Source organism: Mobula hypostoma, chromosome 11, assembly GCF_963921235.1.
Source record: "Mobula hypostoma chromosome 11, sMobHyp1.1, whole genome shotgun sequence".
Classification (NCBI taxonomy): Eukaryota; Metazoa; Chordata; class Chondrichthyes; order Myliobatiformes; family Myliobatidae; genus Mobula; species Mobula hypostoma.
The window spans coordinates 58127096-58703811 of record NC_086107.1 but is presented as its reverse complement, the minus strand read 5'-3'; the positions used below and the strand labels follow the sequence as shown (position 1 = coordinate 58703811).

The 576716-nt window shown below is 41.8% G+C and overlaps 2 protein-coding genes and 2 long non-coding RNA genes across 12 annotated transcripts; 1 reads left to right on the top strand and 3 right to left on the bottom strand.

Moving 5' to 3' along the window:
* Positions 1–237749: 237749 nt before the first annotated feature.
* Positions 237750–239711, bottom strand: LOC134354298 (achaete-scute homolog 1-like). Its single transcript, XM_063063228.1, has 2 exons — positions 238853–239711; positions 237750–238636 (listed from the first exon to the last, which is right to left on the bottom strand). The coding sequence occupies exon 1, from the start codon at positions 239483–239485 to the stop codon at positions 238871–238873; it is 615 nt and encodes a 204-aa protein (XP_062919298.1). The 5' UTR covers positions 239486–239711; the 3' UTR covers positions 237750–238636; positions 238853–238870.
* Positions 239712–270651: 30940 nt separating this feature from the next.
* On the bottom strand, positions 270652–347078 carry LOC134353778 (uncharacterized). The gene is made up of 3 exons (XR_010019678.1): positions 346940–347078; positions 346382–346446; positions 270652–271238 (listed from the first exon to the last, which is right to left on the bottom strand). It is a non-coding gene; the product is annotated as an uncharacterized LOC134353778 (long non-coding RNA).
* LOC134353779 (uncharacterized) lies at positions 346585–414580 on the top strand. The gene is made up of 3 exons (XR_010019679.1): positions 346585–346633; positions 350087–350238; positions 414444–414580. It is a non-coding gene; the product is annotated as an uncharacterized LOC134353779 (long non-coding RNA).
* Positions 368225–567932, bottom strand: LOC134353777 (protein phosphatase 1 regulatory subunit 12A-like). 9 transcript variants are annotated; one of them, XM_063062143.1, is made up of 27 exons: positions 567535–567932; positions 495615–495745; positions 491706–491824; positions 485730–485889; positions 484525–484669; positions 478146–478220; positions 473042–473136; positions 468738–468910; positions 466646–466737; positions 443447–443659; positions 440154–440239; positions 435941–436138; positions 423067–423201; positions 421421–421570; positions 418975–419073; positions 415719–415809; positions 415001–415168; positions 413730–413868; positions 410450–410577; positions 407940–407999; positions 406377–406393; positions 399312–399429; positions 395981–396085; positions 395074–395227; positions 376384–376434; positions 370552–370602; positions 368225–370058 (listed from the first exon to the last, which is right to left on the bottom strand). In XM_063062143.1, exons 1-26 carry the CDS (start codon positions 567799–567801, stop codon positions 370565–370567), a joined length of 3207 nt encoding a protein of 1068 aa, XP_062918213.1. In that variant the 5' UTR covers positions 567802–567932; the 3' UTR covers positions 368225–370058; positions 370552–370564. The 9 variants fall into 9 exon arrangements, 8 of the variants coding, with proteins under 8 accessions (XP_062918213.1, XP_062918215.1, XP_062918214.1 ...); XM_063062145.1 differs by having other exon boundaries at positions 468738–468886; XM_063062144.1 differs by having other exon boundaries at positions 473042–473133.
* Positions 567933–576716: the final 8784 nt, after the last annotated feature.

The following is a 576716-nucleotide window of genomic DNA, read 5'->3' as shown; positions in this document are numbered from 1 at the left end:
TCTGACAGGCTGCATCACTGTCTGGTATGGGGTGGGGGATGGGGGGTTACTGCACAGGACCGAAGAAAGATGCAGAGGGTTGTAAATTTAGTCAGCTCTATCTTGGGTACTAGCCTACAAAGTACCCAGGACTTCAGGGAACAGTATCTCAGAAAGGCAGCATCCATTATTAAGGACCCCCCAGCACCCAGGGCATGCCCTATCCTCACTGTTACCATCAGGTAGGAGGTACAGAAGCCTGAAGGCACACATTCAGTGATTCAGGAACAGCTTCTTCTCCTCTGCCATCCAATTCCTAAATGGACAATGAACCCTTGGACACTACCTCACTTTTTAAATATATATTATTTCTGTTTTTTGCATGATTTAAAATCCATTCAATATAAAAATACTGCATTTGACATTCTTATCTATTTATTATTATTATTTTATTTTGTTTTTTCTTCAGTTTTATGTATTGCATTGAGCTGCTGCTGCTAAGTTAGTAAATTTCACGTCACGTGCCGATGATAATAAACCTGATTCTGAATGCATAATCGTACATTTCCCTACACTGTATTTGATCTGCCACTTTTTTGACCATTCTTCCAATTTGTCTAAGTCCGGCTGCAATCCCATGGATTCCTCAGCACTACCTACCCCTCTACCTATCTTCGTATCATCCGTAAATTTTGCCACAAAGCCATCAATTCCACTATCTAAATCCCTCATTCCCACTCGCTGCCTCCTGCCTGTCAGCCATTCCTCTGTCAATGCCAGTATTTTTCCTCTAGCACCATTGGATTTTATCTTGTTAAGCAGCTTTATGTAAGGCACCTTGACAAATCCCTTCTGAAAATGTAAGTAAATGACATCCACTACCTTCGTCCACCCTGCTTGTTACTTCCTCGAAGAATTCTAGCAGATTTGTCAGGCAAGATTTCCCTTTACAGAAACCAGGCTGACATTGACTTATTTTATCATTTGTCTCCCAGTACCCCAAAACATTGCCCTTAATAATGGACTCCAACAATTTCCCAAACACTGAGTTTAGGCTAACTGGCCTATAATTTCCTCTCTTTTGTCTTCCTCCCTTCTCAAAGAATGGAGTGACATTTGCAATTTTTCTGTACTTCGGGACTATGCTGGAATCAAGTGATTCTTGAAATATCACGACCAATGCATGTGTTGTCTGTTCAGCTACCTCTTTCAGGACTCTGGGATGTAGTCCATCTGGTCCAGTGACTCACCTTTTCCTTTGTATTAACAATGGCACTCACTCCTGCTCTCTGACATTCATGGACCTCTGGTGTACAGCTAGTGTCTTCCACATTAAAGACAAAGCAAAGTTCTTATTACGTTCACCTGCCATTTCTTTGTCCCCCATTGCTACCTCACCAGGATCATTTTCCAATGGTCCAATATTAACTCTTACCTCCCTTTTATTCTTTAAATAACTGGAAAAAAATTAGTATCCTGCTTTATATTATTGGCGAGTTTGCCCTCATATTTCATCTTTTCCTTTCTTATAGCTTTTTTAGTTGCCTATTGTGGATTTTAAAAACTTCCCAATCATCCAACTTTCCTCTCATTTTTGCTACCTTAAATACCCCTTTTTGGCTTTTATGCAGTCCTTAACTTCCCTTGTCAGCCATGGTTCCCTGGTCCTGACATTTGAGAACTTTTTCTAAGGGACATATCTATCCTGCACCTATCAGCCACCTCGGTTCTGCCATCATCCCCGCCAGTATCACCCTCCAATCCACCTGGGCAAGGTACTCTTTCATACCTCTGTAATTCCCTTTATTCCATTGCGATACTGATACATGTGACTTATTCTTCTCCCCCTCAAACTGCAGTATGAATTCAATCATATTATGATCACTGCCCCCTAAGATTCCTTTACATTCAGCTGACTAATACGACACAAAATCCAATCTAAGATGGCCTTTACCCGAGTAGGCTGAAGCACAAGCTGCTCTAAAAAGCCATCTCACAGGCATTCAACAATTTTTCCTCTCTTGCGATCTATCATCAACCTAATTTTCCCAACCCCCTTGCATATTGAAGTCCCCCATTACAATCGTGACATTACCCTTATTACATGCCTTTTCAGGCAATCTTAATCCCACATCTTGGCTACTATTTGGAGGCCTATATATGATTGCCATAATGAGTTTTTTTTACTCTTGCAGTTTCTTAACTCCACCAACAAAGATTCAACATTTTCTGACCCAATGTCACCTCTTCTGAAGGTGTAATTCCATCCCTTACCAATAGAGGCACACCACTGCTTGTGCCTTCCTGTCTATCCTTTCTATACAAAGTATATCTTTTGATGTTAAAATCCCAACTTTCTTTCAGCCACGACTCAGTGCCTGGAGTAAATCTCCAGTTTCCCTTAAAATGAGGGAAATCAATGTATAGGTTTCCTGCCTATACCCCCATATAGGCCAATGTATACAGTTCTTGTCCCTAGATTATAGGAAGGATGTAATTCTGCTGGGGAAAGCGTAGAGGAGATTCATCAGAATGTTGTCTGTATTGGAAGGAGGCTGAGAGATAAATGGATAGAACTGCATAACATTATGAGAGTGTAGGTAAGCAAAATCACTTTTCCATGGTAGTACTATCAAGAAATAGGAGGGTGTAGTTTCAAGGTGAGAGATGGAAGATTTACAGAAGACTTTAGGGATAAGAATTTCTATGCAGTATCTGGAATGTGCTGTGTCCTGTGTTCAAGAGGCACTTAGACAGACATGTAAATAGTCAGGTATAGAAATAACTAGTTCTAATGCAGACAAATGGGGTTAATCTAGAATGGCTAAAAGGTTGATATGGATGTGGTGGGCTGCTGATACCATGTCATCACTGTACAATAATACTCACTGGACATGATTAGTGTGTATTCTGGAGATAGGCAACATAGCAAATATTAATTTCAACAGCAACCAGTCTTCAGATCTGAATATGGATTGTAGAATTAATTTGAAATGCAACTTGGAACATTGGTCTTCCTGGAGCTGCATTTTGGAGTGAATTGCAGACCAGAGAACATCCAATTGAACTGAGATGTCTGCATATGCATGATTGCAAAAAATACCTCATGACATGAATACGACTCAGAGAACATAGTAACTACAGACTAGTTGGAAGGTTCAGGCAGTTCAAAATTACATGTAACTAAAAAGAAGCATCATGAGGGTATTGTAATTATAAAAATTGTCCTTTGACCTTTGTTCTTTAATATATAAAAATGTGCTGTAATGTTGGGTCGGGGTCTCTCTCTCTCTCTCTCTCTCTCTCTCATGGCTCCAAAGGCTGTCCCAAATAAATATTTTTTGTATGTCCCAAATAAAGATTTTTATACCTACCAGCTGCATCTCTCTGGTGACTTTGTTAACAGTCATGACAGTGGGTGCCTAACAGCAGACCGTTGTTGAATTACGTACAAGCTTTGGTTATTTAGTTTCTGCTTTCATTTAGCTCTCCCATGTAAATGGCAACAAATACACCAACAAATAGATGCATTCCCAATTTGCAAAATGTGTAAAATTATGCAAGAAGTAACAGAATTACAACAGAAACGAATGATATTTATAGAGGCTAGTCAATGAGTGTAAGAGAAGCCAAGATTCTAGGCACAGTCCTTCAAATGAACATCAAGGGACACAATACACCATTTAATAGCACAAGATAGGAGAGAAACCAGTCTGATCAAAAACAGATTAATGGATCAAATAGTCTGTGTCCTATAAAACACATGCAGAAGATGAAAAGAATGACTATTTCATGTCCTAATTGGGGGCACACTTCAGGAGTACCTAGACTACAGGAGGGCAAGAAGAAAGGGGAACATTTGGGAGGAAAACATCTGCAGTTATTAAAAAGGAAAAGAACAGAAAACATGAGACTGTCTGCCCAGCACTGGAAGTACATAACTTTCCTACTTTCCAAGCCATATTTTGTAGCTCTAAACAAAGGCTAAATCTAATGCTCAGTTTTTAAGGTTATAAACATTTAAATGGTCCTTCTTTGAGCTAATGGAAAGAAAAGTTGTTCAAGTTTTTTTTCTGCAGAACAATCTCTGCATGATATCTGCTCTGGACATATGTCTTCTCCATCTTCTCTTCCTCTGCTTGGCCTCATGAAGCAGGCAGCAAAAGATAACCTGTCCAAGTCTCAGTAGGCACTTGGAATTGTAGCAGTGCTTCAAAACACCTCCAGTACATCCAATGAAATATAAGGTTAATGGATTGGTAGTGAAACTTTCCTTCTGTATCTAGTGAATGCATGGTGTAGTCTTCACCTTGAGGAATCTCCGTTGCACATTGTGATTTCATGAAAATAGCATTTGGTTAGAAGGACACGATTGCAACTGTTACAATAGGAATTAAGCACTTCCCTGAATACTCTTAACTTTTGATTAATCTTCAACTGGACAGATAAATGTAGGGCATAGACAATGGATGCCTGGAATCTGGGGATGGGTTTGGCAGCTGAGTTGTACTGTCAGAAGGGAGAAGAAGTGCACCAGCATGTATATAATTTCTTCAATAAATTGATAGCGAGGAACAGAAGGATTATGCAGATCAATACTTGGCTGAGAGGATGGTGCAGGAGGGAAGGCTTCAGGTTTTTAGATAATTGCGCTTTGTTCCAGGGAAGGTGGGATATGTTCCGACGGGACGGTTTACATCTGAACTAACATTCTTGCAGGAAAGTTTGCTAGTGCTGCTTGGGGGGGTTTAAACTAAATTTGCAGGGGGCAGGGATCCAGAATGTGAGAGAGGATAGCGAGATGAAGTATAAAGGACAGGTGGGGACTACACGGTTCCAGAATATTAAGTGTGAAGTAGAGAAAGGTGAGGTGGAATGAGTGATAAGGGGGATACATGTGCAGAGGGATGGTCTGACAGAGCATGGAGTTAAATGTGCAGAAAGAGTAAGTAAATTTAAGAAGGACAACAAAATTTAAGAAGGACAACAAAATTCAAGGGACGTATAGCCCGGTGAGAGTTCAGGGAGCTGGGTTATGCACAATAGGCAACGATTTAAACAGGGAGAGGAGAAAGGGGTTAAAAATTCTATATCTGAATGCACGAAGTGTCAGAAATGAGGTGGATGAGCTTGAAGCTCAGGTGTGAATGGGTAACTATGGTGTTGTTACATGGCTGCAGGGGCATCAGACCTGTGAATTGAATGTACAAGGGTATACGTGCTATCGAAGGGACAGAAAGGTGGGCAGAGGGGGTGGGGTGGTCCTGTTGGTGAGGAATGAGATTCAGTCCCTTGCAAGGGGGGACATAGAATCAGGAGAAGTAGAGTCAGTGTAGATAGAACTGAGGAACAGTAAGGGCAAAAAGACCCTAATAGGTGTTATCTACAGGCCCCCAAACAGTAGCATGGATATTGGGTGCAAGTTGAATAGGGAGTTAACAATGGCATGTGGCAAAGGAAATGTCGCAGTAGTTATGGGGGATTTCAACATGCAGGTGAACTGGGAAAATCAGGTTGGTACTGGACCCCAGGATAGGGAGTTTGTAGAGTGCCTACGGGATGCATTTTTGGAGCAGCTTGTACGAGAGCCGACCAGGGATAAGGCTATTCTGGATTTAGTGTTGTGCAATGAACAGGATTTGATAAGTGATCTTGAAGTAAAGGAGCCATTAGGAGGTAGTGACCATAATATGATAAGTTTTTATCTGCAAGTTGAGAGGGATAAGGGCAGATCAAAAGTGTCAGTATTGCAGTTGAACAAAGGAGACTATGGAGCCATGAGGGAGGAGCTGGCCATAGTTGACTGGTCGGATATCCTAGCAGAAAAGACAGTGGAACAGCAATGGCAGGTAGTCTTGGGAATAGTGCACAAGGTGCAAAATCAGTTCATCCCCCAGAGAAGGAAGGATTCAAAGGGGGGAAAGTGGCCACAGTGGTTGACAAAGGAAGTCAGAGATAGCATAACATTAAAAAAGAAGTATAACCGAGCTAAGGTGAGTGGGAAGTCGGATGATTGGGAAATTTTTAAGGAGCAACAGAACTTAACTAAAAAGGCAATACAGGGAGAAAAAATAAGGTATGAACACAAGCTAGCTAGGAATATAAAAGAGGATAGCAAAAGTTTCTTTAGGTATGTGAAGAGAAGGAAGATAGTTAAGAACAATGTTGGGCCCTTGAAGAATGAATTGGGAGAAATTGTTATGGGAAATAGAGAAATGGCAGACAAATTTAAGAAGTACTTTGGATCTGTCTTCTCTAGGGAAGACACAAGCAATCTCCCAGATGTATGGATGGGCCAAGGGCATAGGGTAACAGAGGAACTGAAACAGATTGTCATTAGGAAGGAAACGGTGATGAGTAGACTGATGGGACTGAAGGCTAACAAATCCCCAGGTCCAGATGGTCTGCATGCTAGGGTACTAAGGGAGGTGGCTCTGGAAATTACGGATGCATTGGTGATCATTTTCCAATGTTCCTTAGATTCAGGATCAGTTCCTGAGGATTGGCGAATGACTAATGTTATCCCACCTTTTAAGAAAAGAGGGAGGGAGAAAACAGAGAACTATCGTCCTGTTAGCCTAACATCAGTAGTGGGGAAGATGCTAGAGTCCATTATTAAAGATTAAATTGCGGCATATCTTGATAGCAGTGATAGGATTGGGCCAAACCAGCATGGATTTACCAAGGGCAAATCATGCTTGACTAATCTATTGCAGTTTTTCGAGGATGTGACCAGGAGGATAGATGCGGGAGATCCAGTGGATGTGGTGTACCTTGACTTTCAGAAGGCATTCGATAAGGTACCACATAGGAGATTGGTGGGTAAAGTCAGAGCTCATGGCATTGGGGGGAGGATATTGACATGGATAGAAAGCTGGTTGGCAGATAGAAAGCAAAGGGTAGCAGTGAATGGGTGTTTCTTGGAATGGCAGGTGGTGACTAGTGGGGTGCCACAGGGCTCGGTATTGGGACCACAACTGTTTACAATTTACGTCAATGATTTAGAGGAAGGCATTGTGAATAACATCAGCAAGTTTGCTGATGATACTAAGCTGGGTGGCAGTGTGACATGTGATGAGGATGTTAGGAGAATTCATCGTGACTTGGATAGGCTGGGTGAGTGGGCAGAAACTTGGCAGATGGCGTTTAATGTGAATAAGTGTGAGGTTATTCACTTTGGGAGCAAGAACAGGAAGGCAGATTATTATCTGAATGGTGTGGAGTTAGGTAAGGGAGAAATACAAAGAGATCTACGAGTACTTGTTCATCAGTCTCTGAAGGTGAATGAGCAAGTGCAGCAGGCAGTGAAGAAAGCTAATGGAATGTTGGCCTTTATTACAAAGGGAATTGAGTACAAAAGCAAGGAAATCCTTTTGCATTTGTACAGGGCCCTGGTGAGACCCCACCTGGAGTATTGTGTGCAGTTTTGGTCTCCAGGGTTAAGGAAGGACATCCTGGCTGTGGAGGAGGTGGAGCGTAGGTTCACTATGTTAATTCCTGGGATGTCCGGACTGTCTTACGCAGAGAGGTTAGAGAGACTGGGCTTGTACACGCTGGAATTAAGGAGATTGAGGGGGGATCTGATTGAGACATATAAGATCATTAAGGGATTGGACTAGATAGAGGCAGGAAATATGTTCCAGATGCTGGGAGAGTCCAGTACCAGAGGGCATGGTTTAAGAATAAAGGGTAGGTCATTTAGGACAGAGTTGAGGAGGAACTTCTTCTCCCAGAGAGTTGTGGAGGTGTGGAACGTGCTGCCTCAGAAGGCAGTGGAGGCCAATTCTCTGGATGCTTTCAAGAAGGAGCTAGATAGGTATCTTATGGATAGGGGAATCAAGGGTTATGGTGGCAAGGCAGGAACTGGTTATTGATAGTAGATGATCAGCCATGATCTCAGAATGGCAGTCCAGGCTCGAAGGACCGAATGGTCTACTTCTGCACCTATTGTCTATTGTCTATTATCTATTATCTATAAATTGTTATCTTTCTGGAAATGAACGGTACACACAAAACAGTGCACAAAATAGCTTAAAGTACCACTAGCACGCTTGTCACTCCAGCATCTGATCTCTCAACTTGCCATTCCTGTAAATGATACAATACCAGACTCTTTCTTTAGAGACTTGTAGTAAGTTCCCTGTTACCATGATGAGGCGTAAGTGCTGGAGCTAACAAGCATGGTTGCTGATATAACAGCAGGTGTATCTATTCTGATGCTTGGTGAAGCATTAAAAATTATGGTGGAAAGTACAAAGGAAGATTTCTGCTTGTTTCTAATGCAAACTTTAAAAGGACAAACTTAATTCTGGGAGAAGTGTATGACAACAAAAGTGCCCCTTATTTAAATGTTGTTTTCAGGTAGCCTTAAGAGTGTGTCGACTTGCCAGAGACCTGCACATTTTACTAAGAGCAAATACCCAAAGATATAATTTTCCAATCACTTATCATCATCTCTCCATAGATGGAAGCATTCCCTATCTTATTAATTCTGACCTACAGAAAACTCATAAGCTTATGCATGTATGGTAAGTGCTTCAGTTTTGATGTGGTTTAGTGACGGAAAATTACCAGCATTGATTTCAAACGGCACACCTATTTGATTATTTACGGATTTAAAGAAACTGAGCTGCAACTGATTTCAAGCAGACAACATGAATGTTTATGGGCAGCTGGGAACCAGAATCCTGTGTTTGTGTCAGTAATTATAACATTATTAGTTGGTGCAGTTGTTGTAGAGAAGCAGATGCTATATACAGTAACCTGTAGCAGCTAACATCATAATATCTTCTGGCTAAACCCTTCTACATTGTTTTTGAGGCAAAGGAGATTCTTATTATTATCTTGTTATGTTACCAATGGACTAAGAATGATTCTTTATTTTCAATAGGCAGGATTTATCCATAAGCAAAGAGCATCTTGTCCGATATCTTATAATGACCAAGATGTCTGCCCATGTTCAAACAGAACTTGAAATGAAATGGCACTGACTGTTCCAAGTTTGCCAACTCCATTGTCACCTGTGAAAGCCACATATTGAATTTCTTTCACAACTTTACAAGATGAGGTAAGTGGCTTCAGCATGAAAAAATAAGCGGTAAAGCCCGTACTAATTAACTGTATCAGATGCTGCATGACAAAAGGCCACTTCTTTCCCTCTTCCCCACTCCTCATTTTTGCTTCACCTCACCACACGCTGCACAAAAGGTGCTATTGGAGAACATGAAACTCAAAACCAACATTTTGTTAGGCTACTGCCTAGGCTTTCTTTCAACCTGCAAACAAATAGATCAAACGTACCATAGACCTTACAAAAGGCTTTGTCAAAACAGTTAAATATTTTAAAATTTAATTTTCTTCTTTATTAGACTTCTACAAACTCTGTCGACGACTACACTTCGCCATCACTGAAATTGGAGTTCAACAGATGTATTTTAATTCCCCCCCCCAATCCTCATCAAAATAGTACATCAACCTCTGCTTGTGACGCTCACAACACTTTGCACTTGTATTTTATATATGCCTCTCCTGTTGCACTTTACCATGCAGAAGTGAAAGGTAAAAAAGAACGGATACAAAAGTAATTTCCATTGACTCACATTACATTAATTAATGTAATTAAAGCAAAAGGAAATCTTCAAGTGCAAATTAAAATGTATCATTTTCATCAAACTATTGGACGGCAACAAGCATTTGTGAAACTTAGTGATTATCTTCTGCGTCTTTTCTTTCTGATTATACTGGACAACATTTTTTTCGTAACTGTTGCCACCTCCGATTTTTTATTTTGTTTATGGTAGACTGCTTGAAGCTGAACAAAATAAAATTTCAGACTATTTGCATCACATATGAATCTGGAAAAAACAAGAAATGAGCTTTTATTGAATATAATGTGTTTAAGAGGATAATGGTGCTGTTTCAGGCTTCTCGCTTAAGCATCTAACAATAATCAGCTAATTGCCCTGATACTGTTTCTCTGTAACTGCAATGTCCTGGTGAAACCTTTCACCTTGCTCTTCACTGACAGTGCCAAGATTTTCAGGGAAGAAGTCTAAATGGGAATGCAGAATATGAATTTTCAGTGACATATTGCACTTTATAGTTTTTTATGCTTGAAGCATGTTGTCAACCATCTGCACATAGTTTGGTGCTCTGTAATTGCCAAGAAAATTTTCAACATCCTTGAATGCCTTAAGTGCGATTTTCTTTGGTATCAATGGAAGTTCTTCGAATTGCTTATCATTGATGACCTGTTTGATTTGTGGACCAACAAAAATACCTTCCTTAATTTTGGCAACAGTTATTCTGAGTTGAATTATGAATTGAAATAACAAATATAGGCAATCTCAAAAAAAATGTTTTGCATGTTAGGGAAATTTCATGGTGATTTTCATGATCAAGATTCAAGATTCAAAGTACAACTATTATCAAAGAATGTATAAATTATATACCTTGTAGGGGTCTATTTGCTTAAAAGGAGCCATAAAGCAAGAAACCCTAAGCACCCAATTTAAAAAAAGAAACCACTACACTGAGAAAGAGATGAGAAAAAACAGACACATACAAGAGGAGTTGAGTCCTTAGATCCACCCCCTGGAGCAGCTGGAGTAGTAGGCCCAAGCCTTGATCTCAGTTCATCATATTAGCAGGGCAAAGCACAGCAAAACTCACAGACACGATAGCCACTGGAGCAGTTCACAAACCCTGCAGAGGAAACTGAACATCATTGGAGAGCAAGAAAAATCAGCCTGACCCTCACGTCCAGTCCCAACCCTTGGGCTTTCCAGTCAATCTGGTCCAAGCACTGGGCAGTGCGTCGCTCTAGGACCCAGATCCTGGCACAGTGACACACCTGTACCGGACAGCATGAAACAGTTCTCGATCTCACAAAGTCGGCTTGGCACCCGCATCCAAACTTGCATCAGGGTTAGGTGGATAGGTATCGAAACTCTTCCGCATCGACTACTCTCCAAATCACCTACTCCAACTCCAACAGCGATACCAACTCCATCTGCGACCCTGACTTGAATGCATTGAGCCTCGGCTTTGCTATGCATCTGCATGATATGATCCATCCTTTGAATCAGCTTCGCCTCTGCTTGCTTCTTCATTGTTTGCAGTGATAGTTTACCACAATTACTTCAGAAAATGTGTCATTAATAATGTTTTTGGTCGAATTTCTTGCCTTTTGAACTACCAGTGAGCTGTCACACACATTCGGTAGCGCCATCTTAAACCAGAAGTTTAAATCAGCAGCCCAAAGTGCATAAGATGCACCCACAAATATTTTTCGTTGTCCACTATTAGATATTCTTTGCTTTGACCTTTCACCAATCACATTTAACAAAGGGGGAAAGATCTGTGAGCTCCTGAAACATACATGTGAGACAGACATCCACAGCCAACTCCGCACATTCCACCGACAATGAAGCTGAATGTTCAGAGGTGATTGCAACCCACAACAGATATTCTCACGCATTTTAATGCTGCAGAACATTGCTTAATCTCTGTGTCAATTTTTTTTCATTCCCCACATCAAAAACATTCTTGCTCTATATGGGATTGAAAACAAATTCTCTCTAAAATGCCCTTTCTCCATTATTGAACTCTAAACGTAATCCTTACGATATATTTAAGACAAAATACTCAATGAACAGGAAAATAGTCAAAACTTCTCCATAACTTTAGTTGCATAAGGGTAGAAGTGAAAGAGTAAGATACACCCAGGGTATTGAGAGACAGTGAAACAGAAATACTTTGTAGATCTGGCAGCATCAGTGTGGGAGAAGAAAAATCAACATTTCTGGTCATTGAGCCAAAACTTTGCATCAACCCAATGTCAGTTTTATTTCTCTCTGCAGAAACACTGACTGGCCAGTTGAGTGCTTCTATCATTCCAGTATCTACAGTTCTTTGTTTTGTGATTATCTTGAGAGAAAAGTTAGTAAAGCATTCATAAATAGATCATAGAAATAGCTAATTTATTTGAAACTCTGTGAAACATGAGTTAGACAACAAATTGAACATTGCATCTCATGCAGGTCACCTCAATTACAAGAGGAATATGAAAATGTTAGATGGGTGCAGAAAAGAATAACTAAGATGTATCCATATACGAAGGTCTTCAGCATCAGGGTTACACTGGAATAAATGGGATTGTTCCCCTCGGAGCAAAAAAGATTGAGAGAAAATTTGATAGCACCTAGAAGACCAAAATTGGTTTAAAGAGAAAATATATAGAGATTCTGATTGATCAAGGAACGGGGGACACAGGTTTAAGATTTTATTCAAGGGTGGCAAGGGAAAGAGCTTCTGTATTCAGTAAATAGTTACAATCTGGAGTTCACTGCCATTCACAATGGGGAAGAAAGAACAGACAATGTTATCAAAGGGGAAGTGACCAGGCAGTTGAGGAAGAATACTTTGCAAGATTATAGGGACCAAACAGGGAATGAAGCCAGTGAAAACCTGTCAGGGAAGTAATGCCCCTTTTCTATGTCATGATTCTGTGATTCATTTTTAAGTCAAGACACAATACCACAAAATACTCAAGGGACAGTTACAATAAACCCTAACTATTACCTGCAGACATACAATCATGCATTTAGCAGCAACAGTAACTGGATAGAAAGAACAAACTCCAACTTCTAAACTATGAACCTCGCTCATCCAAATAAAAACCAGTTCACACAGTACAGATGGACTCAAGCCTAGAATCTTGTGTTTGCATGACATGTAATGTGCATGTTGGGGCACCTTTCATCAAGAAGACAGAAGACTGAGGAGTGATCTGATAGAGCCCTTTAAAATGATGAAGAATGTTTGAAGATCAAAATATCAGAAAGTGCAGATGCTCAAAATCTGAAATAACACTGGATAATACTGTGAGCATTCAGTAGATTGGATAGTATTTGTGGAAAGAAGAAGCGGATCTGACATTTCAGGCCAATGTACCCTTCATCAGAGCATATTGAAAGCTTACATACATATGAAGAAGTTGCATCCATTTGAGGAAGTGATCAACAATCAAGGCAATTAGTCACCAATAAATTCATAAAAGGTTGTCAATCTTTAGCCAAGAAAATGACTAGAAATGAGCCACCACAATGAGTAACTAAGACAGGTTGCACAGAATTTTGAAATCAGGTGCTATATAAATACATAAGAGAGACAGAAGTAGAAGGATATGCAGATGAGATACGATAAAGAGAGTCAGGAATACAAGATATCCAGCACAGACAAGCAGGAACAAACAGCCTGTCTCCATGAAAGTAATATCTCCACCACTCTATATAATATCCTCTGAGCCAGAATTCAGAATTAGTGGATTAATTCATCAGGGAGCTTTTCAGGTAATTTTTGCCATGTTAAATGACAAAAAGGAAACAGCGTCCAAAGCCTTAAAGCATATTGCAGAGGGTATCTAGTAACTGAAGCTGGGTGCTCACAGTAAGTCACAATACCACACTTTCTCCAGAAAGCCACCTGTGTGTTACTAAAACTTCAAAGGCTCGTGCACATGGCTGTGGGTATTTGTCAGATTAACAAACACACACACACACACACACACACACACACACACACACATACATACACAAAACCTCCTTGAACGCACCTCACACAAGTCACCCACAAAAAAAGCAACCAGCAAAGTGTTGGGCTGCGGTAATTGGGAGTGTTTCCTGAAAACAAAAGTGACCCTTGCCTGATCCAGGCTGAATAATGTGGGACGTTCCTTTTCACTTGGCAAGGCTACCCGGGATTGTGAATAATAATAAAAAAAATTGCAAGAAAAAAGGCACTGCTTTAATGAGGCAGGTGCAACCCCAGGTGTAATTTGCTGAACCTGCCACAAGAATGTGACAATTAAGCAGCACTTTCTTCCTTCTGAACAAAAAAACTTGAAGGGAGAAAACGAGGTGGCTCTTACATTTGGAGTTCATTATATAGCAAAAATCTGAGAAAGCCAGAAGGTTGTTTGAGTTTTGTTTCCTCCAGCAGTGAATCTTTAGACATTACATTGTTAAGAGAATGGATTTTTTTTCAATTCTACTTAAGGCGTCACTTGGTGTGGTAAATGCTCCAATACTGTAATAATAATTAATTGGTTTATAAATCTATCTTGAATTGAATTTTTAATTGCCCAGAAGATATTTATAGGTCTGTTATAAGTTTTGTTTTATAATGCTATTTGTAAAGTCTAATCAGTAACCCCTATCAGGTTGAATATTACATTAGTGATAACCCACCTCTGAGAGGAAGCATTGGATCCCTGCATATCAGTAAGTACATCTTTCCAACCAGAGAAAGAATTATTTATGCTTTGTCTCTACTTCCTTCTATCCAGCTGATCTTCTAACTAAGCCAATATGTTACATCACATGAGCTTTTATTTTCTGCAGTAATCCTTGATGAGGCACTATAGCAAGTACCTTCAGGAAATCTAATTGTAGCAATCCACTAGTGCCCCTCTATTCAGAGCACACATTACATTGTCAAACATGATTTCCAATTCACTATGCTGATTTTATCTCATCTACCATCTAATAATAGCTTCTAACATTTGTTTTATGGCACCAAAGGAGTTAACTTTGCAATGTTTCAATCAAATGGAACTTTCTGTGAATCTGGAGTTATCGGAAATTTAAAACCAATACATTACCTGTCTCACTGACCAGGAGCGTGGGTAGCAAATGATACCTGTTCCCTGGACATGCAAGTGCTAAGTTCATTGAAGAGAGGAGTGATCACTGAGGAAGAAGTGTATGGCAAAGGATACAAGCAACAACTTGTAAACGCAGAAGTTTCCATGACACAAGATGCTGGAAGTTTTGAGCAACACACACAAAATGCTAGAGGACCTCAGCAAGTCAGACTGTATCTATAGAGGGGCATAAACAGTCAACATTTCCGACCAAGACTGTTCATAGTAACTGCTCGACTTGCTGAGTTCTTCCAGAATTTTGTGTGTGTTGCTGAAATATAACTATCATGGATGATAAGGTAACTGAGAGAAGTTAGGAACAGTCAGACCTGGGACTGGAGCAGAGCTGTGAATGTGAAAGAACTGAAACTGCCCAGGGATTTTGTACAATGTACTGGATCAGATACTAGGCTTGAAGTCAAAAGGACACCATGGTTCTAAATTCATATTTTTATTGCACATCATCACATCCTTAGAATGCAACTCACAGACATCTAGATGGCTTTCGAATTGTGTTCAGTTTTATTCTGACAACCAATGTGTGCACACGATCACACAGGCAACAATGGAATGAATGAAAAATTATAGTAGCTGGTTCAAGTACATGTACTGACTAGGTATGAAGTATTCCTAGTTTAAATATTTTCTCTGGATCTTTTACATCTACCTGAAAAGGCACTTCAGTTTAACCATCCCATTGCTCTGACAAGGAACTATAAAAGGACAAAAAGGGGCAGAAGTTAAAAGAACTCCAGAATGAAGTGAAGAAAGTTTGTTGAAGAGAGAAGAGGGTGCTGAGTTAAAGGGATGAGGAAGAGGAAGGGGAGTACTAACACCTGCAGGGAGATCTGGTGAAGGAGATCTGTCTGTGTCAGCAAACATTCACGTGCCTTGCAGTGTATCTGTAAACTAAAAGAGATGGGTACAGAGCTTTTGTACAATAAAGCTGAATTTTAAAGCATGCAAGTGCTGGAGAGTCTGGTCAGCTGCCAGCCAAAGCTTTATTTATGTCCTGTATTTTTGTAAAACTGCAACAAGCTAATATATATGAATTATACACATCTTATATTATAACTGCAATAAGAGTTCAAGAAGTGATTGCAAAGCACCTTAGGCTACTCTGAAATTATAAAAAGTGCTCTACAAATGCAAGTCATTATGCATCTTCATGTAAATATTCATTTATCTGTGGAAGCCTATATCTCCTTTGGAAAAGAATGATGTACATACCTGCTATTTGAGGTACAAAAGCCAAAAAAGCTATCTGTTTTCACATGCAGGATTATTTTTGAATCACCTGCTGGCTAGAGCATTGACAGCCTTCTTTGGGGTAACCACAGCCAGATTTTGCCAGCTTTCCTAATTGTCATGTATGCATGAGTTTATTGATCACTGCCATAGTAGGAATCTGGGCAGGATAATCAGCTAAACATTGGCCACAGGTTCAAATGCAGGGCACACTGATAGGATTAAAGACTCCCACATGAAATGAATTTATGTGGTCTCAGTCCAGTTCTCATTTGGAATCAGAAGGCTGCTTCTAATTTGTCAACACACACAAGTTGCAGGAGGACCTCAGCAAGTCAAGCAACATCTAGGGAGACCCTTCATCAGGACAAGAATAAGAGGTGGAGGGAGGGTCAGGAATACAAGCTGGCAGGTGATGGGTGAGAGCGTGCGAGGAGAATGGTAGCTGGGGGGCGTGGAGGGGGTATGAAGTAAGAAGCTGAGTGGGGATAGGTGGATGAGATAAAGGGATGAAGAAGGATTCCAATTGGAGAGGACAGTGAATCATGGAAGAGAGGGAAAGAGAATGATAACCAAGGGGAATTGGTGGGCAGGTGAGAAGAAGAGAAGCGAATTTGATCGTAATCAAAATTGGAAATGAAAAAAGAGAGGGGAGGTAAGAAGTTATCTGAAATTGGAGGCTACCTAGTTGGAATATCAGGTGTTGCTATTCCAACCTAAGCTTGGCCTCATCATGACAATAGAGGAGGCCATGGACAGAGATGTCAGAATGGGAATGGGAAGTTGAATTGAAATGGGTAACCACCAAGAGATCCTGCCTTTTGCAGCGTACAATGTGAATGTTCTCAACAAAGCAGTGCCCCGATCTGCTTCGGATCTCATCAACATAGTGGAGGATGCACCAGGAGCATCAGATGCAATAGGTAACCCCAACAGGCTTGCTGGTGAAGTGATGTCTCACCTGGAAGGACTGCCTGGAGCCCTGAATGTTGGTGAGGGAGGAGGAGCACTTATCATATTTGCTGGTACAAGGGGAAGATTAATGAGGAGGAACAAATGGGCAAAGAAGTCATGTAGAGAGCAGTCCCTATGGAAAGCTGAGATGGAGTTGGGGGGAGGGGAAGATGTGTTTAATGGTAGGATTACATTGGAGATGGTAGGGGCTAGAGAATGATGTGCTGGACATGGAGACTTCAGGGGTGGTAGTTAAGGAAGGGCAAGATAGGGTAAGAGCAGATGTGTGGAAAATGTACAAGGTCCAAGTTAGTGCGGCATTGATGATGGTGGAAGGGAAACCACGCTCTTTGAAAAAGAAGACATCTCTGATGTTCTAGATTGAAAAGCTTCAACCTTTGAACACATGCGGCAGAGACAAAGAAACTGAGAGAAGGCAATGGCATTTTTACAAGTGAAGGGGTGGGAAGAGGTATAGTCAAGATATCTTTCAGAGTCAGTAGCTTTATAGAGGATGCAAGTGAATAGCCTGTCTCCAGAGATGGAGACGGAGAGAGTGAATAAGGGTAGAGAGGTGTCAGAGATGGATCAAGTAAATTTGAGGGCAGGGTGGAAATCAAAGAGAAAGCTGATGAAATTGACGACCTCAGCGTGGGTGCAAGCAGAGGCATCAATGCAGTGTAATTGGTAGTTTCACTTAGAGAGGGTGGCTGAGATGTAAAATGGAAAACCATTGCATTGATTCAGATGGGATATATTGCTACCAAAAATTATTTCATCATTTACCTGGGAATAATTAAGTTTTTCTAGTATTAATATCCTTCACTTACCTAGGTACAGCTATGAAAAATAATTTACTATTAACATAGAATCCGGTCATAGCATAGTTTATCAGACCTTGCATGAGATTCAAACTGAGGAAAAAGTTCTGTTGTCACTTCATTGTTTTGGACTGTGTTTTTGCATAGGGTCAATTATTTTCCTGTTAGTTTCCCATTATACTCACCTTCTTTCAGTTTTACCAGATCCCAGTCAGATTCAAGGAAGCATCAGTTTTACACTCTGACTGAGTGCTCTTCATGAGGCCTTGCAACCCCCCCACACACACAATTATGAAATAAGCAGCCTATTATATAAGCAGAGATAAGTCAGTCCATGTCCTCTTTAACTACAATGATTACACTTCAAAAAGTACACTTAATTAACTGCAGTGTGCTTTGTGATCTACTACGTTTATAAAAGATGCTTTATAAATGCAAGTCATCCTTTCATCCTAAATAGTATTCCACCATACAAAGAGCTTTACTTCCTACTTGGTTAGAAGTATAAAAGAATGTTCAGCGTAAAATTAAACAGATCATGATACCTTTCAACAAGAGGATAATCAAATCAAGTTTACTGACAAATATCCAATAAGAAGTCTGCCCTATGAGGCCAAAACAATGAACAAAAAAAAGTCTTTAAACTACGTCATGTACTCTCCCTCTTCACCAAATATGCTTACCAAAATATTGAACGCTCCCCAAGAATAGTTGATAAATAATACTTAAAATCAAAAGTATATACATATCATTAAATAGGTAGTGCAAATAGAGAACAAAAAATAGTGAGGTACTGTTCATGGGTTTGTTTATTGTCCATTCAGAAATCTCATGATGGAAGGGAACAAGCTGTTCTCTGGACATTGAATGTGTGTCTTGAGACTCCTGTATATCCTCCCTAATGGTAGCAATGAAAAGAGGGCATGTCTTGAGTGAAAGTGAGTACTGAATCTCAGTGAGTGAAAAGAGACAAAGCCACAAAGCTGTGGTGCCTTTTCCTTCTTGCCCCCTGAGCTCCCAATGGAGCAAAGGCCATTGGTGATCTTCAACCTCCATCATCCTCTGTTCTGAGCCAGTTTCTCGAGGGTGGACCAAGAGTGTCCCCATCATCTAATTTCAGCCTCGACATCTCTCCTCCATGTGTTCTTTGGATATTCAATCTTCCTCTTTCCTTGGAGATTCCATTTTAATGTCTGCCCATTACCTGTTTGTCTCCTGCATTACCTCTGACTATTTGGCATTAAAATCCCCCGTGACAATGGTCAGATCTGTCTCCTTCCCTCTATTGATGACTCCACTGAATGCGTTGTAAAACTCGTCTTTGTCTTCTTCATTAGTATTATGAAGACACGTAGTCCTCTTTTATTGTCATTTAGTAATGCATGCATTAAGAAATGATACATTATTCCCTCCGGTGTGATATCACAAAACACAGGACAGACCAAGACTGAAAAAACTGACAAAACCACATAATTATAACATATAGTTACAACAGTGTACAATACCATAACTTGATGAAGAAGTCCGTGAGCACAGTAAAGTTCAAAGTCTCTCAAATGTCCTACATCTCACGCAGACGGGAGAAGGAAGAAAAACTCTCCCTGCCATGCCGACCACAATCCGACTCTGAGTCTTCTGAAAACTTCGAGCTCTGATCAGCTCTCCGACACCGAGTACCGAGCACCATCTCTGTCTGAACAATTCGACCTCCTTCTCGGTCGCCAAAAGCAGGCAAGGCCGGGGATTTTGAGGCCTACCCTCCGAAAGATTCCAGACCTCATAGTAACGATAGCAGCGAATGGGCGTTTCAGAAATTTCTCCAGATGTTCCTCTGTCCATTCTCCATCAAATCAGAATTGTCCACGGCCCCTATTTAACAGATAGATATAATTTTTCACCGGAGGGCTGCACACACGCAGGCGCGCCGCCATCTTCTCCCGCCCGATTATTGTCGTTTGTTGGTGCCTAACGATAAATAGCTCGAGCTGTTATCTACATGTCTTGTTGGATTTAAAGCTAGCAGTGAAGATTGTGAGCACAAAATAATCTGCAGATGCTGGGGTCAAAGCAACACTCACAACACGCTGGAGGAACTCAGCAGGTCGGGCAGCATCCGTGGAAAAGATCGGTCAACGTTTCGGGCCGGAACCCTTGGGTCCCTGCTGAGGAACCTGCTGAGTTCCTCCAGCGTGTTGTGAGTGAGGATTGTGGAACTGATGGCTTCCCATGTGAGCATGTGATCTACGTGCTTCTGGTGGCATCATGACAGCTACACCCTCTGAGTGTGAGGCATCATTGCTCTGATAGCCTGAGTAGTACTCAACCCGTCTGTCAGTCAAGACTCGGCAGATGATGTCCACCTTGTCTCACTCAATCTAAGAATTGACAGTTTGTAGCTTTTCACCTCATTTGCTACGATGGTGGATTTTCCAGCCTGGTGCATGGTGCTCACATTACAGTTACTAAAGTAGATATGGACTTTGGTGACAAACGAGTTGTCAGCCATGCAGGATCCTGATGACTTTCCCTGCGCTGTGTGATGTTCTCACTTGCCGAGCAGCCTTTTGTCACAAAGCCGACGGTATATTTGATGCTCATCAATTTTTCTGTAATCCATTGTATCGACTGTACAGGGGATCAGCCTATACAGCTTCACCAGAGCCCCGTTGGCTCGCCTTACTGTTTCCCCCTCTCACACTGGGGATGTAGGGTTGTAGGGGTAAAGCTGTGGTGTGACATGAGGTTAATAGACAGTCTGGAGTGAATGCTGTTAGTTACCAACTGCTTTTGGGTAACTAACAGCATTAAGTTAACAGCTTTTGGGTAGATGATTCATTTACACATAAAAGACTTTGGCCACCAGACTTCTATTTGACGAAGTACTGTGGATTGAGTCCACAACAATGCGCTTCCTAAAAAGGTGTGAATACCAGATGCTTCTGGCGCCGTAGTTTGACCTGATGCTGTAGTTTCGAAGACAGTATTATCTAGACTTTATAAATATTAATTGTCTTCTATGTTAGCACATAAAAATGCAAAATAAATGTATTGCGGATTTAACTTGCATTCCTAAAGGCTGTGGATACCAACCCAGACATGTTGGCGTCGGAAGGAAAGGATGGTGTGATGTTTGTATGTAGCTTCAAGAGGAAGCATTGTCTATGCATTGTCTATAACTTTTTAAGTAGCGATTGCCTTTGTGTTTAGCATATAAATATCGAGCCCACATTGAACTAGCAGACCTTTCTACCGAAAGCGTCTCCGTCCATATGATGCCTGCTGTACCTTGTTGTGTCGAATAAAGAAACTGCTTTGCATCTACCAGTGACTCTTGTCTCTCCAGTGATTTCATCCACGCAACAACACCAACTTCCACCATCATGCACTTGATCTGATTTCTGAATGTCCATGATTCCTAAAAGTAGAACATACATTTCTGGGATTTATGCATTATCCTGGTGCACATGAATAATATTTTATTTATGTTTTATCTTGTCCGTTATCCACACTTTTAGGTACTGATGGATCAGAATCCTCCAGCTCCAACAGTTCCAATCTGCCACTGCTCCTGGAATTGATCAAAATAAAAATTCAAGGTTTACTTGCTTTTGGGTTATCCCTTCCCTTCCTGTGAGTACAGCATTGCAACAAATTGCCAAAGCCTCCTGATTCCAGAATCCTCACTTCTGGAACATTGTGGTTTTAAAAAATATTTTGTTGTGCAAAATCCAAACTCTGTTAAATATTCATTGCACCTCATTATCTCTGCTCATCTAGGTAAAGCTGGCAGTTTAAACCAGTATAAATAGTCTAAAATCTGCAAAGACAGTAAACAGTGTTAACAGTCCAACTCCCGTTGAGAACGTGTTGAAAGGAAAAGGGCCTGTGCCGACTTATGTCTTTGACAGCATCTGTAATGGGACTCAATCAGCTCCCTTCCCACAACACTAGTGTGGCTACTCTAAGAAGGAAGAACCTGAATGGATGAGGAGCATTGTGGAAAATCCTCAAAAGTTCTGGATTTTCGCTTTTCCAAATATAAAATACTTGCTAGAATGCTAACAAAGTTCAAAGTTCAATTTAAATTTATTATCAAAGCACAAATGTATAGTATGTCACCAAATACTACCCTGAGATTCATTTTCTTGCAGGCATTCGCAGTAATTGAAAGGAATGCAATTGAATCAATAAAAAAAACTGCACACAAAGACTGACAAACAACCAGAAGGCAAAAGAAGACACATTGTACAAATGCAACAAATAATAAATAAATAAATACATACATAAATAATACTGAGAACATGAGTATAGAGTTCTTGAAAATGAGTCCATAGGTTGTGGAACCAGTTCAGTGTTGAGGTGAGTGAAGTTTTTCACGCTGGTTCAGGAACGTGAAGGTTGAAGGGTAATAACTGTTCCAGTACATGGTGGTGTGGGACATAAGGCTCCTATATCTCCTTCCTGATAGCAGCAGTGAGAAGAGAATGTGGCCTGAATGGTGGGGGCCTTTGATGATGGATGGGGCTTTCTTGTGGCAGCACTCCTTGAAGATGTGCTTTGCCTGTGATGAACTGGGGTGTATCTACCACATTTTGTAGGCTTTTTTATTCTTGGTCATTGGAGTTTCTATACCAGTATGTGATGCAACCGATCAGGATACTTTCCTCTGTGCATCTATAGAGGTGTGTCAGGATTTTAGATGACGTGCCAAATCTATGCAAACTTTGAAGAAAGTAGAAATGTCTTCGAGAAAGTTTTACTGCTGAGAAAGTAGAGGCAAAAAGTGATTAGATTGCTGCATATTTTATGTCTGTATATGGTTTCTTCTTTGCTATTCCCTAGGGTTTAAGATCACTTACTTCCCTTCCAGTTCTATGGGTTCAGATGAAGCCAGTTTGGACTCCCAAAATATCTACCACAGGTGGGACTAGAGCTTCTAATGGACAGGGTGATGGAAACTCACTGTTTAAGCTTTAAGTTTTGAATGCAAAAGAAAACTTATGTCTTCTCAATGTATTACAGTTCAATAAATCTTTAATAAATTCCTTGCACCTTTGGAGACTATTCATTGGAAACTTGATCACAAATTACTTAAGATAAGGCAAGTCAAAAATCCTCTCCTGCTAACAGTAAATAAAAATAAATCCTTATCTCCGTGACACTGATTTGGCAGCAGTTGGCCCTGAAATAAAATGGCTTCAGATCTGAGGCTTGTTATAATTTTCAACTGGCAACTAACATGTTTACTTAAATATTTGTCATTTTTGCCAAACTCAAAACCAAGTCGACAGAAGATATACATATGATAAAACGGGAAACAAGACTCAAAGTATTCAGTTTACCAAGTACAGGTTGACCTTCACTAATCCAGCACCATTGGGACCTGAGGAGTGCCGGATTAGTGAAAATGCCGTACTACAGAAGGATCACATTAAGCATATCAGTGCCGGATTATCGAAAGAACCGGATTACAGGTAGTCGGATTAGTGAAGGTCGACCTGTATAGCAATACTGTAAGTACATTTAAGAAATTATCAGTAATAACGGTGTGGTCGTTTTCAAGCCTCCTGTCCACTCAGACCCAGCTGAAGCTGGCATGGTGAGTGGGCAAGAAACACATTTGCAAGTACCAGCAGCCACCAGGGTTGGCATTTGGAAGAGGATCAGACTCAAGTTTATTATTACTGACATATGTTGTGAAATTTGTTGTTTTGTGATAGCAATACCATGCAATTACCAAAAAAATTACCATAAGTTCCAATAAAAAATAAACGAACAGTGCAAACGAAGATTTGTGAGGGAATGTTTATGGCTTCATTGACTCTTCAGAGTTCTGATGAGAGAGGGGAAGAAGCTGTTCCTAAATCATTGAGTGTACATCTTTAGGGTTCTGTACCTCCTCCCTGACGGTGGTAATGAGAAGAGGGCATGCCCTGGGTGGTAAGGGCTCTCGATGATGAATACCGCCTTCTTGAAACAGTGCTTTTTGAAGACGTCCTTGATGGTGGGGAGACTTGTACCTGTGAAGGAGCTGGCAGAGTCTACAGCCCTTTGGTGTCTATTTCAGTCCTGTGCATTGCAATGTCTATACCCGGTGGTGATGCAACCAGTTAGAATGCTCTCTGCCATGCACCCGTAGAAATTGGAGACATGCAAAATCTCCTCTGGCTCCCAACAAAGTATAGTCCTTTCCCCATGCATTGCCTAAGATAAAAAAAAGAAGTCCATGAAAACTTAAAATATTCTCACTGTGGTTGGGTGTCTGAATTTGTCATTCTTCCATCTTCTGTAGTTTTGCAATGCGTTGTTTTCTTGTGTCACATCACTTCTCCATGAACTCAGAGAGAAACAACCTCGCCTGCACACAGTTTTGGCGTTCTTACTACAGCACTGGAGGTAGTCCAAAAGCGACTCCCCTGGTTAATTCTAGGGATCAGAGGATAAGAGGGTTGTCATCATGCCCACCTCCTTACCCACCATTTGTAGTATCTATTTCAATGCCTCTACTTCAAGAAGGCAAAATCTATTATTAAAAAAAATCACCATCTGGGTTATGCAAATTTCCAGCAGCTACCACCAGGTAGAAATACAGAAACCTTAAGTTCCACGCTACCAAGTTCAAAAGACAGCTTATTTCTTTCAACAATTTCTTTATTGAACCAACTGTTACAACCCTAATCACGACAGAATACAACACTATGACCACTTTCATCTCTTTCTAGTAAGATTGACTGTTACGTTCAAATCATGCATTTTCCTGTAAAAATTGTGTATAATTTATGCTTTTATTGTTGTTGTTATGTATCTGATAGTGTGTGCCTATGATCTGCCTTAATGACTATTGCCCAGCAGCACTCATATCTACAGTGATGAAATGCTTTGAGAGGTTGGTCATGAATAGACTAAACTCCTGTCTCAGCAATGAACTGGACCCACTGCAATTTGCCTGTTGCCACAATAGGTTAATGGCAGATGCAATCTCAATGGCTCTTCACACGGCCTTAGACCATCTGGACAACACAACACCTATGTCAGGATGCTATTCACTGACTATAGCTCAGCATTTAAAACCATTGTTCCCACAATCCTAATTGAGAAGTTACAGATCCTGGACCTCTGTACCTTCCTCTGCAACTGGATCCTCGACTTCCTAACCGGAAGAGCACAATCTGTGTGGATTGGTGATAATATCCCCTCCTCACTGACGATCCAAACTGGTGCACCTGAGGCGTCTGTGCTCAGTCTACTCTCTCTACACCCATGACTGTGTGGCTAGGCATAGCTCAAATACCACCTATAAATTTGCTGATAATACAACCATTGTTGGTGGAATTTCAGGTGGTGACGAGAGGGTGTACAGGAGTGAGACATGCCAACTAGTGGAATGGTGTCGCAGCAACAACCCTGCACTCAACATCAGTAAGCCAAAAGAGCTGATTGTGGACTTCAGGAAGGGTAAGATGAAGGAACACATATCAATCTTCAGAGAGGGATCAGAAGTGGAGAGAGTGAACAGTTTCAAGTTCCTGGGTGTCAAGATGTATGAGGACCTAACCTGGTCCCAACATATAAATGTAGTTATAAAGAATGCAAGATAGTGACTACATTTCATTAGGAGTTTGAAGAGATTTGACATGTCAAGGAATACACTCAAAAACTTCTATAGATGTACCGAGGAGAGCATTCTGACAGACTGCATCACTGTCTGGTATGGAGGGGCTGCTGCATAGGACCAAAAGAAGCTGCAGAAGGTTGTGAATCTAGTCAGCTCCATCTTGGGTACTATCCTACAAAGTACCCAGCACATCTTCAAGGAGCGGTGCTCAGAAAGGCAGCATTCATTATTAAGGACCTCCAGCACCCAGGGCATGCCCTTTACTCACTGTTACCATCAGGTAGGAGGTACAGAAGCCTGAAGGCACACACTGAATGATCCAGGAACAGCTTCTTCCCTTCTGCTATCCGATTCCTAAATGGACATTGAAGCTTTGTACACTACCTCACTTTTTAGCACATATTATTTCTGTTTTTTGAGATTTTTATCTATTCAATTTACACATACTATTATTTATTTATTTATTTATTTATTTATTTGTTTGTTTGTTTGTTTGTTTGTTTATTTTTTTATTATTATTATTTTCTTTTTCTTCTTCCATATAATGTATTGCATTGAATTGCTGCTACTAAGTTAACAAATTTCACGACATATGCCGGTGATAACAAACCTGATTCTGATTCTGAAATAGGTTTTTCATTGCACCTATGCATACATATACGTCCTTATGATAATCTAAAAAAATAAAAAATAAACTCAACTTTTTGATTTTGACTTTTCTCTATAGGCCGACTCAGTATTCTGCAGTGTTTAGATAAATGAGTAGTGATCGCGTTGAGAAATTTTAGATCCAGGCGGGGTATGACAGGGTAAAAGTGGCAGTGCATCATATAAGGGGACACGGTTACAAAATAAGAGATGAGCATTTAAATTTATTTTGCTTAAGGTTAGTGAATCTCTGGAATTCTCCACCACAGAAGATTGTGGAGGCTAAGTCGTTGGAAGTACTTCATAACGTGGTGGATAATTTTTTAAAAAGTGAAGGAGATGAGGACTATGGAACAGAAAAGGAACTGGGGTAAATGTTTAGTAGATCCAATGATCATATTGAACGGTAGGGCAGACTTGAGGGACCTGGTGGCCTGCTCCTGCTCCTGTTGTCTTGTATTCTGGAAAGTTTCATTCCTGCTACCTCCCAGAGGTGCCCTTGAAAAGGAAGTCTATGTGAGTCTTCAAATTAAGCAAGTGCTGGTGCACTCTGGCCTTAGTCTGAATATCACACAGGCTCCAGATGACAATAACCATCATTCAATAAAACTTGCTGGTGAACGCAGCAGGCCAGGCAGCATCTCTAGGAAGAGGAACAGTCGAAGTTTTGGGCCGAGACCCTTCGTCAGGACTAACTGAAGGAAGAGCTAGAAAGAGATTTGAAAGTGGGAGGGGGAGGGGGAGATACAAAATGATAGAAGACAAGAGGGGGAGGGATGGAGCCAAGAGCTGGACAGGTGATTGGCAAAAGGGATATGAGAGGATCATGGGACAGGAGGTCTAGGGAGAAAGAAAAGAGGGAGGGGGGGAAACCCAGATGATGGGAAAGGGGTATAGTCAGAGGGACAGAGGGACAAAAAGGAGAGAGAGAGAGAAAGAATGTGTGTATATAAATAAATAACGGATGGGGTACGAAGGGGGAGGTGGGGCATTAGCGGAAGTTTGAGAAGTCAATGTTCATGCCATCAGGTTGGAGGCTACCCAGACGGAATATAAGGTGTTGTTCCTCCAACTTGAGTGTGGCTTCATCTTTACAGTAGAGGAGGCCATGGATAGACATATCAGAATGGGAATGGGACATGGAATTAAAATGTGTGGCCACTGGGAGATCCTGCTCTCTCTGGCGGACAGAGCGTAGGTGTTCAGCGATAAAATGATCCATGATCCTCTCATATCCCTTTTGCCAATCAACTGTCTAGCTCTTGGCTTCATCCTTCCCCTCCTGTCTTCCCTTATCATTTTGGATCTCCCCTCCCCCTCTCACTTTCAAATCTCCTACTAGCTCTTCTTTCAGTTAGTTCTGACGAAGGGTCTTGGCCCGAAACGTCGACTGTACCTCTTCCTAGAGATGCTGCCTGGCCTGCTGCGTTCACCAGCAACTTTTATGTGTGTTGCTTGAAATTCCAACATCTGCAGATTTCCTCGTGTTTACCATCATTCAAGAGCGTCTCCATATTCAGGAAGGTGTTAACTTTTACACCAGTCAGACTCTAATCATTCCCAGTCCCTGATATCTCAGAAGTTGAAACAAAGACAAAAAGACTGACTTACGAAAAGCAGCAGGAGAGTATTTGATCTTAGAAGCAGTGCATTGTGACCTGATTTTGCACTGATACCAAGGAACTGGTTATAAATACTTCAAAACACTTTAGGAGCTTGGCTTTTCTTGTAAATGTGCAGAAAGTACCTTAAAGAATTTGAAGCCAATTGCTAGGTCAAAATCAGGAATGCAGTGCTACAGGTTTCTGCTGGGTTGGATCACCAGTGGAAGCTCGAGGAAAGCCACAGTTGAAGCAGGACCGACAGGGTGTGTCACTGGGTGCAGGTTCTTAGGAATTGGGTGTGTGTAGCAATATTATTGTTAACCACTTCATGGTTGGCAAAGGGAAATGATAGTGTATTATGCAGTTAATGAAAGAGATGGTAAGAGGTAATGCAAGGAGGTAAATGAGTTTTCTTTGGATGTGTGTTGGAGAAGAATAAGAAAGGTGTACATTTCCAGTGTGGAGACTGTGATCAAAAAGTTGTTCTTCCAGCATAAAGTTTGCACCTTGGATGCATCGAATCTGTCATATTGTTGTGTTCGTTCACCTATAACTACCGATGGGACCCTAAGCCAGGAGACAGAACAAAGCCTTAACTCAGAATAAACCTCTCATTCAGTAAAACCACACAACTACAAAAATCTTAATTTCAAACTCAAAACTCATCAACAAGAACATTTGAGACATTCATAGGGACAACAACCTATCAGTGAAAGCCAGCCTGGGATTGGTTGTAAGCTGACCAATAGCCATTGGTTGTTTCAGCTCGCCGTTACTCAGGATCAGAATCAGATTTAATATCACTGGCATATGTCATGAAATTTATTAACTTTACTCAGCTGCTCAACTGGAAAATTCAAATACTGGTAATTGACGACTAGGTGTATACAGCACATATACAGTAACTCTAACATTGTCATAATTGCTCATGAGATGCTGGGTTGCTAAATTCCTAAAGCACAGCATGCCTTCAACTGAGCTCATTGGTGATACGTTGTCAAACATTTAAACTTGGCCACACAGGAGCACTTCAAAGAATAATCTACACTTAAACTGCATCCTTCAAGAGGTTGGTTGCTCCAGAAGTTGGTGCTTTAAGTTTGAAGCACCATAAACCGTGGAGAAATTAGAGGATAGACTGGTGTCTTAAGCTTGAAGTCTCCACTCCACATTCGAAGGACTGTAAGTAGGTGTGGGATATTCATGGACTGGCCAGGATGTCTCTTTGACAGGCCAGTGTGGATATAAGTGTGTGGCTTCCCCAGGGTGAGTGAGTTTTCTGAGTTCCAGGGTTAAATTCCATGTAGGCAAAATAAATAAGGTCTGATGGCTCCTTGGATCCAGTGAGCCGGATTTCATGGCCTAATGTTTGGGGCCCCATCGTTGGCGAGTCTGGAGTTCAAGTCCTGCAGTTCGGTGATCGGCGCGTCCTGCCGTCAATACCGAGGATCAACTTGCTCGGAGCCCCGGGGCTCCACTGGTGAAGTCGAAGTTTCAGTGTCTGTGGGTCGAAGTCTGGATCCGCGTTCACTGGAGGCTGGAAGCCAAAGAAGGAGGACTATCTTGGGGTTAGAGGACTATGCATGTGGGTGGGTGTGAGGGAGGAACTAGGCTCTTTTTGCTGTTGTGTGGTTCTTGCTTGTTGTGCTATGTTTTGTTGTTTCCTGTATTGTTCTGCTGACCACCGTGGGACCAGAGTGTGTGGTAACATTTGAGGTAATCTCCCAGAACATCATCCGGTGCGTTGGTTGTTAACAATGGCTGTCGATTTCTGGGTGCTCATTTTATTCGTTGCTATTTTGATCATTTTTGCTTGGGGCGGTATACAGATAGTGAGCAACACAGCTTTAGATTGGACTGAACTGAATATACCTGGACTTCTTTGATTATATTCTGTGTTTTTCACTTTTTTTGCTGTGTGCATGATTTGTTTTTTTTGTGCATTGGGGAGGTTTGATGTCTTTCTTTGAACAGGTTCCATGCTTTTCTCTGTTTCGTGGCTGTCTGTGGGAAGGCAAATCTCAGGGATGGTAATAAGAGTACTTTGAATCTTTGAAGCAGCACTCTACGTTTTGATGTACATGTGATAAATAAACTTGATTCTTGAATCTTTCTGATATGGAAGAATCAAAGTTGGCAAATAGTAAATAGCATATTTTCACAGTGATGGACTAAGTGACGAGGTCCGTGGTTCATGTTTAGCTGAGACAATGAGGGAACCAGGAAATCTCACTTATTCTAGTTCAAATGTGTCTGTGAATTTTTACATTAAAACTTCTGGTATTATTATTGCACCAAGTAGCTTCTCTGCAAGTAAAGGACTCCCGCAGTCAGTGTCAGGTTTATCACTGACATATGCTAATCATTGTTTAGTGGAAACAGCACAGTGCAAGACATTTAAAAAAACTATATGTTACGATAGAAAAAACAAATTGATAGTGAGCCAGAGGTCATGAGTTCTTGGATTATTCAGAAATCTGATGGTGGAACAAAAAACTCTGTTCCTAAAATATTGAGTGTGCATCTTTAGGCTCCTGTACTTCCTTCCTGATGGTAGTAATGGGAAGAGATCATGTCCCAGGTGCTGAAGGTCCTTCATGACGGATGTCACCTTTTTGAGTCACTGTGTTTTGAAGATGTTCTTGATAGTGGGGAAGTTTGTGTGCCCATGGTGGAGATGGTTGAATCTGCAGCCACTACAGCCTCTTTTGATGCTGCGCATCGAAGCATTCAATCCAGCCTAGATCATTTGCCCAAAGGCTCAAGCTCTGACTCCAGCGAGAGGACAATCACCAAACTAAAGATGCCTTTGGGAGTGAGCTCCATTATGGGAGGTGTTATTTATCAATTGACAAATTACACGGAGGAAGTTCAGGAGGAGCATTGCTCTATCAAAAGTGCTGTACAGTGCACTGCTGTTCTTATTGGCCAAAAAACTTCCAGTGCTTCCAAGACTGTGCATAATGCAACAGGAGCTCACAGCAATTAGCTTGGCTGACATGAGTTTTTAAAGGGCTCTAGGGCAGTCTTAAAAGAAGATGGAGAGAATTCAGAAATGAGTCAAACACTTACCAAGTGGATATCTTAAAGTTAGGCTACAAAAACTTGGATTTGTTTATGCTTGTTAGGGAGTGCGCTGGATTTAGGTGAATAAAGCAGATATTGATTCAAACGTGTACCAATCTTCAGTTATTAATGTAAGTTGCAAATTACAAGTAGTAAGCTGAAGTTAAAACCGTATCTTTTTACTGTCTGTGGAGTACAGGTTGCTCAAAAACTAACAGATATGGTTTGGAAAATGGTGACCATGAGACATTTCACATGCATCTGCCAAACATTAAGACAATGGGGTTGTGTTAAATAGCTTGCATCAGACCAGGGAACTATGGGTTTAAGTATTTTCCACCACTGTAAACAAGTTCATGGAATCTGGCAGACCAGGCTGATGTTCTCAGACATGCTCACAGGTATAGACAATCAACAGATGAGATGCAAACGCAAGAAAATCTGCAGATGCTGGGAATTCAAGCAACGCATTCAAAATGCTGATGGAATGCAGCAGGCCTTGCAGCATCTCTAGGAAGAAGTGCAGTCGACGTTTCAGACCTTCGGGTCTCAGCCCGAAACGTCGACAGTACTTCTTCCTATAGAAGCCACCTGGCCTGCTGCGTTCCACCAGCATTTTGTGTGTGTTGCAATAGATAAGATGTTCGTGTACTCAGAGAGTCAGCTTGCAGAAATACTAACCTTGGGTGTCTGGCTCTGTTTTCAGAAGTTTTTAGGCATCATGCATCAATTAGTTTGTCCCAGGGGGGCTCCAACATTCAGAAGTGTCTCCCATTGTAGATATGCAATTCAAAGTAATCGATGTCAATCCACATATTGTAGTAAACAAGGCGATTTTAGCTATTGAAATTGTATTGTACTACCTACTGTTACATTTGATCTTAAGGGTATAAAAATAGGATGTACTTTTGAGTTTGAGAGCCTACCGAAATTCTACCAAATACAGATGTCTATATCACTAACTTGAGTGTCTCTCTGGTAACTTCGATCACAGTCACAGCAATGCTTAAAGGTCTTCCGACTCAAAATGTTCAAATCTAGCAGTCAATATGTAGCAGAACATATTAAATATAGTATGGCTGATATAAAAAAGAATAGTAGTTCAATAACTTCCCTACTCGTACAAGGGAAGACCTTTTGTGAACAACATTTCACAGTGCATGAGGCACATTTTACGTATTGATATTAAGGTTGTGGATGTAGTGAAGACTTACAAGTGCCTGGGGATGTACCTGGATGACAGACATGAGTGCAGCACCAACACAGAGACTGTAGTCAAGAAGGGCCAGAGTTGACTCTACTTCCCAAGGGGACTGAGATCCTTTGGAGTATGTAGGTTTCTCCATCACATGTTCTACCAGTCTGGTGTCACCAGTACAATCTTCCGTGCAGCGGTGTGCTGGGACAATGACACGAACACTGGTGATGCCAACAAGCTCAATAAACTGATTAGAAAGGCTGGCTCTGTTATTCGAGTCAAACTGGACACACTGGAGGCTGTGGTAGAAGAAAGAACCCTACTGAAAATCCTGGTAATTCTGGACAATGTTTCTGACCCTTTGCATGTCACCTTGGCTGAACAGAGGAGCACTTTTAGTAATAGACTAAGACAACTGCACTGCTCCAAAGAGCGCTATATGATGTCATTCTTGCCCTCAGCCATCAGGCTGTATAACAGGGATCCCCAACATTTTTTGCACTGCGGACTGGTTTAATATTGACAATATTTTTGCGGACCAGCCAACCCGGCGGTGGGGGGGGGGGTAGGGTTGCCAATGGACAAGAGTAGCAGTCAAATACATTGTGTTTACTTCAAGAATGACCACAATGACCATGAAGCCTTGTGCGGGCACCAGTGCACATGCGTGACTTGATCGTGGGTGTATGTCCCGATTTTTTTCTACAAATCATTTTTGGCGATTCTGTACTGGGGGCAGGGGGTGTTAATCACGACCGGAATATAGGTGATAGGTGGCTAATACACTCAATTTCGTTTCTAAAAGGGTTAATCTAACGAATTTAGTATTAAACAAACTGCGCATATTTTCCTCGCATGAATATAGTGATAAGTCAATTATCAGGGGAGGACAGGGGAGCTTGAAGTAAGAGTTGAATGAACTTGCAGTAGAAGTGGTAGAGGCAGGTTCGATATTATTATTTAAAAGAAAAATTGGTTAGGTATATGGACAGAAAAGGAATGGAGGGTTTTGGGCTGAGCGCAGGTCGGTGGGACTAGGTGAGAGTAGCGTTCGGCACGGACTAGAAGGGCAGAGATGGCCTGTTTCCGTGCTGTAATTGTTATATGGTTATAGAGTATGTCACTTATAAATCAATAGCATCATAACATTTTAAGTAATGTTTGGCTATTAAACATACAGCACATATTTTCCCCGTATGAACATATAAAATCATTGCAACACACCAATCACTGAATCAGTGGGAGCCCTGGGCTTGTTTCCCTGTAACAACACGGTCCTATCGAGGGGTGATGGGAGACAGCGATACTTGAAGGGAGTTCCTTATGTCCAGTCTATTCCTCAATTTAGTTTTCGTTGCATTCATTGCAGAGATATGATGGAAATGGAAGCAACGTTTTCAGTGCTTTCATGGCTACCTCAGGATATTTAGCCTTGACTTTGATCCAGAATGCCAGCAGGGATGTTCTGTCAAACATACTTTTCAGCCTGTCATCATTTGCAAGCCTGAGGAGCTGATCTCCTTCCCGCGCTGACATGGATGACGCGTGGGTAATGACCTCGTGTGCGTTCAAGCTCAACAGTGCGTGACAGGGAATGAGGAAAGGTGCAGCTGACTCATATTGCCAAATCATATCGTTTCCTCGGCCCGCTACCGGTCCGTGGCCCAGTGGTTGGGGACCGCTGCTCTATAATGAGTCAACCTCTCACTGGGGAAGTGATGACCCCCTCCTGTTAGACTGTTTGAGGTAACTGATTGTTTATTATTTCTTACTTCTCTTCTAATATTTGTTTATTTGTATATCTGTGCACTTGTAATGCTACTGTGACACTCTAATTTCCTTTGGGATCAATAAAGTGTCTATCTATCTATCTATCTGTGGCTGACCAAAACCTTCATGTCACTATGGCACTAGTGCTTCAGACAATTACTAACTCACTTCCCATTACACCGCTGGAGTTTAGGACAACAATAAAGATCCTCCAACTGTGGCCGTGCCCAGGGCTTCCTACCTTATGCCAGTAGCTTACTCTTGGTTTGGTCAACCATGCAAGTCCAGGATGGAGACTCAGGAATACCATCGAACTAAAAAGTAGAAGGATACGCAATTGTTGTTTCCATATCACTTTTGTTTTACCAGTCAAGGTTGTTAGCCCTGAGCTGATCCCCCAAACCTGACGGACCAGTGAACCACTTTTAGTCTGGCCTCTGCCATTTGACCTGTTTGGCATGGGTGACCCTACCAAGAGCCAAAGCCCAAGGCCCTGACCCCAGCTAACAGTTCTCCAGTTCATTGAGACAAGCAAGCCTTCAAACCCTATAACAAGGCTGTGGTCCTCTTGGAGGGTTTCTGATAACAGAAGTAGAGAAATGTCACCTCAGGTGATGGATGGCTGTGTGCTTTTATCACTGCAAAACAATGTGTGGAAGGAGACAAGGACAGGGTCCTCCATACAGCAAAAAGGTTATGTCAGCAGGAGACAGACGATACTGGAAGAGCACACACAGAACACTGGAGCAACTCAGCAGGTCAGGCACCATCTATGAAAGGAAATGAACAGATTATATTTCAGGATAAAACCCTTCATCAGCACTTGGCCCAATACATTGACTGGCCATCTCCCCCATAGATAGTGTTTGGCTTGCTGACTTCCTCCAGCACTCCATGTGTGTTGCTCCAGGTTTCTAGCATCTGCAGAATCTCTTGTGCAACAGGCAGTATTAAAGGGTTAACTTGCAGGTCTAGTTGGTGGAAAAAAGAGGGCAAGTGCAATGTTAACATTCATTTTGAGCAGACCAGAATATAAAATCATGGAGTAATGCTGCGGCTTTATAAGGCTCAGAATGCTCTCGAATATTGTGAACAGTTTTGGGCCCCTTATGTAAGAAAAGATGTACTGACATTAGAGAGGATCCAGAGGAGGTTCACAAGAATGATCCCAGGAATGAAAGGTTTACCTGTGAGGAGCGTTTGATGGCTCCGAACCTATACTCACTGGAATTTAGAAGAATGAAGGTGTTCCTCATTGAAACCTATCAAATATTGAAATGCAGAATGGACATGAAAAAGATGTCTTCTACAGTGGAGGAATCTGTGACCAAAGGGCACAGTCTCAGAATACAAGGATGTACCTTTAGAACAGAGATGAGGAGGAATTTCTTCAGCCAGAGGGTGATGAATTTGTGGAATTCATTGCTACTGACAGCTGTGGATGTCAAGAGACTGGGTATATTTAAAGCGGAGTTTGATAGGTTCAAAGGTTCAAAGTAAGGGTGTCAAGGGTTTCGGGGAGAATGAGGTTCAGGGGAATAATAAATTGGCCATGAAGGAATAGTAAAGCAGACTCGATAGGCCAAATGACATAATTTCTGCTCTTATGCCGTATGGTCTTATGGTTGAAAAAACATCATTCAATAGTTCAAAGTTCAAAGTAAATTTATTATCAAAGCACTCACCACATACAACACTGAGATTCATTTTCTTGTGGGCATTCTCATTAAATTCCATAACCATAATGGACTCAATGAAAGACAGCACCGATAGGGTGGACATCAGTGTGCAAAAGACAACGAACTGTGCAAATGCAAAGGAAAGAAAAAGAAGAAATAATAAATAAAAAATAAATAAGCACATAGATAAGCGATAAATATCAAGAATATGAGATAAAGTCATTGAAAAATGAATCCATAGGTTGTGGGAACAGTGAAGGGGCAAATGAAGTTGAGGGGTGTTATCTCTTCTGGGTCAGAGGCCTGATGGTTGAGGCCGATAGCGTGAGTCCTGAGGTTCCTGTACCTTCTTCCTGATGGCAGCAGCGAGAAGAGGCATGACCTGTGTGGTGAGGGTCCCTACGATGGACGCTGCTTTCCTACACCAGCTCTCTGTGAAGATGTGCTCAATGGTGGGGAGGGCTTTACCCCTGATAGACTAGGCCACATCCACTACTTTTTGTAGCATCTTCCACTCAAGGGCGTTGGTGTTTCCATACCAGGCTGTGAGTGATATAGTTAGTCTAATCAATGTACTTTCCACCACACGTCTTGATTTCCTGAACTATAATCTGTGTTGGTGGTTTAGAATCTGTCCATGTTGGGAAAGCATCTATTCTCTGGGTGAAGTGATCCATAATTGCCAGACAGCAGCTTTTCCCCTGCTTTTTGGTAGGGGCCCTGTGAAGTCCATCTGGTGTATTCCCAGAACGCCCTTGGCCGTGGCTGGTTTGCCAGCTGTAGCTTTATGCCCTTACCAGGGTTATGCTGGACACAAACGATACAACAACAGAATTTCTCAACATCCCCGCCCATCCCTGGCCGTCACCAGTCCTGCCAGAGGTTCGTGAACGTGTTATGATACATCACCTCATGACAGAACTTCAGTAGTATCTGCCGAACACAAGGCGGGGCCACCACGACTCCTTCCTCCCTATGTGTTCAGCTCCCATTGGTCCCTCGTTTGCTCCCTTTTTCATTCTCTTCTGTCTCCACCTCTTCATCTAATTTTACTAAACTGGCTTCTTCCCGCACACTTGCAATTTCAATTGCCTCTTGTTCCTCTGCTGCCTTCTTCTCGGTGATGTCTGTCACTCATTCCCTTTCTGTTCCTTACCCTCCCCTTTCTGGGTAGATTTTACTTGAATTACTGCCACCTCTCCTGGCAGTCTCGCTGCTTCCAGCAGTTGTTGTGTTAGGTGCCTGTGCTGAATAACTGCCCCTGCTGAAGTTACAAATCCCTGTCATGCCCATGCTATCAGATAATCATGTACCACCCTGAAGGCATACCAGCTGTCTGTATGTATATTTGCTCATGAGCCCTTACTGTAGCTCAATGCTTCTATCAGGGCCACCAGATCCACCACCGTAAGCAACCCCACCGGCAGTGCTCTCGGAGCTAATTCTTCAGCTGTTTTCCTTCATCACAGCCCACCCAGTCCATGGCTTACAGTCTGTGTACCTCTGAGACCCATCTATAAAAATTTCCTCTGCTTCCCCTTCCAGAGGTGTTTTCTTCACACCGATATCTTCTTCCTGCTCTATTTCCATTTGGCACTTGTGTGATTCCCATTCTGTTAGGATAGTGCTTGCAAGGTTCATTCCGGTGTGACTTCACAGCAGCTCCATCCACTATAACCACTTTACGATTTCTCTTGCACTCTCTGGTCTATCTCACTGGCCCACGAAACTATCGCAGAGTGGGTGGATCCAACCGTTATGCCTAAATCTAAAACTCCCTGGTAGGCTGAGCTCAAGCCTTTCTTCAGCATTTTCAGGAAGACTGGGTCGTCCTTCCCTGAGTTATCCAACCCTGAATACTTCTCATTCGCTCGATATTTACATTCTGCATAATCCCTGACAGGCTCATCAGCTCTTTGAACCATTGCCATTATTATTCCCCAGCTACTGTCTCTTCACCAATTTGGTGTCTCTCTTCCCGTTTAAAAGAGCAATATCTTTCTTTATTGCTGGTGTTCCTGATAGTTACCATGTACCATCCTGCATCTCCTGGGCCATACTGTTCCACATATTCCTCGAGCACTTTTCTTTTACCAACACATGTATATCTTTAGGGTTCATCTGGTGAATTTCAACCATTTCCTTGAGCTTGCACCAGAATTCCGTATTCTCACATGCAACTTTACAGCAAGTGAGGGCAACACTGACAAAATGTTCTGTTTCTCCCTGAGGGGAGCAGTGGCGTATCTAAGGTATGACAGGTATGGCACATGCTTTGATTATCATGGATGAGAAGCACTAGGATGGCCTTATTTCAGAGCATTGTGTAAGAAGACCATGAAACGTTTCTTCATGAAGAAGAAGGAAAGTGGAGCTAAAGGACGGAAGAGACGAAAGTTGGAAGTGGAGGAAGACAAGAAGTCGAGCAAGTTCTTCATGCCCTTCTTTGAAAAGCCTGGAACAAGCAGTTCGACACGTTCCATGCAGCCGCCTGCACCTGCTACAAGTTTGTTAGAATCCGAAGGTGGGTCAAGTACAAATGCATCACAAGCCAAGGAGGAAGTCAAGTCAGATAAATCCAAGTATGATGAGATTAAGAGTGAGGCTGCCACAGAGAACGTGGACATGACAGGAGGGGAAGATGATAGTGGTGGTGGTGGTGATGTTGAGTTTATTGACGAGATTTTAGCTGAAGAGATTGAACCTGATGACATTGAACCTGGTGAACTGGATGGTGTCAAAGAGCCTCGAACTGTCATACCAGAAGTGATTGAACAGCATGACATTGGACTTCTGAAGTTCGACAAGGATACTGGAAAAGCAATTCTACCTGATGCGTTGAGAACAGAAATAATAAATCTGGGTCTGAAGTATTTCCAGAACAGTGAGGGGCCTTTCCTACCAACAAATAACTGCTCAGTGAACAAAACTTGGTTCAAGAGGAAATTGGGAAATGGTGAGGAAGTGACTTGCTCATGGCTGGTCTATTCCCCTTCTAAAAGGTCTGCATTTTATATCTATTGTCTTCTCTATTCCCAGTCAGACCATCAATCCTCATTGGAGCAGGAAAGTGGATTCAACCAGTGGAAAGCACCTGAAAGGATTAGTGTTCATGAAAATGCCAAGAATCATTGGGAATGCTTCACACAGTGGAAAGAAATGGAAAGAAATTTAGCTGGAAACAGAGGAGTTATTGACGCGGTATTTAGGTCACAGATTGAGAAGAAAAAGCAGAAATGGCGTGATATCTTGACGAGAATCCTTCACTGCATAAAATTCCATGCGACTCAGAACCTGTCTTTACAAGGACACAGGGAGTCACTTCAGCTAGACCAGGGGCCCCCAACGTTTTTTGCACTGCGGACCAGCCGACCCGGGGGGTGGGGGGGGGGGTCGGTGTTCAAGAAGGGTTAAACTCACCTCAATATGTCTTTTACAGTTAGGGTTGCCAACTTTCTCACTCCCAAATAAGGGACAAAAGTAGCAGTCAAATCCCGGGACACTTAACCCCAAGAAAGACTACCATGACCATGAAACCTTGCGCGGGCACCTGTGTGCGCATGCGTGACGTGCGCATGTGATGTGCGCACGTGCGTACATGCCGATTTTTTTTCCCTCAGAAATTAGTTTTGCCTTCATCTTCCTGACTATACTGTACATGCAATATTTATACTTTATATAGGCTGTGTATTTATATCATTCCTGCTTTTACTATATGTTAGTGTTATTTATTTTCAGTTTTATATGTTATTTGGTATGATTTGTTAGGTTATTTTTTGGGTCTGGGAATGCTGAAAATTTTTGCCATGTAAATTAATAGTAATTGCTTCTTCGCTTCACGCCATTTCAGCACGAAAGGTCTCATAGGAACGCTGTACCTCAGTGGGGGAAATACTGGACAAGGGCAGTTCCGTATGGGACAAACCAATTTATCCCAATATACGCAATGTCCCGGCAAATACGGGACAGTTGACAACCCTATGTTCAAGTTCAACAGTGCATGACAGGGAATGAGGAAAGGTGCAGCTGACTCATATCGTTTCCTCGCGGCCCGGTAGCACATGCTTTGCTGGTTGGGGACCACTGAGCTAGGCGATGACTCCAATGTGGGAAATTTCCTTGGCTTACTGAAACTACTTGCAATCTTTGACCTTGTCATAAAAGAACACCTCACTCATTTGGAAAGTCATCTTGGACCCACGTCTTATCTTTCACCGGGTGTCCAGAACAAATTCATCCACATGATGGCATCCATTGTTCGCCAGTGAGCAGATCTCAGAAGTAGTGAGGTATGTGGAAGTTGATTTTGAGAGGAAAACAGACCATATTAGAGAGTCCTTCCTTGGTTTTATCCAGATAAGCCAGAAGGATGCTGAGATCTTGGTTGAAGACATCTTGAAACAGCTAGAGAAGGACAAAATGGAGCTACAAGATTGTCGGTCACAGTGCTATGACAACGTTGCTGTGATGGCTGGACACAGAAGTGGTGTTCATCAAACAATAAGTGACAAAAACAAGCTGGCATTGTTTGTGAATTGCGACAATCACTCACTCCACTTGGTGGGTGTACATGCAGCCAAGCAGGATACAATGATGGTCACATTTTTTGGAACCATCGAAGCTCTCTACGTGTTTTTCTCTCGTTCAACACAGCACTGGGAAAAACTCAAAAACACCGTGCCTGTGATTGTTAAGTCGGAGTCCGAAACCAGGTGGAGTGCAAGGACAGAAGAGGTGAAGCCCGTCAACAAGTACCTTGAGGAGATACTTCAAGTTCTCCAAGACATGATAGACAATGAAAATGAGACCAGTGAAACAAGAAGTGACACAAGGCAGCTCTACAACCACATGCTGAGTTACGATTTTCTGATTTTGCTTGGATTTTGGAACAAAATACTCATTCACATTGACCGTATTCAAAAGAGGCTACTGGATCTTAGCATGAACTTCCACGATGCTGCCCTAGATTTGAAAGCCCTCCGAGATCATTTTTATGATGAAAGAGAGGCAGTGAGTCACTCAAAGAAGGAGTTGGTCCCTGTCAAGCATGGAATATTGAAGTTGAAAGACGTCAGAGACGAAAGAAATGAATGGAGAACTCGAGAGACGCTGGGTTAACAGCTAAGGAGGAAATGGAAAGAGTCATGAAGGGAACACTCGACCGTCTTCACAGAGAAATGGATGAAAGGTTCGCTCATTTGCACGACACTGACGCCAAGTTTGGGTTCCTTCTCGATGTCGAGGGACGGTGTTATGGCGCTGACTGTAACGACCTAAAGAAGAAGTGCGAAATTTGGGCGAATTGTACAGCTCTGATGTTGATGGACAGCAGCTATATGAAGAAATTTTGGATTGCAGAATGTTGCTATCAAGGTGGGTCAACATGAAAATATCAAGACCTGAAGAGCTTCCTGAATTTATTGTTCAGTATGGAGATGAGAGCATCTTCCTCAATCTTCGCATTGCTATTCAGATAATGCTAACCATCGCAGTTTCCATCGCCAGCTGTGAGAGATCATTCAGCAAGTTAAAACTAATACTTTCGTATTTGAGAGCCTCCGTGGGTCAAGGCAGACTCTGTGATCTTGCTCTGCTGAGTGTAGAAAGAGAAGAAACTGAAAAAAGCTGACTTTGATCACATCATAGACAAATTTGCATCAGTGAAAGCAAGGAAGGTGTAGTTATAATTTTCATGTAGTGCCATAATTTGTTAATTAAAGGATTAACGAGCTTGACTTGTATTTTTGAGCCGATATTATGGTAAAGTTATCTAAAAGATGGGGGTCAGATGTTTGGACAGGGGCACAATTTCAGTGCTTGCCATAGGCGCTATTTTCCGTAGATATGCCCCTGCTTATGAATGGTTGTAATCAGAATCAAGGGCTGGATGTTGATCTGATGTGCCTGACCTCAATAGGTGCCATCCTGACAGATGTATCTGGGTAAAACTTCTCCCTGAAATATTCCCACACTAATTCGCACACTACACAAAAAATAAATGACAGGTACTGGTTAAACAGTACATACTTAAAACCACAGAGTATGTACTCTGCAATCTGCCACTTTTGAGCGCCTGAACTCATGATGCCTGCAGTATCCATTGCATCACACTCGCAAAACGCACATGCTAAAATGCAGCCCCGGAATGAATGTATGCGCCTGCACTGGTGTCACAAACCTTCTGTAACCACCCTTAGCAATTGGTGGCTCCATCTCACCAAATGAACACACAAAGTTTTGTCTCCTACATAAACACACATGCAAGCACACACACTACTTTTATATCTACCAGTTCAGCTCTCTGTGTTTGTGATGCCTCGTGTTCTCGTGTGCCAGTCACCTGAACAGATCCAAGTCTGAATGCTGATTTTAAAAATGCTCACCCTCTTAGACTACTAAGATCGCTGGCCACATGACGGGTAGCAGAAGGTATCCCACCACTGCCACCAAATGCTGTTGTGTGAATGCAGTCAGAGGGAACAAGTACTTAGATATAAGGCAGCCTCTATATTCGACCAAACAAGATACAGCAGGCATCTTATTGAGACCCTTTTGGTTGGAAAAGGTTCTACCTGTGTCCAAAACTACACATGTTTTATGTGCTAGAAGTCAAAGGAAATTCAGGCAATTCAAACAAATTCATATGTCAGTCAGGTTGGAGGAACAACACCTTATATTCCGTCTGGGTAGCCTCCAACCTGATGGCATGAACATTGACTTCTCTAACTTCTGCTAATGCCCCACCTCCCCCTCGTACCCCATCCGTTATTTATTTATATACACACATTCTTTTTCTCACTTTCCTTTTTCTCTCTCTGTCCCTCTGACTATACCCCTTGCCCATCCTCTGGTTTTTTTCCCTCCCCTCCCTTCTTTCCTTCTCCCTGGGCCTCCTGTCCTATGATCCTCTCATATCCCTTTTGCCAATCACCTGTCCAGCTCTTGGCTCCATCCCTCCCCCTCCTGTCTTCTCCTATCATTTTGGACCTCCCCTCCCCCTCCCACTTTCAAATCTCTTTCTAACTCTTCCTTCAGTTAGTCCTGACGAAGAGTCTCGGCCTGAAACGTCGACTGTACCTCTTCCTGGAGATGCTGCCTGGCATGCTGCGTTCACCAGCAACTTTGATGTGTGTTGCTTGAATTTCCAGCATCTGCAGAATTCCTCATGTTTGCATTTTTAAATCCATATTTACAATGTTTTCTTTGAGCTAAATACAGTATGTAACATTTTCAAATGTCTGCATCTTCCCACCATCACACCCAGAATAAGTGTTAGTTATTGTTGTATCCATGCAATGGGTGTTGATTGGATAACCGGTTAAGTGCATCACGGTCTGGTATGGGGTGGGGGGGGTGGTGGGCTATTGCACAGGACCAAAAGAAGCTGCAAAAGGTTGTGAATTTAGTCAGCTCCATCTTGGGTACTAGCCTACAAAGTACCCAGGACATCTTCAAGAAGCAGTGTCTCGAAAAGTCAGTGTCCATTATTTAGGACCTCCAGCACCCAGGGCACTGTTACCATCAGGTAGGAGGTACAGAAATCTAAAGGCACACACTCAGTGATTCACGAACAGTTTCTTTCCCTTTGCCATCCGATTCCTAAATAGACATTGAACCCATGAACACCACCTCACGTTTTTAATATATAGTATTAGTTTTTAATATATGGTATTTCTGTCTTAGCACAATTTTTAGTCTATTCAATATACATATACCGCAATTGATTTACTTATTTATATATCTTTTTTCTTCTATATTATGTATTGCATTGAACTGCTGCTGCTAAGTTAACAAATTTCACGACACATCTTGGTGATAATAAATCTGATTCTGATTCTGAAGTGTCTGTTTCCTGGTCTATCTGGTCTGTGTTTTAAATGTAATCTTCAACGCACATTCGAATCTGAAGGCTACTGGACGAAGTCAGTTATGTTAATTCCTACATGTGCTAAACGCAAAAATCACTCTAACACTCTCCACCACACAGCATTCAACACCATAATTCCCTTCAGGCTCAACAAGAAGCTCAGAGATCTCGGCCTTGACCCTGCCTTGTGTAGCTGGATCCTGACCTTCCTGTCAGATCGCTGGCAGGTGGTAATAGTGGGGTCCCTCACCTCTGCCCCTCTGACCCTCAACACAGGTGCCCTTCAGGGCTGTGTCCTAAGCCACTTCCTTTACTCCCTGTATACCCATGACTGTGTCACCACCCACAGCTCCAATCTGCTTATTAAATTTGCTGACGACACTACACTGATTGGCCCATCTCAAATAATAATGAGGCAGCCTACAGAGAAGAAGTCATCACCCTGACACAGTGGTGTCAAGAAAACAACCTCTTCCTCAATGTCACAAAAACAAAGGAGCTGGTTGTGGACTACAAGAGGAATGGAGACAGGCTAGACCCTATTGACATCAATGGATCTGGGGTTGAGAGGGTGAGTAGCTTTAAATTTCTTGGCAGGCACATCACCAAGGATCTCACGTGGTTTGTACATACTGGCTGTGTGGTAAAAAAGGCACAGACAGTTGAGGCAGTTCGGTATGGGCTCCCAAATCCTAAGAACTTTCTACAGGGGCTCAGTTGAGAGCATCCTGACTGGCTGCATCACTTCCCTCAATCGCAGTACTCTGCAGAGAGTGGTGCAGACAGCCCAGCACATCTATAGATGTGAACTTCCCACTATTCAGGACATTTACAAAGACAGGTGTGTAAAAAGGGCCCAAAGGATTATTGGAACCCAAGTCACTCCAACCACAACTGTTTCAGCTGCTTCCATCCGGGAAATGGTACCACAGCATAAAAGCCAGGACCAACAGGCTCCGGGACAGCTTCTTCCACCAGGCCATCGGACTGATTAATTCATCCTGATACAATTGTGTTTCTACGTTATATTGACTGACCTGCTGTACATACTATTTATTATAAATTACTATAAACTTCACATTGCACATGTAGACTGAGATGAAACGTAAAGATTTTTACTCCTCATGTATATGATGAATATAAGAAATAAAATCAATTCAATTCAATTCTATAGAAGTTTGTCAAAGTTTTAGGTGTCATGCCAAATCTTCACGAAGTCCTCAGGAAGTAGAGGAGTTACACACATCAAAGTTGCTGGTGAACGCAGCAGGCCAGGCAGCATCTCTAGGAAGAGGTACAGTCGACGTTTCGGGCCGAGACCCTTCGTCAGTAGAGGAGTTGCTGTGCTCTCTTCGTAAATGCACTTTCATGCTAGGCCCTAGACAGGTCCTCTGAAATGATAAAGTGTTGACCCTCTCCACCTCTGATCCTCCGATGAGGACTGGCTCATGGATCTCTGGTTTCCTCCTCCTGAAGTCAATAATCAGTTCCTTGGTCTTGCTGGCATTGGATGAGAGGTTATTGTTGTGGTATCACTCAGCCAGATTTTCAATCTCCCTCTGATATGCTGATTCATTTGTCAGCACTTTCTGATAAAATGGCAGCGCATACAAATGAATCAGGAGCCAACCAAAGGTACTTTTTTCTTCGTAAAATTTGCTTTTTTGTGATCACAAGCTAATTCTACTACAAGAACTTCGGGTACAGCAGAGCTACTCTACTAATGATAATGTAAATTGCTGTGGGCCTGTTACCCTTGTCTGGTGTAGGGACAGACACCACGGGAGCTGTGCAGCAGCCTGGGATGTAGCAAGGTCTAGGCCTCAAGCCTCAGGCTTGCCTGCTGCTGCAGAGTAGGTGAGAGACGTGCAAGTGCTACATCATGGTGTCTGCGCTTGGCTGGGTCCTGCCCTCCTGTGTTGGAGCGATGGAAAGACAGGCTGGATCACTATTTTGCTTGCTATTTTGAATGTTTTGCACTTTGGCCTCAGAGGAATGTTGTCTCGTTCAGCTGTATCTACGTATGGTTTGAATGATAATTAAACTTGACATGATTTGATTTTGATCTGACCTTTGATTCGGCCTACGACAGTGGCGTCGTCATCAATCTTAAGTATGGCATTGGGTCTGTGCTTAGCCACACCGTCATAAGTGATAAGCGAGTAGAGCAGGGGGCTAAGCACACAGCCCTGTAGAGCACCTGTGCTAATGGAGATTGTGGAGGAGATGTTCAGAATCAGAATCAGAATCAGGTTTAATATCACCGGCATACATCGTGAAATTTGTTGTTTTGTGGCAGCAGTACATTGCAATACATAACAATACAAAAATTGTAAATTTCAGTAAGTATATATATTTTAAAAGTTAAATTAAATAAGAAATACAGAAAGAAAAAGAATGCATTGTGGCAGTGTTCATGAGTTCAACGTCCATTCAGAAATCTGATGGCAGAGGGGAAGAAGCTATTTGTAAATTGTTGAGTGTGTGCCTTTAGGCTCCTGTACCTTTTCCCTGACGGTAGCAATGAGAAGACATGCCCTTGGTGATAGGGGTGGATGATGGATGCTGCTTTTTTACGGCATCACTCCTTGAAGACGTCCTGGATGCTGAAAAGCTAGCACCCATGATGGAATTTCCGTTGCCAATCAGAATCTGACTGGGATCGGTATGAGAGGAAATTGAGGATCCAATTGCACATGGAGGTATTGAAGCCAAGGTCTTAAAGCTTATTGATTAGCTTTGAGGGGATGATGGTATTGAACGCCGAGTTGTAGTCGATAAAGAGCATCCTGATATACAGTATGCATCTTTGCTATCCAGATTTTCCAGGGTTGGGTGAAGAGCCAATGAAATGGCATCCGCCATGGACCTGTTATGCCGGTAGGCAAATTGGAGTGGATCCAATGAGTGGTGCTATGGAGGTCAAGATTGCTTGGCTCGCAAGCAGGAATGGGAGTATTCTTGTGTTTGAACTAGTGACAAAGGCTAGCTATGCACCATAAACAGTGTTTTGAACATTATCTGTCGGAGTCTTACAGAAGTAACATTGGGCAGCTGCAGTACAAAGGGAGACGTAACACACCTCAGTGCAGCACTGGTAACTTCATGATGTTGTACAGAGTAAATCAAGACCAGATAGAGGCTTCAGCGAAGCAGAGTTACAATGGGCAGGTTATTCACGCAAATGATATTAAATAGATTCTACTTAATGGCTGTCATATATGCTATCATCAGGAGCAATATATGTTTATTATCTGATATAAATCAGAGTAAAGTAACTGACTTATCAGACTTTGCAAAGCAAGCAGGTAGAACTAGTTTGCATAAGGGAGTGTCTGCGGAAAGGCTAAGCACTAGGTATTCAATCTGGATAGTAGAACACCTGGAAAAGGGGTCAGGTAAAATCCAGGAGACTCAGTTCTAAGAATGGTTTTAATTCAATGTTTGTAAAGAATGAGAGATGCAAGAATACAAATCATTTTGAAGAGGTGGTGGTGATGGTGATGGGTATAGTAAAGTAAGTTTGGGAATCTCTACTGAGAACTTGGGAGATGTATAGGTAAGGAGATGTATAGGTAAGGCAGTGAGGTAAGGAGATGTATAGGTAAGGCAGTGAGGTAAAGAGATGTATAAGTAAGGCAGTGAGGTAAGGAGATGTATAGGTAAGGCAGTGAGGTAAGGAGATGTATAAGTAAGGCAGTGAGGTAAGGAGATGTATAGGTAAGGAGATGTATAGGTAAGGCAGTGAGGTAAGGAAATGAATAGGTAAGTAGATGTATAGGTAAGGCAGTGAGGTAAGGAGATGTATAGGTAAGGAGATGTATAGGTAAGGCAGTGAGGTAAGGAGATGTATAGGTAAGGCAGTGAGGTAAGGAGATGTATAGGTAAGGAGATGTATAGGTAAGGCAGTGAGGTAAGGAGATGTATAGGTAAGGCAGTGAGGTAAGGAGATGTATAAGTAAGGCAGTGAGGTAAGGAGATGTATAGGTAAGGCAGTGAGGTAAGGAGATGTATAGGTAAGGAGATGTATAGGTAAGGCAGTGAGGTAAGGAGATGTATAAGTAAGGCAGTGAGGTAAGGAGATGTATAGGTAAGGAGATGTATAGGTAAGGAGATGTATAGGTAAGGCAGTGAGGTAAGGAGATGTATAGGTAAGGAGATGTATAGGTAAGGCAGTGAGGTAAGGAGATGTATAAGTAAGGCAGTGAGGTAAGGAGATGTATAGGTAAGGCAGTGAGGTAAGGAAATGAATAGGTAAGTAGATGTATAGGTAAGGCAGTGAGGTAAGGAGATGTATAGGTAAGGAGATGTATAGGTAAGGCAGTGAGGTAAGGAGATGTATAGGTAAGGCAGTGAGGTAAGGAGATGTATAAGTAAGGCAGTGAGGTAAGGAGATGTATAGGTAAGGCAGTGAGGTAAGGAGATGTATAGGTAAGGCAGTGAGGTAAGGAGATGTATAGGTAAGGAGATGTATAGGTAAGGCAGTGAGGTAAGGAGATGTATAAGTAAGGCAGTGAGGTAAGGAGATGTATAGGTAAGGCAGTGAGGTAAGGAGATGTATAGGTAGGGCAGTGAGGTAAGGAGATGTATAGGTAAGGCAGTGAGGTAAGGAGATGTATAGGTAAGGCAGTGAGGTAAGGAGATGTATAGGTAAGGAGATGTATAGGTAAGGCAGTGAGGTAAGGAGATGTATAGGTAGGGCAGTGAGGTAAGGAGATGTATAGGTAGGGCAGTGAGGTAAGGAGATGTATAGGTAAGGCAGTGAGGTAAGGAGATGTACAAGTAAGGCAATGCCGATTCATCACAGGTACGAAGGTGTATTTACACCTTAGTAACTGCACAGTAAGGTCTGATTATAAATTGTAGCAACTATCTACATGGATTATAATGACATTAATGCAGAAAATCTTCCCCGGTATAATCAAAATCACAAAAAAGTAAAGAGAAAAGTTGAACAAAAAGAGCAACTGCAAAATTTATAAATTAGCTAAGCAATTATAGGATCTTGTTAAAATTTATCTGAAACCAAGGGAATATATTCTAAGTATGATCAACTCAATCAGTAATCAATTATATTAAGTTGATTTTATTAGAAAGCAAATTTAGTTTGCCATTAACATTTTTTTTATTTATCTTGAGATATTTTTGAACAAGTAGAATAAATAGATTTGAAAAATCTAAAGAAAGCAGTATCTCTGGGAGTTTTTTTAAACACACGCCTTTAAATCCATTATAAATTCTATCTTGAATCCCTAACAATGAGCTAGGCAACAAAAGTATCCCCAGCCCTGTGGACATGCATTGAAAGTGTGAATTTGTTGAAGAAATATAGTCCACCCTCACGGTCTCTAAGAAAGCAGTTAAACTGCAAGGGAGGCTACACTGTGTAAAACAAGCTTAACAACATTTCATGGTGAGTTTATGTCTGAATGAAACCAGCCTGCGTCTGCCTTTTTGCTGCATGCATTTCAAAGTTTCCACTGCCAGCTTGCACAGTGCCATAAGACTGCCTCGCTCCTGCAAAGTCTTGTATTGAATCTCAGCAAGATTTGCATAACTTGAATAGATACACTCATTGAACGGTGGACCGAAGAATGCTTTTTCTTTAATGCTGCTGTAGAGGAAGCAACAATTGTTTTATTCAAGATAGAATTAAGTGCTGACTGTTTTGGGAGGTGTGGGATGGGGGGTGGGGAGGGGGGCCTTTGCCTTTACAAAAAAAAACCTGCAGTCCAAGTATTAAAGGTTTGAAATTCTGGGCACTGTATCTGTGACTCTGATTGCCGCACAACAGCGTTATTCAGTCTCATACAGTAGCAGTGCTCAAGGTATGCAAATGCTGGTAAGAGCTTCTTCCAGGGACACCAGGACAATGTGTGTAAATATTAACTGTGTGAATGGCAATGACTGATATAAAAGCTTCCGTACTGTCATTAAGACAGCTGTATACATACACTGTAACCTTCTGTGTGTTTTAACTGGAATCCTATTTTCATGCAAATACAAAGCAATGATGTCAGTTTTATTTTTGGGTCTAATGGAGAGGAGATTATTTGGGACATTTCCCAAACAAATCTTTCAATGCATGTTTCACCACATGTGGGGAAGGAAAACTGTGGAGATTTATTTGTCGTGTAGCTGATTTACCGGGGCTGTACTGTTGATATGCATGTGCCAATGAAGAGAACAAGAATGGGATGCTGGCATGTACAGTAATTTTATTTTTCTATGGCACTTCCAAAGCATAGTTGTGCAGCACACAGCCAGGAACTGACCCACAACATAAGTTGGTGCCAAGATTCATCCGAGTCCAGCTTTGCCCAGCAGCCCAGCGAGCTCACTGAAAAACACTGTGCAGACCCTCAGCTCCATGTTATCTTCAGTCATAAACCCATACTCCTCTGGGGATCGTGGTTACTAGTAGAGGTTCAAGGGAGGTTACAAATGACAAGGCAGGTTGGGACTTGAAATAGTAAATGAGTTTTGGCAGATTTGAATGAAGAGTGAAAATCTTAGAATTATGATTTTGCTTCAGCAGAAACATTTGCACTTGTGACAGCCAGTCACACTCAGACTGCTATCCTTGTCAGGCTGAGCCACAGTACCCTAAGGCCTCAATGCCCGCTCACCCATCAAGCTGCACTTTCTGCCACAGCTCCGGACTCCTGACCTTCTGCAGGTGGAAGCCAATCTGCACCTAGCACTCCTTTTGTGGCATAGCGTGCAGGTGAACACAGGGCTCAGAGGCATCGCTCGTGCCTCTGGCAACAGGCGTAGAAGCATCCATCACACAAGGACTTATCCACACACTTTCACGGAGGTTCACTATCCACACGTTCGATCTATGTCCAAGACAGTGTCCACTGTATTCTACGCCCTCCTGTATCTCCAGTGCAGGCTCGTATCCACGCTCCAGCAAGGTGTAACGGCTGAAGTCAAAGCTGCTGCCATTCTCTTAATCACAGGGTCAGAATCGGATTCAGGTTCACTATCACTGACACATCTCATGAAATTTGTTACTCTGTGGCAGCAGTACAGTGCAAGACATAAAAAATATGTTTATAGTTTAATAAACTATCAGTGACAATAAAAACTAGAACAAGCAAAGAGTGCAAAAGAGAAAACATAAGGTAATGTTCCCTGTGCTGCCACAAGGAAACAGCATCCATCATCAACGAACATCACTATTCAGGCCATCGTCTCTTCTATTGCGCAGCAGGTACAGAAGCCTTGGCTCCCTCACTACCAAGTTCAGAAACAGTTGTTAGCCTATAACCATCTGGCTCCTGAAATAGCATGGATAACTTCACTCACCACACCTCTGAACTGATTCTACAACCTACAGACTCACTTTCAAGGAATCTTTACAACTCATGTTCACAGCCTTGTTTTTATTTGTGCAGTGAAGTTTATTGTGCACATTGGTTGTTTGTCAGTTTTTGTTATTTATAGTTTTCAGAGAGTCTATAGACTTTGTTATTTTCCTGTAAATGCCAGAAAGAAAATTAACCTCAGAGTAGTAGGTGATAACATATACATATATGGATAACAAATTTTATTTTGATGATCACCTCAGCTGCTAATCTCCAGCACGTCTCATAGTTTGTTCCTCTGCTTAATTAGCCACCAAGCTCTGTGCTCAAGGAGAGGAACATTCTGTGAGGCTGAGCACAGCTCCACTGCCATTTTAAAGTTTGCTGACGACACCACTGTTGTTGGCTAAGTCAAAGGGAGGGAGCTTGTAAATCTGGGAGTGGTGCCCCAAAAGCAGCCCCTCACTCAAAGTTAGCAAGACTGGGGATCTGATTATTGACTTCAGGAGGAGGAAACTGGAAGTCCATGACCCAGTTCTTAGAGGTGGAGAGTGACAGCAACTTTAAATTCCTCGGTGTTATCAACTCAGACGATCAGTCCTAAGTGCCAATACGAAGAAAGCATGGCAGTGCCTCTACGAGCCAGTAATCATCAGAGGATCTGACGTTGAAAGAGAATCAGCAACTTTAAAGTCCTGGGTGTCACTACCTCAGAGGACCTGTCCTGGACCCATCACATAAATATAATTGCAAAGAAAGCACGGCAGCATCTCTACTTTCTCTGGAGTCTGCAGAGATTCGGCATGTCATCAAAAACCTTGGCAAACTTCTGTAGATGTGTGGTGGAAAGGTGAAAAGTGTGCTGACTGGCTGTGTTACAGCCTGGTGTGGGAACACCAATGCCTTTGATCAGAAAATCCTACAAAAGGTAGTGGATTCGGCCCAGTACATCACGGGTAAAACCCTCCCAAAAATTGAGCACACCTACCTGAAACAGCAGCAACAGCATCCATCATCAAAAATCCTCACCACCCAGGTCATGCTCTTTTCTCGCTGCTGCCATCAGATAGACGGTACAAGAGCCTCAGGACTCACACCACCAGGTTCAAGAACAGTCACTAGCCCTCAACCATCAGGCTCTTAATGGTTGGGAATAACTACACTCACCGTATTTCTGGTGTTCCCACAACAATGGTCTCGCTTTAAGGATAACTACGCTCACTTAAGGACTCTTTTATCTTGTTAACTCATGCTTGTTATTTATTGCTACTTATTTATTATCTGCATTTTCACAGATTGTTTACAGTTAACAGTTCCTGATGTTTACAGTTTCTATTCTATAGACTTGCTAAGTATGCTCACAGAAAAAGAATCTCAGGGTTGTACGTGATGACATGTATGTACTCTGATAATAAATTTTACTTTGAACTTTGAAGCTTCCATCAGGAAGAAAGTACAGGAGCCTCAGGACCCACACCACCAATAATTGCCTCTCAAGCATCAGGCTCTTGGACCAGAGGGCTTCACTCAACTTCACTCACTGAACTGTCCCCACAACCTATGGACTCATTTTCAAGGACTCTCCAACTCATGTTCTCAATATTTATTGTTTATTTATTCATTTATTTGTTTGTTTATTATTATTTCTTTTTTCTTCCTTTTGCACCTCTTGGGTGCAATCTTTCATTGATTCTATTGTGTTTCTTGTATTTACTGTGAATGCCCATAAGAAAATGAATCACAGATGACATACAGTATATGTACTCCGATAATAAATTTACTTTGAACTTTGAACTTTGAACGTTGAACCAGGGAACTGCACCATTTCACAAGAAATCTGTCTATTCTTTTTAATGCCAATTATGCTTGGCAGCTGCACAAACCAGCACTTCAAAAACATCCAACAGTAGAACACTCCCAAAATAATTGAGGCAAAAGAATTTTTAAGCTGTCCACTCAAGGTTTTCAGTACTGTGTTTGTAACAATTGTAAACCAATTGTAAGTCTATTATAAATCAATTGTAGAAATTAATGGTTATGATGAATCGACAACTCATCCTCCCACTTCCTTTGGCTGAAAGAATAAAAAATGAATTTTCCTCTCCTTGAGCAATTGCTGTGAGATGGGATGGTTAACAGCAGCTAGATAAATCTCTGATTTTTTTCATCTGATCCTTACACTATTCCCCTGCAGTGTTGCATTTTCTTCCAGAAATGATTTTGCCCCATGCTGTAATTGTCACTGGTGTAAAGGCAAGACATACAAAGAGACACCCATAAGGGTAGAGTTTTGAAAAGTGCATCCGGCAGGACTGGATCAAAGTGTTGTGACACACCTTACTTGACAGCCTAATCGTGCCACATTCCAGAATTATCACTCTCCTACTCTCTGTCTCCAAATGCTTAGCAAACTCAACAATTGTTGAGCTTTACACAGCACCCACTGTCAAGACATAAAATAATTGTGTCTGGAAAGCACTTCCTCGCTTTGAAATGCTTCAAAGTATTTCAGACAATTCATGAAATATGTAGGAAAGAAGAACTAATGCTGGATGTTGGCTGACAACGTGTGGAATTCACTACCTTAGAACTGCAGGGCAAATTCATGATCACTAAGGAAAGCAAACACAACTACAAATCTCCATGGTCTTTTCTCTTCTGGCATGCCTTGTGCTCTTGTGTACAGACAAGATGATTGCTCACAGCCAGATCAATATGGTAGTTCAATAAAACTCCTGTATCCTGGCATCCTTGTGCCATTACTAGAGCCAAATCAACAGATTAGATTAGATTAGCTCCATCCCTCCCCCTCCTGTCTTCTCCTATCATTTTGGATCTCCCCCTCCCCCTCCCATTTTCAAATCTCTTGCTAGCTCTTCCTTCAGTTAGTCCTGACGAAGGGTTTCGGCCCGAAACGTCGACTGTAACTCTTCCTAGAGGTGCTGCCTGGCCTGCTGCGTTCACCAGCAACTTTGATGTGTGTTGCTTGAATTTCCAGCATCTGCAGAATTCCTCGTGTTTGTGAGATTAGATGTTCCTCCTGTTAGTAAACAAACACACTTTTATTTCATGTTTATTTTCCCCTGGTTAAACAATTGGACAAGAAAGTTTCCTGTGAAACGGATAAGTTTAAAGGGAGCAGAAAATATGCAGGTATCTGGAACACAGGTAATAATGCAACCGAACATTTGTGATCTAGTCAGATGAAGCCCACAGTCCAGACCCCATCATGGCTGCTCTCTTGGTACCTGGCTATGGCCCCATACTCCATAAACACTATTAACACAAAGTTTAAAGTTAACTTACTATCAATATATGTATATGTCACCACATACTGCACTGAGAATATTTTCTTGCCAGTATTCACAGTACATAAAAGACACACAATAGAATCAATGAAGAACTACACAACAAAGGCAGACAAACAACCATTGTGCATAGGAAGACAAATTGTGCAATTATAAAACAAAGCAAAAAATAATAATAAATTAATAAGTAATATTGAGGATATTGGTTGTAGAATCCTTAAAATGAGTCCATGTGTTGCAAAATAAAAATTCAGTGTTGTAGTGAATGAAGTTATCTAAGCTGATTTAGGAGCCTGGTCATTGAAGGGTAATAACCTTTCCTGATCCTGGTGGCATGGGAGCTAAGGCTTCTGTACCTCTTTCCCGATAGCAGCAGTGACAAGACAGCATGGCCTGAATGGTCAGGTCTTGATGTTGAATGCAGCTTTCTTGTGGCAGTGTTCTTTGCAGTGGCGGTGTCAATGGTGGGGAGGGCATTTTCTGTGATGGACTGGGCTGTCCACTACTTTTTGTGGACTTTTCTGTTCACGGACATTGGTGTTTCCATCCCAGGCAGCGATTCACCCAATCTGCATACTCAACACTGTGCACCTGTAGAATTTTGTCAAATTTCCAGTTGCTATGGAAACTCTAAGAAAGTACAGGCACTGCCGTGCCTTCTTGTAATGGCACTTGCATGCTGGTCCCAGAACAGATCCTCTGAAATGATAACACCATGAAAATTAAGGTTACTGAACCTCGCTACCTCAGATCTTCTGATGAGGACTGGCTCATGGACACCCACCCCTCACCCCCCCCCCCCACATACACATACCTGGTTTCCTCCTCCTGTAGCCAATAATCAGCTCTTTGATCTTTCTGATGTTGTTGTTGTGGTACCATTCAACCAGATTTTCAATCTCCCTCCTATATGCTGACTTGTCACCATCTTTGATTTCGCAAACAACAGTGGTGTTGTCAGCAAATTTAAGTATAGCATTGGAGCTGAACTTAGCCTCCCAGTTGTAAGTGTAAAGTGAGTAGAGCAGAGGGCTAAGCACACAGCCTTGTGGTGCAGCTGTGCTGGTGGTGATTGTTGAGGAGATGACATTGCCAAGCTGAACTAACTGGGGTCTGCAAGTGAGGAAGTCAAAGATCCATTTGCACCACGAATTGACAAGGTAAAGGTCTTGGAATGGAACTTATTGATCAGTTTTAAAGGGATGCTGGTGTTGAATGCGGAGATGTAGTCAATGAGGAGCGTCTTGATACATGCTTCTTCACTGTAATTTGATAAACCAGAATGGCAGACTGAGTGAACAGCCAATGAAATGACATCCGTTGTGATGGTAGGCAAACTGGAATGGATTCAAGTCAATCCTCAAGCAGGAGTTGATATGGTTTCATTCCAATCCCTCAAAGTACTTTACCACAGTGGATATAAGTGCTGCTGGACGATAGTCACTGGGGCAGATTAACTCTTGGGCACCAGTATGATTGAACCCTGCTTGAAGCAGGTGGGTTCCCTATACTGATAAAAAGAGAGGTTAACGATGTCAGTAAACACTCCAGCCTGTTGATTAGCAAAGGTCTTCAGTATTTGGCTAGGCACCCCATCTGGGTCAGATGCTTTCAGTGGGTTCATCCTCCTGAAGGATGCTGTCATATCAGCATTAGAAACTGAAGTCACAGTGTCGTCAGGGACTATGGTTGCTCATGAAGGTGCCTCCATGTTTTGGAAGTCAAAGCAAGAATAAAGTGCTTTGATTTCATCTGGATGAAGCCTTGCTGTCACGTATGTTCGACACGAGGAATTCTGCAGATGCTGGAAATTCAAGCAAAGCACCTCAAAGTTGCTGGCGAACATTAGCTTTCATCAGGACAAAGGGTCTTGGCCTGAAACGTCGACTGTACCTCTTCCTAGAGATGCTGCCTGGCCTGCTGCGTTCACCAGCAACTTTGATGTGTGTTGCTGTCACGTATGTCGCTTACTTGATTTTGTAGTGGGTGATAGCATTCAAGTCCTGCCACAGCTGTGGAACATCCTTTTGTGATTCAAGTTTGGTCCAGAATTACCACTTCGCATGTGAGATGGATTTCCAGAGATCAGACCTGAATGTCTTGTTGGTTGGCAGACCTGAATGCCACTGATATAACCCTCAGCAGATTGCGGATCTCTTGGTTCACCAAGGCCTTCTGTTTGGGGAAGATTCTGATTGATTTTGTGGGATCACACTCACCCACAAGTGTCTTCTAGTCCTTGACAACTGTAGGGTATTCATTGACATCCTCTGATGAGTCCTTGAACATGACCCAGTCCACCGACTTGAAGCAATTTTGTAGCCGCTTGTCTGCCCCCCCCCCAATGACCAGCTCTTTGCTGTTCTTACATCTGATGCCTTGCTCTTTAGCCCCTGTCTGTATGCAGGTAGGAAAGAGACAGCCAGATGATCAGATTTCCAAAAGTACAATCTAGGGTCAGAACAGTAGGCATTCTTGATGATAGTGCAGCAATGGTCGAGTGTGTTGGAACCCCTGGTACTGCAGGTGATGTGCTGATGTTAATTGAGCAGAGATTTCTACATTTGTATAAGCTAGCCTGATTGAATAATGTGAACGGCATCGGGGTAGGCTGATCGCAGCACTCAATACATCCAGTACTTGATTAACATCTGTTTTTGGTGGTACGTAATCTGCAGAGGACTCTCTCTGTAAGTAGAATGGTCGGCACTTAACCAATTTCCCCCGGGATCAATAAAGTATGACTATGACTATGACTATGACTTAAATACTCTAGGTCAGGAGACCATGAGTGTGACAAGACCACTACACCTGAGCACCACGAAGGATTTATCATAAAGCACAGTCCTTCACCTCTTGCCGTCCTGAATGTTCTGGAGTTTGACTCAGCTGATAGACTAGGAGTTGGTAGGGCTGGATCGCCATGTCCAGAGCATACGGTGTGAGCCATGTCTCAATTAAACAGAGAATTCAGCAAATCCCCATTTCCCTCTGATACAACAATTTTGTCCTTAGTTCCCTTTATCTTGTTCTCCAGTGACTGTACATTCACCAACAAAAAGGTGGGGAGAGGTATTTCATACCCTGATGCTTCCAAGGATCTCATCCCTGACCAATGAGTGAACCAGACAGCAGGATATCAGATCTCCAAACAATCAGTTTCCAAACTGCTGGAGTTTTATTGAATATGGCAGCCTGTGCTGTCAGTTTCTGTCCCAGATGGCATGAGAAAAGAAACCACAGTGAACTGTATTCTTGGAGACACTCAAACAACCTAAGTAACATTATAGTGCTTAGGCTGTCACTGGTGTTGTGTGGATGAAATCACTGGAGAGACAGTTACTGGTAGATACAAAGCAGCTTCTTTATTTGACACAACAAGGTACAGCAGGCATCATACAGAGGGAGACGCTTTCGGTAGAAAGGTCTGCTAGCCCAATGTGGGCTCAATATTTATATGCTAAGCACAAAAGGCAATCGCTACTTACAAAGTTATAGACAATACTTCCTTTTGAAGCTACATGCAAAACATCAAACCTTCTGACTTCATCCTTTCCTCCTGACGCCAACATGTCTGGGTTGGTACTCACAGCCTTTAGGAGTGCAAGTCAAATTCACAGTACATTTGTTTGGTATTTTACATGCTAACATAGAGGATAATTAATATTTATAAAGTATAGATAATACTGTCTTCAAAACTACAGCATCTGGTCAAACTACGGCGTCTGCAGCGTCTGGTATTCACAGCTTTTAGGAAATGCATTCTTGTGAACTCAATCCACAGTACTTTGTCAAACAGAAGACTGGTGGCCAGAGTCATTTAAGTGTAAATGAATCATCTACCCAAAAAACTCACTCTAACAACTGGCAACTATGTCAAATATATGGGTAAATGATGAAAGAATAGATAAAGGGTAGATATTCAAACTGGAAGAAAAGATATAACATTGATTTCAAAAAAAGTTCAGTGCTAAGGCTTACTTATAATTTGATTCGATGATTTTGCTCTTAGGAACAAACAAACAAATATTAAAATATGCACAAGATGGTGAACTAAAGGGTTACAGTTAACACCGAAATATAACAGCAAAGCATAATATAAAGAGATTTTAGAAAGATGACAGAATAAGCAATTGAATGTCAAATGAACAGGTAGCATCAGCGGAGGGTACAGCAAACACAAGCTCAATTCTGATCTTGTGTAGAGTTTGTGTGCTCTCTCTGTATCTGTATGATGCGCCAGTTTCCTCCCACTTCTCAAAGAGATGTCAGTAGGTTAATTGGCCATTCGAAATGGCACACAGTGTAGGTGGGTGAGAAGGAAATCAGAGTGGAGTTGATGGGGATGTGTGTGAGAGAAAAGGTTAAAGGAAAAAAAATAAATGGGAGGAGAGGATTGCTGGGAATATTCTGAGAGCTGGATGAGCTAAATAGCTTTCTCCAGTGTCCAAAGAAAAGGTAGAAAATGAGAAAATAGAAAAGATGAGAAATTTAGTGCAGATAAGTGCCTTGTGACACACCTTAGTAGGAAAATCAGACAGAAAATACAGTTAAAAGGTGAAACGATCTTGCAGTGAAAGTGAAGCAACATTGAAAGCAAAATCACAGGTTAACAATGCAATTAAAAGTTGAATAAATCATGGGATTTATCTCCAAGCTTTTGGAATTCGGAAGTTGGATTCAATGATCGGTTTGTGTTGGATCTGTTGCACTACACATAAGTACTCTGAGGCACAGAGAAAGTTCACAGAGTAAAAATGGCACAATAAGTGCAAAAGAAGACTTGTAAAAGTGATAGTAGAACTGAGAGACTAGCACTGCCAACAAAAATTGAACTGATTAGCACTCCCTTTCTTAAAAAAAGACTGAGAGGAGACCTGTGCGAAATTTTAACTAGTAAATTTATGTATAAATTGGATTTGGTAGATCAAGTCTATGGCAACAACATCTAGCTGTGTTGTTCCAGTTCTATGTGTGCTGTGAATCTCGATCTTTTAACACTGTAACTTCCAATGCACCCCTTCCTTTGCAGTTCAACTTATACTGATCCTCACATTGGGAGGGTTTTAGCCATTGTAATGATCTTGCAAGCAAGGAAGAGACTCAGTGTCCTGGTCATGATATCAGTCAAGGAGCAGTGCTGGTGTGGTGCCAAAGTAAGATTCAATAACACTCCACCATCAGTCAACCGCACTACCTGCCCTCTTCAAAGAGATCGATTACTTGCAAGTTAATAGCTGGTTTATTTATAGCCTGTTAGTCAGAATAAGGCTCCATGTTATGTTTATCCAGACCTCATAGTCATCCCTAAATTTTCGAGGAAATGCTGGTGCAGAAGAAAGGATAGTGTTTGGACATTGTTCCTCCAGCAGTGCAACATGAGGAGGGGTCAGCAGTAATCTGATAAACCAGAATGGCAGGGTAGACATGAAGGTCCAGGTGCCTACACCTTTTCTTGTTTTCTTGTGTCCCAAGATTGGCAACATTTTTGGAATGCAATGCAAATGCTGCTGATGGTTAACGGCACCACATTTTTTAGCCATATGATATGCTCAGAATCTATTTTTCATGAAGTCAGTGCCAGGCAACCTGAAGGGCATTGAGCTTGAACACTCAAATTTGCCTTCATAGAAGTGAAAGGTGGTCACAGCTGCGTACAGGACTATGATGGGTGCATCTGAAGCAAATACATTGCCAAGGATGATGTCAAGTAGATTTTTTGCCAAATTCTGTTGCCAGTTGTCAAGCCTTGACATTATTAAGCCAACCCTGGTGTTAAGCAATGCAATCATTCACACACAAAGTGGCTCTACTTCCATCTGCAAATTAATAGAGATGGGAACCTCCCTCTACTCCCCTCACTTCTTTACTTTGACTTCTCCCTTTCCTGAAGAAGGATCTTGGCCTGAAAGGTTGACTGTTTTTGAAAGATGTTGCCTGACCTGCTGAGTTCCTCCAGCACTTTGTGTGTGTTCCATTGGGATGGGTACTGTTTTACCAGTTGCAAGATACCTGCTTCCAACAGTTGGCTTCCTCACCCTGACCTAATGTTGAGATTTCATGGGTAATTAAGTTAATAGGGCTTTAAACTAAATAGTAGGGGTGTGCGGGGGTGGGGGGGTTCAATATTTTGGAAAAGTGAGGTTAAAGTAAAAGGGAAGGAGAGTGCAGGAGAGATTACAAAAGTATCCAGAATAGAGGAAAAAACAGAAAGCTTAGCAAGGGACAATAACATAACTTTCGGTAACATGGAGACAAAATTAAAAAGGGTGATGAATACAGGTTAGAAGGTGTTTATATTTGCATGCATACAATATATGCAATAAGGTAAGTGTAACCCAGATAGAGATTGTCAGTTATGATGTTGTGGGCATCACTGAGTTGTGGCTGAAAGAAGATCATAGTTGGGAGCTTAACATCCAAGGATACACATTGTGTTAGAGATAAGCAGGTGGGCAGAGGGAATGAGGTGGCTCTGTTGGTAAAAAAAAAATAAAATTAAATTCATAGAAGGAGGTGGCATAGAATCAGAAGATGCAAAACCCTTGTGGGTAGAGCTAAGAAACAGTAAAGGTAAAAGACCATGATGGGTTGATTGGAAGGTGACACTGGTAGAGATAATGGCAGAAAGCAATGGCTGAAGTTTGTGGGAGCAATTCAGAAGGCACAGGATAGATTCATCCCAAAGAAGAAGAAGAAGAATTCTAAAGGGAGGGCGAGGCAACTGTGGTTGACAAGAGAAGTCAAAGACAGCATAAAAATAAAAGAGAGGTCATATAATAATGCAAAAATTAGTGGTAAGTCAGAAGATTGGGAAGTTTTTAAAAACTAACAGAAGGCAAATAACAAAGCAACAACAAAAGAAAAGGTGAAATATGACTGTAAGCTAGCCAATAGTATAAAAGAGAATACAAAAAGTTTTTCAGATATATAAAGGGAAAATGAGGAGTGGATATTGGACTACTGGAAAATGTTGCTTTAGAGGTAGTAATGGGCAGACAAAGAAATGGCAAACAAACTCGATAAGCATTTTGTGTCAGTTTTGAGTGGAGAGTGTCAGGAGGTAGAACTAAGTATAGTCACTGAAAGATGAAGCTGAAGAGATAGTGGAGACATTGGAGTGATCCTCTATGAATCATTAGTTTCTGGTATGGTTCTGGAGGACTAGAAAATTGCAAATTTCATTCCATTCTTAGGAGGGAAGGGAAAGAAGTGTGATATATGAAGGTAAGCTAACCAGTAATATCAAAGAAGATACCATGAGCTTTTTTTTCAGATACTTAAAGAGTAAAAGAGAGATGAGAGTTGATATCGGATCACTGGAAAATGATGCCCGAGAAATAGTAATGGGGATCAAAGGGATGGTGGGAAAACTCACTCAGTACTTTGCTTCAGTCTTCACTGTGCAAGAAATTGGAATGTGTCAGGAGGCATAGGTGAGTCTAGTCACTATTACTCGGGAGAAGGTTCTTTGGAAGCTGAAAGGTCTGAAGGTCAATAATCACCTAGATTAGATAGACTACACCCCAGAGTTTTGAAAGAGGTAGCTGAAGAGATTGAGGAGGTATTAGTAGCGATCACTCAAGGATTACTAGGTTGTTGAATAATTCTGGAGGACTGGAAAACTGCAAATGTCACGCCATTCTTGTGGAAAGGAGGGAGACAAATGGTAGGAAACTATAGGCCAGTTAGCCTGACTTCAGTGCCAAGATGGTGGATGACATTTCAGGGTACTTGGAGGCATGTGATAAAACAGGCCAAAGTCAGAATGGTTTCCTTAAAAGAAAATCCTGGCTGACATTATATGTCAGTCATCTGAATGATGGAATTGATGGCTTTGTGGCCAAATTTGAAGAAAATACAAAGATAGGTGCAGGGACAAACTGTGTTGAGGATACAGGGAGTCTACAAAGGCACTTAGACAGATTAGGAGAATGGGGAAAGAAGTGGCAGATGGAATATAGTGTAGGGAAGTGTATGGCCATACACTTTGATAGAAGTTTTAAAGGCGAAGAGGAGCAAATTCAGGAATCAGACTTGGGAGACCTTATGCAGGATTCCCTAAAGGTTAACTTGCAGGTTGTGTTGGTAGTAAGGAAGGCAAATGCAATATTAATCTACATTTTGAGAGTAGAATATAAACACAAGGATGCAATGCTAAGACTTTTTAAAGCATAGGTCAGAGCACACTTGCAGTATTGTAAGCAGTTTTAGGTCACATACATATCAAAGGCAGGGCTGGCATTGGAGAAGGTCTATGGGAGGTTCATGAGAATGATCCTGGGAATGAAAGGGTTAATTTATAAGGAGCGTTTGCTGTCTCAGGGTGTGTATTTGCTGGAATTTAGAAGAATGGTGGTGGGGGGGAATCTCATTGAAACCCACCAAATATTGAAAGATCTAGATAGAGTGGATATTGAGAGGATGTTTCTAATATGGGGAAGACGAGGAGATCTTCAAAAGGAGATCCTCAAGAAGGCGGTATCCAACATTAAAGACCCTCATCCCACAGGACATGCTCTCTTTTCATCAAGAAAGGGGTACCGGAGCCTAAAGACATGCACTCAACATTTCAAGAATATCTTCTTCCTCTCCACCAATGGATTTCTGAATGGACAATGAGCACATGAACTCACTTTTTTTGCATTACTTATTAAATGTAATATTTTAGCTATGCTTCTCACTGTAATTTATGGTTTTTATCATTATGTATTGCAATGTACTACTGCCACAAAACAATAAATTTCATGACATATCCCAGTGATGTTAAACCTGATTCAGATTCTCTTTCTCTCCCTCCTAGCTGATGGTGTTAGTGAGGAGGGAGTGTGGCCTGGGTATTGGGTGTGCTTGATGATGGATGTTGTTTATATAATGTCAAAATCTGATGACTAGATCACTGGTTCCTTTACTGTAGTTGTTCTTTGAAGCAATTTGATGCAACTAAATGTGGCTTGTTAGACCGTCTTGAATGAGTGGTGTGGGTAGAAGAAACTGGAGTTCACCCTTTATTGAAGCTGTAATAGTGATACACTGGCAAAAAAACAACAAAAAGTCAGGAAAGCTGGAAACAGTTAAGTGGTTTTCACCATGAGTTAAAACTTCACCTGCTCTGTTAGAGTGTTTTATTTTGGGGTTAATACATATAGCAAATAACTTAAGCTACCAGTCTTCAGATGTGAACTTGAACTGTAGATTAAATCTAAAATGTAGCCCTGAACAATGGGTTCCGAAGAACCATGAAACACTAGAGTTAATTTGAAGACCGGCATCACTAATTTAAATTCGTTTGTATTTGGGAGTCTGGAGTATGGGTGTGATGGTGATGTGTAGTTAAAAGGAAGCATTGTAAGAATGGAATTGTTCTGATATTTTTAATCTTTAGCATATAAAATGTTGTGTAATGTTGGGACAAGCAGGCCCTTTTCTTCCAAGAGAGGTTTCAATCTGATGCCTGCTGTATCTCATTTTGTTGAATACAGAGACTGCTTCATATCTACCACTACTTCTGTCTAGTGACTTTATTCCTGCAACAACATGCACCTTCACCCAAGCTTTGCATCCAAAGAGATGTGTAGTTATGATGACAGTATCACCTACCTGGATCTTGATGTCCTTCAACAGGTAATATAACAGATTGTGTCAGAGACGCAAGAGACTGCAGATACAGGAATCTGGGACATTAAATTAACTCAGAATTGATTTAGAGTCTGGACTCAAAATGTCAGCCATGCATTTCCCTCCACAGATACTACCTGACCTGCTGAGTTCCTTCAGCAGTTTGATATTTTTCTCCAGGATCCAAAGCACTTGCTATTCTTAGTTAAAGAACATAAAAATTCCCATCTGTGAAACCACAATCCTTTTAATGCCAACATCTCTAACATGGAACCTTATCCAATGAGTTCTGAAAATCCACAATGGAACATTCATTGCATTTCCTCTGCCACAATGTTCTGTTGTGTCCAGAAAGAATACACAACTTAATTTTACTTGTAAAACTGCATGTTGAAACCAATAGATTCTGCTCTCTCTGAAGAGCATACATGACACTTTGGTTCATAAATTGTGGAGAAGGTAGACAAAATCAGTAAAACAAACAAAATTGTTCAGATGTCTAAATTAAAATTGTGCAAACCTTTGCATTAAGCTGACAGACTTGCTTTTATGTATCCTTTTTCTGTATTAACAGACAATAAATACAGTGTGGTCTTCCACTCAGAGATACCTCACTAAACTATGAAGTCAGAACACCAAACTGTTAAAACTTGTACTATAATAACCGTCCTTGCAATAATCATTCTTCTTTAGTTGGAACTCTTGATTTTATTATTTTCCATTTCATAGCAATTTCCTGTTAACTAACAGTAACGTAATACAGTATAGGATCTACCCCTTGGCTGTAGTAGGAACTTAATTGTGTCATCTTGAAGAAGGAAAAATGGGTGTAGCTGAAGATAAAATTGGCAGTCCTCCAAGAAGCAAACTTAAACTGACTCGTGTCTGGTGCAAGCTGAGAGGATACTGGAATCACACCTTAATTATGTTTGCTCTCCGGCGTATCCAGTGCATTACATTCCAACTGAACAACCTTAAATTATCTGCTTGCTGATTTGTCACAGGAACAGTCCTTCTCCATGACAAATCCATAAATACTAATGATTATACTTTATGTTCACCAGCTTACTTAAAATGTTCACAATTATTAGTCCTTTTAATCCATTGGCTAAATACTTGCCCATTGAGTTCATTCATGCCCTTCAAAGAAGCAAGAAATATTATTTTTCTTTGAATGAATCAGAATCAGGTTTAATATCACGGGCATATGTCATTAAATTTGTTGTTTTGCAACAGTAGTACATTGAAATACATCATAAAAATATAAATTTATATATATAAAGGCAAGGCAATTAAATAAGTAGTGCAAAAAAGAGAGCAAATACAAAGAAAAACATAATGAGGTAATGTTCATGGGTTCATTGTCCATTCAGAAATCTGATGGTGGAGGGGAAGAAGCTGTTCCTGAAGCATTGAGAGTTTGTGTTCAGGATCCTCCTTAACGAGAAAAGGGCATGTCAAAGTTCAAAGTAAAATTTATTATCAAATTACCTACATGTTACCACATACAATGCTGAGATTCATTTTCCTGCAGGCTTACTTAGCAAATCTATAGAACAGCAACTGTAAACAGGATCAATGAACAACAAATAGTGCAAATACAGATTATAATTAAAAAGCAATAAATGAGTATGAAATAACAAGATAAAGAGTCCTTAAAGTGAGACCATTGGCTATGAGAACATCAGAAGTCGAATGAGTGTGGGTAGTGTGAATCCTGAGGCTCTTGTACTTTCTACCTGAATCAGAAGCAGCTAGAAAAGAGCATGGCCTGGGTAGTGAGGATCTTTGATGATGGATGCTGCTTTTCCTGTAGATGTGCTCAGTGGTTGGGAGGGTTTTACCTGTAATGTACTGGGCTGAATCCACTACCATTTGTAGGATTTTCCATTCAAAGGCATCAGTGTTCCCATACCAGGCCATAAGTCAGCCAGTCAGCACACTTTCCAACACGCATCTATAATAGTTTGCCAAGATGATGGCATGCGGAATCTCCGTAAACTCCTGAGTAAGTAGAGGCATTGACGTGCTGAGTTTGCAATAATATTTATATGATGGGTCCAGAACAGGTTCTCTAAGGTAGTGACACCCAGGAATTTAAAGTTACTGACCCTGTCCACCTCTAATCCTCTGATGAGTATTGGCTCATGGACCTCTGGTTTCTCCCTCCTGAAGTCTACAATCAGCTCCTTGGGCTTATTGACATTGAGTGAGAGATTGTTGTTATCACACCACTCAGCCAAATTTTCAATCTCCCTTCTGTATGCTGATTCATCACCGCCTTTGATACAACCCACAACAGCGGTGTCATCAGCAAACTTGTATATGGTGTTGGAGCTGTACTTGGCCACACAGTCATAGGCGGGAAGTGAGTAAAGCAGGGGGCTAAGTACACATCCCTGTGGTGCTTCTGTGCTGATGGAGATTGCGGAGGAGATAATTTTGCCAATCCAAACTGACTGAGGTCTGCAGATGAGGAACTCCAAGATCCATTTGCACAAGGGGGTATTGAGACCCAGGTCTTGGAGTTTACTGATTAGTTTTGAGGGGATGATGGCATTAAATGCTGAGCTGTCCTAGGTGATGGGGGTCCTTAATGATGGATTCTGCCTTTTTGAGGCATCACCTTTTGAAGATGACCTCAGAGTTAGAGCTGGCTGAGTTTGCAACTTCTACAGCTTTTCTCAGTCTCAGGCCTCTCCATACCAGATAGTGATGCAATCTGTTAGAATGCACTCTATGGTACATCTATCAAACGTTGTGAGAGTCTTTGGTGACATACCAAGTCTCATCAAACGCCTAATGAAATATAACCGCTGTCCTGCCTTCTTTGTAATTGCATCAATATGTTGTGCCCAGGATAAGTCATCAGAGACGTTGACACCTCGCAAAGTGGGATGATAATTTTATCTTTTTAACATTTCTCAATGCTTTGTCTTGTCTTCTTTTTTTTTTGCTCATTTCAACACAGGAGGAAGACATTGGAAGCCCATCGAGCCTCATTAGCTTCTGAAAGAGCAATTCAATCAATCCAAACTCCTTGCTTCATATTTTCAATCCCACTGCAACCCATCAACTCTCTTCAACTTCTTGTGCTCTCACATATACCAAGGAGCAATTTACAGTTGTCATTTAACCTACCAGTGCATCTTTGAGACCTGGGCGGAAACCAGAGACCCAAGCAGAAATGCATGAGGTCTGGTAGGTAGGTTAATCAGTTATTGTAAATTGTTCCAAGATTAGGCTAGGATTAAATCGGGGGATTGCTAGGCAGAGGGACTCGAAGGACTGGAAGAGCCTATTGCGTGCTGTAAATAAATCAGTAAATAAATTCCTGGGAGTCGCTTTGTTTTTAGGTTAGACTTCTCTGCTCTACTGTGAATGCCTGCAAGACAATGAATCTCAAGGTAGTCTATGGTAACATTAACGTATTTTGGCAAGAAATTTACTTTGAACTTTGAACTTTAAACCTCACTCCTACACTCCCCATTGGTTTCAACAAGCTACCAATAGTTACAACATCCTTCTGTCATTCTATCCTCCATTCTTTTAACTTTTATTTTTACAATAATGCTGTTCTGCTCAACACACTTTCCCTCCTTGACCTCCAGCTAAAGGCAGTGGTCAGCGCCCATCCGTCCAACAATTTCAGACCTCCTACTATCAGGCAGGAGGTGCCATAGCTCTTCCCATTAATGTGAAGCTACTGAACTCCCAGCCACCGCCCAGGTCTCATCACATTATGAAGCATTATAATGTTTACTTTTTAACTTGTTTCATAAATGCACATTATTTGTTAATTTATTTATGATAACATTACTTTATGTGCTGTGTGTGAGATATACGCACTGTGTTGTACACCCTCACCTGGAGAAATGCTGTTTCATTTGTCGGTATACATGATTCAGTGATCTCCAGAGATAGCAAGGTTTTTAATCACAGTATTTTGATTTTGCTGACAAGCCATTGTTTTTTGTCCAGTTACACAGGCACATAAAGCATGTGGACTTAGTTACCAGGGAGCCATTTATGAAATAAGTAAAATTCACCAATATTGATAGAGGTTTAGAAACATAGAAACATAGAAAATAGGTGCAGGAGTAGGCCATTCGGCCCTTCGAGCCTGCACCGCCATTTATTATGATCATGGCTGATCATCCAACTCAGAACCCCACCCCAGCCTTCCCTCCATACCCCCTGACCCCCATAGCCACAAGGGCCATATCTAACTCCCTCTTAAATATAGCCAATGAACTGGCCTCAACTGTTTCCTGTGGCAGAGAATTCCACAGATTCACCACTCTCTGTGTGAAGAAGTTTTTCCTAATCTCGGTCCTAAAAGGCTTCCACTCTATCCTCAAACTGTGGCCCCTCGTTCTGGACTTCTCCAACATCGGGAACAATCTTCCTGCATCTAGCCTGTCCAATCCCTTTAGGATTTTATACGTTTCAATCAGATCACCCCTCAATCTTCTAAATTCCAACGAGTACAAGCCCAGTTCATCCAGTCTTTCTTCATATGAAAGTCCTGCCATCCCAGGAATCAATCTGGTGAACCTTCTTTGTACTCCCTCTATGGCAAGGATGTCTTTCCTCAGATTAGGGGACCAAAACTGCACACAATACTCCAGGTGTGGTCTCACCAAGACCTTGTACAACTGCAGTAGTACCTCCCTGCTCCTGTACTCGAATCCTCTCGCTATAAATGCCAGCATACCATTCGCCTTTTTCACCGCCTGCTGTACCTGCATGCCCACTTTCAATGACTGGTGTATAATGACACCCAGGTCTCATTGCACCTCCCCTTTTCCTAATCGGCCACCATTCAGATAATAATCTGTTTTCCTAATTTTGCCACCAAAGTGGATAACTTCACATTTATCCACATTAAATTGCATCTGCCATGAATTTGCCCACTCAGCCAACCTATCCAAGTCACCTTGCATCCTCTTAGCATCCTCCTCACAGCTAACACTGCCACCCAGCTTCGTGTCATCCGCAAACTTGGAGATGCTGCATTCAATTCCCTCATCCAAGTCATTAATATATATTGTAAACAACTGGGGTCCCAGCACTGAGACCTGCGGTACCCTACTAGTCACTGCCTGCCATTCTGAAAAGGTCCCGTTTATTCCCACTCTTTGCTTCCTGTCTGCTAACCAATTCTCCACCCACACCAATACCTTACCCCCAATACCGTGTGCTTTAAGTTTGCACACTAATCTCCTGTGTGGGACCTTGTCAAAAGCCTTTTGAAAATCCAAATATACCTCATCCACTGGTTCTCCCCTATCCACTGTACTAGTTACATCCTCAAAAAATTCTATGAGATTCGTCAGACATGATTTTCCTTTCACAAATCCATGCTGACTTTGTCCAATCATTTCACCGCTTTCCAAATGTGCTGTTATCACATCCTTGATAACTGACTCCAGCAGTTTCCCCACCACCGACGTTAGGCTAACCGGTCTATAATTCCCTGGTTTCTCTTTCCCTCCTTTTTTAAAAAGTGGGGTTACATTAGCCACCCTCCAATCCTCAGGAACTAGTCCAGAATCTAACGAGTTTTGAAAAATTATCACTAATGCATCCACTATTTCTTGGGCTACTTCCTTAAGCACTCTAGGATGCAGACCATCTGGCCCTGGAGATTTATCTGCCTTCAATCCCTTCAATTTACCTAACACCACTTCCCTACTAACATGTATTTCGCTCAGTTCCTCCATCTCACTGGACCCTCTGTCCCCTACTATTTCTGAAAGATTATTTATGTCCTCCTTAGTGAAGACAGAACCAAAGTAATTATTCAATTGGTCTGCCATGTCCTTGCTCCCCATAATCAATTCACCTGTTTCTGTCTGCAGGGGACCTACATTTGTCTTTACCAGTCTTTTCCTTTTTACATATCTATAAAAGCTTTTACAGTCCGTTTTTATGTTCCCTGCCAGTTTTCTCTCATAATCTTTTTTCCCCTTCCTAATTAAGCCCTTTGTCCTCCTCTGCTGAACTCTGAATTTCTCCCAGTCCTCAGGTGAGCCACTTTCTCTGGCTAATTTGTATGCTTCTTCTTTGGAATTGATACTATCCCTAATTTCTCTTGTCAGCCACGGGTGCACTACCTTCCTTGATTTATTCTTTTGCCAAACTGGGATGAACAATTGTTGTAGTTCATCCATGCAACCTTTAAATGCTTGCCATTGCATATCCACCGTCAATCCTTTAAGTGTCATTTGCCAGTCTATCTTAGCTAATTCATGTCTCATACCTTCAAAGTTACCCCTCTTTAAGTTCAGAACCTTTGTTTCTGAATTAACTATGTGACTCTCCATCTTAATGAAGAATTCCACCATATTATGGTCACTCTTACCCAAGGAGCCTCTCACGACAAGATCACTAATTAACCCTTCCTCATTGCTCAAAACCCAGTCCAGAATAGCCTGCTCTCTAGTTGGTTCCTCGACATGTTGGTTTAAAAAACCATCCCGCATACATTCCAAGAAATCCTCTTCCTCAGCACCTTTACCAATTTGGTTCACCCAATCTACATGTAGATTGAAGTCACCCATTATAACTGCTGTTCCTTTATTGCACACATTTCTAATTTCCTGTTTAATACCATCTCTGACCTCACTACTACTGTTAGGTGGCCGGTACACAACTCCCACCAGCGTCTTCTGCCCCTTAGTGTTACGCAGCTCTACCCATATCGATTCCACATCTTCCCGGCTTATGTCCTTCCTTTCTATTGCGCTAATCTCTTCTTTAACCAGCAACGCCACCCCACCTCCCCTTCCTTCATGTCTATCCCTCCTGAATATTGAATATCCCTGAACGTGAGAATCGTGAGAAAGTCTAATCCATTCCCCTAATCACCATTTTCTGTTTACTTCATCTCTTTTTAGAAAGTGTAATCCTGTTTGATTCCTCATTTAGATTTCTCAATCATTTGTTTTTGCCAAAAACTTAGAATGGTGTTCTTCTGCATTAACAAGGAATGTTAGTGGAGTAGATCAGCTCAGGAAAGTTGCCTGTAGTTTCAACTTTGGCATCCTCAGCAGATATCTTAAGAAAAATCTGTTTTGTTACAACCTATATGGCGCACCAAGTACATTATTTTTGCTCACTTAATAATTCACGATGGTTAATTAATTCACAACGACATAGATTTTAATTTACTAGATCAATGCAATTTTTACCAATCAGTTCAGAACCATATAACATGATGTTAACTTAATGAATACCACCTGGTAAAGCCCAATGCCATTTGAAACAGTGGCAATAACTGTTTACACAATAGTAACAAAATTGATTTGCTTACGAGTCATTTTCCACCACCACCACACCCCCCCCCCACCATGCTCGTGATTATGTTATCACCTTGGGTCCAATAGCTCTAGATCTCTTGCTGCTCTGTGGCTTGTATTTCATAGCTTTTCACCGATCCAACATTGGCTTTCACACTTACAGATGCCAAGCCCTGACCTCTGGAATTTCCTCCCTAAACTGCTCTGGATTTCTATCTCTACCCCACTGCCACCACCTCCTTCCTCATCCTACAACAATCCTTTGAAACATTGTTCTTTTTAAACACTTTTTCAAACTTACCTCTTCATTTAAATTTTGGTCACATCCATATAGAATCTCAGAATCTGCTGATCTCCTGGGATTTTCATGCACAACAGTCTCTACAGTTGGTGTGAAAAGTATAAAACTTCTAGTCAGTGGTTATTCCATGGGTAAAAATGCCTTGTTAATGAGAGAGGTCAGAGGAGAATGGCCAAACTGGTATAATCTGACAGGAAGGTGACAGTAACTCAAAGAACCAGGCGTTACAACAGTGGTATGCTGAGGAACATCTCTGAATGCACAACCTGTCAAAGCTCGAGGTGGATGGGCTACAGCAGCAGAAGACCATGAACATACACTCAGTGGCCACTTTATTAGGTACAGGAATTGCCTATCAGCTGTCCTATAAAACTGAGAACAAATACAGTATGTAGTATAAGGAAAGTCGCAAAAGAACCCATCCGAAGAGATAAGTCCAAACAAAGGTCTTGGATGAGAAAGGCAAAGAGATTGAGTGAAAGAATGCAAAATGTGAATGAGATGTGGCAAAGGAACACCGTTGACCAAAGTTCAAAAAATCGGAACTTGGCTGGAGGATTGCAGATGCAGTACAGAGAGAAGTCATGAAGGGAGATGAAAACATTGCAGGAAAAGCAAGTGTGCATGGTTCTGAATGTGATTTGTGAAATGAAACTTAAAGAAGCTGAACAGAAAGACATTTGAAAGGTTGTTTTTGCGAGGGAGCAGATTGATACTCGGGAATTAAGGTTTTCCTTAACGAATGCTGTTCAGCCTGTCAGGTTGATGCCAGCTATTTTTTTTGTGTTGTAGTCCAGAGCAGATCGTAATGCCATTATTGTTTTCCCCTGATACTTTTCTTTTCCACATTGGATGCAGGATTGAAGCTTTGCTCAGGATAAAGGAGCAATCCACTGTGGCCTTTCATCAAGTTCAGCTGAGTGAGCAACTAGAAAGGTGGCAAAAATGAATGCTTCAGCCAAAATGTTAATGGTGGAAGCTCAGTGGAATTCCCTTCAGCTTCAGGATGGCAATCTGCAACGGGAAAATTGATCTCAAACCAGTGATCCCTGTTGGGACCGTGATCTAGGTCACCAGAGAGGCACTGAATCTGGTGATATAAAGGTCTTTATTCATTATGACAAGCAGGCGTAAAGTCTCTGAAACACAAAGTGCATCTAATTTTTATATTCTTAAGATCAAAAATTATAGAAGGTGATTCAGTACAATTTCAGTCATCACAATGACATTGTTTACTTCAATTCTTGGGATTGATAATACTCCCTTTGAATTACATTACAGTACAGTGAGAGACTCCTCTGAATAATCAAACACCTTTGCTGGGACAAAGTAATTCACTCAAATGAACCAGTGTTCAGCTTCATTACTCCATGCAAATTGAAGCATTGAACCAGGTTACAGTGCAGAGGTCCAAGAGCAGAAAACAAACCAGTATTCAGTGGTGTCTGCCTTCATTTGACCTGTCTCCCTTTCTACTCGCTACTCCCATTAGGAAGTATTCTGGAGTTATGTGAGTATGGCATTATTAATTCATACAACAACCAGGCTTCAGTTCTCTATTGTAAATATAACTAAGTTCAGGAAGTTTGCAATTAGCTTTCAGTTTTTTTTATAAATTTCAAACACTAAATTGAAGTTAAAAGCCCAGGCTTTTAGTTCACAGACTAAGAGATTGCATATGCAAGAGCCAAACATTAAAACAATGGGTTTACGTTAATTGACCTGCATCAAACCAAGCAACAGGGCTAAATTATTTGCACCATTGTGACTTGAGTGCAAACTGGCAGTCCAGACAGATATTATCACTTAGCAAATAAAACATGGTAATGCACACAAATGACTGGAGGAACTCAGCAGGTCAGGCAGCATCTATGGAAATGAATAAACAGTCAATGTTTTGATTGATGCTGCCCGACTTGTTGAGTTCCTCTAGAATTTTGTGTGTGTTGCTTTGGATTTCCAGAATCTGCTGACTTTCTCGTGCTTATGTCAAACATGCTCACAGCTATGGGGAAGCAAAAGTTTTTGTGTACTTATGATATTTATATACTCAGAGATAGCCCTGACAGCATTAAGTTTGGGTATCCGGCTCTCTGTTGTCGAAAGCTTTTAGAATGTTCGTATTAATTAGTTGATCCCAAAGGCCTGGACCTTTAGAGGTGTCTTATCAATTACAATATGATTCCATGATGTATCTTAAAGGAACCATTTGTCAACCCAAAGTATTGAAGTAAACAACGTTATTGGAAATATTGAAATTTTATTGTTACTAAAGCTGCTGTTATCTTAGGTAGAAAAATGTGATACACCTTTGGGTTTGTGACCCTCTACAGGGAGTGTCTTCAGAATGATGCCTGTTTGTTGTGATGAATAAAGACTTCTATACCACCAGTTTCAGTGACTCTCCAGTGTCTTCAATCACAGTCACAAATTTTGAGGGCTCGTCCTGAATACATTAGTGACCCACAGTGTGGCGATTGACTTCAGCAGTCTGACTGAGTGAGTATTTCTTTTAAGAGCAGCAACCATACCTAGATGTGCTTACGTCAACAAACCTGGGGGGTCACAGAATATTGAAGGACACGGTGGAGAGCTCAACAGATAGAGGTAAAAGTGTGCTGTGTGTGTGTGTGTTTCTGTGTTTTGTGTGAGGGACCATCTTGCAGACAGTGCTAGGTAGCTTGCCAGTTGTGAAAGCTGTTACTGACTGTTCGGGAGGCCAGAGGGTATGTGTACACCTGTCCAATGTCAATGAATTAAGTGTTGTGTGGCTATTGAGAACACCTGGGTAGTGTGAGAGATACCGTTCAGGATGCTAGAGCAGCTCAGATGGGCGATAGTGCAGAAATATTTAACTTTCTAGATAAAAGGGATGCAACAGTATCATGGGCTCAAGTATGAAGAGGGAAGAGCTCGCAGAGTTTATACACCATAAACCTGAGAAGGATCAACAAGGAATGGACAAAGCTGGGTGGGTTAAAACCTGCAGCAGCTGCATCACTGCCTGGTTCGGGAATTGCACCGTCTCGGATCACAAGACCCTGCAGCGGATGGTGAGGTCAGCTGAGAAGATCAGCAGGGTCTCTCCTCCCACCATTACAGACATTTACACCACACGCTGCGTCTTTAAAGCCAACAGCATTGTGAAGGACCCCACGCACCCCTCATACAAACTCTTCTCCCTCCTGCCATCTGGCAAAAGGTACCGAAGCATTTGGGCTCTCACGACCAGACTGTGCAACAGTTTCTTCCCCTAAGCCATCAGACTCCTTAATACCCAGAGTCTAGACTGACATCTACATCGTTTATTGTTATATTGTAATTTGTCCTCTACTGTGCCTATTGTCTTGTTTATTATTTATTGTACTGCTCTGCACTGTTTTGTGCACTTTATGTAGTCCTGTGTAGGTCTGTAGTCTAGTGTAATTTTTGTGTTGTTTTATGTAGTCTAGTGTAGCCTTGTGTTTTCTCACTTAGTCTAGTGTAGATTTGTGTTGTGAAGATGCATGGATCTTGCTTTGTTTGCCACTGACTAGGGCACCTAGTGAGGGACTGCCGCACTACACAAAGGAGATAATATGTGACAGCTGTGGTCTCCCAGGAAACTGTTGGAGAGGGTGTCCTAACAGGGGAAGGAGACAAGACAATCACCCACCAACACAGGTAGAGATCACAACAGAGCCTAAGTCCCCAACACCAACAGTACCCTCTCAATCCAATCTGTCTGCCAACCAGATTACAGGACTAGTAATGACAGCCTCAGCGTCGGGCAAATAGCTGGCGGCAGCCCCTAAGATCAGCATTGGTGACCCACCGATGTACAAAAACAGCATTGTTAGGGGACCAGCAACACAATACGAGGTGAACACAGGGGCATCGGTATCGATGACTAACCTACCCTTGCCAATGACTGGAGAGGGTATTTATATTACAGATGTAGGGGAAAGAACAGTGAAGGCAGAAAGAAGCAAGATCAGTGGAGTGCAGCTTCTGGCGTATTTCTGGGTGTGTCCAACTAATGAGGGCATCATACTTGGTATAGAAATGCTGAGGGGTGCAGGGGCTGCTATACACTTCAGAAAGAGGGAAATAATATGGAAAGCTAGGGGCAGAGAACACATACAACCAATAGAGTACACAATTGAGCCAGTATAGCAACGGCAGCTTGCAGCTCTAGTCATCAGAGACTGGAGTCAAGGTGATGTCTATGGGTTACTTTGTCAGCCGTTCACAAAAATATGGACGAGATGTGAGCAAGATTGTGATCGAGTGAAGTTAATAGACGGGGACCCGCATAACCCCCATAAGCAGTATTCCATAAGAGCTGATGCACTGAGAGCTGTCCAGAGGACAGAGATAAAACTCCAGGGAATACTAAGCGGGACCTCGTCAAACACTAACTCATCCACATGGCCAGTAAAGAAACCAAATGCATCATATCGTTTAACAATACACTATACCACCCTCAATAAGACCACACCAGGATGGCATCCCATTGTGGCCAGGTCTGCCATAGTCGTGAATGATGTATCTCCAGAACATCAGATTTTTTTTCAGTCTTGGACATTACTAATGGATTCTGGGACTCCCATTAGCACCTGAGTCCCAAGACCAATTTGTCTTCACCCTGTGTGGGTAGCACTGTACATGGAACAGACTTCCACAGAGATTCCACAATAGGCCTACTATTTCATAAAGTCATGGTGCAGACTTTGGGAAAGTTGAATTTAACAACATACCATATGCTAATCTTACACTATGTACAGTAAATAATCTATTAATGGCCTCAGAGGATGAAGCAAGTTACTAGGGCGTGATATCCAGTGTTTTAGAAATACTGCGAGACGAGGAGTTTAAAATCAGCCCACACAAGGCTCAGATAGGGAAAGAAACCGTACAGGACCTTGGATACACAATTTCACAGGGGAGGAAAGACATACCAGATAACAGGTGTTCTGCAGTCTGCTCTATGCCCTGCCAGTCATGTAAGGGGGGTGAGGAAGGCAATGCGTCTATTCAATTACTGCTGTAAATTCATACCAGGTTTCTCAACATTAGTGGCTCTGATACAGGAGGGAAGCCCCCTCTGGAGGAAGTAAAATGGGGGCCATATGATGAAAGGGCTTTTACAGATAGCAAGAAAGCCCGGGTCTCTGCACCTGCACGAGAGTTACCTGATGCAGCTTGCCCCTTTCACCTTTACTGTAGAGAGGGTATTACACCGCTTTGCTGGAGCAGGCCCACGAGGACACAAGAAGACCTGTGGCATATTATTCAATAAAGTCGTCACCTGTTGAAACAGGACGTCCTCATTGTGTAGCAGCATTAGACTGTGCAGCGCGGGCAGTGCGAGCAAGCAAACTTGTTGTTATCAAAGTTCAAGGTATTTTCATTATCGTGGTATGTATACCATATACAACCTTGAGCTTCATCTCCTTCTGGACAGTCACAAAACAAAAAAAAACAATAGAAGCCATTTAAAGAAGACTGTCAGGCACCCAATGTGCAAAAAAATAAACAAATCATGCAGGCAATGACAATGAAGCCAAAATGAGTCTCTAGCCATGAAGCCAATTTATCACTGCAGCTGGTCCAGGAGCCTGTTAATTGCAGGTCAGAGCTTCAGTTCAGCACAGAAATCAGGAACCTCACATGCAGCGAGCTGAACACTTGGCCGTCCCTCGCCTCTGGCCCCGATACCCCGACCTTTTCAATCTGGCCTGGCACCTAAATCAGCCAAACATCAGGTCATTCCTCGCTCTCGGTCCCAGGCTCTGTCACTTTGATATGTTCTCGGGCCGGGACCCACCCCAGGCCCGAGATAATTGGACAACTCATACTGCACAATCCCATACCATGTGGGTAGGCTGAGAGCAGAAGGGCGGCTTGGGAAGTAGCTCTTATCCCCAAAGGCAAGTGACTACAGTAAGAAACACGGGAATAAAGCCACAAGCACCGTCCTAACAGAGGGGAAGGCACATAAACACCAAATGGAAATAGAGCAAGAGGAAGATGTTGCAAGGATGTTGCCTGGATTGGGGGGCATGCCTTATGAGAATAAGTTGAATGAACTTGGCCTTTTCTCCTTGGAGTGACGGAGGATGAGAGATGACCTGATAGAGGTGTACTGTATAAGATGGTGAGAGGCATTGATTGTGTGGATAGCCAGAGGCTTTTTCCCAGGGCTGAAATGGTTTCCATAAGAGGATACGGGTTTAAGATGCTGGGGAGTAGGTACAGAGGAGATGTCAGGGGTAAGTTTTTCACTCAGAGAGTGATGAGTGCGTGGAATGGGCTGCCGGCAACGGTGGTGGAGGCGGATATGATAGAGTCTTTTAAGAGACTTTTAGATAGGTACATGGAGCTTAGTAAAATAGGGGGCTATAGGTATGACTGATAACTTCTAAGGTAGGGACACGTTCGGCACAACTCTGTGGGCCGAAGGGCCTGTATTGTGCTGTAGGTTTTCTATGTTTCTATGTTTTTTAAGCTATCGGTGTGCGGGAAACACCTTTGGAAGGGGAAGCAGAGGAAATTTTATAGATGGGTCTCGGAGGTACATAGACAGAAGCCACAGACTGGGTGGGCCGTGGTGGAGGAATTAACTGCCAGGGGATTACTCAGCTCAGATGACAGAACTAGTGGCTCTGCTAGAAGCATTGAGTACACACTAAATATATACTATATTAGGGTGGTGCATGATTATCTGATGGCATGGGCACGATGAGGATTTGTAACATCAACAGGGGCAGATATTCAGCGCGGGCACCTAATACAACAACTGCTGGAAGCCGTGAGTCTGCCCACAGAGGTTCCAGCGATTAAAGCAAAGGCTCACCAGAAAGGCGAGAGAAGGAGCGGAAACAAAATGAGTGGTCAGGTATCAGGGACAAAAGGGCAGCAGAAGAACAAGAGCCAACCGAAATTACAAGTGTGCAGGAATAAATACTGGAGCCAGTTTAGTAAAATTATATGAAGAGGTGGAGGCAGAGGAGAAGGAGAAATGGAGGGAAGGGAGGGCAATTCTTTATAACCTTGAGCATTTTATATGTCTGTGACAAGTTCCTCTTTGCAAGCAATGCGCAGTAGCTAGTGTCATGCCAATAACACCAGTTTCTTCAATCTCACTGGAAATCAGCTCATGAGATATTATCATTCTGGGTCTTCAAGAGGAGTTTCCATCGTAAGTTAAATCACTGCATCAATGCCATAAAAATTGATGGGTGATATTTGTAAATCTTTGGTTTCCAAACTGTGCATGGTCTCCAAAGGGGAACTTGTGGCAGACATATATAAAATACTTAAGGTTACAAAGAATTCTTTATCATAAACATGCTTCTCAGTTCAATGAGAAGATGCAAAATCTCTGTTATCCTTGTTTGTATGAGCTAATCACACTGTGGAAGTCGCCTCTAGTCTACTAAATGGAAGAAAATATTTCTTGAGCTTTATGCAGTCTCTCTATAAATGAGCCAATGAGTTCCCATGTGCCCCTTCAGCAAGATTTATGATTATTGCTCTTGGCCTTCTCATTGAAGGAGTGGGGATGAAGGCTTCCAGAGGGTCTGCTGTGGATTTGGTTATTGCATCAGCTGCCTACCTACTTCAGCACATGACAGTGAGAGACCAAGGTTGTTGCTATCGTGGCTGCCGTTACACCACTGGCATTTAGGGCAGCAGTGTGTGTCCTCCATCTCTGATGCACAGGAGTCTTCATGGCTGTTCCTATAACAATTGTTTTTGACCAGTCAGGGCTGTCAGAGCTGAGCCCCTGAACCTGGAGGACCACCCTTAGTCTGGCCTCTACCCTCTGACATGTTTGGCATGGATGACCCTACCAAGAGCTAAGGCACAAGACCCTGACTCCAGACTACATAGCTATTTGGGTCATTGAGGCATGCAAACCTCTAAACCCTATGACAAGTTTGTGATCCTCTTGGAGGAGGGAGACCAAGGTGGTCCAGCCTATTATTCAGCACAGCCTATTTTATTCATTTGCTTGAATTTCAGTTCTTGGTTCGCACTGACTTCCAACAAAATGCTTTGATGCTAACTTGGGAACAAACTCATAAAATCATTCAACATAGAAGTAGTCCTGTTCATTCCACTTCATCCCGATGAATGTCTTTGACACACTCTTGTTGTTAGCATGTTGTACATGTCGTGTGGCAACCAGAACTGTACACAATATTCCAAATGAGGTCTAACCAATATCTGTAGAGTTGCAACATGATGCCCAGCTCTTACACTCAATGGCCTGGCTTATAAAGGTAGACATTTTAATTCACATTCCCATTCTGACATGTCATTGACAAGATGAGGCCTACCTCAGGGTGGAGGAGCAACACCTTATATTCCATCTGGGTAGCCTCCAACCAGATGGCATGAATATGGATTTCTCTTTCTGGTTAAAAATATTCTCCCCTCCTCTCTTCATCTATACCCCACTCTGACCTTTCATTTTTTCTTATCTGCTTGTCACTTCCTCCTGCATCCCCTCCTCTTTCCTTTTCTCTTCTGCTTCACTTTCCTCTCCTATCAGATTCCTTCTTTTCCAGCTCTTGATCTTTACCACCCAGCCGTCTTTGTCTGTCACCTTCCAGCTAGCCTCCTTCCTCTCCCCCACCTTTTTATTCGGCCGTTTTCCCCCTTCTTTTCCAGTCCTGAAGAAGCATCTTGGCCTGTGGAATGTGGGATGAAGCCAAAGCACCATGCAGTTATGGGAAAAATGTACAAACTGCTTATGGACAGTGGGTCGCTAGCATTATAAAAGCATTATGCTAACTGTAACACTACTGTGGCACATTTCTAATGGCTTTCAAGCTATGTCAGAGTGATAGAATAACCTCCAGTTCTAGTCTCACCCAATCTCTACGGAAAAAGCCTGCTGCATTCAGCCCATCTATACCGTTAATGATTTTGTATACATATTTGATCTGTTCCCATTTGTTTTTCACTGATTCACATGAACCTGACAGTTTCAATGTTAGAGGAGGTTGCTTCTTTCACAAACTCTCTGTCGGATCCACATTTTTGTAATGGTTTCAAAGAAAATGTGTTATCCAAATGATGGTTTCATGTGCTTTAAATAGAATTGACAAGTGTCAATATTTGATTAAATGTATCAAATTCAGTTAAAATCGTCTTCAAAGAATTATTTCATTTATGATACAGCAATACCTGAAAGTTGTTCCAGTCTTCAAATGTGGTGTTGAGAACCAACAAGATTCATGACATTAGCCTCACTTCCAGCAGCAATGTTCAGTGGAAGATGAAGCCCATTGAGTTTTGGGCACTTGGAGGGAAAGTTGAAGCTGAATGGACGAACAAAGGTTCCTCAACCATCAGGTTACAGCATGGTGAGTTGGTATTGGCCCATCAGGGAGAGGAGTCACTGTTGGCAAGCGCAATAAAGTATGTGGTCATGCTAGAGCCAGAAGTAAGGATCTGCAGGATGGAGTCTAGAGATCTGGAGTACTTCCAGCCCGGCGATAACATTGGTTTGCAGATACAGGTGTGAGTGAAAACCCTATCCACTTTCTCATTGACTAGGTCAGTACATTCCCTTTGGCCAATGAAACTCAGATCAAATTGGCTTAGACATTCATTTACCTGATCCCAAGTTTTTTAAAGGGGAACTCAGTTTTACCGGAGTTACACACACACACACACACACACACACATGATAAAGTCTACACGCTGATACACAGAAACCACAGGGAAAACAGGTCTGATAATCAACACACAACACATGATTGATTCATGTTCATGAGTTTTCAGTTTACAGTCACAGCGGGCCTCGAGCACCAGAATAGGCTCTCACCGGACAAGATCATCTCCTACATTATTTAGTGAGCCTATCTGGGCCTATGTTGGGAAGTCCAACAGGAAGATTCTTCCACAATGGCTCCTGCCTGAGCCAAATTGCTATTTTCAATTTATATCCTATGTGATTGCTTCCAAAAGCTCCAGCCTCTACAATTGGAATCTGCTCCCCACTGTCACCCCTCCAACATCCTTATAGCGCCTTGGAGCTCTCTGCACCCCTAACCTAATTATTTACCCATCCCTGGATCACAGGTCATATCTGCACCCCTCCACTTGATCTTCTCCATTATTGCCAAATCTCTGATTTCCTTCCTCAACATCTACATCTTCATGTTCCTCCTCAGCCACTTCCAGGCTTTGCAATTCACTTTCCAATCACCTCCTTCCAGTTACACCCACACCAAATCTTCTCTCCAACATCCACCATAGACTTCTCTCTAGCCCCTTCTTACAAAGAGGAATTCACAATTCACTTCAGTCTCCCAAGCCCCACTTGTCCTCTCCCAACCCCTTCCAACCCTTTTCTCTCCAGAAGATCTCCATCTCCAATCAGTTGTCTTCCCAATGGTCTTATCACTATAATTTCTCACTCCCTGATTCTCTCCTATCTCCAATATTCTACCTTTCCAGGATCTTCTCTCTGAGACCCTCACTGTAAACTTTTCCAATACTTTTCTACCTACCTCCCTGATCTCTGCTTCAGTTTGTCTCTCTCCCACCCTATGTTAGCAAATTGCAAAGACAAGGGGGTGAAAGAGTTGTATAGCTAGTAGAGTCACAACTTCGTAATGCCGGAGATCCAGGATTGATTCCAACCTTGGTTGCCATCTGTGTGGCATTCACTTGTTCTCTCTGTGACAGCATGCAAAAAGTATGCTGGTTGGTAGGGCAGATGGCCACTGTAAATTGTCCCTGGTTTGTAAGTGAGTGGCTGAATGTGAGGGAAGTTGATCTCTCTCTCTGGCTATCCATCCCATAGGATGATGATGGTTCTTTTCAGTCAGTTAGTGGGGTGGCATCCCACTCTTCAGAAAGGAACAGCTTGTGCATGAGTGGATTTTAGGTGAGTAAAATCCAGACCCACCCAGGTCCAGACCCACCCTCTCGACATCCCCTCCCGGATCTAGCGGCATGGTGGGGTCCAAGACGGCTGGGGGAAGTTCTGTTGCAGTGAATGGCCAGACCAAGCTTCGATGCAAGGGATGCCCTTTCCGCGCTTCACGGCACGTGCTTGCTAGATGGCCGTTGACCCTACGAGAGGGTTCATCCGCCCTTTAACAGGTCTTGCCTTTTTGTCCTGCAGGGTGTCTAGCCACCCTCCTCACCAGGCAAGCCTTGTGGGGGAGCCGGTTTAGTCACCGACCACCCGACCATGCGACAGGTAATACTGGGTTACATGGTACCAGTAGCACTCAGACGAGTGAAGTTGATAGAAATGTGAAGAAAAAGAGAACTGTCTATTGAGATTATGGCAAGCTTGGCGCTCCCTCCACCACCCATCTTATCTGAATTTTATAGGAGTACCACTGAGAGCATCCTGACCAGTTGCATCTTCATCTGGTATAGAAGCAGCAGAGCATCATACGGGAAGTCTCAACAAAGGTCTGTGAGAATGGCTGAGAGGATGAGATGGCATCTCCTGACCATGAATTGGGGACATTTATCAGGAGCACTGAGTACACAAGGCCCTTAGGGTTATCAAGGATCCCACTCTACCAACCTGCACACTTTTGGAATGTGGGAGGAAACTGCAGCACGTGGGTGAGAAACATGTTGTCACAGGGAGAACATGTGAATGCCACATAGATGGCTTTCTACCGTTAAGCAGGAGACTCCAATGCATTAAGAAAAAAGTGGTCAGGATGGGAAACAGTTTCTCCCCTCAGGCCGTTAGGATACTGAACTCCGTGCTGCATCACATTTGAAGTGTCACTGGTTAATTTGTTCTGTACCCTACAATATTTAACACAGGCATTTTACTTTGCTTATTTATGCATAATTCATTTGTAGATTTTATTTGTAGGTTAAGTTATTGTGTATTACGTGTACTACTGGTCCAGAGAAGTGTCTTGTTTAGCAGTATACAGGTACAGTGTTAAATGACATAAACTTGACTTGAATTGATGTAGGACTAGTGCAAATCAGTTGGCTCTGTCTCAAAATGCTAAAAGATCTGTTTCTGTGATGCATCTCTCTATGATGCTTAACAAGTCTACTGTGTGGCATGTGCTCCCATACACGCAAAAAGTCCAGGGTCATTGGGTCTAAAACATAAGCATCGAAGCCTTGGGGTCATGTGCTGGTAAATGGAATTAATATAGAATAGATGCCTGAAGCTCAGCTTGGTCATACTGGGCTGCAGCATCTCTGTTCTGTTCTAAATGGATATATAACGCAATAAGTATTTTGCATTTATAGCAAAGCATAGATGGTCCTCAAGTTCACCTTTCACATTTTGAATAGCTTTCTGGCGTAGTATTTTGCTGTTATCACACTGCTGTTTGAAGGGTTTCGTTGCGTGAAAATAAACTACTGCATTCCTATTGTACATGTGGCAAAATTTCAAAAGAACTTTGTTGTTACTTTGGCACGTCTGAAAATTCCAAAAGAGCTTTGCTTTACAAGTTTCGCTTTAGTTACTGTGCAGAGTAATGCAGGAATTGGACCTTCCCTACGGTTGTTGAAGTTGTAAGATTACAGCAAGCGTCATCCTGCCAGTCAACACTAAACAGATCCTGAGTATAGCTGACAGGGACAAGTGCAAGGCCAATTGCCACTTACCAACTCTCATGTTTCATTTGATCGGTTTTTCCAGCAGAGATCATGTGCTTTTTTTTTTGGGGAGAGGCAAGTTATGAGGATTTAGATTGCATTAGATTTGAATGCTTCTCTTTTTTCTGCTGTCCACTATAAGTAAGTCCCCTTTCTCACTCATCACCGTGACTCACATTAAATGATATCGGTAAAGCTCACAGCCACAGCCACCAATGTAAACAAATTACAGTATTGAAAATTGTTTTGCGCAATTAGCTTCCTTTGATGCTTTAATTTTATTGTAGTTTAATTTTGTTTTGATAGGCAGTTGAGAAGAGGTGAAAGGTCAGAGTGGGGAATAGAGAAAGAGGGAAGAGGGAGGGAAATTTTTACCAGAAGGAGAAATCGATGTTCATGCCATCAGGTTGGAGGCTACCCAGGCAGAACATAAGGTGTTGCTCCTCCACCCTGAGAATGGCCTCATCTTGGCACAAGAGTGGACCATGGACTGACATGTCAGAATGGGAATGGGAATCATGTTGATTCTTCTGTGTTCTTTCACCTGACATTTGGTCCTATTTTTGCTATCTCTTTGCTCCAGGTGCTGATTTGCTGGATTTTGGACATTTACAAAGGTTACACAAGCAGTAAAACAGCAACACCAGAATCCATTTACCTAGGACTTTCCATGTTGAATATCCCATATCGGAACATCATAGCAACATTAGCAAAGGAACTTTGACTCCAGATATGTTGATAGGTTTTAAGGAGGAGAGAGAGAGAGAAAGGAACTGGGAAGGAATCCCCGCCAAGGGTGCAGCCATGAGTAATAGAATGACAGGAGCTGGTGACACCCAAAACCAAAAGGATTGAATGAGGCAAATGCTGAGATCTTGAATGCTGTAGGAGTGGAGGTGATTACACCATTAAAGACCAATGAAGAGATAAGCAATATTTCACAATCAATGTGGGTCAAGCATAATGAGTGTGCTGAGAGTAGAAGTTCAGACAGTTGAGATTTGGATCTTTTCAAGTTTATAAAGGATAAACGATGGGAGATCCACCAGGACAGCATTGCAAAAATTGGAATAAAAGGTGTGGCTGGACTTCCATTCACATATTCATGTAACGGCCATTACATACTCTTTGACTGGAACATCTAGCATTTGGTCTCAATCTACATTTACTAAGGATGTATTGGGACATCATAATTGTTTAGGGATGGTATTAATGATGGAAGTCAAGTGAGTCCTCCCAGTTCTTTTCCCTCAGGAAATGCAAACTCCAGACCTTAGGCCAGTTAATCTGACCTCAGTGGTTGGGAAGATGTTGGAGTTGATTAGTAACGATGTGTTTCCAGGGTGCTTAGAGGCCCATGATAAAATAGGCTTTAGTCAGCATGGCTTCCTTAAAGGAAAATCTTGCTTTACAAACCCATTGGAATTCTTTGAAACAATAACAAGCAGGATAGACAAAGGAGAACCAGTGGATGTTATTCACTTGAATTTTTAGAAGACCTTTAGCAAGGTGCCACACATGAGGCTGCTAAATAAGATAAGAGCCCATACTATTACAGAAAAGATTCTAGCATGGATAGAAAATTGGCTGATTGGCAGGAGGAAAGTGTGGGAATAAAAGGAGCCTTTTTTGGTTGACTGCCAGTGACTAGTGGCATTCCACAGGGGTCAGTATTGAGTCTGATTCTTTTTACGTTATATGTCAATGACTTAGATGACAGAATTAATGGCTTTGTGGCCAAGTTTGCAGACAATACGAAGACAGGTGGAGGGACAGGTAGTGTTGAGGAAGTAGAAAGACTACAGAAAGCCAGACAGATTAGGAGAATAGATAAGGAAGTGGCAGCTGGAAAACAGTGTCATGAAGTGTATGGTCATGCAATATGGTAGAAGAAATAAAAATGTAGACAATTTTCTAAATATCTGAGGAGCGAAGAGACTAAAGATTAATTTTCAGGTTGAGTCAATGGTGAGGAAGGCAAATACTTTATACTTTATACTTTATTGTCGACGAACAATTGATACTAGAACATATAATCATCATAGCGATATTTGATTCTGCACTTCCCGCTCCCTGGATTACAAATCGATAGTGAAGATTAAAAATTTAAATTATAAATCATAAATAGAAAAAGAAAAATGGAAAGTAAAGTAGTGCAAAAAAACCAAGATGCAGGTCCAGATATTTGGAGGGTATGGCCCAGATCCGGGTCAGGATCCGTTCAGCAGGCTTATCACAGTTGGAAAGAAGCTGTTTCCAAATCTGGCCGTATGAGTCTTCAATCTCCTGAGCCTTTTCCCGGAGGGAAGAGGGGCGAAAAGTGTGTTGGCTGGGATATGTCCTTGATTATCCTGGCAGCACTGCTCCGACAGCGTGTGGTGTAAAGTGTGTCCAAGGACGGAAGATTGGTTTGTGTGATGTGTTGGGCTGTGTTCACGATCTTCTGCAGCTTCTTCCGGTCTTGGACAGGACAACTTCCATACCAGGTTGTGATGCACCCTAGAAGAATGCTTTCTACGGTGCATCTGTAAAAATTAGTGAGGGTTTTAGGGGAAAGGCCAAATTTCTTTAGTTTTCTCAGGAAGTAAAGGCGCTGGTGGGCCTTCTTGTCAGTGGACTCTGCTTGGTTGAACCAAGTCAGGTCATTTGTGATATCGACCCCAAGGAGCTTAAAGCTCTTGACCTGTTCCACTTGCGCACCACCGATGTAAATTGGGTCGTGCGGTCCGCTACTCCTTCTGAAGTCAACAACCAATTCCTTCATCTTGTGATGTCATCATTATTTTCAGAAGGACTAGAATATAAAAGCAATGATGTAATATTAATACTTTATAAAGCACTGCTAAGGTCTCATAGTTTAGGCCCCCTTATCTAAGAAAGGATGTGCAGATATTGGAGAAGGTTCAGAGAAGGTTTACGTGTATGATTCTGGATTGAAGGGTTTGTCACATGAGGAGCACTTGATAGCTCTGGGGCTGTTCTCACTGGAATTGAGAAGAATGAGGGTGAACACATTGAAACCTTTGAATGTTGAAAGGCCCCAATAGAGAGGATGTGGAGAGGATATTTCCTATGGTAGGGGAGTCTAAGATAAAAGGACACAGCCTCAGAATAGAGGGACATCCATTTAGAACAGAGATGAGGAGGAATTTCTTGAGCCAGAGAGCAGTGAATCTATGGAATTCATTGCCACAGGTAACCGTGGAGACCAAGTCATTGGGCATGTTTAAGGCAGAAGTTGATAGATTCTTGATTAGTCAGGGCATGAAGGGATACGCGGAGAAGGCAGGAGACTGGGACTGAGAGACGAAATGGATCAGCCATGATGAAATGGTGGAGCAGGCGGGATGGAACAAATGACCTATATCTGTTCCTATACCTTACTGGAAAGCCAACAGATCTGTTAACTTTTAAGCACCTGGCTGTGTGGAATCTCCGTTTTCCTCCCACTTTAGTTTATTACCAGTCCCATGGACCATTCCAGTAGTAAAGGCGTCCACAGATTTACCATTGCTTTTCCTTCTATTTGATAAAGTGTGTGTGTGTGTGTGTGTGTGTGTGTGTGTGTTTTTGCACTTGTCTGTTTCTGTGCACATGCTTGGGTTTGTGTGTGTGTGGGTATATAGGCTTATGTTTGTCTGCACTTGTGCTTTTGAGTATGTACTTGTTCTTGTATGCATGTACTGTTCCCTCAAAGCTGTGCAGGTTCATGGCCACCTAGTAACTGAAATGTTCCTGCGCACATAGCCTTTGTTGCCACACAGCTGGAATTTTCTTTTATATAATTTTAGTATAATTTTGACATTATATTAATGTAGTTTGAAATCTTTGTTCATAGCATTGCTAAATACTCTAAAATTAATTATTTGTTAATTAATATAATCCATAAATTTTCTAGATAATAAATGTACCCCAACCTTTACTTTACAACAGGGGTCCCCAACCTTTTTTGCACCGCGGACCAGTTTATTATTGACAATATTCTTGCGGACCGGCCGACCCGGGGGGGGGGCAGGGTTGCCAACGGACAAGAGTAGCAGTCAAATACGTTGTGTTTACCCCGAGAAAGACTACAATGACCATGAAGCCTTGCGCGGGCACCTGTGCGCATGCGTGTACGTACCGATTCGTTTCTACAAATCACTTTTGGTGAGTCTGTTTGAGTGGGGGTGTTAATCACGACTGGAATATAGGTGATAAGTGGCTAATACACTCAATTTCGTTTCTAAAAGGGTTTTTCTAATGAATTTAATATTAAACACACTGTGCATATTTTTCTCGCATGAATATAGTGATAAGACAATTATTAGGGGAGGACAGGGGAGCTTGAAGTAAGTGTTGAATGAACTTCCAGTAGAAGTGGTAGAGGCAGGTTCGATATTATCATTTAAAGAAAAATTGGATAGGTATATGGACAGGAAAGGAATAGAGGGTTATGGGCTGAGTGCAGGTCGGTGAGACTAGGTGAGAGTAGCGTTCAGCACGGGCTAGAAGGGCAGAGATGGCCTGTTTCCGTGCTGTAATTGTTATGTGGCTATATGGTTATCTAAGTCACTTATAAGTCAATAGCGTCATAACATTTTAAGTAATGTTTGGATATTAAACACACAGCACATAATTTCCCCGTATGAACATATAAAATCACTGCAACACACCAATATCACTGAATCAGTGGGAGCCCTGGGTTTGTTTCCCTGCAACAAGACGGTGCCATTGAAGGGTAATGGGAGACAGCGATACTTGAACGGGGTTCCTTATGTCCAGTCTATTCCGCAATTTAGTTTTCGTTGCATACATTGCAGAGATATGTTGGAAATGGAAGCAATGTTTTCAGTGCTTTCATGGCTAACTCAGGATATTTAGCCTTGACTTTGATCCAGAATGCTGGCAGAGATGTTACGTCAAACATACTTTTCAGCCCACCGTCATTTGCAAGCTCGAGGAGTTGATCTCCTTCCCACACTGACATGGATGACGCGTGGGTAATGACCTCGCATGCGTAATGAGCTCGCGTGTGTTCAAGCTCAACAGTGGGCATGACAAGGAATGAGGAAAGGTGCTGCTGACTCATATCGCCAAATGATATTGTTTCCTCGTGGCCCGGTAGCACATGCTTTGCGGCCCAGTACCGGTCCGCGGCCTGGTGGTTGGGGACCACTGCTTTACATTGTCAGTGTTTCAAGTTACAACACGGTTACAAATTGTAACAATAAACACAGAAAGGAAGTCACTAGCCCGCCGAATGCGGATACCATATAAGCTTAAAACATTAAAGATTTTCTTTGTTGTACTTCATTATATCCTTTAATTGATAAATAAAATCAAAAGTATGTGATTTTTCAGTTTTAATTCTAAATATTGTTAGTTTACACATTACAAAAAACAACATTTCAAGTGCTGCACAATTTTCAGGCTGTGTAAAATATTCCTGCTCAGATCAATGGTTGGTCGTCATAGCTGTAAAAAAAATTGGAGGGAACACTGTATGTGGGTGACATTTTGTGTGTTAATTAAATAAAAATACAACTTTAAATAACATTTAAAAAGAATACTGACAAATAAGACTTTACTTTGTAATAGTTCCTGTCAATGCCACAAAGCTTTCAATTCACCTGACAGCTAGCAGACCAATTCTGGCCGCACTCTTTGTGCTGGGAGGGACTTCAGTTGATCTCCCAGCGAAAGATGACACCCAGGTCCAAGCTAGAAGAAATCGAACAGCTTAGGACAGGTCATGGGTGCTATTTATCATGATCACGTTGCTGCTTATGGCAGCTTGCTGTGCCAAACTGGCGCCACTCTTTCTGCCATTTTAATAGTGACCACATTTCTAAAGTACTTCAGACATTGTAAAAAACTTTAGGTCAACTTGAGGTTGTGTTTAAGGGCTGCATGTCTTTCACTTCAGCAGTTGGCATTAACCAGCTCCTGTTCCAAAGTGGTCTTCTTTCGAAAACAGATTAATGGTTCTGCATCAACAGAACCTTCTTACAGCTGTGCTTTTTTTGTTAAATATTTGTGATGGACAGGTATAGCCTCCAGTGCCACCAAGAGTACCGGTAATAATTGCCATTCAACTTTTTATTACACCTCCATTTCAGAGCCCGCACTGTAATGCAAATGTACACTGATAGCAACATTATGAGGAGAGGCTTCAAGTGATCTAAAAGCAACTTAAACATGTGTTGTTGAGAGCAAAAGGATATTCGTACACTGAGTCTTTCGGGCTGTATGTCAGCGTCCACAGACTACATCAGTCACTATCAAGCTCTCATAGGTCTGGAGGTTCCGCCAGGCTAGGAATGATACTTTAGGTCCCTTAGGATGCTTATGTGCTCCGACTCTAAAACTCTGTTGGTACAAAGGCTCAAGATGTTATGCTCAGCACAACAGAGATTGCAATGAAAGCCTCACCTCTCTTTGATCCAGCATGGTGGAGCTAGCAGAGGAAGTCCAATAGTTCAGGTGCTGTGAGTGAAGGCCATGGGCCATAGGTTACAGGCATTTGTTGTTAAGGAGGGAGGTCTGGAAGCTGGAAAACATGCCAGGCTACAGGTAGGTGGTGATGGTGGGGAATCAGATCAGAATCTTGGCGGCACATTGGGATTGAGTGCAGGGGGTGAGGGAAATTTAAAGTGGATCCAGCTGTTGATGAATCCAAGCAGGCCTCACTTTCACATGACTACAGCAGATGAATTGCCTGTTACTAGGCACCATGGCATTTGCCCATGCACCAGAGGACCTGGTAACAAATTCATGGAAACTGCATTAAGCATCTGACCATTTTCTGTCATTAATTTACTGGCAATCTCTTGCATGACATATGTACCAGGATGCATGATAACATTATTGGAGCTTGCACTTTTTGAGGTCTGTCTAAATGTAAGAACGGAAGGGACTCACCTAATTTGCTGTTAGTGCCAATGTTGTAAATCAGCCTAACAATGAAAATGGAACGCATTGCCTTTCACTCATTGCCAAGCTCTCTCTACTGTAAAGATCGCCTTTGACTTCAACACACTAGGCTCCAGCCTATCAAGGATACCAATTACTTAGCCACAAACTAGAACGTAGATCAACACATTGATCCTGCTACATAAATGCTATCGAACTAAACAAATATGTAAGCAGTCAACTTCCTTTATTTTTCATGAGATAAGATTCTGACAAACTGTAAGAATTCTGACAATGTAAGCTTTGAGAAGCAGTGAGCTTTTTAGTCTGTTGCAAAGTGATGTGTGGAAGTTTGAACAAAGCTGAAATTGCTAAAATAACAATGCCATTTTCTGTGTAATTAACAAACTACCATAAAGTTGTGTATATGAGCAAGACAACCATAAAAATGACCTGTAAATCTATAAACCATGGCTACAATTTTATGCTCTTTTCAATATAAAAGGCATCAGACAAATTAACTCGATTTTATTTAAATACATTCTTTTTATATGGGTGGGAGACAGTAAGAATATTCTCTACTAATGTTTGACAGTAGGATTATTCTTGCCTTGTCTATTATTCTGCTCAGACAAGGGTGTTTCTGGATAGGAGCATATGCCAGAGGACAGGGAGGAAACAAATGGTATTGGTATGAGGAGGGAGAGGTCTGGGCAAAGATTCTGTGATTATAATAGTTGGAAGATCTGTGATGGCTCACCAGCATTTTACTTAAACAGCCTACAAAAGAATTTCTATAAATGTGGAGTTGAGAGAGTATTGACTGGCTGTATCACAGCCTGATATGGAAACACCGATGTCTTTGAACAGAAAATCCTAGAAAAGGTAGTGCATTACATTTCGGTTAAAGCCCTCCCTACCATTGATCACATCTACATGAAACTCTGCCACATGAAAGCAGTGTCCATCATTAAGGATCCCCACCACCCAGGCCATGTTGTTTTCTCACTGCTGCCATTGGGTAGAAGGTACAAGAACCTCAGGATTCTCACCACCTCAAGAACAGTTACTACCCCTCAACCATCAGGCTCTTGAACAGAAGGGGATAACTACACTCTCTTGCTCATCTACTGAGATGTTCCCACAATTAATGATCTCACATTAAGGAGTCTTATCTTGTTATCTCAAGTTCTCATTATTAATTGCTATTTATTTATATTTGCATTTTGACAGTTTGCTGTCTTCTGCACTATGTGGTAAATTTTTTATTGACCCTGTTATAGTTGCTATTCTTTAGATTTGCTGAGTATGCCCACAGGAAAATGAATCTCAGGGTTGTATATGGTGATATATTTGTACATTGATAATAAAATTTACTTTGAACTTTGAACTTTGACCTTTTGAACCTTAAGGCGATAAATTACAGCTGGATTCAATCCTGACACCTGGTGCTGAATGTGTGGAGTCCGTGTGTTCTCCCAAGATTATATAGATTCCTGTTGAGTGTTCAGATTCCTGCCACATCCCAAAGTGTGAAATTTGGTAGGTTAATTGGAGAGTGCAAGTGTAACTTCTGAGTCCCCTACTTTATGAGGAGGCTAAAGAGGCTGAAGGGACCTGGGCTATGCACACCAATACTCCCAAACTTCTACAGACGCACAGTAGAGAGCACTCTACTTGGTCCAGCACAAAACTGTAGGCCGAAGGGCCAGTTCCTGTGCTGTACCACTCTATGTTCTATCCTAACATGTTGCATCACTACATGGTACAGAAACTGCACTACTGCGGGCAGGAGGGCCTACAATGACTAGTTAAACCTGCCCATTACATCACTGACACTAGTCTACCTGCCATTAAGGACAAATATACAGGAAGGTGTCAGAGAAAGGCCAGAGATCTCATGAAGGATTCCACCCACCTTGTTCATGTGCTCTTTGTTCCACTCCCATCAGGGAGGAGGCTATGTAGCATCCACACAGGACTTCTAAACTTGAAAACAGTTAATTCCTCCAAGCAGTAAGACTGATTAACACCTCCACCCACTAACTCACCCACCTTTATCAGCATTTCCTGTCAGAATTTTACCTTATGTGCATTCATTCCAGTACCTGTTCTCATTTTATGTACGTACAGTTAATATATGCATATAAGCTATCTTATATATTTATATTTATTATATTTCTTATTATTGTGTTCTTTATCTTATTGTGTTTTGTTGTTGTGCTGCATTGAATTCACGGTAACAATTCTTTCATTCTCCTTTACACTTATGTACTGAAAGTGACATTAAACTACCTTGAATCTTGAATAAGTGAGTGGTAGAATGAGAATACAGGGAGAATGAAGAATGAAATTAGTGTAGGTTTAGTGTAAAATTGGGTGGTGAATGGTCAGGGTGGTCACAAGCAGATAAGGGTCAGAAAGGGAACTTTCTGCACATTGGTCTTCATAAATCAGAGTATTGAGTGCAGGAGTTGGGATGTTATGTTGAAGTTGTATAAGACATAAGTGAGGTCTGATTTGGAGTATTTTGTGCAGCTCTGGTCACCGACCGACAGGAAAGATATCAATGATGGTTCAATTGTGAAGCACATAGCAGACTGAGACAGTGCACAGACAGCGCTATCAGGCACCCTGCGGCAGTCTAGGGTACGCTAGCGGAAGTCTTTACTGTGATCGTGCTGTCCCATGCCTGCAGTTAACCTGGTCAGGAAATCAGATTAAGGAGCTGAGGATAGGTCTTTGAGTCATCCATCCATCCAACACTGCGAATTAAATATGGCTGGCTGTCCAAACGTAAAGGCACAATTGTGTTTCCTGAACCCATAGTGGTGATAGTTCACACTCTTGTATGCCAGAAAGGGAGACCTTCTGCAGTTCGTGCAGTGGTCTGGGTTCAGGGCTAGGTGCACCAGATGTGCAGTCTAACAACTGGACGTTCAGGAAGCCTGCACTTCTGGCAAGTGTGTATGCCTGTGACTCCTGCTCACGTGATCGATGAGATTTCCTCGGCGTGAATGGCGAGCACCTGTGGCATCTCCACTTGTCACGGTGTACGGCAGACTGTACATTGTAGCCTGTCACCTGCTATTGCCCAGAACAATCATGAAACTATATTAAAGGGTGAGAGTGCACACTCAGAAAGTGCGTGATGGTGCTCTGACTACAGAACATGACAGCTGGCTGTCAACACTGATTAAGAAACTTAGCCTAAAGCCAAAGTTCCTCAAAAAGCTAGAAATAGGAGTTCCTGCAACACCCATGGGTGGGGTACATTGTGCCTCTATCCCTTTTCTTCTAACTTCTCTGCCTTTGGACAACTTTTAGTGCCTGTATATGCAGTGTTGTAAAACAACTTTGAGATTCTGTTCACCCAGAACAAGAGGATGTTTTCCGAAAGCTGGCTGAAGGCCTGAGCTGGAAAGTGACTGGATGTCTAAATGACTCAGCAGCAGATATGCAAGAGACTAATCCTTTCAAATAGAACAGGAGCAGGGCATGTTTTTACTGTTAAGTCTAGATTTTCTGCACAAAATCTAAAGACAGTGCCAATTATATATTGATGAGTCTATTTCACAGTTAGAGGTGATCTTATAGATACATAGAGAATTATGAAATGGATAGATAAGATAGAGGCAGGAAAGTTGCTTCTACTGGTAAGTGAGACTAGAACTGAGGGAAATAGACTCAAGATTCAGGGGAATAGATTTAGGATGGAGATGAAGAGAAGTTGCTTTTCTCAGAGAGTAGTGAATCTGTGGAATTCTCAGCCCAGGGAAGCAGTAGAGGCTACCTCATTAAGTGTGTGTAAGACACAGTTAGATAACATTTTTCATAGCAGGGTTATGGGGAAAGGGCAGCTCGGTGGAGCTGAGTCCACAGCCAGGTCAGCCATGATCTTACTAAATCGCAGAGGTCTCTTTACAACCCCTATCCACTTGTGACTACCTTGACCACCCAGCACCGATTTTTATACTAAACCTACACAAATTCCATCAGCAGGTATGTTCAACATGCCAACTGACTTACTCCTGCCCCTATTTCTTATGTTCTTACGTTGAGTTAACAATTGGGTTCAGGGTTTAAGTGTGGCATCAGCCATGCACAAACTACGTTCTCTGTGTGCAAGCACCCAGTAGAATATTTTGAGCTAAACTGCACTACAATTGCATAGTTTGTGTTTGTACTTCATGTTCAGTTTTATAGTCAAAACCAATGGCTTTGTGCTTTTAAACATGCATTGTGCGATAGTATTTCAATACCAGCATGTCCAGCTAAACTTGAATTCCACAGTAATGATTACGTACTCAAGTACGACAGGGCTCTCAGAAACTTCAAAAGGGAAATAGCCTGCACCGATGGAGTCTGGAAGAGCAGGTGCTCTCACTTGATGGAAATAGTGTGATAAACCATATCCATCAGTGAAAGAGGATGGGGTGCAGGAATAGGAGGAAGCTGTGACACAAGAAAATTCAGATGCTGGAATCTGGAGTAAAAAAAACAAACTACTGGAGGAACTCAGTGGGGCAGAGACAAGCTGTGGAGGCAGAGGGGCAACTAACATTTGGACCTGAGACCCTGGATCGTAGGGTCCCGTCCCAAAACATCAATGATCCCTTTGCTTTCACAAACGTCGTTTGACCTGTTGAGCTCCTTCAGCCAATGTGCTAGCGAATGATGAGTTTACAGTTCTAATGGTTGAGCATTGTCATCTCAAACCCAATACATATACAATTTCTTTGAAATGTATTTCTGCCTGGATACCTCTTTATAAGACATATTGATTCTTTCATGTCATCATCAGAAACACATCTATAGACACCTATCATGACGCTTCATTGTGCTCCCAAGAAAAGGAGACTAGGATAAAAATGGTACCTTGTGGTGGTTCTTATTTCAAGCCACTCTCTCTTCGAGTACAGCTTTCTTGCTGGGAGCATAAATCTATTGAAGTGCCCCAGCAGGAATGTTTGAAGTTGAAATTCCCTATCATTAAACTTTGCTGGCTGGAAAGAGAATCACTACAGTTGCAAAGGCCTCAGCACCTGCCGCAGTATTTGTACAAATCTATTCACTAATATTTAATCACTTTTGATAAATTTGTTTGTGTCACTTATTGGAATTCCATATTAAAGTGCCACGCTAAACAAATGTGTTATTATCCTAGTGCCTAATAAATCTATTAATAGCTAAACCAAATAAAACATACAAGTCATTAAGTCTAACATGATAAACCTGGAAACAGAGGTCTACCCAAAAACGTACTTAAGATTCATAAATCAAATGGGAAAAGATATTTTATGTTTTAGAAAAAAAGTATAGGGATGAGTCCAACATTTTGAAGGGAAGAGTTACTTCATGTATAAGAGAAGACTGAGCAAAATGTTTATATTTCAAGATACACTTTCTGCCTTCTTGCTGTTCATCAGTGGGGAAAACAAGACCATTAGACCATAAGGCATAGGAGCAGAATTTGGCTAGTTGACCCATTGAGTATGCTAGCCATTTGGTCATAGTTAATTTCTTATCCTTCTCAGTCCCATTCTCCTGCCTTCTTCACGTAACCTTAAGCATCCTTACTAATCCAGAACCTATCAACTTCCATGTTAAGTAAACCCAGTGTCTTGGTCTCCACAACTGTCTGTGGCAATGAACTTCACAGGTTCAGCACTCTCTGCCTAAAGAAATTCCTCCCCACATCTGTTCTGAAATAATGTCATTCTATTCTCAGCCTGTACTCTCTGGTCCTAGACTTTCCCACTACCTATTGGAAACGTCCTCTCCACGATCATTCTGTTTAGGCCTTACAATATTCAGTACATTTCAATGAGATCCCCCTCATTTTTCTTAATTCCAGTCAGTACAGGCCCAGAGCCATTAAATGTTGTTCATACATTAACCCTTTAATTCTTGAGAGCATTCTTTTAAACCTCCTCTGGCCCCTTTCCAAAGCCAGCACATCCTTTCTTAGATATGGGACCTGAAACTGCTCACAAAATGTTTCACATTTGCAAGCTCCCTGGTCGATTCTCCTCAGCTCGCTCATGGTTACATCACAGTGTATAAGTCTTTCTATTCATCCCCAGGACTACTTCAGTCCCCCCAGCTCTGAAGAACACAACTTTAGCAACGTGACATGTTACAGAATTAATGTTATTGAAGCTGTGACACCTCCAAGTGTAATTATCCATCATGTTAAACAAAGAAAGTCATTAGACTCCGGCAGAAGTCCTGAGCCCGTGAGTCTGACGCAGACTTGAACTTGAAATACCACTTTCTGAACTATTTCACTGCCAGACTTCTCCTTTATGGTCATCTTTTAAAGTGGATCTAAACATTTCAGATAAAATGGTTCAGTAAAAAACCATTAAAAGAGAGATTAACTGAAGAGATAAAAGGGGAACTTCTGCACTCTATGCTTTAAGTAGAGATGAACGCCAGACATGGATGGGTTTGAAATCCCAACAAACCATTGAATTACATTGTGAAGTGGGCTGAAAAGCGATTTTCTGTATTAGACCAGAAATTAACCCAATAGGGTGCTGAAAATAGCGTTCCTTTCTTGCATAGATTCGAAATTAGGATCTATAATCTTATCATACGAATTCTTAACTAGCTCATGCTGAAATTTCTCTCCCATTATTTGATGGCGGTGTTAATGTGAATGTTTAAATTACAGAAATGAATTCAGTATATTCATTTCACAGCCTTTCCTGGAGTAATTTCCACCCTACAGTTTTAAATCAGACCCAGCTGTCTGCGCCCTGCATTTTGTTTCCAAACTCTTTGCGATTAATATCAACTCAATTTAAAGTAGTAAAGAAAGATCAAAAATAGAAAATACCCAATCCATAACAACTAATTATTTTTACAAAGACAGAATATTTATTCAGTCACAGTGCTCAGCACGACCTCTGTTTGAATTGGACTATTACTGTGATAACAGTTTCTGTACACGAGCCTATTTCAGCCACAGCAGCTTACAATAGCCATGTCATAAACTGTGCAAATACTCGACTGCCGTTATCAAGTCAAATATAAAGTGAACTAAGACTGAGAACTAAGCCACATTCTCTTTTTAATAAGCAAAAGGAAAGGAAGATAAAAAATTGCAGTTGAGTCATAGTGTGCCAGGTTTACCAGTACAAATCAAATCTAGGAGCTGTAATTCCGCTCCAGTGGTGACTAGATCAATCACAGCTGATGTGCTATTGTAATTTGCATCTTGCAAAACAAATGAAAGAAAAATACCTGTATCAGTGATGCAAGCTTTGCTTTAAATGGCACGTGTTAGTTATGTTGTGAGTTGGAAGCAACAACTGACACTCTTATGTTTGCATGTTCTTGTCTTTGAGCTAGAAGCTTGTGAGCTCAAGTTTTATTTCTGAGTCTTGGGTACCTACATACTTCAGACTTACTTTCCATAAGAGCTTTGAGAAATTTTGGTAATACTAATGACACTGTGCATTAGGCCACAGTAAGCCTATCTGTTCTCTTTGGTGAATGTACAAGCCCATTCCTTGCCACTTCAGAGAATGTGGTGTTTAGAAATTTGGAGATGCATGTTAAATCTGAGGTGGGTGGTGCACCTTGCCCTTGCAAAATTCCATTGTACATTCGGCCCCTAATGTTGTGTGGAACTAGAGAAGATTCTCATGTTTAACAAGTTCAAAAGCCTTGGACAACGGGAAAGGAGGGAATGCTGTATTTAAGTTTGCTGATAACACCATTGTCATTAGTTGAATCAAAGGTGGTACTGAATCAGCATATAGGAGAGAGATTGAAGATCTAGTTGATTGGTGCCATAACAACAACCTCTTACTTAATGCCAGCAAGACAAAGGAGCTGATTATGGACTACAGGAGGAGGAAAACAGAGGTCCATGAGCCAGTCATCCTCGGGGGATCAGAGATGGGAAGGATAGCAACCATAAGACCATAAGACCATAAGACAAAGGAACAGAAGTAGGCCATTCGGCCCATCAAGTCTGCTCCACCATTTTATCATGAGCTGTTCCATTCTCCTATTTAGTCCCACTCCCACGCCTTCTCACCATAACCTTTGATGCCCTGGCTACTCAGATACCTATCAATCTCTGCCTTAAATACACTCAATGACTTGGCCTCCACTGCTGCCCGTGGCAACAAATTCCATAGATTCACCACCCTCTGACTAAAAAAAACTTTAGATTCCTCAGTGTTATCATTTCAGAGGAACTGTACTGGGCCTAGCATATAAGTGCAATTAATCAAGCCAGCATCTCTACTTCTTTGGAAGTTGCGAAGATTCAGCATGACATCTAAAACTTCAACAAACTTCTGTAGATATGTGTTGGAGAGTATTCTGATGGGCCACATCATAGCCTGCTATGAAGATAACCATGCCTGTGAATGGAAAATCCTGTAAAAAGTAGTGGATATGATGCAGCCTACCATGGGTCAAGCCCTCTCCACCACTGAGCTCGACGGCACAGAGTATTGTTGCATGAAAGCAGCATCAATCATCAGAGACCCCCACCACCCACGTCATGTTCTCTGCTCGCCGCTGCCAGGAAGAAGGTAGAGGAGGCTCAGGACTCACACCACCAGATTCAGGAACAGTTATTACCCCTCAACCATCAGACTTTTGAACCAGAGGGGATAACTTCACTGTATCGATGTACAGTGAAAAATTTGTCTTGCATACAGTCCATACAGATTAATTCATTACACCAGTGTATTGAAGCAGTACAAAACAAAAAATTAATAAAATGCAAAATAAAGTATTACAGTTACAGAGAAAGTGCAGTGCGCGTAGACAATCAGGTGCAAGGTCATATCAAGGTAGATTGCGAGGTCAGGTGTCCCTACTAATGGGGAACAGAGAAAAAAATTGTGAGACACAAGGCTGGAAAAGTTAATCATCTGGAAAGTTTGAATTCATTGTTGAGTCTATGAAACTATAATATGCCTCATTCAGAGATAAGGTGTTTTTCCTGAAGTTTAGGTTAAGCTTTATTGGAAGAGTGTAGGAGGCCAAGGACAGACAGATCTGGATGGAAATGGGACACAGAATTGAAGTGGCAAATTTTATTGACCTCAGTATCTCTCAGCATTGGCAACTGATCTGTCCGTAAACATGTTCCACCTTCCATTCTCCACCAGCACAAGAATATCTGTTGTTTTAGAATATAAAATTATATATGTCTACACCACAAATTGCACCATCAAGTGGTAAATTGGGAGACCTGTATGAATTCTTCTGGTATTGGGACACATGTAAGCTTGTAAATGCTATAAAATTAGTTCCACATTTTCTTTCCAGGTGGTGTTGTCTTGTACAAAGCCAGACTTATATCATTGTATGAATCAGACCCCGTTACTGGTATTGAAGCTAACTTAAAAACACATTACTTTAACGAGCACACAGTGAGAAATGTTCCAGAAAAGCAAGCGTTAATTCAAGCTTGTTCTTACTGACTGAAGACAACTTGAAGTGGAGTGTGGTCACCAGAAGGTATTGGCCCCATTTTGTTATCTGTACAAGATGTAAAACCTCAGCCTGAAGACACAGAAAAACAATAAGAAGTATGTAACATTATTCAGACTGAAATATTTTGCTTAAAGACTCACTACAAGCCCTTTGGTTTCAACACCATGTCATTTTAGTATGTCATTACTCAATGAGACATTGATGTCTTTTTGAACTTGCCTAACAGGTTATAGTGAGATGCCTGGAGGAACTCTTAGCATTCACAGTCAGTGCTGTCCTGCATGTCCCAATCAGATAGTTGCTGATTAGGATGAGTTTCCAGACAGCAACCTTTGTACAACAAAGCTTGAGGAGAAGGTTAAAAATTTTTACTAGGGTGAAGTTTCTGAACCATTAACAAACAATAATTCAGGGGATCATTTTGGCAATTGTATGATATGATAATGGGCCAATGCCATAGGACAAAATAAGTTTACGTTTTTATAATATTTTCCTCTCACTGTGCTGTTTGCTAAATACACGTGTATTACTTTTAATAAAGTCAAAGTCAATCTATAGTCTGATGGCAATTGACAACATGTTGCTACATAAACACAAAGTCCTATTACACATTTTAAGTTGCCGTGTGATTGTTTCAACCACTCACTCATAAGAAATACCTACAAAACAAATATAATGCAAAATGTGCACATGAAGATATTTGTGACGAATAAGTAGCTGTGAAAGGATATTTTAAAGATGGAAAGAGATACAAAATGCACAAAACTTCAGTGTTATTGAGGTTACGATCTTGACAGATAAACCAAGTTAATTCAATTGTTCCACTTTATTCTGAGATGGAAGAAGGGCCAAGCAATGTATTTTATTATGCAGAGTTGCCTATATAATTCTGTCTTTCAAAAAATGTTGTCCTCCCTTGAATAGAAAATCCTACAGAAAGTTGTGTATATGGCCCAGGCCATCACAGGTAAAGCCCTTTCCACCATTGGATACATCTACACAGATTATTGTTGCAGAAAGAAGCATCCATCATCAACTAACCCACCACCCAGATCATGCCTTTTTCTCACTGCTGCTATCAGTAAGAAGGTACTGGACTCTCAGAAGTAACACTACTGGATTCAGAAACAGTTATTACCCGTCAGCCATCAGGCTCCTGAATCAGAGGAGATAACTTCACGCAACTTCACTTGCCCCATCATTGAAATGTTCCCACAACTTATGGAATCACTTTCAAGGCCCTCTCATCTCATGTTTTCAATATTTATTGTTTATTTATGTATGCATGTATACATTTCTCTATTTTTTTGTTCTTTTGTATTTGTTCATTGATCTACTATGGTTATTGGATTTATTGATTATGCCCACAAGAAAATGAACCTCAGGATTGTATATAATGACTTTATGTACTTAGCTAACTGTTAAGAAACTGCAAGGGCAAAAGGACACTGAAGGCAGTTATATACAGGCCTCCCGACAGTAGCTGGGATGTGGACCACAGATTACTACGGGAGATAGGAAAGGTACGTCAAAAGGGCAATGCTATGATAGTCATGGGAAATTTTAACGTTCAGGTTGATTGGTAAAATCAGGTTAGTAATGGATCTCAAGTCAGTTTGTTGAATGCCTACAAGATAGCTCTTTAGAGCAATTTGTCATTGCGCCTACTAGGGGATCAGCTATACTGAATTTAGTACTATGTTATGAACCAGACGCGATTAGGGAGCTTAAAGTAAAAGAACCCTTAGGAACCAGTGAGCACAATATGATTGAGTTCAACTTGAAACGATAGGGAGGAAGTAAAGTCTGGTGAAGCAGTATTTCAGTGGAGTAAAGGAATTTACAGTGGTATGACGGAGAAGTTGGCCAAAGTAAATTGGAAGGAGCTGCTGACAGGGATGACAGCAGAGCAGTGATGGCATGAGTTACTGGAGTCTGGGGATAACGGGGAAAGTGCAGAATAGATGTATTCCAAAAATGAAGAAATACTCAAATGGCAACATGGTACAGCCATGGCTGACAAGGGAAGTCAAAACTAATGTAAAAGCAAAAGAGCAGGCATACAACGAAGCAAAAATTAGCAGGAAGATAGGGAATTGGGAAGCTTTTAAAAACCTACAGCGAGTAACTAAAAGAATCAATAGGAGGGAAAAGGTGAAATAAGAAAGCAAACAATATTAATAGTAATGGATAGTAAAAGCTTCTTCAAGTATGTAAAAAATAAAAGAGAGATGAGAGTAGGACCGCTAGAAAACGAGGCTGGAGAAATAATAACGGGGGGCAAGGAGGTGGCAGATGAACCAAATGAGTATTTTACATCAGTCTTCACTGTGGAAGACACTGGCAGTGTGCCAGATATTGAAGGGTGTGAGGGAAGATAAGTGAGTGTAGTTAATTTTACAAGGGAGAAAGTGCAAAGTTCAAAGTAAATTTAATATTATAAGACCATATGACATTGGGACAGCGTGAGGCCATTTGGCCCATCGAGTCTGCTCCACCATTCCATCATAGCTGATCTGTTTTTCCCCTACTCAACCCCACTCCCCGGCCTTCTCCCCATAACCTTTGATGCCATGTCCAATCAAGAACTTATCAAGCTCTGCCTTAAATGTACCCAACAACCTGGTCTCCTCAGCCGCCTGTGGTAATAAATTTCCACAAATTCACCACCCTCTGGCTAAAGAAATTTTTCCGCATCTCTGTTTTAAATGGATACCCCCCTATCCTGAGTCTGTGCCCTCTTGTCCCAGACTTCCCCACTATGGGAAAGATCCTTTCCACATTTACTCTATCTAGGCCTTCCAACATTCGAAAGGTTTCAATGAGATGCCCCCTAATCCTTCTAAATTCCAGCGAATACAGACCCAGAGCCATCAAATGTTTTGCATATGGTAACCCTTTCATTCCCGGAAACTTCCTTGTGAATGTCCTCTGAAACCCTCTCCAATGCCAGCACATCTTTTCTTAGATGAGGAGCCCAAAACTGTTCACAGTACTTGAGGTGAGGCCTCACCAGTGCCTTATAAAGTCTCAGCATCACATTCCTGCTCTTGTATTTGAGACCTCTTGAAATGAATGCTAACATTGCATTTGCCTTCCTCACCACCGACTCTGCCTGCAAGTTAACCATTAGGGTGTTTTGCACAAGGACCCCCAAGTCCTTTTACATCTCAGATTTTTGGATTTTCTCCCCAAGTAGTTTGCACATTTATTTCGACTACCAAAGCGCATGACCATGGATTTGCTAGCATTGTATTTCGCTTGCCACTTTCTTGCCCATTCTCCTAATCTGTCTAAGTCCTTCTGCAGCCTACCTGTTTCCTCAACACTACCTGCTCCTTCACAAATCTTCATATAATCTGCAAACTTGGCAACACAGCCATCTATTCCATCATCTAAATCATTGATATACAGCATAAAAAGAAGGGGCTTCAACACCGACCCCTGAGGAATATCACTAGTTACTGGCAGTCAACCAGAAAAGGATCCTCTTATTCCCACTCACTGCCTCGTATCAATCAGCCAATGCTCTAACTATGCCAGTAACCATGGGCTCTTAACTTGGTAAGCAACCTCGTATATGGCACCTTGTCAAAGGCCTTCCGAAAATCCAAATATACAACACCCACTGTATCCCCTTTATCTATCCTAACTGTAATCTCCTCAAAGAATTCCAACAGGTTTGTTTGGCAAAATTTTCCCTTAAGGAAACCATGCAGACTTGGTCTGATCTTGTCCTGTATCACCAAGTACTCCATAACCTTATGCTTAACGGTTGACTTCAGCCACTCAGGTCAGGCTAACTGGTCTATAATTTCCTTTCTTCGGCCTTCCTACTTTCTTCTGGAGGAACATTTACAATTTTCCAGTTCTTTGGCACCATGTCAGAGTCCAATAACATTTGAAAGATCATTACTAATACCTCCACAATATCTACCGCTGCCTCTTTCAAAACACTAGTTACTGCCAGCGATTCAGATGGGGACAATCCAGCACAGGACAAGGAATCTCCAGCACTGGGCTGGGCAAAGAACTCCTGGGCGGGTGAGGGACTCCTGGGCTGGGTGCTCAGAACCTGAATCCCTGGCAGTTACATTGGCAGTTTATCTCAACAGTTACTTCAGCACTAATCTTCGTCTGGAATCTTCGTCTGTTACCTTCGCCTGCTATCTTGCCTGACACCTCACCAGCGTCTTTGCCTGTATTGCCGTCTAGTTCAACCGCCAGGGTGAGACTGGAGCCTTGCCACACCAAGATAAGGAACTACCTATCATTGAGTTTGGAACTGTCTCTTTGTGTCCCAGTGTTTAGTGTCCATGACAAAGAAGAGTCCGGGCCATAAGTCCTGTTCCCAATGTGGGGTCCTGGCTCTATGTTCCATGTACAAGTCCCAGCCCTATGTCCTGTCCCCAAGGAGGGGTCCCAGCTTTGTGTTCTGTGTTCCTGTGCTCAAGTCCAAGGTTTGATGTTCCTGTGTTCCAAGACCAAGTCCAGGCACCGTGTTCCTGCCCTGTCCAAATCTCAGCTTTGTGTCCTCATCTAGTTCCTGTGCCTCGCCCAGCCCGGTGCTGGAGACTCCTCGTCTTGTGCTGGGGTACCTCGTCCTGTGCTGGAGTACCTCGTCCTGTCCTGTAGCCACGTCTTGTCCTTGCCAAAATCCTGGTCCCGAGTCCTCGCCTAGACCCAGTTTCCAGTTCTGAGTCAAGACCCAGGTTCTGAGCCCCAACCAAGACCCAGGTTCCGGGTCCTTGTCCAGGCTCTGGTTCCGGGTCCTTGTCCAGGCTCTGGTTCCAGGTCCTTGGCCAGGCTCTGGTTCCAGGTCCTTGTTCAGGCTCTGGTTCCGGGTCCTTGGCCAGGCTCTGGTTCCGGAGTTCTGTGTCCCTAGTCCAGGCTCCTCATTACTAGTTCCCCGCCTGGGTCTCATGATTCTAGTCCAAGTCCTAGTCCAGGCCCTGAATCCTAGTCTCGTCTGGGGCCTGTGTCAATGTCCAGCGTTGTTTCTTCCTTACTCACCTTGCTGTCTCGATAAACCTAGTCCTGTTCCTAGTACTTCAGTGTCTGTGTCTTGCATTTGGGTCTGCCATCAATGCCCACTACTGACAGAACAGCCCAGTCATACATGGAATCAGCAACACAGACACTATCGTTTAACTCTCGCCATCCTGGGTTCCCTCCTGTTGAATACCCCCCCATACGCCCGGGTCGTCCTTAGTCCTGGAGAGCCTGTTTGGTCGCCAGGAGGGTCCCATAGAGGGGGAGACACTGTCAGGGTCTGGTCCGTGAAATCCGCATTCGGATTCATGGTCCGGTTCATTGATCCTTATTCCGGGTTTTCCTGTTTTCCCTTGTTCCATTGGGTGCCTTAATTGGGGCACCTGATTCTCGTTTTGATCTGGCACATAAATATCTCTGCAAACCAAGGATTCCCTGCTGGACTGTTCCCTTCCCCTCCCCATCCAAATCCCCAACAGTTACCTCAGCAGTTTAAGCAACACACATCGAAGTTGCTGGTGAACGCAGCAGGCCAGGCAGCATCTCTAGGAAGAGGTACAGTCGACGTTTCAGGCCGAGACCCTTTGTCAGGATTAACTGAAGGAAGAGCTAGTAAGAGATTTGAAAGTGGGAGGGAGAGGGGGAGATCCAAAATGATAGGAGAAGACAGGAGGGGGAGGGATAGAGCCAAGAGCTGGACAGGTGATTGGCAAAAGGGATATGAGAGGATCATGGGACAGGAGGCCCAGGGAGAAGGAAAAGAGGGAGGGGGGAAAAAGCCCAGAGGATGGGCAAGGGGTATAGTCAGAGAGACAGAGGGAGAAAAAGGAGAGAGAGAGAAAGAATGTGTGTATATAAATAAATAGTGGATGGGGCACGTGGGGGAGGTGGGGCATTAGCGGAAGTTAGAGAAGTCAATGTTCATGCCATCAGGTTAGAGGCTACCCAGACGGAATATAAGGTGTTGTTCCTCCAACCTGAGTGTGGCTTCATCTTTACAGTAGAGGAGGCCGTGGATAGACACATCAGAATGGGAATGGGATGCGGAATTAAAATGTGTGGCCACTGGGAGATTCTGCTTTCTCTGGCAGACACAGCGGGGTGTTCAGCAAAATGATTTCCCCGTCTGCGTCGGGTCTCACCAATATATAGGAGGCCACATGGGGAGCACCGGACGCAGTATATCACCCCAGCCGACTCACAGGTGAAGTGTCGCCTCACCTGGAAGGACTGTCTGGGGCCCTGAATGGTGCTACACATGCCCTTACACTTCCTCCCTTACCAACATTCAGGACCCCAGACAGTCCTTCCAAGTGAGGTGACACTTCACCTGCAGGCCCTGATGGAGTACCTGGTAAGGCTCTGTAAACTTGTGTCAACCAACTGGTGGGAGTACTCAAAGACACTTTCAACCTCTCACTGCTATGGTCAAAAGTTTCCACCAGCTTCAACAGGCAACTACTATACCATTGCCTAAGAAGAGTAGTGTGAGCTACCTTAATGGCTATCGTCCAGTAGCACTCACATCTACAGTGATGAAATGCTTTAAGAGGGTGATCACGGCTAGAATCAGCTCCTGCCTCAGCAAGGACCTGGACCCACTGCAGTCTGACGATCGCCACGTTAGGTCTATGGTGGATGTAATCTCAATGGCTCTTTACATGGCCCTAGATTATCTGGACAATACAAGCACCTATGTCAATATGTATGCTGTTCATTGACTATAGCTCAGCGCTGAACACCATCATTACACAGTCCTGATCAGTAAGCTACAGAACCTGGACTTCCATACCGCTCTCTGTAAATGGATCTCGACTTCCTAACCAGAAGACCACAATCTGTGCAGATTGGTGATAATATCTCTTCCTCTCTGGCAATCAACACTGGTGCACCTCAGGGGTGTGTGCTTAGCCCACTGCTCTACTCTCTATATACCCATGACTGTGTGGCTAGGCATAGCTCAAATACCATCTATAAATTTGCTGGTAGAATCTCAGATGGAGACGACAGGGCGTACAGGAGCGAGATATACCAGCTAGTGGAGTGGTGTCACAGCAACAACCTGGCACTCAATGTCAGTAATACAAAGAGCTGATTGTGAACTTCAGGAAGGCTAAGATGAGGGAAAACAAACCAATCCTCATGGAGGGATCAGAAGTGGAGAGATTGAGCAATTTCAAGTTCCTGGGTGTCAAGATCTTTGAGTATCTAACCTGGCCCCAGCATATCGATGCAACTATAAAGAAGGCAAGACTGCGGCTATATTTCATTAGGAGCTTGAAGAGACTTGGTTTGTCCACTAAAACATTCGAAAACTTCTGCAGATGTACCACGGAGAGCATTCTGCAAGGTTGCATCACTGTCTGGTATGGGGGTAGGGTGGGGGGGGGGGGTTGATTCTGTGGTACTGGTCAAGACCAAAAGAAGCTCCAGAAAGTTGTAAAATTAGTCAGCTCCATTTTGGGTACTAGCCTCCATCGTATCCAAGACATGTTCAAGGAGCGGTGTCTCAGAAAGGCGACATTCATTATTAAGGACCCCCATCACTTGCTTCATTCCCTCTTGTCATTGCTACCATCAGGAAGGAGGCACACACTCAGAGCGATTCAGGAACAGCTTCTTCCCCTCTGCCATTCGATTCCTAAATAGACATTGAACCCATGAACACCACCTCACTTTTTAATACATATTATTTCTGGTTTTGCACTATTTGTAATCTATTCAATTACATATATATACTTACTGTAATTGGTTTACTTACTTTTTTTCTTTCGATATTATTATGTGTTGCATTGAGCTGCTTGCTATGTTAATAAATTTCACAACACTTGCCGGTGATAATAAACCTAATTCTGATTTTGATCCTGAACATGCTGGGGGAACTCAGCAGGTCAGGTAGCATCTATGGAAATGAATAAACAGCCAACGTTTCGGGTCAAGATGCTTCTTCAGGACTGACAAGGAAGGGGGGAAGATGCCAGAATAAGATGGTTGGGGGGGGGGAGGGGAAGGAATTCAGCATAGAAGGTGATAGGTAACGCCAGGTGGGTGGGGTAGTGGGAATGATGTTAGAAGATTTAGATGCTGGGAGATGATAGGTGGAAAAGGCAAAGGACCAGAGTAGAAGGAATCTGATAGGAGTGGAGAGTGAACCATGGAAAAAGGAAAGGAGGAGGGGAACCAGGGGAATGTTATAGACAGGTGAGGAGAACAGGCAGGAGACCAAAGTGGAGAATGGAAGAACATAGAACATAGAAATCTACAGCACATTACAGGCCCTTTGGCCCACAATGTTGTGCCAACCATGTAACCTACTCTAGAAACTGCCTAGAATTTCCCTACCACATAGCCCTCTATTTTCTAAGTTCCATGTGCCTATCGAAGAGTCTCTTAAAAGACCCTGTTGTATCTGCCTCTACCACCTTTGCTGACAGTGCGTTCCATGCACCCACCACTCTCTGTGTGAAAAACTTACCTCTGACATCCCTCTTGCACCTACTTCCAAGCACCTTAAAACTATGACCCCTCGTGTTAGCCATTTCAGCCCTGGGGAAAAGCCCCTGACTATCCACATGATTAATGCCTCTCATCATCTTATACACCTCTATCAGGTCATCACTCCTCCTCCGTCGCTCCAAGGAGAAAAGGCCGAGTTCACTCAACCTATTCACCTATTCTCATAAGGCATGCTCCCCAATCCAGGCAACATCCTTGTAAATCTCCTCTGCGGAAGAAGGAAGTGGGGGTGGGGGGAAGAAACACACACACACACACACACACACACACACACACACACACACACACATATCTGCAGGCAAGCAAATGATCCATTCACCATTTTACTTTTGATTCATAGGACACTGAAGGGAGGATCAGAAACAAGAAATTTAAATATAATGCATTGGGTCAAATGTATATTGATGGGCATGAGTGGTTTCAACTGTGAAATGAGCAACTGATCTTTAGTGCTGGGTGTAGGTGGCATTGAGTACTGCATTGGTGGGAATTGAAAGCGTCAAGTAGGGAGGTAACAGAAACACAACTATGTGTGTCAGTGCACTTAGGGGTTAAGAAAGCAAAAGGCAAAATAATGTTGCTCATGTGTATAAATCGGAAGTCTTGGTGATGGTTAGGATAATGCTCAGATCAGATCCAATAGGGAATTTCAATTTCACTGAATACTGCGTGATTCACCAAACACGGGTGGTGGCTGGATACAATCTCCAAATTGTTTGGGTTGAGTTTCTGTTTTAATCATCACACCTTGAACTGTTTCTCTATTGCTTTGCTTAAAACCTAAAAGTCCGCATGTAGACATGATGAAAGTGTTGACGGTACTGAATTGTGACAAGTTATCGTCAGTGGAATTTTCCTGATCATTAATGACACCTCTGAAGCAGGTGCTCCTGCCACAACGACGTGCCTATTGTTTGCAAGACACTCCTTCTGAGTTATCTATGTTGAAATCTTAACATTATGTTAGCATTCTCCAGCACAGTTATTGGTGCCCCCAGGCCAGAGACAATCCCAAATGCTGCAGGCAAATAGTTTAAAAATGCATACAGACACTTACTGGCTTGAATTGTACAGAGAGGTTCTCAGGTGAATGCTAAAAGATTACTGTTTAAGCCAAAGTGATTTTTAACACCGAGTTTATAGTTATTCAGAGACTACTAATATTATTTATTCAAAGTTCAAAAAAACTTTGAAGCACCACAACTGGGTCGACTTCAAAGTATTTCCACAGCCCTCAATCCCTGCTTCTGTAAAAGGTGAGACATAGCTGCTCCCACTCTCCCTGGTTAATCCAGAGACAACTAGGATTAAACTACATTACAAATGCTCACCTTCTGCAACTGTGGCTCTATATGTAGCAGCAGGCTTTCACATCCTAAACTTGCCCTCAAGCTGCCTGAGAACACCAGCGGACAGAGGTGAAAGTTGTATTTGATAACTTTAAGCTATGTTGAGATGACTGATTTCACTTGTTGCGTGGAACATATCCCATAATGTATGTCAGGCAAATGTGAAAGAGCTATAGGGTCATACAGCCTGGAAACAGGCCACACTAGTGAGAGGACACCTATCTGTCCTAATCCCATGTTGAAGAATTAGCTCACATCCTTCTGTGCCTGGGTGATTCAAATGCTCATCTAGGCACTTGCTCAGGCAGTGTATTCTAGCTACTCAGTACTCCTTGGATGAAAAAGCTTTCCCTCAAATTCCCTCTAAATCTCTTATACCCCAAGTCTCTAGGTTTATTCATTTGTGATATGGGAAATTATTTCCAGCAGTCCACTCTACCTAAACCCTTCATAATTTTATATACTTCATTCATTTCCCCTCTTAAACCCTGCCCCCACCCCCCCGCCCAACTCCAGGGAAAACAGGCCTAGTTTGAATGCCTCTTGTATGAAGGCTTTTTCTCTCAATTTTACAGCAAAAGCAGTTTTGTCTTTACATCAGTGCAGGTAAAGGCAAAACTGCTTTGCAAAATGTAGAAGGTTCAAAGTTTAAAATCTACTGGAGATCTGGTCATTTGCCTTCTGACCTGCAACTTCCAGATCTTCAATCCTGTCAAAAGTCTCCTCACTCTCCCACCCTCTTTTCCAATATTATTAGAACTGAGAAACAGAAGGGTTGAAAGAGAAAAAAAGGATTTAACACAGATGCTCTGGTGATTTGTATTTCCTTCATCGTTTACAGGAGAGCACTAGATATGGATTGCCAGATCATCCAGGGTAATTCCAGGAAACTCCAGGACAGATATGGAGAACCAGCTATGCAGCCTGACCTTGGGCCTGGCCCTCAAACCTTTATTCTGGTCCAGTCCCTAACCCAGTTTCATTGCTAGAACTCAAGACTTGACAAAATCCTAGCGAATGTCAAACATATGATGCCATCATTGCTGAAGAAATTCAGAATTATTTTTGTCCATGGTTGGAGAACACTTGTCCAATGGCCTGTCCTGGACCCAGCAAGTAGATATAATCACATGGAAGGTGCACAAACATCAGTATTTATTTAGAATATTAACTCTTCCTGTTAAGATGCCGCCACTGAACGTGCGCAACAGCTTGTAGTCAAAAAGCTAAGAAATCCAACTAAAAACATCACTACATATACCTTTTCTGAGGTAAATTGTCTTAAATTATTGCTGCAAACAGTGAAGGGGCAAACTATGGGAAGGCAAGTTCAGTGGGGGTGAATTGATGCAGATGGAGTTCCGATATCTGTACAGCCAACCCGAGAGCAAAGTTGGATCACTCTGGGCGCCATAAAAGGAAATCGGGGCCCGGGCAGAAGAGATTTGATTTTGATGCTCGTACAACTGGCCCGAGTGTGAGGCTGGTTCATTTTGGTCACTGAGCTGATCTGAAGAGCATGAGAGCGGCTTCGGACTGGGCGGTGAAATCTGGGCCCAGAGCAAGTCATTTGAAAGCGTAGTCTAGGCCTGGGGCCTTTTGCAGCAGTGGTGCCTGGGTCCTAGTGCGAGCTCCAATGTACTGCTCAGACAATTTAAATGCCAGCCCAGATTGGAGGTGAGAGCCGATTTTTCTCGCTCATCCCTGACAAGGAGAGGAGAGCTCCTCTCTCCAGGGCTCCAGATCCTTTCACTGTTCCATCATTGGGTCAATTTAAATGCCGGCCCAGAGAGATTGAAAAGACAAGGTCCGGAGGAGAGATGATTTCACTCATTCTCCGTGATGGTCATCTCCATGGCACTGAGGCTGTGAAGACTGCCTTGGCTGCTGTTCTCCGTGCTCACTAGTATGATGAATTGATAAGCAAGGCTTTGGCCCCACGGGGTTTGGATCTGAGGACTCACTTTTGGTTCAGAATGCTGTTGCTCACTTCAATTATTTGCATGACTTACAATTTTTTCTCTTACTTTTCTCATCAAGTGTTGGTCTTTTATTTTTATTTGTATTCTTTTTTTCCCTTTAAATTGGGTCCTTTCAGGTTTCTTGCTTTGTGGCTACCTGTAAGCAAGCAAATCTCAAAGTTGTATAATTTATACATCCTTTCATAATAAATGTATTTGAATCATGAATTTGATTAAGCATGTCACTAAACACTCCAACAAACTTCTAAAGTTTGAAATTATCTGGACTGGTTGCATTATGGTCTGGCATAGCAATTCAAATATGCAGGAGTATAAAAAGCTGCAGAGAGTAATTGGCTCAGCCTGTTACACATCCCTCCTCACCATTGGTAGTATCTGCAGTATGCATTACCTCAAGAAGGTAACATCTATCATCAAAGACCTCCGCCAACTGGGCCATGCCATCTATTGCAGCTGCCATCTGGTCAAAGTCACACACCATAAGATTGAAAAGCAGCTGCTTCCCTTGACCCAACCTGCACGACGCTAATCACTGCCTCCAAACAGCAATGACCATATTGCTCTACAAAGGATTTTTTTTCTAATTGTGTTCTTTCTTGTATAATTTATGGGTTTTTTTTGTGAACGTTGTGTAACCGATGCTATGTGCCTGTGACACTGCTGCCAGTAAGTCTTTCATTGCATCTATGCACACATGGACTGGTGCATATGACCATCAGCTCAACTTTGACTGTTATGGGCAACGTTTCCCCAATTGGTCAAGCTGCCCTGTTACATCTTGAGTTTTGCTGAAATGTCATTGACCTTCTATATCACCAGCTTCAGTGCCTCGCCAATAACTTCGACCATGGTCACAACATTTGGGGGTTCGTCCAGGTGACTGTGATCTCATTCCCTTTGATTGATGTACAGAAGAATTTGGGGTGGTCCCTGTTGGAATGGCTGCAGGGACCTCACACCAGTGGCACACCCTCCTGAACTGTCTATTCGATCGTTTGCCCAACCACTGAGAAAGCTCAGCTCATTTATATCCACTCCCCATTCAGGCTGCAGTGGCTGCCTTTAGACACTGTGTGCAATTTCTTCCCTTTCTCAGTTTGCCTTGCCATCAAGGTTGTGGCATGTGATGTCTCTGCCATAAACCTATATTCCCCAATATCTTTCTATTCTGATGTACCTTTGCATTTGTGAGCCTCTACTGAGGGTATCTCCAGAATGATGCCTGCTTGTTGGCTGTGATTGAAGTTACCAGAGAGATACTGAAGCTGGTGATATATTAGTCTTTATTCATCACAATAAGCAGGCATCATTCTGGAGACACACTTCGTAGAAGCTCATAAACCCAAAAGTACATCACGTTTTTTATACCCTTAAGATCAAAGATAGCAGCATGTGATTTAATACAATTACAATAGTTACAATAACATTAATTTCCTTCACTGTTTTGGGTTGACAATGCTTCCTTTGAATTACATATCTACAGTGATGGATGCATCTGAATCTTCAAACATCTTTGTCACAAAGTAATTCACACAAATAGTCTAAAAGCTTCTGGAGACAAAAATTCCTGGCACCCAAAATTAATATTGTCAGGGCTGTCTCTGAGTACAGAAATATCATAAGTACTCAAATATCATAAGAACACTATTGATTGCCTATTTCTGTGAACATGTTTGAAATGCTAAGTGACAACATCCGTCTGGTCTACCAGCTTGAACTGAAGTCACAATGATGCAAATAACTTAGCCCATGTTGTCTGATTTGGTGCCGGCCAATTAACACAACTCCATTCACTTAGCATTTGACTCACGCATATGCGAACATCTCATGGTCACCATTTTGAAAACCATGTCTCAGGCTACGTCCACACTAGACCGGATAAATCCGTAACCAAAGCTTTTCCTCTTCATTTTGACCCTCCGTCCACACTGAAACTGCACTTTTCTCCCCCGAAAACAGAGTTTTTCTAAAACGCTCTCCAGAGTGTGTGAATCTGAAAATGCCGGTTGGGTGGTGTAGTGTGTATGGGGTAACCAGAGCTTTTTAAAAACGCTGTCATGACGTGCCAGAACAGATTGTTGCTGCAGCGCGGCATTTCGTTGTTTCTTGAACGCATGTAGCGTTCTTTATAGCGGTCGAGGATGTCATTGTATTTGGTTTGGCACGACTCCCAGTTCCACGTTCCCCACTGCTTTACTGACTTTGTAGTCGTTTGTAACTCGCAGAAAAAGTTCGACTTCATCATCTGTCCAAACAAAGATGTCCAGTCTGCTTTCTCCAGCAGAAGTTTTCTTTATATTCCTCGAAGGCATTGTTGAAAATTTTCTTTCGCTGTTGTAGGTACTCTAGTTTTTGACCAATGGAAATAGCACAACGCCACTGCTGAAACAGAAATAGTACACCGTTTCCTCTTCGCTTGTTTTCTGTAGGTGTGTCCTGCGCATGCCCAATAGGAGAAGATGCACCCAAATATCTGTTTTGATGTGGACGGAAGTATTTTCAAAAACGCCTGGTGTGGACGCCAATCGTTTTTACGTGAAACTGGCATTTTCAAAATTATCTGGTCTAGTGTGAACGGAGACTTAATCTGTGGGCCAGACTGCTTATCTGCAAAGGAGCACGTTTAACTTCAATTTACTGCTTGCCATTTACAATCCACATTAAGAACAGAATATTTATTCTTGTTTGAATTAATATCTGCCATATTCATACATCTCTAGAATTCTCCCCAGCGGCAGTACATCTGTAGAAATTTTCTGGAATCTTTGGTGACATATTGAATCTCCTGAAACTCCTAATGAAATATAGCCTTTGGCGTGCCTTCTTTATATCAATATGCTGAGCCCTGCTTCAGATATGTTGACAGCCAGGAACTTGAACCTGCTCACCCTTTCCACTTCTGATCCCTCAATAAGGACTGCCGTGTGTTCCCTTGACTTGCTCGTCTTGAAGATGACAGTCAATTCTTTGGTCTTACTTACGTTGAGAGCAAGGTTTTTACTTCAACACCACTCAGCCAGCTGACCTATCTCATTCCTGTATACCTCCTCATCGCCATCTGAGATCATGCCAACAACAGTTGATTCATCAGCTAATCTATAGATGCCATTTGAGCTTTGCGTAGCCACACAGACATGGGTATAGTGAGATCCAGCAGTGGGCTAAGCACGCATCCTTCAGGTGCACCAGTACTGATTGTCAGAAAAGAGATGTTACTTCTGATCCACACTGACTGTGGTCTCCCGATGAGGAAGTCAATGTCATAACCACAGATTCGACAGCACAGCAGATTTGGCAATTGCGCTTGTGAATATGAATGTGTCAGCTAATTATTATTTCATTGTGATAATATTTAACTCCATTTATTCCGTCATAGCATTTGTTGATATTGGACACAGCAATGTTTCGCTGCCTCCATTCTGCCTTGCCTGAGAAAATGGACTGTCAAGCCAACTAATTCTGAAGACTAGCTGTATTCGTTTTATTCTTAGTTTTTCTTTTTGCGGTGTATGCTTCATTTACCAGTTGAGAGTTTTAGTTAATGGCCCTGTTTGGCCTAGTGTTTATTGTTTCATATTCCCTTTAACACCGATGACATTAAAGTTAAAAAAAGTTAAAGTCTGTCCCAGTGCTTATGCTGGTTTCTGCGGCGTGAAGTGACTGAGAGTACAAGACTCCCACCAGACTATCGCAGCATTTTGCCGGTACCCATTTTCAGCTGGGTGGACCAGAGCAGTATGTGGTTAAGGACACAACACACTGCCCTGGCCGAGACTTGAACCCACGACCTTCAGATCATGAGCCCAACACCCTAACCACTTGGCCACGCGCCACGATCACATTAAAGTCTGTGAAATATCGATCCACTTCAGTGTCTTTCACTCTGCACGTGGGCTATGTCCACACTGGGTGACAGTCAAAGATCCAGTTGTAAAGTGAGGTACAGAGGCTGGGGTTTCGATGCTTTTTGATCAGTAATGAGGGGATAATTGTGTTGAATACTGAGCTGTGACCAATGAACAGCAGCCTGACGTAGATATTGTTGTCCAGGCAGTCCAAGGATGAGTGGAGAGCCGGTGAGATTCCTTCCACTGCAGACCGGTTGTGGTGGTAGACAAATTGCAGTGATCCTTGCTTAGGCAGGAATTGATTCCAGCCCCAGCCATGACTAAACTATTAAAGCAATCATCAGAGTACATTTGGGTGCAACTGGGTGATAGCCATTGAAGTAATTCGCCCCGTTCTTCCTACATTATTTTATCCTGCTCCTTTGCAGTTCAGGTCAGCTGATGCCATTTACACAAGTAGGTTACAGGTAGGTCAAATACAGTTACAGGTAGGTCAAATATGATGGCAGAATATAGTATTAATGGTAAGACTCTTGGCAGTGTGGAGAATCAGAGGGGTCTTGGGGTCCAAGTCCATAGGACGCTCAAAGCAGCTGTGCAGGTTGACCCTGTGGTTAAGAAGGCGTACGGTGTATTGGCCTTCATCAATCATGGAATTGAATTTAGGAGTCGAGAGGTAACGTTGCAGCTATATAGGACCCTGGTCAGACCACACTTGGAGTACTGTGCTCAGTTCTGGTCGCCTCACTACAGGAAGGATGTAGAAACCATAGAAAGGGTGCAGAGGAGATTTACAAGGATGTTGCCCGGATTGGGGAGCACGCTTTATGAGAATAGGTTGAGTGAACTTGGCCTTGTCTCCTTGGAGCAATGGAGGATGAGAGGTGACCTGATAGAGGTGTATAAAATGATGAGAGGCATTGATCATGTGGATAGTCAGAGGCTTTTTCCCAGGGCTGAAATGGTTGCCACAAGAGGACACAGGTTTAAGGTGCTGGGGAGTAGGTACAGAGGAGATGTCAGGGGTAAGTTTTTTACTCAGACAGTGATGAGTGCGTGGAACAGGCTGCCAGCAACGGTGGTGGAAGTAGATACGGTAGGGTCTTTTAAGAGACTTTTAGATAGGTACATGGAGCTTAGTAAAATAGGGGGCTATAGGTAAGCCTGGTAATTTCTAAGGTAAGGACATGTTTGGCACAACTCTGTGGGCCGAAGGGCCTGTATTGTGCTGTAGGGTTTCTACGTTTCTATGTTCCTACATTTTCCAGTTGCACACTGAGTCATCACATGCTTTTGAACAGAGCAGGGAAGGGCACTGGTGAAATCCACCTGACCCCTAAGTCCGCAGGAGTAACTCACAGTGGTTTATCATTCAAGTTCTTTGTTGGTTTTAATATTATTTAATTGATATAATTCAGTACAGCACAAACAGGGATCAAAACCAAGGCCCATGAGTTATGCATGTGATGGATTTTCACAGCAGGGTTTTTGAACAAACCAATTTCCAGCGAGTTGTTGGTTGTAAGATTGTTTGCTTAAACTTCAATATCATGCTCATTCTATCTCTTTTCCTTTCAGCTCCCATCTGACCAGCAGAAAAATGAATTACCACATATCCCTGCAAATCAGGTCTCTCTTGATCATCTAAGTTGGGTTTGGAGGTTTGGGTGCTTCTTGGTAATACTCTGTAAAGCCTAACTCTTTGATCAAACATGTCATCTATTATATCACATCCTCATGTGGTTCATTTTGTAATGTGAAGAAAGTCATCGCAGAGAGACTGAAGCTAGTGGATGCAGAAGTTGATTACTCAACAAAATGAGACCTGTCTGGGGAAAGACCCTGTTCAACCCAAAATTACATGCCATTTTATATGCTAAAGATCAGAGGATAATTCGATAGTTACAATGTATCTACAATGCTTCCTTTGAATTACATACATTTTCCACACCTCCTTCTTTGCACCCACACTCCAAACACCCTAAATGTATGTTAATCAGCATTGTTTTGTTTTCACTTAACTGGCGACAACAGTTTGAGGAAACTATTGTCCAGGGCAGCATTTTAAACTTAATCTACAATCCACATTTAGGTCTAAAGACTGGTTGCTAAATTTAATATTTTGCTATATATCACAACTCCAGAATAATGCCTTAATTGTTCAGTATCAAACTTCGTTGGATAATGCTCCTTTAAATTACCTTGGGGCATTATACAATGTTGAAGATGATTATATATACAAGTTGTTTTAAGTTTATCTTTCAATGACTTCACTATCTACAACTCAATATTTTGGTCCTATTTTTTGCATGTAAAACATATAAAGCAATCAACGTGGTGAAGGATAAAGAGGTCTCTTTAAGTAATATTTATTCAGGCATAAATACTTGTCTATGTGCAGCAATTATGGCATTAAAACAGACTGATGACATTTGATGACAACTTATATAAGTGATAACTTCCTATCTTGCCATGGCTCTTTCCTGCAGCTGCATGGCCAAGTAATGGTTTCAGATATATTTCAATCACTCTAGTTAATTCTTCTCCATCAGCTGGTTTATCTTTCACCAACTTTCTTCTTTCTGACAATCTTCCTTCTGTTAACTAACATTATCCATGGAATTATATGGTCGTTGATGATTACCTGAATTTCTCCATGCAAGTCCAATCTTTGTTTGAACACAGTGTAACTGATTCCTGACTTCTTGTCTATGAAAATTCTTCAATATGAGTGGTCAATAAGATCACAGTTGAGGGGGCCTTTGAACTGATGCTTGACAGCAGTCAATAGGTGCATAGAATCATCCCATCGATTGGCATAGAGACAGGACTTTTGGCCCAGCTTACCCATATTGGCTGCTGATCCTATTTATAATCATTCTATTTACGCACATTTCGTCCATCGCATTGGAATCATGAGAAGATATCATTCACCATGATATCTCTGGATCTTTGGAGAAAATCTTTTTGTTATGTTGTAACATGGATGAAATCACTGGAGAGACAGAGTCACTGGTAGATACAAAGCAGCTTCTTTATTCGACACAACAAGGTACAGCAGGTATCATACGGATGGAGACGCTTTCGGTAGAAAGGCCTACTAGCCCAATGTGGACTCGATATCTATATGCTAAACACAAAGGCAATCGCTACTTAAAAAGTTATAGACAATGCATAGACAATGCTTCCTTTTGAAGCTACATACAAACATCACACCTTCTGAATTCATCCTCTCCTTCCAACGCCAACATGTCTGGGTTGGTACTCACAGCCTTTAGGAATGCAAGTTAAATCCGCAATACATTTATTTAGCATTTTACGTGCTAACACAGAAGACAATTAATATTTATAAAGTATGGATAATACTGTCTTCGAAACTACAGCAACTGGTCAAACTACAGCGCCAGAAGCATCTGGTATTCACACCTTTTTAGGAAGCGCATTGTTGTGGACTCAGTCAAATAGAAGTCTGGTGGCCAAAGTCATTTAAGTGTAAATGAATCATCTACCCCAAAAAACTCACTCTAACAGTTATAGTATGCACCCTACCATGCCAGCCTCTAGGGTTTAGATGCTCCAATTCTCCAGAGTATGGATAGCTGGCACTGTCCTTTTAAAGATTTTGGGCTGCTCCGCTAATTGGTGGCCTTGTTTTGGCACCAAGATTTGGATATTTCAAGAGCACCTGAACTCAGGTTTGGTACTCTCTGTTGCGTGAACAAAATCACCAGAGAGGGAGTTACTGGCAGAGGCAAAGCAGCTTCTTTATTCGAAAAAACAAGGTACAGCAGGCATCATACGGCGATGCTTTTGGTAGAAAGGTCTGCAGGCCCTGTGATGGGGCTCGATACTTATTTGCTAAACACAAAGGATAATTCATATTTACAAGTATAGACAATGCTTTCTTTTGAAGCTACATACAAAACATCACACCTTCTGACTTCATCCTTTCCTCCTGACGCCAACATGTCTGGGTTGGTACTCACAGCCTTTAGGAATGCAAGTTAAATCCACAATACATTTATTTGGTATTTTACCTGCCAACATAGAGGACAATTCATATTTACAAAGTATAGATAATGCTGTCTTGAAAACTACCTGTAAACTTCAGACTTCCATCCGCAGCATCTGGGCTAGTATTCCGGTATTCATAGCTTTTAGGAACAGCATTGTTACAAATGAACTGGGTTTACAGCGTTTAGGAAATACATTGTTATGAACTCAATCCACAGTACTTTGTCGAACAGAAGACTGGTGGCCAAAGTCATTTAAGAGTAAATGAATCATCTACCCAAAAACTCACTCTAACATTCCCTCCTTTTGGCCCTCCTGAACAAAAATAAATTTGTACCAGGAAAGGCTAACCTAGGAGCAACTACTCAAATAGGGCAGCAAAAATGCCGTCTCAAAATTCCCCCACAATTTTGTGTGCCTCAATATCTATTCTAGCATTCCCTAATCGCTACCCTCCAAATGTTAAGCAGAGAGGCTGTTCCAAGTGTTTCGAAATGCGGCTCCTTTCGTGTGCCTGTCGGCTCTTTCCCTGCAGGCTGACTACAGCTTAATCACATTCCTTTGTCCTCAGCCCTTCATCTTCTGGTCGCTGAAACTCTCTTTCCAGGAGTACCCACAGGCCTTCTTATCGATGTACAGGAAGGGGTTGGGGTGGCCTCCAAGTAAATGTCTGCAAGGATTTCTACCCAGTGGCACCCCCTTTCGAACTGTCCGGTCGATCACTGGCCCAACTGCCGAGAAGGGTCCAGCTAGTCAGACTGGGGGTGACTGTTTTCAGATGCCATGTGCTGCCTGAAATGCCATTGAAGTGGTGGAACTTGCCATCTCTGCTTTAACTTAAAAATCCTTCCCCATCTGTTTTCCAATAATTTTCTATACTATGCTATAAAATTACTCATCTACCTTCAGCAACCAGCCTTCTTTACAGAGTACCATCATCATCACACTTTAGCAGGCTATTTGTGGTTTTCCAACATGTTCTCAGTGTCTTCTGCCACGCTCTCAGCGTTTTCTGCCTTTGCGTTTTCTCCGGGTATATTTTCATCAGCTGTGGTCAGGTCTGGCATGGCCGGCTGGTGTTCCTCTCTTAGGTTCTCTGTAATTACATGGTTACTGGGTGCACTTGGTCCCCCGCTCTGTCTGTGGGAACAACAAGAGGGTGAGTTGTATGCTTTAACCTGAGTCCGGTGTTTCCACTGGCTGTCCCGCCGAGTCTGTACACAGACACATGTATCATTGGTTAAGAGTACCATCTGTGGTCCTATCCACCTGGGGGCAAACCCCGGCCTTTCCAGCAGCACCCTCACCATAACTTGGTCGCTGGGCTGTGGAAGGACTATCCCCTTTCCCTCTGGCTCTCTCTGATCAGCGATTTGCTGCTGTTGTTTCGCTCAGTCCTTCAACACCTTAAGTTGGTTACAAAGGTCTTTCACATATTGGGTCATTCTATCCCTGTGAGCCCCAGGCTCCCCGTAACCCGTAATTACCCCATAAGGGAGTTGCATTGCTCGCCCCATCAATAATTCGTAGGGGCTGAGACACAACGTGCGGTTCAGGGTTACAAGCAATCTCATCAGGATTACTGGTAATACATCCACCCATGTCTTTCCTGTCTCAGCTATAGCTCTGGCTAACACATTCTTGATTGTTTGGTTCATCCTTTCTTCCATCCCTGAACTCTGGGGGTGGTAGGATATGTGGAACCGTTGTCGAATCCCTAGCAGTCGGCACATTTCCTTCATCACTTTCCCCGTGAAGTGTGCTCCCTGATCTGAATCCACCTGAACTGGGGTTCCCCACCTTGGGAGGATTTCCTGAAACTAGGATCCATGCAGTGGTGTGGGCGGTGCAGTCCCCTGTTGGGAAAACCTCCACCCACCGGGTGAAGTGATCCATAATTACTAGACAGTAACATTTCCCCCTGCTTTTTGGCAGGGGCCCTGTGAAGTCTATCTGGATGTTTTCCCAGGGTCCCCTCAGCCGAGGCTGATTTGCCAGCTGTAGCTTTCTGCCCTTACCAGGGTTATGCTGGGCACAAATGATACAACGGTGGCTGAATTTCTCAACATCCCCGCCCATCCCCGCCCATCCCTGGCCGCCACCAGTCCTGCCAGAGGGTTGTGATCATGCTCCACTTTCCCTGATGCATCACCCCATGATATAACTTTAGTAGTATCTGTCTAATACAGGGTGAGGCCTCCGCGACCCTTTCCTCCCCATGTGTCCAGCAGCCATCTGATCCCTCCTTTGATTCTTTCCTCCTCCATTTTTCCTTCTCTTCTGCCTCTACCTCTTCATATAATTTTACTAAGCTGGCTTCTGTCGTTTCCTCCTGCACACTTGCAATTTCAATTGCCTCTTGTTCCCCTGCTGCCTTCTTTGCGGCAACATCTGCCCTCCCATTTCCATTCCGTTTCATGCTCTCACCTTTCTGGTGTGCTTTTACCTTAATCACTGCCACCTCTTCTGGCAGGCTCCCTGCTTCCAGTAGCTGTTGTATTAGGTGCCCATGCTGAATATTAGTACCTGTTGAAGTTATGAATCCTCGTCATGCCCAGTGCATTAGGTAATCATGCACCACCCCGAAGGCATACCGGCTGTCGGTATATATATTTATCCATCTGCCCTCACTGTAGCGTAGAGCTTCTATCAGAGCTACCAGTTCTGCTACCTGAGCTGAGCAACCCCCTGGCAGTATTCCTGAAGCTAACTCTTCACCTGTTTCCTTTACCACAGCCCACCCAGTTTGTGGTTTCCCATGTATGTACCTCCTAGACCCATTTATAAGGATTTCATCTGCTGTTCCTTCCAGAGGTATTTCCTTCACACCGATATCTTCTTCTCTGACAGCTTTTAGGAACAGCATTGTTACAATTGAACTGGGTTCACAGCTTTTAGGAAATGCATTGTTGTGAACTCAATCCACAGTACTATGTCAAACAGAAGACTAGTGGCCAAAGTCATTTAAGTGTAAATGAATATCTACTCAAAAACTCACTCTAACGCTGTCTTGTCAGCTCAATTTTGGTTCAGTCTGCGAATGCGTTTAGGATATCTGTCTCATTTGGATTCTCATCTAGTTTCACCAGGTTCTCGTGCAGCATCTAGTCAAGAACTCCGTTCTCGTCTCAGTCTTGAAATTGTGTCCCGATTCTAGTCTCTGATGCTGCAGAACTTGGGTCCTTACCATCCTCTCGTAGGCCTCTCGTCACAGTTTTTCCAGATGATTGGAAGTGAAACTTCTGTTCAGCATGATGGTAACATTCCACTCCATTGTTTTTCTGAATACAAAATTATACTGATGCAAAAAGCTAATTTATTAAAAGGTATTAGTAACATTGCCTGTTATACTTTACAATATTTCACAGATCTGTTGAACTTTCAATTAATTCCTCATGTTAATAAAGCGATCCAATATTAGAAGTGTTAAAACACATGTTTATTACTGAGAAACTGAAGGATTCGAATTTTAAAAATGTAGAGGAGAAAATGAATTAATTAAAGTTATGGTATTGAGTGATCCCAGGTTTGATAAGTTTTTAGAGGGAGAAGTGGAAGAAAAGGATTCCAAATATATTGATGAATTGGAGTTGGAACTAAAGTGAGACTCTTAATTTTAACTGAGTAAGATTCTGGCAAGGTACATAGGAAAATATTTCCTTAAGGCAAATAAAAGGAAGAATGTTGGAGCAGCAAACCTAGAGCAGAGTTGATGAAATGAGCACAAATTGTATGAAGTGTTAAGAGATGCAAAGTGTGATTTCAAAGAATTATTTAATGAGGGCAATGAGTGCTCTGGTGTGGTAGAGAAATTGTGAGAAAGATGCAAAAAAGCCTACAGAACAATATATAAGCCCTTTTAGGTGATTAGTAAGGAACTGAGAGATGGAAAAGACTGCAGGGATGTGTGAAATTATTCACTAAATTAGGAAGAATGGAAAATTGCAATGTTTCATTTATAGGTGGAGAGACAAGATAAGGATGATATTGGGAATTTCAGTGACCTTCTGCATGAACTGCAGTAAATTAATAGGAGGATGCACCGTCCATTAGGAAGGCAAATGCTACATGGATCTCAGTTTCAAGAGAGTTAGATTGTAAGAGCAAGTTTTCTTTCAAATGTAAAGTCCCTCTTTGAAACCACATCTGGAGTGTTGCACTATAAATGAAAAAATATTGACTTGTATACTAGGAATATCATGCCATAGGAAGCTTTCTGAGAGGGCAGAGAAAGTATGGGTTTAACACCCTTTCTGGTAAGCAGTGCAACAGTACTGGAGAGAGCTCAGGGCACTCTGTCAAAGGTGTAGGAAAGCAAAACAATATGCTTGCTTTCTTTTGAGTTCCTAGAATGTTGACTCAAATATTTCGGTGTCCTACCCAAAAGAAGTAATTTCACCGGAATGCTACTGACAATATGTCAAGTAGTCTGACCTTGAAAATCAGTAAAAATAAGCTGGAACATTCACCAGTTATTTGATCTCATGGTAATAATTGTCCAAGGGAAAATTACAAGACAAATATAAAATGGTTAGATAGATAGATACTTTTTCGATCCAAAAGGAAATTACAGTGTCACAGCAGCATTACAACTACACAGATTTAAATATTGGAAGAGAAGTAGAAAGAATAAAATTTAAGTTACCACAAACAGTCTAATAGGAGGGAGTCATCACTTCCCTGACTATAGATTGACTCATTATAGAGCCTAATGGCCAAGGGTAAGAATGATCTCATATAGCGCTCTTTGGAGCAGCATAGTTGTCTTAGTCTATTTCTAAAAGTGCTCCTCTGTTCAGCCAAGGTGGCATGCATAGGGTGAGAAACATTGTCCAGAATTGGTAGGATTTTCCGTAGGGTCCTTTGTTCTACCACAGCCTTCAGTGTGTCTCGTTTGACTCCTATAACAGAGCCAGCCTTCCTAATCTGTTCATTGAGCCTGATGGCATCACCCCTGTTGATGCCATTGCTCCAGTCCACCATACCATTGCATAGAAGATTGTACTGGTGACAACAGACTGATAGAACATGTGAAGAATAAGTCCACATACTCCAAAGGACCTCAGTCTCCTCAGGAAGCAGAGGCACCTCTGGCTCTTGGACACAACCTCTGTGTTGGTGCTCAAGTCAAGACTGTCATTCAGGTGCACATGCAGGTACTTGTAGGTCCTCACCATCATCCTAAAGTCCACCACCATCTCTTTTATCTTACTAATTTTCTCATGGTAAATGTCTCTTGCCTAGGAACAGAATTGAAATTGAGTACCATTTGGAACTTTTGAGATGTTTGCCTCAAAGTGGAAACCAGGCTAATTTGCTCTGGTCTGAACAATGAATGTAAGTAAGCATGAAATTAATGCAGGCAGGTAGAAAGTTCTCTGTGCTAAACGTAAGAATTATCAACATGATATGTGCCCCAATGCTCATGCTATTGTCAATGAGCAAAACATGATCTTATGCAAGATGAATGGATAATTTGCCACATGAACAATTCACACTCGTAAAACACTTTACCAGAAATAGAATAGAAGCTTAATATGATTTCCTTCACTCTAAATTAGCAATGAACCACACATTAGTAAAAATATTATTCAAAAGTTTGGCAAAATCAAAATTTTAAGAAGAATAAGTAAATTAGATCTAAAGAACTTTGTTCACAAGATTATTAAATAAGATCCTTGTTCATGTTTTAAATATACATACTTCTATAGACGCACAGCAGGGAGTATCCTGGTTGCATCATGGACTAATATGGAATCACCATTGCCTAAGAATGGAAATCATACCTGTAACATGAGGGGTTAACTTAACAACTAGTCAAAAGCTGCTTCCGTCGTGCCGGTCGCTGATTGGCGCATTTGAAGGATGGATTAGCTCTGTTCCGTTGGCTGGCCTTTGCGCTACGGCACAAGCTTCTGGTTTTGGGCACTGTCTCTTTTCATTAGGTGCTCCCTGTCAGACTGGGTTGCAACCAGGGCTGCAGAAAAGAGGGCCCGTGCACACACTTAGATAGGTACCTGTTTGCTGAATATTTAGTGTCGTAGTTTTGTAACTTGGTAGGCGGGGCTTAGATAAGTACTTGTTTGACTCTTAGATGTTTGGCTGAGTGTTTCATTGGTTGTTTGTAAATAAATAATGAATGTGTTTACTCGCAATCAGTGTCCTCTATCCCACTTACCCAATCCACGAATCTGCTTTCTCATAACATTTGGCACAGTCGACAGGATTCAAAGTTCAAAGTTCAAAGTAAATTTATTGTTAAAGTACATATATATCACCGCATACAACCCTGAAATTCATTTTCTCCCATCGTCTATGCGATGTGGAGGGAATACTGCGAAGGGAAGTCAGGCAAGAGAACCATTAAGGGAAGGGTGTTATCTTCTAAGCCCTCCCTGGATAACAGCTCATTTGATCTTCTGCTGAATTCCTCATCTCGAGATCAGGGTTCCCTATCACCCTCACTGGAGGCCCTACAAAGAGGGAAGGGGCGTGGTGCACAATTGTCCAATAAGGACAGTTGAATAAGCATGCCCTCATAGCGCAAGGGGGTAGGGAGGGGAAGCATTGGTTTGCAGTAGTGGACCTGGCCAATGTCATTTTCTCCATTCTCCTGAGTTGTGAGTCACAGGACCTGTTCACCTTCACTTGGGAGGGTCAGCGGCACACCTTGTGCCACCTCCCCCAAGGTAATGTACACAGTCCCACATTGTGCCATGGGATGGTAGACTGAGATTTACAGGGGATACAGCTAGAACCTAACATCTCAATATCCCACTATATAGATGATGTGCTGTTACAGGGGCCCTCGCAAGATGCAGTAAGGCAGGTACTGGGAGTAGTGATCTATCAACCCTGATAAGATACAAGGCCCAGTCTGAATGTTCTATTCCTGGGCATACAGTGGCATTCTGGGCAGTGGGAGACACCCGACAAGGAGATCTTAAATGCTGCAATCCCCACTTCCAAGGAGGAGACCCGCACTTTGTAGGGCTCCTTGATATTGGCAGTAACCCCAGCTGACCATGGTATTATGCCACCTATACCGTCTCCTACAAAAAGACCGCTTTTCATGAGGGCTCTGAGCAGCAAGCAGCCTTCGACACTGCCGAGTAGGCAATGGAACAGGCTCTCTCACTAGCCCCTAGACAGAGTGGGGTACTATTCCAGCTGCAGGTTTCAACTACTACTAGAATGGCCGAGTGGATTTTGTTGCAGGTGTTCAAGGGTTGCCGTGTCCCCTTGGGGTTTTGGACAAAGACTTTCTCTGAGGTGGTGACCTGATATACCCTCTTTGAGAGGCAGTTGTTGGCCTGTATTGGGCCCTCCTGGTCACTGAACACCAGTCAACGTCTGAGCCAGTCGTCCTGTGACTGCATCTCCCTATTATCCAGTGAGTAAAGTCCAACAATGCAATTCATAAGAAGGGTCGTTCCCAACAGTCTTCAGTCATTAAGTGAAAACAGTATAATGCAGAGAAAGGTCCTAATAGAAACATAGAAAACAGGTGCAGGAGTAGGCCATTCGGCCCTTCGAGCCTGCACCGCCATTCAGTATGATCATGGCTGATCATCCAACTCAGAACCCTGTACCAGCCTTCCCTCCATATTTCCTGATCCCTTTAGCCACAAGGGCCATATCTAACTCCCTCTTAAATATAGCCAATGAACTGGCCTCAACTGTTTCCTGTGGCAAAGAATTCCACAGATTCACCACTCCCTGTGTGAAGAAGTTTTTCCTAATCTCGGTCCTAAAAGGCTTCCCCTTTATCCTCAAACTGTGACCCCTCGTTCTGGACTTCCCCAACATCGGGAACAATCCTCCTGCATCTAGCCTGTCCAATCCCTTTAGGATTTTATACGTTTCAATAAGATCCCCCCTCAATCTTCTAAATTCCAACGAATATAAGCCTAGTCGATCCAGTCTTTCATCATATGAAAGTCCGGCCATCCCAGGAATCAATCTTGTGAACCTTCTTTGTACTCCCTCTATGGCAAGGATGTCTTTCCTCAGATTAGGGGACCAAAACTGCACACAATACTCCAGGTGTGGTCTCACCAAAGCCTTGTACAACTGCAGTAGTACCTCCCTGCTCCTGTACACGAATCCTCTTGCTATGAATGCCAGCATATCATTCGCCTTTTTCACCGCCTGCTGTACCTGCATGCCCACTTTCAATGACTGGTGGATAGTGACACCCAGGTCTCGTTGCACCTCCCCTTTTCCTAATTGGCCACCATTCAAATAATAATCTGTTTTCCTGTTTTTGCCCACAAAGTGGATAACCTCACATTTATCCACATTAAATTGCATCTGTCATGAATTTGCCTACTCACCCAGCCTATCCAAGTCACCCTGCATCCTCTTAGCATCCTCCTCACAGCTAACACTGCCGCCCAGCTTCGTGTCATCCGCAAACTTGGAGATGCTGCATTTAATTCCCTCATCTAAGTCATTAATATATATTGTAAACAACTGAGGTCCCAGCACTGAGCCTTGCGGTATCCCACTAATCACTGCCTGCCATTCTGAAAAGGTCCCCTTTATTCCCACTCTTTGCTTCCTGTCTGCCAACTAATTCTCTATCCACATCAATCCCTTACCCCCAATACCGTGTGCTTTAAGTTTGCACGCTAATCTCCTGTGTGGAACCTTGTCAAAAGCCTTTTGAAAATCCAAATATACCACATCCACTGGTTCTCCCCTATCCAGTCTACTAGTTACGTCCTCAAAAAATTCTGAGATTCGTCAGACATGATTTTCCTTTCACAAACCCATGCTGACTTTGTCTGATGATTTCACCGCTTTCCAAATGTGCTGTTATCACATCTTTGATAACTGACTCTGGCATTTTCCCCAGCACCAATGTTAGACTAACTGCTCTATAATTTCCCGGTTTCTCTCTCCCTCCTTTTTTAAAAAGTGGGGTTGCATTAGCCACCCTCCAATCCTCAGGAACTAGTCCAGAATCTAAAGAGTTTTGAAAAATTATCACTAATGCATCCACTATTTCTTGGGGTACTTCCTTAAGCACTCTGGGATGCAGACCATCTGGCCCTGGGGTTTTATCTGCCTTTAATCCCTTCAATTTACCTAACATCACTTCCCTACTAACATGTATTTCCCTCAGTTCCTCCACCTCACTGGACCCTCTGTCCCCTACTATTTCCGGAAGATTATTTATGTCCTCCTTAGTGAAGACCGAACCAAAGTAGTTATTCAATTGGTCTGCCATGTCCTTGCTCCCCATAATCAATTCACCTGTTTCTGTCTGTAGGGGACCTACATTTGTCTTAATGGGGATGGGGTGAGCCATCTCCATGAACAGGTTATGTCCCTGCCCAATTATGACTAATGCACCCACGATGAAGTCCCTAGTATTGACCCCTCACCCAAACAGTGGGGTAAGCCAAGTGACATTCTGACCCCAGAGAAGAGAAAACAAGTCTGGTTCACCCATGGCTCCAGCCGCTGGAGTGGTGGAAGACCACTGCTCTCCATCCTGTGAAGAGCAAAGTCGTCACGCAGGAGAGAGAGGAGGGACCCAGCCAACTGGCTGAGTTGCTGGCCTTGACTCTACCCCTCCAAGGTGTGACCAGGCCTATTAGAGTCGATACTGACTCCTGGGCAGTGGCCAATAGCGTGGTGGTATGGATGATTCAGTGACACAAGCAAAACTGGGAGGTGCATGGATGACCTCTCTGGGTCACCCCTATTGGGAATGTTGCTGGAGGGATGCATGCCAGTGACAGATTATTGTCCACCATGTAGATGCCCACACCTCTTGGGATTCTGAGGAGTCCATACATAATGCTGCAGCAGATAGAGCAGTGCAGATCAGGATGGCCACAGTGTGACCCGAGGAGGAGGACTACAGCTGCCTGGAAATCTGCACGCACCAGAAGAGCAGGCATTTAGGCACACCAGACGTATAGGACAAGGAAATGAGCAGTGGCTCAAGGGCTGACACTAACTTATGACGAGGTCAAAACAGTGACTGTAAGCTGCCCAACCTGCCAACATGTTAAAGCCAGACGAGGCAGGTGAGTCCCTCAGGACACATCTGAAGGGGTGCGGGAGTTGGTCAGGTCTGGAGATAGATTATATTGGTCCTCTGCTGTGTCAAAATAAAGAGCAGTATGTGCTGACCATGGTCAACATGAGTTTCGGAATCCAGGTGGCAGTGCTGTTTGACTATGCTGACCAGGAAAACATAATAAAAGATTTGCAGCACTTTTTGATGTATGGGATCCCCAGGGAAAGTCAATCAGATAATGGCTCACCTTTTACGGGAGATAAAATCCAGAATTGTTCTGAGGAATCTGGCATTTCATGGCTGTTTCACACCCCGTGTTACTTGCAGGTGGTGGGGCTGATCGAACACCTGAATGGGCTGTTGAAGCAACAGGTTAAACTGTTGACCTTTACCATGCACCTTCCAGGGGTGGCTTGGTGTGCTGCAGCAAGCGATGGACCAGCTGAACTCCCGGCCGGTGACTCCAGCTGGGTCCCGGATGACATGGCATTTAGCAGTGTTGGACCCTCCGAAGCTAGAGGAGGTGGAGTTGAAGAGGAATTGGGGTAGGTTTGGGCGCAGCAACCACTGGGTCGACCTAAACAGGGGTGAGATTGTGGCTTTTGGACCGGGGAATAGGCAGTGGGTAGCGTTACTGGGGAAATAAGGAAGGACATGCCTAAATAGCCAATGATTAACTGGGAGAGAGCAAATTTGTGTATTCCTACATTGCAGAATGGCAGTGGTGGGCGCTTACAGCTGCGATTGTGGGGGTGGAGGGGGTCCCATAACATGTTCCTGTGGACGGCATATGAATATGCTGCCAGGATTGAACTGAATTCAGTTCAATTGAATTGACTTTATTACTTACATCCTTCACATTCATGAGTAAACTCTTTACGTTACGTCTCCGTCTAAATATGCCTTGTGCAATTTATAGTCATTTGTAATAAATGTGTATAAGATGATGAGAGGCATTGATCGTGTGGATAGTCAGAGGCTTTTTCTCAGGGCTGTAATGGCTAGCACGAGAGGGCACAGTTTTAAGGTGTTTGGAAGTAGGTACAGAGGAGATGTTAGGGGTAAGTTTTTTACACAGAGAGTGGTGAGTGCGTGGAATGGGCTGCTGGCAACGGTGGTGGAGGCGAGTACGATAGGGTCTTTCAAGAGACTCTTAGACAGGTATGTGGAGCTCAGAAAAATAGAGGGCTAAGGGTAACCCTAGGTAATTTCTCAGGTAAGGACATGTTCAGCACAGCTTTGTGGGCCGAAGGGCCTGTATTGTTCTGTAGGTTTTCTATGTTTCTATGTTTCTAAATAGTATGTACAACAGGACAGTCAATATAACATAGAAATACAATTGTCTCAGCATGAATTAATCAGTCTGATGGCCTGGTGGAAGAAGCTGCCCCAGAGCCTGTTGGTCCTGGCTTTTATGCTGTGGTTCCGTTTCCCGGATGGGAGCAGCTGGAACAATTGGGGTGACTTGAGTCCCCAGTGTTGCTTTGGTCCCCACCGAACTTACTGTTATTCTTCCACATAACAGTACCAAAAGTGATGGATGCAGTCCAGTCCATCACAGGAAAAGTCCTTCTCACGACTGAGCACGCCTACAAGGAACACTGTGAAGAAAGCTGCATCCATCACCAAGGACACACCACCCCCCCTCGCCCACCATCCAGACCATGCTGTCTTCTCTCTGCTACTGTCGGGAAGGAGGTACAGGAGCTTTAGATCCCAAGTCACCAGGTTCAGGAACAGATATTATTCTTCAATCATCAGGCTCCAGAACCAGTGTAGACAATTTCACCCGCACAACACTAAACTGATCATTGAACACAATCTATGGACTCACTTTCAAGGACTCTACAACTCATGGTCTCAGTATTATTTATTTATTTATTATTATTTTTACTATTATTAATACTTTTTTTTGTATTTGCAGCTTGTTGGTCTTTGAGTGTAGTTTTTCACTGAATCTATCATACTTCTTTGTTCTATTGTGAATGCCTGCAAGAAAATGAATTTCAAGTAGAATTTGATGACATATAAGCACTTCAATAATAAATCTACTTTGAACTTTAAATTAAATAGCACCGGAATGTTTAAATAATTCCATTATTCCAACAAAAGGAACTGCTTTGGTTTATTCTAAGTATCACTTCATCAAAATTAGTTGACCAAAAGTATGTATCTTTTCAAATTTATTTACTTGCTGAAAAACAGTGTGGAATGAGCCTTTCCGCCCCTTCGAGGCACACCACTCAGCAATCTCCTGATTTAATCCTGGCCTAATGATGGGACAATTTACAATGACCGTTTAACCTACTAACCAGTTCATCTTTGGAACTGGAGCACCCAGAGAAAACCCACACAGTCACGGGGAGAACGTACAAACTCTTTGCAGGCAGTGGCAGGAACTGAACCTTGGTCACCTGTACTATAAGGCGTTGTGCTAACCACTACACTACCATGCTGCCCTCGAATGGCTCTGGAGTATGAGTCATACAGTTCTGCTGCGAGTTCTCCTGAGCAGGCCAATTCTTTGGAGAGCACTGAGCAGAGAACCTTCAATCCAGTTGAACAAGATGCTGAAGTATTTAAAACTTCAGTCTAACTCAAGGGACTGGAGTTGAACCTTCACTCCAACTCAACAAAAGGCTGGAATATTTGGCTAGAAACATAGATGGACTTGTTTATGTTTTTAATACCAGAGTACTACTTTACCAATATTAAGCACATTCTCCCTAAAGGTCTAAGGATTCTTGTAGTGCTTCCGCGTGATAAATGCAGGTCCTCCGTAGCTGATCAGCCTTATGTACAGTCAATACATACAAATGAGCATTCGGGAGGCGGGGGGATGGATTTTCCCACTGCCATGAAAGAACTCATTGGTGGCTGCATTTCTAACTCAGGTTAAGGTCATTTCCAGGATCTGAACCCTGCTGTAACCTGGGGAGGAACTGTGAGTATTAAAGTTTCTCTTATGTGGGTGGTTCAATGGATGGCATTCTTCTATTACAACCAGGTCATTTGAATGATGAACCACTTTAGAGCTGATACGTTAGGGATCGATAAATGGTGTTTCAGGTTAAGGTTGAAAAAAGGCAGAATGAGCCATTACTATGTTCTCAATAAACTCATACAGTGTAAATAGTTGGTTACAAGTCTGACACGGCTGTGGTAAAACCATACAATGCAGTAATATTTGTGCACAAGCAGAGATCCAGCCAATTGATTCATGCTTGAGCTAATGCAGAGCTACTGACTATAGTGTTATGGAAAAGGTTGGGAAAACATTTTAACCTTCACTGCAGGGGAATGAAAAGTGATCTACTGAGAATAATGGAGCAACAAGTGGTATGAAAGATAGTGTGCCTTCATATGATCTTTTAGTGGTGGAGATGATAGAATCCAAAAGTGGAGTTTGAGTTCAGTGTTACAATGTCAGTTGTTTAGTAAAAATGGACAGCCTGAATCTCCATTGTCTTAGAATGAACCATTGAGAGCAGGGCAAAGCATCATGGGCTCAAATGGGCAAAAGGCAAATTTGAAACTGGTGTCAGTATGTTGTTCTAAACAAGAGCAACTGATGAATGGAATGTATTTTAAAGGGAAAATCAGATAGTACAGCAAATATGCTGCCAACATACTTTTGGGTTCCAGGATAATCCTTTTGATATTGATATGTTTATTTTGAGCAGTTCCAGTTCCTTGTATATTCTGTGGGCCCACATTACAATTGATCCTAATTAAATTAACTCCCTGTGAGGAACTGGCATAGAGAAGGTGAACCATGGTGCAGTAGATAACAGGATGAAAACTTTTCTTGTCTCCTCAGCACACGTTTCTTTCATAAGTTAGTAAAGCATACTTTAATGGAATTGACACTAAGTTTGACAAATTTCTTTAGTCTTTCAATCTTTTGCTACATATTTTTTAAAAATCAGAAAAATCATTGAAAGAATATTTCAAATGGTGTCTCTTGTTTAACAAACTGGCTTTCTATCTTGCGGGTACGTGTAGGGCTTGTAAGTGCTCTAATTTCCAAAAGTGGTCACGCTTTGTGTTAATTTGTTGTAAGGTAAGGAGAAAAAGCACATCTGTTAAATTTCTAAATACCTTTTGTTGAGCAGGTGGATGGGAAGTTGCAAGACATGCTTAATCTAATGGCCTGATTTATGTTCACTGAAGGTGGATTAATTTTATTCTGTTTATCCTGACAATAATACTTAATTATCACTATAATCAAAAAGTTGAATTTGAAAGCATTCTGAAGTACAAAACTGCAATATTATATGACGTAGTGCTATTGACTAGAGTATGCTTTGTAATGTAGTGTTCTTGAAGATTCATTGTTGACCTATCCTTACTTCCGATACTATACAGGTTTCCCCCACATCCGAAAGTAAAGCATTCCTTATGAAACGGTTGGTAAGCCGGAATGCTGTAAAGCGAATAAGCAATTACCATTTATTAATATGGGAAAAATTTTTGACCGTTCCCAGACCCAAAAAATAACCTACAAAATCATGCCAAGTAACACATAAAACCTATAATAACAGTAACATATAGTAACAGCAGGAATGATATGATAAATACACAGTCTATATAAAGTAGAAATACTTTTCTTCAGCAGTGAAAATCTCGCAGAAGCACTCTCGGCGGAGGCGGTCTCGGCAAAAACACGGCGCAAGCGCTCTCGGCAGAAGCACTCTTGATGGAAGCACTCTCTCCAGTAACCTTTAAGCTATGAAGCTGCCAAATCATACCAAATAACACGTAAAAATACACAGCCGGTATAAAGTAGAAATAATGTATGTACAGTGTAGTTTCACTTACCGGAATTGGGAAGACTTCAATAAATCGCAGTTTCGTCACAGTTAAACACTTAATTATACAAATAACCACCTGATGCAATCAGCAATCGCCTCTGATCTGAGCCGACATTTACGTGCTGGGCGGCACTTAATTAATTAGCTTGTTTATTTCGGCTTTTTTCTTAAAGATGTGCTGGGTGCGTTCCGACTACCGCTGCAACACTGCATTCTTCGCAGCAATGTATCGGTCCACGGCCCGGAGGTTGGGGACCACTGCTTAAACTATGAAGCTGCCCTCGCCTCAGAAACCGATCAAACCAGCCATGACTACCTTTAAATTCCACTTTCATCACCATCGTCCAGTGCTTTCTGTTTCAGCTTATTAAAAAGACTGACTGATTTCTCCTTATGGATAAGAAAACTTAATGGAACAACACCCTTTGTACACCCATCAATCCACTCAAGCAATAGACTTTCCATTTTATCCATTATTGGATGCTGACTAAGAGAGACCACTTTGCTACGAGCAGAACCAACAGTAACATCGGCAGCTTTCAAAATTCTTTCTTTCTGCGTAGAAATAGTGGGAATGGTGGACGCAGGTAAGTTCAACGCACAGATAATGTCCTTACTTTGTTCACTACGATCGATACACTTAGTTATGTCTAGTTTTACGCTAAGTGTAACACCCTTACGAGCTCTTTTAGGTTTTTCCGATACATTAGAGCTCATCTTGCTAACAGATGCACAAAATAAATCGAGATAAAGCACATGCCCGGCTAGAATGCAGTTCCAGGGGAGGAGCTTGGCTGTTCAGGTGCGCGCTGCCTTTCTTCACATGCTGCCTTTTCTCGTAACAATGAAAACACCTTCTGTTAGCGAAAACTGGTAACTAAAGTAGGTCATTCGTAACAGTGAGGTGTCGTAAAGCGAACATTCGGAAAACGGGGGCCACCTGTAGTATTAAAGCGGCTAGGAAATTGAGCAAATTTGCCTTCAACTTAATCATTTTATATCTTATTAAGGCTTTTCATGCACACATTTTAGAATGATATTATATGTCATTTATCCTTTAGATAATGTGATTTCAGGAGTGAACTATTGTGCAAGTATAACGGGGCGGCGGGGGGTGTAGTTTACAGGCCACATCCTTACTTGACTCACATGTCACATGAGGCCATCATCTTGATTTTAGGTGATAAGTCACGTACTTTGAACAAGTGTTTTTAAAGTTCATCAGACAGCCCAGAAATGTTAAAGATTTTAAGCATTTATACTAAATGTTTTCAAAGTGATAGAAAGGGGTTCACTTTTAGTATCACACTCTCTTTAGCATCAATAAAAATGAACTGATGAGGAAGTAGAATTAATGTTACATTGTACAAGTACCAACAATGTAACCTGTAGCGATGGGCAATGTCCAGGGGTAATCCAGTTTGATGATTGTACTCTTCTACCGACACGTTAAAGATGCAGCCTAAATCATGAGCGATAATTTCCTGTTATCACACTTCCTTCCTCTCTTTCACCTTTTCACCTGTCAAAGAGATACCCCACTGCCTTGTTCTCAGATATCAGTCCTGCAGTTTTCTGTCAAATAAAAAGCACTTCGAAGAACAATAATGTTGCCAACCTCATTCACCTGACAGCAAAATGCAACACATAGCTGCAGTTCTGATTACCCATGTTTCTTTTGTTGTTGATATTCATTCTGGTTTAAAGTGAGCCCTGGTATAATGGGAGCCTCAATGGACAATAAAAGAGCTCCATATACTTAACTGTCGCAATCATAGTTCAAAAAGGTCAATGGTGACATTTCTTGCTGTTGTTAAAGCTCTCAGCATTTTGTTTGAGTTTACATTCACATCAATATCAGTAAACGGTATGATATTTATTCCTTCAAATTTCCCATCAACTCCATTTCTGCATTCAAACAAACCTTAGTCTACGAATTTCCTCAGAACTGCTGTTGGTTCACACTTTTACCCGCCCGGCCAGTCTGTAGAAGACCTTCTCATATAAAAGAAGTCTAAGACAAGTATCTCCAAGAAGCGATTTGGTGGAGATCCAAGGGAATTTCCAATCTGATAAAAAAAAATCACCTATATGCTGTGCACAATGATGAAAACATTTGAATAAAAATTCTTCATTCTATATTTTAACATTTAGAATGGATAATAGAATAACACAAGGTAAGAAGTATGAATATTTTAACAAAAGAGATGCAATGTTTAATCATATATTGTGTACTGTTTGTTATTTTGAGGTACTGATTTGTAACAGGGGACACATCTCGCAGCATCCATCCAAATGAGATTTCATAAGTTTGGCTGGGCAGGGGGTTATCACCCCCTCCATTAAGCCGCTAGGAGAAGCAAGTGTCACAGAGGTATACAACTCTGTTGCTAACAGTGTAAGGAGGAACTTCTACTCATTTGGCGTGTAGTCCGTGATAGTTCTTATTGCCCTTTCACAGTATGCTTGTCCTTTGGACTGATGCAACATGTTACTTTTACACTAAGACTACAAAATAACTTAAAAATACAATTTCCCTTCCTTTAGTTTTAAGATGGAGAGATAAAAGGAGGTGCAAACTGGGTGAAATTCATGAATATTATAAATGGGAAGCAAGCAATTTTTTTTAGTAGAAGTCACGCACAAGATTCTAATTGATGTATTTTTACTGTGGCAATACAAATGGGATGTTGTAGTTTTGGTGTTTATTAACCAGTCGACTACCAAATAGCTGAGGCTGAGGAGGTTCTGGTTGGAATTTTTCTCAAAAGTCACCAACAAAAAGCAGACAGGATTCTAAACAGGCTATTGAACTGGAAGTATGCAATTAGAATGCAGTATTGCTACATCTGCACACTTTATATTCATTATTTCACTCACAAGTAAATCAGTGAGTGATTGTCCCAGATTTAATTATACAGAAACAGGAGTATGTCTTGGATGGTGCAAAGAACTTTCAGTGCTGTGGGGGTTAATGCTTTTTTCCGGGCAATTGATCCTATTGGTAAGTATCTGGTTCTGCATGGGTTTTTGGGAACCATTCAAGTTCAATTCTTTGAAGGACTTGTCTCCAACTTTCAAAGGGAGTTTAAATCTTTTGAAAATATACTGAATACTGCAAACATCATGCGGCTTTAACAAGAGACTTCTGCAATAACTCAACCATACCAACCCTTGATGAACGAAGTGAAATTTCGTTTCATGAACACAGAAGTATAATTTTACAACAAAGCATAATTGGTGGTTTAAAAGTATTATTTTCTCTTGTTTGCTCTGGATGATTTTCATTCTGCTTTGAAAGCAATGGATCTCACATTCCATTTACAGTAGCAATTAAAATTGCCCTGCAATATTAGTTTGACACTTTACTGAAGATATTAACTAGCTTATTTTTGTTAAGTCCATTCCGCTATGAAAATAGTACAAATATTTCAAGTGAACAATATTCCAGCTAATATTACACAAATCATTTTCAAATGGCAGGTTATGGAAAGCTTTCTAAGCCATAAAGCTTCACCTGGAAATGCTTTCTGCAATGGTTATAACATCAACCTGTGAAGAATTCAGCTATTGTTTGATAAACTCAGATGACAAAGTCATTCAAAAGGAACATTAAAGGGCACTGTGAGTTTCGATATGGGTATTTATGGTGTGTACTTATATGCTTGCATATATATTTGTTTCTAGATGTGCATGAGATTGTGTCCCGAAGTCTGCGTGCATATGTCGCTATGTTTACCTTTGTGTGGACTTGTATGTGGCTCTCTGTGCGTGCATGCATTTGTGCATACCTATGTCACTACTTTCAGTTCTTGTCTGATGTTTGTTTTATGAAGAACTGTCAAATATTCTCTACAATTAAGAGACTATACTGTATAAATAAAGTTCTATGAGAACATATCCTGATGCATGTACACTCGTCTTATGTGGCATTTTCCTGATTGCAAATGCCAAATTGTGAGCCAAACTGTAAGCCAATCATGCAAATTTGATCAGCTAGCTGCAGATCACTATAAGCATGTTATAATCTCAAACTTGGTTCTTTCATTTATGTTCTTTTTAAAATTTCTGTTTAGCATGGTATTTAATTGCATTTATCTGAATTTGGATTTTTTTTTAACAAAAAAGAACTTTTTGAACGGTTCCTTCTGTTAAATATAATATAAATTATACTGAGTAAGTATCCCAAAGTATTATTATCTTTCTTTTTAAAATTTTCAACTTTTCAAGTTCATTGAATTCCAATTCAATGCATATAAATACTTTACAGACTTTCATATACAGACTTTAGAGTGTGCCATTATCATCGGAAAAAGGCAAATGTATTTTACTGCCTAAAGTGATATTTAGAGCAATATTTTTGAGAGTTAAACCTTTACATTTCAGAAGTTTGCATTTTTCAAAGCTTTGTTACATTAGGTGAATGAAACTTCCCTACTGATTTCAAATCAGGCATGCTCACTAACAAAGAAAAGTTAGTCTTTAGACTTCAGCTTCTTTCTGAGTTGTACAGAATAAAAAAAAAGTAATCCCCACTGCTTCTAAGCTGAATGCAGCAAGCTCTACACTCCTGACTGACACTTCACTTCTTCCCTGAATAGACTTTAAACTTCGGACGACCTAACAGGGTACTAGATCAGTACTGCAGGGGGATAATAATTTGCATGATCTATTGTGCTGTAGAATTTTGGATGCATTGCAAGGCCAGTTCCATTTACTTCCACTCTGGCTGCCTGTTGCAGCATTTGAATAGTCCCAGCTCAAGGGGATACAAAGAGCTTTTGTGTGTCATATGAACCATATTCATCATGTAATGCCAGTAACACAAATCTGATTGGACATTTTGACCACTTTGATGCTGATCCAGAGTGCAAGTCGTCAGTGACTGCTAACTTGAATCTCTATTCGCCCCCGTTTTTTTTTAGCATTGAGATGTGGTTCCTCATAATACGAAAGAGCAAATTAATAACTAACGCTCCCAATGAACAAAAACACAGGAGCATGATTGACACTACTTTATGCCGAAACAAACAAAGGGGTGATTTGGATAGAATTCAGAATGAGTTGCTGGAGCATGGATTTAATTCAGATATTTTAGATTTCTTCTTTGCAGCTTAAACGCTGGCATTCTCAGTTTACAGCACGATGTATTGCTATCAAAACTGCTTATTGTATGTATCCGAATTACAGAACAGGTCATACAAGAGCCCCAAGTTTGTGTCTAGTGGCATTTTCATGGTTCCAAAAAAAAGCTAAAGTAAGACTTTAAAAACAAACCTCTTTGGTAAAACATTATATTAGCGATAACTTGATTTAAAAATTGAATCACATTTCTATTGAGATTGTTCTTTACCTGATATGTTAAAAAGTTGCAACTTATTAAAACATGAATGAAATTTACTACTTACAGATTCACACAGATGTTGACGGGGAAAAATATGTAGTATATCTATTTTCTTTATTAGCCCTTTAATCATACTTATAACCTGCAAAGGAACTGCTTCTTGTGAAGAGACTGACATTATCCTGCAATGCCTTGTAAAAATCAAACTGCCTTGTATTTGGTGGTAGCGTTATTCATTAGAGTGTATCTCTTTTTGTTGCATTTAGCACTACAGACCTATTCATTATTTAACACTTGAAGCTTAAAAGGCTGAATGGAGGTAGTGCACTTTTTGTTTCAATCCAACCCAGAAGCAATTTGTCATTGGCTTTAATGGAGACGTCTACTCTATGTGGGAAAAAAACAGCTGACATCTGATTATACAGAACTGAAGAGGGAGTAAATGGTAAATTTCAACATCATTTTTGTCTTGCCATTAATACAGTCTGGAAAAAGATACAAGGAATTTCTCCAAGGTTAATGCACAATCGTACTAATAGTTACAACATATGAGTGTATGGGACTACTTACGGTACAAACAGGTCAGGTAGATGCCTGTTTTTATAACCGCTTACCTCTTGCTTAATGGTATTGGTCCATGGCATAAAAAAGTTTGGGAACCCCTGCTTTATGTGAACAAAATTACAATTAGATTAATGCTTGGTGTATATGTCACAAGTTGTACAAAAAGCATTACCTTTCTCTTTGATTATACCAAATTAGATTGGATTTTTTGAAAGTTTAGACCATGTAAGAAAAGGAAATGAAGGAGTTAAGAAATTATACCTTTTCCAAATTCAGGGACACCTCAGAAGCTTGTGGATAATCTGCCCTCGTTGGGTTTCAATGCCTCTCTCTGTAACTGGATTCTGGATTTCTTGACAGAAATGCCATGGTCAGTCCCCGTTGGCAGAAACATCTCTAGTTCCATCATGCTAGCACAAGTGTTCTCTCGGGCTGTGTGCACAGTCCACTACTGTTCACACTGTTGACACCATGACTGCACTGCTAGATCCAGCTCAAACTGAATCACCGAGTTCGCTGGTGACACAACAATGGTTGGCCTCATGAACAACGACAACAAGAAGGTGTACAAACAAGAGCACAACAACTTGAATGAGTCTCTTTGTGGACAAGACCAAAGAGATGATTGTGGACTTCAGGAAAGTGCAGGCTGAGCACTCCTCACTGCTGCTCAGTGGAGAGAGTTAGGAGTGGACATAATCAGTCAAAGTCCTGTCCCGAGCCTTTGTGGTTCATCAGGCCGGTGTTTATGCCCGTTTCTGTGGTGTGAAGCGACTGAGAGTATGGGACTCCCCCCACCCCCACCCAGATAGGATGCCAGTGCATTGTGAGGTTGACCCCCAGCATCTTTGCCGGTACCTATTTTCAGCTGGGTAGACTGGAGCATTGTGTGGTTACGTGCCTTGCTCAAGGACACACACGCTGCCTTCGCTGAGACTCAAACTCACGACCTTCAGGTTGTGAGCTCAGCGCCCTAACCATTTGGCCATGCGCCACACGCCACACGAGTGGACATAATAGATGATCTTATCAGGTCCTTCAACATCACCTCTTTGGCATCTTCAGCAGCATCTCTACTTCCTAAGGAGATAAAGTGAGTGGAGATCTGCCCCCCACCCCACATTTTAACTAATTTTTACAGAATCACCATCATGTGTGTCCCAACCAGCTGCACCTCCATCTGGTACAGGAATTACAAGGTCTTTGGAAATCCCTACAAAGGATAGTGAGATCTACTGAGAGGATCATTGAAGTCTCTGTTCACCCATTAGAGATATTTATCAGGAGTGCTGCATACACCTTGTCAGTGACCATCCAGCAATCTCTTTGATCCCTACCATCATGCAGGAGGTATCATAGTATTAGAACAAGAACTGTTAAAATGAGAAACAGCTTCTACCCCCCAGGCCGCAAGACTACTGAACTCCCTGCCACCGCTCATGTCTCATCACATATAAGACCATAATACCATAAGATTTAGAAGCAGAAGTAGGCCATTGGGCCCATCGAGTCTGCTCCACCATTCAATCATGGATTGATCCAATTCTTCTAGTCATCCCCACTCCCCTGCCTTCTCCCCATACCCTTTGATGCCCTGGCTAATTAAGAACACATCTATCTCTGCCTTAAATACGCCCAATGAGTTGACCTCCATGTCCACTCATGGAAACAAATTCCACAGATTTATCATCCTCTGACTAAAGTAATTTCTCCGCACTCCGTTCTAAATGGATGTCTTTCAATCCTGACATCGTGCCCACTTGTCCTAGACTCCCCTACCATGGGAAGTAACTTTGCCATATCTAATCTGTTCAGGCTTTTTAACATTCAGAATGTTTTTATGAGATCCCCCCTCATTCTCCTGAACTCCAGGGAATACAGCCTAAGAGCTGCCAGATGTTTCATTCCTGGCCAATATGCAATGCCAATAATGTTACGCTGTTTACTTTTTAATGTCTATCGTATATGCACCTTATTATTTGTTATTTATTTGTAGTAATATTACTTTGTGTTATGTGTGTGAGTTTTATGTACTTTGTTGTGCACCTTGGTCCAGAGGAATGTTGTCCCATTTGGTATGGTTGAATGACAACAAACTTGAGCTTGAACTTAAGAGAATATCAGAACAGTGAGGTTTTGATTTCAAAACGACTGGGCATTCTTGTAGGAGTATGAGTTTCAGATAGCAATTGGAAGAAGTAAGACAGTTTTCCTTAGAAATCATAGCAATATTTTATTAACATCCTTCATATTACAGGCTGAATATCTCCACATATGTCCAAAATCTTACTATACATATACATTTTGGAATGGTTACTGAGGAGAGAGATCATCTGCCAGCCTCTTCCCTTGTACACATGTCGCATAGAGTTCAATCCCTATTTCAGACTCATAAGCATGTAACTGAGATCAATATTTCAGTGCAGTTAATGAGGGAACACAGCAAAAGCAACCCGAGAATAATCTTGAGAATTATTTTGTCATTTTCTGCCAGAAAATGTTATATTGATTGAACTACATGAATCTGATGATAATCCTCGCACTTTCTGTTCATTCATTCAGTAGTTTATTGAATTCTATCTATCATTATCTTTCCAGCTCTTCTCTTGGTCTGTTGAAAGGAGATTGGAAGTATATCCTATGAAAAAGTCATTTTCAGATCACATGAATATTCTGGAGAAATGGATGATTTGACTTACTTTATCCTACTTACTCATTTAAAACTGGCAGTTTTCAATATAAAGTTTGAAAACTTGTTGTTTCATTTTCTGCTAACACGTCTTCAAACTTTATATTGAAAACTACCAGTTTTAAATTAGCAAGTAGAATTCATTTCTAACCCTAATGCTGGACACTTTCTTCAGAAGTTCCCCAGTGTCATGTATAATTTATAATCTTCATGGGAGGACTCTGTTCCTTGGTAAACAATGTAAATGGGATAGTTAGAAGTTTGTGAATCTCACTGCTAGCAAATGAAGCATTTTCATTCCTGAACTGTTCAGTATTGCAGTATAAAATAAATCTCAGTTATGCAAGGTAGCAAATGCTGACAACATGATATGATTTCCCGACCCTACCTATATTAGCTGCTGTAGACGTTCAGAGTCGACAACATCATATCAAAGAGTTTGCATTGGAAACATAATGCTGTGACCAATGCATTTAAGTCCTTCTTCCCATGGATCTATGTCAATGAGTCCATACTTAGAGTTTTGTGCTCAGTTCTGATCGACTCATTATAGGAAGGTTGAGGAAGCTTTAGAGAAGGTGCAGTGAAAATTTACCAGGATGCTGCCTGGATTAGAGAACATGTCTTATGAGGAAAGGGTGACTAAGATAGGGCTTTTCTCTTTGGAGCGAAGGAAGATGACAAGTGACTTGATGGAATCATATGAGATTATAAGAGGCAAAGATAGAGTGGACAGCCAACATCTTTTTTTTCCTAGTGTGGCAGAGAGTAATATCAGAGGACAGCCTTTTAAGGTGAGTGGAGGTAAGCTTAGGGGAGATGTCAGAGGTAGGCGTTTTACATAGATGTAGCCCCCCCGGCCAGCCTCAGTGTCGCTCAGCTCGCTGATGTCTAGGGAAACAGCCTCGGCCCCGCCAAACTGGGCAATAGTTTGTGTGGATGCTGTGTGATGTACCCCACCCCGCCCAAATAACAGACAATACACCAGATATGATTAAATGAATTACAGTTTATAGATATTCCTGGAACTATATAATTAATAGAGATAAAATATAAAAGGAAAATAAAAGGCGCCACACTATCAAAGTTCAATCTCTTCGTGCGCAAACACGGGACCCTCCTTCTTCACCCTGCGACTCCTCCTGGGACCTCGACCTGCCGCCTGGGACCAACAACGGTGGTCGACCAGACACTCCACATGAGCCCGTCTCCGTCTCCTCTCCTTACCGAACACCCTGGACCTCGGACTCCTGCTCAGGGTCCAACCCCGTTAGCGGACTCACAGCACCTGGTCCATCCTCTGTCTCTCTCTCCCACCTTCTGCCCAAAAACCCGCGCATCACACTAACTTACAGACACACAGAAAGAATAACATCTATCTCAATTGGTTTGATCATCCTCTTATCAGTAACATGATCCAAACAAACTGCTAGCAGGAGGACTTTCTCAGCAGTTAACATAACAAAGAAGCCATTTCAATTATAACATAACAAAGAAGCCATTTTAATTAGACTACACAGTAACATAAAATAAGAAACCCCTTACACTCTCCCCCCACCAAATAAAGTCATGTCCTCATGACTTCTAAATAACTTGCCACCCAGTCCTACCGACACAAAAACCCATCCAGATACACACAGTGACATTGCTCCCCAAACAGTGGACCTTCTGCCCGTCCACGAGTGCTACATAGGCCAATCTATCTGGGAGCTTCCTAATCCTCCGAGAACTCCGCACCCCCTCACTAAATCCCAAAGGCTCGGACACTACTCGGGATACCACGGGTCTGCTTGCCAACTCCTCTCTCACTCATGCTGCCACCACTACAACTCAGAGCCACCTGTCCTGTGTCCGGGGCCCCGCTTCTTTTCCTTCCTGGTCCTGCCGTAACCCAGACTGCCCACAGCTAGCCCTCCCCACTACACCTGACTCAGTGGGAGAAGGGCCAAAGGTCTCTTCCTCAATCACTGGGAAGTTAGCGAAAGGCAGCATGTACCACATGTGCAGCACATCATCCTTCAAATCCGTATTCTTCCTCATTCCCTCGATTGGTAGCTGTTGGTTGAGTTTCTCCAAACTGAAACATTTAGCCAGGGCTACCCCTTCAGCCTCCTGCAGGCAAAACGTCAGCTTCTTCAGGGACTCCTTCAACTCTCGCCACAGCCTCAGCAGCTCTGACTCAGGGTTCCTGGCCATCTCAATCTGCGACGCAGTTACCCCACCAGCTTCTTCCACCCTGACCTGAAAAGCAGCAGTTAAAGGATGTTCAGCCTCTAGTTTTCTCTTCCTGAGGACGTCTTCCAGGTCAACTTTCAGTTTTTCCACTTCATTTAAACTGTCGATAGTCATCTTCAGGTTCCTTTCAAGCATCCGCCTCCCTTTTCCGAGACCTGTCCTCCATTGCTTCACCTCCTTGGTAGTGTAGCCAAATTCCCCTCCCTGGGCTCTCAGTTTTCTGTTGGCCTTAGTCAGAACACTTCCTTGATCTTCCCCAACTTATAAGTCTTCCAATCTTTTCTGGATCGATGTCTTGAGTTTCTGCTGATCCCTTCGAAGGTGGGTCATTGTTTCTTCTCGCTGGATTAATTCATCAGTACGTGATCACAGTGTCGGCTTGGAATTCTGTTGCTCCTTCTCCACTTTGACGAGCGTGAATTCCAAGTCTGCAATGGTCGTCCTGCAAGAGCGGCACTCAGTCTCTGGCCTGCATTTCTGAGCGTTCAGATCAGCGGTGCAAATCCCCTCTCTCCCCTGTGTCTCATTCCGATTGACGACCCGGGTTTCCATCCCCAGGTCCACCACCATCTGTTCCAACACCAGGAAGGTCAACTGACACATCGGGTCATTTTTCTCACATTGCACCAAACTCCTCTGGCCAAAAACTCCTCCACGTTTGACACCTCGCTTCTGTCTCCCGGGCTCAGCCACTCGCCTCACCTCATAGTCCCTCCAGGCGAATCCAAGCTCTAGGCGGTCATCCACATACGCCAAAACTCCACACACCTGCACTTCCCCTATGGTCTTCCTCATGCCCCGCGGGAAGGATGCAGGGGCTCCGGATATGCCCTTGGGCATCTTTTCGGATCGGAAGAATCCTAGGGATCTAATAACGACCATCTTCTGCTCTTCAGCCGCACTCCCCGGGATCTAGCAACATCCACTCCTCAGATCCAGCACATTAAACCACGTCACATAATCCACACACATGCTGCCTACATCTTCCACAGCGCCAGGGTCCAGTTGCCGCAACCTCTCTCTCACTGAAGTGTCTTCAGCGGTCAACTTCCCTCCCTCGTGGTAGTTCAGAGCATCTACTAAGAGGGTCTCACCCTCAGCTACTTCCCCCAGGCCATACCACAGCTGAGTCTCACTAAATTCAGTACCGGCTCAAGGCTGCTACACACATCCTCAGAAGCAACTTGACACACTGGGTGCCCAGACAATGCCCCCATGAACTCCAGGGTCATTAACCAATCATCGTCTTCTGGATAATTACTGGCACTGGTACCCCAAATCTCCGGTGCCCTTGCGGTTGTCAAGGGCAAATGCTTCAGACACTGGTTGTAAATGAACTGTACAACAACTTAACCTTCACCCCAGGGTCGAGGATGGCTTTAGCATCGCTTCCCTCTATGAGTAACGACACCCTGGGGCGTGGTACCCCTAAGCCTTCAGGAATAGGGTATTTTCCTTTCGGAAGTTCCTTGGTACATTGCTGGGAACATGCTCCCCCAGAGACTCCAAGCCGTTCCCCCACTGGGCCTCCACTAAGTTTCCCGACACCTCTCAGATCAGCTGAACAACTGACGGAGGGGCTGACCCCCTGAATTGATCCCCCTGGCACTGAAAGCAATTTAGCTGCCCTCCTAGCCAGAGAAGATACACTGAAAACTTTTCCCCCTCTTTCAAATAAGTAGCAGCTGTCACTACAGTGTAATTGAACCTGACAGCTCTAACACCGTCACCAGCCCGCCTACTTAAACTTTCAATCAATCCCTGTCGCTCTCCCTCAACCGAGCACTGTCACTCATCTAACAACTGAGAGATCCGCTCCTTCCATGTCTCGCACGCCTCCGCCCCTCTTGGGGTGGACACTATCCCAAATGCCAGGCAGAACCTGCCAGAGCTAGAACATTTATTCGCAGACACTACCTCCAAATCAGACCACTCTTTCCTCTCTCTCCCAACAGCATGGACAGCCCCGAGTCCCACCCCCAATTTGTCAACACTAGTCTGAACTCAAACAAAGACCTCACCCACCACGCATGCAGCAATAACCAGCAAATAACCCACAGAGAAACACATTGCTGATTTAAACAGGGCAACCACACAGCATACCACTAGATCCAATCCCAGATGAGCCCCCAGATGTAGGCCCCCGGCCAGCCTCAGTGTCGCTCAACTCGCTGTCGTCTAGGGAAACAGCCCTCGGCCCCGCCAAAGTGGGTAATAGTTTGTGCGGATGCTGTGTGATGTACCCCACCCCGCCCAAATAACAGACAATACACCAGATATGATTAAATGAATTACAGTTTATAGATATTCCTGGAACTATATAATTAATAGAGATAAAATATAAAAGGAAAATAAAAGGCACCACACTTATCAAAGTTCAGTCTCTTTGTGCACAAACAGTTGGAGCTCAGAACCCTCCTTCTTCACTCTGCGACCCCTCGGACCACCTCGACCTGCCACCTGGGACCAACAACGGTGGTCGACCAGACACTCCACGCGAGTCTGTCTCCGTCTCCTTGCCTCGCCGAACACCCTGGACCTCGGACTTCTGCTCGGGGTCCGACCCCATTAGCGGACTCACAGCACCTGGTCCATCCTCTGTCTCTCTCTCCTGCCTTCTGCCCAAAAACCCGCGCATCACACTAACTTACAGACACACAGAAAGAATAACATTTACCTCAATTGGTTTGTTCATCCTCTTATTAGTAACATGATCCAATCAAACTCCTAGCGGGAGGACTTTCTCAGCAGTTAACATAACAAAGAAGCCACTTTAGTTAGACTATGCAGTAACATAAAAGAAAAAACCCCTTGCATAGAGTATGACAGATATGCCGGTGGCAGTGATAGAGACTTTTCAATAGGCACATTGAGGAAAAAAAAAATGGAGGGTTGTGTGCTATGTAGGAGGAAAGGTTTAGATTGATCATGGAGATTTATATGTCGACACATTATAGGGCAAAGGTACTGTGCTGTACTGTTCTGTGTTCTATGTTTTGTGTCCCTAAAGTCTGTACAATGGCCATGCCTATCTTTTATTGATGTACATGTACCTACCCTGAAAGCTCTCACTGACCATTAAGTAGAAATGGTTTCTCAAGTATAAAAATGAAAGGATGGTTTGAGGTAATATATGAAATTTTCAGCTTTTTGGTAAAAGAGAACTTCACAACTCCTCCCTTGGAGGGTCAGACACCCTGAGCCAATAGGCTAATTTCTTGCCATAATTTACATAATACTATTTAATTATTTATGGTTTATTACTATTTAATTATTTATGGTGCAACTGTAACGAAAACCAATTTCCCTCGGAATCAATGAAGTATGACTATGACTATGACAATGACTATGATGATATGAGATGCAAATAAAAATGGCACGAAGATGGGCATGGGTGCTCCTGGTGATGGCACAGCATATCAGCAGAGATGTTTACTTACGTGCTTTTGGTGTGGCTCTCAAACCCACAACGTGCCCATTCAAAGGTAAGAGTGCTAATGTGCACCTGAGTGTTTCCTCCCGAAATGAACATATTAAAGCAAAATAGGACATAACTGATTGATAACAGCAACTGCCCAATTATAAAACATGACAAGACTTGTCGTCCCAGCCCTGCCCTCTCCTGTTAAACAATGCCGAAGCATTCAAACTGAGAGTTGTTCTGTGTAAAAATATCAAAACAACGTAAACCATAGGATTTTGATTTTATCAGGGGTTAAATGATGTAAATAATTGTTTGCAAAGGGTTATTTGTTTCCACAACATGCATTAGTTAAAGCAGTCATTGTTGATTTAATACCCTTGCCCTAGTGCTGAACCCGTATCTTTATCCAGTTTCTCTCCTCTCTCCTCCTCCTGTGCACTAAGCTCATTTTGTCCTCATGCCACAGCAGAAGTCAAATTGGCAATCATAATGCATGAATAACAATAAACAGAGCTTCCATTAATATAGTATTGTTAATACGGCAAAAACACATCAAGTTGGCAAGCTTTGTAAGGCAGAAGAACAAAAATGGTCAAACAGATACATTTTAAGAAGTATTTTAATGAAGGAGACATAGACAGATGAAAAAGTTTATGGCAGGGATGCCAGTGCCCGAGGCCAATGAAGAAACAATGATGGAGCAGTTACATTATTGGATGGTCTAGAGAACAGTTAGAAGACCGTAGCTTCCAGGATATTACAACCATAGAATATAGAACTGTATTCCAGGTTTCAATGTTCGAATAGGGAAAGGGAAGGAGGTAAAAGAAGTGGAGAAGCGGCATTGCTCATCAGGGATAGTATCACAGCTGCAACAAGGGAGGACATGCTGGAGGGAGTGTCTACTGAGTTAACGTGGGTGGAAGTCAGAAACAAGAAGGGAGTAATCACTCCATTGGGAGTGTTCTATAAACCTCCAAATAGCAACAGAGACACTGAGGAACAGATCAGGAGGCAGATTTTAGAAAGGTGCAAAAATAACAGGTCTTTTTCATGGGTGATTTCAACTTCCCTAATATTGATTGGTACTTCTTTACTGCAAAAGGTTTAGATAGATTGGCATTTGTTAGGTGACGCTTTTCAGACTTTCCAACAGAGCAGCAGTTTTCCAAGCCTTCATCAACGAGATTCTTTGAGACATGCTGCACAAATACATGTTTGTCTACCTCAACGACATTCTCATCTTCTCCAAGGGGCCCCCAAGATCACATCTGCCTCGTTCATTCAGTCCTTCAGTGTCTTCTCGAAAACCAGCTCTACTGCAAGTTAGAAAAATGCCTGTTTCATATCCCAGTCACTTACTTCCTGGGCTATGTCCATTCAGCCCTAGGAGTAACCACAGATCCAGTGAAAGTGCACCCCGTCGTAGAATGGCCTTGACTGTGCTTCCTGGACTTCTCTAACTTCTACTATCAGTTCATGAGAAACTATAGCCAGATCACTTCTCCTCTCAGCTCCCTCACTAGGTCAACTACCTCATAGATAATCTGGTCCACTGCCATGGACCATGCTTTTGAGGAACTCAAGGGAAATGTATGATAATGCATTTTGTCAAAAGGAACAAAAATGCAGACTATTTTGTAAATGGGGAGAAAATTCAAACATCAGAGGTGCAAAGGGACTTAGGAATCCTCGTGCAAGATTCCTAGAAGATTGTTCTCTTCTTATCTTTACTTTGGAATACTTCTTCCTCTTTGGGACAAATATATCCTGTGCCTTCTGCGTTGCTTCCAGAAATTCTAGCTATTGCTACTCTACCTTCATCTCTGCCAGTGTGCTTTTCCAATCAATTCTGGCCAATTCCTTTCTCATGCCTCTGTAATTCCCTCTACTGCACTGTAATACTGATACATTGGACTTTAGCTTCTCTTTCTCAAATTTCAGAGTGAATTCCATCATATTATGATCAATTGCCCCTCAAGATTCTTTTACCTTAAACTCTAATCAATTCTGTCTCATTGCAATACACCCAATCCAGAATAGCTGATCTCCTAATGGGCTCAACCATGAGCTGCTCTAAAAAGCCATCTCGTAGGCATTCTAGAAATTCCTCCTCCAGAAATCCAGCACCAACTTGACTTTCACAATTACCTGCATATTGAAATTCCTTGTGACTATTGTAACATTGTGCTTTTGGCATGCATTTTCTATCTCCCGTTGTCATTTGTAGGCATCATCTTTACTACTGTTTGGGGGTCTTTATATAACTCCCATCAGGGTCTTTTTACCCTTGCAGTTCTTTAGCTCTATTCACAATGATTCAACACCTTCCGAACCTATGTCACTACTTTCTAATGATTTAATTTCACTTTTTACCAACAGAGTAAAAACAGAGGGGCTACCCCTTCTGCCTTCCTGCCTATGCTGTTGATACAATGTGTATCCTTAGACATTAAGCTCCCAGCTATAATCTTTTTTCAGCCACGATTCAGTGATGCCTACAAAAACATATATGTCAAACTGTAACTGTGTTACACGTTCATATATCTTATTCCGTATACAAGGGGTGATTGATAAGTTCATGGCCTAGGGTAGGAGGAGTCAATTTTAGAAAACCTAGCACATTTATTTTTCAACATAGTCCCCTCCTACATTTACACACTTCATGGCTAAGGTAGAAGGAGATGAGTTATACAGCTCTCGTTACATGCACATGCAGGTCAACTCTTTGAGTGATTATGCAGAAAGTTTGGAGTTAATAACTCATCTCCTTCTACCTTAGGCCACGAACATATCAATTGCCCCTGCGGGAGAAGATGGCGGCGCAACGACAGGGTGTGCGGCCTCTTCGGTGATGAATATCTGTTATCTGTCAAGCAGGGGACTGTGCACAATTCCTGATTTGATGGAAACAGACATGAGTGCATAGCGGAACATCTGGAAAACTTCTGAAATGTCTGCTTTGCTACCGCTGCTACTGTAACCGGAATCTCTGGAGCTGTAGGCCCCGAAATCCTCGGCTTTGTGTGTTTCAGCAGCCGGGGAGAGGTCAAAGGCGCTCGGGAGGCTGTATCGGAGAGGCTGCTCGGAAGCTCGGAGTTTTCGGACGGATGGACTCAGGGTCGGCTGTGGTCGGCTGCTTCCAAGGTATCGGCAAGTTGACGGTGCCTGGAGGTTTATGGCAGGGAGTTTCTACCTTTTGCCGCTGCTATCGGGGACTCAGGAGTCGATCGACTTGGGGACTTGGAGACTTTTTTTTTACTGTGCCTATGGTCTGTTCTTCATCAAATTATGGTATTGCTTTGCACAGCTGTAACTATATGTTATAATTATGTGGTTTTGTCAGTGTTAGTCTTCAGTCTGTCTTGTGTTCTGTGATATCATGCCGGAGAAACATTGTATCATTTCTTAATGCATGTATGCATTTCTAAATGACAATAAAAGAGGACTGAGTGTTCTCATAATCTAACTTAATCTAATCTATGGACCACTTTCTGGAGGTCCAAGACGCTGGCTTCTACAAAGAAGGGATCCGTGTGCTCCACGACCGCTGGACTAAGTGTGTAAATGTAGCAGGGGACTATGTTGAAAAATAGATGTGCTAGGTTTTCTAAAATTGACTCCTTCTCCCTTAGGCCACAAACTTATCAATCACCCTCGTACTGCGCACATTCAAGTATCTTGTGTGCAAATATACAGTCGCAGGAGAATAAGACTGAGAACCTAAGGACAAGATCACTGTGTTGGAGGGAAATGAGGGATTTATGTGTTCTGTGTTTCATGGAGACATGGCTCACACCAGACATGCCATGTCTCCATGAAACACAGTCTCCATGTGTCCATCCTCTACACAGAATGGATTGGACTTCTTATTTGGAGAAGGCAAAAGTGTGTGCGTCTTTGAAGTGGTCGACGCAGTGGTATTGTTGCATTTTTTACCCTGTCCAGGGGCATCTAATGATTAAGCGCTGAGCTTTCTACTTACCAAGGGAGCCTTCTTCCTTGATCCTGACCTCAGTTTACATTCCACCAAGCATGATGTTAAGCAGGCATTTAAGGTACTGAGTGCTACGATCAGCAAACAAGAAATAGTCTACACTGACGCCTTTCAAATAATTGTTGGGAAATTCAGTCAGGCTTGTTTGAAAAAAATCTCTTCCCAGTTACCATCAACATATGACCTCCAGCACCCAACACACTCGACCACTGCAATACTACGATTAGAAAATAATGCCTTTCATTACATATCTAGACCGCATTTTAGGAAATCTGATCGTTTGGCTATCCTCCTCCTACATGCACACATGGAGAGGCTAAAGAACTAGGCTTTAGAAGTAAGGACAGTGAAGCAGTGGTCATAGGAAGAAGAGTGGCAGCTTTGGGATTGTTTCATACTGGTGTTCGAAGATTCATTAGAGAATACATCACGGTTATCACTGACTTCATAAAGACAGTCATAGACAAGTATATCGCCACAAAATTACTCAGAGCTTTCTCCAGCCAGAAGCCCTGAATGTACCATGAGATCTGCTGTCTGCTGAGGGCCAGATCAGTGGCGTTCAGGTCTGGCGACCGAGTGAAATATAAGAAGTCCAGGTGCAAACTCTGGAACGCCATCTCACATGTGAAGTGGCAATTTGGGACCAAATTTGAATCACTGTAGGTTGTGGCAGCTCCGGCACGGCTTGAAAGCTATCACCTCTTACAAAGCAAAACCAAGTGACATACTGTAGGTGACAACAAGGATTGGCCCCAAGGTGACCTTAATGCCTTTTATGCTCACTTTGACTATCAAAGCATGGAGACACTTTCAAAAATTCCGAAGACCCTGTGATTTCAGTCTCTGAGGCCGACCTGAGAGTATCCTTCATGAGGGTGAAACCATGGAAAGCATCCAGCCCAGAAGAGTACCTGGTCAAGAGCTGAAGACCTGTGTTGATGAGCTGGCTGAAATGTTCACCAATGTCTTTAACTTCTTGCTTCAGCAGTCTGAGGTACCCACCTACTTCAAGCAGGCTTCAATTACACCAGTGACTAGGAAGTACGTGGTAACCTGCCTGAAAGACTGTTATTCATTAGTACTTACGTCCACTGTGATGAAGTGCTTTAAGTGCTTGGTAATGAAAAAATCAACTCCTGCCTTTGGAGTAATTTGGATCCACTCCAAGTTGCCTCACATCACAACAGGTCAACAGCAGATGCCATTTCATTGGCTTTTCACTGGACTCAGAAACTTCTAGACAGTGAAAGTGCTTACATCAGAATGCTCTTCATTGATTACAGTTCGGCATTCAATACCATCATCCCCTCAAATCTGATCAATAAGCTTCAAGACCTAGGCCTCAATAACTCCTCCTGTAATTGGATCCTTGATTTCCTCACCTGGAGACTCAAGTCAGTTCAAATTAGTTACATCTCCAGAATCTCCATCAGTACTGGTGCACCACAAGACCATGTGGTTAGCCTCCTGTGCTACCTGCTTTATCCTTATGACTGTGAGGCTAAGCACAGCTCCAAAGATGTATTTAAGTTTGGTGAGGACGCCACAGCTGTTGGCTGAATCAAAGGTGGTGATGAATCAGCATTATGGAGGGAGAACGAAAATCCGGCTGAGTGGTGCCACAACAACCTCTCACTCAATGTCAGCAAGACAAAGGAGCTGATAATTGACTTCAGGAGGAGAAAACTGGAGATTTAGAAGCCATTCTTCATTAGGGGATCAGAGGTGGAGAGGGCCAGCAACTTAAAACTCCTTGGTGTTGTCATTCCAGAGGATTTGCTCTGGATCCAACACATTAGTGCCATTACAAAGAAAACACGGCAGCAGGTCTACTTTCTTAGAAGTTCACAAAGATTCAGAATGTCACCTAAAACTTTGAGTAACTTCTACAGAAGTTTGGTGGAGAGCATACTGACTTGTTGCAGTATGGTTGGTATTGAAACACCAATGCCCTTGAATAGAAATGGTGACAAAACATGGTGGATAAGGCCCAGTCCAACACGGGTAAAGCCCACTCCACTGTTGAGCACATTGACATAGAGCATTGTTGCAGGAAAGTAGCATCCATCATCAGGGACCCCCACCACACAGGCCATGCTCTCTTACCACTGCTGCCATCAAGAAGGTGGTACAGGAGCTACAGGATCCACACCACCAGGTTTAGGAACAGTTATTACCACTTCATCTCATATTCTCAATATTTATTACTTATTTATTATTATTATTTTTTCTTTCTTTTTGTATTTGCACAGTTCGTTGCCTTTTTCACATTGGTTCTTTGTCCCGTTAGGTGCAGCATTTCATTAGTTCTATTGTGTTTCTTGCATTTCTTGTGAATGCCCTCAAGCAAATGAATCTCAGGGTTTTATATGGTGACATACTGTACATACACTTTGATAATAAATTGGTCCCGACCCTCCAAGCAGACCATTGCCTTTGTCAGAGCTGGGGAGCAGTCAATACCTGCCAAAAGAACATCTGCAGGCATTCTGACCTCTGCAAGGGACTGGCAGCTGTTGGTGAACCTCCAAGGGCAGCTGAAGTTCCCCAAACATATCGCAGCCACCACCCTGCAACCAGACATTGTCCTAGTGTCTGAGTCTACTAAGCAAGTGGTGCTGCTGGAGCTGACAGTCCCATGGGAAGATAGCTTGGAAGAGGCCTTTGAAAGGAAGCTCTCCAAGTACGCAGAACTGGTCAGCAACTGTCAGCAGGCTGGATGGAGAGCGAGGTGTCTCCCAGTGGAGGTTGGTTGTAGGGGATTCGTAGCCCGTTCTTTAGTTAGAGCCTTCAGCATTTTGGGCACCGAGGGAGAGAGGAAGAGGAGAGCCATCCTCAGAACCACCGATGCGGCAGAGAGGGCCTCAAGATGGCTGTGGCTCAAAAGAGGGGAGCCATGGAGTCATAAATAGCTAGCCATCTGGACACAAGCTGGAGTCTTACCAGCCCTGGCTGGGTCACCTGGAGGAGGTTGTATGAGGTTGAAAGACCCGAAACACCCGATGATTCCAGGAACATCACTGAAGATGTGTCCAGAAGCATCAGTAGATGTATGCACACAACTGTGAAGATTGAACTTTGATGACTAGAGTGAGGGTAGGACTGATCAGGGACAGAAGATTAAATATGTACCTAGAGTAAGGGGAGATTAGTGTGGTCCTTAATGAATACTTTGCTTCAGTATATACCAGTGATTTAGACCTTGACATTTGTGAGGATAATGCAAAATGGGTTGAAATGCAGGACATGTCGACATTAACAAAAAGGATATGTTAGAACTTCTGAGAACATAAGGATAGATAAGCCCCCATGTGCAGATGGAATAGGTTAGAGTGATTTTTTTTGTTTAAGCACATCTAGCGGATGACTTCAGCCACCAATCTTCAAAACTGAATATACAGTAGATTGTAAATTTAATTTAAAATGCAGCTCTGAACAATAGGTTCCTAAAAGCCTTGAGTCACGGACCAGACAATGCTAATTAAAATTCATTTAGATGTCTGTGGTGTGGATGTGAATTGGGAGGTGTGACGTTTGTGCGAAGTTTGTGTGTAGTTTCAAAGACAGCATTGTCGATGCATTATAAATATGGAATTGTCCTTTGATGCTTAAAACAGAAACTATCAGGTGGCATGGTCCAGCAAGACATTTCCACTGAAAGCTTCTCCATATGATGTATGCTGTACCTTGCTTTACTGCTTCGTATCTACCAGTACCTATCTCTGGTGACTTCATTTTGAAACATTTGGTGTCTGAAATAGGAAACCTTCTTGCGGCCCATTGTGTGGCCAGTGATCATAGCAGTCTATGAGGGTGAATATTTTTTAAAATTAGCACTCACGTTTGGATCTGTATGGTCCATGGTACACTGGAACGCGAGGTATCACAAACATGGAAAGTTAAAAGTAGTGTGTGCACGGGCACGTGTGTTTATGTAAGAGACAAAACTTTGTGTGTTCATTTGGTGAGATGGAGCCGCCAGTTGTAAAGGGAGGTTATTGAAGGTTTGGGATGGCAGTGGGGAACTATATACTTGCTCCAGGAGCTGCATTTTAGCATGCGCGTTTTGCGAGTGTGATGCAAAGGATACAGTAAGCATCATGAGTTCAGGCGCTCAGAAGTAGCAGATTGCAGAGTACTTGCTCTGTGGTTTTAAGTATGTACTGTTTAACTAGTAGCTTGTCATTTATATTTTGCATAATGTGGGAATTAGTGTGAAGATATTTCGGGGAGAAGTTTTACCCACATATATCTGTCAGGATGGCACCTATTGAGGTCAGGCAACGTCAGGTCAAGAACCCTGATAACCCAAAGCAGCCCATGACTCTGATTACAACCACTCAGAAGCCCTTCACTCCCAGGGAGAAAGAGCTTTTTGTCAGAGCTGCCCTCACTTAAAGCCACATGCGAGAATTCGGAATTCTGGTACAAGCTTGAGGAAATCTTTGAAATTCACCAGATGCACCCTAAAGATATACATATACAAGCAAAATGCCCAAGGAATATGTGGGACAGTATGGCCCAGGGGTGCAAGATGGTACATGGGTAACTACTGGGAGCGCCAGCAATGAAGAGTTATCGCTCTTTTAAAGGGGAGGAGAGGCAGCGACTGGGGGGAAGTGAGAGTAACTGGGAAACGATAATGGCAATGATTCAAAGAGCTGATGAGACAGCTATGGATTATGCAGATGGTAAATCTGCATGGATGAACTACAACAATTGTTCATCCCAGTTTGGCAAAAGAATAAATCAAGGAAGGTAGTGCACCCGTGGCTGACAAGAGAAATTAGGGATAGTATCAATTCCAAAGAAGTAGCATACAAATTAGCCAGAGAAAGTGGCTCACCTGAGGACTGGGAGAAATTCAGAGTTCAGCAGAGGAGGACAAAGGGCTTAATTAGGAAGGGGAAAAAAGATTATGAGAGAAAACTGGCGGGGAACATAAAAACGGACTGTAAAAGCTTTTATAGATATGTAAAAAGGAAAAGACTGGTAAAGACAAATGTAGGTCCCCTGCAGACAGAAACAGGTGAATTGATTATGGGGAGCAAGGACATGGCAGACCAATTGAATAATTACTTTGGTTCTGTCTTCACTAAGGAGGACATAAATAATCTTCCAGAAATAGTAAGGGACAGAGGGTCCAGTGAGATGGAGGAACTGAGTGAAATACATGTTAGTAGGGAAGTGGTGTTAGGTAAATTGAAGGGATTGAAGGCAGATAAATCCCCAGGGCCAGATGGTCTGCATCCCAGAGTGCTTAAGGAAGTAGCCCAAGAAATAGTGGATGCATTAGTGATAATTTTTCAAAACTCGTTAGATTCTGGACTAGTTCCTGAGGATTGGAGGGTGGCTAATGTAACCCCACTTTTTAAAAAAGGAGGGAGAGAGAAACCGGGGAATTATAGACCAGTTAGCCTAACGTCGGTGGTGGGGAAACTGCTGGAGTCAGTTATCAAGGATGTGATAACAGCACATTTGGAAAGCGGTGAAATGATCGGACAAAGTCAGCATGGATTTGTGAAAGGAAAATCATGTCTGACGAATCTCATAGAATTTTTTGAGGATGTAACTAGTAGAGTGGATAGGGGAGAATCAGTGGATGTGGTATATTTGGATTTTCAAAAGGCTTTTGACAAGGTCCCACACAGGAGATTAGTATGCAAACTTAAAGCACACGTAAAGAGTCCATTGACTAACATGTCAGAATGGGATTGGGAAGTGGAATTTAAAAGTGGGAGATCCCACTTTTTCTGGCAGACGGAGCGTAGGTGCTCAGCGAAGCAGTCACCCAATCTATGTCGGGTCTCACCGATAAGCAAGAGGTCATACTGGGAACACTGGATACAATATGTGACCCCAGCAGACACATGGGTGCAGTGTCATCTCACTTAGAAGGACAGTCTGGGGCCCTCAATGATAGTGAGGGAGGAGGTGTAGGGTCAGGTGTAGCACTTGTTCTGCTTGCAATGATAAGTACCAGGAGGGAGATCAGTGGGGAGAGACAAATGGACAAGGAAGTCACATAGGGAGTGATCACTGCGGAAAGCAGGAGGTGTGGGGGTGGGAGAGAAAGATGTGCTTAGTGATGGGATCCCATTGGAGATGGCAGAAATTGTGGAGAGCTATTTGCTGGACGCAGCAGTTGGTGGGGTGGTAAGGTGATAGGTGAGGACAAGGGAAACCCTATTCCTGGTGGAGGACAGGAAGCAGTCCTGAAAAGAGAAGTGACTCACTCCGGAAGGTCGAACTTGAAGGCAGAATACAGGGTTAATGACTGGATTCTTGACAGTGTAGAGGAACAGAGGTATCTTGGGATCAATGTCTATAGATTGCTCAAAGTTGCAGTGCAAGTTGATGGGGTAGTTAAATAAGTGTTTGTTCCATTGGCCTTCATTAGTCAGGGGATTCTTGAATAGCAATGTAATATTTAACGGCTTCTGATGCACATTTCCTGGGAAATCAAAGTTAATAGATAGATACTTCATCGATCCCAAAGGAAATTACAGTGTCACAGTAGCATCACAACTGCGAAATTAGAAGAGAAGTAAGAAAGAATACAAAATAAGTTACCTCAGACAGTCTAACAGGAGGGGGTCATCACTTCCCCGGCTGTAGGTTGATTCATTACAGAACCTAATGGCTGAGGGTAAGAATAACTTCATATAGCACACTTTGGAGCAGTACAGTTGTCTTAATCTATTACTAAAAGTTCTCCTCTGTTCAGCCAAGGTGGCATGCAGAGCGAGAGAAACAATGTCCAGAATTGCCAGGATTTTCTTTAGGAACTTTTGTTCTACCACAGTCTCCAGTGTGTCCAGTTTGACTCCTGTAACAGAGCCAGCCTTTCTTGTCAGTTTATTGAGCCTATTGGCATCACCTGTTACCAATGCCCCAGCACACCACTGGATAGAAGATTGTGCTGGTGACAACAGACTGGTAGAATATGTGAAGGAGAGGCCTGCATACTCCAAAGAAACTGAGTTCTCTCAGGAAGTAGAGGTGACTCTGCAACCCCTGTCTCATCAACCTCATACTGTAATTGTCAGTTTTTGTGTCAAGAATTTCTCTGACAATATTACTTTACTGATACTGATTACTTCGAATTTCTCAGTCATTGAACTAATTTGATTTCTTAAATCTAAAATGAAAATACAATCAGTCAGATTATCATTTTATTCAATGTTAGAATTCCTCTGTTATTACTGCCGTGGTCATTTATTAAGGATGCAAACAAAAAGTTCTTATTGGCCCAGGATGCTGCCTCTCACCTAATTCAGTGCATTTCAGTTCAGTGGATGCGAAGTGTGATTGAAGGAGCCAATATTTCCTGAAGGCTGCTTTCCGCCAAAAAAAAAATTTTCATTAGACTAAGATTTGAAAATCTGTCTGCACAAAGCCTACTAAGAAAGCATGCCTGGATTCTGCAACAGCACAAATCTCAACTTATGCCAGGTAACTAGGAGTGTGGGATTCTGTTCCAGCAATTAAGAAGCTTAGATGTGCTTTCCAGACATTTTGAACCAAACTTTAGATTCAAGTAAAATCACATTAAAGAAGAAATCACAGAACATCAAAGATTAAGTAAATATATCCAGTAATTCAAATCATAGAGATATGTTTTTGATAGTCAAGTAATTATAATATTAATTATTTGTGGCACTTGAAAATAAAATTTTTGAATTGCTGAGGGTTTCTCAAAACGTTTGTTGCTCACAGTTGAGGCCCTCCGTTGGTTGAGGTCAACCATGGATCTTGCGTCCCAACTGTCTGCGTGATACGCAAGCCAGGGTAGTACGATAGCGAGTGCAAGCTGTTGCCCTTGCCCCATCTCCACACTGCTGATCAATTCAAAGGAACTGCGGAGACCAATACTATTTGGCACCAGTGGCAATGCAAGAGTTGCCATTCAGCGTTGAACTCAACATAGGAAAACCAGCTGCAGATTTTTCCATAAAGTTTTCTTCCAAAGCCTTCCCCATGAGTGGGTGTAGCTGCAAAGCAGCGAAGGTTTGAGGTCAGAGTTTTCCTTCTCCTACATAAGCTACCAACAATGGCTGACAAGACCCATCTGCCTGAAGCGACTGAGGAAACAGCAGTTGCTCCTTCTCCTGTTAGTAGAAACGATTCCACCAGACTTAATAGCTAAGCCACACATGAAGGCCAGGAGCTGGACTTGGTTATCAGGGGCTATTTGTGTGGTAAGCTATTGGAGCAGTTAATAGGAGCTTGTCCCCATTACCACCCCCGGCTATAATGACTTTAAGGAACTACACTTAATGCAATAGAAATTGTCTGAAATCGAGGTGCAAGCTGCTGACTATCATTTCAAAATTCATTGCACCGACCTAATAAATTTGATCTGGAAGATGCCTGGTCAGTAGTGAACACCTCAGCAATAATTAGGTGATCAATATAAACGTAATGTGGTCTTTTGTACAGCGTATCACAATGATTGTTGAGCTATAGAGTCAAAATATGGTTTTTATGACAAAACCATTGAGAGGATAGGCCGTGTATTCAACATCCATAAGATGAAGTTGAGCTACTAACCTACACTCACTATCCGCAGAGGCAGTCTTTGATGATGAAGTTCACCACTACCTTCGCTGTGCTGGCATAGCATTAGTCAGTTGTGGAATACGGTATTTGCAGATCAAGAGTTCAGTCCTGACCCAACACTCAAGTCTTCTGGGCAACAGTGTTATCTGAGACCTGGATACCTACAGCAGATATCTCAAGGACTGGAAGGATACCATCATTGCTATCTCTTCAAAATCCTACAAATTTGCTGGAAGGATAAGGAAACCAATATTAGTGTCCTGTTCTAAGTCTTCATGAGGCCCGAGCTCACTTGAGCACACACATCAGTCAAGAAATAGACACTCCATTCCGAGACTTGACAAAGAAGAAGATTATCAGGTAGATAGAGGAAAAAAATCATGGTTGAGTGTGTGTCTCCATGAATAAATGCCTCATTCCCACTGAGTCTTAGAACTATCTGACTCATCTCAAAGTGGCAAAGGAGCGGGATGCTAGTGACAACCTTGATTTCATGCATCAGAAGTACACGGCTGTACATAAATGGCAAAAGAAGCATATCTCCATCCTCTGCCTAACTCCTTACCATTAGACATCTCCTGCCTCGGTCGCTAGAAGGATATGTGAAGTACCTCTGCTCCTGTTTTCTTATCTTCTTACATTAATCTTGGTGACAGAACCTAATTTCCATATGGAGTTCAACTGTGCAATAAAGTGCATTACGTTTTGTGACTCCAAAACATAAAACTTATTAGGAGAAAAGCAAGGAGCTAGGAATGAAGTGTCTTAGTTCCTTTTACTTTAAGCAAGGTGTGCATGTATGACATGGCTTTATAATGATGTATCAATTTATATAACTTTGCATATAACCCACGGTGCATTATGGAAACAACAAAGAATGCTTAATCAAACAATATATTTACAATGTTACTCATATACTAAATACACAACACTCCTCATTACTTAGCTATAAACTCTAACTCAATATAGAATGCATTTCAACTTGTATACACCTCAAATATATAGTACATACAATATACTGTACTATAAAATACAAACTACTATATAGGTATCAATGCACAGTAAATTTTAAATTGTCCTATTCAGGCCTAAATATTTAATTGCTGCAGAGGCTTTCTTTTGTGGGATAATGCCTTTCCTGACTAAAAGGATCTCTTGCTTGGCATGTGGCTATGAAATAATCTCATGTTCTGGGACCTCCTCCGTGGTGGTTGTAGGAGTTGACTCTGGGACTGCAGGAAGTGGTTCTGACTGCTCTCAGCACCTTTCTTCTCTAACAATTGACTCTGCTCTCCTTAATTGATCAATGTGTCTTCTCAAGATGGTATCAGACGCAATCTTCATTGTGTAGAAAAGTGGTCCAGTTCTTAATCTTTCCAGGTACCTACTTTTGATCACCTCTGTAGTTCCTCACCAGGACTGCTTGAGAAACCATCAATTTGTCTCAGCTGTTTTTTCTGCAGATTGCTTCTGAGATTGGATTTGAGGAAATCCAAGCATCAACACAGGGGACAACTCAGGAACGGCATAGCTGGTGAGTTGTTGGTTGTGGAGTGTGCTGCATTGCGATTTGCAAGGAGGAAATAGGCGAGCTTCTGATTCAACGTCAGCGTAGTGTGTTCTACTGACATTGCTCGCAGAATGTTCTTTAGACTGTGGACAAACCTTTCCACCAAGCCATTTGAAGTTTGCCGGAACAGTACAGATGTAATATGTCTTATATCATTCATTTTCAGAAATGACTGAAACTGTTCCGCAATGAACTGTGGTTCATTGTTACTGACCAAGTGTTCTGAAACACCAGTGCTTGAGAAGAGGCTCTTCAACACATTAATGGTGAGTGAGCCTGTAGTGAAGGCTATTGGAAGCACTTCTGTCCACTTTGTAGCTGTAACCACTACCACCAAGAAATTAGTGCCCATGAATGGTCCGGCAAAACCTACATGAATTCCCTGCCATGTTAATGCAGGCCATTCCCTGGGATGGAGAGGAACTGCTCTAGGCATCTTCTGGACAAGATGGCATCCTGAACAGTGCATGCCAAGCTGATCTATTTGCTGATGTCTCCTAGACCACCAGACAAAACTTTGAGCCAATGTTTTCATTTTGACACATCTAAGTGACCGGCATGTAGCTCCTCCAACACTTTAGCTCTCAGCTTGGATGGTACAACTGCTCTCAATTCTCACATAAAGCAAGCCCCATCAAGCGCAAGTTCATCCCAGCACTTGCAATTCCTACTGCACACTCCAGCCATTTTCAGTTGCCATGGAGACTTAAGGCAGCGTGGGGTCTTTTCTGGTTTCCCTTTGGATCATCTCTATCATAATAGGGAGACTTTCGTTTTTCATTAGGGAAAATACTTCCAGAGTAGAGTACATTTCTGTAAATATTTCTGCTATTTCCTTTTCCAAGGGTAAACAGAACAATCCATTAACAGTTCCATGATTAGTCGTCCTCTTGAATTCAATCTTGTAATTCTGTCCTCCAAGAAACAGAGGCCATCTCAGCACTTGTGCTGTTGCTCTTAGTGGACCACCCTTCTGTCAATTGAAAATGGACACAAGTGGTTGATAATCAGTAATTAGGGCAAATTCTCTCCCAAACAAGTGCTGGTTGAAAAGTTTTACATTGCAAATCAGACTCAAGGCCTCCCTGTCAATCTGTATATATTCTTCTTCTGCAGTGGTAAGGGAATGCGATGCAGAAGTAATGGGACGATCACTTCATCACTCATGACATGTGACCTACACCATAAGACAAGGCATCGCAGACAAGATTCACTGGATGATGTAGTTCATAATGTCTGAATACAGTGTCTGACATCACCATTCCCTTAATCTTTTTGAAAGCTACCTCACCTTGCTTTGTCAATTGCCATTTCTTCCCAATCTGTAGTAATGAAGTCAAGGGGTAGAGCACAGTAGCCAGGTTTGGCAGGAACCTGTTATAGCAATTGACAAGTACTGAAAAGGACCACAAATGTGACATGCCCTTTGGCTTTAGGACATCTAGCACTGCTTGAATTTTCACAGCACACTTGTGTAATTCTTATGCATCAATGGTGTAACCACAGTAAGTGATGCTTGGTTTAAAGAATTCACACTTGTTGCATCATGCTCTGAGCCCATAATCTTCTAATCTTTGTAACGCTGTCTTGAAACTTTGTAGATGATCCTTGTCATCCTCACCGGTAACAATGATGTCATCCAGGTAACACTGAGAGCCTCAACAGCCTTGCAGCACCTGGTCCATAGCTTTCAGCCAGAGTGCAGGTGCAGATGCTACTCTGAAAATAAAACTGTTATAGTGATATAGTCCTTTGTGAGTGTTTATGGTGAGAAACAATTTGGACTCTTCTGTCTCCATCTGTAGGTAGGTCTCAGCTAAGTCCACTCTTCAGAAGTGTTTCCCTCCATAAAGTTTTTCAAAGATTCCCTGGGCAAAGGGTACAGACCTACTTTCATTACTGGGATGGTAATGACATTAAAATCACCACAGACTCTGACAGATCCCTTCTTCTTGGCTATTGGGACCAATAGTGATGCCTATGGGCTCTACTCAACTTTGGAAAGAATTTCTTCAGCCTCCATGCAATTTAGTTCACCGGTTAATTTATCACAGATGGTATAAGAAACCAGACAGGCTTTGAAAAACTTGGATGTGGCATTGTCATTTAACACTTCTTTACCCTTGATATGTTTGAGTTTTCCAATGCCATTTTTGAATACTGCTGTAGCTTCTTCCAGTACCTTTCTTGATTTGCTTTCAGTTGGCTCTACTGCAGGTGGATTTCCAAACAATTTTTAGTTGTCTCTGCTGTTTTTACCACACACAAACCCAGATGTAAATTGTTGCTGTAGTATCTCATTGTTATAAATGTCATTCCCACAGGAAATATCTTTTCTCCAATATAAGTTCTTAGATGGATATCCCTAGGCTTCAGTTTAGTACCTCTGAAATGCTGTTCAAATTCATCTTGTGGAATGACTGAAACAGCTGAACCAGAGTCTAATTCCATTTTAATTAATTTGTCATTCACCTCTGGTGTAAGCCATTTTGCTTGTCTCCTGTTAGTTTTCACACGTAAGTCTTAAGTCTATCCAGTCCTGCATCACTCTCATCATTATCAGATTTTTCATCAACAGCATGCAAATTAGTGCTCCTTTTGAACCTTCAACTTGACTTTTTAGTTTTCTCTTTTCACTGTGCTGTCCATTTATTTTTGGCTGCCGGACATGTTCTTTGTGATCATTTTGATAGCAGTATACATCCCACCTCAGGCCAATATCAATCAGGCTCTAGATGATCTGAGCAATGGGATCAAAATGCACAAAACAGTGTACCCTAACACCTCTCCATTGAGATTGTTAAGAGCACCAAATTTCTTGGTGTTCACCTGGTGGAGAATCTCACCCGGTCCCTCAACAACCAGCTCCATAGCCAAGAAAGCACAGCAGCGTCTCTACCTTCTGAGAAGGCTGAGAAAAGTCCATCTCTCACTCCCCATCCTCACCACATTCTACAGAGGTTGTATTGAGAGCATCCTGAGCAGCTGCATCACTGCCTGGTTCGGGAATTGCACCATCTCGGATCGCAAGACCCTGCAGCGGATAGTGAGGTCGGCTGAGAAGATCATCGGGGTCTCTCCTCCTGTCATTACAGACATTTACACCACATGCTGCACCCGTAAAGACAACAACATTGTGAAGGACCTCACACACCCCTCATACAAATGCTTCTCCCTCCTACCATCTGGCAAAAGGTACCGAAGCATTCGGGCTCTCATGACCAGACTGTGCAACAAGTTTCTGCCCCCAAGCCATCAGACTCCTTAATACCCAGAGTCTAGACTGACATCTACATCATTTATTCTTATATTGTAATTTGTCCTCTACTGTGCCTATTGTCTTGTTTATTATTTATTGTACTGCCCTGCACTGTTTTGTGCACTTTATGTAGTCCTGTGTAGGTCTGTAGTCCAGTATAGTTTTTGTGTTGTCTTACGTAGTCTAGTGTAGCCTCGTGTTGTCTTGCTTAGTCTAGTATAGTTTTGTGTTGTTTCATGTAGCACCAGGGTCCTGGATGAACATTGTTTCATTTTTACTGTGTACTGTACCAGCAACTTATGGTCGAAATGACAATAAAAAAGTGACTTGACTTGACTTCACCATCATTTTGGGGGATTTTAATCAGGCCAGTCTGAAAAAAATCACCAAACAATTACCATCAACAGATCACTTGTAATACCAAAGGAAGTAACACTCCGGACCATTGTTACACCACCATCAAGAATGCCTACTGTGTTATTCCACGCCCTCACATCAGGAAGTCTGATCACCTGGCTGTACTTCTACATCGTGAGTATAAGCAGAGACTAAAGACTGTAGCACCAGTAGTGAGGACCAAGAAGGTATGGACAAGGGAAGCACAGGAGCGCCTACAGGACTGCTTTGAATCAGTGGACTGGACTATAGTCAAGGATTCATCTTCGAATCTGGATGAGTATGCTGCAGTTGTTAATGACTTTGTTAAAACCTGTGTGGATGAGTGTATGCCTACAAAGACTTGTACATTCCCAAACCAAAAGCCATGGATGAACCAGAAAGTACTTCGTCTGCTGAAGGCTGGAACTGTGACATTCAAGGCTTACGACCCAGGTCTATACCAGAAAACCAGGCATGACTTGTGGAAGGCAATTTCAAGGGTGAAGAGACAATATTGAATTAGGTTGGAGGAGACATCGGATGTACGACAACTTTGGCAAGGTTTGCAAGACAGTACCTCCTAGCAAGCAAAACCCAATTGCATGAATGGCAACAATGTTTCACTAACAGATGAAGTCTATGCCTTCTATGCCGGCTTTGAAAGGGAGAACACAACTACAGCTGTGAAGATCCCCGCTGCATCAGTGACCCTGTGGTTTCTGTCTCGGAGACCGATGTTAGGCTGCCTTTAAAGAGAGTGAACCCTCGCAAGGCAGTAGGCCCTGATGGAGTACCTGGTAAGGGTCTGAAAACTGGTGCCAAACAACTGTTGGGAGTATTCAAGGATAATTTCAACCTCTCACTGCTATAGGCAACTTGCTTCAAAAAAACAACGATCATACCAGTGCCTTAGAAGAATAATGTGATCTGCCTGAATGAATATCGCCCAGTAGCACTCACATCTACAGTGATTAAATGCTTTGAGAGGTCGGTCATGACTAGATTGAATTTCTTTCTCAGTAAGGACCTGGATCCACTGCAATTTGCTATCGCCACAATAGGTCAACGGGAGACGCGATTTCCATAGCTCTTCATACGGCCTGAGACCTCCTGGACAATACAAACATCTATATCATGATCCTGTTCATTGACTATAGTTCAACATTTAATGCCATCGTTCCCACAATATTGATTGATAAGTTACGGATCCTGGGCCTCTGTACCTCCCTCTGCAATTGGATCCTCCACTTCCTGACCAGAAGACCACAATCTGTGTGGGTTGGTAATGATGTCTCCTCCTCACTGACAATCAACACTGCTGCACCTCGGGGGTATGTGCTCAGCCCACTGCTCTACTCTCTCTTTACCCATGACTGTATGGCTAGGCATAGCTCAAATACCATCTATAAATTTGCTGATGATACAACCATTGTTGGCAGAATGGAGACGAGAGGGCGTACAGGAGCAAGATATAGCAACTAGTGGCATGGTCAGTAAGATGAAAGAGCTGACTATGGACTTCAGGAAGGGTAAGATGAAGGAACACACATCAATCCTCATAGAGGGATCAGAAGTGGAGGGAGTGTATGGTTTCAAGTTCCTGGATGTCAAGATCCCTGAGGACCTAACCTGGTCCCAACATATCAATGCAGCTATAAAGAAGGCAAGATAGCAATTATATTTCATTAGGAGTTTGAAGAGGTTTCAATAGGTACATTTAATGTCAGAGAAATGTATACATTATACACCCTGAAATTCTTGTTCTTCACAAACATCCATACAAGCAGAGGAGTGCCCCAAAGAATGAATAACAGTTAAATGTTTGAACCCCAAAGCCCTCCCCCAGCCCCCACACACAAGCAGCAGCAAAGCAACAACCCCCACCAACAAAAGAGCATCAGCGCCCCCCCCCGAGCACCCAAGCATGCAGCAAAGCATCAATAAAGACACAGACTTGCAGTACCCCAAAGATAACTTGTTCACTCGATAATTCGACATACCACAGGCTCTCTCTCTCTCTAAAAAAGAAAAAAGAGGTGTCCTCATTTCACCACGAGAGGAGAGACATAACAACTCGCTGATTTTCGATGTTAGAAGTCTGTTTCATCGCTTTTTCCAAGCTCTGTGCCCAGAGAGCTTAGCTGTCTGGACACACAGCCCATGGCAGCTAACCCCGCTGCTCCCGATGTTCCGTGTTCTCCTGCAGTGTCTCAGTCAAGGGTACAGTTTTCATTGCATTCATTGCAGAGATATGTTGGAAATGGAAGCAACGTTTTCAGTGCTTTCGTGGCTATCTCAGGGTATTTAGCCTTGACTTTTATCCAGAATGCCGGCAGAGATGTTATGTCAAACATACTTTTCACACCGCCGTCATTTGCAAGCTTGAGGAGTTGATCTCCTTCCTGCGCTGACACGGATGACACGCTGGTAATGACCTCGCATGCGTTCAAGCTCAACAGTGGGCGTGACGGAATGAGGAAAGGTGCAGCTGATTCATATCGTCAAATCATATCGTTTCCTCGCAGCCCAGTAGCACATGCTTTGTGGCCTGGTACCAGTCCGCGGCCCGGTGGTTGGGGACCACTGCATTATGTAAACAACATTCATTCAGATGCCTTGCCGTTCGGCGCGGGCGATCGTGTCTCTCCATCCATCACAGTCCCTGACCCTCCGAATTGTAGTTGTTGCCTCCCCTGTTTCTAACCATGATGTTATTCCATCTATCATTTTCATTCTCTGTCTACCTCTGCTTCTTTTCCCTTCCAGCTTTCCAGTTGTAACTAAATGTTCTAATGTCTCTCTTCGCATGATGGGTCCAAAGAAATCTGATTTCTGTTTTCTGATTTTTTTAAGTAATATACGTTTTGTCTTCGTTCTCTGTAGAACTTCTTTGTTGGTTATCCTGTCTGTATACAACATGCATAGCATTCTCCTGAGGAACCACATCTCTGCTGCATTGATTCTCTTATACATTGCATTTGTGATGGTCCATGACTCGCAGCCATACATCAATATAGGAAGAATGTAGCAGCTGAGAGGTCTAAGGCGGATGTCAATTGCTATTTTCTTGTTCGTTAGGATGTTTCTCATTTCTGTAAATGCTGTTCTTGCCATTGCTATTCTTGCTTTTATGTCTGTTTTGCATTTGCCATCAGATGTTACCCATGATCCAAGGTATTTGAAAGTTGTGAACTTGTTTCAGGATTTCATTTCCAAATACGATCCTACAGTTTGGGATATCAGGTTTCTTTGATATTACCATTACTTCAGTTTTCTTTTTGTTTAAGGTTAGGCCAAGTCTTTCGCTCTCTTTGTGTTGATGGTAAATACTAGTTTCTGTAAACAACAAAGAATGCTTAATCAATAAATTTAAAATATTACTCAGATATTACTGAAATATCAAATACACAACACAGTGAATAGCTACTGTCCGTCTTTATGGTTATTTCCCCCTTCACTGGTGTTTTAATGCTGCTGCAGTGGTAAGCCAGATGTCCATAGGCAGAGCATCAGGATGCTCCTAATGCATGGACTCGAGGTTCTTACTACATTCCCAATCCTCCTTCTCCATTTTGAGCAATCATGGGCTAGACCCCTGCAGCAAACTTAAACGTGGATAAATCCCTGGGGTTTGATGAAAAGTAAGCCAGTCTACTACAGGAAGCAAGGATGGAGGTTGTTGGGGCAGTGACAGAGATTCTTAAACAAGTGTCTGGGGGACAGGTCTGTGGCTCTAAAGACAGTGATCGAGAAGCTACTGGAAAACAATCAGAGGGACTAATCAGTACTTGGATGAACAGTGACGAGTCAAAGGTAGTCAGCATGGCTTTGTTGGTGGGAGATTCTGCCTGTCTAATGTGAGCAAATTTTTGAAAAGATAATAATAGGCTTTAATAAGGTTTGTATAATTGATATCATCTGTACAGAACTCAGTAAAGCTTTTGAAAGCCTTATATGAGAGACTGGTCCAAATGATTAGAGCCCATGGGATTCAAGGCAGGTGAGCAAACTGAACCAAAATTAGCTTGAGAAAAGTAACCTGAACGTGATGCTAGAGAGTTGTCTTTGCTATTGGAAGCCGATGACTGGTGGTTTCCCACAGGTTTATTTCTGGGAACCTTACTGTTGAGATACCCATTGACAATTGGATATGAATGTCAGAGGTATGATTAGTAATCTTGCAGATGATGTGGAAACCGGGAATGTTGTTTTTATGATGAAGAAGACATATGAGAAACTTGCCTTCATTAGCTGAGGCACAGAATATAAGGCCTAGGAGGTTATGGTGCAGCTTTACGATGGTTTGTTTTCTCTACAGTTGGAATTCTCTGTCCATTTCTGGTTGCCAAATTATAGGAAGGATGTGATTTTACTGAGGAGGGTCAGAGGAGATTCATTTGTATGTTCCCTGGGATGGGCCGTTATCATAATGTGGAGAGAATGGATGGGCTGTGTTTTGTTCTCTTGAAGTGAAGGAGACTATGGAAACCTGATAAAATATACAACATTATAAGGGGCATTGATATACAGATTGTTTTAAACACAGATGTCTAAAAGTAAAGACCACAGGTTAGGGATAAAGCAGAAAAGATTTAGAGGGGTTCTAAGTAAGAAATCTTTCACCCAGAGGGTTGTTGAAATTCACTGCCAAAAAAGGTGGTGGATCAAAGATACTGCCATGGCATTCAAGAGATATTTAGATGCCCATTTGAATCACCAAGACATAGAAGGCTATGAAGCAAGTGATTTGTGCACAGTAGATGGATACTTGCTGTGGATACATGGTGGTCAGAAGGATTCATTTCTGTGCTGTAGAACTCAATAGCTCTCTGAATCTACAAAGAAGGGCACTCAATCAAACTTACTTTCAGTTCACTAAAACAGCCCTTGAGACAGTTGAAGTTCGTTTATTGCCACAGGCATTCATACACAAGGTATAACTGCTGAGAAAACTGGCTCTTCTCAGCAGCAGCACAGTACATTACAAACATAGGTTTAACATAAACTTGGCATAAATTTTATATAACTTACATGACAAAATAAACACAGCGGCATTTTGTGTAACTTGAAATAAACATAATGGTGTTTGTGCAAGTGAGAATGGGACAGCTTGATTAGAATTACCCTCCTATGCTTTGGCAATGCCTCCGTTGAAATATTTATCAGTTGCCAAAGTAGATCTGATGCATGGTTTGTGCTGTGTAGACCTTTTTCACTCATGTTACTAACTCAAGCCCAATAGTAACGGGCACTATCATTAATTAAATACAGCCCCCAATTTCTCAGGGAAATCTTATTGTCAATTAATATTGGGTCACCCAGTGATTTGCAGTTTGACTCACAGTAGTCTATAACAAACTGCTATGTATTTGTAAAGCCCCTCCAATGACTTCTGGAGTCATCCTCCAGATTTTTTATAGCCTGCAATATAGAAATCTTTTATGAGTGTGTGTGTGTGTGTGTGTGTGTGTGTGTGTCTGTATGTGTGTGTTTGTGTACAATGTGTGGGCTAAGTCTATGTTACAGAGCTTGGTCTCAAGTTATTTTGAATTTCCCAGCCATTTGACCAATACCTTTCTTAACAAGATCCCTGTTGGATCCGGGTGCAAAGGCCACTTATATTAAGACAACTCAAGCACATTCATCTTCCACTGCTCAGAAATGGAGAAGAATCAAGTCATCCTTGACCCTGAGGGACTGCCCAAATGATCTATTTAAAGAATAAAGGCAACTATCTTCAACTACTTTTCCCAATAATCACAGGGTAATTTTGCTAAAACATACAGTGTGATGGAGCCTTATATGTTAATTATTTAATAAAATTAATATTGGTCACTTGTAGCCATCTGGGCACAAGACTGACTGCTGGCAGAATTTCCCAATCATTTCTATTCTGATTATTTAATCATCCCACTGAGCAAGAGGTATTGTCCCTAATTTATTCAGTATTAGTTATACCATCATTAGGCTCTGACGTACGTTTCTATCTTATTCGTGCCAATGGAAACTTTCACCTAAATCGCCTATTTAATTTATTTGCCACAGCAAAAACAAATAACAAGTGTAAATATAGCATTCCTAACAAATCTGACAGAGAGTCTTCTGTCACGTCCCTGTCAGAGCCACTTACAGTACATCCGCTATACGTACTTCTTTTAACTCGTGAGTTTTCACAGCAGGATGTGAGATTTAAGAATTCTATAGTTGGTAAGATCTTCTGAGCATGTGTAGAGTGCTAAGTATCAAAAGGTTCTGATGTGTTGAGACTTGTGGATGTCGAGTATCTAATACATAAGCAAATTGTGCTCCCTGTATCTCTGTGCATGAACATACTGTGATCCAGTTGGAGGGGAAAGTCATGTGATACTTCTGCTTTGTGGCAATGTAACAATGTTTGTAATACTGAGTTCATGACGAGAGTTAAAAACTGAATATTGACAAGTCTGTTACGTGAAAATAAGCCACTATTTCTTTTCATGTATATATTCTTTGCCTTAATGGATTTGTGAGGACATTGCAGTTGACTTTGATCTTACTAAGATTACCTATAAATCACAAAGAAAGGTTATTATGAAATACCAGACGACTTCAGGTTCTCCTGTACAAATCTGCACCATCCATTTCTGGCTTAAACACCCCATGAATGGAGATTTCCCATTCAATGTGTAACAGAGAGGTCAAGCAGATTGAACCCAAATGAATTGCATCCATAGGAAATTCACTTTTGCTTCAGTGTAAGACTGGCAAAAAAAAATAGTCTCTAGAACTTCAAAAAGTAGAGTCCTCTGCTACTTGCATTAAGAAATCTCAGCATAATCTGAAGGCACATTAAAGAAATTTTTGAAGAATGAACTTTCATCTGCTTTCTCTGATGGAATTTTTACAGAGCCCAGAAATTAATTCATGTTAAAAATTGAGATTTGTAATAACTAACCACATTTGTTCAAAGGGTTAATGACTTTATACAGTAAGGCACTGAGCAATTGATGCGTTGTTTGCGCTAACATGGTGGATTTTGACTAGCACTTTTTGTAATGCTGTTTGCTTTGTAAATACATGCTGGTATTTATGTGTTTATGCACATTTCTAACTTTATTTTTATATCATTCTTTATTGTTTATAATTGTTGAGTGTTGTAGCTTTTTGTTGTAGATCATGCCAGCACATCACTGCAAATTCCTAATACATGCAAATGCATATGATGAATAAAGTCGACCCTTGAACCTTCATATATCTGGACCATCTGTTTAGGGCTGGGTGAGGGACAAATGCACACCAAGATCACAGCAAACCCAGGCGCTGTTCTTCCAATAGTGTTGGCATTTCTATAATCCATACTTCTCCAAATGAAAACTATGGATCAGAAAATAGCCTCATTGATCTTCCCACCCTAACAACCTCCCTCTCCTGACAGAAGAGTCTCCCAGCAAGGTTTATTGAATTTACTTACTGATGTTTTTCAAGAATTAAGCAACACGAATGAGGAAATACAGTTACAAGAACCAGTCTTAAATATGTATAAAAAAGGCGAAAGAGCAATAGACCCTACCTGGTGCAACAGCGAAATTAAATTGCACTTTATAATCTGGACCTTCACTGTCTCGTGAAAAAAAAATCCGATATACAATATTTGTGTTAAAGATTTCTGTATTTGTGCTTTTTCTTCCTTAATCCTTGCATGACATGCTGCCGAGGCAAGCTACAGCTTGCTGGTAATATGAAAAAAATACTTCCCATAGCTGACACTTGGCTGTATTTACAAAAAAATACAGAGACTAAACGACGCAGCCTGAAGGGATCAGCTCTGCCCACTTATTAAATAGGATAACCTGATACATAGCTGAACACAGGATTCAGTGCACTAGCACTTTAAGTGATGGAATGCGCTACGACTACACTCACCCTTAGCAGGAAAGGAAAATAATGGTCTCAGGATTGTTAAACTCCTTCAAGTCAAAACAAGTCTGTGCAGGGATTGTGAAATAACCTGCTCTTATCTGATATATTTAACCAGAACAAAACAGAGGCACTTGTCCTTTCCATCCCGTCGAGCCACACCATCTCCACTTGCACTTGCAATTTTTCCTACCACTGCAGAATTTTATAACTACTGTGTGTTAGAGTTCTGCATCTCTGCTGCAAGATTTCTCTTTCTAAATCACTTTAGATTTAGGTCATTGTGTGAATTGGTTACATAGCATTTCAAAGTTTGTAGTACATGTATTCAAAGCTTAGAGGATAATCATCTAGCCATCTGCTTTTTACGTATGTTCTCTTGTTTTCCACTTTTGAAGTCAGATAATTACTTGCCAGGTTCCCGAAGGCACCTGTTGTCTTCCACTACTTTGTCCAGTGGTCAATATTAATCTACAAACTTCGTAAAGAATGCTAAAAGTCTAATTTTAGAGAAGTACAGCACAGAAAAAGGACCATCAGCTCAGCTAGTCCTTGCTGAAAACCATTTAAACTGCCTATTCCCAACGACCTGCACTAGGACCATATCCCTCCATATCCCTACTATCCACGTACCTATCCAAACTTCCCTTAAATGTTGAAATCGAGCTCGCCTGGCCCACTTGTACTGACAGCTCATTCCACAGTCTCACGACCCTCTGAGTGAAGAAGTTTCCCCTCATGTTCCCTTTAACCATTTCACCTTTCACCCTTAAGCCATGACCCCGGCTATAGTTCCACCCAACTTCAGTGGAAAAAGCCTCCTTGCGTTTACTCTATTGATACCCCTCATAATTTTGTATACCTCGATCAAGTCTCCTCTCAATCTTCTACATTCTAAAGAATAGAGTCCTAACCTATTCAGTCTTTCCTTATACAGGTGTCCCCCGCTTTTCGTACGTTCGCTTTACGAAATCTCACTGTTATGAAAGACCTACATTAGCACCCTGTTTTCGCTAACAGAAGGTGTTTTCTCTGTTACGAAAAAAATCAGCGCACAAAAAATCAGCGCGCGATAAAAGGCAGCGCGCGCCCCGAGCAGCTGCTCTCCCCTGGATTCAGAACGGCATTGCTTAATCATGTTGCGTTGAGCAGCCGTTAGCAAGATGAGTTCTAAGGTATCAGAAAAGTCTAAAAGAGCTCGTAAGGGTGTTATACATAGCGTAAAACTAGACATAATTAAGCGTTTTGATCGTGGTGAACAAAATAAGGACAATGTGAGTTTGGCTTGTGGAAGCTGACGAAGATGATGTTGAAGAAGTTTCGGCATCCTATGACCAAGAACTGATAGATGAAGAGCTGATGCAATTGGAAGAGGAAAGGATAACAATCGAAACCGAATTCAGTGGCGAAATGAACGTGAAGCAACTGCGTGAGATTTTCGCTGCAATGATAAAGTACAACTTTAATTTTGAAAGGGTATGTAGGTTTAGGGGATATTTTCAGGATGACTTGAGTGCTTACAAAGAACTGTATGATAGAAAAATGCGCGAGGCTCAGCAGTCAAGCAAGCCTTCCACACCAGCCACAGCAGACGACGAACCTTGACCTTCGATATCGAGGCGGGCAGTCATAGAAGAAAATGAGCTGCCTGCTCTAAGGGAAACAGAAGACGATGAGATGACACCCCAGCGTCCCACCACCCCAATCCCCAGGCCACGGACAGATACCGATTCACTGAGAATGCAGCGGGAGCCGGGAGCACACAGCACATCTTTAAGAAAAAAGCCGAAATAAACATGCAAATAAACAATCGGCAATCACCTCTGATCTGGGCCGACAATTACGTGTCAGGTGGCACCTAATTAATTAGCACGTTTATTTCGGCTTTTTTCTTAAAGATGTGCTGGGTGTGGTGGACCCCTGCGTGGTCGCTACCCAGAGGGTGGGGGCCACTGCACCACTCCAACCTGCGACAACTCAGCCTAACACACCATTACCAGTGTGCTCCGCGCTTTCCCAATTCCGGTAAGTGATACTACACTGTACATGCATTATTTCTACTTTATAGCGGCTGAGTATTTTTACATGTTACTTGGTATGATTTGGCAGCTTCATACCTTAAAGGTTACTGGAGAGAGCGTTTCTGCCAACAGCGCTTACGTGAGATTTTCGCTATGGAGAACAGTGCCGGCGATGATTGTGGAAAGTATTTCTACTTTATATAGGCTGTGTATTTATCATATCATTCCTGCTTTTACTACATATTACTGTTATTTTAGGCTTTATGTGTTATTTGGCATGATTTGGTAGGTTATTTTCGGGTCTGCGAACGCTCACAAAATTTTCCTATATAGATAAATGGTAATTGCTTCTTCGCTTTATGACATTTCGGCTTACGAACCGTTTCATGGGAACGCTCGACCTTCGGATGGCGGGGGAAACTTGTAACTCAGGTCCTCCAGACGTAGCAACATCCTTGTAATTTTTCTCTGCATTCTTACAGCTTTGTTTACATCTTTTCTGTACATAGGTGACCAAAACTGCACACAACACTCCAAATTAGGCCTCATCAACACCGTATGCAACTTCCACATAACATCCCATCTCCTGTACTCAATACACTGATTTATGAAGGCCAATGTGCCAAAAGCTTTCTTAGTCACCGTCTACCTGTGACACCATTTTCAATGAAGTATGCACCTGTATTCGCAGATCCCTTTGTTCTACTATACTCCTTAGTGCCCTGCTGTTCACTGTGTAAGACCTACTCTGGTTGGTCCTACTGAAGTGCAAAACCTTGCAGTTGTCTGCATGAAATTCCATCTGCCATTTTTCAGGCCAATTTTCCATATGATGATGTAGATCCCTCTGCAAGCCATGATAGCCTTTCTCACTGTCCACAATGTCCCAATCTTGTTGTAATCCGCAAATCTGCTGATCTAGTTAACTGTATTATCATCCAGATTTTGATATAGATGACAAATAAGAAAGGTCCCAGCACCGATCCCTGCGACATATCACTAATCAGAGAGGCAAACCCTTACGACCACTCTCTGGTTTCTCCCACAAAGCCAATGTCTAATCCAATTGACTACCTCATCCTGAATGCCCAGCGACTAAACCTTCTTGACCAGCCTTCCATGCGGGACCTTGTTAAATGCTTTGCTAGATGGGTCATGTCTGCAATGATTTTTTCCTGTCTGCTTCGTTATCCTAGACATATACGTCTTGCAATGACGGTAGTCTGCAGCTAATTCCCTTTCTTGCTGTCCTGGCACTTCCCTGTAGTTTTTGTATACTGTGAGATCATGCTGCACCAAACCAGACGGCAATGGCTAATGTGAATTTTACCATCTTCCACAAGAAGTACATCCTCTGTCAAGCTTTTTGGTCAATGAAGGAGATATGGTCCTCCCACATAAAGTCCTGTGAAATGATGATGCCCATGAACCTGAATAATGAAACACTGCTAACTGTTGATGGTGAGTGAGTGGAAAGGATTCACATTTCTCCTGACGTCAAAATACGCCTCCACCGTTTTGAGGTCATTCAGCTCCAAGCTGTGATTGTACCAGGACACTAGTCTGTTGACCTCCTTGTGGTGCTTGGATTCATCGCCTCTGCTGATTAGTACTATGACCGTGTGATGTCTGCCAACTTTATCTGTGGAAAGAAAACCCTTGGGCCAGAAATGTGAATCCTATTTCTCTTTCCACAGTTGTTTTGTGACCTGCTAGATCTTTCAGGCATGGTCTGTTTCTGTTGCTGGTTTCCAATATTTTCACTTCTTCACCTTCACTTCATTGACTGTAAACAATTAGTTGAAGGTGTTTTAATTTTTTTTTGAGCCATTCAATGCACAATTCGTGACATAGCACAGCAAGTGACAAATCTTTGAAGTTCAAAGTTCAAAGTTTGTTTATTATCAAAGTATGTTTAAATTATACAACCTTGAGATTTATCTGCTTACAGGCAGCCACAAAACAAGAAACCCTAAAGAACCCATTAAAAAGAAGACCAACAAACACCCAAATGCATTAGTAAACATGTATGTATCCAAACCCCCTGGAAACTGGAGGCAATGCTCTATTTTTCCCTCTTTTTATAGATGTTCTTCTTCTTGTGATTAAATTATGAAGTTCTTAGTCACAGAATCCAAGAAGGATTCAGCATGAATTCTTGTTCTATGATCTCAGATAAGAAGTGATGGCATCAATTGCTCTCAAAAGCAGTGGAGGCTACATCAGTAAATATATTTAAGCAACACACATCAAAGTTGCTGGTGAACGCAGCAGGCCAGGCAGCATCTCTAGGAAGAGGTACAGTCGACGTTTCAGGCCGAGACCCTTCGTCAGGACGTCGACTGTACCTCTTCCTAGAGATGCTGCCTGGCCTGCTGCGTTCACCAGCAACTTTGATGTGTGTTGCTTGAATTTCCTGTTGTTTGCATTTTTAAATATATTTAAGACAAGGTTGGATATATTTTTTCATAGTAGGGGAATTAATGGTTATGGGGAAAAGGTAGGTGGGTGGAGGTGAGTCCATGGCCAGATCAGCCATGATCTTATTGAATGGCAGAGCAGGCTCAACGGGCCAGATGACCTACTCTTATTTCTTAAATTCTTATGTTCTCTCAACAGTACAAGAAGATGAGAAAATTCATTTGCTTTCCCAGTTGCTGATTGCAATCTGTTCATTCCTGCATCATGTATTTATTGATATTTGCAGAGGGCTGAACTAAGTGAGATAAAATATTTCCACATTTTAAGTGCCTGTCAAGTGAGTCAGGAAAGACCATGTGGACATATTAGTAGAATTGCAAAAATAATTGCATTTGGTGCAGACCCACAAGCTAAGATTTTGCTCTGTGAGCACAACCCAATATTTTCATTATTATTTGATAATTATTCAATGTTGGATTAATTTTGCCAGTGCCAGATATTATCTGGTATTAGTTCCATGCAAATGCAAAGGGGATGGACATAGTCCAAACAATGAAGAACCAGACTCCAACAGGTAAGAAAAATTTGCATGTATCCAGGGCATTTCAAGCCAATTTCACAACATTGCAAAGTACTTAAAAGCCAATAATGTACTTTTTGATACTTGGTTTAATTTTAAAACTCATGATAGGCAATTAGTACAGAGCATTTATCCAAAAACCATAACATGATAATGTTTGTGTAATTGTACTTGAAAAGAGAAGTAAATATTGACCAGGGCAGAGGGAGTAATAGCCTGCTCTTCTTCAAAATGACATGGGACCCTTGCATCATCTTGCAAGAATAAATCCAATCTTGTTTTAATATCTCACGAGTACCTCTGATGGTGCAATGCCCTCTCAAAATTCCTCTTATGTATAATCAGTATCAAAACACTACTGTTTGCAATAGTGGAAGAGTCTAGCGTTTAGAATGGAGATGAGGAGAAACTTCTTTAAACACAGGGTAGTGAATCTGTGGAATTCATTGCCACAGATGCCCGTGAAGTCCAGCTCTTCATTGTTTGCATAATGTGCATCTGCTTTGCGTTTGCATGAGACTGTTACTAGACAATATCTAGCAATGGCATAGTGACCTCAACATTGAACAATAATCCAAGTGGAAAATTTGGGTTGTGCTCACAGAACTAGCTCTAGTCTGCTGCTCCACACCAGATGTAATTGTTTTTGCAATTCTGCTACCATAACCACATGGCCTTTCCTTAAATACAGCGGATTCCACTTAATTGAGATGTATCAGGACCAGTACATTTTGGTCCAGTTAAGCAGCTGTCCCAATTAACTGAAGTTTCATGAAAATAGTTAAAAGATAAACTGCCATTTAGCTAAGTAACAAATTATGTACTTAAATGAAAAACAGAACAGATTAGAACACTAGCAATATTACTATAGTACTATAAAACTGTGTATTAATTTTCTAAAGGCAGAGGAATTCATCATGTTCTTTTGAATGACTGTAACTGAACAAAATCAGCACAGACACCTAATGCAGATGCATGAAGTGCTATTGTAATCCAACAATAAAGTTCTTGATTTCCATATCCATTGGCTGCTCCAAGGATGTTGTACTGGCAGACAGACACTCCAGCTGGATGCTTCCCAAACATTCTACATTAGGCTTGTCATTGTCAACAAGCAGAAGAATTTTGCTTGATTTCTACTATAGCTCTGTATCCCAACTCATCAGCCTTTTATTCAAACTTTCAAAAGTCATCCACATATTCTTATTAGCATTGTACTCAATTGGTAAACTATCCATTGTTAGACTCTTAAAGCATGAAGGTTTAATGCTTTTCCCAAAAACCAGCAATTTCTTTTGAACAGTTCCTGACAACACAACACAGTTATGCAATCCATTGCTTTCCTTGAAACTGATATTGTTGCCTGTGTGTGGCAAAGGGCACCACCCAGCATGGCACAATTAACGGCTGTTTCATCAGCATTGTAGACATCATCTGCATAAAATTTTTGAAGCAAGTCAAGGAGTTTTGTAGATTTCCATGTTTCTGCACAGAAACAGCACTGCCTTTCTTGCTGTGTGCTTTCCTGAGTTTAATGTGATGCCTGCAATTCCATCCAGACAACCAACTATCCATTGCTTTAAGACCATCATTACCTAGCTTCTTAGCTAGCTCCTCTGACTTGTTTTTTTAACAATTGCCGACTGATATGCACACTTAGTCCATTTACAATGAAAAATCATTGATTGAAGGCCACTTCAAAGTCTGGATCCTTACCTTCATGTTTTTGTTGTTAAGATGTTCCCTGTTCTCCCTCACGTCATTTCCATTCTTCCCACGGTTTATCTTGCTGATGTATTAAGCATGCAATTGTACATTTCAGCACTCCAATTATCTCTGCCGGCTGCTGATGAGTGGTGTTAGGCAGATGGCTTTTATTATGGTCCAGCAGAGTAGTTTTTTTTCAGCTAGTTTCAAATCTTTTCATGGCAAGTATTTCAAAAAATGTTTAAAGTCAAAGTGAAAAAGGCAAAATTATCAAACTTACCTGCTTTTTGAATCAGCATCCATCAGCCCAAATGGATAACATAACACAAACAAACGTAACTGTTCACTCTAAGCACAGTATAATGTCTAACAGCCACAGAAGTGCATGTGACTGACCATCCCCTGCCCCAATTAAGCAGCATGATGTCCTAAATAAATGAAGGGGATCTCAGGTCTTTGTTGTTTAAGGGTTGTCCCAAATATGTGCCTGTTCCAATTAACCAAATGACAGAGCAGATTCAAAGGGCTGAATGGCCTTATGTTGCTCCAATGTCTTCTGGTCTTGTATTACTTTATTGTTATAATTTAAAATTATATATTCAAATAGCTGATGATAGTAGTTATTTCCCATTGAAGTTGCACCAATTTTAGACTTGGACGTTGCACTTTCACAAATGAACCATTTTCCAAGTGTCAGACATTGATGCTATACCTAATCTTGCTCGGCCTGATATAAGCTGAAGTGCAAAGGAGCATACAGTAGCTGTGTTGGAACAATCTGAGTCAAACACACAACATGCTACAATATATTCTTTATTATTATTCTTTTAGGACATTTATTATTATTTCAGGACATTCCATTAATGTTGGAAGATCAGACTGGGCCCCTTTGAATTGACTCCTATTTAATCAAACATCTTCCAAAGGCCAGAGAGTATGTTAGAACAAGTGTTTTTTTGACTTCTATTTTGCTGCAGAATTCCATACTTAGTGATTACCTCCACAGCGAGACTTTGTGAGCACTCCATTGCAGGAGACACAATCATGCACACCTGTACAAACCCCATTCCAAAGTACAGGGACTTGTCTAAACAGCAAAGCATTTGCAGGCTCTGGTTCTCCAAGGCTGGAAAGCCCCAACGGAGAAGGGCAAATGATCTCCAGAGTGGAGCTCATTGTCTCCAAGGTCTGCCCAACTTTCTATGAGAGTATTGGGATGGATTCCTCCACACTGCTTCTCAAATTCTGCTTTCAGGTGGCCAGGACTATCAATACACAAACCATTTTGTTCATTGACATTTGCATCGAAAGCATTCCAGTGTGATTCACATCCAAGTTCTCCTGGATTATATAATGTGCAAATAATCGCTGCTCTATCCAGTCACTGAACTGGGATTCCCTAGTGCCAAGGTAAAGTCCACAAGTGCTTGTTTTACCAAGATACATTACCTCCAACCTATTTCGCTCATCCCAATGCTCTGGGTGTTGACCATAATGAAGCATTGTATTCATCATCTGTGTACACCCCCTAACCTCGCCCTCTCTTTGCTTTCTTCCCCTTACTCCTCCATGCACTTCATCGTCTCATGCTCTGGGTCCTCCTGAGGTAGTGATAAGGATATGGCGAGTCTCTACTCAAACCCTACAAAGATAAAAGAAAAGAGAATTGCAATAATAAGCTAGATCTAAAGCCTCTATCAGGTGATGCAGCACAGATGGCAATAGTAGTGTCTGCAGGTACTTGGTTCAAAGGGGGTGTGGTAATTACAATAAAACTTTCGTAATGAGCTTAATAAAAGCATAAAGTGCTGGAAGTATTTAGCAGATTTTGTCAAAACTGATCAAAGGTCACTGATCTGAAATGTGAAGTCTGCTTCTCTCTCCACAAGTGATGTCTGACCTGCTGAGCGTTTCCAGTATTTGAATTTATCTGGAAGGTTGGGAGGTGGTGGGTGACATGGTAGTGTGGTGGCTAGCACAACGCTTTACAGTACAGGTGACCGGGGTTCAATTCCCGCCGCTGCCTGTAAGGAAGTGTACGTTCTTCCCATGACTGCATGGGTTTTCTCCGTATGCTCCAGTTTCCTCCCACAATCCAAAGACATACTGGCTGGTAGGTTAATTGGTCGTAAATTATCCTGTGATTAGGCGAGGATTAAATCAGAGGATTGCAGGGCCAGATGCCAGAAGGGCCCATGTCAATAAATAAATAAAGTGTTCCTGTATAACAATACTGTCGTGGTGCATAGTTCACTTATATCATGATATTATGAACTTGTTGTAACATTGCTCTATTGTGCATGCATTCTCACTGCGGATGAGACACTCGGGCCACTTCCTGTGGATCCTTTGCACAATGGCCTCAGTAGAGATCTAGACAAACTTCACCTCCATCCTGGCTTGTATCTCACTAATGCAGATGCCTAATGCTCTATCATGGATCATGCAGTTTCTTCCTTCTCCCCTCCACAGTACCTATCATCCATATAGCCGCTACCTAACTGCCTCAGGGAAGGTGCCTTTAAGGGCTGGTGCTTGACTGCTTGACAGCAAGGTATCAGCAACTGCGCGGAACTGAGTGTGATCGTATCATGAATGATATGGATTGAATTTCAGCACTGCTTTCAGGGTATAAGCCAGCCTAACTCTGTTTTAAACTCGTCTTGATCAACTTCACAATTTTTAAGAGAGGAACGTAATTTGCTTCTGGAAATAAATGCAATATCAAAGTATATCAAAAAATAAGCAAAATACCATTTCTCAATGAGAGTATTCAAGTTTTATAGTCAGGTAAGTTTTTAGTTTTGAATGTACCTTATACTTTGCAATGAAAATTGCACATTAAGTGCAGGACAGATCTTGGAGTGAGAACCAATTATACCACAAAACACTCAAACGTTGCAATTGAAAGACCGAGGAATTGATTTTGATTCTAGCTGTGCCTAAAAATCTATCAATCAATATATTGAAAGACCTTAGTGGGGAGATGCTTACATCTGATGTTTGGGAGAAAGACCAGCAGAAACCTTTTTTAAGTCAGAGGGCTTCTCATGTGTCTTATAACATAGAAGGTGACGTTTCATCCCATCAAATGCATACTAGCTCTCAGAGCAATTCCACTAACCTTATTTTCCTACATTAGTTTTATAAACTATTCTCTCTCACATTCACGTTGATTCCAACTTGATGCACCAGCTAACCACCTTCACCTTAGGTGTAATATATGGTCGCTAATTAGCCAACAAATCCCGCCACTGTGGGGGGACTCCAGAGTGCCAAGTGGAGATCTGCGCGGTCTCCACGGTGATAGCACCAGTGCTCAGGGTTCTGAGGCAGCATTGCTACCTTCTGTACCACTGAGCCTCCCTACGTGGAACAGATGCACCCACAGTGTACAGCAATGTCCAGTGTCAAAGAGACCCCTTGACCAATAATGCACACTTCTGTACTAATCCCGTTTACAACTTGGTCTGCAATCTTCTGTGCCTTGATAATTGAAGTGCTTGGCCAAATGCTTATTATATGTTGCAAAAGTTCTCGCTTCTACCACCCTCTCAGTGCTTCAGATTCCAGCTACCTTCTCAGTGAAACTACTCTTCCTTGGGATCACTCTAAACCAATTTCCTCCTTACATCTCTCTGTGTTTTGATGTTCCGTCAAGAATTGCTCTCTCAAATTTATGCTGCCTCTTCCTGGTCTCCCTCCCAAAATGTAATACTTTGCATTCCTCAGCTCATCTGCCCCTTACCGGCCCAGTCCATCCCATCTGTTCACTGAGAGAGCAGTGGTGGGCAGTAGTTGGGAATGAGCAAGTGCAAGGTAGCTGCAGAACCAAAAGGTGTGATATGAAGGAGCAGGGAGAAGACAGGGAAGGTAATCTTGGTTCAAAAATGGACGGGGTGATGTGAAAGGATAAAACAACTAAAACAGGCACTGGAGGATTATGACAATTGAAATGAAGAGTGAAAAACGGGCAAGATTAAACTTTTAACCAGGGAAAGAAAAGCAAATGGTAATTTGAACTGAAGAATGACGTATTACTAAAATATAATTCAAAATGTATGTCGTGCACAACACAGGTAAACAGTAAACAACTTGATGTCTTAAATTATTTGAATTATATTGCATGCCTACAGTAGGTGTTAACTATTCAGTATACTCCCCATTGATATAATTAATGTGCATCAAGATCTGCTGTTTAATCTCACAAGGTTACAAGCAAACTTATTATGCACCAGTTTTCATATTTATGACAGGAAAAGAGATAATTCACCAGGGTATACCATGGTAAGTAGAAGATCAAAGACCGGTCTTATCTCTGCATTCAAGATAAGACAGTCTCTATCTTCAACTGCTATCAGACATTGGCCCACTCATGTATTTTATGACTTCTTCTTCTTGTTTGATCTTCTAATATCTTATTGATATCGAAGTATTTTAACTCCTAATATTGTTATCTTATCTATATTACTTGCTGCTAAAGAGTTCTCCAATATCTGTACAATGGGACAACTTATTGCTGTGTGAGCCAGGCTTATAGTGTCCTAAACCCAGGAATAAGTGTGCTCAATGGCACAGAGGACTTGTTTGAGAGACTCATTCCCCATTTATAAGTCATGATGGGAATGATGCTGAATGCAGAAGCTCTATGGAGTTTTACAGATAATATATAAGGAAGATGTGGAAATAGAGAATCAGAACTAAAGGCATTAGTGAACAGTACTGAAACTATAAGGTCTATTTAGGAAAGTTACACAATTGCTTATGTAATTGTAAGTGTTCAGAACCCCACATTGAAAATATAGGAAGATGTCAATGCACTAAGAAACTGGAAATCCCCTTGCTATCTGACAAGCCTCCACATACTGTAAATGTAGCAAAAGGAAATATAGTAGAGGATCCAGGTAGCGAAGAAAGCTATTCCATCTGCCATTAGATCCAATATTTTTCTGCATCATCCAGTTTCCTAGCTAGCAAGCAATTTGTGTACAATTTTCTAGCAGAACATAAATCTGTGAGGAACTTTAATTGTTGGATATTCTTGAAGCTTGTGTCTTCCAGTTCCTTATGTTACATTAAATATGTAAAATTCATACATAATCTGTTATGTTTTGTGACTCCAAACATAAAAACAAGGGAGTCCGGAATAACATATCTAACTTTGTGTTTACTATGAGCAAGATTTGCATGTATCAGGTGGTAACGTCATGGCGTATGTAATTCACTTACTTTTACATGTACCCATAATGAATTATTTAAATGAATAAGAATACTTAATCAAACAACATATTTACAATATTACTCAAATGCCACCGAAATATTAAATACACAACATAATCCCCAAGGCTTTTAAGTAAGAAATTTCAAGATTTTGACAATATCAATGCCCAGCGTGTGTTTGTGGTCACTTGGAAATTAAGAAGTGTTGGGTAACACACACAAAAAGCTGAAGGAACTCAGCAGGTCAGGCAGCATTTATGGGGAAGAATAAAGAGCCAGTATTTTGGGCATCTTCAGGACTCTTTACTCCATTCTATAGATGCTGCCTGACCTGTTGACTTCCTTCAGCTATTTGTGTGTGTTATTCTGCATTTCCAGCATATTCAGTATCGCTTTTAATTAAGGGGTGTTGGTGTTCCCTTGCGTTTGCTGCTCCTATACTTCCAAGTGATGTTGTTACTTGTCAAATTTTGTGCCTGTGATTTTTACATGAGATGAATTCATCCTAACACTGCCACCAAGAAATATCAGCTTCAGTCCTATGAAAGATTTACATCTTTCCTGACTTCCTTCTCCACTGAAGTAAACACAGAGTAGGCGATAAGCAGTAAAAATCTGATTTCCACTCTGTACTTCAGGTTTTCCAGCTAGTCAGCTGGGTTAAAATTCCTCTGACTGCAACATACTTTACACTTTTATTAATCTTGATACAGCAAGTGTCTGTCCCTTGACTTCCATCACTTTAATCGAAGGAATCCTTCTTCCGTAGATTATGGGTTTGTCCATGGCCCTGTCACACCTAAAGTTTGGCACCAATATATTCACACCTATTTTACCACAACCGCTTGTTCTGAACACGCCACTTGTGAGGTACAACTGTCAATTATAAAATCACTGATTAACAATGCATGTGCCTGAGAAGTGGTTAAAACCATTTTAGGGAAAATGGCTGTGAATATTACATGCTGGCAACAGAACTGTGCAGGGTGGATAACTCAAAACATCAATGCTAAACATGAGCCTGGCAGTCTGATTTAATCCATCATGTTGTTGACAACTAACCAGCCAAGTTGTCTTGGTAATATAAGCTGACACGATAAACTCCCCTCTCGGTCCAAAGCTTCACACTCGGTTCCAGGAATCTGGGTGAACAGTAACTTTCATATTGTCCTGGAAATGAAGAGACATTAGAGTGCTTGGAAATGCTCTGTAAACTGCCAGGCAAATCCCCATAAAGTTTTGAGGATCACTAAATAATGTCAAAGTTTTAAAGTTTTGTTTTGTATTCACACGTCTCCCTTGAAGGATTAATTTCTATTTGTAATGGGTAAATAGATAGTAGTAGAGTCATAAAGTTGCACAGCATAGAATCAAGCCCTTCAACCTACCACTATCTGTCGATCATCATCATAATCATATTTGCTCACAGTAATTCCCTATCCCTCTATGCCTTGCTTATTCCGGTACCTGTCAAGATGTCTCTTAAATGTTGTTTCTAATCTTGCCACCACCTCATTCCAAATACCAGCTGCTCCTTATGCCTCAGATCACCTTTAAACCTCCTTTCTCTTCACCCTAAACCCATGTTCCTCTAGTTTTAGGCACCACTACTACGGGAAATATCTCATTATATTATATATCTCAGTTCCATCACCTCTCAGTCTCCTTTGCTCTGTGGAAAAGAGTCTCAGGCTATCCAATCACTCCGGCATTTCAATCCTTATGAATCTTGTCTTCATCCTCTCTAGCTTAGTCTATGTAAATAGAGTCCCTGGTGGCTTGATATAAATGCTTCTGCACCTTAGACAGCTGAGCAACAGCATCTTGCATTTATATATTTGCGTTTAATGCAGCAAAATGTCTAAAGATGCGCTAAGATACACTTGTGAGGTACAATTGTCAGTTATAAAACTAAATGTGACTATTGGTCACGTGAAGATATTACAGAACTGACCAAAAACTCGATCAAAGGGTTTTATTTTAAGAAGGAAGTAGACTGAAGAGAGAGGGAGAAAGGTCTAGGGAAGGAATTTTAGAGTTTAGGACCTTGGCAGCTGTCAACATGGTCTCCAGTGAAATATACTCTATGATGAGAAAAGGGGGCAGAATTCAAGGAGTGAAGAGATCTTGGAGGGTTGCAGGGTTGGAAGAGGTCATAGAAATTTGATTGGGGAATATGAAGGGATTTGTCATCAGGCCAGTATTTAACAGATACTCAATATGCAGTAGGTCAGCAAGGACAAGTGTAATGGTTTGAAGGAGCTTAAGGTGAAGTAAACAATGAAGACTGGAAAGGGGTGTATTGGAATAAGCAAGGATTGGGGGAACAGCAGTGTGCATGAAAGCTCAACAGCAAGTGGGGTGAGACAGAGGCAAAACCAACTTCTGGTAGTGGAAAAAATGGTCTTGAAGACAGTGCTGATTTTAATGCTAAGACTAAAGCTCATCTCGGGGTGAAGTATAACACAAAGGTGATGACAAAACTGAAAATGCTAAAGCATTCATCAGATCTATGGAAAGAGTTAATATTTCAGGGCGCAGAACTATGACAGTGATTCAGTGTCACACAAGTGGAGACAGATGAAGGCTGGCGTTTGTAACAATGAGGAACAGTTTATGATGGGAATGAGAAGCAATTACAGTGCTTTCCAAAATCTTTGTTGGAGAAAAATTCTGCTCATCCAACCAATGCTGTTCGTCTTGGTTGAATAGGTAAATGTAGGTTGTTGTTTCTTTGATGTTCAAGGTGCAGAAACCCTTGTATTAAGCAAGTGTGAAATCTATTCCCTTAGACTGTGCTATAGAGAGTGCAGAGAATATTCACAAGGATATTGTCTGTATTGGAAGGGTGGAGTTAATAGCAGAGATTGGATAGCTGGAGTTTATTTGCCCCGAAACAAAAGTCTGAGAGGTGACATCATTGAGACAAATAAAATTAAGAGAGCATAAAATTATGAGATAGTTCCCATGATAGGTGTGTCTAAAACTAGAGAGTTGCTCCAGAAGACAGCCCGTAACTTGGTGCTAGTGGATATCTAAGTTGGGTGGTGATGTGATGATGTGGTCACTGGAACTGTAGGTATCATTTTTGGACAATGATCAAGGGGCAGTGTGTAGTGAGAAATGGGAACAGTACAAGAGAGCTCATGAGGAATGATTTCCTTCAACGTGCTTGGTCGTTTTTGATAGTTTATTGTCTAATAATTATATGTCTTGTTTTGTATATGTTCTTTTAAAATTTCTGCTGCAGGTAGTGCCACCACTAGATGGCATCTACTTATAAATCACTTTTAATTATATGTGCAGCTAGCTACATAAACAAATTAAAATATTAAAACCCTTGCATATGGGATTTACTTCCTGCAAGTGATATATTTACTTTTTATACAACTTCTGGCATTTTCCTACAATCATGCTATTTCTATCACACCTGTCCGTAACACCTGTCAGCAACACCTGTCTGTAACTTAATGCTTACCTATCCTCCCCAGCCACTGCTTTTCTCCCTGTTCCATATCCACAGCTGGTAGCACTTTGATGCTCAGTATCACCTGCCTCAGCCTTCGAAAATCAGCCGTCTTGTGGCATGAGTCACACCTCCAAGCCTTCTGCTGTCCAAATCCAACCTAGTTACTCCTCCCCACAACTTCACACGTAAACCCTATCCTCTCCTATACACACACCACACATATGCAAGCATACACACAAGTGCACACACCAATACTGTATATATGTAGATACACATATGAATACTTGACCCATGTTGGTCCACTACAAAAGCATAAAAGTTTCACTGAACCTGTGCAAAACACTGTTGAGGCTACAGCTGCAATATTCTGACCAGTTTTGGTCACCACACTCTAGGAAGGATGTAATGCTCCAGGGAAGGGTACAAAGACAATTTACTCGAATGGCTCTACAGAAACAAAGCTAGACTGGAGAAAGTGGCATTCCTCTTTGTCTTCTTTGTGTCAAGATTCCCAGTGGTCATTCGGATGCTGCACAACACTTTGATCACAAGGTCTCACTCTATACTACACTGAGCTCCTTACAACATGAAGAGAAATGGGAGAAAAATAGGAAGAGGAAATGCAAGAAGGAAGACAGGATAGGCACCTCCACTCTTGCTGGGCTATCCCTAAACATCTCAAATGAGTATGAAAATGGTGAGTATAACACCAGTTCCCCAATCACTATTCCTTCAAACTTATTCCTTCATCTTGTGTCCAGCTGGCTGCAATTCACAGATAAAAGCCAGCAGAAAACATACAGTATATTCCAAACAAAATCAAACCATTTATGTCAGGGATAAAGGCAATGAACTTAACTTCCCAATATTTGCTTGCAAGAAATATTGACTCATACAGTGCTGAATTCTAATTAACAATCTGATAATTCACTACCAGAAGGGCCATGCTGAGGTAGTATTGAATATTGTCATTGTACTTATGGAAACAAGTAACTGTTTTCAGATGATGTCATCAAAAGAAACTTGCATTGGAGAAACAGGAAGGGGCCTAATGACTCAAAGAATAATATATTGCATGACTATCTTGACTATGATTAGGTTGATAAGAAAGAATAGACCACACAGCATCCCACACAACAGGATGATAGTGGAGAACAACAAGGTTTATCTTCTTTTGTGATCATTTTGATCAACAAAACATGTACACACCTTCCCACACACCCGAAAGGCCCTGTGATTTCAGTCTCTGAGGCTGACATGAGAGCATCTTTCAGGAGAGTGAACCCATGAAAAGCATCTGGCCCAGATGTAGTGCCTGGCTGTGTCCCAAAGACCTATGCTTATCAACTAGCTGGAGAGTTCACTGATACCTTTAACCTCTCATTTCAGCAGTCTGAAGTACCCACCAGCTTCAAGCAGGCTTCAATTATACCAGTGACAAGAAGAACATAGTAACCTGCCTCAGTGACTATTGACGAGTACCACTTATATCCATTGTGATGAAGTGCTATGAAAGACAGATGATATGACATATCAGGTTGTGCCTGAAGAGCGACTTGGATCCACCCCAGTTCGCCTACCGTCACAACAAGTCAATAGCAGAGGCCATTTCATTGGCTCTTCTTTCAACTCTGAAATATTTGGACAGCAATGATGCATACATCAGGATAATTTTCATTGACCATGTTTGGCATTCAGTTCTTTCATCCCCACCAATCTAATCAATAAGCTCCAAGATCTACATCTCAGTAGCTCTTTGTGCAGCTGTATTCTCAATGTCCTCATTTTCAGAACCCAGACAATTCTAACTGGCAAAAATACCTCCTCCACAATCACCATCAGCACAGGTGAATCATAAGGCTGTGTGCATAGCTCCCTGCTCTATTTGCTTTATACTTATGACTGTGAAACTAAGTACAGCTCCAATGCCATATTTAATGACACAGATGTCATAGGTCAAATCAAAGGTGGTATGGAATTAGCAAATAAGAGGGAGACTGAAAATATGGCTTAGTGGTGCCACAACAACAACCTCTCTCTCAATCTCAGCAAGAATAAGGGGCTGATTAACTTCAAAAGGAGGAAACTGAAGGTCTGTGAGTCAGCGCTCACTGGACGATCAGAGTTGGAGAGGATCAGCACTTTTAAATTCCTTGGTGTTATCGTTTCAGAGATGTCTCCTGGGACCAGCTTGTAATTGTCATTACAAAGAAGGCACAGGAGTGCCTCTTCTTACTTAGGGGATTGCAAAGATTCAGCATGTCTTGGAAATCTTTGACAAAATTCTATCAATGTGCAGTGGAAAGTATACCAACTGGTTGTATCACAGCCTGGTATGGAAACACCAATGCCATTGAACAGAAGAACCCACAAGAAGTAAAGGATACAGCCCAGTCCATCGCAGATAGAGCTCTTCCCACTATTGAACACATCTATAAGGTGTGGTGTTGCAGGAAACTAGCATCCATCATCAAGGAATACCACCATTTAGGCCATGCTCGCTTCCCACTGGGAGGGGTATGGACGGCTATGGCCCCGGTACAGGTTGATGGGACGAGGCAGTTTAAATGGTTCAGTATGGGCTAAGTGGGCTGAAGGTCCTGTTTCTGTGCTATAACTTTTTATCACTCTATGACACTGTGCTCAAAAAATCTAATAGCCACAATAGAATCAATGAAAGACCACACCGACAGCGCTGTCAACCAGTGTGCAAAAGACAACAAACTGTACAAATACAAAAAAAAGAAATAATAAATAAATAACCAATAAATATTGAGACCATGAGTCCTTGAAACAGAGTCCATTGGCTGTGGAGACATTTCAGTGATGGGACAAGTGAAATTGTGTGAAGTTATCCACTTGGTTCAGGAGGCTGATGTTAGAGGGGTGATAACTGTTCCTGAACATGGTGGTGTGAGTCCTGAGGCTCCTGAACATTCTTCCTGATGGCAGCAGTGAGAAGAGTTTCTACTGCGTCTCTTTGTATTTACTGTGAATGCCCACAAGAAGATGAATCTCAGAATTGTACTTTGGCAATACATTTACTTTGAACTTCAAACTTTGAGAAGCACTGGTGGAAGGTGGTGTGCTCCAGACCATCAAGGGCAACAGAGATGTGACAGTCACAGGGGATGCCATTCATGAAGTTGACATAAGGCTGCCTGAGCACTTTAGCAGGTGTGAAAACTCCAGGGAAAAAAAACTCAGAGATGGAAATTGAAGGTCGAAAATGGGCAATAAGCAAATTAGTACCAGAAAGAGAAAGACAAGTAAACAATTCAGGTGATAACTCCATCAGTCATCAGTGATTTCTGCATTTTTATCTGCTCTGATTTTATTATAAATACGATCCTATTAAACCATGTAACGAGCATAGTGTTATTACAGGATAATATTTTCCCCATGGAACAATTAGATATGGCTCAGAAAGTTAATTTTCTCTCATTAGCAACAAACTATTGGCTTAATGCTTATCCCATGATTTTGTTGAAAATGAGTAATTACTCTTGTCAAAAAATGGTAGAACTTCAGTATCAGAGCTGCAGTTGCAAAATGCAGATCATAAAGATCAGGGCTGTACTCTGTTTGGCTACTTACGGTTAGCAACCTAGAGTATAAATTTTAAAAAAAGAACTCTTAATTGATCTTGGCAGAAGTGAAGGCTTTTACCTCAAAAGCCTGAGGGTGAAATCCTAGCCGTTTCTCTAAAACAGTAAATGGAATTAGCACCAAGCCCCATACATTCAGTTAGTACATGCATAAACCTTTAGATTTATATGGTTACATCTTGGGGACTGATAACCTTATAATGTGATAACTGTCTATGGCCCATCTTTAATTATCTCAAGTTACATAAAATAGTTTTAAAAATTATTATGTAGTCATGTATATTTTGACCCTTATGGATTGCTGTCAAGCTTCCATGTGTGTTACATGCTGAATACAGTGTGAGAAAGTGCTCTGGGTAGATGACTTACAAGCAAAATCAACAGTTCCTCAACTCTCCATCTCCCATGTGTGTTATTCATGGTCACCCGGCTCTCCAGTACCACATGCATAACAACGGGCGACGAAGTGGCAAATCCTCACGTGGCATTTATTGTTTTGTTCCCTCTGACAAGAGAAGTCCATGTGCAATGCTGGCGATGTGCCGTTGTGTTATGCGGGTGTGTGAAAAGAACATGGCCACAGGAAGCATGGTGAGTGAAGAATCTGAAGGGAGAGAATGAGAACAGAATGGTTAAATAAAACAAATAAGAGAGGGAGAGAGAGATGAGTAAGACTAGTAGCTTTCCTGGAAAGTGATTGTGTTTGAAAATGACAATAATATTGGAATATGGGGCTGCATGATGAAATGACAGTGCAATGGAGTTCATAAACTGAAAGATTTGAATATTTTGCACTGGTAAATCAAATTTCTGATGATTTTCGTGTGCTAATTTTTCTGACTGGGATGGGTGTAAAAACATTTAATTCGTTACGCAGTCTCGTGCAATCTGCTGAGCCTGGCAATAAGTCTTATGAGGCCATTGTTAAAGTCTTAAAGGAAAACTATTCACCACGTAAGAATATGACACCTATTGGCATCAATAGGTGTCTTCTCAATCAAAACTGAGCATTCAGCAAAGAATGCTGGTATAAGGATTTAGATTGCCGAAGCTGTGTCGAAAAGGGACGTATTAAATGCACCTGTAAAAAAAGACACTGTCAGTCAAAAACACTGTGATGAGGAAATATAACTTTTAGAAAAGCAAAAAGGAACATGAGCATAGTGGAGCATACTGAAGATGCACTGAGTGACTGTCACTCTCTTATGGAAGAGGCTTTGCATGTTTTATCTGTGTCAGGACATAAAGAAAGCTATTGGATAAACCTGTGGCTGGATGGAGCCACAGAGAGGATGCAGGTGGACATGGGGCACTGCAGCATCACTGGTGTCAGAGATGGTTTACGAGGAGACATTGCAGCATCACAGCCCAGAAGGGGTAAGGTTGACTTTAAAGGCTTACGCTGGTGAGGTTGTTCCAGTGAGGGGAGTAGTACATGTTACAGTGGGGGGTTAACAAACAGAAAAAGAAACTTCCACTCTTCACTGTTAAAGGTAGTTATCCAGCACTTCTGGGCTGCTCAAACTCAACTGACACGAAGTGCACTTGATTGGTGAGAGCGCTGGTCTACAAGAGCTATCAATGAAACATGCAGAAGTATTCAATGGAGAGCTGAGCAGTATGAAGAGAAAAACTGTTAAGCCTGATGCCACACTCAAATCCCTGAAGACAAGACTTGTTCCATACGCCCTCAAACCAAAGTTCCCACTAATATTTTTTACAGCTGATTGCTCTGAGCAGGAAATTTTTACATGGCCTGAAAATATCACATAGTACATCACACAAACCAATCTTCTGTCCTTAGACTCACTTTACACGGCACGCTGTCGGAGCAGTGCTGCCAGGATAATCAAGGACACGACCCACCCAGCCAACACACTTTTCGTCCCTCTTCCCTCCGGGAGAAGGCTCAGGAGCTTGAAGACTCATACGGCCAGATTTGGGAACAGCTTCTTTCCAACTGTGATAAGACTGCTGAACAGATCCTGACCTGGATCTGGTTCGTACCCTCCAAATATCCAGACCTGCCTCTCGGTTTTTTTGCACTATTTTACTTCCCATTTTTCTATTTTCTATTTATGATTTATAATTTAAATTTTTAATATTTACTATCGATTTGTAATCCAGGGAGCAGGAAGCGCAGAATCAAATATCGCTATGATGATTGTACGTTCTAGTATCAATTGTTTGGCGACAATAAAGTATAAAGTATAAAGTATAAACTGTGTGACACGTTAATATGATATTTCCAGCTGCACAGCAACAAAGGCTATGTATGGGGGAGCATTTCAGTTGCTGTGAGGCCACACATCCACACAACTTAGAGGAAACAATAGTTCAATAGTTCCATTTAATATCAGAGAAGGTATACCATATACAGTCTGAAATTCTTACTCTCTGCAAACATCCTTGAAACAGAAGAAAAACCCCCAAAGAATGAATGACAGGAAAAAAATGTAAGTTCCCCAAAGCTCCCTAACTCCCTCCCATGCACAAGCAGCAGCAAGCAGCATCAACCCTCGCCCAAATTATTCTAACATAAAGCATCAGCTTTCCCACCACCCATCATGCAAGCAACAGCAAAGCCCCCAAAGAGAAACCATGTTCTACAGTCCATCAAAAACTAACTATTCAATCCAAAATTTCAATATTCCCCAGGCTCTCCCTTTTACTAACAAGGGACAGAGAGATACTGCTCCTTCCACAGTGACAGGAGAGACAAAAGTCGCTATTTTGCTGTTACAGTCAGTCTGAAGCATCACTTTTTTTTATTTTGAGTTCCCTGACACAAGAATCAGCAAAGCGATTACCAAGTGCAGAGTCCTCTGACAGCCTGTCTCAATATCTTCGATGTTCCACCTCAGTATGTGACACCGGCAAGAATTCATGTCACCCAGCTTCAGGCCAAACCTGGACATACTGAAATGCAGCCAATCAGCAAGTTCCAAGAACAGGAACACTCCATCATGCAAAGCCACAGTTTTTAAGTGCCGCTGTAGATCAAAGATCCCATCAGTACCCCAGCCACCCTGAAAAGGAACATAGAGACATTAAAATCTAACTGTTTCGCTGATGAGCTGGGAGAAGTCACCCTCCTGTGCCATCTTTAACTCTGCCCACAAAAAAAGAAGTGCCTCAAACCAAAGATAGTGGCCAAATTACAAAGACTAGTGTATTGGAACAAGTGTGTGAAAGTAAATGGGTAACCCCAGTGGTTCTCATCTGAAAAAGGGATGGGTCTTTAAAACTTTATGAAGAGTTTAAGGTAATCATTAATCCGGTTCTTATGGCTGAACAATAAATGCCCTCTGTTGTGCCATATTCTAGAGTTAGGGTATATAGCAAATATTAGTTTCAACAGCAACCAGTCTCCAGATTTGAATGTGGATTGCTGATTGAATTTAAAATGCAGCTCTGAACAATGATCTTCCTGGAGCTACACCTGAGATATCTGCATATGCATGAATACACCTAGAGAGACGATGGAGATTAACATTCATTTTGGCTGTTTGAAGTATTGGAGGTGTTTGAAAATTATATGTAATTCAAAGCCTTATGGATACATTGTAACTATAGGGTTGTCCTGCTGTTACCTTTGATCTTTAGCATCTAAAATCAGAATCGGAATTAGAATCAGGTTTAATATCACCAGCATATGTCATGAAATTTGTTAACTTTGCAGCAGCAGAACAATGCAATGCACGATAAATAGAGAGAGTAAAAAAATAAATTACTTTAAGTATTTCTATGTAGATTAAATAGTTAAATTTTAAAATAGTAGTGCAAAAGCAGAAATCATTTTTAAAAGTGAATATTCTGTGCAGCAGCTCTCCCCACCCCTACGCCATACCAGACAGTGATGCGCTCCATGGTACATCTTTAGAAGTTTTCGAGTGTTTTAGGTGACAAACCAAATCTCCTCAAACACCTAATGAAGTATAGCCACCATCTTGCCTTCTCTATAGCTTTTTAAAAAGTCATTTTTTAATGTAATATTTGGTCAGGTGGGCTTCTTCTCCCAAGATGGTCGCAGGTATGATAGCTGCCTGCTTTGCTGAACAAAGTCTTCTCTGTCCAGTATCTCTCCGGTGACTTCGTTCCCAGTCACAACACCCTCCTCCACTCATTGATGAGCTTTTTCAGGATTGGCCAGAGGACAGACGGTTAGCAAGATAGACCTGTGTCAAGTGTACTTGCAGATACATGTGGAGCCAGAGTCACAGGAACATAGTGACCATAGTGACTCACAAAGGGAAGTTCAGGTACCGAGGGCCACTGTTTGGCATCACCTCGACTCCTGTATTTTTTCAGTGAGCAATGGACCAGATCCTGAGCAGGATGACAGGAGTGTGATACTATTTGGATGACTTACTCGTTACTGGGAAAAATGAGTGTGAGCACCTACAAAACATGGATGCTACACGACAAAGACTCAAAGAATATGGGTTAAGGCTCCAGAAGGAAAAACTTTCGATCTTCGATTGAAGGTTTGGGCCTTGAGATCGGCTTCACAGTGCAGCATTAAAGTTGAAGGCAATCGTGGAGATTCCAACACCACAGAATTCACTGTGAATCAGTTAAGATCTATCTTAGGGCTAATAATATACTACGCAATGTTTGTTCCTCACCCAGCTAGCTTGCTGAAGCCAGTTCATGAGTTTTTAAATATATCAACACACTGGCAGTGGAGAGATCGCTGTGAAAAGGCTTTTAAGAAGGGAAAAAGAGCTTTGTCACAACCTGAATGAAGCACTCACACACTTCAACCCGTCATGGCCCATACAGTTGACCTGCGACACATTACCCTATGGTGTAGGGACAGCTATCTCACACATCATGCCATCAGGTGAAGAGCATCAAGGACATTAAGCAAGGCAGAAAGCCACTATGTACAGACCAAGCAGGAAGCATTCACAATTGTCTTTGTAGATAAGAAATTCCCTCAATTCCTCTTTGGTCGACGATTTATACTACTGACAAATCATCACCCCCTGATATCAATTTTTGCTCCACATGCAGTCATTCCTTCCCTGGCTGCTAGACAAATGCAAAATTGGGCTCTGTTACTATCTGCACATCAGTACAATATAGAGTCCAGGAGGTCCCAGTACCATTTGAATGCTAGTGGACTATCCAAACTTCCCTTAGTTGTTACAGCTCCAGAAAGAGATCTTTTACTTCAAGGAAGTACCTACAGCTCCGATACCTGTGGCGCAAGTCCAGAAGCACATGCGTACTGATCTTGTTCTATCAAAAATGTTGGACATGGTAACTCATGAATGGAAAGGAGAGCCAACCATAGAATCAAAACCTTACCAGGCTTGATGGAAGGAGCTTACCATCAAAGAAGAATGTTTACTCTGGGGCTGCTGTTTTACCATTCCTCCACCATTAAGAAAGCAAATGCTTGACGAGCTACATGCAGGACACTGTGGCATGGAGCACATGAAAGGAATCGCACACAGCTTCTTCTGGTGGCCAGGAGTGGATGTAACCAATGAAGAGAAGACCAAAGCGTGCCCACGTTTTCAGCAAATCAGAAATGTTCCTTGGAAGTGGCCTGTAGAACCGTGGCAGAGGATTCTCATTGATTTTGCAAGGCTTGCAGAGGAACATGTGGTCTTGTTTGTACTGGATGCACACAGCAAACAGTCCAAGGTTGCCATCATGAAGGGCACGACATCTGACAAATATATTGAGAAGTTGTGTTTCACCTTTAGCCATTTTGGACTTCCACAACAGACAATGGTCCACAATTCAAGAGGCAAAGAGTGTGAATAAAGGGGACCATTTCTGGTCAGCTACCACTGACTAGTGGTGTGCTGCAAGGGTTTATGCTAGGACCACTTCTTTTCACATCGTATGTAAATAATTTGGATGAAGGAATTAATGGCTTTGTGGCTACGTTTGTGCGCAATACGAAGGGCAGGTGGTGTTGAGGAAGCAGGGTGAGTGCAGAAGGACTTAGATTGGGGGAAGGGCAATGAAGTGGCAGATGGAATATAATGTAGGGAAGCTCATGGTCATGCACTTCAGCAGAAGCAACAAAGGAGTGGAATATTTTGTAAATGGGGAGATAATTCAAAGACCAGAGGAGCAGAGGGACTTGAGAGTCCTCATGCAGATCCCCTCAAAGTTAACTTGCAGGTTTGGTTGGTGGTTTGGAAGGCAAATGTAATGTTAGCATTAATTGTGACAGGACTAGAATACAAAAGCAAGGATGGTCAGACTGCACTTGGAGTACTGTGAGCAGTTTTGGGCCCCTTACATAAGAAAGGATGTGCTGGCACTGGAGAGAGTCCGGAAGAGGTTCATAAGAATGATCCCAGAAATGAAAGGGTTAATACAAGAGAGGAGTTTGATGGTTCTGGGTCTGTACTCACTGTAGTTTAGAAGAATGAGGGGTGACCTCATTGAAACCTATCGAATATTGAATGGTCTGGATAGAGCAGATGTGGAGTGGATTTTACCTATAGTGGGGAAGTTTAGGATCAGAGGGCACTGCCTCAGAATTGAGGGACATTCATTTAGAATACAGATGAGGAAAAATTCCTTTAGTCAGAGGATGGTGAATCTGTGGAATTGTTTGCCATAGACAGCTGTGCAGACCTAATCATTCAGTATATTTAAGGCGGAGTTTGATAGGTTCTTGATTAATTAGGGTGTCAAAGGTTACAGGACAAAGGCAGGAGAATGGTGCTGAGAGGGATAATAGATCAGCAATGATAGAATGGCAGAGGAGATGTGATGGGCCAAATGGCCCAATTCTGCTCTTAGGTCTTGTGGCCTTATGGTCTAACTGCTATCTGAAGAGTTCGGGGCACTTATGGAAGCAAAAGGGCATTCTACACATCAAGTCAGCACCACATCATCCAACCATTAATGGCCCTGCTGAACAACTTGTACAAAACAATGAAACAAGCCCTCAAGACTTCAGTGGGAAGTCAATCCCTCAACCAGCATCTTAGCGCTATCTTACTGAAACACCACTGCACACCACACACCACCACTACAATGGCTCCAGCCACTGAACTGATGAAAAGGCAGCTTCACACTCGGCTTGACCTGCTTAGATCCCCAAACACAAAACAGATTGTACTAAATGAACAGAAAACCCAAGCAGAGAGACGTGCTAAAGCAGAGTACCGAAGCTTCACGGCATGAGAGAGAGAGAGAACTTGCCTGGAACTACATCTCTGGAATCAAGTGGATACCTGTAATGATGGTGGCACAAACTGGTCCAGTGTCATACACAGTGGAAGCTAGTAATCACATACCTGGAGAACGCATGGTGATCAGCTGCTGTCCACTTCTGAGGCTACTGAAAACCAACGCAAACTGACCAATCCAAATCCAGTTGTAGAAATGGGACAGGATTCTGAGACAATGACTATAGAACCTCCATTAAGATCAAATGACACAGCCAGTGCTCCCCCATTACCTGTGGTTTCTGAGGTGCCCCCTATTGAAAATACAGTACCCAGGTCATGATTTATACATTCACCACCAAGAGGTAAAATGACTATGATGTCTCTTTACAGGCAGCCACAAAACAAACAAATTCAATAGAAACCACTAAAAAAGAAGACTGTTAAACACCCAATGTGTAAAAAAATAACAAATATTGCAAACAATAAAAAGTAAGCAAATGATATTCAGAGCTAAATTTAACAAAAGTGAGATCACAGCCATGAAGACAGTCACAGCCAATCCAGGAGCCCTTTGGTTGCAGGCCACACCCTCAGTTCAGTGCAGAGATGACTAAACCTAGATGACTAAGCAGCAAGCTGAACACTGGCCCATCCCTGTCACTTTGACCTTTTCAATCTGCCCACTGCTTAAATCAGCCAAACCTTGGCTTGTTCCTCACACTCAGATCCAGGCTCTGACTCCTAGATACACTCTCAGGCCTGGGCCTCTCTGCCTCAATTTGGCTCGTACCCGGCCCTTCCAATCCAGTCTTGTGCTTAAATCAACAAAACATTAGCTCGCTCCTCGCTCTTGGGCATGGGTCTTCCTGCCTCAACTCCGCCTCGCCTCAGCTTGCCTTGCCTCGGATCCGTTGCTTGGAATCAACTCCAAGCCCAAACTAGCAATGACCATACATTGACTCATTCCTTGTTCTCAGAACCAGGTTCCACCATCCTACACCTTCAAGACTTCAGTTCTCACCACAAAAATGCCAGTTCATACAGTCGGCTCAAATGTTCAGCTCCAAAATGGATGATATAGGCTATTGATTGCACTGACCATTTTCCACAAAAAGTATGATTAATAAAGTAGTCAGTAGTTGTGTTTGCTGCCAGTAAGTCGTCGCTGTGTTCCACCAGCGCCATCTTAGACTGGTCTTACAAGACGAATAAGCAGCTGCATGCTGGTTCCTCACCTCTCGATCTATCATGTGTGTTATTCACAGCCACCTGGCTTCCCAGTACCACAAACATAACAAAAATCAATGCGTGAACTGAGATTAATAGAGGTACAGGTACACATTCCTTTATCCGAAATTCTGAAATCCAAAAAGCTCCGAAAACCGAAGTTTTTTCACCGACAGCTGACGTCACTCAGGTGTGACGTGGCAGTACTAGCAGAGGCCACCAGACGTCAGCTGTGGCTCAGTGCTTGTACTGGTTACACGTACATTTGCTGTTCGCTGATATTTTGCGTTCACTGTTGACTTTGTGTTTAATTTCACTGTGAAAATGTCAAAAAGTGCTGCAGATACCCTTATGGGTAACAATGAGAAAAAGAGAAGGAAGCATCTATCATTATCAATAACGCAGAAAGTGGAGTTATTGCAGAAGCTTGATCGTGGTGTGTCTGTGCGGCATCTTACTGAAGAAAGTAGTCTCGAAACTATCACTGTATATGACTTAAATAAACAGAAAGACAAGTTACTGAAGTTTTATAGTGACAGCAACGTTCTACATTTACTCCAATAAGTCATTTACCATGTGTTTGATTCGGTTCATTTGAAGCTGTATATTTTTATGTTTTATTGTATGTTTTTATTGGAAATAAAATTTTTTCTTGTCATTATTCCCTAAACAATACAGTATAACAACTATTTACATAGCACTTACATTGCATTAGGTACTATAAGTAATCTAGAGATGATTTAAAGTATACGGGAGGATATGCGTGGGTTTGGTGCACCACCGGGTCCTAAAGTCGACCGCACTGAACCAAGTTAAATAAGGGACTTGAGCATACGTAATAAGGGACTTGAGCATACATCTTTTTTGGTATCGGGGCGGGGGGGCTGAAATCTGAAAAATTCTGAATTCCGAAATGCAACTGGCCCCAAGGGATTGTGGACCTGTAATATTGTGCAAACAAAATAATAAAAATTATATCAGCATTTATTGAAAGCAATTAAACACATTGATGACTTTCCAGTCAAGTTAAATAAATCCGTACTCTTGTCTGTATGAGAAAGTCTCTAAGTTAGACATCACCACAGACCTCAATGAATGGAGAGGTGTTGCTGCTTTTTAATATAAATTCCTTAACATTTGTCAGCAAAAATTAGTTAGCAAAGCCACATAGACTTCTTCCCCTATTCCTCTATGAATACTCAAGATTTTTCTGATACATCATCAAGCTGAATTTGTGCATCCATTTCAGATACTGGTAGTTTAATTTTGTTTCTCCAAATGGTTACATTTTAACATACTTCAGTATCTCATTTCATCACAGTTCCTCAATATTGCATGATGAATCAATACCTCATGTTCAAAAGGGGCTTGAATCTATGGATCTCAGTTTTAAATGATAAGATGATGGAGCCAGAGAGCAAAATGTGAGCTCTTACTACACAGGACTCAGAGGGCAATCTTCAGTTTACACCTGTGTTTTAATATTGACTTGCACATATTTCTCCAGCAGCTCAGTGAGCTTGTTTAATGAGTTGTGGAACTATATAAGGTGGCAACAAGTTGAGTTTATATATCAAACTAGTCCTTACCCAAATCAGTAAGTAGGAACAGTAACTGGTGATAGCTACCTCGAATTAGTTGGAGACCTCCTGCTGTCTGTCAGATCACTGTCTGGTACCTCTGCCAGATGTGCACAGGAGATGTTTCTGGATGCTCTCGGATGAGGACGTCCTGGTCAAACACATTCTGTAGATTGTTGAACTCACAGCCAAGCCTGAGAATGAGTACCATACCAATCACCTGGAGAGGCACATATAGACACTGCAATAGGATTCAATGCCTTCGGGAATGGGGAGGAGTGAGAAATGAAATCACTGCCCATAAACAGTTCAGACAAAAGCAAACTAAAGTTGTAAAATAGGTATTGCAAGGCATCATATTACTTTGGATCAATTTTCTTCAGCTTGGCAGCCTTACAAGGTATGATATAAAAATAACCCCAGATTTTTACTTACTCATTGATATGGATAAATATCAGCAACTTTCTTTGGGCAATAAAGGTAAACTGCTTTATTGTACAGTAACACTGTCTGAAGATTGCTAAGCACCAACCTTGCTAGTGGATAACACTGTAATAATGATAAATGACAATAATGAGTTCTGCCTTAATGCATAATGACCTCTTTAATTTGACTAGTGCCTTTAATAATTTAAGCTGTTGTATGAATTCATCTTCTTCATTTTTCTATTTCATTCAGCATCAAATTGTGACGTATGCAAATTGCTTTTCCCAAAGGCAAAATATTACATTTCGCTATCTAGAATAATAATCATACATCACAGATTGAAAGAGATGTAAGTTTTTTGATTGCTTGACTGATAACTCTAGGCTGCAGACAGAGCACATGCATTTTGTATATTTGATAGATGCTTAGGGGAGAGATAGATGAGAAATTGGAAGAGTGAAGGAGTGAAAGAAAATTGTAAATATTGCACTTAGGTTTTCCTTCATTACAATGATAATTAGACCTCAAAAGTAACTCCACGGATTAGAAAGCCCTTCAATACACCATGAGGTTCTGGATGCCACAATATAAATCCGACTCTTCCTTCTTAATGATATAAATTATGTCCAGCAAGTAAATCCCTTTGGTTTTTCGGTGAATCAATTTTCACATTTTGTTTTCCAAATATTCCTGGAGACAGTGACCTGCATAGGAAAGAGTTTACAGGCTGGCAGCAGTCATTTACAGGAAAGAGTATCTGAGACTCCAAATCTTTCTGTGGCAAACATATTTTACTAATTTTGTAATGCCTCAATGAAAACCATTTACTATTTACGGGCAGTAGTGCTGGAATTGCTACAATGGGAAGTGAATACTATTTTTGTTACCCTGGTGTGGGAGTCTACAGGAGAGCAATCAGATCTCCAAGAACTCCAAAACAAGTTTGCAAGGAGGTGTCAGACTTGAAACTGACCAGGTTAAACCTGTATAAATGCTCCTGTGCAAAATATATAACCCAGGAAAGCGAGACAGAAGTTATTTTCCCCTTTCAATCAGTCAAAAGTATACTGAGGCCAAGGACTGGACAACTTTACATCTTAGTTTAAGTATGCAGCCCAGTTGCCAGCCAACACACTCTTTCCATAAAGGAATTAAATACGAGTAAAATTGTACTTAATAGGCTCATGTAATATATAATTATTAAAGCAAAACAGCAAATTCAAAGTTGAGAAAATAATTCTTATCATTGACGAGAGAGTTTTACTCCTTTGGGTGATAAGATAATATTATGTTAAAGAATGAACACCTGTGATAATAAGGGTTCAGGGAAAATAATTTCATTGATCCTGCTCTGATTGAAGGTGGAAATGTTGAAGGTTGATTCCTCTTTTGGAAATAGTCTCTGTGATAATATTAATGCATCTTCTAACAACATCTTTGTAATTAGTAGCTACGTCCGGTTCTGCCCTTGATGGTCAAAAGATGAAGATACCATCTTCAATGGCAACAGAATGATGTTTATCATGTGGCAACTGTAACATGACAAGTCAGTGTTATTTAACAGCAAATCTTGAGACAGCTTTAGGATGCAATGAGGTATCCTAGAATGATTGCAAGTACTGGAATAGGCCTTGTTATATTTCATTTTTACCCACTATTAGCAAAATAACTGTTTATTATGAACCATTTATTCTTGTAAGAGTAGCTGTGAGCAAACTATTTTCTGAACCATTGCTTGCATGTCTCATTCAATATTTCCAATTGCATTAATGCGAAATGATATTCCTCTCTTAATTTAGACAATTGAATTGATCTCAGAAAATTGGCTCCCTACTGATATTGCCAATGGTGACATCGCACACTTCAACAAATCATTCAAAGCAATAGAATTTGGGAACATTCAGATGCAAAAATTGTTTTCAATATGAAAAGCTACAAAGCAACAAATTCTATTCCTAAGGTGCTCTCAATGCAGCAAAACTGTTCAAAGATCCTTCACAGGAGCTTCATCAAATAAAAATTGGGACTGAGCCATCTAAGGATATATCAAAGCAGGCAGCCAAAATCTTGATCAAAGAGGTAGGTTGTAAAGATCTGTTAAAGGAGAAGAGATGCAGGAAAGTTAGGGGTGGATTTCCAAAACTCATGGTCTAGGTAGCTAAAAAGCAGATCTGCCAATTGTGGAGCAATTAAATATGTTAGAATTTGTGGAGCATTGACATGTGGAGATGGAAAAAATTACAGTGACGAAGAGTTAGCAAAGAGGAATATGAAAATTTTAGTGATCCTGCTTCTACTCAAGGTCCAAATATCAACAGGATGGTTACTCTTTGAAAATAATCTTTCCAATGATATTAATGTTTCAAGTTACATAGGTGATAACAAGGTTTTGCTCCCAGATGAGCTCAATGCCTTCTATGCTCACTTGGACCATCAAACCATGAAGGCATCTTCATGAACTCCCACAGCCCCCAATGACCCTGTAATATCAGTTTGTGTCCAATGTGAGCGTATCCTTCAGGAGGATGAACGTACAAAAATATCCAGCCCAGTACATGGCCAAGTACTGCAGACCTGTGCTGATCAGCTGGCTGGAGTGTTCACCGATATCTTTAACCTCTCTCTCGGCAGTTTGAGCTACCCTCAAGCAGGTTTCAATTATACCGTTGTCTAAGGAGAACATGGGTGCCCGCCTCGATGACTATCATCCAGCAGCTCTTACCTCCACTGTGACAAAGTGCTTTGAGAGGCTGGGAGTGAAAAATATCAACTCCAGCCTGAGAGATGACTTGGATGTGCTCCAATTTGCCTACCGTCACAAGAGGTCAACAGCAGATGCCATTTCATTGGCTCTTCACTCAACCCTGGGACACCTGGACAGTGAAAATGCATACATTAGAATGCTCTTCATTGACTACAGTTTGACATTCCCTCAAAACTAATCAATCAGCTTCAAGACCTTGGCCTCAATACCTCCCTGTGCAATTGGATCCCGAATCTCCTCACTTGCAGACCCCAGTCAGGTCAGATTGGCATCACTATCTCCTCCACAATCACTATCAGCACAGGTGTAGCACAAAGCTGTGTGCTGAGCCCCCTGTTCTACTCACTCTATAATTTTGACTGTGAGACAAGCACAGCTCCGATGCCATATTTAAGTTTGCAGATGACACCACTGTCACTGGCTGAATCAAAGGTGGTGATGAATCGGTATACAGGAGGGAGATTGCCACAACAGCAATCTCTTACTCAATGTCAGCAAGACCTAGGAGCTGATTATTGACTTCACAAGGAGGAAAGCAGAGGTCCATGAGCCAGTCTTCATCAGGGGATCAGAAATGGAAAGGGTCAGTAACTTTATATTCCTCAGCGTTATCATTTCAGAGGATCTTCCTGGGTCCAGTTCATGAGTGCCATTAAGAAGAAAGCAGAGCAGAACCTCTATTTCTTTGGAAGTTTACAAAGATTTGGCATGAATTCTAAAACTTTGACAAAGTTCTAAAGGTGTGAAGTGGAGAATATATTGACTGGTTACATTATGGTCAAATTGAAAACACCAATATCCTTGAACAGAGCAGCCTACAACAAATAGTGCATACAACCCAATCCCTTGTCACCTTTGAGCACATCTACACAGTTCGCTGTCGCAGGAAACCAGCATCTACCATTAAGGATACCCACCATCCAGGTCATGCTCTCTTCTTGCTGCTGCCAGCAGGAAGAAGCTACGAGAGCCTCAGGACCTGCACCACCAGGTTCAGGAAGAGTTATTACTCCACAACCATCAGGATCTTGAACCAAAGATGGTAACTTCACTCACCCCATCACTGAACTGTTCTCACAACCTATGGACTCAATTTCAAGGACTCTACAATTCATTTTCTCTATATTTATTGCTTTTTTTTGTAGTTTTGAATTTTCACAGTTTGTTGTCTTTTGGATGTTGGCTGTTGACTGTTGTCTGTCCTATTAGGGCGGTCTTTTATTGATCCTATTGTGATTCTCGTATTTACTGAGAATATCCACAAGAAAATAAATCTCAGGGTTGTATATGGTGACACATATGTACTTTGTTAATTAATTTTCTTTGAACTTTGGACTTCTTCCAACATCTTTGTGATCAGCAACTATGTCCTGTTATATCCTTAATCAAAAGTAGCTTCCTCTTCAAAAGTAATAAAATGATGTGGCAGTTGCAACATGACAGGTTAACATTATTAAATGGTTAAGATGCAATTATGTACCTTAGAGTGATATGTGGTACCGGAAAAGGCCTTGTTGTATTTCATTTCTAATTGTATTTTAAAATCAAGGTAACGGAATAGTCATTTCTACAGTTAGAAAGCATGGATGAGGATTTCAGTGATATTGGAGCCAAGACAGGGATGAAGTTGTATGATGTTACAGAGGAGGAAATAGCTAGCCTTAGGATCGCTAATCCCAGGAGGAAAATGAAACACCAACTTGACTAACAGACTGCTTCAGTTTGAGTTTGTTGTCAAAATGTGGGATAGAATTAGTGACATAACCACCGATAATGACTTCAGCCTTCTCAATATTCGTGGAGGATCAATTTTGCACATTCACTGTGCATAGGAGTAACAATTTAGAAACAACTAATTATTGAGAAAAGGGATAAATCGACTAGGCTTGGCAAAGAATTTATCATTACTACTAGTTAACTTTTCAGGAAGCAGCCACCCTTGGCAGAACCTCCTACCAGCGGGAAAAAAAACAATGCAACGTTTTGTGCTTTCTGGAGACCTGGTTGACGGAGGACATACCAGATCATGCCATCGAGCCCTCTGGATTCTCCCTGTTCCAGGTGGACAGGTGAAAAGTCTTCTCTGGGAAGAGTAAGGTAGGTGGGGTATGCTTCAAAGTCAATAATGCCTGGTACGACCCCCGGAACATGCATGCCCTCAATCCCTTTGTTCCCCAGAGCTGGAGTGCAGGCTGCTGCTGTGTAGACCTTATTGGACACCTAGGGAGTTCACGGCTGTTATTATCTCAGCTGTGTATATTCCACCGCAGGCTGATACTGACCAGGCTCTCAAGGAACTGTACGAGACCATCAGCACCCTGGAGACTCCACATCCAGAGGCTGCCTTCATCGTTGCCGGAGACTTTAATAGAGTGTTGCTGACTAAAGTCTCTCCAAAGTTTTGCCAACACACCCAGGTGAGCACACGGAGGGATAGCATACTCAACCACTGCTATTCTCCCTTCCAAAGCGCTCCTCCACCCTCCGTTTGGAAAACCAGATCACTCCTCCAGTTATTGGTGCCAAAGTACAGGCAGAAGCTGAAACAAGAGGCAGACATAGTTAAAACCATCCACTGTCCATAATATTTATTATAAATGACTATAATTGCACATTGCACATTTGAACGGAGATATAATGTAAAGATTTTTACTCATGTATATGAAGGATGTAAGTAATAAAGTCAATTCAATCCAATACAACCAAACCAAGCTTTGAAATATGGTGGTACCCTGCCATCCTGAACGGTAGCTAGCCTTGTGATGAAAGGGCCACCACCATGCATTTTATAGGGGTTCTAGGATTCAGTTGACGGACAATAAAGGAACATCTTACTTTTCAAAATCAGGTCTGTTTATGATAGATGGCTCTCCCTGTGTAGCAGTGGAAGAAATACCAGCTGATCTTCTTACAAGTCCCTTTCATTTCCTTACCCTCATATGAATGCTGTGATGGGAATCTCTGTAGGCAATTTCCATTTCTTGCCTGGTAAAAAGGATAGTGTAGTTAACACAAAATAATCTGCAGATGCTGTGATCAAAGCAACACTTTCAGTGCGCTGGATGAACTCAGCAGGTCGGGCAGCATCAGTTAGAAATGATGAGTCGACGCTTTGGTCCGGAACCCTTCGTCAGGACTGAAGAATGAAAGATGGGGAAGGATTTGAAGAATGCTTGTAACTTCAGTTGAGAGACCAGTAATTTGAAAGACAAAGGGGTGGGGGAGGGGAAGCATTGACGTCATAGCCCTGAAAACAATGGGTAGTAGAAGAAGGAGGCGGAACCATGAGGGAGCTGGGGGAGGGGTAGAGTGAAATAGGGATAGAAGAAGGGAGGGGGAAGGAACTACTGGAAGTTGGAGAATTCTATGTTCATACCAAGGGGCTGGAGACTACCTGTTGCTCCTCCAACCTGAGTTTAGCCTCATCATGGCAGTAGAGGAGGTGATGTATGGACATATCTGAATGGGAATGGGAGGCAGAGTTGAAGTGGGTGGCTACTGGGAGATCCTGTCTGTTGTGGCGGATGGAGTGGAGGTGCTCGACGAAGCAGTCCCCCAATCTGCGTCGGGTTTCACCGATGTACAGGAGGCCGCACTGGGAGCACCGGATGCAATAGATGACCCCAACAGACTCACAAGTGAAGTGTTGTCTCACCTGGAATGACTGTTTGGGGCCCTGAATGGTTGCAAGAAATGAGGTGTCGGGACAGGTGTAGCACTTACGCTTACAGGGATAAGTGCCAGATGAGAGATCAGTGGGGATGGACTTGCGGATAAGGGAGTCGTGGAGGGACCAATCCCTGCGGAAAGCAGAGAGGGGTTGAGAGGGAAAGATGTGCTTAGTGGTGGGGTCCTGTTGAAGGCAGCGGAAGCTGCGGAGGATAATGTACTGGATCCGGAGGCTGGTGGGGTGGTAGGTAAGGACATGGGGAACTCTGTCCCTTTTGTGGTTGTGGGAGGATGGGATGAGGGCCGAAGTGCAGGAAATGGAGGAGATGCGGGTGAGGGCATCATTGATAACGGTAGAAGGGAAACCATGATCCTTAAAGAAAGAGGACTTTTGAGGTGTCCTAGAACGGAAAGCCTCATCCTGGGAGCAGATGCGGCGAAGACGGAAGAACTGGAAATAGGGAACAGCATTTTTGCATGTGTTGGGGTGGGAAGAGGTATGGTTGAGGTAGTTATGAGAGTCAGTGGGCTTGTAGAAGATGTCAGTGGACAGTCTGTCTCCAGAGATGGAGACCGAGAGATCGAGAAAGGGGAGAGAAGTGTCCGAGATGGACCAAGTGAATTTGAGGGCTGGGTGGAAGTTTGAAGTAAAGTCGATGAAATTGATGAGCTCAGCATGGGTGCAGGAAGCAGCACCAATGTAGTCGTCAATGTACCGAAGGAAAAGTTGGGGAGCAGTACCAGAATAGGTTTGGAGCACAGACTGTTCCACATAACCAACAAACAGGCAGGCGTAGCTGGGTCCCATGTGAGTTCCCATAGCTACACCCTTAATCTGAAGAAAGTGGGAAGAGCCAAAAGAGAAGTTATTAAGTGTGAGAACCAGTTCCGCCAACCGGAGGAGGGTAGTGGTGGTGGGGAACTGGTGAGGATAGTATAGTTGTCAGGCCCTAGGTATTTATCCATCCTGTTTTGCCTCTGGGTAGCAAACACCTTCTCCACTGTGATCAGTACAGGGGTCACGAAGTTGATGCCACTTTGCCTCACTTTTATAGACTCCATATCCGTCTCCTGAGTAAATTCAGATTCAAAGAATGCATTTAAGACCTCCTCCATCTGTTTTGGCCTCACAAATGGATTATCATTCTGGTCTTTCAGAGGACCAATTTTCAGAATCAGAATCAGAATCAAGTTTATTATCATCGGCATGTGACGTGAAATTTGTTAACTTAACAGCAGCAGTTCAATGCAATACATAATATAGAAGAAGAAGAAGAAGAAGAAAATAAATAAATAAATACATACATACATAAAACAATTTACAGTATTACATATATTGATTAGATTAAAATCGTGCAAAAACAGAAATAATGTATACTGTATTAAAAACGTGAGGTAGTATTTACAGGTTCAATGTCCATTTAGGAAACAGATGGCCAAGGGGAAGAAGCTGTTCCTGAATCGCTGAGTGTGTGCCTTCAGGCCTCTGTACCTCCTACCTGATGGTAACAGTGAGAAAAGGGCATGCCCTGGGTGCTGGAGGTCCTTAATAATGGACACTGCCTTTCAGAGACACCACTCCTTGAAGATGTCCAGTGTAGGCTCGTACCCCAGATGGAGCCGACTAAATTCACAACCCTCTGCAGTTTCTTTTGGTCCTGTGCAGTAGCCCCCCGCCCCATACCAGACAGTGATGTAGCCCATCAAAGTACTTTCCACTGTATATCTATAGAAGTTTTTGACTATTTGTTGACATACCAAATTTCTTCAAACTCCTAATGAAGTATAGCTACTGTCTTGCCTTCTTTATAACTGCATCGATATGTTGGGACCAGGTTAGATGCTCGGAGATCTTGACACCCAGGAACTTGCAATTTTGTCCCTTGCAATCTTTTTGCTCTTTACGTACCTGTAGAATCCTTTAAGATTCTCCTTCACCTTGTCTGCTAGAGCAACTTCATACCTTCTTCTGTCTCTTTCTTAAGTGTTCCCTTGCACTTCTTATACTCCATAAGCACCTATTTTATTCCTACTTGCCTATATCTGCCACACACCTTTTTTCTCTTAACCGGGGCCTCGATATTTCTTGAAAAACAAGGTTTCCTGTACTCTCAAAATTTCTTATTGAAGTCCTCTCACTTTTGAACGACACCTTTGCCAGAAAACAGGCTGTCCCAATCCACACTTGCCAGATCATTTCTGATACAATCAAAATTGACCTTTCTCCAATTTAGAATTGAAAAATTTAGAATTTGTCCTATCGAGCAGTGATGCTGAAAGCCTTTTCCCCAACATAATGAACACCATGATTGAACATAGAACATAGGATAGTACAGCACAGGAACAAGACATTTGGCCACAATGTTGAGCCTAAACAACTAAAACACAAATCAGAAAACACCCAAACACCAATTAATTCCTGCTACCTACACAATATCCTCATCCCTTTATCTTCCTTACATCCATGTGCCTATCTAAACATCTCTTAAAAGCCTCAATGTATTTTCCTCTTCCACCATACCAGGCAGCACATTCCAGGCATCCACCACTCTCTGAGTAAAAACTTACACCTCACATCCCCCTTGAACCTACTCCCTCTCAACTTCAAGGCACGCCCTCTGGTATTAGACATTTCAACCGTGGGAAACAGATCATCCCTGTCTACTCTGTCTAAGCTTCTCATAACCTTATAAACTTCTATCAAATCTCCCATCAGCTTCCGCCACTCCAGAGAAAACAACCCAAGTTTATCCAGCTCTGATGGTAGCACATGCCCTCTAAACCGGGTAGTATCCTGGTTAACCTCCTCTGTACCCTCTGCAAAGCCTCAACATCCTTCCTATAGTGGGGTGACCACGAATGTATGCAACAATCCAGAGTTTTATAAAGTTGCAACATAACCTCTTGACTTTTGAACTCAGTGCCTCGACTAATAAAGGCAGGCATTCCATAAGCCTTCTTAATCACCTTATTAACCTGTGCAACCACTTTCAAGGAGCTATGAACTTGGATCCCAAGGTCTCTCTGCTCAGCAACACTATTAAGGACCTTGCCCTTAACAGAGTGCTGTCTCCTTGCAAAGAAGTGTGCTTCAAACAGAAGTGCAGATCTTAATGCAGAAGTCTCATTAGTATGATATATGAATGTCATTTATTTTTTCCAAGCCTGTATGCTTATTGAATCTTTATTATCATTTCACATTTCAATTGTTTATGTGTTTTCCAGTTTACTTTAATTATAATGCACCTATATATCTTGGATATTATTAATCTAATTGACAACTTATATTGTTATAAATTATGTGCAGATTCATCTTCATTGAATATCCCCAAAACTGAACCTTACTTTCTACCATTTAAAAAAGGTGTTTCGTTTGATAGATAGCTCAAAAATACATAGTTACAGCCAATAAATTCATATATTACAGTTATACTTTGAACTAGAGTCATTGCAGTACAGCTCAGAAGCAGGCTGTCCTGCACAAACTTCAATGTCAACCTTGTTGTCCATCTACACTGATCCTGCTTCCTAGCATAAGGTCCAGATCTTTCTATTCCTTGCCTATTCAAGGACCCTCTAAATGTCACTTACATATATGTAATGACTGTTTCTGATTCCACCACCTCTTCTGGTAGCAAGCTCCAGATATCAAGCGCTCTCTGTGTAAAACCTTTCTCCATAAATTGATTTTGAAACTCTTTCCTCTTACCTAAAACTTTTTTTTAATCTACTATAAGAAAAGGATTCTGGCCATCTATTTTATCCATTCCTCATAATTTTGTCTACATCTGTCAGGTTATCCTTTAACTACAGGGAAAACAAGCCCAGCCTATCAAATCTCTTTCCATAACTAAAGGAGTCCAATCCAAGCAACACCCTGATGAACCTCCTCTTCACTCTCTCCACTGCATTACATCCTTCCTAAAGTGCAGTGATCAGATTCTCTTCAGGGTTTTCTCTCTGATGGTGCTCGGTGCTCGGGGTCGGAGGCTCGAAGTTTTCGGACGGACTCAAGAGTCGGCTGTGGTCGGGTGCTTCCAGGGTGCTGCATCAGCAAGTTTGCAGTGCTAGAAGCTCATGGCAGGGAGAGTTTTTCTTCCTTCTACTGTCTGCGTGAGATGATGGGAATTCCGAGAGACTTTGAGACTCTTTTTTACTGTGCCCATGGTCTGTTCCTTATCAAATTACTGTATTGCTTTGCACTGTTGTAACTATATGTTATAATTATGTGGTTTTTGTCAGCTTTTCAGTCTTGGTTTGTCTTGTTTCTGTAATATCATTCTGGAGGAACATTGTATCATTTTTTAATGCATGCATTACTAAATGACAATAGAAGAGGACTGCATGTTCTCACAATCTAATCTAATCTATTCTAATCCAACATGGGAAAAGGGGCTTGTTTTCCTGTTGCTGTTTTGTTGCCTGTTGTGTTTTGTTTTGCTGTGTCCTGTGTTGTTCTTTTGAGCATTGTGGACATGCTATGTTGGTGCCAGAATGTGTGATGACATTGCAGGCTTCCCCCAGCAGATCCCTAGGTGTCGGACATAAACACAAACAACGCATTTTGCTGTATGCTTTGATGTACTTCTGATAAATAAATCTGAATCTGAAATCTGAAGTGTAACCCCCACCATTGACATAAGGCTCAGCAACCTGTAGCACCTGACGTTTCCCCACTGCCCTTCCTAAATGAAGAAACAATCAGTTGGCAGCTTGCCATGGCTGACAAAGACACAACTATTCCTCAGGCCTCCAATTATTCCTCCCTTCCTTCTCAATATATCTTGGAATAAACCTCATTTGGCCCTAAGGATTTATCAATCTTATTCATTCCATGAAATCTGAAACCTGAATTTCTTAATACTGATGTGCTTCAGACTATCAAAGTGACGTTTCCTGAACTTAGTACATTCCAAGTTCTTCTCTTTGGTGAATATAGCTGAAGTATTCATTTAGGACTGTGCCCACAGCATTTGGCTCCAGATATGTATTATCCTTTGGCTGCTCTTTCCCCAGCCACAGCTTGTTCTGGACATACTTACAGAATATCTTCGGATTCTGCTTACTCTTACTTGCCCCTTTTGGTTCACCTAATTTAATTTTAAGTTCTTTCCTACATCCTCTAGATTCCTAAAGGGATTCATTTGATTCTAGGTGTTTTGTACCTTCCTTCTTTGCCCTGGTCAGATCTTCAATATCTTTTATTTTGTAAGATTTCCTAATGTCACCATCTTTATCTTTCATCCTTACTTGAACATGCTGGCCCTGAGCTCTCACAAACTCTTTTAAAAGATTCCCACATTTCTGATGCTATTTTTCCACAAGTATCTGCTTCCAATTATTTTCATTAGGTCCTCCTATGCCACTGAAATCAGCCTTCCCCAATGGGACCAAGCTTAGCCCTTTCTATAACTGCCTTGAAATTATAGTCACTGTTCCTATAGTGTTCCTCCATCACCTGCCCAGCTTTATTTCATAAGATCAATGAAAGAAGAGGCCCTGTCTCTAACAGAATTATATACATGTCATCTCAAAAAGTTCTCTTGGATGTACAATGAATTCTGCCCAATCTTGGGCTTTTGCTGTAAAGCAATCCCAGTATAGAGATTGTTTAAAATCCCACAATATTACATATAATCCAATTGTTTTTATATCTTTCTGAAACCTGCTTGCATCTCAAATTCTCTAATTCCGTTTGGCTGCAGAAGGAATATAGTACAATCCCAGCAAATTGATTGTTCTTCTCTTATTCCTGAGATATATCATATTGCCTCTTTGTACGAGCCTTCCAGAATATCTTTCCAAAGTATTCTGTCATAGACTTACAGAGATTGGAAGCAGGTCATCAAGCCCACCATGTCTTCATTGATTGAGAGTACCCAGTTGTCCTAATTTCATCATGCAGCAATTAGTCCATAGACTTCTATGTCATTGAGTCATAGAGAAGTACAGCACAAAAACAGGACCTTCAGCCCATCTAGTCCATGCCGAAACAACTGAAGTTACCTACCCCCCATCAACCTGCCTTGCTTTCATCCAACTTCCTCAAGGAAATCTATATGTTTGGTTAGACGTGACTTACCACGCATGAAGCCATTGTTGACTATTCTTAATCAGTCCATGTCTATCCAAATATTTATATATTTGGTCCCTCAGAATACCTTCCAATAATTTTCCACAAGTGATGTCAGACAATCCAGCCTGTAATTTCCTGATTTGTGTTTACAGCCTCTTTTTTAAACAGTGGAAAAACATTGGCTATCCTCCAATCCTCTGGTATCCCTTCTGTCACTAAGAATGCTTTAAATATCTCTGCTAGGGCCCTAACAGTTTCTGCAATTGCCTCCTGTAGGGTCTGAGGGAGCACATTGTCAGGCCACGTGGATTTATCTACCCTGATTTGCCTCAGGATAGCAAACGCCTCCTCCTCTGTAATCTGTACAGGGTGCATGAAGTTCACGCCTCTTTGCCTCACTTCTATAGACTCCATAGCTGTCTCTTAAGTAAATACAGATGCAACAAATGCATTTAAAATCTCTTCCATCTGTTTTGGCTCCACACATGGATTACTACTCCGGTCTTCCAGAGGACCGATTTTGACCGTTGCAATCCTTTTGCTCTTAACACACCTGTAGACTCCCCTAAGTTCCTCCTTCACCTTGCTTGCTACAGCAACTTCTTCCCTTCTTTTAGCCTTCCTGATTTCTTTCTTTAAGTGTTCTCTTGCATTTCTTGTACTCCACAAGCACCTCATTTGTACCAACTTGCCTATACCAGCTATGGACCTTCTTTTTTCTCTTAGCCAGGGCCTCAATATCTCTTGAAAACCAAGGTTCCCTGTACTCTCAACATTTCATTTTTGAAGGCCTTTCACTTTCAAAGTACACCTTTGCCAGAAAACAGTTTGTCCCAATCCACACTTGCCAAGTCTTTTCTGATACCATCATATTTGGCCTTTCTCCAATTTAGAATCTATATGATATTCTCCACAATCAGTAGCACGACCACTACTTCCCTCCTGTGCACTGCCTATGTCATCTGTGAGAGTACTATAGGCTAGAGCTTCATGCAACCACTCTTGCCCTTCCCTCAGCCATGTTTCTGTAAATGCAATACCATAATTCCAAGAGGTGTTTTCATGCTTTAAGCATATAAGATCATAAGACACAGGAGGAGAATTAACCATTCAGTTGATCAAATCTTCTCTGCCATCCTATCATGGCTGGATTATCATCCCTCTCATACCCCTGTCCTGTCTTCTCCCTCTAACCTTCGACACCCTGATTAATCAAGAACCTATCAATCTCTGCTGTATATATCCCCAGTGACTAGGCCTCCAGAACTGTCTGTGGCAATGAGTTGCACCGATTCATCACCCTCTGGCTAAATAAATTCCCCCTCATCTCTGTTCTAAATGGTCATCTCTCTATTCTGAAACTGTGCCCTCTGGTCCTAGACTTCCCCACTGTAAGAAACATCCTCTCCATGTCCACTCTATCTAGGCCTTTCAGTACTCAATAGGTTTCAATGAGATTCCCCCTCATTCTTCTAAATGAAGGAGGAGGAGAAGATGGTGGTGTGATGCAGCCACTCCGGTGAATGATATCTGTAATCTGTCAAGTAGGGTGCCATGCACAATCCTAATTCGATGGAGACAGACGTAGAGAATGGAGTAACATCTGGAGAAACTTCTGAAATGCCTTTTTCGCTGCCGCTGTTACTGTGTGATCCAGAATCTCCAGAGGGGAAGGCCCCAAATCCTCAGCTTTGCCTGTTGCTCAGCAGCCGGGATGGGGTCGAAGCGCTCGGCAGAGATGGTGCTCAGTGCTCAGTGTCGAAGGGCTGATCGGAGGCTCGAAGTTTTTGGACGGACTCAGAGTCGGCTGTGATCGGGTGCTTCTAATGCATCGACAGTTGTCGGTGCCTGGTGGTTTATGGCAGAGGGAGTTTCTCCCTTCTGCCGCCTGCTATCGGGGACTATCGGGAGTGGATCGGAACTTTGAGACTTTTTTTTACCGTTCCCATGGTCTGCTCCTTATCAAATTATGGTATTGCTTTGCACTGCTGTAACTATATGTTATAATTATGTGGTCTTATCAGTGTTAGTCTTTTGTTTGTCTTGTTTTTTTTGTGATATCACTCTGGAGGAACATTGTATCATTTCTTAATGCATGCATGCATTTCTATATGAGAATAAACAAGGACTGAGTGTCCTCATAATCTAATTTCAGTGTGTATAGGAACAAAGCCATCAAATATTTCTCATACATTATCCCTTTCCTTTGCAAAATCATTCTCACACACCTCCTCTGAACCCTCTGCAATGCCAGCACATCTTTTCTTAGATAAGGGACCCAAATCTGCTAACAATTCTTCAAGAGTGGTCTGATCAATGCCTTATAAAGCCTTAGCATTACATCCTTGCCTTTATATTCCAGTCCTCACAAAATGAATGCTAACATTGCATTTGCCTTCCTTGCTACTGACTCAACCTCCAAGTTAACCTTTAGCAAATCCTTCATGAGGACTCCCATGTCTCCTTGCATCTCTGATTTCTGAATTACTCTTCATTTAGAAAAACTCTGCACCTTTTTTTTCCTTCCACCAAGTGTGTGACCATACACTTCCCTACACTCTATTCGATCTCCCATTTCATTTCCCATTTTCCTATTCTGTCTAAGTCCATCTGCAAACTCCCTGCTTCCTCAACACTACCTGCACCTCCATCTATTTTTATATCATCCACAAACTTGGTCATCTAAATCATTGATATATAATGTGAAAAGAAGCAGTTCCAACATAAACCCCTGCAGAACATCACTAGTCACCAGTAGCCAACCTGAAAAGGCCCCCTTTATTCTCACTCTTTCCTTACTGCCAATCAGTCAATCTTCTATACATACTAGTGTCCTTCCTGTAATCCTATCTTGCTTAGCAGTCTCGTTTGTGGCACCTTGTCGAAGGCCTTCTGAATATCTAAGTAAACAAAATCCACTGACTTTTGTTTGTCTATCCTGCCTGTTAATTCCTCAAAGAATTGCAACAGATTTGTCAGACAAGATTCCTTAAGTAAACCATGCAGACTCTGGCCTACTTTATCATGTTCCTCCAAGTACCCTGAAAACTTCATCCTTAATAATGGATTCCAAAATTTTCCCAACCACTGAAGTCAGACTATCATCTCCTGTCTTTTGCTTTCCTCTCTTCTTAAAGAGTGGAGTTGGAGTAACATTTGCAATTTTCTTGGGCCCTATGGTCCATGATTTCATGAAGAGTTGGACTCAACTTAGCAAGTGAACAACAACAACAAGGATTATACATCTTCTGATCCTGTCACCTCATTCTAAGGATTTGATTTCATTTTCTACCAACAGAGCCATCCCTCATCTCATCTATCTCTGATACTCCTCGCATTAATGTGAAGGCAGATGAGCCTGCCAGCCCTCCTATGGTCCCTAATCTGCCTCTCTCTACTCAATGAACCTTCTTGATTCCCTAGACTGAATCAGTCTACCCAGCTGCTGCCATTTTAAAGTGCCCCCACACAACCCCAGGTTAGTGCCCCTATTGACATCAATGGGACTGAAGTTGAAAGGGTGAGTGGCTTCAAGTTCCTTGGTCTACAAATCACTGAGGATCTCAACCAGACTGTACATACTGGCTGTGTGGTGAACAAAGCACAACAGCATCTCTTTCACCGCAGACGGCTGAAGAAGTTTGGCATGAGTACCTAAGTCCTCAGGACCTTCTACAAGGGCACCATCAAGCCCATCGTGACTGGCTGTGGCACCACCTGGTATGGGAGCTGTACTACCTTTAATCGCAGGTTATTGCAGAGAGTGATGCGGACAGCCCAGCACATCTGTGAATGTGAATTTTCCTCTATTCAGGACATTTACAGCAACAGTTGCGCAAAAAGGGCCTGGAGGATCATCAAGGACTCCAGCCATCCCAACCACAAACTGCTTCAGCTGCTTCCATCTGGCAAACGGTATCGCAGCGTTAAGGCCAGAACCAACAGGCTACAGGGCAGCTTCTTTCACCAGACCATCAGATTTATTAATACATGTTGTTCTGATTGCATATCTGACGGTACATACATGTATGCAAAACAATTAGTATACATTCCTAGTGTCTGGGTAATATCCTCCTACATTTCCCTTCCTTATTGCTTGTTCATAGCAATGGAGATGCAACAAAAAGATTTTTACTCCCTTACATTGTGAGATGGATGTAAGAAACAAAATTCTAATTCTAAACCTTCCAAAATAAAGCTCATGCAAGGATATTGTTTCCGCCAGTTTAGGTGCAGTCAGCCTTGTTCCACAGGTCCTTCCTGCCCTAGAAGCAATCCTAGTGATTCAAGTATTGAAAGCCCTCCCCTCCACACCAGTTCATTAGTCACGTGTTTTCTGTGGTATCCTCCTAATTCTATCCTCGCTAGCAGATCACACAAGGAATAATCCTGAGATTTCAACCTAATTAGTCCTATACTTTAAACCTACCTGGCTCCCTAAATTACTTTGCATCACTCATCGCTCTATCTACCTATGACATTAGTACTCCCCCAAATATTCAGCAATGCTTACAAAGGTTGGTAATTAACATGCTGTCCATTCAATTATCAATAAAGCTATCTGCAAAATGTCTTCATTCAGTTAACATGATAGTATTAAACTCCATTTGTTTTCAGAAATTAAAACTGAAAAATACCCCTTAATTCACTTCAGCAATAAAGGCATAGTGCAGTGTTTTTTGAAGGGCCTAACATTGACGTTATATTCTCTGCAGAAAATAATAAAGAAGCAATTTATTCAACTAATAGAAATAAATAATTAAATTCTAACTGTAGACAATTGGAAATCACCACATAGGCCTAGATTCATGCTTTTTGATGGGCTATCAACACTCCAAACTGCTTCTCTCTATCTCTTAAGAAATTCTGAAGGTCTACTGAAACCAAACTTCAACTTACTCAGAAAATTTTATTTCCAAACAGACAGCTGGTTTCAGACAAAATAAGCATATACTATAATTTTTTGATCATCTTCAGTCACTGTCAGTAACTCAGCCCTCGCTTCAGGTGTATATTCAAACACACAAATTTTGTCACTGTATTCTTGGGTACATTTTGCTGACAGCAAGATGTTTACATGGGTCTTCCTGAGTCTGTCAGCTTCCCCTACAAGATAATTCTTCAAATCTCCACAATCTCTCTGATATCTCCTTTCCTAGTCTTTGATCTGTCTGCTGTGTCAGCACATGTAGCTTATCATGCATCAGGGTCTGTGCATTGACCTGAAGCACAGACGTCTCTATGAAGATGCTTCATAATAAGAACTAAACTTCAACGTGTGACATTCTTCTTCATGGCCTCTTTCATTGGATGGACAGAAAACTGGCATATGTTAGGCCATGCCTAATGTTATTCTCAGCTTTTTTTGATCACAGCCACAAACCTTTCCTTGACTATGTATAGACTATTTTTATCCATCCTCAGATCCAAAAAAAACACTCTATTCTCCATAGTATTTAATTATATAATTGTTTATTGCATGGTGTCTAATCACCTTCTCCTAACATTCTGTTGGATAACTCAATGTTCCCCTGCATCAGATCCAGCATGTCACCATTGACCAGAAACACATCTGGACCTGCTACATGAATACGGCAGCTGCAAGTGTGGGTCAGAGTTTGGGTATTCAGAAGCACATTCTGACACCTAAAATGCCTTCTAGAAAGCAAAATTCAGGAGAATGATGGCATGGTCTTCAGTTACTTGGGCGAGTGCAGCTTCAACAACGCTCCAGAAAGTCAACAAAATCCAGCAGAAAAAAGTGTGTCTAATTTGTGCCCCATCCCCCACCCTAAACATTTATCATCTCCCCCTGTGGCGCCCAGTGGCTACAATGTATGCCGTCTGTAAAATAAAGTGCAGTTATTTACCTGGACTACTCTATCACCACCATCTCTGTCCATCCTATTAAGGACTACACTTTTAGCACTAAGATTCCCAATGTAGCCAGATTTTGCCAGAGTTGTCATCCTGCACCATTCTCTATATGGAGAGATTAACATAAAGGAAACTCTGCCATGGACAGTCCCAAGCCTGGCTATGAAAGGAGGAGAGTTGGGCATGGTCCAAGCAACCCCTTTCATAAAATCCTAGAGCTACAGAAGGTCGAAAGACCTCATCACTGGGAGAGGGAGGATTTTCACCTAGAAGACGTTTGAAATTTTGTGATGAAGGCCACTTGTCTGTGAAAGCCACAGGGCCAATCATCCCTTTGTCATCCAGGACCACCACCATTGGAACATGGAACATAAAGACATGTATGAAAGTGGAAAGACGGCCGAAATGAAGAACATCATTCTGAGTCTGCTCAGCATTAGTGAGGCACAGAGGCGGCTGATGGCTTAATAAAGGGCATGAGGAAGATTATGCTCTGCACACATGAGGAGTGGTATTCATGCTATCAATCATAGCACAGAAGGAATTGATAGGACGGAAAGCCCATGATCCTTGCATCACCGTGGCACCCTTTAGAACAAAGAAGAAAAAGATCAAAATGAATGGCATACAGTGTTACGTGCAACCAAGGAATCAAGGATGCTTTCTACAACTGACTCCAGAACATCCTAGAAATGTATCCTGAGAGAGATATTAATATTCTCACGGGAGACTAATGCAAAAATAGGATCCAATAACACTGGCTATGAAGACATGATGGAGCACACGAACTGTGTATGATGAGCAAGAATGGAGAGCGCTTTTCTGACAGCTGTGCATTGAATGGGAGGCAGCTCCTTCCCCCACCCAGGTCACAAGAACACCTGAGTGTCAGCTGACCACACAACAGAGAACCAAATAGACCACATCTGTTTATCCCAGAAGTTCAGAAGATCGCTTCAAGATTTCAGAATAAGAAGAGATGATGTCACATCTGACCATCACCTCTTGGTTGCAAAGCTGAAACTAAGACTGAAGAAGAATTGGGTGGAATCAGCATCAACGGGGCAGAGGTTCAACGTCAACTTTTTGAGAGACATGCAGACCCAAAAACGTTCCCATTGGTCCTCAGCAACGAGTTCAATCTGCATGAGGAAGAGGATCTATACAACGAATGCCAGAAAGTTAAGGAGACACTGGTCTTGACATGACCAGAGGTACTAGGTGCCTCAAAGAACCAGCAGAAAGAATAGATCTCAGCTGAAACACTACGCAAGATCGGGGTGAGGAGGCAGAGGAAAGCAGTCGTGAATAACAGCAAGACTAGAGCAGGAAAGGCAAGAGCACAGAAAGAGCACATAGAGGCTCACAGGGCAGTGACGAACAGAGTTAAAGCAGACAAGTGCAGTAATATAGACAGCCTGGCAGAAAAAGCACAACAAGCAGCAGCGGGGTGTGCCAAGATGAGGAAGCCATACAACACTACCAAGAAACTGTCCGACAAGTACAATAAGCTTGAGAGGCCAGTCAATGACAGGATGGAAAGGCCATAGTGAGAAGAGAGCAGCGGCTGAACAAGTGGCTGAAAACTTTGAAGAACTGCTGAACAGACCTGCTCCTATAAACCAACTTGACATCCCTCCAGTCAATACTGACTTGCTTATAAAATGTGACAACCCTACCAGAGAGCAGGTCAGGAAAGCAATAAAACTGCTAAAGAATGGTAAAACAGCTGGTCCAGATGATATTCTTTGAAAGCCTCAAGGAAAACTTGGACACAACAGTAAAGATACCGTACCCAGTCTTTCAGAAGATCTGGGAAGAAAAAGAACAAGTACCAACACATTGGAAAGAGGGCCACCTTGGCAAGAATCTAAAGAAGGGTGATTTTAGCAACTGCTACAACTGCAGAGGCATCACACTCTTGTCAGTCCCAGAAAATGTCTTCTACAATACTAGAGAGGATGAAGAATGCTGTAGTTGAACAAGCATCCTTCCACAAGAACAGAACGTGAACTGACCAAAGAGCCACAGTACACAACATAGTCGAGCAGTCACTTGAGTGGAATTTATGTCTGTACGTCACCTTCATTGATTATGAAAAAGCATTCCACAGTACAGACAGGGAGGCCCTGCTGCACTGCAGAGTACCAGGCAAGATGGTCAGACTGATCAAGAATTCATAGGAGGGAATGTCCTACAGAGTGGACAGCTCACCAGTAGCTTTCAGGTGAAGACAAGAGTCAGACATGAATATCCTAATGTCCCTTTCCTGTTACATGTTCATCAACTGGACGTTGAAGACATCCACAGCACAGAAAAGGAACAGGATTCCAGTAGACGCTATGGAATCAATTGGATGAAAAGGACTTCAATGATGATATAGCTCTCTTGTCCCATACCCAAAGCATATGCAGGAAAAAACAACAGACCTGGCAACTACATCACTGTAAGTGATCTGCAAAGGGAAAACGTAAGTCCTCACAATTAACTCAACCTGTGTTGACTCAATCATTCTCAAGAAAAGCCCACTTGAGGACGCAGAAGCCTTCACCTACATGGGTAATGTCATTGACAGACAGGGCAACACTGATGCAGATGTCAAGACATAGCTAGGGCAGCCTTCACCCAGCTCAGGAACATCTGGTGCTCCAAAGAGCAGTCATGCAAAGATCAACCTATTCAACTCCAACGTGGAGTCAGTTCTTCGGTATGAGGCAGGGGCTTGGAGGACAACAAAGGCTATAATTAGGAAAGTGCAGACCTTTATTAATAACTGCCTGGGAAAAAATCCTCCGGATCTGCTGGCCATCAGTCATCAGCAGCATCAATCTATGGTAGAGAACAGAACACCTTTCAGCAGAGAAAGAATTAGGGAAAAGAAAGTGGGGATGTATAGGATATATGCTGCGTAAGCCAAGTACCAAAATCACCAGGCAAGCACTAACGTGGAATCCCAGATGAAAGCAGAAGAGAGGCCAGTCGAAGAACACCTTGCAACGCGAACTTGAAGCTGATCACAAGAAGGTGGGCTACACCTGGGGACAACGTGAAAGATTGGCTCAGGACAGAGGACTCTGGCAAGCTGCTGTTGGAGGTCTATGACCCAGTAGGGGTGATCGGTGTAACTAACTAGGGCAAAGGGACTCTTCGGAGGCAGTGGTCATGATATGATAGAATTCACCCTACAGTTTGAGAGGGAGAAGCTAAAATCAGATATATCAGTATAACAGTGGAGTAAAGCGAACTGCAGAGGCATGAGAGAGAAACTGGCTGAAGTTGATTAGAAGAGGCCACTAGCAGGGATGATGGCAAAACAACAATGGCTGGAGTTTCTGGGAGCAATTCATAAGGTACAAGGTAGATACATCCCAAAGTAGAAGAAGGATTCTCAAGGTATTCTGAGGCAACTGAGACTTACAAGGAAAATCAAAAGTAGCATAAAAGTACTACTGAAGTAGCATAAAAGTACTGGAGAAGGGGGCTGTAGCTTTTGCTTTTGCCCCTGGAGCTAAGCCTCAGGCCACCTCTGATGCAGGCCGACCACCCTCATCAGAGTATTTCTCAGGCTCTGTCACGTAAATATGAAATTGTCCCTGGGGCCTCCGCCCCGGGGCTTGACCCAAGACCCGACAGCAATACAAGTTATGTGTGTCCCGACTGTGGTCGCGCCTTCAGGTCGCGTTCTGGGATGACCAACCATAGGCGTACCCACATGGCCACTGGAGAGGCTATTGGCCAGTTTACATGTGAAATTTGCTCAGCTTCGTTTCGCACCAAGGCCTGTTTGGGTACAATGTATCAAAAAATTAATGGGAAGCTAGAGGATTTAGAAGACTTTAAAAACCAACAGAAGGCATTTAAAATCTAATAAGGAGAGGAAAGATAAAATACGAAGGTAAGCTAGCCAATATATAAAAGGGAATATAAGTTTTCTTTAGATATATAAAGAGTAAAAAAGAGGTGAGGGTGGATATCAGACTGCTGGAAAATGACACTGGAGAGGTAGCAATGGGGCACACAAGTAATGGTGAATGAACTCAGTCAGTATTTTGCAATAGTCTTCACCAGCAATATATAGATATTTGAGAGTGCCAGTGGCAGAAGTAAGTGTATTCGCTATAACTAAGGAGGAGGTGCTTGGGAAACTGAAAGTTCAGAAGCTGCATATGTCACCTGGACCAGATCAACTACACCCTAGATTTCTGAAAGAGGTAGCTGGAGAGATTGCGGAGGCATTAGTAATAATCTTTCAAGAATCACTAGATTCTGAAATGGTTCTGGAGGACAGAAAAATTGCAAATGTCGCTCCTTTCTTTAAGAAGGAAGGGAAGCAAAAAACAGGAAATTAGCCTGACTGCAGTAGTTGGTAAGATGTTGGTCCTTTATTATTAAGCTAAGGTTTTGGGGTATTTGGAGGTACATGATAAAATAAGCCGACATCAACTTGGTTTCCTTAAGGTGACATTTTGTATGACAAATCTGAAATTTGTCAGGCAGGACAAACTGAGAAAATAACAGACAATACAGACTGTGGAGAGTCAGTGGGTTTTGTTTACTTGGATTTTCAGAAGGCCTTTCACAAGATAGTGCAAATAAGGCTACTAAAGAAGATAAGAGCCCATGGTGTAACAGGAAAGATGTAAGCATGGATATAAGATTGGCTAACCAGCAGAAGGTAAACAGTGGGAATAAAGGGGGGTCATTTATGATTGGTTGTTGGTGACTAGTTATGTTCTGCAGGGAATGAAATTGGGACCATTTCTTTTCACGTTGTACTCAATGGCCACTATGTATTACCTAATAGGATGGCCATTGAGCATATGTTAACACGAGGAATTCTGCAGATGCTGGAAATTCAAGCAACACACATCAGAGTTGCTGGTGAATGCAGCAGGCCAGGCAACATCTCTAGGAAGAGGTACAGTCGACGTTTATATATGTTTCTGGTTTTCTGCTGCTGTAGCTCTTCCCCTTCAAGGTTCGATATGTTGCGCATTCAGAGATGTTCTTCTGCACACCACTATTGTAACATATGCATATTTGAGTTACCATAACCTTCCTGTGGGCTTGAACCATCGTCTTCTGATCGCTCTCATTAACAAGGGATTTTCACCCACGGACTTGCCGCTCACTGGATTTTTTTTTTGTTTTTTGCAACATTCTCTGTAAACTCTACAGACTGTTATGCATGAAGTTCTCAAGAGATCAGCAGTTTTTGAAATATTCAAAACACCCCATCTGGCACCAATAATCATTTCATGGTCAGTCACTTCGATTACATTTCTTCTCTATTCTGGTCTGAACAAAAATTGAACCTCTTGACCATGTCTGCACACTTTTATGCATGGAGTTGCTGCCCCCTGATTGGTTGATTATATATTTTTATTTATGAGCAGGCATAAATAGAGTAGCCACTGAGTTTATATGTCAGTAATTTGGATGATGGAATTGATAGTTCTGTGGCCAAATTTGCAAACAATTCAAAGATAGGTGGAGGAGCAGATATTGTTGAGGAAGTAAGGAGTCTGTAGAAGGACAGACAGATTAACAGAATGAAAGAAGTGTTTGCTGGAAACAGGCTTTAAAAGACAAATCAGACTACACTTGAAGTATTATGAGCAGGTTTGGGCCCCTTTTCTAAGATAGGATATGGTGCATTGGAGAGGATCTGGAGGAGGTTCACAGGAATGATCCAGGGAACGAAAAGGTTAACATCTGAGGAGCATTTGATGGCTCTGTGGCCATACTTGCTGGAGCTTACAAGAATGAGGGGTGAGCTCACTGAAACCTATAAAATATTGAAAAGTCTAGAAAGAGTGGACTTTGAAAGGATGTTTACTATAGTGGGGGAGTCCAGGACCAGAGGATAAAGCTTTAGAATACAAGGATGCCCCTTTGATATAGAGATGATGAGGAATTTCTTCAGCCACATGGTAGTGAATCTGTGGACAACAGGAATTCTGCAGATGCTGGAAATTCAAGCAACACACATCAAAGTTGCTGGTGAACGCAGCAGGCCAAGCAGCATCTATAGGAAGAGGCGCAGTCGACGTTTCAGGCCGAGACCCTTAGTCCTGACGAAGGGTCTCGGCCTGAAACGTCGACTGCGCCTCTTCCTATAGATGCTGCTTGGCCTGCTGCGTTCACCAGCAACTTTGATGTGTGTTGAGTGAATCTGTGGAATTCATTGCCACAAATGACTGTAGAAGCCAAGTAACTGGCTATATTTAAAGCAGGGGTGGGTAGGTTCTTAATTATTAAGAGCATCAAAGATTATGGAGAGAAGTCAGAAGAATGGGGCTGAGAGCGATAATAAATCAGCCAAGAACAAATGGCCTACTTTTGCTCCTATGTCTTAAGGTCTTATGACAAGTCAATAATCAACTTGGAGTTTTATCCTGAAATCAAGGCCCATTATTTCAGACCTGCACATTGAAGTTACCATGACTAATTGCGAGCTTTCAAATTCATCTACCACCATGTTTGTACAGTGACTGAAAGGTTGAAAGTTTTTGTTAACTTTGATTCTTTTCAGAACATTTTTATGATGAATGGATGTATGTAAACCATTGCACTTCCAGTCACTAGTGAGGTGACATTGGTCTGTGTAAAATAACATGCACAAAACATGGAGAGCTCTGGAGGACACATCTGGTTTATTTAAGGTTCTTCTCAGAATGTCTCTACGTTCATGATGATACACACATGTTCAAACATGTCAGGAGGTGATACCTCACTAATTGTCATGGACAAAATAGTTAATCTAATCATTAAAATGAACATCAAACTAATCAACATGAAGGACCAAGATGCACTGCCATGAAGGGCAGGTGCCCCATAGTTCCACACTAATAATAGCCTTGTGCTGGATCTAGACTTTCAGACTTACACAAGGTTTATTGAGAATTATTCTTTCTTAAGTTAGGGGAAAGTTTGACATTTTATTTCAATTGATTAAAAAAGACAGTACATTAAGAAGTTATTTTTATGGTAAAGAAATGGGTAACATATATTATTATTAGTTCTAACTACCCTTTAGTACATTGGTGAACTTGCTTGGAATTGCGATTTATGACATTCCATGAGATAGGTGTCGATAATCTCCTTTCAATTTACAGAAAAGCACACTTGCCAAAACTCAATCTTATAATTAGCAAACATTTCTTTTTCAATTTTTTTAATTGATTTCTATATAGAAGAATACAGAGTTCAAGAGAATACATATTATAAAAGAAAAGAAAAAAATAATACCAGATACAGTATACTGAATCACATTAACAAACTCCTTACTCTATATTCATATGGATTAGAATAATTCGTATATTAGAATATAAACAGCTTCATTAAAAAAGAAGAATCTACATCCATTACCAAAGTCAAAGCTGTTTGGGAAAAAAAGAAAAAAAACAGATAATATAATATACTATTAACCAACTTCTGTACTTTAACAAAAAGTGAAAGATTATGAAAATAATTTAAAAACAGCCCCCACAAATTTTGAAAATCTTGGTTAGATTCAGAAATTGAACAACGAATCTTTTCTAAATTTAGGCATGCCATAACCACTGAACATGATTAGGTGGAACAGCATCCTTCCATTTAAACAAAAGCGCCCTCCTCGCCATATGACAGATAAAAGCCAGAATATGCAGATCAGATGTCTTCAAAATGATATCGTTCCTTCCAACAATACCAAATAGGGCAGTCAAAGGATTAGGCTTAAAATTTACTTTAATGAGTACAGAAAAAGTTTGGAATACTTCCTTCCAATATTTTTCAAGACTTGGGCACATCTAAAACGTATGAATAAGCAAACATTTAACTTCAGCTTTCCTCTTGGTAAAAGAAAAGCTTCAATTTGCTTCATGACCTTTGACCTGTAGAAACAGTTTTATTGTAATCTAATTACATTTATTGCTAATGATCTAAATCACTCTGGAAGAAGATGAAAATAAACATCAAAGGCTCCTGTTAAGTAGTAGTTGCAAAGAGACAAGGTCAGTGTCTGTAAAAGTAATGATAAGTAAAATCTTGTTTTGATTTCAAGTACACAAACCATATAGATTATAATAACCACCTGCTATATAAGTAACCTATTATGAAGTTAATCAATTCAGTTTCCTAATTTAAATAATACCTATTGCTTTTAAGTTAAATACATACAATTGGTTCTTTATTCTTTCATGTACAATTAACAGTGAGAGCATTTTGTATATTAGGTCACCAATATATACTTAGTTTGAACAAAAGTGAGGTTGTGGGGCTAGCAACAGGAATTCTGCAGATGCTGGAAATTCAAGCAACACACATCAAAGTTGCTGGTGAACGCAGCAGGCCAGGCAGCATCTCTAGGAAGAGGTACAGTTGACGTTTCAGGCCGAGACGTTTCCAGACTTGTCATCTTTTGATGTTCTTAATAGTTCCCCTTGTGCATTATTTTAGCTTTACGTTATTCATTACAGATATAGTCTTCTGTATTTACTGGAAGATTATTTGGTAAAACTATATTATGTAAACAAATTTCTTGCCCTCGTATGCATCAACAATCCTTAAATTATTTTTGGCCACTTCCAATTAATTTTTCATCATTATCCAATGGGCAAACACAATGAAGTCAGTGTTACCCAAATCAGAAATTTTAGTTGTTGTTTCATGCTTCTTGCTTTCAAACATTGCATTAAACTCAATTATACCACAGTCATTAAGAGAGTAATGTTCAGTCACTGTTAAAATCAAATCCTACATCAACCCTCCTTCTTACTTTGAAAAAGTAGTTAGTTCAGTCAGACACAACCCTTCTCATAGCAAAGCTATGCTGACTACTATATTACTGATCAATCTGTGCCTAGGTTTATATTGTCCCTCAAAATGGGCTTGAATAAGTTGCTCACTAGTGATTAAATTGAAGATGCAAACTGTTGACATCCAGTTTTATATTACTACCACCTCTAATTTTATTGTCACCAAATTGACAGGTTATTGAACTAGTACCCAGTGCATTTTACAAGTAAACTTCATTAGTTTCATCCTATACTATGTATAGCTCTGTCACTGGAAGAGATTACTAAGTAGGCAAAGAAAAAATTCAATCATGTTTTAATCAATGATAAGCATCATGCATACATTTCTTCAATTGTGCTGGAAAGCTGAAGTCAAGAAATGACTTCATTAATTATTTCATTCATTATTAATAGCTTGTTCCACTGTTAGACAAGCCCACCCTCTCAACAACAGACCCTGGAAAACATGTGCTGTGTTGCTGTTCTCAGGAACCACGTCTCTGTGAAAGCAGATGTCAATGAAGAATTTTACCAGTGCATTAACATAGTCTTTGGGTGTCTGAGGAAAAGAATAGTCAAAGATCAGAGGACAAACAAGACATAATGCTCACGAGTTACAGGATAGCAGAGGTCTCCACCCTTCTGTGTGCTTCCAAGACGTGGACTGTCACCTCAATGCTTGTCTTCTCAAAAATCATCCCAATCAAATGACAGGAAAGGCAATCACTGTCAGAGCTGTCTCTCCAGTTAGCATCCCCAGTATGAATGCTCTAGTTACTCTCAGATTTCTCCAACGGACGGGGAACATCATTCGGACGTGCTACTCCAGACTCCCAAAACAGCACTCTGCTCGCAGTACTGTGACTTGAGGGGATTACCAGCCCAAGAGTACTCAAAAAATGGAGGAAGAAATTCGGAGAGGCATGTGAAAGTCCAGCCAAGCAGCAAAACAAATAAAGCTGCCTCCAACAACACACACCACACCCCTCTTTGGGTACCTCCTAGCTTGGTCGGTGGCTCTTTCAGTACCCTCAACAGCCTCCTAAGAACCCACAGAGTTTCCGTGGATATAAATCCTCTTCCACCGGGGGCATTGTCTAACATGAACAATAGCTGTTAATTTCGGGCCCAGTGGGTTAATTAGCAAGTTATTTATTTTTGCACAAGTAACTTTTAAAAACAAACGCCCAATAAATAAGATGAGAATTATGCTTAAAAGATACCGACACAAGGTGTTGCAAGAAGCAGTTTTCGATAGACTGCTCAGTCTATCGTTCTCGGAAAAGGCGCGGTTTATTCTGGTCTGTAGTTGGATGCCGGGAGCGCTGAGTGATTAAAAAGTGAAATTTGCAGCATTTTGCTTTCGCTTCTCGAAAAGTATTCCAGTCAAAGTTCAAAGTAAAATTATTATCAAAGTACGTACTACTCTGAGATTCGTTTTCTTGCGGGCTTCACTGTAAATACAAAGAAAAACAATAGAAGCGATGAAAGCCCGTTACAACAAAGACAGGCAAGCAACCAATGTACAATAGACAACAATCGTACAAATACAAAAAATATGCAACAAATATCGAGAAAATGAGTTGCAGAATCTTTAAAAGTGAGTCAGTAGGTTGTGGAATAGGTTCAATGTGGGGGTGAGTTAAGTTATCACCTCTGGTTCAAGAGCCAGTAGCTGAGAGGTAATAACTGTTCTTGAATCTGGTGGTGTGGGACTTAAGGTTCCTGTACCTTCTTCCTGATGGCAGCAGCGAGAAGAGAGCATGGGCTGGGTGATGGAGGGCCCTGTTGAGGGATGCTGCTTTCCTGCAACCATGCACCGTGTAGATTTGTTCAGAGGTTGGGAGGGTGATGGACTGGGCTGTATCCACTACTTCTGTGGGCGTTTCCGTTCTGCGGTATTGGTGTTCCCATACCAGGCCGTGTTGTAGAAGTTTGTCAACGTTTTAGAGGACGTGCCGAATCTGCGCAAACTTCTAAGAACGCAGAGGAGCTTTCTTTGTCAAGGCACTAAAATACTGCACCCAGGGTAGACTTTCTGAAATGATAACACAGAAAAACTTAAATTTGCTGACCCCCCCGCCGCCGCCGCCGCCGCCGCCGCCGCCGCCGCCGCCATGTCTGATTCCCCCAGGTGGACTAACTCATGAACTTCCGATTTCCTCCAGTTGGAGTCAATGGTCTTCGGTTTCCTGACATGTTGTCATGGCACAATTTAGCCAGATTTTCAGTCACCCTCCTTGCCACTTACTTGCGAAAACCACTATTTTTTTCATATTTTGCCTTTCATGAATATAGGTGAGCTACTCTCTTCCGAATGATTGAGCATGAGTTCCAGCAAAAAAAAAGGGCTCATTGGAGATTCTCATTCTGCTGAGCCGAACAGCCAATTCAGCTGAAAGAACAAACAAAGATGTCAACTTTCTTCAAAACTCTGAAGTTAAAACTATACTTAAAACGGGTGAATGCAGACTGATGTTCGGATAAAGTTTACTAGCTGAAAACTGCAGTTCAGTGAATATGTTAAATTTAGTGCGCACATCAGATTGAAGTGCGATTTTTCATCATGCCGCCTCGCCTTTTCCAGCATTTCTCGATTACAAAAGTAATTAAACGTGGAAGGTAGACGAGAGAAGGGTCATATTCTTCGCCCCCATAAAATACTCCATGCTTAGAATCGTACTACTTTTACTGGAGCGGAATCTATCCATCGCATCTAATTTATATGAGATTCATAGAGAAATTGATTTTCACCAACATAAGACGCTCACGGTTCTCATCAATAATAGGTCTCCTCACAAAGCAATATTGTGTTCATGCCTAATACTCGAGAGGCAGAAATAAGCACCACGGCCTTTTTTGTTGTTGGATTAATTTTCCAAACAGCAACGTACAATGGCAAAATGCATAAGAATGATTTTTGATTATTTTTAAATCATTTTGACCATTGATCATGGTTAAGACTATTGCGGTGTATTAAATCTGAGAAAGAAGTCTGCATTTGTAGATCGATGACTGTGGAAGAGTGTAACTTTTAGAATATTGTTCTCGGCAGCCAGATTGTGAATTTGACTTCACTTTGCCTGTCTGTATAAAATTCACACTTTAGGTAGCATGCTGATGAAATATATTGATCTTACTTTACGACGCCTTAGCTTTACTGAAAGCAATTTAGTCAGGCGATTGTGTTCTAAATAGTCACTCCGCTGCATTACGGATTCCCTGCTGATGGTGATCTTTGGTCACAATATGTAATCTGAAGTGTTCCGCCACCTCTTGTCCCATGAATACTCGATGCTAACACGAGTGAACAAATGAGAGAGTTTGCACCTGGTTCCAAATCCCTGCTGTATCCCTTTCCCCCCCCCCCTTTTTGAAAATAAAACCAAGAAAACGCACTGCTGGGTCCAATGACAAACTCTTTGGCAATCACACAAAGCTAGTTGAACCTGCATTTTGAGATACGCAGAGCAGAACACGCAGGAATGCCTCGAATCCTGTTAACGTTGTCTGGACTTTGCGCATTCATATTAGCATCACTCTGTTAATTGTATCTTCGGGGTTTTATATATACATTTCACAATAGTTATCTGGTATTCTTAGCGAATGCATCAATCAGCGGATTAGAGTTGACGGCTCAAGGCGACACGATTGTTTAAAATATGCCAACTAACGTATTGGGAAGGGCCCTTTACCCATTGGCTACCTCAAGGCTACTGTTGAAAGACTGTCCGAGGACGAGTGAAATGTTGCTTTAAGTCGTATTGAGTCAGAATTCCATTTAGAACTGCTTTGGGTGCAGGTGCGTGGAAGCTGTAATCTCATTGGACCTGAGAAGATGACCCACAGCTGCGTTAAACTGGCACCTTTCAGAATTTACGCTCCCTGGGGTCAGTGTTGCTCAGGATGGTGTTGGTTGCCTGACCTGTTCTCTTTCTTTTTATTCTCTCTTTCTAATAGCCTGTTTGGGAACGCTGTAAATCCATTTTTATTCTCGCTTCCCCTCCACATGGCTCCCCCTTACAAAAAAAAACGTCTTTTGTGAACAATTGTAAGAAATTGGAAATGCTGTAATCAGTATTTGCACAATGAGTTTGTTAGGCTTTATTGTTTGGTAATGATTGATCGACATTCGGAGTGTATGTATGTGTATCTATTACAGAATGGCTGGAATACATTGGGTCTTTTCAACGGGACACGCGAGGAGCCCATCTGAGATTAAGGCCGGGGATTGGCCCGAGGAGATAGGAAAGATCATAGCATTTGACCCCAGGAAATTACACCGTGTAAACATCAAACCTAAGAAACGCTTCCACTTCCCAGCAAGACCGCCGGCTTACAATGCGCGAATATTATTGTGTGTGCATCGTAGCAAAATAGCCAACGAGCTCTATTCTTTGCAGCGCGCCGTGGGACGCCAATGGAGCGAAATCACAGGCCCGTTTGTCCTCGGCCGGCCCGATGAGTAATTGCCCTCATTAATCACCGTTTTAAACTCATTCTTCCGGGGAAGGGGGAGGGTGGGGGTGAGGGATGATGTTGGGGACGCAAGCCGCTGGCCAATCGGTTCTCGGGAATGTCGGTGATTGACAGCGGACGCGTGGCCGCCCTCCAGCTGCCCTATTGACTCCAGCCGGAGCTCCCAGGGAGCCAGCCTTTCTACTCAGCTCATTCTGCTCACATCGACAGGTGATATTGAAATCACAACTTTGCGTGTGTGTTCCTGCCCTAGCCCTAATGTTTATTTACAATAGTAATAATGACGATGCAACACAAAATGTTTTAAAGACGTTTAAATTCTTGCCACAGTCCCGGACAAGACCTGGCCCTCAAACCTTCCTCGATATCGGATGGAGCTTTCAGAACAAGTCTTGTTCAGAAATAAATGCAGGATCTATAACTTGTTGAACCTCTGAAAGGGAAGAGAAACAGTGCTTAAATTCTAGAAACCAGAAGCTTGCATTGTGATCTTACTTCGATCCTAAAGAGCCATTTTTCGCGTACGTTTGCCGCTCATCTAAGCCTTATTGAGTAACACATACAAGCATATTGATTCCGAGGATAGCAAAGTCACCAGCTTCTATCCTAGGACTGTTATTAATCGAAATAGTAACATGTATTAGTGGCAGTTACTGGTGAAATCAGAAAAGTTTTGGACAACTTGGTGAGTGAATTAAAAGAGTGGCAATTGTGTTTCATTTGTGTAAGCACTCAAACGGACCTGTGGGTAAATTGTCTATCGATAGGAGCTTTACTTGGGATATTACCGTATACTTTTCACATTCCTACACGGACAACGATTTCCAAGCAAACTAGTGTAAACTTCACTGGGCTATCTGTACAAGAGTTTCTCAATATGTTCGTTACTTTGTTTTGTTCCGGTACTTTCTCGTGAAGTGTTCTGAGAATTTTCTAGTGCTATCTATATGCTAACTACTTTCCTGTCGGCAATAGTGTAGTTTGCGAACAAAGTATCTTAAGTCTCCTGCGAACTATCGTATTCGATCCAGAATTTTCATTTACTATAAAACAATGATGGTGAGATACATGACGGGGTTTCGATCGTGCAAACCTGCAATGCACATTCCCTCTCACCATCCAGACATATGGGCTTATAAGTCACTATTTCCCCACAACTATTGTCATTGACGAAGTTGATTAACACCTGAAAATGATTCTACAAAATATGAGAGACCAAAACTATGATTAACTCTGAGGATAGTCTATATGTCTTGCAGTGGGCAGAGAAGTATTGTATTCCATTTTTACAAACCCCGGTGTAAAATATATAATCTTACCAGAGCTTTCAACATCAACGTTTATCTGAACGCGCAGTGTTAATTGGGCATTCAGAACACAATGTGCAAATGTGTGCAAATTAACAATTGCCTATACAGTATATCTCACAGTATGCCATCGACGGCAAGGAATGACCACCCGATACATATATGGACTAAGATAAAAGATGCCAGTTTTGTATTGCAGTGAACAATGCAGTTAAGCTAACACCAAATCAAACAAGCAAAGCTTAAGCAGTCCATTTGAACGCTTTAATTTGTCACCGCCTTCACTACAATACTCTATTTACATACGAATCAAAATACAATGGAAAGTAATGTGGAAACGCTATAGATAATGAAACCTGTCAAGCGTGTCAGGTATCCATTTCACCAATATGACCTATTCGAAAAGCAAATTTTCTGTCAATAGAATGAGTTTATTCATATAACTCAATCTGCATAGAACAGGTTCGATTTTGCCCCGAATGAATAGCTGAGAAGCAAATTTCGCATGTGTCACTATATGTATTGTCAAGGCCATTTCCAGCGATCTGCTTACCTCGGGGTTGCAAAAAAATGCACATTGCATGCACCACACTCAAGAAAACTGACCACCAAGGTCGTGCGTAATTTTTGAAGGATATTTGCGTATACTTTCACATTACCCTTTATGGATCGGACATTTTGCTCTTATCTCAGACTTCACCCACCATAGGAATCAGGCCGATATCCGAATTTAGACCCACGTTAGCATCCCGTGACTTTGTTTTCAGGACTAATACACGTTGATTGACACTACTCCCACCTATCTTACGAGTGAACCATGAAACAGAATGTCAACTGTATCTTTCCTAAGAAACACTGAGTACATCAAAAGAAATGCATCAAATAATGTATAAATAGAAAATCTTTATTATAGACTATTTCACATAAAATATACTTTTTAAAAAATTGTTTATGTACAAGTTTAGTAAAAAATAGTAACCACAGCAAGTGCACATACATGGTATCCCCCATGCATCAAAACAACCTTCAATCAGACCGGAAAGTTGAGGAATAATTCTGCAGAACTAGATTACAAAGGAAATTCAAGGCACACTATAAGTAAGCGTAATCAACAATATGAAACTATTCTTCTTAAAGGAGTAAAACATTGTTTCATTCTTGCATCTTTGACACTGTGCTAGTGGCAGTGGTACAGTAAGTCATGTTAAGGTCTGTCTGTTTTTATAAGTCTTTTTTTTAATTCTGCTTTCACGTATATACAAAAATAAGTCTTCATATAATCCTTATAGTAAGAATAGATACAAAATAGAAATGCTTACATCAATTCAATACAAAATTCCTTTCAAAGTAGCGAAGCATCAAGTTTCATTCTCCACTCTAAGACCCAGTATAAAGTTAGTTTTCTATTAATTGACCCCAAAAGGCGACACAGTATACAAGTATGTGACAGACGGAAGCCACAGAGAGATTCCCTTTAACACCACACCCTTTAACAGCTATATTAGCTACACAGAAAGGTTGGATACTCTTTTCAGACAAGCATCATAGGGACTGAGCCCTATCAGTAGTCTCTCTCTCCATCGCCCCCTCCAGTGGCGGGGAGATTGCGAGGAGTCACTATCATAATTGCACTTCAGTTAGAATTGTTCGAGGGCTTTCTCTTGGAAGCATTTTTTCAAGTGTGTTCCTGAGTAGTCGTGTGGTCCCCGGTGTCCCAGCGCTCAGGATGGGAGGGCTGGCAGAGAAACGAAGCGGCGGTGAACGGAGAGACGCGCTGTCCTGCTGCGTGCCTCCCCTGGGTAGCCCCGGCACTGGCTCTGGCTCTGCTCCCATTCAACATCTGCAATACAAGAGCACTTATCAGCGCGCTACAACAGAGAATACACCGCGACCGAGAGCACCAGCACCCAAATAGTTCATAAATCGCGCAAAAAGCAACATTCTGTAACCAAAAAAAAACATTACTCTCCCCCCTTCCCACCCTGCACGTGCAATACTGAAACTGCACACCGTACCCTTCTAGTTAAAGAAATGCAATTTGCTGAGCGGCGCTTACCTGCTAGCTGTTCGCTGTTCAGTATCTGTCAAACCAGCTGGTGAAGTCGAGAAGTTCCTGCTCCTCCGGGCTCAGGGCCTCATAGCTGCCTTCGTCCGAAGAGTAGGTGGACAGCGGCGACGGCGGAATCGAGTTGAGGTCGGCGGAGTAGGCAGGTGACAGCGTGGGCGACGGCAGCCCGCACTGGAAAGCGGCCGACACGGCGTCGTGCTCGTCGAGCAGCTGCTGCAGAGCGCGGATGTACTCGACGGCGGAACGCAGCGTCTCCACTTTGCTCATCTTCTTGTTGGACGCGCCATTGGGCACGTGCTGGCGCAGGGTCTGGAAGCCCGCGTTCACCAGCTTCACGCGGTTCCTCTCGCGCTCGTTGCGCCTGGCAACGGCCGCCGGCTGCTGCTGAGGCAGCGAGTAGCCCAGACCCGTGAAGCTCAGGCGCCTTTTGCAGCGCAGCAGCTCGGGCGAGCTCGATCTCGGCCGCTTCAGCGCCTTGCAGCCCTTGCCGCCACCGCCGCCGCTGCTGCTGCTGCTCTCGGGCGACGACGCAGGCGAGCCGTCACTGTACGGCGCCGGCCGGTTCTCCAACAGAAACTGACAGGAGGTCTGCATCAGTTGCGCGGCCGCTGCCCGCTCCATCTCTTTTGCACGGCGAGGTAAAGGGAACTCAGAGAGAGAGAGAGAGAAAGAGAGTGTGTGTGCGTGTGAGAGAGAGGGGGGTTGGTGAGGGAAGCAAAAAGTTGGCAGTGTGCGGCGCTCGTGGCGTTCGCGTGGGGCGCGCGCTTTACCGCAAGAAGCAGGTCCTGACCCGCACCTCTCCGGGAGACGATCTGCTGCAAACTTTGCAGGCACTCGCCTTTTTCAACACGCGCCTCTCCCCAGCCCCCTCCCTCTCCAGATGCACGCTCCAGATAAGGTCCGGCCCACTTTCCCTCCCTCCCCACCCCCTCCCCTGCCCATTCTGTCTCGCTCCTATTGACATTCCACGCGCGTCGCCCCCCTTCATTCGTGCGCCCGGCGCGTGCCACTCGCCTCTAAATAAACAAATGGAGCTTTTCAGCTGCGGCCGGCCGTCCCCGGAGCACGCGCTGTCCTCATTTGCATGCCAATGGAACCTCCGCCTGCACCCCATTGGTCGGCTTTCTCTTGCTCAAAATGCAATCCCTTGTCGCTTTGAGCCGCGGCTATATTGACACAGCGCCGCTTTTCTTTAAAGTTAGCCTTTTTTAAAGAGGAATCTTGCATATAGTCGAACTTCAGCAAGATGCCATTAAACGATTGTGCAAAGTACAGAAACTTGTCGCCTTTTTCAACTAAGCCTTCTTCAGTCCCTGAAATAACTCCACAATACTTAAAACATTTTCATTGTTAGTCTAATGCTATTTACTAGAGTGATAGTTATTTGAAAAGTCGCACTTTAAAGCACGTTTAACAATAACCACCTGTTAAAGGGATACTTGAGGAATCTCACCACTCTTTGGATCTTGTTTATAATTTATTTCATATATGCCCCCCTCGTATTTTTTGAAAGTACCAATAACAATCATATGCCTAATCAAAGTCTGTACTTCAAAAAAGGAAACAGGCATGTGTGCTTGTGGAGTGGCGGGGGAGTGGTTATCGCTGGCGGGGAGGGGCACTCGATTCCGGAACATATTAACAGTGCGATGAAAATGTAGATCCCGCGAAGAACTGCAGAGAAAGAAACGATCGTAATGGCAAATAGTTTTACACTTTGCCGCTTTCTGAAATAGCACAGAATAAAATGTTCAATGAAGTTACCAGTTTGTTGTGAAAAATCCATTTGTGTAAGGCACACTGATTCTGGTCCTATTTGTATGTGTCCGTGTTCTCGAAATCAAGTAGGAACGCCCCTTGTGTTGCTTTCATTGACCAACACAAATAGCAACCCCTGCGAGTGCAGACTAACCCATGCGAAAGAGAACAACCTATGTTAACTCTTCCGATTGTTTACTGGGACAGTGCATTGTGCAACAAAGAATGGCGCGAAGAACTTTAAAACCTGGTTGCCATGAAATTGATCTAAAAGCTGCAAGTTTGTTTCAAAGTTAGCAGGGTCTAAAACTTCTAACATATTTTCCCCCATTATGACAAACATAACATTGTTAAAGTCAATAAATATTACGAGATAGTTTTGGAGCGTGCTCGAGACAGCCATTCGCACAAAAAGCGATACTGACTGCGTGCAAAAGTGAAGGGGAAATCAATATGGATGCGTGCTGAGTATCCATTAAGTGAAATGGTTGCGAAGACAGCAGCATGCGAGGCGATCGATCATTTTCTGACGCAAAATAACATTCAATGCTACCCTAATTTCTGAAGCTTAACTACTTCTTCAGTTATACACCCTTGTGTCTGCGATACATGCCTCAGACCGTATAAAATAACATTATTTTGTTCCGAGTTTGTTGCTTCAATTGCAGTACAAAAAGCCTTTAAGGCTATACAAATTGCCCCACAGCCGAAAATATCATTTCGAGTCAGGCGCCGGGGACCCAGACACTTACACTTGTCGTGCGGTGTCTATAAGTGGCAGCCGGGAAGAATAGGCAGCCAACGCTATTCATGTGATAGACAGCGAGGCAGCCTAAACAGAATGCTCTACGGACCGATCCGGCGGAACCAAGTGACACCCGTTAAATAAAAGAGATTTTTCGCTTTGGTCTTTTCTCTCCCTTACACTACAAGTGATAACCACATTTTTCATTGATATTCAAACATATTTTCCCAAGCCACCCATTACATTTGAAAACGCGTGGCAAATGTATAAAATTGTAAACTCCATACACATTTACACGGGAACATGATTTGTTGACTGTTGGAGTTTCGGTTGGATTCATTTTATTGCTCAGGGGTGGTTCTCTCTGACCTGAAGTGGGAAATGTTATGGCTTGTTTATTGTTTTATGCTGGTGATGTGCCTAAAGCAACAAGTGACAAATTTATAGCCTTGCTATCACTATTTGCATGGCGAGGTTTGGAAGAAAAATGAGTAAATTGTAACAAAGTCCGGGAAGAAGATCAAAAGATTTAAGATATTCTCATTGGAGACCAGTTTTAACTTAAGCCGTCACAAACGCTTCTCAGGTACAAGACAAAGTACACTGATTATAATTCGTAAACTGCAAAAAAAAAATCTTTCCCAACAATCATTTTAAGGAACGATATTTAAAACAAAAAGAGTACATATAAAATAACACTCGCGAGGTGTCTCAAGCAGTGTGCTGCACAAAACTTGCCAGTTATAAAATAATATAAAACAGTCGCTCTGAAGAAGCATCCTTATCACAGATGCAGACAATGACACCTAGTGAAGCTAAGGTGAAACACATGTTTATTGAGCGTATTCCGTTCAGCATACACCGGATTCCTCCATTATCAATCATGTACATTCTCTATTGGCAAATATATTCTTTGCTTTTTTGTTGATTGCAATTGCTTCCCTTCGGCCATGTATTTTCCTGTATTCATTATGACGCCTCCTATATTTTTCCTCTATTAGTAGCAGCACGTTTTTTTTCTCTGTTACTGACGTGAGTTGCTGTTTTTTTAAGAAAATCTGATTCTTCTGTTACTGCTGAATCTTATACCTCGGGCATCCATGATATACATTAAACATAGAAATATAGAAAACAGTACAGGCCCTTCGGCCCACAAAGTTGTGCCGAACATGTCCCTACCTTAGAAATTACTAGGTTTACCTATAGCCCTCTATTTTTCTAAGCTCCATGTACCTATCCAAAAGTCTCTTAAAAGACTCTATCGTATCCGCCTCCACCACCGTTGCCGGCAGCCCATTCTACGTACTCACCACTCTCTGAGTAAAAAACTTCAGCCCTAGGAAAAAGCCTCTGACTATCCACATGATTAATGCCTCTCATCATTTTATACACCCCTATCAGGTCACCTCTCATCCTCCATCACTCCAAGGAGAAAAAGCCCAGTTCACTCAACCTATTCTCATAAGGCATGCTCCCCAATCCAGGCAACATCCTTGTAAATCTCTTCTGCACCCTTTTTATGTCTTCCACATCCTTCCTGTAGTGAGGAGACCAGAACTGAGCCCAGTACAGCACTCCAAGTAGGGTCTAACCAGGGTCCTATATAGCTGCAACATTACCTCTCGACTCCTACATTCAATCCCACGATTGATGAAGGCCAATACACCGTACACCGCCTTAACCACAGAGTCAACCTGCGCAGCTGCTTTGAGCGTCCTATGGACCCGGACCCCAAGATCCCTCTGATCCTCCACACTGACAAGAGTCTTACCATGAATACTATATTCTGCCATCACATTTGACCTCCCAAAATGAACCACTTCACACTTATCTGGGTTGAACTCCATCTGCCACTTCTCAGCCCAGTCTTGCATCCTATCAATGTCCCGCTGTAACCTCTGACAGCCCACCACACTATCCACAACACCTCCAACCTTTGTGTCATTAGCAAACTTACTAACCCATCCCTTCATTTCTTCATCCAGGTCATTTATAAAAATCACGAAGAGTAAGGGTCCTAGAACAGATCCCTGATGCACCCCACTGGTGACCGACCTCCATGCAGAATTGTACAATAATGAATACATTGTATAATTGAAAGTCTGACACTTTGGAAAGTGACTCCTATTTATCAATTCTGTTGATGATATTCTGCGACTGCTAATGGGACGTTCAGGTTACTATTGGGGTGATGTTGCTTTCTATATTACTGGTGGTTCCTCTATCATGGCTGTTTCCAAATCCCCTATTGGCTTCTCTATTAATTTTACAATGGAACTCATCTCTTTTAGTGATGCCATTCTAATTATCGATGAGTTCAACTATCAATGATACAAGTATTTGTGTTGAGTCTTCTGTCATTTATGACGATTCCCCCTTTTTTTAGAGCACGGAAGGGGAGTACTCAACTCTTTGAATCGGGCTCACAGAGCAATCCATTCCCTCACTGATTTTCCATGTAACCTGTTCTCACATCCCCATCAAGCCCCCACACAGGCCCATATTGTGCCATCCATATACATTTTCAGAGCAAACCGCAGTGGCAATTCGCCCACCAACCTATATGTCTTTTGGATCTGGGCTGTGTTTGGGAGTATTCTGAAGTTACTTTACTTTACTTTACTTTATACTTTATTGTCGCCAAACAATTGATACCAGAACATACAATCATCACAGCGATACTTGATTCTGCACTTCCCGCTCCCTGGATTACAAATATTAAATATTAAAAATAGTAAAAATTAGTAAACATTAAAAATTTAAATTATAAATCATGAATAAAAAATAGAAAAATGGAAAGTAAGGTAGTGCAAAAAAACTGAGAGGCAGGTCCGGATATTTGGAGGGTATGGCCCAGATCTGGGTTAGGATCCGTTCAGCAGTCTTATCACAGTTGGAAAGAAGCTGTTCCCAAATCTGGCCGTACGAGTCTTCAAGCTCCTGAACCTTCTCCCGGAGGGAAGGTGGACGAAAAGTCTGTTCGCTGGGTGAGTCGTGTCCTTGATTATCCTGGCAGCACTGCTCCGACAGCATGCGGTGTAAAGTGAGTCCAAGGACGGAAGATTGGTTTGTGTGATGTGCCACGCCGTGTTCACGATCTTCTGCAGCTTCTTTCGGTCTTGGACAGGACAACTTCCATACCAGGTTGTGATGCACCCTAGAAGAATGCTTTCTACGGTGCATCTATAAAAATTAGTGAGAGTTTTAGGGGACAGGCCAAATTTCTTTAGTTTTCTCAGGAAGTAAAGGCGCTGGTGGGCCTTCTTGGCAGTGAACTCTGCTCGGTTGGACCAAGTCAGGTCATTTGTGATATTGACCCCGAGGAACTTAAAGCTTTTGACCTGTTCCATTTGCGCACCATTGATGTAAATTGGGTTGTGCGGTCTGCTACTCCTTCTGAAGTCAACAACCAATTCCTTTGTCTTGCTGATGTTGAGGGATAGGTTATTGTCTTCGCACCATGCCACCAGGTTCTTAATTTCCTCTCTGTACTCAAACTCATCATTACTCGAGATACGGCCCACAATTGTTGTGTCATCAGCAAACTTATATATTGAGTTTGATGGAAACTTGGCTACACAATCATGGGTGTACAGTGAGTACAGCAGGGGGCTGAGTACACAGCCTATATGCATATATACAGTTATGTGTATATAGCAGATCTAATTCAAACTAGAACCAGTCTTCAATCCTTATGGCACAGTAAATGTAAATAAGTTGCAATTATTCTTCAGTTTGTATTGCAAATTTCAAGCAGTAAACTGAAGTTAAAAGCACACAGACTAAGATAAGGTTTGCAAAATGGTGACAATGAGATGTTTGTATATGCATGAGTCAAATGCTAAGACAATGGGGTTGTGTTAATTGGCCTGCATTAAACCAAGCAAAGTGGGCTAAGTGATTTGCACCATTTTGACTTCAGTTCAAGCAAGCAGACCAGATAGATGTTGTCACTAAGCATATCAAACATGGTCACAGGTATAGGCAATCAATAGTTTTTTGTGTACTTATGATGCCTGCGTACTCAGAGACAGCCCTGACAACATTAACTTTGGGTGTTTGGCTTTCTCTTTTCAGAAACTTTTACTCTATTTGTATGAATTACTTTGTAACAATGGTGTTTGAACATTCTGAAGCATCTCTCCCTGCAGAAAAATGTAAGGTAATGTAATTGGTGGAAACATACGTAATTCACAGCCACCAACATTGATTTGGAGTTCACTTTAAAAGGCTGGTCTGACATGATTATGTAATTACATAAAGTACTTTTACCCTGCTTTATGCTCAGTCTTCGGGAGCTCAATGAATGACTTGTTATGGTATTCTTAAATATAAAATGCCTCCACCATTTTTATTTGCAAAAACCTACACTGGTGATCTCAATGCTCTAGGACGATTCCAGAGTTATTGGACATGTCAGCCAAAGCAGTCGCTTTGAAACTGCTGGGGTTTTGGGAACAAAATGCCTTTGCTTGGTTTGTATAAGCCAAGGACCAATTGGCGCTGCGAGAAATCACTGCCAACAACACCAAGTATTTCTATATGATATTGTCACTCAGCAACTCCACAGCTGCAAGAATGGTGAGTCTACTAGAACACCCACCTGACCGTGATAAATACCGATCACTGAAAACTCACCTTTTACAGACTTTTCGACTATCGGAGTCTGAGCGCACCATACAGTTGCTCTCCATGCCCGGCCTCAGTGATGCTAAGCCACCAGAGCTAATGGACTTCATGCTGTCTGTCTTGGGAGAGCATCATTCTTGTTTTATTTTTAAAGAACTATACATCCAGCCAATGTCTGATCAAGTTCACATAGCCCTCACTAATGCCCCTGTGAAGGATATAGGGAGCTTCCTAAAATGGCTGATAGCCTGCTCTCAGGCAGGCAGCGGTGCATAATGCCTCCTCCTTTCCGTGCCTCAATAAGACCGGTCAGCAAGGGTCCCAACATAAGGATGCCTGACGATGCTGGGCCTGCGTTTTTAACCATGCTCGCTTTGGTATGAACGCTATGAAGTGTCGACTACCTCGCAGCTTTGATAATGCTAGTGCAGTGATGTCAGAGGTTTATGAATACTGTGGGTTCAGGCTGCAAGGGTTATCTACCGTTCATTATGGACACCCTTTCAGGGTGATGCTTCCTGTGTGACATGGGTGCTCAAGTGAGTGTGCTGCCAGCATTACCTACTGATGAGAAGGCAAAGAGTGACAAAACCTCGCTGGATATCATCAACTACACAGACTTTCCAATGACTTATAGACTTTGTATTGAAAGACAGATTTTCTTTTTGTTTACATGGATGACATACTTGTTGCTAAATCAATCAAATCCTAACATGTATCTCATCTCTGCACATTTTTCAAGCACTTAAGTCAACTGATATATAACCTGTCAAGGGAAAAAATAATGCAGTGGCTGATTGCCTCTCACAGCCAACCACTGACGCCATGCACATAGGGTTTATTTTGCTGGCATGCAGCCAACCAAGCTGCTGTCCCGGAGGTCCAGGCTTACCAAACAGCATCACAGGCCTCTGGTTACCTGAGATTAAGTTTGGGAAAGCTGGGGTTTCTCTCCTGTGCGATGTCTCAACTGGTGGTCCTCGCCTCATGGTGCTTACAAACTGGAGTTAGACTGCTTTTGACTCCATACACGGCCTGTTGCATCTGGGCTGGAAGGTCTCACAGACTCTGGTTGCACTACTGTTTGTGTGACACGACCCTGGAAAGGACATGTGTGATTGGAGTGCAGCCCGTGTGGGGTGCCAGCAGGCAGAAATTAACCATCGTGTTCAGACACTAATGGCAACTTTTGAGGTCTCTGAGTGACGGTTTGACTATGTTAATGTGGACCTTGTTGGTCCTCTTTCTCCCCTCCTGCAGTTTCGTGCACCTCCTTTTCATTGTGGATCATACCACCAGGTGGGCAGAGGTCATCCCTCTAGCATCAACAATGGCTGCAGACCGGCTCAGGCATTCATCAGCACTTGGGTTGCTCGGTTTAACACCCCATCTGATATTATTTCTGACTACAGTCCCCAATTCATATCAGACTTCTAGGCTGTGATGACCCAGAACCTTGGTGTTAGGCTACATCACACCACGGTGTATCACCCACAGTCCAATGGTCTATACAAGGACATGGCAGACCAATTGAATAACTACTTTGGTTCTGTCTTCACTAAGGAGGACATAAATAATCTTCCAGAAATAGTAGGGGACCGAGGATCTAGTGAGATGGAGGAACTGAGGGAAATACATGTTAGTAGGGAAGTGGTGTTAGGTAAATTGAAGGGATTAAAGGCAGATAAATCCCCAGGGCCAGATGGTCTGCATCCCAGAGTGCTTAAGGAAGTAGCCCAAGAAATAGGGGATGCATTAGTGATAATTTTTCAAAACTGTTTAGATTCTGGACTAGTTCCTGAGGATTGGAGGGTGGCTAATGTAACCCTGCTTTTTAAAAAAGGAGGGAGCGAGAAACTGGGGAATTATAGACCGGTTAGCCTAACATCGGTGGTGGGGAAAATGCTAGAGTCAGTTATCAAAGATGTGATAACAGCGCATTTGGAAAGCGGTGGAATCATCGGACAAAGTCAGCATGGATTTGTGAAAAGAAAATCATGTCTGATGAATCTCATAGAATTTTTTGAGGATGTAACTAATAGAGTGGATAAGGGAGAACTAGTGGATGTGGTATATTTGGATTTTCAAAAGGCTTTTGACAAGGTCCCACACAGGAGATTAGTGTGCAAAAAAAAAAACTTTACATTAATGATTGATACATTTGGTCATGTAAACGTCAAACAAAACACCAACAAACATAGCGGAATGGTGGGCAGTGACTAGTGGGGTACTGCAAGGCTCAGTGCTGGGACCCCAGTTGTTTACAATATATATTAATGACTTAGATGAGGGAATTAAATGCAGCATCTCCAAGCTTGTGGATGACACGAAGCTGGGCGGCAGTGTTAGTTGTGAGGAGGATGCTAAGAGAATGCAGGGTAACTTGGATAGATTAGCTGAGTGGGCAAATTCATGGCAGATGCAATTTAATGTGGATAAATATGAGGTTATCCACTTTGGTGGCAAAAACAGAAAAACAGATTATTATCTGAATGGTGGCCGATTAGGAAAAAGGGAGGTGCAATAAGACCTGGGTGTCATTATCCACCAGTCATTGAAAGTGTGCATGCAGGTACTACATGTGGAACACAGGACCCAAGCCAGGCAGCTCATCCAAGCTCACAATACCAGTTTTAGTGAATTCTGTGTAGAGTAAAGTAATTGGTTGAAATGTACAGAATTCTCAGCCACCAACATTGAGTTGTGGTTCACTTTAAGAGGCCGGTCTGATGTGATGTTGCAATTACATAAAGTACTTGTACTGCACTTTGTGTTTAGTGTTTGGAGTACAATAAATGAGTTGTTACAGTTTTTATTAAACATAAAACTCCTCTGTTGTTTTTATATGTGTAAACCTACAATGTAACTCAAATGAAGCATTGTCAACCCAAAATAATTGAAGGGAACAATGTCATTGTAACTATTGAAATTGTATTGAATCACCTGCTATTACCTTTGATCTTACAGGTATATATATGTGATGTATCTTTGGGTTTGTGAGCCTCTACTTAGTGTGTCTCCAGAATGATGCCTGCTTGTTGTGATGAATAATGACTCCTATATCATCAGTTTCAGTGTCTCTCTGGTGACTTCAATGACAGTCACAACATTTGAGGGCTCCTTCGCTACCCAGTGTGTGGCGAGTGACTTAAGCAGTACAAGGGGGTGAATATTTTTTAAGAGTAGCACCCATGCTTAGATCTATTCTTGTCAAAGGCCACAGGATCATCAAGTATGAAAGAACATGGTAGAGAGCTGAACTGGCAGATATAAAATCATGTGCTGTGTGTGCATGTGTGTTTGTGTAAGGGAACAGCGATCAGACAGTTTTGGGTAGTTAGTTGAGACAGGGTCACCGGTTAACAAAGGTGGTTACTGATGGTTCAGGACTTCAGAAGGGTGTATGTATACTCATTTGGGAGACTGTATACTTGTTTGTGAGTGAGCTTGTGACTTTAGGAATAAGTTTGAAACTTTGTGGCAACAGACTTCTATATGAAAGGGGATACAAAAGGCATCATGAGTTCAGTGGCACAGAAATGGAAGATTACTGAATACATACTCTGGGATTTTACGTATGAGCTTTTTAATTTTTATCTATCCCTTATATTTTGCCTAATATAGGAATTAGTTTGGAGATATTTGGGTGAAAAGTTATTCCTGGGTATATCTGTCATTGTCAATGCTAGAGAGATGACCTCTGGCCACCCGGTTGTACAGTCCACCATGGTAAGGGGTGCATGAAACTGTGGGATATTGGGAATAGTGACACACGTTCTGACCAACTGTTCATACACAGCACCCACAGTGTAGTCTGAGGCATTAGTACTAATGGCTATAGGTACGTTGGTGAGTCGGTGTGCCAGTAGGGTCACATTAGGAAGAGCTCATTTGGTATCATTGAATGCCCTGGTCATGTCTGCTGACCAGTCAAGCACTTGATTTGGGTATTGCCTTTAAACGCACTATACTGGGGAAGCATAAATCCAGCAGCTCTCAGAATGAAGCGTTGATAGAAATTCACCATACCTAAAAACTGTAGTTGTTCAGTAATTCAGGATGATGGGACATTCATAATAGAGGCTACTTTTGTTGGGAGAGGTTTCTCACCTTTGACGGAGGTGCAATGGCCGAGAAAGTCAATGGTTGACAACTCAGACTGGTATTTAACAGGAGTAATAATAAACCCATGTTGGCTTAAACACTTGAAAAGTGTGTGGAGATGAGATACGTGTTTGGATTTGGATGCACCGGTGACAAGTGTGTCATAGCATGTAAACAAAAAGAAAACCTAAGTCTATTAATATAGAGCCCATCAGCCATTGGAATGTCTATGCTGCATTATTCAGCCCAAACAGCATTTACAGAAACTCAAAGAAGCCAAACAGGGTTATCACAGCCATTTTGGGAATGTCTGCTGAGCACACGGGCACCTAATGGTAGCCTCTAACTAGACTGCATTTGGAAATAATTAACTTTCCGGTCATGAGATGTTTGCATATGCATTAGTCAAATGTTAAGACAATGGGGTTGTGTTAATTGGCCTGCATCAAACATGGCTAAATTATTTGCATCATTATGACTTGAGTTCAAGTTGGCAAACCAGACAGATGTTGTCACCTAACATATCAATCATGGTCACAGCTACAGACAAACATTGTTTTTGTGTACTTATGATGCTTGCATATTCAGAGACAGCCCTGACAACTTTAATTTTGGTTGTCTGGGATTTCTGCCCTCAGAAGCTTTTAGGCTATTTGTGTGAATTAGGTTAGATTAGATTATGAGGACATGCAGCCCTCTTTTATTGTCATTTAGTAATGCATGCATTAAGAAATGATACAATGTTTTTCCAGAATGATATCACAGAAACACATGACAAACCGACTTAAAAACTAACAAAAACCACGTAATTATAACATACAGTTACAACAGTGCAAAGCAATACCGTAACTTGATAAGAACAGACCATGGCACGGTAAAAGTCTCAAAGTCTCGAAAGTCCCATCATCTCACGCAAACGGTAAACCTCCAGCGCCGCCAACTTGCTGATGCAGCATACTGGAAGCATCGGACCACAGTCTGACTCCGAGTCCGTCCGAAAACTCCAAGCCTTCGACCAGCTTTATGACAAAGGTGTTTGAACATTCAGAGGTGTCTTTCACTGTAGATATGTAATCCAAATTAGGTATTGTCAACTGAAAATACTGAAGGAAACAATGTCATTGTAACTATTAAAATTGTTTTGAATCACCTGCTATTACCTTTGAACTTAAGGGTATAAAAACGTGATGTACTTTTGGATTTATGAGCCTCAAGCAAGTGTGTCTCCAAAATGGTGCCTGCTTGTTGTGATGAATAAAGACTAATATATCATCAGCTTCTATGTCTCTCCAGTAATTTTGACCACAGTCACAACAGGAAGAAGCTGGGGGTGTCCAGAGGAAACCCACCCAGTCACAGGAGTAATGGGCAGTTCCACACACACAACACCGGATTGAACTCAGGTCACTGATTGTGCTACCACAGATATGAGATGGTTGATGTACTCCTCCGTTAAAGGTGATGTTGATTGCCTAGCCTCTCTACCATGCAATGCCCTAGTTAGCTGGACATTGCTGCACTATCGTTCAATGTGGAAGAGTTCTTACAAGTAACACCTTTAACCACAAGTCCATCAGGCCGTGGTCAGTGTGGAATGCATTACAGAGACACCATAGATTCTCTGTGTATGTTCCCCGAGTAAATAGTCCAAATCCTATTGCAATGCCTTATTGCCATAGCTGATCAACAAGCACCAAGGCCTTGCTTATCTGGTGATGATAGGTGCCCTGTCAGTCAGAGCTTTCTGCTTCAGATGACATATCACCACAAATGTACATTACCCTCAGGATGGTTATGGTGGGGAAGAAACGGTCACCTCTTTACAGATGTGGATTTGCTAAGTGTGTGTGGCGACAGGTTCAAGGGTCTATGCCCTGGTTCACTCCCAGCAGCTGTGTAACAGAGGATTCTCTGATTTACAAGCTGTTCTCAGGGACACCTATCATGTTAGATATTAAATGCTGCTGGAAAATCATCAACTTGATGAAGGACGCCCTTTGGTCTGCCCAAAACTGTTTGTCTTCCAGCACTGTAAGATGCCCCTAAGGGAATGCTGCAGACTGGCTCAGTGCAGGCTGCAGGGATGCTGAGGGATGCACTGAGGCTTGGTGAAACTAATACTAAGTCTCTGTGAGGAAGAATTATTGTATAAGTTCCTTGCACTATTACACATGGAGGAGTAGAGTTGGATGGGAAAGCTCTTCAACCAATGAAAGGGGTTCTCACCTTAGAAAGCATGCGAGGTGCAAAGGTGCTATGTTTGTTGGTGTTTTGTTTGACGTTTACATGACCAAATGTATCAATCATTAATGTAAAGGTTTTTTTTTTGCCCTGTATCTTCATTTGTATATATTTTCTTAATATGAATGAACTCTGTTTTTGGGAAAAAAGGTACCAGCACTAATCGATGTCACTCTTGGTGACATCATACCCACTGTTATTGGTGATATTGTCGCCTCTCTTTTTGTTAGCTTCAACTACTATAAATAATGGTGCAGTTACAATGATCGTATTTTATTATTACTATTATTATGTGGATTCAATGTGCTATGTAGTCATAGTCATAGTCATAGTCATACTTTATTGATCCTGGGGGAAATTGGTTTTCGTTACAGTTGCACCATAAATAATAAATAGTAATAGAAATAGTAATAGTAATACTACTGTTAGTAAATAGTAATAGTCATGGAAATAATAAATAGTAATAGAATAGTAATAGAAACATAGTAATAAATAGTTAAATAGTAATATGTAAATTATGCCAGTAAATTATGAAATAAGTCCAGGACCAGCCTATCGGCTCAGGGTGTCTGACCCTACAAGGGAGGAGTTGTAGTTTGATGGCCACAGGCAGGAATGACTTCCTATGATGCTCTGTGCTGCATCTCGGAAGAATGGGTCTCTGGCTGAATGTACTCCTGTGCCCACCCAGTACATTATGTAGTGGATGGGAGACATTGACCAAGATGGCATGCAACTTAGACAGCACCCTCTTTTCAGACACCACCGTGAGAGAGTCCAGTTCCATTCCCACAACATCACTGGCCTTACGAATGAGTTTGTTGATTCTGTTGGTGTCTGCTACCCTCAGCCTACTGCCCCAGCACACAACAACAAACATGATAGCACTGGCCACCACAGACTTGTAGAACATCCTCAGCATCGTCCGGCAGATGTTAAAGGACCTCAGTCTCCTCAGGAAATAGAGACACTCTGACCCTTCTTGTAGACAGCCTCAGTGTTCTTAGACCAGTCCAGTTTATTGTCAATTCGTATCCCCAGGTATTTGTAATCCTCCGCCATGTCCACACTGACCCCCTGGATGGAAACGGGGGTCACCGGTACCTTAGCTCTCCTCAGGTCTACCACCAGCTCCTTAGTCTAAGGAGTCTAAATAATCTAAGAAAGAGATAGTTGAAGCATTACTACACATATTTAATAATTCCTTCACAAACAGAACTCAGGGGACTGATGAAGAAGAAATATATCAACCATGTTTAAGATGCCTGGCTGGTGGTGTAATGGCATCAGCACTGGTCTTCGGGGCAAATAGTCCCGAGTTCGAATCTGAACGGCTCCTTGCATGTTTTCTATCCACACTGGGTTGAGCATTGAGCCAGCAACTCAGCCTTGTAAAAAAACAGTCAAATGCTATGGAAATGGCCCGAGGTGTCACATTGCATGAAAAGGAATAACATCATGTTCAAAATGGGAACTAAGACATATCAGGGAAGTATTGATGAATTCACTTAACTTTGGAGGTGGGAAAAATAATGAAATTTCAAATAAAAGATTGAATGGAAGAACATTTAGAAACTAGAGGTATAGTAATGATAGTATGATTTCCTAAAAATTATTTCACTGACCTTACTGAATTTTTGAGGAAACACCAAGGGAGTAAACAGTGGACATGAAGTAAATGCCTAGGTTTTCAAGAGCTATAATAAAGTCTCCCAGAATCCTCCAATGAATGTAAGAGGATGTGGAATTAGGGAGGAAGTATCATAATTGATTACTAGTTGTGTTCAGGACAGAAACCAGAAAATGGGAATAAAAGGTAACTATTTACTTTGGAAGAACGTGGGAAGTGATGTTCCTCAGGGATTACTACTCGGACCAACAGTGCTCACATTATATATTAATGATTTTGGTTAATGATTTTGATTCTGGAACCAACAATATATATTCCAAGTTTCCAGTTGGGTCCATGTTGAATAGGATAAGGGGAGGGTTGGGAATGGCAGCTAGGGGTGGTAAGATAGTCAGTGTTGAGGAGAATGTAAATAAATCTTCTGAATGGATAATAGTAATGTGAAGTATAATATGGATTATTAAATTATTAAATTAGCTCATTTTGGTTACTACTTGGAAGCTGTAATTCAATTGTGATTGTGCAATGCAGTACATAGTTCAGAAAACAAGTAATCTGAAGTTTGTGCCATAGGTTAGCAAGCCCATGTTACATGAGAAAGCAAATCAAGTTCTAGGGCTTGATTTTCTAGAAAGGTAGAATTGGAAAGGAGAGGATATATGATGAATGTACTGTACTTGTAGATCAAAATAAGTATTGCATATAGTTCTGGTGTCCATTTCACATAAAGGATATGGAGGTAATGAAGAGCATGCAAAGGATAACAGTATGTAGGGTTCTCAGTAATGTTAACTGCTAAGGCTAATGAAATTACTTCTCTGTAATGCTAACTGCTGATGTAATGGTTTCTCTGTAGCTGCGATGTTTGGGTTATAACTACAGATAATGGGGAACTAACCAATGGGAGACATGTTATTCTATCTTGTATGTCTGGGAACCGAGTTTTTCGCGTTCTTTTCGGTCAAGGCGAGTGAGGATGAAGAACGAGTGCAGGGAGCGCTCGGTGATCACCAGACAGAGTTGACAGGAATTCAAGGGTCCGGAGATTGGCGGTGTTTCGGCGGAGGTCGTTTAAGGAGGAACACTGGAGGCGTGAGCTCCAACAAGTTTTGTGCACGAACTGTTAACTTTAATAAGAGTGGCGCCTTTGTCTTTTATATTTGGTTTTTCCACTTACCACACAACAAAGAGAGAGCTATAAAGTGTAATCCTTTAATTGCTTATTGTGTACTGTCTGATATTTGAGTTGTGAGTTTGAACTGGGGTGCATTACACAGCATTCACCCAAACTTGAATGCCCTATTTGGTGGGGCCGAAAGCTGATTCCCCTAGACGAATGTGCGGGCCAGCCTAGTGGGCTACAAGTATGATACCTGAAACATTGGGTATGTTATCAAGAAAGGATGTGGACTGTGTCCCTCTGGAAAGAAAGATGAGGGTGATTTATAGAAGTCTACATTTATAGAAGTACAGTTAGTGTATTTATATAGGACCTAGAAAGACCATACCTGGAATATTTTGTACAACTTTGATGATCTTACTTAAAAATGGATGTGCTTCCTATGGAGGTAGGTCCACCCAATTGGTTTGTGAGATGGCAGTTCTGTCATAAAAAGTGGGCTTGAGTTAACTAAGTCTACATTCTTTAGAGTTCAAAAAAATGGAACTGACTTCATTGAAATATACAAGATTCTCAACTGATTCAATATGGGCCAGGTATTTCCCCTGGTGGAGGAGCCCAGAACTAGGCATCACAGACTCAATTAGTGATAGTCCATTTTAGATTAAAATAAGGAGAAGTTCTTCACCCAGTGCTTGGTTATTCAATGGAATTCTATAGTCTGGAAGGCAGTTAGAAGCTGAATTGTTTAATTCAAAGATTGGCTCTATATGTTTATGGATATTTAAGGAATGAAGAGATACTGGGGTTTGGCAGTAAAATACTGTTGAAATAGAAAATCATCTTTGATCCTTTTGAATGGCAGGATGGACTCAAGGGGCTTCATGATTATGAATGACTTTAGTAATTTACCAAGAGAACGTTTTCACCTGTGAGCATGAGGTAACTAAAAGTAACTACAAGGTATCCACTGAGAAATCCAGATGGGAGTTCAGTAGAAACATTTTTATCCAGAGAATAGTAAGAATGAGAACCTTCTAACACAGAGAATTGAATATTATAGATGTTGGGGGGGGGGGTGGTCATGCTGATGTGTGAGAAGGGAATAATGGATTACATTAGAAAGATTAGCTGAATTAAGATGTGATGATGCTTGAGTGAAGCACAGATGCTGGCCAGAGTGGAGGAACCATATGGACATTTTCTGTGATATGTATCCTTTGCTTATCCAATGTCATCCTATGCTGTTGATGATTCCTGTATCATGATATAAGGTAGAAGTGTTTTTAATTCTGCGATTATGATAAAGCCGATTTCCTTTTAGATAATGGTGTTTATCAGTCAACTATATTTAGATTTCATCATTCTATTGCTGTTAGTGTTGATTCTTTTGCTACGAATAATGCTGGTTTAGCTATTGCAGTGATATTGATCCTAGTTACTGGCAATGTCGATTGATAAATTAGTGATTGTTTGAATTATTATTGGTGCTTCTCCTTCTACTGTTGTTGTAGATGTTTATAACTTTGCTATAAATGAAGTTGATTTTTATAATTTATGTTTATAGTATCTCTACAGTCGATGGTGTTAGTTGTGTGTATAGCTTAACGGTAACTTGATGTGTATTTTCTCAATGATGGCACATTTTACTGATAGTTTGGATTCTTCTCTTTGCCGTCGATTCCTCACAGACAGATGACATTGTTTTTGAGCAACACACATCAAAATTGCCAGTGAACTCAGCAGGCCAGGCAGCATCTCTAGGAAGAGGTGCAGTCGACGTTTCAGGCCGAGACCCTTCGTCAGGACTAACTGAAGGAAGAGTTAGTAAGAGATTTGAAAGTTGGAGGGGGAGGGGGAGATCCAAAATGATAGGAGAAGACAGGAGGGGGAGGGATGGAGCCAAGAGCTGGACAGATGATTGACAAAGGGGATATGAGAGGATCATGGGACAGGAGGTCCGGGGAGAAAGACAAGGGGAGGGAGAACCAGAGGATGAGCAAGGGGTATAGTCAGAGGGACAGAGGGAGAAAAAGGAGAGTGAGAGAAAGAATGTGTGTATATAAAAAAAAACGGATGGGGTATGAGGGGGAGGTGAGGCATTAGCGGAAGTTAGAGAAGTCGATATTCAGGCCGTCAGGTTGGAGGCTACCCAGACGGAATATAAAGTGTTGTTCCTCCAACCTGAGTGTGGCTTCATCTTTACAGTAGAGGAGGCCGTGGATAGACATGTCAGAATGGGAATGGGATGTGGAATTAAAATGTGTGGTCACTGGGAGATCCTGCTTTCTCTGGTGGACAGAGCGTAGGTGTTCAGCAAAGCGGTCTCCCAGTCTGCGTCGGGTCTCGCCAATATATAGAAAGCCACATCGGGAGCACCGGACGCAGTATATCACCCCAGCCGACTCACAGGTGAAGTGTCACCTCACCTGGAAGGACTGTTTGGGGCCCTGAATGGTGGTAAGGGAGGAAGTGTAAGGGCATGTGTAGCACTTGTTTCGCTTACAAGGATAAGTGCCAGGAGGGAGATCAGTGGGGAGGGATGGGGGGGACGAATGGACGAGGAAGTCACGTAGGGAGCGATCCCTGTGGAAAGCGGGGGGGGGGAGGGAAAGATGTGCTTAGTGGTGGGATCCCGTTGGAGGTGGCGGAAGTAGTCCTTCCAGGTGAGGCGACACTTCACCTGTGAGTCGGCTGGGGTGATATACTGTGTCCGGTGCTCCCCATGTGGCCTTCTATATATTGGTGAGACCCGACGCAGACTGGGAGACCGCTTTGCTGAACACCTATGCTCTGTCTGCCAGAGAAAGCAGGATCTCCCAGTGGCCACACATTTTAATTCCACATCCCATTCCCATTCTGACATGTCTATCCACGGCCTCCTCTACTGTAAAGATGAAGCCACACTCAGGTTGGAGGAGCAACACCTTATATTCCGTCTGGGTAGACTCCAACCTGATGGCATGAACATAGACTTCTCTAACCTCCGCTAATGCCCCACCTCCCCCTCGTACCCCATCCATTATTTATATTTTTTTATACACACATTCTTTCTCTCACTCTCCTTTTTCTCCCTCTGTCCCTCTGACTATACCCCTCGCTCATCCTCTGGTTCCCCCTCCCCTTGTCTTTCTCCCCGGACCTCCTGTCCCATGATCCTCTCATATCCCCTTTGCCAATCATCTGTCCAGCTCTTGGCTCCATCCCTCCCCCTCTTGTCTTCTCCTATCATTTTGGATCTCCCCCTCCCCCTCCAACTTTCAAATCGCTTACTCACTCTTCCTTCAGTTAGTCCTGATGAAGGGTCTTGGCCTGAAACGTCGACTGTACCTCTTCCTAGAGATGCTGCCTGGCCTGCTGCGTTCACCAGCAAGTTTGATGTGTGTTGCTTGAACTTCCAGCATCTGCAGAATTCCTGTTGTTTACATTGTTTTTGATAATGCTGAGTTCCCTGTCATTGGTAGTCGTGATTCCTTTATCGTTGGCGGCTTTAACTCTTATTATTATGGGTGGTGAATAGGTATTTAGCCTTTCACGCTGTCATTGTAGTATCAATTTCTCATCCATCTATGATTATTGGTAGATTTTTTCTCTGTTATTTGCTGGTCATGATTTATCTCTTAAAAGCATTTTCCAATGTGACTTTTTATGTCCTGTGGTTCTGACTCTTAGGATTGGTGACAATGATTCCTCTATTGATACCTATTATCATCCCTGATTATTAGAGACACTGTTTATTTTTGTTACTGCATGTAGTGTTTTCTACGTTGTCTTTGTTCATTCATTTATTGTCCTTATTGTTCTTGATTCCTTTTTTTCTCTCCTATCAATAATATTATTCATCTGTTTTTAGTGACGTCCTTTGACCATTATCGAGGATGTTGACTGTTGTTTGCTTTTTTTTCTTCACACTAATAATGCTGATTCCCCATGTTCAGTGCATGAGCTGGCTTCTCTCATGTTGGTGCTATTACTTCTGTGGATATGGATCCTTCTACTGGTGATAGTTTAGACCCCAATTTTGGAGAGGTGTTATTTTTGATTGTGGTTTCTTTGTTAATTCTACTATTTCTTGTGATATTGATTTCTCTATTATTAAAGGGGCTAATTTCTCCTTTATTTTCATGGTGATTTCCGCATTCTTTTGATGAGTATCCTCTGTTATTGGTGATAATGCATATTGTTTGTATGTCACAATTATTTGCACTCATCATTGCAAAAATAAAAAAATATGAGTTTTTATTGCTGTATTTTTTGTGGATTTTATTTTTCTGTTGTTTCTTGTGGAACTCCTCGATTATTTCTGGTTTACTTTACATATATATTCAGGAAGGCTAAATCCTGCAAGACTAGTGTCAATAATGATATCATTATTTTTGATTATGTTAATACTTTAATGTTTGTGATGACTATTCCTGTTATTGGCAATGTTGTCTTCTCCAGTGTTAGTCATAGACATTTCTCTATTATTTACTCCATTATTATTGATGAATTCTCACATCAATATTGCTCATGTTGTCAAACACCAGCAGGTCTTTTCTATTTTTGATTTATTTTTATTGTTTTTGATTTTTCTTTATTAATGCCATTATTACTCTAGAGATGAGTTTCCCCTCTTTTATGGTTTTGATTATCAATGATGTCATTTCTTCTGTACCTGTGAATCCCCATTGATCCTTTTGGATGATTTGCATTTGATTGTTTTGAATCAGCATTATTGGTTACTTTGTACCCTCTGTCATTGGCGATTCTGGTTCCTGTGCTATGACAATGTTCATTTGACCATTAATGGTGGGGTTAAAACCAGCATTGGGAAGAAGGAGCCAAAGCCATTAGACACCATATTGAATCCTCTTTTTGCTAGGTTTATTTTTTTCTACTGATGATCTTAATTTGTCGTTGATGGTGTTTATTTTTGTTGGGTTCTTTTTGCTGATTCCTTTGTTATTGTTGATGTTGATTCACCTACTGTACAATTGGTCATTTTATCTCTTTACGTTGATAATTTATTCTGCTCCATCAACTGTTCAACTATTATTGATGTTCTTGATTACAATATAGCTGATAGTAACTCATCAGATATGACTGAAATGGTGAACTCAGTAATGTGGACTCAATGAATAACATTCTTTTTATTATTGCTGATGAGTTAATTCAATTTGCTGATCATAACTTCTTCTTTTAACCCTTTTGTTGGTATTGTTTACTTTATTATTGATGCCTATTAATGGGAGTGATTCTTCTGTAAATGCGAAGAATGACTTCTCATTCTGATTCCTCTGCAGTTGTTGGTGACATTGATTTCTGTAGTCAATAACTTTTAATTGCCGCTTTACGTAGTTCCAATTATTTACTTTTAACTTTTCATTACTGGTGAATTTGATTCCTCTATTGTTAAATGCCTTGCTCCTTCTACTATTTGCTTTTGAATTTTGTATCGAAGTGTCAAATGACTTTGGATGTTTTTCAGACAGGTGTTTTGAAATGAGGGCGTATGAACTGAAGATGGAACACAGCTTTTTCTGCTTCAAGTTATTTTGGAGCAAAGGAGCATGCCACCCAGCCTACCATTCTTCATCTGCTCTTCACACACTTCATTTGTCTCTAACTCATGTATTGAATTACAGATGTTAAATTCTCCAGTTGGCAAGGCAATCGATATTAAGAAAATGTAAGGGACAACATATCTGTCAAAGTCCACCTCACTCACAAAGTTTTGACTAACTTTGCTATTGCTGCTGAACTCTTAACAACTCAGTTAGACAACCTGATACAAAAGTCAACAGATACCCTGCCATCGTAGGCAAACTTGTTTCATGAGTCTGGACCCTTCAACATTATGCAATGAGACATGTGTCCCCCGCCTCTTTTCTTATTACATTGGAAGTTGGATTGTGTATTCCAAGTAGGAGCAGAGATTTGATTACTTCTCCTTTCACTGTCTGACTGATATTTGGTCTCACCTGAAATTGGGACCTATCAGATTTTTGAAATATCTGTCCTAGTAAAGCAGGCTGTTCTGGTTTGGTAACATGGAGTCCATGTGTCAAGGTAATTTGCTGAAAGCTATGCTACATAGCTAACCGAAAAATGCAGCGACCATGTGCAAGGCTAAAACTCTAATACAGCGACAAGGTCAAATCATCAAGAAATTGGGAATTTTCACTGGCCAGAGAGAGAAGCCAGTCCATGAATGATCGGCCTTGAGAAGCTGGACAAGGTTGACAGAGTCATCACAGCAAGGTGTCAGTAAGCCTAGGTGAACCCAGAACCAATGAAATCTACCACCTCCTGTTACATAACCGTCAACAATGAATATCAATCGAGACAGGTTATATAAAAACAACCAAACATTTATTAAACACGGATAAACAATAAAAAACAAACGAAAACCTTAACCGGAAGTTAACCGCTATGCGGTTGTTCAACAAACCGTCACTCGCTACTGGTTCTTAAAGCGTTAAATGCGAAAACAGTTCTTAAAGCGGTAAAGTCAGATACAGTTCTTAAAATGGTAAATTCGAAAGTCCAACAGAATTATACATTCAATTGGGAGGGACTTCTCTGGAGAAGGATTTCTTCATAGACGCGACTTTCCTGCTGGTTCTGACCAAAGAATTCACGATGCAGGAAATAAATGGCTTAAAACCACTGAACTTAATTTCTGGAGAGCAAACCTTGCATGAACTTCCTTTCTCTTTTGGCAAGAGTTATCTTCGATGCATGTCGCTACTTCTTCAATGAAGACTTAATAAAGTTGATCCTTTATTAAACTGTCAAACATTCCCGACTTCTCTTTATCCTTCATATTCTGTACTTCGATAAATTCTTCACTCTCCAATACTGCCGGAAAAAGGTACATCAACAAGTCCAGCAGAATTTGCCAGTCTAGCGCTATTGTACCTTGCAAAAGAATGTAACACTCCGTTTTAAAAATGCAACTGTGTTATAAAATAAATACGCAACAGAAACAGAGAGAGACTGACGTTCTAGCTGGAAAACTAAAAACTAAATACTAGCTGCTTCATCTGAGGTCTTCCCTTTTATACTCATGGTGAACATGTCCTCACGTGACCTCGCATCAGCGGGAAAATTACATCAGGTGACCTCCAAAAGACCATTACATCATTCTCACAAGATCTCCTTGAGGTATGTAACACCTCCCTCCAAAAATTTTGGTCTCTTAAAGAATAAAATTTTAACAATTAACAATTTACACAAAAAAATACAAAGGTATAAAATTTACAACATACACAGTATATACAGTCTTATCTTTCAGCACTTTACAAGCTAATACACAGTAGGAGTGTTACAAATGTTAAAATACCACTCCATTAAAAAATTTTCATTGTACATTTAACATCTAGACAGACAATCAGCGATCACATTATCTTTACCCTTAATATGAGTGATCAAAATATTGTACTCCTGTAACACTGAACTCCAATTTAATAATCTTCTATTTTTGTTTTTCATCTTACTCAAAAACACTAACGGATTATGATCGGTATAAACTGTGAGTGATTTACATACACTTCAAAATGTTGTAAAGCCAAAACAAGAGATAATAATTCTTTTTCTATTGTTGAATAATTTCTTTGTTGAGCATTAAATTTCTTAGAAAAATAAGCTACTGGATAATCAACTTCATCACCATCATCTCTTTGAAGTAACACTGCTCCTGCAACTTCATCACTAGCATCCACAGCTAATGAAAATGGTTTTTCAAAGTCAGAAGATTTAAGTACTAGTTGACTACATATTATAGTTTTCAATTTATCAAGTGCCTCCTGACAAGACTCTGTCCAAACAAACTTTTCATTTTTCTTCAAGAGATTAGTTAATGGAAGAGCAATGTTCGCAAAATCCTTACAAAATTTTCTGTAATATCCTACCATACCCAAGAATCTTCTGAGAGTTTTTCTACCAGTTGGAGTGGGTACTTCTAAAATTGCCTGAACTTTCGCCTGAACAGGAGCTAATTTTCCTTGACCCACACCATAACCAAGGTAAGTCACTGTGGCATGACCAAATTCACTTTTAGCTAAGTTAATAGTTAAGTTAGCTTTTGAAAGTCTCTCAAATAGTTTCTCCACCGCAGTAATATGTGCTTTCCACGTATAATTCCCTGTAACTAAATCATCAATATAGGCATCTGTATCATTTAATCCCTGAATCACACTATTAATCATCCTCTGAAAAGTACCTGGTGCATTCTTCATCCCAAATGGAAGAACATTGTATTCATATAACCCAGATGGGGTTACAAATGCAGAAATCTCTCTACCTCTATCTCTCAATGGAACACACCAATAACCTTTTCACAAATCAATCTTTGTAAGGAATTTGACTTGTCCAACTTTATCCATACAATCATCTACCCTAGGGGCTGGATATGCATCAGTCTTTGTCACAGCATTCACCTTCCTGTAATCTGTACAAAACCTAATACTATTGTCTGGCTTAGGCAGCATAACACATGGTGAACTCCAATTCGAATTTGAATGTCTAATAATATCATTCTCTAACATACACTTAATTTCTTGTTCAGCAAGTTCACAATTCTCCCTGTTCATTCAATACGGATGTTGTTTTATGGGTTTTGCATCTCCAACATCTACATCATATGTAGCTATGGTGGTTCTTCTAGGGACGTCTGGAAATAAATCTCCATATTTAAAAGTTAACTGTTTCATCTGCTCTTTCTGCTCTGGCTGTAAACGAGCTAATTTTTCATCAATATTTTCTAGAATTTTTGAATTTGGTAACCTGGCTGAAATAATGTTGGGTTTAAAATGAGTTTCAGATGAATCATCCATTAAGTTTTTATCAAGATCAGACTCATTATTGATCATAACAGTCATAGTAGCAGCTTCTCTCTCATAATATGGTTTTATCATATTTATATGACACAGCTGTGTTGTCTTTCTTCGATCTGGGGTTTTTATACCATAATCCACATCCTTTACCTTAGATTTAATCTCATAAGGACCATGAAATTTAGCTTGTAATGGGTTTGTTTGCACCAGGAAAAGAACCAACACCTTATCCCCAGGCTTAAATGACCTCATCCTAGCTTCCTTATCATGCCAAGTCTTCATCTTCTCTTGAGCTGATTTTAAATTTTTCTTTGCTAAGCTACAGGCCTTATATAATCTTTCTTTAAATTTTAAAACATAATCTAGCAAATTAGTGTGTACCTCTTTATTAATACACTGTTCCTTCAACAAGGCCAAAGGTCCTCGAACTCTATGCTCAAACACAAGTTCAAAAGGACTAAAACCTAATGATTCCTGTACTGCCTCCCTTACTGCAAAAAGTAGTAAATGTATTCCTTCATCTCAGTCCTTTTCGTTTTCCACACAATATGCCCTAATCATTGTTTTTAACGTAGAATGAAATCTCTCCAAGGTTCCTTGTGATTCTGGATGATAGGCTGATGAAATAATCTGTTTTGCTCCCAGTTTATAAACTATCTGCTGAAACAATCCAGACGTAATATTACTACCTAGATCCGTTTGTATTTCCACAGGCAACCCAAAATAAGTAAAGAATTTTATAAGAGCCTTTGTCACAGTTTTGGCTGTTATATTCCTAAGAGGTACTGCCTCTGGAAACCTAGATGCTGTGCGCATAATAGTTAATAAATATTGATGTCCAGTTTTAGTTTTTGGCAAAGGACCTACACAGCCTACAATGATTTTTGAAAACGGCTAATCAAATACTGGAATTGGTTGCAGTGGGGCCACTGAAGTAACATGATTAGGTTTACCCACAATTTGACACGTATGACATGTTCTACAAAATGTCACCACATCTTTTCTTAAACTAGGCCAATAAAAATGTTTAGAAACCTTGTTCATAGTTTTCTTTACACCTAAATGACCACCCAAAGGAATACTATGAGCCATAGTTAAAATCTCATTTCGATAAATTTTAGGAACTATTACCTGATGATTAACTTCCCATTCCTCACTAGCAGGAATTGTAGGTGATCTCCACTTTCTCATTAATACTCCCTTTTCAAAATAATATCCTACTGGCACTTTTTCAATTTCACTATCTGGAAGAGCTTGTTCTTTTAATTTAACTATCTCAGGATCTCTATCCTGCTCTGCTACTATCTCCTTCCAAGATAAAGACAAATCTTCCTGGTCAGATTTACCACCAAAATCCTGATCAAATAATGTAGGTAAGAAAGTTCCTGATACACCCTCAAAATCCGAATCTTGAATTGAACAGTCATGGGTAACAACCTCAGTCTGTACATCAGTCTTTTTAGCCATAGCTCTCGTGATAACACAGGAAGAATCTGTGTTAGAATCCCTCTGTGGTTCCTCAGAATTTGGATTTATTGTCAAATGCGCTTCAAGAAAAACTTGTCCACCTGCTAAGTCATTCCCCAACAAAAGAGAAACATCATTCACAGGTAAACTGGATTGTAGTCCTACTTTAACAACGCCTGTAACTAATCCTGACCTTAAATTTACTCTATGTAAATATACTGGCATAAGGGCACTCCCAACTCCTCTTATATAATTTACCTCATCAATGTTAGACTCATCACTAAACTTTAGCACACTGTCTAATATTAGTGATTGAAAAGCTCCAGTATCTCTAAGTATTCTTATTGGTACTTAATTGGATCCTTCTTTCAAGGATACAAATCTTTCTGTTATAAAAGTTTCATATCCCTTCTTAACTTGGTCAGACTCTGACATATCTTCATTAGTATTTATCAAACTCTGTGAATTTACAGGTGTTTCAATATGCTGCACACAAGCATCTGGGACAGCTTCTTTCTCTTTCTTTTTCAATCGAAAGCAGTTAGCTACTACATGTCCAGGTTTCTTACAATAATTACAAATAATACCAAAATGTCTTTCCTTCACATGTCTTACTTTTCTCATTAACTTCAGATTTAATTTCTGGTTTACCTTGACTCTCTGTGCCATTTTTCCTTTTAAAAGTTCTACCTGGAGAAAGTTTATTCTTATTGAATTAAAGCATACTCATCAGCTAATTTAGCAGTCTCCCGCAATGTAGCAGTGTCCCTTTCATTTAAGTATGTTCTCATTTCAACAGGAATGCTTCTTTAAAATTCCTTAAGTAAAATCAACTCTTTTAATTTATTATACTCCCCATTCACATTTTTAGAGGAAACCCATTTCTCAAAACACACAGATTTCTCATAGGCAAATTCCACATGTTTTTTCCACTTATTTCTTCAAATTTCTGAATCTTTCTCTATACGCTTCTGGAACCAACTCATATGCCTTTAATATATGCTGTTTAACAATATCATAATCCAGAGCTTGCTCAGCATTTAAAGCTGTATAAACTTGTTGTGCCTTGCCTTTAATTACACTTTGTAACACCACTGGCCATACTCTTTCAGCCACCCTAAAGTCAGAGGAACAGTTTCAAAGTGCTGGAAATATTTGTCCACTTAGCTTCATTAAATGGAGGAGCCAAAATAACCTCACGACTAGCAATAAACTGTTTCTTAGAACCAGAAAACTGATTTCCCATCCTTAATTTCTACATCTCTAACTCAAATTTCACCTAGTTTTCAACTTCTCTTTCTTTAAATCCCCTTAATTTATTTTGTTCTCTTTCTTCAAATTCCTTTTTTTTAATTAGCCTCTTTTTCGGCCATTTCCACTTTAAATCTTTAAACTTTATCTGTTCAAGATGTAACTGTATTTCCAGATTACTCATTGGAAACCTATCTAACACCTCACCATCAAACGTTTTCAAGCTGATATAATGTTCAGCAATTTTTCTTTGTATTAAAGCCTTTGTGGTATTCTTCATAATTCCCTTAATATCCAACTTCCTAGCAATCTCCAATACAACAGGTTTTCTCGCATTCACTAAAAACACTGGGTCAGGTGTGTCCATAAACTCGTCAACATTCATTGCTGCCGAATACCACTCACACACCAATCAAACTAAAAAAAAATCGGGTATTTCCCTTCCCCAAATCAGAATGGCAATTACCAGCACTTAAACTCAAAATTGGAACATCTCCTGGCCGAACCCCCACAAATTATGTTATGTAACCGGCAACAATGAATATCAATCAAGACAGGTTATATAAAAACAACCAAACATTTATTAAACACGGATAAACAATAAAAAACAAAACGAAAACCTTAACCGGAAGTTAACCACTATGCGGCCTTTCAACAAACCGCCACTCACTACTGGTTCTTAAAGCGGTAAATGTGAAAACAGTTCTTAAAGCGGTAAAGTCAGATACAGGTCTTAAAATGGTAAATTCGAAAGTCCAACAGATTTATACATTCGATTGGAAGAGACTTCTCTGGAGAAGGATTTCTTCATAGACGCTCACTTTCCTGCTGGTTCTGTCCAAAAGATTCATGATGCAGAAAATAAACGGCTTAAAACAACTGACCTTAATTTCTAGAGAGCAAACCTTGCATGAACTTCCTTTCTCTTTTGGCAAGCGTTATCTTCGAGCAGGTCGCTACTTCTTCAACGAAGACTCAATAAAGTCGATCCTTTATTAAACTGCTGAACATTCCCGACTTCTCCTAATCCTTCATATTCTGTACTTCAATAAAGTCTTCACTCTCCAATACTGCTGGAAAAAGGTACATCAACAAGTCCAGCAGAATTTGCCAGTCCAGCACTATTGTACTTTGCAACAGAACGTAACACTCCGTTTTAAAAATGCAACTGCATCATAAAATAAATACGCAACAGAAACGGAGACAGACTGACGTTCTAGCTGGAAAACTAAAAACTAAATACTAACTGCGTCATCTAAGGTCTTCCCTTTTATACTCGTGGTGAACATGTCCTCACGTGACCTCGCATCAGCGGGAAAATTACATCAGGGGACCTTCAAAAGACCATTACATTATTCTCACAAGATCTCCTTGAGGTATGTAACACTCCACTTGGTGTTCAAGCCCATGGCACACCAGGATCCTCACCCAGAGCACAGCCAAACACCAATGGCTGTCTCACTTTGTCTCATCTCCCTTTCACTAGTACTACCACTAATCATGTGGTCTGTGGGCCTTCAGTATCCACTGATTTGGTTTGCCATTAACCATGCTTATGTTTTGCCAGCAGCTGTGCCATAAACAGCAACTCACAAGCCAAATTCTGCACTGTGTTTTGTATTGCAGAGACCAGCGACCTCACACACCACCTGTTAAGTTTGGGGTGGTGTACCGAAGACCTGAGCACGTAAGTGGACTGGATACTTTTCTGCACCTAATGACAGTGTTTCTGTTAATTTTTAACACTTAAGTATATGGATTTAAAAATTAGTTAAAGAAAAATCTGAAGAATAATATCCTTTTGAAATGCCTGTAACTGTCTTTTACAATCAGTCACTTAAAAGCATTTCATGTCAGTATGCAGTCAAAAGGCTGCCAGAAGGGTCTGGGCTCAGACACTGCCCCAAGGCTGATGTGCTGCTTGTGCCCACTCTGGGATGTCATGGTCACAGATGTTCCAGCACAGAAGCAACAGGTGGCTGCAAAATGTAATTGTGGCCACAGAATTAACACTGAGGTGAGTGTATGGAGAGCTGGATCAAGCTCAAACTGACTCCTTCATGTTGCATACTACATTTATGTGTAGTTGTATATCCCCTTTATTACTGTCCATAACTATTTATATGTCTTCTGTATTATTTGTTAATGCTGACTCCTCGGTTGGTGTTGATACTGCCCCTGCCCCCCCCCCCCCCGTTTGTGATGCTGCATCCAATATAAATGTTGTTCTCTGTTCTATGATTGTTGTGCTGTGGGTTCCTTCACTTTTAGGCATTCTGATTCCTTTAGGCTTTAATTTATTTATTGAGATACAATGCGGAGTGGGCTCTTCTAGCACTTCGAGCCACGCAGTCCTGCATTCCCCGATTTAATCAAGGGACAATTTACAATGACCAATTAACCTACCAATCTGTACGTTTTCAGACTGTGGGAGGAAACAGGCGCACCTGGGGGAAACCCATGTGGTCAAAGGGAGAACGTACAATCTCCCTACAGTTGGTGGCAGGAATTGAATCTGGGCCGTTGGTACTGTAACGAGTTGTGCTAACCACTATGGTATCATGCTGCCCATACTGGTTTGTGAATGGAACTTCTGTTATTTACAGTTCTGCTTTGTGATTATTAGGATGACTTGTTATCTTAATGTTTGGGTGCTATTGATTCCAGTATTATTGGTAGCAATGGTTATTGTGCATTTCTAATTTTTAGTTCTGATTGCACTTTATTGGTGGTCTTGGATATTGTTCATTTTTTAATAGTGGAGATTCTGTTTTTTGCAAATATTAGTGGTCCTAATTCCTCAACTATCTGTGGATTTAATCATTTTTAATTACAGGTGGTTCTTGTGAACCTCCAGTGATCTGTTGATTATGTGTTCCTTCAATATTGAGGTTTCCGATTCTACATAATTTTTGCAGTTGAAGTCTTTACTAACTCTTTTGAATTAATGGTGGAGAGGAGGTCGCTAAACATACTGTTAGCCATTATTGTCAACCTGGCACATCTTCTCCATCACCCATTGAATAAGCTGCGAAACACCCTTTTGAACAGACTCATTCAGCTTCGCTGTCACAAGGATCTTTACAGAAAATCTTTCCTACCAAATGCAAGAGGCATATACAACAGTTCACCTCTGTGCGACAGGAGAATACACGTCATAGTACAATAATCTCTGTTTTTTTATTTCTTGCATTATTATTGCATATTATTGTACATTGGTAAATTATTATTGTGTATATTATTATTCGGTACTTCACTCTTCATTAAGTCTGCACATTGCCAAGTGTACTTTTAAATGTTTGTGCTGTAGCAAAAGAATTTCCCACTTGGGAACAATAAATATTATTATTATTATTATTATTATTTGTACCCAATTCATCTGTTTATGGTACTGATCTTGTCCTTTTATTGGTGGGTTGGTAGTTCTTTTACTAATGTTATCAAATCTATTATTGATGTCTCCCTGAATTATTAGTGCTGTTGAATTGGCTGTTATTGCAGGCAGAGTCTGAATCTGCTTCCAGGCTGAGACAAACATATTGGAAGGAATATAATTGAAACTTAAGACTGTTAATTTATTCAGCACCTACAACTATTTAAATAAATAAGTTGGTAAAGCACATAAATAAATTGAAAGCATGTTCCTCACTGAGTTTAGATGGGTGGGGTAGGATGGCTCGCTGATTGAAATAGTGACAATTTTGTTAAAAATCTATAGGTGCTAGTAATCTAAAAAAAATCCAAAACAAAATGCTAGATAAACATAATGGGTCAGACAGCATCTCAACTTCTTGTGAAGGTAAACAGAGTTCTTCAGGTGAAATATGGACTCTGCTTCAGCAGATGTTGCATGACCTGCTAATTGTTTCCAACAATTTTTTGGTTTTATTCCTGGTTATAAGAATGATGTCTTGACACCATTTACTTAAGATTTCTACTCATTAGTCTTGAACTCCTTTATTGACTTCGCAGATGTTGTCAAACATATAGCTTTTATGTAATTCTGTATTAAATTCACTTCAACTTTCAAAAGAATTTGCCAAGCATTTTAACATTGGCTGCATATATATTGCATTAATTGACCTGATGGTCATCAACTTGTAAAATAAGACAAAAAAAGACATGCAACACACATCAAAGTTGCTGGTGTACGCAGCAGGCCAGGCAGCATCTCTAGGAAGAGGTACAGCATCTGCAGAATTCCTCGTGTTTACAAAAAAAGACATGTTTTTCTTGCTCCATGTTGTCTCTTATTTGTGGAGCTCTGTAGTTATGGCCAGACAAATATGTTTCCTGGGGTTACACCCTGAGTTTTCCCAGACATAAGTTGTCAGAAATGAAGTTTGGACAACGTTCAGTCATTAAACTTTAAACAAGCTACAGATTAGAAGTTTAGTCATCAATTAAAAGCATTAAAAACAGTGCAGAGTGGGAGACATGCACCTATTTGATCTGCTGCTGTTGGTCTTAATATTCCTTCTGTACCTTCTGGCAGTCAATCACAGCCTTCTTCACCTGGTGATCCACTTTAAGAAGTGAGAGTAATATCAAGAATTTAGCATATACTGACGTTGACCGCTGGTGACTGACCAAGCCTTGGATCATGCAGCCTGAAATCACAAGCAAGACAGGGGCCAGTACAGTTAGGGGTGCAGACCAGGAAATATTAATGTTGACTAAAACTGAGCCACATGGCTGTAACTGGCAAATATATAAGTCTTTATTCACATTGCAATCCTTCAGAGATAATCCAAGAGAACCCAAAAGCTTTCATCCTCCTGTCTTGATTGTTTTATATTTCTTCAACACAAAGGTTACAATAAACAATGAACTAAAATTTCAGTTCAGAATCAGGTTTAATATCACTTTGTATGTTGTGGAATTTGTTAACTTAGCAGAAGCAGTACAATGCAATACATGATAAATATAGAAAAAAATAAATGAATTACAATAAGTATACATATATTAAATAGTTAAACTAAAAATAGTGCAAGCACATAATAAAAAGAGTGAGGTAGTGTTTATGTTCAATGTCCATTTAGAAATCGGATGGCAGAGGGGAGGAAGCTGTTCCTATATCGCTGAGTGTGTGCCTTCAGGTTTCTGTACCTCCTTCCTAATGTTAACAATGAGAAGAGGGCACGTCCTGGGTGATGGGGGTTCTAAATAATGAACACCACCTTTCTGAGGCTCCACTCCTTGAAGATGTCTTGGATACTACAGAGGCTAGTACCCATGATCGAGTGGACTGATTTTACAACTTCCTGTAGCTTCTTTCAATCCTGATACTTAAGTTCTATTTAAGTTGAAAATTTGGAATGTAGTCTTCATATTATTATTTGTATTGTAGTCTGCTTCAAAAGGGCAACAAGCATGACTGTGCCAAAGAAGAAATGACTATCACCCACTTGCACTCACATTTACTGTGATGAAGTGCTTTGAGAGGTTTTGTTATGGCTAGAATCAACTCCTGCCAAAGCAAAGACCTGATCCCTCTGCAAGTTGCTTATTGCCACAATAGGTCTACAGGAAATGCAATCTCACCAGCTCTCCGCACAGTCTTGGATCAGTTCCTGGACCAGCCTTGGCCGTCCCTTTGGGAGCTGAACGTCCAAGGATATACAGTGTATCAGAAAGATAGGTTAGTAGGCAGAGGGGTTGGTGTGGCCCTGTGCATAAGAAATAATATTAAATCATTAGAAAGGGATGACATAGGATCGGAAAGTGTAGAAGTCTCTATGGGTTGAGTTAAGAAATGGAAAGGGTAAAAGGACCCTAATGACAGTTATATTGAGGCCTCCAAACAGCAGCTGAGATCTGGATTTACAAATTACAGCAGGAGATAGAAAGGACATATCAGAAGGGCAATGTCATGATAATAGTTGGGATTTTAACATGGAAGTGGATTGGGAAAACCAGGCCAGTACTGGACCTCAAGAGAGGATTTGTAGAATGTCTAAGGGATGGCTTTTTAGAACAGCTTGTTGTTGAGCCCACTAGGGGATCGGCTGTGCTGGTTTGGCTGTTGCACAATGATCCGGAGATGATAAGAGAGCTTAAGGTTAAGGAACCCTTAGGGAACAGTGATCACAATATGATCGAGTTCACTTTGAATTTTGAGAAGGAGAAACTAAATCTAATGTGTCATATTTCAGTGGAATAAAGGAAATTACAATGGCATGAGAGGGGAACTGGCCAAGGTTGGCTGGAAAGGGACGCTAGCATGAAGGAGAGCAGAGCAGCAATGGCTGGAGTTTCTGCGAAAAATGAGGGAAGTGCAAGACAGATATATTCCAAATAAGAAATTTTCGAATGGAGGAATGACAGTACCGTAGCTGACAAGTGAAGTCAGAGCCAAAGTAAAAGCGAAAGAGAGAGCATGCAAGGAAATCAAAGCTAGTGGGAAGATAGAGGATTGGAAGCTTATAAAAACTTGCAGAAGGGAACTAAGAATGGAAAAAAAAATTATGAAAGGAAGTTGGCGACTAATATCAAAGAAGATACTAAAAACTTTTTTAGGTATATAAAGGGTAAAAGAGAGTTAAGCGTAGATTTAGAACCAATAGAAAATGACGCTGGAGATATTGTAATGAGAGACTCCAAGATGGCAGAGGAACTGAATGCGTATTTTACATCAGTCTTCACAGTGGAAGACATTTGCAGTGTACAAGACATTCAAAAGTGTCTGTGAAGTGGTTTGTGCAGTGAAAATTACGACTGAGAAAGTGCTCAGGAAGCCTAATGGTCTGAGGGTGGAAAAATCTCCTGTACCTGATGGAATGCACCCTTGGGTTCTGAAGGAAGCACCTGGAGAGATTGTGAAGGCATTAATGATGATCTTTCAAGAATCAATAGATTTTGGCATTGTACCGGATGACTGGGAAATTGCAAATGTTACTCCGCTATTTAAGAAGGGTGGGAGGCAGCAGAAAGGAAACTCTAGACCTGTTAGCCTGACATCAGTGGTTGGGAAGTTGTTGGAATCGATTGTTAGGGATGAGATTACGGAGTACCTGGAGGCACATGACGAGATAGGCCAAAGCCAGCATGGTTTCTTGAAAGGAAAATCTTGGTTAATTAATCTACTGCAACCTTTTGAGGAAGTTACAGTCAGGGTAGACAAAGGAGATGCAGTGGATGTGGTGGACTTGGATTTTCAGAAGGCCTTTGACAAGGCGCCACACATGAGGTGGCTTAGCAAGATAAGAGCTCGTGGAATTACAGGGAAATTACTAGCATGAGTGGAGCATTGCCTGATCAGCAGAAAACAGTGAGTGGGAATAAAGCGATCCTATCCTGGCTGGCTGCCAGTTACCAGTGGAGTTCTACAGGGGTTGGTGTTCGGATCACTGCATTTTACGATGTGTGCCAGTAATTTGGACTATGGTATTAATGGATTTGTGGCTAAATTTGCGAATGATACAATGATGGTGGAGGAGCGGGTAGTGTTGAGGAAACAGAGAGCCTGCAGAGAGACTTAGATAGTTTAGGGGAATGGGCAAAGAAGTGGCAAATGAAATACAATTTTGGAAAATGTATGGTCATGCACTCTGGTGGAAGAAATAAATGGGCAGTCTATTATTTAGATGGGGAGAGAATTCAAAATGCAGAGATGCAAAGGGACCTGGGAGTCCTTGTGCAGGATACCATAAAGGTTAGTTTCCAGGTTGAGTTGGTGGTGAAGAAGGCAAATACAATGTTGGCATACATTTCTAGAGCTATAGAATATAAGAGAAGGGGTGTGATGTTGAGGCTCTATAAGGTACTTGTGAGACCACACTTGGAGTATTGTGTGCAGTTTTGGGCTCCTTATTTTAGAAAGGATATATTAACATTGGAGAGGGTTCAGAGAATATTCACGAGAATGATTCCAGGAATGAAAGGGTTACCGTATGAGGAATGTCTGGCAGATCATGGGCTGTATTCCCTGTGGTCAGGAGAATGAGGGGAGGATCTCATAGAAACATTCCAAATGTTAAAAGGCCTGAACAGATTAGATATGGCAAAGTTATTTCCCATGGTAGAGGAGTCTAGGACAAGAGGGCATGACTTCAGGATTGAACGACGTCCATTTAGAACAGAGATGAGGATAAATTACTTTAGTCAGAGGGTGGTAAATCTGTGGAATTTGTTCCCAAGAGTGGCTGTGGCGGCCGAGTCATTGGGTGCATTTAAGGCAGAGATAGGTATATTCTATATTAGCCAGGGCATCAAAGGGTATGGGGAGAAGGCAGGGGAGTGGGGATGACTTGAAGAATTGGATCAGCCCATGATTGAATGGCAGAGCAAACTGGATGGGCCGAATGGCCTACTTTTGCTGCTATATTTTAAGGTCTTATGGTCTTATAATCTACAAGCTCCAAAATCTGGATCTCTGTACCTCTCTCTGCAACGAGAACCTTGACTTCCTCACTGCGAGCTCACAGTCAGTGCAGATCTGAAATAAAATCTCTTCCTCACTGACAATCAACACTGGTACACCTGAAAGCTGCGTACTTAGTCCACTGCTCTACCCTTGTTACACCCATGACTGTGTAGCTAGGCACAGCTCAAATGCCATCTATAAGTTTGTTGTTGACAAAACTGGTTGGCAGACTTTGAGATGGTGATGAGGAAGTTATGGGAGTGAGATAGATCAGCTGGTTGAGTGGTGTCACAACAACAACCTTGCACTCAACATCAGTAAGACCAAGGAATTGATTGTGCACTTCAGAAAGCGGAAGTTGAGGAAACACACTCTAGTCCTCATCAGGGGATCAACAGTGGAAAAGTTGCTACAACAAATTTTAAGGCACTTGCCAGTGATATTAAACATAATTCTGATTCTGCTTAGTCAGGTAAATTACTTATTTACAATGGTGGTAACTAGCAGAACCTCTTTGAATATTCAATACTGGTGTTTGTTTCAAAAGTCAGGCACCCAAAAGATACCCGTTATGTTACTGTGCTGAGAGATGAATTCATCAATAGACATCTAACTAGAAGGTTGAGTGACAAAAGAGATCTGTCCTAACAGGGATACACCTTTAGCCATGTGTTAATAGTGAGAACACTCATCTACACAAGAGATTCTGCAGATAGTGGAAATCCAATGTAACACACCCAAAATGCTAGAGGAACTCAGCAGGTAAGGCAGCAGCTATGAAGAGGAATAAATTATTTTGGGTTGAGACCCTTCATCAGATCTGGAAAGGAAAGGGGAAGAAGCCAGAATAGGGGAGGGGAAGGAGTGCGAGCTGCAAGGTGATAGGTGGAACCAGATGAGGGAGAAGGTAGGCAGGAAAGAGAGGGGGGATGAAGTGAGAAGCTGGGAGGTGATAGGTGGAAAATGTGAAGGGCTGAAGAAGATGGAATCTGACTGGAGTGGAGAGTGGACCATGGGTGAAAGGAAAGGAGGAGGGGCACCAGCAGGAGGCGATAGAGAAGGGGCAAGAGGTCAGATAGAATGGGGAATAGATTATGGCTTCCATTGTTTGCCAATTAAAACAACGAGGGCAATTGAAATATCAGGGCAAGTGCAGAAGTTTGGAAGTCGGTTGGGTTTTCCAACACTCTGCAGTCTATGAGAGGACTCTGGGAGGCAGTGTGCATGAGCCTCATTAGCGATGTTTGGCCCCCTTTCGTGATTAAAGCCTCCACTGTTTGCCGACTAAAGCAATGAGGACAATTGAAGCATCAAAGTGAGTGCAGAGGGTGAGCACTGGCTGCCTGTCTTTAGATCTCTCTGCTAGGCTACCTGAGAGGGGAGAGCATACCACTTGCAGACAGTGTTGCCCAGGGGTTTTTTTTGTGTTTTGGATGTGGAATTGGACTTTAAAATCTTTTATTCAGTCTTATAGCTTTTATAATCTGTGCTTTTGCCTGATCTTCTCAGCTTTATTTTGGGCGGGGAGGGTGATTTGGGGGTTGATGTGCCTGATCTGTTTTGTTTGCTTTTTACGTGTGGGAGGGGGATTTGAGCGTCGATGTGCCTGATCTGTTTCTCTGGGTTTTTGTGTGGGAGGAAGGATTTGTCTGATCCATTTTGCTCATCTTTCTTTCTTGGTTTCATGGCTACCCAGCGAATCAAAGCATTTCAGAGCTGTATACTTTGATAATAAAACGAACGGTTGAACCTTTGAAACTTTGAGCCTGCTCTTGACTCCAGGAAGGAAATCTGCCCATGTTCGCTCTCCCTGTCTTGACCATGTTATTTCTCCATTTCCTGAATCTATGCTAGCACCTGCCTTACTCAGTGTGTCCATCCCAGGACTGCACACTCTTTACTTAGGCACACCAGAAATCTACAGGAAGCTAAACTCCCTCAATCTCAGGTACCTGAGGCTCAGTCCTCTCTGCTCTCAATGTTTCACCCCTTGCCCTGGTAACGTAAATCTCCTCTGCAGTCGTGGGTGAGAGTAAATCAGTTATCGATGCTGATGGCTCTGTGTCTACCAACTTACCACATTGCTGGCCCCTTAGTAATCTGTTGGTGACCCCTACTGGAAATAGAGGTTGCCACGCTGTTTGTCTGAGCTGGATGCTATCCTCACTAGCTCTATGATCTCGTCAGCAGTCAGATTGGACAGAGAAATATCTACTGTGTTTTTGCATTTTTGGGTGGGTGACTCTCTCACCTCCCTCCCTTATTAGGACACCACCTCCAACCATGGCCTGAGAGGCCACAGCTGTAATAAATCATCTCCTTTACCCTTCTATGTCTTTTCTGTCAGTTCCTTGCTGGGAACCCAGTTCCTGGCACACAAAGCAAGCCTTAAGCATCTTCACAGCAGTTACATTTACTACGGCCTCTAACAACTTCTCTTCTCCTCCTCTGATCTATCTTCTCGGCCCATGAAACTATCACAGGGCAGGTTGATCCTTCTGATATCCCTAAATCTCAGATTTCATGTTTGGCTGAGTCAGCTCTTCCATCAGCATTTTTAGAAAGACTGGATCATTCCTCCCTGGATACTCCATCCCCGAGTATTCCTCATGCACCCAGTACTTACTCTCTGCATCATCACGGCAGGCTCATCAGCTCTCTGAACCACCGACATTATCGTTCCCCAGTCCTCTCGACTCTCCCCTCTCTCTGCCTCACTTTTCCCTGAAGGCATTGATTACATAACCATCCCACACCCCATGGGCCACATATTCCTTGGGCATTTGCTTTTACCAGCGTGTGCATAGTATACCTTTTGGGTGCATCTGGTGAAATCCAATCATTTCTTCGAGCTTGCGCCAGAAATCTGAATTTCCACAAGCGGCTTTAAGTGAGGGCAGCTCAGACAAAATGGTCTGCTTATCCCCAGGGGTGGAGGGCTTGTGAATGGTAGTAATCAGCTTCAGGGACTGGCTGGGGTCACCAGGTCTCTCAGCCTGCCGTTGTCTGACCGCAGCAGCTGCCATCCTGATATGTAATTCTGGGTATAGTCTCTCCCTCAAATATTTCCATACTAATTCCCACATTAGGCGGAAGAGAAGGGAAGGAAAAAATAAATCAGTATTAGTTAAATACACTTCTTTGCCACTGAACACAGGCTTTTGTATTCTCTTTCATTTAAAACTGTTACCCTAAAATCCAAACACACAGAAACACACTCATAAACAAGTACACTACAACACAGTCTCCCAAATAAGCACACATGCACTCCTCTGGTAACCTGAAAACTCCTCTGGTAACCACCTTTCACAAATGATGTTCCTTTCTCGTCAAACTGTCTGATAGCAGATGCCCTACTAAAACCACAAATGCATACGTGCCCCACTTTTATATACACCAGTTCTGTTCTCCACCATGTTCCTTGATCTAAGTGATCCCGTGGCTGTTGACCTGAAGGGATCCATGTGTGGGGTGCTGCAGTTAAAAATATTTACCCCCTTAAGCTGCCAAGGTCTCAGGTCACATTGTAGGCCATGAACATATCCTGGACAAGCCTGCAATTGTTGTGATTGACTAAAACTGAGTCACTTAGAAGCTGTAACTGGAAATATAGAGGTCTTCAGTCAAACAGCAAACCTCCGAGACAGAGAGAGTTCAGGAGAATTGAAGAGAATCCCACTCTCCTACATAAGAACATATGAAATAGGAACAGGAGTTGGCCATCTGGATCATCAAGCCTGCCCCGCCATTCAATAAGATCATGGCTAATCTGTCCGTAAACTCAGCTCCATCTACCCGCCTTTTCCCCATAACCCTTAATTCCCCTACTATGTAAAAACCTATCTAACTGTTTCTTAAACAGACACAATGTTTTATACTTCAACACAGAGATAAAAATAAATGATAAATTACAGTTTCAATTGCTGCCCACTTATTCCAAATTGCTATAATCAGCGACTTAAGTTTAACATTGGGAATATAGTCAGGTAAATTTACAGAATTACATGTTTGCAATGGCAGCTCATTGCAGCAAACTGAACCCTTTTGAATATTCAATATTGGTGTCTGTTCCAAAAGACAGAAATCCACAATATACCCTTTTTGTTAGTGTTCAGGGATGGCTTCATGAATATACAATTTACCAACGGGTTATGTGACCAAACAGATTTCCTGAACTGTGCATTCGGTGTGAGGGATACATCTTTAACGATGTGCTAACAGCAGAAACATTCATCAGTTTTCCTTCTCTACATGGTTCCAATGAGACAAAATCTGATTGATTGGTTTCATGAGGGAAAACGTATTCATTTGGAAGTTAAACTGTATACAGATTTTATTTCCTGAAGACTGGTTCTTATTTTAGTTAATCCGCAATTATGCTATCTATAATTTCATAACTCCAGAATTATCCCTAGCATTCCCACACACTGGGAAACCTACAAATAACTGGAATAATGGTGCAGGATCGTGTTTCCAGTGCCACAAGATGTTAAGCAACATCACAGATCTGGTAAAGACCAGTGTAAATGATTACAAAGCATATCTGCCAACATCTGTCCCAGTATTTAGAGAATACACCAGTATTCACATGTGTAACATTATTTTGATACATCTTATGCACATAATTTTACAACATATAGGCTAGGTACACATCGCATTATCCCAATTTAACTCCTAGTGAAAGAATGGAAGATAACAGCCTCAGGCAGAATATCCTCCATGTAGTTTGAAATAACTGTGGAGAGATTGGGGCAATCAAAAGATTGGGTGCTGGTCAGTACCCCACAGGATCTGGTCTACTTGCATTCCATTCTCCCTGTCACAAACCATTTCCCCCTTAACGAATAAATTCTTCTCGGGCTTCCAGCTGGATACAGGTATCGATTATAACTGAAGTTTCAATGCCAAACTCAGCCATCTTCTTCAGGGTTGATGCCTGGGTATGCCTAGTCTGGTGGTATTTATACCCCCATAGTCTGCCCCTCCTGGTTGGTTAGTCCTCATCCAATCAGGTTTCTGCTTTCCCACCTTGATAACAATCAAATTCCAGTTCTTACTTAGAAATGACACCTTCGTCTTTGTTAAAATTCCTTTCCTCTAGTTTTATTTCAATGGCTTCCTTTACCAAGTGGTCCCAAAAGCCATTGACATGGCACAGTAGTTTTGTGCCGTCAAAGTCAATCCTGTGTCCATTGCGAATGCACTGTTCTGCTACTGCCGATTTCTTGAGGTAATCCAAATGGATACATCTCCTGTGCTTCTTGATGCGTGTTTCCACTATGCATCCCTACTGGCCAATATATGATAAATGCCATATTCGAGCCTACCATCCTGTTTGCATTGTATTAGAATGTCCAGGAATGGTAGCCAACCATTGTTCTCCATCTCCGTCATAAATTGAATGTTGGGATGTATATTGTTTAGATGGTCGTGGAACTGATAAACTATCCCACCATTGGACTCAGAAAGGATTGTCATCAATCAAACTGAGCAAACTGGATGGTAGCCTCAGACATGGCGTCCAGCAGAAACCCACTCACACAGACTTATACCTCATCAATAACAACCACCATCATGCCTCCCAATGTACAGCAGGTCTTTCAACTTTGAGTAACCATGCAAAATATTTCGGACCTGGAGAGTCACCCCATGGAAATAAGACAATTACGCTCGATGTTCCTACAGAATGGCTACAAGGTGAAGGAAATCAATTAGATGCTTAAAAGAACGGACAGAAAAACCAGGAAACCTAACAATGAGGGGGAACCCATCGCTATTGCCTGTCTTCCCTATATTTCCACAGTTTCTAGAAAGATCACCAGGATCCTGAAGAAATACCAGATTAATACTTCCACAAACCCATAAGGAAGCTCAAGTCACAGCTAATACGGACTCAGGTCAACTGTCGTTTACAGGATTCCCAGTGAATGCAGAGCAGTATTTATCAGCCAGATGGGATGCACAGAATAAAGCCACATCAAGAAGCACAGGAGGTATATCCATTTGGATTACCTGGAGAAATCGGCTGTAGCGGAACACTGCATTCGCAATGGTCATATGATTGACTTCGATGGCACAAAACTGCTGTGCCGCACCAGTGGCTTTTGGGTCTGCTTGGTACATGAAGCCATTAAAATAAAACTAGAGAAAAAGAATTTTAATAAAGACGAAGGTCTTACTCTAAGTAAGAACTGTAATTCGATTGTAAATAAAGTGGGACAGTGGGAACCTGATTGGATAAGGACTAACCAATCAGGAGGGACGGACTATGGGGGTATAAATACCACTGGATTTTACATACCTAGGCATCATCGCTGAAGAAAGTGGCATTGAAATGTTGGTTATAATTGATACCTGTACTCGGCTGGAAGCCCCAGTAGAATTTATTCGTCATATAGGCTGGGAAAGCACTTGATGCTTTTTCATTCCTCTCTTCTCACTATCTACTTTGAGGCATACAATGTATAATTGAATTTTTAAGGCAGAACTATGGAAAGAATCGAAAAGATTTCCATGGATTTAATTGATCAAAATGTTGTTTCAAGCATCCTAGCTCTTCATGTAATTAACCGTACAGGTGTAAAATTCTTCATACTGAGATTTTTTAAAGCTTTGTTTCATGGAGTATCAAGCGTACATCATGTAGAACTCCTTTTATATTGCTGTCATGCGGCATAATTTATTTTTTGATGCAAAACCTGGGCGAACAAGCACCCATCCTCCCAGAGGATGGCGACCTCACCCTTTCCACTTGTTGCAATTGTGATAGAAACAGTCACTGACTGCCCTCTGCAGACCTGAGATAGAATTACAGTTGTGAGCCAAAATTGCAGATACCTTCCCAAGTCACTGCACAGAATGAAAGGCAGCAGAGGAACTTCATTGCAGTTAAAAGCTACTTGGAAAAGCCATAGTTATACAGGCTACAAACCAAGAGTGCAAAGAATAGCCTGGTTAGCCTGAGAAGTGCTTTTACAACCAACAGACACAGTGCCCTCCTCCTGTGTCGTAAATGTTATATGATTCTATAAAACTAGTTTTGTTGTAAAATGGCTAGGAGAAAGTCAGTGACAGTGAACAGTGAGCCTTATATCAGTGGTAGGAGTTAGTGGATGAGATTCTGACAGATAGAATTTATTTGTATTTGCAAAGGCAAGAAGAAAGGGCCAATTAGTGAGACACAGCATGGCTTCGTGCAAATCTCATTTATACTTTTCCCTCCCTCTCACCTTGAACAGGCCCTCTAATATTTGACATTTCCATCTTGGGAAAAATACTCTTGACTACCCATGACCCTCATAATTTTATGTACTTCTGTCAGATCACACCTCCAACACTCTAGAGAAAGCAATCAAGTTTGTCCAACCTCTCCTTATAGCTAATACTCTCTATTCTAGCCAATGTTCAGGTGAGTACCTCATTGGCTCTTCACTCAGTCCTGGAACAACTGGGCAGCAAAGATACATACATCAGGATGCTCTTTATTGACTACAGCTCTGCATTCCCCTTAAAACGAATACTGTTTTGTCATCCCCTTGAAACTAATCAATAAGCTTCACGACCTTGGCCTCAATATCTCCTTGTGCAATTGGATCCTCAATCTCCTCACTTGCAGACTCCAGTCAGTTCGGATTGACAACAACATCTCCTCCACAACCTCCATCAGCACAGGTGCACCACAAGGCTGTGTACTTAGCCCTGGCTCTACTTGCTTTATACTTATGATTGTGTGCCTAAATACAGCCCCAATGCTATTTTCAACTTTGCCAACAACACCACTGCCATAGGCTGAATCAAAGTTGGTGACAAATCAGCCATTAGGAGGGAGATTGAAAATCCGGCTGAGTGGTGCCACAACAACAAACTCTCACTCAATGTCAGCAAGACCAAGGAGCTGAATATGGACTTCAGGAGGTCCATGAGTCAGTCTTCTTTGGGAGAATCAGCGGTGGAGACAGTCAGCAACTTTAAATTCCTTGGTGTTATTATTTCGAAGGACCTGTCCTGGGCTCAGAACACAGGTGGAATTGCAAAGAAAACAGGGTAGAGCCTCTACTTCCATAGGAGTTTGCAAGAATTCGGCATGACATCCAAAACTTTGAGAAACTTCTATAGATGTGTAATGGGAGAGTATATTGACTGGCCACATCACAGCCTAGTATGGAAATACCAATATCCTTGAATAGAAAATCCAACAAAAAATAATGGATACGACTCAGTCCATCATTGGTAAAGCCCTCCCACCATTGAGCACATCTACACAAAGCATTATTATAGGAAAGCAGCATCTGTCATCAGCAAACCCCATCAACCAGGTCATGCCCTCTTCCCACTGCTGCCATAGGAAGAAAGTACAGGAGCCTCAGGACCCACACCACCAGGTTCAAGAAATGTTACTACCCTCAACCATCAGTCTCTTGAACCAAAGGGGAAGACTTCATTCAACCTCACTTGCCCCATCATTGAAATGTTCTCACAATGTATGGACTCACTTTCAAGGATTCAACTCACGTCCTCCATATTTATTGCTTATTTATTTATTGTTATTATTATTTATTTCTTTTTGTATTTGCACTGTTTTTTGTCTTTTGCACTTTGGTTGTATGCCCGGTTGATGTGGTCTTTCAATGATTCCTTTATGGTTAATGGATTTATTGAGTATGCCCACAAGAAAATAAATCTCAAGGTTGTATACTGTGACATATAACTGATACTTTGAACTTTGAACCTCTTCTGCACCCTATCCAAAGCTCCCACATCATCCCTGTACTGTAGCAACTAAAATTACTCAAGTTTTATGCTGCAAAGTGTTTGGCAGTTTTTAAATTCAATGCCCAAGTGATAAAGGCAAGTATCTTCTTTACCACTCATCCACTTGTGCTGCCATAGTGATAGTCCTGGAACTTAGAATATGGACAACCACTTGCAAGGAAAAGCCAGTGTATTTCAGACAGACCAGAGGATGTTTCATTGAGATGGTGATTCTCCAGCAATAGATGGCAATTATGTCAGTGTGGTTGCCTGTGAACAGTACACAGAGTGCTGAGAACAATCACCCTTTTCATACTTGGCTCCATCTCTTCCCAGACCTTCTTGTTTGCAGTGAATTCTAGGAGGTGGTAAATTATGTTCTTATCTCAAGGACAGTCTGCAGTTCAGAAACTCCGGCTGGACATGAGAAGTCTGAAAAGGAGTGTCCTTCTCACCACCAACCAAGCAAGATGTTGTTGCTGGCTTGAGAGTTTCGGTGATAAGGCTTTTTGTGAAATTACTGACAGTCTGCTTGGTTAATCACCCCACAGGATCTACCGTCTCATGCTGCAGGGCTCCAATGACATTTCATGTAAAGTACCCTTCTCTCTAAAATGTTCTACAAGGCACAGATGGTATGGCATGTTTAAAAGGAATTTCTGCAGTAACAGAAGCAGACCCATTTTTGCAACACTAGGCACAAGTGGTGCCTCAACACTGGGTTCGATTCTTGCTCCAATTCCTTCCCCTCTCCCTACCCTTTTATACTCCTCAGATCCATACGCAAGTGACAGCCAGGGGAATGAAGGCACATTTTTCCTCCTTTCTCCTGGACGTTTCTACCAAAGCAAACCCAACCCATTTTAAGCTGCAGATAAACTAGAAAAGATGTCAAGTGATTGGTGCAGTGCAGTCACTAGGTATGGACCACACTGCAGGAAGAACAGTGAAAACCAAGAACATCTTGCAATCATTGAGTAGGTTCTTTCCAATATCAGATGAGAGTGTTGTTTTTTGGTTACATATTTTATTTTCTTCACCCCACGTACCCTAATTGCCAGATACAGTAGTGAGAAACATCAAGACAAGACCAGTTCACATCAAAGACAGACGTGTTAAAATGTAGGTTATTTTATTCACACATTCACTTCCTCCTAATAACTGCAATGTTCTGACATAACTCAGTTCTTTCTACTGAGATGAATTTTCTCAGTACGTCTGTTTTCACTTTTTGCTTGTGGATTTTAATGTGAATATATACAATGAAGCTTAAAGTATTATCTGTGATCATCCCTGATGAACATTTTCACACACAATATCTTGTGCGTTCAATAATAGTTTATACAGCAACCTTCACAAATTAATATGTGTAAAACAGTGTCTCTAGTAAAGGACTGGTGGAAAGACAATACATTTGAACATGTGGTAAATTCAGGTTGCTATGGGAAAATAGCACTAACCAACTATTTAAGAATCATAATGACGTGAATATCAACTTCTCCATCTTCCAATAACCACTCCCTTCTGTTCACGTCTCCTCCCATTATTTTTCCATATCCCTCTGGCTCCTTTCCTCTTCTCTTTCCCCTCCTCTACCTTCATGATCTGCTTTATCAGCTATATCTTTCTTCCCCTGGTTCACCATCTCCTTCCCTCTACTCCATGGTCTACTGAACTCTCCTATCAGATTCCTTCTCTCTCAGCTATTTGCCTCTTCCAACTTCTCACATTATTCCCTTGCCTCCACCCCCACCTTCCTACCTCCCTTCTCTTACCAGGAAACTATTACCCTCTTGCTCCAGTTCCTACCCTCTCCTTACCCTTTTTTTGTGGCTTCTGCCTGAAACAGCAACTGTCCATTTCCCTCCATAGATGCTGCCTGACCTGCTGAGTTCTGCCAATGTTTTGTGTGTGTTACTCCTGCTTATTATGTTATATCATTTTCTGCAAGGACCAAGGTGAAATCAAGTTGCATTGTGATTTTGGATGATTTTGGGTCAAAGGTTTGTGTGATTAAAGCCCCAGCTCAAAGCCATACTCATAATTTAGTAAAATACTGAAAAAGTACTGCATTAGCAGAAGTGCTACCATTCAGATGAAGCATTACTGTTAATAAATTTCATCCTTTTTGGGTTAAATAAGAGCAATATTTTTAGTAGCCAAATAAGATCATGGTTATATTCCCTGTAATCCCTGGCCAACTTTTACCTCTAGTTAAAGAAAAAAAAAGGTTTTTTTTTGTCCACTTAATTCGTTTCTGTTTATAAGTGCTCGGTTTTTCCTAATTACAACAGCACTGACTCCTCAATGATACTTGGTATTTCCAGATAACCTGAGTTGAGTTAAAACGTTATAATGTCATAATGCTGATCTTTTAGTATGTTCTGATCATTAAAATGAGTTAAATAATCCAATGTGTTATGGTTCTGTATCAGGAGAGTCCAAAGCAATGCAGTTGTTTTGATGAAGGGTTTTTGGTAACACCTAAGGTCAGTGACCTTTAGACAGGAATAATCTGGCCCTTGTCTAGATTAAGTGAGGGACACAGATAGAAACATAGAAACATAGAAAACCTACAGCACAATACAGGCCCTTTGGCCCACAAAGCTGTGCCGAACATGTCCTTACCTGAGAAGTTACCCAGAGTTACCCATAGCCCTCTGTTTTTCTAAGTTCCATGTACCTGTCCAGAAGTCTCTTAAAAGACCATATTGTATCCACCCCTACCGCCGTCGCCGGCAGCCCATTCCACACACTCACCACTCTGCGTAAAAAACTTACCTTGACATCTCCTCTGTGCCTACTTCCAAGCACCTTAAAACTGTGCCATCTCGTGCTAGCCATTTCAGCCCTGGGAAGAAGCCTCTGACTATCCACACAATCAATGCCTCTCATCATCTTATATACCTCTATCAGGTCACCTCTCATCCTCCATCGCTCCAAAGAAAAAAGGCCGTGTTCACTCAACCTATTCTCATAAGGCATACTCCCCAATCCAGGCAACATCCTTGTAAATCTCCTAAATCATTGACTATGCAGCAAACAATAGAAACTTTGCTTCATCTTTTACTAGTGAGGAAGTCAGTAAACAGAAATAACAGTTATACATTACAAGTCCAACTCACTTGCTTTACCTGCAGTGATAGGAAGGTATTGGTTTGTCCTGTTGGCTAGGGGAAAGACTCTACTGAATTGCCAATATCTGCCTAGATGCATGAGCGAGCTCAAGGGTTCTATCTTGGCAGAGAGGCACCAGATGGTTGCCCAAGAAATAAAAAGCAAAAGACATCTCAAAGTTCAAAGTACATTTATTATCAAAGTATGCATGCAGTATACAACCCTGAGATTCATCTTGCCACAGACAGCCATGCAATAAAGAAACACCATGGAACCCGTTCAAACCTCATCCAACTCATCGAACTCCCTCGAAGACAGCAAAGCACCAGATCACGGATTCCAAAAGCAAGAAGAAGTAAAATAAGTAGTTTTGTGAACTGTCTGAAGGACATCACTTTTGGTTGTGTTGTTCACTGGAGCCAGCTTCTTCTGGCTTGGGATTTGAAATAATCAGGACCAGCTATCCTGGGATGAATGAAGATTTGCAGTTGATGGATAATGTTTAATAAGCTGTATGACAGTACTACTCAAAATAATAGATTGGCCAACATCTGAAGCATGCTGAGACTAATTATTGTTTCGGCTACATGGAAAAAGTGCAGATGACCACTGTGACCATGGTGTACGTTTTAATTGTCAGAGAATTGAGGTGTTTACTACAATATCTGATCCCTCTATGAGGAGGTGATAGAAAGGAGCTACAGGGAGGTAGTCAACTCTAATTTGCAGGAGGCAGGTAGCTGAGTGACTGCCAGAAAAGGGAAAGAAAATAGGCAGAAAGTCTAGAGTACACCTGTGGCTATTTCCCTCAATGATGTATAACACTTTGGATACTGTTGGAGTAAGGAAACAACCTATCAGGAGAACGTTGCAGTGCAAAATGGGATCAAAATAGAAAAAGGTGATGGACACAGGACTAAAGATGTTATATTTGAATGCATGAAGCTTATGAAATAAAGTAGATGATCCTGTAGTTAGAGAGTGACAGGAGTGACATTACTAATTTGTTGCTAAAAGGTCATAGTTGGATGCTCAACTTCCAAGGATACGCCTTGTATTGAATGGACAGGAGGAAGGCAGATGGGATGGGGTGGCTTTGTTGGTAAAAAAGTTTAAATCAAATCCTCAGAAAGAGATGACATAGGATTAGAAGATGGAGAATTCTTGGGGGTAGAGTTAAGAACCTGTAAAGGTAAACAATACCCTAATGAGAATTATATACAAGCCTCCGAACAGTAGCCAGGATGTGGGGTACAAACTCAACGGGAGATAGAAAAGTCATATAAAAGGAGCAATGATGTGATAATCACAGGGGACTTCAACTTGCAGGGATATTGGGAAAATCAGGTTGGTGCAGGATCCTGAGAGAGAGAATTTGCAGAATGCTTACAAGATGGCTTTAGAACAGGTTGTGGTTGAGCCCACTCGGGGATCAGCTATTCTGGATTGGGTGGTGTGTAATTAACCAGATTTGATGAGGGAGTTTAAGGAAAAAGAACAATTAGAGGGCAGTAATCATAATATGACGTAATTCACCTTGTAGTCTGAGAGGGGGAAGCGAAAGTCAGATGTATCAGTATTGCAGTGGAGTAAAGGGAATTACAGAGGCATGAGAGAGAAGTTGGCCAGAGTTGATTAGAGGGGAACACTAGCAAGGATAACAGCAGAGCAGCAATGGCTAGAGTCTCTGGGAGCAATTCGGATAGATGTAGGATAGATAAATCCCAAAGAAGTATTCTAAAGGCAGGATAAGACAACTGTAACTGACAAGAGAAGTCAAATCCGACATAAAAGCAAAAGAGATGACATAAAATGGAGCAAAACTTAGTGACAAGTTACCAGATAGGGAAACTTTTAAAAATCAACTGAAGGCAACTAAAAAAACCGCAAGGGGGAGAAAGATAAAATATGAAGGTAAGCTAGACAACAATATCAAAGAGGATACTAGAAGTTTTTTTCAGATATATAAAGAGTAAAAGAGAGGCGAGAGTAGATATTGGGCCATTAGAAAATGACATGGCAGAAGTAGTAACAGGACACACAAGTAATAGTGGACAAACTCACTCAGTATTTTGCAACAGTCTTCACTAGAATATACCAGAGTTTTGGGAGTGTCAAGGGGCAGAAGTGAGTGCAGCTGACTTTACTAGGGAGAAGGTGCTTACAAAAATGAAAGCTCTGAAGGTAGATAAGTCACCTGGACCAGATGGTGTACACCCCAGAGGTCTGAAGGGGATTGTGAAGGCATTAGTAATGATCTTTCAAGAATCAATAGATTCTGGAATGGTTCCAGAGGACTGAAAAAATTGAAAATGTCACTTCACACTTTAAGAATTGAGAGAGGCAGAAGAAAGGAAATTATAGGCCAGTTAGCCTGCCATCAGTAGTTGGGAAGTTGTTGGACTCGATTGTTAAGGACGTGGTTTTGGGGTACTTTGAGGTGCATGATAAAATAGGCCAAATTCAGCATGGTTTCCTGAAGGGGAAATCATGCCTGCAAATCTGTTAGAATTCTTTGAGGAAATAACAAACAAGATAGACAAAGGAGAATTGGTGAATGTTGTTTTTTTGGATTTTCAGAAGGCCTTTGACCAGGTGCCACACATGAGGCTGCTTAACAAGATAAAAGACAGAAAAAAAAATAGAAAACTTACAGCACAATACAGGCCCTTCGGCCCACAAAGCTGTGCCAAACATGTCCTTACCTTAGAACTACCCTAAGCTAACCCATAGCCCTCTATTTTACTATGCTCCATGTACCTAAAAGCCTATAACATTGCAGGAAAGATGCTAGCTTGGATAGAGCATTGGCTAATTGGCAGGTGGCAAAGAATGGGAATAATGGGAGCCATCTCTGTTTGGCTGCCGGTGAATAGTCATGATCTGCAAGGGTCAGTGTTGGGACTGTTTCTTTTTACATTGTATGTCAATGATTTGGATAACAGAATTGATGGATTTGTGGCCATATTTGCAGGTGATACAGGATAGGTAAAGGGGCAGGTACTGCTGAGAAAACAAGGAGGCTGCAGAAAGATTTGGACAGATTAGCAGAGTGGGCAAAGAATTGGCAAATGAAATACAGTGTCAGAACGTGTATAGTCATGTACTTTGGTAGAAGGAATAAAAGCATAGACAATTTTCTAAACAGGGAGAAAATATAAAAATCCAATGACTTGGGGGTCCTCGTGCAGGATTCCCTAAAGGTTAATTTGCAGGTTGAGTCAGTGGTAAGGAAGACAAATGCAATGTTAACATTTATTTCAACAGGAATGTTAAAGCAAGGATGTGATGCTGAGGTTTTATAAGGCACTGGCGAGGCCTCACTGGAGTACTGTGAGCCCCTTATTTAAGAAAAGATATGCTGACATTGGAAAAGGTTCAGAGGAGGTTCATGAGAATGATTCCAGGAATGAAAAGCTTCTCATATGAGGAGTGATTGATGTCTCTGAGCCTTTACTTCTAGAATTCAGAAGAATGAGGGCGGGATCTCATTGAAACCCATTAAATGTTGAAAGACTAGATAGAGTGGATGTGGAGAGGGTGCTTCCTATGGTGGTGGGGGAGTCTAGGACCAGAGGGCTCAGAACAGAGGAACGTCCATTTAGAACAGAGATGAGGAGTAATTTCTTTAGCCAGAGAGTAGTGAATCTGTAGAATTTATTGTTCCAGATGGTGTGGCCATTAAGTGTTTTTACACCTAAGGTCATTAGGTGTATTTAAGGCAGGGATTGACACATTCTTGAATAGTCAGGGCACGATAGGTTATGGGGAGAAGACAGGACAATGGTGTTGAGAGGGAAATGGATCAGCCATGATGAAACGGCAGAGCAATGGACCGAATGAATGGCCTAATTTTGCTCCTATGCCTTATGGTCTGATGGAAAGCTGGCACTGCATTTGGCTCTGTGGCACAAAAGGAAAGTGGGAGAAGAAGACTGCTGCAGTGATAGATAATTCACCAGTTAGAAGAGCAGACAGGAGATTCTGTGGACATGAAAGAGACAGCTGGGTGGTATGTTGCTTCCCAAGCGCTGGGATCAGGGATATCTCCAATTGGGTCCACAGCATTCTAAAGGAGGAGGGTGAACATCCAGAAATTGTAGTACATATTGGTATCAACGACATAGGTAGGAAAAGGGATGAGAGACATATCAGGAGTTAGGTTGAAAGCTGAAGAGCAGGATCTCAAGGGTTGTAATCTCTGGATTGCTGCCTAGGCCATGTGCCAGTGAGGATATGAATAAGATGAGCTGGGAGATGAATACATGTCTGAGGAATTGACGCAGGGGCAGGGTTTCAGATTTAAACAATTAGACCATAAGACATAGGAGCAGAATTAAGTCATTCAGCCCATCGAGTCTACTCCACCATTCCATCATGGCTAATCCCAGATCCAACTCAACCCCATATACCCTTCTTACTGTATCCTTTGACACCCTGACCAATCAGGAATCAATCAAGTTCTGCCTTAAATATACGCACAGACTTGGCCTCCACCACAGCCTGGGCCAAAGCATTCCACAGATTCACTACTTTCTGGCAAAAGAAAATTCCTCCTTACCACTGTTCTAAAGGGTCACCTCTCAATTTTGAGTCTGTGTTCTTTAGTTCTGGATACTCCCACCATAGGAAACATCGTCTCCACATCCACCCTGTCTAGTCACAAGATCACAAGATCACAAGACAAAGGAGCAGAAGTGGGCCATTCGGCCCATCGAGTCTGCTCCGCAGCTCCCCCATGAGCTAAACTATTCACCCATCTAGTTCCAATTTCCGGCTTTTTCCCCATATCCCTTGATACCCTGACTAATTAGATACCTGTCAATCTCCTCCTTAAGCACCATCAATGATCGGGCCTCCACAGCTGTATGTGGCAACGAATTCCACAAATCCACGACCCTCTGGCTAAAAAAAATTCTCCTCATCTCTGTTTTAACTGGGTACCCTCTAATTCTAAGACTATGGCCTCTTGTCCTGGACACACCCACCAAGGGAAACAACCTTTCCACATCTACTCTGTCCAACCCTTTCAACATTTGAAATGTTTCTATGAGATCCCCTCTCATTCTTCTATACTCTAATGAATACAATCCAAGAGCCGACAAACGCTCCTCATATGTTAGCCCCTGCATTCCAGGAATCATCCTCGTAAATCTTCTCTGAACTCTCTCCAACATCAGTATATCCTTTCTAAGATAGGGGGCCCAAAACTGCACACAGTATTCCAAATGAGGTCTCACTAATGCCCCATAGAGCCTCATCAACACCTCCTTACTCTTATACACTATTCCTCTTGAAATGAATGCAAACATAGCATTCGCTTTCCTTACTGCCAATCCAACTTGGTGGTTAACCTTTAGGATATCCTGCACAAGGACCCCCAAGTCCCTTTGCACTTCCGATTTTTGAATTTTCTCCCCATCTAAATGATAATCTGCCGGATTATTTCTTCTTCCGAAATGTACAACCGTACATTTGTCAATGTTGTATCTCATCTGCCATTTCTTTGCCCATTCTCCTAAAATGTCCTTTCAACATTTGGTAGGTTTCAGTAAGATCACTCTGCATTCTTCCAAATTGCAGTGAATACAGGCCCAAAACTTCCAAACGCTCCTCATATGTTAACCCCTTCATTCCTAGAATCATCCTCGTGATCCTCCTCTGGACTCTCTCCAATGACAACACATCCTGTCTGAGATATGGGGCCCAGAATTGTTGACAATACTTTAAGTGTGGCCTGACTGGTGTCTTATAAAGTCTCAGCATTATCTCCTAGCTTTTATATCTACTCCCCTTGAAATAAATGCCAACATTACATTTGCCTTCTTTATACAGACTCAACCTGTAAATTAACCTTTTGGAAGTCTTACACAAGGACTCCTAAGACCCTCTGCACCTCTGATGTTTGAATTTTCTCCCCATTTAGATAATAACTAGCACTATTGTTCCTTTTACCAAAAATGCATTATCATACATTTCCCAACACCGTATCCCATCTGCCACTTTTTTTGCCCATTCTTCCAATTTGTCTAAGTCCTGCTGCAATCGCATTGCTTCCTCAGCACTACCTACCCCTCCACCTATCATCATATCATCGGCAAACTTTGCCTCAAAGCCATCAATTCCATTATCTAAATCATTGACAAACAATGTGAAAAGCAGCATTCTCAATACTGACCCCTGAGGGATACCCCTAGTCACCGGCAGCCAACCAGAAAAGGCCCTTTTTATTCTCACTTGCTGCCTCCTGCCTGAGAGCCATTCCACTATCCATGCCCATATCTTTCCTCTAACACCATTGGATTTCATCTTGTTCAGCACCCTTATGTGTGGCACCTTATCAAATGCCTTCTGAAAATCCAAGTAAATGACATCCACTGCCTCTCATTTGTCCACCCTGCTTGTTACTTCCTTGAAGAACTCCAACAGATTTGTCAGGCAAGATTTCCCTTCACAGAAACCATGCTGACTTTGACTTATTTTATCATTAGTATCCAAGTACCTCGAAAAGTCACCCTTAACAATAGACTCCAACATTTTTCCAACCACTGAGGTTAGGCTAACTGGCCTATAATTTCCTTCCCATTGCTTTCCTCCATTCTTAAAGAGTGGAGTGATATTTGTAATCTTCCAGTCCTCTGGGACTATGCCAGAATCAAGTGATTCTTGAAAGATCATGACCAATGCATCCATTATCTCTTTAGCAACCTCTTTCAGGACTCTGGGATGTAGTCCATCTGGTCCAGGTAACTTATCTACCTTAAGAGTTTGCCTAGCACCTTTTCCTTAGTAATAGCAATGACACTCACTCCTTCTCCCTGACACTCACAGACCTCTAGCACTCTGCTAGTGCCTTCCACAGTGAAGACAGATGCAAAGTACCCATTAAGTTCATCTGCCATTTCTTTGTCGCCCATTACTACTTCACCAGCATCATTTTCCAGTGGTCCAATATCAACCCTCGCCTCCCTTTTACTCTTTATATAACTGAAAAAACTTTTAGTATTCTGCTTTATATTATTGGCTAGTCTACCCTCATATTTTATCTTTTCCCTTCTTATAGCTTTTATAGTTGTGTTTTGTTAGATTTTAAAAGCTTCCCAATCTTCTAACTTCCCACTCACCTTTGCCCTTTCCTTGGTTTTTATGAAGTCCTTAACTTCCTTTGACAGTCACAATTGCCTAGCCCTGCCATTTGAGAACTTCTTCTGTGGGACATATCTATCCTGCGCCTTGTGAGCTATTCCCAGAAACTCAGCCACCTCTGCTGTTCTGTCATCTGTCCCAGTATCCTCCCCCAGTCCACCTGGGCAAGCTCCTCTCTCATGCATCCATAAATGCCTTTATTCTATTGTGATACTGATACATGTGAGCTATCCTTCTCCTCTCAAATTGCGGTATGAATTCAATCATATTATGATTACTGCCTCCTAAGGGTTCCTTTACGTTAAGCTCCCTGATAAGATCTGGGTTATTACACAACACCCAATCTTAGATAGCCTTTTCCCGAGTAGGCTCAAGCACAAGCTGCTCTGAAAAGCCATCTCATAGGCGTTCAACAAATTCCCTCTCTTGCGATCCAACACCAACCTGATTTTCCCAATCCCCTTGCATATTGAAGTCCCCCATTACAATTGTGTCATTACCCTTATTACATGCCTTTTTCAGCTCCCTTTGCAATCTCAACCCTATGTCTTCGCTACCACTTGGATGTCTATATATGATTCCCATAATGTTCTTTTCTGGATCATTTGCGATCTCTTTTTGGGAAGGTATGACCTGTAAAATCATCATGGGTTATACTTGAACTCAAGGAAGACTAATGTCCTGGTGGGCACATTTGCTAGAGTTGTTGGGGAAGGTTTAAACTAACGGCAGTGGATGGGAACTGTAGTGATAGGTCTGAGAATGGGCTAACTGGTCTGCAAGTATACAAGTAAATGTAGTGTGTAGTGAGACTGTGAGGAAGGATAGACAAATGATAGGATAAAACTAAAGTCAGAGGGATGGGTTGAAGCGTGTCTTTAAACTACACAGTAGGTTCAACTGTTCAACAGTTTGGGAAAAGTAAGGATAAAATAACAGGGAATATAGACAGATACTTTACTGATCCCAAAAGAAATTACAGTGTCACAGTAGCATTACAAGTGCAGATATACAAATATTGATCAGGAAAAGGAGCAGGGACTTGTAAACTCAGCCAGCTCCACCAAGGCCATTAGCATCTCCAGCATCAAGGATATCTTTGAAAGGCAATGCCTCAAAAAGGTGGCTTCCATCATTAAGGACTGTCATCACCCAGAAAATGCCGTGTTCTCATTGATAGTTTCAGGGAGAAGACACACAGTCAATGCTTAGTGAACAACTTCTTCCTCTCTACCATTAGATTTTTGAATGGACAATGAACCAACTCACAAATACTACCTCACTAGTTTTGCTCTCTTTTTGCATTACTGACTTAATTTATTTTTTATAATTATATTTCTTACTTTAATTTTGTGTTTTTTTTATGTATTGCACTGCACTGCTGCTGATTCCTTACCTGGTAGGGGAGGTAGTGGGACTTAAGCTTCCACTACCTAGTAAATTCCCCCAACGACGTGCATCTCAAATAGCCTCTAACAGCCAAGCCCAGCTTCTGGCCTTCAAGTACGACGGAACCTTTTCTACTGGCAGGAGGGGGGCAAGGGTGGGTTACAGTCGCTTCAGGAAGGTGGAGCTCATCAGCCATATTTGGGAACTCACTTAGGAGAAGAAAAACTCCACTGCCTCGGGGCTATACCCACTCATGGAGAAGGCTTCGGGAATAAACCTCGAGGGAAAATGCAGAGCTGGAGTCCTTAATGCAGTCCTATGTTCAGTTCAACGTTGACTGGCAACTTCTGTAATGTTACTAGTGCCAGACTGTATTGGTCTCTGCCATTCCTTTGGATTCTTCAGCAGTGTGGAGAGGGGGAGCTTGCTTGCTCTCCATATCGTACTGCTCTCGCTTGTGTATGACAGCTAGTATCAACGTCCATGGTCAACCCTGACCAGCAAGGGGCCTCACTGTACTGCTGCCACAAGACAACAAATTTCATGACATATGACAGTGATACTAAACCTGATTCTGATTAACTCTTTAAAAAGCGGAGAGACAGGAAATTATAGGTCACTTAGCTTGACTTCAGTAGTTAGTAAGATGTTGGATTGCATTGTTGGGGATGAGGTTTTGCAGTACTTGGAGGCACGTGATACAATAGGGCCTAAGTCAGCATGGTTTCCTCAAGAGGAAATATTGCCTGACAAATCTATTAGAATTTTTTGAGGAAATACCAGGAAGGATAGTCAAAGGAGAGTCAGTGGATGCTGTTTACTTGGATTTTCAGAAGATCTTTGACGAGGTGTCACACATGAGGCGGCCAAACAAGTTGAGAACCTAAAAAGATATAGCATGGGCAGAAGATTGATTGACTGACAGAAAGAGGTCTTTATATAATATAGAACTTTTTTCTGGCCAGTGGCTGGTACCTAGTGGTATTCTGCAGGGGTTGGTGATGGGATCACTTCTTTTAATGTTATAAGTCAATGATTTGTGTAACAAAATTGATGGCTTTGTGGCCAAGTTTGCAAATGATACAAAGATAGGTGGCGGGTCAAGTAGTGTTGAGGAAGCAGGTAATCTGCAGAAGAGTTTAAGCAGATTAGGAGAATGGGCAAAGATGTGGCAAATGGAATATAGTGTAGGCAAATGTATGGTCATGCACGTTGGGAGAAGGAATAAAGGTATAGTCTATTTTCTAAATGGAGATAAAGTTCTGAGTTGCAATGGGACTTGGGAGTCCTCGTGCAAGATTCCCTAAAGGTTAACTTGCCGGTTGAGTTGGTGGCAAATTTTGAGAGAACTAGAATATTAAAGCAAAATGTAATGCTGAGTCTTTATAAGGCATTGGTCAGACCGCACCCGGAGTATTGTGAATAGTTCTGGGCCCCTTACCTAAGAAAGAATGTGGTGACATTAGAAAGGGTGCTGGGGAGATTTCCGACAATTATCCTTCGAATGAAAAAGTAAGTGTATACCGAAGAGCGTTTGGTAGTTTCGGGCTGTACTTGCAGGAGTTTAAGAGAATGGGGGTGGGGGAGGGGGTTGGATCTCATTGAAACCTATCAAATATTGAAAGGCCTAGATAGAGGGATTGTTTTCTATAGTGTGGGAAGTCTAGAACCAGATGGCACAGTCACAGAATAGGAGAATATCCCTTTAGATTAGAACAAAGATAAGAATGAATTTCTTTCACCAGAGGGTTGTGAATCTGTGGAATTGATTGCTACAGATGGCTGTGGAGGTTAAGTAATTGGGTATATTTAAAGTGGAGGTTGATAGCTTCTTGATTAGTAAGGGCATCAAAGGTTACAGGGAGAAAGCAGGAAAATGTGGTTGAGAGGAATAATAGATCAACCATGATGGAATGGCGGAACAGACTGAGCCAAATGGCCTAATTTCTTTTCCTAGGTCTTATGGTCTAATGGTCTATATCCCATTGTGTACCATCTGATGATATTCTGTCACCATCATCTTTAATTGTGCACCAACATTGTTTGCTAACATTGAAGATGAAAGCCATTTTTTTGCTGCAGAATAGACAATATTAATGTTATTTCTCTTTGTGATTTTAGCGTATGTATTTGATCATGTGGAGATTTGTGGACAATGTGCTTGAGTTGGACAGGTATTAGTAAGATGAATGATAATGGGCTTAACAGATTTGGAAAACTTTAATTTCTCCCGATAAATACTGATTGGAAAATCACAAAAGAACATAAAGAATAGCTGGATGTTTGTTATATGATTGCAGTCCAGAGGGTTCCTTTCACCACAAAGATTGAACCAGTCTGTCATCCTAGCGACTACTCTTGTGACATAATTTAAAGGCTCAATACCATTCAGTTCATTCTTTTTTGCTGCCAGAACATCATGGTCATCAACGTTGTACCATAACCAGCAAGAAATGAGGCCAAAGCACTTTAACCCAACATTGATTGGACCTTCACTGAGTTCCGATGGAAGGCAAACTAACTGCTCTATCACAAATTCAATGCAAACATCAACAGGATCGCTGCAGCAAAAACAAATCAATATCAAAAACCACATTCTTCAAAAGAAGCTCTGCTCAGTCATCACTTCATAACTAACTTAGTGACTCCCAAACAACAGGAGCTACAGTGGATGCAAAGGCCAGGTCTGATCTGAAGTTCACCGCAATTAGCTTCTGTGAACAGTTTTTGGTTTCTTGATCAGAAAACTCTGAGTCAGGGAGTAATTGTTGAGTTGCTGCTTGTGCCATGTACCATTGAAGGCAATAATAGGACGACATGGCAGATTAATGTGCCACTGATGAATTGGTGCAGGGTTTCAAATGTGTGGATCATTGGGATAATTTCCGGGTTCCGGGGAAGGTATGTCTTTGGCAATGATCTTTGCATCCTCACTAGCCACGGGAGTAGTGCCAGATAATTGGGGTGTGGCAAACGTTACTGCTTTGTTCAAGAAAGGGATTAACGATAACCCTGAGAATTATAGAACAGTGTGGCCAAGTTATTGGAGAAAGTGCTTAGAGGCAGGATTAATGAGCATTTGGAGAAGTATAGCCTGACTAGGGATAGCCAGTACGGCTTTTTGAGGAGCAGGTCATGCCTCATGAGCCTGATTGAATTTTTCGAAGTAGTAGCAAAGAGCAGTGGATGTGGTGTATGTGGATTTTAGTAAGGTGTTCAACAAAGTTGTTGTAAAGTGAACAAAGACAGCAAAGTGTTTTATTCAACAACAAGAGACACTCTCAGAGAAAGAGGCCGATTCAACCCAATGTTACATGACATGTTATATGCTAAAGATCAAAGGTAATATCAAGATAATTCTACAGTTACAACGTACCTACAACTTTTCACACCTCCTTCTTTGCACCCTGACTCTAGACATCCAAAATGAAAGTTAATCAGCATTGTCTGGTTTTCAATGAACTGGTCTCCACAGCCTCAGGAAACTATTGTTCAGGGCTGCATTTTAAATTTAATCTACTATCCACATTCAGGTCTAAAGATTGGTTGCTGAAGTTAATATTTGCTATGTACTCTAACTCCACACTACACCTTGACAGTCCTTCCTCTTGGCTCTCTTGGACAAAAATCAATTTGTTCCAGGGAATGCCAAACCTTAAGGAGAATCTAGTTAAATAGGGCAGCAAAAATGCCCGGTTCTTCAGAACCCCTTCCCCAATTGTGCTAATTACACCTATGCTGTCATCCCTAATGGCTACCCACAAGACTCTAAGCAAAAATTGTTCCATAAATCTGACCAACAGTCTTTAAAAATGCAGCATTGTCATTCATATGCCTGTTGCCTCTTTCCCTGCTGGCTGATTGCAGTTTAATCACATTCTTGATCTTTACCCCTTCATTTTCAGAGAGCTAAGACTCTGCAGTGGCTATGAGTAGTTACGTTCTGGTCAGGGGCACCAGCAAGGTAAACATATCAGATTCACAGGCAACAGTTCACACTCCATGTCACTCAGACAAAAGGTTGGCAGAATCTTGATGGCAAGTCCCATCTCAATGACTAGACCCTCTCATCAATGTACAAGAGTTGGGGTGGTCTCTGTTTTTGTATGATTGCAAGGACCTCATCCTGGTGGCACTCCCTTCAAGACTGTCCATTTGATCGCTGGCCCAACCACTGAAAGGGCCCAGCTGTGCGTAATTTCTTTAGTCCTTCTCGGTCTGCCATTCCATCAAAGCTGTGGAACCTGAAGTCTCTGCTGTAGCTCGGTTCCGTTCCCAAATATTTTTTTCTACATTGAACTACACAACTAATTGTCTGCCTTCAGCAACCAGCCGTCATTCCAGAGTATAGTTACCATTATACTTTAACATGCTATTCACAGCTTGCTGTCGCGTTTTCTCGGGGTCCTCTGCCTTTGCATTTGCTGAGGTCTGCTTCCATCAGCTGTGGTCAGGTCTGATGCAGCCGGCCGATATTCATCACCTGGGGTGTCTGCAATGAAGCTGTTACGTGATACACTTGACCTCTTGCTCTGCCTGTGAGGATGATCAGAAGGAGGGTCATATGGTTTAACCTGTGTCCTGTGTTTACACAGTCTGCCTCGCCGGGACTGGTGTCATTCATCCGGGGCATCACCTGAGAGTGAAACCTATCTTTTCAACCAGCTCCCTTACCACGACTTGATCACCTAGCTGTGGGAGGACTACCTTCTGTTTCTCTGGCTGTCTCTAATCCACAATATGTCAGTCCTGATGAAGGGTCTCAGCCCGAAACGTCGATTGTTTACTCTTTTCCATAGATGCTGCCCAGCCTGCTGAGTTCCTCCAGCATTTTATGTGTACTGCTTTGATTTACAGATGATTTTCTCTTGTTCACAATATGTTGCCGTTGCTTTGCTCGACCCCTCAGTTTGTCACCCTGGTTACAGTGGTCCTTCACATCTCCATGTAATCTTACATAGAACATAGAACATAGAATAAAACAGCACAGTACAGGCCCTTAGGCCCACAATGTTGTGCCGACCCTCAAACCCTGCCTCCCATATAAGCCCCCACCTTAAATTCCTCCATATACTTGTCTAGTAGTCTCTTAAACTTCACTAGTGTATCTGCCTCCACCACTGACTCAGGCAGTGCATTCCACACACCAACCACTCTCTGAGTAAAAAACCTTCCTCTAATATCCCCCTTGAACTTCCCACCCCTTACCTTAAAGCCATGTCCCCTTGTATTGAGCAGTGGTGCCCTGGGGAAGAGGTGATGGCTATCCACTCTATCTATTCCTCTTATTATCTTGTACACCTCTATCATGTCTCCACTCATCCTCCTTCTCTCCAAAGAGTAAAGCTGTAGCTCCCTTAATCTCTGATCATAATGCATACTTTCTAAACCAGGCAGCATCCTGGTAAATCTCCTCTGTTAGCCGTTGTAGTTTCTTACGCTGCCCTCCCCACACTGATGTCTGCCCACTCATTCCTTTTCTGCTCCTTACTACCCCTCTTTACTGGTGAGTCTTTACTTTAATCACCGCTACCTCCTCTGGCAGCTGCACTTCTTCCAACAGCTCCTGACTGTGCTTGACCTCCCCCCTCGGGACCTCCCAACATGATTCCCACACATCAACCTGTCTCTCCTCCCTGTGTGGGGATGTTGTCTCTCTGTGGGCCATGTGAGCTGCTTGCAGGTTACACATGTTTGCTGTCCCTGCCTTGTCCATGTTAATTCTCCTTTTCCCAAGCCTATGATAGCACCTGCCTTACTTAGAGAGTCTATCCCGAGGATAGTACCTTCATTGTTTGGGCACATCCAAAAATCTACAGGGAGATGCACTCCCTCAATTTCAAGTACCTGAAGCTGACTTCTCTCCACCCTCTTTGTTTCAAATTAAGTCAATTCAATTCACCTCCAGCACTGGTAATATAAATCACCTCTCCAGTCATGGGCAAGGATAGATCAGTTATTGATACTGATGACCCTTGTCCACTAACAGTCTAATAAACCTCTCGGGTACACCTGTGGATGACCACCACTGGCGTTAGAGGCTGTCGGCAGCCATTTGTCTGACCTCATCAGCTCTATAATCTGGTCAGGCAGCAGTCGAATCGGAACAAGAGGGCGCTGCTGTGGATTCTGCCGGCTTTGTTGAGTGCTTTTCACACTTTGCTCTCTCTTCGGGACACTGCTTCCAACCATGTCCCGAAAAGCCACAGCAGTGACAAATCACCTCCTTTACTCTCCCACATCGATTCAATAGGTTTCAACAGGTCCATTTAATGTCAGAGAAATGGATACAATATACATCCCGAAATTCTTTTTCTTTGCAAACATCCACGAAAACAGACAAAAACGAAGAATGAATGACAGTTAAAACTTTAGAATCACAAAGCCCGCCCAACGTACAGGCAGCAGGAAGGCAACGACCAGCCCCCCCAAACCCCCACCAGCAAAAAGCGTTGGCCCCTCCACCGAGCACTCAAGCATCGTTGAAGACACAAACTTGCAGCACCCCAAAAACTACTTGTTCACCCGGTCAGTCCACATTCTACAGGCTCTCTCTCTCCCTAATAAGGGAAAAGCAGATGGCCTCATTTCACAGCGAGAGGGGAGACATAACAAACAATTCACTGATTTACAATGTTAAAAGTCCATTGCGTCGCTTTTTTCATGCTCTGCGCCCAGAGTCAGCACCAAAAAGACGCAGCTCTCCAGACACACAACCCATGGCAGCTAACCCGCCGTGTTCTCCCAAGACACTTCAGTCAAGGGCACCAGCCTTGAATCAGCATGTCCCCAGAGCCACAAAAATCTGGCACCCTAAAGGCGAACTAGTCTTCCAGGCCACGTCCTTGGAATATAAAAAAAGTGGCCAGTCGTGAGGCCCTGCAAGCAGGTCCCATTCCTGCAAAGAACCAAAGTCAGAGTGTAACTCCAGGTCAGGGTCTTTAAAAGAATTTTGAAAAGGAAAAAAAGAGATATCAAAGATAGAAATAGAGCTGTTTCCAAAGATGCAAGCAAAAGAGTCGCCATCTATTTCAGCAGTTCCTTGCATGTGCTCCAGCTGCTGGCAAGCAAAGCAAGTTCACGACAGCAACTTTACAACTTTTCTTCCCCCTCCTCTGATCTATCTCACTGGCCCAAGATACCATTGCAGAGTAGATCAATCCCACTGCTTTCCCCAAATCCAAAACTTCCTGCTAGGCTCTCAGGCGTTCTTTCAGCATTTTCAACAAGACTGGGTTGTCCTCCCTGGATTATCCTAACCTAAATATTCATCATACACTCGATATTTATGTTCCGCATAATCCATAGCAGGCACATCAGCTCTCTGAACTGCTGCCATTCCCAGTAACTGCCCATGTACCATCCTGCACCCCCTGAGCCATATATTCCTCAGGCACTTTGTGTTTACCAACACGTGTGTATCTTTAGGGTGCATCTGGTGAATTTCAAAATGCACCGCTATTCCCGGGTGTGAAGGGCTTATGGATAGTTGTAATCTAAGTCAAGGGCTGACTCAGGTCGTTAGAGTTCTCGATCTGACGTTGCTTGACCTCAGTCAGTGCCAATCTGACAGAAATATCTGGGTAAACCTCTCCCTCAAATATCTTCACACTACAAAAAATATAAATCATGGTTGAAAATTAAACATTACACACTTAAAACCACAGAGTAAGTACTCAGCAATTTGCCATTTATGTGTGACTGAACTCATAATGCCTGTTGTATCCATTTGCATTTAAAACTGTTCACTAAGGTTACAGATGTAATCTTAAAACATACACATATGCAAATGCTTCTTCCAAAATGCAGTTCCTGAATCGAGTATACACGCACTCCACCAACCATCAGTAACTGCCCCTTGCAGCTGGTGGCCCTATGTCACCAAATTAACACACAAATGTTTAGTCTCTTACATAAGCACACATGCATGCACCCATACCACACTACATTTATATCTACTAGTTCGGCTGTCTGCTGTGTTCATGATATCTCGTGATCCCGTAGTTACCGACCCAAGCAGATCCAAGTGTGAGTGCTAATTTTAAAAATACTCTCCCACTTAGACTGTTGAGATTTCTGACCACACAATGGGTTATGAAGGCATTCAGATAAGCACCCAAATCTTGTAAGATGAACAAAGTCCTGGGAGAGACACTGAAGCTACTGGATACAGAAGTGCTTTATTCAACAGAATAAGATACACTTGGAGAAAGAAGCCTATTGAAACAAATATTACATGACATTTCATATGCTGAAGATCAAAGGCAACATCAGGACAATTCTATAGTTAAAATAAATCTACATTGCTTCCTTTGAATTACATGTAATTTTCACACCTCTTCTTCACAACCACATTTCAGACACCCAAAATGAACATTAATCAGCATTGTCTGGTTTTCAATGAACTGGTGTCCACAGCCCCAGGAAACATTTGTTCAGGGTTCCATTTTAAATTTATTCTACGATCCATGTTCAGGTCTAAAGATTGGTTGCTGAAGTTAATATTTGCTATATACCCTACCTCCAGAATACACCCTAATAAAGGTTCTCCTGGGAGGCTCATCAGAAAGTAAGTAAGCATGGGATCTCTGAAAACTTAGTACCATGGATTCAGAATTGCCTGCCCGTATGTAGCAGAGAGTGGTATTAAATGGAGCAAACGCTGTCTGGAGGTCAGTGACCAGTAATGTTCTGCACAAATTTGTTCTGAGGTTTTTTTTATAAATGATTTAGATGGGGAAGTGGAAAGGTAGGTTAGTAAGCTTGCAAAAAACACAAAGGTCGGTGATGTTGTGGATTGTGTAGAAGCTTCTTGTGGAGTACAAGGAGACATTGATAAGATGCAGAGCTGGGCTGAGAAGTGGCAGATGGAGTTCAATCCAGAAAAGTGTGGAGGTCCAGAAGGTCTAACTTGAAGGCAGTATATGGGGTTAATGGCAGGATTCTTAGCAGTGTGGAGGAACAGAGTGATACCCTGCATTCATAGACCAGTCGAGGTTGGCACACAGGTGCATGGTGTGTGGACCTACTGTACATTAGCAGGGAGACTGAATTCAAGAGCTGCCAAGGATTGTGGAAGTTCTAGCAAACTCTGGTTAAGCCACACTTGGAGTATTGTGTTCCATTTAGATCCCCTCATTAGAGGGGTGAGGAAGCTTTAGAAAGGTTTACTTGGAAGCTAACTGGAGATCATGTCTTATGAGGAAAGGCTGAGCGAGCCAGGGCTTTTCTCTTTGGAGCGAAGGGGGATGTGGGGTGACTTGATAGAGGTGTATGTATGATAAGAGGCAGGGATAAGTGGACAGTCAGTGCCTTTTTCCCATGACAGCAATAGCTAATACAAGGGGACGTCATTTTAAGGTGATTGGAGGAAAGTATATGGGGAAAATCAGAGGAACGTTTTTTGACAGGTAGTGTGGTGAGTTCGGTGGAGCACATTGTCGGGGTGATGGTAGAAACAGCTACATTAGGATCATTTAAGATAGGCACATGGATGACAGAAAACTGGAGGACTAGGTAGAAGGGAAGGCTTAGATTGATCTTGGAGTAAGTTATTGTGGGTCAAAGGGACTGTACTGTGTTGTAACGTTCAATGGTCCAGGTTTGTGAGACTGTTTATGTCACGGTCCGGTCCGTTGACTCCTCATTTCAGTTAATTTCCTTTACCTCGTGTTCCACTGGGCTCCTTGATTAGGGCACCTGATCCTCATTCAAACCAGCAGCATAAGAACTCTGGCTTACATCTACTCGCTGCTGGTTCGTCACCTCAGCAGTGCGGCTATGCTCGTTCCGGGCCACCGAGAATGAGTTGAGTCGAGAGCCTGCCGTCCGCAGTTCCTGGGTTTAGTCGAGAGCCTGTCATCTGCTGTTCCTGGGTTGTGTCAAGGGCCTGCCATCCAGCTGAGTTTTGCCCGCCGTTTGCCGCTTCACGTGCTACCTGGAGTTGAGATACGAATGGACTGTTGTTGTTTGTTTTTGTCATCTTGTGTCCAGCTGAGTATTGCTGGCCGTTTGCCACTGCTCCGAGCCGCGATACGAATTGTCTGTTGTTGTTTGTTTTTGTCGTCTTGTGTCCGGCTGAGTATTGCTGGCCGTTTACCACTGCTCTGAGCCGCAATATGAATTGTCGGTCATTGTTTGTTTTTGTCATCTTGTGCCTGGCTGAGTATTGCTAGTTGTTTGCCGCCGCTCCGAGCTGTGATACAAATTGTCATTGTATGGTGTTGTCATCTCCGTTTCCAAGTCCAAGTCCAAGCTCCATGTCCGTCTCCAAGTTCCTAGCCCTGGTTTTGTGTTCCAGTCAAGTCCAAGTCTAGGCTCTGTGTTCCAGTCAAGGCCAAATCCTGGCTCCAAGTCTAAGTCAACAATCAAGTCCGCGTAAGAATCCTAACCCGCCCTCCATGCCTGTGTCCTGCATAAGGGTTCGCTCCCTTTGCTCCCTTGCAACAGCTTAGCCAATCCAGGAGTTAATGAATTATAAGTAAAAGCTGTTCTTTGACAAGAAGTATGATCATGACATGAGGTTTTTAAAAAATCAAATCTCTTGGCACACTGATATCTCTTTACCTAAAGAGCAGTTAGTGATGGCACGAGCCCAAGGGATCCATCTCATTAGGTTCATTAAGGACAGGAGGCAGTCAGTGCCAGCTGAAAGGAGCACTTCAAAGATCTCAGCAATCACAAATTTAAACATGGCCTTAATTCTGTTCCCACAGCACACTCTGTAGCACAACGTTGGCACCACCTCAACCTGGTAAGAAGTGTAAAATGATACACGACACCCGAAAAACATTAAGGCTGCTGGAGCAGACAAAACTCCTGCTGAAGTGTTTACAATACAGCAGGAAAGTTTGTCTGGTGCAAATTTAAGACCTCAATCCCAGACCAAGCATGTGGTGTACCAAGAATCAAAGATCTGTGCCTTTCTGTACGGGTCACAAACATGTACAACCCAAAGTAAGTACTCAGATCTGGAGAACTACGACCAATCACTTCTCCACAAGGTCATGCAAGTCCTCTCGCAGTATCTGCAAACCAATACCACTGTCTTCCATTTCCTGCTCTGACACTCTGCTCAGCCAGCCCCACTGGATTCAGTGTATTCAGCTCCAGTGATGCCATACTCACTAATTGGTTCTGAGCTCTATGAAGGCAAGTATCTCCCAAGAAGACAGACCAAAATTGCTCCAAGAGCCATGCAAAGTGGCAAGAAGCACCAAGTGCTTCAAGAATAGTGGAAGTTCAGTCCAAGTTACCCACCTGCCAGATCATGCTCCACCTCACCAACACAAGAAATTCTGCAGATGCTGGAGATCCAGAGCAACACACACAAAATGCAGGAGGACCTCAGGTAGCATCAGTGAAAAGGAATAAACAGTCCATGTTTCAGGCCAAGACCCTTCATCAGGAATCAGGAACCCAAAACATCAACTGTTTATTCCTCTTCAAAGATGCTGCCTGACCCACTAAGCTACTCCTGCATTTTGTGTGTGTTGTTTCATTTCATGGACACGGGACACCTTAGTCACCTCAGAACCCTGACAGCAGCAACAGCAAGTCATCTTTGAAATATGAAACCTTTGATTCTGAGGTCGAAGAGGAAGTTGCATCTTTCCACTTCATTCTGCTGACCACTAGAGCTGTAGCTACGAATGTTCACATCAAATGGCTTCTGTTGAGTAGACTGGATTCTACTTGAAAAGACTCAGTTCCATCGGTTGGTAGAATCAAACAAATATATTACAGTAGCGCAGCTAGTAGAGCTGCTGCCTTATAACTCTGGTGTTCCTGATCTTTGAGCTGCCTGTCTGAAATTTGCACGTTTGCCCTGGGAATGCATAGATTTTTTTTCAGAATTCTCCTGTTTCCTGCCATATCCCAAGGATGTGCAGGCTGGTGGGTAAAATTGCCTCTGTAATGTGTCCCTAGTGTGTAGGTAGGAGAAATTGATGAGATTATAGGGGAATAAAATGAGATAAATGTCATATTTGTGTAATGTGGGTGTTCGGTTCGTATAAATCTCATTGCGCTGAAAGGTTAGTTTCTAGGATATATCACTCTGATTCTAGTGAGATAGCAGAATAAGATTACTGATTATACTTTGAATTATTTAAATTGTTCTCGTGCTATGGTGGAAATTGAACATACTAATCTATAGTTTGAGCAGGAGTTTCTAAAAGGCTCATCACAAATTGACGCCAGCGTAATCAGTGTCTCTGCGACCGGCAGGAAATTTTACCAGTTCTCCTCTTAAATATACTTTTCAACTACTTTCGCTGCAATCTGCAGCATTTAAATTTCCTCTTAACAACCGACTACGAAATTAGGTCAATGATCTTCATATCTCACGTTCGACGGTTAAATGCGGAGCAGTTTAAGCGCGGCAAGGGTCAACAGAATGGCCGAAAAGGCGGCGGGAGAGGCGGCATTTAAACCAGGCTGAAACGTAGGGGATGAGGTCTTCTCTGAGCATCTTGCTGACAAATGTAGTCACTTGAAAATAAGACATGCGATCTCAGGGTAAGGCCGCTGTATTAGAGGCAGGTTTCAATTGTTTGTTGCATTGAGACTTGGTTAACAGCGAACAGGCTGGAACAGCAATCTGATCAGAAGGTTTTACGATTTTCAGAATGGATCAGACCTCGAATTCTGATAAGGAAAAGGGTGGTGGCGTCTGCTTTTTAATCAAGTCTCGTTGGGGTTATGTCAACTTCTTTTTCCCCTGATTTAGAACAACTAACAGTTAAATGTAGACCATTCCAATTGCCTCGGAAGTTCTCATCTGTAATCTTGACCGCAGTTTACATACCAACAGCAGCCGATGATAAATAAGTACTCGCGAAACTGCACGAAGCTGTCTGTAAACAAGAAACGCTCATCCCGACGCATTTCGAATTATAGTCAGCGACTTTAACCAGGCCTGTTCGAAGAAACCCCTGCCCAATTATCACCAGCACGTAACCTGTAGCACCAGAGGTCCCAATACACTAGACCACTGCTGCACTACGACGAGGAATGCCTATCGTTCCTTCCCGGGACCGTATTTTGGCAAGTTGGATCATTTGGTTGTACTCCTACTACCTGAATACAGACAGAGCCTAAAGACCAAGGATCCAGAGATCAAGACAACTAAGAGATGGCCGTGCGACACAGAGGAATGGTTACAGGATTGCCTTGAGTCAGTGGACTGGGCCGTGTTCAGGAGCTCTCATCTGAGGACCTGAACGACTAACCAGGGTCGATGCTGACTTTATTAAAACAGCTATGGATGGGTGTGTGCCCACAAAATCGTTCAGGGCTTTCCCCAAACACAAACCCTGGATGAACAATGAAGTCCAGAATCTGCTGAGAGCCAGATCAGAGGCATTCAAGTCTGGAGATCAAGAATGCTACAAGAGGTTCAGGTATGATCTCCGGAAAGCCGTCTCTCCGGTGAAGTGGAGATTCTAGACGACTGGAATCAATGAGGGATGCTTGGCAGCTGTGGCAGGGTTTGAATGCCATAACCTCCTACAAAGTTAAATCTTGTGACATAGGGACAGCAGAGCTTTGCTCCAGATGAGCTCAATACCTTCTATGCTCTCCTTGACTGCCGGAACAGGGAGGAACGCACCCCCATGTCACCCGATGATCCTTTTGTTTCACTATCTGCAGATGACTTGTGGGCTGCCTTCAAGAGAGTGAATCCAAGGAAAGCATCCGGTCTGGATGGAGTGCCTGGCTGAGTACTGAAGATCTGTGCTGACTAACTGGCGGGCATACTCACACAACACACATCAAAGTTGCTGGTGATCGCAGCAGGCCAGGCAGCATCTCTAGGAAGAGATGCGTGTTTGGGCATACTCACAGATATCTTCAATCTCTCTGTCCGGCAGTGTGTGGTACTCACCTGCTTCAAGCATTCTGGTGCCCAAGAAGAGCATGGTAACCTGTTTAATAACTATCGCCCAGTGGCACTTACATCCACAGTAATGAAATGTTATGAGAGGCTGGTGATGAAGAATATCAAATCCTGTTTGAATAGCAACTTGGATCACCTACTGAAGCAACTGCTCTACAGCAGATGCTATCTCACAGGCTCTTTACACAACCCTGGAACATCTGGACAGCAAAGATACATACATCAGGAAGCTCTTTATTGATTGCAGCTAGGTATTTAACACCATCCCCCTCAAAACTAATCAGTAAACTTCAAGACTTGGGGGCCTCAATACCCCCTTGTGCAATTGGATCCTGGATTGCCTCACATGTAGACCCCAGTTTAGATTGGCAAACACATCTCCTCCACAATCTCCATCAGTGCAGAGGCACCACAGGGATGTGTATTACACAGTGGTGTAATAACAACAACCCTTCACTCAATGTCAATAAGACCAAGGAGCTGATTGTAAACTTCAGGAGAGGGAAACCAGAGGTCCATGAGCCAGTAATGATTGGAGGATCAGAAGTGGAGAGGGTCAGTAACTTCAAATTCCAGGGTGTCACTATCTCAGAGGACCTGTCTTGGACCCATCATATAAAGGTTATTGAGAAGAAAACACAACAGCACCTCTACTACCTCAGGAGCCTGTGCAAGTTCAGCATGTCATTGAAAACCTTGGCAGATATCTATACGTGTGTGGTGGAAAGTGTGCTGACTGGCTGCATTACAGCCTGGGATGGGAACACCAATCCCTTTGAGCGGAAAATCCTACAAAGGTAGTGGATTCTGCCAGTACATCACAGATAAAACCCTCCCAACTATTGAGCACATCTACATGAAATGTTGCCATTGAAAAGCAGCATCCATCATCAAAGATTGTCACCACCCAGGCCATGCTCTTTTCTCACTGCTGCCATCAGCAAGAGCCTCAGGACTCACACCACCAGGTTCAAGAACAGTTACTACCCCTTAACCATCATGCTCTTATATAAAAGGGGATAGCTACACTCATTTTAGGACTCTGTTAAATTGTTATTTCATGTTATTATTTGTGTATACATGTTTGAAGTTACCATAACTAAAGAGAAGGTTCTTGGGAAACTGAGAAGTCTGAAGGTAGATAAATCACCTGGACCAGATGGTGTACACCCCAGAGTTCTGAAAGAGGTGACTGAAAAGAATGAGGAGGCAGTTGTAATGATCTTTCAATGGTTCTGGAAGACTGGAAAATTACAAATGTCGCTCCACTCTTCAAGAAGGGAGCGAGACAGAAGAAAGGAAACTATAGGCCAGTTAGTTTGATCTCAGTGGTTGGGAAGATGTTGAGTCGGTTATCAAGGATGAGGTATTGTGGTGCTTGGAGGCACATGATAAATAGGCCGCAGTCAGCATGGTTTCCTTGAGGGAAAATCTTGCCTGACAGATCTGCTGGAATGTATTTATTGCTATTTATTTATATCTGCAGTTTGCACAGTTTGTTTACAGTTTATAGTTCCTGACGTTTACAGTTTATAGTTCCTGAAGTTTATAGTTTATAGTTACTGATTTATGGATTTGCTAAGTAGGTCTGCAGAAAAAGAATCTCAGGGTTGTATGTGGTAACATATATGTATCCTGATAAAAAAAAATTACTTTGAACTTTGAACTCTGAATAAGTGCATAGTTCATGGAAAGTGTGACACAGGTAGACAGGATGGCATTCTTGCCCTCAGTGATCAGGGCAGAAAGTGCAGGATTTAGGATGTAAGGTTACAGCCGTAAAAAACATTGATAAGACTGCACTTGGACTATTGTGTATAGTTCTGGTTGCCACACTGCAGGAAGGGTGTGATTAAGCTAGAGAAAGTGCAGAAAAGATTTGCAAGGATGTTGTTTGGATGAGGGAGCTTGAGTTAAAACGTGAGGTTGGATGGGCTGGGATGGTTTTCCTTAGGGTACAGGAGGCTTTATAGAGGCTTATAAACTCACAAGGGATATAAATGGGTAAATAGTGTTTTTTGGAATTCAGGGGAGCCTAAAACTAGAGGTCATAGGTTTAAGGTGAGAGGGGAAAGACTTAAAGGGGATCTGAGGGCAAGTTTTTTCCACACAGAGTGGTGGGTATATGGAATGAGAGGAAGTGGTAGAGGTCACTACAATTATAAACTTTAAAAGACATTCATGCAGATATGTGGATAGGAAAGGTCAGAATTGTTTTTAATACTACTGACAAAAATCATGAAATTTGTTGTTTTGCGGCAGCTGTACAGATCAAGACATAAAAAAAAATACTGCAGGTCACAGAGGTATGGGCCAAATGCAGGAAAATGAGGTAACTTGAGTAAACACCTTGGTCAGCCTGGATGAGTTGAGCCAACAGACCTGTTTCTGTGCAGTATGACGCTGTGACTCCACCAGTCACAGGGCCTCGTGATTTTAATGCACCCTTTATGTTAAGTATTAAATATTGCGGATTTGTAATTACATAATGTTGAAAGAATGTTTGATTGATTAAATTAATAGTTAAAAAGTCACTGTGTAACATAAATAAGAGCATGTTATCGAAAAACACATGTAGAGAGATACATCACCAGGAACTGTTTAATGAGTAATTGTCGAGGAATCGTGTGTACTTGATAACTGCAAACAGATCCAGCCTCTCATGTCTGGGCTTCCACGAGCAGCAGAGTAACACTGGACCACCATCAGCAACCCGGTGACTTGGCAGACTCCCCACTCCACCATCACCCTCAAACCAAAGGGTCGACACTGATTCGGTGAAGTGTGAAGAAGGACATGCCAAGAGCAGTGCCAGGTATACCGCGGAATGAGGAACCAACTGGACAGGACTACTTACATGCCAAGCAACATAAACCACATGCGTTTGATGGATTTCACTGATCCCATAAACAACAGATCAGATCTAAGCTCTGCTATCCTGCCACATCCAGTCATGAATGGTGACAGGCAAGTAAACAGCTCACTAAAGGAGCAGGCCCCACAAATATTCCCATTCTCAATTTCTGTCAAGCCCAGCACGTCACTGCTAGACTCAGTCTATATTGTGGCTGCTCAATTGAGAGAAGGGGTAGCTTGTTATTAAAATGATCAATTGGGAGAAAGCACTCAGCTCCATTTGCCTTCTGTTTTGAACCCTCTGTAAATCTGTCCATAGATAGATCAGTGAACAACTTGACTAGGACAGACTCCTTTACGAGGAAGGCACATTTCAGATGCTTTCCTCTGTAAACCCATAGTCATCCATTAGGTGGAATTCAAGGCTCTCAACATATCCTCAGCAATGAGGAGGTACAGTGCACCTGAAAGTATCTCTGGAACTGCCTCCTACTTCGTTATCAGCATGCTTTGTTAATCTTAGTCTCCCGGGAAATATTGACTCCTTCAGGTATCATCTTGCAGTCACATCATCTACAATCTGTCTTTGCCCTACAAAGACCCTATAATTTTTGGAAGTAAGAGTACTGAGCTTAGTTTACTTGAGAACCACCAGAGGGAAGTACTATCCTCGTCTGATGACAGAATATAGTCCCATAGTGGTCCTGCTCCAGGTCACAATCTGAATCCTTTCCTACAATCAACTGCCACCAGGTGGAGGTGCCCAGAGTTCCAACAGGTCAACTTGAAATATCCGAGTGTCAGTTACTTGCTGCAGGGTCCCGTTTCTGCTTTGCAACACTGTTTATTTTTATTGGCTTTCCTCCAATATGTCCTGTTTAAGTTTAGAGAAAATAAGAAATCGGACATTTGATACATCCTTTAAATTTGAGCAAATCTGGCGACCTTTTATCCAATATTTTCATTTAATTTGATTTATTACTCTTTCAATCTTTTTTTTGGAAGTTTTAGATTTGATCAGAAAGTCTTTTTTTCTTTTTTTTTGGTCGTATCCTCAAAATGAACTGCCCAGTTCCTTTTTTTTTGTTTTTTTTTGTTTCTTTTATACAGTATAGTGGTTTTTTTTTCTTCATTTAAAACTCAATGTTTTTCTTTTCTCTTCATAAACTGATAAAAGGAGAATTGTTATTCTTGTTTTTTTATTATATATTTTATACTAGTCTAATAATATCTATGATTTTGACAATGTCTATCTTAACCTTGGTTCATATTGTTACTGATATATATATTTGAGATAATTCTCCTCTTGATTGTATTTATGCTCCTTTTAAATCAATAAAAAGATTAATAAAGAAAGAAAGAACACTGTTTATTATGCCAGAAAGAACATTACGAGGAGCAAATGCAAGATGAAATTAAGGTATACATATCCATCAGTAAAATACATTCACTTTACCTACATAATTGCAGAATTGGCATGATCTGAGGTGTACAAGAAAGAGAAGCATGAGGTGGATAAAAAAAAAGATAGTTCTCAGTGTGAACTTGCTTGATCACTTCATCATCTCCTACCACTCTCAAGTTTACCTTCTTGCAGCTGTCTGGTCCTTTTCTTGAAACAGGACTGACTATATAGCCTTGTCTCTGACATTATAAAGCCTGCTTTCTATCAAAGTTGTAATCTCCTTTTACCGGCTTATGCAACATTTTTAATCACAGCATTGCTAGATCACTGCTGTAGCAGCTGTCAACACCCAATGTTAACAGGAAGCAGTGGAGGAGCAGATGTACCTTTGGGTTCTATGTGTTATCTTCTTCAAAGTAGAGAACATAAATAATAAATACAGCTAATAAATAGAAGTAAAGGGCTATCTAACGTATTTTTAACAACTATGTTGCAAAAAATAATGGTAAAGGCATAAAAGGCAGCTGCCACCTTCTGGTGAATGACACAATCATTGGTCATATGAAGGTATATGAAGCACTTTAATTAGAAGTTCAAAATTTAACATGACATCTATTGGTGTCCAATCAAGATGATACGACTTTCACAGTAAATGGTAGGACCTGAGGAGTGTTTTAGAACAGAAGGGCTTAGAAGTACTAGTATGTTACTCCCTGAAAGTGGTATTACAAGTAGGCAAGATGGTGAAGGAGCCATTTGGCTTGATGGCCTTCAGTCAGGGCATTGAGCATTGGAGTGGAATATAATGTTGCAGTTGTCCAAGATATTCATGGGATTGTACGTGAGTATTGTGCACAGTTGTGGTTACCCTGTTATGGGAGAGAAGTAATTAATCAGAAAAGAGTATAAAGAAGATTTTCAAGAACATTGCCAAAACGCAAGGGTCTGAGTTATAGGAAGATGTTGGGTTGGTTATAACTTTATTCCATGGTGTATCGGGGACTGGGGCATGACCTTAGAGGATTGTAAAATCTTGAGGTGCATAGATAAGATGAATACATGGTCTTTTTCCCAGGGAAAGGCAATCAAAAACTATACGGTGTAGGATTATGATGAATCAGATTCAGGTTTATTATCACTTGCATGTGATGTGAAATTTGTTAACTTAGCAGCAGAAGTTCAATGCAATACATAATATAGAAGAAAAATATATATAATGTAATGATTTACTTATTTATATGTATATTGATTAAATTAAAAATTGTGCAAAACCAGAAATAATATATATCAAAAAGTGAGGTAATGATCAGGGGTTCAATGTCCATTTAGGAATCGGATGGCAGAGGGGAAGAAGCTGTTCCTGAATCACTGAGTGTGTGCCTTCAGGCTTCTGTTCCTCCTACCTAATGGTAACAGTGAGAAATTGGCATGCCCTGGGTGCTGGAGGTCCTTAATAATGGACGCTGCCTTTCCAAATCACCGCTCCCTGAAGGTGTCCTGGGTACTTTGTAGGTTAATACCCAAGATGGAGCTGACTAGATTTACAAACCTATGCAGCTTCTTTTAGTACTGTGCAGTAGCCCCCCAATACCAGACAGTGATGCAGCCTGTCAGAATGCTCTCCACAGTACATCTGTAGAAGTTTTTGAGTGTATTTGTGGACATACCAAATCTCTTCAAATTCCTAATGAAGTATAGCTGCTGTCGTGCCTTCTTTATAACTGCAGCGGTATGTTGGGACCAGGTTAGATCCTCAGAGATCTTGACACCCAGGAACTTGAAACTGCTCACTCTCTCCACTTCTGATCCCTCTATGAGGATTGGTATGTGTTTCTTCGTCTTACCCTTCCGGAAGTCTACAATCAGCTCTTTTGTCTTACTGACGTTGAGTGCCAGATTGCTGCTGTGACACCACACCACGAGTTGGCATATCTCACTCCTGTACGCCCTCTCAGCGCCACCTAAGATTCTACCAACAATGGTTGTATCATCAGCAAATATATAGATGATATTTGAGCTATGCCGAGCCACACAGTCATGGGTATAGAGAGAGTAGAGCAGTGGGCTAAGCACACACCCCTGAGGTGCAGTGTTAATTGCCAGTGAGGAGCAGATGTTATCACCAATCTGCACAGATTGTGGTCTTCCCATTAGGAAGTCGAGGATCCAATTGCAGGGGGATGTACAGAAGCCCAGGTTCTGCAACTGCTCAATCAGGATTGTGGGAATGATGGTATTAAATGCTGAACTATAGTCAATGAACAGCATCCTGACATAGGTGTTCGTGTTGTCCATGTGGTCTAAAGCCATGTGAAGAGCCATTGAAATTGCATCTGCCGTTGACCTGTTGTGGTGTTGGGAAAATTTCAATGGGTCCAGGTCCTTGCTGAGTTCAGTCTAGTCATGCCCAACTTCTCAAGGCATTTCATCACTGTAGATGTGAGTGCTACCGAGCGATGCCTTAGTGAAACATCGCTTCCAATCATGCTGGGTTTCATTTATATTGGGTTTCACTTTGTAGGAAGTAATGTCTTGCAAACCCTGCCAGAGTTGTCATACATCTGATGTCGCCTCCAACCTTGTTTGAAATTGTCTCTTCATCCTTGAAATAGCCGTCCACAAATCATACCTGGCTTTCTGGTACAGGCCTAGGTCACCAGACTTGAATGCCACAAATCTAGCCTTTAGCAGATGATGTACCTCCTGGGTCATCCACAGCTTTTGGTTTGGAAATGTACAGTAAATCTTTGCTGGGAAAAGATGTAAAAGGAACCTGAGGGATGGAATCTGGAGTGATAGAGCAGAGGATGGGGCTGTTGATATACGAGTAGATGCAGTGTATAGTGTAGAAAGGGATAAGAATTTGACTTCCAGTAACAAGGGGCAAAGTTGAAAAGTGTCTTGAATACAGGACTGAAGGAGTTATATTTGAATGCACGCAGTATATGGAACAAGATAGATGATCATGTAGTGCAGTTAGAGATTGGCAGGTGATGCTGGGGGCATCACTGAGTCATGGCTGAAAGAAGACCATAGTTGGGAGCTTCGCAACCAAGGATACTCATTGAATTAGAAGGACTGGCAGGAGGGCAGAGGGGATGGAGTAGCTCTGTTGATAAAAAATGAAATCAAATCCTTAGAGAGAGGTGCTATAGGATCTGAAGATGCAGAACCCTGTTGTGTAGAGTTAACGTAGAACACAGAAATCTACAGCACATTACAGGCCCTTCAGCCCACAGTGTAGTGCCAACCATGTAACCCACTCTAGAAACTGCCTAGAATTTCCTTAGCGCATAGCCCTCTATTTTTCTAAGCTCCATGTACCTATATAAGAGGCTCTTAAAAGACCCTATTGTATCCGCTTCCAACCCTGCCGCCGGCTGTGCATGTCTGTGTGAAAAACTTTCCCCTGACATCCCTCAGTATCCATTTCCAAGCACCTTAAATCTATGCTCCCTCATGTTAGCCATTTCAACACTGGGAAAAAGCCTCTGCCTATCCACATGATCAATGAGCCTCATCAGCTTATACACACCTCTATCAGGTCACCTTTCATCCTCTGTCGCTCTGAGGAGAAAAGGCCAAGTTCACTCAACCTATTCTCATAAGTTGCACCCTCCAATGCAGGCAACATCTTTGTAAATCTCCTCTGCATTCTTTCTATAGTATCCACATCCTTCCTGTAGTGAGGTGACCAGAACTGAACACAGTACTCCAAGTGGGGTCTAACCAAGGTCTTATATAGCTGTAACATTACCTCATGGCTCTTGAACTCAATCACACAGTTGATAAATGTCAACACACTATATGCCTTCCTAACTACACTGTCAACCTGTGTTGCAGCTTTGAGTGTCCAATGGACGCAAACCCCACGATCTCTCTGATCCTCCACACTGCCAAGAGTCTTACCATTAATATTATATTCTGTAACTTCCAGGGTAAAAAAACCCTGATAGGAGTTGTGTACAGGACGTGGGGTACAAATTACAACGGGAGATAGGAAAAGCATGTAAAAGAGGTGTTATGGTAAGCCCCCGAAACAATCAAAATCTATTAGTCAGCTGGCAAATCAGTCCCAGGCTGACTTTCATTGATTGGTCTTTGTTCCTATCAACATCTCAAATGTTCTTGGTAAACCATTTAAGTAGTCTTTCGCTGGGATGTACTGTCAAAATATTGCGATTTTCGTTGTTGTGTGGTTTTACTGAATACGTTTTATTTTATGTTCTAGTTTTGTTCTATCTCCTGTTTCAGGGTCTCATCAGTTGTTATAGGTGAGCAAACACAACAAAATTGGCGACATGGTGCTGTTTTATATCAACATGGCAATTTCAGCAGAAGACTTCCATGAAATTCTACAACAACAGCAAATTCAATTTGAGGCGGCCCAGCTGAAGTTAATTGAAACATTGACAAGCAGGTTCTCTGTGAGTCCAATGACATCAGTGTCAAACACTGAGTAGAATTCATGTGAGTTAGTAGTTGCATCCATTACCAACTTCCAGTTCGATAGTGCTTCAAGGGTTACATTTGAATCATGGTTCAAATGTTATGTTTTAGGTCAAGTTCACCAATAAAGACAATTTGTGGAAGACACACACTTTGTTTCAAAAATTGGGTACTGCTGAACATGAGCATTATTTCAACTTCATTCTGCCTTAGAACCTGTGTGACCTAACAGCTAAGAACCATTGTTGGAGAGTAGTTATCTCTCTTCAGTGTATGCTACCAATGCCTAAGACTTGTTAAATGTGATGCCAATGACTTCATCACACATACCAGTGTCGTCAATTGTGAATGTGAAAAGTTCAAGCTGGATAACGTGACTGAAACACCCTTCAAATGTCTGATTTTTACTTGCAGAGTTTAGGCACCTGGCAATGCAGATATTTGCAAATGGCTCCTGGCCAGACTGGAGCAAGGGCCTAATAATGACAATACCAACTGTCACTCTAGAATGTCAGCATTCGCTCAACCTGAAACACAAACAGAAACACATCACTGCACTTTCCAATGGCCCAGACATCATCACTCTGCAGGTCTCTAAACAGCCAAACACAGCTTGTTGGAATTATGGTGCATGGCATTACACAAGAAACTGTGAATACAGGAACCTCATTTGCAGCAATTGGCAGCACCATGGTCACAAAGAAGTCTTTTGCTATTTTTTCACTGACATGTAGGCCAGTAAAACACAAGGACAAGAAGTATCAGAAGCCATGAAAATTTATAAGGAGTTTAATGGTCACATTCAAAGTTGACTTCACACCAGGAGACAGCTCATCAACGTACTTATCAACAATCAGTTAGTTAACCTACAACTCAATATGGCCAATTATCTCCAGTTATGGCCAATATAATGACCATTATCTCCAAGTGCACATGGTGGCCTCTTGGATCCCCACCAGCCTAATCAACTCATCACTCTGCCTGCAGTACATCGGTGGGAACCTTGCAGATGATTGGCAAACTGCACCGCATGGTGAAGCTGAAGGGTAACCTAGTCAACAGTGTATGTTACCTAACAGACCAGGTAGAACTAAATGTTCTTGTCATTGACTGAATCATTAGCTCAATCCCTGGAGAATCCCTCTGGATGAGGTCTGTCTGAAGACATTGGCTATTCAATGCCAAGAGACTTTTAATCAGGTGAAGAATATGCTGTCATCTGACCTTCTCTTGATGCATTTCAACCCAGAGTTGGCAATTGTTGTTACAGTGGATGTAACCAACTACAAGGTGTGAGTGTGATCCCATATCTTCCCTGATGGTTCAGACAAAAGCTGTCATGCATTCAGCCAGATCACTGACGGCAGCAGAATGGATCTATGGAAAAATAGAGATGAAAGCTAAGGGAATCATTTCTGTGAAGAAATTCCACAAGATGCATTATGGTAGATGGTTCACTCTCTATACTGATCACAAGCCATTGTTGTCCATCTTCGGGTCTAAGAAGTTGTATACAGCTAATTGTCTATAAAGGTGGGCAACAATGTTATTAGGCTATGATTTTGAAAGCAAGTACAAATCAGCCCAGGAACTTGGTGAGGCAGATGCCCTCTCCAGACATATGAATCAGCAGGTTACTGAAAATGAAGGTGCAGTTCTGGTGTGATTTCAATTGATTCAAAAATCCATCAGGTTGTATCAAATGCTGCTGAAGGTCTTCCAGTCATGGCCAGCACAGCCGCAAGCAACCTAATGACAAGAACGTGACAGTGTACAACCACTAAGAAGGACTGATCGGCAGCGTAAGCCAAATGTTCCTATCAACGTCTGGAATGTTTTTGGGTAAACCAGTTAAATAGTCGCGTTTTGGAATGTATTGTTTTTGAGATTTTAGTAGTTGCATGCTTTTACTGAATAAACGTTATTTCATGTTCCAGCTTTGTTCTATCTCCTGGCTTCGGGTCTCATCAGTAGTTATAGGTGAGTAAACACAACATAGTCATGTGGGATTTCAATATGCGGTTAGATTGGAGAAATCAGGTTGTTGCTGGATCACTAGAGGAGGAACTTGTAGAATGCCTGTGTGGTGGCTTTTTAGAGCAGCTTGTGGTTGAAACCCCTATGGAAATGGCAATCTGAATTGGGTGTTGAGTAATGAACGAGATTTGGTTAGGGAGCTTAAGGTAAAGGAACCTTAGGGGACTGTAATCATATGATGGAATTCATCCTGCAGTTTCAGAGGGAGAAGCTAAAATCATATGTATCATCATTACAGTGAAGTAAAGGGAACTACAGAGGCATGAGAGAGGAGCTGGCCAAAGTGGCTTGGAAGTGGACTCTAGCAGGAATGATGGCAAAACAGCAATGGCTGGAGTTTCTGTGAACTAATCAGAAGGCCAAAGTTAGATACATCCCAATGAAGAAATATTCTAAAGGGAGGACGAGGCAACTGTAGCTTACAAGAGTAGTCAAAGACAACATGGAAGACAAATGTTAAGACTCTTGGCAGTGTGGAAGTTCAGATAGATCTTGGGGTTCGTGTCCATATGACACTCAAAGCTGTTATACAGTTTGATAGCATTGTTAAGAAGGCGTTTGATATGTTGGCATTCATCAACCATGGCAATGAGTTCAAGAGCCGTGAGGTAATGACCACCTGGACAACACAAACACCTATGTCAGGATGCTGTTCATCGACAATAGCTCAGCATTTAATACCATCATTCCCACAATCCTCATTGAAAAGTTGCAGAACCTGGGCCTCTGTATCTCTCTCTGCAATTGGATGCTTGACTTCTTAACAGGAAGACCACAATCTGTGCAGATTGGTGATAACATATCCTCCTCACTTACGATCAACATTGTTGCACCTCAGGGGTGTGTGCTCAGCCCACTGCTCTACTCTCTATATACACATGACTGAGTGGCTAGGCATAGCTCAAATACCATCTATAAATTTGCTGATGATACGACCATTGTTCGTGGAATCTCAGATGGTGACGAGAGGGTGTACAGGAGTGAGATATGTCAACTAGTGGACTGGTGCCGCAGCAACAACCTGGCACTCAACAGGATGAAAGAGCAGATTGTGGACTTCAGTAAGGGTAAGACGAAAGAACACACACCAATCCTCAGAGGGATTAGAAGTAGAGAGAGTGAGAAATTTCAAGTTCCTGAGTGTCAAGATCTCTGAGGATCTAACCTGGTCCCAACATGTCGATGTAGTTATAAAGAAGGCAAGATAGTGGCTATACTTCATTAGGAGTTTGAAGACATGTGAACAAATACACTCAAAATCTTCTATAGATGTACCATAGAGAGCATTCTGACAGGCTGCAGCACTGTCTGGTATGGTGGGGACGGGGAACTACTGCACAGGACTGAAAGAAGCTGCGGAGGATTGTAAATCTAGTCAGCTCCATCTTGGGTACTAGCCTACAAAGGACATCTTCAGGGAGTGGCGTCTCAGAAAGGATCTCCAGCACACAGGGCATGCCCTTTTCTCACTGTTACCATCAGGTAGGAGGTACATAAGCCTGAAGGCACACACTCAGTGATTCAGGAACAGCTTCTTTCCCTCTACCATCCAATTCCTAAATGGACATTGAATCCGTGAACACACCTCACTTTTTTAATATACATCATTTCTGTTTTTTTGCACAATTTTAATCTATTCAATATATGTATACTGTAATTGATTAACATTTATTATTTTTATTTCATTTATCATTTTTTTTCTATATTATATATTGCATTGAACTGCTGCTGCTAAGTTAACAAATTTCATGTCACATGGTTGTGATAATAAACCTGATTCTGATTCAAATGTTACAGCTATATACAACCTTGGTCAGACCCCATTTGGAATACTGTGTTCAGAGCTGCAATGTCTGGAGTTTCTGGGAGCAATTTGGAAGGCGAGGATAGATTCATCACAAACGAGAGGAAGTATTCTAAAGGAAGGATGACACAACCATGGCTGACAAGGGAAGTCAAAGCCAACATAAAAGCAAGAGACAGGGCATATAATAAAGCAAAAAAATAGTGTGAAGTTAGAGGATTGGGAAATCTTTAAAACTTACAGAAGGCTACTAAAACAACCATAAGGGAGGAAAAGATGAAATATGAATGTAACCTAGCCAATAATATCAAAAATGATAGAAAAACTTTTTTTTCAGACATACGAAGAGTAAAAGAGAGGTAAGAGTAGATATTGGAACACTGGAAAATGATGCTAGAGAGATGGTAATGGGGGACAAGGAAATGGCAGATGAATTAAATAAGTATTTTGCATCAGCCTTCACTGTGGAAGACACTAGTAGTATGTCGGAAGTTGCTGAATATCAACAGACGGAAGTGAGTGTAGTTGCTATTGTTAGGGAGATGGTGCTTGGGAAGCTGAAAGGTCTGAAGGTAGATAAGTCATCTGGACCAGGTAAACTACATCCCAAGGTTCTGAAAGATGTTCCTGAAGAGATTGTGGAGGCACTAGTAATGATCTTTCAATAATCAATAGATTCTGACATGGCTCCAGAGGACTGGAAAATTGCAAATGTCACTCCACACTTCAAGAAGGGAGAGAGACAGAGGAAAGGAAACTATAGGCCAGTTAGTCTGACTCCAGTGGTTGGGAAGATACTGGAGTCAATATGGTTTTGGGGTACTTGGAGGCACGTGATAAAATAGGCCATATTCAGCATGTTTCATCAAGGGAAAATCGTGCCTGACAAATCTGTTGGAATTCTTTGAAGAAATAAGAAACAGGATAGACAAAAGAAAATTGGTGGATGCTGTGTACTTGGATTTTCCTATAGTAGGGGAGTCTAGGACCTTTGATAAGATCCCACACATGAGGCTGCCTAACAAGTTAAGAGCCTTTGGTATTACAAGAAAGATGCTAGCACAGATAAATGTGGTGGCTGATTGGCAGGAGGCAAAGAGTGGGAATAAAGGAACACTTTTCTGGTTGACTGCCAGTGACTAGTGGTGTTCCTCAGGGGTTTGTGTTGGGACTGCATCTTACTATGTTATGTAACCCTCTCACTGGGCTCGTATGCAAACTTGGATCATTAGCGGCTCTGCTAACAGCTACGTGACTCAGCAGTGAAAAGGCCACCTTTCACAAGCAATACACGTCCAGGGTCGGAATGATTTGGGGCTCAACCAAACGGGAACGTCATGATGTTCCAATTAAAAAACACCACATAAAATTATGAATGTAGTATATTTACAACTTTCAGCTTTATTGAACAGTTAGTAGGAAAGAGAAAAGAAAAAAAATAAAAGGGCCCATTAATGTTAAACGGGTCCAATGTGCACATAAAATTGGAGCTCATCCTGGAGTTGTCTTTACTCATGCGCTGGACCCATGGTCTTCATGAAAGCACACACGTTCCAAACTTCGCTTGAAATCCATAACAAACAAATGGGCTTTCTCTCAGGAGTATCACCACTTCTTCCTTGGAACCATTCATCTGCTGATAGCACTTTGTGCAACGGGGACCTCCCTTCCAACGGCATTCTGCAGCATCTGCCTTTCTCCATAGCTCCCGAAAGCCCCCACAAACTAGACTACTGTGCTTTGGAAAAGTCTTCCCCACAGCTCTCCAGAAGCCTCTCTCACATCCCACAAACTTGAATGGCTGACTCACATTCCAAAGTTAGACAACGTGTGTCCTTAACGTCAGATGAAGCCAAAACACACTTTCCAGCTTGGCTCAATCCCTTTACTAAATTAATCTACCTCACAGCATAGCAGTAGAAATCTTAACCGGGGTATTACAGTTATATATCAATGATTTGCATTACAGGATTGATGGCTTGTGGGGAAGTTTGCCGATGATATGAAGGTGAGCGGAGGGGCAGGTAGCGTTGTAGAAGCAGAAAGGCTGCAGAAGTATTTGGACAGATTCAGAGAATAGGCATAGAAAGTGTATCATCCTGCACTTTGTTAGAATGAATAGAAGTGTAGACTATTTTCTAAGTGGGGAAAAAAGTTCAAAACTCAGAGGTGTAAAGCGATTTGGAAGTCCTCCTGTAGGATTCCCTGAAGGTTAATTTGCAGGTTGAATTGATGATGAAGAAAGTGAATGCAATGTTAGCATTTATTTCAAGAGAACTAGAATATAAAAACAACGATGTAATGTTGAGGCTGTATAAGGTACAGGTGAGGCCTCACTTGGAGTATTGTGAGCAGTTTGGGTCCCTTATTTAAGAAAGAATGTGCTGGCATTGGAGAGAGTTCAGAGGAGGTTCACGAGGTTAATTCCAGGAATGTAAAGGTTATCGAATGAGCAACGATTGAAGGCTCTTGGCCTGTATTTGCTGGAATTTAGATGTGTGAGTGGGGATTTCACTGAAGTCCATCAAATATTGAATGTCTTAGATAGAGTGGATGTGGAGGGGATGTTTCCTATATTGGGGGAGTCTAGGATTAGAGAACACAGCCTCTGAATACAGGGACATCCATCTAGAACAGAGATAAGAAGGAATTACTTTAGCCAGAGCATGGCGAATCTGTAGGATTCATTGCCACAGGTCGCTATTTAGGCCGGGTCACTAGATGCACTTAATGGTTGATAGGTTCTTGATTAGTCAAGGTGTGAAAGGTTATGGGGAGAAGGCAGAAGAATGGGGTTGAGAGGGAAGTGGATCAGCCATGATGAAATGGCAAAACAGATAGGCTGAATGGCCTAATTCTGCTCCTATGTTTTATGGTGTTATATGAACATTAGCACGCAGGAAGGAGAATACATAATACTGGAACATATAAAAAAAGAGACATTTTAAATGGTGCAAATACGAGAAAATCTGCAGATGCTGGTAATTCAAGCAACACACACAAAATGCTGATGGAACGCAGCAGGCCAAGCAGCATCTATAGGAAGAAGTACAGTCGACGTTTCGGGTCGAGACCCTTTGTCAGGACTAACGGAAAAAAGAGATAGTAAGAGATTTGAAAGTGGGAGGAGGAGGGAGAGACCCGAAATGGTAGGAGGAGGGGGAGGGATGAGGCCTTTCTTTCTTCCAAGGCCTTCCATCCTACGAAACTTCCCCCTCTCCAGCCTTGTATCCCTTTTGCCAATCAGCCTCCCAGCTCTTGGCTTCATCCCTCCCCCTCCTGTCTTCTCCTATCATTTCAGGTCTCCCCCTCCCCCTCCCACTTTCAAATCTCTTACTATCTCTTTTTTCCATTAGTCCTGACGAAGGATCTTGACCTGAAATGTCGACTACTCTATTTTAAATGGTGTGTGTGTGTGCAGCTAGAGTGTCAAAGACAGGATGAGAGACATATTGGTATCAGGAAGCAAGAGTGAATAGGTGATCAGGGTTGCATGAGAGTTACAGAACAGGAGGAGAGTTGAACAACCTGTGAATAGTTGGAAGTAATTTTTTCAAGAAAAAGTATGGGACTGTGAATTTGAGTATTAATCTGCACTGGAGAAATATAAAACCCGGGGCACAAGGGAGATTCGAGGAGGGAAAGAGTCATTGGGAAGGTGAGAGATTCAGGGGCAGAGCTGACTGAAAGGGTGATATTGGTGTCAGAGTTTTAAAGAATGTCAAATGGCAGGTGAGAATCACAGACCTGGGTTAGGATCGGAAAGATTGTGGGGAAATGAGGTGAGAGAGAGATATTCAGGTGGTGGGTTGGAAGTAATGAGTAGGAAGGTGGGGAGAGTGAGAGACTGGAGATAGGGCAAAAGAGGCTGAGCAAATGTTACTGAGATTAAAGAGTTTAGGAGATTGCCTGATGCAGATGGTGGGGTGAGGCTGTGACCTCATTGAAATACTTCGAATGATGAAAGGCCTTGAAAAAGTGGATGTAGGGAGGATGTTTCCTGTGGTGAGAGAGTCTAAGACCAGAGAACACAACCTCAGAATAGAGGGGCATCCTTTTAGAATGGAGAAGAGGAGGAATTTCTTTAGCCGGAGTGTGGTGAACCTGTGGAGTTCTTTGCCACAGGCAGCTGCGGAGGCCAAGTCTTTATGTATTTTTAAGGCAGAATTTGATAGATTCTTGATTGGTCAGAAAATGAAGGGATATGGATAGAAGGCAAGAGATTGGGGCTGAGAGGAAAATTGGATTAGCTATGATGAAATGGCAGAGCAGACTCAATTGGCCAAATGCCCTAATTCTGCCCCTATATCTTATGGTCTTATGGAGTGAGACAGAAGACAACCTGGGGGACAGCAGTACATTAGTTGGTTTTGGAGTAGAGTGAAATGGGTAGGGCACAGATGGATGCTGAGAGAGTTGGAGGCAGTGGAGGACAGAATGCCACATAGAATGGGAAAGGGGTCGTATCAGGTCTCAATGTGGGATGCAGTGTGAATTAGAAAGTGTGAATTGTGATTGTGAAGAGCAGGGAGAAAAGGAAAGCATTTAGAAACTCAGGTAAGAAAGGAGTAGCTAAAATGAAAGTGAACTGAATCAGATCAAAGCAGCACGTTGGTGGAGTGTATGAAGAGGGCTAAGATGATATGGTGAAAGGGGATGATGTGTCAGGAATTGTTGCATGAGAGAGGTTAGGTGAACTAGATACTGGGTGTCACAGAGGGATGAGAGGGTCAGAGATCATGAGACTATAAAATATAGGAGCAGAATTTAGCCACTTGGCCCATCTAGTCTGCTCCGCCATTTCATCATGGCTGATCCAATTTTCCTCTCAGCCCCAATCTCCTGCCTTCACCTTGTATACCTTCATGCTCTGACTGATCAAGAGACAGGGATGGGTAGGAGGAGAGAAGGGAAGAGCAGGAAGTAGTGGAAGCCAGTAGGAAGAAAAGAGAGAGAGAGAGAGAGAGAGAGAGAGAGAGAGAGAGAGAGAGAGAGAGAGAGAGAGAGAGAGAGAGAGAGAGAGAGAGAGAGAGAGAGAGAGAGAGAGAGAGAGAGAGAGAGAGAGAGAGAGAGAGAGAGAGAGAGAGAGAGAGAGAGAGAGAGAATGTAAGTATAGGGTGGTGGGGGGGGCGGGGGGGAGAGAGATAGGTTAGTTCTAGAAGAGAAAGAGATATGTAGAGATGTCCAGCGAGTTGCAGACTGGCGGGGATGGTGTGTGGTGGTGAAAAAGAATCACAGGAACAACAAAGACAGGAAGTGAGAATGAGGGAACCTGGTGGAGAAGGAGGAGAGGAATGAAAGAGTCAATACTGCAGGAATAATGCAAGTATAGAGGAGGAAAAGAGGGTGGATACATGGGCATTGGAGAAAGTGCGGAAGGAGGAGAGAGGGATATGAACAGAACTGAGAAAATGATAAAAAGCTAGCTGTAAGGAAGACGCAGAGGCATTGTGTGGAAACAGACAACTTAAATGAATGGATAAGGATGTGACCTAATTTTGAAAAAAATAGTTTAACTGATTTGGTAGTAAATGTCCAGTGTATTTTCGAGTGAAATATAAAAGCACCATTAATTAATATTTGGGTACAGTGAGCCACCTCAAAGACCAAATTAAATTTATTATTAAAAATATGTAAGCTGTTTGTCACCATATACTACCCTGAGAAGCAGTCTGTGTCACCACCCTCCCTTATAGCTGTGAAGCATGGGTAACCTACAGCCGTCACATCTAGTCCTTGGTGCGCTTCCACATAAGCTGCCTCCAGCGCATCCTGGGAATTACCTGGCGTGAGCGGGTGCCTCACACTGAAATACTTGTAAAGATCAACTGCAAGAGTATTGAGGCCATGATCACCCAGCGTCAGCTGCAGTGGCTGGGGCACAAGATACGGATGCCTCCATGTCGGCTACCCCACAGAGTGTTATACGGCCAGCTACATCATGGTCGACGCTCAGCTGGAGGGCCGAAGAAGCGCTACAAGGATCAGATGAAGAAGGCTTTAAGGAAGTGCAAGATCAGACCCAAGGACCTGGAGGATATTGCTGCTGACCATACCACTTGGCGACAGCTGTGTAGGGACGGGGTTCGTATTCTGGAGGTGGAAAGAACAACCAGAAGACAGCAGAAGAGAGCCGGGAGAAATGCAGCCATGGTTGTCACCACTACTACATATACATGTCCCACCTGCAATAGAGCTTGTGGGTCCAGGATAGGACTGTATAGTCAACAAAGATCTCACCGTTAAAGGAGTGGACATCGTCATCGGATTTTGATGGAAGACTGAAGAAGAAAACTACCCTGAGATACATTTTCTTGTGGGCATTCACAGTAGATCAAAGAAATAACATAGAATTGGTGATAAACTACACACAAAGATGGACAAACAACCAGTGTGCAAAAGAAGTGAAGCTGTGCAAATAGAACATCTAAATAAATAAATAAATAAATAAATAAATAAATAGATAGATAGATAGATAGATAGATAGATAGATAGATAGATAGATAGATAATATTGAGAACATGAGTTGTAGGGTCCTTGAAAGTAAGTCCACAGGTTGTGAATCAGTTAAGTGCTGAGGTGAGTGAAGTTATCCATGCTGGTTCAGGAGCCTGATGGTTGGAGGGTAATAAGTGGTCTGGAATCTGTTGGTGAGGGACCTAAGGTTCCTGTACTTCCTTCCCGATAGCAGCAGTGAGAAGAATCTGGAATGTTAGCCATTATGTCAAGATGACATCTGTATGACTATTACATCTGAAAACAACTATACAGGACTCGAAGTGAAATCAAACCTGAAATAGTGTATACAGGGTTGGTCTCCCCATCCAAGGAAAATATATTTAGAATAAAGAGAGTGCAACAAATGATTAGCAGATTCATCAGCAGGTTTTTCCTATGATGAGAGATTAAGCAGGCTGTGTCTCTCATGTCTTGATTTAGAAGAATGAGAAGTAACTTCCTCAATATGTTTAACATTCTTACTCTGGTTGATGTTTCCATGGTTTAGATGTCTAGAATCAGTGCTCACAGTCTCAAAATAAGAGATCAGCATTCAAGACTGAGATGAGAAAAAAGTCTCAAGAAATCATGGGATAAAATGTTACTGCTGAATAGTGGTACTGACATAAATGGTCAGCCATGATCTTATCCAATGGTTGAAGAGTTCCAGAGCCAAATAACAAACTTCTTCCTCTATTTCCAATGTTCAAAGATTTTTTTTGCCATCCAGTATCCTGGTTATACGGTTGTACCACAATGGAAAGATGGTTTATTTCTTCCGAGATCCTGCTATGTTAGATATTACTAATTGGCCACTTCTATATCACCTGTGAGCTGTTCCTACTAGAAAGAATCCAAGGGTGAAACAAGAAGAGAAAATGCTTGAAGTGCTCAGTAAATCAAGTAACAGCTTAGTCTTCCTCAGCCCAGCCATTATCAGCTTGCACCCCTGCCCCACAAGAGTAAATATATTTATTCCAGCCTATCTAGTTACTTCTCAAACTGATTCTTGCCGGGTTTTGCCTGTGCATATTTTTGATGCCAGTGTTCACATTCGGTCCTGTTAGGCCTGCTTAGCTTCTCTGAACATATCATCATATCCACATAATGGAAAAGTAGTGTATTTGTCAAATGGTGAGAAATATGTTAATGTGCTGCATACAAGTCTCTGAAGGCCAGCATGCAGATTCAGCAAGCAACCAGATGGACAATAGTATGTTAACCATTATGAGATTCAACAAACACCAACTTATATACTGTATACTCACTGCCTGTTGTGTTTATTGAAAATCGTCTTTAACATCTGTAGAACCTCTTTTAGCTTGAATCTACCAGAGTAAGCTTCTTCATTCATTATCACAGATTTTAAAATATCAATATGCGTGTTAATGCACAGATTGTTAATCCATACCTTGACTCAAACGGCTGTCATTTCCAATTGACATGCAGGGACTGCGCAATCCCTCTCCCTTTTTGTCTGATTACTCTTAAACCATGAACTCCTTCTTTCTGTTGTTGTGGGTGGCATACCAGTGCAGCACTTTACAGTGACAGCTCTAAAATGCGTTGCGGGGGTGGTGATGGGTGATTCCCGCCACTGACTGTAATAGGTTTGTACGTTCTCCCCATGACTGCGTAGGTTTCCTCCAAGTGCCCCGGTTTCCTCCCATATTCCAAAGACATACATTTAGGGTTGGTGAGTTGCGGGCACGCTACACGCTATGTTGGCACTGGAAGTATGGTGACACTTGTGGGCTGCCCAGCACAATCTTCTCTGATTTAATTTGAAGCAAATAGCGCAGGTTTCAATTTACAAATAAAGTTCATCTTTAATCTTTAAATTACTTTTTATGTTTGGCTTATCCTTGAATTTTATGAAGTTCTGAGCTCCTTAGCTTTAAAAGCTGACAAAGCTATGGTGCATGATGATCATTGTAATGATGGTAACTGACTGACATTTTTATGTTGAACTTTACAAAGGCTCTTTAATTGGATATTGTAGCAATGCCCATCGCTGGTGCTACAGGAAATTTCTAGCATCTTTTATATGTCATTTCATTCACAGTGCAAGTTCTCATGTAAGTTTTGATGCCAGATTTTGTGAACTCAACCGCTTCGACTAGCAAATTGTGGAACAAAGAATCCCTAATGTACTTCACTGTTCTAAATTAGTTTATTATTGTCACATGTATTGAAGTACAATGAAAGTTTCTGTTTTGCATGCCATCCAAACACATCATTTCATCAGACCAGTCCATTGAGGTAATAGAACCATAGAACCATAGAACACTACAGCACAGAAAACAGGCCATTTGGCCCTTCTAGTCTGTGCCGAAACTTTATTCCGCTAGTCCCATTGACCTGCACCCAGTCCATAACCCTCCAGACCTCTCCCATCCATGTACCTATCCAATTTATTCTTAAAACTGAAGATTGAGCCCACATTTACCACATCAAGTCCACACTCCCACTACTCTCTGAGTGAAGAAGTTCCCCCTAAATCTTTCCTTTTTCACCCTAAAGCCATGTCCTCTCATATTTATCTCTCCTAATCTAAGTGGAAAGAGCCTATTCATATTTACTCTGTCTATACCCCTCATAATTTTGTAAGCCTCTATCAAATCTCACCTCATTCTTCTACGCTCCAAGGAATAAAGTCCTAACCTGTTCAATCTTTCCCTGTAACTCAACTCCTGAAGACCCAGCAACATCCTAGTAAATCTTCTCTGCACTCTTTCAATCTTACTGACATTCTTCCCATAGTTAGGTGACCAGAACTGCACACAATACTCCAAATTTGGCCTCACCAATGTCTTATACAACCTCACCATAACATCCCAATTCCTATACTCAATACTTCGATTTATGAATGTCAGGATGCCAAAAGCATTCTTTACGACCCTGTCTACCTGTGATGCCACTTTCAGGGAATCATGTATCTGAACTCCCATATCCCTTTGTTCCCCCACACTCCTCAGTGTCCTATCATTTACTGTGTATGTCCTACCTTGATTTGTCCTTCCAAAATGCAACTCCTCACACTTGTCTGTATTAAATTCCATCTGCCATTTTCTGGCCCATTTTTCCAGTTGGTCCAGATCCCTCTGCAAGCTTTGAAAGCCTTCCTCGTTGTCCACAACACCTCCAATCTTAGTGTCATCAGCAAACTTGCTGATCCAATTTACCACATTATCATCTAGATCATTGATAAAGACAACAAACAACAATGGTCCCAGCACAGATCCCTGAGGCACACCACTAGTCACAGGCCTCCAGTCTGAGAAGCAATCATCCACTACCACTCTCTGTCTTCTCCCACACAGCCAACTTTGAAAACAAGGTAAACACTAATAGAATGTAGAATACTATGTTACAGTTGCAGAGAAAGTGTGGTGTAGGCACACAATAAGGTGCAAGGCCATTAAGAGATATATTCTGAAGCCAAAAATCCATCTATCCTACTAGAGGACCAAGCAGTAGTCTTACAACAGTGGGGCAGAAGCTATCCTTGAGCCTGGTGGTGTGTGCTTTCAGGCTTCTGTCTGTTCTGACCAAAGGGAGGGGGAGAGTAGGGAGTGCCTGGTGTGGGTGAGTATGCTGATTATGTTGGCTGCTTTACTGAGAAGTATAGACAGAGTCCAGAGAGGAGAGGCTGGTTTCTGTGCTGTGCTGAGCTGTGCCCATAACTCTCTACAGCTTCTTGCAATCTTGGGCAGAACAGTGGCATAAAAAAACATGATGTATTCCAGGAGGATGCTTTCTATGGTATAGCGATAACATTTGGTGAAGGTCAAATGGGACAAGCCAAATTCCTTAGCCTCCTGAGGAAACAGATATACTGGTGTGCTTTCTTGGCTATGGTGTCTAGGTGGTTGGACTGGGACAGGTTGATGCTGGTGTTCACTCCTAGGAACTTGAAACTTTCAACCCTCTCAAACTCTCACCCTTCCTGATTCAAGGATCAGTCAAGGTCTTTTGCTTTGCTGACACTGGGGGAAAGATTATTGTTATGACACCATGTCACTAGGCTCTCTATCTCTATCCTGTACTTTAAATCATCCTTATTTGAGATATGGCCCACTATGGTGGTGTGCTCAGGAACTTGCAGATGAATTTAGAGCAGGAAGTGGCCAAGTGCTCATTTGTGTGCTGGGAGTAAAGTGGGGGTGCTGAAGGATGCGTCCTTGTGGTACACCAGTGTTGATAATCAAGGCAGAGGTATTGATGCCTAGCCTTATTGATAGTGTTTTATTCAGTCAGGAAGTCAAGGATCCAATTGCAAAGGTTGGTAAATTTACTGGAAGCTCATCAGGAAGGAATCTGCAGTTGTTAGCAATGCTGTCCAATTTCATTTTGTAGCTGATTATAGTATGTAAGGTCTGCCACAGCTGATGGCTTTTCTGATACTCGATTTTGACCTGGTATTGACTAAATCTGCAAGTCTATACACAAGCTTGTCATGTATCTCAAAACCATCAAAATTGCAATGCAGAGATGACTTTGAAACAGTTACTCGCAAATTATCTCATATTATTTCTGGTTGTTTCTCTCAAACATATATTTTATAAATAGAAAACTTGTCCAGTTTCAGCACTGCACTTATATAGAAGACATCCATCATAGGAAGGTACTTTCTAGCATTCCACACACCTCTGACTCAATCACAGTCAGGAATTACTTTGTCGAGCTTGCATGTCTTAATGGTTTGAGCTCTTATAAAATTGCTTTCTCATCCATGTTCAGCATATTGTTCACTTTAAAGACGTAGCTCATTTGCTCAATGTATGATCTGAACTTTTCTTGAGCACAGTCATATGGCTGGATGAGGCAGTCATTTTCTCCTATTTGTAATTAGCATCTTAATTTAGTACATGTGATAATCCAGTGAGGAGCTGAAATTGAAGATATTCCCTTCATTTTTCAACCCTGCTTTCTGCCCATTTCTTTCTACCCCCTTTGCTCTCCACTCATCTGTGTGACTATGGCTTGCACTTCTGTTGGTGCACATAGAGGCATTAGACAAACACATTTCAATGTAAATGATTACAGGAAGATTTCTTTAAAAAAAAATCTGCTCTGGTGCTTCAACTTAAAATCTGCCAAATGAGAGTCAATAATGTTCTTCAGCAAGAATCCTGAAGAAAAACAACCACCCTAACCCCACCGTGCCCATTTGTATTTGTTCTCAATATAGTATATGAATGCCAAAAGAAGACTTGTACTTTGAAAGGCAGCACAGATAAACTATTTGCATATTCAGGCTTTCAGATGTTGTTAGATCAAAATTTGTACACATACATATACACAGAACAAAATATCTATGCCTTGAGATACGTCAATAATGCTGATAGTTATAACTGCTCACTTAACTGATTTTTGACATATAGGGCCATAAGATATAGGAGCAGAATTAGGCCCATCACTCCTGTTCTGCCATTTCATCATGGCCGATCCAATATTTCTTTTAGCCCCAATCTCCCGCCTTCTCCCTGTATCCCTTCATGCCCTGACCAATCAAAAATCTATCAACTTCTGCCTTAAATATAAAGACTTGGCCTCCACAGCTGCCTATGGCACACAATTCCACAGATTCACCACACTCTGGCAAAAGAAATTCATCCTCTCTCTGTTCTAAAAGGACACCCCTCTATTCTGAGGCTGGGCACTCTGGTCTTAGACTCTCCCACCATAGGAAACATCCGCTCTGTCAAGACCTTTCACCATTCGATAGCTTTCAATGAGGTCACCCCTCATTCTTCTGAATTCTAGTGACTATAAGCCCAGAGCCATCAAGCACTGTTTATACAATGAGCCATTCAATCCTGGAATCATTCTTGCCTAACTCCTTTGAATCCTCTTCAATTTTGGCACATCCTTTCAAAGATAAGGGGCCCAAAACTGCTCACAATATTCCAAGTGAGGCCTCACTAGTGCTTTGTAAAGTCCTAACATTACATCCTTGCTTTTCTATTCTAGTCATCTTGAAATGAATTGTAACATTGTATTTGCCTTCCTCACCACAGACTCAACCTGCAAATTAAACTTTAGGTAATCCTGCACAAGGACCCTTTGTACCTCATTATTTTTTGTATTTTCTCTCCATTTCTAAAATGGTCAACCCTTTCATTTCTTCTACCAAAGTGCATGACCATACACTTCCCGACACTGTATTCCATCTGCTATTCCTTTGCCTATTCTCCTAATCTGTCTGTGTCCTCTATAGCCTCTCTACTTCCTCTAAACTATCTGCCCCTCCACCTATCTTTGTATCATCTGCAAACTTTGCAACAAAGCCATCAATTCCATCATCTAAATCATTGACATATAGCACAAAAAAAATCAGTCCCAACACAGACCCACTAGTTACCAGCAGCCAACCTGAAAAGGCTCCTTTTATTCCCACTCTTTGCCTCCTGCCTATCAGCTACTGTTTTATCCACGCTAGAATCATTCCTGTAATACCATGGGCTTAAAGCTTGTTAAGCAGCCTTATGTTTGGCATCTTGTCAAAGGCCTTCTGAAAATCCATGTACACAACATCAGCCGTTCTCCTTCATCTATCCGCTGTTATTTCTTCAAAGAATTCCAACAGATTTGTAGGGCAAGATTTTCCCTTGAAGAGACCAAGCTGACTTCAGACTATTTTGTCATGTGCCTCCAAGTATCCCAAAATCACAGCCTCATCACTTGACTCCAACACCTTCCCAACCACTGAGTTCAGACCAACTGGCCCATAATTTCCTTTCTTCTGCCCCTCTACTGTCTTGAAGTATAGCATAATATATGCAATTTTCCAGACTTACAGATCCAATGATTCTTGAAAGATCATTACTAAGGCCTCCACAATCTCTTCAGCTGCCTCTTTCAGAACTCTTGTGTGTATACCATCTGGTCCAGGTGATGTATCCACCTTCAGACCTTTCAGTTTTTTAAGAACTTTCTCTCTAGTTATGGTAAATTCACACACTTCATGTTCTCTGACACCTGAAACTTTCACCATACTGTCTTCCACAATGAACACTGAGGTAAAATACTTACTCAGTTCATCCGCCGTTTTGTTGTCCCCCATTACTACCTCTCCAGCATCATTTTCCAGTGGTCCGATATCCAATCTTGCCTCTCTTTTACACTTTATGTACCTGAAGAAACTTTTGGCATCCTCTTTAATATTATTGGCTAGCCACCTTTACCTTCTTAATCACTTTTTAGTTGCCTTCTGTTGTTTTTTTAAAAGCTTCCCATTCCTCTGTCTTCCCACTAATTTTTGCTTTATTATATGCTCTCTTTTTGGTTTTTATGTTGGCTTTGACTTCTCTTGTTAGCCACAGATGTATCATCTTTCCTTTCGAAAACTTCTTCCTCTTTGGGATTTATATATCCTGTGCCTTCTGAATTGCTTCCAGCAATTTCAGCCATTGCTGCTCTGTCGTCATCTCTGCCAGTGTTCTTTTCCAATCAACTCTGGCCAACTCCTCTCTCATGCCTCTATAATTCCCTTTACTCCACTGTAATACTGATACATCAGACTTTAGCTTCTTCTCAAATTTCAGGGTGAATTTGAACATATTATGATCACTTATCCCTTAGGATTCTTTTACCTTAAGCTCACAAATCAATCCTGATTCATTGCACAATACAATATGTTTATCTTATCCATATATAGCCACACTCAGTTACTTGTGAACAATATTTATCATATACTTATTGTGTTTTTTTAGTGTTATTTATGCTTATTGTTTTTTTTAATGCTGCTTTGGATAAGAAGTAACAATCATTTAATTCTTCTTTCTGATGTACTGAAGAATGACAATAAACAATCTTGAATCTTGAACATAGAATATAGAACATAGAAATTATAACCCTTCAGCCCGCAATGTTGTGCCAATCATGTAACCTACACTAGAAACTGCCTAGAATTTTCCTACTGCATAGCCATCTATTTTTCTAAGCTCCATGTACCTATCCAAGAGGCTCTTAAAAGACCCCGTTGTATCTGTCTCCGCCATTACTACCGGCAGCACATTCCGTGCACCCACCACTTTCTGTGTGAAAAACTTACAATCCGCAATCAAAGAGCCATTGTACCTCTTTCCAAGCACCTTAAAATTGTGCCCCCTCATGTTAGCCATTTCAGCCCTGGAAAAAAGCCTCTAGCTTTCCATATGATCAATGCCCCTTGTCATTTTATAGACTTCTATCAGGTCAAAATGAACTACTTCACACTTATTTGTGTTGAACTCCATCTGCCATGTCTCAGCCCAGTTATGCATCCTAAGATGTCCCGCTGTAACCTCTGACAACCCTCCACACTATCCACAACACCCCCAACCTTTGTCTCATCAGCAATTTTATTAACCCACCCTTCTACTTCTTTATCCAGGTCATTTATAAAAATCACAAAGAGGAGGGGTCCCAGAACAGATCCCTGTGGAACACCACTGGTCACCAACCTCCATGCAGAATACAAACCATCTAGAACCACCTCTTGCCTTCTGTGGCAAACCATTTCTGGATCCATAAAGCAAGGTCTCCTTGGATCCCATGCCTCATTACTTTCTGAAAGAGCCTTGCATGGCTAACCTTATCACATGCCTTACTGAAATCCATATACACAACATCCACTGTTCTACCTTCATTAATGAGTTTTGTTCCGACCTCAAAGAATTCAATCAGGCTCATTAGACGCGACCTGCCCTTGACAAAGCCATGCTGATTATCCCTAATCAGATTATGTCTCTCCAAATGCTCATAAATCCTGCCTCTCATGATCTTCTCCAACAACTTGCCCACCACTGAAGTCAGACTCACTGGTCAATAATTTCCTGGGTTATCTCTACTCCTTTTCTTGAACAAAGGAACAACAGTTGCAACCTTTCAATCCTCCGGTACTTCTCCTGTCCCTCTTGATGACGCAAAGATCATCACAACGTTGGCCAAAGAAAACTGGAAGGAGCTGCAGGCAGGGGTGTCAGCAGAGTGGCAATGACGTATGTTTCTGGGGGAAATGAGGAAGGTGCAGGACACGCGTATTCCAAAAATGAAGAAATACTCAAATGGTAAAATTGTACAACCGTGGCTGACAAGGGAAGTCAAAGCTATTGTGAAAGCAAAAGAAAGGATATACAACAAAGCAAAAATTAGTAGGAAGATAGAGGATTGGGGAGTTTTTAAAAACATACAGAGAGCAACTAAAAAATCATAAGAAGGGAAAAGATGAAATATGAAAGTAAGCTAGTAAATAATATCAAAGTGGATAGATATAGTTTTCTCAACTATGTGAAAAATAAAAGAGAAATGAGAGTGAATATAGGACCGCTAGAAAATGAAGCAGAAGAAATAATAATGGGGGACAAGGAGATGGCTGCTGAATTAAATGTGTATTTTGTGTCAGTCTTCGCTGTGGAAGACATGAGTAGTATACCTGATGTTGTAGTGTGTGAAGGAAGAGAAGTGGGTGCAGTCTCTGTTACAAGAGAGAAGGTGCTCAAAAAGTTGAATGACCTAAAGGTGCATAAGTAACCTGGTCCAGATGAATTACACACTAGGGTTCTGAAAGAGGTAGCTTTAGAGATTGTGGTGGCATTAGAAATAATCTTTCAAAAATCATTGGACGCTGGCATGGTGCCAGAGGACTGGACAATTGCAAACATAACTCCACTCTTTAAGAAAGGAGGAAGGCAGCAGAAAGGAAATTATAGACCAGTTAGCCTGACCTCTGTAGTTGGGAAGATGTTAGAGTCAATTGTTAAGGATGAAGTGATGGAGTACTAGGTAACACAGGACAAGGTAGTACAAAGTCAGCATGGTTTCCTTCATGGAAAATCCTGCCTGACGAACCTGTTGGAATTCTTTGAAGAGATTACAAGTAGGATAGATAAAGGGGATGTAGTGGATATTGTATATTTGGACTTTCAGAAGGCCTTTGACAAGGTGCCACACATGAGACTGCTTACCAAGTTAAGAGCCCATAGTACTACAGGAAATTTACTAACATGGTTAGAGCATTGGCTGATTGGTAGGAGGCAGCGAGTGGGAATAAAAGGATCCTTTTCGGCTTGGCTGCCAGTGCCTAGCGGTGTTCTGCAGGGGTCGGTATTGGGACCACTTCCTATTATGCTGTATATAGATGATTTAGATAATGGAATAGATGGCTTTGTTGTCAAGTTTGCATATGATAGGAAGATTGGTGGAGGGGTAGATAGTATAGAGGAAACAGGTAGGATGCAGAATGACTTAGACAGATCAGGAGAAAGGGCAAGAAAGTGGCAAATGAAATACAATGTTGGAAAATGCATGGTCATACACTTTGGTAGTAGAAATTATGACGTTATAGCAATTAGTGAAACTTGGCTACAGGACGGGCAGGACTGGCAGCTTAATATTCCAGGGTTCCGATGTTTCAGAGGCAGAGGAATGAAAAGTGATGGGGTGGGGGGGGGGTGGTGTAGCATTGCTTGTCAGGGAAAATGTTACAGCAGTGCTCAGGCAGGACAGATTAGAGGGCTTGTCTACTGAGTCCTTATGGGTGGAGCTGAGAGACAGGAAAGGTATGGCCACATTAGTGGGGTTGTATTATAGACCACCCAATATTCAGCAAGAATTGGAGGAGCAAATCTGCAGAGAGATAGCAGGCAACTGCAGGAAACATAAAGTTGTGGTGGTAGGGGATTTTAATTTTCCACATATTGATTGGGACTCCCATACGGTTAGGGGTCTAGATGGTTTAGAATTTGTAAAATATGTTCAGGATAGTTTTCTAAATCAATATATAGAGGTACCAGCTAGGGGGGATGCAATATTGGATCTCCTGTTAGGAAACGAGTTAGGACAAGTGACGGAAATGTGTGTAGGGGAGCACTTTGGTTCCAGTGATCATAACACCATTAGTTTCAACTTGATCATGGACAAGGACAGATCTGGTCCTAGAGTTGAGGTTCTGAAATGGAAGAAGGCCAAATTTGAAGAAATGAGAAAGGATCTAAAAAGCGTGGATTGGGACAGGTTGTTCTCTAGCAAGGATGTGTTCGGTAAGTGAGAAGCCTTCAAAGGAGAAATTTTGAGAGTGTAGAGCTTGTATGTTCCTGTCAGGATTAAAGGCAAATTGAATAGGAATAAGGAACCTTGGTTCTCAAGGGATATTGCAACTCTGATAAAGAAGAAGAGAGAGTTGTATGACATGTATAGGAAACAGGGAGTAAATAAGGTGCTTGAGGAGTATAAAAAGTGCAAGAAAATACTTAAGAAGGAAATCAGGAGGGCTAAAGGAAGACATGAGGTTACCTTGGCAGTCAAAGTGAAGGATAATCCAAAGAGCTTTTACAGGTATATTAAGAGCAAAAGGATTGTAAGGGATAAAATTGGTCCTCTTGAAGATCAGAGTGGTCGGCTATGTGCAGAACCAAAAGAAATGGGGGAGATCTTAAATGGGTTTTTTGCATCTGTATTTACTAAGGAAACTGGCATGAAGTCTATGGAATTAAGGGAAACAAGTAGTGAGATCATGGAAACTGTACAGATTGAAAAGGAGGAGGTGCTTGCTATCTTGAGGCAAATTAAAGTGGATAAATCCCCAGGATCTGACAGGGTATTCCCTCGGACCTTGAAGGAGACTAGTGTTGAAATTGCAGGGGCCCTGGCAGATATATTTAAAATGTTGGTGTCTACGGGTGAGGTGCCGGAGGATTGGAGAATAGCTCATGTTGTTCTGTTGTTTAAAAAAGGATCGAAAAGTAATCCGGGAAATTATAGGCCGGTAAGTTTGATGTCGGTAGTGGGTAAGTTATTGGAGGGAGTACTAAGAGACAGAATCTACAAGCATTTGGATAGACAGGGACTTATTAGGGAGAGTCAACATGGCTTTGTGCATGGTAGGTCATGTTTGACCAATCTATTGGAGTTTTTCGAGAAGGTTACCAGGAAAGTGGATGAAGGGAAGGCAGTAGATGTTGTCTACATGGACTTCAGTAAGGCCTTTGACAAGGTCCCGCATGGGAGGTTAGTTAGGAAAATTCAGTCACTAGGTGTACATGGAGAGGTGGTAAATTGGATTAGACATTGGCTCAATGGAAGAAGCCAAAGAATGGTAGTAGAGAATTGCTTCTCCGAGTGGAGACCTGTGACTAGTGGCATGCCACGGGGATCAGTGCTGGGTCCATTGTTATTTGTCATCTATATCAATGATCTGGATGATAATGTGGTAAATTGGATCAGCAAATTTCCTGATGATACAAAGATTGGAGGTGTAGTAGACAGTGAGGAAGGTTTTCAAAGCTTGCAGAGGGACTTGGACCAGCTGGAAAAATGGGCTGAAAAATGGCAGATGGAGTTTAATGCAGACAAGTGTGAGGTATTGCACTTTGGAAGGACAAACCAAGGTAGAACATACAGGGTAAATGGTAAGGCACTGAGGAGTGCAGTACAACAGAGGGATCTGGGAATACAAATACAAAATTCCCTAAAGGTGGCGTCACAGGTAGATAGGGTTGTAAGGAGAGCTTTTGGTACATTGGCCTTTATTAATCAAAGTATTGAGTATAACAGCTGGAATGTTATGATGAGGTTGTATAAGGCATTGGTGAGGCCAAATCTGGAGTATTGTGTTCAGTTTTGGTCACCAAATTACAGGAAGGATATTAATAAGGTTGAAGGAGTGCAGAGAAGGTTTACAAGGCTGTTGCCGGGACTTGAGAAACTCAGTTACAGAGAAAGATTGAATAGGTTAGGACTTTATTCCCTGAAGCGTAGAAGAACGAGGGGAGATTTGATAGAGGTATATAAAATTATGATGGGTATAGATAGAGTGAATGCAAGCAGGCTTTTTCCACTGAGGCAAGGGGAGAAAAAAAGACAGAGGACATGGGTTAAAGGTGAGGGGGGAAAAGTTTAAAGAGAACATTAGTGGGGGCTTCTTCACACAGAGAGTGGTGGGAGTATGGAATGAGCTGCCAGACGAGGTGGTAAATGCAGGTTCTTTTTTAACATTTAAGAATAAATTGGACAGATACATGGATGGGAGGTGTATGGAGGGATATGGTCAGTGTGCAGGTCAGTGGGACTAGGCAGAAAATGGTTCGGCAGAGCCAAGAAGGGCCAAAAGGCCTGTTTCTGTGCTGTAGTTTTTCTATGGTTTCTATGGTTTCTAAATAAATGTGCGGACTTTTTTGTAAACAGGGAGAAAATCTAGGAATTTGAGATGCAGAGGGACTTGGGAGTCCTTGTGCAGAACACTCTGAAAGTTAACTTGCAGGTAGAGTCGGTGGTAAGGAAGGCAAATGCCATGTTAGCATAAATTTCAAGAGGTCCAGAATACAAGAGCAAGGATGTGATGCTGAGGCTTTATAAGGCACCGGTGAGGCCTCACCTTCAGTATTGTGAACAGTTTTGGGCCCTTCATCTTAGAAAAGATGTGCTGGCATTGGAGAGGGTCCAGAGGAAGTTCACAAGGATGATTCCAGGAATGAAAGGGTTATGATACGAGGAACATTTGATGGCTCTGAGTCTGTCCTCGCTAGAATTCAGAAGGGTATGGGGGCATCTCATTGAAATCTTTGGAATATTGAAAGACCTAGACAGGGTAGACGTGGAAAGGATGTTTCCCTTGGTGGGAGAGTCTAGGAAAAGGGGGCACAGCCTCAGGATAGAGGGGCGCCCTTTCAAATCAGAGATGCAGAGAAATTCCTTTAGCCAAAGGGTGGTGAATTTGTGGGATTTGTTGCTACATGCAGCTGTGGAGGCCGGGTCATTGGGTGTATTTAAGGCAGAGATTGATAGGTTCTTGATTGGACATGGCATCAAGGGTTATGGGGAGAAGGCCGGGAACTGAGGTTGAGGAGAAGATAGAAAGCGGAGCAGATTCAATGGGTGAGGTGGTCCAATTCTGTCTTATAGCCTTATGGTCTTATGGCAAGAGGCTCAGCAATCTCCTCCCTCACTTCCCGCAGTAGCCTGGGGTATATCTCATCCAGTTGTGGTAACTTATCTCATTTAATGCTTTTCAAAAGCTCCAGCACATCCTCTTTCTTATTGTCTATATGCTCAGGCATTTCAGTCGGCTGTAGGTCAGCCTCACAATTGCCAAGGTCTTTTCCCTGGTGAATACTGAAGCAAAGTATTCATTAAGCACCTCCATTACCCCCTCCGACTCCAAGAACACGTTCCCAAAATTGCACCTGATTGGTCCTATTCTCACACGGCTCATCCTCTTGCTCTTCACATACTTGTAGAATGCTTTGGGGTTTTCCTTAATCCTGCTCACCAAGGCTTTCTCAAGGCCCCTTCTGGCTTTCCTAATTCCATTCTTAAGCTCCTTCCTAGCAACCTTGTGATTTTCTAAAGCTCTAACAGTACCTAGTTTATTGAACCTTTCATAAGATTTTCTTTTCTTCTTAACTAGAGTTTCTACATCCTTTGTACACCATGGTTCTTTAACCCTACCATCCTTTTCCTGCCTCAATGGAACATACCAATGCAGAGCTCAATGCAAATGTTCTTTGAATTTCTGCCCTGCATTTCCCTGAGAACATCTGCTCCCAAGTTCCTGCCAGTTAACATCATATTTCCCCGTACCCGAATTAAATATTTTTCCAAATTGTCTGCTCCTATCCCTCTCCAGCACTATGTTGAAGGAGATAGAGTTGTGGACACTACCTACAAAATGCTCTTCTACTGAGAGATCTGACATCTGACCAATAGCAGATCAAGTATAACCCCTCCTCTAGCTGGCTTGTCTACGTATTGTGTCAGTAAACCTTCTTGAACACACCTAACAAACTCCATTCCATCTAAACCCCTTGTGCTAAGGAGACGCCAATCAGTATTTGGAAAGTTAAAATCTCCCATCACAACAACCCTATTATTGTTGCACTGTTCCAGAATCTGCCTCCCTTTCTGCTCCTCGATATCCCTGTTACTATTGGTGGGGGGGGGGGGTGGTCTATAAAAACACCCAGTAAAGTTATTGCCCCATTCCTGTTTCTGACTTCCACCCACACTGACTCAGCAGACCATCCCTCCATGACTTCCCCTTTTTCTGCAGCCGTGACACTATCCCTGATTAGCAGTGCCTCCCTCTCTGTTCTTTTTGAACCTTGAATATTACCTGCCTTCCAGTTGTGTTATATATTTTAAGCTGATGCCCAAATGAAAATGAAAATGACTTGGAAAAATATAGAACAAACTTGTTTCTGTGATTTTCTCCTAAGTTGATGCTTCATCTGCGCATTTTTTAAAGATTGGCACCACTTAGCCTTTTCCTCCATTGTCTCAAATTATTTCTCCATCCATAAACACTTAAGCACTTCTCACCTCTTCTTATGACAAAGCACAACAATCACTCAGCACTAAATTTCTGTCCTGCTCACCTGTGTTACTGAGGCTGCCTTAGTCTGGTGTATTTCCATTCACCTGTGTTTCACATCAGTTTATGTCCTCAATACAACTGCTATCACTAAAGAGGTAGTGCTGAGCAAACATGTGGGCCTAAAGATAGACAAGTCCCCTGGTCTTGATGGAATGCATCCCAGGGTACTGAAAGAAATGGCAGAGACTAATGTCACGGCACTATTCAAAAAGGGACGTCGGCAAAAGCAGGTAACTATAAGCCAGTTAGTTTAACGTCTGTAGTTAGGAAAATGCTGAAGCTATCATTAAAGAAGAAATAGCGAGGCATCTGGAAAGTAATGGATCCAACAGGCAGACACAGCATGGATTCAGCAAAGGCAGGTCCTGTTTGACAAATTTACTGGCGTTCTTTGAGGATATAACAAACACATTGGACAGAGGGGAACAGATGGACATTATTTACTTCGATTTCCAGAAGCTGTTCGATAAGGTGCCACATAAAAGACTTACCTATAAGATAAGGATGCATAGAGTTAGGGGTGATGTAGTAGCATGGATGGAGAATTGGTTAACCAATCAGTTGGTAATCAGTGGTGAGCGGTGTTCCACAGGGTTTGGTGCTGAGCCCACTATTTTTCACGATATGCATTAACGATCTGGAAGAAGGGAAGGTGTATAGTGTATCTAAGTTTGCTGATGACACTAAATTGAGTGGAAAAGCCAACTGTGCGGAGGATACGGAGAGATTTAGATAGGTTAAGTGAGTGGGCAGGGGTCCGTCAGTTGGAGTACAATGTTGGTAAGTGCGAGGTCATCACTTTGGAAGGAAAAATGGAAAATCAGATTATTATTGAACTGGTTGCAGCATGCTGCTCTGTGGAAGGATTTGGGAGTGCTTGTGCATAAATCACAAAAGGTTGGTTTGCAGGTGCAGCAGGCTATCAAGAAGACAAATGGAATGTTGGCTGTCATTGTGAGAGGGATTGAATTTAAGAGCAGGGATGTTATGCTGCAACTGTATAGGGTATTGGTGAGGTCACTTCTGGAGTACTGCGTGCATTTCTGGTCTCCTTACTTGAGGAAAGATATACTGGCTTTGAAGTTGGTGCAGAGGAGGTTCACAAGGTTGATTCTAAAGATAAGGGGGTTAGACTATGAGGAAAGATTGAGTCGCCTGGGACTGTACTCGCTGGAATTCAGAAGGATGAGAGGGGAGCTTATGGAAACATATAAGATTATGAAAGGGATAGATAAGACAGAGGCAGGAAAGCTGCTTCTACTGTTGGTGAGACTAGAACTAGGGATATAGCCACGAGGTTCAGGGGAGTAAATTTAGGATGGAAATGAGGAGAATCTGCTTTTCCAAAAGAGTGGCGAATCTGTGGAATTCTCTGTCTAGTGAAGCTGTGGAGGCTACCTCAGTAAGTATATTTAAGACAAGGTTGGATGGATGTTTGCTTAGTAGGGGAATTAAAGGTTTTATGGAAAAAGCAGGTAGGTGGAGATGGTTCCATGGTCAGATCAGCCATGATCTTATTGAATGGCGTTGCAGGCTCGACATGCCAGATGGCCTATTTCTTATGTTTTTATGATCCCAAACCTGGCACTTCAAGATTTAACCTTTCCAGCCTGCTGCTGGACTGATTCCTTCTAATGTCCTATGGCCCATCTTCTCCCCAATGTGTCCCCTCAATCGTTCCACATTTTCATCATCTGTCCCAGTTTCTGTTTCAAATTTTGAACTCCAAGCTGCCGCGACCACCATCTCCCTCCACCAGAGATTCTACCCTGCTCTCCCAGTACCTTCTCCAGATATCCCTAAAACATCATCTCCTTAATTTAGAAAAAAATCAGCATTTTCCCCATTTTCTCGCCAAGTGTCTTCTTTTAAATGGGTTGATAGGGCGGAAAAGTAGTGCAGCTTCCTCTCAACTCCAGCGATCTTAATCTTACTGTTCGAAGTTTGCATATTCTTCCCGTGACAACACGTAGTTTCTCCGGATGCTCATCTTCCCTACCACATCCCAAAGCTGTGCAGGCTGGCGCGTTATTTGGAGAATGCACATTGCTCCTGGTGTGTAAGTGAACTGGGTTGGTGGGAATGCGAGGAATAAGATTGGGTTAATGTAAAGTGGGCAAATGATGTCGGTGTTGTCTCTTTGGACCGAATGATCTGCTTCCATTCTCTATGAGTCTAATGGGTAAAGTGAACGAAGCAATTCATATCAATTTATATAGGTGATTCAACGCTGGATATTTCCGAACTTTTTCAAAATAATTTAAGTTCCCTTGCAGGTTTGGGTGGGGTTTACGGGAAAGGGAGGAGGTACATTCTTTGATGTGAAGTGTTGACAAAGCGCCTTACATAGCAGGGACGAAAAGTGCAAAGTAGGAAAAGGTACCTGCAGGACCAGTTTGCTGACACGCGGTGGGGCTATCGTGAAGCTAAAACGTCCACCAGCTGTCAGTGAATCCCACGCTTTGCCCGTATATGGCTACTGGCAGCTCATTGCTGTGAAAGTCCCGGCAGTTCAGAATCCTCTGGTCGTCGAATCGACACGCAACCTTATAAGGCATTTGCCAGCGATTATTTACAATAAAAAAATTGTAATAGTGCAAATGGGTAGGCAGTTGAGACGCGGACAGTAGCGCGCAGGAAACGACCTCAATGGTTGCAATCAGACAGCACAATCTTACCCTGCTCTGTTGTCTTGAAATGTACTGTTCCGCGGCAGGCTGGCATCAGCGTTAGAGCCTAAAGTCTGATATAAAAGGGTCCTTTGAGCATTGCACAAAACCGAAATGCTGGCATTTCTATAAATGACAGACCCGATTAAAAACTCAATTATAAATATCTGATCGTACATTAATCCCGGTATTCCAATCTCCATCTGGAAAAGTGTGGATTTTATCCAAGGATGTGAATGTACCTCAAAAAACTGAAAATCAGTAAGTAGTAAATCTTGGCAGCAAAAATTAAGAGTTTAAATCTAGCAGTAAAAAGTACAAGGTTAGTGCACTGTGACAATTAGGTCGGTATTAAAATTGAAAAGAGACCTCTCGTCTACAACTCCCCGTTTAGGATTATTCCACAATAACTAGCAGCTAATGAAGTATTTTCCCAATGGAGTCACCGTTGTAAAAAACGCAATCGCCTATTTCTGTCTAGTGAGCTCCCACGGTTTCCCAAGGTCTGTCTTAGTGATGCTTGGCGAGCGTAGATATTGACCAGTATGTAAGCAATAAATCTCCTACCTTGAAATGTTAAAATCAATGCAGGGTCAGTATAAATTCAGGCATAGGTCAAACAAATCGTCTGGGTCATAAAAATCAAGAGTATTAGTAGAGAGGCGCTTCTTCGAATGGAGATCGGTGACCAGCACTGTTGATTCGGGTTTGGAGAGGATGTTGCTTGGGTTAGAGGATAACAGCTAGAAGGAGAGGTTGAACAAACTTGGATTGTTTGCTCTGGCTTGCTGGAGACTGAGGGGTGTCCTGCTACAAGTACAGCCTGTAAAATACTGACGGGCCACAAGGGACCTATGGCCATTTTCCCTTGATGGAAATGTCAAATACAACAGGTTGTAGGTGGAATGTGAGAGTCGAATGTGAGAATGGAAATGCTTAAAGGAGATTTGCATGGAAAGTTATTTTTCAAAACAAGTGGTAGGTGCCTGGGTTATGGCGCTGGAGAGGTGGAGAACGTGGTAGAAGTAGATACAATAGCAGAATCCTCAGAAGCACTTGGATAGACACAGGAGTAAGCGGTGAATGGAGAGACACAGTCTAGAATTGCGGACCAATGGGATTAGTTAGATTGGCATCGTGGTCAGTATAGATACAATGGGCTAAATAAACTGTAGTCCATTTCTGTGTTGTACTGCCCAATGCAATAAGAAGACCATAAAGGTATAGGAACAGAATTAAGATATTCGGTCCATCAAGTCTGCTTCGCAATCATGGCTGATTTATTCTCCTGCCTTCTCCCAATAGTGTTTGATTAGATTAGATTAGATTAGATTATGAGGACACTCAGTCCTTGTTTATTGTCATTTAGCAATGCATGCATTAAAAAATGATACAATGTTCCTCCAGAATGATATCACAGAAACACAAGACAAACCAAGACTAAACTGACAAAAGCACATAATTATACCATATAGTTACAACAGTGCAAAGCAATACCGTAATTTGATAAAGAGCAGACCATGGGAACGATAAAAAATGCCCTAATTAATCAAGAACCTAACCTATCAACCTCTGCCTTAAACATATCCAATGAACTGGCTTGCACAGTTATCTGTGGCAATGATTCAATGCCCTCTGCTTAATGAAATTTTTCATCATCTCTGTTCTGAATGGAAGTTCCTCATTTCTGAGGCTGTGCCCTCTGGTCCTAGACTCCCATGGAGATATATAGGAAACATCCTCTCCACATCCAGTCTCTCTAGGCCTTTCAATATTCAATAGGTTTCAATGAGATCCAACCCTCTTCTAAACTCTAGTAAGTACAGGTCCAGAGCCATCAAATGCCCCTCATTATTAGGATATTTCTTGTGAACCTTTCTGGACCTCCAACGCCAGCACATCTTTACTTTGAAAAGGGGCCCAAAACTGCTCACAGTATTCTAATACTCAATATTGTAGTCAGGCCAATGTCTTATAAAGCCTCAACATTACATCCTTACTTCTGTATTCTAGTCCTCTCGAAATGAACTCTAACATTGTATTTACCTTCCTCAACTCAACCTGCAAGCTAACCTTTAGGAAGTCATCTACGAGGACTCCCAAGTCCCTTTGCACCTCAGATTTTTGGAATTTTGTCCCCATTTAAAAATAGTGTAAGGGGTTTCTTCCCTGAGTGAGCCTGAGGCTGACCAGGAGACTACATTGTGGGGGCTCATCCGGGATTGGATTCTGTTCGATGCTGTATGATTGCCCTGTTTAAATTATGCATGCTGAGGGGGCAGAAAGCTGGGGTACCTCTTTGGGATTGCTGGGATTGCGTGTTGGGTAGGGTGGCTGTTGGTACCCCAGAGGTCTTTGTTCGAGTTCAGACTTGTGCTGATGAGATGGTGGTGGGACTGCCAGTGGCTATTGGTGTCCCAGGTGAGGTGGGGCCATGGGCTGTCCATACTGTTAGGAGATGGTGGTGGCGTGGGTGGAACGAACCTCTCAGTTGTTAGATGAGTGGCAGTGCTCGACTGAGGGAAAGCGACAGTGATTGGTTGGAGGTTTGAGTAGGCGGGCTGTTGGCGTTGTCAGAACTGTCAGGTTCAATTACCCCATAGTGACAGCTGCCAGTTATCTGAAAGCAGAGGAAAATGTGTTTGGTTCAACTGGAAGTAAGATGCAGCACCTGGGGGGCTTTCCATACCTGTGTCAGGAGATCGGTGGAAAGTTTTCAGGGTATCTTCTGTGGCTGGGGGGCAGAAAAATTGCTTGTGGTGCCAGGGCGGATCAGTTAAGGGGATCAGCCCCTCCCTCAGTTGTTCAGCTGATCAGAGGGGGGTCAGGAAACTTAATGGAAGCCCAGTAGGGGAACGGCTTGGGGTCTCTGGGGGAGCACGTTCCCAGCAATGTACCAAGGAACTCCCGAAAAGAAAATACTCTATTTCTGAAGGCTTAGAGGGACCACACCCTTGGGTGTCGTTACGGATGGAGGGAAGCTATGCTAAGGCCATCCTCGACACTGGGGCGCAGGTCAAGTTGTTGTACAGTTCGTTGTACAACCAGCTTCTGAAGCATTTATCCTTGACAACATTAAGGGCACTGGAGATTTGGAGTACCAATGCCGGTGATTATCCAGACGATGGTTATTGGTCAGTGAAACTGGAGTTCTTGGAGGCCAATGTGTGGGTGTCAGAGGGTCGTGAACCGTTAATGCTGACCAACACCCCGCTGGTGAGGAGGCGCATGGGGGCCTGCCAGGAGGAGGTGGGTGAGAGCTGTTTGGGGGCATGAGTGAGAGATTGAGAGAGGATTTGGCAAGCAGACCCGAGGTATCCCCTGTAGTGTCCGAGCCTGAAGGGTTTAGGTGAAGGGGTACGGAGGGCTCAGAAGATTAGGAAATTCCCAGATAGGTTGGCCTATATAGCGCCTGAGGAACAGGGCTGTTTGGGGAGCAATGTCACTGTTTGTACCCGGATTGGATTTTTGTGTCTGCAGGAAGGGATGGTGAGTTATTTAGAAGTCATGAGGACATGACTAAATTTGGTGGGGGGAGAGTGTAAGAGGCTTCTTCTTTTATGCTACTGCTAAGGCTAATAAAATGGCCTTTCTGTAATGTTAACTGTTGAGTTAACGGTAGCAGCTTGTTTGGGTTATAATTACTGATAACGAGCATTGTATTCATTTGCTAACCAATTGGGATAGATGTTATTCTTTCTGTCTGTGTGAAAGCTGTTAGTTTGCGCGGCCTTGGGGGAGAAGGCATGAGGAGGATGAAGAGAGAAGACCTGGCTTGAGGAGACGGTTGCCGGACCCGCTGGGCCTGGGCTCGGGGCGGGAGCCCAGGGGCTGACTAGCGAATGAGGATCAGCGAAAGAGAATCCGTGAGCTTCAACTGTTGTGCATGAAGTGGTTGAACTTTGATAAGTTTGGCACCTTTTACTTTCCTTTTATATTTTATCTCTATTAATTACATAGTTCCAGCAATATCTATAAATTGTAATCATTTAATTGCATATGATGCATTGTCTGTTATTTTGCGGGGTGGGGTACATCACACAGCATCCACACAAACTTGATTACCCAGTTTGGTGGGGCTGAAAGCTGCTCCCCCTAGATGAAAGCGAGTTGAGCGAGCCTGAGGCTTACCAGGAGATTACAATAGTTTACACCATTATTCCTTCTGCCAAAGTGCATGACCATGTACTTCCCTAAACAATATTCCATCTGCCGCTACTTTGCCAATTCCCCCAATCTGTCAAAGTCCTTCTGCAGACACCTTGCTTCCTCAACATTACCTGCCACTACACCTATCTTCATATCATTTACAAACTATACCACAAAGTCATCAATTCCTTCATCCAAATCATTGACATATAACGTGAAAAGAAACAGTCCCAAAACTGACCCGTGCGGCACACCTCTACTCATTGACAGACAACTAGAAGAGGCCCCCTTGTTCACACTCTTTGCCTCCTGACAGGTAGCCAATCTTCTATCCATGCTTGTATGCTTCTTGTAATTCCATGGGCACTTGTTAAACAGCATCATGTGCAGCACCTTGTCAAAGGCCTTCCGAAAATCCAAATAAACAACAGTCACTGCCTCTTTTTCAATCCAGCCTGTTATTTCCTCACAGAATTCCAAAAGATATGTCAGGGAAGATTTCCCCTTGAGAAAACCATGCTGATTTTGGCCTTTTTTATCATGTGCCTCCAGGTACCCTGAAACCAACTACTAAAGTCAGGCTAACTGGTCTATAATTTCCTTTCTTCTGCCTCTGTTTCCTCTTAAAGAATGGAGTGACTTTTGCAATTTTCCAGTATTCTGGAACCATCCCAGAATTTTCAAAAGATCATTATTGATGCCCCCAGAATGCCTTCAGCTACCTTTTCAGCACCCCTATACCCAGGGGTGTAGTCCATATAGTCCAGGTCAGGGCCTGATTAACCTAGTGGCAAAAGTAGCATATTCTACGAGCCTCGCATTTTCAAGGGCCCTGCCCGCACTAAATGCTTGCAAGCTGCAGTCTGGTGAAATCGGCATCTCACCGCATTCTCACGACTGTTAGAGTGAGTTTTGGGTAGATGATTCATTTACACTTAAATAAATGACTTCAGCTATCAGTCTTCTGTTCTTTGACAAAGTACTGTGGATTGAGTTCATAACAATGCATTTCCTAAAAGCTGTGAACCCAGTTTCATTTGTAACAATGCATCTCTGGTGCCTCTGAGACAAGAATGCTAAGTTTACAGGTAGTTGCGAAGACACTATATCTATGCTTTTTGAATATGAATTGTCCTCTATGTTAGCGCGTAACATACCAAATACTGTAATGTATTACGGATTTTAACTTGCATTCCTAAAGGCCAGCTTAGGCATACTGGTGCTAGTAGAATGAATTTAATCAGGGGTCCCCAACCTTTGTCACACCGCGGACCGGTTTAATATTGACAATATTCTTGCGGACCGGCCAACCGGGGGGGGGGGGGGGGGGGAGGGGGTTGTTCAAGTAGGGTTAAACTCACCTCAACATGTCTTTTACAGTTCGGGTTGCCAACTTTCTCACTCCCAAATAAGGGACAAAATTAGCAGCCAAATCCCGGGACACTTGTGTTTACCCCAGGAAAGACTACTATGACCGTGAAACCTGTGTGCGCATGCGTGACATGTGTGTACGAGCTGATTTTTTTCCCACAAATCGGTTTTGGCTTAATCTTCCCGACTACACTGTACGTACATTATTTCTACTTTATATAAGCTGTGTATTATCATATCATTCCTGCTTTTACTATATGTTAGTGTTATTTTCGGTTTTATGTGTTATTTTGTAGGTTATCTTTTGGGTCTGGGAACACTCAAAAATGTTTCCCATATAAATTAATGGTAATTGCTTCTTTGCTTTACGCCATTTTGGCACAAAGGGTTTCATAGGAACGCTGTACCTTAGCGGGGGAAATACAGAACAAGGGCCATCCCGTATGGGACAAACCAATTTAGCCCAATATATGGGATGTCCCGGCAAATATGGGACAGTTGGCAACCCTGTGTTCAAGTTCAACAGTGCGTGACAGGGAACGAAGAAAGGTGCAGCTGACTCATATCGTTTCCTCGCGGCCCGGTAGCACATACTTTATGGCCCGGTACCGGTCCGTGGCCCGCTGGTTGGGGACCACTGAATTTAATTTCAAAGAGTTGTCGGTACTTGTAACTATGAACTGTCCTTTGTGTTTAGCAAATAAATATTGAGCCTCAGTCACAAGGTGGTTAGACCTGTTCTGCCAGGGGTCTCTGCTTGCTGTAACCTTGTTTTGTTGAATAAAGAAACTGGCTTGTACCTACCGGTAACGCAACGCTCTGTGATTTCATCCACGCCACAACAATGATCTGGCAACGCTGTTGTTTTCATGTCGGGGGAGCTGCATGGTGCATGGTGCAGTATGTGTGTGCAGGCGTGTGTTGGCTCCTTGCTGTGTCGTGGTATAAATGCTTCTCATATTGGTGCCAAACAAGACCTTGTAGAGTTACAGTTGTACCGTTTGATAACTGACAATTCTTTGGAGTCATGTTTTCCAAATGTAGAAAATGCCTTGCACATCTATTTGTCACTCATGGTTACCAACTGCAGTGGAGAACGCTCATTTTCAAAACTAAAAAGTATTAAAGATGAACTAAGGAGCATCATGGGTCAAAACAGATTGAACAATCTCACTCTAATGAGCATTGAACATGAACTTCTGCGTGAAATAGACATTTCCAGTATCATCAACAAATTTGCTCATGCTAAATCTAGAAAACCTAACTTTTAAACTGTAGTTTTGTTACTTTTGACATTTGAAATTGATACCTACATGTAAGTACCTGTAATACTATTACAGAAGTGTCAGTCATTTGTCATATTACCCGGCTGTATAGCAAATGAAAAAATTGAGTTACTTTACTATGGAAGTAAATAATTTATGTTTTAATACTTAAGTGCATTTTTAAAATTTAGGGCCCCTTTATAACATATGCTACAGGCCCTGCACTAGCTTAATCCGGCCCTGGTCCAGGTTACTTAACTACCTTCAGACATTTCAACTTCCCAAGCCCATTCTCCTCATTTTTGTCCCCCTGACTCTCTTTCATTTCTGGAATTCTGCTATTGTCTTCCATTGTGAAAAGTGACACAGGAAAGTGACATAAATTTCACCATCTCTAAAGGGACCCTACCACTAAGCTAAGCAAAGCATTCCACCAGTATGTGAAGAGCAAGAGGATGAGCTGTGTGAGAGTAGGACCAACCAGGTGTAATAATGGAAACATGTGCATGGAGTTGGAGGAGGTAGCGGAGGTACTTAATGAATATTTGCTTCAGTATTCACCAGGGAAAAGGACCTTGGCGATTGTGGGGATGATTTACAGTGGACTAAAACATTTGAGCATATAGACATTAAGAAAGAGGATGTACTGGAGTTTTTGAAAAGCATTAAGTTAGATAAGTCGCTGCAACCAGATGAAGTATACTCCAGGTTGCTGTGGGAATCGAGGGTGGAGATGCTGAGACTCTGGTGATGATTTTTAATAGGCAATAGACAATAGGTGCAGGAGTACACCATTCCGCCCTTCGAGCCAGCACCACCATTCACTGTGATCATGGCTGATCATCCACAATCAGAATCAGACAGTCCAATTCACCCAGCATTCTCATAACATCCTCCTCACATTTCACACTGCCACCCAGCTTTGTGTCATCTGCAAATTTGCTAATGTTACTTTTAATCCCTTCATCTAAATCATTAATGTATATTGTAAACAGCTGTGGTCCCAGCTCTGAACCTTGCGGTACCCTGCCATTCTGAAAGGGACCTGTTAATCGCTACTCTTTGTTTCTTGTCAGCCAGCCAATTTTCAATCCATGTCAGTACTCTGCTCCCAATACCATGTGCCCTAATTTTGCCCACTAATCTCCTATGTGAGACTTTATCAAAGGCTTTCTGAAAGTCCAGGTACACAATATCCACTGGCTCTCCCTTCTCCATTTTCATAGCTACATCCTCAAAAAATTCCAGAAGATTTGTCAAGTACGATTTCCCCTTTGTAAATCCATGTTGACTTGGACCTATCCTGTTACTGCTATCCAAATTTGTTGTAATTTCATATTTTACACCATCATCGGTAGAGACGGGAGAAGTATCAGAGGATTAGAGGGTTGCAAATGTTGTTCCCTTGTTCAAGAAAAGGAGTAGAGATAAGACTAGTGAGTCTTACTTCATTGGTGGAGAGACGTAATCTGATTAAGGATAGTCAGCATGGCTTTGTCAAGGGCAGGTTGTGCCGTACGAGCCTGATTGCATTCTTTGAGGATGTAACAAAACACATTGATGAAGCTAGAGCAGTGGATGTAGTGTATATGGGTTTCAGTAAGGCATTTGATAAGCTTCCTGATGCAAGGCTCATTCAGAAAGTAATGAGGCATGGGATCCAAGGAGACGTGGCTTTGTGGATTCAGGATTGGCTTGCCCACAGAAGGTGGTTGTAGGTGATTCGTATTCTGCATGGAGGTTGGTGACCGGTGGTGTTCTGCAGGGATCTGTTCTGGTACCTCTCCTCCTTGTGATTTTTATAAATGACCTGGATGAAGAAGTAGAAGTGTGGGGTTAATAAGAATGCTGATGAGACAAAGGTTGGGGGTGTTGTGGATAGTATGGAGGGTTGTCACATGTTACAGAGGGACATCGATAGGATGAAGAACTGGGCAGAGAAGTGGTAGATGAGGTTTAACCCAGATTAGTGTGAAGTGGTTCATTTGGTAGGTCAAATTTGAAGACAGAATATAGTATTAATTGTAAGACACTTGGCAGTGTGAAGGATCAGAGAGATCTAGGGGTCCGTGCCCAGACAACATTCAAAGCTGCTGCGCAGGTTGACGGTATTGTTGAGAAGGCATATGGTGTATTGGCCTTCATCAACCATGGGATTGAGTTCAAGAGCGGTGAGGTAATGTTGACCTTGGTCAGACCCCACTTGTTCACTTCTGGTCACCTCACTACAGGAAGGATGTAGATACTATAGAAAGAGTGCAGAAAAGTGCAAGGATGTTGTCTGGATTGGAGAGTGTGCCTTATGAGAATAGGTTGAGCGAACTTGGTGCGATGGAGAATGAGTCGTGACCTGATAGAGGTGTATAAGATAATGAGAGGGGCACTGATCAGAGGCTTTTTTCCCAGGCTGAAATGGCTAACATGAGGAGGCACAGTTTTAAGGTGCTTGGAAGTAGGTACCGAGAGGATGTCAGGTGTAAGTTTTTCACACCGAGAGTTTTGGGTGCGTGGTGGCAATGATGGTAGAGTTGGATACAATAGGGTCTTTTATGAGACTCTTAGATAGGTACATGAAGCTGAGAAAAATAGAGGGCGATGCAGTAAAGTAATTCTAGGCAGGTTCTACATTAGGTTACATGGTCGGCACAACACTGTGAACCAGGGGGTCTGTAATGTGCAGTAGATTTCTATGTTCTATGTTTACCTACCCCCACCCCCCCACATTCAGCAGTGATTGTTCCCTCTGTGATTTCCTTGTCCATTCGTCCCTCCCCACGTATCTCCCTCTTGGCACTTACCCCTGCAAGTGGCCTCAGTGCTACACCTGCCCAAGCTCCTCCTCACTCACCTTCATTCAGGGACCCAGGCAGTCCTTCATGTGAGGCGACACTTCACCTGCGAATCTGCAGGGGTTGTCTACTGTATCTACTTCTCCCGATGGGGTCTTCTATGCAATGGTGAGGCCCATCGGAAATTGGGGGGACTGCTTCGTCAAGCACCTCCACTCCATCCAGCACAAGGAGGACTTCCTAGCATTCCTAGATTGGCCAGTTCCTCGCTCATGCCTCTGTAATTCCCTTTACTCCGCTGCAACGCACATACACCCAGTTTTAGCTTCTCCTTCTCAAACTGCAGCATGAATTCTATCATATTATGATCACTGCCTCTTAAAGATCCCTTTAACTTAAGCTTCCTAATCAAATCTAGATCAATAACATACCACTATTGCAGAATTGCCATTCCCCCAGCGGGTTCAACCACAAGATGCTTGAGAATTCCGTCTCTTGGGATTCAACACATTGCCCTTCTTACATGCCTTGTTTATTTCCCATTATAATTTGTAGCCCACATCCTAGCTGCAGTTCAGAGGCCTGTATATAAATCCCTTTCACCCTTGAAGTTTTTGAACTCAATACAGAAGGATTTTGCATCTTCCAATTTCATTTTACCACTTTCTAAGGATTTGATTTCATTTTTTTAACCAACACAGCCACTCGGTCTGCCTACCTGCCTGTCCTTCTGATACAATGTGTATCATTAGATGTTAAGCTCCTGACTATGATTCTCTTTCATCCATAACTCAGTGATGCCCACAACATCATCCCTGACAATCTCTAACTGTGCTACCAGATTAAAGTTCATAGTAAATTTATTATCAAAGTACAAAGTGCAGCTTGTGGTTGAGCCCACTTGGGGAACGGTCATTTCTTCGGCAGTTGAATGGGACACAACTGTGCAAGCGCGTGAAAGTTGGACCGTGAGGCAGCGGGAGAGTTAAAAAGCGAGCAGATTGACAAAACTGGCAACATAGTAGAGGGAGACAGAGTAGGAAGGCTTTGGCTCGAAGGACTTCAGCGAGCAAAGGCTGAGGACGAGCTTCACTCCAAGTGAGGTAAGGCCGGGTAAGTTCCTTTAATTAATTTAATTACCTTGGGAGTAGGTAATGGAGGCATCAGTTAGGGCAGTTGAGTGCTCCGTTTGCAGTATGTGGGAAGTCAGGGCGAGCACAATTGTCCTTGATGACTACACCTGCGAAAGGTGCATCCAGCTGCAGCTCCTGACAAACCGAGTTAGGGAACTGGAGCTGAAGCTGGATGAACTTCGGATCATTCGAGAGGCAGAGGCAGAAATAAACAGGAGTTACAGGGAGACAGTCACCCCTAAGAGTCAGGAGATAGGTAGCTGGGTGACTGTCAGGAGAGGGAAGGGGAATAGACAGAATGAGCAGAGCACCCCCGTGGCCGTTCCCACTAATAATAAGTACATTATTTTGGATACTGTTGATGGGGACGACCTACCAGGGACAAGTTGCAGTGGTCGCATCTCTGGCACTGTGACGGGACCCTCAGCTTAGAAGGGCAGGAGGGAAAAGAGGAGAGCAGTAGTGATAGGGGATTCGATAGTTAGGGGGACAGATAAGAGGTTGTGTGGAAGAGATCGAGAATCCCGGATGGTCTGTTGCCTCCCTGGTGCCAAGGTCCGCAATATCTCGGATCGAGTTCTCAGTATCCTTAAGAGGGAGAGTGAGCAGCCGGATGTCATGGTCCATGTAGGGAACAATGACGTGGGTAGGAAGAGTGAGGAGGTCCTGAAAGGTGAGTTTAGGGAGGTAGGTGCCAAGTTAAAGGACAAGACCTCCAGGATAGCAATCTCAGGATTGCTACCAGTGCCACGTGCAGGCGGGTTTAGAAATAGTAAGACAGCACAGATCAACACGTGGCTGAAGACATGGTGCAGGAGGGAGGGCTTCAGATTTATAGATAATTGGGCAGTTTTCCAGGGAAGGTGGGACCTATTCTGGTGGGACGGTTTACATCTGAACTGGAGGGGGACAAATATTCTTGCAGGTAGGTTTGTTAGAGAGGCTCCAGTGGATTTAAACTAGATACAAGGGGGAAGGGGAACCAAAGTGTAGGAACAGATGTAAGGGAGAAGGAAGAAAAAGAGGATAGTAAAGCTGTTTGCACCATTAGTGATAAATAGAGAGTAAGAGGTGGAAAATTTCTTAAATGCATTTGTTTTAATGCTAGGAGCATTGTAAGACAGGTGGATGAGCTTAGGGCATGGATTGACACCTGGAAGTATGATGTTGTAGCTATTAGTGAAACATGGTTGCAGGAGGGGTGTGATTGGCAATTAAATATCTCTGGATTTCGTTGCTTCAGGTGTGATAGAATTGGAGGGACAAGATAGGAGGTGTTGTATTGCTTGTCAGAGAAAATATTACAGCAGTCCTCTGGCAAGATAGATTAAAGGGCTTGTCTAGGGAGGCTACTTCAGTGGAATTGAGGAATGTGAAAGGAGTAGTAACACTTATAGGGGTGTATTATAGACCACCAAATGGGGAGTGAAAATTGGAGGAGCAAATTTGAAAGGAGATAGTAGATATTTGTAGTAAGCACAAGGTTGTGATTGTGGGAGATTTTAATTTTCCACACATAGACTGGGAAGTCCATACTGTAAAAGGGATGGATGGTTTGGAGTTTGTAAAATGTGTGCAGGATAGTTTTTTGCAGCAATACATAGAGGTACCAACTAGAGAATGGGCAGTGTTGGATCTCCTGTTAGGGAATGAGATCGGTCAGTTGACGGAGGTATGTGTTGGGGAGTACTTTGGGCCCAGTGATCACAATGCCATTAGTTTCAATATAATTATGGAGAAGGATAGGTCTGGACCAAGGGTTGAGATTTTTGATTGGAGAAAGGTTAACTTTAAGGAGATACGAAAGGATATAGAAGGAGTGGATTGGGACAATTTGTTTTATGGGAAGGGTGTAATAGAGAAATGGAGGTCATTTAAAGGTGAAATTTTGAGGGTACAGAATCTTTATGTTCCTGTTAGGTTGAAAAGAAAGGTTAAACATTTGAGAGAGCCATGGTTTTCAAGGGATATTGGAAACTTGATTCGGAAAAAGAGAGATATCTACAATAAATATAGGCAGCATGGAGTAAATGAGGTGCTCAGGGAATATAAAGAATGTAAAAAGAATCTTAAGAAAGAAATAAGAAAAGCCAAAAGAAGATACGAAGTTGCTTTGGCAAGTAAAGTGAAAATAAATCCAAAGGGTTTCTACAGTTATATCAACAGCAAAAGGATAGTGAGGGATAAAATTGGTCCCTTAGAGAATTAGAGTGCACAGCTATGTGTGGAATCAAAAGAGATGCGGGAGATTTTGAAGAATTTCTTTTCTTCGGTACTCACTGAGGAGAAGAATTTTGAATTGTGTAAGGTAAGGGAAACAAGTAGGGAAGTTATGGAAACTATGACGATTATGGCACTTTTAAGGAATATAAAAGTGGATAAGTCTCCAGGTCTTGACAGGATATTCCCTGGTTCCTTGAGGGAAGTTAGTGTAGAAATAGCAGGGACTCTGACAGAAATATTTCAAATGTCATTAGAAACGGGGATGGTGCCGGAGGATTAGCGTATTGCTCATGTTGTTCCATTGTTTAAAAACGGTTCTAAGAGTAAACCTAGCAATTATCGGCCTGTAAGTTTGACATCAGTGGTGGGTAAATTAATGGAAAGTATTCTTAGAGATGGTATATATAATTATCTGGATAGACAGGGTCTGATTAGGAACAGTCAACATGGATTTGTGCGTGGAAGGTCATGTTTGACAAATCTTATTGAATTTTTTGAAGTGGTTACTAGGAATGTTGACGAGGGTAAAGCAGTGGATGTTGTCTGTATGGACTTCAGTAAGGCCTTTGACAAGGTTCCACAAGGAAGGTTAGTTAGGAAGGTTCAATCGTTAGGTATTAAAATGGAAGTTGTAAAATAGATTCAACAGTGGCTGGATGGGAGATGCCAGAGAGTAGTGGTGGATAACTGTTTATCAGGTTGGAGGCCGGTGACTAGTGGTGTGCCTCAGGGATCTGTACTGGGTCCAATGTTGTATGTCATATACATTAATAATCTGGATGATGGGGTGGTAAATTGGATTAGTAAGTATGCAGACAATACTAAGATAGGTGGTGTTGTAGATAATGACGCAAACACGAGGAATTCTGCAGATGCTGTAAATTCAAGCAACACACATCAAAGTTGCTGGTGAATGCAGCAGGCCAGGCAGCACCTCTAGGAAGAGGTACAGTTGACGTTTTGGGCCGAGACCCTTCGTCAGGCCTAGTCTGTCTGCTGCGTTCACCAGCAACTTTGATGTGTGTTGCTTGTAGATAATGAAGCAGGTTTTCAAAGCTTGCAGAGAGATTTAGGCCAGTTGGAAGAGTGGGCTGAAAGATAGCAGATGGAGTTTAATGCTGATAAGTGTGTGGTGCTACATTTTGGTAGGACTAATCAAAATAGGACATAAATGGTAAATGGTAGGGCATTGAAGAATGCAGTGGAACCGAGTGATCTAGGAATAATGGTGCATAGTTTCCTGAAGGTGGAATCTCATTTGGATAGGGTGGTGAAGAAAGCTTTTGGTATGCTGGCCTTTATAAATCAATCAGAGCATTGAGTATAGGAGTTGGAATGTAATGTTTCAAATTGTGCAAGGCATTACTAAGGCCAAATTTGGAATATTCTGTACAGATCTGGTCACGAGTTATAGGAAAGATATCAACAAAATAGAGAAAGTACAGAGAAGATTTACTAGAATGTTACCTGGGTTTCAGCACCTGAGTTACAGAGAAAGGTTGAACAAGTTAGGTCTTTATTCTTTGGAGCGTAGAAGGTTGAGGGGGGACTTGATAGAGGCATTTAAAATTATGAGGGGGATAGATAGAGTTGATGAGGATAGGATTTTTCCATTGAGAGTGGGAGAGATTCAAACAGGAGGACATGAGTTGAGAGTTAGTGGGCAAAAGTTTAGGGGTAACATGAGAGGGAACTTCCTTACTAAGAGATTGGTGGCTGTATGGAACGAGCTTCAAGTAGAAGTGGTTGAGGCAGGTTTTATATTGTCATTTAAGGAAAAATTGGATAGGTATATGGACAGGAAAGGAATGGAGGGTTATGGGCTGAGTGCAGGTTGGTGGGACCAGGTGAGAGTAAGAGTTCGGCATGGACTAGAAGGGCTGAGATGGCCTGTTTCCATGCTGTAATTGTTATATGGTTATATATTTCACCATATACGACCCTGAGATTCATTTTCTTTTGACATACTCAATAATTCCACAATAGAATAATAACCATAATGCAATCAAAGAAGGACTGCATAACCCAGTATGCAAATTGTTCAAATACAAAAAGAAATATTAATCATAAATAAATAAGCAGTAAATATCAGGACCATGAGTGCTTGAAAGTGAGTCCATAGGTTGTGGGAACATTTTAGTGATGGATCAAGAGAACTTGAGTGAAGTTATCCCCTTTGCTTCAAGAGCCTGATGGTTGAGGAGCAGTAACTGTTCCTGAATGTGGTGGTGAGAAGAAGAAGAAAGCCCTTAACTCCGAGTGGAGTCATCAGGACGCCATCATGACGGCGTTTTTTTTTTTAGCAGGCTGTCTTATTTTTATGAGGCCAAGTTGCTAGCTCGACGCTCAACCCAGCATGGATGAAAAGTATGCAAGGGAGCCAGCTGGATTCGAACTCGGGAGCCTTCACTCCGAAGTCCGGTGCTGATGCCACTATGCCACTAGCCGGCAGGAAATCATAAGTTTAAGCAATTTGCACCATTGGAAATAAATTCATGGAAGTGTCCCAGCTAAGGTATTTGAACATTCAGAGGTGCTTCCTATTGTAGATATGCAATTCAAAGGAAGCACTGTCAACCCAAAGTACTGAAGTAAACAATATCATTGCAACTTTTGAAGTTGTATTGAATTAGTTCCTGTTACTATTGATTGTAAGAGTTTAAAAATGTGATGTACTTTTGAGTTTGCGAGCCTCAACTGCAAATGGCCCCAGAAGAATGCCTGCTTGTTTCAATGAATAAAGACCTCTATATCCGCAGCAACTTCCATCACAGTCACATCACTTGGCTGCAGCCCCAGAGGGCTGAAGTGATCCTCTTCCACAAGATTGTGTTTTTTATAAATGCATATTAAGGGAACCAAAGAATGCGGAGTTAATATAGAAAATGCAATGTTCAAGTTCAAGATCCACTAAAACCTAATTAAAAGTTAATGACCATGAAGAGCTGATTCTGTTTTTATCTCTCATGCTCTACCAGGTACTTGCCTTTACCAGTTTATTCTACTTCCTTTGACTACCTACTTCCTCACCTACCATTATTCAGTAATAAGTCATGCCATTCACTATGAATGAGAAAATTCCACTTGCATTATGGCCTGATTGCATGAATTCAGAATTGACTTGCCCACAGAAGGCAGAGGGTGGTAGTAGATGATGCCTATCATGCCTAGAGGTTGGTGAACAGTAGTGTTCTGCAGGGGCTCCCTACACTTGTTGATTTTTATAAATAACTTGGGCGAGGACGTGGAAGGGTAGGTTAGTATGTTTGCCGATGACACAAAGGTTAGTGGTGTTGTGGATAGTGTACATTGTTGTAGGTTACAAAGGGACATTAATAGGCTAAGAAATGGCAGATGGAGTTCAGAATGGAAAAGTGTAAAGTGATTCACTTTGGAAGGTTGAAATTGAAGGCAAAATAGTGTTAATGGGAGGATTCTTAACAGTTTGGAGGTACAGAGGGAGCTTGTGGTTCACACCCATAGATGCCTCAAAGTTGCAGTGCAAGGTGAGATGGTGGTTAAGACTTATGACGTGTAGGTCTTCATTAATAGGGGATTGAGTTCAGGAGCCATGAGGTAATGGTGCAGCTCTATAAAACCAGTTATACTACACTTGGAGTATTTTGTTCTGTTATGGTTGTCTCATTATCGGAAGGATGTGGAAGCTTTAGAGGATGCAGAATAGATTTACCAGGATGCTCTCTAGATTAGAGAACATGTTTTATGAGGATAGATTGAGCAAATTACAGATTTTCTTTTTAGAGAGATAGAGGGTGAGAGGCAACTTGATAGAAGTGTACAAAATGATAGGGTGGACAGCCAGAGACTTTACTCCAGACCAGAAATTGCTAATACAAGGGACATAATTTCAGGGTGTTTAGAGGAAATTATGGGGGCGGGGGGGGGGGGTGGATGCCAGTAGTGGTTTTTTCAATACAGAGAGTGGTAGATGTGTGAATATGCTGCTAAGGGTGCTGATAGAGACAGATACATTAGGGACATTTCAGACACTCTTGGGCACATGGATGAAAGAAAAATAGAGGGTAGAGAGTTACATGGGAGGGAAGGATTAAATTGATCTTGGAATAGGTTAAAGGTTCAATGCAACATCATGGGTCAAAGGGCTTGTACTGTTGTTTTATTAAAGTACCTGTAGTTGCTTAGATTGCAGCTGCAAAAAAATGTAGAACAACTGAGACAGTTGAGGGAAGCCCATCATTGCTGTTCTGCAAACCTTACAATATTTGATTTTATTAAATTTTCAGGAACCAAGTGTTACTTGCATGACTGGCATTTATTGCCAATCCTTAAATGGTCATCAAATGATAATACTAAACCACTACTGCTTTTGTGATGAAGGGACTCACACAGTGCTTCTGGTCATGGATGTCTAATGATTTAGCTTCAGCTGTGATGAGGGATTGGCCAGACCCACAATGCTGTTTCTATGTAATTAAAATGTAATCACAAAACTCATAGGACCAAAAATCCCACGTTGATGCTTGTAAGAAAATATAATTGATATACACGAAATGCATTTTAATCTGGAAATATTCCACAAGGGTTTCAACAGCAGGTGAGCTGGGTTTGATTGTCGTGTTTTCAAAGTGGAAGTGGATGATTTTAGATGGTCCAGAGCTCATCTTGAGACTAAAACTGTGAAATGATCTTTTAACACTATAAATCAGCGAGTTGCTTTGTGATGTCTCCCCCCCTGCTGTGAAAACAGGGACACCTCTTTTTCCCTCAATGGGAGGGGGGAGAGGGAGGGCCTGTGGTATATCGAATAACAGGTGAATGAGTAGTCTTTGGGGAACTGCAAGTCTGTGTCTTATTGATACGTGCTGCATGCTTGAGTGCTCAGTGCGAAGTGCTGTTGCGTTTTTGCTGGTGGGGGGGCATTGCTTTGCTGCTGCTTATGCGTTGGAGGGAGGAGCTGGGGGGGCTTTGGGGTTCTAACATTTAACTGTCATTCATTCTTTGGGGCACTCCTCTGTTTTCATGGATGTTTGCGAAGAAGAATTTCAGGATGTATATTGTATACATTTATCTGACATTAAATGTACCTATTGAAAAGAAATGAAGTCAAGGTAATAATTACGGTTAACTGTAGTCACCAAAGATGAAGGTTTTTATCTTTCCAATCTCTGGTTGGAGGAAATTTCAAATCTTCGAGTACTGGGTGCTAAACAAACACAGACTAGTGGGATACTGTAGATTGGGGTGAGATATACAGAAGACCTTATTAATGTGCCTGTGGAAACTGGTAGCGTGCACTCAGATTACATGATACGGGCAATGGCAGCAAATGAGAGACAATGGTTTGGGGTGGGGTGGGGTTAAGAATAAATTCATGTGAACACAAGAGAAGTAACGGAAGTTCTACAGATGCAATTCTCTGTGCACATTTAGACAGATTAAAGATGGAACAGGTTTTGGGATAAGGGATAAGAGGTTCAGAGAGGATTTGAAGACTTTTTTTTCAAGCAAAGAATGTTCATAATCCAGAATGCATTGTGTGAGTGAGCAAGGGAAGAAGTAACTGAATCAGTCAGGCGACTACCGATCAAGGGCTGGTAAATGAGATTAGTATAGATGGGTACTTGATAGTCAGCATTGCCATGGTGGGCTGAAGGGCCTGGTTCTTACTGAAAGACCCTGGGAACAAGGTGAACGTATGATCCATGGAACCTCTTAAAAGTCGGCTTGATTAGATTATGTAATGAGTTTTGTTGTGAGCACTGAAATGAATAGCTTTCAAAGATAATACAAAAACAACTGCTGGGGATACTCAGCAGGTCTGACTGCAACTTTGGAGAGAAAACACATTTAATGTCAGAAACATGCTGATGATGAAGAACTTGCCGCACAAGAAAACATAATTGCATTGGGGACCAGTACTGGAGGAAGGAAGGTGGTCAGAGGGTTATCAAGCTGAAAAAATTTACAATAGAGATAGGAAGAACAAAGCGATAGAAGGATCTGACCATAACTGAGGATTGATGGATCTATTTCGGCTTGCCAAATGATGAGCAAAAAAGACTCTGCTTAAACCGGATATGTACTAATGAACATCCTGCTTGTTTAATGCGATCCATTATATTTACAGTATAGAATTCTGAGAAGGCTTTCCTCTATGAAATCAGTTCCGTGAACGTATCTTTTTGGAGACAGGATCAATAGCTTCAGAGTAAAACAGAACACAAAATTTGGAAGCCACAAGAGAAAGAGCTACATCAAAAGTCTGCATTTTTTGTAAAATATATCTTTTTATTTTTGGTGCATATTGTGCTCATCAATGTGAGGGATGTCAGTGCTGGAATCAGACATATTTTTACTTTTAAACTTACTATCAGTATTATGTATTCCCGGATCAAACGCAGCATAGGTTAACTCAACGAAATCCTAATTAATTTTTAAAAGTGCCTTGTTTGGCTCTCACATAAATGACTTGGAGATTTCAGTTCTTCTCTTGAGCAAACTTTAAATGGAAATGCTCACACAGCACCAGTAAACAATTGTCCTCAAATTTTATAACATTTCCTGAAAAATAAATTCAATGGATACAACTTAATGTGGCCAACAGTCTTCATCAAGTGTCAGAACTTAGTGTTGAAATTCTTGAATCGTATGAAAGGGGGAACTTCAGTATCCTTTTGGTATGGGCTAGTTTTAGTTTAATTCTAAAGGCAAAAGGGTCGTGTCTGCTCCATGACACTGAGTATCAACTATAAGTGGAATATTTCACAACTTCTGCTTTTATAGTCATGTTAAGTATTGTATCTGAGTACAAGAGTACCTAAAACAGTGTGTGCCCAATTGCTCACCTTGTCTGTCAAGCACTATGGAAATTGAACCCAATAGAGGCTCTCAACCAGGCCGACAGTCAAGTTACATTGTGAAGAGGTTTAATCGAAGTAATGGCAGGGGGAGGGGGATGGCTTGGGGAAAACTAACCTATAGGAAATAAAAGGGGCTTCAGAGAGTTCAAGACTAAGGATTGGGATGAAAGATCTTTTTTTCAACCCCAAGATTAGGTGGCGAATTATGCCCGAGGGTGAACGCTGCGTGAGAATAAGGACTCTTTCGTGGGAATTCATTGACCTGAGAGTAAATCACAAGTATAAAAGCGAAGGGTGAAGTTTGGTAGTGAAGATAAAGCCTGAGAGCCATGTAGCTTGTAATGGAAAGTCATTACGACACTTCACAAATGAAGCTTGTCTCTCTCTCCATTTTATCGACAAAAAAATATCGACTTCCAACCATTGGTCGATGTGAATTAGTCTAACACAATTTTCTTTTAAATATTAACATAAAAATGTACAAGAATATATAGTTTACATTTGAAAGGCAGGTGAAATATATAGAACTGGTTTCAAACACATCTGTGGCTTTTATACAACAAGAATTTGTGCAATTTGCAGGCAAGCATATAGTAAAGTAACTTATACATTATTGCATAAACGATAAACACAGCATTATTGCACAAGTGACGCAGTATGTGTAGTGTTTACCCACCCGATACACATAGCATAAAGGAAGCCCTGAACCCATTTCTCCTCGGCTTTTCCAAATGTGCTGATCTATTCTGGATCTTGGATTTCTAATGACAGATGTAAGCACAGATTTCCACTCAAGTTGTCTAACCAGGTCAGACAAGGGAAACACTTTCAACCAATTCTTGTGGCGTTTCTCTCCTCTGCCTAATGCCAACATGTCCACTAACACAGTGCCACTATGAATGGTTTGAGTTTATATTGAACAAGTACATGAAAACAGCTGGCCTCCCAATCTTACAAAAATAGTAAAGTTACTGATTACTTTATACTGTAGCTGTGATTTAAAATTATTCAGTTTTTCTTTGTGGAACCCATTTAAAGGGCAAAATGGTCACCTTTTTAATCAATCACCCTCCCAGTAATAGGGCTCTTCACAACATCTGGCCATTCCAACTCCTGCTGACCTCAAAATATAATGCATAAAAATGGTAGAAAATCATATTGTGCATCTTGCAAATAGTGAGCTAATAGATAACAACCCCTAAAATCAAAACACCTCCAGAACTATGGGACTTCTCAGCCAAATTGACCTTGATCTCTTATCAATTAAGTTTTCCAGCAGATTTTGAATAGTACAAATAGACAGTGAATGTTCCAACCTACAGTGAAAATTTACCAGCCAAAGGATGAATAAGGCATCAGTACTCATTATAGATAGATTCAGTACAGTTCGGAAGTCTCAGGGTACTGTAGACAACTGTGACATTTGGGTAATGCATATACTGTAGTTTCTTGAGGCAGCAACATCCAGTCCTCTTGATGGACCACGTTCTATATCTGGTCCTCAGAAGATTAAAGGTTACATTCTAATTTCCTACGCCAACTTGCCAAAGGAGATAAATTTATGTAAGTGCTAGGTAATTCATGGGGTTGTTAAATTATATACTTTGGTTCAATGGTTAGCATTCTGTTTGCATTAAGAGACTCTCCAGTGGAATACATGGTGTCTACTTGGATACTTATCACAAGAGACTGCAAAATACAAGTGTGATGGCTTCTGAAGTGGAAGGTAACCAATGAGGAGCATAACCTTCTGTTGCAGAAATCCCTGCAAAAGCTCTGACTACCAAACTGAACATCCGAACATCAGTGCATTAGATAGTATAATCTGATAAACCTTTCACAAATTATGAACGTTGGCCTTGAAGCCGTTTAATCAAATCACTGCCTTACTAAGTGTAGCTAGGGCGAGTCCAGGCAAAACTGAAGGACTCCCCAACATAAGCAGGCACTAATTTGGAAAACTGATCATTAGAGTCCACTACAAATACAGGAAAGAATTAACAAAATTAATACTCTTGCATAGATTCTTCTTAAACTTCAGCAGCTCTTTTTCCAGAGATTTTTTTTTTTGTTCAAGTTCCACTTGAGGAGCTGAAACTACAGCCTTGGCTGAAATTCTGCAGTATTGAGTGACTGTTGGAAGGGCCACCTTATAGAAGAAAAGATGACTCAAATCCACTTCCTATTCCAGTAGACTGGGTGGAAACTTAGATTTTTTCTGGTGCCCTGGTCAACATTCTTTTTACAGCCATCACTAAAAGCAAATTAACTTATAATCTGTCATACTTGTAGGAACTTCTTGTGCCTTTGACAATAACCATTATGTTCTGGGAATTTTCTGAATGAAACACCAAAGTGCTACAAAAATACAAATGTTTCTCAGAATCATAGCAAACTAGAAAAGTGATTTACATAGGTAGGGGGTTTTATATCATGGTAAGCTGTATAAAACGATAATCTAAAAAATATATTGCCTCACTGTAAACACACATACTTTGGTACCACGACACTTTACATTCTGACTGTTATGTTTATACTGCGCATTCTATTTTTTTTACTTTTGGCAAGGAAAGTGGAAAGAGCTGATAAATTACAATTGTTCTCTTTTTCTCTGGTACAGGATACAGGAAAGACACAAGATGTTTGGCAAGAGGGATTTGACAAAAAATAAAATTAGGGACTTTCACAGTAAAACAGCTGAGGGAAGGCCGAGAAAATTAGTGCAATTTCAAATGGGAGAAAATCTTGTCTCAATTTTACAAAAGCATTACCATTACATTGCATACAGATTTTACCCCTTTTTACGCCCTCCTCATAACTGGCCAGCTCAGGAATCAACAACAGCTCTATCTGCCACAAGTGACAGCCAATATTTCAGGTTCTCTCCAATTCCTGGTAATTCCTATAATCATTTCTGCTCATGCAAGCCACTCCAAAGTAACAACCACTTATCAATGACTGATATTAGAACTGTTTCTTTCAAACTGAACCTTGCATTATCACTGGCTAGGTTGCATTCATTCCTGGCAGAAATTATTTCTTATTTCTGCTTTACTGTCCTTCTAAACCATCTCTTCCAAAACCAGTGGTAATTTGGAACTAGCTAAAAAAAATACTCATTGGGTCATAAATAATGTGCAACTCATTTTTGGGAAATAGGGTACTGCCAGAAAGTCTTAACTATATCTTTCCAAGACTCAATTCTGTAAAACAGTCTGCAGAGGTCAGTAATGAACAACCCTACAGTAAGTTCCATGTAGTATGTAGGAACTGGTGAGGTTTTAGATAGCTGGAAGATCGAAAGAATAATAGAATTAAAAAAATATGCTTTAGTCTTTTTCTGTTCCATTCCCTTATAAAACAACTCAAAATGAAGAGCCTGTCAAGCAGAACTCTCCGTTCCATCTCTCCAATTTGACCAACGAAGTGTCCATTTCTTTAACTGGTCATGTACTACGAATGAAACAAAGTGCTGTTTTGTCATCGAAGTCACATGAGTGAAGAGTGGTCTTGTGTGTTGATTGGGACAGTTGTCATCATCAAAGGCTCTGGATTCCCATTACAACTATTCCTCACAGCAGTGCTGTTCCTCTGTGGTGTGGCTATGTAGGTACCGGTTATGAGCATCATTTATACAGAATTCAATGAACATGCCTTTCCAAATTACCCACGGATGGCAGTCCAGGTGCTACTGTAATAGCAATAGGTGTGGCTTGATTAGCAATCCCTCTAAAGAGAGGGTGAGGCAAGCGTCTGGACACGGAGACCAGTGGCAGTACATCCCATCACTCCAGAAAGCTTTGTGCAAGTGTTGAAGTGAAGACCAGTTACTTGGAAAGTTTGCTGATGACACGAATCAGTGCACCATTTTCATCTTTCAGTCTCTGGTTGTCAGCTCTTAAATCTGTTAAAACCTGCAGAGATATTTAAAAAGAAACATGCCTGGAATCTTTTCATTACACAAGAAAGCTATCAGGCCCATCAAACCTGACCTACTGTACAGTAAAATTATGGCTAATCCATTCTATCCTCAACTCCTCTGTACAAATTCTCCATATCCTGCAAATTCCTGATCTTTCAAATATTTATCTATCCTTATCTTAAGTATACCTAATATTCTGGCTTCCAACACTTTGTGGTAGAAGGATTGGGGAGGGGGCAGAGAATTAAAGAGAATCACTGCCCTCTGAGAAGAATTTTCTATGTATCTCAGTTTTAAAAAAACCCAGCACCTTATTTTGCAGGTATGTAGTTACATTGCATTGTTCATGACTCTCCCACTAGTGAAAACCTCTCAATATCTACCCTGTCAAACTCCTTTAGAATCTTGTATGTTTCAATAAGGGCACTCCTTATTAACAGAATGATGCTTGCCTTGGCTTGAGCATTAACTAAAACACTTCATACCTTTAGTTCTTCCTCAAGTTCTGAGATTCTTCTTTCTAAGGCTCTCCGCTCCTATTAAAAGAATTCAAAGTGAGTACAGGCACGTGTGGTGTAGAGTCAGTTTGTAGAATTATGGAAGTAACACCTGCTCAGTAAAACTACCTTAATATCCAAAAGCTATGAAATTTACATTTCATGTATTTGAAAGACATCTAATTTATTTCTAAATTAGAATCCAGTTAAATGCACAATGAAGTATTCCGTTCTTTTAACATAACTTTTTGGTCCTCTATTGACTAACTCTTGTTTATGCCTCCCCGTTACTGATGTGCATATTAGAATAGACCTTTATTGTCATTGCTCAAGACAGTGAGATTGCGGTGCTACTGCAGTCCATACAAAAACAGATATTTACAATGCGGTACGGCTTAATTAAAAAAAAATGATAACACTCAAAGGTGATTAGCAAGCTGGGCCGTAGCATTATTCAGCTGCACAACAGCCCTCGGGCAGAAGCTGCTTTCAGTCTCAATGTCTTGGCTAAGGTGCTTCTGTATCTTCTACCAGATGGCAGTAGATTGAACAGACAGTGTCTGGGATGGGATGGATCTTTAATGATGTTCTGAACGTGCCGTAGGCATCGAGAGTTGCAGATTGTCTCCAGATCTGGCAGTTGAGTCCCAATGATGTGCTGAGCCATCCTAATTACCTGTTGGAGTGTTTTGTGATCTGTCTTGCTGCAGCACCACACGGTCATTCCGTATATCAGTATGCTCTCTATCGCATATTGATAAAAGTTGGCCAGCAGTTGGCTTTTTTTAGATTTAGATTATGAGGACACACAGTCCTCTTTTATTGTCATTTAGTAATGATACATTGTTTTTCCAGAATGATATCACAGAAACACAAGACAAGTCAAGACTGAAAAACTGACAAACACCACATAGTTATAACATATAGTTACAACAGTGCAAAGCAATACTGTAATTTGATAAAGAACAGACCATGGACACGGTAAAAAAAAGTCTCAAAGTCTCTCGAAAGTCCCATCATCTCACGCAGACGGTAGAAGGATAAAAACTCTCCCTGCCATGAGCTTCCAGCGCCGCAAACTTGTCGATGTAGCACCCTGGAAGCACCCGACCATAGCCGACTCTTCAGTCCATCCAAAAACTTCAAGCCTCCGACCACCACCTCTGCCGAGCGCTTCGACCCCGGTCCCGGCAACAGGCAATAGGCAAAGCTGAGGATTTGGGGCCTTCCGCTCTGGAGATTCTCGATCACATAGTAGCAGCGGCAGCAAAGCAGGCATTTCAGAAGTTTCTCCAGATGTTCCTCCGTGCTTCTCACGTCCGTCTCCATCAAGTCAGGATTGTGCACGGTACCTACTCAACAATACCAATTTTTGGGGCAGATTAGCTCTCCTTAAGCACCTTGGGTAGTAAAATCACTGTTGTGCCTTCCCTACTATCCAGGTTATGTTGATGGATCAGGAAAGCTCCTTGGTGATGTTCATCCCAAAAACTTGAAACTGGAGACCCTTTCCACCACCTCACCATTTATGAATAGTGGGGCTTGGTTGGAACTTCTTGCCTTCCTGAAGTCAACTATCATTTCTTTTGTCTTCTTGATGTTGACTGATAGGTTGTGCTTCCTACATCAATCAGACAGTTTCAGCACGTCCTCTTTATATGCAGATTCGCTGTTGCTTGTGATTAGGTCAATCACTGTTCTATTGTCTGCAAATTTGATGATTGGGTTTGTAGCATGAGCAGGAGTGCAGACATTAGTGAAGAGAGAGTAGAAAAGTGGGTTCAATACACATTTAGAGTAGAAGATATTAGATTCTGTGGACACGATAGAGAAAACTGGATGGTATGTGCCTCCCAGGCGCCAGGGTCAGGGATGTCCCAGACAGGGACCATGACACTCCAAAGGGAGATGGTAACCAACCAGAAGTCTTGATACATATTGGCACAATGACATAGGTAGGAAAAGGGAGGAGGTCCTGAAGAAAGCGTTTGGGAACTAGGTAGGAAGCTGAAAAGTAGAAACTACAGGGTAGTAATCACTGGATTGCTGCTTGTGCCACACACTAGTGAGGTTAAGGATAGGATGATTTGGCAGATGAAAGCATGGCTGAAAAATTGGTGCGGGGTGAGGTTTCAGATTTCTGGATCATTGTGATTTCTTCCGGGGAAGATATGACCTATACAAAAGGGATGAGTTACATCTGAACATGAGAGGGACCAATATCCTTGTGGGCAGGTTTGCTTGAGCTGTTGGGGAGGGTTTAAACTAATTTGGCAGGACGTACGGGAATTGGTGTGATAGGGCAGAGGATAGGGTTGTTGGTTTATAATCAGAAGCAATGTGTAGTGAGACTGTCAGGAAGGACAGACCGATGATAGGGCTAAGTTGCAGTCAGTGGGATGAGTTGCAGTGTAAGAGGAGGCAAAATTGAAAAGTGTGTTGGATACGGGATAGAAGGCATTATATTTGAATGCACATGGTATACGGAATAAAGTAGATGATCTTGCAGCGCAGTTAGAGATTGACAGGTGTTACTTTGTGGGCATCACAGAGTCGTGGCTGGAAGATTACACAAACAAGTTTGTAGTTAGGAACCTTTATATACAAGGATACACGTTGTATTGAAAGGGAAGACAGGTGGACAGCGGGGGTAGTATTAGGGCTCTGTTGGTAAAAAAAAAATGAAATCAAATCCTTAGAAAGAGGTGACACAGGAAATGAAGAGGTAGAATCCTTCTGGATAGAGTTAAGAAACTGCAAGCGTGAAAAGACCCAGATAGGAGTTATGTACAGGCCTCAGAACAGTCACCAGGATGTAGGCTACAAATTACAATGGGAGATAGAAAATGCATGACGAAAGGGCAATGTTGCAATAGTCGTGAGAGATTTAAATACGCTGGTAGATTCGGAAAATCAGTTTGATGCTGGATCCGGAGAGAAATAGAATTTGTTGAATGCCTACAAGATGGCTTTTTAGAGCAGCTTGTGGTTGGGCCTACTATGGGTTCAGCTACTCTGGATTGGGAGTTGTGTAATGAACCAGGTTTGATTAGGGAGCATAAGGTAAAGGAAGCCTTAGGAGACAGTTATCATATTGTGATAATATTCACCCTGCAATTTGAGAGGGAGAAGCTAAAGTGAGATGTATCAATATTACAGTGGAGTAAAGGGAATTACAGAGGCATGAGAGAGGAGGTGGCCAAAGTTGATTGAAAAGGTACACCAGAGGATGAGACAGCAGAGCAGCAACGGCTGGAGTTTCTGGGAGCAATTCTGAAAGGTGCAATACAGATACATCCCAAAGAAGAAAAAAATATTCTGAAGTCAGGATTATGCAACTGTGGCTAACAAAGTAAGTCAAAGTCAACATTAAAGTAACAGAGAAGGCACATAATAGAGCAAAAATTAGTGGGAGGTTAGAGGATTGTGAAATTTTTAAAAACCAACAGAAGGGAACTAAAATGCCATAAGAGGGGAAAAGATGAAATATGAAGCTAAGTTAGCCAACAATATTAAAAGGGGTATCAAAAGTTTTTGAGACATGTAAAGAGAAAAAGAGAGGCAAGAGTAGATAATGGACCACTGGAAAATGACCCTGGAGATGTAGTATTGGGGGACAAGGAAATGGTAGATGAACTGAATAAGTATTTTACATCAGTCTTCACTGTGGAAGACACTAGTAGTATGCCAGAAGTTCGAGAGTGTCAAGGTGCAGAAGTGAGTGTAGTTGCTATTACTAGGGAGATGTGCTTAGGAAACAAAAAGATCTGAAGGTAGGTAAGTCACCTGGACGAGATGGACTACATCCCAGAGGTCTGAAAGAAGTAGCTGAAGAGATTGTGGAGGCATTAGTAAAAATCTTTTAGGAATCAGTAGATTCTGGAATGGTTCCAGGGGGACTGGAAAATTGCAAATGTCACTTTACTCTTCAAGAAGGGAGGAAGGCAGAAGAAAGGAAACTATAGGCCATTTAGTCTGACCTCAGTGGTTGGGAAGATGTTGTAGTTAACTGTTAAGGATGAGGCTTCAGGGTACTTGGAGGCACTTGGTAAAATAATTCAATGTCAGCACAATTTCCTTAAGGGAAAGTCTTGCTTGACAAATCTGTTAGAATTTTTTGAGGAAATAACAAACAGGATAGACAAAGGAGAATCTGTGGATGTTGTGTACTTGGAATTTCAGAAGGCCTGCTACCACACATGAGGCTGCTAAACAAGGTAAGTACCCAGGGTATTCCAAGTAAAGATACTTGCATGGATAGAGCATTGGCTGACTGGCAGGAGGCAAAGAGTGGGAATAAAGGGATCCTTTTCAGATTGGCTGCTAGTGACTAGTGGTGTTCCACAGGGTCTGTGTTGGGACCGCTTCTTTTTAAGTTTATGTCAACGATTTGGTTGATGGAATTGATGGCTTTGTAGCCAAGTTTGCAGACGATACAAAGATAGGTGGAGATGCAAGTACTGTTGAGGAAGCAGGGAGGCTACAGAAGGACTTGGACAGTTTAGGAGAATGGGCAAAGAAATGGCAAATTAAAGTGTGTCAGGAAGTGCAGTCATCCACTTTGCTACAAGGAATAAAAGCATAGATTATTTTCTAAACAGGGAGAAAATACAAAAATCTGAGATGCAAAGGTTAATTTGCAGATTGAGTCATCAGTGAGGAAGGCAAATGCAATGTTGGCATTCATTTCGAGAATACTAGAATATAAAAGCACATTTTCCCACAAAAATTCTTGGTTTTAATGTTAATATCCTAATACATACTGTAAAAGGCACTAATCCTATTTGTTTGTATCATCTTTTTAAGCTGTAATCTGACTTTAAGGAAATAAATTCTGCACATCAACATAAATCTGTTCCTATATTAACAGAATGATTTTATTTAGTGTGGTTTCTCTCTACACTGAACCGTACTGAGACCTCTCTATATATCTAACAGTTTACCTTGTAGTTTGCCAAGCAACTTAATTTAGAAAATAGCAACATTAAAAAAAATGTAGCCCTATCTCAAATTTATTATCTAAATGGAAGAGTTAGAAACCCAAACAATTGACAATGTAAGAAATATGCATCTGCACTTTGCTTTTTGTCCTTTAAATACTCTATCCTTATCTTCACTTTAGCTTTAATATAAATTATCATAATTTTGTCACCATCATATTTGAACATTGTTTCACCATTTTCCTACAAAATTTTTTAAAGTATAGGCTTTTTGACTTGATACTTAAACTGGCAAATATACTAACTTGTTGACTTAACCAACTTTTTAAGCTTGCGTCACATTTGAATGGCACTTTCTATTACCTTTTTACCACACAGAAAAAAATCCCTGCAACAATCCAGAAAAGATGATTTTCAGACCAACTATGAAATTTGGGTTAAGCTTGTAAAGAAGTTGCAGCTGTCTCATATTACTAGGCAACATTTCCAAACATTTGCTTGGTCCATTCTCAATATTATCCAGTGTTGCATATATTCCATCTTTTTAGTGTTGATTCCCAGAAATATCCAACAATCTCTGCTGATTCTTAGAAAGTTCTCTATACTGTCAAATCTGAAGTCAGGCAGACTGGAAATGTTTGGGTATTTTGGCTAACAGCCAAGTTTAGTGACCACACACAATCTTTGATTTGCTACATTTCTCTGGGAGAAATTACCTTACATTTATAGGGAGAAATTGTTGCAGTTTCCCTTTTCCTTTGTTTTTTAATTGCCTCTGCCCCTGAATAAATCGAAAAACTGATGCAGTGTTGTCAAAAATACTGTTAGAAGTATCAGTGCACTGCATTCCTACAATTCACTTTAAAGATTCTGTACTCACTTTTTTCTCCATCTCCAGATGGGCGGACCTGTCTGCAAATCTTTCTTGCATCTATCAAAACAGAACAGAAAAAGATGGTTGTTATATTGCATTACTGAGGACATGAACAGGGACATTCCTGTTTAAAGTGGGTGCACATGGGCTGATGATGTCAAAAATTTTTCGAAAGGGATATGAGAGGATCATGGGACAGGAGGCCAAGGGAGAAAGAAAGGGGGAGGGGTAAAGCCCAATTCCTCCGTCTCCACCACATCTGCTCTCAGGATGAGGCTTTTCATTCCAGGACGAAGGAGATGTCTTCCTTTTTTAAAGAAAGGGGCTTCCCTTCCTCCACCATCAACTCTGCTCTCAAACACAGCTCTCCGATTTCACGCACATCTGCTCTCACCCCATCCTCTTACCATCCCACTAGGAATAGGGTTCCCCTGGTCCTCACCTACCACCCCACCAGCCTCCGGGTCCAACATATAATTCTTCGTAACTTCCGCCACCTCCAACAGGATCCCACCACTAAGCACATCTTTCCCAACGCCCCCCCATCTGCTTTTCGCAGGGATCGCTCCCTATGCCATTCCCTTGTCCATTCGTTCCCCCCCACATCCCTTCCCACCGATCTCCCTCCTGGCACTTATCCTTGTAAGCGGAACAAGTGCTACACATGCCCTTACACTTCCTCCCTCACCACCATTCAGGGACCTAGACAGTCCTTCCAGGTGAGGCGACACTTCACCTGTGACACACATCAAAGTTGCTGGTGAACGCAGCAGGCCAGGCAGCATCTCTAGGAAGAGGTATAGTCAACGTTTCGGGCCGAGACCCTTCGTCAGGACTAACTGAAGGAAGAGCTAGTAAGAGATTTGAAAGTGGGAGGGGGAGGGGGAGATCCAAAATGATAGGAGAAGACAGGAGGGGGAGGGATGGAATAAAGAGCTGGACAGGTGACAGGCAAAAGGGATATGAGAGGATCATGGGACAGGAGGCCTAGGGAGAAAGAAAAGGGGGAGGGGGGAACCCAGAGGATGGGCAAGGGGTATAGTCAGAGGGACAGAGGGAGAAAAAGGAGCGAGAAAGAATGTGTGTATATGAATAAATAACAGATGGAGTACGAGGGGAGGTTGGGCATTAGCAGAAGTTAGAGAAGTCAATGTTCATGCCATCAGGTTGGAGGCTACCCAGACAGAATATAAGGTGTGGTTCCTTAAATTTTTTAACTTCACCTGTGAGTCGGCTGGGGTGATATACTGCGTCCCGTGCTCCCAATACGGCCTTCTATATATTGGCAAGTCCCGGCCCAGACTGGGAGATCATTTTGCTGAACACCTACGCTCTGTCCGCCAGAGAAAGCAGGATCTCCCAGTGGCCACACATTTTAATTCCACATCCCATTCCCATTCTGATATGTCTATTCACTGCCTCCTCTACTGTAAAGATGAAGCCACACTCAGGTTGGAGGAACAACACCTTATATTCCGTCCGGGTAGCCTCCAACCTGATGGCATGAACATTGACTTCTCTAACTTCCGCTAATGCCCCACCTCCCCCTCGTACCCCATCCGTTATTTATTTATATACACACACATTCTTTTTCTCTCTCTCCTTTTTCTCCCTCTGCCCCTCTCATTATACCCCTTGCCCATCCTCTGGGCTTCCCCCCTCCCCCTTTCTTTCTCCTTAGGCCTCCTGTCCCATGATCCTCTCATATCCCTTTTGCCAATCAACTGTCCAGCTCTTGGCTCTATCCTTCCCCCCCCCATCTTCTATAATTTTGGATCTCCCCCTCCCCCTCCCACTTTCTAATCTCTTACTAGCTCTTCTTTCAGTTCGTCCTGACGAAGGGTCTCGGCCCGAAATATCAACTGTACCTCTTCCTGGAGATGCTGCCTGGTCTGCTGCGTTCACCAGCAACTTTTATCTGGGCTGATGATGCCTGGTTTACTACCGAATGGGGAGTCCAAGGACAGTATAATTAATTTAATGTGAAGTTTTATTATGAAGGCAGAATGCTGCTGATTTAATAGAGTGCAAGGGGAATACAGGGGGAGGGTGGTGGAAACTCCCAATTTAATACAGGGTCTGGGGTGTGAGAGGCAAAAATACCCTCAGTTTAAAACTGGGAAAAGCGAAAACCAAGCCAATGTAATATTTGCCCAGGTGTATTTGAAGACGAAGCAGTGTTGTCTTACTACAACTTGTGACAGAAGAATGTGCTTAAGACAGAGATTGCTTTATTGCAAGGTATGAGTGTACAAAGGCAGGACTGCTGTTAACATGTTACAATAACTGAAAGCAGAGAGTGTTATCAGTGTATAACAGGGTGAGGGTTAAAAGTGCCATTGAATTATTAAAGGGTATGAATGCAGAGAGTGATACCAGTTTATTACCTGGTAAAAATGTACAGAGTGCTCTTGACTTATTAACTGGTAAATTGGTTTATTATTGTAACACAGGCTAGAAGGGCAGAATGTGAGGATAAGGATTCCTCTGTAGCAGGATTTCAGGGCAGGCAGTGCAGATGATTTATAACAGGACAGGAGGGCAAAGACTACAGCTAAACCACAGGGCGATGTGAAAAGTGTTGATTTATTATGGGGTGAGGAAGTCTGAGAACAGAGTCCTGTCAATTTATGACTGAGTTGAAGTGCAGGAAGTGCAGGTGATTCATTACAAGACAAGGGATTGATGGCAGAGTTCTGGTGATATATTACAGGGGGTGTCATTGTTTTATTACAGTGCCAGAGAATGCAAGTGCCGAGACTGCAATGGATTTCTTACAGGCCAAGTGAGCAGAGATCACAGATCATTCCTTACAGTGTGAGGGCCAAGTGGAGTCAGTCAGAATATTGATCTACTACAGCAGTAGGAGGTCAGAGAGGCTGACAATTTAGTACAGAATGCAAAACAAGAGATTTTATTTATTTGAGGTATCACTGGCAACTGCCCATCTCTAGTTGCTCCAAGCCGAGAGTGTGGTTAAAAGAAAAAACCATTGGGGCTGTAGTCTGAGCTGACACAAAGCCAGACCAGGTAACGATGGCACACTTCCTTGCATGATACCTGGAGGCATATGACAAGATAGGCAGAACTCAGCATGGTTTCCTTAAAGGAAAATCCTGCCTGACAAACCTATTGCAATTTTGAGGAAATTACAAGTAGGCTAGACAAAGGAGATGCAGTGGATGTTGTATATTTGGATTTTCAGAAGGCCTTTGACAAGGTGCCACACATGAGGCTGCGTAATAAGATAAGAGCCCATGGAATTACGGGAAAGTTACATACGTGGATAGAGCATTGGCTGATTGGCAGGAAACAAGAGAGTGGGAATAAAGAGATCCTATTCTGGTTGGCTGCCGGTTACCAGTGGTGTTCCACAGGGGTCCGTGTTGGGGCCGCTTCTTTTTACATTGTACATCAATGATTTGGATTATGGAATAGATGGCTTTGTGGCTAAGTTTGCTGATGATACAAAGATAGGTGGAGGGGCCGGTAGTGCTGAGGAAACAGAGAGTCTGCAGAGAGACTTGGATAGATTGGAGAATGGGCAAAGAAATGGTAAATGAAATACAATGTTGGAAAGTGTATGGTTATGCACTTTGGCAGAAGAAATAAGCAGGCAGACTATTATTTAAATGGGGAGAGAATTCAAAGTTCTGAGATGCACCGGGACTTGTCCTCCTACAGGATACCCTTAAGGTTAACCTCCAGGTTGAGTCAGTGGTGAAGAAGGCCAATACAATGTTGGCATTCATTTCTAGAGGAATAGAGTATAGGAGCAGGGATATGATGTTGAGGCTCTATAAGGCGCTGGTGAGACCTCACTTGGAGTACTGTGGGCAGTTTTGGTCTCCTTATTTAAGAAAGGATGTGCTGACGTTGGAGAGGGTACAGAGAAGGCTCACTAGAATATTCTGGAATGAGAGGGTTAACATATGAGGAACGTTTGTCCGCTCTTGGACTGTATTCCTTGGAGTTTAGAAGAATGAGGGGAGACCTCGTAGAAACATTTTGAATGTTGAAAGGCATGGACAGAGTGCATGTGGCAAAATTGTTTCCCATAGTGGAGGAGTCTAGTACGAGAGGGCATGACTTAAGGATTGAAGGGTGCCCATTCAGAACAGAGACGTGAAGAAATTTTTTTAACCAGAGGGTGGAGAATCTATGGAATTTGTTGCTACGGGCGTCAATGGAGGCCAAGTCACTGGGTGTATTTAAGGCAGAGAATGATAGGTATCTGAGTAGCCAGGGCATCAAAGCTTATGGTGAGAAGGAGGGGGAGTGGGACTAAATGGGAGAATGGATCAGCTCATGATAAAATGGCGGAGCAGACTCGATGGGCCGAATGGCCAACTTCTGCTCCTTTGTCTTACGGTCTTATGATGGGATTTATTTCAATTAGTCACAGAGCAAAGGAGTATGAATGCCGTACTGTTGATTTAGTATAGAGCACGAAGGCAAATGGTGCTGTCAGTCTATTAGAGTGGGCAGAGAGAATGCAGTTAAGTTATAACAGGGTTGGAAGATGGAAAACACTGCTTTGATAGAGCATACAATGATAAAGATTGATCTAGGTTATTACAGAACGGGGGCTATTGTTTATCTACACTGGGTATGAGGGCAAAATGTATCATTTTTAACAAGGCCTGAGGACAGAAATTCTTGTTGATTTTATACAAACTGAGGGCAAGGATTACACTTACTTCATTACAAAATAAGAGGTCAACAATTGCTCTCCACTTGTCACTGAGCAGGAGGGCAGGAAGCATTGTTGATTTGTTACAGAGCAAATTGCAAAGGTTCCAGTTGATTTATCACAGGGTGCGGGAACAGAAAAAATTGACTTACTGTGGGGTGAGGAAGACCAAGGGTGGAGTCCTCACAGTTTACCAGAGGCAGAGAGTAGGAAGTGCCACTAATTTCATACCGTGCAAACAGTGTGATGGCAGAGATTTCTATCGATATACTATGGGTTGTGAGGGCAGAAAACACCATTTCTTTATAAATGCATGCAGGATGCAAATGCAGAGATCTGCAAAGGAATTATTGCAAGACAGGACCAGGGAGTGCTGTTGATTTAGGGATCATAGTTGAATCATTGCATGGTGTAAGAGGGCTGTGGATTTATTTAAGGGGAGGAGGGGCAGTGGGTGCTGTGAATCTACTACTAAATGCAAGAGTGGGAGGACAGAGTGTACTGATGATTTATTACACAGTGTGGGCAAAGAGATTGTATTATTTATATGCATGATGTGGTATAATTGCCAAATGTCCATTTCTGGATGCCCTTGAACTGAGGAGGCAATTCAGAATAACCCATTCAGAATTTGCCTTCATTATCTGCTATGGCCAGTGTGTGGGCACAGCCTACAGCCCCACACATTGGCCATAGCAGATAATGAAGGCAAATTTCCTCCATGATGGGCTTGTATACACTTATTACAGGACAAGGGGGAGCACGCCCAGAGTATTGTCGATTTATTAAAAGCATGACACAGACGGCGCCATCAGCTCATCACAAAGTGAGCAGGCAGAGCACTGATTTATAACAGAATGTGAGGGAAATGTCAATTTATGACATTTTACACTGAACACACTTGGAATATTTTGTTCTGTTCTGGTCACCTCATTATAGGAAGGATATGGATGCTTTAGTGAGAGTGCAGAGGAGATTTACCAGGATAAATGTACAAAATGAGCTGGAGGAACTGAGGACTGAGCTATTCTTGATGAAGTGTCTCAACCCGAAACGTCGACTGTTTATTCCCATCCATAGATGCTGCCTGACCTACTAAGCTCCTCCAGCACATTGTACGTATTGCTCTAGACTTCCAGCATTTACAGTCCCTCATGTCTAAGACTTACCAGGATGCTGCCTGAATTGGAGAACATGTCTTATAAGGAAAGGTTAAACGAGCTATGGCTCTTTACTTTGGAGTGAAGGCGAATGAGAGGCGACTTGATAGCACTGCATAAGATTATAGTGATTTCTTCGGCAGTTGAACGGGGCACGACTGAGCAAGTGCGTGTAAGTCAGACCGTGAGGCAACGGGAGGGTTTAAAGGTGAGCAGATTAACGGACTGGGTGATATTGTAGCGGGTGACGAAGTAGTGGGAGACAGAGTAGGAAGGCTTTGGCAAGCAGAGGCTGAGGACCAGCTTCACTCCAAGTGAGGTAAGGCTGGGTACGTTCCTTAAATTAATTTAATTACCTTAAGAGTAGGTAATGGAGGCATCAGTTAGGGCAGTTGAGTGCTCCGTTTGCAGTATGTGGGAAGTCAGGGCGAGCACAATTGTCCCTGATGACTACACCTGTGAAAGGTGCATCCAGCTGCAGCTCCTGACAAACCGAGTTAGGGAACTGGAACTGGAGCTGGATGAACTTCGGATCATTGGGGAGGCAGAGGCAGAAATAAACAGGAGTTACAGGGAGACAGTCACCCCTAAGAGTCAGGAGATAGGTAGCTGGGTGACTGTCAGGAGAGGGAAGGGGAATAGACAGAATGAGCAGAGCACCCCTGTGGCCGTTCCCACCAGTAAGAAGTATATCATTTTGGATACTGTTGATGGGGACGACCTACCAGGGACAAGTTGCAGTGGTTGCGTCTCTGGCACCGAGATGGGACCCTCAGCTCAGAAGGGAAGGAGGGAAAAGAGGAGAGCAGTAGTGATTGGGGATTCGATAGTTAGGGGGACAGATAAGAGGTTGTGTGGAAGAGATTGAGAATCCCGGATGGTCTGTTGCCTCCCTGGTGCCAGGGTCTGCGATACCTTGGATCGAGTTCTCAGTATCCTTAAGAGGGAGAGTGAGCAGCTGGATGTCGTGGTCCACGTAGGGACCAATGACGTGGGTAGGAAGAGTGAGGAGGTCCTGAAAGGCGAGTTTAGGGAGTTAGGCGCCAAGTTAAAGGACAGGACCTCCAGGATAGCAATCTCAGGATTGCTACCACTGCCACGTGCAGGGGGGTTTAGAAATAGTAAGATAACGCAGATCAACACATGGCTGAAGACATGCTGCAGGAGGGAGGGCTTCAGATTTATAGATAATTGGGCAGATTTCAGGGAAGGTGGGACCTGTTCTGGCGGGATGGTTTACATCTGAACTGGAGGGGGACAAATATTCTTGCAGGCAAGTTTGCTAAAGAGGCTCCAGTGGATTTAAACTAGATACATGGGGGGAGGGGAACCAGAGTGCAGGAACAGATGTAGGGGAAAAGGAAGAAAATGGAGAAAGTAAAGTTGTTTGCAGGATTAGTAATAAACAGAGAGAAAGAAGTGGAAAATTTCTTAAATGCATTTATTTTAATGCTAGGAGCATTGTAAGAAAGGTGGATGAGCTTAGAGCATGAATTGATACCTGGAGGTATGATGTTGTAGCTATTAGTGAAACATGGTTGCAGGAGGGGTGTGATTGGCAACTAAATATTCCTGGATTTCATTGCTTCAGGTGTGATAGAATCAGAGGGACAAGAGGGGAAGGTGTTGTATTGCTTGTCAGAGAAAATACTACAGCGGTGCTCTGGTGGAATAGATTAGAGGGCTCGTGGCGAGGCTATTTGGGTGGAATTGAGGAATCAGAAAGGTGTAGTAACACTTATAGGGGTGTATTATAGACCACCAAATGGGGAGTGAGAATTGGAGGAGCAAATTTGTAAGGGGATAGCAGATATTTGTAGTAAGCACAAAGTTGTCATTGTGGGAGATATTAATTTTATGTGTACTTAAGAATGTATAAATAATTGTAGTTTTATACATATAAAAAATGGAAAAGGTTATATGTGTGAAAAAAGTACATGATAATTGTGAACTCCTTATCCAAATAAAAATAAAATTAACAAAAAAATAATAATTTTCCACACATACACTGTAAACACATGTCCATACTGTAAAAGGGATGGATGATTTGGAGTTTATAAAACGTGTGCAGGATAGATTTTTGCAGCAATACCTAGAAGTACCAACTAGAGAAGGGGCAGTGTTGGATCTCCTGTTAGGGAATGAGATAGGTTAGGTGACGGAAGTATGTGTCGGGAAGCACTTCGGGTCCAGTGATCACAATGCCATTAGTTTCAATATAATTATGGAGAAGGATAGGTCTGGACCCAGGGTTAAGATTTTTGATTGGAGGAAGGCCAACTTTGAGGAGATGCGAAAGGATTTAGAAGGAATGGATTGGTACAATTTGTTTTATGGGAAGGATATAATAGAGAAATGGAGGTCATTTAAAGGTGTAATTTTGAGGGTACAGAATCTTTATGTTCCTGTTAGGTTGAAAGGAAAGGTTAAAAGTTTGAGAGAGCCATGGTTTTAAAGGGATTTTGGAAACTTGGTTCGGAAAAAGAGAACATCTACAATAAATATAGGCAGCATGGAGTAAATGAGGTGCTCGAGGAATATAAAGAATGTAAAAAGAATCTTAAGAAAGAAATTAGAAAAGCTGAAAGAAGATACGAGGTTGCTTTGGCAAGTAAGGTGAAAATAAATCCAAAGGGCTTCTACAGTTATATTAATAGCAAAAGGATAGTGAGGGATAAAATTAGTCCCTTAGAGAACCAGAGTGGACAGCTATGTGTGGAACCAAAAGAGATGGGGGAGATTCTGAACAATTTCTTTTCTTCGGTGTTCACTAAAGAGAAGGATATTGAATTGTGTAGGGTAAGGGAAACAGGTGGGGAAGTTATAGAAACTATGATGATTAAAGAAGAGGGAGTACTGGCGCTTTTAAGGAATATAAAAGTGGATAAGTCTCCGGGTCCTGACAGGATGTTCCCTAGGACCTCGAGGGAAGTTAGTGTAGAAATAGCAGGGGCTCTGAAAGAAATATTTCAAATGTCATTAGAAACGGGAATGGTGCCGGAGGATTGGCATATTGCTAATGTTGTTCCATTGTTTAAAAAGGGTTCTAAGAGTAAACCTAGCAATTATCGGCCTGTGAGTTTGACATCAGTGGTGGGTAAATTGATGGAAAGTATTCTTAGAGATGGTTTATATAATTATCTGGATAGACAGGGTCTGATTAGGAATGGTCAACATGGATTTGTGTGTGGAAAGTCATGTTTGACAAATCTTAGGGAATTTCTTCAAGAGGTTACTGGGAAAGTTGACAAGGGTAAAGCGGTGAATGTTGTCTATATGGACTTCAGTAAGACCTTTGACAAGGTTCCACACGGAAGGTTAGTTAGGAAGGTTCAATTGTTCGGTATTAATATTGAAGTAGTAAAATGGATTCAGCATTGGCTGGATGGGAGACGCCAGAGAGTAGTGGTGAATAACTCTTTGTCAGATTGGAGGCCAGTGACTAGTGATGTGCCTTAGGGATCTGTACTGGGTCCAATCTTGTTTGTCATATACATTAATGATCTGGATGATGAGGTGGTAAATTGGATTAGTAAGTATGCAGGTGATACTAAGATAGGTGGAGTTGTGGATAATGAAGCAGTTTTTCAAAGCTTGCAGAGAGATTTCGGCCAGTTAGAAGAGTGGGCTGAAAGATGGCAGATGGAGTTTAATGCTGATAAATGTGAGGTGCTACATTTTGGTAGGACTAATCAAAATAGGACATACATGGTAAATGATAGGCATTGAAGAATGCAGTAGAACAGAGGTATCTAGAAATAATGGTGCATAGTTCCCTGAAGGTAGAATCTCATGTGGATAGGGTGGTGAAGAAAGCTTTTGGTATGCTGGCCTTTATAAATCAGAGCATTGAGTATAGGGGTTGGGATGTAATGTTAAAATTGTACAAGGCATTGGTAAGGCTAAATTTGGAGTATTGTGTACAGTTCTGGTCACCGAATTATAGGAAAGATGTCAACAAAATAGAGTACAGAGAAGATTTACTAGAATGTTACCTGGGTTTCAGCACCTGAGTTACAGAGAAAGGTTGAACAAGTTAGGTCTTTATTCTTTGGAGCATAGAAGGCTGAGGGTGGCCTTGATAGAGGCATTTAAAATTATGAGGGGGATAGATAGAGTTGACGTGGATAGGCTTTTTCCATTGAGAGTAAGGTAGATTCAAACAGGAGGACATGAGTTGAGAGTTAGGGGGCAAAAGTTTAGGGGTAACATGAGGGGGAACTTCTTTACTCAGAGAGTGGTAGCTGTGTGGAACGAGCTTCAAGTAGAAGTGGTTAAGGCAGGTTTGATATTGCCATTTAAAGAAAAATTGGATAGGTATATGGACAGGAAAGGAATGGAGGGTTGTGGGCTGAGTGCAGGTCGGTGGGACTAGGTGAGAGTAAGCTTTCGGCATGGACTGGAAAGGATGAGATGTTTCTGTGCTGTAATTGTTATGTGGTTATGTTATGAAGGCACAGAGAGAGTAGACAGCCAGCTCCTAGAGGACATCCATTTAAGGCGAGCGGATGAAAGTTTAAGAGAAGATATCAGAGTTAGTTGTTTTTTTTCTTTTACACAGAGAGTGGTGGTTCCTAGAATGCACTGCCAGGGTGGTGGTAGTGGCTGATACAGTAGGGACATTTAAAAGATTCTTAGATAAATGAAATGGAGGGTTATGAGCTGTGAGGGAGGGATGGGCTAGATTGATTGTGGACCAGGTTCAGGTTCAGCTAGGTCAGTATAACATCATGTGCTGAGGGCTCACACTGTGCTGTACTGTTCTATGACCGTTTTTGTTTACAAGGGGCGGGAGTGCTATTGATTTATTACAAAATTCGAGGTCAAAGATTGCGCTCAATGTATTACAAGAAGATAGAGGCCATTGATTAGGATAGGGTACAAGGGCACAGAATGTCTGCAGGTTTCATTGTTAGTAAACAGGAGATATTCCTGTTGATTTAAAATAAGGTGACTGCAACAACTGCATCGGATTCGCTACAGAATGTGACAGCACCAATTGTTCTCAGTATGTTATCGATCACAGGGACATGCAATACTGTTGATTTTTCTCCAAAGTGTGGGAGCAGACTCTGTTGATTTTTTTTTAATAATCCAAGGAAGTCTGAGTAGAGAATCTCGTCAATTTACTATAGGGAGAAAGCTGAAAATACTGTTGATTTATCGCAAGCAAGGCAGTGTAGTAATAAGAGCTCTGGTGGTATTTTACAGGGTGCATGGGCCGAAAATGCAGCAGATTCATTTCAGGGTGTGCCATTGCTTTACAACAACGAGTAAGGAGCATGAGGGCACAGACACGTGTTGATTACTGGGCAAGAGTGCAGGGTGTACTGTTGTTTTATTGCACTTTTGTGAGCGGTGATCAAGTTCATTCATTGCAAGATATCAGAGTGCAAGGGCAAAGACTGTAGGGGAGGATGTTGGAGAGGGCTGTTGACTGGGATGTGAAGGCAGCAGAGATTTTGTTCGTCTGTTATCACTGGCAAATGTCCATCTCCAAGGTCCTGAACTGAGGAGGCAATTCAGAATTGACCATTACAGCATGTAGTCATGAACTGGCCAGACCAGGTAATGATGACAGCTTTTCTTCTCTGGATTCTGTAACCATTCATTACAGGGCCAAGAGTGCCACTGATTTAATACAGTGTGTGAGGTCAAAGAATGCTGATTATTTCTTCTCACATTCTGGAATAAATTATGCTGTAAGTTTTCTACAGAGCAAAGGATAGAAAGCACTATTAATCTATGACAGGGTGACAGTGTCAGGGCAGAGAGTACTGCCTATCTATAGGGAAGAATTGGTCTTGATTTATTACAGGCGGTGCGAGTTGATACTACAGTTGTGAGGACAGAGCAAGCGACTGATTTATTACTGTCTGTGGGTGATAACTACCGATGTCGTCACCCAATAAGAACTCACATTTATTTCAGTTTGTGAGGACAGAGAATGCTCTTGATATAGCTTAAGAACTTGTGGTGTAATAATCATTGACTACTGGACAATTGTACATTTTGACTGGGCGTGCTCTGTCAGAACAGGAGGTCCATTGTGTGATATCAGTCTTACTGATTCATTAAAAATGCAGAAGGAAGACATTTAATCAATTATGTTTAAATCAGACAACAAATTGCTATTCAAATGGCATTTCAAACACTAAGCTTGGTGACTGTTGGATGAAGATTAGGTAGGTTACAAAAACATCACTGAAACAGCTTTATGATTAAGTTGAAAGAATCAACATGGGGCAATTCATGATGTGAACTAAATTAACGGCAAAAATAGAAATGAGTGAAACGTGAAGTAAGCAAGATTAATAATTCGTTAGCACTAGACACTATTTTAGAACAGGTGGGCAACAGGAAAAAAAATTGCCCATCTCTCCCAAAAATAAAGAGTGAAGCAAAGCCAGTAGAGAGAATCTCTTAGCTCAGAATGTCAAGTAACACAGTCAATTTGACTGGTATTAAGAAACAGTCAGTAGTTGAAAATCTAGTGCCTACAGTAGTTCCTTCATGATAAAAAATAACGTATGGCATGATATAAATCAGGGAGTGCATTGGTAATAAGGGTGTCGCAATAAACGAGGGTGATATTAATCTACGTATAGTCTGATAAAATCAAATTAGTAATCGTAGTATCAAAGGATGCACTGACACTCAGAGAACAGTGATCATTATATGATAGAATTTTATACAAACATTTAAGATGACTTCAAATTATAATCCTGGATTCAATTGAACAAACTAAGGGAATAAGGAAGGTCTTAAGTATGAATTGACCTTAATAAGAGTGGGAAACTTCATTCATAGAAATTTATTTATTGAGGTACAGCATGGAATAGCCCATTCCGTCCTTCGAGCTGTGCCACCCAGCAACCTCTGATTTAATCTGAGCCTAATTGCAGAACAATTTTCAATAACCAATTAACCTACCAACTGCTGGGGGAAACTGGAACACCCAGAAGAAACCCATGTGATCACAGGGAGAACATAGAAACTCCTTACAAACGGTGGTGGGAATTAACCCCAGTTGCCTGGACTGTAAAGCGTTGTGCTAATCAATATGCTACCATGCTGCCCTAATGATAGCAAACATGAATTTGCTAACACTGGAAGAACTGACGTAGTTTACAAATACATGTATTCCTCTTTAGGGAGTGAAACACGACCGGAAAGTAGAATGAGAGTTATTTAGTGAGAAACATAAAAACAGGCATTAAATTCTTCTGTAGATATACAAAACAGGAAAAAATATATTGGGGTATTAAGCATTTTAAGTTGATCGGAACCTTGAGACTTTTTTTTTTTACCGTGCCCATGGTTTGCTCTTTATCAAATTATGGTATTGCTTTGCACTGCTGTAACTATATGTTATAATTATGTGGTCTTGTCAGTGTTAGTCTTTGGCTTGTCCTGTTTTTTTGTGATATCACTCTGGAGGAACATTGTATCATTTCTCAATGACAATAAACGAGGACTGAATGTCCTCATAATCTAATCTAACCTAATTTTATGTTTGTCTTCCTGGAGGAAAACACAGCCACCAAGCTCTAGAGTGAACGTAAAGCTCAAAAAATTATGAGTTAAAAAATGTAGAAATTTTAGGACTGAAAGCCAATAAATATATGAAATCTGATGACCTATAACCCCAAATTTTTAAATTATTGCTATGGAAATAATGGATGCACTAGATATGAAGAGTAAATGTCATCGTCTAAAATTCTATAGATCCTAGAACAGTTCATGAGGATTGGAAAGTAGCTAAGGTGCCCTTTCTGCTGGTTAAGAGAAAAAGGAATAAAATGGAGGACAACAGACCTGCTGGCCTAACATCAGCAACAAGGGAAATATTGGAGCCTGTGAGTCACCAGGTAGTAATAAGGAACTTGGAAAATAGGTTGGGCGCAGTGTATATGGATTAATGAAAGAGAAATCATTTTTGAGTTTGTAGCTAGGACAATAGTTGAAGTAAACTGGTAATTGTGGTATATTTAAACTTTGGTAAGTCCTTTAAATAGGTGCCATGTAAAAGGTTTTTAAACATGGGATAGACGGTGATAAGTATTTGGCATGGATCTGAAGAAGAACAGACAGTAGGAATAAATAGGTCACTTTTGGAGACTGTGACAAGTACTGAGTACTGAGATCCTATCTGTTCACAATCTGTATCAGTGATTTCTATATAACAATCAAATAATTATATCCATTGTTGTTGGTGATATAAAGCTTAGTGACAGTATGGGTTGTCAGGAGAATCGGAAAATAACTATGTGAATGAGCAGACGTGGCAGACAGAATGTCAAATGGAAAAACACAAGGCCACCCACTGTAGAAAAATAGAACAATGGAATGTTTTCTTTAAATAATAGGAGATGGAAAGGTGTTAGTGTGCAGAGGGACGTGGGTATTCTGACACATGAATAACTGAAATTTAATGTATAGGTTCATCAGGAAGGGAAGCAGTATCTTGGTGCTTATTTTTTAAGAAGAGGATCTGACTATCAGTGAAGGCATCTTACTGCAATTCTATTGAGTTCTATGTAACACTTCCCCCAGAAGATCATGTATAGGTCTGGTGCAAAAAGCAAACAAAAAGTATTCAGGATTCAAGATTCTTTAATGTCATTTCCAGTACACAAGTGTAAAGGAGAATGAAATAATTGTTACTCCGGCTCCGATGTAGCACAAGCAAAACACAATAAGATAAGTAACATAATAAAAACAATAAATATAAATACATAACAGCTTATGTACATAGATTGAATGTATGTTCCTTTCAGTGGATGGTTAGGTGACAGCATGTACACAAAGCCACGAAGAACACATTGGCGTTAACTCCCAAGATTCACAAAAATATCATCCCATTACATTTTATTCGGTCTGTTGTAGTCAATGGTGCATATTGGCAGAACAGACGTCAAATTCAAAGAGTAGCAACCCTGAAATTTCGATTAATAATCCGTTGCTGAAAGATCAGATCACAAGATAACAACTACGTAAGTTAAATTTGGTGATATTCTAGAATTTAAGGAAAGTAATTTGCAGTGATGCATACAAAACTACTCAAACATTCTAAAAACATTTCAATTCACCAAGGCTTTTCAGAAATGGAAGCCTACTGACCTTACCTGATTTTGAAGATCCACAGTAATGTGGTTGACTTTTAGCTGCCCTCAGGAATGCCCTAGTAAGTCAATTGTATTAAACTCACATATTAACAAAAATATTTTTTTTAAGAAAACACTCCATATCAACCTTGGCACTGAAATTCACAGACTGGTCAAGCAACAGCCTCATATACTTGTGTTCACAGAATCCTATCATATACGTGTAATCATGGAATCCTATCTTAAAGGCATACTTCCAGCTTCTCCATCACAATCTCTGGATACATTCTAACCTATCGGTACAACAAACTTGAGGTGGGGGTTGAGTGATATTCAGAGAGAAGGGAGTTCCCTTGCAAATCCTCAGCATTGACATCAGACCCCAGGCTGTCTCATGGCATCAAGTCAAACACGGACAAGGAAATCTGATTATAAACACATTGCTCCTCCACGTTGTACAACATTTCAGAAAATCTGTTGTAGATAGCAAGGGAACAGAATGTACTCCAAGGAACTTCAGTTTCTATCACCAAGAGTGGCTTGGCAGAAACATCACTAATCAAACTGGCCAAGTTCTAAAGGACAAAGGTTCCAGACAGAGTCTGCAGCAGGTAATGAATAAGCCAACACAAGGGATAATTTTGTTTGCCCTTGTTATTGTCAGTTTATCTGTTGTAGATGCACAGGTAGAATCTGGTCCTGTGACAGCACTGGCAGGAGTTACCAGTACATAGTCCCTGTGAAGAACAAATCCCATCTTCACGTTTGATGCCCTCTATTGCGTTGTGTGGAACAACAATTATGCTAAATTGGATAGATTCAGAGCTATTCTGGCAACTGAAAACTGGGGATCCAGTAGTGGCTGTGGACTATTAGCATTAACTGCACACCCTGGCATATTCTTCATTGATCCATAGCTACTATGCCAGGAAATCAACCTTGGTCCGCTGAATACAGAAGGAGAAATGCCAGACATACACTCAGTGGCCATCTTATTATGTACCTTCTGTGCCTAAGGGGACCACTCAATGAGTGTTCATGGTCTTCAGTTGCTGTAGCTCATCCAACTCAAGGTTCTAGGTGCTGTGCATTCAAAGGTGGTTTTCTGCACACCACTGTGTAACATGTGTTTGTTTTAATTACTGTTGTCTTCCAGTCAGCCTGAACCAGTCTGGTCATTCTCCCCTGACCTCTCTCATTAACAAGGAGCTTTTGTCCACAGAACTGCTGCTCACTGGATGTTTTTCATTTCATTCTTTTGCACCATTCTATGTAAACTCTAGAGACTGCTATGTGTGAAAATCCCAGGTGATCAGCAGTTTCTGAGATACACAAACCACCCCATCTGGCACCAACAATCATCTATGGTGAAAGTCACTCAGATCACATTTCTTCCCCATTTCTGATGTTTGGTCTGAACAACAACTGAACCTCTTGACCGCATCTGCATGCTTTTAGGCATTGAGTGGTTGCATGGATTGGGTGATTAGATATTTGCATTAATGAGCAGGTTTTCTGAATAAAGTGGCCACTGAGTGTATGTATGTACCTAGAGGAAAAAAAAATTAGTACTAACCTGAGAAAAAAGTGACACAGGATGATATAGATATGCGAAACACCATGTAATTGTCAAAGCTAAGCAATTCCACAATCAATAAATCAGATTAAAACCATGCAGACCTATCTCTGAGTTGTGAATAGTGGTAGACAACTGAGTTGATAAGCTGCAGGGCAGGGGGAACAAATATCTTCAACAATGGAGGGGCCCAATGTAAGAGCTAAAGCAAAGACTGAAGCTTTTGTGTTCACCCTGAAATAGTGAATGAATGATTCACATCTACTTGTGAGATCCTCAGCATTACAGAAGGCAGTTTTCAGTCAAACCAATTCATTCTACATATTAGTAGGCAGCCATCGACCCCTGGGGATCATGGGTTTGCACCTCTGGTGGACTGTGTCCTCTCCAGGGAGCAAGACTGGGCGGGAAGATTTGAAGAGCCGGCTGTTGCCCATGCAGTGGGTCCCCCTCTCCATGTCACTGATGTAGTCCAAGGGAAGGGCAAGCGCCAATACAGCTTGGCACCAATGTTGTTGCAGAGGTTGCCAGAATGAAGTTGTAAACGACATCAAACTGCCTCAGGGACCCCGGCTCCGGATTTGCTTCCTTGGGGTTTACTCCCGAAGCCTTTCCCATGTGTGGGTATGGTCGCAAGGTAATGGAGTTTTAAAATCAGTTTTCCTTCTCCTAGGTGGGCTACCGTCCAAGGCTGATGAGCCCCACCTGCCCAAATGGGCTTATGAGATGGCTGACAGCACTGGAAACAGCGGAGGTTACGGCACCAAACATCCCAGTTGTATTACCAAAGACCAGCACTTTAGAACAAGTCATGGACTCACCCTGCTGTTTAGTGACTCTACTAGCAAATAACTGAAAGTGTAAAATATTGTCCACAGGTGCCCTGCTTGCAAAATGCTGGAAACATCTAATCTGGTTAAGTAGCATCATATAATAAGCCTTCCCTTAATCAATGTGATGGTAAGGTCCTCCATAGTACTTTCAATTGGTGCTTAACAACTGCAACTAGGTCTCCTCACTTAACATTAATATCCAATGGATACAGAAAACGGAACTCTTCAACATCACCATCCTGTGGGTTAACATTAACCAGAAACTTAACTGAACTAGCCACGTACAGGACAAGATCAGGCTGAGTATCTAGCAGTGAGTAACTGACCTCCTGACACTAAAGCTTTTCCATCAGCTGCAAGGCTCTTAACTAGCATTGTGATGGAATTCTCTACATTTGGCGCTCAGTGCAATTACAACAATGCACAAGATGTTCAACATTATTCAGAGTATGGCAGCTCACATAATTGATACGTCATCTATCTCCCTAATAATGAATAACAAAACTTATATTGCTCCAGTGGTTGTCTTTTTGTCTGACCTTAGGAAACCATTTGAGCCACTCGGAGAGCTGGAAGAATGGCTAACATGCATCACTTTTGCTGCCAGATACCCAAGACAGCACTCAAAGGTGGTACAAGACTACAAAAGGTACTGAGTCAAAATATTGTCCAGTCTACTCCCAAGTATGGAAGTGACATAAGAAATCACCCAGAGTATTGATCACCTGTAAAAGCATTAGCTAAATCACTCCCAATGGCACTTTTATAAATTGCACTTAAATACCATTTGCTCCTAGACTTGTATGCACTTAAGAGTAAACTGCAATTCTGAACATCAGGAAAAACTATGCAGATGCAAATAAGGAACTCCTTCACAGCAGCTGTTAAGATTTTTCCAGAGTTCTTTTCAGACTTGAAAATACCTCAGCAAACTGATGGTGTTTGAAAACAACTAGATTGGTTGTGGATGACACTGTCGCTGCAACACAGCGTCGGAGGACTTTGAAGCCAGCCTAACAAACCATTTTCTAATCCAGGTGATTCTTGCTCCATCTCTGCTATCTTCCTGGGATGTGGCTGGTGGTGGGTGGAGTGAGTAATACAGTGAAAGGAGAGTGGATTGATCATTTGTCTTTAATCCTGTGACCTGTCCTACAGAAACGTAACAAGGTAAGGCATGTACAAAATCTGTCGACAATCCTGCGAGAACACTTCAGTTGCCACCAGTATAGTATAGAGGTGCAGTTATGCTGCTTATTGGCAGCACGATCCATTCAAGGACCAATTTCACGAAGAATGAGAAATGAATAGAAGAACAGGTACTAGCCTGCAGATTTAGAGTCACCACCTGCATGACCCTCTCCAATGGGGACCATGGAGTGGCAGTCCTGGGGGAGTCCTTCCACGCAAGTCAACGACTTCACACTTGGGGAGCCCACTCCCGTTTTCATCTTTCCCTTTCTACAGTAAGCTTCCTTTGCCTGCATCAGTGAAGACATTGATTTAAAAAAAGTGATCATTTTCCTTAGGCCTGGTTACTTTGCTCTCTTGACCAAGTGCAAGAACATGCAGCATGCAGATTGATCCCAACAGGACATCAGGATGCCACCTTCCATTCGTGAATGTTGTGTTTGCAAAGAGGATGAAATGCCATGCCTGACTTTGGGTTGCCTGTGTAGCATTATAGTGTGACACTTTAGAAAACGGAAACATTTAATGTGATTTACCAGCTGGTCTGAAGAGATCTGTTTGTGCGCCACAGATATGCCATTGCAAAATAACTTTAACAGACGAGTATAGCAGGCACTGAAAGTGACAAATATAGAGTGTTGAACTTCTTCCTCATCTGGGTGAGTACTTTATCACCCATTTAATTGCATCTTCCCAGACAGTTCTGACTGCAGCTTCTCGCACCACATCCTACAGCAACACACCTGGTTGCCACCACTTCCTGGGCTCTCTCAGAAAAGGAAGCTGTTCTGATTAACTGCGTGAACAAGCACTGCAGGTAATACATTCCCAAAGGGGTGAAATCAGATATGACACCTTGTGAAAAATGAAACAGTGTGGATAGCTAAATAATAACCAATACAATAAATGCAAATAATTTATGACAGATAGTGGGACCCTAAACTATGGCTGATTTGGATTAGATTCACCCTTGCCCAGTTAACAATGCATCAATGCCATTACTTATTCATGCACTCAAGGCTGCATTATGTGAGAAGGCTTACCTGTGTAGCCTTCTCTAACTCCAATTTAGTATGTGAAATCTGCATCTGCATCTCCTGCAGCTGGTCCTGTAGCTGGACATTCTCTCTCTGAAGTGCTTCATACAACTGTTAGACAAAATGAGACATTATATAGGCCTTTCTGGCAGTGTGTTTGATCAGCTGCAGCTTGTATCAAGAACCCCACAGGTAGACAGACCAAAATTAATGTAGTGGGCCGAATCTATGATAAGGTGTGGCAGAGTTCAGCAATGCCTACCACGTTAATTTTTGGTTCAGATGCTGATTTTGTCTAAAGTTATTAAAAAAAATGTTGAGACCAGGAATTAGATGGAATTCAGATCAGCCATAAATGGCACAATAGATTAAAAAAGCTGTGAGAGCAAACCAATAAATGGTAGGATGGAATGCACTAATCAATGAACAGGAGGAGAAAAGCTAAGGGATGATTTGAGAGAGGAAACTAAAATGGGAGAATATAGGAAATTCTCCGAATGGGAAGAGTGTACGTAAGCAAATGGAAAATACAAGAACTAGAAGAAAAAAAGGTTAAAGGAGGAATCAGTAGCAGTGGGATGAGGGTGGCAGAAATAGAGAAGGGTCCTTCTAAATCAAAGAATTAGAGGAATGAATCAGTAAATGGTATCTGGGTAGACAATATTAAATAGGAAGGATCAGCAGTAAACAGGGGAGCTGTTAGGGAATCGGGGAAAGCAATGGCTGACTGAGATCATAAAAGATTTGGGCCAAGACCTTTCTTCAGGACTGGAAAGGAAGGGGGAAGATCCCAAAATAATAAATGGTGGGGAGAGGGGAAGGGGGATAACTAGGAGGTAATTGATGAAACCAGGTGGATAGGAAACAAAAAGGGCTGGAGAGAAAGTAATCTGATAGGAGAGAACAGTAGACCATAGGAGAAAGGGAAGGAGATAGGCAGATGAAAAGGAGGGGCCAGAGTTGAAAAAAGAAGAGGGGAAGAGAGGGAAATTGCCTTTTACTGGAAGGGAAAACCAATATTCATTCCATCAGGTTAGAGGCTACGTAAATAGAATACAAGATGTGGCTCCTTCACCCTAAATGTGGCCTCATTGTGGCAAAAGAGGAGGCCATTGATTGACATTAAGATGGTTCACTGATGGAAGTTCAAAGGTCTGAAGGTAGATAAGTCACCTGGACAAAATGGTCTACATGCCAGGGTTCTGAAGAGGTGGCTGAAGAGATCATAGAGACATTAGAAATCATCTTTCAAGAATTACTAGATTCTGAAATGGTTCTGGAAGACTGGAAAACTGCAAATGTCATGCTACTCTTCAAGAAGAGTAGAGGCAGAAGAAGGGAAACTATAGGCCAGTTAGCCTGACCTCGGTGGTTGGGAAGATGTTGGAGTCAGTTATTAAGGATGAGCCCTCAGGGGAAAATCTTGCCTGACAAATTGGAATTCTGTTGGAATTCTTTAAAGAAATAACAAGCAGGATAGACAAAGGAGAATTAGCTGATGTTGTGTATTTGGATTTTCAGAAGGCCTTTGACAAGGTGCCACACGAGACTGCTTAACAAGCTATGGGCTCTTGGAATCACAGGAAATATTCTAGCATGGATAAAGCAGTGGCTGATCGGCAGGAGGCAAAGAATGGGAATAAAGGGAGCCTTTTCTGACTAGCTGCCGGTGGCTAGTGGTGTTCCACAGGCCTCACCTGGAAGCACTATCTTGAGTGCTGAATGGAGGTGAGGGAGGAGGTGATGGGCAGGTGTAGCACTTTGACCGCTTGCAGGGATAAGCCCCAGGAGGGAAATTAGTGGTGAGGGCCGAATGGACCAGGGAATCACTGAAGACGCGAAGCATGTTGAATGTTTGGTGGTATAATCCTTTTGGAGATGGTGAAAGTTGTGAAGAATGACAGGTTGGATGCAGAGGCTCATGGGGTGGTAGGTACAGACAAGTGGAACTCTATCACCGTTAAGGCAGCGGGAAGATGGGGTGAGTGCGGGTATTCGGGAAATGGAGATGTGGGTGAGGGAAGCCTCAAGAGTGGAGAATGTGAAACCCCATTCTTTGAAGGAGCACATCTCTGATGTCCTGGAAAGGAAACTCTCATCCTGAGAACCGATCCGCTGGAGATGAAGGAACTGAGAAAAGGGAATACTATTTTGTGGGAAGACATACAGTCAAGATAGCCCTAGGAATTGGTAGGTTTATAAAAGATATCAGTCAAAAGTTTGTCTCCAGTGATGGAGACAGAGAGATCCAGAAAGGGGAAAGAGGTGTCAAAAACGTACCAAGTGTATTTAAGGGCAAGGCAAAAGTTGGAGGCAAGCATTGGGGAACATTACTGGGGAAGGATTCGAGCATGAACTGTTCAAAGTCAAAGGTTCATTTTATTATCAAAGCGTGTATGAAGAATATAACTAAGATTTGTCTTTTCCAGATAGCCATAAAATACAGAAAACCATAGAAGTAGTTTAAAGAAAGACATCAATCTCCACCTTGCCTTCTAGTTACAACCAACCACCCCGCATGAAAAGAAAAAGAAACAAAAACTTGCAAAACCCTCCCTCGACCAAAAACTAACGGGTCACCCCCATGGAGAAACAACAGCGAGAACATCAACCCCCAAACCTCCAGCCTGCCAATTGGCAACAAGAAAGAATGGGCGAGAACACAAAGGAAAAAAAACAGAACTAAAAGAGACCAATCCATAAATCTTAGAATTTCAATAGCATCTCCGAGAGCATTGGGACCCAGCAGCCCCTCTGAGGGCAGTGATGTGAAGTGGTGGCTCCTCTGAGGCCAGTGATTCAAACCTGCTTTAAGACCTTCTTGATGGGGGATAGAAGTTTATAAGGACACGACATCCATGGTGAAAATGAGGCAGCCAGGGCAAGAAACTGGAAGTTCATGAGGGGATCAAGAACATGAGAAGTAGGCGGGAAGGGACTGAACCGAGGGGTTGGAATGGAGTCGAGGTACGAGGACCCGAGTTCAGTTGGGCAGGAGCAGGCAGTTGATTGAGATATTCAAAGGCTTGCATATTGGGGAATTGGAGATGGTACTTTAAAATGGTACAATTAAGTGAATGCATCCATAAATAGAAGCTCACGAACACTTGAGGAAGTCAGGTTTGAAAGCTTGAATAAGACTGCTGAGGCAGTGTTTTGGAAAGAGATTCCATTTCCCTTGAACAGATGATGGAGTAGTCACCATTGGTGAATGAGGTTTTCAAAGCCAGCTGGATGAAGAGTTCAGTCGGGGGACATCAGAAATAGAAAGAAACAGAGAGACCATGATGGGACTTAAGCACTACATATAAGTGGAAATCATCAACTTAAAATTTACCTTTCTGTAGCCTTGTCCATTAGTCTCACTCTCAACCCGACCAGCCCGAGCAGAATACAGACTCAAATCCGAATAGTTCACTCCTCTGCTTGATTGGTTTCTTGAGGTGGTTTCTTCCCTGTAACCAAAGTCAATACATAGACAACAACTCCTACTTGCATATCACCCAATTTTGTAGAAAAATGCTATAAGATGCATCTTTGCACTGATGTTAAACACATTTGTTGTTGAGCCTGATGTGCTATTGAAGAAATGACTAAGTGGCTATTCAAAGTATTGGCCTTTAAAGTAAAATTCTAAAGGAGGAAGGGGGCCTCGAGATTTAGGGAGGGAGTTCCATACACAGGACCTTGCTGCTTAAGGCCTAATCACCAGTGTTGGCATGCTTTAAAATGGGGTGGAGGTTGATTGCTCAAAGTGTCAGTAGAGGAGAATATTCAAACGGCCACTGGCTGGAAGAGCTCACAGAAAGTGGAAGTCATATGGAGGGATTTGAGCATCGATGAGCTTTCCAAAATGTCAACATTACTGAGACAGAAACCAATAAAGATCAAATTCAGAGTGAATACAACTTGCCTGGAGTCAGGATAGCAGTAGCAATGTTTGGAACGATAATTAGGGACAGTCAGTACAGTTTACAGTGGAGCAGGCCACATCTACCAAACCTGACTGTGTTTTTTGAGGTGACTAATGAGGGTAGGAGGGTGGATGTTGTCTACATGGACTTTAGTCAAGCATTTATTTGACAAGGTCCCTCATGATAGTCTGATCCAGATGATTAAGATGCAAGGAATTCATCGTGACTTGGTAGTTTAGATTCAGAATTGGTTTGCGCATAGAAGACAAAAGGTATTGGTGAAAAGTTATTACTGTAATTGGAAGTCTGTGACCAGTGGTGTTCCACGGGGATCAGTGCTAGGACCTCTGTTGCTTTGACATGTATATATGACTTTAAAATATAGAAGGGTTAGTTAGTAAGTTTACAGATGACACAAATATTGGGGAAGATATAGATGGTGAAGAAGGTTATCAAAGGATACAGATCACTTACAAATACGTATGAATGATGGAGTTTAAGTTGGACAAGTGTAACGTATTGCACTTCAGGAGGTCAAATGTAAGAGGAAAGTATACAGTTAATATGAGGACCCTTAACAGTACTGATGTACAGAGGGATCTTGTGCTCCACGTCCAAAGCTCTCTGGAAGTGGCAAAACAAGTAGGTGAAGTGGTGAAGGCATCTAGTCTTCATCGGTCGGGCCATTGGGCAAAAGTGCTAGTAAGTCTGTATAAAGCTTTGGTTAGGCTACACTTGGAGAATGGTGTACAGTTCTGGTCCTCCATTACAGAAGGATGCAGGCTTTGAAGAGGGTGCAGAAGATATTTACCAGGATGTTGCCCAGATTAGAGTGAATTAGCTATAGGACAAATTTGGATTAGTCTCTCTGAAGCAAGGGAGGCGAAACAAAGAGCTGATAGAATTTCATAAAATTATAAGTGGCATAGCTGGATAGATAGACTCCTTTTTTTCTATGACAGGGAAAAGTTTAGAGACGATGTGAAGTGGTTGCATCACCATCTGATATGAAGGGACCACTGCACAAAATCAGAAAGCTGCAGAAACTTGTAAACTCAGCCAGATCCATCATGGGCACTAGCCTCCCCAGCACTGAGTACACCTTTAAAAGGCAATGCCTCAAAAAGGTGGCATCCATCCTTAAGGAGCCCCATCACCCAGGGCATGCTTTCTTTCCATTACTACCATCAAGGATGAGGTACAAGAGGCTAAAGACATACACTCGATGTTTCAGGAACATCTTCTTCCCTTCCACCATCAGATTTCTGAATGGGCAAATAACCCATGTACACTACCTCGCTATTTTTTTCCTTCTTTTTAATCTCTTTTTGCACTACTTATTTAACTTAATTTGTTAATTATTGTAATTTATAGTTTTTATTATTATTATTATTATTGTATTGGTGCGGCAATACAACAAATTTCACGACATACGTCAGTGATATTAAACCTGATTCTGAAGTGCAAGCTCATTTTTCCAACATAATGGTAGGTGCCTGGACCACACAGCCAGGAGTGGTGGTGAAGGCAGATATGATAGTGGCATTTAAGGGAAAATTAATATGCAGGGAATGGAGGGCCATGGATCATATGCAGGCAGAAGGGATTAGTTTAATTTGGCGTCACGTTCAGCACAGCTATCGTGGGTCAAAGGCTGCCAATTGGGAACCGAGAAATTACTAAGGCCAGCAGGAGAAGGCAAGGAATGAGTAAGAGCAAACAGGAGGAGTTTGGAAGCAGGGAGACTGGCATCATCTAGAGAGGAAAAGGCAAAAAAAGTTTTTTGGCTGAAGGCGAGCTGAGAAAGGGTGGTATTAGGCCACATTACGGAGGTGGAAGTAGGGAACAATGGTGCAGATATTTGGTCAGGAGATGATAGAAACATAGAAAACCTACAGTACAATACAGGCCCTTTGGCCTACAAAGCTGTGCCAAACACGTCCTTACCTTAGAAATTACCTAGGGTTACTCATAGCCCTCTATTTTTCTAAGCTCCATGTACCTATCCAGGAGACTCTTGAAAGACCCTATCGTATCTGCCTCCACCACCGTTGCCGGCAGCTCATTTCATGCACTCACCACTCTGCGTAAAACTTAGTCCTGACACCTCCTCTGTACCTACTCCCAAGCACCTTAAAACTGCCCTCTCGTGCTAGCCTGGGAAAAAGCCTCTGACTATCCACATAATCAATGCCTTTCATCATCTTATACACCTCTATCAGGTCACCTCTCATCCTCCTTCGCTCTAAGGAGAAAAGGCCGAGTTCACTCAAACTATTCTCACAAGGCATGCTCCCCAATCCAGGCAACATCCTTGTAAATCTTCTCTGCACCCTTTCTATGCTTTCCATGTCCTTCCTGTAGTGAGCCGACCTGAACTGAGCACAGTACTCCAAGTGGGGTCTGACCAAGGTCCTATACAGCTGCAACATTACCTCTCGGCTCCTAAACTCAGTCCCACGAATGATGAAAGCCAATGATGACAAGTCTGTCTGTCTGTCTGTATCTTGTTTTACGGCGGTTGGCATCCAGCTTAATGGTGCATTACCGCCACCCTCTGCTCCAGAATGTGCACTACACATTCTAAATCCCTTCACCCAATCACACACACACATATATATATATACAAACCTACACTTCACCCTCCCATCTTTGACCATCCTAGTATCCTTAACCTGTTTATTCGTATTATTCTATAAAAAAAAACCCCTGTACCCCTTAAAAACTCTAAAAATACCCGGACTTGTGCTCTCTCACCCATGCCCAGCAACCCTTTTAATGTGAATTCCTGCATCCCCAACTCCCTTAATTTATTTCTCATTATCTCTCTCTGTATCCCATACTTCCTGCAACTCAGAACTACATGTTCTACTGACTCCGCTTCCTGACATTCCTCACACAATCCTGTCTGGTGTTTCCCTATCATTTTCAATGTTTTGTTTAATGCACAATGCCCCAGCCTTAACCTAGTCCACACAATTTCCTCTCTTCTGTTTCCATTACCTACCCTAGTAACTGCAACACTCTTTTGTATTTGATATAAATGCCTCCCTTTCCCCTCCCTGTCCCATCTTTCTTGCCACATTCGGTTGACTTTTTCCCAGATTACACACTTAACCTCTGCTTTACTGATACTAATATGCATTTCCACATTTTCTTTCTTTAACGCCCTCTTTGCCAACTCATCCACCCTCTCATTCCCCTTCACCCCTACATGTGCTGGAACCCATAGAAATTCTACCTGACCTCCCTGATTTGCAATTCTTGTAACTAACCGAAGCACTTCATAAAGTACATCTTGCCGACTGTTTGTGTGAAAAGACCTTAAACTTGCTAGAACTGAGGATGAATCTGAACATATCAATGCTTTGGTTTGTCTGGCTTTCTGCACCCATTGCAACGCAACCAACACTGCCAGCATCTCCACTGTAAACACTCCTAACTTATTAGATGTTTTGCTGGTATTACCACCCCAAACCCTGTCACTCCTGTTTCAGGTTCCTTCGCACCATCTGTATAAATGTGAGTATAATCACTATACTTTTCCATCACATGACAGTTAAATGCATTTACCAAATCTGTTTTATATCTTTCTTTCCTTTTTACCTCTAACAAATGCCAGTCTATGTCAGGCCATACAAGCTTCCATGGAGCTACAACCGGATAAACTACTGAAGGACTTATCCTCAGATCAAATACTCCACATTCTTTCGCAATATCATTCCCTACCCGACTAAAGGTATCCCTCTGAAACCTCCAATTTTCCCAGCACTCCTGCAACACTCCTTTAGTAGGGTGAGAATCATTGTGCCCCTGCAAGTTAGCTCAGTAGTTTGCCATCAGTTGCATCCTTCTTAGTTCCAAAGGCATTATTCCCATTTCTACCTGTAGGGCTGACACTGGTGACGTTTTAAAAGCCCCACTGCACACGCTCAAGGCCTGAGCCTGAATCACATCCAGTTTCCTTATAAGAGACCTAGCTGCTCATCCATATACTATATTTCCATAATCCAATACAGATCTCACTAAAGCCACATACATTCTCTTCAAAGCTGAACAACTTGCTCCCCATTCCCTACCAGTCAAACATCTCATCACATTTATTACTTTTTTACATTTCTCCTCAACTTCCCTGATATGGTCTGCCCATGTTAATCGTGAATCAAATATACCTCCCAGAAATTTAAATGATGCAACCCTTTCTAATTCAACCCCATACATTCTTAACTTCTTCCCTACCTCAACCCTTTTCCTGGCAAAAAAATACAGTTTGAGTTTTATCTACTGAAAATCTACATCCCCAATCATAACCCTACTCCACCACTTCATCAATTGCTTCTTGTAGTTTCCTGATTATATGGTCCATGTTCCTGCCTCTTTTCCACAAGGCCCCATCATCCGCAAACAGTGACCTACCTATATCCACTGGTACCTTTGTTAAGGCATCATTGATCATAATGATGAAAAGTAACGGGCTAATCAGACTACCTTGAGGTGTGCCATTTTCCACTATGTACTGTTTTGATAATTCTGATCCAATCCGAACTTGAATTTTTCTACCAAAAAAATCTTTAATCCAATTAAAAACTCTCCCACCAACCCCCATCTTGTGCAGTTTAATTAATAATCCTTCCTTCCACATCATATCATAGGCTTTTTCAATGTCAAAGAACACTGCCACTACTGACTCTCTATTTGCCTGGGCCTTCCTTATTTCAGTCTCTAACATAATCACTGAGTCCATGGAATTCCTTCCCTTTCTAAAACCACTCTGATAACTTGCCAGCATTCCCCTTTTCTCAAGCTCATACGATAACCTTTCTGTTATCATCCTTTCCATTATCTTACATATACTTGATGTTAATGCAATTAGTCTGTAGCTAGTGGGTTTTGACAGACCCTTGCCAGACTTCCTTATTGGAATTACTACTGCTTCTTTCCATGCACTTGGTAATCTTCCCTCCTCCCACACTCTGTTATAAAAATGCAGCAACTTCAAGAGCGCTCCTTCTCCTAGATTTTTTAGCATCAAGTGATGACAAGTCAAATAACGAAAACAAAAATTGGGAACAACATGCTTCATTTCAGACCATGTCTGCAAATAAGGTAGCATCAGTGAGTAGTGACCGAAGTTAACGTTGGGGTCTCTCTATCTGGTCACAGCAAATTTCCATTCAATGTCGGTCAAACTGCAGAAACTGATGCTGCATTCTCAGATCCATTGCCAAGAGGCAGCATCTAGATTAGACGCAGTAAGGAGATGAACAAACCCTTAGGGGATCACCGGATGAACAGGAACAGGAATAAACAGTACTGCAGGTGATTCTCTGGCCACTGCTACCAAAATAAGATTGGGATTGAAGGCATAATGGAGAAAGATGGAGTTGTTTAGCCTTGTCTATGACTTTACACAAAGCAAAAATAATGAAGAGAATAAATTCAGTTTATGACAATGAGAAAAATATTACCACCATTGTTAGAAGCCATATCATGCTGTACAAGGGATGGAACTTGGAATTTGGGTAAACATGGTGTGATTTAGAAATACTGCTTCATATTAACAGCTTTGGAGAGGAGAGAGTTTGGGGAGGAATAAATCTATAATTTTTAAAAGATACTTTCTTGACCTAATTTTCACAGATGCTTTGTCAGATGTGTACTAGTATGAAGCAAGATGCTAGTGTCCCCAACTTGATAGAGAACAAACAAATTAAACTAGAGATGGCGTAAGTATGAGACATTCAAGTTTCGTTCGTAATTTTAAAACATATACTACATTTCCTGTAAGCTTAGCATTTGGAAACACCACTATTGTATGCAATGTACAATATCACATCTCAGAGCTCTAAATCCATAATGTGCTAGATAAAACCAGCTCAGAGAGAAAGTGCCAGTGATCTTTAATGTATTTGACTGCTCTTTCCATTCACTATTTGAATCTATTTGTTAGTTCATAAGTTCTGCAGTTCTATTATAAAGATCAGTATCACTGAAGATATAGGTGGCCGAAACTTTCACCAAGGTCTAGCCAGTGGATTAACACTCACTATTTAGGAAATGATGAGGACCTGTTCTTTCAGTGGGCTTTAAAACCATTTCCCAGATTGTTACTGTTTATATAACAGACTCAGTCACCATCACAAGCTTTTAGAAGGCCACCGTCATAGTAGAAATTTCAAAAAGAAGTGGTCAAATGCACAGTTGATTCTCTCACTGAGGCACTTCGACTGGCAATAATCTACCAAAGTAACAATGATCAAGATCATATGAGATCATCTATACCTAAATAACCCCACCCGTATGTTTATTCCAGCTTCCTCCTCTGATCAGATAGAGGGTCTCAGCCAGGACAGCAGCAGGTTAGCCTCAGGACACCTGAATCTAAGGAGGGAACACTGGCCAGTGATTCCTGCTAAAAAAGTATCTGGTGTTGCTAAGTGGGAACATATCAGTCATAGCTATCACAGGATGATAAACAGACTCCTTACCTTGACAGATTACCAATCTGGAAAAAAAAAGAAACAAAAATAATAAGAACAAATTAACTAGGACACAATCCATTCATAACCCATCATATAGACTCCTCATGGAGTAACAGAATGCGTGGAGTAAAATTTGAGACAGAGCAGATGTGATAAGTTAGCAGAAAGCACCATGTCAGCAGAAGCAGCTTGCTTGACTGTTGACTGTGCAACTGGAATTGAATCATCTACATGCATATTCACACAACCTATTTTGCACATAACATATACTTCTCATCACCTTTGGCAAATTCCTGTAACAAGGGCTCATTATTCCCAGTATTACACTGCTTGCTGATGTTTCCTACATTACAATAGGGGTTAGACTGAAAAAAGTACCTTATGAGATGCTTTGAAATGCCTCAAGGTTGTGAAAAGACCAGAACCTGCCTGGTCTCAAAAAAAACGTTTCCCATTAAAATCATTTCTGACTCTACTCTTCCCTCCCTTATCTTGGTTATCATCGTTGACTAATCCAGGTGATGGTATCCACCAAGACTACCAAACTGAGCCTTCACCCTCTCCATAGCTACCTTCTCTGCCTGTCCTCACACTCTATCGACCATAAAGACTGTTCAATTCTTTTAGTTTCTGAGTCTTCATTGAAACTGCCCTGACAATGTCATCCACACCAATTATTCCAGTGTCATCCTTTCCCTCAAATGTTCACAGCCAGCAGACCATTTGACAATATCCATTCCATTTAACACTTTCATTCTCTTCCCTTCTATCTACACAGGCCCAGTATTCAGAGTGTAAATGCTTGCAGTTTCTGAAGCATACACCACCAAACACACTTTCTATATCTCTCCCCTCTGCATCTTCCACCACTTTAATTCTTCCTTCTTCAACCTCCTACAACACCTTCTTATGCAGCTAGGATTTTGGGTCCTTTCCTGGTGAAGCAGTGACGTATTTCTGCCTCTGTCATGCCTTCAGGATTCCGCGTTCAGGGGACCCAACCGGGCCTCCTTTACAAAGGAAAGATCAAACACAGATCGGGTAATCATCTTATGGGGTTTCTTCATTCATCGCTCAAGTGTGGTCCTGAGTCATGGTTTATCGACACCTAATTCCCTATCCTAATCCTATTTTGGCTTGCCTGTTTTACATCCCATGCATTGTCCCCAAACTCAATGTGAGCTCAAGGAGTGGCACTTCATCTTAAGATCTGACACAATATGAGCTTTTGGATTCAACTCCTTCCTCAACAATATCTGATAATGATCACAATCAGTATTTTGTTTTTATTGCCGGTTTCTAGCATCCACTGTATTGTGTACTTCAGATTGTTTCTTCTCAGCTGACCTTCCCCCCCATCACATTTACCATCCTCGTTCCGCCTGCATCTCCTTTTCTGCATCTTAAATCTTATTATCCCTTTAGTTCTGCAAATTCTGATGCAAAGTCATCAAACTGAAACTTAAGTTATTTCCCCATTTGCAGACATTGTCTGATCTGCTCAGTATTACAGTCACATTCTGAATGTACTTGATGAGCTACACAGAATTGGGCAGTCACGAACCATACCTGTTTCTTCTGTGATCCTACCACATCCTCATCATCGGACAGATCCTGGTCATTCTCATCCTAGGAAAGGGAAAACTCATATTAACAGGGGAACATTCTAGAACAAGGCTACAATCCGCTCCCAAACTTCGGAACTCTCTTTCATGTGGACTGCTTTAGAGATTCAGATACGTGGTATGCTCGCACAGGCCTGTCACTTATCCCCATCCATCCAGGTGACATGAAAAAGTCATGAAGTGATTGTTCAGTTATAAGTGTAAGTGCCGAGACAAAGATGGCAGGGTTAAATTACCTTTGAACAGAAATGATTGAAGATTATTTGTTAAGATTATTCTGGATCACCAGTGAGACATTTAAAATACTGTTGTTGGAATTATTAACTGCATTCTGATAATGAATCTATAGTTCAGAAACTGTTTGGCACATGCTGTATTTACATTTCACAGGAGTTCCTATATTCCCACCACTATTTCCTCTGATCGTATCAATATGCTCTTCTGTTCCCTTCTCCCTCAGGTGCTTTTGGTCTCGTATGTGCTCATGTCATTTTCCTCCTATAATTTTCACAATGACACATATCACATTCTTACTAACTGTTTTGCCTTGAATTCTGACTCAATTATTAGTGATTTCAAATCTACCCCATTACCCTTCTATTGAACAGTCACCCAAGAGCCCAAGTCTTGTCTTTCTTAAAGAAAATAACCCCAGACTGTTCAATCTTTCTTGATTGCACTGTTACCATGAATGTACATTTTCAACATGGACCAGGTTGCTAAAATCGTTCAGAAGTGGTCCTGAGTGTCAAGATGTTTATCAACAGGTACAAAAGCCTAAACAATAAATAAAATGTCCAATGATGCTGAAGAGTACAGCTTTGCCAAGTTCATTAATCCCCGGAATCAGATCAAACATCTCTTCCTGGAGTATAAACTGGAAAGGATTAGGAATAAAATATCCAACTGGGTCAAGTCCCATTTCTGCTAGAATAATCTAGACTTCTGTTTCTCTAAGTTTAAGATCTATAATTTAAATACAGAAGTATACAGAGGTAAAAAATGATGTTTATCAAGTTTCAAATGTCTTTTCCTTCTCTATTATGTACAAAGTGGTTTTCTTTTAAAACTAAAGGAATTTAATACAAACATTACCTTAACAGAACTTTAGAAATATATAGATTTCTTTCAATTAATTTTTAATGATTGCTGAGAGTACTGCATCTACGATTTCTTAACTTGTTTGCCAAGCTCTAGTCCTGGATAATATCGTCTGCTGAACTTGCCTTCAGGCAATTGAATTACAGTGCTGGGCAAATCAATGGCAAGACCAAGGCCAGAGCTTTGGGTGATACTAAGATCTTCAAATAAATATCAATAGATATAAAAAAAATGAAATAACTTGACCTCAGGTTAGTTCAAAGTAGTTCACAATTAGTGAATTACCTTCAAAATGGTTGCTGTTGTTAAGCAAGTTTGTCAGACAATGCGTGCATGAATTGGAAGAAAATGTCTGAATGCAAGTTTGTTAGTGCTGGTTAAGGGAGAGGCGGACACTTGCCACACCACTGTAATGTTGTTTGATCTATTTCATCGACATAAGCAAACATACAGAGTTTCTATTTAATATCTCATTGGGGAAGAAAAGGCACTTCTCTTAATGCAGCAGTCCCTCAAGATTATATGCTAATTATACTGTACAGTGGACTTAGGGCTACGTGATGAGGTAAATCTATCCAAGAGGAATTAGTAATGTACAGTACATCATTTTTAATGTTTAATTTTGTCATAACTTTACTATTGGATAATGGAAATCAATAGGGAATAAGTAAGGATAAGCCTATTAAATCATACATTCATTTTATGTTGGCAAGTTCCCCGACTGGTCACGAGCAGCAATTTTCACATATTTGATACACTCCCATTGACGCATTATTAACCACTTAGCTCACTCCGAATTTATGCACTAATTGTGTTTAGAGTTCCAAGTTCCTCAATCATTTTAAACAACACAGCTGAAATGGATGGCAAGATACATTAGTGACTATGCGATGAATCTGATCAGCTTCTCAACCTTATTGCATTCATATAAAAATATAGATGTATCAAAAGAATTTATCAGTCTTCATGCAACATCACTGGTGTATTCTGCTTATTCACTCTTAGCTCAAACATACTGGATATTCACTTTCTCTCCCTTTGTCACAGTGTTCTTTAAACTGAAGCATCTAAGATACATACTTAAATATTTCCCTTGCCATTCCCTACTTTTCCTGACCATTTTTCTCCTTCTGTTAATTCATTTCCTACATTTCCATGCACAGAACAGATCACAATCAGCTCCTCAGATAACAATGAAATCAATCTGTGGTAAAATTTACCACATCAAATATAAAACTACTGCAATGCTTTGCAGTCCCTTTATTATTGGGCATGGTTCTGTTGGAGAAACCCCACCTTTAAGCAGGGTAGGTGACCTTTTCTACAATTCCCTTGAATACCCGAAATACTTACATCTTGTGATAGGGAATGCACACCTGTTGATCTTCGTTTCCCCCTTGGCCGTCTCCGGTCTCTTGTACCGGACTTTCTGAAAGAAGAATCATCTGATTCCTTCTCCTCCTCTTTTGCTTTCTCCAATTCTGTGGGAGAGATCTAAACTGTGATTAGATGTTCAGAAATGGACCAGCATTCAACAGCCACACATTCTCAGCTTTCAATTACAAGCTTTTCTCAAACACATGTTAATCATAAACAGCACAGAGTAATGCAATCAGCCCAAGAGCTAAACTACAATCTGCACGGTGAAACAAAGACCCCCAAGTCATATACTACCTGAAGACACACTACACTATCTAAGAAAAATAAATACCCAGTTACTGCACTCTCTCCACCCCCCTGCATAAAGCCAAAATGAGTGTTGGCCCTCCACTCGCCTCTAAATCCACTGTGAAAAGAACATCCATTCAGATAGAGGCAGCACACAGAAACCATGTTGTCTTGAGGAACGAATCTTATCACAACATCAACAGGCAAAAATCACACTAACATGTCTGTTGGAAATATTACAGAGATCAGTCAGAGACAATGGTCTGCACCTGAAGTCTCTTCCTTGTGTGCAGACATGTTCAGAGGTTCTCTGAAACTAAGTGTTCATCCTCTATGTTTGAGTGCAAGAAGAAAAATCTGAACCCATTTGCCATTTAACCACAAGTACTTCCCAGCTGGTGACAGAAGAGGTGACAAGTAGCAGTAGCTGACAGATTTTCCCTTTAATCCACAAGTGTTGAGACCAATGATAACAACCATTGCTTTTGCATTCAACTAAGTCTTTAGCTTTGTCAGCTCTCAGAGTATCTAACTCAGTAAAAAACCGTAAGAAATAGGAGCAGAATTAGACCACCCGACCCAACGAGTCTGCTCTGCCGTTCCACTGCGGCCAATTTATTTTCCCTCTCAAGCTTATTCTCTTGCCTTCTCCCCGTAACCTTTGACAACCTGATGAACCAAGAACCTATCAGCCTCTGCTTTAAATATACTCAATGACTTGGCATTCATAGCTATCCGTGGCAATGAATTCAACAGATTCACCACCCTCAGGCTAAAGAAATTTCTTTTCATCTCTGTTCTAAATGGATATCCCTCTATTCTGAGCTGTGCCCTCCAGTCCTAGACTCATCCTCTATAGGAATCATCCTCTCCACATCCAGTCTATCTAGGCCTTTCAACATTCAATAGGTTTCAATGAGATGCCCACCACCCCCCAATCTTCAGATCTCTAGCAAGCAAAAGCCTAGAGCCATCAAACGCTCCTTATATATTAACCCTTTCATTCCCTGTATCATTCTTATGAATCTCCCCTGGCCCCTTTCCAATGCCAGCACATCTTTTTTTTTCCATAAGGGGCCCAAAACTGTTCATTATACCCCAAGTGTGGTCTGACCAATGTCTTATAAAGCCTCAGCATCACATCCTTGCTCTTATATTCTAGTCCTCTCGAAATGAATACTAACATTGCATTTACCATTCTTACCACTGACTCAATTTGCAAGTTAATTTTTAGGGAATCCTTCACAAGGACTCCCAAGTCCCTGTGCACCTTCGATTTTTGAATTTACTCCCCACTTAGAAAATAGTGTACATTTTTAACTTTTCTACCAAAGTTCACTCCCCGACACTATATTCAATCTGCTACTTTGTTGCCCATTCTCCTCATCTGTCCTGCTCTGCTGCAGTCTCCCTGCTTCCTCAATACCGTCTACCCCTCCACCTACCTTCACATTGCCTTCAAAATTGGCCACGAAGCCACCAATTTCATCATCAAATCGGTGACATATAACATGAAAAGAAACAGTACGAATACTCACATCTACGGAACACCATTAGGCATCAGCAACCAAACAGAACAGACCCCTTTATTCCCACTCTTTGCTTCCTGCCAGTCAACCAGTCTTCTATCCATGGTAGTACTTTCCCTGTAATTCCATGAGGTCTTATCTGGTCAAGCAGCTTCATGTGCAGAACCTTACCAAAGGCCTACTGAAAATCCAAGTAGGCAACATCCACTGACTCTCCTTTGTTTATTCTGCCTGTTATTTCCTCAAAGAATTCCAACAGATTTATCAGGCAAGGACTTTGGCCTACTTTATCATGCTGCTTCAAGTACCCTGAAACCTCATCCTTAATAAGGGACTCCAACATCTTCTCAACCAATGAAGTCAGACTAACTGGCCTATAACTTCCTTTCTTCAGCCTCTCTCCCTTCTTAAACAGTGGAGTAACATTTGTAATTTTTCAGTCCTCCGGAAGCATTTCAGAATCTCTTCTGAAAGATCATATGCAATGCTGAGTTCTTCGAGTCTGAGTAAATCTACTGAGGGCTCAGGGAGTGTCAGCATTCATTAAGACTCCAACCATAACAGCTTAATCATGGAACCATGCCTCTTCACAGTTCTGTCTATCCAATAACATCCAGCGCAGGTGATTCAGAGAACAATTCTACACAAACTCTTGATAGAGCACTTGATTGACCAAGTGGCCACCTTGTGCTTCGGACTTAGAAGATATTCAAGCCTAAGAATGTGTGGCTTGGTATCGTAGCAGTTAGCGTGATGCCATTACATCTTGGGGCATTCCCGAGTCCAGAGGTCAATTCCGGTGTCGTTCTGTAAGGAGACTCTGTACGTCCTCCTCGTGGAATACGAGGGTTTCACCAGTTTACTCCCACAGTCCAAGGATGAACTGGGTAGGTTAATTAGTCTTTACAAATTGTCGCGTGATTGGGTTAAGGCTAATCTGGTTTGCTGGGGCCGTGTAGCTCGAAGGGCTGGAAGGGCCTTCTCCGCACTGTATCGCTAAAATAAATTAATGTCAAGGCTGACCCATCATTTTGTTTTTTGGAAAACACAAAATACTGACAGGACCATGGGAATTCCACAGGAGATTGGATGTTTTGTTTCAGATACAACTTTCTTCCTACTCTTGGTCTGGCTGCTGAATCTCTCTCAAAAGTATCAGGTATCAGCTGATACAAATAGTAATGATTCCGGAACAAGGCCCACGATATTGGCCCAGATCTGATCAGAAGAGCAGCCAACAAACTTAACGGCCTTGAAGCCAGGGTTCTTTTTAATCTTCCATGACATTCCACAAGCTCTGACCAAGTTTGGTTTATCTTTACAGTAACTGCTGTGATATGCTGCCGATGTCGGTGAACCTGTTAACAATTTTGGGTTTTGAAGGAGCAGCAAGTAGACCATGAACATACTCGTTACTCAAGAAGTTTGTTGAATACCTTTGTTGTCAAGAGGCTGTACAGCATTGTGGTAGGTGTAGGTTGGGACGCTTGAACGGTTAGAATCTGAGGAATAGGAAGTCAGACCCAGCAGATCCGCTTTCTGTAGGTTGGCTAGCCTTGAACGCCAGTTCTTTTCCTGTGTAAAGGTAGCAACATAAAGGGTAACTAAATAATGGCACATTGTGTCACAGCCTACATCCTCAAATAAAGTAACTAAAAGCACAGAATGCAAGCCAGAGGTAACAGACAAGAACAAGAGGGGGAAAATGCAGCGATTAAAGGAGTGCATTATAGTTATGTGATGTGAAGTCATAATCACAAGTGTGCACACGGGAGAGCCAAGGATTAATGTTTTAAACTGTAAAGAAAAATTAAGAAAAGTTAACACAATAAGCCATGTCAAAGATACTAATTATTAATATTACAGCATGAAAGCTGTTCAAGAACTTAAATCACAGTATGTTATGAAAACAGCAAAAGAGAAGGCCAACAGATACTTTTGAACAGAAGATTGTAGCAGCTCTGTATCTGAACTCTATTCATCCAGCTTTGATGTGTTTTCTTTGGGTTTCATGAGATAAAAGACCAACAATTTCGGCTTTCTATTGTTTTTGCAATGGGAACAATGTAAACCTGGAATGACCTAGCACTCATTTTAATATCTCTCTCTCAACCAATGTATTTCCCTGAACTTCTCTTATTTTTCCAAAGGAATCACTAAGACATCAGTGGAAAACATGCAAGGGAACAGCTGGTGAAGTTCAGTTGACATCAGACGAAGAGCCATGGTAAAAGCAGCACTAATACAAAGTACTTTTTAAATTAATTAAATTAATTACTTGAAGCAACCTCATGACTGGTTAGAACTTTAAAGTGTGACTGAAGGATTAGGAAGTAATATCACCAACTTGCATTTAAATAACAGAGGCACTAAGAGTGTACTGTTGAAATTGGGGATGTGCAAAATGTCAGACCTGCAGATGTACATGGGTGCTGATATTCTGGAGAGATGGAAAATGCAGGAACAGGTAGGGCAAGATCATTCACAGACTAGAAAGCGATGATTAAAATAAAAGCATTCCTTATCCAGGATCTGCAATAACTCAGCAGCATGCACAGGAGCAACTTTGGTCAGAGTTGTATGTTAGAACACAAGGTCCCGATAGTTCTGACCATTGCTTTGACACTGGCAGACTTGGAGAATCAACTGTAACAAAGCTGTTCTGGGTACTACAGGTAGCCATGCCATCTACAGCCAATTATCTCACCTCATCTTGACTGCTCCTGCTATATCTGTACTTCGAGGCAAAGTCTTTAGCTTCTCCTTCTTTCTCTTCCTTTTCTTTTTCTTTCTCTTTCTCCTGTTCTGCAGTTTTCTTCTCGCGTTGCAGTCCGATCGTTTTCTCAGCCTCTTGGAGGTCGGTCAGTGTCACACCCTGCATGAAACAACGAAGTAAGGGAAACCACTTGGTGAAGAGCAGCAAGTCCTGAACCAGTCAGGTGGAGTATGTGGGCAAGCAGGAACAGAGAACACCCCAGTGATCATTGGAACAAAATACTAAATATTCGTCTTAGGTTGTTCGTTCACATATTCATTTCACAATACAACAGAACTCTGATAATACACTATTTGGAAAATCTGATCAATCAGATGCCAAACCATTAGGAGATGTTTTCAGCACTCCTTTTGCACATCTGTAAACTTTTTAAACTTATTGGCTCACTCACTATAAAGTTCATTATAAAACTGTGCACCAATAGGGAAGCAAATAAACCTCTAGTGAACACACTCTTGGACAAACTTCCTATGCAAACAGCAATTTCAGATATCAAGCCTAGATTCCACATTCCAATATTAGTTGGTCTATTGGAGAAATATTACTTCCATTTTTAGATTTTGACGATGTGGCAATCAATTCAGAGTTCCAGCGTTCTGAGGGTGGGTGAAATTAGAGTGCAGGTTGAACTGCAGATGGACTCTCTCACCTGCGTGGACCTGCGAGACTGGCGAGCATGTCGCGAACGTGCCTTGCGTTGTGCTTCAGCTTCCTCATCACGAACTGGGGTGAGATAGGATCTGAATCAGTGAAACAATACAGAAAGCAATCATTTTAAAGGCAGCAGTGAAACAAGATGGTGCATTGCACCCAAGGAGACATTACTTTACATTGGATGGAAAGAAGCCACTGCGATCGACAACACATATAAAATGCTGGAGAAATTCTGCAGGCCAGGCAGTATCTATGGAAAAGAGTACAGTCGATGTTTCGGCCCAAAATGTTGACTGTACTCTTTTCCATAGGTGCTATCTGACCTGCTGAGTTCCTCCAGCATTTTGTATGTTGCTTGGATTTCCAGCATCTGCAGATTTTCTCGTTTGCCACTGCTGTGAGGCCTGCTTATAACCTCTCCTTGTCAATCCTGCTGTTCAAGCACACTCATTTTCTCATCCAAGGCAGTTCCAGTCCAAGTGAAAATTACCAGTATGAGATTCACTCGTGGGAAAAGATTTACAAAACTGGTACTTGGAATTGAAAATTTTTATCTTCACTAATTGGTCAGTAATCTGCATATGCCTCTTATAAGATTGTAAGCTGTTTTTCAATGCAATGTAAACCTGTCTTGATCTGTAAAGGATAAACTATCCACTTATCTGATTGAAGATGATAAACTAGCTGATGTAGAGGCCTGAATTACAGCTGTCACATCAATGGGGCCGATATCGTGCCTGCTGGGGACAGCCTGCTGGCTTTAAACTAAACGTGGGTCTTTTTTTTTTCTTGGCTCTGTACAGACTCTTTTTTGTGTACAATATACTATTGTTAGGATTTCCCTGGCAAGGGCAGTGGACTCTCATCTAAAATGACAACTCATTTAAATTGTTATACCCAAAAGTGTAGCATCACAATCATTCCTTTGTAAATTAGCTTGAGTTGCTTACTAGGCATCATCCAGAATAAAAGACACTAAATGCAGAAGGACTGCCATTTTAGCTGGGAGGGTTTGTAGTATGGCTCTATCAATTCAGGAAAGTATTGCTTCCCTGGAGGTTAAGCTTCTCTTTGCTTCTGGAGGTTCTAAAAAGCACCAGAATCATGTGCTGCAGCAGCAAACATCTTCCTTCTCCAAACAGGTGTAACAAATCTTCCCAGGTCTTCACTGTCACTAAATCTGGGTCCACCTAATTGATTCAAGCCTCAAAGCATCATCAGGTTCTGTAGCAATCTAAATGTTAACTTCTGTTAAGTCCACCTCTCCCAACCCCCATCCACACCTAAAGTAGACTGAAGAGAAATGGGGGAGAAAAACAAAAACTTGGGTGATCAAGTAAAAAATAATCCACTTCCTTGCCTCAACTATAATTATAAACACCGCAATTATAAGCATTGCAATTTGAGTCCTGAAGAAAGACATTGGCCCAAAACGTCGACTATTTATTCACTTCCATAGATGCTGCCTGATCTACAGAATTCCTCCAGCATTTTGTATGTGTTGCCTTGAGTTAAATATAAATTTCTCTCTCTCTCTGTCTATTCAATTCCCTTCACTGACTTGCAAAATTCTGTTAGCTTTCCTAATAACCTGTATGGTAGCCAAATCTTTCTGCATCTCAAAGGGAGCTCTGCAAACAGTAACTGTTAGATAACTCAGAGTACAAGTGCATGGATGTTCTGTTTAGGCTATACAGTATATATAAAAGAAGGTTACAGCAAGTTTACTGTGGATGGTTTTATTTCCATGTTAGGAAGAGAACATGATGGCACCACAGACGCTGGGAGGAGATCAACACCAAAATACATTTATTATCAAAGAATATATAAATTATGTACCTTGAGATTTGTTTGCTTACAGGCAGCCAATGCATGAGGATATTGCTAGGGTCTGGTGATTGTAAAGAAGTGATATGCCATTTGGGGTTGCTTTCTTTAAACAGTAATACAGCTAAGTGAAGATTTAAATTGAGGTCCTTATTACAGCAAGAGACCTAGATATAGTGTCTATGTCTAGTTCCCTTGCCAGAGATACCAGTAACAAGAAGCCTTTGATTTAAGATCATTTGTAGAAAGATTAGAAGGAAGTTGAGGTATTTTTTCATCCAGGAAAATGGTGCAAGAAACTTGGTAGCTGAGAAGATGATGGAGGTAGGAATCCATAATGCTTGGGCAAACATTAGGAGTGTTATAACCCATAAGTCTACAAACCAGGAATTGGAAACTAGAAATAGTCACGATTGTTTTTTGTCATGATGATACATGATGCTCTGAAATAGCCCCTTTCGGGTGCCTTGAACTTTTATGATGGCAGCACAGTAGCGCAGTGGTCAGCACAATGCTTTACAGTACAGGTGATATGGGTTCAATACCCACTGCTGCCTACAAGGAGTTTTCAAGTTCTTCCCTTGAACACATAGGTTTCCTTCTACAGTCCACAGGCGTACCGGCTGGTAAGTTAATTGGTCATTGTAAATTGTGACTAGGATTAAATCTGGGGATTGCCGGGCGGTGTGGCTCGAAGGGGCAAAAGGGCCTAGTCTGTGCTGTATCCCAATAAATAAAATAAATGATATTTTATAGTTTAGAGCCTTGAGTAGTCTTTGAATGACTGAAAACGATTGACATATTATCAGATAATGTATGCTTCAGTTAGATAATATTTTGGAAATTTTAAGCTATGCCGTTAGTTTCAAAAGATGTTTATAATCCAAAGTCTTTAGTATTTCGGGTTAGTGGACGTGTGCCAACATGATTTCAGTTAATTTAACAGAAAGTTTGTGTATGAAATCTGTCTCTATAAGACACAAGGTTGAGTCTGGCCAGACTCACTTCAGGTTGGAGCCTTAAACCCAGCGAAGTTCTATTCTTGGTGAACGCAGCAGGCCAAGCAGCATCTATAGAAAGAGGCGCAGTCGACGTTTCAGGCCGAAACCCTTCATCCTGACGAAGGGTCTTGGCCTGAAACGTCGACTGCGCCTCTTTCTATAGATGCTGCTTGGCCTGCTGCATTCACCAGCAACTTTGATGTATGTTGCTTGAATTTCCAGCATCTGCAGAATTCCTGTTGTTTGAAGTTCTATTCTTTAATGGATTCCATTAACGGCATGCACACTTCAAAAACAATTCTTTGTTTTGCCAGATCTATAGAATTAGCAACCGACTACAGAACGCACTGCATCCACGTTTTGAGTGTGTGGTTCATACTGAGCTCAAAGCATTGTTCAAACATTTTTGCTTGTTGCTGGTACCTGCGTCTCTCACGGTTCTCAGTGCTGTAACCAGTGCCTTGCGTGGTTGGATTGCTCGCTTTCTCTGCTCCGTTTCCTGCTTGGTTTCGAGCCTGGGAGCTGAGGATGTGAAGGAACAAAGTAAGGCCTGTGAACCTTATACCATGTACAGAAGCTACAACTGGTTAATCTGTAAAATATCAGAGCTCTAACTACACTAGAGAAAGTGTCTACTTCTGGCTTAAATTAAGTTACTGGGCAAAGCAGTAACAATAAATGAAGTTCTAAGCAACAAAATAGTTAAAATTAGCCTTTATCAATGAATTTACTGCTTTGATTGAAGGTGATATACTAGACGGAGCTATAATTTACTGAAGAATCAGGAGGTTCCTTCATTATACTTGACCCTACCACCTTTGTTACGGTTACTGAAAAATAACTTTGAGGTAATGCAAATATTAATTGCTTAGTGCAGCATGGGTGACTGCATAAAACTGCTCATAACTGCGAATAAAATTGGGAGCTAAAGTGAGAGAACGGCAGTTATTTCAGAGGATTATTTAATTAGGGCCTAATTTACATCAGTCACCATAGGATGATGGGAGACTGATCCAGATTAAAGCATGGACAACAAAGTATAGCATAATTTCATTTTACTGTCAAGGAAGCAAATGGATTTGCAGATGAACAATTCAGTTCAGACATAATATGGCAATGGATGAAGATTACAGCAGTAGAAAACTGAGGAAGATGTAAAATTGAGCAACACGGAGATGATACTGATACAGTATATGAAAGTGATGTAGCTGAAGGCTAGAGAATGGTGTTTGAAATAGGGATCAAAGTCAATGTGCAGTTCACCCTGAACTTTGCTGGGAGTGGTAGTGGAGGAGGTTTGGTTTGCTAAGTGAGTGTTGCATGACAAAAACACAAGAAAGTGAGAGATTAAAGTTGGGTGTCGTCAGCCTACATTTGGAACTGATATCTTTATTTTGTGTGACATTGCTGATGGGCAGCAGACAGATAAAGTAACAGGAGGGAGCTATGGGGTTTACTGGGGGCATTAGTGCTGGGAAGGGAGTAAAGCTGCTGCAAAACCTTAGGGATGAAACCATCCAAATGAAATGGAGTGGAAGTGCTGGAGGAGGAAGGTCCAGTCAACCATATTAAAGAATGCAGATGAGTTGAAGACTGAAGGCTGGATTTACCACCATTGAGAGATTCTGTAAATGCTGGAAATCCAGTGCAACACACAGAAAATACTGTTGGAACTCAGCACGTCAGGCAGCATCTATGAAAAGGAGTAAACAGTTGACATTTCGGCCAAGACCTTTCAAATGTCGACCATTTATTCCTTTCCATAGATGCTGTCTGGAATGCTGAGTTACTCTGAACTTTGCCTGCTGTTCAAAATCACATAAAGTGTCATCAGTGACTTTGATCATAGTTATTTCAATATTGTGGCAGGGACGGAAACATGATGAAGGAGACAAATAAAGAGCTTGTATATAAATGGGGTTAATGGAAGAGACAAGGAAACTTCCACATAATTTTCGGACCTTCTTACCTCACCTTGAAGTTTCCCCTTTCAGAAAATGGTAAGAGGAAAAACTCAACATCTACAGCCTACAGAATCACATTGCTCTCAAGTCCTGTGCTCAGAACCCAAATGAAATTATCTTTGTCCTCCTCCTCTTCAGTGCTTCAAAGACTTCATGGAAATAACTTAAACAAAGAGTGAAAGTCTACTTAACCAATTCTAGTTCCTGCAGCGCCTCACCACAAGTTATAACTGTGTAATTCATTGACTGATTAATACCCTTTGTTTTCACAAACCTCCTAGAAACTTGTTCCATGTTTGATTAATCTTTGCTCAAAGAACCTTCTGTCATCCTAAATTTTCCATACGATGATTTGTTATTAAGAAGCAAATATGTCCAACCACAGTTATGTCTAAAGTACTCTGAGATTTATTTCTGTAAATGGGAGTGTTTATTTGATTTTGGGGCTGAGTGGACTAGGTTTTGTCATTCAATCTTAAAACATTCTTTGTATCATAGTATGCACAGTCTTCAAAGAACCTGATATCATTCATGAAGCATTTTCATTGTATTTGTTAGAGACTAGTCAATATCTTCAGTTTAAAAGTCAATTTCAGTCTTAGTACAACCTGCTTTCAACCAAATGATATTTTGGAAAAAATGATATAAACAGGATTGATGAAACAATGAACTCAACATAAATACAGTACTTCATCAAGCTTGAAAGAAAGAGAGGAACAGGAAGAGAAAGAATGAGGAAGTGAAAAGTAGAGATTGAGGAGGAAATCACTATAACAATTTGAATATTATCCTGGAAAACAACAAACTATAAATTGGATTCACAGAAGTGGCAAAGCAGAGGCTTTTCACATGTGATGCAGCTTCTTCATGAGTCATCAAAACCATGAATTCCAGAGCGGTCTTACCGACTTGTGTCTCCTGAAGACGTTGCTGAGAAACCAGCTGTTAAGCCACGGCTACTAGAAGGATTGGAAGAGCTTGTACTAGACAATGTATTGATAGATCCTGGGGCAGAACTACTGGCGAGACTCTCTTGCCTTCTTCCAAAAGCTGAACTGCAAGATAAGTATAATTAGACAGGAGATTAACTGGAAAGACCAGCTTGGAAACATATCAGAAAAAATAACGATCTATCTGTGAAACCAAATAGGAAAATTAATGAATAATTAATAACTAATCTCAAAACTCGAGGAATTTGGTAGCAAACATAGTGGATCCTTGTTCCAGTTCAAAATCTCAAGTACAACCTTCACGTGAATCTCTTCAACATATTAAAACCTCTCCAGGTGTTTCTGTCCAAGCTCCTCCCTACTAAACGTGACTCCCTGCATCTATTAAGATGATTCCCTCTTAGTAGCAAAAAGAATTGCCTTCTCATGTTTTATTTCTCAGAGTCACAGAAAAGAACAGCACAGAAACAGGCCCTTTGGCCCATCTAGTCCACACCAACACCATTTAAACTGGCTCCTTCCAGCGACTTGCACCAAGCCCATAGCCCTCCATATCCCTACCATCCTTGTGCCTATCCAAACTTTGCTTAAGCGTTGAAATCAAGACGCATGCATCACTTACATTGGCAGCTCGTTCCACACTCTGACGACCCTCTGAGATGAAGAAGTTTCCCCACATGTTCCCCTTAAACTTTTCACCTCTCACATTTAACCCATGTCCTCTGGTTTGTAGTCCCACCCAACCTCAATGGAAAAAACTTGCTGGATTTTCCCTATCTATACCCCTCATAAATTGATATACCTCTATCAAATCTCCCCTCAATCTCCTATGATCCAAGGAATAAAGTTCTAACCTATTCAATCGTCTCTTATAATTCAGGTCCTCCAGTCCTGGGAACATCTTTGTACATTTTCTCTGCACTCTTTCAACTTTATTTACATCTTTCTTTTCGGTAGGTGACCAAAACTGCTCACATACTCCAAGTTAGGCCTCATCAACGTCTTACACAACTTCAACATAACATCCCACCTCCTGTGCTGACTATATTGATAAGTGAAGGCCAATGTGCCAAAAGCTTTCTTTATGACTCTTTCTACCTGTGCTGCCACTTTCAATGAATTATGGACCTGTATTTCCAGATCCCTTTGCTCTACTGCACCCCTCAGTGCCCTACTCATTCACTGTGTAAAACCTATGCTGGTTGGCCCTATCGAAGTGTAACACCTTGCACCTGCCTGCATTAAATTCCATTAAATTCTTCAAGACCAAGGTTAAAAAAAACTTTCAACAGCTTGTTGTTAGAGAACAACATAAAGCCATCCCTCCAAAACCCAGAGTTCTAATCAATGCTTCATGAATTGCAGGATATCTGGGGACTGACCCAAGGGACATGTCCAAAACAGTGCACACTATTGACGAATATGTCTCAGTGCATACTATTTCTGATCAATATACAAGACCATGATTTTATCCCATTGCCATCTGAAAGAATTGGAACAGGAATCCAAGCAGCCGATGGTCCTCAAAATACAGCAGTACAACTCATAATCAGTAAAAAAAAAAAAAAAAAAATGCTGAGAAAAGCTGATACGATCAGTACCTTATAAAAGTGGTGATGTTTGCAGAAGCATTATCAGGGTTAGTATCATTACGGCTTGAAGGTGATATTGTTCTGGAACGTAGTCTGAAGTCTCGTGCACTATAGCTGCGGCCTATCATTTTCAGGAGCAAGTGACTAGTCAAGGAGCAGAACAACGTGCAAACATGCAGGAAGAGAACAGCACAGTCAATACATGAACTTATAGGGTATACATGGAGATAGAAAGACAAGATTAAAGCATGTCTGTTACTTGTCATTCACAGGCTGGCGCATGGAACATCCAAACCGGCTTGTTCAAGTTAGGTACAATATATCTAGAAGTGCAAGCACTATTGTAAACACACTGAAGTGCATGTAATATAGCAACAGACACAGATGGTGCAGGAGTTTACATTTACAGCAAGTGTACAGTCACAGTAAATTACTAGCATGCAGGATTAAACTAATTGCAATAATCAAGTTACAATTAATATAGAGCACAAAGATGACTACAGGATGAGGCTATTATATTAATCTGCTGGCTTATTAAAGCTAAATACATTTCAGTAATTGCTAAGCAAACTTAGATCTAAGGAGCAGATGAAGTCTAAAGAGCAATACATGTACAGAAAATCATTATTCGTTAACAACAGTTAAAAAAATAACCAAATCAAGTGGAAGAGGCCAATTTTGATAAGGAATTTAACGGTCTCATTGGAGATAATGATAATTAGGTCTAGCTGGGAGGAAGAAGAGACTGGTTGTGAACAGTGAGACTATCAACAATTAACAATAATGCTGTGCAGTATCAAATACTTTGTGCAACCATTTAAATGCAATCAGATTTTTTCCTTTGTACTGGCCAACATTCCTCCCTTAAGGAACAAACATTTATCAGAATCAGAATCAGGTTTATTATCACCAGCATGTGATGTGAAATTTGTTAACTCAGCAGCAGCAATTCAATGCAATACATAATCTAGCAGAGAGAAAAACTAATAATGAATAAAATAAAACATAATAATAAATGAACAAGTAAATCAATTACATATATTGAATAGATACAAAAAATGTGCAAAAACAGAAATACTGTATAGCTTTAAAAAGTGAGGTAGTGTCCAAATCTCCATAATTTTACCCAAGCAAGTTACAATTTAGGAATCGGATGGCAGAGGGGAAGAAGTTGCTCCTGAATCGCTGAGTGTGTGCCTTCAGGCTTCTGTATTTCCTACGTTTGTGCTGTCTAGATGGTCTAAGGCCATGTGGAGAGCCATTGAGATTGCGTCTGCCGTTGACCTATTGTGACCATAGGCAAATTGCAATGGGTCCAGGTCCTTGCTGAGGCAGGAGTTCAGTCTAGTCATAACCAACCTCTCAAAGCATTTCATCACTGTCGATGTGAGTGCTACCAGGGGATAGTCATTCAGGCAGCCCACATTATTCTTCTTAGGCACTGGTATAATTGTTGCCTTTTTTGAAGCAAGTGGGAATTTCTGCCAGTGAGATGTTGAAAATGTCCTTGAATACTCCCACTAATTGGTTGGCACAGGTTTTCAGAGCATTACCAGGTACTCCATCAGGACATTCTGCCTTGCAAGGGTGCATTCTCTTTAAAGACAGTCTAACATCGGCCTCTGAGACAGAGATCACAGGGTCACCGGGTACAGCAGGGATCTCCACAGCTGTAGTTGTGTTCTCCCTTTCAAAGCAGGCATAGAAGGCATTGAGTTCATCTGGTAGTGAAGCATCGCTGCCATTCATACTACTGGGTTTCACCTTGTAGGAAGTAATGTCTTGCAGACCCTGCCAGAATTGCTGTGCATCTGATATTGCCTCCAACCTCGTTCGAAATTGTCCCTTTGACCTCAAAGTAGCCCTCCACAAATCATACCTGGTTTTCTGGTACAGGCCTGGGTTGCCAGACCTGAATGCCACAGATCCAGCCTTCAGCCTGCTGCCTGCTCACTGCAAACAACCTCACTTTGCACAAACTGGCAGTTACATTCTCTTGCAATAACAACTGAGTGAACTTCAAAAAGTAAGCTCTGCAATGCAAAATACCCAAGAATATCATGCAGGTATGAGAAAAGATGTGTTATAATTTTACCCAAGCAAGTTACATGAGGTTACTCGATAGAGGGATAGTTTGGACTCTGTAAAACCAAAGGAACAGCTTTTCTTAAAACTCAGAATGCAAAATGTTCCTCTTAGATATACTTCTAGATGATAGAAAAACTAGGGGAGCTCAGTATGATATTAAATGATACTCTGCTAAAATAGAACATTTTCTGTAATGCTCTTTACACAGGGATAAGGAAAGGCAGGGAGAAAGTGAGTTGACAGCTGAGGAATGAGAGTAGAGTGAGACTCACACCCACCTCTCTGCTCTCGTGTTTCTGACGGGGGGGCGAGAGAGGGGGGGCTGAGTGAGACAGAGAGGTGAAGTGCGAGAGCGCGGGAGCTGTGGAGGGGAGGGTGGGGGAGGTGGGTGTGGGCCAAGAGGGCTAGCAGTGGAGCAGGAGGGGTGGGGGGGGCAAGAGGGGCAGAGGGAGGAGAAGGGGGTGTAGAGGAGGAGAAGGGGGTGTAGAGGGGGAGAAGGGAATAAAGTGAAAAAATTATGCAGTGAAGGATTCTACAAAAAATATAATTGTTGTTTTTGCATATATTTAAAAGTTCCAGAATCTCAGGAGAAAATATTTCAAATGAATTTTGAAAAGGTTTAGCTATTTTAGATCTTTTGACTCGAGTTAAATGAGAACTCAGAGCCGTTAGATGTACTACTGTTGAAAAGTTATCAGCTAAATTATCAAAATTTTCAAAACTGAACCATTGCTGAAGTGATTCCATCTCATGTATTATCAGCATCAAGAGCTGTACAAGTGAACACAACTTAAAATGTAATATGAGTAGTTTAGCTTATTTATCTTTTCACGGGCTGAAATCAGTACAAGAGGTCATTAACTGGCGACACAGCAAAAGTTTAAAAAGAGTTCAGAAGCTTTCAGCATGTTGAAATCAACTTGGCGCCAATAAAGTGGAGTGGCCAGTGTTAGAGTGGTCCAGCTTTGGCTCAACAGGATTAGGCAGAAACAGGCTTGGGCAAGCACCGGTGGAGGTTCTAAGTAAGAAAGTTTCTAGTATTTTTTTTCTGTTCGTACATAGCTAGTGCACTGAGAATAGATCCGGAGCTAGTGGTGTGCCCCTTGTGTAAGATGAGGGAAATTTGGGAGACCTCCAGTCTCCCTGATAACCACATCTGCATGAAGTGAATCGAGTTGCAGCTCCATAGAGACAGTGTTAAGGAACTGCAGCTGCTGCTGGATGACCTTCGACTTACATGAGAAAATAAGGAGGTGATAGATAGGAGCTACAGGAGGTAGTCACTCCTAAGTCGTACGGGGCAGGTACCTGGGTGACTGTCAGGAGACAGAAAGGAAAAAGGAAACAAGTGTAGGGTACCCCTGTGGCTGTTCCCCTCAATAATAAATATACTGCATTGGATACTGTTGGGGGTATGACCTAGCAGGAGGAAGCCACAGTGACCAGGTCACTGGCACTGAGTCTGGCTGTGTGGCTCAGAAGGGAAGGGAGGTGGAGTGGGTGGAAGGCTGCAGTAGTGACAGGGGATAGTGGAAAGCAGATACTATAGATGTGAAAGAGGAAGTGCTGGAGGGGTACAATTGGAAGAAAAAGAAATGGCAGACAAACTTAATAATTATTTTGCGCCGATTCTCACTGAGGAAGACAGGAGAGAGATGCTGGAAATTTGAGAGTGTCAGGGGGCAGAACTTAGTGTAGTTGCTATCACTAAGGAGAAGGTGCTTGGGAAGCTGAAAGGTCTCAAGATAGATATGTCACCTGACCCAGATGGACTACATCCCAGGGTTCTGAAAGAGGTGGCTGAAGAGATTGTGACAGCAATACTAATGATCCTTCCAGAATCATTAGATTCTTGAATGGTTCCGGAAGACTGGAAAATTGTAAGTGTCACTCCACTCTTTAAGGGAGGAAGGCAGAAGAGATGGGAGGCAGTGGCTGGAAAGATGTTGAAGTCTATTATTAAGTATGAGGTTTCAGGGTACTTGGAAGCACATGATAAAAAAAAAGGCAAAGTCAGCATTGTTTTCTTAAGGAGGGATTTTGCCCGACTAACCTGATGGAATTCTTTAAGGAAATAACAGGCAGGAAGGACAAAGAAGAGTCAGTGGATGATGTTTCTTTGGATTTTCAGAAGGCTTTTGACAAGGTGCCAAACATGAGGCTACTTAACAAGGTAAAAACCCCTGATAATACAGGAGATATATTAGCATGGATAGAAGATCGGCTGATTGGCAGGAGGCAAAGAGTGGGAATAAAGGGAGCCTTTTCTGGTTGGCTGCTGGTAACTAGTGGTGTACACATGGACAGTGTTGGCACAGATTCTTTTTATCTTGTACGTCAGTGATTTGGATGAAGGAACTGATGGCTTTGTGACCAAGTCTGCAGACAATACGAATAGGGGCAGATAGTACTGAGGAAGCTGGGAAGCTACAGAAGGACATAGTCAGAATGGCGGAATGGGCAACCAAGTGGCAAATGTACTACAACGTAAGGAAGTACATGGTCATGCCCTTTGGCAGAAGGAATAAAGGCATGGACTATTTTCTAAATGGGGAGAAAGCTCAAAAATTAGAGATGCAGAGTCCTTGTGCAGGATTCTCTTAAGATTAACTTGCGGGTTGAGTTGGTGTTAAGGAAAGCAAATGCAATGTTAGCATTTATTTTGAGAGGACTAGAATAGAAAAGCAAGGATTTCATGCTGAGGCTTTATAAGGCATTGGTCACACTGCATGAAGTATTATGAGCAGCTTTGGACCCCATTTCTAAGAAAAGATGTACTGGCATTGGAGAGAGTTCAGAGAAGGCTCATGAGAATTATCCCAGGAATGTAAGGGTTAACATATGAGGAGCGTCTCATGGCTTTGGGTTTGTACTTGCTGGGGTTTAGAAGAATGAGAGGGCATCACTTTGCAACCTATCGAATATTGAAAGGTCTGGATCATATGGATGTTTCCTATTTTGGGTAAGTCTGGAACCAGAGGGCACAGCCTCAAAACTGAGGGACATCCATTTTGTACAGAGACGAGGAAATTTTTCTACAGCCAGAGGGTGCATCTGTGGAATTCATTGCCACAGACAGCGATGCAAGCCAAGTCATTGGGTATATTTAAGGAAGAAGTTGATAGGTTCTTGATTAATCAGGGAATTAAAGGATACGGGGAGAGGACAGAAGAATGGGGTTGAAAGGGATAATAAACCAGCCATGATGGCCGAATGGCCTAATTCTGATCCTACAGTATATTTTCAGTGGAGGTTTACTTGTCTCTGCATTAAACTTCAGCTCGCTACTCTGTGAGATTTACTCGTCTCTACATTGAAATGAGACTGAGGTCTGCAACTAACAGGCTTCTGACTTGTTTGCAGCGATTGCCGACCATTTTTGTGAACTTCAGTTCTGAATGCTATTTGCTTACTTTTATTATTTGCACAATTTGCTTTTTTTTTCTCTGCATATTGGGTGCTCGATGGTCTTCTTTTGTTTTAATGGGCTCTGCTGGGTTTCTTTATTATGTGGCTGCCTGTAAGGAAACAAATCTCAAGGTTGTGCGAAGCATTAATTCTTTGATAATAAATGTACTTTGAACTTTGGTCTTACAACTTGGGCTGAGTAATCAAACTGCATTGAGTATCTACTGAATAATATTTCTTCAGGATGGTTTTGGAGTTAGGTCAAGCTGTGCAAATTCTAGCTATTTATCATTAACTCCTTTCTTTCCACAGCTGTTACCTGACCTGTGGAGTTGCTTCGGAATTTTATGTTTGATTTCAGACTTCTGGGATCTGTAGTGTTCTGTTATTTTCACACATTGGTGTTGGATTGTGGACAAGAGCACACATGGTAGCAGTGTCTTCTGAGGTTAAAAAAAAACATATTTTAGCCTATATTACTTTCAATCCAGCAAAAGGTAGTGGAAGATCCTACACCAGAAGAAAAAGAATTGAGACATAATTTGGAATAATGTTCCACTAACTAGCAGACCTGGTATTGACACTACTCAGTTGCTGCCAAAATAGTAACTATAAAAAAGTTGTTGAGCTAAAGAGACTGAAGCTGAATCTGCCTGGGGCGGAGGGGAAATATACAGTACAAGCTATTGCAATAGCTCACTTATCCAGTACATCACTAAATGGTGCACTCAAAGAATCTTTTGGAAGGATGCAATAAATATGGGAAGATGGTACAGGAGAATAGACCAAGCACAACAGAGATGAGGATTGCAAGGAGGGACAGAATGCAGAGTAGTTCACAGTAAACAAACAGTCCTTCAGATTTGGTTCATCACAAAACTTCCACTGAGGAAAGATATTTCCACTGGCAGTGACAATGGACAGAAGGAAGACGAGACAAACGGGGTAGGAGTTGGAGAGGGTGAGATGCTGAAGTAGTTAACTGAATAGTTGAACAACGTGTTGGAAATTAAATGTCCAGAAGTGACGTGGGAAAGAGGGAGAAATTATTCCCGTGCATCACTTGAAAAAGTATTTGCTTACATTGTGAACTATTGACAGAAACAGACATTCACTGCATGCTATCTAAGCGATGCAGTGGTACAATATGCATGTTTGCATACATTGAAAAATCCTGAATTTCGATGTAAGATGTTACCATGTGTCTTGAGGTGAGTAAAGATTGGAGACTAAAAGTCTGCCTTTCTCTAGAGAGGTTTTATGTGGAGCCCAATCCTGAAGAGCTGTTTGTTTACAGTGAACTATTCCTCATGTTAACCGGTGGAATACGTCCCATTCTGTTTCTGTAATCCCCACCCACATTGTTCCTGACCTACAAGTTGAAGAATCTGCAATCCTTAACAGCGTGTACTATTTCAAACATAGATTTTCAAAGATATATATGTCTGGTCATCTCATCCTTTCCAAAATGATCCTCCATTCTAGGCATCCAGATCAGGCTTCTGCAGATTAGCTGATGGCTTCAAATAAAACTAGCTAGATTTAGAATATCAAACTGTGACAAGAGGTGCTGGGGCTAAAAGAATTTCATTTGGATATTTAGGAAGTAGCTTCATGAACATAATAGGAAAAGACTGAGATTGTGTCTTTGATACTCACCGTGCTCAGCTGCCATTTTCTTGCACCTATCCCTTCCTGTCAGCTGTATAACCAAATAGGTACAGCACCAATAGAAAAACATAGCCAAGAAAAAATAACTGCATAAAAATGCCTTAGTTCAGGACAAGACAGGGAGCTAGACTTCAATTAAATCCCTTGAAAACCAATGGGCCACCTCAGTACCAAAGTCAGCTAGCTAAAAGCCAACATGGTGAAATGCAGGTCTTCAATACCTGAGCACTGGAATGCAGTGAGGCACAGGTCATCAGACAGCTTTTGGTTTGACTGTTGCTTAAGAATGAGCCTTCTAAACTTTTGGATTGAGCCCAACTTTGTAAAGTGCTCATTTCTGGAAGGGTTAGTGACTTTAGTGGATGAGTACAAGAGGGTAAAGAAAATATTGACTGGAAACACCTGTTATCAATGCTTGGAGGAAACCTGGATTGTTGGAAGGGGGTCCTTTGAGAGGCAGCTAGGGAAAATTAAAGACAGTTTGAAACAACGTAAGATATGTTGAGAACGCAGAAAAAAATAAACCCAATGAAAGACAATGAGTGAAAAGCATGGAGACATAGAATTAAGAAAGAAAAGCCACTTTTTTTTGAAGTAGAAACCCTTCTGACAAATGCCGAGACTAATCTGTTTTCATGCATGATCTGGCACATGTATATTTTCATTTCTCTCTGTTTTTGTTTCAGATTTCTAGTATGTGCAGTTCTTTCTATTTTCAAAGGATTTGTTTTCCTTTGATTTGAAAGATAATACATAACTGGCAGCGGTACAGAGAGATTGTTCAGCCTCCTCGGCACATATGCTGATTTCAATAGCGTAAGCAAGGACCTGCCGAAAGTAGATTGGGAGCAGATGCTAGCAGATAACATGACAGCTGACAAGTGGGAGTCTTTTAAAGGAGCTTTAAGAGTTCAGGGTTAGCATGGTCCAGGAAGGGTGAAGGCAAATATGGCAAGATTAGGGAACTTTGGACGACAAAGGACAGACTGAAGGTTTGATCAAAAAAAAGGAAATACACAAATGGGATAGAGGGAATCTCAAGGAATATAGAGAGATGTAAAAAAGGAATTGGAGGACAAAAGGGACTATGAAATACCCTTACACGAGGAATTCTGCAGATGCTGGAAATTCAAGCATGAAATACCCTTGGTAAGTAAGATTTAGGAGAATGCCATGCATAAGTATATCCACTGGAAGAAGGTAGCCAAGACTCCAAAGGAGTACTCTGTATGGCAACACGATGTGATCCTACAGAACTGTGCAAAAGTCTTAGCCACATATCGTATATAGCTAGAGTGTCTAAGACTTTTGCACAGTACTGGGCTTGCCAAAATGAAGTGGAGAGTGAGTTTGTAAATCTGGCGGGAGCAAAGGATATTGGGAATGACGATGGTGAGGCACTGCAGGAGGGGTGTGGGACTGGTAGCAGAGAAGGAGTGGCAGGGGCAGGGCCTGGCACCGGCAAGGTCATTTGGTCCCAAACAATCGGCTTAGTGATCATTAGAGAATGTCTCTCTGGAGCCTTCCACTTTCTCCCTCCTCTCTTTCCCTTCCCCCCCAATCACGATTCCCTTTTTGCTTCCCATTACAGTCCACGATAGAGACTCATATCAGAATCAGGCTTATTCACTCACATATGTCATGAAGTCTGTTTTTTTTTTGAAGATATCGAGTTTGGGGAGGGATACATGGATCATCTAGAGGAGGTCAGTATTAAGAGTAGATGTTAGATGCCAGGGAAGGCTTAATATTTGACAAATCATCAGGGCAGGATGAGATCTATCCCAGGCTGCCTTGGGAAATAAGGAAGGAAATGGTTGAGGCACTAAGAGAGATTTTTGGATGCTTATTAGTTACGGGTGCGATGCCAGAGGTCTAGAGGACAGCTAATGGTGCTCCTTTATTAAAGAAGAGCAGCAGTAATAAGCCAAGTGTCCACAAGCTGCTGAGTCTTGCATCATTGGTAGGAAAATTACCGCAGAAAATCCTAAGGGATAGGGTTTATGTACATCGGGCTGATCAGAGATGGTCTGCATGGCTTTGTGCAGGAAAAGTCATACCTCACACAATAAGACAAAGACACAATAATAAAAAAATCACAATAAATACAAATAAGATAGCTTATGAACAGAGATTGAATGTATGTCCATAAAGTGACACGAGGCACAGGAGTGTCTATACAGAAGGTGACTGACAGGAAATGATATTCGTAAGGGGTGTGGAGGGGTGGGTCAGTGGGTGGAGATGTTGACCAGCCTTACTGCTTGGGGAAAGTAACTGCTTTGATTCTTTGGAATACTAATGCATTTGACAAGATACTGTAGGGATCCCCCGTCACACAAATTCACCTTGGACTTCAATCCCCGTCACCTTCCCCAGCCAACTCCGCATACCTCACTTCAATCTCTGATCTTCTTCCAGGTGAGCACTTGGCTGCATAGACACAGGTGGTTCTGTAGTTTAGCTGTCAGTTCCTCACCATCATTACAGAGGTGCCATTGGGGATTAACCAACCATACACTTCCCTGCTCAGCCTTCAGTCACGGACTGGATAGAAGCATCATGCGGACTCTGCAAACCTCGCCAGTAACTTGGGATCTAGCCACTCTCAATTCTGGAGGCAATCAGATAACCTGAACGAGGTTCAGATGTGGTTTCTGCCTCTGAAGACAATGCCTCATTTATTCTTCCAAAGTCCAGTTGAATGGACAGATGTCACACAAAGACAGCAGGGCAGGATGGTCACTGCAGCACTTTCAGGCCCAGATGAAGTAGGAAAGAGGTTGTGTCTATGTCTGTCACCAGCGGCCATGACTCCCGCAATTGCAGGAGACGCACTGACATTCAGTGCCTGGAGATCTGGTGCTAACTGAGTCACATGAAGCAATAACAGCGTGGATACAGGCACTTTGGCCCAACAACTTCATGCTGACCACTGTGTCCACCCCAAACGGCTTCCTCCTCAATGCTAACTTAAATTCTGGAACATGTAATTGGAAAGACATTACATCAATGAGCAAGAGGGTGCTCCCAATATGTTCCAGTGTCCCAGACATGATCATAATTTATTAATGATTTATTTGCATGTGCCAGAGAAAAAAATGAGCTCTATCCAAGTGCTGTCTCACAAGGACATAAACAACTGCAGCTAAAATAGTTAGCCACTTCATCTACTCTGACTTCTCTTAAATAAAGCATGCACAGAAGGTTGTATTATTGTCAGGGAAGTGATCACTGACTTTCATGAAAACCTGCTGACAGGAATGAAAAAGTCATTATTGAGCTATAGGAGGTTATAATGGACCATAAGACAAGCATAATTAAGCCACTCAGCCATCAAGTCTGCTCCACCATTCCATCATGGCTGATTTATTATCTCTCTCAACCTCATTCTCCTGCCTTCTCCCTGTAACCTTTGACACCCTGACTAACCAAGAACCTATCAATCTCGGCTTTAAATTTACTCAATAACATGGCCTCCACAGCTGTCCATGGCAATGAATTCCACGGATTCACCACCCTCTGGCTTAAGAAATTCCTCCTCAGTTCTGGTCTAAATGGATGTCCTTCTATTCTGAGGCTGTGCCCTTTGTTCCTAGACTAACCCAGTATAGGGAACATCCTCTCCACATCCACTCTGTCTAGGCCTTTCAATATTCAATAGGTTTCAATGAGATCCTCCCCTTATTCTTCTAAACTCTAACAAGTACAAGCCCGCAGCCAGTTAAACACTCCACATATGTTAACCTTTTCACTCCTGTAATCGGTCTCATGAACCTCTTCTGCACCCTCTCCAGTGCCAGCACACCCTTTCTTAGATAAGGGGCCTAAAGCTGCTCACAATACTCCCTGCAGTCTGGCCATTGCCTTATAAAGCCTCAGCACCACACCCTTGCTCTTGCATTCTAGCCCTCTCGAAATGAATGCTAACATTATATTTGCCTTCTTTACGGCTGACTCAACCTGTAAGTTAACCTTTAGGGAATCCTGCAGAAGACTCCCAAGTCCCTTTGTACCTCTGATGTTTGAGTTTTCTCCCCACTTAGAAAATAGTTTATGCCTTTATTCCTTCTACCAAAGTGCAGGAACGTACACTTCCCTACATTATACTCCAACTGCTACTACTTTTCCCGTTCTCCTAATCTGTCCAAGTCCTTATGCCAGACTCTGCTTCCTCAACCCTCCTCCAACTATCTGTATCTTCTGCAAATTTGGCCACAAAGCCATGAAAACGTGAAAAGTTACATGGAGAGGGCAGGAGAATGGGGTTGAGAGGAAAAATGGATCAGCCTTGATGAAATGGTGGAGCAGACTCAATGGGCTGATTAGCCTAATTTTGCTCCATAGTCTTATGGTCTAACACTGCGGCCAACAAACAGTGCAAGAACCTGTTACTCCATCTGCTTATCTACTTCAAGATAGGCACATATTACAGCCAGGACAGTCAAGTTGTAAGTGTATCAACATGGTTACACGCCAGGAGAACTGGGCAGTATTAGAAAGCATAATAGCATTCATATTAACAGCTGTCTGAACACAACATCCTTCAAATTGCTCAACTATAAATTGCCAAATACAGCACTAGCCAGATGCAGAGCAAAAATGTTTATACTGACCCAGATAAAAAAAACTAACCTGCTCCATTAACAGTAAAAATCTCATTTATTCCTTTTATATGCCATGATCGAGAAGTCTGGATTAGAATGCCAGGAATATCACTGTAATGTGACAAAGACTATGCCATAAATAACATTTCTTAGGATGTGAGAATGTTTTAGGTGGACTGTCTAATGTTACGAACCTCAGACAGGTTATCCAGAAGGTCAGCCCGTTGCTTCCCTTAATGCCACCAGCCACGCAGGATTACCACTCACCTTAGTCTCTCATGCCATATTAAATCTTACTACCTTATGGTGCTGTTTTGTACAGCAGCAATTTACATTTTGACTCTTCCTTTAAAAAAAAACTCTTCTTTACATTTCACTCTGGGCTCACTAGTATCCAATGTATCCAATGTCAACCAGGGATTTCTGGGGCAAAATGTAGCGGGCAGATATTCACTATGCTGACCTTGGCCACATATACATTTTTCTACAGTTTAATATTATGGTTCTCACATGCAAATAATTTTTTTTTATCTGAAGAGCATCCCAATGGGCTTGTATGTAATAAATCAGTGACTTAGTCACATTTTTTGTGAAAGAAAACAGAGCAGCTTATTTTCAAGGATGCACTCTGAGCAGAGATAAGTGATGAGTTGCTGATTGAGAGCAATATTGACCAGCACACCCGAAGAACTTTCTGACTTCCAATTAGGGATGGGTGATTTTTAATGTCCACCTGCACTGTTGGGGAGAGATGCGAGATTCTACTTGAGAATACACCTAGAGATCAGAATCTCCAACAATGCAGCATTCCTGTACACCCTTCTGTGCCAGTGTACCTGGTATTCAAAGTCAAGAATAGGACTTGAACACAGCTGATCATTTCTGTCTGCAGGAATCTGCAACTGCCGACTGGTAATTCGCCATGGGAACTGAGTGAGTGCAATATTTTATATCCAGAGACACACAAGAACAAGACAAAACCTCAGAGTAAACATTCAAGATGAATATTACAAAAGCTCAATCCCTTTTATGAATTCCCACTGGAAACACGGTCTAGCCTAATGACATTAGCAAGAGGCCAATGATTTCACTACACACAGGCTACAAACCTCTTTGGATAACCAGGCACTGTTGCTGTAAGTACACCAGTGTTGCCTGGCAGAATGTTGTTGAGGTCCTTATCTTGTTTGTTGCTCTCCAACTCTGTCTGTTTACGTGTGTAGGATGAGCTCCGGGCCAGGATGCCGGAGTCTTCTTCTCGCTGCTTTGCATAGGAGGCACTGCGAGGCCCAGGGGCTGCAGAATCACTGCAACAAGAAGCAACAATCACACAGGAAGCAGCAGGCCCTGAAGGAAGACCCGGCAAACAGGTTTGTTTTGTTTTTAAAAAGCACTTTCAACTTCAGTAAACTATTTGGACACGAGCACAAATTTGCTGTCGGAGACACAAGATGGACTGTTCGTTAAATATCTTTTATTTTCCTACTTTACACAAGTTGTCTCTAGTCACAGTAAGGTGCTCTTAAGGGCAAGTTTGAGAAAGATGAATATTTGTCCAATTTTGGTGAAGTATTTTTAAACACTGAAACCGATTAGATGAAAGCCATCTCTCCCTAAACTAGGCACCCTCTATCCATTTCCCTACCATGCCAAATCTGGTACCATTCTGAATTCCACCACTTCTTCAACATTCTCTCATTGAACTCAACAAATTACCTTGGGGAAATACTTTGGGCCTATTACCTTCCTTCTGATTCCACCTAATCAGCCTTATGTGTAAATTTTGCTGGGTTGCTCAATATGCTTCACTGTAATCAGGCATGCCAATGCACAAGAAAGCATTCATTAGATGGATTGAAAGGAGTGGGAAGCTAGGGATATAATTAATTTTCTTATTCCACCACATCTCAAATCAATGGGAGTCCAACTGGAAGCAGTCCATTTTGATAGTATGGTTACTTATTCAGAAGTTGTAATCTAATAGAGTAGATTCTGGTTAATTGGTCCATCAATTAATCGGGGCAGTCACTTATTTGGGACAACATTTAATGAACAAAAACTAATCGATACAATAATGGGGATTCCTTTATTTATTTGGGAAGCTAAATCGCTTAACTGGGCAGGAGATGGTTGCTGAACAGTTTCTAACTAGCATCAGATCTGTGCACTTGTGTGGCTGTTAGACACTACACTGTGCTTAGAGTGAACAGTTTTCAGCTCAGGGGATTTTCCATCCACTGATACCAACCTTACAGTTCCTACACCCCACACTTCCCGTTTCTACCTCCTACCCAAGATCCACAAACCTGCCTATCCTGGTAGACCCATTGTCTCAGCTTGCTCCTGCCCACCAAACTCATTTCTGCATACCTCGACACTGTTTTATCCCCCCTTGTTCAATCCCTTTCCACCTATGTTTGTGACACTTCTCACGCTCTGAATTTTTTCAATAATTTTAAGTTCCCTGGCCCCCACTGCTTTATTTTCACCATGGATGTCTAAGTCCCTATATACCTCCATCCCCCACCAGGAAGGTCTCAAAGCTCTCCGCTTCTTTTTGGATTCCAGACCTAACCAGTTCCCCTCTACCACCACTCTGCTCCATCTAGCAGAATTAGTCCTTACTCTTAATAATTTCTCCTTTGGCTCCTCCCACTTCCTCCAAACTAAAGGTGTAGCCATTGGCACCCGTATGGTTGGCTTTGTGGAACAATCCATGTTCCAACCCTATACTGGTATCTGCCCCCCACTTTTCCTTCACTACATCGACGACCGCATTGGCGCTTCTTCCTGCACGCATGCTGAGCTCGTTGACTTCATTAACTTTGCTTCCAACTTTCACCCTGCCCTCAAGTTTACCTGGTCCATTTCCGAAACGTCGCTCCCCTTTCTTGATCTTTCTTTCTCTATCTCCAGAGACAGCTTATCTACTGATGTCTACTATAAGCCTACTGACTCTCACAGCTATCTGAACTATTCCTCTTCCCACCCTGTTTCTTGCAAAAATGCCATCCCCTTCTCGCAATTCCTCCGTCTCCGCCGCATCTGCTCTCAGGATGAGGCTTTTCATTCCAGGACGAAGGAGATGTCCTCCTTTTTTAAAGACAGGGGCTTCCCTTCCTCCACCATCAACTCTGCTCTCAAACGCATCTCTCCCATTTCACACACATCTGCTCTCATCCTATCCTCCTGCCACCCTATTAGGAACGGGGTTCCCCTTGTTCTCACCTACCACCCCACCAGCCTTCGGGTCCAACATAAAATTCTCCGTAACTTCCGCCACCTCCAATGGGATCCTACCACATCTTTCCCTCCCCCCCCTTCTCTTTCAGCAGGGATCGCTCCCTACACGACTCCCTTGTCCATTCGACCACCCCATCCCTTCCCTCCAATCTCCCTCCCGGCACTTATCCTTGTAAGCGGAACAAGTGCTACACATGCCCTTACACTTCTTCCCTCACAACCATTCAGGGCCCCAGACAGTCCTTCCAGGTGGGGCGACACCTCACCTGTGAGTCAGCTGGGGTGATATGCTGCATCTGGTGCTCCTGATGCGGCCTTCTATATATTGGCGATACCCGAAGCAGGGTGGGAGATTGTTTCGCTGAACACCTACGCTCTGTCTGCCAGAGAAAGCAGGATCTCCCAGTGGCCACACATTTTAATTCCACATCCCATTCCCATTCTGACATGTCTATCCACGGCCTCCTCTACTGTTGAGATGAAGCCACACTCAGGTTGGAGGAACAACACCTTATATTCCGTCTGGGTAGCCTCCAACCTGATGGCATGAACACTGATTTCTCTAACTTCCGTTAATGCCCCACCTCCCCCTCGTACCCCATCCTTTATTTATTTATATACACACATTATTTTTCTCTCGCTCTCTTTTTTCTCCCTCTGTCCCTCTCACTATACTCCTTGCCCATCCTCTGGGCTCCCCTCCCACTTTCTTTCTCCCTAGGCCTCCCAGTCCCATAATCCTCTCCCTTCTCCAGCCACGTATCCCTTTTGCCAATCAACTTTCCAGTTCTTAGCTCCATCCTTCCCCCTCCTGTCTTCTCCTATCATTTCCGATCTCCCCCCTCCCCCCACTTTCAAATCTCTTACTATCTTTTCTTTCAGTTGGTCCTGACAAAGGGTCTCGGCCCAAAACGTTGACTGTATCTCTTCCTATAGATGTTGCCTGGCCTGCTGCGTTCACCAGCATTTTTTGTGTGTGTTACTTTTCAAATAGAGTTAGCTGCATGTGCTTGTGTTCAAAAACAATGATTTTTGTCACTGATAGTTGGCGACAAATAAGCAGTAAGACAATTCAGAACTGTTCTACCCACCGCGGTTTCAAGCATTCAGGCTTGGAGAAGACAGATATGGCTGGAGTGAAAAGGAAATAATTTCACTACTTCAACAAGTTAGGAACTACAAAGAACTTGAAGTTATCGACAAACATTTTGAATATTACAATCAAAATGAAGATTTGGAGGATGCAAATGTTGAAAGCATTGTACGAAGGCAGACTATTATTTATAATAGGTGCCTGTGCTGATTTTACTCATTTACAGTCAATCAAAAGACCACAGCAGCATACATGGAATGAATTCCTCCATCGATAACTATTTGGAACTAATACACAATTTTATAGTAAAGCAGCAGTATTGATAGGTGTACTGATTTGTTCAGAATTTCATTTAGATACATAATTTGTTATTTACTTTGTCTTTTTTATACTTTTTTTATTTCCTTGAAACTTTAGCTAATTAGAGTAACCGCTTAACTGTGCCAAAATGTACTGGCCCCATGCGTCCCAATTAACCGAATCCACTGTATACCGACCATCCCCACTGAACAGACTCAATCTATCACTTCTGATCCCCAAGTTCTATGGTGAAACTTTTAATGTTGCAATATGTTTGAAGCCATAAATTGATACATTTTACAATGCCTAGAATATTGAAATATATTTTTCTAAATGATAAACACCTATTATATACACCTGTCAATATTTTTAATGTTACCAAGTGGGTGTTCGATGAACTATATACCGACTCATAGTTTGTGGCTATTGCTAGTTATTCAGTTTTACTCTCTTTTAGTGATTTATTATTGCTCCTGGTTCTCTGTATTGCCAAAGCAAATTGTCTGGTTGCAAGTTTAAATAACACTAATCTTTAATTCAGATTCCAGGTCCTCCTGGATATCATGATGTCATTTTGTACTACTGTGAGCATTAACATTCAGTGGTAGCTCTTTGCAAACCGTCACTACAGAAAGCAAATAAGAATATTGGTTTAGTGAACTGTTTCCTGCAGCTGATTTGCCTACCTGGGTTTGTCCTCACTGGCATCTCCAATTGTGAAGAGCTTCCTCGTTGGAGTGGGTGGAACACGTGCTAACCGAGGTTCTTTTTCCTAAAATGTAGGACAAATAAAAGTTGAAAATAAAACACAATGGCTGAACAATGGAATTCAGATCTAACAGAAACATAAAAATGTATTAGATGGAACAGTTTAGGGTTTCATTAGAATTGCACAGTAACTCAGTACTGGTGCTACCCCTATCAAATTCCCTACAGTATTTACGTGATGTGTCAAGCTGCAGGTCAAAGTCCAAACACACTACCAGTGAAATACCTCCAGATCGTAGACCATCTGTGCAAGAACCTACCACTATTGCAATCTACAAATTGTATCAACCATTTCCAGAGTAGTGCAGAGCAGTTGTACTTCTGAAGAAGAAATTGAAAAGCATATGTCTAAATGAATTGAACTGAAAGTTCAAAGCAAACCAACAAAGCTTCTGACTGAGTGGGGATTCTGACGTACAAGGCCCAGCACATGCGTTACTAAATCCATTCTGTCAAAATCTTCTTCATTGTGCAGAATGGAAAGACAGAAAATCTGTAGAGTCTGAAACTGGCTCCACAAGAAAAGCTAAGGGGATGGGAAGGCTGGGGGGGACAGCTAAGTCATGGATTAGAAATGAGCTCAGCCAACTGAAGTTGTCACTAGACAGGCCAGAGCAGGACAGACTGATGGAGGAATTTGACCTGGAAAGAATGGGACAAGTATCTGTGGGGGAGCTGGGGGGAGCTTTTGACGACAGAAACTCTGCGATTAAGTTGGAAGTCACGCTGGTCAAGGGTTGACTCAGACTTTGGGAGTGGGAGAGCCAGGTTTCCAGTACCAGACTGTGCGGGCCGTGACAAGTTTAGGCTCAGGTCCCACAAACATGGTGAAGGAGCAGCCAGCGCATGTGTCAGGACCCCTTTGTGCTTTAGTGGATCAGATACACATGGAGAACTTGGAAGTAAAACTGCAGTCCATGCAATAAGTCAGTTATTTATTAGTCCCCTTCCTTTTTTTTTGTACAAATAAAATTGCACAGTGGGCTAAAATAAAATGTGAGCCACTATGACAGGATTCTCAGCCTCTCGCTCACTCTCTCACTCTCAAAGTACACTCTCAATGGAAGTTGGCGCATTGGCAAAGGAAGAGAGGCTCAGGTATGACACATGTGGTAACATATTGCTGCAATCAATTTTCCTCTGCACTGCAGGCCAGTTCCAGTAAGGATTTCAACCAAAATTGGAACTGGCCTTTCCTGTAGAAGAAAGTTCCTGCAAAGTCTGCCTCTAATCTTTTGACCACACCACCAAATCCTAGGCATCCCAATCACTTCTTCTCTATCAGGTCTTTTTTCTACCTTAAAAGCTTTACACCCATCCTCTCATACATTGTAAATTATATGTGATGCAGCTGTCATAGTTTTAACTTTGGAAATTCAGTTATCATTCTGGTTAATACATGTTCCATCATGATATATATGGCCTCTTTGGGTATAGTTCAAGCAGGAATTTATAATTGTGGCTAATTTCCTACCTTTCATAGTCTGTACATTTATCCAAAATTCTGTCCTCCATAAATCACAACCTATTCTCAGCGAAACGCCCCAGGTCCAGCTGACCCTGCTGGTAGCACCTGGTAAGTGTCCCTTGCTCGGGGTTACGAGCAATGACCAACGGCGGACCCAGCAGGAGACTGGTGGGGAAGGCGGAAGAGCTACGACCTTGGAAGACAATGGTTACTTTGCAACCAGAGGATCTACCAAGAAGAGAGGTGGTGATCTCTTTAAACACACCAGGCAGAAGGCAAAGGCAAACCACTGCTGTAACCTGACAAGTACATGATTTCCCAATATGTCAGTCCCAATAAAGGATCAGAACAACGACGTTAACAAAATTGTTGTGGACAAGTGTCGGGACAGGGCGGTGTGGAGGGAAATCGTCCGCCAACTGGAAATTCCAGATGCGACCTAACGATGACGACGATTCTCAGCTTTACACTCTATGATCACTGGCTTCCAAAGCCTTCCTATTTACCAATGTTCTCCACCAGCTGTGTGAAACTGATTAGATTCCTTTTGAAATCCATCCTTTTACATCTCTTCCATTAACACATTCATTAAAATCCACCTCTAATTAATCAGGAATGCTGACCTTTTCCCATGTAGGTACTCACCTCAATTCTACTTAATACTGAAGCACTGTGAGATGTCTTGATATGCAACAAACCCGGGCATGGGCTTGCAGAGTAACATTTGCAAATATGCAGATGCCACAAAACATGCAATTATGAATGGTGAACAGAACAGCAAATGACTGCAATAAGACATAGAAAGGTGCTGAAGGGACAAACAAATGGCAGATAAGATTAATACAGAAACCTGAAGACATACACTTCTGCAAGGAAGACTTAATTCTTTTCTCTGATAATTCAAGGACTGTGGGATACAGATTTAAGGCTTTGGTCAAAAGCTATAAAGAGGTAGGTTAATTAAAAACTTCCTTAATCAAGAGGGTGTCTATTACTTGCAGTGCCACTGATAACAGGAGTTTTGTGATCGTAATCAGCATGAACATGATGGGACATAAAGATTCTTCTATATGGTTATAATTCTGTCTGATAAAAGATCTTCAATCTAAAATATTAAATCTATTCCTCTTTCCATGCATACTGCTTTATCTGCTAAGTGTTTTTCCAGCAATATTAGTTTTTATTTCAAATTTCCACCATCTTTAGTTTTTTGATTTTTGCTAATAACTAATTTTATACCTCTGTTTCTGTTCCAGGTTTTGCAAGATTATTCTCAGTTCTCTGCTCTTAAAGTCTCGAATATTTCCTTCTCATTATAATCTAATAGCACATTATGTCATCTCTGTTGACAGCAGATCTCAGATTATTTTGGGTTCAAAAACAAAAATCAACTTACCTAAAATTTTATAAAAAGAAAATGCCAAAGAAACTCAGGAGGTCAGATAGCATCTGTGGAGGGAAACAAAAGTTAACATTTCAGGCTGATGATCCTTTATCAAAAGCTGAAATGTTAAATCTGTTCCTCTTTTCATAGATGATGCCTTACCTACCGAGTCTCTAAACAATTTTCCACTTTATTTCAGATTTACAGTTTATTTGCTTATCCATTGTCAGCGTCTGTCTGTCTCCTTGTGCCAATTGGTCTAAATCTATGTCTGGCCACCGATTTACCTATCAGTGCCAAGTGGTGAACTGATTAAGCTTTCTTCTCAAGCAATGCTCCTAAACAATCCCCTCACAAACCTTCTCCATGGATTCAGCCAGAGTCAGCCTGGGACTCGATGCTGACCGGACAATTCCAATCTCTTTCCCTTTCTGCTCCTCCTGGGGTGGTTGCATGTTATTGAGGGTTCCGTAGCTCCCTGTTTTGCGGAGGGCAGTGCGCCACGCAGCCGGAGACTGCTGCTCTTTCTTCTCCTCCTCATGGGTTGCTGCTTTGGTGGGAGAACCTGAGAACTGGGCGAGCAAAGGAGACATTTTACCAAGTGTTGTAACCCATTCTCCCAGAACTGAAACTTCTCAAGTTGAAAATGTGATCAATGGAACAAAAAAAGAACCTGCTGAAGCAGAGCGGTAAAATCAAAAGCCAGCTAAGTTCAGGGGCTTACCTTAGAGGTGGAGGAGAGACCAAGCTTGCTCTAATAACAGCACAAGAACATAATAACGTAAAAAATAAGATTAGAGGATCTAAAGGGACCTCATTCCTGCTTCATCCTTTACTCAAATCATGGCTTCAACTGCACTTACCAGCTGCATTTCTGAATTCCAAGCATCCCTTAAAATCCTAAAATGTATCAATCTCCATCTTGAATACAAGAAAAGGGCATCATTTGGTCTACCTCCTAGGTTGAGATCATTACTCCCAATTCTAGAGTCTCCAGCCAGTGGAAACAATCACAGTGCTCATCCTGTTTCAAGTCACTTGTGAATTTTAAGTTTCAATCAACGCAACTCATTTGTCTAAGCTCTGCAGAGTACATGGGCATGCCAATCTTTGGGCAGTAAATGATCATTTTAACCCAGGAGTCAATCTAATGAACATCTGCTTTGTCTCTAAGACAATCAAATTCTTCCTTAAATGCAGAAAGGAAAACTGCACTCAACACCTGTAAACTCTTGTATAATAACACCGAGATTTTTCATCTTATATATTACAACATCCTTGGAATAAAAGCCAATATTGCAATCGTCTTTCTAACTGTTCACTGCAGTTCAATGCTAACTTCCCATATTTCATCTACAACAGCATCCATACCCATCTAAACATTAGCATTTACCAAAGACCTTTTCAGAATATTTTAATATTTTTCCCATCTGGTTGAATAACGTACAACTGCCAATTTCTCACCCACAGTTAACTTCTCTCACTCTTTACAAGTTGTAAATATTTTTGTCACGGACGACTCCGCTATCCAAACCACTATCATTAAAAAACTTACACATTGCGCCCCTCATTAAAATTACTGGATAAGTAGCTGGGTGCCAATTTTTCTTGTTACAGCATTCCAGCCTGTAAACAACTGAGTTATTCATACTCGGATTTAACTTGTGCTCTATCCATGCTAAGTTATTACCCGTAATCCATCAGCCTATCATCAGTCCACTTTTACATATTATTGTATATATTTATACTATATTATCATTATATTTTAAGAAAATCTCTATTTAAATTTGCCTATGGATTTAACATCTATTTATATCCTTTTAAAATAATTTCCTTTTCCCATAAAAGCATAAAAACTCCACTTAATAACACATAAAAAAAATGCTGGATGAATCCGGCAGGTCAGGCAGCATCTATGGAAAGGAATAAACAGTAGATGTTCCGGGAGACCCTTCATCAGACTCCACTTAATCATGTTCATGCATTTTAATACCCTTTTCGTCATTTTCCTGAGTGATAAATCCCAGCATTTATTGACAACTGCTGCTCAGCTAAGCAATCTATAATTCCATACTTTTCCCTTTTCCTCCACCACGAAGAGCAGTATTCCTCCCGTATAACATTCTTATCAAAACCTTGGTGATTATTTGATGACAGCTATCCAGATAGCTCCTGTCTGTGCAGCAAATTCTTTTACAATCCATGGGTTTGCATTGTTGGGAGGTTTAATTCTGTCAGCTTTAGTCCCATCAATTTATACAGTACTTTTGCGTACCAATATCCAATTACATTAAGTTCTGCAAGTCCTTTGGTTCCTTACAATTTTGGTACATTATTTATAACTTCCACTGCAAAGTCAGACATAAAATATGTTTCAGGTTTCAACATTCCCCTGTTATACTTTCTCCTCTCCTAATCTCTGAGGGATCCAAATTTTTGCCAAATACTTTTCTGTTTCCTACTACAGTACTTCCAGTCAGCTTTCCCCTTATCAATTAGGTTTTGGTCAATCATGCTGGTTTAGAAAATCTTCAAGCTTAATGTTCTTTTTGACAACATTAAAATGACTCAGTAACACAACCGGTAAAACAAAATCCTCAAACACGAGGAAATCCGTAGATGCTGGAAATTCAAGCAACACACACAAAAAAATGCTGGTGAACACAGCAGGCCAGGCAGCATCTATAGGAAGAGGTACAGTCGACGTTTTGGGCCGAGGCCCTTCGTCAGGACTCAGTCGGGCCGAAACGTCGACTGTACCTCTTCCTATAGATGCTGCCTGGCCTGCTGCGTTCACCAGCATTTTTTGAGTTGCTGAAACAAAATCCTCATCCACTGCAGATATTCTCTCTTCTCCTCCTTCCAATTCAACCAAAGATAAAAAATGCCTGAAAACACGAACCACCAAGCTCAAGAGTAGCTACTATTCCACTGTTATGAATGGTTCCCCATATGATAAAATCGTAAATTTTGAACTCACAATCTTCCTCATTGTCTACTCACACTGCACTTCCTTTGTAATACATTATTCACTCTGTTTAATGTTGTAGTGTTCTAATGAATTGATTTCTATGAATGGAATACAAGACAAGCTTTTCACTGTACTTCAGTACATGTGACAATAATAAACTAATTTACTATTATACAGTTCCTTTAATCCAATGGACGAGTCATTTTTCTTCAATTTTCATTTGCTAGTATGTCATACCTTTCAAGCTACTTACTTGTGAGATTGAAATTTAAACTCTACATCCTCATGCATTCCCCAAATAATCTCCCTTCTAGTTTGAGCTACTGTACGTTGTTTGTGCCTACGTAGATCTTCTCTCTTCCTCTTAAAACCACGAGAAGGTATCATTTACCTGGTACTGGACAAGTACAATTTCCAGTTTTCTTAGCTGCAGAGTACTCTTTACTGTGCTTTATAAAGGTATTCAGCCCCCAGCCCTTTATTCACATAAATGAGTATTACAAGTAGGGATTTTGAACAATTTAACTGAGATTTTTTTTATTTGTGAATCACATGCTCCTTTTTCAGTTTTTTTTGTGTGCCATACTCTGCCAGAGCCTCGGCAGCCACCTTTTCAAGTGGTTGTCTTGGAGGAAGGATTCTGCAAGTGGTCCCCCACACCCTTCTCACAGTGCAGTTTTTTTTCCCTTTATTTTTTTACGAGGCTGAGTTGCGAGCTCGACACTCAACCTGGCACAGGTGGAAAGCGTGCCCGGGAGCAGCCCGACTGGACTCGAACTCTGGAACCTTCGCTCTAGAGTCCGGCGCTGATGTCAGTGCGCCACCAGCCGGCTTTTCACAGTACAGCCCAGGTAAACAGGGAAAACTGTGAAGCATAAGAAACTAAAAATTCATAAACTACAATGTCAAGAGTTCAAAAGTATTCATCCCCCTTTGCTCAGTACTTAGTTGAACCACCTCTCGCAGCTATTACAGCCACTAGTCTATTTGGACAAGTCTCTATTAGCTTTGCACAACATTCAGGAGCAAGATTTGCCCTTGCAAAATTGCTCAAGCTGTGTCAGGTTAGTTGGGGCGTGCCAGTGGACAGCAATCTTGAGGGCTTGCCAGAGATGTTTAATCGAGTTAAGGTCAGGACTCTGACTGGGACACTCAAGGACATCAATTTTCTTTATTCGAAGCCAGTCCTTGGTTGCTCTGGCAGTTGTCGTCCCATTGAAAGATGGACTTCCTCCCCAGTTTAAGCATTCCGGCAGAGGCAAGCAGGTTTTTATCCAGGATCTCTCTGTATTTAGCAGCATTCATCTTCCTATCAATTCTGACCAGATTGCTAGTCCATACGGCTGAAAGGCATCCCCATAGCATTATGCTACCTCCATGCCTCACAGGAGGGATGGTGTTACCTGGCTGATGCATAGTATTAGATTTACACCACATGTACCGCTTAGCGTTGAGGCCAAAGAGTTCCACTTTAGTCTCATCTGCCCACAAGACCTTCTTCCTCATCTTTGCAGCATCTTCTAAGTGACACTTTGCAAAGTCTTTACTGGCAAGGATATGCTTTTATTTAGACAGGTCATTTTCCTTGCCACTCTTACATAAATACCCTTTTTGTGCAAGATCTTAGAGACTATGGGGCTGTGAACTTCATCTCCAGTTGTAGCCACTGACTTCTGCAGCTCACTCAGAGCGACTTGGTGTCACAGTAGCGTCTCTTACAAGTGCCATTCTTCTCCAACGACTAAGTTAAGAGGGATAGCTTGACCTAGGGAGTGTGGCTTTGGTTTCATATTTTTTCCACTTTTTCATGATGGACTGCACTGAGCTCCAAGGTACGTTCAGAGCCTTTGAGATGTTTTTGTATCCTTCTTCAGGTACGTGCTTCTCTATCATTGTTTCCCTGACTTGTTCTTTTGTCTTCATTTTGGTTTGGTCTGTCGAAAATCTAACCTACTATTGAGCCTTAAAGAGAGGGGGTAGTTATTCAGGTGATCCTCCAATTTTCTACATCAACAAATTGGGCGAGTTGGAAAGATAATATACAGTGTATTCCCTGAGAAAAGTCAGTATGATGATTACAAAGGGGATGAATACTTTCACAGCCTCAGAATTTTGATTTTCAATTTTTAGTAAATTGTTGACATGTTTTGGAATTTTTCTTTTAATTTCACATGATGTGCAATATTTTGTAGATAAGCTCAAAAATCCTACTTGAATATATTTTAAATTTAGAAAATGAGACAGTAAAATGTGAAAATAGTTATATGGGCTGTATATATGTATACTGCTGAATACTTACACAGAGAACATATTACAGTTATGGCCTTGCCAGAATGTTTCCCACAGTGCCACTTATTTACATCAAAAACTTTCTGTAGCTCTGTGCAATGGTCAGATCGCCCTGGTCCACACAAACAACAAGATCCTCTTACCTTTTTCTTAAGGTCAAGTGTGCCATTTCCTGGCACAATCTTATAACTGAGCTACCTTGCAGCCTATAGAAAAGACATGCAGCAAGACGACTAGTAGCATAACCAAACAAAAAGAGAAGCTTCCTGGCAGAGGAGGAACTTACTTCCCACCCCCTACTTAACCCAGAAGCGGGAGCAGTCTAAAGTATCCTCTGCCATAAAAACAGAAATTTTGGGAAAATTACCTCAGCAGGTCAGGCAGCATTTGTGGAGAGATAATGGTTCAGGTCAATGGCCTCTCATCAGAACTGTTACCAACCTGAGACCTGACCGGGTCTGTGATCTGACCTGCTGAATATTTCCAGCATTTTCTGTTTCTTCCCCCTCCCCGCCACCTATTTACAGCATCTATGGTTTTCTAGTTTTTGATTGCTGTTCTCTGCCAGCTTTTCCATTTTGAGAGAACAACAAACTCACAGCAATCTCAAGAAATCAAGCTGAAAAAGTAGCAAGCCGCAGCTAACTGCACCCCCCCCAATCAAAAATAAATTCTCTACCATAAAATAAAGCATTAGAAGGATCGGGGAAGTTTCCATCTGGTCAAACTGTGCTGATAATATTATAAATATGGCAGAAACAGCTTTTGACAGTTTCAGTGAAGTCAAAAGATTGATCATTCAGAATGTCTCTACAATTTCACTCTGAATGGCTGCGGGAAAGGTCTTGCCCCAATAATTGGCATTTGTTGTTCCAGGTCCGCTGGTATCTAACCTACTCTCTTACAGGATCTTCACATTCAGAACTGACTAAACAGTTCATGCAAATATCGGCAAATTTTGAGTGTAATTGAGGAAAATTGTTTGACTGGCAACCTGACAACTCAAGAGTCAATGTACGGTAACTGGAGTTTCAAATGTACAAACCGCTGGCAACAAGTACCAGTTAGTGGTAGAAATGGAACATGCACAAGTGGGGAAAGCAAAGAAGAAATATGCGCCAATCAGAATAGGGAAAAAATATTCACCAATCAGAGTGTAAGAAGGAACTCACACCAATTAAGGACTGAGAGAGAACAAATACCAATCATGATGAGACTGAGTGAATTATGTGCCATTCAAAGACCAAGTGGAAATCTAGACCAAAAGCAGGCAGAGGGTGAGCTAATTAGGGGCCGAAAGGGAAAACAGTTGGTCAGGGGCTAAAAATAATGTACAATCAAGGTATCAATGCTGTGTGTTTCAACTATAGGCAAACAATCAAAATCCCTATTTAAGTGAAGTTCAAACGTTTTCTGAGAACAGCAGTTGCTTGGAGTTAAACAAAGATTCCCTGCTGGTATTGATGTGTCTGAATATTATTAACTTTCGTTGCTTCTGGATTATTTCTTCTAGTGGTTTATTAGTGACGTGCCAGAGAGATGTGTGTTTGGGTCAATGCTGCTCACAATGTTCATAAAGGATTAGTAACTTGGAAAAGAATCAACATTGCATACGCTTTCTGATAATAACAAATCTCTTGAAGAATTGCCATAAATAACATAATAAAAGATCATGGACAAAGATAAGGATAATTTGTGAAGTGGAGCCAAGTAGTGGCAGATGTCTGAAAGTGGCCGACTGCAAAATAATAAAAAATCTGAAGGGATAACTAATGTGGGCATGTGACGCACAATAGTAAATTACAGGAGGTGGATAAGTGTGGGAATGGGGAGCAGGACACTGCCTGGTTCTGGTAAGTAACATTGGAACTATTAAACAGACAATAGTAAAGAGAGAAACGATCTCGGGGATTAACAATGACTTTGCACTAAGTGCCAGCCTAGCCTCAATTTCAATTTAAACCATCAAATTTCAGAAAGAACACGGTCGATAACATCAGTTGAATTTTTTTTATTTGTTGCCCAGTTATGGAGACTACAGAAGCTGGAAATATCTCCACTAGAAAAGAATGTGATGTGCAGTGGCTCAGAAGAGATTCTGAAGTAATTGTACAAATTAAAAACTGGTGACATTTTAAGCAATCACAAACTCTGCAAGAAAGTGACAGAAGCTCACTTTTAGAATAGGGAAGGGTAGAAGTTTAATATTACAGAGCGGCAGGTGAACCTATGGAGCAGAGAACGAGTGAAGTTGGGTTTGGGTGGCCTCAATATCTAACAGATAGAACAAGTTTATCATTTCTGTGATCCAATATAAAATAGTACCCTCAGTATTCTCAAAATACATTTCAATCTACTTTAAAAAGGCAGTATAATATTAATCTCTTCCACCCTCAGTAAACAATGTAAGTAATACTTGTTTTCAATGAGGTCACAATCTCTCTCCTTTCAATAATGTAATAAATGATATGGAAGGAAAACCTGATGGATATCCATCTATTCTCAATCACCCCTTAGATACTGTGTCTTACAAAATAATCTTCTGAACAATTTTAAGCAGTGAAAATGGCAGAGAATGAGAACATATAACATGAACAGATTGGTGGATTTTCTGCTGTTTAGAATTGAAAAATTAGTCTGACCCTGAAATTGCTTGCCAAAAACTTGAGAAGTTGAAATCGAGAGGAAGCTAAGGAGGATGAATGCAAAACAAACTACATTCTCATGCAGCACAACAAAAGCTTCAGCAAGAATAGAAACCTCAACATGCAAGCTCACCGCTGCTTTCCGACCTCTTTGGGGCACCAAAACGATGCCGGTTTTGCGTAGGCCTTGTCGCCATGACTTTGGGTCACTTGGCTGACAAAAAGGTAGCAAAGGAGTAATGAAGTCAAACTGTAGTCAGAGGAAGAGCAAGAGGAGAAAAAGAAAAGAGTCAGATGAGGTACAGGTGAGTGAAGAAAGAATGGGAGACAAGAAGAGAATCAAGGGAAGGCATCCTCATCCTGCATGGCCTTAATATAAATGAGCATTCAATCCAATCCACAATAGAGTATATAATCAATACATTAACCTTCCATATTATTGTATCATTCAACAGTCAATGCGTAATGAACCAGGAGGTTTATAATGCTGGGATAATGTTCAATTAAGTTTTGACTCTCTTTGATGGTATCAACTCATTTCAATCACAATATAATTATAGGAAGCATTAAATATGCTCCCTTTTCTACTTGGGCCACTAATTGTGGATTCTGGCAAAAAGAGATATTCTCTAAAAACTTATTCCTTGTTCCCCAGCCAACCACTAGTTAGAACCACAGCATCCATCAGCAGGGAGGAACTACTGTCATATAAAAGGACTGAGTAAGTTATAAAGTTATAGTTCTCAAGGATTTTCTTAAAACATCTACTGCTACTCAGAGGAAAGTTAAAGAATACTATGGATAGAATGTAATGGCTGTCAGAGATGGTTAGATTAAAAATAAAGTATTATCCTATTAGAGGGACATTGTGCAAATAAACTTAAAGGAAAATTATTGATGGATTCATTAATAGAAAGGGCTCACAGTGTAGTATAATGATGATACTCTCACCCATTGAATGGTGGACTCTGACAACTTTTGAACATGAGAGGTGGAGGCAAGGATGGTTGAGGATTGGGGTTGAACCTAGGAAGACCAGCAGTGCAGAGTTCCCTCTGCATTTAAAAGGGCCACACTCATTACAGGTGTTTTGCTCCATTTCCTGTGTAGCACCCAGCCAGATGGAAGGGCTGGCCAACTGCTAGGTGAGAAAAATCAGCAGGACACTGCTGCAGTCAGGGCTTACTCCCACATATTAGTAACAGTCATGGGTTGGAGGGAGGGCTCGGAGCACAAATTTGGGGTACAGGGTGGGGATTAGCACATCACAGTGGAGGTGGGTAAGGGCAGAGGTGAATGTCGCACAAGTGGTGGGGAAAAGGGGCTTGTACCTCAGCAGTGGTCCAGCAACAGAACTGTGGACTGTGGTGATAACTTTACTTCAGAGGAACATTTGAAGGGGCTGAAGAAACTCTCACTGTCTAATCAGTCTACTTTCAGTGCTAAAAATCATTTTGTTGTTGAATTCAACTTCCCAGTTCCCTGTGGCGCCAGGGAAGTCGGTGCAGAGCCACTAAACACACCAAGGCTGGAGCTTTATTTAAATATTACTTGGACACCTATGTAGACTGGGCCTGGGACTGATCCATTCCCAACTAAAAATGCCTCTCCTAGATAGACGTTCAACAAATCAGACTAGCTTGCTCAGGAATCTTGATTGGCATAAACTAGTTGGGACAAAGACCCTGTTTCCATACTGTTGGACTCTACGACTCTCACTGGCAAACACCGGTTAAAATTTAGAACACAGAACATAGAAGAGTACAGCACAGGAACAGGCCCTTCAGAACACAATGTTGTACCAAATTAATTAAATTAATAATCAAATGCCTAACTAATCCCTTCTGCCTACACAATGTCCACATTCTTCCATTTCCTGGGTCTAAGAGCCTCTATTGTATCAGTCTCCCAGGCAGCACACCCCAGGCACTCACCTCTTTCTCTGGAAAAAAAACCTGGCACATCTCCTTTGAACAACACACATAAACTGCTGGAGGAACGCAGCAGGCCAGGCAGCACCTAGGAAAAGCATAGTCGATGTTTCGGGCTGAAACGCTGACTGTTTACTCTTTTCCACAGATGCTGCCTGGCCTGCTGCGTTCCTCCAGCATTTTGTGTGTGCTGCTCGGATTTCCAGCATCTGCAGATTTTCTCTTGTTTGTCATCTCCTTTGAACTTGCTCCTCTCACCTTAAATGCATGTCCTCTAGTATTAAACATTTTCATCCCTGGGGGAAAGATGCTGGCTGTCAACTCCATCTGGCTTTCATAATTTTATAAACCTCTATAAGATCTTCCCTCAGCCTCAGCCACTCCAGAGAAAACAACTCAGTTTGCCCAACCTCCTATGACAGCACATGCCCTCTAATCCAGTCAGCATCCTGGGAAACCTCTTCTACACCCTTTTCAAAGCCTCAACATCCTTCCTATAATGAGGGAACCAGAACTAACACGGTTGAATTAGAGATTTATAAGCTTTGATATAACTTCCCAATCCTTGAACTCATTTCCTTGACTAGTAAAGACAAGCATGCCATATGCCTTCTTTACCATTCCAATTTCCCTTGAAGCCACTTTGAGAGAACTTGAACTTGGGCATGGACCCCAAGATCCATCTGCACATCAAAACTGATAAATAGTTTTGCTATTAACAGTTTACTGTCTCTTTACATCTGATCATCTGGAGTGCAGCACTTCACATTTGGCCAGGTTAAACACCGTTTACCATATCTCCACTTATATCTACAGCTGATCTAATATTGCAGATATAACAGAAGGGAAGGAGGGAGAAGAGGTGAGTTGCAGTGACAGGGAATTCACAGGTTAGTAGAACAGACTGGAGGTTCTGTGGCCAAGAATGAGATTCCTGGATGGTATATTGCCTCCCAGGTGCCAGTGTCAAAGACATGTTGGATCAAGTCCATAGCATTCTTAAGTGCGAAGGTGAGTATCCAGAGGTCATGGTCCATATCGGTATGACTGACGTAGGTAGGAAGAGCGATGAGGTTTTTTCAAATTGAGTTCAGAGAGTTAGGTGCTGAGTTAAAGGACAGGACCTCCATGGTTGTGATTTCAGGACTTCTATCCTTGCCACGTACTAGTGAAGCCAGAATTAGGAAGATAATAGTTTTTAACAAGTGGCTAAGGCTAACCAGTGCAAGAGCGAGGGCTACAGATTTTTGGATCGTTGGATTCACTTCCAGGGAACCTATACAGATGGAATTGTTTGCACCTGAAATGCAGGGAGAATAATATCCTTGCAGGAAGGTTTGCTCGTGCTGCTCCAGAGTGTTTAAACTAGAGGCGTAGGGAGATGGGACCAGAGTGCCAGGGCAGATAGGGAAGCAGTTGGAGTGAATGATGTTAAGCCTACACATAAAGGCAGGAATCGAAAGGTTGATCAAGATGGGAATAATATTTGGAGTTGTGTCTATTTCAAAGTAAGGAGTATTGTACTTCAGCGCATGGAATTATGACACCAGAGGTATGACTGACCTGGTTGCAAGACTGGCAGAATAACGTTCTAGGTGTAACGACCTGGGAAAGGTTTCACTGCTAATGGGATGGTTTCTCTGTAGCACAGTGTTTGGGTTATGACTAGAGATAACGGGAGCTTTGGAATGAACGCTAGCCAATGAGGGAAGGTGCTTTTCTTGTGTGCCTGAGAGAAGGTTTCGCAATCTTTTGTTCGGCAGAAGATGGAGCGAGAAGATGCCAGAACAGGGCAGGACAGAATGGACTTGGAGTGGGGCCGGGAGTCGATAACGCCTGGGATAATCGATGGAGAACGAACAGACGGGAAAACAGTGAGCTCCAACATTGTGCATTAGACTGTTTCATGAGAATGGGCCCTTTTTAAGTTTTCTTTACTAACCCTATAGTCAAATTAAGAATTATAAAGCTCAATCGTTTATTTGTATATTGTGCACTAAATAGAAACATAGAAACAGAAAACCTACAGCACAATACAGGGCCTTTGGCCCACAAAGCTGTGCCAAATATATTCTTACCTTAGAAATTAGCTACGGTTACCCACAGCCCTCTATTTTTCTAAGCTCCATATACCTCTCCAGAAGTCTCTTAAAAGATCCTGTCGTATCCACCTCCACCACCGTCGCCAGCAGCCCATTCCACGCAATCATCACTCTCTGCGTAAAAAAAACTTACCCCTGACATCTCCTCTGTACCTGCTTCAAAGCACCTTAAAACTGTGCCCTCTCATGCTAGCCATTGCAGCCCTGGGAAAAAACCTCTGACTATCCACACAATCAATACTTCTCATCATCTTATACACCTCTATCAGGTCACCTTTCATCCTCCATCACTCCAAGGAAAAAGGCCGAAATAACTGCTTGTTATTTCGCGGTACTGATTTGTAACAGGGGAAACACATCACGCAGCATCCACCCAAACAAGATTTCTCAAGTTTGGCCGGGCTGGAGGCTGTCTCCCCTAGATTAACGCCGCCAGCCAAACTGGAGGGTTACATAGAGTTCTGTTGTTTTAGATGCAATAGAGCGGGAGGGATTAAACGGGTTAGGGTGGCATTACTAGTAAGAAAAATGTCACAGCAGTGCCAAGGCAGGACAAACGGGAGAGCTACACAATGGGATCTACTGAGGCTTTATGGGTGGAACTGGCGAATAACAAAGTGATGACCAAGTTGATGGGATTATATTATACACTACCTAATAGTCAGCATGATTTAGAGAAGCAAATCTGTAGAGGGATTGCAGACATTTGCAAGAAACACAAGGTTGTTACAGTAGGTGATTTTAACTTTCCACATACTGACTGGGACTTCTAAACTGTAAAAGTGCTAGATAGGATATAGTTTGTAAAATGTGTTCAGGAAAGTTTCCTTAATCAACGATATAAAGGTCCTAACTAGAGAGGCTGTGTTACTGGATCTCCTGTTACAGAATGAGTAAGGGCAGGTGACAGAAATTTGTGTAATGGAACACTTTTGATCTAGTGATCATAAAGCCATTAGTTTCAAGATTATTATGGATTGGAATGGTCCTCAGGTTGAGGTTCAAAATCAGAGAAAGTCAATCTTAATGGCATGAGAAAAAATCTGGTAAATGTGAATTGGGACAGGTTGTTTTATGGCAAAGGCATGCTTGTTAAGAGGGAGGCCATCAAAAGTGAAATTTTGAGAGTACAGAGTTTGTATATTTCTGTCAGAATAAAAGGAACCACTAACCAGTTAAGGAAACCTAGGTTTTTGAGACACTGAGGCCCCGGTTAAGAAAAAGGAGGTGGTGCATAGCAGGTCTGCCAGGTAAGAACAAATGAGGTACTTGAGGAGCATAAGAAATACAAGAGAACTCCAGCAAAGTTACTCTAGCAGACAAGGTGAAGCGGAGTCCCAAGGGCTTCTACAGATATATTAAGAGCAAAAGAATAGCAATGGATAAAATTGGTCCTCTTGAAGATCAGTGTGACCACCTTTGCATGGAACTGAAAGAGATGGAGAGATTTTAAATAGACTTTTCTGTATTGGTAATTACTCAGAAGATGGACACGGTGTCTATAGGACTGAGGCAAACAACAGTGAGGTCATAGACACTATACAGATTACAGAGGAGCTGCTTGCTGTCTTGAGGCAAATTAAAGTGGATAAATCCCCAAGGCCTGACAAGGTGTTCTCTCAGACCTTGTGTGAGGCTAGTGCAAAAATTGCATTGAGCCTAACAGAGGTATTTAAAGTGTCCACAGCCATGGGTTAGGTGCCAGAGATTTGGAAGATAGCTAACGTTATGTTGTATTTAAGAAAAGGCTTGAAGATTAAGCTGAGAAATTATAGGCTAGTGAATCTGACATCAGTAGAGGGTAAATTATTGGAAGGTATTTTAAATGACTGGATATATACTTAATGGCTACTTTATTAGGGACACCTGTACACCTGCTTGTTAATACAAGTACCTAAGCAGACAATCATGTGGCAGCAAACCATTGCATAAAAGCACGTGGACATGGTCAAGAGTTTCAGTTGTTGTACAGACCAAGCATCAGAATGGGGAAGAAATGTGATCTAAACGACTCTGACTGTGGAATGATTTTTGGTGTCAGACAGGGTGGTTTGACTATCTCAGAAACTGCTGATCTCCTGGGATTTTCATGCATTATAGTCTCTAGAGTTTACAGAGAATGGTGCGAAAAACAAAACCAACAACTAACTGAGCAGTAGTTCTGTGGCCGAAAATGCCTTGTTAATGAGAGAAATCAGAGGAGAATTGCCAGACTACTTCAAGCTGACAGGAAGGTAACAGTAACTCAAATAACATGTTACAACAATAACATGTTAGAGTATCGCTAGATGCACAACACATCAAACCTTGAATTGAATGAGCTACAGCAGAAGAAGACCATTAACATAGACTCAGTGACCACTTTATTAGGTACAGAAGGTACCTAACAAAGTGGCCACTAAATGTATAAGCGTTCAGATAGACAAGGGCTGATTAGGAATAGTCAACATAGCTTTGTTTGTGATAGGTTGTGTCTATCCAACTTTATAGGGCTTTTCTAGGAGGTTACGAAAAGTATTTATGTAGGAAAGGCAGTGGACATTGTCTATGTGGACTTCAGCAAGGTCTTTGACAAGGTCCTGCATGGGAAGCTGGTCACGAAGGTTTAATCGCTTGGCATACAGGATGAGCGAATAAATTGGATTCAACATTTTGGCTTTGTGGGAGAAGGTCAGTGGGTGGTAGTATATGGTTACCTCTCTGACTGGAGGCCTATGTCTAATGGTGTGCCACAGGAATTGGTGCTGGCTCCATTGTTGTTTGTCATCTAATCAATGATCCAGATGATAATATGGTGAAGTCCATCAGCAAATTTATGGATGACACCAAGAATAGGGGCATAGTGGACAGCAGGGAAATCTATCAAATGGATAGAAAAGTGGCAGATGGGATTTAATGCAGTCAAGTGTGAGGTGCTGCATTTTGGGAGGACAAACCAGGACAGGACAGCGAATGGTAGAGTACTGAGGGGTGCAGTAGAACATGAGGAACTGGGAATGCAGATCCATAATTCCTTGAAAGCAGTGTCACAGGCAGATAGGGTCATAAAGAGAGCTTATGGCACATACTTTATACTTTATTGTCGCCAAACAGTTGATACTAGAACGTACAATCATCACAGCGATATTTGATCCTGCGCTTCCCGCTCCCTGGAGTACAAATCGATAGTAAATATTAATAATTTAAATTATAAATCATAAATAGAAAATAGAAAAGGGAAAGTAAGGTAGTGCAAAAAAACTGAGAGGCAGGTCCGGATATTTGGAGGGTACGGCCCAGATCCGGGTCAGAATCCGTTCAGCAGTTGGAAAGAAGCTGTTCCCAAACTTGGCCATATGAGTCTTCAAGCTCCTGAGCCTTCTCCCGGAGGGAAGAGGGACGAAAAGTGTGTTGGCTGGGTGGGTCGTGTCCTTGATTATCCTGGCAGCACTGGCCTTCGTATACGAGTACAGGGGTTGGAATGTTATGTTGAAGTCTATTAAGATATCGCTAAGGTCTAATTTGGAGAAGTTCATGCAGATCTGGTTGCTGACCTGCAGAAAAGATATCAATAGCATTGAAAAAGTAGTCAGAAAATTTACAATGATATTGCCAGGACTTGAGGACCCCAGCTGTAGGGAAAGGTTAGGACTTTATTCTCTGGAGCGTACAGAATGAGGAAAGATTTGACAGCGGAATACAAAGTTATGAGAGGTATAGGTGAGGAACTCGTAAGCAGGTTTTTTTCCCGCTGAGGTTGGGTGACACAAGAACTAGACCTCATGGGTTAAGGGTGAAAGGTAGAATGTTTAAGAAGAACATGAGGGGGAACTTCTTCATGCAGAAGGTGGTGCGAGTGTGGAACAAGCTGTCCAAATAAGTGGTGGATATGAGCTTGAGTTTAGCATTTAAGTGAATTTTGAATCAGTATATGGATTGGAGAGGTATGGATGGGTATGGTCCAGGAGCAGGTCAATGGGTCTAGGCAGGAGAATCATTTGGCACAGAATGAATGGGCCAAAGAGTCTGTTTCTGTGCTGTAGTACTCTATATCCTTTCCCAGTCTTTCATACTATCCACAACAGCACCAATCTTCATATTGTCTGCAAACTTAATAACCCAGTTTCATCCAAGTTATTGTAATTACAAACAGCAGAGTAGAGATCCCAGCGGAACACCAATATTAACAAACCCCTAGTCAAAGTAAGTCCCATTGACCACTATCCTACGCTTTCTATGGGCAAGCCAATTTTGAATCCAAACAGATTACCCAGGATACTATTGTGCACAAGGCAACCCTGCTCACAAGAAACTGAGCTTCATTCTTTCGAGATCGAGCACTGCATTCTTCAAATCATGAATCAATAGAACGCTATTCACAAATAATATGGCAGATCTTATCGCAAAAGTAATCAGCATACTTCACATCAATTTATAATTACCTTCATAATAACCTTTACAATTTTATACACCAGGAACAACACATGACCCACAACTGTAGACAACACCACTCCTCAAGAGAAACAATGCTGAATTCTTCATAAAATTCAATGTAGCATACTTCATCAGAGAGAACACTGCACTTTTCATAAGAAGCAATGTAGTGCTCTTCATAAGGATCAATGGGGGCATTTTTCAAGTCTTCCACTGCAGTGCTCTAGACAAGATCTTCATAAGATGAAATTCAGCATTTTTCACTGGAAACAAAGCAGAGATCTTTACAAAACTCAGCACTTCGATGGACATGCAGCAATATAACCTCCAGAAATAATACAGCACAATAATGAATGTAGTTATCCTTGAAACAATCCAAACTCTTCAGCAGCATGACACAACAGTCTCCACAGTATAAAGCAACACATATTTCACATGCTACCTACCCTGGAAATATCATAGTATTCTTCACCAGCATGGCTTACTTCACAGATGACAACAAATTAACATGCTTCTGAGTTTTAAAAAAAAATCATAATCTTCACAAGAGACAGAACAACACTCTTCACAAAAAGGAACAATTATCACAGCATTCCAGATAAAAAAAACCTGCAAATTTCACTGCATATCTACCTGAGTGAGACAATCCAAACACAAGTACCAGCACTGCATGGGAAACAGTGCAGCACCCTACAGAGGAACAGATGCTGCAGTACACTACATGCAACGTTCTTAATATTGAGAAACAATACGAGTACAACATTGGGAGTCAAGGCAACACGCTTTACAATTGAAAACACTGCAACGTTCTCAGGAAATCATACTCCTAAAGATCCAGTGTTGCATGCTTCACACGATATACTACAGCACTCTTCACAGAACCAATAAAACACACGGGCAGGCAAACAAACAAAATAGTAGTGAGCACTGAAAATAACTCTTCATCCACAAAAAGCTACACTTTTCATTAGAAACGGGAAGGACATAACAAACTCTTCACATCCAAGAACAAAATGCTGCATTGCTTTCCTTGGGAAATAATGCAGAACATTTTGCAAAAGCTTAAGTATACCATAAAAATGACTTCATATTCCAAAGAATGCTGCACCTTTTAAAGAAGCAATGCTATCCATGAGAAACAAATTCCAAGTGTGGCTCCCAAAGATGAAATAGAACATCAATTGTAACACTACTGCGCAGCCACCCTTGCAACAGGAAGATCTGCAAGATTCCTTGCAGAGGAAGTAGTGGCATTCCTTACAATTCAATATTCACCGGAAAAGGCATTTTTTTTCTTTTTTGTTGTGCAGGGAACTTATCGTAAACCTGAAAACTAAAACACAAAAAGGAATGGGGCAATCCTTACTACACAGAATAACAGCAAATTCCACAGCAGTAAACAATGCAACATCCTTGTAGAAGTCTAAAAATATCAACTTATCTCACCAGATGCAGCAATGCAGCATTAACTGTGCATCCAATGAAATTGTGGTAGCATTTCTTGCAACAAGATAAAACACACTTGAAAGAGAAAATTGTTGCTCACCTTGAAAGTAAATGATGTAGCATTAAAAAAACAGGAATAATACAGTAAGCATGGCAGGAGAACACCATGCCATTCAGAGCAAGAAACACTTAAGTAACACTGCAGCAGAAACACAGGAGAGTGAAGCACCATTTCTCTTAGAAGATGACAGAATTCAATTGTCATGATTATGGGTCACACTTATACAATTCCAGATTTCATTTTTGATCAGTTTTAATCAAAAGAGGTTCTATAATGTTCTTAGATTAAAATCAAAAATCATCCACACTGCAGTACATAGAAGTTCAAACGAGAGAGAGTGTGATATTAGATTCTATTAGGGAATAAGACAGGGCAGGTCACAGGAGTTTGTGTACGGGAACATTTTGCATCTAGTGACCATAATGACTTCACTTGAATTCATAGAATGAGGGGTGAAGCCTATTGAATAGTGAAAGGCCTTGACAGAGTGGATGTGGAGAGGATGTTTCCCATGCTGGGAGAGTCTAAGACCAGAGGATACAGCCTCAGAATAGAGGGGCGTCCTTTTAGAACAGAGATGAGGAGGAATTTCTTTAGCCAGAGAATGGTGAATCTGTGGAATTCTTTGCCACAAGCAGCTGCGGAGGCCAAATCTTTATCTATATTGAAGGCAGAGGTTGACAGATTCTTGATTGGTCAGGGCATGAAGGGATATGGGCAGAAGGTAGGAGATTGGGGCTGAGAAAAATTGGATCAGCCATGATTAACTGGCGGATCAGACTCCATTGGCTAAATGACCTAATTCTGCTCCTATGTCTTATGGTAAATATGGAAAAGGATAGGTCTGGTCCTTGTATTGAAATTCCAAATTGGAGAAGGTCCAGTTTTGATGGTATCAGTAAGGATCTATTAAGTGTGGATTGGGACAGGTTATTTTCTGGCAAAGGTGCACTTGGTAAGTGGGAGGCTTTCAAAAGTGAAATTTTGACAAAACAGTTTGGATGTTCCTGTCAGAATAAAAGGCAAGAGTAACAGGTTTAGGGAACTTTGGTTTTCGAGAAAAAAGAAAAGAAACAGAAACAGGAGCTGCGTAGCAGGTAGATGCAGGTAAGAACTAATGCAACACTTGATGAGTATAAGAAATGCACTAGAGCAGGGGTCCCCAAGCTTTTTTGCACTGCGGACCGGTTTAATATTGACAATATTCTTGCGGACCGACCGACCGGGGGGGGGGGGGGTAGGGTTGCCAACGGACAAGAGTAGCAGTCAAATGCGTTGTTTACCCAAAAGACTATAATGACCATGAAGCCTTGCGCGTGCACCACTGCGCACGCGCGTCGTGACCTGCCGATTTTCTCCCCCGCCCCCTGCCCCCCAAGCAAATCTTTTTTGCCAATTCTGTTCCTGGGGGTGGGTGTTAATCACTACCGGAATATAGGTGATAAGTGGGTAATACACTCAATTTTGTTTCTAAAAGGGTTTATCTAACGAATTTAACATTAAACACACAGCGCATATTTTCCTCGCATGGATATAATGATAAGTCAATTATCAGGGGAGCTTGAAGTGTTGAACGAACTTCCAGTAGAAGTGGCAGAAGCAGGTTCGCTATGATCATTTAAAGAAAAATTGGATAGGTATATGAACAGGAAAGGAATGGAAGGTTATGGGCTGAGTGCAGGTCGGCGGGGCTAGGTGAGAGTAGTGTCCAGCACAGACTAGAAGGGCCGAGATGGCCTGTTTCCGTGCTGTTCTTGTTATATGGTTATATAGGTCACTTATAAGTCAATAGCATCATAACATTTTAAGTAATATTTGGATATTAAACGCACAGCACATATTTTCCCCGTATGAATGTATAAAATCATTGCAACACACCAATATCGCTGAATCAGTGGGAGCCCTGGGCTTGTTTCCCTGCAACAACACCGTCCTATCGAAGGGTGATGGGAGACAGCGATACTCGAAGGGGGTTCCTGATGTCCAGTCTATTCCGCAATTTAGTTTTCGTTGCATTCATTGCAGAAAACTCTGCTTTGCAGAAAAATGTTGGAAATGAAAGCAACGCTTTCAGTGCTTTCGTGGCTATCTCAGGATATTTAGCCTTGACTTTGATCCAAAATGCCGACAGAGATGTTATGTCAAACATACTTCTCAGCCCGTCGTCATTTGCAAGCTCGAGGAGTTGATCGCCTTCCCGCCCTGACACGGATGACGCGCGGGTCATGACCTCGCATGCGCAATGGCTGATCAGTGGCCGTGACAGGGAATGAGGAAAAGTGCAGCTGACCAAATCATATCGCTTCCTCGCAGCCTGGTAGCGCATGCTCTGCGGCCCGCTGGTTGGGGACCGCTGCATTAGAACATTCAAAGAGGAAGTTAGGAGGGCGAAAAGAAGGCATGAGGTTGCGCTAGCAGACAAGGAGAATCTTAAAGGACTTCTAAAGATGTATTAAGAGCAAAAGGATAGCAAAGGACAAAATTAGTCCTCTGTAAGATTAGATTAGTAATCTATTTGTGGAACCAAAAGAAATAGGGGAGATCGTAAATAGATTTATTTTGCAGCTGTATTTACACAGAGAGATAGAGTCTATAGAAGTGACGCAAAGCGGCAGAGAGGTCATGGACTCTACATATTACACATGAAGTTTGCTGTCTTGAGGTAAATTAGGGTGGATATATCCCCAAGATCTGACAAGGTGGTAGGCTCGTGCAGAAATTGGAGGAGCCCTAGAAAAGAAACTTAAAATGTCCTTAGCCGCGGGTGAGTTGTTGGGAGGATTGGAGGACAGCTAATGTTGTTCAGTTGTTTAAGAAATGCTCTAAGAACAAGCCAGTAAACTAAAGGCCAGTGAGCCTGACATGAGTAGTGGGAAAGTTATAGGAAGGTTTCCTAAGGGACCGGATATATTAATATTTGGATAGACAGGGACTGATAGAGGATAGTCAACATGGCTTTGTGCATGGTAAGTCATGTCTAACTGATCTTTTAGAGTTTTCCAAGGAAGTTACCAGGAAAGTAGATGAAGGTAGTGGATGTTGTTATAAGGCTTTTAGCAAAGCCTTTGACAAGGTCCTACATGGGGAGCTGGTCAAGAAGGTTCAGTCACCTGGCATTCAAAATGAGGTAATAAATTGGATTAGACATTGGCTTTACGGAGGAAGCCAGATGGTTGCCTCTCTGACTGGAAGCCTGTGACTAGTGATGTGCCCCAGAGATTGGTGCTGGGTCCATTGATGTTTGTCATCTATAGCAATGATCTGGATGATAATGATAAAGTGGTTAACTAGATCAGCTAATTTGTGGGGGACACTAAGATTGGGGGTGTAGTGGACAGCAAGGAAGACTGTCCTGGAATAGCTGGGAAAATGGGCTGAAAAATGGCAGATGGAATTTAATACAGACAAATGTGAGGTGTTGCACTTTGGGAGAACCAACCAAGGTAGGTCTTACATGGTAAGTGGTAGGGCACTAAGGAATGCGGTAGAACAGAGGGATCTGGGAATACAAATCCATAATTTCTTGTAAATGGTGGCATAGGTAGATAGGGTCGTAAAGAAAGCTTTTGGTACATTGGCCTTCGCAAATCAAACTAATGAGTATAGGAGATGGGATGTTATATTTAAATTGTATAAAGCATTGGTGAGACCTAATTTATAGAGTACTGTGTGCAGTTTTAATTACCAACCTAAGGGAATGATGTAGATAAGATTGAAACAGTGCAGTGAAAATTTACGAGGATGTTGCCAGGACTTGAAGGCTTGAGTTATAGGGAAAGGTTGAATAGATTAGACCTTTATTCCCCAGAATAGAGTAGATTGAGGAGAGGTTTGATACAAGAATACAGAATTATGAGGGGTATAGACAGGATAAATGCAAACATGTTCTTTCCACTGAGGTTGGGTAACACAACAACTAGAGGTCATAGGTTATGGGCAAAAGATGAAACATTAAAGAGTAACATGAGGGAGAATTTCTTCACTCAGAAGAAGTTGGTGAGACTGGAATGAGCTACCAACACAAGTGGTGGAAGTGGGTTGGATTTCAATAGTTCAGAGAAATTTGGATAGGTACATCGATGGGAGGGGTATGTAGAGCTATGGCCTGGGTGATGGTCAATTGGACTAGGCAGATTAATGGTGCGTCATGAACTCGATGGACCGAAGGATCTGTTTCTGTGCTGTAATGTTCTATGACTATTAGCTTTGGTCAATTCCTCCCCTTACAATTGAAGGAGTTGACCTAGACTAATGATAGGTACTATGAAGGACAATGGAGCTGGCCTCATTACTTTCTCTCCAAACTTACAGAGACCATTTGGACCTATCGTTGCTGAGATCATTAGTTCAGCAAGGAACACAGCGAGTATCTGCTCTTTGGGATTGAAATTACAGGCTTGATTGGACGGTTATGTGAACAATGACCTACTTATACAGAGAAAACAGGGATCAAGCTTTTCTTTCAGAGCTTTCTTGTGAAAATAAGAGCAAGACACTTTATCCATTTCTGCTAAGGCTGAAAGTGGGAGGGGCTGGCCAGCACTGAAGGCAAAGCATAGCTTTTACTGCTGGGGTCTGATAAGAAAGCTTGTAAGTACTAAGTGAAATAAACAATCATTGTGATTTTACAATGACCTTACTCCATCAAAGTGTTCATCTGTTCCACCCACCACAAGTTCTAATAAGTGCATGAGGCTCTGTGAAAAATGCAACTGCCAGGTCAGATCAGAAAAGGGCCCCGAAGAGCACAGTTACTGGGTAATCCCAGCAAACACATGTGCGTCACAGACAAGGAGCCCTGCAATGTCAGACTATCTAAGGCAAAATGATAACTTTACCTCACACCAGTTGCTAGGGAAAATACTGGAACAACAAACAGTGCCACAAAGTTATGAGGCTGCCCTCACAGAGCAGCCTTCTTAAAAAGGCACACAGACAAAAAACAGTGCATCGGAGAGCACACAATGGCCAAGGGATTCCATAGCAATTTCTGGTGGCACAGCAGAAGCAACTCCTAACCATGCATCTCCGCTTGAACAATACTAATATTGCAGAATGTGATGCAGCCTGTGACCTGCAAAAAGAAACATGGTATCACGGTACCAAAGTTCTGCACTCTGGAACACAAAACAATGCAGCATTGACTGCAGTAGGAAGCATAGCATCAACCTTTGCAACACCAAACCTGCAGCATTAGCGGCAAAAGGAATTGCCGTTCAAAACACACATGACTAAACATAAAATTACAGCGTCCATTGCTAAAGTAAACAATATAGTCTTCCATGCAGCAGCTACACAACAGAAAGCAAAAGAGTCAACCCATAGCAAAGTGCAGAGTCACAGCAAACAATGCAGTATTTCTAACAGTGACATGCAACAGCACTCAGCAGACCAAGACTACAGGATCCAACCTCATCCTCGCTTGAGCAATCACAGAACAGCACATTTTGCCTACATTCCTCCATAGAAAGCAAGCCACATTCTTCACAGGAAACAAGCAGCCTTTCCTGTAATTCTGATTTTTTTTTGCTTGATCTGGATTGAAAAGAAAACGCCAGATCTTCAATGCAAGAGTCAAGCCAGTTCTATCACACCAGATCTCGGCTCCACACTGAAAGTTTAAAAACGCTAAATCAGGAGATGGTCCTGCAGGTTCCAAACACAAGCGTCAATTGGTTCCCTTCCTTGCTTGTTACCTACCCTCTTGTTACTTGTAGTGGTAGATGAGAGGGAGTCAGTGGTCAAGTTCCGTTTGGTGAGGTTATTCATGTTAAGTCGGATTCTGGCCTTCTCTGTCAAAGCAAAGAGACACAATCGGCGGTCATCAAATAGAAATGAACAGATTTTGTCAAATCTAAGTTTGCTATTACAAATCCCAAATGAAATAGAAGAGGAGCCCTTCAGAATCTTAGGACTCCTGACAAATTCAACATGGAAGAGACAACACAATGCCTACACATAATACATAAAACACTTCCAAGCTCCAGGTGGCTTTTGCTGAAAGACACATCATATAGGCCATGCCAACCATCTGATCACTGGGGGTCATGAACCAGCCAAATATGTTCCAGACCATATCTGTGACTGCCAGCACTGGCCAGTCCTGCAGGTACTCATGGCCAGCTATACTTTACCCAAGGTCGACTGCACCATTTGTCTTTAAACCTTTCTGCAGCCAAACCACTAATCAACACGGCCCAATAATAATAACCAGGATGCTATAAATCTCATACAGATAGAATCAAGTCATTTTGGTTATAATCCAAAAGGGAGCATCCGAGGAAAATGTTATTGAGTAACGTGGAGACAGGACATGCAGTTCTCTGGTCTGCTTCCCAGGTTTCTCTCCCGACCTCATGCCATGGGCCCAGGTCAGGGTCTCTTTCTCGTTTATTACCTATGCCTTACCTGCAACCCATAGGCACTGCATTCCTGACCCCAGCCCAATCAGTTTTTGGCAACTCCTTTTTAGACATCTCATGACCTACCTGCTGGATCTGAAATCATGACTTTGAAAAGCACTCAACCAGTCTATAGAAATCCTATTCCAGAGACTGCAACAGGGTATTGCAAGTCAGGAAACTGCTGATACTGGTCTTCAACTAGACCTAATCCTCAAGCCCAACCTCTGTTCAGGTCAATGGCATATTATCTTGAGCTGTGTGTCTCTTATCCCAGTTTAGAGGCTGCCAGCCCCCAAAAACAAATTCGGCACCACTCTACTCTTGCTTCAGAGCTGGTAGATTATAGGTTTGTCTCACTCCAGAATCTTGGCTGTAAAACACTGGATGAGACTCCACTGAAATTCTGCAGGAGAACTGCACTGTTGGGAGAACAAACGAGATGCTAATTTGAGACCCTGTCATCTGGGTTCAGTGATCCCACAGTCCGGTCTGTTAATGAGCAGGCAATTAACCCTGGTGCCTAGCTATTGACACTACAAGAACAGATGATTTGCCCATCACTGGACTGTGGTTTGCTGCAGAAAGTTGGGTACAAAATAGCTGCTGTGTTTGCCATTCCAACACTGTAATTAAAGCCAAGCATTTCCATTATAGCAAAGAAATTAGGGATGCTGGGAAAGGCACTATGGAAATGCATGATTTTCTTTTAACACGGTCACTGCCTGGCATCACAGAAGAATACCAGGAGCAAGGAAAATCTATTGTATCCCTTGGAAGTCCATTGTCTAGTAATCTAATTTCAGGTTTTCTATCCTGCAGAACTATTAACATTAAACTCATAAGACATGGTCCTCAGTAAGACCTGGTTCTGATTGCAGTACTGTATCAGTGAACTGACAGGAATTGACACTGTTATTGGATAGACTAGAGTGATGACATCATGAAAGTTCACATGGTTGTTTTCTGGGATAACAGAATAAGAATTCCTACATTCTGCACAGTTTAGAGAAATGAGAGGCAAGTTTATTCAAACATTTCTCACAAAGGTGAAAGACTTCTACCCTGCTTTGTGTCTAGAAACAGGTATTACAGTCTCAGCCAGAGGAGTTCAGCTTTAGGATATCAAGGGGAACAAATTTATAGAGATTCAAACATAATGCTATTGAATGGTGGAGCAACACTGGTGGCCAAATATTCTACCTCCTTACTCACTTTCTCTGATCTTTCCATAAAATTTCCAAAGAATCCTTCTTCACTTACATATATTGTTCAAGTAGAGAACCCATTTTATCCCGACTGATATTATTTCATTGTAGTCTAAAGGCTTCCTCCATGTAGAAAAATATACAAGCCTTCCCTTGCGATAGAAGCAGAGGTCGTTGTCTTACCAGCATCCGATTCCACTTCATGAGGCATCTCCTCCTCAGAACTTGAGCCATTCAACTTCTTCCTATCCTCCTCATCATCATTAACATGCTCCAGCATTGCCGACTCCAGTGTCTTACGCTCCTTGTCATGTATTGAGATTTTATCTTTGCTGCTCATACGGGAAATAGAAGTCCTGGTGGGATAACGGATTAGCACTAATTGGCTGTTAGTGTGATGCGTGCAGGCCCAAGGCTCATAAGCAGGTTCCATCACTGAGGGTTAGACACAAAACTCCAACAGGGTACAAAAGAGCCGCTCTCCAGCACCACACAAATAGAATGCTGAAAGCAAACACTAACACACGTAGCACAGAGGATTTCAGTTTTGGTCAACTCTCTATCTTACTTTCCTGTAGTACCCTGTAACCTTTATGCATTAATTAATAATCCACTCTCAGATCTGCCATTACTGATAATTTTTGCTGTGCAAAACACATCCCAAATCTTTTCCAATGTGCAAAATGTCCCTGGCTCACATAAAAAAGCATGTTCCCATCTACTTTGAAAGATCTACATTCTGAACCCGGGTCACCACATTTACGTGGTACACTTTAGCTAATAACAGAGTCTACAACTATGAATTCCTGTGGGCTCTTTGATGCTCTCCATCAAACCCTGTTATTTTCTGCTGGCTCTATAACTGTGTGAGCTCTCTCCCGGCATTGATATTATCAAGTACTGTACTTCCAGCTTCATTAACCTGCTTTATTGCCGATTAACATATTTATTAGTAACATTTCTCTGTGATTATCCAGCACAGCAAGAAATTTCTGTCTTAGATGGAGAAGGCTACTCAGAAGCAAATGCTGGAGGTGTTCTTTTGTACCCTGCTGCATCTCAAATGCATAAAACAATCACTGAACCCCTGGCAAGGCCCAGAGGCAAAACTTCACCCAGCATTTACTTGGTGAGGCATCAGTCTTTGTCCAATAAAGAAGCCAATACAGTGAAGCCAACTCTCAGTCTACATATGAGGCTATGCCTTAACACAGTGTATACCCCATCAGTACAGGGTTATTGCAACACTCATTGCTTTACAGCATTCCCCTCCATTCCCTTTCAAAAATATATTTGAATTGTTTCTTATTCATTTTTTATAAACACTTTAACAGAATAACTGTGAGATGAAAAACACCCATCCAATTCAACATCTACCATCCAGGTCAACACATGATTAAATCATAATGGAATTGTTAACCAATGGCATCCATCAATATTTGAACATGTTTGTAAAGATGCAAAGAATAAATAGGAATAAGGTATGAGATGTAAACAATGGTAAGAAATGAGCCACAGCAACGAGATGGGCTCTGCAGTGAGCAGGAGAGTGATTCAACATCACGTGGATGAGTGCATTAACAATACCAGAATTTCAGGGCATGCAGAAAAAGAATTCCAAGAGCAGCAAGGATTTAGGAGCAATAACGTACCGTGACGGAAATATGATAGCACTCTACAAAGTTTTCATGGAAAGTCTGACGATTCTACATCCACAAATGTGAAGAGGAACAAAAGAGTGCTGACAGGTGAATTAAACGGATTAGAAAGTGGGTCAAAATAGGGAAAAGGGAAAATATATAGCGTCGTCCTGTTTGGTGGTATGCATGTATGCCAATAAACTTGATTTGCCTCGAGAAATATCCCATGGGGCTATGTTATACAAGGGTTCTTTTGAATTTGTTTATTTCCGAGATTAATTAGGTGAAATGTATTTAATATATTAAATAATAGTAAAGCGGAGGTAATCAGGTCATCACTGAGAGCTCAGGACAAGGCAAACAATGAAGGAGGATTACAAAGTCAGGCAAGAAGTGATGACCAACTTCATGATGAAGCAATGAAATATACAACTGGCTCCAGCAAATTGAATGTAGGTTCAATAAACAGATATTGAAGATTTCTCCCTGGTACTCAGCCATTGAGGAAAGGGGTGAAGAAAATCGGTAAAGGAGCTGTGTGAATATTTCAATAGTTAAAAGCATTCAATGTATGGATAACACAGAATGATATGATTCCAGGACTAGCAAGATGAGGTGAGGAATAACATTTAATGGAATGGGGAGAACAGTTGATTTTTGACAGGGCAGGAGGGACTAATAGGTTGAAAGCTTAAAACATTGGGGCCTCATCTCCAACAAGCATTAAAAGGTATGTACTTACAGAACATTTTAACTTTCCAAAATACACAGACTTCACATATGATGAATTATTTTAAAATTGTATGGCCATTGTTTGCCATAAGCATCTGTAGGATGGACATAAAGGATCTCTGCTTTAGATCACACCGAGGGAGAAGATTTCTGAAGTTCTGAAGTTTTTCAATAAAGTACTGAAGTGTCAACCAAGATTATGCGCTCAAGTCCCAGAGAGGAGCTTGAATACACAATTATTTGGGAAGATGCCAAGCTGTCACTGATATAGTTGATTGTATATGGTTTGCTTTAGGAAGATCTTGCTGCCACTTGGAGTTCTTTTGCCCTTATTTGCACAGCACTTGGATGGAAGAGCTGATGCAGTACCTGGACCTGCCACTGGAGGTTATTAGCACACTTCAGAAAACTGTTAGCATTGTCGTGAACGGAAAGGGATTTGGAACATTTCATTATCCCTTAATTTTCACCAGCACAATGAAAAAGAATGTTTCCCCCTCTTGATTTTTTTTTTAGGTATGGGACAAGTGCGATTATAATAGGGCTGTTATGAACTCCAGATAACAAGACACTCACACACAAGATGAACACATCTTGTACTCATCTGAAATGCAGCGGGATCTGGGTTCCCTTGCAAATGATTCACAAAAGGCTGAAACTGCAAGAAAATGGTAAATGTAGTCATAAACAAACAAAGTGGGTTTATGCTTCAGTTATATGAGGAGACCAAATGTAGAGAACTGTGTGCAGTTTTAGTTCCCTTATTTAAGTAAGTAAGTGTACTGGAAGCAGTTCAGAGCTGGTTTACTGAGCTAATATCTGGAATAGGTGGGTTGTCAAGTGAGGCAAATTTGGACACACTTTACACCTATATTTTAAAGAGTGAGAAGCAGTTTTATTAAAACATGCAAGATCCTGAAGGGTCTCAAGAGGGAGGATTTGAAAAGGATCTTTCCACTTGCAGGAGAAGAAAGAACTTGTGGTTATTGTTTAAAAATAGAAGGTTGCACATTTAAGGTAAAGATGAAAATATGAAAGTGCTTCTCTCAAAAGGTCATCTGCTTTTGGAACTTTTCTTCAGAACTGTAGCAAGGAGAGTTATTGATACTTTAAGGCTGGAAGCAAATTTTTGAGAACAACGGAACCAAAAGATACTTTGGGGGAGTAGGAATGCAGAGCCGAGGTTACATTCAGACCGGCCATGGTCTTACTGAATGATGGAAAGGGCTTGACAGACTAAGTGGCCTTCTCCTCTTCTTAATTCATATGCTAATATATTGTAGCTGGCACACACTAAAACAGAGATGGGGTACCGGTGGAGGAAATGAGTGTTAAAGGTGGTTAACGAGGTGTATCAACTATGTGGGATACTTTCACCTTCCTTGCCACAGGAAGAAACACCACAGGTACCCAACACAAACTATCATTTCTTCCCTCTATTTTGTTCTGAGTCAAACCAGAAGCTAAACCAGTCAAAACTCAGAATGATGTGTAATACTCTACACTGACTAGTTACTGACACAAATATCCTAAAGTATTTGAACACAACAACTAACAAACCTCCATCAAAATTGCAGTTTGTAGTTAAAAGTCAGAATCTGATTTAAAAGCAAGTGAAGAAAAACATTTTGTGTTGAGCTTTCAATATTATGGTCATCAACGCCAGCTCTGCTACAAAATGAAATCCAATACTCTTTATCTGTATGTTTGATCCTTCCATGTCATTAAAAATCTACTTAAATTCAATTTCATTTGTAGACGTTCCTTTTAAAGTGAGCATCAAAGATTAGTGATGCAATCACAGTAACATTGATGAGACAATACCCGCATTTTAACGTTGTTATTCCACAAAGAGGTTTAATCAAAGCAAATAAAGATTTTTAAAGATGTTTGTAAAAATGATTTTCAATTGCATTAATGTTTTTACTTTTAGTGGGAAAAGAAGGGGATAAAGCAACTCCTTTGTGTTTGTTTCAGCATTAGTCAATCTCTCAAGAGTGAAGTGGTGCCCACAGTTAAGAACTAATTCAGTGGTGTTAGGGTGGGAACTGCAGTTGGCATCACCACTCATCAAACAGTGACTGTACATGCCACAGGATAATCACCCGAACTAACCTTCTGCTCCTTGATGCTGGTTGCTGTGAGGCATTTGACAGTTCAATAAGTGAGGCCTCCATCTTGGTTTGCTTCTCTTTCTCAATCCTCAACTGCTTTCAGCAAAAAGAGGAAGATAAAAAAAATTATACAACTATAAATGGTCAACTGCATAAAGACAAACCACAGGGAGAAGAGTGTACAATTCAATAACATGACAAAAGAGGCCTCTGTCTCATCCATCACATACAGTTCATTGTACTACAGCATGGGAAGGTTCAAGCTGGCTAATAACAACTCATCATATCAATGGAATGGAAGACATCCCTTGACTGTACCTACAGTGTTAGCCGATATAGAGAGTAAGCTTACTAGTATGTTAGACCACCCGCCCTTTGACAGGAAACAGTGTTTGAAGTTGGATCAGTATGAAGTGTACTATCCTTTAAAAAGTTTCAGCTCTAGCAAGAAACTTAAGAAAACTTCTGCTTTAAAGTTATCTACTAGCTAATTGTAGTATTTTGAAGTCAGATTTTAAGATAAACATAGAATAGTACAGCACAGTACAGGCCCTTCGGCCAACAATGTTGTGCCGACCCTCAAACCCTGCCTCCCATATAAGCCCCCACCTTAAATTCCTCCATATACCTGTCTAGTAGTCTCTTAAACTTACACTAGTGTATCTGCCTCCACCACTGACTCAGGCAGTGCGTTCCACACACCAACCACTCTGAGCAAAAAACCTTCCTCTAATATCCCCCTTGAACTTCCCACCCCTTACCTTAAAGCCATGTCCTCTTGTATTGAGCAGTGGTGCCCTGGGGAAGAGGCGCTGGCTATCCACTCTATCTATTCCTCTTATTATTTTGTACACCTCTACCATGTCTCCTCTCATCCTACTTCTCTCCAAAGAGTAAAGCCCTAGCTCCCTTAATCTCTGATCATAATGCATACTCTCTAAACCAGGCAGCATCCTGGTAAATCTCCTCTGTACCCTTTCCAATGCTTCCACATCCTTCCTATAGTGAGGCGACCAGAACTGGACACAGTACTCCAAGTGTGGCCTCACCATAGTTTTATAGAGCTGCATCATTACATTGCGACTCTTAAACTCTATCCCTCGACTTATGAAAGCTAACACCCCATAAGCTTTCTTAACTACCCTATCTATCTGTGAGGCAACTTTCAGGGATCTGTGGACATGTACCCCAAGATCCCTCTGCTCCTCCACACTACCAAGTATCCTGCCATTTACTTTGTACTCTGCCTTGGAGTTTGTCCTTCCAAAGTGTACCACCTCACACTTCTCCGGGTTGAACTCCATCTGCCACTTCTCAGCCCACTTCTGCATCCTATCAATGTCTCTCTGCAATCTTCGACAATCCTCTACACTATCTATAACACCACCTACCTTTGTGTCATCTGCAACCTTGCCAACCCACCCTTCTACCCCCACATCCAGGTCATTAATAAAAATCACGAAAAGTAGAGGTCCCAGACAGATCCTTGTGGGACACCACTAGTCACAATCCTCCAATCTGAATGTACTCCCTCCACCACCACCCTCTGCCTTCTGCAGGCGAGCCGATTCTGAATCCACCTGGCCAAACACCCCTGGATCCCATGCCTTCTAACTTTCTGAATAAGTCTACCATGTGGAACCTTGTCAAATGCCTTACTAAAATCCATATAGATCACATCCACTGCTCTATGCTCATCCATATGCCTGGTCATCTCCTCAAAGAACTCTATCAGGCTTGTGAGACACGATCTACCCTTCACAAAGCCATGCTGACTGTCCCTGATCAGACCATGATTCTCTAAATGCCTATAGATCCTATCTCTAAGAATCTTTTCCAACAGCTTTCCCACCACAGACGCAAGGCTCACTGGTCTATAATTACCCCGACTATCCCTACTACCTTTTTTGAACAAGGGGACAACATTCGCCTCCCTCCAATCCTCCGGTACCATTCCTGTGGACAACGAGGACATAAAGATGCTAGCCAGAGGCTCAACAATCTCTTCTCTCACCTCGTGGAGCAGCCTGGGGAATATTCCATCAGGCCCCGGGACTTATCTGTCCTAATGTATTTTAACAACTCCAACACCTCCTCTCCCTTAATATCAACATGCTCCAGAACATCAACCTCACTCATATTGTCCTCACCATCATCAAGTTCCCTCTCATTGGTGAATACCGAAGAGAAGTATTCATTGAGGACCTCGCTCACTTCCACAGCCTCCAGGCACATCTTCCCACCATTATCTCTAATCGGTCCTACCTTCACTCCTGTCATCCTTTTTTACTTCACATAATTGAAGAATGCCTTGGGGTTTTCCTTTACTCTACTCACCAAGGCCTTCTCATGCCCCCTTCTTGCTCTTCTCAGCCCCTTCTTAAGCTCCTGTCTTGCTTCCCTATATTCCTCAATAGACCCATCTGATTCTTGCTTCCTAAACCTCATGTATGCTGTCTTCTTCCACCTGACTAGATTTTCTACCTCACATGTCACCCACGGTTCCTTCACCCTACTATTCTTTATCTTCCTCACTGGAACAAATTTATCCCTAACATCCTGCAAGAGATCTCGAAACATCGACCACATGTCCATAGTACATTTCCCTGCAAAAACATCATCCTAATTCACACCCGCAAGTTCTAGCCTCATAGCCTCATAATTTGCCTTTCCCCAATTAAAAATTTTCCTGTCCTCTCTGATTCTATCCTTTTCCATGATAATGCTAAAGGCCAGAGAGCAGTGGTCACTGTCCCCCAGATGCTCACCCACTGAGAGATCTGTGACCTGACCCGGTTCATTACCTAGTACTAGATCTAGTATGGCATTCCCTCTGGTCGGCTTGTCCACATACTGTGACAGGAATCCGTCCTGAACACTCTTAGTGTACTCTGATCTAAACCCTTGGAACTAATCAGGTGCCAATCAATATTAGGGAAGTTAAAGGCACCCATGATAACAACCCTGTTATTTTTGCACCTTTCCAAAATCTGCCTCCCAATCTGCTCCTCTGTATCTCTGCTGCTACCAGGGGGCCTATAGAATATCCCCAATAGAGTAACTGCTCCCTTCCTGTTCCTGACTTGCACCCATATTGACTCAAAAGAGGATCCTGCTATATTACCCACCCTTTCTGTAGCTGTACTAGTATCCCTGACCAGTAATGCCACCCCTCCTCCCCTTTTTCTGCCCTCTCTATCCCTTTTAAAGCACTGAAATCCGGGAATATTGAGAATCCATTCCTGCCCTGGTGCCAGCCAAGTCTCTGTAATGACCACTACATCATAATTCCATGTATGTATCCAAGCTCTCAGTTCATCACCTTTGTTCCTGATGCTTTTTGCATTGAGGTACACACATTTCAGCCCTTCTACCTTACTGTTTTTACACCGTTTATTCTGCTTCTCTTTCCTGAAAGCCTCTCTGTATGTTAGATCTGGCTTTACTCCATGCACTTCTTTCACTGCTCTATCGCTCTGGGTCCCATCCCCCTGGCAAATTAGTTTAAACCCTCCCAAACCATGCTAGCAAACCTACCTGCAAGGATATTGATCCCCCTCGAGTTCAGGTGTAACCCATCCAATCTGTACAGGTCCCACCTTCCCCAGAAGAGATCCCAATGATCCAAAATTCTAATACCCTGTTCCCTGCACCAACTCCTTAGCCACGCATTCAACTGCCATCTCCTCCAATTCTTACCATCTCTGTCACGTAGCACTGGCAGCAATCCTGAGAACGCTACCCTTGAGGTCCTGTTCTTCAGCCTTCTGCCTAGTTCCCGAAATTCACACTTCAGGACCTCATCCCTCTTCCTGCCTATGTCGTTGGTGCCAACGTGTATCATGACTTCTGGTTGCTTTCCCTCTCGTACCAGGATGTCGTGCACCCGGTCAGAGACATCCCGGACCCTGGCACCCGGGAGGCAACAAACCATGCGGGTGTCCTTCTCACGTCCACAAAATCTCCTGTCTGCTCCCCTGACTATAGAGTCTCCAATGACGACAGCTCTCTTCTTCTCCGTCCCACCCTTCTGCACCACAGGGTTAGACTCAGTGCCGGAGGCCCTGCCACCGTGGCTCACACCTGGTCGGTCGTCCAGGACGGTAAACGTATTATTCAGGGGAATGGCTACAGGGGTGCTCTGCACTACCTGTCTGCTCACCTTCGCTTTCCCCCCTCTGACTGTCACCCAACGACCTGCTTCTGACAGCCTAGGTGTGACTACCTCCCTGTAGCTCTCATCTATGACTGCCTCATTCTCCCTGATGAGTCGAAGGTCATCCAGCTGCTGCTCCAGATTCCTTACACGGTCTTCCAGATCACCCAGCCGTATGCACTTCTGGTGGATGTGACTCTGCGGGAGAGCGGAGTTCCCCCAAGACTGCCACATCTCACATGAGAGGCACATCACCGTCTCAGGAGACATTGTAAAAACTAACTGCGAGCTAGCTTGTTCTCATCGAAGCCTCTCGAGTCAAAGCCTCAAAGCTCCACTCCTTCACTGGCCCACTCACGCTCTGGCCGCTTCGCTTGAGCTATCCCTCTATTTATCTGTTTGAGCTTTTCAAAATGTTTGGTCACCTGACCTTGACTGCCCAATCAGCTGCTTTCTGCTGAGTCTGAGCTATTCAAATCTTGATTGTCTAATCAACAGCTTTCTGCTGATCTATTCAAACCTTGATTGACTTGATTGCACAGACCAACTGCCAAAACTGCCAGAATCTCTCGAGTCAAAGCCTCAAAGCTCCACTCTTTCACTGGCCCACTCACGCACTGGCCACTTTCCACTGGGTAAGGGGTATAAGGGTACTTACACTTCCTCAAGTCTGAGAAAGTGAGCAAGGCGTCTTAGAACAAGGTCCCTTTGAAAGTACTTGTGATACTGACTTTTGTTATCAATCATATATGACTTAGTGATCGTTCGGGAAAAGCACCAGGCAAGTCCCTCATTACACAGCTCATCTCCCTGACAAACCAAACTAGCATTCACAAGGGATTAGTAATTGGCTTTATTCAGCTTTTTTCAGTATGGCCAAGTGACGGTTTGTGTGTGCTGTATTTGAGTGTTCAAAATCTGCTGCTTGCGTGTCTCCGTGCCTACTTACAATTGTCTGCTTCTTCTGTAGTTCCTCCAGCAGATCCAAGAGGTTTTCATCTGCAACATCGAATGCAGTTTGACCCTACGATTCAAGAAAAACCTGGTCAATCAATGATCAATATTCTTGACGGCAAGCAATCAATTCTCCCCACTTAACACTCATTCCAGAAACACTACACCAAAGTTGCAATATGCCAATAGAGAACAATTGAAAAACACCTTTTCTGTAACAAAACTCCTACCAACTTAGAGAAAATAATCTTATTGTCTCATGAATCACAAAGCTCTGCTAAAGTAAAACATCCACTTGGTAATTATCTAAACGGCATTCAAGGCTTCTGCTTTGACTACATTTTTCCTTTAACCACGACATTACTAATCCAAAGTTCAAACTAAATTTATTATCAAAGTACATATATGTCACCATATACAGTGCTGAGATTCGTTTTCCTGTAGGATTACTCAATCACGCATCATAAAATAAGAACCAACTTGGGTGTTCAACCAATATGTAAAAGACAACAGACTGTGCAAATACAAGTGAAGAAAAAAAACAAATAAGCAATAAATATCAAAAACATGAGATGTAGAGTCCTTGAAAGTAAGTCCATTTCAGTGGGAACAGTTCAGTGATGGGGTGAGTGAAGTTATACCCTCTAGTTCGAGAGCCTGATGGTTGAGGTTAACTGTTCCTGAACCTGGTGGTGCAAGTCCTGAGGCACCTATACCTTCTTCTTGATGGCAGCAGTGAGATAATGGGGGGGGGGGGGTCCTTGATAATCGATGCTGATTTCTGCGATAGTGCTCTGTGTAGATGTGCTCAGTGGTGGAGAGGGCTTTACCTGTGATGGACTGGGCGGTATCCGCTACTTGTTGTAGTATTTTCCATTCAAGGGCATTAGTGTTTCCATACCAGGCCCTGATGCAACCAGTTAATATACTCTCCACCACAAACCTACAGAAGCTTTCAAGGTTTTAGATATCAAGCAGGTTCTTCATAAATTTCTAAGGAAGTAGAGGCACTGCTGTGCACTTACATGCTGGGCCCAGGACAGATTATCTGAAATGATAACACCAAGGAATTTAAAGTTGCTGACCCGCTCCACCTCAGATCCCCCACTGAGGACTGGCTCATAAACCTCTGGTTTCCTCCTCCTGAAGTCAATAATCAGTTGCTCGGTCTTGATGACACTGAGTGAGAGGTTGCCGTTATGGTGGCACCACTCAGCCAGATCTTCAATCTCCCTCCTCTAAGCTGATTCGTCATTGCCTTTGATTTGGCCTTCAACAGTGGTGTCGTCAATCAAGTATAGTATGGCATTAGAGCTGTACTTATAGACTCACAGTCATAAGTATAAAGCCAGTAGAGCAGAGGTTAAGCACACAACCTTGTGGTACTGTTACAACTTGTACAACAGATAGTTGTGTAAATATATTACTTTAAACTGCATCAAAGCAAAATTGTATTAACATATATTATAAATCAGCCCATGATGAAGACAGCATCCCACGTAGCAGATGGTCTATGTATCCAATGTTTCTTATGACTGACGTGAAATAGAATGGATTCTGACACCACCAGTGCAGAATTACCAATTCCCTACAACAAATTCACCCAAAAGAAACACCGCATTTCCACAAAATACAGGATAGTCGAGCAACTCTAACCAGTGGGGCATCTGACATTTTGCAGCATCTTAAACCATGTGTGGTAGAAACTGACTATCCAAGCTCATCATGAAACATTAATCTGCATGATAAATTAGTGCAAAAGCACATGCATTGAGGATTATTTTTGTAAACTTTAATTTGAATTTTCTAATGTAGCATTATCCAATCCAAAAGAGAGTAATACTGTGTAAAGTATGAATATGATACACATAGAATACAGTGGATTCTGGTTAACTGGAACACATTGAGAGCTGCACATTTAGGCCCAATTATCTTAAGTTTCATGGGAATAATTAAAAAGGTATAAAAAGAAAAACTACCATTTAACTGTAAGAAACTATGTATTTAAATGAAATACAGAACAAATTAGAACACCACTAATACCACTATACTATAAAACTGTGTAATAGTTATCGATGGAGGAATTCGTGAAGTGTTCGCTGGTGTGCTCTTTTGATTGACTGTGAATGAACAAACTCAATGCAGACAGCTGGTGCAGATAATGGACTGCCGTTATTGCATTCTGGCATGAAGAGGTGATGTAACCCAACAATAAATTTCCTGGCATCCTGTGCGATCACTCCCTCTGGTTCAGTTGTGTCATTCTCATCACTTTCCTTGTCTTCATATTACCCACCTTACAATGCTTTTGATGATTGCGTCCCCCATATCTTCATTTTCATTGTAACATTTAAGATGATTGTCAATATCTTCAAATTCTTTATAGTTCCTAACTTGTTGAAGTAGTGAAATAACTTCATTTTCACTCCTGGCCGTTTCAGGCATCTCTAAGCCTGAATGCCTGAAACTGCAGTGAGCAAAACCGTTCTGAATTGTCTTGCTGCTTACTTCTCTTCATTAGCAAACTGTACTGTCTGTAAAAAGTTAACCCTTGCACTCACTTCCCTGGCTGATAAAGATGATGTCAGTAGATTTTCTTCAATTGCTCCAAGAATATGGTTCACCAACTTTCCGCGAGAGAAAGTCTTTAATTTTTTTATGATTCCCATATCCACTGGCTGCACCAAGGATGTTGTATTGGCAGGCAGAAATTCCAGCTGGATGTCTCTCAAATATCCTACATCAGGGTGTGCTGCACAGATGTCAAAAAGCATAAGAATTCTGCTCGATATCTGCTATAGCTCCGTATCCCAACTCATCAGCTATTTCTCAAAAAATTCAGAAATCATCTATACATTCTTATTCGCATTGTACTCGATTGGTAAACTACCCATTGTTAGCCTCTTAAAGCATCGATGGTTAACGCTTTTCCCAATAACCAACAATTTCTTTTTAACAGTTGCTAACACAAGACAACATAGTTATGCAGTCCAATGCTTTCTTTGAACCTGATTGTGTTGTCTGTTTGTAGGAAAGGGAACCATTCAGCATGACATGATAAAAAAGGCCTGTTTCATCAGCAACGTAGACAAAATTTTTGAAGCAAATCAAGGAGTTTTGTAGTTTCTAGGATTCTGTACTTACAGCATCAGCCTTGTCTTTCTTGTCATGTGCTTTCTTGAATTTAATGCGGGGCCAACATTTCCAACGAGACAACCAGCCATTTGTTGCTTTAAAATCTTCATGACCCAGCTTCTTATCGAGCTCCTCTGACTTGTTTTTATAACATTTGTCCATGGACATGCATAGCTCATCCAGTTACAATGGAAAATCACTGACTGAATGCCTCTTCAACATCTGGATCCTTACCTTCAAACTTCTGTTGTTGTGATGTTCCCTGTTCTCCCTCATGTGATTCCCATTCTTCCCGCAGTTTATCTTGCTGACGCATCAAGCAAGCAATTGTACATTTCGGCACTACAATTATCTTTGCCAGCTGCCGATGAGTGATGTTAGGCAGATGGCTTTAAATTTGGTCCAGTAAGATAATTTTTTCAGCTAGTATCAAATCTTTTCATGACATCTTGGCAAGAGTCTCAAAAAAAATTAAAGGCAAAATTTAAAAAAAAACAAAATTTTCAAAAATCACTGCTTTTTGAAACGACATCTGCCTGCTCAAATGGATAACAGAAAACAAATACACTCAACTGACAGAACTGTTCACTCTAAGCAGGCTATAATGTTTAACGGACACACAAGTGCATGTATTTGAAAGTCTTCTGTTCCAATTAAGTGGCACGGTGTCCCCAATAAACTAAGGGAAACCCGGCTATTTTCCAATTTGTTTTTGTTCTTTTAGAGTTGTTCTGAATAAGCAGCTGCCCCGATTAACGAATGGCCTAATTAACCAAAATCTACTGTGATAAGTTAGGCTGTAGAAAATAGGACAAAGACAGTGGAATATAGAGCAACAATAATCAATGTAGGCAGCATGAAATAACATTGCCTCGTGTAAAATAACACAGTGAAATCCTTAGTAATTTGAATAATCTTGAACATACCCACAATGTATGTTCCTTAGTGAATGCATTGCTCTCTATCTGAATGAAATTACCTTCAATAGCATTGAAAAGAATACAGAGGAACAGAGTGATACCGTGTAGCAGCTTTACAGAGAAAAACAACAATAAGAGGTTATATAGCTAATATGGAGCCACAAAAACAATGCAGGAAAGTAGATCAATTTTATATATTAGACTGCACACAATTTTCTACAATGCAGTGACAACAATACAGAGCAGTACTATGCAAATTCAGCAATGCACAGCAACGTGGAATGAGAGTGCTAACAAATTGAGAGTACAAAGGTACAAATATCCCAAGTACAATGAGTTAAAGCAGCCACATCCCATCACAGTGCCATTTCTAAAAAGTAAAGCAATAATTGACTATTTTGTTGAGCCTGTATAGGCGGAAAGCATAATGGCTACAGTATAGTGTACAGTATAACAAAAGACTGCAAAAGACAGTCAGATAGTACAGTGTGGTATCTGACAATGAGGTACAACACACTGCAGCACAAATACAAAGCATCAGTAAAAAGCATCGAATCTTTCAGCACCATTCCATCCAATATTATTTCAATACACCAGTATATGATGGATCCATTTTATTAAATTGGTTTTCTTTTCCTCTCTGCCACCCCCATCAATACTCAGTGATTTATGACTTTAATGAGCAGGGTACATTTTGCAAATCTCCCAAAACCTGATTTAAAAAAAACAGACAGCTCCTACTAGGAACCAAGCAACTCCACGGATTTTGATATTTTTTGTCATTCATTCAATAGCAGCAAATAATTGTTATTGTTATTCAGATCCATCTTACTGATGCACATAACTAGTGAAAAAGCACTAAAAACACAGAAGTGTTTCTTTTCTAACTCCTCCCGCAAAAAGATCAAACCATTTTATGACTATTGGTGCAGCAGTTGCCATTTCCAGCAAGGAAATATCTTGGTCCCTTTTAAAGAAGTGAGCTGACTGATTATTAGCTGCCTATTCTAATCTGCTCATGTTTACTAATCACTGCCCGCCTACAAATTCTCTCAAAAAAATCTCTCTACACCTACTACCACTATTATCACTTATAACTCTACAAGTGGATTGGGATTTCACCAATCTTTTTTAAATTGTTTATGAAAAATGTTGGTGTGCTTATGCATCAAAATATCGCGTAATAAAGCAGTGTGATAAAATGCAGCACTCTATTATTGTTGTATGGATAAAGCACAACACTTAACCTGCAAATCTTGTACTAACACTGCACTATTAATGAGCAAATCAAATTCAGAGAGTAAGAGATGAGCTGTGAGATGCACAGTTTCAAAGTTTCTGAGTCAATTACACAGGCCCAGCACTTTTAGGTATTTGCTGGATTTGCAAATCATTTCGCCATTAAAACTACTGTATTAGGTTGGTTATCTTTTATACACATTATAATTGTTAATGCAATATCGGTTATTGCTATAGTCACAAATTAGCATTGTTCAAGTTTTGTTCGAGCATATTAAAAGCTCTTCTTAGACATTTTAAACAACCTTTATTAAACATTTTTATACTTTTTACATTCCTTTCCTGCCTTTCCCCCAGTATTTCTCTTCCTATGCCTTATTTGACTCTAGTTCAATGTCCTTCTCTATTTTCCGTTTGTTACTATCTCCATCATATCTCAGTAGGCAATGAGATTAATTAATGGTCGCAGATGCTCCTTTACCCTCTTTTCTCAGTTGCTGTATCTCTGGCAACTTACAGCACAAAATATTTTAAACTATGCAAAGGAGGATACAGAACTATGATATCTCTCCCTTGCAACCTGATAATACAAACTAGAAATCTGTGCATTTTTAATGAAATAGTGGTATACAATCTATATATCACACGTGGTCTTAATTTTACAATGGCAGCATAAAAGATTTTAGTAGCCCAGAGATAGAAATGGATTAACATTAATCCTGATATTGTCAGTAAGATAGGCCCCTTGCAGGATGAAGTACCCAATGCTACAGAGCAAAGGTCTGTATAGACACAAACAATTCCTATTCAAGACTCAATAAATGATGGTCAGGACTAGGAACCAGACTTGTGACTTTCTTTTTACTCACTTTTCCAGGAAACCAGGGTACCACAGCAGTTTAGCTGTTGCCTTAGCATACTCTAGAATAACCCAAGAGCATTGTGGAGTAAGTCTTGACACCATATCCTGGTACACTCAATGCATTTAGCATTGAAAAGCGATTACTTCAACACTGGGACTCCAGTTATGGAGAAGTTAGCAGTATTTGTGTTGAATCTCTTAATGCTGGTAGGACTCACCACTTTATTGACAGTCTGCATGTTGCACAAGTTCTCCGCCAACAACCTGCAGACTTCTTCTTTGCCCCAGTGTGAAGCTGCGTGTAATGGAGTCCAACCATCATTGTCTCGACTGTTTACGTCAAAGCCAGCCTGGATTAACAACCTGCAACACAAAGACTTCTTGCAGATAGGATAGCACAAGTACTGACATCACAGAGACCACAGTTTTCTTGCAATTAATAATCCACTAGCAGACTTAGACAACGAAAAGAAAGATCATAGTGCTCTGCCTCTTCCTCTGGCAGGAATTGTGATATTTTGAAACATTTTAGGAAACTTTACATCTAAAATGCAACTTTACGTGACTATTTGAAAAGATACATTAACAGAGGTAGGAACATAGAATATTCTCTGAGATAGTCAGGTGGAGATTCAACTTCAGTATCAGAAGTGTCTGTGGAAAAAAACTGAAGCTTTATCTTCATCAGTCAACTTATTTCATAGGCACCTATCCACAACCATACTGGTAAGAGGAACGAGACATTTTTTCTGGAAATGAAGTTGCATCTTCACATTTAAGATACTCCCCATTACCCTGCATGACACACTACTGTGCTAAATGGCATGCATTAGATCCAGCTGCTCAAAATTGGCCATCTGTGAGTTGCCATCATCATCAGAAGCTGGAGAAAGACTTGCACTGGTTTCTTGCTTGCAAATACTCAAAGCAGTTTACAATTAGTAAAATACTTTAAATACAATAACCGTTGAAATGTAAGAAAGGTGCCACTTAATTCGTGCCCATCAAATGTCCGTAAATAGCAACACGCTGATGAACGGACAAGAATATTAAGCGATAATGACATCAAAAGTATGCCTTCAGGTATATTTAGCTTGTCCTTTCATCAGACTATTATTTTATCTTGTACACCTCTTGGCGTTTTGAAGTGAAAAACCTCCCTGGCTCTATCCCAAATCCCGCCTGATATCTCCATCTTCACATTGTTCTCACTCTTACAACAAGTAAATCTTGTTCCTACAGCAGGAAGCAGCAACCTCCTTGTAGACAAAACACAATCAGAGTAACAGTAATCACATTTTCTGCATTCCTTATCACAAATTTGCCCTTAAAAAGTTTGAAGAGTGATAACTAACCCACAATAACTTGCTTTTTGCTAAAACCATAAGATTTTGACTCTTTCCCCTGATGACTGTCTACTCACTTTGTGACCTCCAAGTAGCCTTTGGCTGCAGCAACATGAAGGGCACTTGCACCAGTTTTTGGGTGCCGATTATCTTCCACCTTCCCTCGATTTAGCCACTGCCTGGCATCCTGGATCATCTGTTGCTCCTCCTCCTTCCTGGCCACCTCCACATCGATCCCTAGAAATGAGATGCATGATATTTGTCGCTGTCACATCACCAGCATTCCCTCATTCCCTCAATGTGCCTGCAAACACAATTATTCTCCATGCAACATTAGTTGATGCACAAGACTGAACGACGAGAATAAGATCCCTTTTGAACTCCTGCAACTGATCTGCAGTTTATAAGGAGGACAATTTCATGAAGTGTCAGCGATGGTACGGATGCAGTACCCTAATTTGGAAATATTGTCAAGTATGCTGCATTCTGGTAACAGTCACCAGAAAGCTGATGAACAAGCAGAAACAGCCAAAAAATATCTTTAAGTGTTAGCCGTCTCTCAATGGTTAGAATTTACACCTGTCCGTTTAAAATGAAAATCAAGTTTACTGTCAAATGCACAAGTACATATGTGCACAGATGCAATTTAAAAAAAAATCTTACTTGCAGGAGCATTACAGACACATAGCATCATATAAGCAGCATTCACAAGAAAAACATAAATTATATGTAATTTTAATAGGAAAGAACACACACAGGTAATTTTTTCACTGAGATGCAAACCAAAAGCCCATTTTAGATCAAAGTGGTCATGGTATTGTTGAACTTTACTGATTAGGGTTGTGTCAGTGGTTAAAGAATCAAGTGGTTGAACGGAAGAAGCTACCCTTCAACCTGGTAGTGTGGGACTTCCGACTTCTGTGCCTCCTTCCCGATGGTAGCTGCGAGAAGAATAATACCATCTAGACAAAGTGAACACAGAATGACTAACAGACAATGCGAGAGATTAAGAAACAAGCACATAGTAGAGAACTATGATCAGAATCAGTACATTTGCAAACATACTTCCAGATCTCAGAACTGGAAACAGAGCAAAGTCAAGATGGCGCCAACAGCTACCCCTTCGCTTGCATCTTTGGAAACAGCTCTATTTTTATCTTGGATAACTCATTTTTTTTCCTTTTCAAGGGTCTTTTGAAGCTCCTGGCCTGGAGTTACACTCTGACTTTGGTTCTTTGCAGGAATGGGACCTGCTCTCAGGGCCTCATGACCGGCCACTTTTTGATATCCCAAAGACTTGGCCTGGAAGACAAGCTGGCCCTCAGGATTCCGGAATTTCGTGGCTCTGGGGACAGACTGATTCTAGGCCGGTGCCCCGACCGAAGCGTCGCGGGAGAATGCGGAACATCAGGAGCAGCATGTTAGCTGCTGTGGGCTGTGTGTCCAGAGACCTGAGCCTTCTTGGTGCCAACACTCTGGGAGTAGAGCTCGGAAAAAGCAACGCAACATTTTTAACATTGTAAATCAGCAAGTTGTTTGTTATGTCTCCCCTCTCACTGTGAAATGGGGACACCCCTTTTTCTCTTATTAGGGAGAGAGGGGGAGGGAGAGGGGGAGGGGGAGGGGGAGGGGGAGGGGGAGGGGGAGGGGGAGGGAGAGGGGGAGGGAGAGGGGGAGGGAGAGGGGGAGGGAGAGGGGGAGGGGAGGGGGAGGGAGAGGGGGAGGGAGAGGGGGAGGGAGAGGGGGAGGGAGAGGGGGAGGGGGAGGGGGAGGGGGAGGGGGAGGGAGAGGGGGAGGGAGAGGGGGAGAGAGAGGGGGAGAGAGAGGGGGAGAGAGAGGGGGAGAGAGAGGGGGAGAGAGAGGGGGAGAGAGGGGGGGAGAGAGGGGGGGAGAGAGAGAGAGGGAGAGAGAGAGTGCGTGCATGCCTGTGGTATGACAAATTACTAGGTAAACGAGTAGTCTTCAGGGTACTGCAAGTCTGTGTCTTCATTGATGCTTTGCTGCAAGCTTGAGTGCTTGGTGGAGGGTGCTGATGCTTTTTTTTGCTGGTGGGGGTGGGGGGTTGTTGCTTTGCTGCTGCTTGAGCATGAGGGGAGCTGGGGGGACTTTGGGGTTCTAACATTTAACTGTCATTCATTCTTTGGGGCACTCCTCTGTTTTCATGGATGTTTGCAAAGAAAAAGAATTTCAGGATGTATATTGTATACATTCCTCTGACATTAAATGTACCAATTGAAATAACACCCATGGCTGAATAAAACTTGGGGGTTGTCAATTGTCTCGGAAAGGATGAAGAATAATACAGCACTCTCTAATGGATTGGGCTGGTATCGACACTGCAAAACCTGCAGCAGAAATACCTGTTCAACAACTGAGTTCTACAGCTTGCATGCACACCATCTGCAGACATCTCTGAGCAACTCCAAACTTTGAAACTATTGTAAATAATAACTGGTCTAAGGTTAATGCATAAAATCATACAGTAGTTTGCAAAAAAATACAGTTATACTTTCAAACACTCCAGATCATTATAGCTCCCATGACATTCCTCCTGTGTTTGGTTGGAAGCAAGCTGGTTCAGTTACTTGCTTAATCGTAACGGTTAACAGGTTACTCAGATCTATTAATTATTTTTCATACACTGGAACCTCACTTTTAACCTTGCAATCAATTACAGTAATAAAAATTCCAAAAATTTAAAAATCCAGCATTTGATAGTTTAGAAATTCTGATGGTGTTGTCCTGTTTGTTCGGGTATTCAGAGTGGTTGTGGCCAGAATCAGGTACCTGGAGTGTTCTAAAGGGTGTGTAGAGAAAGACATTGACATGTGTGCATGGAACTTTAACAGGACATATGGAATCCTACGATTCAAAAGGAGAGGTGTAGAGTACAAAAGTAAAGCCCAGATACGACATTGTTAGGCTACCAATGCATCCAGTTCTGCTCATCACACTTTAAGAATACAAAGATCCTTCAGCAAGAATGTGGACTTTTACTAGAATGACTCCAGAATGAAGGAATTCAGAATCAAGGCCAAATTGTCAAAGCTGGAGTTGTTCTCCTTGGAAACCAGATTGAGAGGTGATTTAGTAGAGGTGTTCACCATCATGATGGGTTTAGAAAGGGTAAAGAGAAAGCAGCTTTAGCGATAAGTGGATATTTGAGGACCAAGACATGATGATTGAAAGCAAAAGCCAAAAGGTACAGAAAAGCTTTTCTACACAGTATGTGGCTTTGAATGATCTGGACATCACTGGTAGTGGAAAGAGAATGAATCAAGGTATTTGACAGGGAATAGGACGGGCACCTCAGGGAGAAATTACAGGGCTATGGGGGAAGAGCAGAGGTAATGGGACTGAATAGATTGCTGGACATAAATCAAATGTGAATAGTGAAGCAAATGGCCTCCTTCTTTGGTTCAAGAATTCTATGATTCCAGCACCAGATCATGAAAGTTGTTGCACACATGCGAGAGTGGCTCCAATGTCAATAATCACTTTAGACTTCCAACCATAATCTCTCCCTTTCCGGTATCTGCAGTTGTTGACCAGTAAAGGGTTTTTCTGCTTCTAAAACAAACTATCATACTGAAAAATTAATACTGGAAATATATCACATCTCTCAGCAATGCTGCAGTTTATAGAACAGAAACAAACTGCAAGGAAGAACATCCATTCTCCTTTTTCTCACACAAGCCTCTGCAGTCACAAAGCACATGTGGCCTTTGAAAAAATTGGAAAAAGATAAACATTACCTAAAATAATCAGTTTGTCATCTCTTTAAATAGGTTTGAACAACTGATGAGAAACAGCGATTCAGCTGATCAAAAGCACTGATGCATTACTGCACACTCCAGACCCGCAAAGTCTTCTCTCAGCCATCAAGGCATTTGCCTAGAAATTCAACTGCATATCCGCTTCACAGCATTTTACAATGGACAATCTTTTTCTCCCCTTGGAGTAGAGTACAATAGTGACCATTCCTAGGTTGCTTTGTATCACGTGGAAAAGTTAACTGGACACTTCCCATCAGCAATCAGACTTCTGATCCTAAAATAATTTTTTTTTTGCCGGGGCTGTAAGGAATTACATCACCACACTTTTGGAACCATTACAGCAGAACCCAGAACAAGTGGCTGGGTTTTCCCAGGATGAATATGCAAAACTCCACAAATTAGGCAGTACCTATGGAGAGAAACAGACGTCAATGTTTTGGGTGGGTACTCCGCATCTGGAGTGGTTAAGTGACCCAACTCAAAACATCAACTGTCCATTGCACTCAATAAATGCTCCCTGATCTGCTTAATTCCTTTGTGTGTTGCTGCAGATTCCAGCAAGTGCAGTCTCTTGTGTCTCCATTTCCTGGGAGAATACAGCCTTATTCCCAAAGGAAAGATTTGGGTAATGTGCATGATAAATAAAAACCCATAAAGCAACTTGGGTCTTGCTATAAATCTGCACTACCAATCTCCCCCATCCCAATACCCTACTAAAGTAACATTCAACAACCTCCACTGTCCAGATGATCCCACCAACATTCCAAGGCAGCAGAGCAGTGAGCACAACGCTTTACAGTACAGGCGACCTGGGTTCAATTCCCACCACTGCCTGTAAGGATTTTTCATTTTCTCCCCGTGACTGTGTGGGTTTCCTCCAGGTGCTCTACTTTCCACCAACAGTCCAAAGGTGTACTGTTTGGTAGGTGAATTGGTCGTTGTGAATTGTCCCATGATTAGGCTGGGGTTAAATCAGGGGACAACTAGGTGGTACGGCTCAAAGGGCCAGAGAAGCTTACTCCGCACTGTATCTCAACAAATTTTAAAAAATTGAAAAATTCTGCCATCCCATCCTGAAAATTAACCATCAATCTCATCCTCACCATCCATACACGGCTCAAGCTGCTCTCTGCACTACCCCCTTCCTGTGCCTTCTTTTCTCTCTGTCTGTCTCTCTCACACACACACACACACACCTTCAAACACAAAAGCAATGGTCCATGAGAGCACAGGAATCTCTTGGCAGCTATCTCAGACATGAGCCTCAAGGAGAAACTGCGGGCTGAGTGAAAACAATAATGGGCTTTAACAGAACCAAATGGACAAATATAATCACATTTTGAGAAATCTACAACTGCTGATTTGTTCTGTCTGGGGATCAATTTCACAGCACCAATAACCACATCTAAAGAGCACTTTTAAATCACAAGTATTAAGTTACCTCAGTGAAACTTGATCAGGAACAAAACACGTTTTAAAAAGTAAAACAAAAAATGCCAAGATGGGCGCAGAAGGTTAAAAATGCAGGTTTTAAGGCACATTTTAAATCGGGGGGGAAAAGCTGGAGGATTAGATACTTTAGTGATCCCAAAGGAAATTACAGTGTCACAGTAGCATTACAAGTGCACTGATATAAATATTAGAAGTAGAAATAATAAAAAATAAGTTACCATAAACAGTCTAACGGGGGGGGGGGGGGCGGTCATCACTTCCCTGTCTATAAGTTGACTCATTATAGAGCCTAATGGCTGAGGGTAAGAATGACCTCATATAGCACTCTTTGGAGCAGCACAGTTGTCTTAGTCTGTCACTAAAAGTGTTCAGCCAAGGTGGCATGCAGAGGGTGAGAAATATTGTCCAGAATTGGCAGGATTTTCCATAGGGTCCCTTATTCTATTACAACCTCCAGTGTGTTCAGTTTGACCCCTATAACAGGGTCAGCCTTTCTAATCAGTTTATTGAGCCTGTTGGCATCAACTTTGTTGATGCTATTGTAGACAATGTGACCTCATTGGCCTTCCGTATCTAGGAGACCAGCAGTGTTGCCTTAGCAGGGTCTAAAAGCTGCAATTGAATTTTAGTAAATATCTGGTCTGTCTTGAAGTAAAGGGTCCAGCTGCCAGAATTACAGGACTGCTCTCTTACACCAAAGCATGCTGACGTCAACCGTTCTCTACTGATTGGAATCTCTGTACAATTTGATGGACCTTTGAAGATCATTAGTGGTGAAGTGGTGCTTTCTTACCAAAGTTTTACCAAGTTACATGGAATTCTTACCTTGCTTTTTAATGACTTCCTTCAGCATTTTCTCCAGAGCTTCCCCCTGGGCAATGTCAATAGGCAGCTCGCCCTCACTGTTCACAGCTGCCACATTGGCCCGTTGTTTAATTAAGTACCTAGACATGGAATGAAAATATAAATTCAGAGCTAACTGTCCCAATCTCAACAGAATTCTTAACTGAACCCTTGGTGGGCTCACTTCAGATCTGAGTGTTTGTGCTATGGGCAAATGAAAATGTCTTGCTGAACAAAACAATCAGAGAAATTTGATCCATAACTAAACTGTGCAGACCTTTGGTCTACTAGAATCATTAAACCTAGAAACCCGGTTTTACTCTAATCACAGTTGCCTACATTAGAATCATATACTTCTATGCCTTGGCTATTTCAGATCTGTCTAAATGCCTCTTCATTCTTGTAACTATATCTGATTCCACCATCTCCTAGGAAAGTTAGTTCGAGATATCAACCACTTTGAGTAAAAGCTTTCTTCTCAGATCCCCTTTAAAACTCTGTCCTCTCATCTTAAGACTACATTTTTTATAACCCCACCAAGGGAAAAGGATACACTTTGACGACTTACCCTACCTTTGCTTCTCATAATCTTATATACATCTATCAGGTCCCCCTTCAGCCTTCCTTACTCCAAGGAAAACAAATCTTGCCTATCCAATCTCTCCCTATTACTGATGTGCTCCAGTACAGACGGTATCCTGGTGAATCTCCTCTGCACTCGCTGTAGCGCAATCACAACCTTCCCATCGTCTGGCAACCAGAAACGCACATGTTACACCAAGTGCACCCAAACCAGTGTTTAGTAAAGCTGCATCATTCTGTCCCAACTCTGATACCCCAAGTCCCAACCAGCAAGGCAGACATGCCATATGCCGTCTTCACCACCCCTTTGACCTTAAGTTAATGATGGACTTAGTCTCTAAGTCCCTTTGTTCCTGCCCTCTATGATTTCTGCTTATTTGAATTTCCAAGATGCATTACCTTGCCCCTCTCAGGAGTAAATTCCATCTATTAATTCTCTTCCCAACTTTCAGCCTGATCTACACCCTACTGTAGCCTTCAACAACCTTCCTTGCTCACCACAACATCACCAACTTTAACGTCATCCACAATTTTTTCAATCACACCTCATTCCATCAATCGAAGCTGGTTTATTTGTTCTCTGTACTGTTCCTTTCTTATCGCCTTTTACCCTTCTGGCTTGTGCTTCCATTTCAAGATCCTAAACTTAAATTTCATCTGAATTGTGGTGAGTTCTGGCATTGCCATACAGGTATAGGTAGTGTGCAAAAGTCTTTTGGCACATGTTAAAACAATTCTGTAAGGCGAAGATGCTTTCAAAAATAATGAAGTTAAAAGTTTCTAATTATCAAAAAATACAATAAAGAGTATTAAACAGCAAAATACAGACTATAATCAATATTAGGTGTGACCATCCTTTGCCATTAAAAATAGATCAATTCTCTTAGGTACAATGCTGTACAGTTTTATAAGAAAACAGCTGGTAGGCTGTTCCAAGCATCTTGGAGAACTTGCCACAGTTCTTCTGGAAACTTTAGCTTTCTCTCTTGCTTCTGTCTCTCCAGGTAATGCCAGAGATACTCGATGATGTTGAGATCAGATCTCTATGGAGGCCATACTACCTGTTGCAGAATTCCTTGTTCTTCTATTCGCTGAAGATAGTCCTTCATGACCTTGGCCGTATGTTTGGGGTTATTGCAGAATGAAGTTGTGACCGATCAGACGCCTCCTTGATGGTAATGAATAATGGATGAAAATCTGCTTGTACCTCTCAGCGTTGGTTATTGTTTCTGACCAGATCACCAACTCCATTTGCAGAAGTGTAGCCCCAAGCCTGCGGGGAACCTCTGCCACTGTTGGCTGCTGGCACTATTCCAGGTAGTACACTCCGGCTCTTCTGTGGACAAGCTGCCTCCCGTTTGAGCCAAAAACTTTGACTCATCAATTGAGAGCATTTGCTGCCACTGTTCAGCACACCAGTCCTTGTGCTTTTGTGTGTCGCTGAGTCTCTTATGTCCACTTCAGAGAATGGCTCTTTAGCACCAACTCTTCCACGAAGCCAAGACTTCCCTGGACTGTAGAGGAGTGTATTTGGGTTCCAGTGGTTTCTCTGAGTTCAGAGCTGATACCAGTGCCAGACTTCTTCCAATTTTGAGGGGATATCAATTTCTCACCCGCAGCACTCAGTTTCTGTTGCCAGCCACTGCGTTCCTGGTCCTCAACCTTGTATGTTTCTTCATGCTTCTTCTGAAGAGCTTGGACAGCACATCTTGAAATTCCTGTCTGCCGCAACATTTCTTCTTGGGAGGGACCTTGTTGATGCAGGATGACCACCTTGTATCTAGCTATTCTCACTCTTGCCACGGTGTAACAATTGATGATTTGAAGGTTAAACTATCACATCTGTCACACCCTCACCTTTTAGCTTGATTGTCCTTCATTCAGTCTGATTCCTTCTACACCCGTTTCTGTTTCAGTTAATCAGTTTAGTTCACTCTACTTAATATGTCATTGATCATTAACATCTGCTTGTTATCTTTGTTCCATCATTCATTAGGCTATATAACTATAAGGTAATGAAGTTTTATTTGAAGAATGGTCTATTACTTAATATGTTACTTTCTTTAACAAAATACAAAAGTTTCTCTGTTACATTTAATAGTTTGGAAAATGAATGTATGGAAATCTAAAATTTGCTCTTTTTTTACTGATGCACTAATGCAGAAGACAAAATATAAACATCTAAAATAAAATTTATACATAAAAAAAAATCAAAGGTGCCCAAGACTTTTGCACAGTTCTTTATACAGTATGCTACGAGTGGTTATATTCTATCAGGCTCAGCTTAACCATCTCAACCCCAGTGGAAGATTAATGAGGATCCCCAATGCACCAAGGCAGAAACAGTTATATTTGGGAATAGGGAAATAGCAAAGAAATTAAACAAATATTCAGCATCTCTCTTCAGAAAAATAAACAGACAACTTTTGCAAAACGGTGGAGAACTAGAAGCGTGGAGTGAGTGTGTGAAAAAATTGTTACCAGTGGGAAAACATAGTTTGGGTGAAATGAAAGAACTAAAAAGTGATGAATCTCAAGAACATGAGGAACCACATCACTGAAGGTTGTTGCAATGGAGATAGTGGATAGGTTGGTTATCATCTTCCAAAATTTCACAGATTCTAGAATTGTTCCCAGAGACTGGAAGGTAATGGTGGCAAGCCTACTGTTTAGGGATGGACTAGTTAGCCTTGCATCAGAGGAGAAAAATTGGCAGAAAGCAGAATTACTGTTTATACAGTGTGAGGTTGAAAGCTATTGGAGTTCATAAAGCCCTACATATCATTGTACATGAATCTCACAGGTGCAAGAAGCAAAGAGAATGGCAAAGGATATGCTGTGCTTTACCGCAACAGGGCTTGAGTACGAGAATGGAAATGTCTTGCGCCAATAATGAGACAGCCCTAGTGGGACCGCTCCTAGAACCCCATGTGCAAGTCAGGCCTCAGAATCAGGTTTAACAGCACTGACATATATCGTGAAGTTTGTTGTTTTGCGGCAGTAGTACATAGCAATACAGGATTAAAATATTATAAATTACGATTTTAAAAATCTATAAATTAAATTAAGTATTGCAAAAAGAGAGGGAAAAAGTGTTCTTGAGCCCATTGTCCATTCAGAGATCTGGATTATGTACAGCTATCTGCGCAATTGCTTATTTCAGAATCCTAAAACCAGTTTTGCTCAAAGTGTGAACCAAAGTTCAAAGTACAAAGTAAAAAAGGTTAGAAACTCGAGGTGCAAGCTAAGTTCATGTAAATTGAGGAATCTGCTCATGTGCTAATGACAATTAATTAGTTCCATACTCACTCCGTGATCTCCATGAAGCCACAGGAGGCTGCTGCATGTAGGGCTGTCCAGCCTTCGTTGTCAGGCTGATTGACATTGGCGCCATGCTCCAGCAGAAAAGTAACCATACTCAGGTTTTCGTCAATGCAGGCCTGTCAGTGAGGAAGAGGTAACAGTGAGTGTGCAATCTTCTGCTGTTGCCCGTCTAGAAAAAAAATACTCTCAGCCACCTCTTCCTACTTGGTCAGGTACAAACATTCAATTTCAATTACCTTAAAAACTCCTACAGTCCTGTTATTATGCATATAGGGCAGAAACATACCTGATATCAGAGACTGGATTTCACTGCTGTATTTCCAACAGAATTGCCTACAGCTTTATGGCATAGAAAAAGGTGGCTTTCCAGGCAGTCGTAACAAAGTTTTTATTCTAATATTGATGAAAAAAAAACTAAATAATTTATAGATAAAAGGAAGTGCACAAATGAGCAAGCACATCACGTTCTGTCAGTCACTTAAATGGAGAAATAAATGAAAGTGGAGGAGACAGGTATCAATTAACTGAAATGATATGCACTGAATTAAATGCATCATCCAAGCAGGAGGCCATTCTGCTAAGGCTAAGAGAGGACTGGGACCTGTTTAATTCTAATATATAAAATGGTTTGTTCAGGAAACTGCAGTAATTGAAAAAGACAATTTAATGATACTAAATGGCAGTTCTATTTAACAATTTTTAGTAATGCTGGCTGGCAAAGCATAGCCTCTGAAAGAGATCACATTTTTGTTTACCAGCCTGGGTTGAAGAGGTGACACGAATGCTGTTGCAGCAGAAGCTGAAAGCGTAACTGAAGTTTGTTGTATACCCTGAGAAGGGTCAGAGACTCTAAGTTTTTAAAAAGTTTTGAGTCGCTGCCAGAGAGCCACAGTGCTGAGGGCCTACATTTTATTAAGAACCACAGTGAGGGGGGCTCAGGAACTGGCCAAGTGCAGCAGGATTGAAGCCAAAGGAATAGGACAGGACTTCAGAGGACCTAGAATGCAGGCGAAGCTCAGTAGTGGGGGCTGCCAAGTCTTGTACGATACATTCCTGAACACTTGGGTGACCTGATATAGAACCACATGCCATCTGTTCACTGTTTGCAAATGTTACTGCATTTACCTTGCTTGAGTGTCTTAATATCACGAGATCCAATTAAAACTAGGCTTTTGTTTAAAAATGAGGTAAATCAAATGAACGTAAAGGAAAGATTTATAAATTATGTTCTTCAAGTATCAGCAATGTTTAAATAAAAATTACTTCTGCAATGTTTCGACAGTATTGGCCAGAACGAGAGCACCCAAGCATTATTGATTCAACAAAATTATCAACTTACAGCATATTACTGCTTGATTCCTCAGTTTCCTTTCTCTTCTAAGCATAGCTTTAAAACACAGTGTTTTATCCCTTCTCTGTGTCAGTGCACACAACTCTAGATTCCCTAAACCCCCAGCTCCCTCCTTATTTTGTGTTTCTTTTCCCCCTATCCCAAATCACTGGGCATCTCTCTATCCCTTGTGGTGTAGATTATGCAGCCAATACAAAAGGATAAGTAATAGGTTTGGGTTACCAGGCAAAAATATGGTAGGCAGTCACGCTAGGGACTTTGGCAGTGTTTTATGTGGATATTTTGCAAACTCTTGGTTGTGATTCTTATTAATACCAGCATGACTTCAGACATTACACAGTATTTTCAAAAGTTTTCTGGTGAATCTGTTAAATTTCAAGGGAACACCTTAGTGCAAAATGAGGAAGAATAGAAAAGAAAGCATTTATTCTTTAAATAGTGAGAAACAATTGGATATTTGTGCTCAGAAAGATCTGGACACCCTGACATCATTAATGTAAAGTTAGCATGCAAACACTATGCATTACCAAGGCAGCGAATGAAATCCTGTTTTATATCGGAAGAAGGAATAGCAGAATAAGTAAATCTTGCTGCAATTGGTCGGGGCCCAAATACCTCCACACCTGCTGATCTGTGGAAAGTTTTAGTCTCCCTATTCACAGGCTGATATACTTGCCCAGAGACCCTCCAAAGAAAGATCACTAGAGTGTCTCTGGGACAGTTGTCTACTGTAGAATAATTGAGCAGAAAGGTGCTAAACTCTCTGGTGTTTCAGAAGAAAGAGAGACTTCCAAAGGCCTTTACATGGCGGATGTTCTGAGGGCATTTCCCCTGGCTGAGGGAGTATAGAAGATGACCAGAGCATCAGGTCAAGAGGTCAACCACTTGAATCTTAAATGGGGAAATATTTCTTCTTTCAAATAGCTGGAATTCTTTAATGAACTAATCACTTAACATATGGTGAAGTTTATCGTCATTTAACTACATACGTGTATATAACACATATATATAGAAACTTGACGTTTCTTCAAATGAGGGTGTAAAGCACATAACAGAACTTATGAAGACAAGGATAAAAGCTACAAATGAATCACACATAAATAATAAAATAGTGTGCTGGAATTGCTGCACACAGTATATTTAATAGCCATTAGCTTTTTTCAATCATAACGAAGACGTAGAGGACATGGACGAACTATTACACCCAGGGACGGAGTGGTCGCTGCATCTGAACACACCAGCAGCTTGGAAACTGCAGCAGAAGCCATAGATCAGATCAGCCAAGTCCTAGCTTGGGATAGTAGACTCAAGAGGCCAAATGGCCACCCATGCCCCTACTGATGTGTACACTTCTCAATCACTGTTATAGGTGCTGGCTCCTGCAGGACTGGCCAAGAAGATTAAACCCTAGCACTACAATACATACTGAATATCAACCAGCTTATTTATCATTGAAGATATCAAAGGAAGTTCAAAACTACCTTTATTTATCAGATGGATATGCACACTCCCCCAAAAAGAACTGCTCGTTTTGATCAGAAGTGGAACCCTGACCAACTTTGTCCACTAGCCTTGCTCAGGGCAACAGGGATCAGATTTGGTCCCTAGAATGACACCCCATTTAATAGAGACCACAGGGAGAAACTGAGTTCAGTCCGGCTAGTGCGCACAAAGTTCAGAGTAAATTTATTACCAAAGTCTATATACAGCCCTGGGGTTAGATGATTGACCATAACCACATTAAATGATGAAGCAAGACAAACTAATCAACTCACTCCAATTCGGGTTACATGACTTATTTATTGATTCGTTTGTTTGTTGAAATAAAGTGCAGAATAGACCCTGCAGGCCCTTCGAGCCGCACCACCCAGCAATCCGCCAAATTAATCCGAGCCTGATCACAGAACAATTTACAATGACCAATTAACCCACCAACCGGTACGTCTTTGGACTGCAGGAGGAAACCAGAGTATCCGGAGGAAATCCATGCTGTCACAGGGAGACTGCACAAATTTGTTACAGGCAGTGGCAGGAATTGAACCTATATTGCCTATACCGTAAAGCAGCAGTTCCCAACCACCAGGCCGCGGACCAGTACCGGGCCGCAAAGCATGTGCTACCAGGCTGCAAGGAAACTATATGAGTCAGCTGCACCTTTCCTCATTCCCTGTCACACCCACTGTAGGAACTTGAACGCACACGAGGTAATTACGCACGCATCATCCATGTCAGCGCGGGAAGAAGATCAACTCTTTGAGCTTGCAAATGACGGCAGGCTGAAAAGTATGTTTGACATAACATCTCTGCCGGCATTCTGGATCAAAGTCAAGGATAAACATCCTGAGATAGCCACGAAAGCACTGAAAACGTTGCTTCCATTTCCAACATATTTCTGTGAAGTGCGGTTTTCTGCAATGAATGCAACGAAAACTAAATTGCGGAATAGACTGGACATAAGGAACCCCCTTCGAGTATCGCTATCTCCCATCAGCCTTCGATGGCACCGTCTTGTTGCAGGAAAACAAGCCCAGGGCATCTACTGATTCAGCGATATTGGTGTGTTGCAATGATTTTATATGTTCATACGCGGAAAATATGCACTGTGTGTTTAATATCCAAACGTTACTTAAAATGTTATGATGCTATTGACTTATAAGTGACTTATAATTGACTTAATCATGGGAGGAAAATATGCACTGTGTGTTTAATATTAAATTCATTAGATAAACCCTTTTATAAACGAAATTGAGTGTATTAGCCACTTATCACCTATATTCTGGTCGTGATTCCGCGCCCCCCCCGAACAGAATCGCCAAAGACGATTTGTAGAAAAAAATCGGCATGTACACGCATGCGCACTGGTGCCTGCGCAAGGCTTCATGGTCGTGGTAGTCTTTCTCGGAGTAAACAATGTATTTGACTGCTACTCTTGTCCGTTGGCAACCCTCCTCCCCCCCCCCCCCCACCAACGAGGTCGGCCGGTCCGCAGTGCAAAAAAGGTTGGGAACCCCTGCCGTAAAGCATTGTGCTAACCACTGCACGACCATACCGCCCTACATCCTGGTTTTCCTAGTGCCCCAACTTTTCTTTCCTACTCTCATCTCTCCATATCCCAGCTGTTCTTATGCCAATTACCCTGACCTATCTCATTCAATTATGGACCTCAGCCAGGGGAAACAACTTTTAACCTTTCTTGCAGAAGGTTGAAGAAGCTTCTCTGGTGACTCCAAACATTCGCAATATTGCAGCATGAAGAATATTCCCATCACTATTCTCCCAGCAATATTCCTCATGCACAGGATCAGATATTTTGTTCCATGTCTGGCCTAACCAGTGATCAGAATATCAAACAAAACTATCTTCTTGCATTCTATTCACATTACGTCAAGATTCTGTGTACGTTTTTGAAACTTTCTTGATATACAATGCCTTGAGAAAGTACTCAACCCCCACAACTCTTTTCATATTTTACTCTCCCATTTTCTAAATTTAATATATTCAAGTGGGATTTTGAGCTAATCTGCAAAACATTGTGCATCTTGTCAAATCAGAAGAAAAATTCCAAAACCTGTCAACTATGTAATAAAAATTATAAAGCAAAATTGTGAGGCTGAAAAGGTACCCATCCCTTTTGAAAATACTACACTAACTTTCCTCAGGTGCAATATACTGTATTAGCTTACCAATTCACTCTATTTGTTGATGTAGAAAATTGGAGCATCACCTGTCACCTGTTTTCAATGAATGCATAAGAATACATCCCCCCCCCCCCCACCACTTCTCTGTAAGGTCCAACATTGTGGTAGATTTTCAACAGAACACACCAAATTGAAAACAAAAGAGCATTCAAGACAAATCATGGAAATGATATTGTAAAGAAGTGGAAGAAGGTCTTGTGGCCAGATGAGACTAAAGAGGGACTTTTTGGCCTCAACACTAAATGGCACATGTGGCATTAATCTAAGATCATGCATCAGTCATGTAACACCATCCCTACTGTGAAGGATGGTAATGGTACCATCATGCTACAGGAATGATTTTCAGCAGCAGGGACTGGAAATCTGGTCAGAATTGATTAGAAGATGAATGCTGCTAAATACAGAGAGATCCCGGATTAAAATCTGCTAGCCTCTGCCAGAAAGCTTAAACCAAGTAGGAAATTGGTCTTTCAGCAGGATGACAACCCAAAGCAGCCATGGAGTGGCTTCAAATGAAGTAAACTGACAACCTTGAGTGGCCCAGTCAGAGTCCTGACCTTAACCCCATTGAACATCTCTAGCAAGACCTCAAGTTTGCTGTCCACCACTTCTCTCCAACTAACCAGGCATAGCTTGAGCAATTTTGCAAGGAGAAATGGGCAAATCTTGCTCCATCATGTTGTGCAAAGTTAATAGGGACATCCAATAAGTCTACTGGTTGTAATAGCTGCGAGAGGTAGTTCAACTAGGCACTGAGCAAAGGGGGAAATAAAAACTTTTGAAATGCTGTCATTTCAATTTTTGAATTTTTAGTTTTTCATGCTTTACAATTTTCCCCGTTTATTTGGGCTCTACTGTGAAAAAAAGGAGCATGTGATTCACAAATAAAAGTTCTCAGCTAAATTGATCAAAATCCTTGGTTACAATAGTCATTTATGTGAACAAAGGGTTGCGGGCTGAAGATTTTTACAAGGCTCTGTACATATACATATACCCACACAATCTCTTTGCTTCTGCAGCCCCTTCAGAACTGTGTAATTTAATTGAAACCTCAGTTTTTTTATTATCTGCATCACATAATCTTTCTCTGCATTAAACTGAATCTACCATTATCTTCCATTTCAGAATTAGAATTCAGTTTTAATATTACCGACATATGTCATGAAATTTGTTGTTTTGCAGCAGCAATATATTACAATAAATAATAATATAAACTATAAAAATAAAAAAAAACAAGGAAGTGTATACAATGGAATCCGGTTAATTGGGACACATCAGGACCAGTACATTTTGTTCCAATTAAGTTGCTGCCCCAATCAGCCACAGTTTCATGGAAATAATAAAATGTATAAAAAGACCAACTACGTTCAACCGTGTAACAAATTATGCATTTAAGTAAAATACAGAACAAATTATAACCCTACTATACTACTACAAACGGTGTATTAGTTCTTAATAGTTATTGATGGAGGTGTTCATCCAGTGTACACGCTGTGTTCCTCTGATTGACTGTAAATAAACAAAATCAGCGCAGGCACCTGGTGTAGATAATGGACTGTCTTCATGAAATGCATTGACAAATGCATCCTCCAAATCTTCACTTTCACTGCAATATTGAAGATGATTGTCAATACCTTCACATTCCTTGAAGTTCCTAAATTGCTGAAGTCGTGAAATTCTTTAATTTTCATTCCCGGCCGTTTCTGGAGCCTGAAGACACACACTTAATATTTCAGGGACAGCTTCATTGCCTCCATCATCAGATTTCTGAATGGACAATGAATCCACGAACATTACCTCACTATACTGTCACCCACTTTTTGGAATACTTATTGAATAAGGAAGCCATTGTATATACAAAAATTAAATTAAATATGTAGTGCAAAAAGAGAGTGATGCTATGGGGGGGGGGGCGCGGGTGATTGATAAGTTCGTGGCCTAGGGTAGAAGGAGATGAGTTATTAACTTCAAACCTTCTGCATTAGCAGTCAAAGAGTTGAACTGCACGTGCATGTAACGAGACAGTCTTGGACCTCCAGGTGGTCCACAGCGGGGTGATTGATAAGTTTGTGGCCGAAGGTAGAAGGAGATGAGTTATACAGCTCTCGTTACACACAAATGCAGTTCAACTCTTTGAGTGAAAATGCGGGAAGTTTGAAGTTTCTCCTCATCTCCTTCTACTTTAGGCCACAAACTTATCAAACACCCCTGCTGTGGACCACCTCTGGAGGTCCAAGACGCCGACTTCTACAAAGAAGGGATCCGTATGTCCCACGACCGCTGGACTAAGTGTGCAAGCTTAGGAAAAATAAATGTGCTAGGTTTTCTGAAACTGACTTCTCCTACCTTAGGCCACAAACTTATCAGTCACCCCTCGTATTTCATTAGGAGTTTGAGGAGAATTTCTATGTCACCAAAGACACTTGCAAATTCCTATAGATGTATCACGGAGAGTATTCTAACAGTGTGCATCACCATCTGGTATGGAAGGGCCACTGCATAGGATTACAAAAAGCTGCAGGAAGTTGTAAACTCAGCCAAGTCCATCATGGGCACAAAATTCACTGGCATTGAGGACACCTTAAAAAGGTGATAGCTTAAAAAAGCGGCATGAATCATAAAACCACAGGATATAGGAGCAGAATTAGGCCATTCAGCCAATCAAGTCTGTTACAACATTTCATCATGGCTGATTTATTATCCCTCTCAACCCCATTCTCACGCCTTTTCCTCATGACCTTCGGCACCCTGACTAATCAAGAAGCTATGAAGCTCTGCTTTAGATATACTCATTTAGGCCTCCACAGCCCCGCCTGTAGCAATGAATTCCACAGATTCACTACCCTCTGACTAAAGAAATTCCTCATCATCTCTGTTTTGTCCCTCTGGTCGCAGACTCACCCACTATTAGAAACTTCCTCCGTGCTACCCAAGTCTTTCAATATTCAATGAGATCTAATCTTCAGCAAGATCAGGCTCAGAGCCATCAAGCGTTCCATGTACATTAACACTTTCTTTCCCAGAATCTTCCTCCAGGGGACCCTCTCCAATGTCAGTGTATCTTTTATTAGATAAGGGGTCAAAAACTGCTTACAATACTCCAAATGTGGTCTGACCAATGCCTTATAAAGCTTCAACATTACATCCTTGCTCTTATATTCTAGTCTTCCCAAAATAAATAATAACATTGCTTTTGTCTTCCTTACCACTGACTCAATCCACAGGTTATTCTTTAGGAAATCCTGCACAAGGGCTCTCAAGTCCTTTTGCACCTCTGATTTTTGAATTTTCTTCCCAATTTAGAATATAGTCTTTGCTTTTATTCCGTCTACTGAAGTGCATGACCATACATTTCCCTACATTATATTCCATCTGCCACTTCTTTGCCCATTCTTCCAATCTGTCTAAGTCCTTCTACAGACTTTCTGCTTCCTCAACACTACTTGCCCCCTCCATCTGACAATAGACAATAGGTGCAGAAGTAGACCATTCGGCTCTTCGAGCCTGCACCGCCATTCTGAGATCATGGATGATCATCTACTATCAATATCCGGTTCCTGCCTTGCCCCCATAACCCTTGATTCCCCTATCCATAAGATACCTATTTAGCTCCTTCTTGAAAGCATCCAGAGAATTGGCCTCCACTGCCTTCTGAGGCAGCGTGTTCCACACCTCCACAACTCTCTGGGAGAAGTAGTTCCTCCTCAACTCTGTCCTAAATGACCTACCCCTTATTCTTAACCCATGCCCTCTGGTACTGGACTCTCCCAGCATCTGGAACATATTTCCTGCCTCTATCTTGTCCAATCCCTTAATAATCTTATATGTCTCAATCAGATCCCCCCATCAATCTCCTTAATTCCAGCGTGTACAAGCCCAGTCTCTCTAACCTCTCCGCGTAAGACAGTCCAGACATCCCAGAAATTAACCTAGTGAACCTACGCTGCACCTCCTCCACAGCCAGGATGTCCTTCCTTAACCCTGCAGACCAAAACTGCACACAATACTCCAGGTGTGGTCTCACCAGGGCCCTGTACAAATGCAAAAGGATTTCCTTGCTCTTGTACTCAATTCCCTTTGTAATAAAGGCCAACATTCCATTAGCCTTCTTCACTGCCTGCTACACTTGCTTATTCACCTTCAGAGACTGATGAAGTACTACTAGACCTCTTTGTATTTCTCCCTTACCTAACTCCACACCGTTCAGATAATAATCTGCCTTCCTGTTCTTGCTCCCAAAGTGAATAACCTCACACTTATTCACATTAAACACCATCTGCCAAGTCTCTGCCCACTCACCCAGCCCATCCAAGTCACCTTGAATTCTCCTAACATCCTCATCACATGTCATACTGCCACCCAGCTTAGTATCATCAGCAAACTTGCTGACGTTATTCACAATGCCTTCCTCTAAATCATTGACGTAAATCGTAAACAGCTGTGGTCCCAATACCGAGCCCTGTGGCACCCCACTAGTCACCACCTGCCATTCCGAGAAACACCCACTCACTGCTACCCTTTGCTTTCTATCTGCCAACCAGTTTTCATCCATGTCAATATCCTCCCCCCAATGCCATGAGCTCTGATTTTACCCACCAATCTCCTATGTGGTACCTTATCAAATGCCTTCTGAAAGTCAAGGTACACCACATCTACTGGATCTCCCGCGTCTGTCTTCCTGGTTACATCCTCGAAAAACTCCAATAGATTAGTCAAGCATGATTTGCCCTTGGTAAATCCATGCTGGCTCGGCCCAATCCTATCACTGCTATCAAGATATGCCATTATTTCATCTTTAATAATGGACTCTAACATCTTCCCCACTATTGATGTTAGGCTAACAGGGCGATAGTTCTCTGTTTTCTCCCTCCCTCCTTTCTTAAAAAGTGGGATAACATTAGCCATTCGCCAATTCTCAGGAACTGATCCTGAATCTAAGGAACATTGGAAAATGATCACCAATGCATCTGTAATTTCCAGAGCCACCTCCTTTAGTACCCTAGGATGCAGACCATCTGGACCTGGGGATTTGTTAGCCTTCAGTCCCATTAGCCTACTCATCACCGTTTCCTTCCTAATGTCAATCTGTTTCAGTTCCTCTGTTACCCTATGTCCTTGGCCCATCCATACATCTGGGAGATTGCTTGTGTCTTCCCTAGTGAAGACAGATCCAAAGTACTTATTAAATTCGTCTGCCATTTCTCTGTTTCCCATAACAATTTCTCCCAATTCATTCTTCAAGGGCCCAACATTGTTCTTAACTATCTTCCTTCTCTTCACATACCTAAAAAAAACTTTTGCTATCCTCCGTTATATCCTAGGTAGCTTGCGTTTATACCTCATTTTTTCTCCCCGTATTGCCTTTTTAGTTAAGTTCTGTTGCTCCTTAAAAGTTTCCCAATCATCCATCTTCCCACTCACCTTAGCTCTGTTATACTTCTTTTTTAATGCTATGCTATCTCTGACTTCCTTTGTCAACTACTGTGGCCACTTTCCCCCCTTTGAATCCTTCCTTCTCCGGGAGATGAACTGATTTTGCACCTTGTGCATTATTCCCAAGAATACCTGCCATTGCTGTTCCACTGTCTTTTCTGCTAGGATATCCGACCAGTCAACTTTGGCCAGCTCTTCCCTCATGGCTCCATAGTCTCCTTTGTTCAAGTGCAATACTGACACTTCTGATCTGCCCTTATCCCTCTCAACTTGCAGATAAAAACTTATCATATTATGGTCACTACCTCCTAATGGCTCCTTTACTTCAAGATCACTTATCAAATCCTGTTCATTCCTGTTCTGTCTCTGTGATGCCCACAAACTTGGCCACAAAGCCATTAATTCCCTCATCCAAATTATTCACATATAACGTGAAAAGAAGTGTTCCCAACACTGACCCAGAGCCATACCACTAGTCACTGGCAGCCAACCAGAAAAGGCCCCCTTTGTTCCCACTCTTTGCTTCCTGCCAGTCAGCCAAACTTCTATCCATCATACAATGGGCCTGTAATTCTGTTCAACAGCCTCCTGTATGGCACCTTGTCAAAGGCCTATGAGAATCCAAGTAAACAACATCCTCTGACTCTCCTTTGTCTATCCTGCCTGTTATTTCCTCCAAGAATTCCAACAGATTTGTCAGACAAGATTTCCCCTTAAGAAAACCATGATGACTTTGGCCTATTTTATCATGTGCTTCCAAGTACCCTGAAACCTCATCTTAATAATGGACTCCAACATCTGCTTGACCAATGAGGTCAGAATAACTGCCCTATAATTTCCTCTCTTCTACCTCCCTCCCTTTTTAAAAAGTGGAGTGACATTTGCAATTTTCCAGTCCTCGAGAACCATTCCCGAAGCTGGTGCCATACCTTCTTTGTAATTGCATCAATATGTTGGACCCAAGATAGATCTTCAGAGATGTTGACCCCTAGGAATTTGAAATTGCTCACCCTTCCTACTCCTGATGAGGACTGGTATGTGTTCCCTCGACTTTCCCTTCCTGAAGTCCACAATCCATCCCTTGGTCAACCAGCTGATCTATCTCACTCAGCTGATCTATCTCACTCCTGTATGCCTTCTAGTCACCATCTGAAATTTTGCCAACAATAGTTGTGCTGTCGGCAAATTTATAGATGGCCTTTGAGCTGTGCACAACCATATAATCGTGGATGTAGAGAGATCTGAGCAGTGACTAAGTACGCATCCTCGAGGTGTGCCAGTGTTGATTGTCAGCGAGGGGGGGATGTTATTTCCAATCTGCACAGACTGTGGTCTCCTGGTGAGAAAATCAAGGATCCAGTTGCAGAGGGAGGTACGAAGGCCCAGGTTTTGGACCAACGTGTCTTTCTGAAGCCATTAATATTTTTCTCTTCATTTATTTCCAAATTTCATGTTATCAGCACACTTCAAAATTATTGCCCATTTATGTTCAAGCCCAAGTGTGTATCACAACACAGAACTCACAGACATCGAACTCCTAACGCATGCCCTAGAGTTTGTAATAAATAGTCTTAGCAAGTGGGAAACTAACAAATTAAGAACTGCTATTCAAGAGAGGAACAGAAAACAGAACTATAGACTCATCAGCCTGAAATAAGTGAACAGCATTATAAATCTTGAGAATTCTATAGCTGTAGAGTTATATTCAAGGTTGAGGCCTACCTAAATTTACATTCCAATGAAAAGTGGAGCATACAATATTCCAACAGGAAAACCGATTTAAGGCACAGGATCAACCTTCAGCTTAATGAATAACAGTGTAGGTTTGAGGAACTGTATAATCTACTTCCACTTCAATTTCTCGTGTTCTTAAGTTCTAAAAACTAAAATGGAAAAAAAAAATCTGTTGTAGAGAACACTTGATGGCGAAGAAGGATTTTTTTGGGCATCCAACTCAGAATCCATCCAGCAAACAATTGGGTGACATGCTAACCTCGTATGACAATGAGGACCAGGGCCGGACTTTAGGCAGGGCTAGGCTGGGCTGCAGCCCAGGAACCAAGCTGCAGAGGGGCCCAAAATAGGTAGCTATCATCATGGCGGACAAAAAAAAATACGAGAGTGGAGCACAGAAAAGAAAAAAGAAATCAAGAAAAAGAGGACTGTGAGAAAGAAGCATTAAAAAAGACATTGCAATTGACAGAATTTTTTAAACCTGTTCTCGATGATGCAGTAGTACCATCACTCTTGTCACAGCCTGAGAACGACGGACAAACAGAGACTTGTTCAATAGCTAGTGCTAGCACCAGCGTTAGTGCAGGAGTACCACCCTTGCCACAGTCAGCAGCTAACATTGAAGAGCCAGACAGCATGACTTTGGGGTTCCCAGCCACAGAGGTCTCCGAACAACCAAGTCAGGCCGCTATTAATGTTAACATTACCGCTACTGAGGATCCTTACAGCACTGATCCTGCTCGCTGGGAAAAGGAAACATTAGATGATTCAGTCCAAGCGCACTGGGCTAAAAAAGGGCTGGAGTCCTAACACAATAAGGATGTGGATATCAAAGTTTTGGAACGAGTATACAAACAACAGAGATGTTTTTTCTCCAAATTTCACTTCAAATGCAAGCTCGTAAATGGTGAGTACATATCAAGGCAATGGCTCTTATATTCCTCTTCCACCGGCTGTGTGTTTTGTTTTGCATGCCGCATCTTCAGTGATGGTAACTGTCAGTCCATCTTTGAAATTGGCTTTAGCGACTGGAAACATGCCACTGAGCGTATAAGAGAGCATGAAAACAGTTCAAGTCAGAGTGTGGCTACTGGACCGACGTATTGAGAAGAGTGTTAGTGGTTGTGAAGTTTTTGGTCGCGAGGGGACACGCTATCCGAGGCTCCAATGACATATTTGGCAGGCCTGAGAACGGCAACTACATAAGCTCAGATCCACAACGGGATAGGACAGGCTGAGTCATTTTACTCTGATGTCACTTGAAAGTGATCTTGGTTGGAAACTGGATTTTAGTGATCTGATCAAGGACTTTGCCACAAAGAAATCCAGAAGAGCTAGGCTTTAATTTTCAAAAACAAGCATCTGACTTTGTAAATGTCTAGGCTTGTGTGTCAGTGCTGTTCCTGTTTTTTGTGGCAATAGGCTATAAATTGTTTACTGTTGACTGTTTACAAACTTTAAGTAATAAGTGGTCTTTACTCTGCAAGCCACACAGTACAGCAATAGGTTAGTATGCGCTAGATCTCATTTTCCAAAAAGATTGTTGGAGTATTGTCAAGTTTCCTAGTTTGCCATAGTGCCATCCCTCTTGGCCTTTTTGTCTCTCGTTTCCATTTTGCTTTCTCAGAACACACGGTTGAGAAAAATACCTGGATAAAAATGCTTTGGCATTGTTTGAGAAATAGCCCTATGGTATGTGCAGCAATAGCTAAATAAAGATTTAAGATTGGGTACATCACACTTCGTCTCCCTCATAACTCTACTAAGCCAACTAAGCCTAGGTCAATTTTTGAGTGCTTTAGATGCTGTCCTTCAAACTAAGAATCTGCATTACTTTCTGTCCCCCCCCCCCCCCAACGCCTGTAAGTTTATAGTCTATGTATTGTACTAAACCAACGTCTTGGTCCACAGCTTTGATATTTAGACCAGTATGACCTTTGCTCTTGTTCTTGCCTTTTTTTGCTTGGTACAACAGCATTTTACGGTGTTGGCATGTGCCCATCAAGGCCTCCAGCCCAGGGGCCCCGGCCCTGATGAGGACTACAACTCCAGGATAATTTAATACCCTGCTTCTGAAGTTGCAGGCCAATTGTTTCTCTTTTTTTTTATTTTGGAAAAAGTAGGTCAACAGTATGCTGTGAAACAAAAGAAGCTGAATTACCACAAGTACATGCACTTCACAGAGGGCCGACTAAAGTTTATACAAAATTACTAACTGAAAACAACAGAAATTGGTTATATATAGAACTGCAAGGGGCCGTGGGACACAGAATATTTCCCACAAGTGCCCTCTGACCCATTAAATCAAGAATAACAAACACTTTTGGCTAGGTTTCCAGCAGTCACTGGAGAGCTAGATTATCCCTTTGTCAACATAGTCTATGACTATTAAGCAACCATCTTTTTAATTTTAAAACACACGATTTCTCTGTAATGATCTACTATTCCTCCCCAGATTCCACACAGCAATCACTGCCTTCATCAGTACTGACCCTTGGCTTTGCAAACTGGAGAGCGGGATAATGCCCAATGCCTGGAGTCCGCAGAAAATTTACATTCACAAATGCCTTCTCACCAAAGTAGAGGGAAAAACCTCAGAGGAAGAAGCAAGCTTAGATTAGATGTATTAACACAAGGGAGCAGGAAATGAGAAGAAACTACTCACTCATCTCTGCCACATCAGTGCAAACCACAAATCATTGTGGATTCCACACCATATACAAACGTTTGTATTTAATCTCCAGGAAAACCACTGGTATAAATAAATATCGAAGGACGTTTTACCATTTTAAAGTATCTTTATGAATCCAAGTTCGTTTATAAATTTGTATTGATTATTCTCAAAGGCAAGTGAGGAAAACTGAATAAAATCACCACAAGCTTCTCGTTGTGTTATCCACATGGCATCTTTGAAGAAAATTTGATGACCATTTCAGATGATCATTTCGAAGAAGGAGTCTGAGAGTCTGAGTGGGAGTGCCGAAAAAGAGATTTTTGAAATTTTCGTTATTTTTTTTTCTCCAACGGCTTTCTGAGAGGCGGGACTGCGCAGGCGTGTGACGTCGGGCAGTGCAGCACGGCAGATTTAAAAGGGCAGACATCCTGCTTCGGATTTGATTCGAAGAAGGAGTCTGAGAGTCTGAGTGGGAGTGCCGAAAAAGAGATTTTTGAAATTTTCGTTATTTTTTTTTTCTCCAACGGCTTTCTGAGAGGCGGGACTGCGCAGGCGTGTGACGTCGGGCAGTGCAGCGCGGCAGATTTAAAAGGGCAGACATCCTGCTTCGGATTTGATTCGAAGAAGGAGTCTGAGAGTCTGAGTGGGAGTGCCGAAAAAGAGATTTTTGAAATTTTCGTTATTTTTTTTTTCTCCAACGGCTTTCTGAGAGGCGGGACTGCGCAGGCGTGTGACGTCGGGCAGTGCAGCGCGGCAGATTTAAAAGGGCAGACATCCTGCTTCGGATTTGATTCGAAGGAGTCTGAGAGTCTGAGTGGGAGTGCCGAAAAAGAGATTTTTGAAATTTTCGTTATTTTTTTTTCTCCAACGGCTTTCTGAGAGGCGGGACTGCGCAGGCGTGTGACGTAGGGCAGTGCAGCGCGGCAGATTTAAAAGGAACAGAGCCTCATAGAGCGGGCAGCGTAGTTTGCGGGCGGCGGAGTGAGCCGGGAGCAGAGTGAAGACTTAAGGGCTTCGGCTCACCGGGCTTAGGCGGAAGCGGGTGAGGCGAGGAAGGTTTGACATTCATTTTCTGTTGCTATTTGAGGAGAGGGGCATTATGACTGTGAGGGCAGTTTGCTGTTCTCGGTGTCGGATGTGGGAGGCCCTGGAGTCTCCAAGCCTCCCGGACGTCTACATCTGCGCCAAGTGCATCGAGATGCAGCTCCTAAGGGACCGCGTTACGGAACTGGAGCTGCAGCTCGATGACCTTCGTCTGGTCAGGGAGAGTGAGGAGGTGATAGAGAGGAGTGGAAGGCAGGTGGTCACGCCGGGGCCACGGGAGGCAGACAAGTGGGTCACGGTTAGGAGGGGGAAGGGGAAAAGGAAGGTGATGGGGAGTACCCCGGCGGCTGTGCCCCTTAACAACAGGTACTCCTGTTTGAGTACTGTTGGGGGGGACAGCTTACCCGGGGGAAGCGACAGTGGCCCTGCCTCCGGCACAGAGTCTGGCCCTGTAGCTCAGAAGGGTAGGGCAAGGAAGAGGAGGGCAGTTGTGATAGGGGACTCGATAGTAAGGGGGTCAGATAGGCGATTCTGTGGACGCAGTCCAGAGACTCGGATGGTAGTTTGCCTCCCTGGTGCCAGGGTCCGGGATATTTCTGATCGTGTCCAAGATATCCTGAAGTGGGAGGGTGAAGAGCCAGAGGTCCTGGTACATATAGGTACCAATGACATAGGTAGGAAAAGGGATGAGGTCCTGAAAGAAGAATATAGGGAGCTAGGAAGGGAGTTGAGAAAAAGGACCGCAAAGGTAGTAATCTCGGGATTACTGCCTGTGCCACGCGACAGTGAGAGTAGGAATGCGATGAGGTGGAGGATAAATGCGTGGCTGAGGGATTGGAGCAGGGGGCAGGGATTCAAGTTTTTGGATCATTGGGACCTCTTTTGGCGCAGGTGTGACCTGTACAAAAAGGACGGGTTACACTTAAATCCTCGGGGGACCAATATCCTGGCAGGGAGATTAGCGGGGGCTACTGAGGTGACTTTAAACTAGAATGGTTGGGGGGTGGGAATCAAATTAAAGCGGCTAGGTGTGAGGAGGTTAGTTCACAACAGAGGGATGGGAACCAGTGCAGAGAGACAGAGGGGTGTAAAGTGAGCGTAGAAGCAAAAAGTACAAAGGGGAAAAGTAAAAGTGGCAGGCCGACAAATCCAGGGCAAGCATTAAAAAGGGCTAAGAGAGTTGTAAAAGAGTGCCTGAAGGCTTTATGTGTCAATGCAAGGAGCATTCGTAATAAGGTGGATGAATTGAAAGTGCAGATTGTTATTAATGATTATGATATAGTTGGGATCACAGAGACATGGCTCCAGGGTGACCAGGGATGGGAGCTCAACGTTCAGGGATATTCAATATTCAGGAGGGATAGACACGAAGGAAGGGGAGGTGGGGTGGCGTTGCTGGTTAAAAAAGAGATTAACGCAATAGAAAGGAAGGACATAAGCCGGGAAGATGTGGAATCGATATGGGTAGAGCTGCGTAACACTAAGGGGCAGAAGACGCTGGTGGGAGTTGTGTACAGGCCACCTAACAGTAGTAGTGAGGTCGGAGATGGTATTAAACAGGAAATTAGAAATGTGTGCAATAAAGGAACAGCAGTTATAATGGGTGACTTCAATCTACATGTAGACTGGGTGAACCAAATTGGTAAAGGTGCTGAGGAAGAGGATTTCTTGGAATGTATGCGGGATGGTTTTTTGAACCAACATGTCGAGGAACCGACTAGAGAGCAGGCTATTCTGGACTGGGTTTTGAGCAATGAGGAAGGGTTAATTAGCGATCTTGTCGTGAGAGGCCCCTTGGGTAAGAGTGACCATAATATGGTGGAATTCTTCATTAACATGGAGAGTGACGTAGTTAATTCAGAAACAAAGGTTCTGAACTTAAAGAGGGGTAACTTTGAAGGTATGAGACATGAATTAGCTAAGATAGACTGGCAAATGACACTTCAAGGATTGACAGTGGATATGCAATGGCAGGCATTTAAAGGTTGCATGGATGAACTACAACAATTGTTCATCCCAGTTTGGCAAAAGAATAAATCAAGGAAGGTAGTGCACCCGTGGCTGACAAGAGAAATTAGGGATAGTATCAATTCCAAAGAAGTAGCATACAAATTAGCCAGAGAAAGTGGCTCACCTGAGGACTGGGAGAAATTCAGAGTTCAGCAGAGGAGGACAAAGGGCTTAATTAGGAAGGGGAAAAAAGATTATGAGAGAAAACTGGCAGAGAACATAAAAACGGACTGTAAAAGCTTTTATAGATAGGTAAAAAGGAAAAGACTGATAAAGACAAATGTAGGTCCCCTGCAAACAGAAACAGGTGAATTGATTATGGGGAGCAAGGACATGGCAGACCAATTGAATAATTACTTTGGTTCTGTCTTCACTAAGGAGGACATAAATAATCTTCCAGAAATAGTAAGGGACAGAGGGTCCAGTGAGATGGAGGAACTGAGCGAAATACATGTTAGTAGGGAAGTGGTGTTAGGTAAATTGAAGGGATTGAAGGCAGATAAATCCCCAGGGCCAGATGGTCTGCATCCCAGAGTGCTTAAGGAAGTGGCCCAAGAAATAGTGGATGCATTAGTGATAATTTTTCAAAACTCGTTAGATTCTGGACTAGTTCCTGAGGATTGGAGGGTGGCTAATGTAACCCCACTTTTTAAAAAAGGAGGGAGAGAGAAACCGGGGAATTATAGGCCGGTTAGCCTAACGTCGGTGGTGGGGAAACTGCTGGAGTCAGTTATCAAGGATGTGATAACAGCACATTTGGAAAGCGGTGAAATGATCGGACAAAGTCAGCATGGATTTGTGAAAGGAAAATCATGTCTGACGAATCTCATAGAATTTTTTGAGGATGTAACTAGTAGAGTGGATAGGGGAGAACCAGTGGATGTGGTATATTTGGATTTTCAAAAGGCTTTTGACAAGGTCCCACATAGGAGATTAGTGTGCAAACTTAAAGCACACGGTATTGGGGGTAAGGTATTGGTGTGGGTGGAGAATTGGTTAGCAGACAGGAAGCAAAGAGTGGGAATAAACGGGACCTTTTCAGAATGGCAGGCGGTGACTAGTGGGGTACCGCAAGGCTCAGTGCTGGGACCCCAGTTGTTTACAATATATATTAATGACTTGGATGAGGGAATTAAATGCAGCATCTCCAAGTTTGCGGATGACACGAAGCTGGGTGGCAGTGTTAGCAGTGAGGAGGATGCTAAGAGGATGCAGGGTGACTTGGATAGGTTGGGTGAGTGGGCAAACTCATGGCAGATGCAATTTAATGTGGATAAATGTGAAGTTATCCACTTTGGTGGCAAAAATAGGAAAACAGATTATTATCTGAATGGTGGCCGATTAGGAAAAGGGGAGGTGCAACGAGACCTGGGTGTCATTATACACCAGTCATTGAAAGTGGGCATGCAGGTACAGCAGGCGGTGAAAAAGGCGAACGGTATGCTGGCATTTATAGCGAGAGGATTCGAGTACAGGAGCAGGGAGGTACTACTGCAGTTGTACAAGGCCTTGGTGAGACCACACCTGGAGTATTGTGTGCAGTTTTGGTCCCCTAATCTGAGGAAAGACATCTTTGCCATAGAGGGAGTACAAAGAAGGTTCACCAGATTGATTCCTGGGATGGCAGGTCTTTCATATGAAGAAAGACTGGATGAACTGGGCTTGTACTCGTTGGAATTTAGAAGATTGAGGGGGGATCTGATTGAAACGTATAAGATCCTAAAGGGATTGGACAGGCTAGATGCAGGAAGATTGTTCCCGATGTTGGGGAGGTCTAGAACGAGGGGTCACAGTTTGAGGATAGAGGGGAAGCCTTTTAGGACCGAGGTTAGGAAAAACTTCTTCACACAGAGAGTGGTGAATCTGTGGAATTCTCTGCCACAGCAAACTGTTGAGGCCAGTTCATTAGCTATGTTTAAAAGGAAGTTAGATATGGCCCTTGTGGCTACAGGGGTCAGGGGGTATGGAGGGAAGGCTGGGTTCTGAGTTGGATGATCAGCCATGATCATAATAAATGGCGGTGCAGGCTCGAAGGGCCAAATGGCCTACTCCTGCACCTATTTTCTATGTTTCTATGTTTCTATGATCCTTTCGCTCGTCCCATTTTCTCACACCATAGGACTAGTGTCATGGAAACCATACTCAATAAAACTGCAAATCAACATGAGACAGAACTGAATGATGCAAAGTATGAGTTATTTTGGAGCTTTTTAGGAAGAAAAGTGAGATGAGATGTGGGGAATAGAGAGTGGACTGCATTCAATTTGTCACACAGCTCCTGTCTCCAATTTATAGCATAACAGATGGTACAAAATACACTGAAGGGGATGCAAGCAATTTTGAAATCACTGCAATCCATGTAACTCTGCAGAAACAATCCACTCTGCTTAGGGCTCAGCACAGGAGAGCCCTCCTCCTTCGAAACAAGATATCAACCAAAGGAAAAGAAGTTCATTCCTTTTAGCTAACTCACTGTCCTGACTTGGAAAGCATCCGCATCTGGCAGGAGAGGAATGCACTGCATGGAAAATTCACCATTATGTACCAGTTGGCATCAGTACACTAGGAAATGACTGAGTCTTCCTTCTCTCCCTGTCACTCCTGTCAATGCCTCTAATTAGAAGCACCATTGCCACTTCCAACCTCAAGTCAGCGCCCACAGCAATAGACACAACCCCTTTCAAAAGTGCTGCCCAATAATGTTTCTACTGCTCACCAGCTTCTTTGCAAGCCTAACCTCTTATTTTTCCCTTTTCCTAGAGCCACTTCTTAACACTCCAGTTTCACCTTGCACTGGGCTTCTTGGAGAAGTTCCAAAATATAGTGGCACTGGGCTTTTTGGAGAACGTCCAAACTTCAGGCTGGGTGAAATATCAGTGGCTGGTTTGCAACGACATCAGGCTCCATGGTGCTCGGAAGACCCCAATACGCATACGTTTTATTTTATTATGAGCCCACTGACACACACATTTCATTTATCTCCGGGGATAAAAACTATTGGTAAAAATCAGCTGCAAGGAAATACCAGACTTTTCATGTCAAAAACAAGCCCAAGGTTGCTCATAATGAACAACTGCACCGGGTTTAAAATCAGCTAAACAAATATTTGAAGGAAACAAAGAGAAATCTCTGCAACTATTAGATGCTGTCCACCAACAGCTATAACTGGAAATGTCTGTCTGCATAAGCTCCATCCTCCGCACTGGAGGAAGTACCACCAACTGGGTTTCTGCTACTTACTGACAGGCTAGTTTGAGAAGTGCTTTCTGATGCCAAAACAGTGAACACTGATTCTACAAGAATAACAATTTCATTATATTTTAACCATAAGGTGAACATGTCATGAGTTCATAATCAGATTCTTTTCTAATCAAACTTAATTATGAAGCTGAACTTAATATCTTCCAATCCAAGAAATCCGAGATAATTTCCACTCACCAGACAATAATCAGGATCCAAAAAGGAATGCCAAGTAGCCACTCACTCAACAACCTGCTCAGCCATCCTGCCACTACTTACATCCAGAATGAGAATCCACCATCAGAGAACTCCACACTGCATGTAATCAATGTCCTGCGACAAACTTCCTTGTTTATTTCTCAGTTCAGAATATGGCATGCCGAATTACCTCACCCATCTTCCTGATACTCTTTCCTATTTGAACCTATTAAGTCATGGAAATAGTCTGATCTAATCACTAAATCCTTATTGGGATTCCCAAATACGGAGCAGTGACTGAAACCAAGTAAATAAGGAAGTAGAAAAGACTCTGCAAGTAGTAAACAAAAATGGAAAATCACCAGTCAACCATTTAGGAAGGATAGTACCTAAATCTCCAGCTCTCCCCACAGATGCAAACTTGCCCTGAATGCAATTCCTATAATTATCCATCTGTGCAACTAGGGCAAATAAACCAGTTCCCCACACTGTCTCACTCCATTCCAGCGTGCCAGCTGAATGCAAGAGGGGATAGGAAGAGGAAGGAGCATTGCTCAGATTATGTCTTCATTGAAACCAGACTTGAACTTCCCTGCTTTGTTTGTGCTTTGGTCCAGAGCTGTTCTTCTATTTGTTATTGGCAAAGTCAGTCAATTTTGTTTAATAAAAAACTTCAGTCAATAGAGGCATCAAATTTCAATCTCTTTTGTATGAATGTAATTATATTAGTTTTATTTTATGAGCTTCTTTTTCTTTGTGATTGTATGTTTTTCTGAAATCACAACCATATACCTGCCATTCGTGCTACATGCAATGTGTTGATGGAAATGTGTGTTGCACCTTCGTCCTGGAAGAGTGCTGTTTCATTTGGCTATATTCACGTATGGCTAAATAATAATTAAATGAACTTGAACTTCAATGCATTGAGAACTTTCCCAAGCAACGTTGCTAGAAAAAGGAAACTGCACTTTTATGTTTTCTGTACAGTATTCTGCTGATTATAATTCTTGCTCTCATATATTAAGGAGGATTGCCTTGCATTTCATTGTTTTAGTCAAATGTAATTCTTTTTAAAAGAATACTTAGTATGCTTTCCATGCATTGCAAATGAAAAATGGCAAATAACTACTCTCAAGCCAGTGACAAATTTCTCACTCAAGAAGGCTTTTCAGAAACTCTTCACTCAATTAATTGTGATCTCTACAGCTGAGCAAAATCCTCCTTCCAGAGTCATAGAGCAGTACAGCACAGAAACAGGGCATATGGCCTACCTAGTCTATGCCAAATCCATTGACCTGCACCTAGACCATAGTCCTTCATAGTCCCTCCCATCCATATATTTATCCAGACTTGTCTTAAATATTGAAATGAAACCCACATCCACCACACCCTCTGACTAAAGACTGTCCTCCTCAGGTTCCCCTTAAATATTTCACCTTTCATCCTTAACCTACAACCTTTAGTTCTAGTTTCACCAAATCTCAGTGGAGAAAGCAACACACATAGAAGTTGCTGGTGAACGCAGCAGGCCAGGCAGCATCTTTAGGAAGAGGTACAGTCGATGTTTCGGGCCGAGACCCTTCGTCAGGACTAACTGAAACATCTCGTTTGGGTCTCGGCCCGAAACGTCGACTGTACCTCTCCCTATAGATGCTGCCTGGCCTGCTGCGTTCACCAGCAACTTTTATGTGTTTTGCTTGAAATTCCAGCATCTGCAGATTTCCTCGTGTCTCAGTGGAAAAAGCCTACTTGCAATAACCTTATTTATACCCATTATGATTTTGTATACCTCTGACAAATTTCCCCTCATTCTCCTGCACTCGAAGGGAACAAAGCCAACCTATTCAACCTTTCCCTATGACTCAGATTCTCAACTCCCAGCATCCCTGTAAATTTCTCTGTAGCATTGTACTCTTAGTAATATCGTTCCTGTTGGTAGGAGACAAGAACTGCACAAAATACTCCACATTTGGTATCACCAACATTTTATATAACATCAACATAACACCCCAACTTCCGTACTCGATACTCTGATTTATGAAGGGCAATGTGCCACAACCATATCCACCTGTGATGCCACATTCAAAACATCATGAAGCTGTATTCCCAGATTCCTTTATTCTACTACACTCCTCCGTGCCCAACCGTCCACTGTATAAAGTCTACCCTGGTTTGTGCTCCCAAAGTGCAACATCTCACACTTGTCTACTTTAAATTCAGTCTGCCACTTTCAGCCCATTTTGTCCCGCTGGTCTAGATTGCTGGTGTGGAAATTTCCATGTATTCTTCCCATGTTAATTACTGCTTCCCTACTTCTCAGAATCTGAGCCTGAACTTTTCAAAAAAAAAAATTATGCCTTGCATTATGTGGGTGTTGTGAAATTCTGCAGGTAACCCTGCAGTATTTATAATGCTGTCCTCCTTCAGCACAATCCTCATTTCCTTTCAAATAAACTACACACATCTTTCTTGCTTACATTTCCCCTACTTCCACTCTAGCATCAAGGCTACTGACAAGAAAACTCCACAGACAACGCAATTGGTCAGTGGCCCCACAAGCCTTTTGAAAGCCACATGAAGCATCCCAACAGCAAAATGTAATTTCTACATAGTTAACATTTAGTGTTGGTACAATCTTGAGTCAGTGAGACAGAAAACAGCTTTTCCCAGTCAATCTTCAAGGAGTTTTCTTCTGGTTTTAAAGAAGATAAAACTTCAAATACACATTCATTTAGAGAAATAGCTCCCTGAGTAATTGGATACCTGCTGAGCTGCTTCCCAGAGAAAACTTAATATTGTCTATTATTACATCCTGCAATCCCACTTTTCAAACAACTCAGACACAGGAAATCCATAGCGGCCAAGGTCAAAGTGCTCGAGACGATCCAAGAATTTGGGTAGCTTCCAAGCATTGAATTGTGGCCTGTTTTTCAGAATGTAGAACAGTACAGCACAGTGTGGACTTCTCAGCCCATGATATTGTGCCAACCAATACAAACTTAATGGCGATCAATCTAACTCCTTCTTCTTACACACTCCATTTTCCTTACATCCGTGTGTCTAACTAAGAGTCTTTTAAATGTCCCTTTTGTACCAGCCCCTAACACCTCCCCCCTAACCCCCAGCAGTATCCTCCAGGCACTCCACACCCACTGAGTAAATAAAACTGGCCTCTGGCCTCTCCCCTAAAGTTTCCTCCACTCAATTTAAATGGACATCCTCTTGTACTGGCCACTGGAACCCTGGGGAAGAGGTGCTCACTGGCCTCTGGTCACCTCTATCAAGTCGCCTCGCATTCTCCGCCACTCCAGGAGAAAAGGCCGAGCTCACTTAACCTCACCTCAAATCATCAAAGTGGCAACATTTCTCCTCTGCACAAAATGACCAATCTCCAGATACAAGAATGCAGAGGCTTAAGGGGAATTCATCCAGGCGCAAGGATGAAATGATTCCAACTGAGCGCCACAGTGTGGTGAGACAATACCCGGACTAGTGGTGGTGTCATGCTCACTGCATAACTTGATTATTTTAGAGTTGATTATTCTGTCGATCTGACTGGTCTCCTACTGCACGTGACAAAAGAAACTTTCCACTGCCTTTTGTCTTGTAATATGCTTTGAGCATTTAGTGATAATTCTATCCTTTTTAGTTGCATGTCTCTGTTGGAGAGAAGACCAGAAGAGGAAGTGTGGGTGTGAGCAGATTGGGAACAAGATGAGAAGAGGAGATATTAGGGTGAAAAAGCTGGAGAAATTTCCATCTAAAGAGGGCAACTGTGGAAGGCCCCCACCACAAACAAGAGAAAATCTGCAGATGCTGGAAATCCCAGCAACACACACTAAATACTGGAAGAACTCAGCAGACCAGGCAGCATCCATGCAAAAAAGTACAGTTGATGCTTTAGGTCAAAACGCTTCGGCAGGACTGGAGAAAAAAAGCTGAGGAGCAGATTTGAAAGGTGGGGGGAGGGGAGAGAACAACGCCAGGCGATAGGTGAAACTTGGTGGGGACAGGAATGAAGCAGAGCTAGAGGTTGATTGGTGAGAGAGAGAGGCGGCCATGGATGAAAAGATAAAAAGGGGGCGGGGTGGGGAGGACCACCAAAGGGAGGCGATGGGCGGGCAAGGAGATAACATGAGAGAGGGACAAGGGGATGGGAAGTGGTGATAGGGGGGTGGGGAGGCATTATTGGAAGTTTGAGAAATCGATATTCATGCCATCAGGTTGGAGGCTACCCAAATGGAATATAAGGTGCTGTTCCTCCAACTTAAGGCCTCTACAATCATCCGGTTTCATAGACACTCAACATAGATCCATGGTATTGAATTAGCTGCAATGTTAAAAAAAACTGACAGAAACATCTGATCAGACAGTTTCTCTAATGAGGGACTGATCCACAACATGAGGGATGGAGGTTCAAAAATGGACAGTTCCTCTTCTACTTATTCTGTATTAGTTGAAAAATATCATAAAGTATGTAGAAATCATTCACCTTGATCGAAGAAATGTCAACTCCAAAAACTTTGAACAAAGACCATCCATCACTGTTAAGTGTAAAGCAAAGGGTTCATTTCAAAAGGGCACACACCACAGCATGAGCACACCCACAGTAAAACTAGCCCATGAACACGATCTGATGTCTGTCCACAACCAAGTGCCCACAGAAATTATTATGGGATGTGCAACTGTCCTGAGAGCAAAACCTACACCACCATGGACAACAGTGAGCATCAGGTAAAGACTCTCCAGAGATTGCGTATTCCTTGGCTTAAAGGTCAGGTTTTTCCTCAGAGTTAGTATTGTATGAGCTTGTCCCATAGCCAAAACTCAAACACAAACTCCAAGCTGACATTTAATCATGGCAGGAGCTGGTATGCCACTTTGCAGATGAGATTTTTTTTTTACCCCTTCCAAGCAGAAACAAATCTATATTTATACTTCACCAGTCAATTGAGATACACAAGTTGGTAGAAGCATTCCTCGTGGTGTTTAAATTCATGGATGCAAAGCCTGTTCAAATGTCTTGAGCTTGACAGAGAAGATCAATGAATGTAATCATTATTACAGTTACTAACTCCGACAAACACTTGCTGCCTCTAGCTGCGCTTATGTCTCCAGCTGTGGGGCAACTAATCATTTCACCCTCCAATCCGACATATACAGACAGAAGTGAAATTCCACCTATCACATTCAACAGCTCTATAAACTTTCCTGCTAAACAACTCTGAACTCTTTTCAAAGCTGTAACACAGCAAGTCCCATACCACAAAACTGCATTTGTTTTACCCTCTTCCAGACCAACTCTTTGTGAGATGCACATCCATAAAAAAAATTGGGAAATTAAGTAACACAGAACATTCAAAGTTGTCATTTTCATGACGTGCCATTTTGATACCTAAAGTTAGTCTTCATTTATAAAGAACCCTTGAGCAAGAGGTTTTAACACAAAATTAGAACACAGCGACAGAAGGTCCCTAAACTGTGTCCTTTCTCTATGATACCCTTCCAGCTTCAGTGTGTCATTCAGCATGTATTCCTGGAAATCTGCGGGTGTCAGTTTGCAGAGCTGTCATATTTAACACATAGCCCTGGAATACTTCAGGCAGACCAGAGAGTATCTTTGACAGCACCGATGGGCTCCCAGTGTGTTTCACTGGTGTCAGCCCACACAGCACAGAGTGCTCTGTTGTGTGGTTGCTCAGGACAAACCTCGATAAATACCTTTGCATCTCATTACCAACCTGCCTGGCAAAAATGCACTTAAGAAAGAAAGGGATAATAGTCCATCACATAGGCCAGGGGTGACCAATATTACAAATAGACATGGGAGATCTGATTGGAAGGGCCCTTCTCAACACTAGGCAAGTTGGACACTGGTGCTTGCTGGAAAGATCTAGCAATGGGGCATTCTGTCAAATATCTGTCCATCTGCTCAGGAAAGAACCCCACCATCTCCTTTTGCTGCAAGGCTTTGAGAACATTTTGTGAAATCACTGTCCAAATGACTTGTGATCAAAGCCAGTCTCCTCATTAAAGGACTTTGCAATACACAGATATTGTGATGTTGTCCAATTGAAAGGAAAGTTTCACAACAACCTGGCCAGGCCATCCTTTGCAATACTGGAGACCAGTGGGACCTCATTTGCAGTAACATTGACTATTCAAAGCTTTTATTGGTGGGCCATACATTAGGATTCTGCAAACCCATTCCAACTTTAAGCTCCAGATGAAATGGAAAAAGGTTTCAGACAATTGCTACAAAGCAGTTGCCGGTCTGCAAGGCACCGTAACTCCACCCCCCGTTCAGTACCAAAACCCAAATTGCCTTTATTATCAGGAGCAATAATCCAATATAATGATCTCAGTACCCAGCCATGGTGCATCAGTGAACAAGTAGCCACGTGTTGACAAAGGACACCCAAATCTTACTCTGTCACTTACTTACGTTCAAGCTTTTCCCAACAACAGTTGAACAGACATGGTTAACTGATGGAGACTGTGCACAGCAGGAACCACAGATCAGTACAAAGTAGCTCTAAGAAGTTTACTGCTGCAGTCCAATCTTCCCAAGTGATATTGTGGTACTCTATTGTGCTATGATAGTCCTGATACACAGAACTCACATTAACCCAGCAATACTATCAAAACTGCCTTCCACAGAGACCCAGTGGGCATAATCAAGTGATCCTGCACTGGCTGTCACTTTCTATTGAACATTTCCAGCACACTGAAATATACAAAATGTTGTTCAATTACTTGAGAGAATAAGATGATAGAAAACAGGGAGCTACAAAGCATTAGCCTAACGTTAGCAGTAGATAACATACAGAAATCTATCATTACAGAAATGTGAACAGGGCATTTGTAAACCAATATTAATTTGGAAACTAGGATTGAGCAGTGAACATAAAGTTACAAAAGGAAATCATCTCTGCTGCTTAGTTGAGTTAACACAGACCTAGCAAAAACTAAAGGAGAAAATAGCTGAGATTCCCATTGTTTATTTGGGACTCTGTCATTTTAGCTGTGACAGGAGAAGGCTGCTGATTAGTTTCTAACTAGGGTAGTTGCGTGTACTTGTATGGCTGTTAGACATTACACGGCGCTTAGAGCGAACAGGTTTTAAATAGCATCATGCTTATGTTACGACAGCCATTTGGGCCATCAGATATGGATTCAAAAAGCAGTGATTTTTGATAATTTTTTTAAAATTTTGGTTTAAAAAATTTTCAGACCCTTGACAAGATGCCATGAAAAGATTTGACACTAGCGGAAAATTTTACCCCAGTCTGCACATATTTTGTTTATTTACAATCAAAAGAACATGACAGCATACACTGGATGAATTCCTCAATCAATAACTATTAAAAATTAATACATAGTTTTATAGTACTGTAGTAGCATTGACAGTATACTAATTTATTCATTTAAATACATAATTTATTACTCAATTGAACAGTAGTGTGCATTTTTTTTCGACCTTTTTAACTATTTCATTGAAACTTTGGCTAATGGGGGCACCTGCTTAATTTGGCCAAAAGGTACTGGTCCCAAAGTGTCTCAATTAACTGGAATCAACTCAAATCAAGTTCAAGTTTATTGTCATTCTACTGTACCACTAAACAAAACACAATGTTCCCCCACACCTAGCTGCACAACACAGTACATATAACTCACACACATTACCCAGAGAGTAATATTACCACAAATAAATTAACAAATGATAAGGTGCATTTGAGACACAAGTTAAAAAGAAAGCACTGTAAAGCTATTGGTTCTTCATGCGTGATGAGTCCTTGGAGGTGGCGGGGAGATCAGTAGTCTTACAGCCTGGAGAAGAAGCTTTTTTCCATCCTAACAGTAATTGTCCTAATGCTACAGTACCTCCTGCCTGATTCAAAGTTCAAAGTAAATTTATTATCAATCACTATATACAACCTTGAGATTCATTTTCTTGCTGGCATAATAAATAAATCCAATAAACGTAATAGAATCAATGAAAGCCCAGACTGTGTGTACAACCAGTGTGCAAAAGACAATAAACTGTGCAAATAGAAAAAGAAATAGTAATAATAATAATAATGCTGAATAGAAAGAGGAAATTGAAAGACTTTGGAAGATGAACAAGGTATACATTGTCCCAACAGTAATATCTACAACTGGTGTCATTCCAAAGGCACTACACAATAGCATTAAACAATTAGGGCTACACACAGTAATATCTATGTAAATCTTCAGAAAGCCACAATACTAAACACCACTCAAATAGTTTGAAAGTTCCTGCCCCTCAGGTTTTACCAGCTTGAGCTGAGAAAAAAAGTATTTAATAATAATAATGAATAAATTAGCAATAAGTATTGAGAACATGAGATGAAGAGTTCATAGACTGAAGGCCAAGTGAAGTCAGCCCCTTTGGTTCAAGAGACCAAAGGTAGAGAGGTGGTAATTGTTCCTGAAACTGGTGGTGAGAGTCCTGAGGTCCTGTACTTTCTTCCTGATGGCAGAAGCAAGAAGAGAGCATGACCCAGATGGTGGGGATTCCCTGATGACAGATGCTGCTTTCCTGCGAAAACGCTCTGTGTAGATGTGATCAATGGTGGAGAGAGCTTTACCCATGACAGACCGGGTCACAACCACCATTTTTTGTAGGATTTTCTGTACAAGGCATTGGTGCTTCCTTACCAGGCTTTGATGCAGCCAATCAATATACTCTCCAGTGCTAATCTGTACAGATTTCCCAAAGTTTTAGATATCATGCTGAAGCTTCACAAACTCCTAAAGAAGCAGAGGCACTGCTGTGCTTTCTTCATTATTGTACTTACGTGCTGTGCCAGGACAGGCCTCTGAAATGATAACACTGAAGAATTTAAAGTTGCTGGCTCCCTACAATTCTGATCCCCTGTTGAGCACTGACTCATGGACCTCCGGAGGTCAATAACCAGCTTCTTGGTCTTGCTGACATTGAGTAAGAGGTTGCTGTTGTGATATCGCTCAGCAGATTTTCAGTCCCCTCCTATATGCTGATTCGTCACCACCTTTGATTCAGCCTACAACAGTGGTGTTGTCAGCAAACTTGAATATGACATTGGAGCTGTGCTCAGCCACACAGTCATAAGTGGAAAGTGAGTAGACCAGGGGGCTAAGCACACAGTTTTGTGGTGCATCTGTACTGATGAAGATTGTGGAAGAGATACTGTTGCCAATTTGAATTGATTGGGGTTTGTAAGTGAGGAAATTGAGGATCCAATTGCACAAGGAGATATTGAAGCCAAGGTCTTGGAACTTATTGATTAGGCTTGAGGGGATGATGGTATTGAATGTTGAGCTGTAGTCGATACAGAGGATCCTGACGTGTGCATCTTTGCTGTCCAGAAAGGCACTGAGCTCATCTGGAAGCAAAGCCCTGTTGTTGCCCAAGTCAATCAATTTTACTTTCTAAGAGGTGATAGCATCTACACCCTGCCACAACTGTCAAGCATCCTTCTTTGATTCTAGTCTGGAATTGCCACTTCGACCATGAGAGGGCTTTCTGGAGAACGTACCTGGACATCTTGTAACTTTCTTGGTCGCCAAACTTGAATGCTCCTGATTTGGCCCTCAGCAGATTATGGATCTCATGGTTCATCCAGGGTTTCTGGTTGGGGAAGACACCAATTGATTTTGTGGGGATAGACTCATCTACAACTGTTTTTATAAAGTCCATGATAACCATGGTGCATTCATTCAGATTCACAGATGAGTCCTTGAACATGGCCTAGTACACCGACTTGAAGAATCCCATAGCCACTTCTCTTCCTCCCATGACCACCTCTTTGTTGTCCTAATCTCTGGAGCCTTGCTCTTTAGTCTTTGCCTGTATGCAGGTCGGAGTGGACAGTCAAGGGATCTGATTTCCCGAAGTGTGGTCTGGGCATGGAACAGTAGGCATTTATCTTAGTATAACAGTGGTGTAGAACATTGGAACCTCCAGTGCTACAGATTATATGCTGATGGTAATTGGGCAGGGTTTTCATTTAACAAGCCTGGTTGAAATCCCTGACCTTAATACGAAATCTGTCGGGATAGACCGTTTCTTGTTTGGAGACGGTATCACAGAGTATCTCAAGTACTTGATTAGTAAATAGAACAGACGGCATTTGACCATTAGGTGCTCAAGATCGGAGGAACTCAAGTTCCACAAAATCACCACATCAGAACACCACAGAGAGTTTATCCCACCGCTGCCTGTAAAGAGTTTGTATGTTTTCCCTATGACCACATGGGGTTCCCCTGGGTGCCCTGATTTCCTCCCACATTGCAGAGACTAACTTGTAAGTAGATTAATTGGTCATTGTAAATTGTTTTGTGATTAGGCTAGGATTAAATCAGGGGATTGCTGGGTGATGCAGCTTGAAGGGCCGGACTGTATCTCAATAAATAAATAAATAGTGAAACACACACCTCCACCTTTTGCCTTTTCTGAATCAGCAGCAGTTTGATCTATCCTCTGTATCAGGAAGCCTTCGGGTCTGATCGCTGCAGCTAGCATGCTAGGAGTAAGCCACATCTCAGTAAACACATAGAACATAGAATAGTACAGGACAGTACAGGTCCTTCGGCCCACAATGTTGTGCTGACCTTCAAACCCTGCCTCCCATATAAGCCCCCACCTTAAATTCCTCCATATACCTGTCTAGTAATCTCTTAAACTTCACTAGTGTATCTGCCTCCACCACTGACTCAGGCAGTGCATTCCACGCACCAACCACTCTCTGAGTAAAAAACCTTCCTCTAATATCCCCCTTGAACTTCCCACCCCTTACCTTAAAGCCATGTCCTCTTGTATTGAGCAGTGGTGCCCTGGGGAAGAGGCGCTGGCTATCTACTCTATCTATTCCTCTTATTATCTTGTATACCTCTATCATGTCTCCTCTCATCCTCCTTCTCTCCAAAGAGTAAAGCCCTAGCTCCCTCAACAATCTCTCAATTCCCTTCAGCACAGCAATTTTGGCCTTAGGTCCTCAACTTTGTTCTCCAGCAACTGCACATTGCTAACAAGATACTGGGTAGAGGGGGTTTCATTGCTCTGTGTTTCAGCCTGGCTTGGAGTCACCCCACCTCCTGCCTCGCTTCTGACCATGGTGATGAATCTTTGTCCACTTAAAGGCTCATACTTACTTGTTTGAAAGATAAGTAGCAAAGTTTTTCTGAAGATCATGAAATCTGCAGTTCATTAAGTTGATCCAAAAATATGTTTCTTAAAGGGAAATTACATGCTACAGATTGCAGTGAGAGTATTCAAAAGAGGTATATTTAGAAGTATTGTAGATAGGCTGCAGAACATCACTGTGGTTCACTGGCGCTATCTTGCTACTTTATGGTAGGGGAGAGTTGGAGGTCCTGGCCCTGCGTGCATTGTCTCCAGATAAATAACACAGTTGGATTGAAGAGAGACACCCAAGATCCTCTCAGCAGTCCACACAATCCTTTGTAGTGACTTGCGGTCACATCTCTTACAATTCCCATACCACACAACGATGCAGTTTGTCAGGGCACTCTCAATGGTGCTCCTGTAAAAATTGGCTATAATGGGAGGGAGGAGCCTCACTCATATCAATTCCTTCAGGAAGTGGAGGCACGGCTGTGCTTTCTTGGCCAAAGAGGCTGTGTTGAGGGACCAGATAAGATCATCCATTATGTGCTCTCCCAGAAATCTGGTGCTCCTCTCTCCACAGATGAGCTGTCAGCCAGCACCTCCCTGAAGTCCATAATCACCTTTTTAGTTTTGTCCACGCTCAGACTCAAACTGTTGTGCTCACACCATTCTACCAGCTGCTCTACATCCTCTCTATATGCTGTCCCATTGTCGTTGCTGAGGAGGCCAACCATTGTTGTGTCATTAGCGAACTTGGTGGTTCGGCTTGAACTTCACCTAGCAGTGCAGTGAACAGCAGCGGACTGAGCACACTGCCCTGGGGAGTGCGCAGCGTGAAGGAGCTAAAGATGTTTCTGGCAACACAGACTGACGAGTCCAACAGTTACCGACAGAGGTGTTGAGACCCAACGAAGACAAGTTACCCTCCCCCCACCAAGTTTCTGAGAGATGACTGTATTAAGTGCCAAGCTGCAGTCGATAACCATCATCCTAGCATATGAAGCACCATTTCCCAAGTGAGTCAGGACAGAGTACAGTGCAGAGGCTATGGCATCATCAGTTGACTGATTTGAGCAACGAGTAAAATGGAAAGGATCTAATTTAGCAGGAAGATGGGATTCAATGTGACCCATAACCAGCATTCAAAGCACTTCATTACTGGTGAGATCAGTGTCACTAGACAGTTGACATTGAGGTAGACCACTGTATATCAAGTTTGTTGATGATACAAAGCAGGATGGCAATGCGAGAAGGATGCAAGGCATCAGAGGCATGAAGGAAGGTCAAGTGCATGGATGAGAACATCCGAAACATAAAATGGATAGTACGAGGTTATTTACAACAAAAACAATAGAAATGCCAAGTATTTCTTAGATGATAAGAAGTACAAAGATGCATCCTTCTACGTTAATCACTGGAAATTCACATGCAAGTACAGCAAACCACCAGGAAGGCAAACAGTACACTGGCCTTCACTGCTGGAGGGCTCGAGTACAAAAAGGTATTTTAAAACAAAAAAGTTCTGGAGCTACACAGCAGAGAGCGAAATGGAGCTTGATTTTCATATCAATGTCATTTCAGAAGAACTTTGATGGCCAGTTCTCAGATAAAGTCAAATAATGTTCACTCTTCTTCCCTCACAAAATATGCTGCTCACTTTACTATTTCTAGTATTTTCATACTTCTACTATCTGCAGTTTTTTGCACTTTAATAAAAATACAGACATCTTGCTCTAATTATACCGGGTCTTAGTGAGACTACATCTGGAATATTGTGTACAGGTCGTAATCTCCCCTCTTAAGGAAGATTCAGCAGATTGATTCCTGAGATCGCAGCTTTGTCATACAAGAGATTAAACAGAACCTATGGTCTTTCGTGTTTATAATACCCAGCGGTGAAGTCATTGAAACATACAAATCGCTTGCAGAGTTTAGCTAGGTTGATGCAGGGATGATATTTTCTTAGGCTGAGTCATTCTTAAAATAAGGGAACAGCCATTCAGGAGAGAAGAAAATTCTTTACCCAGACAGTCATGAAGTTATGCAATTCGCTACACAGGACATTGTAGGGGCTAGATCATTGAGTATATTCTAGGCAGAAGCCAATATTCTTTAGGTATTAAGACATATGAGATTAGTTGGGGCAGTGACATCAGGCATGATCTTATTAAACAATGGAGAAAGCAGAAAAGACTGGATGACCACCCAACTTGTACTCATGTTCTGATCAGGAATTTGAATGTCATCATAAAGCTAGAATAAAATGATAGCATCAGTCATGAAAATACTCTACTGTTATAAGAATCCATCTCTCCATGTCATATGCACTCATCCGCAGGCTGATGATGTAGAATTCACTCTCCCAAGTGATGTTGACACAACTGTAAGCCACATTGTTTAGGTCAAACAACCGAGATTCACACTGGCTCAATAATGCACATTGTGCCATCTCAGTCACATTCAACTGCAGCCCACACCGCTCGAGCTGGAAACAAAAATCACAAATAAAGTCCACACTGTCCCAGTGACACTCGCACTACTGTGGCTCGGTAATAAGTCAAATTCATGCTGTCACCATACGACACACACACAAACACACAGCTGCAATCAATAATATCACAATGATGCTGAGCAAGAAACTACCACAGCAAAGCAGACACCATGATTTCCTTAAGGGAAAATCTTGTCACATAAATTTGTTGGAATTCTTTGAAGAAATAACAAGCAGGATAGAGAAAAGAGAATCAGTAGATGTTGTGTACTTGGATTCTCAGAAGGCCTTTGTCAAGGTGCTACACATGAGGCTGCTTAACAAGTTAATAATAAAGGCGTCCGTTAGTCTTGCGAGACCATGGATCTGCGCCTGGAAAGTCTTCACTCTCCAGGGTGCAGGCCTGGGCAAGGTTGTATGGAAGACCAGCAGTTGCCCATGCTGCAAGTCTCCCCTCTCCACGACACCGATGTTGTCGAAGGGAAGGGCAAGGGCCGTTACAGCTTAGCACCAGTATTGTGGCAGAGCACTGTGTGGTTAAGTGCCTTGGTCAAGGATACAACGCGCTGCCTCGGCTAGGGCTTGAACTCACGACCGTCAGATTGCTAGTTGACTGCCTTAACCACTTGGCCACGTGCCAACAAGTTAAGAGCCCATGGTATTACAGGATAGATCCTAGGATGGTTAGAGCATTGACTGATTGGCAGAAAACAGTGGAAATAAAGGGAGCTTACTAGATGGCTGCCAGTGACTAGTAGTGTTCCACAGGGGTCTGTGTTGGAACCACTTATTTTTACATTATATGTCAGTGATTAGGATGATGGAATTGATGGCTTTGTGTCCAAGTGTGCAGACAATACGAAGATAGATGGAGGGGCAGGTAGAGCTGAGGAACTGGAGAGGCAACAGAAGAACATAGGCAGATTAGGAGAATGGGCAAAGAAGTTATAGCAGATGGAATACAGTGTCAGGGAGTGGACAGTCATGCACCTTGGTAGAAGAAATAAAAGCATAGCCTATTTTCTAAATGGTGAGAAAGTTCATAAATCTGAGGTGCTAAGGGACTTGGGAGACTGTGTGCAGGATTCCCTAAAGGTTAATTTGCAGGTTGAGGAGTTGGTGATGAGGAAGGCAACTGCTATATTGGCATGAGGACTAGAACATAAAAGCAAGGACGTAATGTTGAGACTTTATAAGGCACCTGTGAGGCCTTGCTTGGAGAATTTTGGGCATCTTTAGGCCCCTTATCTAAGAAAAGAAGCGCTGATATCAGTGACTCCACGATCCAGAACTTAACATATGAGGATGGCTACTCACTGGAATTCAGAAGAATGAGGAGGGATCTCAATGAAACCTATCAAATGTTGAAAGGCCTTGACAGTAGATGTGGAGAGGATGTTTCCTATGGTGGGGGAATCTAAGACCAGAGAACACAGCCTCAGAATAGAGGGCTGTCCATTTATAATGGAGATGAGGAGGAACCCCTTTAGCAAGGAATTTCATTAGCCAGAGAGTGCTGAATCTGTGGAATTCATTATCACAAGTTGCTGTGGAGGCCAAGTAATTTGGTAGTTAAGGCAGAGGTTTATAGATTCTTGATTAGTCATGGCATGAAGGGATACGGGGAGAAGGCAGGAGATTAGGGTTAAGAGGGAAATGGATCAGCCATGATGAAATGACAGAGTAGACTCGATGGGCCAAATAGACTAATTCTGCTCCTATATCTTATAAAATATTGGTGATTCAGCTTTCACTTCTGGCTTCTTAACAGTTTACTTTTGACCTGTTTGATGGATTAAAGGGTATGAGTCACCCACAAATAACCAATCTGATGCATTAACAGGTCTGATAAACCTAAAGGGATTCCCAAGATAATAGAAGACTGCCCAGGCTCAGTTAGGATTGTTTTCAACTGTTGAAACTCAGGTCCCATAACCGACATTCATTGGAGGCAATCCAAGTTTTGTTTAAAGATATATTAATTCCAGTCATACTACACAAAATACTGAACTCCTCAGACAACACCGACTCACTGGGAAAATAAACTGTTCTAGATCCCTAAAAGGGGTTGGTTCAGGGTTTGATCTTTCAGTTTATTCAACAGAACCACTGGTTGGTCTCTTAGCCTCTGAATTGCCCTTGTTTTGTGTATGTGAACACGACAAAAGAGGCAGGTTTAGAATCAAGAAATAAATTCTCTCCAGGCTGTTTAAGGCAATAAAATTACATCAATGCTTTCATGCTTACATTTTATAATGTCAATTGCCCATTTCTTTCTAACAAAGGTGGGTGGGCCGTCATAGCCCAGAGCATATCACCAGCTAATAATTTACATGTAGTTAAGAGAGCACAACCCCCATAATTCTCCCCTCCGCTCATCTGGGAGGTGCTGACTTCATTGTAAACTTACAAAGAAAGCCGACATGTTATCCTCTCGAGGCATGTTGAATATTGTCAAGAAGAATGCCAACTTTGGTTTTTCCGGTTGTCATAGCCAGGGGTGGTAATGGGGATAACCTCCTACTACCTATTAAATGCTCCCAATGGCGGGTGTATCAAATAGCCTCCGACAACCTAGAGTAACTCCTGGCTTAGTTACTAAGCCCAGTGGAACCATTCCTACTGACAGCAGAAGGAGCAAATGCACACTGGTGCCTTAAAAACAGTTGTTTCAGGCAGATGGGGATCATCAGCCATGGATGGCAACTCATCTAGAAGGAAAACTCTGATTGCAAACCTCCGCTGCCTTGTGGCTATGCCCACTCATGGGAAAGGCTTTGGGAAAAATCCAGAGCTGGAGTTCAACACTGACTGGCAATTCTTGCGACACCACTGGTCTCTGCCATTCTTTTGGACTCATCAACTGCGTGGAGGGGGGTGGTGCGGCCTGTGACATGGGGAACAGCTTGTACTCCATTTCATGCTGCCCTGGCTTGTGAATCACGTAGACAGTGAGGACATGGTAAACTTGACCACACTAATATCAACTCCAGAATGAAGTTTGTTTCTGGGATACTCTGGAAAAAAGTGTTGCCAGTGCTGTCAAATGTGTTGATATATGATGAGAACTTCATTTGGAAGCAATGGGAAAAACAGAGTTAATTCAAGTGTTGAAGGGAAATGATGTTGAGCAGCTGGGTCTATGCTGTGAAATCAATGGAGGCCAGCACAGCTGATGTAGAGATTTAACAGGCCATCTGGATAACGATTGAAATAATGGAATTTCTTGGTGTGAAAGGAATGGATGAAGACTTCAGATGGGAGTTAAAGAAGATGGGTTGAGGCAACTTGGCAAAAGGTATCCTTTGTGAAAGAAAAGGTATTTATGATGGGTAAGAAATTTGGGTGGGACACAAATTGCCAAAGGTCTGATTTAATGTATGGCTGTGACCAGAAAGAACAGATTCAGGGTCAAGAGAAGGAGGAGGAACCCATTGCTGAGGAGAGTTAAGACTATGATCAAAGAGATGGTAATAGAACCAAGCAGGTCTACTGGGTGGACAGCAGAGGAAACACTGAAGAAGATGAGTACAGTTTGCAAAACACATTGAGAAAAATGCAGGAGAATAAATCACAGAGAAGGTCAGTTACAAATTGTATCAAAGTCCATTTTGTCCTGTGGCAGAAACCCAGTTGGAGAGTTTCAGCCATGGGACAGCATCAAAGGCAGACGGGTCAGTCAGCACCAGACATACAAAAGTAAAGTACAAGTATATAATCACATGCAAGGAAACAAGGAGCAAAAGGCAGAGCAGTGAACGCAGGGAGAAAAGGAAGGGGCATGGATTGTTACTGTGGAGTGAACTTCTGTAGGTGAACTTGACAACTGAGTTAACATGGGATAGGAGAGCCTCGCACACACGGTACCGACTCACCACAATTTCTTTAGGAAATCAATGAATAGAAGACAACAGCAGATTTATGGAAGACACTATGATGAGAGCGAAGTCTAATATCTGCTGATTGATAACCTGCTGGCAGGCAAAACACACATCAATAACCCCAAAACTTCAACATCCAGCTATATACTCAGATAAAGAGTCCATATACTCAGAATAGGGTATAAAGCAGTATGCCAAAAATCCCAACTAATGAGTATATTACCCAGCACCCATCTTTTACCACAATCCAACACTGACAAAATATACTGTCTATTCTGGGCAGCCCTGTCAATGAAGTCAAGCTGAGCTGAATAATTCAGTAACTATGGAAACTACATCTCACTTTTTATGTTCGGGCCTCATCAATCTAGTGAGTGCATTATTCAGAACCAGAACTGATGAAACCTGAGTGTAAGGACTTCCATGGGAATTAGTTGCCCTGATCTTCCCCATCCATTCCACGTCACACACTGCCAGTGTTCAGCAGCAATGCAAGTCGCAGAAGCCACACTTGAGGTGTTGTAACAAATCCTGGGGCCTAGTACAAAAAAACAATTGCCAAACCATGACAGTACAGGAGAAAATCTCAGATCTAATCATATATATAGAGAAATGCCAACTCTTCAACTATAGCTGCCTACTGCAGACCCTTTTTTGTGTTTCTATTTATAACTTCTTTTAAAAGATAAAATCTCAGTTGTAATGGCCTTTTATGCAAAAACGTTTCTTATAGGGAAAAACTGTGGGAAAAAAAAAATCTGTTTTTCTCATGATAATCTTGTCTATACTACCAAATGACTTATCTCAGGAATGTATCCTTCACATCACCTCAAAGTTAAAGATCTTTTCTGTATCCTCCCTGCCTCCCTTTTCCATTAAACTTCCAGTGAGTTACAGCCTCTCCATCCTTCATAAAACCATAAGACATAGGAACAGAATTAGGCCACTCAGCCCATCAAGTCCAATCTGCCATTCCATCGTAGCTGATTTATTATCTCTCTCAACCTCATTCTCCTGCCTTCTCCTTGTAACCTTTGATGCCCTGACTAACCAAGAACCTATCAATTTCTGCTTTAAATATATTCAATGACTTGGCCTTCACAACCACCTGCAGCAATGAATTCCACAGATTCACTACCTTCTGGATAAAGAAATTTCTCCTCCTCTCTGTTCAAAATAAACATCCTTCTATTCTGAGGCTGTGCCCCCTGGTGCCAGACCCTCCCATTATAGAAAGCATGCTCTACACATCATCTCTATCGAGGCCTTTTTAATATCCAAGAGGTTTCAGTGAAGTTCCACACCCCCCCCCAACACTATTCTTCTACACTCCAATGAGTACAGGCCCTGAAACATCAAACACTACTCGTACGTTAACCATTTCATTCCCAGAATCATTCTTGTGAACCTCCTCTGGTCTCTCTCCAATGCCAGCACATTTTTTCTTCGACAAGGTGTCTCGAAGTGCTCATAATACCCCAAGTGGAGTCTAACCAATGCCTCAGTATTACATCCTTGCTATTATATTCTAGTCCTCTCGAAATGAATGCTAACATTGCATCTGCCTTCCTTACCACTGACTCAACCTACAAGTTAACCTTTAGGGAATTTTACATGAGGACTCCCAAGTGCCTTTGCACCTCTAATTTTTTAATTTTCTCCCCATTTAGAAAATAGTCTATGCTTTTATTCCTTCTACCAAAGTGCAAAATCATACACTTCCCTGCTCTATATTCCACCTGCCACTTCTTTGGCCATTTTCCTAGTCTGTCCAAGTTCACTGGACACTTCCCAGTGCATATCCTTCACAGAATGGATTTTCCATAACAGAAGAATACATCAAAAAGCACTGTCTACAAATTCAACACCACACAATTGCTTTTAAGTATGCTGCTGCCTACAAAGCGAGAAGATATATTGCATTTTTTTGAAAACAAAACTTTGCCATCACTTCTGGTTCTCTGCTAACTAGGTTCACGCAGTTCAGCATTAAGTGACTTGGCTGGGCCACAGACAACAAATAATGTATTCATAAATGCAATGAGTAATTAAATATGGGGAAAAACTGTCCATTCTTTCAAAACTGAAGATGAGGATTGTGCGAGAAACTGCAGAACTGTGGACACAGCTCAACACATCATGGAAACCAGCTTCCCCTTCATGGTTTCAGTGTATGCTTCTCACTGCTTCTCTAAAGCAGCCAGCATAATCAAAGACCCTGGATATTCTCTCTTCTTCCCTGTCCCATCAGGCAGAAGATACAAGAACCGTAAGGCACCAGGACAGCTTCTACCCCACTGTTATAAGAATACTGGATTGTTTCTAGTGCAATAAAATGGCCTCTTGACCTCACAATCTGTCTTATGATCTTGTACTTTATTGTTCAGCAGCACTGCGCTTTTTCTGTAGTCGTTGTACTTTGTTCTACATCGCTATTGTTTTACCGTATACTGTACTCTTTCACTACACTGTGTAATGAACAGTATGCAAGACAAGCTTTTCTCTGTACTTTGGTACATGTGACAATAATAAACAAATTCCAGCTAATTGGCTTTTCCATGCCTGGACATGCCCCCATTTGCCTTAAAAAACATCATGGCATTAATTAATTTTCTTATCCTGAATATGACATATTTTATTCACATTAAAATACAACTGAAGCAAAATAGTTGCAATATTAAATACAAAAAAGTGATTTGTGGAAGGACTCTTACTGAGGAGTTACTTAATTTGAAACTACAGTGGATGACAGTTCATTGGACCATCAGTTAATTGGAACAGCCGTTTATTTGGGACAAGTCTTAAAGAAGAAAAACTATATCGAGTAAACAGCTGGGATTCCCTTCATTTATTTGGGACACTGTGGTGTTTAACTGGACAGATGGTTGCTGAACAGTTTCTAACTAGCGTCAGATACATACACTTTCATGGTTGTTAGACACAACACCGTGCCTAGAGTGATTAATTTTTAAATACCATCAGTTGCATGTGTTTGCGTTCAAAAAGCAGTGATCTTTCTCACTGAGAGTTGTTGAGAAATAAGCAGTAAGACAATTTGGTACTGTTTTGCGGTTTCAAGATGCCAAAAACGGCCAGGAGTGAAAAAGAAACAATTTCACTACTTCAACAAGTTAGGAATTATGAAGGTATCGACAATCATCTTGAATGTTACAACAAAAATGAAGGTTTGAATGATGCAACTATTTATAGCATTTTATGAAGGCAGAACATTTTCTGCATTAGGTGTCTGTGCTGATTTTGTCCATTTACAGTCAATCAAAAGAACATGGCAGATTATTCCTCCACTGATAAAAATTAGGTACTAATACATATTTTTATAGTATTGTGGAGGTATTGGTAGTGTTCTAATTTGTGTGTATTTAAATTAAATACATAAATTGTTACACAGTTAAATGGTAGTTTGTCATTTTGTTTTACACCTTTTAACTATTTCCATGAAACTTTGGCTAATAGGAGCAGCCTCTTAATTGGGCCGATGTGTCCAAATTAACTGGAATCCACTGTACAAACAACTGGATCAATTGTGACCAACTTGATTAAACACCAATAAAATTTTTACTTCTCTTTTAACTGAAACAAACAGCATTCAATGGAAAGCCTACAGCAACCTTGGTATGTTATGTAACATATTACAGTCAACAATGTACAAATGTTTGTACTTATGAGGTGTGACCTTTGTAGCAAAGTAAGGAACAAAGCAGGCAATATTTGGCATGGTTTATGATCTGAAATTGACTGCAACACAGACTAATTTCTTCCACTGAACCCTCTTTTCCCCCAATGACCATGCAGACATCCCACCTCTCCTGGAACTTCCGGGAGTCTCCCGCATACTAATAGTGGCTCCCTGATGCCCGCAAATTATATACAATATCACTGAAATCAATTTTTTTGAGAGCAAGCGAGAGAAAAGCAAGAGAGAGCACGAGAGCGACCACGAGAGAGAGCGCACGCGAGAGAGAAAGCAAGAGCGCGCGAGCAAGACAGCGAGAAAGCGAGCGAGAGCGAAAGCAAGTGACAGAGGGAGAGAGAGTGAGCAAGAGAGAAAGCAAGCAAGAGCGCTTGAGAGCGCGCAAGCAACCACGAGAGAGAGAGCGGGAGAGCACGCCATTGCAGAGTGTTCCAAAAAAAAACGTATGTCACCCCAGACTACACTAAAGTGTACCCCTGCCTAATAGGGGTCAAAATAATGACAGTGTTGCTCGCTGCACTGTTTGCAACAGTGACTTTTCTATTGCCCATGGTGGGTTAAGACTGTAAAAGACATGTTGAGGTGAGTTTAACAGGTGTTATTCGTTCATTAGCATAGTTAACATAATTTAAACTAGTTGGCTAGCTGCTAAGGAGCTACTCTATTGCAGACATCCCACCTCTCCCGGAAGTCTCCCGCAAATTGATGGTGCTACCTCCCTGAAATGAGTTTTTGCAGAGTGGGATGTCTGACCATGTGTCACAAAAACGACGCTCTCACTTGACAAGACAACCACAGTCATTTCCAATTCCTGCATTAACAGCAAAATCTTGCTCCAAGTCCCAAGGATACGTTAACAGGAGAGTCCTCGATGTTTAGCAGCCAAGGATTTGTGCCAAAATGAAGGATTCCAGCAATTAAGTAAGATGCTTCACACATGTCCCATTTAGTTTTTCTTGTGGATGCACAATCGCAACGTGTTATAATGTGAGAAACACATCACTTGAGACACACAGGCAGAGCTATCCCTCACATCAATAACATGCACCTCCGTTATAAGACCATAAAACCAAAAGATATAGGAGCAGAATTAGAAATTCAGTCCTTTGAGTCAGCTCTGCCATTCTATCATTGCTGATTTATTTTCCCTTATTTTTGTACACCTGTGGACCCTCTCCATTGCCAGCACGTCCTTTCTTTGCCAGGCCCAAACTGCTCACACCTCTTCAAATGTGAACATATCAATGCCTTATAAAGCCTCAGCACTACATCCTTGCTTTTACATTCTAGGCCTCTTGAAATGATCGTTAACATTGCATTGTCGCTCCTTACTATTGACGCAACGTGCAAAGACACTTGGCAGTCCTGCACCAGGGCAAAACGCCTCTTCGCACCTCTGATTTTTAAATTCATTCTGCGTTTAGAAAATAGTCTGCACTTTTATTCCTTCTCCCAAAGTGCATGACCATACACTTCCCTATACTGTTTTCTATCTGGCACCTCTTTGCCCATTCTCCTAATCTGTCTAAATTCTTCTGCAAACTTCTGCTTCCTCAACACTATACTTGCCCCTCCACCAATCTTTGTATCATCTGCCACAAAGTTATCAATTCCATTTTCCAGATCATTAACATATAATCTAAAAAGTGATGGACCCAACATAAACCCCAGTGGAACAATAGTCACCAGAAGCCAATCAGCAAGGTACTCCTTTATTCCCACTCTTTCCCTCCTGCCAATCAGCGAATCTTCTATCCATGCTCATATCTTTCCTGTAATACCATGGGCTCTTATCTTGTCCGACAGCCTCATGGGTAGCACCTTTTCAAAGTTCTTTTGGGTGGTGGGGTCCCTGATGGTGAACACTGCCTTCCTGCGACAGCATTTCACGTAGATGTTCTCACTGGTTGGGAAGGCTTTACCCCTGATGAACTGTGCTGTATCCACTGCTTTTCGTAGACTTTTCCGTTCAAGGGCATTAGTGTTTCCATACCGGTCTGTAATGCTGCCAGCAAATATACACTCTCCACCATACATCTATGGAAGTTTGTCAAAGTTTTAGATGTCATGCCGATTCTCCACAAACTCCTAATGAAGTGGAGGTGCTGCTGTGCTTTCTTCATATTTGCACTTAAATGCTGGGCCCAGGATAGCTCCTCCAAAATAATAACACCTAAGAATTTATAGGTCTTAACCCTCTCCACCTCTAATCTTCCAACGAGGACTGGCTCACAGAACTCGGGTTTCCTTCTCCTGAAGTCTACAATCATCTCCTTGGTCTTGCTGACATTGAGTGAGAGGTTGTTGTTATGACACCACTCAGCCAGAGTTTCAATCTCCCTCCTAGAGGCTGATTCATCACCACCTTTGATTCGGCCTATAACAGCGGTACCATCAGCAAATTTGAATATGGCATTGGAGCTATGCTTAGCTATAAAGTCATAAGTGTAAGGTGAGTAGAGCAGGGGACTAAGCACAGCCTTGTGGTGCGCCTGGGCTGATGAAGATCATGGAGGAGATCTGTTGCCAATCTGAACTCACTGGGATCTGCAAGTGAGGAAATTGAGGATCCAATTGCACAAGGAGGTATTAAGGCCAAGGTCTTGGAGATTACTGATTAGTTTTGAGGGGATGATGTATTGAATGTTGAGCTGTAGTCAATAAAGACCATCTTGATGTAGGCATCTTTGCTGTCCAGATGTTCCAGGGTTGAGTGAGGAGCCAATAAAATGGCATCTGCTGTGGACCTTTTGCTTCTGTAGACAAATTGGAGCAGATCCAAGTAGCTCCTCAGGCAGGAGGAAATATGACACCCACCAACCTCTCAAAACACTTCATCACTGGGATGCAAGTGCTACCAGGCAACAGTCATTGAGGCAGGTCACCATGCTCTTCTTGGGCACCAGTATAATTGAAGCCTGCTTGAAGCAAGTGGGTACCATACACTGACACACTGCCAAAGCAAGAGGTTAAAGATCTCAGTGAACACTCCACCAGTTGATTAGCGCATCTCTTTAGTACCCTGCCAGGTACCAGAGACTGGATCATTGAGGGTTGTGGGAGTTCATGATGATTCCTCCATGTTTTGACAGTCAAAGCAAGCATACAAGGCATTGAGCTCATCTGGAAGCCCTGTTGTTACCTAGAGTATGTCGCTAGGCTTCACTTTGTATGAGGTCACAGCATTCTAACCCTGCCATAGCTGTCGAGCATCCAACATTGATTAAAAGTTTTGCCCACAAGTTAAATCAAGTTGTCACATTGCCCCAAAGGTGGTTTTCCAGAGACTGTACCTGGACCTCTTGTAACTTTCAAGGTTGCCAGACCTGAATGCCTCTGATTGGCCCTCAGCAAATTTTGGATTTCATGGTTCATCCAGGGCTTCTGACTGGGGAAAACTCTGAATGAATTCGTGGGGACACATCGTCTACAGCAGTTTTAATAAAATCTGTTACAACCATGGGGTATTCATTCAAATCCACTGATGAGTTCCTCAACACGACCCAGTCCATTGTTTTGAAGCAATTCCATAGCTGCTCCTCTGTCTCTCACGACCACCTCTTTGTCATCCTAATCTCAGGTGCTTTGCTCTTTCACTTCTGCTTGTATGCAGGGAGAAGGACGGCTTTACTGAAATGCGGTCTGGGCATGGAACAGTTGGCATTCCTCATCTTAGAATAACAGTGATCTAGTGTGTTGGAACCTCTAATGATTCTTTAAAGATTCTTTCTATCTCTATCCACAAGGATTCCACATCTTCTAATCGTACATCACTTCCTTCTAAGGATTTGATTTCATTTTTTGCCAACAAAGCCTGTCCTTCGATACAATGCATATCCTTGGATGTTAAGCTCCTAGCTGTGATTTCTTTCAGCCACAGTTCAGTGATGCCCACAACATCATACCCATCAGTTGTAAACTGTGCGACAGGATCATCTACCTGTGATGTCAGTTGGAATATTTATGATGTTAGTTTAAACATAAATATTGGCCAAAAATAGCCTCCCTTTCAGAGTTGCTTGCTACGATCTTCTACACCCACTTAAACTACACAATTCATCCAAAAGCCCGCACTGTTCAGAATTATTTTTATGTTCAAGTTAAACAAAACTTGTCCCTTGCTTCACAATTACAGTGTGTGATGAATCAGACTACTGTACAGCATAACCATACAAGATTGTTTCCAACTCTGGTTGAAATTATACATTGTAGCTCAAATTGAAACATTTGTCACCATAAATTTTCATTGTCACATCCAGAAGCACTTATCCGTAAAACATACCATCTTCTACGCCAAATGTAGGATCCGTTGTGAAACCTGACAAGACCAGGCCCAATATGGGTAAACAGGACAGGGCATGGACAGAAGCCAGGAGCACTCACACTTGAAATTCCACACTCTCCTACTCATCACTCTTACAGAGAGAAGGCAAATACACACTGTTCAGCTCAATAAGAGTCCTATCCATTTTATAAACAGTTCACCTCTCAGTTTCGAAGCCGAATAGCATAATATTTTCCAAAGGCAGCATGCTAACAGTGACATTTCTCCAGCTTGGGTATCACACCATATTAAAATCTTCAAAAACAATTGTATCGTCGTTTCTAGAAAACATACCGTTTAAACAACACTGAAACATCCAAAAAAAAACCACAGCCAAAGTGCCCAAACTTCAAAATATAACCATAGCTAATGCCAAGTTTAATTAAGATTTAATGCTATTAATTTATAACAGAGAATGTATCACTGATTTAAATTTAATCACAGGCATTTTAACTTTTCTCTTAAGTTCAGCTGGCAGTATTATGGATTGAAATATTCTTTTTAATTTGGAATCCTACACTGGGCTGAATATTCTCTTTTAATGCCAATTTATTGTAATTTGTGGGATTATTTACAGTTCCTTCACCCAAGGATGTAATCACTGGAGGCTTCTAATGGCAGCATTCTTTAATAATAAATCCAAACATTATGACTCTTGATCATTATAGGATCATATATTAAATAAAACTGTACAAAATGGGCAGCATTTTTAAAAACAGAACTAAATTAACATTTCAGACCTTTCATGAGAACTGGAACAGTGAGAAGTGAGACAAATGTAATCCAAAATAAAACTATAAAATACAGGAGCAGAATTAGGCCATCCAGCCCTTTGAGTCTGCTCTGATCATGGCTGATCCAAGTTTCCTCTCAGCCCCAATCTCCTGCCTTCCTGTATCCATTCATGCCCTGACCAATCAAGAATCTATCAACATTTGCCTTAAATATACATACAGACTTGGCCTCTACAGCTCCCACCATTCACCACCTTCTGGCTAAAGAAATTCCTCATCTCTGTTCCAAAAGGACGCCCTTCTATTCTGAGGCTATGTCCTCTGGTCTTAGACTCTCCCACCGTAGGAAACATCCTCTTGACAGTCACTCTATCAAGGCCTTTCACCATTCAATAGGTTTCAATGAGGTCACCCCTCATTCTTCTGAATTCCAGTGAATACAGGCACAGAGCCATCAAGCACTCTTCATATGACAAATCCCAAATGAGAGAGAAAGAAAGCAACATTGGAAATGTGAAATGCAAAATTGGAGTGGCTGATTTTCTAAAGCTGAATGCAGTGATGAGCATGAATTTGAAATTCATGATCTATATGGGTCCTTCCCCCTAGCTTCTTATTCTCTAGATCTATTCATTACATGTTCATACCTGCAATGTATGGACTTCCAAGGGAGCGATAACAAAGACCAGCCGCCTATTCTCAGCAGCTCATACGTACTGCCACAATTTGATTAAAGAGCCTGGGCTCTTTCTCTATGAAAAGTCCAACAAATTTTGTTCAGAACCTTCCAAACTGCCTGTCCACAGTTAGTCATCCAGCTCCCTTTCAAAATTACTCATGAACTCATCTTCCATCACACAGACATCTTTCAATTTTAACATTTCTGAGTTTGTCACCGATTTATGACCACTCCCCACGAGAATATTCCATGAAAACTCTCATTACCTGAAAATTTCCATTATACTTTTTATCTTACTCTATTTTCAAAACTGGCGTAGCTCTTCCAAAATCTCTGTTCCTCACCACTAATAAGACTTATGAGTCTAGAGGATAAAACCTTTAAAATCCTCATTCTTGTTTTTAAGTCTCTCTACATTCTAACCAATCTCTGTAACCTTCTCACCCTCAGCCAGAAATTCAAATGCACAGGTAAGAGGCTGGATATTTCATGTCAAAGTCTTCCCAGAATCTACAAGGCACACATTGGGAACTTCACAGACTATTCTCCACGTGCTTGTATGATTGCAGCTCCAAAATTGCATGGGAAGCTCACAGCATCCAGTACACAGCAATTCAGTTCAGTTATACCTCATCCATCATTTCAAATAAACCCGCCATCTACCTGCAGTTGCTTATCTTCACAGCAGCTCTCAAACTTAAATACCGCCAAGAATATCAAAAGCGGTGGTGCAAGTTCCCCCCCCCCCCCACCATCCCCTCCCCAGGCCACACAACAACCTGACTTGAAAATGCATTGCCACTCCCTCATCACCTAAAACCTGGAACTCCTTCTCCAGTAGTTTCATTGGATGAACCTTCGATGGAAGGACTGCAGTTCAAACCGCCTACACAGCTACCTTTCCTAGAACAATAAAGTATCACCAGTAAATACCAGTCTTGCCAGGGATACCAAGTTCCCAAATGATTAAAAAAAAATTGGATCATACCTTCAACTTATTTCTAATGCTGTTCAAAGAGACTGTCCTCAAAATTGTTAGAAAACCTCCACTAAGACAAGTCTTAAAATTTCCCGCTGCCCAACCTAACGTGTGTTCAGTGTCACGTGGTTTACTTCAACCCCAGAACATCCGTCAGATGTTTTCAGCTTCCACGCTCATCAGACCAATCTCTTTAAGTAGCTTTTTTTTAAAATTGCTGATCACATTTCCCCAGTCATCTCCTAATTCTGCTTTGCTCATTTTTGTGTGGGAGGAGGGATTTGGGGGTTGATGTGCCTGTTCCGTTTTTGTTTGTTTTTTGTGCGGGGTGGTGGGATTTGGGGGTTGATAATTGTGCTGCCGTTCTCTTCTTTTTTTGGTTTCATGGCTACCCAGAGAAGAGAATTTCAAGTTATATACTTTGATAGTAAAAATGAACCTTATCTCCAGTAATCAACATATAAAGATTTTAAGAGCTGATTACAATCCTCTACCAAAAAGACAAGTTGTCTATACAACTTTGTCAGTCAACTGTATTGGCATTTGCTACGACTCAAAGCTGACATCAAGGATTTTAACATCCATGACATTGCTGACTCTCTTCTCAGCATGATAAATTTTTGTAGCTTCATTTAAACATTTAAGATCCAAATACATTTTCCTACTCAGTTTGACAAGTATTGTTATTAAACAGCAGATTCCTTGACTCTCTCTTACACCATGGTTTACCATTATGCCTTACTCTTTACAAGTCAAAAACTGTGCGCAACATGTTCCTAAATGGCAGCACGACGGGCTTAGTATTTGGCTTTCACCAGAAGCTCTGCATTCTTGTTCTGTAGCCAAAGCCTTCAGCCATATCTGTGTTAAGCTTGCATATTCATTGTCAATGACTGCCATAATTTCCATCTATCCATACAGTAGGAATGTTCCGTTGAAGGACTCATTTCATTCATTGTTCCACAAAATGATATTTCAGATCTTGTTCCTATTTTACTCACAAGGAAATAAGAAACAGGCACAGGAGAGGACATTCATCCTTTGAACCTTCTTGGTTCTTCATCAAAATCAAGGTTGATCTTCTGCCTCAGCACCATCTTACAGCATTATCCACATTTCCTGATTCCCTTAGTATCCAAATCTCAGTTTTGGATGCACTCAGTGACTGATCCTCCACAAGTCCACCATTATTTTCCATCCCTCATTAACCCCACTGAGGAGGTGGTTAAGAGCCAAAAACATTTATTGGTCATGGAAGAACACTTGAAGGGGTAAGGGGCTAGGTCAGCGAATAGTTTAATAACAGTTCAGTTGTTTCATGGTTATTATTGCCTTCACTGACAGTACCGTTACATTCAATATTTATTTAACAGCTTGAATTTCAGCTACCCGGCAGAAACTCAATTTCTGGATCAAAAGACCAGACCTCTCAATCTTAAACCAGGAATATTACCAGCTTTCCTAGAGCACCTTAAAGGCATCTGTATTTATGTCCAGGCACATTTCCTCCAGGCTTACAGCTGTGGCCAGGTTTATTAGTTTTGACCTTGGGCCCTAATATACAGAGTACCTGGACACATTCTAAAACAATAGATCATTCCACTTAAAATAGATTGTCTGGAAAAAAAACTAATTTTCCCTTCTTTACTGCTTATTTTAACCCTTCTGTAATAAAAGCTCTACTTTCAGCTTTAAGTGTAATATATGGTGCAGACAAAGGTACTTCCACAACAATAAACTCTGCTATACCAGCTTATTCTTTGTTGTTTCCGCCCCAAAACATGATGATTAATTTTTCTTCAAAAGCATCATGTTTGGATATTTGCTGTTACCGCACAAGCTACACCGGTTGCACTTTGCTAGATTTAGTTTTTTGTTTGGAAATATTAACTACGCCATACTGATCCGGACCTCTCGGAGCAAGTAATCAAGTGGTTAGTCACATTGACTATATGCCTTTAATAAACCTTTTCTGCAAGTGGAATCTGTGAGCATTTAGATTTGTTACTCTTTGTGGCAAATGTTTTCCATTCAAGAAGTGCTAGGATTTTCCCCAGTTTCTTTTGTAACATCATGGAGATGTGAAAGGTTATAGACTCAGAAGAAAGCTTTGCAGGCCCTCTTTGTCAATGCCAACCATGATACCTACCTATGGGCTCATCCATTTCTCCCCTACATTAGGCCTCTACCATTCTATACCTTCACTATTCAAGCAGATATCCAAACGTCTATTAAACACTTCAAATTGCATCTGTCTTCACCACCTCGTCTGGCAGCTCACTCCATATATTCTCCTCTCTCTCTCTGTGGAAAATCTTACCCCTCAGATCTCCTTTAAATCTCACCCCTTCCATCTTAACCAGTGCCTCGTGTTCTAGATTTTCCTGTCCTGGAAAAAGGACCCCAGTTCCTATCGTGCTGAAGCAACACACACAAAATGCTGGTAGAAAGCAGCAGGTCAGGCAGCATCAATAGGAAGAGGTACAGTCGACGTTTCGGGCCGAGACCCTTTGTCAGGACTATCAAAGGGTCTCCGCCCCAAACGTCGACTGTACCTCTTCCTATAGATGCTGCCTGACCTGCTGCGTTCCACCAGCATTATGTGTGTGTTGCTTGAATTTCCAGCATCTGCAGATTTCCCCGTGTTTGCATTCCTATCCTGCTCATCTGGTTCAATGAAGAATTAATACCACTGTCAAACATCTAAACAAAAGTGTATTAAAAGCGCATTCAGCACCTCTATAGGTCATTGGAGTTTTACTGTATTCTAATTTTCCAGTTGATATACAACAGTACAATCCTCTAATTGTTTCAATTGTTTGAAATAAATCCTTAGACTTCACATGATCTGCTCCCGAACACTTCTTTCTGCAAACAAGTTCAAAATAATTTGTTCCATTCCCTTTGCAGCCACTGAACATTAGTCATGAGTTTGAACATTCTACTGCAATACCATGATACTGGCATCATAGAGTTGTTTTTCACCTCTATCAGCAATGCACTTAGGGAGCCAAATGCAGTAAACTTAATTCAATATGTTTGCTCCTTTCCTGCAAGTATGGTACTGTTGGTAAATGTGTCACCTTAAACAAAAATTACTAGCAAGCAAAGGCATTGGTAGAGTCAAGATGATTTTTAGCAGCATAAGTCTGAAAGAAGGATGAGCAAGTAAGTGAGACGTCAAGATTCATAGAGGCAGTTTCAAAGGATTGCAGCTCTTCTACAAGATGCAATCTCGACAGTGAACCATACCAGCTGTGTTTTTCCTCCAACAAGCACAGCTGATCCTACAAGAGAAGGGCAAGATTCAGTTTCCAGGCTAATTCCTTACATTATAAGCCATGTAAGGAAATGTCTTGAAACTGATTCCGAAAGACACACAGCACCTGTTATCTCCCCATCATTACTGAAGCACAATAAAGTTCAAACTAAAAGGCCAACATTTTATGTAGATAAAAAGGCCGCATGCTGTCTGAATGGCACAAAAAGAGCCAAGACAGGCCTCCAAACAGCAGCCAGGATGTGGACTACAAGTTGCAGCTGGAAATAGAAAAAGTGTGTCAGAAGGAAAAAGTCAAGATAATTATGGGGGATTTTAATATGAAAGTGGATTGGGAAAGTCAGGAAGGTAATGGACCTCAGGAGAGGGTGTTTGTAGAAAGCCTACAGGATGGCTTTTTGGAGCAGCTTGTCCAGAAGCCCACCAGGGGATCGGCTGTTTTGGATTGGGTGCTGTGTAACGAACCTGAGGCGATTAGGGAGCTGGAGGTAAAGGAACCCCTTGGAAGTAGTGATCATAATATGATTGAGTTCAGTTTCAAATTTGAAAAGGAGAAGCTGGTATCAGGTGCATCGATATTTCAGTGGAACAGGGGAAATTACAGTGGTATGAGAGAGGACTGGCCCAAGTCGATTGGAAAAGTAAGCTAAATGGAGGGACGGCAGAGCAGAATTGGATGAAATTCCTACAAGAAATAAGGAAAATGCAGGAAAAATATATTCCAGGAAAAAAGAAAATCATGAATGGAAATATGGCACAAATGTGGCTAACGAGAGAGGTTAAGGCAAAAATGAAAGCAAGAGAAACGGCGTACAAGGAAGCAAAAATTAGTGGGAAAAATGAGGACTGGCAGACTTTTAAAAACTTACAGAAGGAAACTAAGAAAGTCATTAGGAAAGAAAAGATGAATTATGAAAGGAAGCTGGCGATTAACATAAAAAAGGATACTAAGAGTTTTTTTAAATATATGAAGGGTAAAAGAGTGACAAGGGTAGATACCGGACTGATTGAAAATGATACTGGAGAAATTATAATGGATAACAAAGAGATGGCGGAGGAACTGAATGAGTATTTTGCATCAGTCTTCACAGTGGAAGACATGAGCAATATACCTGATGGCTAGAGGTATCAGGGAATAGAATTAGGTACAGTCAAGGTTACCAGAGAGAACGTGCTTGGGAAGCTAAGTGGACTAAGAATAGATAAGTCTCCCGGTCCGGATGAGGTGCACCCAAGGGTTCTGAAGGAGGTGGTTTTGGAGATTGTGGAAGCATTGGAAATGATCTTCCAGGAATCAATAGACTCTGGCATGGTTCCAGAGGACTGGAAGGTTGCAAATTTAGTTCCGTTATTTGAGAAAGGAAGGAGGCAGCAAAAAGAAAATTACAGACCTATTAGTCTGACATCGGTAGTTGGAAAGATATTGGAGTCAATCCTCAAGGACAAGGTTCTGAAATACCTCCAGGTGCATGACAAGATAGGCCGAAGCCAGCATGGTTTCATGAAGGGAAGATCCTGCCTCACCAACCTATTGGAATTTTTTGAGGTAATCTCGAATAAGATTGACAAGGGAGAGGCTGTGGATGTTGTGTATTTCGATCTTCAAAAGGCCTTCGATAAGGTGCCACTTATGAGGCTGCTTAATAAGATGAGAGCCCATGGAATTACAGGAACGATATTGGAATGGTTGGAGCATTGGCTGATAGGCAGAGAGCAAAGGGTGGGAATAAAGGGATCCTATTCTGATTGGTTGCCGGTTACTAGTGGTGTTCCGCAGGGGTCGGTGTTGGGGCCGCTTCTTTTTACAATGTATATCGATGATTTGGATTATGGATTAAATGGTTTTGTGGCTAAGTTTGCGGATGACACCAAGATAGGTGGAGGAGCAGGAAATGTTGAAGAAACGGAAAGGTTGCAGAGAGACTTAGTCAGTTTAGGAGAGTAGGCAAAGAAATGGCAGACGAGATACAATGTTGACAAATGTACGGTTGTACATTTCGGAAGAAGAAATAATCCGGCAGATTATCATTTAGATGGGGAGAAAATTCAAAAATCGGAAGTGCAAAGGGACTTGGGGTTCCTTGTGCAGGATACCCTAAAGGTTAACCACCAAGTTGGATCGGCGGTAAAGAAAGCGAATGCTATGTTGGCATTCATTTTAAGAAGAATAGTGTATAAGAGGAAGGAGATGTTGAGGAGGCTCTATCGGGCATTAGTGAGACCTCATTTGGAATACTGTGAGCAGTTCTGGGCCCCCTATCTTAGAAAAGATATACTGATGTTGGAGAGAGTTCAGAGAAGATTTACGAGGATGATTCCTGGAATGCAGAGGCTAACATATGAGGAGCGTTTGTTGGCTCTTGGATTGTATTCATTAGAGTACAGAAGAATGAGAGGGGATCTCATAGAAACATTTCGAATGTTGAAAGGATTGGACAGAGTAGATGTGGAAAGGTTGTTTCCCTTGGTGGGTGAGTCCAGGACAAGAGGCCATAGTCTTAGAATTAGAGGGTACCCAGTGAAAACAGAGATGAGGAGAAATTTTTTTAGCCAGAGGGTCGTGGATTTGTGGAATTCGTTGCCACATACAGCTGTGGAGGCCCGATCATTGAGGGTGTTTAAGGAGGAGATTGACAGGTATCTAATTAGAGAGGGTATCAAGGGATATGGGGAAAAAGCAGGAAATTGGAACTAGATGGGTGAATAGTTTAGCTCATGGAGGAGCTGCAGAGCAGACTCGATGGGCCAAATGGCCTACTTTTGCTCCTTTGTCTTGTGATCTTGTGAAAAGCAATCAATGCAAAATCATCATCTGAATCATTAAAAAAAATTAAAGTTCAAGTTCTGCTGCTCAAATACATCTCACCGAAGTACTTGAAATACTAGTTAGAGACTCTAGAACATTGCTCCATACTAACACTTGAAAGACGCATGAAGTGAACAAAATCAAAGATAAGAGTCACAGCCCCTTTTTCCATAAACGCTGCCTGGCCTGCAGAGTTCCTCCAGCATTTTGTGTGTATTGCTTTGATTTCCAGCATTTGCAGATTTTCTCCTGTTTGAAAGTCAAAGATACATTAGTTTCAAAGCAACTCTTTATTAAAGAATGATAAAATGCTTTGAAATAATACGTCAAGTAACTTGTTGACAGATGTGTTGAGAACCTCACAAACCAGGCAAAAAAGTTGGAGCGTGAACGAAGATAAGCTTGTCGAACTAGGTTCTCTCTTCCTCAAAATGCAAGCATATCCTGAAAAAGTGTCTTGGCCTGAAACGTCGACTGTTTATTCATTGGCATAGATGCTGCCTGTCCTGCTGAATTCCTCCTGCATCTTGTGTGTGTTGCTCAGGTACAAGTAATGTACTTTCATTGATCAGCAAGCATCAGTGGCAAAACTACACTTACAACACAGCAGGCAGTTTGCAGCTTTCACAAGGAGATAGTGCTTGATGCCCCAGGCTCATATGAGCTATGAGTTCCTGCACTCCTACAGCAGAGATTCCACGGTCCACAGAGCGATTGGATGTTGGTTTATTAAGAGAATGAACGAAGGAGATTAAACCATTTAGAAGTGCCCTGTTTTAGACCATAAGACAAGAGCAAAATTCGGCTGCTCCAACCATCGAGTCTACTCTGCCATTCCATCATGGCTGACCCTGGATCCCACTCAACCCCATACATCTGCCTTCTCACCAAAACCTTTGGTGACCTGTCCCATCAGGAAACTCTCAACTTTCGCCTTAAATATACCCACAAACTTGGCCTCTGCCACAATCTGTGGCAGAGCATTCCACAGATTCACTACACTCTGGCAAAATAAATTCTCCTCATCTCTGTTCTAAAAGGTCTCCCCTCAGTTCTGAGGCTGTGCCCTCTAGTTCTGGATAGCCCCACCATAGGAGACATCCTCTCCACATCCACCCTACCTAGTCCTTTCAACATTCGGTAGGTTTCAATGAGATCCTCCCGCATTCTTCTAAATTCCAGTGAGTACAGACACAAAACTGCCAAATATTTCTTGTATGTTAACCACTTCGTTCCCAGAGTCAGCCTCGTGAACCTCCTCTGGTATCTCTCCAATGACAACACATCCTTTCTGAGATACGGGGCCCAAAACTGTTGACAATACTCCAAGTGCAGCCTCAGCATTATCTCCTTGCTTTTATATCTATTCCCCTTGAAATAAATGCCAACATTGCATTTGCCTTCTTTACCACAGACTCAACCTGTATATTAATCTTCTGGGAGTCTTGCACGAGGACTCCTAAATCTCTCTGCACTGTTGTTCCTTTTACCAAAAATGCATTATCATACATTTCCCAACACTGTATTCCATCTGCCACTTTTTTGCCCATTCTTCCAATTTAAGTCCTGCTGCAATCACATTGCTTCCTCAGCACTACCTACCCCTCCACCTACCTTTGTACAATCAGCAACCTTTGCCACAGTCATCAATTCCGTTATCCAAATCATTGACAATGTGAAAAGTAGCAGTCCCAATACTGACTCCCGAGGAACACCACTAGTCACTAGCCATAAACCATATATATGTTGTAACTGGGTTAACTGTCTGGACACACCCCTCTGCTGACTGCCCCTGTGGCTCCTCCCTCAGAATCCTGTATAAAGGTGTTTCGCCTTGCCCCTCTCCCACAGTCCGGGGGCAGACACTCAGCATGGAGGTCGTATTGTACAGCGAATAAAAGCCTTTCAGTATTTACCCAACTTCAGTCTTTTGGACTTATTGAAGGTGCTTCACAGCCAACAAGGAAACACCACTTTTATTCCCATTCACTGCCTCCTGCCTCTCAGCCATTCCTTTATCCATACCAGTATCTTTCCTGTAACGCCATAGGCCTTTATCTTGCTAAGCAGCCTCATGTGTGGCGCCTTATTCAATGCCTTCTGAAAATCCGAGTACATGACATCCACTGCTTCTCCTTTGTGCACCCTGCTTGTTACTTCCTCGAGGAACCCTAACAGATTTGTCAGGCTAGATTTCCCTTTACTGAAACCAGGCTGACTTTGACTTATTTTATCATTAGTCTCCAAGTACCCCAAAACCTCATCCTTAATCATAGACTCCAACAGTTTACCAAACACTGGGGTTAGGCTAACTGGCCAATAATTTCCTTTCTTATGCCTTCTTCCCTTCTTACAGAGCGGAGTGACATTTGCAATCTTCCTGTCCTCTGGAACCATGCCAGAATCAAGTGATTCTTGAAAGATCATGTCGAATGCATCAGTTATCTCTTCACCAATGTCTCTCAGGACTCTGGGATGTAGTCCATCTGGTTCAGGTGACTTATCCACCTTAAGACCTTTGAGTTTGCCGAGCACTTTTTTCTTTGTAATAGCAATGACACTCACTCCTGCTCCCTGACACTCACGGACCTCTGGCACACGGTTTGTGTCTTCCACAGTGAAGACAGATGCAAAGTACCCATTAAGTTCATCTGTCCCTTATTACTACCTCACCAACATCATTTTCCAGTGGTCCAATATCAACTCTCACCTCCCTTTTACTCTTTATGCAACTGAAAAATCTTTTAGTATACTGCTTTATATTATCAGCTGGATTGTCCTCAATTTTCATCTTTTCCTTTCTTATAGTTTATTTTTAGCTGCCTTTTGTTGGATTTTAAAATCTTCCCAATCATCCAACTTCCCACTCCCTTTTGCTACATTATTTGCCCTTTCCTTGGCTTTTCTGCAGTCCTTAACTTCCCTTGTCAGCCACAGTTGCCTACACCTGCCATTTGAGAACAACTTCTGTGGGACATTCTGACAACCTTCAACAGCATTGCCTCCAAATTCTAAACACAACATAAATTAATCTTATTAGAATTCGCTAACAATGGAAAATAGTTTTCAGTTACAACATGTGCATACTTTCCTTGAGCTTCAGTGACATGCTAATCCCGTACTCCAAGCCACATCACTGTTCAGCTTACGCATTATAGTCTGAGCCATATGCATTACAGAATTAACAACAGTGCTCATTATACCGTTTGCTTCACTGGTGGAGAACTACAGTGAATGGACACATTGGTCCCAAGTCTCAACAATTTCTTGTCTGTTACCATTTGTCAAAGATCATTCACTTTACACTCAATTTTCATTCCTTCAAGGATTTAAAAGCTTGAATTCAGTGACTGAAATGAATCTACCACTCTTCCGCTTACTTGAAACTTTTATCTTGTTCTTTCTGCTCTGATCCTTTAGATTTAGCTCAGTTATTTCCACATCTTTCATGACATGAGTAGTGTGGTGGTTAGCACAACACTTTACAGTACAGGCAACCCGGGTTCACTTCCTGCCGCTGTCTGTAAGGAGTTTGTACGTTCTCCCCATGACCGCATGGGTTTCCTCTGGGTGCTCCGGTTTCCTCCCACAGTCCAAAGACGTACCGGTTGGTAGGTTAATTGGTTATTATAAATTGTCTCATGATTAAGCTAGGATTAAATCAGGGGATTGCTGGGCAGCGTGGCTCGAAAAGCTGGAAGGGCCTATTCCATGCTGTATCTCAATAAATAAACAAATAAGTCTCCGAACCGGAATTGTTCCACCACCACTTTCAGCCACACTACAGCATACTTTCATTCACTGATGCCAAACATGCTGTAACCCTATGCATCTGACAAAGGACTAAATTGTTATAAAAAGCCAAAACTACAACCTTAAAGTGAAATCACCATAAATGCAGAAGTCAAGGTCCGATGGCCAGAACCCTGGGTCTGCGAGACTCCAAGTCCGCTGGGGAAGCCAAAGGCCCAATGTCTAGGGACAGCCTCTCCTGGTATCTGGTGTGGGAGTGAGAGTGGGAGTGGGAGAGAGAGCGCGAGAGTGCGCGAGAGACAGTGCGAGAGACAGTGCGAGAGACAGTGTGAGAGAGAGAGAGTATGCATGTATGTATGTATGTATTAAGTGGGTAGGACGAGGAAAGGGGGCTTGTTTAGCTTTGGCCGGCTGGTGGCACAGTGAGATCAGCACCGGACTCCGAAGCGAAGGTTCCTGAGTTTGAATCCAGGTCGGGCCACCCCCGAGCATGCTTTCCATCTGTGCTGGGTTGAGCGTCGAGCTAGCCACTCAGCCTCGTAAAAGAAAAAGGGGTCGAGTCAGGAACATTCATATCGTGACGCGGTTAATCCGAAAGGAGACCAATCCTGACACCTCGCGCCAGACAAGAATGGCTGACTGTCTGGTGTGACACGCTAAAAAAAAGCTGTTGCTTGTCGTGCCGTTGTGTTCTGTGCTGTTCTGCTGAGTGTTGTGGGTATCCGGTGTTGGCGTTGGAACGTATAGCGATGCATACGTTCTGGTATGTGCTGGTTGCTAATGTAAACAAAGCATTTCACTGTACATCTCGATGAACATTGATAAATAAACGAATTTGAATGCAGATAAAGAAGACTCCAAACTTCTCTGATGGAAGAAGCTGCCCCTTGCTGTTAGTCCCCCACATCACTCTATAACCCACTTAATGCTCTTAATTAATTCTGCTTGCGCAAAGATCAGGGAGCAACTTTTAAGGGCTGATCCACCACCAACAGCTCCTTATGAACCCAGAAATAGGGAAATGAAGCTTGAATTGCATTTCATTATTTCACCACAAGCCACTTCAAAGGTGAAGAAATTGTTCGGAAGTGACAATACAGTTATGCAGTCACATGTAAGAGACAGCAAGATTGTCCCACAGCAAATGAATGGACAATTATTTTGGCAGTGTGAGTTGAGAACATAAAGCCAACCATCCACATCAGAAATATCAGTGTCCTTCCTCAACTGCAGCTAGCTAACATCCTCTTGAACAAGCACTATGAATGTTTTGAGTTTACAGAACCACATTAGTAGTTTCTCAGTCAGAGGGCAAAGTCAACTTCAATAATATGCTAACGTAATTGTGGTAGTCTTGGGTGGTCCTTGAAATCACAAGTACAACCAAAAGGTAAAATGAGCATGACACTCAGGCTTTACAGCAGAAAGGCTACATTTCATGTTTGCTCCTTGCTAAGTTAACTAATGACAGTCAAGGACAGAGAAATGCTCGCCTTCTTTTCTACGCGTTACTGCTATCATTACCAGTGACGGGCATCTGAAATGGCTATTAAATATCAATGATAACAAAAAACCTGAAGGGTTAACTACTTTCATCCTTCTCTCTAATGTTACCTAGTTTGCCTGAACTGATTGTGACCATTGGACAACAGCACCAACAATCAGCTGTTGTGATACTGTACCCAAGCAAATTCAAGCACCAAGAAGAAAATTAGGGATGCAATAAAAACAGACACAACAAAAGCCAATCACTGGCATTGCTATTATTTGTGCTGGATTTCACAAAACATCGAGGTAAAATATATTTGGTTACATTAGCTAAAATGACTGATATGGACCAAACACAATTAAAGACTGGAATTATAAATTAGAGGGCACAACAGTAACTTCCTGCCACATGCGGGGTACCAGACCAATATATGCTGTCAATTCGACCCCGCACCAAACTGCCTTTTACAGAAGCCAATTACTCTTTTAAACAAACAGAAAGCATGAGATTTTTGCGCCTGATTATCCAGCTTTGCTGAAGGGCTCGGAAAATGTCATGTTACCATTGCATGATGGCAAAGTTACCCAGATGCTCTCTCAGTACTAGCCCAGGCACTTAAAAATGAAATGCCTTACTCACTACGTACTACTGTATAGAAAATACCAAAAGACCGAGAGAGAAGGCAAAAGTTGTCAGTTCATTTCTAAACAACTATAAACTATGAAATAAAACCCTAGACTCCAGCTCAAGTTGTATCCCTACATACTAATGTTCTGTGTACACAAATACCTCTACTGTGGAATTGCTCTCTCAAACTCTTTTTTTGTTGTACTGTTAATTCCTTGTCTCAGCTTGCTTAAACTGAGCATTTGAAGATTCCCTTGCTTTCTCACATTTCTTCTCATTGGACACATCTTTCTTCATATGGGCTTCACTCAAATTTCTTCACCCTCTTCGCACAGTCTTTTGTTCTTTTAACACCCATCAACTGCTTTGCTAAAATAGTTGCTTCCACATTCAGCCAATTTGCCCAGATGTGATGTGAATACCATTGAATGGTAAAGTGGCATAAGGGAAGCTGGAGAGAAAACATTTTAGTGAGAGGATTCATGGACAAGGTAGCATTGGCCAGCTCTTGTGTCAAGATGCAGCCACCCTCAGGGTGGAGGAGCAACACCTTATATTCCATCTGGGTAGCCTCCAACCTGATGGCATGAACATCGATTTCTCCTTCCGGTAAAAAAAAATTCCCCCACCCTCCCCTCTTCTTCTATTCACCACTCTGGCCTTTTGCCTCTTCTCACCTGCCTAATGCGTCCCCCTGGGTCCACTCCTCCTTCCCTTTCTCCTATGGTCTGCTCTCCTCTCGGATTCCTTCTTCTCCAACCCTTTTCCTTTCCCGCCCACCTGGCTTCACCGATCACCTTCAGGCTGGCCTCCTTCCCCTCACATCACCTTTTTATTCCGGCATCTTCCCACTTCCCTGGTCTCAGCCCGAAACGTCGACTGCTTATTCATTTCTATAGCTGCTGCCTGACCTACTGAGTTCCTTCAGCATTTTGTGTTGCTTTGGTTATTGTGCTTACTTGTGGTTAAAACTGAGAATTTGATGTAACCCTTCAAAGCAATTTCATGTTTTCGAAACTAAAACCTGGACTATTGTCATAAAGAAAGGCAGCCGGGAATTTTAACAGTGCTGGTGGGTGTTACAAGAACAAAGAAATTGAATAGCATTGTCATGTTGATGGATGGGGAAATGGAAGAAATGGAAAATAAAATAGTGGAATTGGGCATGAAATCTAGGGCAGGCAACGAGATCATAGAAAGGTGGAAAGCAGGAGGAAAGCTGTACACAATCCCATTTATCAAACTTCTGCATTCTTGGGCAAAACCAGGAGCTGACCTTTTGTAATGAAGGTATTTCATAAAGATTTAGCAATGCCCTTGAACACATCACTATTATTTAGAGTGTAAATATTTAACACCTTCCTCAACGTTAGGGAAAGTTGTCTGGCAATTCATGGGACTATTTACAATAAAGGTCAGTAACTAGTATGTGAATTGCATAAATCACGCTAGGACACAAGAGAGTAGGAATTATACACCATAAGAAAGCAAAAGGAAAAATTTATGTGGGGAAAAACAATTTTGAATGATATTACATTCTAAAATGTTTGGTTAAATCAGAAACTGCAAATAGACCACTGCAATGGCTCTTAAAACCTGGGCTGAGATGTGGAATTGGTATTTATCAGGAAAGTCAGATTTGAGTTAGCTCTGCTTTAATTTATGCAGAAATGACCAATAGGGAACAGCAAAATTAAAAGAACATCACAATGAGGTAGTGCTGTGGAGAAAACCACCAAGAACCAATTGCCTCATTGAGTGACAGGTACAAAATAAGCAAAGGTAATTATCTAGAGGGTGGTCCATATATGAAATGAGCTCCCAGAGGAAGTAGTTGAGGTAGGTACATTAAGAACGTTCAAAAAACACACACGTGTTGAGCAAAGTTTGAAGAGCTATGGGCCAAATGCAGGCAAATGGAAGTAGCTTAGATGAACATCTTAGTGGGCATGGACCAGCTGACCCTAAGGGCCTATCTCTGAGCTGTATGGCTCTCTGACTTTGAGTCTAATACAGAAATATCACGAAATGTAACGCCCAAACATGCAACCTGCACAACGCAACGTTTAATAGAGCATTCTTTGTATTGAATAAGAATATTTTGGTCATACATTATTGATAAGGTCAGGTTCATTCATTCGGGGTGTTGCCATGCCAGTTTCCAACAGCTCTAGAGAAGTGCTGAGCTGCCTTTTTGAGCTGCCGCACAGCTTTTGCTGAATCTATTTAAGCAGTGCTGTTTTGAAGAGAGTTCCAGAATTTGGAGCGGAGGTTACTATCTACTGACACATTTTCAAACAATGAAACAGAGGGATTGGATACACATGCTCATCTTGTTTTCTGGATATTAAAATCAGGGACATGGTGCTCTTCTTGAAGAGAATTGCTTGTTGCAAAGGGTACACAGTGAAGTCTAAGCTTCTTAGCTACTGTAAGAAATGAACATTTCATCACATTTCCAACATATAGAAGATGTGAAGGTTGTTGGGTGTCCAGAAGTCACCTTATAAAGGACAATAATTTCCAATCTGATCTTATAGGCACAAAATGTACTGGGCTCCATTTAATGATAAGCACTTACTCCACACTTTCTAAATGCCAGAGATGTTCATGACAGAGAATTCAACAATAAAATTGCTTCTGAACGCATGACTGGGTTCTCTCAATGGCACTTCCATGACCTTCTATTATCAGAATAAGATTCAGATACTGTCTAGGCTGTTCTGCATGTAGTTGCAGTGTGATTTATTACCTGAAGATCATGAACAGAACTGAATACTGTGCAATCATCAGTATACATCCCACATCTAATCTTTGGATGACAGGAACGTTTCTGATGAAGCAGACGAGAGGTCAGTGTCCCTCCAACTATTTTCACCCTGATTATTGTCAGGTCACATATCCTGTACAGTGCCCAATGCTTTCAGTTTTTTTTCCCCCCAGACATTATATCAAATGAATCAAATTGATTTAGAACTGTCATTCTTGATGGTGAAAATCTCAGGAAAGACAGAGATGGAGGAGGATTGTTTATCTGGCACCACTAATGAATACAGTCATGGGCTACATTTCTTCTGAACTTACTGCCATCATTTTGTTGTGTTTCATTGTCCACTCTCATTCACAACAGGGCTTAGATGGGCTTTGATCTGCTCTGTTGATAGCCAATCAGTTAGCTCTGCTGCAGCATGTTGGTTGTGGTTTTTATCCCAATGTGTCGACCTGTTGCAGTTCTCATCTGTAACTTCAACTAATGGACCAGTTGCCCATGTAATGTCCAGTTTTCCAGACTGGCTGCAGCCAAGCCTCTCCTTGCTTCATTATGGCATGCTAAACAGAGCTAAAGATCCTTCCCTTCTTGGTCTACTGAAAAGCTCTTGTGACAAGTTGCAGTCAAAACTATACTAACATTTCCACTTTAAGACAGAGTCAGGTGACTGAAAATGGAATGTCTACCATTTGCTCAAGAAAGTGCGGCATTCTCAGTGAGACTTCATATTGCAAAAGTAAACTCAAAACTTCTTGACTTTCTTACAAATAAATTTGTTTAAAAACAAAGTGCTGGCCAAGCTGCAGTGATAGGGTAAAGGAAACTGTGCTATCAGCTCCGTGCAGATTTCTTGATATGACTTAGTTTCATCCACACAATGTTTGAACTATTGCCAGCTTTGTCATACTCTGCTAGGGGGAGAAAGATTTTCAAGTTTCAGGGTTGGACACAGAAAATGGTGACGTACGGAGAAGCACACATTTATAGCAAACGAGCAAAAAGCAAAGCGCCACTTAAATAGTCTCTCTCCAGAGATTCAACATTGTTTAATGTCCTTTCCAGCACACAAATGTAAAGCAGAGCCAAAATAATTGTTGCTCGGATCCAATGCAGCACAAAAAAAAGATAAAGAACACAATAATAAAAATAATAAATATAAATACATAAGATAGCTTATAAACATAGATTGATTGTATGTACATAAAGTGATGCTGGGAACAGAGTGTCTGTATGTAAGGTGACTAACAGGAAATGATAAAGTAGTGGTGGTGAGCGATGTGGAGGGCTGGGTTAGGGCGTGGAGGTGTTGATCCGCCTTACTGCTTGGGGAAGGTAACTGTTTTAGAGTCTGATGGTCCTGGTGTGGTTGCTACGTCGCCTCCTCCCTGATGGAAGTGGGGCAAGCAGTCCATGAGCTGGGTGGGTGAAAAGAAAATCTAATGTTGACACATGAGTGTGCTGGTTAGGTTCAGCGTGATGTATGATGTGGATCCTGTCTGCCCATTAAAAACACATTAATAAAAGCAAGGGACATTTCCCTCATGTTGTAGCCAACACTTATCCTCACTTCTATGTCATCAAAGTTAAATATCTAGTTACAAACTGATGTTTTGTGGGAGACTGTTGTTTTCCCTAGGTCACAATCACAGCAATGCTGCAAAACTGTCGTATTACTTGTGCTTCGGAAAACCTTGAGGCTTCAGAAGGTGCTATTATTAAAGCAAATCTTTGATATCATCATAACCTGCATTCCAACTTCTAAGAGATTACAATGGATACAATTACAATGAGCTGAGGACTCCCTCCCAAACCTTTACTGAATTTGAGATTTAAAAGTTCTTCAGAAAGCAATCAACTACAATCCTCTCCAATACACAGCACATTACATAAACAGCAATTTGCTTGAAATTTCATTAAATTGGTAGAACACTACATTTTGCTAATTGTTAGGCCGTATTACTAGAGAAATTTAAGAATGTGTACAACCTCAAAAGCAGAGAAAATGCAAGGTAGGGTGAAGTGGGGCAGGGCAAGGGAAAACAAGGACAAGATCAGAATACAGCGGTGAAAAATGACAGGACAAGAAAATGTGACAGAAAGCAAACAAGGAAAATAATAGAGAAAAGGAAATCTTTGGAGGAACATGAGAATTGGTGATGCACTGTGAGAATAGCAGGGAGTGAAAGTGAGGAAGAAATTGTCTAGCCTATAAAAGACAAAGCGTGGTTGTAGATGGCACATATTCTGCCTGGAGGTCGATGACCAGAGGGGTTCCACATGGATCTGTTCTGGGACCCCTCCTCATGGTGATTTTCAGAAATGACTTGGATGAGGAAGGGGAAGGGTGAATTAGCAAATTGGCAGATTACACTACGGTGATACGGTGTTTAAGAAGACATATGGTGTATTGGCCTTCAACAGCCAGGGATTGAGTTAAGAGCTACCAACCAGATAATGTTGCAGCGCTATAAAATCCTGGTTAGACCACACTTGGAATATGGTGTTCAGTTTTGGTTGTCTCATTATAGGAAGGATGTAGAAGCTTTAGAGAGGGAGCAGAGGATACTTACTCTGATGCTGATTGGATTAGAGAGTATGTCTTAGGATAGTTTGAGCAAGCTAGGGCTTTTCTCTTTGGAACGAAGGAGGATGAGAGGTGACTTGATAGAGATGTACAAGAGGAAAAGAGGCCTAGATAGAGTGGATAGCCAAAAAAAATTCCTAGAGTGGAAATAGATAATACCAGGGTCATAATTTTAAGGTGACTGGGGAAAAGTATAGGGGAGGGGGATGTCAGATGTACATTTTTACAGACAATGCTGCCCTGTGATCCAAGGTGGTGGTAGAGGCAAATACGTTAGGGCCCTTTAAGAAACTCTTAAACATGGATGATAGCAAAAATGACGAGTTATGTAGGAGGGAGGGATTAGACTGATCTTAGTTGATTAAATGATCTTAAGAAGGGCCCGTACTGTGCTGTAGTGTTCTATGTTCCAAAGTATATGAAGAGTATAGATGGCGAGAAGAAGGGGATGTAAAGGTAGGAAAGGGAAGCAAATAAAAGCAAATGAAAAGAGTGTGGTGTACAGCAAGGAACTAAGTGAGTGAGTGACACAGAGAGGGGAACCAGGTGACAGAAAATGAAAGATAGAAAAAAAACTAGTAACCATTGACTCAACTTCACAGAACTTCTGGTAATGTGCTCCCCCCGCCCCACCATTCTCCATCCCCTTTCCCTCTCTCACCTTATTTCCTTGCCTACCCATCACCTCTCTCTGGTGCTCCTCTCCCTTTTCTTTCTTCCATGGCCTTCTGTCTCCTATTAGATTCCCCCTTCTCCAGCCCTGTATCTCTTTCAACAATCAACTTCCCGGCTCTTTGCTTCACCCCTCCCCCTCCCAGTTTCACCTATCACCTTGTATTTCTCCCTCCCCACACCCCCCCCCCACCTTTTAACTCTGTCTCCTATCATTTTTTGATCCAGTCCTGCTGAAGGATCTTGGCCCGAAACGTTGACTGTACTCTTTTCCATAGATGCTGCCTGGCCTGCTGAGTTCCTCCAGCATTTTGTGTGTTTCACAGAAACATTACAAATTTGATTCGGAATTAAAGCAACAAATGAGGAAGAGAGAGTTCCAGATGATACAACTTTCTTTTCAAAGAGGCATAAATCTTGAGCTTCATTACAAACATTTTCTCCAGTTACTGACAAGAACATAATAATTCCCATTATTGCTCCACAACTTAATCACCATGGCCAAGAGTAAGAAAGCGCCCAGAAAAGATGTTTCTGAAGTCCAGCACCCCAGACCCTACGGTTGAAATAATTAGGGTAAAAAAAACTCAAGTTCATTACCACCTGACAAAGAGCAGCTCCCATCATTCAGGAGATTACTTGGCAGAAAATACACCAACCAAAGTAGACAGAGTCATAAAAGCCATAAGCCACTGTCAAACCTCAGGTAATACAGAATTAGAATCAGGTTTAATATCACTGTCATATGTCATTGAATGTGGATGATAAACATCAGTGATCATGAGATTTGGGAGCTACTCAGTGAAGCAAAATTATGCGGAACATAGATGTTGGTTAAATGTCTCGCAGAGTATCCTGCCTATCCTCCTGGGGTTATAATACATAAAACTGATGTTCATTTTTATATTTCAAGAAAAAAGATACCTCAACAGCTTCCAGCTCAGCTTCCATGTCACAGGCTAGCCTTTCAGAGATTGCCAATTTCATGCTGAGTTTATAATATTAAACACTACTTGAACCTCAGTTAAATAGTTTAAAGACTGTGCTCTCTCTCACCTCAACACAAAAGATGCTGAGGCAGGCAGCACATTTTTTCCCCATTTGGATGTTTGTCTGAACAACAACTGAGTTGCGACCACCTCTGCATGCTTTTATGCACTGAGTTGCTGCCACATGATTAAGATTGGACGTAAAAATCTTTGGCAGTAGCTGAACCAGCTGAAAGATTGTCAAGAAGTGAAAAATCACTGGCTGAGCTATACGAAATATAAGAAATTTACGCTACTGTTACAAAAGTTACTGATTGGTGGGAGCCTGTTTTGGGGATCAGAGTTTTGGAAAGTTGGCAAGGTCTTACAAGTGCACACAATTGGAAAGATGGTACCAATTGAAGCCATACTTCAATTATGTAAAAAAAATAAGGAAACTAGGATCATTAACTTTAAAGAAGGTTAAAAGGTTTCATAGGAGTTCTGAATAATAGAAACATAGAAAACCTACAGCACAATACAGGCCCTTTGGCCCACAAAGCTGTACCAAACAGGTCCTTACCTTAGAAATTACCTAGGGTTACCCATAGCCCTTTATTTTTCTGAGCTCCATGTTCCTGTCCAGGAGTCTCTGAAAAGACCCTATCGTATCCACCTCCACCACTGTTGCCAGCAACCCCTTCCACGCACTCACCACTTTCTTCGTAAAAAAACTTACCCCTGACATCTCCTCTGTACCTGCTTCCAAGCACCTTAAAACTGTGCCCTCTTCTGGTAGCCATTACAACCCTGGGAAAAAGCCTCTGACTATCCACATGATCAATGCCTCCCATCATCATATATACCTCTATCAGGTCACCTCTCATCCTCCGTCGCTTCAAGAAAAAAAGGCCGAGTTCACTCAACCTATTCTCATAAGGCATGCTCCCCAATCCAGGTAACATCCTTGTAAATCTCCTCTACACCCTTTCTATGGTATCCACATCCTTCCCATAGCGAGGCGACCAGAACTGAGCACAGTACTCCAATGGGCTTTGACCAGAGTCCTATATAGCTGCAACATTACCTCGATTCCTAAACTCAATACCACAATTGATGAAGGCCAATGCACTGTATGCTTTCTTAACCACAGAGTCAACAAGCACAGCAGATTTGAGTGTCCTATGGACTCGGACCCCAAGATCCCTCTGATCCTCCACACTGCCAAGAGTCTTTCCATTAATACTATATTCTGCCATCCTATTTGACCTCCCAAAGTGAACCGCCTCACACTTAACTGGGATGAATTCTATCTGCCACCTCTCAGCCCAGTTTTGCATCCTATCAATCTGTTGCTGTAACCTCTGACAGCCCACCACACTATCCACAACACCACCAATCTTTGTGTCATCAGCAAATTTACTAACCCATCCCTCCACTTCTTCATCCAGGTCATTTGTAAAAATCACGAGGAGTAGGGGTCCCAGAACAGATCCCTGAGGCACACCACTGCTGACTGATCTCCATGCAGAATATGACCCATCTACAACCACTGTTTGCCTTCTGTGGGCAAACCAGTTCTGGATCCACAAAGCAATGTCCCCTTGGATCCCATGCCTCCTTAATTTCTCAATAAGCCTTGCATGTGGTACCTTGTCAAATGCCTTGCTGAAATCTATTTAATACTAAATCTACTGCTCTACCTTCAATCTCTTTAGTCACATCCTCAAAAAATTCAATCAGGCTTGTAAGGCACGACCTGCCTTCGACAAAGCCATGCTGACTATCCTAATCATATTATGTCTCTCCAAGTGTTCATAAATCCTGCCTCTCAGGATCTTCTCCATCAACTTTCCAACCATAATAAATGGTTTTGATTGAGGAAATAGAGATGATTTCTACTGGCAGAAAACTATGAAAGCGGGGATAAAGAAAAAAGTTAAACACTAAAGACAGCAACCTTAAAAGGTCAGATTGACTACATTTACACCCTTACAAACATTAACAATGCGTGAAAAAACTTTTTACACATTACTTTAAAGCAGACCCCTAAAAGCTCTGCAAGAAATAGTTTCTCCCTGCTTACAGAAACTCCAATGAAATGTAAACTAATCAAATCTATTCTTAGTGTTCTTTCCTCCGAACTATCAAATTATCCAGTCTAGCCTTGCAGGTGAAAACCTCCATCCCTGGAACCAGTGCAGGAACTATCTTCTGCCAACTCAACAAAACTTCCATATCCTTTTAAAAAGCACCAGAATTGGGAGTAATACATCCATCACAGCAAAAACAGTCTTTAAAATTCAAGACAACATTCACCCCAGCCCATCCACCAAGGTTTGTCTCTGTCTGTAATATAAGAAAACAACCAGTGAAGCAGGATGAGCAGGGTACTGCACCTCCTAAGCCACCTCTACCATTCAATAAGATCATTGCTGATCTGACCACCTGCTACAACTCCATCTCCTGCCTCATTTTCATTACCCTTATGAAGCCAGGTATCTCGTATCTTTTACCAATCACAATCTAAACATCTACTATTTTCAAAGATGTATGTGCATTTATGGGTCTATTCCTTTATGTCTGCTTTTAAACTGTAGTTAATTCACATTGTCACTCCTTTAGGCCAAATGCAACAGATCACTTTTTCTACAATTTGTCCAATTGACCAGACTACAGCCTCATAACCACCATCATCATCTCTTATTTTAAACGTTATCAATGAAAAAAAAACTGTACATAATGCTAACCTGCAGGCTTATGAATATAAAAATAAAGTACTTCTGTCATCAATTTCTGAACTACGAATTAGAGCTGGACCCATTCTGACAAACGTATTCTTATACCAAAAAGGTGAATAGACTTCACTAGTACAAAGGATAGCAGCATGACAGGCTGCCGTCAAGACTTAATATCAATAAATCCAAGGGTTTCCGTGCTTTAACAACAGTCCAAGGGTCACACATTCCCGATCACCTGCTAACAGACTAGTCAGCTTAAATACAGATGTCGTCCGACTATGCTGACCTAGGGGACACCCAGAAACAACGTCACAGTAGCCTCTCCTCGTAGTTCATGAACTGCTGGCACCGCTACCTTGGAAAGGCCCTGACCCGAGTTTCAAAGGTGTTGCCTATTGAACGATGGCAATCCCGGCGCGGCCTGCGTCCCATCCCTGAGCCGAGGAGGGAGGGTCAACCGGACCTTCCCACCACTGCTACCAGCAGCAGACCCTGAACTGTGGCTGGCATCCGAAGCCCTGCCCCAGGCAGGAGTTCATGCCGGACCCGGGACCCAGAACGCTGCTCAAGATTTCTCCAGCCCCGGGGCACAGGGAGCTTGGACCCACATCTCTGCCATAGATAGAGACTCTGAGACAGGACGCTGACATTCCCCACCTCCCTGCCCTGCCTTGCCCTGCCCTCCCCCGGTCCTGGTCACTGCAGAAAGTTGCCACCTCGTATCTCGGTGTCAACCCTTCAGACATTTATTTATCCCATTGGTTCGTTTGCAAGCGCAAGTCGGGAGGAAGGGCTGGGTGCCGAGGCTGGCTGGGTGGCGGCTCTCCGCTGCCCTGGCTCCGCGGACTCAGCCTCGCCGGCCCGAGGGGTGGTCGTGGGCGATTCCGGCCGCCACCTACCTGGTGAAGGGCGGTCAGACCGTCCACATTAGTGTAATTGATGTCAGCTCCCCTTTGCAGCAGTTTCTCCACCTCGTCTTGGTCCCCGCTCGAACAGGCTGCCAGGAACACGGCTCCCTCATCGAACTTGACTCGGACGTACTTGGTGCGGGGCCGCTCGGGCTCCCGCTCGGTCTCCGAGCCCAGCCAGCGCTTCAGCTGCTCCTTTCGCTTCTGTTTCGCGTTATCACTGCGGGCCTGATCCCGCTCCCGATCCTCAGCCGCCATCTTCCACTGAACTCAATCGGGAATGCCTGATATCCCGACTCCAACCTTCCTCACACAGCCCTACGCCATCTACACCCTCTGAGTATACATTGCAACCAATATATTCAACCTACACTGTTCCCACACACCCACTATACATTACATCTAACGTGTCCTGCGCCATCTAGTCACTTTCTGAATATATTGCAGGCGTCCCGAATGTTTGTACCCAGCAGATTTGTACAACAGCAACATATTCAATACCTATTAGTCAATACTTCTAATCCCATTTGGCCAACACCTTATAAATATATTCAGCAGAAATTGACATCAATGTATCTATCCCAGCAAATACAGAAGAACATAAGATGTGCAGTGGAGAATATATAGTCTGGCTGCATCGTGGCCTGGCATGGAAACGCCAATGCCCTTGAATGGAAAATCCTACAAAAGGTAGTGAATTCAACCCAGTCCATCATGGGTAAAGCCCTCCCAACCATCGGGCACATCTACATAAAACACTGTCGTAGAAAAGCAGCATCGATCATCAGGGAGATCCCCGTCACCCATGTCACGCTGTCTTTTTGCTGAGGTACAAGTGCCTCAGGATTCACACCACCAGTTTCAAGAACGGTTACTACCCCTCAACCATTCGGCTTTTGAACAAAAGGGGATATCTACACTCACTTGCCCCATTATTGAAATGTTCCCACAACCAATGATCCCAGTTTTAAGGGCTCTTCATCTCATTATTTATTGCTATGTATTTATATTTGCATTTGAACAATTTGTCGTCTTCTGCACTTGGATCTTTTGTCGATCCTGTTATGGTTACTGTTCTATAGATTTGCCGAGTGTGCCCACAAGAAAATAAATCTCAGTGGGGTATATGTTGACATATATGTACTTTGATAATAAAATTCACTTTGAACTTTGAATTAACAGGAGGCCAATATGCTGCAGGTCTTCTTTACCAACTTGTTCAAATGTTGCCTCTCTCAGGGAGCTATGACTTACACTCCAAGATCCCTTTACATTTCAAAACTCCCATGGGTCCTCCATTTTCTGTATGCTTTCCTCTTACATTTGACTTCACAAAGTGCAATACTCACACTTGTCCAGATCAAACTTTATCTGCTATTTCTCCACCAATATTTCCAGCTGTGGTATATCCTTTGACAACTTTCCTCACTGTCCACAATTCTGCCAATATTTGTGTTACCTGCAAACTTGCTGTTCAGTTTTGGTACTTTTTTTGTCCAAATCATTTACGGATGTCATCAACGATATTTGTCTCAGCATTGATCCATGCGGAACACCACTGGTCACAGAACTCCAATCAGAAAAAAAAAACCACCACCACTAACCTGTCTTCTACAGCCAAGACAGTTTTAAATGTAATATACCAAATCACCAAAGATCACGTCGCTTAAAAAGTATTTATTTTTTGCTGGCAAGGTCGATATTTATTGGCCATCCCTCAGTACCCCTGAGAAGGTTCTGATGAGCCACCATCTTGAACTGCTTCTTATCTTCTGGTGAGGACACTTCCTTAGTTTTCATGGGTAGTGAGTTCCGTGATTTAGATTCAGTGGTGATGAAAGATCAGCAAAAGTGCTTCAAATCAGCATTGTGTGCAGATTGGAGGAGACTTGCAGGGGTATACATCATCTGCATCACCCTGCACTCTCTCTATATCTCACCATTCCTTTAGCATCTAGAAATCTGGTGATCTGATGGTCTGAGCTTCCACAGTCATTCAAGACAAAGTTGTCCATGATGACGAATTCCAAAGAATCACTGCTTTCTGTGTGAAGAGCTCTTTCCAAATGCTCCACTTGCATTCTCAGGGTGTTCCCTGGTTCAAGACTTCTCAGAGAGTAAAACACTCACTGTCGGTGTTTCTTTGAGATCTCCTTTCATTGTACTAAACACTAGAGAATATGGGATTAATCTACCGGTTTCTTCTCATCCAACAAACTTGGCATTTCAGGCTCCAATCTGATAAATCTTTGTTGCACTCTCCTTATGGCAAATATATTCCTTTTAAACAGTAGATGAAAACTATACAAATTACATCAGGAGTTATTTCACCAAGGTATTTTTACTCCTGTACTCAAATCCACTTGCTATTAGGATCAACTTATGATTTGCTTTCCATAGCTTGCTAGATCTGCATGTTAGCTTTTAGTAACTTGCCACTTCAGTTCCTTTAAACAGTATTATTTCCCAATTTCTCAGAAGCACTCTGCTTTTCTGTTTTGTGCACCAGTTCATGATACTTTTTATCCCATTTCTCATTCACTCATTTAGTATGTCTATATTGTCTTGAAACATCTTTGCATCCTCCTTCCTAGTCACAAGCTCACCTAGATCTTTATCAGTAGCAAATTTGGTCCCCTCAGTCAAATTGTTGATAATGATTGTGCAAAGCTGAGGGCACAAGAAACTATCTTTGCTTTCCCCCACTAGTCACAACTACCAACTTGAGAAAACCTTGCTACATTTTCTGATGTTTGGTTTGCTATCCTCCAATCTGCATTGATTATAATAGAATCAAAAGGATCTGGAAGATGATTGCCAATGTACCATTATCTCTCACCCAATTTACAAAAAAATGGAGATGTAGATCATTGGGTCCTTTCAGTCACACCAAAGTAGTTAGTACTTTCTTCTTTACGCTGACACTAACTTCCTTCAGTTCCTTATTGCTTCCAGACCATATGGTTTCTCATATTACTGGTAGTGATTTTTTCTGTGAAGACAGAAATGAAGTATGTGTTCAATTTCTCTGCCTTCTCTTTGCTTCTCCCTTGTAAATTTTCCTTTCTGTCAGTAAGAGGACCATATTTTCACCTTTTTAACATATTTATAAAGCCCCTAAAATCAATATTGTTATATCAATATACTTTCATGTTCTATTTTTGAATCAATTTCATAGTCCTCCTTTACCAGGTATGAGGTCAACCTCTACTTTAAACACCTTTATTAGCCTCTTCTTTAATTTAGCACCATATTTAAGTTCTCCCCTTAGCCACAGACAAACCACAATTCCTGTTAAGTCTTTGTGCTTTGCAGGAATATGCAGATATCTTCTTTACAAACCACCACTTAATTAAGTGCTTTCTCTGTGATACCCTTGTCCATTAGTCCCTCCCCACTGAGAGATCTCTACAAGTGGAACAAATATTACACTTGACCATTCTCCTCCACCCTATCTTCACCTGTGAGTCTGCTGGGGTCATCTATTGTACCTGGTGCTTCCGGTGCACCCTCCTCTATATCACTGAGACAGATTGGGATAATTGCTTTGTCGAGCAATTTCACTCCATCTACAACAAGCAAGATTTCCTGCTGCCTACTGTTTTCATTCTTATCCCCAGTCCAACATGTCATTCTGTGGTCTCCTCTACTGCCAAGATGAGGTCACTCTCCGGTTGGAAGAGCAACACCTCATATTCCATCTGAGTAGCCTCCAAACTGACGGTGTAAGTGTTCACAAATAAAACAAAGTGAGGTGTTTTATGTTTAATGAAACACATAACATATTTTATTGAACACCAAAACCTACACTCAAAAGCATGCTAAAACTCTTTACATAATAACGTCATCACGTCATTTGAGCCTCTTAAAGTGAAACCCCAACTCAATGTCTGTGGTTGTGAACTATGTAGATTTCTCCCAATTATATTACCTACGACGACATGAACATTGATTTCTCTAAATTATGGTCATTTCTCCACCCTCCCCCTTCTATCTTCATCCATTCTCCATTCTGGCTCCCCTCTTACCTCTTCTCTTCTCCATATCTGACAATCACTTCCCTCTGGTTCCCCTCCTTCTTCCTTTCCTCCTATGGTCCTCTCTCCATTTCTATCAGGTTCCTTCTCATTCCACCCTTTGCCTTTTTCGGCTATCGCCTCCCAGCTTCTCACTTCATCCTCCCTCCCCCACTCACCTACCTTCCCCCTTATCTGGCTTCATCTATCACTTTGTAACATGTCCTCCTTCCCCTCCTCCCAACTTCTTATTCTGGCTTCTTCTCCCTTCTCTTCTCATCCTGATGAAGGGGCTTGGCCTTGAAGAACATTCATTCTTTATTCATTTCCATAGATGCTGCTTGACCTGCTGAGTTCCTCCAGCATTTTGTGTGTGTTGCTCTTCATATTAAGTGCTTATCTGTCTGCTTTTAATGCCGTTAAAGTCCCCCAGTGCACCACATTTTCCTGTTATATGCATCTCCAATTATCTAATAAAACAACCATGACTTTGTTGCCTATACATATCTTGCGCTAATGTTCCTACAAAATTATTCTAAATCTGCAACATGATTTTCCAAGCCACAATCATTTGCTACTACTGTTCTGACCTCATCTTTTATTAATACATCCTTTATGGATATCAGCACAAAATGGTTGAATTCAGCACCGAGTCCTGAGGGTTACAATGTGTCCTTACTGAAGATGAAGTACTGTTCCTTGAACTTGGAATGATGTAGGAGGGAAAAGGCAGAGAAGTATTTGTGAAAATGGGGTGGGCAATTAAAGTAACATTTTCCCATGCAACCACAAGAGATATAAAACTTTCCATTTTACCGTATCCTAGGCACTCAAACAGTCTTTCTATTCAGGCAGCAATTCACTTATTCTGCCTTTAGTGAGTGCTCTGTTCTACATTGGAAGAACTGTACACAAGTTGGGAGACCATTTTGGGGAACATCTCCATTAATTTTGCAAGGATGCTCCAAAGTTTCCGATCATCTCTCACTTTAATTTTCTACCCAGGCCTCATTCTGATTTGTCCTTCTTTGACCTCCTATACTGTTCCATTGAAGCCTGACAGTAGTTTAAGGAGCACTGCCCCACAGACCACATTGCTGCCATCAGGGTGCAACAACAGGCCTGTTCCCATTTGTGTTACAATTGGTCAGTTCTGATGTCAGATCATAGACCAGTTGCATTAACTCAGTTTTCCTTTCTCCACAGAAGCTGCCTAATCTGCTTAGCATTCCCAGTATTTCACATTTTTCCCTATTTATATCATTAATTTATCCATCTTGTTGTATTTAGGTAAATAGGATTAATTTATTTTTGCACTTTTAACATTTTTCATTACTTTATTCCCACTTTCTGTTTGCCTTATGTTTTTTAATTTCATTCATCAACTTCAAAATTTCACTTCCTTTTGTTTTTTTTTTCTCCTCTCCTTTCTGGACTTTCTCTTTCCAAAGTACACGTTAAGCCCTGTCCACTCCTGAGGAAAGGTCTCAGCCCGAAGTGTCGATGGTTTACCCTTTTCCATAGATGCTGCCTTGCCTGCTGAGTTTCTGCAGCATTTTGTGTGCATTACTTCGATTTCCAGTATCTACAGATATTCTCTTGTTTGTGATTACAAGTTAATCAACACACTCTCATGAAACCCAAATTGCATGCCAATCTTCAGTGCAATTAAGCATCCACTACCAGAAGACAAACCTGACAAAATTAGAAGTAGACACCCATGGTTTTCTTTGTTTCACGGCTGTCTGTGGGAAGACTAATCTCTGAGTTGTATACTGCATACATAATAATATGATCTTTGATGATAAAATGTTCTTTGAATAAATAGCCCATATATATGAAATTTAAAAATTACAATCAATCTTTACAATACAGAGGTTGTAGTGATCAAGGAAGAAAACATTGATCATATTCTTTCTGCATAGGCTAGCAAGATGCGTGCAAATATTATAAATGTCAAGTATCACCGCACAGTCTGCTATAATTTAACACACCCAATACACCCAACCCCACACAATCCAACATTATATAAAAAATTGTATAAATTATCGCAAATGTATCCAGTCTGCACACATTCAGTTAATAAAACAATATCAGGGAATATATCCAATTCCAAACCAATAGATCTAGACCCATCCAGTAAAACTTCAAAAACTTCAGTCAATTCAACCAAAAGAATCATCAAAACAAAATCTGACTAAATTACAGTTAATACACTTAACCTCAATTTGCACAGTTCAGATATATTGATTCAACCGCAATCAAAAATTTCTAAGTCACCTTTACATTGCAATATAAGTTTGTTGACATACTTAATGTCATACAAGCTACAGGATTTATACAAAGGCATCTAATGTCCACATTTTACAAGTGAGACACTCCCCAAATATGTTCCCACCTGGAGCTTAGAACATAACACAAGGAACAGACTTCATGTGGGAGGTCACTGCCTGTTATGAATGAAAACTATCAGCCTGGTGTGTGGCATAAGTGTATTTGAAAACTGCTTTTTATCATGCATTTTACATTAATAACATAATGGCCAAAATCTCTCACAAACTGAATCAGAAATATTCCGGAAGCATTGTATATAATTGGCAGAACAGCGCAGAGACCAGTCTGAGCACACACTATATATTACAACCGATCACAGGTTTGTTCCATTGACATACACTGATTTTACTTTAATGTCAATATCCCTAAAACTACAAAAAAAAAGTGCCGCTTACACAATTACCTATACTGTTTAACAAGTGAAATTCCGTGCAGGTTGTCAAGATTCATGCCTGGCTGGTGAGAAAATTTATTGTTCTATTATTCTATTATTCTGTTATTCCTGGCCCAGAAAATATAAATACAGGCCACTTTCATATTATGGTGAGGTTTTGGGGGGTGGAGGAGGGGGAAGAGATTGCGTTTCTAGCAAAATGGTCTGAATCATGATTACAAAGCTACATCATCTGTACATGCATTGTGCAAAATGAAACTTCAAATAATTTTAAATATTGTGCTTACTTCACTTCTGACACATCAATTTTATAATGATTTTTATTCTTTTTATGAATTTTTGGGTAGGGATTTCAGAATTTTAAGGATAAATTTTCATAACCACACAGCTATTAAAGTTTCTTCAGTAAATACGGGACTTCCCTGGCCATGCCTTCTCTTTATGCTATTTTGTTTAGAGTAAAAGCCACAGGGACTTTCCTATTCAGGGCACCATAAAAATTAAACATTGATTTGATGATCACTTTGGATAAATGTCTAGGCGGTTGCTCAATACCTCAAGTTAAACTTTCATGTTGTTGAGTTCATGACAAGCTACTTGCTTCTAGTTAAGTAATCCCAGTTATTTTAACAAACGGCCCTCATCATTTATAATTGTCTCCAAACTGGGGTCTGCTTTCAAAAGGCGGTGACTCGCACTAATTCATGGGCACTCAATGAGTTTGACAGACACTGTGCAAAGGTTGGAGTAAGTGAAAGGGTTCACTTCGCTGCATTTATGATACCTTTATATTTATTTCAAGTCGAATTACAGGTACAGAAGTCGGTAGCTTTTAAATTTATTTGTGGTATGTAAATATCATGATTAAACCACCAGTTGATTACTTACATCTCACTGAAGGTGGCATTGTGCCCTCTTGTTATATCATGTGAGTCCAGTACCATATTTACACTACTATGAAAAGAGTTCCAAAGCTTTAACCTAACAAAGTGATGACTGCATCCAAGTCAGGTTAGTGTTGAACTGGTTTTGAAATTCACTGAGATGTCAACCTCAGGCTCAAAAAGTTATCACTTTATTGAATGTCTTTGAATCTGTAAATCTTCAAATTCAATCCAAACATTTTTTAAAAATATGAATATCAAGAAGTTTTTAAGAGCTTATTTTGCAATTAAGAACTTAAAACAAACTTTCTCTCTCATTCCTTAAAATCAATTAAAAACATTTACCGTTTATAAATAACTTAATTAACTCAAATAGAAACCTGAATTTACCAGTTCCTTCCCACTCATTTTAATGGGAAGACTGGACTATGTTTGATCTAGCAGACAAAAGAGACTGCAGCTGCTGGAGAAACTCAGTAGGTCGAGCAGCATCTCTGCAATAACGTGCAAGTGGACTTTTCAGGTCAAGACCCAGTTTTGGAACTGAGAAGGAAATTGGAAAAATTGCCAGTGTATAGCAGTATGGGGGTGGGTCGGAAACAGGGGCTGACAGGCAGAGGCTGGTGGAGAGGGGATGATGGGCAGATGAAACCAGGTGCTGGATTAGAGTATAAAATTGTTATTTTTCTCATAGTTTAATTTTTCTTATGCTTGCTTATATTTTGGTGTAATCATCTTTATCTGTATTTTTCTCAAAACTTCTTAGTTTTTCTGTAGCATGTGTCATGCTACTTGAATCTGGCTATTTTATAGGTTAACTGGAATCAGTTAGCTTTTCGTTGGTTCTTGTATAAAACAGCCACAACTTCCTTACTCTTTCTCTTCTTTCCTTTGTTCATTTATTTGCTCTTGTAACACTCAATAAGCGGCTATAAGTAACAGGTTTTATGCCTCATTCTTGACCTCTTCACCTCTGTTTCACAAAATCCCCAATATCCAACACAGATGAAAGGAGGGAATGGGGGAGGTGAATAAAGAGGGAGGAAAAGTAAAAGGGCATCAAGTGTGAGTTCACACAGTTTGGCTGCAAGTTACCAGAAAAACACAAGATGTTTTTTTTCTGATTTGTGTTTGAACTCTCTATAGCGATGAAGATGGCCAAAGAAAGGTTGGAAGTAGGAAGGAGAGTTAACCTGAGCCTGGACTAGATATAGCACATAAGAGCAATGAGGAGTCTACCAGTGTAGAGGTCCAAGATCGTTGTTTTCCGAGTCAAAAATTGGGTCACAGTCAGTGCTTGGGCTTGTGCTTGTCCAGCTCTGTGCTCACCTGCAGATGGATCCAAGTAGAAGTTCATGTGTACTGGGCCAACATTCTGCTGAGCAGAACCCAACACAATCGCTGCAGGTGCATTTTCCAGCAGTTCTGAACAGACCTCGGCAGAAGATTCATCTCTACACCTCTGCAATTTAAACACTTGTGGCTAGAGTGCAAGGAAGCATCTCACAGGGCTCCACTATGATCACTGCTGCTATTTATTCTCCT

What these genes read in the sequence shown, in the direction of transcription:
- LOC134354298 (XM_063063228.1), bottom strand. Translation starts at nt 239,485, where the DNA reads ATGGAGCGGGCAGCGGCCGCGCAACTGATGCAGACCTCCTGTCAGTTT.
- LOC134353777 (XM_063062143.1), bottom strand. Translation starts at nt 567,801, where the DNA reads ATGGCGGCTGAGGATCGGGAGCGGGATCAGGCCCGCAGTGATAACGCG. An exon ending in GGCTTCATGGAGATCACGGA is followed by an intron (nt 491,825 to 495,614) that starts GTGAGTATGGAA and finishes TTCCATGTCTAG; the next exon opens with GTACTTAATTAAACAACGGG. An exon ending in CCACTACAAGTAACAAGAGG is followed by an intron (nt 443,660 to 466,645) that starts GTAGGTAACAAG and finishes TTGCTCGCCCAG; the next exon opens with TTCTCAGGTTCTCCCACCAA.